Raw genomic sequence first — 502,743 nt, 5'->3', positions numbered from 1 at the left:
AAAATTCTCCATACATCCATAAAAGTGATTTTCCTAAATCTAACCATTTCACCCTCTGCCCCATACTCTCATGGTTCTTTATTATCTTTAGCAGAAAATACAAAATCCTGTTTTACCTTTAAAGCCCTTTCTTTTTTTATTTTTTCTTTCTTTTTTTTTAGACCTTATATATACACATGTTTAGCTTGGCCAAGTACATGCTAAACGATTTTACACATACATGTAGACCTAAGTGCGTATTCACCTTATACGTACATTTAGACCTTACTTCTTATGAATGCTACAATTAAGTCCAACTGGCCTTTTAGATATTTTTCCTGACACACTCTCCTCTCTCTGCCTCTGCACTGACTGAACACTATACCTGGAAGGCTCCCCTTGCAATCTCGGGCTCTCTTCAAGGCTCAGCTCAAGGACCACCTTCTTCAAGAGGCCTTTCCTGATTCCCTCTTTTCCCCTGAAATAACTTTGAGTAAATTTTGTAGAGAATCTGGATGCCGTTAACTGTGAACATGTTGTGTCCCTCCTATAGCAAAGTTTCTTAAACTGTAACTCCAAATGGTCCCATGTAACTGAATGTGGGAATTGTGAAATTATGATTTGTATCAATAAATACTGGATTTGTATACCTATTTTATATACTATATACCCATCGTCATGTAAGAATTTCTCAGGCAAAAAGGGGACTTGAGAGGAGAAAGTTTAAGGAATCCTGCCCTACAGAACACAAATTTCTTGAAGGCAAGGATTTCTTACTTTGGTCTTTTCATCCTCAGACACTAGGGCAAGGCCTAGGATATTATAATTGTTTGATAAAGGCTGGTTTACTGATTGACTTTTTACATCAATTATGCTCCTTACTTCCCAGGCTTAGAATGTACGCAGCCTTTACCTCCTTTTCTAAGAATTCCTAGATTCCTTCCTGATATCCACAGTGGCTGCTACCCTCTTCCTTAGCTATTTTGCATTAATTTTGCATGTGTATATATATATATATATATGTGTGTGTGTACATCCCACACAAATGTATTCACACATACACATTTTATCTCTCCTTTTAGAATGTAAGCTCTTTGAGGGTAAAAATTGTTTCATTTTTGGTTTTATATTCCCAGTAAAATTTGTGGAACACAGAATATATGTTTGTTGGTTTATTGATTGATTAAATTATCTTTCATAAGATAGATATTTCCACAGAGCATCAAAATAGACGCTAGCTGAAATGAGCTGATATGAAGGCAGATTGAATAATTTATTAATGATTGACTCAAGAGGTCTTCCCCTAATTGGATGTTGGCCAGTAGGGCCACCCTACAAAATGGAAGTTCTGCTTTCTAGAATGTAGAAGGTGCTAACATGTAATCTTGGATGAAGAAAGGAAATAAGCACTGTGCTAAATGCTTCATAAATATTATCTTCTTTGAGCCTTACAGCAATCTCTGGAGGTAGATGCTATTATTAACCCCATTTTACAGATGAGGAAACTGATTAATGATTTAACCAGGATCACCTAGCAAATTTGAATTCAGATCTTCCTGACTCCAGGCTTTATATTCTGTGCATGGTACTATCTCTATTAATGCAACTCTTTTGTCTCTTGATTATTCCAATAGTTTAATCTTCCTTAGTTAAAAAATAAAGACTAGAATATATATGCTCCAACAGAGTTAACATGAGCGAGATTTAGACATTTATTTAGCACCATATTTATTAAGCACTCTGTAAAGCACTGTGCTAAGTAACGGATACTAGGGATAAAAAGATAACAGTGAATAAGTTCTTGCCCTCAGTGAGCTTACATTCTAATTGGGGTGGTATAATATACTTAGCTCTTCTCCATTCTTAAGGAAGGAGAGGTCTCCTAAAAATGAAGTCAGGAAAACTTGCTGATGCCATTCAAAACCAAATGTGGAATGGCAGGAGAGAGAGCAGCATGTAGAACCCATAGAATGGAAGGATCAATTAAGGCAAAGACACAGCAAAAGGACAGATATGTTCTCACTACATGAATATAGAATGTAGAATGTATCTAAGGTTCAATGCGCAAGATACGTTCATCAATTCTTTGATCTAGAAATGGTCTAGAAAATGATCTAGGAATGGTCTAAGAAAAAAATCATCTCAAAGATCTGCTGATTAATAGCATTCTCAATGTCCAGTGTATCATTTATAGTGTTGGTACCAAAGAAAAATGGAAGGCTATGAATGTCTGTAGACTACTAGACTTGAAAAAAGAATGAAAGAGAACTAATACATCATGCCAAGAGTTCAAGATACCTTGAATTGTATGTTAGGGAGCCAAAAGTTTTCAGTGTTAGTATTTAAAAAAAATTTTTTAATACTAGTTTTTTATTTCAAAATACATGTAAAGATAGTTTTCAACATTTACCCTTGCAAAACCTTGTGTTTCAAAATTTTCTCCCTCTCTTCCCCCTCCCCCTCCCTTAGACAGCAAATAATCCAATATAGTTTAAATACATACAATTCTTCTAAACATATTTCCATATTATTGTTCTATAAGAAAAGATCAGGAGGATGATTTTTAGAGAGGCCTAAAGAGACTTATATGAACTGATGCTAAGTGATCCTAAGAAGAACCAGATCATTGTACATAGCAACATCTATATTATAGGACAATCAATTCTGTTGAACATGACTCTTTCCAACAATAAGATGATTGATACCAGTTCCCAAAACAAAACAAAACAAACATATTTCCACCATTTATTATACTGCACAAGAAAAATCAGATCAAAAAGGAAAAAAATGAGAAACGAAAAGCAAGCAAATAACAACAAAAAAGGTGAAAATACTATATTATGATCCACATTTAGTGTGCACAATCCTCTCTCTGGATGCAGATGGCTCTCTCCATCACAAGTCTATTGGGTTTGGCTTGATTCACCTCATTGTTGAAAAGAGCTCAGTCCATCACAGTTGATTATCACATAATCTTATTGCTGTGTACAATGTTCTGTTGGTGCTACTCACTTCACGCAGCATCAGTTCATGTAAGTCTCTCCAGGCCTTTATGAAACCATCCTGATGATTGTTTCTTTCTTTTTTTCTTTTTTAATTAAAGCTTTTTATTTTCAAAACATATGCATGGATAATTTTTCAAAATTGACCCTTAGAGAACTTGGGTTCCAAATTTTCCTCTCCTTCCCCCCAACCTTTCCCTAGATGGCAAATAATCCAAAATATGTTAATCTTGTTAAAGTACATATTAAATCAAATATATGTATACATATTTATACAATAGTCTTGCTGCACAAGAGAAATTCGATCAAAAAGGGGAAAAAATGAAAAAGAAAACAAAATGCAAGCAAACAACAAAAAGAGTGAAAATGTTGTGTTGTGATCCACACTCAGTCCCCATAGTATAGAGGGCCACAGACAGTGGGGGAACTCTGGGTGAGGTATAAGACCCTTCACCCCAGAGGGAACCTGCTGACAATGTTTAGTTTGGCTCTCATCTCCCCTTGGGGGTGTCTCAGCCTTCCTGAGCAGTCAGGGGGCATGACAATCTGTGTTCTACTTGAAGCAAAGATACTTGCAGCAAAGAAGCATCTACATAATAATAGCAAGGTGCTTAGAGTTAGCACATGCACAGTGTGCTGTAGTGATGTAATTGTACTAAGGTATTTAAGGCTGAGAGAATTTGAAATAAATGGACTCTATGTTTGACCCTCCATGTGGGTTCCTGCTTCTTCTCTCCTCTCCCAAGATCAAGGACTCAAGGTTGGTAAAGATCTTCCAGAGAGCTAGTCTGGATGACACACCACAGTCCTCTCTCTGGGTATAGATGGCTCTCTTCCTCTCTAGATCATTGGAACTGGCCTCAATCATTTCATTGTTGCAAAGAGTCACGTCCATCAGAATTGATCATCACATAATCTTGTTTTGCCATGTACAGTGATCTCCTGGTTCTGCTCACTTCACTTAGCATCACAGTGCATGTAAGTCTCTCCTGGCCTCTCTGAAATCATTCTGCTGGTCATTTTTTATAGAACAATAATATTCCATAACATTCATGTACCATACTTATTCAATCATTCTCCAACTGATGGGCATCCGCTTAGTTTCCAGTTTCTTGCCTCTACAAAAAGGGCAGCCACAAACATTTTTGCACATGTAGGTCCCTTTCCCTTTTTTTAATGATCTCTTTAAGATGTAGACCCAGGAGAATACTGCTGGATCAAAAGGTTATACACACTTCCTAGCTTTGTGACCCTGGGCAAGTCACTTAACCCTAATTGCCTCAGAGGGGAAAAGTTATGTAGAGTTTTATAGCCCTTTGGGTATAATTCCAAATTGCTCTCCAGAATGATTGGATCAGTTCATAAGTCCACCAACAATGTATTAGTATCCCATTTTTCTCATATCCCCTCCAACATTCATCAGTATCTTTCCCCATCAACTTAACCAGTCTCTCAGTATTAGTCTTAAGCAATGGCTAACACCATATTCCTATGGCAGAATAAAATAGGAAGAAGACTGCTTTCATATTTCTTGCTGGATTTTAACAGTTTGAGGTAATATCCAATGTAAGAGTGTGAAAGAAAATGTTTAACAACTGGTTATAAAAAAAGAAAAAAGTATGTGTGGCACACTTTTAAGTTTAATTTGAAATATTAACATTTTTCCTACCACTTTCTTAAATCTAAACAGAAAACCAAGTCAAGTCCTGATTTGTAGTATTAGTTTATTTCTGAGTTGTAAATGTTATAACATGAAAATGTTACAATCAGTTCTTGTGAGTCATTTTGAACTAGTCTTGGCAAATTCCTGCATCCCTCCTAGACTGTATTATCTACAGCCTATACCTTTATTCAAGTTACTGATCAAAAAAAATGTTAAGCAGCCCGGGCCCAAGCACAAGTCCATGAGAAACTCCCCTAGAGAGAGCCATAATACTCGAGCTCCCAAGGCATCTTGGAGGTTCCTGCTACTTTCCTAAGAATGATGGAGAAAGTAGTTAAAGATATGAATCATCCACAAGTGTTGGTATAACTTTAATGAAATTATTATCTTTGGGGAAGACTCTGGAAGAACATTAGGAAAAACAGGAAAAGTATGGGCTTGGCCAGCAGATAATGGTCTGAAGCTTTCAATAGGCAAGTGCCTGCCAGTGAAGAACCTCTGTTCATATAGTATCTCAACAAGGTGTGAGCACTGATCCAGAGAATACAGAAATACTCCTGAATCGGGAGTCTATAGAACTTTCAAGGTCTAAAGATTTTTCTAGCATTTGGTGATTATTATCTCATATTTGTTTAAAACTAAGTTTCCATGACTATACCATTGAATGACCACTTTCATGTATATATGATGAAAGGACAAGAAATGCAAAGTTGTATTAAAATCCCCAAAGTCCTCAAATGAGATATATGTAATAGCTCTTAGCACAGTTCCTAGCACACAGTAGGTGCTATATAAATGCTTAATTCCTTCTTTTCCCTTCTCTTGAAATGAATGGATAATGGGAAATAAACATTCAAAGACTTAATCACCTGGGTCAACACCAGCACCAATAAGAACTTTTATCCTGAATACAGACATTAGCCTGGAGGACTTGAGAGTAGTTCTGTATTAAGGGCTCTTCACCAGAGTTCAATTGCATGAAGAGGTGACTGGGTAGAGAGAGTACTTTGGCTGGATAGAGAAGGTACTTTGTCATAATCATACATTTATAAGAAACATTTACCAGGACTTTTAAGAGTGAAATTGGTGGTTTGTTCCTGGAGAATTTTGATGTTTATATCATTGAATCATCAATAAAGTTTGATTGCATGCAAAAAAAAAATTCATTTATTACTCCTTAACCCAAGCTGGAATTCTTGACTTTGAAGTGATCTGTCACTGAGACGTTCAATACTATAAATATGGAGTGAAGTTGCAAGAGTATCCAGACAAAACCCCATTGATATATATGCTGACTAGTGCCAAGTTAGATGCTGCTTGCCAAATATGGATAGGCAACTGAATTTTGTATCTTACCCATAATCTTACCCATCAGGGTAAGACTAATGTGGGTGCTCCTGCCCTGTCCTGAAGGTCATGAGAAACTGAAGCTAAGGTAATATTTAAAGGAGCAAAAGCTAAGGAGCAAGCTGCTGAAATTTGGGTATTCCCATCAGACAGCTTTGTAGTATATCCTATGTGAACCATCTTCTCTTCCTTGGTTGTCTGTGGATGATTGCAGCAAAAGCAGCCAACTGATAAAGAATGGTGAGTTCTATAGGTTAGACTCCAGCAAAGATGTTAAAGGACTGATTTTCTAGTCCTTTGAAAGCACCTTACTGAGATAATGGCATATCATACTACACTCCACTGTCACCAATCCCATATACCAGGAAACAGTTGGTGTTGTTCAGGATATAATTATGGCCATGAAAGCTTTGCATGATGATTTTGGACATGTGAGTCAAAAGAAGATCCTGGAACTAGCCAGAAATATATTTTTCTGGTTGAAGATGGCTACTGTTGTCATTAAGAAGCATGAGACATGCTCATTTTATGTAAAGAAAAGTACTATTAATTAAGGCCACATAATTTAAGGACTAGTGAATTTCTGGAATTTGTTTAAGTTGACTTTTTATCCCTGGAGGGAAATAGTAAGCACATCAGCCAAATGGTGACTGATTATTTCACGATATACAAAAATATATCCTATCAGGGGCTAGAAAGCTTCCATGAATGCTAAAGTATTGTGGGATTAATATTTCTTAGTACCTAGACTTTCTGCCAGGATCCTTTCAGATCAAGTCAAAGACTTTGAAATTCCATTGTACAAAAAATGTTAAGTTTGTCTGGCATTAAGAAGTCTAGAACTCTACCTTCCCAACCTCAAGAGGATCCTCAGTCTAAGTACTTCATTCACCTACTACTAAATATGTTAGGGATATTGTGACTGGACAAAAATCCCATTGGGCATTCCTCGATCAGGAAAGATGCAATCAGCTTACCATAATTGTTGCTGACATTAAAACGAGAGCCATGTCTACCTGTTGACTTGTGCTGTGGAAGTTTTAAAGATAAAATCAATAGACACTTCTGATGAGTATATTTATCAGTTGAGAGAGAAGTTACTTGAAGCTCCGTCACACAGCTCCAACATCAGCTTAGAAGACTACTTTCATTCTTCTCTTAATTCTCTGGACTCAATAATATGCCTTCACCCTAGAAACTCATTTTACCCCAAGACTTCTCCTACTGGGAATCTTCACTGCTTCTGTATAACTTCACTCTCTGATTGGTTAGTTCCCACCAGAGACTCCGTTTAAAAAAGAGAATGTCCTTTTCATTTCACTCCAGACTATTCTCCTGACTTTCAGGACTTTATCATCATGTCCCCTCACCTGATACCTTTACCTCCTCTCCCTCCCTTTGGCTTTCCAGCTTCCGTTTTTTGTGTTATGTTTTCCTAGCAGAATGTAAGCTCTTAGAGGGTAGAGACTGTCTTCCATTCTACTTGTATTTGTATTCCCAACACTGCTACAATGTTGGTCACAAAGTAGGCATGTAATAAATGCTGGTTGATTTGAGAAAAACAAATAATGATAATCTTATTCAAATTTGCTTTCAAGTTCTTTAACAGAGAGACAAAGGATTTTCCTGAGAAATCTTGGTTTTCACAGAACACACAAGTAATCAATAGAAAGCTGTTCTATACTTGGGTTGTAAGTAGGTGTTAAGTGAAAATTAGCACCTCTGGTGTGAGGGCTTGCTGAATCTTTTTCAGAGCAGTTTGTTCACCTTGGTTGTTTTCCTGGCATTCAACTCTCACCTATGGCTCCAAGGAACCATAGCATGTGCCACAGCCATACTTTTGTAAAACCATCTCAGGTTTAGACAGGTAACCATATTGAGGGTAACCAATAAGCCTCAAACCTGTTGGTGAGTTAGGGAAATGTTTATTTCAAGCATGTGAAGACTTCCCCTGGCAGAATGCCCCTTTGCAGAATAGACAAAGGAAAATAATTTGTTCCAATGGCCATGAAGACACTGAGGCAGGCAATGTGGAGTTCTTAGAGCTTGGTCAAACACGGAAGACATCAAGTTCATTTTGGGCCATTGCCAATCATCTTGACTTTAGTCTTGCCACTGGATTTTGATGTCTCTGGAAGAGAGAGAAAAACTGATGAATTTGTGCAACTCTGTCTCACTTAAATACAATTCACACAGGAGTCAAGATATCACCTTATCTTGTCATTGGTCCTCCTAGAAAGTGAAGGACCTAATGGTTTGGATATGTATACCTATTTTGTATTTAATTTATACTCTAATATATTTAACATGTATTGGTCATCCTGCCATCTAGGGGAGGGAGTGGGGGGAAAGAAGGGAGAAATTGGAACAAAAGGTTTGGCAATTGTCAATGCTGTAAAATTATCCATGCATATAACTTGTAAATAAAAAGCTATTAAAATAAATAAAAAAGAAAAAAAAATGAAGGACCATCAACATTCTATATACAGTTGTAGAGAAAACAAGGAACTTGTCTCTTTACAAAACACTACCCTCCAGACACTTAGCAGAGACTCTGTAAAGATAATTCATTACAATCTATTATTGTGTATAAGTTGATTGGGTTCCCTGACTAGCTGATGGGATCATCTAGAAAACTTTTGAACAAAGACTTCCTGAAGTAGATGTTTCAAGTGGTGAAAAGTCTACTATGACTCAATTTAAATAATGGGAGAAAATGGAATACAAGGACAACACTTTTCCTACTTTGAATTTCAGTTCTAAAGGCACATCCCATAGAGTTAGCCAACTGGAACCTTCCCAAATTCCAGTTCAGGGAAGCAAAACTATTATTCTGATGAGGATCATGATCAGCCCAGAAAATCAACTAGTTCAAGTACAGTGGTAGATAGATTAGGAGATCATAGGAGAGAGATGGTGAACATACTTGTTTAAAATATTAAAGGATATAAAAGGATATTTAAAACCTTTATATTAAAACTAAAAATATTAAGAAGTAATATCTTTCTTTAAAGCTCTTTCCAGTCTCCTGGGAAAGATTCCTTGGAAAGGTGAGTTATTCTTATGTCAGAACAAAAGGGGGAAAAGATCCTGAAGTAGATAAGTGGATAATAACCTTTTCTTCTTCACATCATGCTTGGCACTAAGACCCACCCTTCTTCATTGAAAAAGGATTAAGATATTAGTGCAAAGAACAAAGTCCTTTTGTTTAACTCCAAAAGTGAGGATTCAGGAAGAATGGGATAATAATTTGGCTGCTCAGTTCTGGAATGTTAGCACAGACTATTTTAAGATCTATTTTCTTTGTTCTCATAAATCTTCTTTAGCCAAAGAATCACATTGGAGGGCATGGAAGACTGTGCCAATTTGGAATCTCTTTCTCTAAGGAAGAAAAGGCTTCAGTATAAATTTAAGACACGGGGGTTTGAATTTTTTCTTCTGGTTTGTTAAAATGGGTAAAAGCAATAGTTACTTCATCATCCTTGGCTCTAGGGAAGTCATATGAGGATCCTCAGGTGGGGAGAAGGGATAAACAGGGAACCAGTCTAGGAAGATGAGAATCCTGAAGTTTCCCACAGAACTGTATAGGATGGGGGCAGGGAAGCAGGGTAAATTGCAAAGGCAGAGAAGCCTTTAGGAACCAGTTATTCTTTTTTTTTTTTTTTTTTTTTTTTCCTGAGGCAATTGGAATTAAGTGACACACAGCCAGGAAGTGTTAAGTGTCTGAGGTCACATTTGAACTCAGGCCCTCCTGACTTCAGGGCTGGTGCTCTATCCACTGCCCCCTATGGAACCAGTTATTCTTAAGCAAAATTCAGCTGCCCAGTTTTTGAGTAAAAAAAATTATATTTATACACACATAAGAAAGATAGAGTCCTCTGAGTGTTTATACATGCTTATATGTGTGTACATATTTCCTGAAACAATGAAAATCAGGAGTTAACTTTGTAGTGATTTTTCAGGGTGTCTCTTTGGAGATGGGAGGAGAGAACAGACAGGTTCCCCAGTGAGGATCTTTAGTCTTTGAGATGGTCCCTTTCTCTTTAACGAGAGTCCAAATAGTTTTGAACCAAATTTGTGCAAAGGATAGTAAATATGCCCATACATGCATGTGTATATGTATGTAATAAATACATGTGCAAGACTGCATGTATGTTTGTGTGAATATGCGGATAGTCCTGACTGGCTACTCTGTCCTGCCTGTCCCTTTGGGTTTGGAGGGAGGATGGAGAAATGAAAGAAATAAGCATAGGGTACAGAGGAGGAGGAGGAGAATCCATGGGAGATACCCTTTCCCTTGCCCCTGATTCTGGGTGCTCTTGGGCTTGAGGAGGAAAAAGGGAAGGAAGGCTACCTCTTTTTTCCACTTTCATTGTTGGTTGCCTTTGAGATGGCTTGTTTTAAGGGAGAGATCAGTCTGAGGCCTAGAAGGAAGCAGGCAGGAGTCCAAGAATATTGTTTTGGCTACTGGGGCTGGTGTCTGTAAGGAATATTGGGCCGAGGATTTTTTCCAACTGTCTATGTGCTAGCCTGAAGTAATTTGCTTTATTGGGAGTGCCCCCAAGTCAGCTTGAACTGATGAAATGACATTTTCATGGTCGTTGACATGGTGGGATCTTTCAGTGATGGCTTGGTTCTACAACTACCTGTTTCTTCTTACAAGTTAACCATTATAGAAACAGATCTTGCTTTTGGATAAAGATTAATGTTAAATTTAAGAAAATTATTTCTAATAGAATTGAACTCACTATTACTGTTAGCATTTTTTCTTCAACAAGGAAAAGTGGAAAAATGATTATATGTGTATCCATATGATAATGCTAATATTTACCTATATAATATGTCTTACATGCAGTTGCATAGTCATGGGTGTATGTGTTAATTAGTCACTACACTTAGAGTATGTTTTTGTTTTGCTGTTTCGTTCTACATGTTTTATTTACTTGCACAAGTATCATGGATATGATGACCATACCTTAGATATGTTACCTGTTAACTATACAAAGTATATTTTGTTGTTCTTTGCGCCTATTGTTATTATTATTGATTTATATATTTTTATATTTTATGTATATAAGCAAATATTATAAATATTATATTATATTATAAATATTATATTATATTATTATATTATAAATATTATAAATATTTGCTTATGTGCTATAGATATATATATATATGAATTGCTATGTCATGGGCATATAATATGTCCTGAATATGATTTTGATTTGTAGTCCTTAAAGCATTATTTTAAATGGTGTTTTTATGCTTCTATGTCCATAGCATTTAGTGTTGAGATACAGTATATTTTGCTGTAAGTAATCCTGAGATAATTATTCAACATGTTGGGTTAATGATTCTTGTTGTGTTAAGTGCTTATTTTAATGCTGTAATGTATAATTCCAGACATCAAATATATCACTTTTGATTTTGCAAAGGATTGAGAAATTCCTGACATCCTTTCTCCGCCCCTTCCAGGTACTTCATGAATATTGGAGACCAGTGTTCAGTGCTTGACTGACCTGGGATGACTTAGTTCTTTATTTCCAAGAGATAAGATGGAAGAAAAGTCTTAGTAAAGATGATGACACCAGAAAGACTGCCTATGGGGAGAAGAAGCAGCCAGGGACATCACCACTAATAAACTGGCAGAATGGAGAATAGAGAGATCAAAAGAACAACTACAGCTGATTACAGCATTTCTGTTGTCAGGAAGAAACTTAGTGGCAAACACCCTTGTTTTCACTGTTGTGCCATCCTGGGAGACAGATAAGTAGTATTCCTAATCTTTGTTTTTTAAGAGTTTTTTTTTTAAAAAGGCTTTGTCGTTGTTGTTATTTCCTATTAATGTTTAAGGAAATTAGTTTCTTTAAATTAATATTTATTTAGTGTATTAAAGGCTCTGTGTGTGTATATGTCTTATGAGGTTAAATATAATAGAGTGAAGTGATTGTGTGGAGATATCCAGAAGAGATTATATGTGATTAAAGCTGAAAGTGTTTCTCTAACAAAGTATACTCTAGCAAAAATACAGAGGTTCTTAGCTAAACTGAAAGGCAGCTAAGTGGTTTAGTGGGTCTGGAGTGAGGAAGGCTCATCTCCCTGAGCTCAAATCCAGCCTGACTTTGATCAAATCCCTTAACCCCCATTTGCCTCAGTTTCCTCATCTATAAAAATGGCAAAACACTGAGTGCCACCATCTTTGTCAAGAAAACCCCAAATGCAGTCATGAAGAATGAGACGAGACTGAAAAACAACTGAGTAAGATTGAAAGAGGGCAGAGAAGACCAAGTGAAATTGGGCTGCATGGTTCTGGCAGACAGGAACCCAAATGGGAAAGGGGAGCAAGAGCAGCAGGCTCTTTCACTTGAGGTCAGTTGCTTCAGGTACCTTTCAGTCTTTTGTTTTACCCAGGAAATCTTATCGAAATCCCTTCCCCAGGCAGGGAACTGAGGGGGAGAACTAGAGAGAAAGCCTCTTGGGAGGAGTTTGGTATGAGGGGTTCCACCCAAAGAGGATGAGGCTGGCCAAGTTTCCTCCCACGCCACTGGTAGAGAGAGCCCATAACTGACATACTTTCTTGTCACTGCTCTTTTGATCCTAGCTCCTTTTCCTGCTATCAGGCTCTGGAATTATTCTAGTTCTTGGGTATCCTGACATTCTGGTATTACCATTTTGCATCCTGCCAGGCTGGGAGAAAGGGAGAGAGGTGTCTGAGCTCTTGCTGTTCCTCATCCATGACACAAAATGGCAGAAAAACTCATTTTCTTTATCTTTTCTTAAAATCATGCACAAACAAACAAACATGTCTGTATACAAAGAAGAACAGAAAAAAGAGGATGATAGAGGAATAAAAACCACGAATTTCAGTTCTATATAGAAGCTTGAGAATGGTTCATTATAGCAGTGACCAGTTTCTAAATTGAATCCAGCAGTCTGGAGAAATAAGAGATTCCTCCCTCCTCCTTCCCTTTCTCCTTCTTTCCTTTCTTCTTTCCCTATTGCTGAACTTTTTCTTGCATATCTCCCTTTTTCTATTTATATCTTTCACATTTAGTCTAGTATTTGGTATATCCTAAATGCTTAAAAAAAACCTTTTTCATTTGTTCATTAATTCCTGCATATGTCCTGTTCTTTTTGTATTGCTTAATTTAATTCTGTTTTTCTTTGGATGTGGAATTTCAATGGAAGAGAGGTCAAAGGGACCCTTCAGATTTATATGACCTTTCATCACTTGTAAAATAAGGGAGTGGATATACTAAGACATGAAACAACTCTACCAGTGACCTTGGGCCACTTACTTCACTGTGGAGCTTAGTTTTCTCAGTGTCATAGAGGGGAAAAGGAGGGCAAATGAAATAATTAGTCCAGGTGGCCTCTAAGGTCTCACTCACCTCTAAATCTATGATCCATTCCCCTTTCCTAATAGATAAGTAGTCAAAGGATATAAATAAACAATTTCCCAAAGAAAAATTGCAAACTACTAACAAGCATATGAAACATTGTTCCAAATCACTGATAAGAGAAATGTAAATCAAAATAACCTTGAAATTTCACCTCACACACATTAAGTGGTAAAGGGAACAATAGTTAATGTTAGAGAGTACATTAATTAATTATTAGTGGAGCTATGAATTGGCTCCAATCAGTTATTCAAAGAAAGTCATTAAAATGTTATCTTTTGATTCAGCAATCCTGGTGAAAGGGATATGTATTTTAAGAAAGCCTGTGAGGGAAAAAAGGCCCCAAATACACCAAGATACTTATATCAGGGCTTTTTGTAGTAGCAAAGAATGGAAAAATATCTATTGAACTGGGAATGACTAAATGAAATGTGGTACATGAATGCAATGGAATATGATTTATGTTGTAAGAAACCATGAATATAATGAATTCTTTTTTTTATTTTTTTATTTTATTTTTTTCTTTTTAATATAGCTTTTTTATTTATAAGATATATGCATGGGTAATTTTTTCAGTATTGACAATTGCCAAACCTTTTGTTCTAATTTTTCCCCTCCTTCCCCCCTCACCACTCCTCCAGATGGCAGGTAGACCAATACATGTTAAATATGTTAAAATAGAATATAATGAATTCAGAGAGGTATGGGAAGACTTATATGAACTGATGAAACATAAAGTAAATAGAAGCAGGAAAATTATATACACAATGACTACAACAATCTAAGTGGAAAGAACAATAGTCATTGAAATTGAAGGCCATGAAATTGTAATGACCAAGTGACCTCAAAGAAGAGATATGAGAAGGCACCTCCCTCATTTCCTTGAGGAGGTGGTATGCAACATTGCAAATAATATCAAATTTTTTTTCTGTATGCTGGTTGATTTGGTGAACTACTTTCTTTAAAAAATTTTTTTTTTTTTTTTTAGTTCTGAGAAATAACTTATGGGAACTGGGGAGAAATATTCAGAAATGAAGGTGATATAAATAAAGTGTGCAAAAATATTTTTTTAAGGAGGACTAGACTTCATGAATTCTAGGCATCTTTTTAGCCCTACATCTATGATACTATTAATGAAAACTAATCAGGTAAATCTATATAGCAATAGAGCCACTGGACAGTTCCCAGAGGTTCAGGCCACTATTGTTTCTCCTCATTCTTCATCTCCACCAAAAATGTATACACATAATTGTCATTTATGTGACACCTTAAGGCTTATAAAACATTTTATTTCTATTAAATCATTTGATCCTCACACAATAAGCCTGTGAGGCAGGTAATGGTAATGTTATTCCCATTTTCCAAATGAAGAAACTAAGGGATTAAAAGTGCAAGTTATTATTGGGCCCTTGGACACATTTCTTATTTATCTCCTTTTGTAAGCCATCATAAATATGATACACAAATATTTATTAGTCTTATTGGATTATTCTGAGAGTATGGATATTAGGCAAAAGGAGGATGCCTGCTTTTGAGACACTTTCGGAGAAGATTAATACTAAAAACAACTAACTTTTATATAGTACTTTAAATCTGCAAAGCATATTATATGCATAGCAAATTCTAAATTCACTTTCCCAACTTTCACTGGACTGAGATTAAATTTTTCAGTGACCAATAAGGACCAATGTCTCAGATTGAAGGTTTGAGGTTTCTAATACTCTTGTTCTATCTGGTATACTCCTATCATTCTACTAGTAGAAATTAGCCTTTTTTTTTTTTTTTTTGCTGAGGCAATTGGGGTTCAGTGACTTGTCCAGGATCACCTAGCTAGGAAGTGTTAAGTGTCTGAGATTAGATTTGAACTCAAGTCCTCCTGACTTCAGGGCCATGAATTAGCATTTACCAAAACAAAACAAAACTATTTATTGAGGTCTAGCAAAAACAGTGGTTGCAAAAAAAAAAAAAAAAAAAAATCCCTTTCCTACTTCAAAAACAACAAAAAACAAAACAAACCCAGGAGATGTACTCTCTAGGTGGCAGAGTGGATAAAGTGCTAAGGCTGGAGTCCCAAGACCTGAATTCAAATTTGACCACAGATACTTAAGGTCACTTAGCCATGTTTGCCTCCATTTCCTTATCTATAAAATGACCAGGAGAAGGAAATGGCAAACCACTCTCATATCTTTACTAAGAAGACCTCAAATGGGGTCACAGAGAGTCAGATGTGACTTAACGGCAATAAGAACGATCATATACACAACCACAACAAGCACCTATAAGAGGTTCCTGGGAGGATTCGGCTTAGACTTGTGGCACAAGAGTAGTCAGGCACATATGCAGGGGATGTGTGGGGATGGAGGATACCTAAACTCCCTGCCCTGGAAGTTCTTTCACAGATTCTTCACCAACTTCTCTTTAGCCTAAGTGTCCAGAGTCCTTGTTTCAGCTAATGGACCAGTCCAAGGTGGGCTGGGTCAAGCAAGTCAGCTTCTTTCACCAGAGATTCTGCTATGGGTTTTCATTTCTGGAAGGACGTTCCTAAAATACCTTTGATGCAATTTCCAGTCTTGCCATTTACCTGAGTGCTTTGCTCTTAAAATACTTATTGACATGAGATCAGGAAAAAAATAGACATAAAGAAACAGAAGCACCATTGCTCTGTGATGAGGAATAGCCAGCCAGCAATTCCCTCATCCTAACCAGAAGCTCAAAATAATCTTCCTCATCTGAAACCTACCTAGAAGGAAAGTAAGAATTTGTCCCCTGAACTCATTCATATGCAGGCTTATCTCTACAAAATTGTTAGGACTTCTTGAACTTCCTCAAGAAACCAAAAGACTTTTCATCATCACATAACAAACAGCCTCAAAAGTCAACGTGGAAGAAACAGGCTTCTGAATTTCCTCATGTTGGATTAGAAGCAGGCAGAGAACACTGGGTACTTTGGATCACTCCCAAAAGAAGGATAAATCAAATCATGATCAAGAGGCCTGGGCCTTCATTGGCTAGCCTTGCCATTACACATTATCTCATTTGATCCTCACAACAACCTGTTAACATTAGCCTCATTTTGCTAATAAGAGAACTGAGATTTGCCTATGATCTCATGACTAGTAAGTTATCAGAGGTCAGCCACGTTTGAATCCATATCATTCCTGATTTCCAGTCCAGCAAATTTTTCTCTGTGCCAAACCAGACAATTTACAGAACAAACAACTGTTCCAGGGTATTACTCAAGAGAGCATGATCTGGCTGAGTGTTCTGGGCCATTTCACAATGACCTTAGTCCTGGTCTTATTTCAATTTTTACTTGTCTTCCTTTATACTTTGTCCTTTCATCATGTTTTTTTTTTTTTTTTCTACAAGATCTATTGTTAATTGATAAGCGTTTTATTAGGGATATAGATTTCCACCTACTTGCTCAAGTAGATGTATAAGAGAAGAAATATAAAGCTAAGATATAGACCATTTACGAAATTGTTTCAGGCCCAAAGGATATTTTGGAGAAGCAGTAAGAACAGTTCCTACCCTCAAGGAGCAGCTTACATTCTAACTGATTTCTCCAGTTAAAATCTTCTAGGGGGAAGATAATATATGGTTAACTTGACACATAAAAGATAAGTACTGAGTAGAGAAGAAGATAACCTTAGAAGGAACAGTATTAGCATTTGGGGGAGGGAATTGGAAAAAATTTTCTGTAAGATATGACCTGAGCTGAGTTTTAAAGGATGCCAGGGACTTTAAGATTTCAAATGAGGAGGAAGAGCATGTGAGGCATGAGGGACAACTAGTGCAAAGGTACTGACTGATTAGGAGATGAAACATCCTGGGTGAGGAAAAAATAGAGCAATAGAGCAGTATGACCAACCTGTGATGGAGACAGCTGGGGAGAGAGGATTGTTAAATGTAAAGTGTAAGAATTAACATCTTCAAAATCCACAAACTGCAAGTCAGGGCTTGATTTATTGTTTTGTTGATCGTTTAGGCATAAAAAAAGTGGTGGAGAAAATATTAATAATGCATATCTAAAAGTGTGTCATGTATTTTCATAAAGCCAGTTGTTAAACATTTTGCTAGTATAATCCTAGCGGGATCACAGAATGCAGAGTAAAGCATTAAAATACAGGCAATGTAGGAACTAATACATATATAGTACTTTAAGATTTTCAAAGTGCGTGTACAAATGAGATCTCATTTGCACTTCCGCATAACCTTTGAAGGAAGGGAAAAAAGAAAACAAACATTTATAAAGCTCCTATTACACTCTGTGCATTATGCTAAGCATTTTATAAATATTATCTCATTTGATCCTCAAATCTACTTTGTGAGGTAGTTATTTTTATTATTCCTATTTTATAGTTGAGGAAACTGAGACTGAGGGAGATTAAGGATCACAGAGTGAGGAAGTATTTGAATTGAGGTCTTCCCTATTCCAGGCCTAGGGTTTTATTTACTATATCACCCAACTGCCTACTGTCTCATAGGTAGGAACTATCTGTAGACATTACCCTCATTTGGCAAATGAGTTGATAGTCTCAAGAAGTCACATTGTTAGTGGGTAGGAGTTGGAATTTTAATCTAGATCTACTCAACTCTAATTCCAGCCTTCTATCCACAAAGCTGTTCTGAGGCAGTTCCAGCAGCACAGGGTTCTTAATGGAAATCATAGGCAATAATCTTTGTAAAGTGCTTGGCAAATGTCTGTTGCTTGACAAATGACTGTTTTCTCTCTTCTATCAAATGTGAGAGGGACTTTTATGGAGTAGTGGAGATATATTGTGCCTGAGTTAAGAAGAACAAGACCTGTCTCTGCCATTTACTAGTCACATAACCAAGGGCAAGTAGCTTCCATCTCTCTGAGCCTCAATTTCCCCATATAAAATGGTGAATTATATACTATCTACCTGACATGATTGTTAAGAGGAAAGAAGTACATAAAATACAAAGTTATAGGGAAGCATTAGAGAAGTATAAGGAGGTATGAAAATAAAAGAAAATCATTTGAGCAGGCATTGGACAATATGGCATGAGTAGGTTGGCGGATTAGTAGTCAGACAATATCAGGGACCAAAAAAGGCTTTGGAGAAACCAGTTAGATATCCTCCTGCCTTTTTACTTGTTGGACAATGGCGAATAAGAATTCAAAGACTTGGTTCTATGCTTAAAATTTTTTTTTCCAATTATCAAGAATGTTTTTCTTCCCTTTCCCCTTTTTACCTAAGAAAAGAGAAGGAAAACTTATAACAAATTGAATAATAAAGCAAAACAAATCTCCTCAGTGGCCATATCCAAAAATGTATGTCTCAACCTGTATGTCTGTCACTTCTCTGTCGGGGAACATGGAATATTTTTCATTGTAGCTCTTCTGGATTCTGGGTTAGTTATGAATCAACAAACTACTTTGTAGGTGCACCAAATTGTTTTTGTAGATCAGTTACGGATCACTTAATATTGTAAGGAATTTATTTTGCCAAGAGGAGGGTGACAACAAATCAAGTTGGTAAGAAAACGAGTGCCTCATATGTGCTAAGCATTGTGCTAAATTCTAGAAAATACAAAGAAAGACAAAAGCAGCCCCTGACTTCAAGGAACTCACACTTTAGCGAGGGAGGCTACATGTAAACAACTATATTAAAAAAAAAATGTACCAAAGTTGATAAAAAGTAATTTCAGAAAGAAGGAATTAACATTAAGGGAGATGGAGAAAGGCTTCTTGTGAAAGGTAGGATTTTACCTAAGATATGAAGGAAGCAAAGAGGCAAGAACAAGGAATGATAGAAATAAGTTGAAGAGGATGGGGGAAAAAGAATCAATTAATTCTTTGGTGGTGGGGAATTAGGATTTATCAGGATTATAGATCTAAAGCTGGAAGGGACCTTCTGGTACTTATCTAGTCTGATCCCTTGATTTTACCTCTTGGTAAACCAAGACCCACCAAAAGAGCTTTAGATCCCTTGCTTAAGGTCACACAGATAGCAAGCAGAGATAAGATGTGAATCCACAAATGCTAAAGCTGGAGCCAGCACTCTATATTATGCTGTTAACTTGAAATGCAAAGGGGAAAGGGCAGTATTTAGGGATTGGAAATTAAGGAAGGAGGAGGAGGAGGCGGTGGCGGTGACGAGAGGCCCACGTGAAAGACTTGTGGTTTTATTCCTGGAGGACCCTCCACATTGTGAAACTCTACCTTTGGTCTTTTTTGGCTGGCGTTTGGGTGACCTCATTGGGGATACTTTTCTGACCTTATGGCGTGAGGTCCTTACCGCTCACAGTCTGCAATAACCATAAGCTGCTCACAAAGATTAGACAAAACCTGTGGGTCTTCTCTTCCTCTCAGCTGACAACTCGAGGCACAGCTCTGGGCAGCGCACAGACCTTGCTGGTCCTTGTCCACCTGGGAAACATCTAAGCGTTCCTGCCTCCTAGAGGCAGACAATCCAAGTGGAGCAATAGATCAGGTATACCGTCTCTGTTTTAATTCATCTTCAAGAATTAACCAAAAGTTCTCTAGTGCTATCCTAAGCTTTTTAGGGGAATACAGAAATACAAAATATTCTGTCTATCGTCCAGTAAAGTACAACTTAATTTAAGAAATAGAACTAACACAAGAAATAATCAGAGAAAAAGTAGGAGTGGAAATTGTGCAGTATTGAATTCAAAGGAGACAAAAATGTGTGGTGGGTCCTCAAAGGCTGCAAGGGGGAAGTAGAAGTTTCATTTTCCAGTAGCATATAAGCTCCTTGAAGGTAAAGAGTTTTGTCATATATAGTAGGCACTTACTGACATAGTTTGAATGAATAAATAATTCATTCAAAATAAATAAATGAATAAATAACTTTGGTTAGATGAGTAATAGAATTTTATTTTGTTTTCCTTAAGATGTTTTAATTTTTTTTCGTTAAAAACTTCCCAACTGAGTAGTAGAATTTAAATAAGCAGATGGGGATAAGGGAAAGCTTTTCTGCTGGCATGGCTGTGGTCGTGGTGGTACCGATATAATCATAACTGAAATTTATATAGCCTTTTTTTCACCACCGGATGAGGCAGTGTAAGTATCATTACTCCCATTTTGTAGTTGAGGATATTTAATTTCAGAGAAGATAAAGGATTTGCTCTTGGTCGGGAGATTAAAAAGTATGGCAGCTAGGTCTCACCTAGTAAATCCTTGCATCTTCCTGTTATCCCAGAGCTGCCCCCAAGAACACAGACTGAGCATAAATGACCCTAAAGATGAATGGGATACATATTTTTATTTTATTTTATTATTTATTTATTTTTTAAACTGGGTATATTTTGTGGTTGCTCAGACATTTTCAGTTGGGTCTGACTCTTTGTGACCCCATCTGGGATTTTCTTGGTAAAAATTTTAGGGTGATTTGTCATTTCCTTCTCTAGGTCTTTTACAGATGAGGAATGAGGCAAATAAGGTTAAGTGACTTGCCCAGGGTCACACTGATGGTCAGTGTCTGAGGCTAGATTTAAACCCAAGAAGAGGAGTCTTCCTGATTCTAAACCTTGTGTTCTGAGCAACCTGCCTGCTCTTTGGGCCTGGTGGAGTAATAAGGTCAGAATGAAAGGAGATCTCCATGTTTGAGTAAAGGGGGAGAGATGATTACATGTGAAAGGGATCTGAGTACCTTGCAAGTTTAACCTGACTCAAAAGCGTGACATGTTAGGCAGAAACACTAGTATGTGTGGAGAGATGGTCGTCCCACTATGTCCTGTCCTTGTTAAGCCGCACCTGCAGGTCTATATCCAGTTCTGGGAGCCCATTTGAAAACCATCGGCAAGCTGAAGCATGTCCAGAAGAGGGCGATCTGGAGACCATTCCATCTAGGGATGTACTGATAAAACTTGGAGAAAAATGTGGTAAGGGAAGAGGAACGGGACACACAATGTGTCTTGGAATGATTGAAAAGCTCTTATGTGAAACAAAGGAATTTTTCTTGGCCCCAGGGATAAAACTAGGAGCAATGTATGGAAATTGCAGACTGAGATCAATAGATTTGATGTCAGGAAAAACTTGCTAATAATGCAAGCTTTCCTCAAGCTGGAACTGGCTGCCTGAGAAGGGCCTTGCTTCTTCCTACTTAGAGGTGTTCAAATATTGGCAGTGTGACCACTTGTTGATAATGCTTAAGATGGGATGGCCTTTGAGGGTTCTTCTAGCTCGAGACTTTGATTAGCCTTCCCCTTTCTCTTGTTTATCTTGAATAGTAGGTTCTCTCCACCCTTCTCCTCCCCTAGTTCTTATGGGGCTAATAATGGCTTCTGTGGCAATAACTCCTAGAGTAGTGGGCTGGGCAGCCTGAGGGGGATGGCAGGCTGGGGCAGGCCCCAAACAACATTACACAGATAAAGGGAAGAACAGATTAAAAAATTGCAGCTTAGATATTCAAATTCTTGGGAGCCTTATATTTCTTGTGATAATGAAGGCAATACTGTTATGGTCAGAACTTAAATTTTTGGTGATCTTTCAATACACAAAGCTGCACTGAAAATCTAGTTGAAGATGTTAATTTTTAGGATAAACAGGCCAATGGGCCTCTTTTGCTTCCAAAACCAGTAGGGTAAAAAATAGCAAACTTAGTAAAACACATACCTTGTGTATGAAGTAACAAAAAGGATGGTTTTAGAGAACCTGTGAAAATCTGTATAAACTAATGCTGAGAGAAGTGAACAGAATTGGGAAAGCAGTTATACAATAATGATACTAGGAAGACAAAAACTTTGAAACACAAGAAATTTTTTTTCAAATTTATTTAAAGAAACAGATTAAGAAAAATGAAAAACAGAAAAGGAATACAAAACAAAATGAAACAAAACAAAAGAGAACTTTGTCATGTGCCTAGCAGAACATCAGGGAGGAATCAAAATATATAACAACAAAAACCAGTTCATGAAAGTATATATATTATTGGATTACTTGCTATCTAGAGAAGAAGGTGGGAGAGGGAAAAAGGAAGATTTTGAAAGGATGAATGTTGAAAACTATCTATGCCTATGTTCTGAAAATAAAAAACTTTAATTAAAAAGAGTAATATATATATATATATATATATATATATATATACACATTAGTAGGTTATATTCATGAGTGTTCATCTTTACTTCCTTGTTGTAAATTGTTCTTTAGTTCTCTGCTGCACAACTTTTTTACTTTATTCTCTTTCCCTCTTTCATTCCTCCACCACCCCCATGCAGGCTATAGTTAAGAAAAGATTTTTTTTTTTAATTGAGGAGACAATTGGGGTTGAGTGACTTGCCCAGCTTAACCCCAATTGTCTTCTCAGTTAAAAGCAAAAAATCCCTCTCCCCCTAACACACACACACACACACACACACACACACACCCCTACTCCTTTCCTATCCCTGCTGACACTTTGCTTTAATTCTGTTCCTAATTTGCCTTACTATTACGTAACCTCCCCCCAACCCATGGATCCCTCCTTTGACTTCTTCCCTCATCTTTTACTTCCCTCTCTACCCATCCCTCCCCCCCCCCACTCTCCCCCTTATTTCTTTATACATTTTGGAAGGGGCTCTACAGGTACTTCATGATATAGTGTTACCTCTTTAACCCATTCCCGATGTAAATAAGTTTTCAGAACTTTCCTCCTCCCTCTAAAGCCTCTGTTTATTCTTTCTCAATACCTCATTTGTATTGATTGCTATTTTTACCTTAACTCTGCCCCAATTTTTCTTTTGAGCTATGCTATTGTTGATGTCAATATTAAACATATGGTATACATTTCCCATGTAAAAAAAAACAAACAAACCACAAAACATTAACAACTTGTCCATGTTGAGTTCCTTGAAATTGATCTTTGATGATGTTAAATTTTCTATTATGTTCAGTTTTGGTTGATAGAAAGTCCTGAAAATTTGTAAGTTCACTGAATATCCATTTTTTCTCATTCAATATTATAATTTTGCTGGATATGATATTTTTGGCCACAGGCCTAATTCTTTTGATTGTTGGTAGATGATTGCAGGACCTGCAATCTTTTATTGTAGCTGCTGATAAATCCTGTACAATTCTAATTGTAGCTCCAATATATTTGAATTGTTTTTTTCTTTGTTTCTTGCAAAATTTTCTCTTTGATCTGGGGGTTTCAAAATTCGGCAATAATATTTCTATGTGTTTTCCACAAAGTATTAGTGGATTTTTTTTCTAATTCTAGTTTCCCTCATGTTCTATCACTCCAGGACAACTTTCTTGAATTATTTTTTGCATAATTGTGTCAAAGTTCTTTTTTTTTTTTTTTTTTGGTCACAACTTTCAGGCATTTTGATCTGTCCTCAAGATCTGTCATTTTTCTTATGTTTCACATTCTGCTCTATTTTTTCATTCTTTGTAATATTTCCTTGTTTCTTGGTCTCTTGCAGCTTCACTGGCTTTCCATTGCCCAATTCTAATTTTCAAAGAGTTATTTTCATTTTTGAAACTGTATCTCCTTTTCTAGTTGGTTAACTTCTTTTTTCTCATAATCTTCTTGTTTTTCTTGGATGGTTTATATTTTTCTTTTAATTTTTACCTTAAAGTCTCATTTGATTTTTAAATTCTTTTTTTTGAGTTCTATAAATTCTCTTTGGGCTGGGAGTCATTTCACATTACTCTTTAGGGTAGAAGCTTTTTTTATGTCAATGTCCTGAAGATGATCCTCAAATTCCCTGTAAGTTTCTGTGGTGGGGTTCTTTTTTCTTTGCTGGTTCATTTTTTTTCCTCAATAAGATGTATTAGTGTAAGTATCTCTAATCCTCTAATTCCTCTCCTCAAGAAAATGCCCACTGACAGCAGTGTTCCTGCCCCACTGCTTCTGTACTCTCAGAGTGCTGGTTTCTTCTTGTCCAGGACCCAGTCCTGAAGCACAGTTGAGTCTATCTTTCCTAATCAGCCGAGATTCCCTCAGTCCTCCTGGACCCAGACCCAGATTCCACAAACAGTCTGGGGAAGGTGAAAGTTTCTGTGGTTCCTGCTGAAACTCCAGACACATCCAGCTAGCTCCAGGCTTCCCACTTGGTGTTTCTGTGGAGATAGTCCAGAAATGCTTGCACTTCACAGAGATTAATCTCAAGCCCCCAAGTCTTTCTTTGGATCTTCTCTAGTTTTTTTGTTTCTCTATTTATGGATCTTCCTGAGTTGTATCTGCAGGACCCCAGTTCTGCCCCAAGACTTCTTGATTTTTCACCAGTCTGTGTTCTCCTTAGGGCATAAATTTGTTTTATTTGTAGGGGAAATCTGTAGAGCTTGAAATTTATTAATCTACTCTGCCATCTCAGAATTCTTCCTCCATGCTTAAGAAAATGTGATCAATAAAATGATCAACCATAGGGATAAGACCTATAATAAAATGTGGAATCTATCTTTTGACATGTGATTATTTCAAAGTTCAGAATGAGATGTATTTCAGATATGGCCAAGGTAAAGTTTTGTTTGACTTAACTGTTTGTATTTGTTATAAAGGCTTTATTTTTCCTCTGTGTGTGTGTGTGTGTGTGGGGGGGGGTTGTATATGTCAGCAATACACAATAATAGTATTGTCAAAAAAAAAAGAAAAAAAGAAAAGGGGGTCACTGAAACATTTTTTAAAAGTACAGAAATAAGCTTGGTACAATAGAGTACCAGCCCTGAAATCAGGAGGACCTGAGTTCAAGTCTGACCTCAGACATTTAACGATTAATACTTCTGAGCTGTGTGACCTTAGGCAAGTCACTTAACCCCAATTTCCTCAGCAAAAAAAAGAAAGAAAGAAAGAAAGAAAGAAAAAGAAAAAGAAAGGTACAGAAATAAATAGAAGAGAATTTGAAAGGAGACAGATAAGGACAGCTTTGAAGGTAACACTGAATTTATTATATATGTAAACAAAAAAGCAAACTATGTAACAGAATCACAATATCAACATAATCTTGGTGTTTGTTAAGTTCAGAGTCAAAAACAAATTTTTAAAAGGTATACCTTCTGGAGGTGTTAGGACATGGAAAGTGGAGCATAGGGAAAAGGGTTCATACTAAGTAATTTACAGAAGAGCTAAGTGCTATAATGACTTCCACAGACTTCTATTCCTTATCAAAATCATTTCATATATCCAACCTGAATTGTATTTTAGAGGAAAGAAAATGCTTCTCATTGGGCATGTCCATGAGCATATAGCAGGCAAATTTTGAACTAAAGTATCTTTGATAAGTTCTCACTTTAAAAAATGAGATTGTTTATCACCTCTAGTCGGAGAATCAAAGATGGTATCTGTGGGGAAGAAAAATAGGGGAGTCTGTGTCATGAGGTTTGTTATCATTCTCCATTCTCCTCCAACTCCAACCTCTCCAACTTATCCTTTAAATTTTAGTAGTGAAGCTACTGGATCAGGCCCTTATCTAGAAGTATTGCTCTTCAGCATTGAAAAGATTACTATTGTGATATTACTATTCTGCTAAATCTAGCCCCAATACACTCTACCCCAGCCTAAAACTGCAAAGGATAGAGGTTTTCTTGTAGTCAATGCTAGAAATTTCCTATGCTCCCTGTGTGTCTATCTGCTTTGATGTTCTCTATGAATTAGCCAGGCCTGCTTTATTCCTTCCAAGTCTCCTTTTCCTCTCATATTCTAGTATGTATCAAAAGAGTAATGCTGAGATCTTTTCAATGATTAAAAAATAATAAATAGGATCATAAATTTAGAGCCAAGGAGTGACCTCAAGGTCATCCCCTTCCCCGTCTTCACTTTGTAGATTAGGAAACTGAGGCTTTGAAACTGCTCAATTGCTTAATATCACCCAGACAGCAAATGGCACTTGTTCGAATTTTACTCTGTGCAACAAGATTTGCTTTAATGCACCTTCCTTTCCTGATTTGTTGTTATTGCGGTTGTTGTTATTGCTGTTGTTTGTCCTTCAAAGAGAATCATGACGTCAGGGAGGTGAAATTATGACTTGCAAATGAATTGGATATAAGTGAGGGAGGGAGGACTGTGCAAGGTCACCTGCTTCACTTTTCCTTCTAGAGTCATCTGGGTTCAATGACCAGATGTAGATCAGGATGGCTGGAATGATCTTGGCCTTTTTAAGCCAGTCTTCAACAGGTCTCAGTGACTGAGGCCACAGATATTTAGTGATTAAAGCTAAGTAGCTACTGAGGCAAAGAATTTCTTCTTTTACCTAGTTGATAAACAAGTCTAAATAAATAAGTCTGGGAAGGGAAAACTCTGGGTTTCTGGCCAAAGAGGATGTATTGCTATTTACATTCAATCTGAGTCAATCAAGACCCAAACCAAGACCAAAAGGGATGTGGTCTAGGACCTATTTGTGGCCAATCAGAATCAGATTTGTTTTGATTTTTTTCCCCTTAATTTATTTATAATTTCATTCTTTATGCCTAGATCATGAACCCATTTTGATCTTATCTTGGTATATGGTGTTAAGGGTGGGTCAATGCCTAGTTTCTGTCAAACTAGTTTCCAATTTTCCCAGCAGTTTTTGTCAAATAGTGGATTCTGATCCCCAAATATAGGGTCTTTGGGATAGATTACTATAGTCATTGACTATTTTTGTTCTGTGAACCTAACCTATTTCACTGATCAACTACTCTTATTTTTTAGTCAGTACCAAATGGTTTTGATGACTGGTGCTTTATAATATAATTTTAGATCTGGTACAGCTAGGCCACCTAGATTTGATTTTTTTTTTTTTCATTAGTTCCCTTGAAATTCTTGACCTTTTGTTATTCCAGATGACTTTTGTTATTCTTTCTAGGTCAGTAAAATAGTTTCTTGGGAGTTTGATTGGTATAGTACTAAATAAATACATTAGTTTAGGTAATATTGTCATCTTTATTATATTTGCTCAACCTATCCAAGCACATTTGATATTTTTCCAGTTGTTTAGATCTGACTTTATTTGTGTGGAAAGTGTTTTGTAGTTTTGCTCATATAGTTCCTGACTTTATACTATCAACAGTTATTTTAAATGCAATTTCTCTTTGTATCTCTTGTTGGATTTTGTTAGTGATATATAAGAATGCTGATGATTTATGTGGATTTATTTTGTATCCTGAAACTTTGCTAAAGTTGTGGATTATTTCTAATAGTTTTTTAGTTGATTCTCTGGGGTTCTCTAAGTATACCATCATATCATCCGCAAAGAGTGATAATTTGGTCTCTTCATTACCTACTCTAATTCCTTTAATCTCTTTTTCATCTCTTATTGCCAAACTACCATTTCTAATACAATATTGAATAGTAATAGTGATAGTGGGCAACCTTGTTTCACTCCTGATCTTATTGGGAATGGTTCTAGTTTATCCCCATTACATATGATGCTTATTGATAATTTAAGATAGATGCTACTGACTATTTTAAGGAAAAATCCATTTATTCCTATACTCTCTAGTGTTTTTAATAGGAATGGGTGTTGGATTTTGATTGGTTTTGATTTAAGGCCTGGTCCATAAGAAAAAAATGGAGCCAGTAACCCCCAAGATATCTTGGGAGGGTTCAGAGATCAAGAAAAAAAAAAAACAAAAACAAAAAAAAACCCTCTTCCTAACTGTGTGACCCTGGGAAAGTCACTTAACCCCAATTGTCTCAGAAAAAAAAAAAAGAAAGAAAGAAAAAAAGAAAAAAGGAAAAAAAAAAAGCTTTTAAGAGCATCTATAGGCAAGGGTATCTGTGATCGTTGTGGACAGAGGGAGGGAAAGGAAAGGAGGAAAGAAAGGAAGAAGGGAAGGAAAGTTTTCCAACTGACTAGTTCCAGTTTGTGGGCCAGCTGAAAGTGAGGCTGGTGACCTAGCACAGCCCTCTGTCATTTAAATCAATTCATTTGCATGTCATGGCAGCCTCTTCCTAATGTCATGATTTCCTTCAAGAAGGAAGGACAAATTGCAACCTCCCGATTTGTATGCTTTGGCCAAGCTTACTGTGACTCGGGAGCATCCTGCAGGGCTTCATTTCTTGCTCTCAATATGCAAAACCCAACATATTCCTTGGAAGGTCATTATTAGCTCTCTTGGCTTCATCATAGGAACCTTTGGGCACTCAAACTTTTATCCCTACTCACTCCCTTCCTTATAACTTCTTTTAACATTGCATTAAAAACTACCACAACTCAGTAGAATGTAAGCTCCAGGAAAGCAGGCTTCTTTTTTATTTGGGGGTCCTCTGAGCCTTGCACATAATAGCTGCTTAATGCTTCTTGAATGTAATTAAACAGCAGTTTCCATACCTCTGCTTGATCATCCTGATAAAAACAGGCTTCTCAAATACTATAATTTCCCATTCCAAGAGGAAGAAGCCTGGGCAGCTAGGTGGCGCAGTGGATAGAGCACCAGCCTTAAAGTCAGGAGGACCTGATACACTTAACACCCTAGCTGTGTGACCCTGGGCAAGTCACTTGACCCCATTGCCTCAGGGAAAAAAAAAAAAGGAAGAAGCCGAAAGCTTTGAGAGAACTTAAAGGACTTGCTCCTAGTTCATTTCCAACCAGCATTAAAAGCACATCTGCTCCCGTAGTCTCCCCACACCAAGTCCAGCACTCTCTCCTCCATCCCTTTTGGGGGCAACCTTCCAACTGCATTTTAATTACAAGGAGGAAGGGGCCTTTGACTGTCACTGGACAGGAGAGGCTGCTCTGTGGGTAAAGAAGGATGCTACTGAAGTCAGGATACTTCCCTCCTCATAGAAGTCTGATGCTGAGGCTATAAAAAAAAAAAAGTCTTAACTTCTCTGAGCTTCAGTTTCTTTTTCTAATGGGATTTATTACTAAAAGAAATGGCAAACCACTTCAGTACCTTTGTCACAAACCCCCCCCCCTCTCCCCCCCAGCAACAGTCCTGTCACTCCGCAGTCCACCGAATCACCAAAACTCGCATCCGACGGCAACGACGGGATTTATCAGTAGCCTAGTGATCATGGGAAACCTCTCCATCAACTTTCGGCCTCAGTTGTTCCATCCGTGAAATGGGGATATTACTAGTTCGGATGGGTACGTGCCCGAGAGGGTGTCAGGGAGTCTGAGACGGGTATGTAAAGCACCGGGCGAACTGAACCTTAAAATGTCTAGCTGCCCCCTCATCCCCGCCACCCCCCCAGATGGCCTGCCCCTGGGAGTCAGGGCGTCCCTTTGTCCTCAGCCCACGCGGGTAGGTCTCCACGCAGCCAGGGACAAGCTGGTCCCCCCAGAGCGGAGAGGGGAATGAGGGGGAAACGGAGCGGGGGAGGGGGATGGCGCCGTAGGCCAGACACTCCTCTCCCTCCGCCTTCCCCCGACACTCCGACGACCGCGAGTGGCAGAGCGGCCCTCGGACCATCGGCATCGCCTCACGTCGGCCCCGCCCAGAGCCGCCCTCTTATTGGCTGCGATCTCCCTGTTCGCGAGCACAGGCAGCCAATGGGAGAAACCACATCTGCCCTCCCACTTCGCCCGCCTTCTCCTCCAGCCTGGGGGTCGGAGGTGAATGGCCCCGAGTAACCCCGGGATTTAAGTCACCCCACCCCGGGGATCCTGACCGGTCGGGCAGAGCTGGGGGCTAGTGCGGAGGGGGCGGATAGTGGGCGGGGCCTAGGAAGAAGGAGGCGGGGTCCGGAGGCTCCGCCCCGACGCGGCCTCGCGGCGGCTCTAGAGAGCCTGTCAGCCATCGCCCGAGCGGCCGGTGTCTCCTCTTACCCTGCGCAGCCGCTTCGGCCCGCACGGGGTTTCCCCGGCCGCCGCCGCCGCCGCCGCTACCGCCGCCGCTACCGCCACCCTGAGGTGAGGGGCGGGGAGACCCGGGGCCCCGAGCTCCGAGCGGGGGGGGCGGGGGGTTGGAGGGCGGGGACCGGGTCGCGAGCCTATGGAGCCCCCCCATCCCCCGAGCTGCTGGCCCCGGAGTGCGCCCCCCCGCCCGTCCTTGTGAGCGCGAGCGCGGGGCACCCTCCGAAGCTCGATTGGGGGGCGCGTGCCCAGGAGCTGGGATGCCCTGGACCTCCCGTCGCTTTGCAGGCGCAGCGGTGCCCTCCCCACATTTCCTCCTCTCTCCTCTTCCCCCGTAGCCGGGGTCCCTCCCGATCATCCATCCCTTGTTTCCCCAGAGGGCCGGACCCACTTTGGGGGTCGGAGGATGAGAGGATGGGGCGGCGCGCGCCCCTGGAGGGTCAGGTCGAGTGATTTAATTAGGGAGCCCTCCTTCCGCCCCCCTGGCGCTGGCCGGCTGGGTGGGAGCACGTGTGGAGACTCCCGTGGCCGACTGGAGGTGCCTGGGTTTAGTTTTGTTGGGTTTAGCCATCCCACGAGGGTGTAGTAGTAGCTGTACCCGCGCGCGCACGTGTGTGTGTGTGTGTGTGTGTGTGTGTGTGTGTGTGCGCACGCTTAGGTACTTCTGTGCCCTCTCCCCCTCCCCCCCCATTTCCTGCTGTCCGAGGTGAGCTGAGTTTTTACTACGAATGGGGTCCAAGATTGGGGAAGGGGCTGTCGCGGTGAACGATGGGAAGGAAGGAGCTCACGGAGCCAAGGACCCAGTATGGCCTTATATTTTGGGGATGGAAGTGGTTTGGAAAGTATCCTTTCAAATTAGGATCCCCAGGTAGGCCTCATAGTTCCACGACATGGATTTAACCTAAAAATGCCTTGATTAGAAGGCACGATCTTAACGAAATCCCAACCACATGCAGGTCTAATTAAAAGCTACTTTAACTGTTCCAGCAGTCTGCCATGGGAAGTAATGCTACCTTAACTATGAGAAATTAGCCCTGATTACACACACACACACACACACACACTCACACACTCCCTGTATTTCATTCATTTTTTTTCCCCTCCCAACTCCTTAGGGCAGACTTGGAACGAGACTTTCTATGGACACACTATTTCCTCTTCCTGTAGGGGGTGGGAAAACTGCCTTCTTTCATGAAATTCTTAGGGCGTCTGTGTGTAAAGAGTCATTTCGGTGCTGTTCATTTGACTGTTGCTTTCAAAAAGGCAGTGTGATTTACCAAGCAGGACACAACTATTTTCTGTCATCCTATAATTTGTCCTTGACTAATCTGACTCGCTGCTACAGTTTAGGGAGCAGCTCTTGTGGTCTGCCTGTCATACGTGGCAAACTACTTTAATTTTGCCGGGTGAAAAAAGTAGAGGGCAAAAGATTAAATGTATAAAGTTTATTATAATAGAAAAACTCCCCTCTCCTTTCTGAGGCAGCTGGATTATTTTCATCATATGATTTTAAAATACATCAAACATAGCATGTAGCAGCGTTTAACGTGAAAGAACAGAAAATGGAAGAGGAATTAGTTAAGTTTAGTTGGTCATACCATGATTCTGGTCAAATTGGAGAGATGTCAGTCAACTGTGACGTTGTGAAAGGCAGCCCTAGAGAAAACCTATATACCCGGTATTGCCTTTGCCACTGTACTGTGGGCAGTTCTATTTGTAGTGAGTGCACCTTGTGGCATTTATCTCCTTTTCAGCTCAGTGACTAGGAAATTTTTTTTAGCTGCTTTCACTCAGAGACAGGTTGAACTGGTCTGCAATGTATGTGCGTTTTGGATGGACATCATTAATATGCAAGGTTGGGGAAAAAATTAAATTTTTAAAGTTTTTTATTTTTTCATTGTATTTTATTGAAGAAGATTCCTTCTCTATGGATTTCCTTTGATAAGCCAATTATTTAACAATTAGGTGTGTGTGTGTGTGGGGAGGGTGGCATAGAGTATTTAGATAGCATTTACAGTTATAAAGCATTTTTTACATGTATTTTCTCATTTGATATCTACAACAGCCACATGAGGAAGGTAGTGCAATTATATCCATATTATATATGGATTTATACATTTTTTCCTTCATTGGTAGAATGTAAGTTTAAAGAAGGCAAGGATTGATTCGTTTTGTACTTATATCCCCATGTAACAGCACAAAAGCTGGCACCCAGTAGTTAATTAATGCTAATGGAGTAATGAGAAAACTGAAATTCTAAGTGAATTTCCTGAGGTTGCAGATAGTGACAAGTATTTGTAGGAAATAGCATAGCTGAGAATTGATTTTTTTTTTTTTTTACAGAGTCTCTAAGTTTGTTGTGCTTTCCATTATCCCATACTTGCTAGATAATAAAGATAATTGTCATTTATATAGAACTTTAAAGTTTGTAGAGTGTTTTAAAAATACTGTCTCATTTTATCCACATGATCTCCATTTTGCTGATGAGGAAACAGACCTTTAAAAACCAAAAGGCTTGCTCAGGATCATACAGTTGGTGTCTGACGTGAAAAAGAAGTATTGACTCTAATTCTAGGGCCAGCACTTCATCCATTGTCACCTATCAGACTGTTATTGGTTAAACCAGATCAGGTATATTATCTTGTTTGTACATCATTGTTTACATATTGTCTCCTCACTAAATTGTGTCCTTATTGAGAATGCAGACTGTTTTTTGTGTTTCTTGGTATCCATAATTCTGGGCACAATGCCTTGCACATAGTAGTGCTTGTTCACTTTATGATTTAAAAACTTCCAGTGGCTACCCAGGTGAAAGACAGATTTCTGTTGCTTGTAGGATAAAATACAAACTCCTCAGCCTGGCATTTGTAGTTCTTCATAATGTGACTTGAGCCTATTTTTCCACACTGTGTTCATGCACGTTCCTCCTATTCACACACTACATCCTTGTCTAACTGGACTATTAACTTTTTTCCAAACTCAGCATTCCATGTCTCCTTTGGCCTTTTATGCAGGCTCTTTGGCTGGAATGTACTGCTTTATTATCTTAGACCCTGGAGTCTTATATCTTCCTTCTGTCTCAGGTCAGATGTTATCTTGAAACCTTCCCAAATATCTTCTGTGGTTACAGCAGTGCTTTCTTCCTTGGCAAATTTCTTGTATTTACTTATCAATAGGGTCCTATCCTCCCTGCCTCAGGAGAATGTAGGCTCCTTGAAGACAGGGACTTTTTCTTTATATCTATAGTGCCTTGGCAGGAAAATCTGTAGGAAAAATTTAATAAATATTTATTGAATTGAATATGAAATCTTAGACAATTGAGAAAGATGAATAGGGGGCAGAGGGTTGACTTAAAGGCAAATGTAGGAAAAACCAATTTAGAGACTTAAGTATTTAGAAATTTGAGGAACAGTATGTTGTACAGAGTATTCTTACCTGATTTTGAACAACTGAAAACTCTTGATAAACATTACAAAATATAAAAGTTTAATTTGTTGTACTAGCCTTTAAAATGAAAGGGATTTTGATTTGAGGCCTTCTTAAAAATCACTCAGAGCAAATCATTAAAGAAACATCAGGCAATAGGGAGAGTACTGGCAAAATCCATTTTTAAAATATTGATCAAAGACAAAAATGGGAAAGCAAAATGAATATTTTTTGCTTTATAGTGACTCGTTATTTATTTAAAAAATTATTGAAAAGGTTAAAACGTGTTATGTTTAATTCAGATACTTTTATCCAAAGACAATTGTAGGTAATTTTTTCCCCCTGCTTAAAAAATACAGTGCCATTTGAGTTTAGGAAGCAAAGCTTAAATAGATTTGTTAAACTGATTTCTTAAAAAAAAAAAAAAAAAATCATCTCTTCTGTTTTATTTTGACTTTATTTTGCAAATATATTGTGAATGGTCTCACCTCTTGGTTAGGGATAGATCCCAAGTTTTGGGACCTGTTGCCAAAAATTTGTGTAAGGGCCTCCGTATAAAAAGAATAAGTTACATATTTTTATTTCAATGAAACGTCGTATGTTATTGACATAAGTACAAGAAAAAGTAAATTCCAAAAAAGTACTCAAACTCTAATAGTCATTCTTTGAACAGTGGGGTGCAGTTAGAATCACAGAAAGGATTTTCTGTCCTTTCTCTCCTAACTGAAATTGAAAAAAGAATTTTCTACAGTATACTTGACAAATGGTTATCTATTTTTTGCTGAAGACTTTCAGTGGAACTGGGGCAGGGGGAGGTGGTACATCTACCTTTGGATTATTCAGCAGAAAGTTTTCCTTTAATTCTAAATTTGTTTCTTTGTAAGGCAAACCTCCCTTTCCTCCTCCTGAGTCTGCCTTTTGGGGATAAACAAGTCTATTGCCCCTCCCACATGGCAGCCCATTAAACATTTAGAGACAGCTATTCTAAAAATCAGCAGGGACTCTAAAGCCAGAGGACCTGGATTCAAATCCTGTCTTTGATACTTATTATCTATACTTAGGTAAATTGCTTAACATTCCTTAGAACTTCCTTATCTGTAACATGAAGGGGTTGTAGTAGGGCCTTATGAGATCATGTATTTTGAAAGATGTTATACTGGAGGCCTCGTAGTGTAGTGGAAAGAATACAGGATTTGGCATCTTGGTACATTGGTTCAAATCTTGGCAAGACTCTCAGTGACTCTTTGGGCAGATCACTCAACTTCACCAGGTGATAATAATCAGCTTTTCATAAATGCTATTATCACAACTACTCTTTCAGGCCATTTTACTTTTTATGTTTACATACATTTACCCATTTTACAGATGAAGAAACTGCTTGGCAAAGGGTTAAGTGACTCACCTAGGATTACACAGTTAAGTGTCTGAGGATGGAATTGAACTCAGGTTTTACTGACTCTGGGACTGGTGCTTTACCACTTGCCACCCACTTGCAACAGTGGTCTTTGCATCTAAAATAGTTATGTATATAAAGATAAGTTTGCTTATCTTTACCATCTTTTTATTGATACCTTACCAGCTGGAAATATAATCAGAGTTTACTGGAGTTAGGGAAGAACTAGATTTTCCCATTGTTTATTTTGGAGAATTGAAAATTATAGCACTGATCAAGTCCGACCTGAAAGTGGTTTTGTCATGTTGAGATGGCCTCAACTTGAAATAGATGGTCTCTACTTTCTGAGGACTAGTATAGCCGAATAGAATAAATAAGGAGAGGCTGATCACTAGTAAGTAGACTGGCCTTTAAATGATAAATAAATTCTTTTGTCATGTGAACCCATGAAATAAAGAAGAGTATAAAATATTTCCTAATTCTGTATAACTTACTTTTGTTATTGCATTCATAGGTGCTGTGATTGTTAAGAATCACAGTTTTTAACCCATTTACAGTAACAGCATATGAAATAGTAGATTGAGAACTGACTTCAGGGCTAGGAAGACTTGGGTTCAAGTCCTATTACATGCTAGATTTATTACCTCGTGCAGGTTGTAGAACTTCTCAATAATCTAGGCAGCTCCTTGAGATTTAAGATGTTGAAAACATGTTGAGCTGCTTTGGTAAGGGGGATTATCTCATTCCAGAGTTTCTTAAATCAATAAAATCACAGGCTTAGCCCCTATTCCTTTAAATACTGACTTAGCATTTTTTTTAAAAAATACTTTTATTTTTCAAAATATATGCTAAGTTCGTTTTCAATATTCACCCAAAAACCTTCTGTTTCAAATTTTTCTCCTTTGCTCCTCCCCTTCCTCCTCCCCTAGACATCAAGTAACCCAATGTAGGTTTTAAACACATGCAATCTTCAAACATATTTCTGTGTTGCAAAAGAAAAATCAGATCAAAAAGAAAAAAAAATGAGAAAAAAAACAAGCAAGCAAACAACAAAAAAGGTGAAAATGCTATGTTGTGATCCACATTCAATCCCCACAGTCCTCTCTCTGGATGTAGATGACTTTCTCCATCATAAGTCTATTGGAATTGGCCTGAATCATCTCATTGTTGAAAAGAGCCATGATTTACCTTGTGATACTCTAAACATGAGATTATTGTCTGGTAACCAAGTAGATTTTTTTCTTGGAAAAGCTGAATTGTATAAATCTCTATTTGTGTGTGTGTACATTTTGATTTTCTCTTAACAGTATCTTTATTTCTTATTATTTCTTCTACTAGAGAATAATGCCTAATAATAAGAATTTAGGGAGAAAAGTTCAGAACCAATGCAACCAAATATGATCTTACATATAGCATTTTATATTGATCCTTCATATTTTTCTTCAAGAAAAAGTGGGAGGAAGGATAATTTTCAATTCTCCAAAATAAACAGTGGGAAGATCTAGTTCTTCCCTAAATCCAAGTAAAACTCTGATTATATTTCCAGCTGGTAAAGTATCAATAAAAAGATGGTAAAGAAAAGCAAACTTAGCTTTATATATATAAAGCTAGATGGCACAGTGGATAAAGCACCAGCCTCGAAGTCAGGACTACCTGAGTTCAAATGTGGTCTCAGACACTTAGCTGTGTGATTATGGGCAAGTCACTTAACCCCAATTGCCTCAGCAAAAAAAAAAAAAAAAGAAAAAGAAAAAGGAAAGAGTGGGAGATGTCTTTTCATCTCTCTTTTTGGAGGTTAGATTTGGTCATTATAATTTAATAATTTGCAGTTTTGATTATTTACTTATTGTTTCCATCTACATTGTGTATATTGTTTTTCTGGTGCTCTACTATATTTTGTATCAATTCATGTAAATCCTTCCATGTTTTTCTTTTTTTCCCCTTTTTGTCTTGTTTTCTTTTTTTTCTGGTTATACATTTTTAAAAAACACCTTTCCTTATGAATCATGTTATAAGAGAAAAATCAGAACAAAAGGGAAAAAAAAACCAGTGAACATAGCATGTGTTGATATACATTCAGTGCCTTACATGCTTTTCTATTTATTGAATCTTGACTATAACTGTTCTTATTAATAATGAAACACAAACTATAACATGTTGTATCCAAGTAGAAAGATGGACACAGGTTCTCCTTGGAGAAGCAAATAAAGGAGTGGTTGAATTCATTTTCTTGTATGTTCATAAGCAATGAGTAAACATGTTTCAAGGGAAACTTGATGTTGCATATTTCATTATTCATGTCTTTATGAAGATAGACAAAAAAAGATCATCACCAGTTATTCAACTAGCACTTGTAAAATGATTTGTATATGTATATAACAACTTAAACTCCAGGAAGACATCTTACAGGAAGGGAGAAGTTCCTTAAGGTAGAAATGAGGAGGGAGGATGTTCCAGGAATGAAACTCTGTTGATGCATATGCAAAGGCACAGAGGTGGGCGATCCTACTTATGATGAATGGTGAGAAGGCCAGTTTGAGTTTCAGTGTGGAAAGGTGGATTATAATAATAAGACTGGAAAGATGCATTGAATCTAGGTTGTGAAGGATTTTAAGAGCTAAACAGTAATTCACAATTTCATTCTAGAGGCAATATTGGGGGCACCCGAGATATGGTCAGATGTAGTTAAAGAAAAGTATTTTGGCAAAAATGGTGGAGATTTGAGTGGGGAGAGACTTGAGACAGTGATATAGGCCATTGTAATAATCCCGTCAAGAGGTGATGGGGGGGAGGGGTGAGCTAAGATGGTGATTGTGTGAGAATCATGTGTAAAAGTCAGATGCAAGAAATATTAATGGAGCTAGAAACAAAGTTTTGGAAGTTGATGAGTTATGTGAGTGTGAGGAGTTGAGGCTAAAGTCAGTTATGAACTTTGAAGAATAAAAGGATAGTGATTTGTTTTGAAATAGGGAAATTTTGATAAAAGCACAAATTTTGGGATAAGATTAATGAATAGTTTTGTAAATGATGAGCTGGAGATAGCTTTGAACATCCAATTTGAAATATCTAGTAGTCAACTGTTTTTCCAGCTCCAGTCACATTGTTTAATGCCAAATGTACGCTTGCCAAAAAGATTATTTTTTGGAGAACTCACACATGACAAGCGCTCACAAGGTGTCAGAAAAAGCAATACAAGGACACTCTTAACTTTAGAACTGATTTTGTGACATGGGAGACACTGGCACAAGATTGTCCAGCATGGCATGCCCTCATCAGAGAAGGTGCTGTGCTCTATGAGCTGTATGAGGTGCTGAATGAGCAAAGCAGAATTGGATTAGCTCAAAAGAACCTCGAGGGATACAAAGTTAGAGAAGCCAACTCTAGTGTCTATAAGGACTTTGTGTTTGACCTAGGAGAGCATTCCGAGCTTGGATTGGTCTGATCAGCCACAGTGGGGCACAACTCTTAACCCAGAGATGTCATTTTGGTTCTCTTTGAAAGAAGGAAGGATAGTAATCAACCAACCATTCTAGATTGGGACTAGAGTTTGGGCCCCTTAGATCTACCTCTGGATCTGCTTAGAGATGATAATTAAATCTGAAAAGGATTGATGCAACTGAGATGATATCCCAGTGAGTATGTAGAGGTAGAAAAGGGCCCGTGACAAAGAGAGGAGGCTTGAAATGGATGTTGAGTTAGCAAAGGAGACTGAATAGGAAGGTGAGATCCAGGAGAGAGTAATGTTAGGAAAAGCCAGAGAGAAAAGAACAGCTTAGAGGAGAGGATGGCTAACACTGCCAAATGTAGCAATGAGGTCAAGAAGAATGAAAACTGAGAAAAAAAGACCCATCAGCTTTGGCAATTATAATACATCATTATTAGCTTTGAATCCGATAGCTTTAGTTGAGCAATGAGTGGGCAAGCCAGAATGCAAAGGATTGAGAAGTGAAGGAGAGGAGAGGAAGTAAAGTGAGGAGAAATATAAGAAAATATTTTGAGAAGATGGTAGAGACTAGTATTTTTTGAGGCCTTTAAAAAAATTTAATTTTTTAATTATTTTTTTAAGGTTTAAAAAAATTTTTTTTAATTAATTTTTTTTAAGGTTAAGGAGACTTAATCTGTAAAGAAGGACTGAAGATTAGAGATAAGAGGTGGGGGAGGGTTCTGCTAAAGAAGGTGGTGCTATTTGCCCTTCCATTTTTGAAGAGAACCATGATACCAGGGAGGTGAAAGTATGACTTGCAAGTGAATTGAGTTGAAGTTAGGGAGGGCTGTGCAGGACATTTTCCCCTCCAGAGCCGTCTAGGTCCAGTAGCAGGATATAGAACAAGGTGATTGATGATGATCCTTGGATGAAGTCTCCCACTCAACTGATCTCAGTATGATTGAGGCTGCATCTATCTGTGATTAAGACTAAGTAACTATTGAAGAAAGAACTTCCTCTTTCATCTAGTTAAATAAATCTAAATAAATAAATCTGGGAGGGGAAGAGACTCTGGGTTTCTGGCCAAAGAGGTTGAGATTGCTATTTACATTAAATCTAAATCAATCATATCCAAATGGGGCTTGGCCTGGGACTTGTTGGTGGCCATGTATCTTAGTGGTTTTGGTTTAAGATTAGATTACTGGTTACAGAAGGTGGTAGGGAATGGAATCTAGGACAAAAGGGAAAGGAATTTCAGAATAACTGTTTGGAATTGAATTGGTTGACTTTTTGGTTGTTGTGAAAGTCATTTTTAAATCGGCTATTTCTATATAGTAAGACCATAAAGCAAATATCAAAATTGGTTGTTTCTTTTTTCCCTTAAGATTGGGAAGGGAATAAAATGACGTGCCAATGATGTACTGCCTGAAAATGTACTGGAGGGTAGAGGGATCGGAAATAATTGTCCCTTGTGCCAGTATTGTTTGAGGTATGGAAATTCTTTGGAAAATTATACTTAATATTTTTATTTTTTATTTAATTTAATAAATATGTACTTTAACTTAATTGTGTGACCCTGGGCAAGTCACTTAACCCCAATTGTTTCAGCCACAAAAAAAAAAGAATGATATGGCATATATATGGTAAAACCTTCTGCTCAAAAGCACCTTTAATGTGTTATTATATAGTACATGATATCAGGTATATTATATAGTACATGATATCATATAGTACATGTTTATCAGGTCTCAATTTAATAAATATGTACTTTAATAAACACTAACAATAGTTGGTTTCAAAACAAAGATCAGTATAAGAGAGTATGAGGAAAATATGATTTAGCTATAAATTTAGAAAGATTGTGAGAAGTTGTGCCTCATAAAACAGGCCAGGATAATGGGGTGCGGGAAAAGTCAAATTTACACAAAGCCTGTTTAGAGATTCAGCAAAGCAAAGTCATGACTAGGGCATTCAAGATTGACCCTGGAAAAAGAACAATGAGTAGATTAGAGAAAACTTCGCAAGTTTTCAATGACAAATATTTTCTCCATCATAAACACTGAAACTACCACATTTGAATTCTTGAGACCTGATAAACCTTAATGTACTATATAATAACACATTAAAGGTGCTTTTGAGCAGATATATATGCCATATTATTTTTTTTTTCTGAAGCAATTGGGGTTAAGTGACTTTCCCAGGGTCACACAGATAAGAAGTGTTAAGTGTCTGAGATCAGATTTGAACTCAGATCCTCCTGACTTCAGGGCTAGTGCACTATACACTGCACCACCTAACTGTACCCCATCCCATTCTTTTTTTTTTCCCCCAAGCATAACATAAAATTTATTTACTTATTTATTTTTAAAATAACTTTTTATTGACAGAACATATGCCTGGGTAATTTTTTACAACATTATCCCTTGCACTCACTTCTGTTTTGACTTTTCCCCTCCTTCCCCGCACCCCCTCCCCAAGATGGCAAGCAGTCCTATGCATGTTAAATATGTCACAGTATATCCTAGATACAATATATGTGTGCAGAACCGAACAGTTCTCTTGTTGCACAGGAAGAATTGGCTTCAGAAGGTAAAAATGACCCGGGAAGAAAAACAAAAATGCAAGCAATTTACATTCATTTCCCAGTGTTCTTTCTTTGGGGGTAGCTGCTTCTGTCCATCATTGATCAATTGAAACTGAGTTAGAGCTTCTCTTTGTCAAAGAAATCCACTTCCATCAGAATACATCCTCATACAGTGTCATTGTTGAAGTATTTAATGATCTTCTGGTTCTGCTCATTTCACTTAGCATCAGTTAGATCACTTAGCATCCTGTGAGGCAGATTATTGTTGTGCCATACTGGCCTGAGAGAGGTTAAATTATTGTCAGAGTGTCACATACCAAATAAGTGTCTGAAGTGGGAGGTTTTCCTGACTTCAAGTCTAGGATTAGGGAAGATAGCCTAGGCTTTCATGAGAAAATAGAAATGGCTCTAAAGAAAACAAAGATTTTTCTGCATGTATAATGAAGAAATCCTTGATGAAGGATATCACAAATGATATGTTATAGCAGGCTACATCTTTATAGTAACCAAAAAGCTTAATAAAAATGAGTACATTAAAGGTTTCTCATGTATATATCAAAATTGTCTAAGATTCCTTGAAAAATATATTGGAATTATTCTATAAAAAATGATCAGCAGGCTGATTTCAGAAAAGCCTGGAGGGACTTTTATGAACTGAATGCTAAGTGTGAAGTGAGCAGAAACAGATCATTATATACAACAACAGGATTATATGATGATCGATTCTGATGGATGTAGCTCTCTTCAATAGTGAGGTGATTCAGGACAGTTCCAATGGACTTATGATGAAGACAGTCATCTACACCCAGAGAGAGGAGTACGGGAATTAATTATGGATCATGACATAGTATTTTCCCTTTGTTGTTGTTGTTGTTTGCTTGCATTTTGTTTTTCTCATTTTCCTCCCTCTTTTGATCTGATTTTTCTTGTGCAACATGATAATTGTAGAAATATATATAGAAGAATTACATATATTTAACATATATTAGTTTACTTGCTTTCTAGGGGAGGGATTAGGGGGAAGGAGGGAGAAAAAAATTTGGAACACAAGGTTTTGCAAGGGTGATGTTGAAAGTTATACATAGATATTAAAAATAAAGTTTTTTTTTTTAAAGATATATTGTATAATTTTGATTCTCTGTTAATATCCAGCAAATCATAAGTCAGGAAACTATATTCTCAACAAAGGTATTTTCTCTTGTCCAGAAAGCTCTCCAGAGTAGGTCCGAATGGAACAAATATCACCTACATATTGCAAGTTCACCGGGTACTTGTTGATTTCACGATGTCCTGGAATATTGCAGAATCTCCTATATGAAATCTTTAATCACTCAAAAACGTTTAGCCCAGGTAACTCGTACAAAAAAACCTCCAAACAAGTACATGAAGAATTCCTGTAGACTACTATTGGTTTATAATCTCTAAATATAGTCATTAGTATATATAACTGGGATAGGCCCTGTGGTTGGATGGTGATCTGAGCTCAGAATTGAGCTGCAGGAGGAGCATAAGATTACCTTTCTGTTTGTCATGAGCCCAAGCTTGTTTTTAAAATAAAAGCTTGCCTTTTAAATATCAGTTTTTATGCAGTAATGCCTTTTGGCCTTTCAAGAGTTAGAATTTGGGAAGAACCAAAGAGCAGTGAGCAAGGGATCATTGATGCAGAAACTGTGACCTCCATTTATATCCATGCAATGCTTCCAGCACAGGTGGGCTGCATAGCCTATAGATGATTTTCTGGAAGATGTGGAAGGGTATCAAAAAAGTGGGAAGACATTACATGAGTTATGACTACCTACATCAGTGAAGTCAAAGAGCCATTAAAATGAATCTAACCAGAAAAGATATTTGTAGAATGGCCAGCTGGGACTATTGTTCTAATAGCAAGAGATAGATTTGATGAATGTGCAGAAGTACAAAATTTTATTGATGGGTTATTCTTCTAGTTTTATTACAAACCTAATCAACAAATGCAAAGATATAAGAGCAAAAGATTGTATTGAAAATTATAAATTTTATTTAAATTTCATTTATAAAATGTCTTATCTTTAACAAAATAGTACAGAATTATTCTATTTTGCTTTCATGTCCCTTTTTAAACTTAATTCTTTTGTGTCTTTTTTTTTTTTTTTTGGCCTTTTAAAAATGTGTAGTAGAGGGACAGCTAGGGGGTGCAGTGGATAGAGCAGCACTGAAGTCAGTAGGACTTGAGTTCAAATCTGGTCTCAGACACTTCCCACTTCCTAGCTGTGTGACCCTGGGCAAGTCACTTAACCTCAGTTGCCTGGGGGGGATAGGGGGAAAGCATTGTAGTTAGTATGTCACTTTTTTTTGTTCTTATTTATTCATTTTGAATTATTTCATATAAGTCTTTGTGTTTTTCATATTTATTTTTTATTAAATTTTAGCTGCTTAATAAAGGCTTGTTTATATTATACTATGTATTCATATTTGACAGATAAAGGACTACTAGAAATATCTTTGTACAATTTGGCTTCTTCTCTTTACTTTTTCCTTCTTCCCCATTAATAAATCCTTCTGTTTTTAGGATCCTTAGGATATTTTCCTATTAGTGAGATTATGAAAATATAATTCTGATGCACATGTTTAACATACATATTGGATTACTTGCTTTCTAAGGAAAGAGGTGGAGGAAAGAAAGGAGAAAAATTTGGAACACAAGGTTTTGCAAGGGTGAATGTTGAAAACTATCTTTATATGTATTTTGAAAATAAAAAGCCATTTTTAAAAAAAGAAAAAATATTTAATTTTATACTGTGTCTCAAGGAGTTTGCCATAATTCATAACTCCTTTAATTTGAAGACCTGAATGAATGACTGAAGCTTTTTTAAGTACTTAGTAATGCAAAGCAATGTGGGGTACAACTAGAAAAGTAGAGTCCTTGCCCTCGAGGAGCTCATAGTCTAAAAGGGTTGAAAGGTTTCAGCTGCAAATCAGATGGGAAAAATTCTTGATTCTTAGGGAAACATGTTCATACCTCTTCTTTTATGTCATTTCCACTAATAAAAATGTATGAGTTTCTGATGTTGACTCATTTGATGGTGCCGAGCATTTTGGTAGCAAACATTTTCTTTTCCGGTTTTTCAGTAGATGTGACTGTAGTGCTTGCCAGAGCAGTTGCCAGGGTCCATAGGGTTTGGTTACTTTCCAGGATGATGACTGAATGTTCTGGATTAAAGGCATTACTGTTAAGACTGTAGGGCCCAGAGTCCTGGGACAGCTACATTGATGTCTGAGGGATTGTCACTGGGTAGGAGTGTGGGGGGTTGACTTACTTGGCCTGTTTCTTCCTCTCTCAGGGCTCCTTGCTGTTTTAGCTGGGCTGTCTTGTCTGTTCTATGAGTCTGTCCTATATGGCATATAGTGAATAAAACAGTAATTGGACTTTTAGTTGACTCACTTGACCAGAATGATGCTGTCTGGAATTGCTTCCTTGCTTAAGTATCTTTAGTGGCTCCCTAGCATAAAATATACATTCTTCAGCTTTTTTCTTTTAAAGTTCTTCACAATCTGCTGTCTCCACAGTTTAAGCTCCTATGACTTTGTTTCATTCTACATCTCAGCCAAAGTCCCTTACTTGCCATCCCATCTCTATCTTCAGGCTTTACTTCCTCACCTTAGTGTCTTTTAAAGTCTGTACATCTATGTGACATACAGATAGCTCATTTCTTTTCTCATCAGTTGTTTCAATTCACTCCCTTTTTAAATGATTCTTCATTTATTAGGCTGTGTACACATCTTCAGTCCCACCAGTAGAATGTCAGCTCTTGGAGAGCAAGGGCTGTTTTTCCTTTTTGTCTGTAGATCCCCGATGCCTTATAGAGTGGCTTATAGAAATAAAAATGCCTGGGAAATGGAGAGAGCAAAGTTGATTAATTGTGTACTCTTCTGGATTAAAAAAAAAAACAAAACTGGAAACAAACTTTACCAGTTAATTTAAATATTTTAAATTTCTCTTTTTTTAAATAGTTCTTTCTGGAGGTGGATATCATCTTACATTATAAGAATTTTAAGAGGTAAGTTTGTGATGATGGTTTGTAATGTCTTGAATGTCAAAAATTTATGTGCTAAAATATTAGATTTCAAGACAGGTTTTTAAATTTTTAACATTTTATTTACAAGTTATATGCATGGGTAATTTTACAGCATTGACAATTGCCAAACCTTTTATTCCAATTTTTCCCTTCCTTCCCCCCACCCCCTCCCCTAGATGGTAGGTTGACCAATACATGTTAAATATGTTAAAGTATAAATTAGATACAAAATAAGTATACATGTCCAAACAGTTATTTTGCTGTACAAAAAGAATCAGACTTTGAAATAGTGTACAATTAGCTTGTGAAGGAAATAAAAAATGCAGGTGGACAAAAATATAGGGATTGGGAATTCAATGTAATGGTTCTTAGTCATCTCCCAGAGTTCTTTTGCTAGGCATAGCTGGTTCAATTCGTTACTGCTCCATTGGAACTGATTTGGTTCATCTCGTTGCTGGAGATGACCACATCCATCAGAACTGATCATCATAGAGTATTGTTGTTGAAGTATATAATGATCTCCTGGTCCTGCTCATTTCACTCAGCATCAGTTCATATAAATCTCTCCAGGCCTTTCGAAAATCATCCTGTTGATCATTTCTTACTGAATAATAATATTCCATAATATTCATATACCACAATTTATTCAGCCATTCTCCAGTTGATGGGCATCCACTCAGTTTCCATTTCTGGCCACTACAAAGAGGGCTGCCACAAACATTCTTGCACTTACAGGTCCCTTTCTCTTCTTTAAGATCTCTTTGTATTATAAATCCAGTAGTAACACTGCTGGATCAAAGGGTATGCACAGTTTGATAACTTTTTGAGCATAGTTCCAAATTGCTGGATGTATTGACAATCCCAATTGTCCCTTTAACATTGTCTTAGTGTCCCTTTAACATTGTTTTTTAAAAAAAAAATTTTTTTTGAGTTCCATATGGTCTCCTCTGTTCTTTCTCTTACCTCCCCTTTCCTTGAGGAGACAAACTCTCAGACCTATTGCCTTTCCTCTTAACCTTCCAGGGGGAAATATATATATCTGTATATAAAAGAAAAACAAAAGTTTCACTTATGTACAGGACCTGTTATAGCATTGTAGGATTTATAGCACTGTAGGACTATCCAATTAAATATGTGTGTGTGTGTATGTATATATATATGTAGTAAGAAATTTCCTATTTCATGACTCTTGATAAATTGTTGCTGTCATTCTTTTAGCATCTGACTTTTATGAAAATTGCTTTGGTTCTTGAAGAGGCTCAATATTCACTTACAGGTTCAAAATATCTTTCTAAAATAATGGTTCTTATGCAAACTAAGACAACTCTAAGATACCACTACACACCTGTCAGATTGGCTAAGATGACAGGAAAAAATAATGATGATTGTTGGAGGGGATGCGGGAAAACTGGGACATTGATGCATTGTTGGTGGAGTTGTGAACGAATCCAACCATTTTGGAGAGTAGTTTGGAACTATGCTCAAAAAGTTATCAAGCTGTGCATACCCTTTGATCCAGCAGTGTTACTACTGGGATTATATTACAAAGAGATTATAAAGAAGGGAAAGGGACCTGTATGTGCATGAATGTTTGTGGCAGCCCTTTTTGTAGTGGCTAAAAAGTGGAAACTGAATGGATGTCCATCAGTTGGAGAATGGCTGAATAAATTGTGGTATATGAATATTATGGAATATTATTGTTCTGTAAGAAATGACCAACAGGATGATTTCAGAAAGGCCTGGAGAGACTTACACGAACTGATGCTGAGTGAAATGAGCAGGACCAAGAGATCATTATATACTTCAACAACAATACTATATGATGACCAGTTCTGATGGACCAGGCCATCCTCAGCAATGAGATCAACCAAATCATTTCCAATGGAGCAGTAATGAACTGAACCAGCTATGCCCAGAAAAAGAACTCTGGGAGATGACTAAAAACCATTACATTGAATTCCCAATCCCTATATTTATGCACACCTGCATTTTTGATTTCCTTCACAGGCTAATTGTACAATATTTCAGAGTCTGATTCTTTTTGTACAGCAAAATAACGTTTTGGTCATGTATACTTATTGTGTATCTAATTTATATTTTAATATATTTAACATCTACTGGTCATCCTGCCATCTAGGGGAGGGGGTGGGGGGATAAGAGGTGAAAAATTGGAACAAGAGGTTTGGCAATTGTTAATGCTGTAAAGTTACCCATGCATATAACCTGTAAATAAAAGGCTATTAAATTAAAAAAAATAAAATAAAATAATGGTTCTTAAGCAGTTAACATTCTTTTTGAAGATGAAAAATTTTTTTTCAACATTTACTTTTATTAGATTTTGATTTCCATTTTTTTCTTCCCTTCCTTTCCTTCTCCCTCCTCAAGATAGCATTCATTCTGATATAGGTTATACAAGTACAATCATATTAAATGTATCTCCATATTAGTCTTTTTTTTTTTTTTGGCTGAGGCAATTGGAGTTCAGTGACTTACCCAGGGTCACACAGTTAGGAAATGTTAAGTGTCTAAGGCTTGATTTGAACTGAGGTCCTCCTGACTTCAGGACCTAGCTGCCCCTCATATTTGTCATGTTGTGGAAGAATCACAACAAAGGGATAAACCACAAGAAAGGGGAGAAAAAGTGAAAATAATGTACTTCAATTTGTATTCAGACTCCATAGTTTTCTTTTTCTCTGATGTAGTACTCTATATTTTTCATTGTGACTTGTTTGGAATTGTCTTAGATTCCTTAAGCAGTTTTTACATATGTACTATAAAGGGAGAGGAAGTAATTTTGTTTTCTAGACCCAATAGTTCCTAATTTTGGTGTTCTGTTTGATTTAACACTATATATTTCCTTCTTGATATCCCACTCCCCCAAAATTCTTTATGGCATTTAGTTATTTTTGGAATGAAAATAAAAAAATTTTTAGATTTAATTTTAAAGTTTTTTTTGTTACTTGTAAATGAAAAATTTTGTGTTCCAAATTCTTTTCCCCTCCTTTTCTTCCTCCTCCCCCCTCTTTGAAAGGCAAGTAATTTGAGATTACACAGGTGTAGTCATATAAATTATGTCCATATTAACCATACCCCAAAAGAAAATGCAAATCAAAAAACCTTCAAGAATAATAACGTTTAAAAACTAACCGTCAGTCTGCATTTAGATTCTTATCAGTTCTTTCTCTGGAATTGGATTGCATTTTTATCAGAAGTCCTTCAGAATTGTCTTAGATCATTGTATTGCTGAAAGCAGTTAAGCCATTCACAGATATTACTCTATATAGTGATCTCCTGGTTCTGATTATTTCATTTTGCATCAGTTCTTGTAAGCCTTCCTAGACTTTTTGAAAGCTTCTTGCATAATAGTGGGATGCAAATAATCCTTATGAGATATACATGTTGAAATATCACAGAATTAGTGTTAGAATACACTTTAATGGAGCAAATTGGCTGCAAGTTTGATACTGAGTTAAATACAGCTCTTTTGAAGTTTGTTGATATTAAAAGTTGATTGAGTTCTGTTTGCTAGAATGACTATTATTTCCAACATTTGAATGTTATTTTTAGAAATACTTTTTATTTTCCATATAGTGGAGGCAAGTGTCTTTGTTAGGTATTGTCTGTCCACACTCAATAAGATACTTCGTTGAAGAATGTCTGACTTATATTAAGGGATATCTTCATGGTTTTTGACATTTGATGATAGATAAATTCACAGTTTCCTCGCATTAAAGTCGTTGTCAGGAGTACATAACTTTTGTTGGAAATGTCTGTACATATAATTCAAGGCATAGTGAAATAAAGACCAATAATTGGATCATTTTTGAAAAAAATTTTTCCTGGGATTTGTTCCAAATGGGTCTCTTTTTTCTCCTCGTATGTATGTGCACATATGCATATACACATGTATTAATTCAACAAGCTTTTAAGTGAATACTAAATATACTTTGTTAGATACTTGGAGATATGTCTGTGTGCATATGCACCTATTAATATGTCATGTACTTCATTGGTATAGAGACTTTGCACCAATGAAGATCATAAACAGTCTTTAATTTAACATCTTTAAATGTTAAGAAGTGGGACTTTTAAAAAATGATATATTTCATGACATATACACAATGATGAGAATGATCTTGAGTCAGAAAGTCTTGGGTTCAAATCGCTAGTACTTACTAGTTATAAAACCCTACATTGTCTAGTCCCTTAACTCTTTGAGACTTAGATAATGAGAGCTAGAAGTAGGTATCTTAGAGTTCATGCAATACAACCTTGTCATTGGAACAGAAATGAGGAAATTGAGGCCCATACAGTTGCAATATCTTGACTAGAGTCCCATAGGTAGGAAGGGTTAGAGCCAGGATCTAAATCCAGGACCTCTGATTTCAGTGCCAGTCTGAGAGAGGTTATTGAGGAAATGCCTCAATCAGGGAAATCCTCTGTCCTTGACAAAGTTGATATGAATATTATCTACCCACAGTAAATTATAAAAGTATGATCACAAAAAGTCTAGCCCCATAATTTTATAGATGTGGAAACTAAGTACCAGAAAGTTGAAGTGACTTGTCCAGAGTCTCACTGGCAGGAAGGGGCAGAACCATACAACTTGGTTTTTAATTAAGCAGTAATAATATACATAGTTTAAATATCACTTAAAAAACACAATAAAACTTCACACACTAATATTATATTTAGAACCAGAAATTTTCATAGATTACATTTGTAAAGGTTCCCTATTATAATTGTAACTTGTACAGTCCTGAGTTATTGAGGGATATAGAAATGACTTAAACTTGGAGAAATGGGTAGCTAGATGGTGCAGTGGATAGAGCAGTGGAAGTTGAAGATCTGAGTTCAAATCTGATCTCAGACACTTAACATTACTAGCTATATGACCTTGGGCAAGTCACTTAATCCCAATTGCCTCTCCAAAACAAACAAAAAAAAAACAATTAAAAGAAACTTGGAAAAAAAAAAATGAAGTTTTTGGGAAAGGATAGAATTAATTACTGTTTACTAGTTAGGAGTAGGTGGTACCACACTAAATTCATTCCCATATTTGGGAAAATAAAAGCATTGAAATACTCAAAAAGTATTTCTCTAATCATAGTTTTTTCCTACTTGATTAGTCATCCCTTTTGATTTTGCTGTACAACTTTTATGTTTTCCTCTTAGCTCTAAAGGCCTACTTTGACAACATAATGGATGAGTCTTCTCCCTTGACCAAGCCTCTGGAACTGAACCAGCACTCTCGATTCATAATTGGCTCTGTATCTGAAGATAACTCGGAGGATGAGATCAGCAACTTGGTGAAACTGGACCTGCTGGAAGAGAAAGAAGGATCTTCTTCACCAGCTTCTGTCAACTCAGATACACTCCCTGACTTGGGACTCCCAAGTCTACAGGATGGCTTGGCCTTACATATAAGGTATGAAGAAGTTACTTATTGATTAATTATTTGATTTATGCTACATGAATAAATAGATAAGGATGAGAATATTTTACTTGGAGTACATTTTTAGAAAGAATCTTATCTTTTTCTGCCTCTCTCAACCCTTAAATGCCAGGGCTTTGGGAAGTGATAGAGTTCAGGATTTGCTATATTGTTTGTTGCTTTGACTGACGTTTTTGAAATTATCTAGGTGATTAAATAAGCCCTATATATAAGCAAATTTGTTTGTAGTGTTCTTTCCCTAGACTCTTTCTTATCACTAAGTTCATAGAGGATTTAGAATCATAAGTTTAGAACTGTAAGGGACTTTAGGTGACCTAATTCAGTCCTCGCATTTTATAAGAATCTCGGGTCAAGTAACTTATACAGTATCACAGACTTTTAAGTATTGTCTTTGGGATTCAAACCCAGGTCCTCTATATCCAATTTCAGGTAGTTTTTTTTTTTTTATTTTTTATTAAAGCTTTTTATTTACAAAACATATATGGGTAATTTTTCCAACTTTGACTCTTACAAAACCTACAGTTCTTTTTATGTACCATGTTGCCTCTGATTTGTGTATCTGGCAGTAACCAGATATATTAACTATGGTGTTTTGTAGGCTTAAGGTAGGGTTCCACTGCTCTCATTACTTTAAAAACAAAATTATTTTTGTCTTGTGAGAAATATTTATTATTGCTGCTATTTTAGACTTGGATTGACTTTAATGGATTAAAAGACTTAGATAATATAATAAAATGGGGTGGTTGTTAAAACTATCACTGTTATTCTCTAGGAGCATCTATATCTGATGGTCATAAACTCTCTCTACAAACCTTTCTACAAAATAGGACCTTTAAAACAGTAGAAGTACATTCCCCAATGAAGTTTTTCTACCTGTTCTTTGAGTCAGTGAGTGTCCACTTGTTTTTTAGGTAGTTATTTGAAAGCCACGTTCCATTGTGGTTGGTTAGAGTAAGAGCTGGACAGAATGTTAGAAGCTCCCTGGTCCAGACTCTTCATTTGACAGAGGAGGCAGGTGAGCTCTAGAGATGAAGTATCTTGTGTGAAAGGATTGAGTTCTTAAGCTATTTGTTAAATTGAGATCAGATCCTTGGGCTTTTCACTCTGCATATACTTCTGCCTTCTGAAAGCAGGATCTTTTGTAGCAAGCCTTGTAATGGGGCAGGTTGGTCACGTAGAATATTTGTGGAGTGCCAAATAGTAGAAAGCTGGAGAGGACCTTGGGGATCTGGGAAGCCAACTTCCTCATTTTATCTTCCCATTATTCTTCCCAATGAAGAAAGGGAACAAAGTCATAGAAGTAGTATTAAGTGGAGTTTGAATTGGAACTATTCCAATTCAAATTCTTAAGTCCTTTGCAAGAAGCCTTTTTGTGTAAAATTTTCCAAGTTACTTCACAAGTGATGGTGACTGATAAGCAATTTTTCCAGTGAGGCTGTGGAACACCTATGCTTGAGAAATGGAATCAAGTTTATGAAACATGATATCTGTCTCCTCTGGTAGGAAACTGAGAACTTCATATTATTAGGCTGGCTCCAGAGCAGGGAATCCAGGCAAAAGTAAGGCAAGAGAGTTTGTGATTGTCAAATCTTTGTAACAGTTTAGAATTGAAGAAGAGAAATAATCCAGATTTTATTGCTCACACGGAAGTGGCATAATCCAGTAGCATATCCTGTGACTGGTGTGGACACTGGCCAGAGAAGTTGCTGATACCATTTAATAATAAGAGGTCTAGGTCCCTTTTGATCTCTTAAAAAAAGTCTTTTGAGGCTAGAGTAAGTTATTTCTTCATCCTCAATCTCTTAGTATAGGCCTTCACCCTCCTGTAAGATTACAGATTTAGAACATGATGGAATAGAGGTAGTCACCCTATTGAATTCCATTAGCATTCCCCTCTAAAAAACTTTAAAACAACACCTCTAATAATCTAATGTTTGACAAAACCAAAGACCCAGCTTTTGGGATAAGAACTTTTGACAAAAACTGCTGGGAAAATTGGAAACTATTATGGCAGAAAGTACACATTGACCCACACCTAACACCATATACCAAGATAAGGTAGAAATGAGTTCATGGTTTAGATATAAAGGGTGATATTATAAGCAAATTAGAAGAACATAGGATAGTTTTCCTCTCAGATTTGTGGGGAAATCAGGAATTTGTGACCAAAGATGAACTAGAGCTCATTATTGAATACAAAATAGATAATTTTTTGATTATGTTAAGTTAAAAAGTTTTTGTACAGAAAAATTCAATGCAGACAAGATTAGAAGGGAAGGAATAAACTTGGAAAAATTTTTATATTGAAGGGTTCTAATAAAGGCCTTATTTTTAAAATATAGAGAGAATTGACTCATAAGAATGCAAAGCCATTCTCCAATTGATACATGATCAAAGGACATGAACAGACAGTTTTCAGATGAAATTGAAACCAATTCTGGTCTATGAAAAGGTTCTCTAAATCACGATTGATCAGAGAAATGCAAATTAAGACAACTGTGAGGTGCCACTACACACCTGTCAGATTGACTAACATGACAGGAAAAGATGATGATGAATGTTGGAGGGGATGTGGGAAAACTGGGACGCTGATACATTTTTGGTGGAATTGTGAATATATCCAGCCATTCTGGAGAGCAATTTAGAACTATGCTCAGAAAATTATCAAATTGTACATATCCTTTAACCCAGCATTGTTTCTACTGGGCTTATATCCCAAAGAGATTTTTTTTTAAATTATAACTTTTTATTTACAAGATATATGAATGGGTAATTTTTGACCCTTGCATTGACCCTTGCAAAATCTTTTGTTCTAATTTTTCCCCTCCTTCCCCTCACCCCCTCTCCCAGATAGCAGGTAGACCAATACATGTTAAATATGTTAAAATATATGTTAAATACAATATATGCATACATATCCATACAGTTATTTTGCTGCACAAAAAGAATAGGACTTTGAAATAATGTAAAATTAACCTGAGAAGGATATAAAAAAATGCAAGCAGAAACAGAGGGATTGGAAATGCTATGTAGTGGTTCACACTCATTTCCCAGAGTTCTTTTGCTGGGTGTAGCTGGTTCTATTCATTATTGAACAAATGGAACTGATTTGGTTCATCTCAGTGTTGAAGAGAGCCACGTCTATCAGAATTGATCCTCATATAGTATTGTTGTTGAAGTATATAATGATCTCCTGATCCTGCTTACATCACTCACAGGTCCCTTTCCCTTCTTTAAGACCAAAGAGATCTTAAAGGAGGGAAAGGGACCCACATGTGCAAAAATGTTTGTGGCAGCCCTTTTTGTAGTGGCAAGAAACTGGAAACTGAGTAGATGCCCATAAATTGGAGAATGGCTGAATAAGTTACTATGAATGTTATGGGATAATATTGTTCTGTAAAAAAGGATCAGAAGCAGGATTTCAGAGAGGCCTGGAGAGACTTACATGAACTGATACTAAGTGAAGTGACTGTATACAATGAGAAGACTATACAATGATCAACTCTGATGGACTTTTCAACAGTGAGATAATTCAGGCCAGTTCCAATGGAGTTGTGATGGAGAGAGCCATCTGCATCCTGAGAGAGGACTGTAGGGATTGAGTGTAGATCACAACGTAGCATTTTTACTTTTTTAAATTGTTTGTATTTTGTTTTCTTTCTTATTTTTTACTTTTTGATCTGATTTTTTTCTTGTGCAGGATAAGTGTAGAAATATGTATGGAAGAATTGCACGTGTTTAATGTATATTGGATTATTTGCTGTCTAGGGGAGAGAGTGGGAGAAAGGGAGGGAAAAAATTTGAAACATAAGATTTTGTAAAGGTAAATGTTGAAAATTATCCATGTTCCCCCTCTCCTCCTGCCTTGAGGCAATTGGAGATGAAGTGACTTACCCAGGTCACACAGCTAGGAAGTGTTAAGTGTCTGAGGCTGGGTTTGAACTCAGGTCCTCTTGACTTCAGGGCCGATACTCTATCTACTATCCCCATATATATGTTTTTGGAAATAAAAAGCTTTAATAAAAAAATAAGAAAAACGCACAAAATGAAGTACTGTGATATTAAAAAATGCATAATTTTCAAGTCACCCTTGCAAAACCTTGTGTCCCAAATTTTTTTCTCCTATCCTTCCTCTCCCTCCGTTATATGCAATTCTTCTATATGTATTTCCACAATTATCATGCTACACAAGAAAAATCGATTCAAAAAGGAAAAAAATGAGAAAAAAAATAACAATCAAGCAAATAACAACAAAAAACGTGAAAATGCTATATTGTGATCCATGTTCAATCCCGACAGTCCTCTCTCTCTCTCTGGATGCAGATGACTCTCTCCATCACAAGTCTATTGGAAGTGTCTTGAATCACCTCATTGTTGAAAGGAGCCACTTCTATTAGAGTTGATAATCGTATTATGTTCTTGTTGCTGTGTACAATGTTCTTCTCATTTCATTTAGCATCAGTTCATGTAACTTTCCAGGCCTCTCTGAAATCCTCCTGCTGATTGTTTCTTGTAGAACAATAATATTCCATAACATTCATATATCACAACTTATTCAGCCATTATTCAAACTGATGGGCATTCACTCAGTTTCCAGTTCTTTGCCACTCCAAAAAAAAACCAAAAAAAAAAAACATTTTTGCACATGTGGGTCCTTTTCCTTTTTTTTATGATCTCTTTAGTATGTAAGTCCAGTGGAGACACTGCGGGATCAAAGGGTTCGCATAATTTTATAGTCTTTTGGGTTAGCTATTTTTTTTGAAAGCAAAGGGAATTAACATTGATATAATCAATTATATTTGGACTTGGTTTCTAAAGTCAGCTGATAAAATGTATGAGAGGAGGTACATTTTTGAGAGGATATTAACTACTGGTATTCCAGAGACCATAACATTCTGATGCTTTTTATAAATCTGTGATCTCATTAGCGTGAATACTTCATCATTGAACATTTGTGCCTATTCTTATTGTGTTAATATTGGCCATGTCCTTCTATAAATCCTCTTCAGAACTAGTACTGCACAGAACCAAGGATGTCCTCAGATCTTAATGTTTTATGAATATAACCACTGCAACCCTTGGGTTGTCCATCAGTCACTTTTCATTCTTACTCCTTGATTGACTTTCTTCTCTTTTCTTACCTGTCACTGATAACCATTTCTTGAGCATGAGTCATTGATAATATGTAGCAGTGTATTTGCACCCACTGTATGTCTTTTCATTGTCATTTAGGTTAAACTACATATCAAAGTATCTTACGGATTTACACACATATACTGTTATTCCAGTTTACAGAAAATTTATAAGATTTTAGGAGTGAAAAAAACATTAAAAGCCAAACCTCCTTTGTAAGACAGGTGAGGAAAATGAGGTCTACTGAGATTAAATGACATGCCCAAAGAAATAAGCAGTAGGCTCAGGATTCACACCATGGTCTTTTAATACCATCACATTAGATGGAAATTATTTGAAGTTGTTCTCCATACCTAAAAGGTAGTACAATTTCAGATCGCTTCATGGTTCTCTAAACATAGCTAAATACAGTTGGAATTATAATGATTTGTGCTTAGAACTCTAGGAAGAATTTAAATGATGTCTCTACCTTCAAGGTATATTGTTCAAGTTTACTAAATCTGCTATTACATTGGAAGAGAATTTGTCTTGTATGGCATATTTTCACATTATGTCTTTGGGGGGAGCAGTTTTAAGAATTTCTGTGTTATGTGATTTAAATTTTCTGATGGTTGAAATGTCTCCTAACTGTATTGAAAAGGCACCTTTTTAGGATTGTACACATATAACCTGTATCAGATTGCTTGCTGTTTTGGGGAGGGGGAGAGGTAAGTGAGGGAGGGAGAAAGAAAAGTTCAGAAGGTAAGAGTTTTAAAAAATGAATGGTGAAAAGCCAACTTTTTGCTTAAAGCAAATGCTGGAAGTTTTCCAGTATTTTTGTTGAATAAGTCTTAGCAAGATTTATGTACATGAATTGTTGCTTTCTATAAATACATATTTTCAGTATAAAACCTGTTGAAATGTGAGAAAGCAATTCTCTTTTGGAGGAGAGATGGTGGTTGAATTCACACTACCATTGATTTGTATTCAATTGCAACCTTATTGTATTTTTGGTCTCTGCAGTGGAGAGAAACATCATTTTAATGAGAATATCTATCACGTACCTTTGAGGAAATATTTTTTTCCACTATTCAAAAACATTTATTAAGCACCTTCTCTGGGTCAGAGATTGCCTCATTGGTATTTGGCTACACCCAAAAGAGAAGTGGGAAGTTTGATAAGTGATTGCCTTTCTTTTTTCTTTCTTTTCTTTTTTTTTTTTTTTTTTTGCTGAGGCAATTGGGGTTAAGTGAATTGCCGAGGGTCACACAGCTAGGAACACTTGTTTGAGACCAGATTTAAACTCAGTTGTCCTGATTTCAGGTCTGGTGCTCAATCCACTGTGCCACCTAGTTGCCCCGTGATTGCCTTTCTTTAAAGGCTTTAAACTCTTTAGAAGAACCTAGATAGTGAAAGAATAAGACTTCTGTGCAATATCAAGTTATGTTCATATTTTCCAGGAATCTGAAGTTACTAAGTTAACAAAAATAAGAAATGTGTTCTTCTTTACATCATACACTAACAAAAAGTAGTCAGTCACTATATTTTCTGGCAAGTTAATTTTTTTCTTTAAATATCTTTTTCCCTCCCAAATACATACAAAGATAGATTATTTTTTAGCTTTTTTTCAAAGTATGTGCATAGTTTTCAGCATATACCTATGTAAAACTTTGTATTTCAAATTTTTTTTGCTGTCTCCCCCCATAGAGAACAAATATTCCAATATCAGTTAAATGTGCAATTCTTCCAAACATATTTCCATATTTATGCTTTGCCACACACATAAAAAAAAAATCAAAAGAAAAAAAGCACAGGAGAAGAAAAATCAAGCAAATAAAAATAAAAAATGGTTAAAGTACTATACATTGATCCATATTCAGTCTCCATATTACTCTCTCTGGATACACATAGTTTCTGCTAAGTTAATTTTTTTTTCTTTAAATAACTTTTTATTTTCCCAAATACATGCAAAGATAATTCTCAACATTTACCTTTGCAAAATCTTGTGTTTCAAATTTTTTTTTCTCTCTTTTCCCTTCCCCCTTTCTTAGACAGCAAACAATCCTATATAGATTAAATATGTTCAGTTCTTTTAAGCATTTTTATATTTGCCATGCTGCCCAATAAAAATCAGATCAAAAGGAAAAGAAAAAACAAGCAAACAAAAAAAATTCGATGTTGATCCTTTTTAGAACTAAAGGGTAAAATACAAGTCTGTTGGAATTGCCTTGTTGAAAAGAGCCAAGTTCATTATAGATGATAATCTTGTTACTCTTGGTTCTGCTCATTTTCATTTAGCATCAGTTCATGTAACTCTTTCCAGGCTTTTATAAAATCAGCCTGCTCATAATTTCTTTTAGAATGATAATAGTCCATTACATTCATATTCCATAATTTATTCAACCATTCCCCCACTGATATCCAGTCAATTTTCAAGGTTACCATTAACCTTGGAAAGTTTGTTTTTTTTGTTTTTTTTTGGCAAGTTAATGTTTAAAAAACTGTTTCTTTATATTTATATATAGATAAGTACATCTATATATGTATATATACATGCTACATATATAGATACATATGTATACATATAGATAATCACATATGAATATATACATGTATGATATTTAATATTTCATTTTCTCCCAATTACATGTAAACATTTTAAAATGTTAATTTGCAGAAATTTTGAGTTCTAAATATTTTTTCCCATTATGATTACCAACTGTATTTTTCTCCATCCTATTTCCCCTCTGTTTATCCTGCTCTTTTTCTCCTTTCTCCTTGTCCATCCTGTTAGAAACAATTTTGGACATCAAATGAAGGGTAAATGAACAAACAAGTCATTTGTTTCTTGCAGTAACTGAATAAACGTTTATACTGCTTCACTCATCCTAAGTTCCTGCAAGAAGCAAATGCTGAAGTGAAGATGAGCTTACACATTTTTCCAGAGCAAGATCAGCCTTTTATCCCCGATCCAGGACCCATTTCCAGTCTTCATTTCCCCAGTGGCTAGGGAGATGAGGTCAGCATTCGTTCCCTATCCTCCAACAACTTATACCCCTTAATATGTACCCCCCTTCCACTGCATACATTGCAGGACCATTAAGATGAGTCTTAGCTCCTCCTGGGGTGAAGTTAATATTTTTGAAGCCATTAAGCATGCATACTCTAAGCAGGGTTTCTCAAACTTTTTAAATAGGGGGCCAGTTCACTGTCCCTCAGACTGTTGGAGGGCTGGACTATAATAAAAACAAAAACTTTGTTTTGTGGGCCTTTGAATAAAGAAACTTCATAGCCATGGGTGAGGGGGATAATCATCCTCAGCTGCCGCATCTGGCCCTCAGGCCATAGTTTGAGGACCCCTGCCTAAGCCAAGCTATGACCCTTGTCATACTTTCAGCTTTTCTGTAATGCTGAACAAGTTTTGTCCAGTTTTATCTAGTTTCAGCCAGGTTCAGGAGTTACTTTGTGGCTCTAAATTGCTTCTGGTTCCAAAATTCCGGCTTCCTCCATAATAGGAACATAATTGTTTCTCACAGTCCTCAAAAATGTCTTGCTTCTAATAATTGCCTTCCTGTATCTGCCCTCAGTTCCATCACCTTTGTTCTCCCCTACTCTTCAGGCCCCTTCTACTGCTGTATTTCTGGAGGATAAGATAGATTCCTGTACCCAATTGAATGTCTTATAGAATCTATACAAAAATTGAACATATATTAGGACATAAAAACCTCAAACTCAAATGCAGTAAGGCAGAAATAGTAAATGCATCCTTTTCAGACCACGATGCAATGAAAATTACATTCAACAAAAAGCCAGGGGAAAGTAGACCAAAAAATAATTGGAAACTAAATAATCTCATACTAAAGAATGATTGGGTGAAACAGCAAATCATAGACATAATTACTAACTTCACCCAAGAAAACGACAATAATGAGACATCATGCCAAAATGTGTGGGATGCAGCCAAAGCGGTAATAAGGGGAAATTTCATATCTCTAGAGGCCTACTTGCATAAAATAGAGAAAGAGAAGACCAAATTAAAAAACCACTATCAAACACTAAACTTGAAATTCTAGAAATAAAAGGAGAGATCACTAAAATTGAAAGTAAAAAAAAAACTATTGAATTAATTAATAAAACTAAGAGTTGGTTCTATGAAAAAACTAACAAAATAAACAAACCATTAGTAAATCTGATCAAAAAAGGAAAGAGGAATGTCTTATGTTATTTTCTCTTTGAGCCACTTCTTATGAAAGTAATGCCCAAGAGTTCCCCCCTTAACCTACCTTTCTTCTCTTCTCTGTAAAAGCTCTTTTGTGCCTCTTGTTTATAAGAGATTGTTCTGCCTCTCCCTTTCTGCTTCTTCCAGTGCATTACTTTTTCTTATCCTGCAATTTTATTTAAATTTAATTTTATCCATGCCCTCTATGTAGACTTCTAACAGTCCTAATAATGGTAGTTTTTAAGAGCTTTAAATATCTTCTTCTCATGTAGAAATGAAATAGTTTAATCTTATTGAATCTCTTTTGAATTTCTCTTTCCTGTTTACCTTTTTATGCTTTTTTTTTTGAGTATTGTATTTGAAAGTCAGATTTTCTTTTTAGCTCTGGTCTTTTTATTATGAATTCTTTAAGGTTCTCAGAGAATGTCAATTTTTCCCCCCCTGAGGGATTATACTCTATTTTCTTGGGGAGGTGATTCTTGTAATCTTAGCCCTCTGGAATATCACATTCCATGCCGTTTGATCTGTTAATATAGAAGCTGCTAAATCTTTTGTTATCCTGACTGTGATTTAATAATATTTGAATTGTGATAATTGAACTGTTTGCAGTATTTTCTCCTTAATTTGGGGGCTTTGGAATTTGACTATGATATTCCTGGGGAATTTTCATTTTGAAATCTTTTTCAGGATGTGGTCAATGGATTATTTTTTTCCCCCTGAGGCAATTGGGGTTAAGTGACTTGCCCAGGATCACATAGCTAGGAAGTGTTAAGTGTCTGAGGTCAGATGTGAACTCCTGTCCTCCTGACTTCAGGGCTGGTGCTCCAACCACAGCGCCACTTAGCTTCCCCATGGTCCATGGATTTCTGTTTTACCTTTTAGTTATATAATATAAATATATAAATATATAAAAATGTTTATATTCTTTTTTTGATCATGGCTTTTAGGTAGTTTAATTATCTTGTATCTTTTTCAGATCACTTGTTTTTCCAATGAGAGACTTAACATTTTTTTCTCATTTTTCATTCTTTTAATATTGTTTCTTGATAGCTCATTCATTAGAATCCGCCTGCCCAATCCTAATTTTTAAGGAATTATTTTCTTCAGTGACATTTTGTATCTCCTTTTCCATTTGGTTAGTTCTGCTTTTTAAAGTTTTCTTCAGTGAATTTTTGTACCTCTTAACATTTGGTCTATTCTGTTTTTTAAAGGATTTATTTCCTTGAGTATTTTGGGGATGTCTTGTTTAGTTTTGCCATTGACAATGCTATTTTTTGTTTTACTTTAGAAAATTGCCAATTTTTTTTTTCCTTTTTGACCTGATTTTTCTTGTACAGCATAATAATTATGCAAGTAAGTGTAAAAGAATTGCAGATGTTTTGACATGTATCGGATTACTTACAGTGTAAGGGAGGAGGTAGGGGGGAAGAGAGGGAGAAACAAATTTGGAATACAAAGTTTTGTAAGGGTGGATGTTGAAAACTATGCATATATTTTGAAAATAAAAAGTTTAATAAAGAAAAAAAAGATTAACAGATATATCTTTCTGGATGATTGGTCACAGAGAATTTTAGAATCCTGGCTATAAAGGATATGGCCTTGTATTGCTGTTCCACCAATTTTTTTCCTGATGAAATATCAAGTATTAGAAAAAGTTAAGGGATGGAAATGTCCAAAAGGCACTTGGTGATGAAACACTATAACACTGGATTGGACCTTAGTTGAATTTGATTTCTTTCTATACCAAAATGTTGAGTATTTTTGTGTTCAGCTATCCTTTGTCTTTTTCAGATAGGTTGAGGTTTGTCTGGTGCCCATTCCCCCATTCTCCATGCTTGTCTATTCTAATGTACCCTAGTGATGAGAAATAGATTTACCACTCCCTTTCTTCCTACTTAAAAAAAAAAAAAATCCTCCTTTTCCTTTTTCCTTTCTTTTTCCTCTTACTACTCTCAGAACAGAATCATTGTACTAGTAGTACCCTTTTAATTTTTTAAAAATACCTCAGTACTCTATGAAGACATTAAAAGATTCCACAGGTATACTTGTTTCTTTTCTCCTTGTTAGAATGTTAGCACTGTGTCCTCTTTCATTTTCTCTGAATTGCTTGAATAAATTGATCTTTCTAGGCTTTGCTGGGCTCTTGTTTTTGCATTTCAGATTCCTTGTGAAGGAAGGATGTAAGCATTTATAAGCATCTCCTATGTGCCTGGCATGTACTAAATAAATATGCTAAATGCTTTATATTACCTCCTTTGATTTTCACAACCATTGGTGAGTTGGATGTGATTCTCCATTTTATAGTTGAGGAGACTGAGATAGACAAAGTGGAAGTGACTTGCCCAGAGTTGTGTATCTAGTCAGGGTCTGTGGCTAGATTTGAACACTCTGCCATAGGTCAACCTCCAAAACATTCCCTGAAATCATCTCTTTTTACCTTTCTGGGGGTAAAGCAGCTCTGGCTTTTTTATTTGAAATTCTTTCTACTCCTTTGTTCTATTAAGTCTATTTTTCCCCTCAGCTTTACAGAGGTTGCAAGCCTTTTATCTTTTTGCCTTTTAAAATATTCATTCTAAGATTTATCACCAGATTCTTTGTGCATTTTTTTTTTTTAAGTTATTTGGAATGAGATTTTCCCAATATATTATTGCCTCTAGGGTTTTGCTAATATTATATAGGAATGGATTTGGTTTTTGAGGGTTTACTTTGTAACTTGCAATTTTTTTGAAACTTGTCTTAATTAGTACCTTTGCAGATTTTCTCAAATTTCCAAATATATCATAATATCAGCAAATAGAGATAGTTTTTTCTCCTTTTCAAAACTTATCTTTATACCTTTAGGTTTTTTTTTCTTTTCTTATTTCTGTTATAATTTCCAGAGTAGGTTGTACTTACTTTACTCTCATATTTATTGGAAAAGGTTCTCGTGTGTCCCCAATGTATATGATACTTGCTTTTCGTTTTATATAAAGAATTTTTTTATGATAATTAAAAAACCAGTTCCACGTGTCTTTTTCTGCAATCTATTACGGTACTTGTACAGTTTTGGATGTTTTGGTTTTTAATATGATTTATTATGTTGATTGTTTCCTGATGTTGAACTATCCTTTCACCCCTGGTATAAATGCAACTTGATCATGATGAACGATTTCTTGGATAAATTGTAGCCTTTTTGATAGAATTTTGTTTAAAATTTTTGAATTGATATTCATTAATGATATTAGTTCATAATTTGCCTTTCTTGTTTTATCCTTCACTGATAGAGGTGGTTAGACTATTTGTCTCTAAACAATTTTGGTAGAGTATTCACTATTGTTTCTTGCTCTCCCATGTTTTTGTCTATATTGGTTTTTAAGGAATCTCTTAGTTGGATATAATTTACCATTTTGTCTTATAAGTTATTTTCCTTCCAGTTTTTTTTCTTCAGGAGCTTTTATTTCATTTCATTTAAAGCACTTGCTTCATTTCTTCTTACTATTAGTGTAGTCTTTGGGATTATTCCATTTTTTTCCCTTTGACTCTCTCCTTGTAGTTATTTGGAGTTACTCTCTTCTTTTTTAGTTTCTTATAGATTTTCAAGAAATTTTGTTACTTGCTTCTGTCATCTTTAGTTTACTGATCTTTGCAATTTTAATTCTGGGGCTTTGCTCCATGGCCTGGCTTTACTAGAAACTTTTTTTTTTTTTTTTTTGGCAACAGCAAGATTATATGATAAGTTCTGATGGACATGGCTCTCTTCAATGAGATGATTCAGACTAGTTCCAATGATCTTGCGATGAAGAGAGCCACGTATATACCCAGAGGTATAGTGTGGGAACTGACACAAAATAATATTTTCACTTTTTGTTGTCATTTGCTTGCATTTTTTTTCTTATTTTTTTCCTTTTTGATTTGATTTTTCTTGTGCAGCATGATATTTATGAAAATATGTATAGAAGATTTGTACATGTTTAACATTGGATCATGTGTTGTCTCAGGGATGGGTAGGGAAAAGGAAGGGAAAAATTAGAACACAAGGTTTTGTAAGGGTAAATGCTGAAAATTGGCCATGTATATATTTTGAAAATAAAAAGCTTTAAATAAAAAAAAATATAGCCTTTGACCATTTATTGAGAAATTTGATTCCATTCTATATTCAGTATAAATTTGAGGAATGAGGTTTTTATCAGAGAAACTTATGTAAAATTTTTTCTTATTAAATTATTGTCCATGGTACCTTTTAGCAAAATGTAATTTTGTTGATTATCTCTTTTAATTAGGTCAATTTTTGCTTTTGCCTTTCTGAGATCATGCTTTTTTTTACTTCAGCTGAAACATATTATAATTCTGCTCCCGCCCTTTATTTTAACACTGTGTCTTTCTGTTTCTTGTAAACAACATTATTATATTTTGATTTTTTTTATTCATTCCGTTATCTGCTACTTTGTTGTTGTTGTTGTCATTATTGTTGTTGTTTTGTTTTGTTTTTGCTGAGGCAATTGGGGTTAACTGACTTGCCCAGAATCACAGAGCTAGGAAATGCTTGTGTCTGAGATCACATCTGAACTCAAGTCCTGACTTCAGGGCTGGTGCTCTATCCACTGTGCCATCTAGCTGTCCCTCTGTTACTGTTTTATGGCAAAGCCCATCTCATTCACATTCGCTTTTATGATTACTAACTTGTGTATTTCTCTTCATTCCATTATCCTTTCTTTTTCTCTCTCTGTCTCTCTTTCTCCCTTCTCTCCCCTCTCCTCCCCTTCCTTTCTCTTCTCCCCTTTCTCTTTGCATCTTTTTGGTGTTTTCAAGGTAGTGCGATATCCTGGAAGGGATATAGTTATTGCTTTCGTTTTGCCCTCTGGTTTTTACCAAGGAAGTGAACCTGCTCTCCTGCAGCTGCATGCTAGTGCTCCTTTAGATTTTGATACTATGACTTTGCTCCCTTGTAACAACTACCAATGCTCCTCTCCACTCTGAAACTGTAACCTGGAACTGTGTATGTGTAGTCGAGTTGCCAATCAGTACCAGCTGTACTCAGTGCTAGCGAAGGATCTGTAATCTCTGAGCATTCGAACAACTCAACTCACTGTCTCTGGGCTGAGAGCTTCTAAAGCTGTAATTGCTTTGGCTACTGCTGTATCTGTGGGCTCTGGACTTAACTTCCTCAGATCTTCTACAGCAGAAATCTACAGATTTCTCTTGCCTAGCTCTTAAATTTTCTTAGGCTGGAAAAATATTTTCTCACTTTCTATTCATCCTCTTCCTGTGCCGAAATTAGAAGCTGTGCCATTGGATTAGCCAGTGTATGGCAATTTGCTACAGTAAAATTGAGTTCTAATTAGGATATGGTCAAGGTGTAATTAAAAACTTAAAGAGATCTTTTAGTTCAGATTCCTTGATTTACAGATGAGAAATCTGAAGGTGTAGCTGGGACAGGAATTCAGTTCTCATGACTTTTAGTACAATGTATTATAGTATATCATGTATTTCTTCTCCTAATATATAAAAAATTATATATTATTATTATATTATATGTTATATATATTATATTATGTTTATTATATAATTATATAATATATATTATAATCCAAAGTAATGGTGCATTTTTGTTTAAGACTTGGTTATTAGCAGTAAACTATAATATAGATTTTTCTAGTTTCATGGGCTTGGCTCTGTAATTGTCTTCTCCCTTACTTTTCCATGACCTTTGGACTATATATATCTAAAAAGTAGAAGAAATACATGAAGTCTTTGTCCCTTTGATAAAGGGGCAAAGGAAGGAGAACCATCAGGCATGACCTAAAGTTCTGAACCAACCGTAGTGATTGGAAAGATGTTGGTAACTTTGAAAGACAAATACAGAGGAATAGCAAAGCTAATTTTTAATAGATTTTTATTTTTCCAAACATATTCAAATATAGTTTTCAACATTTATGTTTGCAAAAACCATATGTTCCAAATTTTTCTCCCTTTCTCTTCTATCCCATCCCATAGACAGCAGGCAATTTAATATAGATTAAACATGTGTAATTCTTCTAAATATTTCCATATTTGTCATGCTGTGCAGGAAAAATCAGATCAAGATGTAAAAAAAGATATGAAGAGAAAAAAGTAACCAAACCAAAAAAAAAAAAAAGTGAAAATACTTTGCTTTGTTCCATTGATTTTGTGTGTGTGTGTGTGTGTGTGTGTGTGTGTGTGTGTATGTGTATAAATAATACTTATGGATCAGATAGGTTGAGATATATAGCAGGGAGTTGATGATGTAGAGTTGGGGTTCAGGAGACATAGGAGAGCTGGGCTGGATGTAGATTAGTTATTAGTTTATATAGATGGATAGTCATGCCCATGGAATCTGAAGAGATCACTGAGAGACACTGTAGAGGGCAGAGAAAGTGGCTGAGGACAGTTATGGGCCATACCTGGCACAGTTTGTGGAAGGGTTACAGATTATGATTCAGCAAAAAAGGCAGGCAATAATCATTCACTTAGTACCTACAGAAATGAACTTAGAGAACTTGCATCCCATTGGGAAATATGTATGTACAATGTGTGTGTGTGTATGTATCTGCATATACACCCAGAAGGGTGGGCAATACATAATACATATATGCATGTCTATTTTTGGAACATATCTATTACTTCATTGATGTAGAAAATGCTTGATGAAGAGGAAATATAGATTATCATCTGTTCTGCAATTAACAATGGTAGAATTGCCCATTATATCTGCAAAATATATGCTACAGGATAACTTTCCCCAGGAAGGTTCTAGCTAGCACCTGGGGAGGGGGGAGCTGGATCAGGAAGGGCTTTTTTGTAGGAGGAAGTCTTGGGATTCTAAGAGATGGAAAGGAGACTCTGTAGGAGTGGTCACATACAAGCAGAACCAGGAAAGAACAGTCTTGAAAATGACTGCCAGGCTGGGTAAGCTAGATGGTGCAGGGGATAGAACACCCGCCCTAAAATCAGGAGGACCTGAGTTCAAATTTGGTCTCAGACACTTAAAACTTTCTAGCTTTTCTAGCAGAGTGACCCTGGGCAAGTCACTTAACCCCTATTGCCTTAGCAAAAAAAAAAAAATAATAATAATAAATGACAGCAAGGTGGCCTTTTGTATGGCATGTAGGGTCTAGAATCAGGAAAATTTCAGTTCCTAAATTCCATTCCAATGCCTTTTATCTGATAGCCTGTCTAGACTCAATATGCAGTTTAAACTTAAAAGTTTACAGTCCCTCATCATACTTCTGTTCCCTTTTCCCCCTCATAAATTAACATACATGATATCTGCAAAACTCTTTGACAGAATTAAAACCTTTTATTGTGCTTTTAATATTTAGTAATTAATATATAACAGCAGTACAAAGGAATGTAGATTTGGCATCTTCAGATGGGGGTGAATTCCAGTAATTAAATAGTGGAATAATGATTTATAATTGTCTGACAGGAAGTAACCTTCATTCCAATGATTGTATATAAGCATCTTATATTTGAGTGTTTGACCAAGTGTTACATCTCTTGAAGGGTGGGCAATACATTATATTCTCTTTTATAGATAAGGAGGATGAGGACAAGAGCATGTATTGACTTTGTGTTTTGGTCCTTTTTTTTCCGTTTATTTTTGTGCCCATGTTTTTCTCTCTTATATTATGACTGAGGGACAAGACAGCCAGATGATGTTGAAAGGGCAGTGTCTGTTTTTGTGCTTAGTTTCCCACTGAAATTCTGTGGATTTAAGGGAGCCATTGCAAGAAGTATAATCTGAGTTTCCTTGCTGCTTCTAAAAAGCCTAATGTACAAGAAAACTCTGTGTGTGTGTGTGTGTGTGTGTGTGTGTGTGTGTGTGTGCGTGCGCGCTGCAGTATATTTCAGACTGCATTGCAACCAAACCAGCGAATGCATCACTGTCTTTGGGATAAACTGCTACGTCATCCTTGGTGCTTGGCATGTTACAATGCTGGGATCAGTGTGGGCTCTTAGCTGGAATTGGTATCAGGTATGTGTTTGCCCATCTGTTCATCATGGAAAAGAACGGGGTACCTGTGAACCTGGAGACTCACTGTATTTCCTGTGTCCTGTTGTCACGGATTGCAAACGAGAAGAGACTTTGGCTTTGTGTTTGGGCTTCTTGGTAGACAGAGCTGTTCTTTTGCCTTAGAATGAGCATGTTTTTAAAAGCAAGGGAGAGGGTAACAGCAGTACTCTGTGTGTGTGGATTCATGAGTGGATTTCCTGATGTGCAAAATGACCTACTTTTGTTCTGCAACCAGTTCTTCATTGGCTTCCAGGATGTTGAACTCAATGTAACAAAGACAAGGAATGATTTTATTTTAATACACTGTTTACACTGGGGGAGACACATAGGACTCTGTGTGTGTGTGTGTGTGTGTGTGTGTGTGTGTGTGTGTGTGTGAGAGAGAGAGAGAGAGAGAGAGAGAGAGAGAGAGAGAGATAGAGATATGAGGGGAGATGAGGTGAGGCTGTTGCTGGGTCAGACCACAAACTGTCCTTAACAAAGGCCCTAGAACTGTATCCTTGGCGGCCTGACCTGTGCTGTAGAGAGACATGAAGTGGAAGTGGGGAGGGAGTGGAGGCAGGCCATTTTTACTTGCTAGACTAGTTCTTCTCAGATATATGTAGGGAGGAAGGAAATTTGACTTGACTTGACAGGCATTGTGAAGTGCTGTCATTTTTTAATCTTTCTCAGGGTCTGAGCACAATGCTTTGCACATAATACATGCTTAATAAATTTCTTGAATGAATAAATGAATGTTGCAAAGTGGCAGACAGAAATAGTATGAGATGCCAGGGATCTACCTCTTTGTTTGTCTGTTGATTGTGGAGGAGTGGGCAACACCAGGTCTTTTGAGTGTCTTTTTTTTTTAAACCTAAAATGATAACTTTTATCTATTCCTGATCTCATTTGTACTAGGTCTGTTGTAATACTGTGAAAGCACAGAGCATTAGTATCTTTTCAACAAGAAATTGCATTTTTTAAGTGTTTTTAAAGATGGATGGTTTTTCTGAGCAGTCTGATAGTACAGGGAAAGAGATGGCGTGGCAAAGTTGACTCTGATGAATTGACTTAGGAATAACCAGCAAATGATGGCATAACCATGGGTATGGGTAGTGGCCAGGACCTTTTGTTTTTCTTCCAACACGAGGTGGCGCTGCCTCTCTCAAGCTTCTGTTTGTGATATTTGACAGATAAAGGATTTCTTTTTAGGGCAGTTCTCCCTTTGCTATATGGTTCTTTGCTTTGTCCATTTATCAGAATGGATTCTCTAGGCTTTATACGTAGCCTGTTCCAGCTACCTAACCATGTGCCTTTTCCAGCTATGTTTCCAGATAAGAGTCCTCCCTGTTTAAGCTAGTTTGGGTCTGTTTCTCTGAAGTATGTCCCCGGGGTTTCTTTTCCTCCTGAATTGCTCCTATAGTACCATCTATTTCAGTTACTTTACATCTCATTTTTACTGGTTTCAGTTGTATTTCTACCCCCAGGATCTTAGCTTATGACAGTAGTTCTTGAAAAAATTCTCCTGTAGGTGTTTGTCCCTAGATAGAGGAATCTGCACTGGTTTAGCATTTGTTTGTCTTGCTCAAAAGTATGTAGTCTTTGAGTGGTTCATTGTTATCTCTGACCTACTGTTGTAGTTGTGCATGGACTTTGAGAGTCCTTTTCCCCCTCTAATATTACCTGCTTAGTATGTGCTGACCTTTCTATGGGTTTCTGGATGCTCTTATTTGCTCTGATTGGTTTCTTGCCCTTTTAAACTTTGTCTTACCTCTTTCTTTCCCTGGGTTCATGCCTGTCATATGCTCTTGGCAGCTAGTGGAAGCTTTGGAGGTTTGCTCTGGTGGCTGTTAGGGGAAAGTGACCGCTGCTGAGATATGTCTGTTGCAGCAAGAATAGAGCTGTCAGCCCTGCTTTCCAGTTACATAATCTTTTATATTTTCTCTCCACCCCTATCAATCCCTTTGGGAAGTCGACTAACTCTTGTGTAAGTCAAATATTTGGGGGAATAGGCTAAGAGGAAAGAAGTGGGGAAATGCCAGAATAAGGGACAAAGCCTTAAAAGCTGTTATTGGAAGCAATCTACAAGTACTGGTACTACAGCCTGGCCAGTAGAGGACCAGGAGAGAGGCAGGACATGCATGATCTCTGTCCTACTGGGTTTTAAGCAGCTCTGACAGGAGGGAGGGGGAGCTGCAGCTTGTGTTTACAAGACAGAAACCTGAAGAAAAATCTGCCAGCCTTTTTCTAGACTGATATGGAGGATTCTGCAGAGGAAAATAAAGAAATGAGGTATCACATGCTCCAAAGGTAAGGTCTCAGTTGCTTTTTGTTTGTTTGTTTGTTTGTTAATAATATGTTAAAAAAAAAAAAAACCCAGCAGTTTTTTGGCTAATGATAGCTGATCCTTGAACTGGGATTAGATTGAATCAGACATTGAGCCCAATAACTTAATGGAGAGTATGAAGTCTATTTAAGAGAAAATAAAGCTTAAAAACAATCAAATATATCTAGAGAATCTGCTCTTGACTTCATAGAAAAATTAGAATATCTATAGATTTGAGAGAAGGACCTATTAACATGTTTAGCATTGTAGCAATATAGAAAGTAAACCGTGGCTTCCAGATCTGGCTTTTTGGCATAAAATTGTACTCATTGGGGATGGTTGTTTGGGTAGGAAACAGTCTTCTTTTGCATATATCTCTTAAGTAGTCCTATAATGAAGGAGAGGCACCAGTGCCCTACCATTATATTTGGGTTGCTGCTGTACTTTTGTGGTGATTGCTTTGTGCAGCTGCTGCAGCCTTCTAAACTGTGTGTCTGAATCTCTGGAAAGGTGGCTGTGACAGTTGATAGTGATATGATGAGATTATCTGTGTCTTGCTTTGGAAGTTTCCTAATTTCTGTTGTTGGAACTCAGGCTAGCGTCAGTTAAAACTCTTGTAGTTGCATCTTCTACTGAAGAAAGACCTAGAATTTGACATTGCCCAGTTGCCCATTAAAAAAATCTCTATTAATTTTGTCCCCCTTACTAGAGATCATTACCCCCTGACCACCTGTCTCATTTTTCTGAGAGTCATTGTGGTGTGGAAAAATTTGATGTTGTGAGAGACCTACCTGGCTTTGAACACTCTCTCTTGACTCTTACAGTTTCTAGTCACTGAGGCTCAAAATGTTATTAATATTACTGTTTCATGGTCATGGGCAAGTCACTTAACCTTCATGTTCTTCAATGTTCTCATCTACCAAATGGTTATAATCATGTCTATTATACTTTTTTCAAAGTTCAAATGAGATAATGTCTGTAAAGCTCTTTGTGAGCCACAAAATGCCATGTAAATGTCAAATATTGTTATTACTGAGAGACAATTTTGTTACATTGAATAGAGAAGGAAATAAGACCAGAAAGGTAAATTGCAATTAGATTGTGAATGCTCAGTCAGTTTGTGAACACTTAAGAAGTTCATATTGTAACTGTGCTAAGTGCTAGAGATAGAAAGGAAAGCAAGAGCCTCTTTGCTCTCATGGAGCTCACAGTCTAATAGGCAGACAATATGGCAACAACTATGTATAAACAAGCTATGTACAGGCTAAATTGAAGATAATAAGCAGAAGAAAGGCACTAACTAGCATTAATTGCAGTATATAGCAACAGTAACTGATATGCAAAAAGATTCAAGGAAGCCAGGGAAGTCAAGAGGTAGAAATAGTTTTATCAGTTTTCTTGCCCATTAGACTGTGAGCTTCTTGAGATCAGTGTCTTTTTTTTGTTTTTCTTTGTATCCCCAATGCATACCAGAGTGCCTTACTGAGAGAATTGTAGGTATGGAGATAGTGAAAATGTCTAGAGCAGAGAAAGATGGAGTGTCAGAGAGGAGGCTGATGTCACTGGCTCACAGAGTATAGGAGTGAGTAAACTGTAAGAGGACTGACTGGAAAAGTGATTTGCTATTTGATCTTGAAGTGATAGGAAGCCCATGGAATGTATTGACTGAAGACGGGGGTAAGGGGAATATGGATAATGGTCAGATCTATGCTTTAGGAAGATCATTTTAATAGCTGAGTGAAGAATGGAATGGAGAGGAATCTTGAATGTAATGTTGAGGAATTATGAGAAGCTGCAGAAGGTTTTTGAGCATGGGAGTGACATAAACAAAACTATAACTTAAGAACTAGAAACACTGTAGGGGAGAACTCCAGAGACTGATAAGTTAGGAGATTCTTATAATAGTCTAGGCAAGAATAAGGGCTTGACCTAGATTGGTGTCATTTGACACAGAAAAGGAGGAATGGATTCAGGTGGCATTGTGGAAGTAGCATGAATAAAAGTTTCTTACTTGTCACTGGGGTGGAAGAAGAAGCACCTATCTCACAGGGCTGCTTTGAGGATTAAATAAGATATTTCTAAAGTGCTTAACACCAAGTCTGATACATAGTAAGCACTTAATACTTCCTTTACTTCCTCCTTTCCTCTTTCCTTTTCTTTCTTCATCTCTTTGTTGTCATATACCCTGGTGAATTTTTCTAGTGCCTTAGACATGCCCCATCTGAGAAAATGGTGGCATGGCTGTTGACTAAAATAACTTGTGCATGCTTTAAGAAGTAGTATTATCTGTTTGTTTATTTTACTCTGATCATTATACTCAAGTGCAAGTTGAAACAACTTGTATAAAAAAAATAAAAAAAAATCTCAATGATATTTAGTACTGCTGCTTGTATCAGCATTGGAAAAGTTCAAGGTATCCAATAGGCCATTAGGTAAATACCAATGGACCCTTAATAATATTTATGTTGTTTGATAGAATTAGAGCAGAAAGGGACACCAGACATCATTTGTATCAATCCTCTAATGAAACCCATAAAATGAGGTTTTCAAAGTCAAATACATAAGTATGTACACAAGTGGCTTATATTTGCATATGTATATACACGCATACACCTGTGCACGTGGGCATACACACACACAAATAAAAGGATAAAAGGTCTGGGGTTTTAATGTAGGTCTTCTAATTGCAAATCTAGAACTCTTGCTAATTTTTCCTAGAATTATTTGCTATTTATTAAACATTGAAACAACTTCTAAATGTTGTGTGGATTTTGTCACTTGTTACTTTAAGGATTCAACTATTTTATATTTTGTATTTGCCCTTTTTGGCAGGTCTCTGAAAACTGAAAATCTGTTTACTGTGGTATAATGGAAAGGGCATTAAATTTGAAATTAGGAAACTGCTGGATTTGAATTCTGCCTCTGATGTTTACAAGCTATCTGACTTAATATTGCTGTACTTCAGTTTCTTGATCTCTAAAATAAGGATAATAATACTTCTCATACCTTCCAAATAGAGTTATGGTGAGAAATAAAATTCTCTATTTATTTTCATAGAAATTCCAGCTCTTGTTATTTAATATTGTTTAATTCTTGACACCCACTTATACAGAGTCAAGGAGCTATAACTGAGTAGTCAGTATTGTAGCAAAAATAATTTTCAAGTTTATATGAATTGTAGAGGAATGAATTCAGGAGAAAGAACTAATTTGTTCTAGCTGATTGCCGGGAGCCAGGGTTGAGTTTTTGTAAGGATATATATTGGTGAATATGTAGATTTTGAGTTATGAGTATGTATAAAAAAACTTTAATTTTTCTTCAGCAGGAAAAACAGTATGTCTTATTTTGAATAGTTGCTCTTGATTGAATTTGCAGCATAGGTTGTATTTTCAGATTTCTTGCCTCCTTGTCATTCTTTCTGATGAAAACCTGCCTACTTCAGAGAGAAGGATTGGGAGTGGCTATGCTGTTTAGGAGTCCTCATGTTGGGCTAATTTTCCAGCAGGCTGTTAGGCAAGTACCAGGGAATGTCTTGGGTATCTCCTAACTTATTTTATGGGATTTAAAGCTGAGATCACTTAGCTTGTTCCCTTCATTTTACACACATGGAGGGAGCAGCCGGACTGGTGAAGTCTAGATACGTGGAGCACAGCAAGGGTAATTTTGATGTTGAGATGTGATTAGCATCTGTGTGTGTGATCTCCGTGCAATGGCAGTCATAGAGTGAGTGCTGAAAAGGGCTTGGGAAGTCACTGGGCCCTCCTGCTTGTTTCATAGAAGAGAAAAATTAGGCCCAGGGGAGCCACATTTCTTGTTGTAGGTCATAGGGGAGTTAGGTCTAACAGGTCTTAAGCATGAGTGTGTGGTGCACAGAACTAGTTTCTCAAGAAATTCACAGCTTCTCATTTCTTTATCTGAGGGACTGTTCCAGTTTATAAAAGTGGAGAAACTTTTTTTTTTTCTATTTCCTTTTCTTTCTCTCAGTATCCCACCTTCTAGTCCTGTTGACTTGACTAATCCTTTGTTACTAGATACTGAAAATACAAAGAATTTTAATTATATCTTATCTTATGTTAACAGAATCTACATTAGCCAAGGTATTGTAGTTCAGTTATGGATCCTTGTGTTTCTGAAAAGGCCAAGCTATGATGGAAGTAGGAGGGAAAATTAGAATTTAATTTGTTCTCAGTTACACCCAGAGAAAGAAGACTGGGGAATGAATATGGACTACTTGCATTTTTGTTTTTCTTCCCAGATTATTTTTGCCTTCTGAATCTGATTTTTCTTGTGCAACAAAAGAAACTGTACGGATGAATACACATATATTGTATTCATGATATACTTTAACAGTTTTAACATGTATGAGACTGCCTGCCATCTAGGGGAAGGAGTGGAGGGAGGGAAGGGAAAAGTTGGAACAGAAATGATTGCAAGGGACAATGTTGAAAAATTATCCATACATATGTTCTGTCAATAAAAAACTATAATTGAAAAAAATTAATTTGTTCTGCTTTTTCTTTGGAAGGTAATGCTACAGGCCCTTATGCAGATGTGTGAAGTATGTATTTAGAATATATTTCCTTGGAAGTCAGTGCCAGAATGGTGAAGCAAGCATCAACTTCTGTTAAAGGAATGATTGCTTCTTGTCATACCCATGGACCATAGTTTCTTCATGACAAGTTCCTCCCACCTTTTTAATCCACATTTCTCTCCCAAGAACACTGGGCCTTTTGTTTTCAGTGAACTAAAGCTAGTTATTAGTTATAATCAGAGTAAGTAGCATAGATAGATTGTTGTCTATTCCTGTAAATAGGCACCAGCTCATAGACCCACAATTTAAAAGAAATGAGGCCAAAAGAAAAATATATCAAGTTGTACTGAAGTAGCTTTTTTTCCCTTTTAGAACAGAAATCTGTCTCTACTACTACTCTTCTATGTAGAACGAACTTTGAAGTTGGAGTCAGAAAGATATAGTTTAAGTCTGGATTCTGCCATTTATTAAATATGTTACTTTGAATAAATCACTTTCTGGGCCTAATTTTTTTCTTCTCTGTAAAATAGAGGTGTTATTTATACTTCCCACTTAAAGAGATTGTTAGGGTAAACAAATGAGTTAATTCACTTTACTAGATTCTGAGGACAAAAATATGGAAATTGAAATAGACCCTGGCTTCAAAAAATTTATTGCCTACTGAAGGGGAAGGGAACTTTATATGTAACATATAAAGAAGTATGATATATGAGTATAAATATAATGGTGGGGCAAGGGAGATCCAGATAAAGTGTTTTGAGGACATTTAAGGAGGGAGAGAGAGAACATTTTCACTGGGCAAGGGATCAGGAGGTATTGTCACCTGAACTGAGCATCAAGGATCAGAGGTGATGAGAGGGCAGCCTTTTTGAATACATGGAGATGACATGTTGGGATTAAGGAACAGCTAGACCCCTGTTTTAGCCCGAACATTAAGTATATGAAGGGAAGTGGGGGTGTATTGTGAATTTACATTAAGTGTCATGGGAAGGAGTCTCTTTTACTTTATTTAATGTCAACAAAAAAAATTAGAATTTTTATTTTATCTTTTGTTTTTATCTTCATCTCATATTTTCTCTTTCTTTTAAATATTCCAGAGAGTAGTCCTTTGTATTAAAGAAGAAAAAATGTGTGTGTGTGTGTGGGGGGGGGGAAACTTAGCATAACAAATCATATCAAAAAAGACCTGATTGTTATATGTAGTATTTCATGTCCGTGGTCTTCCACTTCACTAAAAAAGCAGGAGGGCTTGTGTGTCTTCTCTTATTTTGAGACTAAAGCTTAAAAAATTATAATTTTGCTGCATTTATTTTTTTAAATTGTTCTTTCCATTTATATTATTGTAGTTGTATTAATTTTTTGCCTGGTCCTACTTATTTCGCTTTATATCAGTTCCCTAAAGTCTTTGCATTCATATCTGTTTATGCCATATTTGCCATTTCTTACTACACAATAATATTAAGATTACATTCATGTATCATTTGTTTAGCCGTTTCCTAGTTGATGGGCATCTGCTTGTTTTTAGTTCTTTGCTGCCATAAAAAGGGCTATTATAAAATATTGCCATGTCTTTTTGTCATTGATGTCCTTGGAGTATAGGCCTAGCAACTACTGGAAATTTGTGGTAAGGAAAGTGATAGAAGATGAAAAAGAAATTCAAGAAGGATGAAAGTGGAGAACTAGCAAGAGAAATAAGTTAGAAGAGATAGAGAAGAAAGGAGAGATAGGAGATAGCTGATGGAGACAGGGAAAGTAAAGAAAGATAAGAGAAAATGAGAAATAGAGGAACTTCCTGAAAGAGCCCAAATGATCCCAGACAATGAAAGCTGCATCCTTTCATTGCTCCTTAATGTTTTATACCGATCGATCACTGCTTAAAAAGTTTTTTATTCTCTGACTTTATTCTCTTTCCTTCTGCTGTACGTGTTTAGAGGCAGGCAGAACTTTTTGTGATTAGTAAGGTGTTATATAAATATAATGTTGTTGGAGAGTCAGTATGATATACAAAGAGAACTTGGTGTGGAAGTCGGGAAATTCCAGGTTCTAGTTTGACTTTCTGTTAGGCATGGGCTTTCATTTATTTATCACAAAATGAATGGGGTGGTATTTTGGGGAAAATTTAGTTAGAATACTAAGTTTAAAAATGATAATCCACAGTTGGAGCTAGGTGGTGAGAGGGTTTTGCAGTTGGCAGCATGGCATTTTGCAGGCACACAGTGTATAGCCATTCTTGGGCAGGTTTTTAGCTTTAGTGGGTGGATCAGATATTGGTCCCAAGCCAACAACAGTTTTTCATTGTTAATCTTCCTTTGGTGAATGTGGATTTCTGAATTCATAGGATTTTATGTAGATTAAGATGGTATGAGGAAATTTTGGGGGCAGTGAATTCTTTGATAGGAGGAAGCTAGTGTCATCTAGAAAATAATCTAATAATGAAGATCCCAGGAGAGGAAAATAGAGAACATTCATTCTGTTTCTAATGTATAAATATTTAATGTGGAGAGGAATTGTAGTAAAATGGGAAAAAAGATCTTTGTTCAAAGGTAGAAGACCTGAGTTATAGCTTAGACCAGGGGTCCTCAAACTATGGCCAGCGGGCCAGATGCGGCAGCTGAGGACAATTATCCCCCTCACCCAGGGCTATGAAGTTTCTTTATTTAAAGGCCCACAAAACAAAGTTTTTGTTTTTTATTAGAGTCTGGCCCTCCAACAGTCTGAGGGACAGTGAACTGGCCCCTATTTAAAAAGTTTGAGGGACCCCTGGCTTAGACCTTCTATTAAGTACCTTTGTGAATTTAGATAAATTTTTTCTCCTTTCCTGGGCCTCGTTTTTTTCTTTAAAAAATGAAAGGGTTGGCCTATGTTCTCCAAGATATCTATATATATACTATATGATGATAAATTCTGATGGATGTGGCTCTCTTCAACAATGAGATGATTCAAACCAGTTCCCATTGTTCAGTAATGAACAGAACCAACTACACCCAGAGAGAAAACTGGGAAATGAGTGTGGACCACAACATAGCATTTCCACCTTTCTGATATTGTTTGCTTGCATTTTTGGTTTCCTTCTCAAGTTTTTTTTACCTTCTTTATAGAGCCGATTTTTCTTGTGCAACAAGGTAACTGTATAAATATGTATACATATATTGTATTTAACATATACTTTAACATATTTAACATGTATTAAACTATCTACTATTTAGGAAATGGGGTGGGGGGGAAGGAGGGGAAAGTTGGAACAGAAGGTTTTGCAAGGGTCACTGTTGAAAAATTACCCATGCATATGTTTTGTAAATAAAAAACTATAATAATTTTTAAAAAAAGAAGCTTGCATTCTTTTGATTTTGGAAGGGACTTGGTATTGAAGTAGGTGATAGAATAAAAACCTGCTTTCCGTGTCAAGTTTTGTTTTTTCCCCCAGTTATTGAATTTATAGGGTTATAGATTTAGAGCTGGAGGGATATCAGAAGTATTCTAATGTAATTCTTAATTTACAGAAAACACAATTGAGAGTCAGAATGAAGTTAAGTGATGTGCTAAGGTCACAAGGAATAAGTAGTGAAGTCTGGATTGAATCTGTGTCCTCCCATTCCAAACCAGTTTTCCTTTCACTGTATCATACTGTCTTCTGTATTTTAAAATCATAGAATGTTAGTGCTGAAAAGGATGATAGAAATTCTCCAGTTGAATCCTCTTGTGTGGTGTCATTTTTCTGTTAAACATTTATCTGTTAGATTTTCCTGTTAGATGTTCAGTGAAATGCTTGCTTACTGTGCCATTTTCTTTTTAATTTGTAATTTCATCTTCCCCCCTCCCCTCCCCAAATCCTATTTTTTTCTTCCATTCACTGAAAAATAGAAAAGCAAAACTCCTGCAGAGCCAAACAAAACAAATTCCCTTATGGGTTGTGTTCCTAAATGTGTGTCTCATTGTGTATAATTAATTTGTTTTCTGCTGAAGTGATAGGAAATTGATAGGTTATTGACATTTGGAGCTACAAAGTATTTTCTCAAGACTGAGGATTATAATGAGTATAGAATGAAAGATTTCCATGAAAGTACACTTAGTTTAGGAGAAGCAGCTTTCTGTCCTGCTGACCTTTAGCATTGTATGGCTTTTATAATTTAGTCATGCTCATAAGGAACTATATTTTCTTGAAAATGTTGATTTGAAAGGGACTCTAGAGGCCATCTAGTCTGACCCATACCTAAGTAAGGATCTCCTTGGAAACTTAACCAATAATGATTGTCCTGGGGGCAGCTAGGTGGCACAGTGCATAGAGCACCAGCCCTGAAATCAGGAGGACCTGAGTTCAAATATGGTTTCAGCCACTTAACACTTTCTAGCTGTGTGACCCTGGGCAAGTCATTTAACCCCGATTGCTTCAGAAAAAAAAAAAGGAAAAAAAAGAAAGAATGAAAAAAGAAAAAAATAATGATTGTCCAATTTTTGCTTGAAAACTTTCAGTGAGTGGAAAACCCCACTATTATCCTTTGGACAGCTCTAATGTTGATCAGTTTTTTCTTCTGTCAAGACTAAATGTTTTTGCATAATCTATAACAGATTGTTTATCATCTTTTAGATAGGAAAAGGAGGGAGAAAAAAATGGAATTCAAAATCTTATAAAAGTAAATTATGAAAACTTAACAAAATACTGTGTTAACTTGCAACTTTAACTCATGGATCTTGGCTTTGCCTTTGAGAGTCAAGAAGTCAGTTTCTTCTTTCATATGATAGTCTTTCAGTTACTTGAAGAAAGTTACTGTTCCCCCTCTTATTTTTTTTTTCCTGGCTAGGCTAAGCATCTTCCCAGTACACATATGGCATGAACCTGAGGTCCCACATTATCCATCTTGCCTTTCTTTACATTTCAGTTTATCATAATTCTCCTTCTCTCCCTCCTTTGAAGACTAACTGCACTACTCTTCTGCTTCTCTTGCAGTGATTTTGAATTTTCCTCCTAGTAATCTCCCAGGCAGCCATATAAATTTCATGCTCTTCTTCCTCCCAGCTTACCTTTGATACCTTCTGTACTGGTTTCCTTATTCTTCTTACATCTCACATCCAGAGTTAATGCTATTCTTAAACTATTATCAAGTCTCTTTCCCCTTCAAAAACAAAAAAACTGAGAACTGATTCCTGTTCCTAGATCTTCAACAGTAATAGTTGTGGAGTATTGAGGGGTATGAAAAACATTAGACCTGGCTGTTAGGAGACCTGGGTTCTTCCTTTCTCACTAATTCATATGCATGACCTGGTATAGTTCATTTAAGTTCTCTTGGCATCATTTTTCTTATCTCTAAAATGAGGGAATTGAAGTAGATGGTTTCTAAAATCTTTTTTTAAGTTCTAAACTTTAACTGATTGTATTTTTTAATTGCCTCTCTATTTGATTCTTAGCCACAGATTTGTCCATTTTCTTTTTTATAGAACCTCTATGTGAATCATGGTAGATTTCCTTGATGTTAAAAATTTTTTTTTTATAATTTTGAGGGGAAATTTTATTGTTTCCAAGAGGTGCTAATCTGAACTGTGAACTTTCAGTGTGACTGATTGAGAAAGGATTCTTTAGGTCTACCAGGGAAATATTCTCAATGATAAAATCCTTTCTATAGATTGTTATGATTTCTATCCCCATATAGGTCCAGCATGTCTGGCCTACACTTGGTAAAGCAAGGCCGAGACCGAAAGAAGATAGACTCTCAAAGAGATTTCACTGTTGCTTCTCCAGCAGAGTTTGTTACTCGTTTTGGGGGAAATAAAGTGATTGAAAAGGTAAGTTGTAAGGTTTGGTGTGAATACTGTTGACTTTATTTATTTATTTTTTTTCCTTTAAGTGAATGAGATCTAGGGCCTGGGAAATTCTGGAAATGCGTATATCAGCATTTTCTGAGTTTTAATGTGATTCTTTCTAAGGGAGTTAAGCATCTTTCTGTAGTATCATATCCTAATATCCTATATTCACTCTTTTTAGGAGTGAATATCTATCTTTTAATACTTTGTTTCAGTTGAATAAAAAAATGAAAGGGTGAGCGAGCACGTTATTTCTTTTGGAGTGCTTTTATGGTTTCACAGAGATGGGCATGATCAAGAGTGTAAACAGGGCGCCCATGGGTACTCCTCATTGATGTATCATCTGGGGACAGAGTCAAAAGTATGCTCTCTCTTCTTAAAAAAAAAAAAAATTAGTGAGAAGAGCACAAGTAGGAAATCACAGATGGTTTGAGGTTACAGTGATTTATAAGTTTCCCCAAGACAATTAGGAGGTTTGAAAAAAAATCCTACATGTATGTGATAAAGGCATTTCAGACATGTTGCAAGAATAATTTATGAGAGAAAACTCAAACCGTGGCTCAGATGAGATAACTTATAGACAGCAAGATAGCAACTCTACAGATGATCAGAGGAGTGGATTAGGGTGTTCTGTTAACTTGCTCCTTCTAAAAGCTTTTCCTTCTGTTGTCCTGCTGCTCTTTTCATAAGCATAGAAGGCCTGATTATAAGGGAGAGATTAGGAGGTAAAAGATTGGTAATCCAGTTTCATGATGATGTTCTTGGTGCTCCTTTCCTCTGAATAACACTCCAGATTCGGGGGTGCTGAATTCACCATTTTGTTTTATTTTTATTTACTTGTTTATTTTTAATGGTATTTTATATTTCCAGTTTCATGCAAAGATTGTTTTACATTCACCTTTGCAAATCTTGTGTTCCAGATTTTTCTCCCTCTGTATTCCCTTCCCACCTTTCCAAGATAGCAAGCACTCCCAACATGTGCATGAATTTACCATTTTAAAAGAATTGCTGGTTATTGGTAGAGTGTAGGTAATACTAGTGTCAGTAGAAAACATTTGTGGCACTTTTTGGAGAATATCTCTCAATTTATCTTGTTAATGTCTTGTTTGTATATGCTTTCTATGCTACTTCCTCTCATGAGACTGTGAAGCTCAGGGTCAGGAATTGTTTTTGCCTTTGTATCTCCAGAATTTAGCGCAATGTCATGCTCAAAGCAAGGACTTGATAACCATCTCAGTTATTTAATAGCACATCACTTATATAAGATTAGCATTTTTCTCTTTAGAAAAGCCATTGGTAGAAGAACTAACAACACCTGTATAATTATGACTTGTCTCTCTAGAAAATTAAGTCAGGATTTAGTTTTATCTAGGGAACATTATAATATATGCTTTATTAACATTTAAAAATAAAATCCCTCTGTTTATGTGGGAGGTGTATTCTAAGTTGACTAATTCCTGTTTGTAACCTTTATTTGCTTAGAAAAGGGAGAGGTCTGTGGAGATTTTCTTCCTTATCATCTTTCCCATTATTGACTAAATTTCTACTCGCACTACCCCCTCACTCTTTTACTTTTTCTCAGGTTCTCATTGCCAATAATGGCATTGCTGCAGTGAAATGCATGAGATCTATCCGTAGGTGGTCTTATGAGATGTTTAGAAATGAACGTGCAATTCGATTTGTTGTCATGGTGACGCCTGAAGATCTTAAAGCAAATGCAGGTAAGTAACTCATGTAAGAATTATTCAAACTAGCACCATTCTAGAAGATGGAGCTTTTTATGTATTTTGGCCATAGATGGTGAAAGGCTAGCTTATATATATCTAAACTCAAGGAGTTTCTCTTGAAACTATTGAGAATAGTGATTTTTATCCCTCCTCTCTCCTTTTTGGAAAGATTTGGACCAGTGATTTTTATCAGTGTGGACTGACTTCAGAGTGTGGAAACTTTCTACAATGATGCTTGCCCATGGTGACATAGCTACTGTGTGTGTATGTCAGAGGGAGGACTTGAATCCAGGTCTTCACCTTAAAGTTGTCACTATCATTATGGAATGTTGCTTTTCTTTTCTCTTTTTAAAAATGGAATCAGAAATCTGGGAGTAGTAGTACTTTGAAATGAGATATTGTTCACTCATACAGGACTTTAATTTTAAACATTAACCAGTTTGTCCTTTGCTAGATTCCTGTGTTTGAAGTATAAGTAGGTAGACGTTTACCCAGGGTTTAATTTGGGCTTTAAGCTTTTTTCCCAACTTAGTGATAAGTATTTGCTTTGGAGCCCACTCAGGTGTTTTTGCTTTTATCTCAGCCAATGCTAGGACACAGGAGACAATTAGCAAATGCAGATATGTAACTCTGTGGCTCTTTGGGATGAAAACAGGAAAGGAAGTCTAGGATTTTCGTTAGGAAATAGTAGGAGGGTGTTTGGCTGTGTTCTCTTGTGAGAAGAGGAAAAGGACATTTTTATTAGAAAATAGTTTTTCCTAATATGCACATTGTTTCCACCTTAGATTTGACTCTTTGATGATCTTCTCTATCTTCTTGTCTTATGAGAGCCAATAAAACAATTGGGGGTAGAAAAAATCAGTATATCAAAGTTTAGTCTTTGTATTAACCTCATCCATGCTGTTCCTTTAGACATTTCTTCCACTAATGATCAAGGAAATCTCTTCTGGGAAAAGAGATGAAATAATTCAACATTTGCTTTAAAATTAATTTGATTTTCTATTTATTTCCTGTTGAGGGAAGTTTGGACATTTTTGGCGACGTGCTTCTTGAGAAAATTTTGTGAGTTCTTTCTAAGACAGGCTTTCCTAGTCTGGATTTGCCATTGGGTACAACTTTTAAGGGAATTATCAGGTTAGAGATTAAATTAGAATGTTAGAGATAGGTTATAGGGCATCAGCTTTGTCTGCCTTAAATCCCTGACCTCCTTTTCCTCTTTTTAAGGTCTACATACAACTTTAGGTAGTGGAGGAACTTGAATTGTAAAGTCCCAGACAGTCATTTGGTGGTGGTGGCAGCAGTGATACCTGCTAGGTAAATTCTAGGTTTGGGGTATTTGTTCATATAGGAATGAATTAGGTCATCTTCTATTAATCAAGGAGCACTTGCCTATACCCATGTATACACACACACACACACACACACACACACACACTTTTTCATCTATGAATTTTTTAAAAAATTTATTATAGCTTTTTATTTACAAGATATACGCATGGGTAATTTTACATCATTGACAATTGCCAAACCTTTTGTTCCAATTTTCCCTTCCTTCTCCCCCTCTCCCCCAGATGGCAGGTTGACCAATGCATATTAAATATATTAAAGTATAAATTAAATATAATATTAGTATACATGTCCAAACAATTATTTTGCTGTTCAAAAAGAATCGGACTTTGAAATAGAGTACAATTAGCCTGTGAAGGAAATAAAAAATGCAGGTGGCCAAAGGTAGAGGGATTGGGAATTCTATGTAGTGGTTCATAGTCATCTCCCAGAATTCTTTTGCTGGGACACACATATATATTTATCAATTCATACATATCTTTTTTTCCCAATAGTATTTTATTTTTCAAATTACATGTAAAGATAGTTTTTAACATTTATTTCTTAAGATTTTGAATTCCAAATTTTTTTCTCCCTTCCTCCCCAAATCAGCAAGCAAGATATACGTGTATAATCATTTTAAGCATATTTTCATGTTAATCATGTTGTGAGAGAAACATCAGAATAAAAGGGGAAAATCATGAGGAAAAAAAGCAAACAACAACAAAAAAAGTGCAAATATTATGTTTCAATCCCTATTCAGTTTCCAAAGCTCTCTTTCTGGATGTGGATGACATTTTCTAATCCCAGGTCTACCAAATGTCTTAGATTAATGTATTGCTGAGAAGAGCTAAGTTTGATAAACTGATCATCACATAATCTCGTGTGCAGAGTTCTCCTGTTTCTGTTGATTTTAGTCTTTCCAGGCTTTTCTAAAATTAGACTGTTGTTCATTTTTTATAGAAGTATTATATTCCATTACATTCATATACCATAACTTATTCAGCTATTCCTCAATTGTAGCCGTCTATTTGATTTCCAGTTCCTTGCTACCACAAAAAGGGCTGCTCCAAACATTTTTGCACATGTGGATCCTTTTCCTTCTTTTGTAATTGCTTTGGGATATAAGCCTAGTAGTGACATTGCTGAATCAAAGGAAATTCATAAAGCTTTTCCAGATTTCTTTGAAATCATTTCTTCATTTCTTTGAGCACAATACTTCTGAAACATTTACGTACTACACATTTGCTCAGTTATTCCCCAATTATTACTGCTAAAATACTCTTAAAAAGTATTTTAAAGCAAAGATCTGGCCATGTTATTCTCCTTCTTAAGAAACTTTATTGACTCCATTGCCCCTGGGAAAAATTGAAAACTTCACTGTTTGGCATTTAAAGTCTTTTGTTCTAGTTCTATGTTATGTGTACTAGTCTAATCACACCAGTCAGTTTGACATTCCTTAAATTTGACTTCCCATTTCTTGTCTCTATGCTTTTTAACAGGATGTCCCTTCATACCTAAAATTCACTACCTCTTCAGTTCCACCTGTTACAATCTTAGAATTTCTTTCAAAGCTCACTTCTTGTGCTATCATTTTCCATGAGAAGCCTTTCCTGATCATCCTAATTGTCAGAAAACAAATTTATTTAAGATTAATCCAAGACATTTTTTGAATATAGATTAGATTGTGAGCATCTTTAGAGTAGAGACTAATTATTTTTGTTTTTTTATCCTAAGTACTTTGAATAGTGCTTGGCACATAGTAGGTGCTTAATAAATGCTTGTGATTGAGAGAGAGAGAGAGAGAGATGTCCAAACTAGTTCAGTCTCCCATTAACTCTCTAGCTTAAGACAATTTCAGAAAAAATATATAGAAATCTTGAATAAAGAAAAGATATTTTGAAACAGCCTATATTTTATTCAATTCATTTAAATTAAGTATGAAAATATTTAGTAAATGCTTATTGAAATGAAATAAAATTGATCTCACATTAGATTTTTTAAAAGAAATTTATAAAATGATTAGTTATATTTTTTTATTTTAAAGGAATGTTTATAGACTTAAACTGTCAAGCCAAATAAACAGATAGCACATGCTAAAAATGGATTCCTACATATAGAATGCTTATAACAGCTTACTGTACTCCCTTATTCCCTCTGTTAACTTTGTTACTGTATTTGCACCCATATTCATATATTTTTGGTAGTCTGAGTCTTTCCAGATCTATTTTGATTGCTTTGCATTATTTCATAAAATCTTTTCAAATTTATTTATATAACTCATGTATCATTTTTAATGATAGTATATTTAATATTCCATTATATGATGTACTCTGCTCCTTTCATGCCTCAATCTATACCATTGATACAGTTTTCCTATTTGTCTATAGCCAAGTTATCTTCAGTCATTCATCCATTGTTGAATACTCACATTGTTTTTAATGGTTTGTCAATGAAAATAATTTTGGTATAGATACTTTTGAATAGCTAACTTTCTTAAACCTTTTGACTCTTAAGATTTATTTACAAAACTTGGCTTATGAGTTCAAGGAGTATGAGTATTTTTGTTACTTCTGTTGGTTATTGCTTGGTAGTTCTCAAAAAATTGGGCAATTCAGTTATACTCCTGGCTAAAATCCTGCTAGTGTTAACTTTTGTCCCTTTTTGATTTTATCAATTTGATATGTATGTAGTATTTGCCTCCTGTTAAAATAAGCAAACACTTTTTAATAAATATATAAAATTCCAAATTCTAAAGTATGGATACTTATGGTAAAAATAGGGAAGCAAAGGCAAAGGGAGAAAAGGAGACTAAGAGAGAGAGAGGAGGAGAAAGGAGAAAACGAGATGGAAAGAATGTAGCTTCTTCACATGATTCAGCCCCCTCTTTCGTTTTTTTGTTGCACCGCTGTCCTTCTTGGTAATCCCTATCATCTTTCACCTTTATCCTATATTGATTCCAATCTAGGCCCCAGTGATTCCTTTCCTAGAAACTTACAAGCCCCATTTTTCTGACAATAGTCAATATTTCATTGCTCATTCAGCTCCTAATTACTAGTAACTCTTCCTTAACCACCTAAACAACTTGCTATTTCTCATTTGGTTTTTCCAACTATTCTTTGAGTGAAATTCTAATGTGAAGATAGAAGAGAACTTGTTCATACTAATGCTAGAACCCTCCAATATAGATATAATTAAGTTTGATAATTGGTCACTCTTAAGCTGATTGACATAATCCTGTTGTTCAATTATGTTCAATTCTTTGTGATCTATAGACCATGGCATGTCAGGACATGGAATGGCAAAGATCCTGTAGTGATTAGCCATTTCTTTTTCCACTGTATCAAAGGAAACAGAGGTTAATTGACTTACATAGGGTCATACAGTTAGTAAGTGAGGCTGAATATAAAGTGAGGTCTTCCTGATTCTAGACTCAGTGCCTTACTCAATGATTCATCTAGCTGCCCCTTCAGATAAATAAATCCGTTCAGAGTGTAGGAATATGGAAAGTGACTAGATCTGTGATTTCTTTAGCATAGGGAGTTCCTTGACAGTGAAACTCCTTGTAGAAAAATAGGTCAGCATCATTTCTCTAACTTAACAGTATCAACATTGAGAGGTTTAGTTAATTTACCCAACATTATATGCAGTAGTTGAACTTGGATCTTCCTACTTCTAACATCAGCTCTATTCATCATGCTATGGTGAAAATGATTTGAGAGCCATTGCTATTGGGCATCCTAAATAGTTATGAAAAAAATTGAGAGAATGTTGAACTTCAATTAAAAAGGACCCTGTTAATAGTGGTTTTGCTGAATTAATGGTGATCTCTGTTCATTACACAGTTTAGTTTAGTTTTATTTTTGCATTATTTCTATACTCCTCAGTGAAAGCAAATAAATGCTTGTGTTACTGTGCTTGTGTTTTCAGAGTACATTAAGATGGCAGATCACTATGTCCCAGTGCCTGGAGGACCAAACAACAACAACTATGCAAATGTGGAACTAATTCTTGATATTGCTAAAAGGATCCCAGTGCAAGTAAGAGATGTTAATGTCTTTTTGAATCTGAATTCATTCACCTGTTCTTTCTCTTCAGATGATAGGCATCAGACATGATAGTCATAAGGGAAGAGCAAATTCAGAAAACAGTTTCATTGATATCAGAAGGATATTAGGCTTTGAATTGTATTGATCTCCTGTAATAGGTAGTAATTAAGGAATAAGGGAAAAGGGAGAATGCTCTGGGAGTGAGATGAATCAAAAGCATTAACATGCTAAGAAAATAAGGAGTTTGTAAAGGATGTCGATAACCTCATTCATTTGTCCCTTGAAGTTTACATCATCTCAGGCATGTGAGTGAAGTTTTTAAAGGGAAGTTCTTAAGAGTCCTAGAACCTTTGAGCCAGAAGCAATTTCAGGGATTGCCTAGTATAAACACTGCAAAGCATATTGATTATTGAAGTGGATCGAAATGACATTGCTTTGTTGGAATCAAGGGGGAAATCAATTGTTCATAAAGTATGTAGCTCATGTATTACATCCCAATGATAATAATAATAATAGCCAATATTCATAGTGTGTTTTGCACCTTGCTCTACATACATTATTTTATTGGAGCCTCATGACAACTTTGTGATGCAGGGTACTGGAGATATTATTGTTCCTGTTTTATAGATGAAAACATTGAAGATCAAAGTGGTTATATTGATTGTCCATGGTCACCTTCCTAGTGAATACCAGAAGCTGGATTTGAGTTCTGGTCTTTTTTCTTCCAAGTCCAATATTCTGTGTACTCTGCTTTGACTCTTTAATGATTATGTAGATATTACTTGAATCTGTCTTATAAAGGATACATGAACTCACTGTTGGCAAAATGGTAGTGAGAGGAATATAATTTAGAGTCAAGCTTTAAATGAGTGGTTGAAGCTTATATTTCACAGAATTAATTACTATTAAAGGCATTATATTAAAATTCAATCTAATACTAATAGTTACAGTCTTTTAAGATTTGTAAACCACTTTACATATATCATTTTCACTTTAACCCTAGATTTTGACAATCATATAATAACCATGTGAGAGGCAGCCTTTGAGATAGTGTCTTGTTTATGGTCCTGTCTTGGTATAGGTTACTTCATTTTCCCAGGAAGCAGTGCAAAAAAAAAAAGGTTGGCAGTCTTTCTGCTTGTAGAGGAGTAGAACTGATAGGCTTGGTATAAAACCAGAAACAAAGACACACAGAGAGGTGTATTTGCATGGGCAGAATGTTTGAATCTGTGAAAGACATTTCTTGAAAGATCTTATAAAGGTCTTATAAAAGAGTAGGAAGTAAATTCTCTTCAAAATAGCTAAAGTAACTAGAGTTTTAATACTTAGAGGAAATTATCATAGTAAACTAATATTCGCTATAGTGGATTGCTTTTCCTGTAGAAGCTTGTGGCAAGTTGAGCACAGAGATTCAGTTCAGTATATACTTATGTCCCAACTGCTGCTGCTGTTTGTTTTATCATATGCCTTTAGGCCAATCAGATAGCAAATTTTCAGGATGACTGTAAAGAAAGAATTCTACTTTGTTTCTCTGTAGGCTGTATGGGCTGGATGGGGCCATGCTTCTGAAAATCCCAAGCTTCCTGAACTCCTCTTAAAGAATGGCATTGCCTTTATGGGTACGTATATTTTTGTTGTATCTTGTTTTCTATATCAACTCTGTTTCCCCAATTAGAGTTCCATAGATGTATTTTTTTTCCATCTGCATTCTCTCCTCTGAGATCTTCCCATAATTTTTTAAAAATCTATTTATTTTTATTTATTATAATAACTTTTTATTGACAGAACCCATGCCAGGGTAATTTTTTACAACATTATCCCTTGCACTCACTTCTGTTCCGATTTTTCCCTCTCACCCTCCACCCCCTCCCCTAGATGGCAAGCAGTCCTATATATGTTGAATATGTCGCAGTATATCCTAGATACAATATATGTGTGCAGAACCAAACAGTTTTCTTGTTGCACAGGGAGAATTGGATTCAGAAGGTAAAAATAACCTGGGAAGAAAAACAAAAATGCAAACAGTTTACATTCATTTCCCAGTGTTTTTTCTTTGGGTGTAGCTGCTTCTGTCCATCATTGATCAATTGAAACTGAATTAGGTCTCTTTGTTAAAGAAATCCACTTCCATCAGAGTACATCTTCATACAGTATCGTTGTTGAAGTATATAATGATCTCCTGTTCTGCTCATTTCACTTAGCTCATGTAAGTCGCTCCAAGCCTCTCTGTATTCATCCTGCTGGTCATTTCTTACGGAAAATAATATTCCATAACATTCATATACCACAATTTACCCAACCATTCTCCAATTGATGGGCATCCATTCATTTTCCAGTTTCTGGCCACTATAAACAGGGCTGCCACAAACATTTTGGCACATACAGGTCCCTTTCCCTTCTTTAGTATCTCTTTGGGGTATAAGCCCAGTAGTAGCACTGCTGGGTCAAAGGGTATGCACAGTTTGATAACTTTTTGGGCATAATTCCAGTTTGCTCTCCAGAATGGTTGGATTCGTTCACAACTCCACCAACTATGTATCAGTGTCCCAGTTTTCTCACATCCTCTACAACAATCATCATTATCTTTTCCTGTCATCTTAGCCAATCTGACAGGTGTGTAGTGGTATCTCAGAGTTGTCTTAATTTGCATTTCTGATTAATAATGATTTGGAACACTTTTTCATATGAGTGGTAATAGTTTCAATTTCATCATCTGAAAATTGTCTGTTCATATCCTTTGACCATTTGTCAATTGGAGAATGGCTTCGTTTCTTATAAATTAGAGTCAGTTCTCTATATATTTTGGAAACGAGGCCTTTATCAGAACCTTTAACTGTGAAGATGTTTTCCCAGTTTGTTGCTTCCCTTCTAATCTTGTTTGCATTAGTTTTGTTAGTACAGAAGCCTTTTAATTTGATGTAATCAAAATTTTCTATTTTGTGATCAATAATGGTTTCTAGTTTGTCTTTGGTCACAAATTTCTTCCTCCTCCACAAGTCTGAGAGATAAACTATCCTATGTTCCTCTAATTTATTTTTAATCTCGTTCTTTATGTCTAAATCATGGACCCATTTTGATCTTATCTTGGTATACGGTGTTAAGTGTGGGTCCATGCCTAATTTCTGCCATACTAATTTCAAGTTATCCCAGCAGTTTTTGTCAAATAATGAATTCTTATCCCAAAAGTTAGTATCTTTGGGTTTGTCAAACACTAGATTGCTATAGTTGACTATTCTGTCTTGTGAACCTAACCTGTTTTACTGATCAACTAATCTATTTATTTCTTAGCCAATACTAATGGTTTTGGTGACTGCTGCTTTATAATATAGTTTTAGATCAGGTACAGCTAGGCCACCTTCATTTGATTTTTTTTTTTCATTAATTCTTTTGAGATTCTCGACCTTTTATTATTCCATATGAATTTTGTTGTTATTTTTTCTAGATGATCTTCCCATAATTTAATGCTCTAGGTGTCTTTGATAATTGGAAAGTATTGATTGGATAAAAACAAGGCAGACCCCCAAGCCTCATGTCTTGGGGTCTTTAACTCTGTTCTTTACCATGGGAAAAATGTGAGGGCTTTAAGTGAAGATGGCAATGGAACGTTCAGGATACTATAGAGGTTCATTAGTCAGTGAAGAAAATGATAACTCCCTTCTGATTTTCTTTCTTTTTAATTTTTATTTTGCTCTAATAGAATGTAAGCTAATTGATAGTAGAAATGATTTCGCTTTTTTTCTTAAATCAAAATTTTTTTTTTCTATCTCCAGCATTTAGCACACAGTGCCTGGCACATAATAAATGGTTCATAAATGCTTTTTCAATAATTCTTTCATTTTTAGTACTTAGGTGTTGAAAATAATTATCTTCCTTTTGTTTTTCTACTGTCTTAGACAGAAATTACCTAAAACGGTATAGGTAAAAAACAATTCACATTTGTATAACAAGGTTTATAGACCCACTTTTCTCCCAAGTTAGAAGTAGCTAATAAAAGCAACAATATTCCCATTTACAGAGGAGGTTATTGAGACACTGAGAAGTTGGTGAGACTGGAACTTGGGCCTTCTTGCTTTAAGACTTAGAAGACTCTTTATACTCTTATTGTAGTTTGTCCTTGGTTCTTGAAGAGTACCATGATATCAGGAAGGTGATGACATGATTTGCAAGTGAATTCGATTTAAGTGGGGGAGAGCTGTGCAAAATCACCAACTTTATTTTTTTCACTGCCTTCTGGGTACAGTGACAAAGTAGAGGTCAGTATAGCTGGAGATGGCTCCAGATGCAGTGAGAGACTATGACCTTTTAAAGCTGAGGTCTTTCCCAGGCCTCAGTTTGAATGAGGCAATGCCCATACATGATTAAGACTTGGTAAGAAATGAGGCAAAGAATGGCCTTTTTTACCTAGTCCAAAAAAAAAAAAAAAAAAAAAAACTGGGGAAGGAAATCTCAGAGGTTTTGGCCAAAACAGAAACAATTGCTGTTTACATTTACTATGAGGCCTCTGGGCTCAAATAGTGACCAAGTAGGAATTAGACTGGTACCTCTTGTTGACTAATCATTGAAATCCAGTGATTTGGGTTTAAGGCATTATCCTTAAGAAAGAAATCTAGCTGGCCAACTCCAAGATATCTTGGGAGATTTCAGTAATCAAAATTTACATTCATTTAGGAAGAGTAAAAGTAAGATACCCTCTGTAGATAAAGGGAAAGAAAGGAAAAGAAAAGGAAGAGGGAGAGAGAGAAGGAAGGGAAGAAGTATAGAAGGAAGAAAGGAAGAAGGGAGGGAAGGGGAAGTAAGAAGCTGCATTGTCCAATGCAACTGGAGAGTTAGGACACCCAGTGGGCCAGCTTCTTTTTCAATATGCCACATTGCCTATGAAGACTATTCCCATGGTGTTTTTGTAACTTTCTTCATTGAACCTTTTCAAAAAGAAAGGTGATCTTTGATCATATTGGTTTGGAAGTCAGTATTTTAGATTCCATTGAAAACTTCAGTGTTGGTTTTAAAATGTTTATAACTGTTGTTTTGCTGCTTCTGACTTGAAAACATATAGAAAGATATGAATAGTAAGATGAATGATCCGGTGTATTCTTTTGTCTTTAGGCCCTCCAAGCCAAGCCATGTGGGCTCTGGGGGATAAGATTGCCTCTTCTATAGTAGCTCAAACGGCAGGTATCCCTACTCTTCCCTGGAGTGGTAGTGGTAAGATATCATTATTTGTTTCTATCTTGGGGTCTAGGGTTTGTCGGGATGTTAGGTGGTTAAGAAACTGCATGCATTGCTTTATATCTATTGATCTTGTCTGACAGTGAGTTGGTGAATGGTGGGGGCATGTTTTAGCATTTGTGATTCTTGATTCATTCCAAGTGTCTGGAACCCAAAATGTCTAGACGGTCTATGGTACTGTGATATGGAATGGCCTTGGGGCATCTCTGCTCTGCATGATCCTTGGGAAAGTGGGTTGATTCTGTATTTGCCTTGACGTGTCAAGTGAATTGGAATGAATTGGGTGAAGTGGGGAATCTTAGACTTTGGGGCCTACCTCAGAAGGCATTTGGACACTTGATATCCCCTACACCAATCATGTAAGGCAGGATATTCAGCTGTTTGTCGGTCTGTGTTTTCTATTGTGTTTCTTCTGTGTGTTTTGCTTTTTGCACTTGAAGCAACTCCATCCTTCTGTTTCTCTTTATATAAAAAAAGGATCGATATGTTTTAAAAAATGATTTATTCTTATAAAATCCTTTACAGACTAGCATATAAATTATCATTGATAAGATCACAAGCTTCTCCTCTTGCTTTGTGTTTAGGCAGATTTTGAGTATGCTTACCCAGCTCTCTTGAGGGGACTATTATATCCTCCCCAGACCTGTTGGGTCAAATAGCCAAAGTTTAAAAGAAAAGGTTGAATTTGTTCTTGTTTGAATTGAGAGGCTGTAGTACTCCCTGTGTGGCTGTGGAATATAGGAACATTCAGGGAGCATGGAATCATGGCTCTGTTGAGGCCAATAAAATTGCCATTTCCATTTCCAAGGGCCCATAAAGATTGAATTATTCCCCAGAACTCTGCCCCAGGAATAGGCCTGAAATGCACAAAGAGAAAGTATTTGCCTGCCAAGTTGCTGTGAGAAGTCTCCTATGCTTTTGTTTTGTGTGATCATGTATTTTTAAAGGTAACTTTCTATCTCCTTGGCCCTTTTATGAAGTAGGAAACCAAGTTACCAAGTTACTGACTTGGGTGAAATTGTCTTCTATGTTGACCTGTGTTCTTGAGCAATATCTGCTGTGATTAAAGAAAGATTGCTAATCCCAAGGATAGAACCCCTTATTATTTTCCTTTGTGTTGCAGAGTTTCTCTGACAGAAAATTGTACAAGATTCACTTGTTAGAGATTGTTTACTTTTGCAATGACCCTATGGTTACTTGTATATTAACAGGTCTTCGTATGGACTGGCAAGAGAGTGATTTTTCAAAGCGCATTTTGAATGTTCCTCAGGATCTATATGAGAAAGGTTATGTGAAGGATGTTGATGCTGGGTTGCAGGTAGGTTGCAAAATCTAGGGAGTAGTACCTTTCAGCTGTCTCTGTTAAATAGGCTCAAGAATCTGGAGGTTTGAGAATGCACTTAAAATATACACGTTGGCACTATGGTTAGACTGCTTTCTTGTAGGAGGCTGGACAAATTAGTAGATTATCATATTAGATTAGAGGGGAATGATTTCTCTGGGGTAGAGTATAGAAATAGCCTCTAGTTTATCTAGACAATTAAAATTATTTTTCAAATTGTGTGTTTACACATGCCATTGTTTCTTAGATGCTGGGTTCTGAATTCAGAGGAATTATGGGGCTACTTAGTCCTTCCTCTTTAGGGTTATTTCTCTTCTTAGTTAATAGAAGAGACCCAGGTTTTAATTTTGGAATAATATATCATTTCCTTGAAAGATATAGACTCATTTAATTTATATGGTACTAGATCTAAGGTGAATACTAGATGTTTAAACTATTCTTTTATTTTATTTTCACCTTAGCCATAAGGTGAAAATTAATTTTAATTAAGGTGTTAATTAATAAAAGAATTAACATTGTAATATCAGTTAAATACTATATATCTAATTGTCTTTCTTTCCTATAATTGTCAAAAAATTTTTTGATTACTCATTGATTCTTATTTAAATCCATTCAGTAGCTATAAAGCTCAACTTCTAACCCAACTTGGCTTAGTGAAGCTGGCAGCAACAGTAGCAGGAGGTGAAGGCAGAAATAGAAGCCAAAGCAGAAACTCAATAATAACTGCTTTTCCTTTTTCTCTCTTCCATTTACCATCTATAATATAAAGGAACTGCTATCTTTTGCAGATATTTACAAAAAAGAGAAATATATTATGTAGTTCTATTTCAGTTGGAAATGTTAATTTATCAAAGAAAGTATTATAATCACATTTAGGATGAAATTCAAATAATAAAGAATAGGTTAAGCATCTAATTCTCTACTTGAACCTGTTGCCTTATAGGTAAAATGTAACTGTGAAGTTTTCCTTAAATTTATTTTCACTTCTTATTAAATGTAATGTTTAGTTAAATCCCTTTGATAATTTGATTCTTGAAGTAGCTGGATGGCACAGTGAATAAAAGTGCTGGACCTGGAGTCAGGATGACCCAAGTCAAATTCTGCCTCACATGCTTCCTAGTTGTGTGAACCTGGGCCTACCTATAAAATGAGGATAATAATAGCACCTGCTTCCCAAGGTTATTAGTGGGATCATAAGAGATAATATGTAAAAAGTACTTGGCAAACCTTAAAGTACTGTATAAGCACTACCCATTGTTTTTGTACTGTAAGGTGATCATGGCACTTTAATATAAACTAGACTTATGGGAGTTTGGATTAAATATTACTGGACCCCAGAGAATTCTGTGAAGGTAGCCTTTGAGTAAATTCTTGATATTTCCTTGTTTTAATGTCTTTCTGCATCTGATCACAGTTAAATATGGAAAAAATTCTAGTAATGTGATTATTGAGATTAATTTAGATCATAGCTGTCTTTTTTATATTAGTATGCTGGTTTTGACTAAGAGCATTTGCAGTTGCATTTGTTAAAATAGGAAAGACAGCCTGCATTTGATGCATTTGAACAATTTGTATCCTTGTGAATAATTTCCCCTCTTACCCCTCTTCCCTTATTCTTCCCACATAATTCTCTGAGCTTCTCTTTTTTTTCTCTTTCCTCTTTCTAGGCAGCTGAGGAAGTTGGTTATCCAGTTATGATCAAGGCTTCAGAAGGAGGAGGAGGAAAGGGAATCAGAAAAGTGAACAATGCTGATGACTTTCCTAACCTCTTCAGACAGGTATTGCACACTTAATTCTCTGCTTACATTAGTAAGTTTCAAAGACAGTTATTAAAGATTTATTGAGTTAAAAGTAACTGTAGAAATAATTGAAAAAATGCATGTAAAAGATTTAGGAAAAGCTTCAAGTGCTCTACCAGTTTACCACATAGTGATAAATATGAGAGCACATAGTCTCTCATTTGGGCTATAGGAAGTCTTTTGGGCTATGGCCTCTCATTTGGGCTATAGAAACCAGAACCTTGACTTCGGCTTTGTCCTGGTGGCTGTGGGATTATTTCTTGATATGAGACATGGCTTATTTTCCACTCTGTATTCCTGTTCTCTTTATAGTTTGCATGAATATTTGTCTTATAATATTCCTTTTGATTTATTGGATATCTAACTGGGAATACAGCCTATTAAAGAGAGGTGTGAAGAATTTTATCATGGTAGCAAAAATGCTTTTATTAGAGAGGCTGCATGGTATAATGGATAGAGAAACGACTTGGAAGCTTGGAAAATCTAGGTTTAAGTTTTGCCTCTGATGCAGGAATATGTGATGGTGTGGAAATAACTTAAGTTTGGGGATTTAGGTACTTTTTTAAAATCAGAAATTGATGAAAAGATGCAGATATGCATCAGGGAGAGTGAATTTCCTCCTGGATGCTCCCTGTGCCAATGAAATCCCTGGTCCTGTCCTACTTCCAATGAAAATGTAGAAGAGCGAGTTGGTAATCATTTCCTTACCTGTACTAGGTTCAAGCTGAAGTTCCTGGGTCCCCTATCTTTGTGATGAGATTAGCCAAACAGTCTCGTCACTTGGAGGTGCAAATCTTAGCAGATCAGTATGGCAATGCAATCTCTTTGTTTGGTCGGGACTGCTCTGTGCAGCGAAGGCACCAGAAGATCATAGAAGAGGCTCCTGCCACTATTGCAACTCCAGCGGTATTTGAGCATATGGAACAGGTGAGTGAGTGTATGCATGTGTCGGGGCATGAGAGTGAGTATGTGATTCCAGGAGGTTAGGAGGTGGTGAACATACTATTTCTATGGATAAATGTGCAGAAAAGCACAGAAATTCATTCAGTGAACCTAGAAATGCTTTATCTTGTATTAGCTTTTTTGAGAAGCAAAAAAAGTAGGATATTAGAACTTTGTTGTTATGCTTAAAATTCAGCCATCAAACACGCCTTTTTGAAAATGTAAATATTCTTTAACACTGTTTTCCTGTGGCTGGGAGAAGATAGGTTAAAAGGGAGAAGAACCCTAACAATATTTAATGTTTCTTATGTTTTTAAAGATATACTAAATTTTTTGGAACTTGGCAGCAGATTATGTCTGTTGTTCAAAGACAAGCTTAGCTAAGTGTAGTAGGATGCCTGTTATCTTATTGGCCCCAAGATAACTTCTTGTCCACAAAAAGTCATGAAATTTGGAGGGGATGTGATTTTCTTTTGTGAAGGAATTGCCTACCCCCAAAACAACATATTTGAGTTTTATGCTAGAAAGGCGGTCCTATCTTTAAGAATAACTATTTGAGTTTGGGCTTCACAAATTAAAGAGAATCTTGTATTTCTTTTTTCACATTGATCTTCTAAGAATTAGAAAACATTTACCAGTGCAGTCTAGAATTTACCTCAAAGTCCACCTTCTTTAGAATAGTTTCCTAAGCATGTTTAAGATGCATAGTTTCCATTTTTTTAAAATCAGAAAAATTTCATCCCAGAAGACCATGGTAAGCAAAATACAAAAACTGGAAAGCCTGATGTAGTGAATCAGAAGTAATTTTCTTTTTTCTTTTTTTCCCTTACTAAGGCAATTGGGGCTAAGTGACTCATCCAGGGTCACACAGCTAGGAATTGTTAAGGCCAGATTTGAACTCAAGTCCTCCTGACTTCAGGCCTGGTGCTCTATCCACTGCACCAACTAGCTGCCCTCATTTTCTTTTAGTAACTAAGTTCTCCTTTTCTTTGGACTCCAAACTAGCCAGATAAATAGTGTTTTGATGGGTTGACCTATATTGTCTTGTGCTTTGCCTTTACATAAGTATGGGGTGTGGCAGCTTTCTATTGTAAAAGTGTGAACAAACTAAATCATCTCTGTGCCCTCCTTCAGCTTTAGATTCTAGATTATGGTCAGAGTGGAGAAAAAAAAAATTGCCCTTGTATAGCTAGAAGTCTTTGAACCCTTATATAATTGGAAGTATTGAGTTTTTGAGGTAGTTCAAGGCAACAGAAAAGGACTGGATTTTGGATATAATAGGGTTCTTGAATTTGCTTATCATGACTTTGTCCTTTAGTGTGCTGTGAAACTTGCCAAGATGGTAGGTTATGTCAGTGCTGGGACTGTGGAGTACCTCTACAGCCAGGATGGCAGCTTCTACTTCTTGGAGCTGAATCCGCGGCTGCAGGTGGAGCACCCTTGTACGGAGATGGTGGCTGATGTCAACCTTCCAGCGGCACAACTCCAGGTGAGTCCCAGTACTCCTGGGCTTGATGAGTCTTCAGGGGAGCCCAAGAATGTCATCAATAATTGAAGAACTGGCTCTTCCAGTGTCTGATAGGAAGGGATCAGAATCTTTTGCGGTATTCAACTTAGTTGTATTGTGCAATTTTGAGATTTATGACTTGTGCTCTTTGCATATAATGCAGGGGTAACTTGTTTTCCCTGATAAGACTAGAAACACAGGCAAGTTTTGAAATGCCAGAGCTAGGTACCTGAGAATTAGACTTGTATTTCTTAGAATTAGACTTGTATTTCTTAGGGGATCATTCCATAATTCAGGTCATGAGAAAGCATGACAACAAAAATGATTTATATTTAATTATTAGCAATATATGGAAAACTCCTACAGAAAGAAGATCCTTATGTGTGGCACCAGTGACCCTTTTGAGTATTTCTTAGTTGATCTTCTGCCCTGGTTGCATGTCAGAATGCAGAGGTAGCCTGAGTTATTTTCTGGCAAGGATGATACATATAGTACCTCTTATATTTCTAAGACTTGGAGAGTGACTCCTGGAAAATACTTATTAATATAAATACTCTTTTTTATTATGAACTTACTCATTAGCATCTGCAAAATCAACATTTTGGTATACAAAGAAATGAAAAAATAGGATTGTATATAACACTGTAAACTTCCAATTATACACTCTCCTGCCTCCCCCACCCCCTTTGTTGAGGCAATTGGGACTAAATGACTTGCCCAGGGTCACATAGCTAGGAAGTGTTAAGTGTCTGAGATCAAATTTGAATTCTGGTCCTCCAGACTTTAGGGCTGGTGCTCTATCTACTGTACTACCTAGCTGCCTCCACTGCTTGTTTTAAAGGGAAGTGTCTATTAAATTTAGTATGGTAGTAATGAAATTTCTCAGTTTGTGTGTCTTGAGTTTTTCTTCTACTATGTATTTTTAAGTGCTTTATTTTTGTGTTTTTTGTTGTTGTTACATTTATTGTTACCTTCTAACTCTATTATCCACTCCCAAGCATCTCTAATAGAAATAATGTAGTCAAGCAAAACTGTTCAGCACTTTGGTATGTCCAAGTCTCATTGCTGATTACTTATCTCTCTGTGGCTGGAATAGATTCCTGAATTCATAGTCTGAATTCTTTTGTCTTTCTAAGTTATTTTCTTTTACACTTTTGGTGGTTACTTCTGACAGCTTTGGTCTCTTAATTACTTTAATGTGCTAGGGAAGGTCACCATAACTAATGAAGGAGCTAGGTGGTACTTGTAACCAAACAATAACAATAGCTTACATTCTCAAATGGTTCATAAAACACTTTCCTCCCACAGTACCTCTGTGAGAAAGGTAATAAAAGTAATATTCTCATTTTACAGCTGAGAAAACTGAGGCCAGAGAGTTGAGATGACATGGCCATAGTTAAATCTTAGCTAGAAAGTAATCATCTGGGACTCAATTCTGTAATTTCTGACTCCATGTTCAATGTTCACTTCATTATATGTTGCTGTCCTTCAGAATGTGCTCTGCAGCATCTCAGGTTCTGGTTTTTGAGAAGGAAGCAAAACTTCCTCTTTCACAGGTTTGTGGGATTTAGAGAAGTGATAGTGTAGTTAGGCTCTGCCAGATTTACCTGGCCAGTTTCTGAATACTACCCTGGTGTCTGCTGGGAGTGTTGTATAGTTGTATGCTTTTTCTTTTATGTTGGTTTTCCTTATTTCTTTTTATTTTTAATCTGTTTTATAACCAAACCTATCTAGGGTATATTTTCTTTGGATTCTTAAAATTGCTTCCTCATGCATATTTTTTTACTTAATTATAATCTGTGTATTTAGAATTCCTATTTCTACCATGAATACAATGTTATTAGTTTAGAATGACTTTTTGACCTCAAAAAGGAAGCAGTGGCATCTATTAGGTTTATTCCAGAGTGAATTTGGGTTACGAGAAGAGGGGGCAATTATTAAACATAGTGATGCCAAGTCGACTTGGAGTAATTTTGAATAAGTCCTAATGTTCACCATTTGTGTAATTCATGCTCATAAAAAGGTAATAGAGTTTTGTAGGAAGGATATGGAATGATTTCTGAGGTAGAAGAGATATGTGGATAAGTGTGATAACTTCTTAGTTCACAGAAAAAACAATTATGGATGATCTTCCTCACACATGATTTGTTCTCCTTCAGATTGCCATGGGTATTCCTCTGTACAGAATTAAGGATATCCGAATGATGTATGGAGTCTCACCTTGGGGAGATGTCCCCATTGATTTTGAAAACTCTGCTCATGTCCCATCCCCGAGGGGCCACGTCATTGCTGCTCGGATCACTAGTGAGAATCCTGATGAGGTAATTAAAGGGAGCTTACTGAGTCACAGTGTTCAGTATGTACATTTTGCTCTAGTGGGGAAGATAACAGAAAGGTTTAGATTAAGTCCTGCCTGCTCATATTTATGTGAAAACCTGCTTCCTGGCCCTATCACCAACTACACAGATCTTCCTTCAAGGCTACTCCTTGAAACACCAAACGCTAAGAAAATTTCTTCCTGGGAATGTATTAAAATTTCTTTTATATTCACCATCTTCTTACAGGGTTTTAAGCCCAGCTCAGGAACAGTTCAGGAATTGAATTTCCGCAGCAATAAGAATGTATGGGGATATTTCAGTGTTGCTGCAGCAGGTGGACTTCACGAATTTGCAGATTCTCAGTTTGGTCACTGCTTCTCCTGGGGAGAAAACCGAGAGGAAGCCATTTCGTAAGTATTCAGGTGCTTAGCTGTATTCATGAAGTAAAGCATTTCTTGAGTCTTAACTGGAACTTGGAGTTTTTCACAAAAGTACGTTTTTGGATAGCCTAGTTGAAGCATATAGGGATGTGGCTGTCCCCAAAGTCTTGATGTATCATTAAGCTCTAATAACTTCAGAAGTATAACTGTTCCAAACTTTTAGGGTCATGTCAGGACTATGGTATGTGCATTAAAACCTAATTCTGTGGGAGAACTTAAGACTGTATTTACCTATGCCATCCTTTTGGTAGTTAATGAGTAGTAAATGAAGAAGATATTTACAGAGTTGGAAAATCCACTAGAGTATTGTATATTATAAGACAGTAGTTGTGTGGAATTTTTATAAGAAACATAGCAATACATTGAAAATTTTAGATTTTTTTTTTCTTTTTAGATTTTTCTTGTACTTTTTTTTGAGGAAGTATAGCATTTATAATTCTGAAGTTATTAAAGCTTAAATATTTACTAATTGCACAGTTGTAGAGGATGCACAATTGTGCTCTGTTGGATTACTAAAAAAAGCAGTTAAATTATTAAAAAACCACAGTCAGTATGGTTCTTTCAGTTGGTGTCTCATGTATATGTTAAAAGCATATGACTTTGAGCAGTTCTTTGATTTACTAGTAATGAGTGAAGCATCCTAAAACAGGCTTTCCAAAATGACTGTTCAAAAGAGGTGGATCTAGTCATGCACTGAGTAAAAACAGAAGGGATGAAGAATGCATCTTTTCTAGGTTATTTCACATTTGTGCTAGGTATTACAGTGGATAAAATGCCGGACCTGAAATCTGAAAGACTTACCTTATTGAATTCAAATTTGACCCTTGACATTTACTAGCTGTACCTTTAGTCGTAATTTAATCCTGTTTTCCCCAGTTTCTTCATCTGTAAAATGAGCTAAAGAAGACAATGATAAACTACTCCAGTATCTCTATGGAAAGTCCCCTATTGTGGTCATGAAGAGTTGGACATGACTGAAATGACTGAACAACAATAATAACAACAACAAATATTTCTGAATTATAGCTTAAGATGTAAGAATGGTGGGTTAGCAATGCAGCATATCCAATTTCCTGGGAGTCTCACAAACCTAATAAAAAGGTTTGGTAGACATGAATTGGTAAAATAGAAATTAAGGTACTTCTCCAAAGTCAGACAACTAATAAGCGTCTGATGTCAGATTTTATTTCAAATCTTTTTTGACACCAGACCCAATGCTTTATCCATTGTGCAATCAGCTGCAAAAAACTACAGTGTATACTCATACATTGTAAAGGAATTAAGCTATGAAAAATGTTGTGGCTATGAAAAATTCAGAGAAACTTGGGAAGAATTGTATGATTGGATAGAGTGAAATAAACTTAATCCCCCCCAAAATTGTGTTTAATGATACTACTCTAATTAATGTTAATGAAAATATTTTTTAAAAGGAAACCAAACTTGAGTAAATAAACTAGTGTTTCTAGAGAACAGATAATATAACAATATCTCTTCTCTCATATAAGGAGAGCAAGTTACTACTAAGACAGAATGTTACATTCACTCAGACATTGTCAGGTGGTTTCCTTTTTGTTTTTCTTGGTTGAAAGAGAGTCCTGTGGGGGAAGAATTAAGGGAGCACTCATGATCTAGAAGTAACTGGGGTGTAAATATAAAAGACATGAATAAAAATACTTTCAAAAACACGTTTAAAAGTATTTTAAACCAAAAAGCACAAAAGAAAGTAAAAATTGCTTCCATATTTATACATATAGGTAAATATATATGTCCATCAGGATAAATATCCTACAATAATGATAGTGTTGAATGTCAGTAGAAATAATCCAAGAAAGCAGCCAGCAGTAAACTCCATGCTCCAGATATCTGTATAATACTGCCACCACAGTATGAGAAAGTGAGCTGTGCTGGGGCCTACAGAGGCAAATCTGATGGAAGGTATATTTTTGTGACTTGTAGAATAGGACATATAAGTAGAATCAGATACTAGAACAGTATGCCTTATTCTACAGTAGAGAGGAACCTGGATATGGCAAAAGGGAATAGAATAACATCAAATTTTTTTTTTTAATTTATTTAATAGCCTTTTATTTACAGGTTATATGCATGGATAACTTTACAGCGTTAACAATTGCCAAACCTCTTGTTCCAATTTTTCACCTCTTACCCCCCACCCCCTCCCCTAGATGGCAGGATGACCAGTAGATGAATAACATCAAATATTAAGTAGACATTTTTATGTTATGAAATTCCAGGCAGACTGGGAAAGCTTGGTGGAGAATATTTGTGAGAAAAGCTATGGTAACCCAGAGACTAGTGATATTATCAGTGGACTAGAGTCTAGGTTACTTGGATTGGAGGAGGCAATAGATGAGGAGTTCAAGAAATGCATGTGGCATGCTGGTTGTGGTGACTTTAGATATCTGGATATCTGAGAGACTTTCTTTCTTCCCAAAGCATAGAAGCTAGTAATTTCTTGGTTTGCTTATTAATTTAATTGTTTTAAAGTGGATGATAATATGATGGATACAGATGTGTATTAGAAAACTAGAAAGAGTGACAGATTTGTTGTTAGGATCTTGGTTTAAATTCTAGTTCATATATATATATATATATATATATATATATATATATGTATACACACACACACTATCTGTGTAAACCTTGGGCAATCCATTTTAAATTTCTCTGGGTCATGTGTGTGTATATATATATATGTATATATATGTACACACACACACTATCTGTGTAAATCTTGGGCAATCCATTTTAAATTTCTCTGGGTCATGTTTTCCTCATTGATTCTAACTGGTTTTGGAGGTGGGAATAAAGAAGAGCTTAACTAAAGATGACCACTTCTTTTAGCGTATATGATTAGGAAGGAGAAGAGAGCTGGGCTTGGCAATTCTTCAGAACACTGATTTACTCAGTGACTAATCATGATTCTAGAGCAGCAGTGATGAACTGAGCTGCCCACTTCTGAAAAAGAAGTGATGGAATTAAGATGTAGAATGAAACTTGGTTTTGGACGTTGCTAATTAGATAATTTATTTTGCTTGACTGAATATTTTATTACCAGGGATTTTTCTTTTTCTCTTAATTATGGGTGCAATATGAGGGAGAAAAAAGAAATACTAATTTTTAAAGGAAAAATAAAAGTTATTGCAAAAAGAACCAAAAAATGTCTTTTTGGGTATGAGAATAGAGAAAAAAAAATAGGCTAAAATTTTTATCCTAGATTTAAATAAAGGAGATGTCATACATATAAAGGTTGTAGATGAATAAAAGAAGAAGAGATATCTGATGTTTTAGGATGACTTTTTTATGACTGAAAAATATACCTTAGCCAGGCTTTGGGTTAAAAAAAATTGTAAAATGAAATATAATGAGGAGAAAGGTGAAGTATTACACTTTTGTTTTTTAAAAAATCACTTTTATATATACAATAATAAATAAAAATAAAAATAATAAAATATACACATACATATAGGGGAAGTGCAGCAGTTGAAAAAAATACTTGGGCTTTTAGTTGATTTCAAGGTCAGGACAAATCAAGCATGCAGCTCACAAGATCATTAATTGACAGTTGCAAAGGATGTTAGAGGTCAAACCTAGTCCAGTCTTGTTTTAGCAATGAAGATGCTGAGGCACAGAGAGGCTAGGAAATGATTTTACTAGTGTCACACAGCTATGAAGTGTCTTGTGGTAACATCTAAAGTTTTTTCTGACACTCTTTTGTCCAGCACTCTAGCAGACCTCATGCCACTTAGTTGTTCAGTAAAAGCCAACATTTATTTAATATTTTAAGGTTTATGCTTTCCAAACATCTCAGCATGAGGTTATAGTAATTTTCTGCTAGGTAAGGTGGTGTTACTGTCCCCATTTTATACATCAAGAAGCTGAGCCAGGCAGGTAAAATAATTTGTTCATGGTCACACAACTAGTAAATGTTATGGTTGAACTCTGGTCTTCTTAGGGTTAATGTTAAACAGCTGAGAAAAAATGCTAGTAAGTATTTATCACTCTCATGCCACATATTTTATGGACATGCCACTTGAAATTCCACTATGGAGCCACAAAGCCATTACCATGTCATTATGAAGGTTTTTTTGCTTTTAAATTTTTGTTGATGTTGTTTTTTTTTCTTACATTTCCTAAATTTCCAAATATATCCATTCTCCCTCCCCTTGCTATTGAGCCATCTGTTATGACAAAGAATCAAGAGGAAAGAGGAGGGAAAAATGGATGAACAAAACTAGCTAACACTAACTCAACAGTATGATGTGTATATAATATTCTACACTCATAGTCCTCCAATTCTGCAAAGAAAGCAAAAAGGTATATTTTCTAAAATCTTCTTTGAGGTTAAGTTTCATCATTATAATTTTTGTACTTCCCATTTATATATTACTGTTATTATTATTTTCTTTGTCCTGCTTTATTGTGTCTCTCCATTCTCCTCCTGAATGGATTACAGCTAAACAAATCCATAGCACAAGAATACTATAGAATAGGATAATTCGGTAAAAACACAATTATTATGAAGAACTAAGAGAAAAATGGAGAGACACAATAAAGTAGGGTCTAGTTGTGGCATGAGGCAGCTTTGTGACTTAGATAAGCTATTTACCATCTCTGGGTTTATTTACTTACCTATGAAACAAGAGGATTAGATTAGATGAGGAGTCTTCATCCCCCTTTGGCAATCACATGAAACTTATGGATCCATCAGAATGTTTTTAAATACATAAATTATATAAAAGAGTACAAAGGGGATTTATACTGAAATAAAGTTATCAAAGTATCAAACCAATCAACTTGGTTTATGGATTGATGGTTAAAAGCCCCTGGACTGGATGCTCTTCAAAGTCTCTTCTAGCCCTAAAAATTGTATGAATGAAGTAATCTGATTGTAGGTGTACTATTAACTTTGTAAAAAAGATTCTTATTTTTAAATAATGTTTATGGAATGTTCATTTCTGATTATGCCCCTTTGTCCTGTCTCTCCACTCATGAGCCATGCAGGGGACAGGAAGTGGGGGGCGGGAGGGAAAGAAGTTCTGAAAAAGCAGTTCAGCATAGCTATTTCCCACACTGCTCTCCTCGACTCTGAAGAGAGGGGAGGGAGGTTACTGTTATTCTTGTGGAAGCTGGTCAACGCAGGCAATGAGGTAGCTAGAAGTGAGTGCAGAATTGAGTGAATGAAGCAGTGAAAATCAGTGTGGTAAAAGGGAGGATTTGGAAGATTGTTTCTCTCCCTCCCCCTTCCCCCCCAAGAAATTGTTGCTTTGTTGCTAGAAATACATTTTTTTAATAGGAGTGGGACTGCCTATATTTTTTTATTTTCTTGTTACCACAAAAGTGACTGATTTGCCAGTAATTCCTTACCAGGGCACCCATCTGATTTTGACTTTGCCCTATTTCAGTGTGTCATGGATCTGTGATTATGTCAGTTTGAGAACTTGTGATATGGGGGGGGGGGGCCTTCTTTCCTCTTTGGGGTTGATGGTGACCCTGACAAGTTGAGAGAGCCAGTGGTCACATGGCCAGGAAAGGTTGAGTGGGCATTGGATTCCTGCCTCTGTGCCAGGGGCCTCCCTCTCTTTTCCCTGGAACATGTGCTCAGAGGCTGATCCTGTTGTTTTCCAGAAACATGGTAGTGGCTCTGAAGGAGCTGTCTATCCGGGGAGACTTCCGGACTACTGTCGAGTACCTGATCAAGCTGCTGGAGACAGAGAGCTTCCAGCATAACCGCATTGATACGGGCTGGCTGGACAGGCTGATTGCTGAGAAAGTGCAGGTGGGGGCTGCTGAGATAGCCCCATACTCCCCCCTCCCCTGTACCTGGGTCACTTCCTGGAGTGGGCCTGAGAACAGGATTGTAGAGTTGAAATATTACTCTTTCCCTCCTTCCCACTCCTCTTGACCATCTCCCATTGCAAGTTGGGTCTTGGGTTGCGTTAGCTTGTTGGGGAAAAGCCAGGGGGGTCTTATACACCGCTCACGCACATGATATTTTGGAGAAGAGAAACTTTGCTTCAGGGTCACTGGGGGCTTCCTCTGTTTATTTTCTGCTTCTGATCTGGTGCCATTTTCCATTAACCAGATGGCACCAAGGCATACACAAGAATCCTGTGGAAGCAGAAGACTATGTGCATGGGCTTAGCATCAGGCAAATAGTGAGGCCACTGTCCCCCTATTAATTTGGGATAAAAGAAAGAGTCTTCTAATAGAAACTTTTTCCCACCATGAACTTGCTTTTTAGGTTTGAGGAATAAAAGCAGAGGTGCCAATTGACCATGCTTTTTTTTTCTTTTTCTTTTTCTTTTTCTTTTTTTGCCTTCTTTTCCTTTCTCCTAGGCAGAGCGTCCTGATACCATGTTGGGGGTTGTATGTGGGGCTCTACATGTGGCAGATGTGAGCCTTCGGAACAGTGTCTCCAATTTCCTTCACTCATTAGAGAGGTAAAATTATTATTAGTCATCCTTTACCCCAATTATATTAGTATCAGGGTTGAATCCTCAAGATAAGCATTCCCAATTAAAAATTTAAATTTATTAAGATTTTTTTATTAGAAGCTTAGCATTGAACATCAGTGCAACCAATTGTGCTGGTTTACTGTTTACTTTTAAATTAATTTCATTGTATAAAAAATCATGATAGTTTTTTCTATCATTCCTCATCTGTCTTTTTAACCACTTTCTCCTCATATAAGGTTGTAGTTAGTATGTATTCCTTCTACTTTTGGTTTTGCTTTTTTCCTTTTGTATTATTTCTTAAAGATCTTTCCAGATTCTGACTTAATCACATTGTAGAATTCCATTACATTGAATGTGACACAATTTATTTGACCATTACTCAATCATTGAGCATACAGGCATTCTAGCAGTTTGTAAACAATTGTTTGTTTTCTGAAGCTAGAGAATGGTTTGGGGATAATTGTAGTTTAGGATTTTTGTTTGGGGCTACATTGAAAAAGGATTATTTACTTTATCTGGAATTTCATATGAAGAATAAAAACTTAAGAAGCTTATATATTCTTGGATATCTGATCCTTCCCTGAGCTGCCTAACACTTCCTCAGGCTTTGGAATGAGAAGTTCTTGTAGGGTATTATTTATATATTATCTTATAAGGTAGCTTTTATTAGCCCTTGAGAATAAGGTATGATAGACTGATAGTGAAAGCTCTTAAGTTATGTCAGAGCATCAGCCAGGCATGTATGAAACTGAATTACTGTTTGGGGCTAACTGATCAGACTCACTTGCTGGGCTCTACTTTTAAAGCCTGAAGGAAAGAATTTAAGAAAGTTTGTAATTTAAATAGCTTAAATCATATAGACTGGGATGGGGGCTCAGGATGGACCAGGTAATTCATAGAATGGAATAGGACTTAGATTTTTAAGCAACCCTGAAGCTCATCATTTTCATGATGCCACTTTCCTGCTGGAAAACCTTTTATATGGCAGGATTTATTTAATAAATGGAGAAGAGTAATAGACTATACTATACTTGGTTATTTGATTTTCAGAGCCATGTGGTGATGTGTGACACATAACTGTTTTTCCAGGGGTCAGGTCCTTCCTGCTCACACACTTCTGAACACAGTTGATGTTGAGCTTATATATGAAGGAGCCAAGTATGTGCTGAAGGTATGAACATCTCTGAGAACCCTATTCCTTGCTATTCTGTCAATTTTTTTTAAGGGAAGAGGCACAGAAAACATTTGGGCTACAGAATGATTGAATTGTATTTTACAAAATGGAAGTTAAGAAGGGATAAGAGTGAGTGGGGCATTCTGAGGAGTCAGCCAAAAAGTATTATCAAAAGAGTTTAAAGGTGGTTGGATGTTTTTAGCTGTAGCACATTTACCTGGGGTGGCATATGGTATTGTAGTAAAAGCCTGTCCTTGGGTTATTTTAATCTATGAAAGCCAGCTTCATGCTGCACAGGGACTGTGGAGTTCTGTGTAACCTCTTGGTGTTCAGGCAAGAGGTTGAAGAGTGAATTCAAACTAGAGAAAAAACAACTGCTTTAGATGAGTTTATCACCAGTGGAGCCCAGTAGAACCTATGGCTACTTTAGCAGGTCTAAGAAATAGCTAGAGGAAAGGAAGAAAGCAGAGAAGCAGGAGAGAGTCAGAAAAAAAGGATAAAGGAGAGTAGCAGGACTAACGTCACATGGACTTTCACAGTGGTTGGTGTTTTCTCTTATTCTGTTATTCTGTGGTCATCTCCAGGGCTCTGCTTAGAAATGATACAGTGTCCATCTCCAATTGTTTTTGATGGCCAATAGGTGACCCGACAGTCCCCTAACTCCTATGTGGTGATCATGAATGGTTCCTGTGTAGAGGTAGATGTGCACCGTCTGAGTGATGGAGGATTACTTTTGTCCTATGATGGAAGTAGTTATACAACCTACATGAAGGAAGAAGTGGATAGGTGAGTACCAATTGTAGCCAATGATTGGATCAGGCTCTCGTCTTCTGGAAGAACATGGGATTCTGGTAACATTAAAGAAATGTTTGTCTATTTACTTTTACTTACTTAAGTGATTCAAGATCTGTTTGCCCCATTTGTGTTCCTTAGATACCGCATCACAATTGGCAATAAGACCTGTGTATTTGAAAAGGAGAATGACCCATCTGTACTCCGTTCACCTTCTGCTGGAAAGTTGATCCAATATATTGTGGAGGATGGAGGCCATGTGTTTGCTGGCCAGTGCTATGCTGAGATTGAGGTTAGGAGTATTTGGAAGAAAGTACAGTTGGCCCCAGGCATGAATATACTAGAGTGAAAAAGGGACAGAAAAAAGTATTTACTCTCTGTCCAGGGCAACATGGAATGAGTGCATGTATTCTCTTGACTAATGGAATCAAGCCAATTCAGTATTGTTTAATTAACAGCCTCTGCCCTCTAGGAGCTTATAATCTACTGGGTAGAGGGATAATATAGTATATTTATAAGTAAGTTAAAGTGTAAGTAATGTGAGGATGGAGAGCTGAAAGTGCTAAGGGCAGGCTTCGTTTCTGAAAGAGGACAATATTTAAGAAGGAAGAACTCACTTGAGGCAAGAGTACACTTCTAGAATGGCTCATGGCTTGAGTGAATAACACATTGTGGGGAAGATGGAATCTTGATTGAGGGAGACATTCCGACCAGTTTGTCAAGCATGCAGAGTGTAGGGTGTGTCCTGAAATTAGCCTGAAAAGGTAGGTCACTGTAAATGGATTGTAATTCTGATAGGGCAAAGCTTGAACCAATGAATGAAGGGAGACTAGTTGTTCTTCAAGTTCTCCAAAAAGTTGTTCTCCATCCTCATTAATGATTTAAGAAAAAAATTGTTCAAATCACAACAGAAGGACTATAATAGACTTCAAGGAACTGACAGTTTGTAAATGCTGGAACTAGTTACAAAGGACAATTTTGTGATGTGTCATTTTTTTAGATTATATGCTTCTTAACCATGTAACCCCAAATTTTTCCCTAGATAGATTTCAAGGGGTCTGTAAATTTGAATTTAAAAAAGTACATCTTTATTTTTACTGACCTCTAACTGAAATTTAGCATGTCTTTTTATTAAAAAAAAAACTGAGGACTCCATAGACTTCCCCCAATTGCAAAGGATTCAGTGACAGAGAAAGATCAAGATCGCCCATTGTCTGTCTTCAAAGACAGACTTATTTTTCAGTTAGGTTTAAAATACATTTTCTCATGGAGGCACAAAGAAAAGAATAAAGTGACATTTTGAGACTGTTTGGATTTGAACTGCCACTCTAATTGATAACTGACCTCTTTTTCTACTGTAGGTGATGAAGATGGTAATGACACTAATAGCTGTTGAATCTGGTTGTATCCACTATGTCAAGCGGCCTGGAGCAGCCCTTGACCCTGGTTGTGTGATTGCCAAGTTGCAGCTGGATAATCCCAGTAAGGTTCAGCAGGTAGGTGTTCTGGTTGCCTATGTTTCCTAAGGGATACAAGATCTGAAATCTCCTAGCATTTCATTTTCTAGGTTCCTAGAATTTCCTGCTCTTTCAGACATACACTTTCAGTGTATGTGATGGTGGTTCATTTTCTGCTTCTTTTGATATGATGATTCTGCCTTGATGCTTTCTCTCTTGTGGTAGACAGAGTAGTAGTAGAAATGCAAGATGCCATAATTACTGCAACTCTGTATTTCTTTCTAGAAGCAATGTAACAAGTAACTCAATCTTATTGGGTTAACAGGCTGAGCTACACACTGGAAGTTTGCCAAAGATCCAGAGTACAGCACTCAGAGGCGAGAAACTTCATCGGGTCTTCCATTACGTCCTAGATAACCTGGTCAACGTTATGAATGGTTACTGCCTTCCAGACCCTTTCTTTAACAGCAAGGTATGAAGGCACTTGGTGAAGGAAATGACTTTTTTTCCCCCCTTTCTTTCTCCCTAGCAATAAGTTATTCAGTCCAGTCTTGGGGGAAGGTTCCAAAAAATCCATCCATTTCCCAATGTTCTCTCTCCCCTATTTAGTTTTTTGTTAGTTATTTGTACCTATTGCTGTTGCAGCTCTGGTCTGACGTGTAGATATCAATTTTTATTAAAAATCCTCTTTAATTCAGCCTTTTCTTTCTCTTTTTGGTATTGATAGACTTGATAATCATTCCTTTCATAAAAGACCTCTGCCATGGAGATACAAGCTTATTTGTAGGCTGGTTTAATTTTGGAAATATGGACCTGGAAATTAGTACTCCCATAAGTCTATCACTAGCATTTTTATTTTTGAAATTGGGAGTATTAAAACTTTAGACAATATGAGTAATGGCAATCTAGTCAGACACTAACATTTGAACCCCAAAGAATAAAACATATACCAGTTTTATTTTGCAGCTTTGTTAACCCATCTTGTTTTTGTGTTCTTTTGGTTTCTTATCCTCAGGTAAAAGATTGGGTGGAGAGGTTGATGAAAACCCTCAGAGATCCCTCCCTTCCTCTCCTAGAATTGCAGGACATTATGACCAGTGTTTCAGGCCGTATACCCCCCAATGTGGAGAAGTCCATCAAGAAGGAAATGGCCCAGTATGCCAGCAATATCACTTCTGTCCTTTGCCAGTTTCCCAGCCAGCAGGTATTTTTCTTAGTTATTGTTGGGAAAAGGAGGGTCTGCAGTGTTGCCCGAGCACTGCAGGTAGACATGATTGGGACTGGGATCACAACAGGATATGTGGCCCGAAAGTTGATGTCTTTGTTGTGGATTGTCCTGTTTCTGTGATCACAAGCAATTGTTCTCTCAATAAATCTTTACTGAGTATGGGGGGGGAGGGGAAAGAGAAAAGAATGAGAAAGTTAAAATACATGAAGCATAAGCTATCTAAAATTATTGAAAAAGTACTTGAGGCCTATAGAATTAACCATGATGACAATATAGGTCTTATCCAGTGTCCTCCATCTCTATGGCCTTGAAATCTGTCTAAACTAGAGAAGCTCCTAGATTCTGTAGTCCTCTTAGTGTGGGGAACTTTGTGTAACTTTGTGAGTGACTGCTTCACTCCATTAGCAACATGACCTTGACATAGGAGGGAAGCCCTTTAGCTTCCGTTCTGGACCTTAACCAGCCTGCCACACTTGCCTATTATATACCCTGGTGGTATGGTTGTTGGTGTAGACATAGATTTGACAGGGAAGTTTGAAAGGGGATGAAGGCTGTCAATGGACAGCACAGACTCAGAATAGCCTTCATACTTATTGGAGATATAAGAAGAGCTTCCATTTTGGAGATGAGGTAAAGAGTAAAATGCTTTAGATTTCCCTTTGTTTCAGTTATCTTCTCCCTATACTTTTAGATTGCCAATATCCTAGATAGTCACGCAGCTACATTGAACCGGAAGTCTGAACGCGAAGTCTTCTTCATGAACACTCAAAGTATTGTGCAGCTCGTGCAGAGGTAAGGGCCTGTTGACAATACATGCATCTCCTTTTTCCCTTTTTGCAGCCATGATCCGGGTGAAATAGAAAATACTCACAATGCTAACTCTTTCTCCAAATTTTTTATGTCTCTAATTTCTAAATAGAATAATTTCCCACTTTATTGCTCAGCATTTGCTTTGCATTTTGTTGTCTTATTAGCCAGTGTCTTTTGGCAGCTTATTTATCTCTTCTCACCTCTCTTCCCTGCCTATTTTTATATCCTAACAGTAGGCAAGCATGATAATTGCTGTTTAGGGCTTCACCAAGTAATGGAGTATAGATGATGTCTGCAACTCTCATTTTCCCCAAAATTCATTTCTAAAGTTTTATAGGTAATAGTTGTAAAAACCATTTCCAGGGCCATAGTGATGACTCAATGACAATGAGAGAAGATGGAACCTAAGTCAGGATACTTATTCTTAGTGCTACTGGGTTTTAGTTTCTAATTGAAATTCTTCTTGGTCCATAGCCAGATACTTTGCAAGTTTTGGCCCTGAATTTATCTTCTCAATTATGTGTTAGTAAGTTGGTTTTTCCTTTCTATACATGATCTTTTTAATTAAGGAAAGATTTAAGGAATTAAGATCCATTTTAATTAAGGAAAGAAATTTGGCCCTCTTGTTTTTGAGTTTAGTCTTAGGCTCTTAAGTCACAACCTCGTCTATCTTAACAGGTACCGAAGTGGCATCAGAGGGCACATGAAGGCTGTGGTAATGGATCTGCTCCGACAGTACTTGAGAGTGGAGACTCAATTCCAGAATGGTAGGTGATAGGTCTCTCTTTCTGAGGACCAACCCAGAGTTAGATCTATGAGATCTGGAGAACTGACTCCAACCCCAGAGGATTCTATACCCGTTAATCTTTCTGCTATTTTGACTTATTTTTGTCATCTATCAGTGAAATGTCAGTAAAAATGTACTTTCACTTCTTAAAAAATAAAAAAAGAAATTCATCTCATTGCTTAAGAAAGAAACAAAAAAAAAAAAAAATCTGTCCTTGCTAGGTTGTGAATACATTCTGTTGAGGTAGTTCTCTTAATAGGCATTAGAGCTAGATTTTATTATCTTTAGTGATCTTAACCAGATCTTTAGATAATATTTTCAAATCTCTTCTCTATGAGCTTAAATTTCAGTGCCTGTTTTGTGGCCACACTGCAATCATCTGGAAAATCTTGAGAGATTTCCCCTCAACATTCTTCATTGCATTGTTTGGGTGGAATTTATCCCAGGCACTCTCTGAAGAACCTCACTAAATGATGTAGAAAGTCTATAAATGTGAAATATTGGAGGCAAGATTGAACATCTTTATGTTGTAATGTTTCTCTGAGTCACAAGATGGCAGTAAAATACCACAGGATATTGAAATTTCTATGGGGGGGGGGAAGGAAGATCCATTCATAAGGCTGATCCACCTTTGAACCTTTTAAGGAATAATTGGGGTGTTGTGCTTCCTTTCTACATGAAGCCACAGACCTAAGGATCCCCAAAGCCCCAAGATATTTTTATTGTTTGGGCCTAGAATCAATGGTGGTTTCTTTATGCCTCCTGACACTTATGGTTCCTGATGTTCTGAATATATTCTCTTCTTGCCATGGGACACAGCAACAGAGCAGATTAAGATATGAATTTCTCCAAGATGACCTATTTCAAATAAATCTCATTTATTTCAAGTGCTATTTATTTTTAAGTAGAGCTGATTTGAAATTGTAATATCTCTATATCCATAAATAGATTAACTTTTATATAATGACCTTAGATTCTCCTTAAAATTCAACAAATCCTATGTAAGGTGCTAAGGATAAAAAAACCAAAAATCTTTGTCAAAGAAACTTATATTCCTTTTGAATATTACTGATTTTTATGGAATGATCCTTGTTTTTAAGGATATTTAAATATAAGCTTATTTTTGTTCCTATCTAAACTTATTTTCAAATTTTGAAACTTGCCTAATCTTGTAGAAAATCAAACTAAAAGAAGTTTTGTTGCTCCTTTTTAAAAAATCACTGTCATTTCCCAATTATCCTTTCCCTTTTGCCCTCCATTACTATATTCTTCCCCAAACTATTTCTTGTAGTAGATCAATCCAGTTAAATAAAATAGACCAAAACATTAGTCATGTCTGACATTCCAAGATATTGTTGTGGCTAGCATGCTGTATTTATTATGTTTTATTTATTTGTGTATTTATAAATACATAATTTATTATGTCTTATGAATACAAACCTGAAAGTTAGGTTCCTCTTATAAAGAACTTCTGCCCTGCAGCATGGTGTCCCTGGGATCCTCCAATGAAAATACATCTCTTTGATTCTTATCTTAGTTTGACTTTGAAATTGTTCTACTAGACCTTGCAAGGAGGGGAAAATGATGATTTTTGTAGGAAAATGATGATTTTTTAACAGACAGAGACAGTTTTCAAATGGACATAGAGTGTGCATGAAGAACATCCTAATTTTTTTCGAGTTAACATCCCAGAACATAATTTTGGGAAATAAATAGCTAAATCCTAGCCTAATAATTTTTTCTTATTATTTATTTATGTTTTTGTTTGTTTTTGCTAAGGCAATTGAGGTGAAGTGACTTGTCTAGGGTTCCACAGTTAGGAAGTATTAAGTCACTGATTTGAACTCAGGTCCTCTTGACTTCAGGGCTGGTGTTCTACCCATTGCACCACCTAGCTGCATGGATTATAGCCTTATTTCAACAATTTTCCCTGAATTTAAATATTTTAACAGGATGGAAAAAGAGTTCTTTTTAGATTTTGTTAGGGATAAACTCAGGATCTTTCTTCTGTTCCCTCCCTTCATTGTCAAAAAGTAAGTTTCTGGTTTTCTTTTTGTAAATATGCAGTATTTTTAGTATAAATTTAATATGCTGTATTCTTTTTGGTGTGTAGAGGGAAGAGAAGATTTGCATAAAGCTATGATATTCATATTGGTTTTCATAGCATTGCAGTCCCAGAGCTGCAAGGGACTTTAGAACTTGGGCTTCACAATAATAATTTCTTTCCCCTTCCCTGTTAAAGAGTGGAATGTGAAAACATGAGTGAGTCTGAATGCACATATCTCAAATGAGATGGATTCCTGCTTGTTTCTTACAGGTCACTATGATAAGTGTGTCTTCACCCTTCGGGAAGAGAACAAAAGTGATATGAATACTGTGTTGAACTATATCTTCTCCCATGCCCAGGTCACCAAGAAGAACCTTCTGGTCACCATGCTTATTGTGAGTTCAGTCCTTTGGCCTCTTAGCGGGGTTCATAGGTGGCTGGCTTCTCTTGATAGACTGCCTGAGCTTTGGTATGGGTGTAGACCCCACACTCCCTTTCCCTCCCTGGTTGACATGTCTTATGTCTTTGATTTAAATGTAATTCTGGCTAAAAATGGATTCTTTAGGAACCAATTGTCCTGTTGGTGAAATCCTCTTGTACTTTATAAATTTCTGTAAACTTTTTCTATAAATCTTTCTCCCCAGATATTGATGAAACATTTTCTTGAGACTTGATGTAGTCAGAAAATAATCACATGCCTACAGCCTTAAGGAAGCTAATTAATACTCCCCAAAGAAATTTTCATTGCCTCTGTTTCTACTTCATTCTCCTTGTGTTTTCATGGAAATCTAACTCTTGTCTTGGGGAAACTAAATAATTCAGTCCAACAAAGCTTGTACTTATTTACTCAGGGCCTAATAACAGTGGACCCAATATCATTTTCATTAAGATGTGGAAAGCTGTGGTTGTGTCCTTATTACCTAAGGAGGAAGTAGGGAAAACACTGTTTGATACAGAAAAGGGTAATGAAAATAAGATGATTTGCCTGACTTTGCGCAGACCATGTGAATTTTAGAGACTGTCATCAAGACTTATTTCCCTTCATTCTTCACTTTCATATCTTACCTAAACTTTAGAAAACAATAGGACTCTTCTAAATTCTCCTACCATCTTCCTGACTACTTAATGTAATATGTGGTATATTTCTCTATAATATGGAACAGTAGTAATTTTCTTTTTCTTCAGAATTGACCATTTTGTGTCCTTCCTTGGAATTTGGTATACTGGAAGCATTTTTTTGTTCTGTAGTGAGATTCTTCTGGCAAAAGATATTTTTATGTTAGAAAATTTTCACCATCATTTTTTATTTCCTACTTTACAACAAAGTCAAATTCTAGTACCATCTTCATTTTTCCTCTTACTTGGGACAGAGCTGCTTTCCTGGGTCACAGGCAGATTGACTCATTCCATTGCCAATCTGGCTTGTTCAGTGAAGACCAAATTTTTAGGTTGACTAATTTTCTGTAATACCTAATTACAAATATGTTTCATTTCCATTGGACTCCTAGAGTGATTGGGAGACAGGTTGATGGGATAACGTGAAAGAAAAAAAATTCATGATTGGTTTATAATATTTTAATTTACTTAAACAATAGACCTCAAGAATTAGATACCATCAACAGAAAATTTTTGAATTTATCTTATATATAAAATAGAAGAAATTCCTGCAATATTAGCTTTTAAACACTCAAGGAATTGAGTGTGATGTTTAGATGAAACCAAAAGATTTCATGGTAAGAAATTGATGATGATTGGGAAGAAAAGGAAGTTGGAAATCACTTTATTCGGTTTGAAAACAGAGGGGGATTAGGCTTCAAAGGAAGCTAATTATGAGGGCCTTCCATTTTATTATGATTATTTTTTTTAAGGACATAACAGCTTTCTGCACTAAAAATAGACCCAAGCTCAGAACCCTTGGAGCAGCAGAAGAGTAATGATCGCCCAAGACTGTCGCTGGGTTTCTTAAATTCTAATTTGTAAGATATAGGGGCCTGGCTCACTCCTTTTGCGGAGTGATTGTAAGTAACGCTTGCCTTAAGAATCTCATTATTGGAACACGGAGCCATATTTCCTCTGAGAATTCTGGAGTAGCTTTGAGCTGGGGCTGTTCATTTCTCAAGTAATCATGCTGGTGTGATGGAGAGAGAAAATGGCAGCTGTTCGGAGCTCAGGCCTTCAATTTTCTTCAGAGTCCAGTCACTCAAGTGTGTAATTACACGGGGGGTGCTGCAGAGACGTTGGGCCCTGTCAGAGAGCTGGTTTGAGGCTCAGCTTTTTGCTCTTGCCTGTCAGGACAGGCAAAAGCCAGTGGAGCTCTGTCTTGTTCCTGTTTTTGGAATTTTCTGTTTTTTTCCAAATTGCTTCTCACTTGCATGCATGAGACTGAAACTTTCTTTCCAATAAACTAAGATCTTTATGAAATAGAATCACCTTGCATTTCGATTTGGGGGATGGGGGATAGGGGATAGGAGAGAGATAGAGTGAGAGAAAGAGAAAAGCAAAGAGAAAAAAACAACCCATCTTCTTTTTCATTTGCCATTTTTATCCTATTTTTTCCCCCTTTATCTCCATTTACACAAAATTTAAGATTAGTAATTCTAAGGTTGATCTGTGGTATGTTTCATCATTAAAGTATTTTTGACATATTAGTTGTTCTTCTCACTCCCACCTTGAAGATTGGAACGTGAAAGTTGGAGCAAAGTGATTTTAAACTGAAAGCCATGGGTATACAGAAAAGGGATGAGGAAACACTTAGAAAATATTCCCTACACCCTGGATGCTAGACTGCCTCTGCTAGATGCTGTACTCTTTTAGGGAGCACAGACTCTTTGATATATGCATGCACTGATGGCTGTGGTTATGGTAATGGTATCTCAGTTGTAAACATTCCTCTGTTCTTATTGTCTTTTCTGTTCTGCCAAATATCACCTGAATATGATAGCATTTTATCTTGCCTTTGAATTCCCTCAGGCCTGTGTTCTCTATTGGTTTCCTTTTCTTTGCTGCTTCTGTTGCCTTTTCTTTCTGATTGATGGGTATACTGTGTACCCAAGTCTCTGCTCTCCAGGAGCAGTGAAGTTGATGGTGTGCTTTGCTGTGCTAGATGACTTCTGGGGCTTTAGGGCCTAAAGGGAGGGATCAAGGAAATCAGCCGCATGTAGCTCGCTCTCCGAGGGCTTCTGGGGGATCACTGTAGCACGACTGTAGAGGTGCCCCATTGTGAAGATGCCTGCTGGCATTGGCATAACCCTGCCTGGTGGTAGTCAGTGACTCCTAAGCAAGTTCAGCTGATGTACATCTCTTAATCTTTTTCTCTAGCCAGAAGGCAAGGTTCTGAGCAAGATGCTTAATGTCTGTCCCTGTCAAGTTTCCTTCGAGCACCATTAGCCAGAAACATTTAGCTGCCCCTGAAGACCACAAGTCTGCAAGGCCATTATTAAATGTATTCAAAAAGTGTTTCTCTTTCCTTATACTGGAGCTTATGGGGAAAAGATGAGTGTCTCAAACTTTTAGCTAATGTCCACAGCAGAGATATCAAGGCAGTATAAGCAAGTGATGTGGTCCTTTGAGGGCTTCTTGGCTTAGTTAAGCAACTTGGGAAGATAAAAGCAGGGATCTTTTGAGTAATAGCATTCAGAAAAGTTTGAGTATAAAAAGGACTCCGATTCTGGCTAGGAGAGTAAGTGTGGCTAATTTATATCTTACAGCTCTCTGTGTGATCTTTTCCTTCAAAGGTTAGTTTGTGTAAGCTCTGTGAAAACACATTCGGAGTTATGCCACGTAACTTCAAGTTTCTTTGGAGTGCTGACCAACAATTTTCCTTTCTTTCATAGGTTTTGCTTCAGATATGTGCTGATCAGTCAGCAGTTCTTACTCTGCAAACAGTTTTTCTTCAAGAAGCTAAGAAACAACCTAATTATAATGATAATAACAATCTTGATGATTCTTTGTATTCATATAGCACTTAATATGTGTCAGGTACCGTGCTAAGTGCATTACAAATACCATCATTTGATCCTCACAACTACTTTGGGACATAGATACTATTATTGTCCTAGTTGAGGATACTGAGATACAGGTTTAGTGGCATGCCTGATTTGAAATCGGGTCTTCCTGCTCTGTCCACTGCTTCACCAGCTACTTTTAAAGCACTTTCAGTTACCTTTGTACAGCAAAACAGAGATAGAAATTGTCCTGTTTATTTTGCTTAATGATTTTATTGGATTTGTCAAGCTTCCACTTGATTACTAGTGTTGGGACTGGTGTATGTATTGAGTGAGCAGTGACTTGTCTTGAAGATATTCCCCAGTACTTTATATTTTTCTGAATCCTAATAATGATTTACATTCTTGTATCCACTGCCCAAGATGTGCATATCAAAGAGAACTGCTGCATTGGGTTCTGGAAGCTATGGTTCTGTTGGTCTGGTATCACCCTGGCTTGTTAGATTTCTACAGAGTTGAACAGAGTAGCATCCTACAGTTAACCCCCATCTAAATCAAGGATGAAAGCAAGGGAGAACCGTGTTGTGTTCTTGTTGAATAACAGTTTTCACTTTGGCCTGCAGATATATGCAAGGGAACAATTTCCCTAAAACAAGCAGATGGGCTCCCTTATGAACATTGTTGTCCAGAGGAAATAAATCCATCAGCTTGGTCATTGTCTGCTGAAACTTATCTCATCTCAGTGTTGAAATGTTGCACTAGGAAATGATGGTGATGTGCAGTTCAGGGACTCAGAAGACTCAGGACCAAACACTTTAGTTAGGACTGCCCAGTTTAGAGCTGGTTAAGGAAGGTATGATGAAGCTGGCCCAGCAGTGCTCAGTCTTTACTCTGGGTTTTCACACACTGTCTTATATATCTGCTAACTTTGCCAAGGGAGGATCTTAACTCTTTTTATCACATTTTAGTGCTTGTGAGAGTGATATGGTTGGATAGTCTTGATTTCTTTTTGGCAACAAGCACTAATGAGAAAATCCTACTTTGAGTTTTGAAGGCCATGATTTTCCTAGGTCAGGAAAAGGTGGGTGGTTGGCTTTTGTCTTTGTTCTGTTTTTGTTTTTTGTTTTTTTGGTCTCTGTTCACTTTAGAAAGAATCTGTCTTTGGATTTTACCACAAGAGGGTCAGAAAACTCTTCACCTGGTCATAAGCAAAGAGCATTTATTTCATTCTTTATTTTCCTCATTACCATAGTTCACATTCTGTCTCTCATGATCTCATTTGTCCAGCAGATTGAAGAAACAAGGAAAAAGCTTCCAACATATATCTGGACTTAAATAAATTGTGGTTTTTCTTTATTTGCAATTTTCATTTCAAAATTTGAAAGCTGGTTTTTCTTAAAGGAAAACTATGTTCTTTTAACTCTAGATCAGGTAATCTTTGAGGGCAAGGTGCTATGGCAATAGATAGATTGCTGAGCCTGGGAGCAGGAAGAAATTAGTTCATATCCAGCCTCAGACACTTACTAGCTAGTTGTGTGATCTGTGTCACGTTGTTTAACCACTCTTTGTCTCAGTTTCCTCAGATGTAAAAATGGGGATAACAATAGCACCTATCTCTTCTAGGGTTGTTGTGGGAATCAAATGAGGTAACATTTGTAGAGTGTTTAACACAGTGCCTGGCACAGAGTAAGTATTCTTATAAGTGTTTACTCCCTTTTTTCTTCTCTTAACTCATTGCATTCATTTCATAGAAGGATCTGGTCATGTGAGAGTAGATTTTTGGGAATGTTATCATTAAACCTTTTAGACATTAAGTGTCTCTTGGTGGCAGATGGGCTTAACAGTTGGGATTATCTCTTGCAGGGAGATGTCTTTGGTGTATTGTGAATAATGAGTGAAAGGAACATTTGAGTGACACAGACCTATTTTTTGGTGCCTACACCGATTGTACAATCTCTCTGCTTGCCATTCTGACTACATAGACACTTATCTTGCACTATCTTGCATGTTCCCCAGAAATTCTGCTCTGATCATAATAAGAATGGTAGGAAGAAGCAGTTAGTTTTTCTCCCCTTTATTTGCTCTTGTAGTTTTGGGATTGATAAGAATTTGAGGCTGTTTGTTGAGTGGGGCTGTACAGTTTTGTTCCCTTTTAGAGCCTTTTCTTCTAATCTAGACAAGTGGGAACAGGTGAGAATGAAAAGAATATCACCTAGCTGCTCATTAGAACTGGCAAATGGGTGCTCAGAATGTTTGAAAGCCTTTTTTAACTATGTAAATTCTCATAATGTATTTTGTGATTTGGGCTCTTTGTGAGGAAGTCTGGGCAGTGAGTTGGAGAAATAGTTTGAAAGAAGCCTTGCTCTTAGTTCTTCTATCTCACTGTATAATGGGGTTGAGGTATTCCACCAACTTGTTCTTAATGACGTGGAAGATCCTAGGAAAGCTAGGAAAAGAGCTGTCTGGTAAATATGTGTGCTCCCCTAAAGACGCATTTCCTAAGCATTTCTTTGCACTGCTATGGCAGCAGACTGTCAAGAGTACTCCTGAGATAGGGGTGGCTTGGTGGGAAACAGAGATACTTCAAGAAAAGGTAGAGAGAAGATTGAATAGCAACAAAAAGCCTCACTGGAAACACCACTTCTTCCTGCCTCATGCGGGAAGGTGGAAACCAAGAAACATGGATGCTTCAGGGGATTGTTTAAATAGCCAGAAAAGGGAAATATACATACATGTAGGTTAGATTTGAGACAATGTGGGGACTTAAGAATGGCAACTCACTGTCACAATTATTTGGTTGAGAAACATTGGGAAAGGTTAAAGATACTTCAGAACTGCAGTTATGTTGCCTGGATGAAATTACATGGGAAATAGAGAAATTAAGCAATTAAATTGATCTCCAGATGGAGAAATCTCTTTGCTATACAACATATAGATTCCAATTCAATAGATGGTTGACTGAGGATTTTATGTCTTTTTTTCCCCTTTAGAAGAGGTAAGATAGAGATCAGGATATCAGATTGTTCCAATTCTGTGCTTGTGTTGAAAGCTTTTTTTACCTTGAATTTAGATAATATTGACCAGTTTGGAGATAATAGCATGGTTCTTGGAATCTGAGGGAAGATGAATACTAGATACAATTGCTAAGGAAGAAGGGAGTTTAGTGGTGAGATTTTTATTTGTGTGCATATTTAGAAATAAATAATTAGCTCTCCTGCTCCTGTTTTTCCCTTTTCTGGGAGGCTGAACATTTGGTTTCAAAGAATATACATTGCCAGGAGCTGTTCTTTTTCCTTTATGCTGCCTTTCTTCCAAGATGGGGGAGGGAACACGAAGGCCCTGTTAGACCCCACATATTTAAAACCTCTTAAAACTTGGAGGCTCCATCTGCTGTTTCTTACACAGAATTCCCTTGTACCCCCTTGTTAGTCTCTGATGATTCCTTTTGGATTTTAAAAGTCTAGAACTATGCGCTAAAGAAATGCATTAAGAATACTGGTGAATGAGTTGGGACTGCTGGCTCCTTTTTTCCCTCTCAGCTTTCATTTGGGATCCCCTTAACCATGATGTTAGGAATAGAAAAGATGGAGTTTGTCTGTCCTTAGTAATTCAATTGTGTTTCTTATGAAGTGGAACAAGGGAGTTGGGAGGTGATGTTAAGTCCACTTATGTGTATTCATTTATGTGTTGTCTTCTCCCCTGCCTCCACAAAAATTAGGATCAATTATGTGGCCGTGATCCAACCCTTACGGATGAGTTACTGAATATCCTTACAGAACTGACTCAGCTCAGCAAAACCACCAATGCCAAAGTGGCACTTCGAGCCCGGCAGGTAAGTAAAGTCTCCATTAGAGGGTGGAAGGACTCTTGTCCTTAGGTTGCAAGTTCTAGATCCAATAAGCTTTCATATTCAATCCTCTTACAAAGTCATGCAATTCTTCATGCGTGTTTTATTACCTTAGAACAAATGTTTCCATGTTGTGTGCACTCTTTAAAGATTAACATTGAGATCTTGTAATCCGGTGTCCTTCTGTCAACGTAAATCCTAGAGGCCTGCCACATGCTACTGAACACTGTTGTAATGGCCAAACTGGTCATGATGGAGAGAGACCAAGGAAAAAAATAGACTCCCATTCAGACTTCCCAAAGGGAGCTTAGAAACAGATGATCTTTTCATATGAACTTAGTTTTCAAGTGTGGAAAGCAGAAATATAATGAAGTGAATCATCTGCTCTTGTAATCAGAGCAGCCCTAGAGAAGTCCACTCAGCTTCCCCTGCCGTGTTCATTTCCATTCCAAAAGGTTTCTGCAGGGAAGTGGGAGTCTGAACCCTCTTTGTGTTTCTGTGCCTGGGCGCTGAGAGTGAAACAGCATTTGAAGCTGTTCACTGACCTTCTGCTTTCCCTGGAATTGTATCCATGTCACTGAACTGCTCAGAGTTATTGAACCTCTCAGTGACATGCTGAGGGTATTCAAGTCCTACCGTGGTGCTGTTTGTTTGTTTGTGACACTGCTTTTATTCTCTCTGCCCCTCATATACCTTGCTGTTGCTTCTTGATGCCATCTCCTTGGTATTGAGTCCCTGGTGCTATTGGGACAGCTTTTCCTAGTGTGTCTCTACTACAGAGCTGCAAACAGACTGGCTTTGCTGCCATCACTCTGCCATCCCCACAGCTGCTTGCTGCCAACCTCGATTTCCAATTAATAGCTAGTCATGCAGTCTCAGCACTAGTAGCTTTGCTTTGCAATGGTAAATCACATGCACTGATGGAACTTGATTGAAGCGGTTTCCCTCCCAATAGGGAATTGCTCACAACAAAAATCATTGGCAGAGGCAACTGAGATTCAGCATTTGGTTTTGTTGTAGGACTTGGAAAGTGCTTTACATAGTTTCTGATAGGTTGTATCTTTGTTGATTTTTATCTTTCAGGTTTATTTTTATTGTCTTTGTATCAGGGTTGCCTTAATAGGTGACCAAAATAGTCACTCTCTCAGGAACTCATGCTTTCTTTTTTCACTCCAGGTTCTCATTGCCTCCCATTTACCATCCTATGAACTTCGCCATAACCAAGTAGAGTCTATTTTTCTATCGGCTATTGACATGTATGGACATCAATTTTGCATTGAGAACCTACAGGTACATATAAACCATTTCTTTTACTTCATTTAACTTGGGTAGAGTTCTTCAAGTTTTCCTGTGTTCTCAAAAAGTTGTATAGCTTCAAGCGATCCTCTTGGTGAAATTCTATTAGGTTTGGCTTTACATTAGACACTATCTGTTTTTACAGAAGTGACCTATTGTAATACATACCTTTGAGTATTGAAACACTTCCAAAGTCAGCTTTCACTGGCCTTCAGATCAATGTATGACGCTTAGTTTGGGTGTACTATATAGAAGATACTTTCCTCCTGGCACACATAGTGCTTCTCAGGAAAAGGAAGAGAGTTCTCTGAAATTTTGAATACTAAGAGGAATGGCTCTCTTTTTTTTTTTTCTTCTAGAGATTGAAAAGTCATTGGGTTTATTTTGTCAATTTAATTGGAAATACTTTGACTATTTCTGAACCTAGAATATTTTCTTAGTGACTACTTTGTGTTTTTCCAGTAAGGAAAGATATTGTTGGATTGATAGAATCTGGCCTTCGATAACCTTTATATTTCTAAGATAGTCTGAAAGGTCCTGTTTTTGGCCAAACCAAAATTGGCCATACCAGACAGAGATGAATATCAGGAATGCTGGAATCACAAAGTTCTTTGTATTGGAATTGCAAAATTTAGGAATTGAGATACAGCTGTTGAATGATAGAATTTCAAAGCCAAAAGGGATCAGAGAATTCATTTATTTATTTATTTATTCTTTCTTTCTTTATTTTTTTATTTAATAGCCTTTTATTTACAGGATATATGCATGGGTAACTTTACAGCATTAACAATTGCCAAACCTCTTGTTCCAATTTTTCACCTCTTACCCCCCCATCCCCTCCCCTAGATGGCAGGATGACCAGTAGATGTTAAATATATTAAAATATAAATTAGATACACAATAAGTATACATGACCAAAACGTTATTTTGCTGTACAAAAAGAATCAGACTCTGAAATATTGTACAATTAGCTTGTGAAAGAAATCAAAAATGCAGGTGTGCATAAATATAGGGGTTGGGAATTCAATGTAATGGTTTTTAGTCAAGATAATTCATTTAGTTAAACAGTTTGCTTTTATATAAAAGAATTTTGAGGGAAGCCAACAGATTCATTGACTTGTCCAAAGTCATGTGTTATTCTGTGGGTAGAATTGAGACTGGAACCTTCAGGTCTCTCTATTCCTGCTCCAGGGTTTTTTCCATTACATTATTCTGCTGCTGATTAGTAATGATTAGACTAGACTAGTGTTATCTAACCCTTCTTGCACAGAGAAGTTACCAGATTTCATAGGTCAAAGCAAAAGACGGTTGTCATCTGGGGTAAGTATCTTCAACTAGTTCAATGAAATCAAGATTTCAGTTGAGGATTTGCATCGGTACCTGTTTCAGCCACTTTAGGTAAGGAGCTGGATCAAAGACCCTGCCACCTGTAGGAATAAAGTTAGATGAGGAAATCAATATTAGTATAAGGGCATTATTTTGTTTGAGAGAAATAGGGGAAGGCCAACCTAAATGGTGTGCCATGCATTTTGTCTGATAGGCCCATTTTGTTCAGAAAGGTCGTCAGCAGGTTGGCTGTAGGGTAAAGAGGTTTTTGATGCTCTGGTAGCAGAGCAGCATGGAAGGACCTATAAGAACTGAGGTACACTGATCCCACTTTTTAACGTGACTGACTTTTTTAAACTTAATTTTATTGTTGTAATGTCTCCTTTATTTCTTAATATAGCCTTCGTTGGCTCTCCTCTCACCATTCCCCCCTTACCAGCCAGTGAGCCATTCTTGTTAACAAAGATTTCAAAAAAAGAGAGGAGGGAAAGCAGTTCAGCCAAAATAACCAACATATCAATTGAGTTTCAGTATATGAACTATTCTACTTGCAGCTTCTTGAGGCTCTTCAGAAAGGGGAAGAGATGTATATTTTCTTATTTTAAAGCTTGATCCTTATTGTTTTCTTTCTTTATTCTGTCTCAGTTTATCAAGTCTTCCATGCTTTTCTGCATTCTTCATACATTTAGTTTCTTATGGCATAGTAATATTCCATACTTTCATGTAATAAATCTATAACCATTTCCCAACCCAATTATACTTTTACAAGAATTAGTTGCCTGAACTTGTCCTAATTTATGAGAAAATTGCATTTGAAGATGAATAAAAAGTTATTGTAAGATTTCACTATTTGCTTCAGACTTTTGATAGTTTTCAGTGAAGTAGGTTTATTCAGCAGCCTTACATGGTATAGATGGAATTTGCCTTGATTATTTTTGTATTAATGCTATTTTCCAGAAACTTATCTTGTCTGAAACCTCCATTTTTGATGTCCTCCCAAACTTCTTCTACCATAGCAACCAGGTAGTGAGAATGGCAGCTCTGGAGGTAAGTTTACATGTAAAAATGATGTGACCTTTCTAATCCAATTGATTTCTTCTACCTATTTGGCTGTCACATTGATTGTTTTCCTAAGGTTGGTTCTTGGTTAGGAGTAGGATTTCTCTTTTTTAAATTCTATATATAGAAATTTGTTATTTATCCTTATAATCAGTTTTCTTTTTATACTAACCACTAGCTTCTAAACACTTATCACAGGAGAAGAGTAGCTGGTATTTGTTTATAGTCTGGTTTCCATGGTTTGTAGTGTCTCTTTTCATATTAAAGATCAGACCTTAGTGGCAGAAAGAGGATGAATATTCACACAACAGCATCATGTGTTCTCCCACGCTGTAATTTGGGCAGGATTGCCCTGTTATATCAGATGCGACACAGCTTGCATTGATGAAATGCTTTTTACGTACTGAACCTACAACCAAGCCCTACTGAGTGCCTAAATGGCATAGAGGTGATTGGGTTTTTAAAAGTCAAACATGCCATTAGAACTGCCACAATCTCTGGCCAAGTTGAAAAAGCATCAAGAACAGCTCTGGTGATATGTTTTCCAAGCATACAACTAGATAAGTTCATCAGTAGGTTGGCTGTAAGACAAAGAGTTTTGTAGCCATAGATAGGATCTCTCGAAGGTCACCTAGTAAGAGAAGTGGACAATAGGAATGCTGGACAATAGGACTCTTCCCTTTTCCTGTCTTCTCCTAACTGCTCCCCTGTACACTGCCCGAGTTATTTGATGAGCTCCTCAATATTCCCTCCACAACTTTTTTTCTTTCCCTTCATATAGCTGCTGTCCCAGTTCTGGTATTTATCATTTCACTTTCAGACTATTTTGGTAGCCTCCTAACTGGTCTCCTTGTGTCCAGTCCCTTTACTCATTCATCTGTCTTCCACACTGGTTCCACATTGATACTCCCAAAGCTCTAGCCAGATGCTATCACTCCCCAAATTAGAAAGCTTTAATGATTCCTTGTTACCTCTAGATAAACTACAGTGGCCTGTTTGATATTTAAAACCTTCATCATCTGTAAGATGATGTTGTAAGATTTAGTTCACATTACTCGCTCTCATGTGTTTGGTTTTATATATACCCTGCTGAACTTTCTGGATTCACAGTGTTCTTTCTTTTTCTTGCAGGCCTTAGTACTGAATTAGCCTTACTTAACAATTCTTTCTCTTCTTACCTCTCCACCATGGAATCCCTATAGGGGTTTAACTCAGGTTCGCCCTCAAGCATGAATTGGCCAACAAAAATGTGCTATTTCATGTTGTCCTTGTGTTGAGGGCTAAGAATATAAACCAGACCTGGGGAGGGTAAGGAACGACAGATTAGCAAAAAAAGTTTGCTAGAATGAAATAATTTTTATTTTCCAGCCATTAGGTGTTTTCAAGCTGTTTGCTTCTTAATTTTTCCTTCTCATATTTACTCTCCTTATTCATTGTTTTTTCCCCATCTTTTCTTTCTCACATTTCCTCTGTCTGGACTAACTGAGAATTTCTTTTTAATCAGGTATATGTACGAAGGGCTTACATTGCTTATGAACTCAACAGTGTCCAACATCGCCAACTAAAGGATAATACCTGCGTGGTAGAGTTCCAGTTCATGTTGCCCACATCTCACCCGAACAGGTAAGCTCAAATTTGCATGGAAACCCTAAACCACCGGGGATGATTAGGGGAGAGGAGAGGAATGGGGTAAGATAGCACCCAGTCCATGTGGAGTCTTTGAGGGAAGAAACATATAACAATGAATACATTTGAAAAACTGAAAACTGAAAAGCTGAAAAACTATTGAACCTTCCTTTTTTCTCTAAGCTTTTATCCAAAGAGAGGGTAAATATGATCTAATTGAGATAGAAGTTTGGCCTTGCTTTAATCTTAATCTATTGTTGATGTGCTCTCCCAAATTTTCTGGAGATAAATAGCTGAATGTCTAACATTTTGCTTTCAAAATTCTCTATAAGGAGATTTCCTCTTTAATTTTGAACTGCATTTGGAATATAGCCAATATTTTGGTAAATTCTATTCCTGTTCTTTGTGGGGGTAGAAACTAATATAGCGAGGTATAAACCTGCTTGATACCCAAGAGCAGAATTAAAGCTGTCTTTTAAAATAAACTTCAGTTTGGAAATTTGCAAGGCAGGCCAATGTTATTATATAATCGAGAAAAGTTTGTAATTAGAGCTTGTTTATTTTCCAGCTTTTCTAATCTTTGAAAAGATAGTTTTGGGGTGATCCTCCCTAACCAATTTACTTTTTTTTTAAATGGAAAATTTTCCTTTATGATCCTCAATTTTTTTTTTTTTTTTTAGCAGTTTTCTAGCCACAAAGGTAAAACAATTATGCCTAAAATAGCCCTTCTGTATTTTGTCATCTACCATGGCCAGTCTTTACCTTGCCTTTGTCATTTCTTCTGCTTTATATCCTTTAGTATATGTACTTTGTATGGCAAAGTCTCTTTTCTTGGGTCCTTAGCTGCAGACATCTGAAATGGTTTTGTTTTGAATTGCCACTTCATCCAGAGCAATTGAAGCTCTTTGGAAAGACAAAGACATCTGTGTTGAGCCCATGTGGCCACTGGATGCCACTGTTGCTCCAGCCCCAAGTAGAAAGGGAGCGTCAAGTGCCTTCAGCAAAGCATAGCTTCCTTTCTTTGTCTTCAAAGATCCTTTTACTTCTTTGCCTCAGAAATACCTTATTTCTAGGAGAGAAAGGCATATATCCCTGATTTAGCTTGCATCTCTTGGTACATTTTTGCCTCTATGGATTTCAGAATCTCATTTTCTAGAAACGAATGGTTGTCCTTCAGTGAGGGGCAGACTCCTCATGGCACACAGGGGCTCTGCTTTCTGTTTCCTGCATTCCTTGAATAATTGTACAGAGCTGCCTGCTATACTTAATGTTCTTCTATAATTCTCAATAAATTCTATTTTTCTTCCTGGTCTCTATTCCAGCTTCTCCTGTTGAGTAGTGATTTGTAGACAGGATATTCCCATGGTTCCAGGGTCGCCTCTGATTTCCTTACCCCATTTGTCCCCATACCTTTCATTGAGCTCCCTGTTCTAACCTTTTATTTAGGATGTATAGCCAGGAAAGACCTATCAAAAAACGAGAGATTCTGCTTCTTTTCAAAAGAGAACCACTATATTCAAAAATCCTTTTTTCCCTACCCATATGCAGCTAGTATCTTGCTTAGTATCTTGGTTAGTCTCGTTATGACTTTGAAACTGCAATCAGTTCTTGCCACTGTTGAGCAGAGTGCATTCACATAGTTCGTAACATTAGCTAAGTCTTCATGGTTGTAATGACTTGTAGTCCTTCCTTAGTAGTATGGGTGTACATGTGCACATATAACACACAGATCTACATTTCTTTAAATATTATGTTTATTTTGCTTTAATATCTGAAATGATGTTTGAGGACTACAACTGCTAGAAATTGAAGATGTGGATTTTTTTTCCTTTGAGGAGTAGGGAAATGTAGATGCCATGTTTTTTAAAATGTTTAGTATATTAAATTTGAAAATATGATTTGGTCAAACACATAAATTTTTTAATTTAATTTTTTGTTAAATTAAAAAACTTGTTAGAGAAATGGAGCTTTTTACTTGGTAACCATTATATGTTTATATGTATGAAACACTATGCTAGTTGAGCTACTGCAGCTGACATTAAGAAATCTACGATTTTTTTTAATGGTTTATAAAGTAAATTGTACTTAAAAACAAAACAAACATAAAAATACTTAAGCCTTTAGAATTCCATTTATATCTTTCCTAAACCTTTTAAAAAGCAAGGAAGAGCAACAGAATACTTATTTTTGATCTTCACAGAAATAAATGGATGTTGTTATTAATGCTTACTCTCTTCTCAGTCCTATGAGTTCTACTTAGGAAGACAGAAACATATCTTCTCCCCTCTATGAAAAATCAACTTGACAAGGAGAGGACCTACTTATTTCTTCCTTCTTTTGGTGAAAATTCCACTGCCACCTGGAGGCAGAATTGCAGCTTGTTCTCAAATTAGAAAATTGAAATGTAGTTATTCATTCTCAATGTATAAGAATTGTAGTAAAGAAATCCATGAATAGTTGTTGCAGAATTTTTAGAAATTTTTAGTGTTTGGTGACACTAAATGGATATGAGGATACATGAACACCTTATATGAAATATTTTGTTCATTGTTCTAAAAAAAGAAGTAAAATAATCTTTTCAATTTGTGAGGGGAAACTCCTTCTAGAAAAAAATCAGTTCTTCAAGATCAAAAACACAAAAATGTACTTCTGAGCCTTTAATATTTAACCAGAAATGCACTTGTAATCAGAAATCTGATCATCAGGATCTGGCAAATCAAATACTTTTTTTTGTTAAGTTGATACATCTTAGAAAGACCATGGTTTCCCTTCTTTTTGTAGTGTCATTTAGAGAAATTCTGTTCTTCTGTTCCCAGTATTTTAGTTTGAGGGAAGGGAAAAAAAATCTGCTGTGTGATTAGGACTTCTTGGGTTAGACTGAAACCTGGCTTTCAGGTTAAAATTTACAGCATCCTTGTAATGCAATGCTGTGGGTAGGGATTGTGGATGCTGTGTGGATTGAAGATCTGTGTCTCAGTAGAGTTTTTTCTGGTCCTCATAGAAATAGAATATGAATTATTGACACTACAAATGAATGAAGGCTAGTCTCAAAGGAGATTGTGGGCCTACCTCCTCAGGATATTCTTGAGAAGTCACAGTGTTGGCATTTACTTTGTTTATATTTTCTCCTTTTGGTTGCTCTATTCTGCTTTCATCAATTCTTTCTTATATTACCTTTTTGCCTGTTAGCATCCACACTAACTTATGTTTGGTTTTCTGTTGGTCATTACCAAATTGCTATTTTTCCAACTCTATTATCATGCCTGAGGCTAATCTGCCATAGGATTCAGGGTTCATAGCCTTATTCAAGGTAGTTGGCTTTGTTGTAACCCTTTCCTTTACTTCAGTGATGACTTGAGAGATTGTGATATGTGCCATGTTAGAAACTTGTGTTCATGACATAAAAAGTTAAAAGGTGCCTTTGCAAGATTTCTGTCTCTCCTCCCTTCCCCCTTTTTATTTTCTCATTTTAAGGGACATATCCTGTGTGGTCTCATCTCAAAATCTTGCTTGCTTTGGCATTTTTTCTGTTTTTTTTCTAGGGTGATCTGTGGTCAGTTAGTATTTTACATTTGTGAGGATTCCAAATGAGATTGTTCAGTCATTTTGCCATCTATATTTTCCCTTTTTGTGCATGCATTACTAGAGCAGCTGCTCTGCACGATGAGAGTATTTTGCTATTGCCCAGTCTTCCAAGACCTAATTCGTCTTGTCTAAGATTTCATCAGCCCAGCTCTTTAGTGAGTTCAGCCAGTATTTTACATTGATTAATCCCAGAGCTTGGTCTGTTCGTTGCCTTCACCATTTCTTGATGATGAGTGTTAGGAATTGATTCTTCCTTTCCTTTCCTATGATTTAGGAATGTCAGAGAGACAGAGAAAAAGTGTGTGTGTGTGAGAGAGTGAGAGAGAGTGTTCATGTGTTCGTTCTTTGGTGTTCATTCCTGTACTAGCACCAATGAGGTTTGTTGAGTTTGGTGCTTTAGCAACTTTATATCCAGAAAGATAGTTCTGAATGTGGTTTCTTTATCTGTTTTCTTCCTCTTTCCCTTCTCTCTTTCCCCCTTCCCCCCCAATTTGTTTAATCTTGAAATTCAGGCATATCTTTAGCTTTGGATATAGTGATTATCTTCAAATACCCTGGAAAAGACATTGTAATGTAGTCTGTGCTTTGTACTTTCTCTGATAAACATATGTGTAGCTGTTTTTAGATGACACTAGGTATAGAGTGCTTTATCACATGATTTATTCCTGATATGCATACAGCACTATGTATAGTCCATCATAAAGACTTGGATTGCTAAGTGTCAGGGATTGACATTGTCTCATAATAAACATTCCAAAACATTTAACAGTGTTATTCATGTGTATTTCTTCTTAATCTATGTCAAGGAGGAAGCCTCAGAGCTGGCATAGGAGACTGAGATATAGTCCACTGGTGTTTCTATTTTTATATCCTGGTGGATGAGCTGTGGGTGTTGGTTTCTTACTGTTGCTTTTGTAGGTGGGAATTTATGGTTTAATGAAGTAGGTTTTGAGTTGTATCTATTCAGCTCTCTGAAGTCTTCTCTAATGTTTTAATTCTTTTTAACCTTTTTAATTTAAACATTATTTTAAACACTTTTTTTGCCTCACTTTTTCCCTCTAGAAGAGATCGGCACTCTCCTTCTCCCCTGGCTCCTGCCTGGGGCCAGAATTTTAGGTTTTAGATTTATATCATTGCTCAGATATCTGTTGGTGGTTTCTATGAAACTTCTTTCACATCTATGAGAGAAGGTTAGAGATCAAACCCCTTCAGTGTGACCAACATTAAGCAGCCCACTGCCATTTTTAAGTGTTTGGATACGTTTTGATTTTCTAAGAGGCTTCTCCTTTCCTTGGATTGTGGTAGGGAACTTTAGATCCAACTAATTTGTAGCACTTCATAACAATAGGTTACATTTACTTGTAGGCTGTACATAAATAAGTCCTGCAGTGTTCTCCATGCACAGTAGTCTATTGATGAGATGCAGGCATTTGGTGAAAAGGAAACTTCTCTGCAGGATTAAGTGCTTACCCAAGTGTCCTCTGGGATCATTCGTTCAACTTCTGGTGTATGCTGTGCAAAATTGGAGAATTTGGTATAGAACTGTCCAGTCTGTCATTAGTTAGTGCTGGATCCCTCTTTGTGGAGGTAGACTAACTCATTCTAGGAGGGAAGGAGCAGAATCCAGGGCACCTACAAATCCCTATAGTTTCATGCTGTGGCTTTGTGGCTAGTTAGACACAAGGTAATAGTATTATGTTGTACTCTGTTGACTTGTCTGCCTCAGAGAGGTCAGAATCTTCCAGCAGAGGAAAGGCAGGTTTAGAAAGGATGACAACCAGATAGAGAAATGATGATTTTTTTTTTTTTTCTTTTTCCAAACTGGAGCTTAGCAATAGGTTTAGGGCATCTGAGCTACAAGGGTAAGGAGAGAAAACGATGGAAGCACATTGCACAAATCGGTTTAAATAGTCCCTTGGTTGGTGTTTCCCTACAGAAAGCTAGTAAGACAAGGACATCCTTTGAGACTGCCGACAATGATTATTCAGCTGATTTCTTCTGATTCTCCTTTACTTTTTGATTTCAGAAGACTTGATCTACAAAGGCTCTGAATCCATGCTTGATATAACCAGTGCTTGTTTGCATGTACAACACTTATTTTCATCTTGAAACTTTAAATTAGGAGAAAGTTATAGGAGCATTTTTATGATATAAGGTTTATATGGATCCAAAGAGCCTACTAAAATTCAGTCAAGCTGGAAGGGATGGAAAAAAGTTCAGAGTATTTCTAACTCCCCAAGAACACAGTATTTCTCAGATTAAGAAACTTTAGGTAGTAGGCAGCATCCCAGGTTTTGTATTCATTTTGAAGCAGAATCTCTTCTCCAATTACCTAGGCGGGCAGATCAATAAAATCAAAGGCAGAATTCAGATATCTCTGTTGTCCTTTGAAGTCTATATCAGCATTGGTTTGCTGTCCATAGGGACTGACAATCCAGAATATTCCAGAATTGGGGTTTGATGCTACCTAGCCCCTGTGTTCTCAACCTTTTTGGTGTTCTCATTTATTCCTTCTCTAAAAATGGGGATTATTGAGGGGTGTGTGTAGAAAGGGATTGCAGTATTGATCCCAACATCATGATTGAGGAATAACCAAGGGTTAAAAGGCTTCTCAGAGTCTAAGCTCTGACCCTCATGTGCTGTGAGGAAGGAATTTATATCTCACTTAAGTATTTGAGTATGGTCTCGATTATCTGCTCTCAGACAGTTTCTGTAGACTCACATGCAGGATGAATGTGACATGTAGATGACAGTCTCTTGATTTTAGATGCACAACAACAACAGTACAACAGTACTATTGACTTGCCTGCAACCCTTTTGTTGTTTATTATTATGCACAGGCCACAAAACTGGTTTTCTAGTGTACCATAATACTCAATTTGCTGTTTTCTTACATTATTTTTACATTATAATATATTATAATATTCTTACAATAATTAGAATGCCCAAAATACCCAAGAATATAATTTTTAGGAGATGCATGGATCAGAACCTGATTCAGAAGAAAGTTTCCCTTTTTACCCCTATCCCTAGAATAAGACAATTTAGGAACATCCTGTAAGAGAGTTGTTCTTGAAGGTGATTTTTTTTTTTTTTCATTTTAGTTTATGCTCTAGCAGAAATTTGGCCCTCATCTCAAGGATGAGTACCAGAATGTGCGAGACTCCAAGTCTGTGCTACGTGCAAAAGCTGAAACTTCAAAAATTCTAATAATTGTTGTAATAATAGATTGGACCATGTTTAAACTGCCCAAAACTGGATAAATGAATGAAGCCCAAGGTTGTTTTGTTTGTGGGATGCTTCTTTTCTTGTTCTGAGTTCTGGCTATGTTATTACTCCACCTTATATCTACATTCTTCACTGTACTTTTGAACCATGTGTTCCCATTCCCTTGGTGTTTATATGGGTTAAGGCTTGACAACCAAGCATTTTTTTTAGGATAGAAATCATTCCTGTAGGAGAGAAGCTCCAGGAGTTTTGGCAAATCAAATCAAAAAATAGTATGGATGCTTCAGATATTTGTTCTAGGAAATGTTATTCCTGCTGCTTTAGGAATTCATTTTGTCTTATATATGTTTGATGCAAAGAGCATTCATTGCTGGCCACAAATCACATGCAGTTGTGCTTCTGTGTGCTATGATAGGTTGCAGGTTTTTGTTTATATGTCCAGCTCAAGCTATGTTGTTTCTTTTTTTTTTTTTTTTTCTTATTATAATAACTTTTTATTGACAGAACCCATGCCAGGATAATTTTTATAACATTATCCCTTGCACTCACTTCTGTTCCGATTTCCCCCCTCTCTCCCTCCACCCCTTCCCCTAGATGGCAAGCAGTCCTATATATATTGAATATGTTGCAGTATATCCTAGATAGAATATATGTGTGCAGAACCAAACAGTTCTCTTGTTGCACAGGAAGAATTGGATTTAGAAGGTAAAAATAACCTGGAAAGAAAAACAAAAATGCAAACAGTTTACATTCATTTCCCAGTGTTCTTTCTTTGGGTGTAGCTGCTTTTGTCCATCATTGATCGTTTGAAACTGAATTAGGTCTCTTTGTCAAAGAAATCCACTTCCATCAGAATACATCCTCATTCAGTATCGTTTTGAGGTATATAATGATCTTCTGGTTCTGCTCATTTCACTTAGCATCAGTTCATGTAATTCTCTCCAAGCTTCTCTGTATTCATCTTGATGGTCATTTCTTACAGAACAATAATATTCCATAACATTCATATACCACAATTTACCCAACCATTCTCCAGTTGAAGGGCATCCATTCATTTTCCAGTTTCTGGCCACTACAAACAGGGCTGCCACAAACATTTTGGCACATACAGGGCCCTTTGCCTTCTTTAGTATCTCCTTGGGGTATAAGCCCAGTAGTTGCACTGCTGGGTCAAAGGATATGCACAGTTTGATAACTTTTTGGGCATAGTTCCAAATTGCTCTCCAGAATGGTTGGATTCGTTCACAACTCCACCAACAATGCATCAGTGTCCCAGTTTTCCCACATCCCCTCCAACATTCATCGTTATTTTTTTCCTGTCATCTTAGCCAATCTGACAGGTGTGTAGTGGTATCTCAGAATTGTCTTAATTTGCATGTCTGATTAATAGTGATTTGGAGCACTCTTTCATATGAGTGATAATAGTTTCAATTTCATCATCTGAAAATTGTCTATTCATATCCTTTGACCATTTATCAATTGGAGAATGGCTTGGTTTCTTATAAATTAGAGTCAATTCTCTATATATTTTGGAAATGAGGCCTTTATCAGAACCTTTAACTGTGAAGATGTTTTCCCAGTTTGTTGCTTCCCTTCTAATCTTGTTTGCATTAGTTCTGTTTGTACAAAAGCTTTTTAATTTGATGTAATCAGTAATGGTTTCTAGTTCATCTTTGGTCACAAATTTCTTCCTCCTCCACAAGTCTGAGAGGTAAACTATCCTATGTTCCTCTAATTTATTCATAATCTCGTTCTTTATGCCTAAATCATGGACCCATTTTGATTTTATTTTGGTATACGGTGTTAAGTGTGGATCCATGCTTAATTTCTGCCATACTAGTTTCCAGTTATCCCAGCAGTTTTTGTCAAATAATGAATTCTTATCCCAAAAGTTAGGATCTTTGGGTTTGTCAAACACTAGATTGCTATAGTTGACTATTCTGTCTTGTGAACCTAACCTGTTCCACTGATCAACTAATCTATTTCTTAGCCAATACCAAATGGTTTTGGTGACTGCTGCTTTATAATATAGTTTTAGATCAGGTACAGCTGGGCCACCTTCATTTGATTTTTTTTTTTCATTAATTCCCTTGAGATTCTCTACCTTTTCTTAATCCATATGAATTTTGTTTTTGTTTTTGTTTTGTTTTTTTAAGATCATTAAAATATTTTCTTGGAAGTCTGATTGGTATAGCACTAAATAAATAGATTAGTTTAGGGAGTATTGTCATCTTTATTATATTCGCTTGGCCTCTCCAAGAGCACTTAATATTTTTCCAATTATTTAAGTCTGACTTTATTTGTGTGGAAAGTTTTTTGTAATTTTGCTCATATAATCCCTGACTTTACTTTGGTAGATAGATTCCCAAATATTTTATGTTGTCGACAGTTATTTTGAATGGAATTTCTCTTTGTATCTCTTGCTGTTGGATTTTGTTGGTGATGTATGATGTATGATGCTGAGGATTTATGGGGATTTATTTTATACCCTGCAACTTTGCTAAAGTTATGAATTATTTCTAATAGCTTTATGCTGTTTCTTTCATTGCCAAAGAAAGCGCATAATTTCCTTCCCTCATCGCCTTCCTCACATATCATGAGCATAATACATTATGTATTTTTTGGCCATTAAGTCCTTTGTGTGCCAGAAAACTATAATGATGAATTAAGGGCTAATAGAATCCTTTGCCATCTCATGGGACAAGTTAGATGGGTGAGGTGTGTCTATGGACCAACCCTTGCCAGACCCCAAAGTTGGGTGGTAAGTATCACTTTGCCTTTTGAACACAAGAGAAGCTGACTGACTATCCATTTAAGAAGATAACCAGCATGAGTGTTTTGTCTTTTAGTATGTTTCCAGGATCCTTGCTTTTCCATCTCCATTTCATGTTGTAATCTCAACTTTGCTTGTGGCACATTATTTTATGAGAACATTATACTATTTACCAGATTTGTGTTCTATGACATTTTTGTTCTTAATATAGTTAAAATGCATTTATTACCCTGTCTTCCTTTATTGATTATTCCTTATTTCTATAATGTTGTGTAGTCATTTGTAGTTAATGTTGGGTTCTTTTAAGGCCCTGTATTGCTAATGTTTTTCTTTATCACTTTGGGAAGAAGGGTTTTAGTTAAGCGTCCAGAAGGGGTAACTGGGAACCTTGAACTACTGAATTCTTTCCCTTGGAGACTAGCCTGTCTGCCTGTTAACCTGTGCCTGGAAGAGCAGTCAGAAAGAGAGAGAACTGCCCAAGCTTTCCCGCTACTCCCTCATTGTTCTGTAAAATTTAGAGCCATTGCACATCTATTTTTCCAGCACTAATCCTCATACTAAGAGCTTTTGGTGTGTATACTTATCATATAATTTAAATGAGTTTGCAAAAGTCCATGCTTTACTGCCAAGTTCTTTGTAATAGAACTTAAGAAGAAAATACATTCTGTGTGACCCTTTATATCAATAGCTACTATGGTAAGCTAGGTCAGGAGGCATGCCTCTTTGGAGGTATTCTGGAGGTTGAGAGGTAATGATAGCTTAATTAAGGCTGAAGAATACCAGAGCTGCCAAATAGGAGCTCTTTGCTATTGGTCTATATCTGCTCTGACAGTTCTTTTATTATGGCTTTCACTAACCTATCAGTAACTAACTGTGGTTATTTAATTACAGAGGGAACATCCCCACGCTAAACAGGTACCGTATGTTTAGTTTCTTTTCCAATTAAAAATGCTTTTTATAACTTAGAATTAGTGAAATGAGGAAGTAATAACTTGACATGCTAATATGGTTGCCTTCCCCAGGAAATCCTGATATCTCCCCTTTGGACACACTAAATTATAATTCTCCTGTTAGGAAAACATGTGTTCAGCTTTTCTTGCAGCTGCTTAAAAGTACTTAATGAACAGCCTGTCTGGAAAAACTCCACAATGGCATTTGACAGGGAGTATACAGATAGATAGTATCTTAACATACAGTTTTGCTGGAAACTTGCTTAGCCCTCTGATTTAAGGGTTTAGGGAGGAGTACCTATAAAGCTATTCTTGTTTTGTAAAGGACATGTTAAATTTTTTGCCTCCTTAATGTTCCTCCTGTTGGAGGAATGCAAATCCTGAAGTATCTGATCTCAAGCTTCATCAGATTGTAAGATTTCCCCAAAATTAAAATAAAAATACCATGGTTTTAATAATTTTGCTATTGAGGCTTATTGTTTTGTAATTTGATTAAAGCTGGAGAAAACTATTTAAGATAATTATATCTCTAAAGACTATGAGCTAAAATAATTCAAATAAAATAATAATTTGTCTGCTTCTTTCTCCTCCTAAAATAAATGTGGATTCATGATTTAAGGTGGAGAGGTTATTAATTTCTACTGGAATCCAATCTACACAATGACAAGTCACCAGCTTTCTGTGTACCATCATATTGGTATCCAAATATAAGTCATCAAAATGACTTTTATAATAATTTTTTGGAGAATCCAGAAAACCATTGGTTGGTTTTCCTCATCTGTTTTGCTGGGGACTTTGATGAATTCCTATTACGGGCATTTTACCACTGTGGCTTCTGTGGTGGTAGAGATACCTCAGAAGTTTATCTTCCCTGGTGTTCTTTAAATAGAAGTGATCTTTAACCTTTTGTTTGCTGTATGCTTAGCCTCTTCACATCTTTAATTAAATCCCATCTTTAACTTTTATTCCTTTCATGGCTGATGATGACATGTTTGTAGAAAAGAGACTCTTACGGTCTCATGAACTTGGTCCTTTATGGGATACAGCAAGTGATGTTGGAGAATAGGAGACAAACACTAAGAAGTCAATATTTAATATTTTTTCTGCATTCATATTTACAATGAGTGTTGAGTAGTAGTTTTTAGGGCTTGATGTGAGTTGCATTTATAAGTTTCATAGTATCAGTATTCCCCAGCTTTTTTACTCCCTGATACTGACAAAAGATGAAGTACCTTTTTCATAGTCCTCATTTGCCAAAGAAATAAAAACCTGGAGTGTCATTCTGTACAGTCTGTGTGAACAGCACTCCTTTCCTATAAAGAATTCCATTAGCTTTTATGATGATGATTTGCAACAGTGTGCACATCACAGTCTGTCTCCTTTGCCTTCCCTTGCCGCACTGCAGGTGGTACACTTCAAGGAGAACTTTCCATTTGCACCCCAAAATTACAGTCTCATTGCACTGCCCTTTAGCCACTTAGCTCTGTTTCAGGAGGTTTGCTTGGAGCTTATATTAAACATAGTTCTGGTGGCATCCCAGAGATTGAGCTCATTCCCAGAGCATCTCTGTGTTTGGAAGAACTTTATATTGTTAGTTATCAGCTGAGAAAGGGGGTATCATGGAATATGTGTGTACAGCAGTCTTTAAAAATGTACACATTAGCTCAGTTTCCTTCAAGCTCCTTTGTTCAGTTGCTTTCCATGGTGGCTTGTACATTTTGAGACCCCATGCTCTGTAATTTTCTAAGTCATGGTGAATTACAGAGCAGATTCTGTGTTGGCTGTTGGTGCAGTGGTGAGGTTGTTTAAAATGAAGAAAAAGGGCAGTTACAATTTAGTGCTGACAGTTTTAAAATAAAATCTTTTCACCTTAAAAAAAAAAGTAGTGGGAGAATAATGACTAGTTATCAAACTATAGAAAAGGAGTAAATACCTTTCTTTCTTTTTTAAAACAGTAACTAGTTTTGTAAATAATGTTGTTTATAATGATTTACTAATGCCTCAAACAAAAGTTGTTTTTGTGTGTATCTGTGAACACTTAATCTGTTACAGTTCAAGAGAAAAATATTTTAGACATTGCATAGTAACCATTCACTTGCTGACTTTTCCTTTTTAAAGGAGAGAATGGTTTTTTGGGGGGAGGGGAGGTGCAGGATGGTTTTTTAACCCCATGTATGCTACTAAACTCATTAGTAGTATGAATCCACTATAGTGCTAGAGCTGACAGGAAAGATATCATTTGATATTTTCTGGGATGAGAAAACACAGATTTGTGTTTGGGAGTAGCTTGAATAAAAGGGTTAATACAAATATAATTAAGACATTAGTGTCTGTAATGGGTAAAAAACCAGATCTGCCCTGCCACCTGACCTTACTTAAGAGTCCTCTCCCGTTCCCCTCCTTTCTGTTGTTGCTCTCCCTCTCCCAGAACCACCCTCCCTTCCCCTCCTCGTCTAATGGACTTGCTTAAATCGCCATTTAGAATGTCCTTCTCCTCCAACCTCAACCACTATGGCATGGCTCACGTAGCCAGTGTCAGTGATGTGCTACTAGACAACTCATTCACTCCACCGTGCCAAAGGATGGGCGGGATGGTTTCTTTCCGGACTTTTGAAGACTTTGTCAGGTAAGAGACTGGAAATTATTGTTTCTCTAGAAGTGGGTTCCCATTGTTATATATTTTAGTTTCATTCAAAGGATCACCATCTCTCAGAATCCTCAAAAGATGAGTTTTAGACAGTGTATTAAGTATAAACAAATAATGAAAGTGTAGGGAAATATTAAGAGTTGTAAACTAAAAGAGTATCAATTCACATCTGTGCTATCAGCAATGATAACAAAATGCCAGTGAAGCTGTGGGAGAAACGGTATGCCTTTATTGTACTGATTGAAGTATATCTTAAGAAGTAATGTATAAGGAAATAAAAACTGATCTCTTTGAAAAGATATTCACAGTTCTCCTCCCTCCAAAAAACCCCTAGATTTACTGATAGGTTAATATACTGGAATATTATAGACTGACAGTGACATCAATACAGATATGCACATTAAATGAAGTAATGCAAAATTAGGTAGAGGGCATATGTTGTTTTCACAAGTCTGTTGTTGGTAGAACTCATCATAAACTTCAGAGAAAGATAATAAAACCCTAGGTCTAGAGCTGGTCATGACCTTTATGGTTCAGCATCTTCATTTTGTAGATGGGAAAACTGAACTCAAGAGGGGTTAAAGTAACTTGGCCAAGACCACATGTCTTGGAAGTGACAGGCCTGGGATGTAAAGGTTTTTTGTTTTGTCTATAGTATTGAATCGATAGGAATCTACATTTTTGTGGGGTAAAATTAATTAAATTTATTAGTGGAAATAAAAAAATGAACATAGATTCCCTGAAGCTTGAGACTTCTGGAGAATGTTCCCTCAGAAAGGATTATGATCTCTCTACCTTTAAACTTTGTTTTATTCTCACTCTGGCTATGCTTAGCTAAGCTCTATTGGTGTCATGAGACTGGTCAGAGGAAAAGAAACAAACAAAAAAAATCATCTTTTCCTCATGAGCCAAGAGCAGAAGGAGCTATCCGCTCTGTGATGAGTGAAATGTCAGGAGAAATTAAACACAACATGAGAGTCAGCCCCACCAGAGATGATACATCTTTTGATTAAGTGCATTCAGCATCTATCTCTTGCTGTATACTGATGCATTACCCTAGGGGGAGGGGCAATTACATTGGTCTGTCACTGCCTCAGTTCCAGGCTGTTCTGTTACCTCAAGACTGATGATGACAGCAATGCTTGTATCTTATATATGAAAAGATCATATTTTTAAGAGGAAAAAAATATCTATAGTTTTTTAAACTTTAAGTAATCCATTCTCCTAATTTCTGCCACTTGATGACATTTTGCATGTCACCTTTATTCACTGATTGGTGTCTCTTTGCAACTGGCTTTTGAGCCAAGGGTTAAAAGAGCATTCTATTTTGGCAAAGCTGGGATTGGCAGGGCTAGTTTGCTGACCCTGTAGGTGGCCTGAGATTGAGTTTTTATGTTGGCTGTTTATTTGGCACATTTCAGAATTTTTGATGAAGTAATGGGCTGCTTCTGTGACTCCCCACCACAAAGCCCTACATTCCCCGAGGCAGGGCACACTTCGCTGTATGATGAAGACAAGGTATGGAGGCTTCCCTTGGGAAAGCAGGTTTCTTGCTTCTTATGCAGGGTTTGTAATATATATAAAATACCTTTTGATTGTCATTTTTTTAAAAACTTGAAATAGGGACAGTAGAAGAGACACAATTGTATTTGTCCTCATTGTTTCTGTGTATGTTTGAATTCTGTCTGAAAACCCCTGTGTTTGGGTTCTCTCTATTGTTATCAAGTGATAGAATGCCAAATTTTGGATTAGGGGAAAGATGGACTTTTGGTTTCTAATTTTTTCTCTTCTGTTACTTCTTTTTCTCTATTTTAGTAGAGTAATTGCTTCAGCTAATTTTTTTTGTATTAGTTCTTTCCATGACTAAAATTCCCATTCCATAGATTATAGAAAATAACTCATTTAGAAGTTCTTGGTGCTCTTGAGCAAAGAGTACCTATAAAATCAGGATTTTTAACTGTTTTTGCCTACTGCCTTTATTGTATCAAGAAGTTTTTATGCTCATATGGGTATACTTACAGATGAACAAACATTTATATCTGCTGCCCAGTTTGCAAGGCTAAAGTATGCTTGCCTTTGTACATATCTGCTTTGTCCATTGACTTCTTACCTGATGTTTATTTGGTTATTTTAATACTTTTTGTGGATGTATGTGCTTGGATTACAGGCTGCCAGGGATGAACCAATTCACATCCTGAATGTGGCTATCAAGACTGACTGTGACATTGAGGATGACAGACTAGCAGCCATGTTTAGAGATTTCACTCAGCAAAATGTAAGTCCTTGGTTGGAAGATATTTGATGGTTCTTTCCCTGCTGGCTTCCTATGAGTCATGCTGCTGTTTATGACTGTACTTTTTGGATCTTGATGCTTTTAAGAGTGATCTGTTCTGGGCTTTCCTCCAGTAGAGCCAACAAATGGCCCTATAGCACTTGGACCCCTTATTGGCCTTCTGCTAATAAGAGGAACAGTGTTGGACTCATGAAAAGTTAAGGTTCGAAGGGTTTTAGTGTTGGCAGAAGCATCATTTCCTTTTCCAAAAATCTCAAAATGTGATTATCTAACCCCTATTTAAAATCCTCCAGAGGGAGGATCTCTATCTTATGAACAAGTTTAGGCTAATTTGGGACAATGCTATTTGCTAAAAGATTCTTTTTTATAATGAGTCAAATTTCACTTCCCAGAAACAAAAAATGATAGCTCTATAATTGGAAAGACCCTCAAAGGGCTTCTTCTTTAACCCTTTTATATTTACAGATGAGGAAACTGAAAAGTAGGGACTTAAGGGATGTAACTAAGGTGATAGTCAGTAGACACCTGAGTCTGGATTTGAGCTCTGATCCTATGATACCAGAGACAACAATGTGAACATGCTTTTACCCATAAGTTTCAGTTCTACTCTCTGAGCCAAACAGGACACATCTAACCCTTTTCTGAATACCAGCTTTATTACAAGGTTGTGACTTTGTTATTATAACCAATTCCTCCACTAGTGTACATAACAGCTGTTCTTTACTTTAATGGATCATTTTCACGAGTTGTAAGCCAGCTTGGTGAAAAATCTTTTTAAACTTAATTAAGCTGATCCTTGGGTAGTAATCATGTAGTTTTTGGACAGGTTTGTACTTGAAGGCTCTGAACTCAGTGTTCTTCTGGCCAGAGTTTGTGCTGGGATGACATGGCTTTTGAGAACCCAAAGGTTCTTTTCCTACCATGATGAGTGTTTGGAGAAGGAAACTAGTGGAAGTTGAAGTATTCAAACATTGAAATATTAAGTCATGTTCAGTTCAGAATGAGAGTAGCAGAAATATGATAGGTTGTATCTAAGCTCTCAAAGAAAATGTTTTCCTTTGGTATTAGGAGAACTAATAAATTCAGCTCTTTAAATAATGGACTCACTATCTAAAAAGAGGGGAAAAAATTCTTAGGAATAAGAACTTGGTATTATCTCTTGTTTTAGCCTATTGATTGTTCTTCAGAACTGTTTGATTCATCAATTTACTGTGCCACAAAAGTATTTCAAGGAGTCTAGGGATGCTTACCATTTCTTGGAAAGGAACAAAATCTCTGGTTTGTTGATAAGGGTAACTTAAGAGATTTTGGATGTATCCTTGAGGCTGAGGCTAAAAAAAACCTGTTTTATTCCTAGAATTTATATTAAATTTGGTAATTTCCCTAAATTTATATTTTACTTTAAATTTTAAATAATATTAGGATAAATAGTACTGGAACTTTTCATTTTTCTTAACTTTTAAATCAAAAGGTACAGTCCTGGGCAGCTAGGTGGCATAGTGGTAAGAGCAGCAGCCCTGAACTCTAGAGGACCCAAGATCAAATCTGGTCTCTGACACTTAACATATCCTAGCTGTGTGACCCTGGGCAAGTCACTTAACCCCAATTTTTTCAGCAAAAACAAAAAAAATCAAAGGGTACAGTCTTGATCTTATTCCCAAATTTTGTTCCATAGTGTTACTCCTTTGCCACAACCTTAGGTTGGATCATATACCTACATAATAGCTGCATCTTCCTGCCATTAATCTATCTACTGTACTATACAATACCACAAGCGTAATCTTATCAAATAACACTTCTACATTCCCATTTCCAAAGGAATCCAAATCCATAAAGGATAAGGTCTAAAAACATTAATTTGACATCTGAGGTATATCTTACTATGACAGGGTCTATTAGTATATTATCTTATGCAAAATTGTGATTCCAACCAAACTAAACTTTGCTATAAACATATACTAGGATTTCTTGCCTTCTCACTTTTGTTCATACTATTCCCTGCAGCTGAAATACTTTATCCTGTTTTCTTTTTCAACCCAAATCCTACATTTTTTTCAAGTTTCAGCTTACAGTTTTCATCTGTGAATACTTTCCTGTCTGGAAATTCTTGTCTAACTCTGAATCCCCATCAGCCTCTAGAATTTTCCAGCTGGAAGGATCCTTGATGACCACCACACTAATTCCCTTCTTCATTTTTTAGATATTACAGATTTTACACATAAACTTAAATGACTTGCCTGTAGTTTCATGCAGTTGATCAATTATATGATCATTCATATAATGATCCCCTGGTTCAGGCTCTGTTTTTCTTCCTTTTTGATTATACATTTTTTCCTGGCATTGGTCAGTTTACAAATGTTCAATTGATACTAATGTACAGTTTTTTATTGGCTCTGTGACTTCATTGGTCAAAAGAATGTCTTGGTGAGTAAAATTCTTCCGAGGTTGGGGCATTTGTGATCCTGATAGTGTAGCCTGAGGCTCATCAGTTCAGAACTTTTGATTTGGCAGTAGGTAAGGTAGCCCCCTTCTTTGACAGAATGTGAAGTTTCTCATAGGGCATCTCTGCCACCAGCATGTATCCAAGGTGACATATGAACCCTTGCCTCCCTGATTTCAAGGTGAGCTCTTTGGTTTCTGTACCCTTTTACTTCTCTGTGCATATAGTTCCATATTATTTATATAGGGAATACAGTCAAATGAATTATTTTATTGTACCGAGCAACCATGATATGAAAGATGGAGTGATGATACAGAGGTCAGAGGGCTTGGGTTCAAATCCTACTTCTTTTGGTCACTGATCTTCGACAAACCAGTTGGCCACTCTAGGTTTCTGTTTTTCACTTGTAACATTGGGGGCTAGAGAGGAAAGGTTGGATTAGATAACCTTTAAAGAGCTTTGCAGATCTAAATCTATGATCTGATGATCCCATTTTTACATAGAGTAAATTATCATTCTCATTTTACACATGAAGATAATTAAAGCTCAATAGGTTCAGAATCTCTGCTACCATTATGGATGTTAGTAATAACTGGAGAAGCAGCACTATAATCTAGATCTTCTAATAGTTAGTTCAGTGAACCCATTTGTAACATACTAGAAAGAAAATACTGGGTTTAATACATTGATGAATCTATTTAAAAATTGAAAACAAAACAAATATTAGAATACATACAACATAGTACCTGTCTCCAAGGAAGTGTTAAGTGTATGAAGCAATTGCTAAATGAGTTATCATTGAGCAAGTGCTCTAAAATTCAGCAGAGGCCAGTACCATGTGTTATACTTTTTAATGCTTAATAAAGATTTACTTAATGATTGTTTCAGAGAAAAATGTTGACTGAGTCAAATATTTAAATGAGGTCTGTAATGTACCTTAGCTGTGCATATTTCATACCCCACAAATCTTTCATATTGTAGTAACGATTTTATTATTTATTATTGGTAAAGATTTATGTTTGAACTGATGGCATATTCACAATTAAAGCAGGAAGATCAAAGGGACTGGGGACCACCAGATAAGAAGAAAAATAAAGAAAAGCCTTTGAATTCTGGAATATAGTTCTTTAGAGGAGGTTCCCCTCTCCTTATTTCCTCACACAAAAGAAAACAAATCCCACAGAATCTCATTTGTGACTAAGGTGGCAGCAATGGAAAATTCACTTGAGAGAAGTAGCAGGCAAAAGGATCATTTCTCTGAGACTTAGGGTTTTATTATCTCAGAAGTTAAGAAAGTCCCATCTTGGAATTTGAGATAAGCATTATATCTGCTTGGTTCCATAATTACATCCCAAATCTACATTTTTTTAAAACTCCAACTCAGTTAATTGATACCACTAATTTTTGACACTTTGGGTATACATTGTGACACTAAAACATTGAGCTGTGTGGGTATAGCAGTACCTCATAGTCCTGCTCTCATTAAGAAATCACTATCACCTCCTATTTGGCAAGCAACGTCAAGTTTTTTATTAACTTGATCCTTATAATAACTCCATGCAATGGTCTTTCCCATTTATGGATGAAGAAACAAAGGTTTAGAATTAATATCTTAAGTACCTCCATATTCCTTGTATTAGTAGGCATTGTACAAGCATGGAGAAAACACAGATGCTGGGTCTGATCTTTTAATATAACTAATATAATATATTTACACCTGTTCAAACAAAAGCTTAGAAATCTTTGTATAGATTTTGTGGCTTGTGATTTATTCATTTTAAGAAACTCCTTCCAGTAAAACAGAGCAACATCTCTTGACTTAGTCCTAGAGCCTTGCTTGGGACATTGAGAAGTTACGAGATTTGAACTTGGGTCATTCTGAAAGGGACTGATTTTTCTCCAGTCAGTCAGCAAGCACTTATTAAGCCCTTAGTATTCCCCAAGTTCGATGTTAGGAGCTGAGAAAACAAGGAAAGTCAAGGAAAAATAGGAAAACCAGAAGAAAGTAGTCATAAAAAATCAGAGACGGTAGTCAAAAGTATTAAGGGCTAGTAAGTCAAAAAGGAAAAAAAAAAAAACAATTAAGTCATTTGTGCCTTTGGAGAGACCAGTTTCAGTTGATGATGATATGGAAAGCTAGAATGCAAAGTGAACAACAGACTCCCTGCAAACTCAAAAGATGACAAAAGATAGGAATCAGGGTTGTGGAAATATATGCTTACTCCTAATACAGTGTTGGGGAAGCTGTGAATTAACCCAACATGATGGAAAACAGTTTGGAATTATGCAAAAAAAAAAAATGACTAAAATGTCCACATTCTTTGATCCAGAGATCCTATTACTAAGCATCATATTTCTTGATAAGAAACCATTTTTGATCGTTTAGCAAGGAAAATCAGCAGCTTTTTTCTTTTGAGATATGGGGTAGAGGAGATAGGGCAAAGTAGGAGGACGGAAGAAGAGGGAACTTTTTAGACACAATCATTTTGGTGAAATATGAGGCAAGACTTATCCAAAAGGATAAGTGGAAAAGGTGTGGTTCGAATCTTGAGGACCGATGAGAAATTTTGGGATAACCACCGTGGAAAGAGGGGTAATAAAATAATTAGACATAAAAAGAATGTTTGCTTTGCTACAGTGAGATCCTACTTGAGATCAATTTGAGATGGAGAGTAGCGTAAAGCGGTATTGGACCCATTCAGTACAGTTCTATGATTTTCTCCATCTTCATTTACTATCAAAATTGGATGGTGGATTGCAATTGGCAGGATGTGATTTGTGAAAGATCAGAGATTTTAACTTTATTGAACTGATTCACCTAAGGGTCAGGCTAGAGGAGCAAGGACAATGTAATCCTTTCTGGACTGATGGCCTGAGCAAGAACTGAAGGCCATGGTGAGGACAAAGAACAGGGTTGGAGCATATAAAGAATAAATAAAAGTGGAATAATAATCAATGAGCACCATTAGATAAAGGAATTTTGGAGTTCATAAGCTTAAAAGTTGAGACACATGGATGAGATCAAAGTCAAGGATATGATTTTTTCTTTGTAACTGAGGTACAGTGGAGAGGTAGTTTGAGTCCTATTTCACCTTCCTGCTAATCACTTTCATAGGTAGTATCTTTTAAAAAATTCTTATCACAAATTTGTAGCATTGAGAGAGTGCAAGAATTATTCCCCCACTTTAACTGAACAATAAACCCTGGATGCAGACAACCGAAGTTCCTCTCAGAAGCTAGTAGCAGAGCATCCAGGTCTGATTTCTAAAGAATTCTGCCTTGGAGACAATAGAGACAATTTGAAGAGGACTGGGACTGGTTAGTATACCCAAAAACAGAACCATTCCTTCCAGCACGAATTAGAAATGGAATAATGTCTTCTAAAGTTGTGCTTGTCCGAGCTTATTTGATACTTCCTCCCTTGCTCTCTCTTTAATAAAAAAGAAAAGAAAAAAAAACATAAAAAAACTGGAATGAAAACTAGTTTTGTTTTTCATTTGCATGATCATGCTCTAGGCACTTTAGGGGAAAAAGTTTTTTTTAAAAATGCACACACATTAAACTATCAAATAGGTTGATCCAAATTGTCCAAATAATCTTCTAGTCCCAGCATGTCTTTTTTTTCCTCTCATAGAAATTAGGATCATATATTTGTAAATGACTTGTGGAGGAGATTGAAGCAGTCAGTGTAAATGGAGTTTCTCCAGGTGCTGACGCCTAATCGCTGGGTAATAGCTGTGGACTTGCTGTGAGACCCACATTATTACAATGTAATCAGAGTCCTGTTGCTCTGCTGTTATTGTCAGCCACTTGTGGAATTTTAAAAGCAATAACAATTTTGATTTTAAATCACGGTGTTATTAAAGTTATTTTCTTTGCTTGCCATGAACATAGCTGCTGATGCCTGTATTTGAAGGGTTTAGCCTTAGCTGAGTGTTTTATTGGTGCTGGAAGGAATGGTTCTGTTTTTGGGTATACTAAGAAGCCAAGAGATCTTTCTCTTTCCTTATTTTTCTTCTTATCAGCAGTTCTCAATTATCCACACTAATAGTGCAGGCAGGTCACAAATAATCCAGAAAAATAAACCATCACTCATCTGTTTGGGGGAAGATATTATTCCATTTCTAATTCTCTCCTTTTTCAAAACCATTAAAATTATTTGTTTCTGAGCACACACCAGCTGACACAATGAGAGATAACCCAGAAACATGTCAGATTGTAGGGGAAAAGCTAGTTTAGATTTACTTTTTTAAAAAATTATTTGGTTTTATTATTATTATTAAATTATAATGGTTCATCGACATGTAGGCTGTTAGAAATTAGCTATGTGGACATATTTCTGTTTGTTAGAACTATAATAAATACAAGAGATGGCTCTCTGGGTGGAGAGGAGGAAAGGATATATTTAGAAATGAAGGTGATAGAAAAACCTTCATATTTTTTTAAAAGTTTAAAAATATTTGAAGGTATTTTATCCAAGGAAAATATTTCTATGATGAAAATCCATTATTTGCTTTTTACTATTTTTATTGTTTACTTTTCTTAAGCTATTCAATTGATAGCATCATCTTATTCCATATGCCACATGAGTTCTAAAAAGGTCTTCATTAAATTATCTCATTATTAGTCCCTATATCTTTTGAAATCAGTGAGCAGGATTACATCTTTATTTCACAAAAGGGGAGACTAAGGCTTGGGAGAAAAGACTTATATGAAGGGCCAGTGTGAAAAGGACTAACTTCTGCTGACTCAAGTGATAGTGAGATCTATGTATATCAGGGAGGGTGTTGGCCAAGATGACTTCTCATCTGTCTCATAACTCTTTAAGAATTTATGGTGATGAAAAGGAGTCGGGTACAAATATACTCAAGGTAATATTGGATTGGACAATAGTGGGTTTTTTTGTTTGTTTTTTACTATATAATGAAAACGTAGAGTAACAGACTCCAACTTGATGACATGAGGAAGTAACATGGAATATGGACAGAGTCCTGGACTTGGAGTCAGGCCAAATCTGTTGTTTACTTATTAGGGGAATGATCCTTAGAAAATCATTTCTCTTCTGTTTGCCTTAATTTCTACAACTGTAAAATGCAGATAATGGCACCTGCCTTCCAGATAAGTTGTGAGAATCAAATGAGATAATGTAAACATTTAGCACATAGTAGCTAGTGTCAATGTTTATTTTTCTCCCCACCTCATGTTCATGTGGTTTGTCTTTCAAGCCTCAGTTTCCTCATCTATAAAATGAAGGAGTTGGATTAGTCACTGAAATCACTTCCAAATCTCAATCCATGTTCTAGTAACCATTGTTTCTCTTTGTCAGTTATTGGTATTAGATAAAGTATGCCTGTAGTTTCAAACCACGATTTATATTGTATTTTTTATACAATAGAGTATTGAAAAGGGTACTATCTTTATCATTTGCTAACTACCTGTACAACCTTGAGTGAATCATTAGGCCTCTCTGGGCATCAGTTTCCTTGTCTGTATTTAAGGTGTTTAAAATAGATGTTCTCTAAGGTCCCTTCTAGCTCCAAATTTTACGTTTAGTTTATCTTTTGTTTTAACTTAGAAATAAGAAAAATTTGTAGAAAGTAGTTGACCAAATCCTTATTACATGTTCATTCTCATTTGCCACTATTTAAGCAATCTGATGGCATGGGCCACCTAGAATCCACAATACGAAATACATTCCAGTGGCTGTGCTTTTAGTTCTCTTTACATGTCCTTTTCTTCCTAGGATCTGATTTGTTTTGAGCTTCGGGTTCATGCAATCTCCATGTGTTTAATAAATTCCCACCAGCGTGACCTTTGTGGGCAGAAGTCATGTTAAGGTCTGCCTTTGATGTGTATCAATCTTGAAAGAACTCCTTGGCCTCATACTACCCTTGCCATCTCTATTAGGTTTGCTTTCATTATCATCCTGAAAAATCAGGGTCCAATTCCTATCTGCTACTAACTAGCTGGGTGTTACCCTGAGCAAATCATTTAGTTTCTCTGGACAGCAAAGTCAGTTCCTTTAATAGTGCTGAGGGGCAGGTTGAGATAGATTTCTTGTTTATAGGTTTCAAGGTAGTGACTTGGGATGACTTCTAATGTTTTTAGTTCTCACAAAGGCTATCTAACCTGTGTGAAATTGGAGTTGGAAAGAATGGAGAAAGTGTGGTTTAGTCAGAAATCAGAAGTTTCATTTTCTCTTTTATGTTGTTTATTCACAGAAAGCTGCTCTTGTTGAACATGGGATCCGGCGGCTTACATTCCTGGTTGCACAAAAGGTATTGATATGTATCTTGTACCTTCCTTAATCCTTTCATGCAGCTGCTGATGAATCTGCTATCTTATTTTTTTTTTAATTAAAAATCAGTCTTTTAATAGTGGGGTGTAAAAATTTAATTCTAGATGTCATTGGGGTTATTCTTGTTTTTCAGTAAATTTAAGGAGAAATTGTTAGCTTAATTTATTTCTTACTCTTAATTTGTCTAAAATTTTGTTACTAATTGCTAGCTTCTGCTTTTTTCGTCTTTCCTTTCTTTGTTTCATTTGTAAGGATTTCAGAAAACAGGTCAACTATGAGGTGGATCAACGATTTCATGTAAGTAAAAGGCATAATAACAAAGAACTTCCGTATTTTGTTCCACGTACCACTAATTTTTTTTTTTTAAACAAAAGTAGTAAATAATATCTCTTGACAGATTATTTCATTTCTAAATATGCTCAGAGGAGCTAAAGTGAACTTTTTCTTCTCTATGTAAAAATAATTATGATAACATTTTAAACTTTTTGGTAGCTTTCATCAAAATCGTTTTTTAAGGCATTTCATATTCAGACATCTAAATTGTCATTTAGATATAATAAAGAATAAACAAATCCTTTTGGGTAAGTTGTCCCATATTTATACAGTGCTTAAGAATCTATAGTTTGAACTTTGAGGTCATGCTTTCTAGCTGTTGCTTTTCATTCTCTTCTAGTTTATTAATGATATGTTCTATTTCCAAAAGGAACATACATTCTAAAGATGAACATGTAACTTTTGTCCTGATGTTTTGAGGTATTAGAAGCCTAAAAAGGGAGCCCAAATTGTTTTTTTCCTTTATTGTATTAAGTATAACAGCAGTAGTAGCAAAAAAAAAAAAAAGGATTTAAAAATTCTTTATGAGACTTATGCATTCATCATGACAAGAGAATGTTTGGGGCAGACATGATAACACTTGAGATGGTGCTATATAGAGACCCTGTGTGATAAGACAAAAAATTTAGCTCGTCTCAGCATTTCTATACTTGACTTAAATTTGGATAATTTGTCATTGAGTTGAAAATTGCATTAAAATTAAAAAAAAATTAATAATGTGACTAAAATACCTGTGCCATCAGGAGGTCTTAATATGCCCAAGCAGAATTCATAGTTGTTTGGATCGATTTTTCTCCAATATAATTTCTTATAATTATGTGAACAGTTGGGGCAGAGTGAGCAAAGCATTGTTTTAACTGAAGTACCTGTGTACTATTGCCTTTATTGCCCTTTAGCTTATGGGAACTCTAGTGCTTGGTGTGTTTTGCTTTTCACAGTCAACCTTGTTAGCTTTGCTCCAAACAGTAACAAGATAATCTATCTTGAAAGCTAAAGAGGCTACAGTTTTTTTGAAATGCTTAGGAAGTGTTGTGGACTGTACAACTCCCCTCTATTATTGATGGCCAAGAAACCAAGCAGAGTTCAGATATGTATCAATCAATAACTTTAGATAGGAAACGAGAGTCAGTGGAGAAGTATGAGGGGCTTAAGAGAGAACCCCGGGTCTTTAGGAAGAAAAATCAGAAGCTTAGAGAATAAAATTGATACTTGAGGATGGAATATCAGAGTCTATGAATAAATATTGTGGTTGGAGATGCTGATCAGGAAGCTAGGAGAAAATCCTGAATACGAGAGGCATACAAAAGCAAGGCCCTGGATTTGTTAAGAAAGATCATTGGACTGGCTTCATATAAAGGGTAACAGAACTTGTGCTTCCAGGGCTCCTGACAGATTGAGATCTATCACAGATATATGTTTGTAATGAATTCCTGTTTTAAAGAGAATTTTTGAATTGTGATCTTTTTAAGAAACCAAAAAATTTTCCTGTTTTTATTCCAATAGTTTAGGCTTGTCTCTGATCTCTGTAGTATACATAACTTAATGGTTTCATCATTACTATTAAAACAACATAGAAAAATTGAAAAGCAATGAGAGTTAGTGATATAATTGACTTTTTTTTTTAGCCTTAAAAGGTATACCTCCCTCCGTACCAAGCAAATAAATCTTCCAATCTTTCTGGAATGTGAGCAGGCTTTTAAAAGTTCTTTTTAATATTTTTATATATGTTGGTTGAGTATGAGATTGTGTTGGTAGAATCTGTGGTCTATGATGGTAGCTCCATAGGGAACTTGCATTTAAGATCATTTCCCAGATCTGATCCACATGGATATTACTTGGCATATCAGTGAAATTTTAAAATGTAAAGTGCCTGTATGTACTTTCTTGCTTGAGGGAGCAGAAGTTAGTGGAGTGATGTGGATTGGACTATTTCTTGCAGGTTGAATTATAAAAGCCGCGCATGTTTATATTTGGGGGCATCTCAGAAATGATTAGTGGTGGATGTGCAGTGGTGAAAGGGCACCCTTTTCTGATCTCTGGCCAGAATCAGTGATAATCTGGAGGCCTTGGAACACATAGACAAATCCTGGTCTACTGTTGCAGTGGTGCTCTGAGTGCCTCTACTGGTGGTGGCTCGCTATTCACTAAAGGATACTTGGTTTGTGTCATGTCATCTGATGTGTGCTTACCTCGTAGTTAGTGTAGTGTGAAAAGGATGGAGCTTTCTGGGTGTGTTAGAGATGAATCCTTTGATCGCCTCAGCTTCCTAGTAATCCACTGTGATATATTCAGCTTCCTCTCCTCTACAGTATGAAATCCTCACCTTATTGAATAGGAAGAGAACACCGCATGGGCAAGGAGAGGGAAGAAAGGTTGCCTTATCTCCTGGCATGTGTGGAGTGTAGACGTGCTTCGTTTTCATTCATCCTCTCTCTGTGCCACACTGCAGGATAAGAGAGAAGGAGAAAAGACTCTGCATGGAGCATTTGTTTTGTTAGCTATTCCATTCCTCAGGCAGCAAATCTGTCAACATTTTCAGACTTGGTTGTTCATGCACTGCAGTCCCCGGGGAGCTGTCTAGAAGGAGGGTCTGAGTTTGCCTTAGTGTCATGGTGTACTGACACCAGGAGAAATGTTAACCAGCAATAAGGAGACTTAGTATTTTGTCTCTCTGTTTGCATAAACACCCAGTTAAATCAAGCATTGCTAAAAAACTTGGGTTTCTAATATATACCAGATGTTGAGCTCTGATAGTTAGGAGTATAAAGGGAAATACATTATTGATTCTTCCTTCTCATAAAAATGGATTCAGGACTGGAGTACCACACAAGAGGTTCTATTTAAGGTTCTTAGTCCATGTGACTTCCTCATACTATTGGCATATGGACTTGTCAAACTGGGAGGTAGAGGCTGATCTCCTACTGGAACATCCATGTCTTTTTTATTTTTGTTAGTGATATTAAAGGTTTTTTCCCCGTATTTTTCCTAAAATTCCCTACAAAATCCATTAGATCTAACCCTGGTTAAATTCTGGTTTGGCATTTCTGATTCTGTTTAAAGTGTCTTTTCTTATCTCTTGCCCTGCATATAAGGTTTCATGAGCTTTTTAAAACTGCAGACAAGTTAAGATCAATTACTAAGCAATTCCCACTTTTGTAGTCTGATAGACATATTTTGATTTTGGAGGTACAGTATGGTATATTATCTGTGCTGGTCAATGTTAGTAGTTAATTGAAAATAGAAATTGGGTGGCAATTAATTTTGTTACCAAACCAACTGTTAGTTTATAGAAGATTTGGTTTGGGTTAGTTTTTGTTTTAATTACAGCCTATATAATTAGTTCACAGCATGTTGAGGTAAAAGAGAGTTGCACCACCAAGCTTCCAATTTCTTCATCTCATTAGGTTTTTAACACGATTATTAGTATCATAATCAGCTATGATGATTTCTGTTGTAGGTTTTCACATTCTCTGATTTGCAGGGTGTCTTGATTGGCTAATTTAGGCAAATTATTTTGATTGTCTTGATGATGGTTGGCTGATTAGAACACACAGCAGGGGTATAATTCCTCTTCCTAGGAAATGCTGTATTCTTTTAGATTTTTGGTACCAGAATACTCTTAGCATTCTCTTTTTGCACATTCATTTATGATATTTGCCCATAATCCTAGTAGAAGCATTTAAAGTAGTGATGGAATGAACATGGATAGTTAGGGAGAATTAGCAGCATAAAGAATGGGGGTAAGCAAGAAGAATCAAGAAAGACAATAGGATTGCTGAGATATCTATACTATATTCTCTGTGTGGTCTATGTATCTGTGGTCCCTTAAGTAATAGGCAGTCATTTTTTTCTATAGGATCCCAAATGGAAAAGTCCTTTCATTCTTAGAAAGATCTGCTGGAATCTCTTGTTTGGGGACTTCATTCATATGTTTAAAATTAGTTATGATTATGAAAAATTAAAACTCAGAATTTTTAAATGTTCTTTTATCCCTTTCTCTGTCCTTCCCTCCCTCCCTTTTTTCCTTCCTAAAAATGTTGATTCTGTCTCATCAGAAAGGGAGTCTTTTAGGTTCCAGGGAACAGATAGATTTTTCCCTCTACTTTTAGTTTCCGATCTTACTGAGAAATGTGCATGTGACTTTTCTTAGTCATTTTGGTTTGTACTGACAATTAGTTGATTATTTTTTGCTCATAATGAAGAAGTCTAATGGAACCTCCTATAGAGGAAAATAGTAATGACCCTGATTTCTGCACTGCCAGTAGAGTTTCCCATCCAAGAAACGGGTATTTCGTGTTAATAAGTTAAATTTCAGAAACTAATGAACTCCACTAATTGAATTCATCTTTGCTAATTAATAAGGATCTAGTAAATTGGGTTGCTTTTTTGTGTAATGTCCTTCAGAGAGTTGTAAGACCTCATGATAACAAGTTCATTGGTCTCATCCTGGCCTTTCCAATAAAGTTAGTAGTAGTTCCTTGAAGTAGCTGCCTTGCAGTTTCCTTTTGCATTGACATTTTATGGCATTGGCTCTTCAAATTACAGATTTGATAATGAGGGTAGAAAGAGCCAGGGTTTTGATACACTATGCTGGCTGGCTAGGTGGTTTTTGTTTTAAGAGCTGTTTAAGGAGAAACTTGGGAAATTAGTTGAGTAGCTACTGTTGTAATAGTTATAGCCCAGGTATGTACACGCTGGTGCCATTTGCCCAGGTGTGCTGAGGGCAGTCCCTAGGGAACTTTTGTTGTAGAAGAGTAGAAAAATCACAGCATTCTTCTATGACACTGTCAGTTCAGAGTTTTGTTAGTGTTTGAGGTTAACTCCCTGGGCCACAATGATGAAGAGTTGGATTGTTGTTAGGTCCCAGGTTGCCAAATTGCCCCAAGTATTCTTCATATTTTTCCTAGGCTAAGAGCAGTTGGAAACTCTGTGACTTGCAGGTATTTGAAAGTCAGTGTGTACCTTCATTTTTACTGTGTATCTGGCCCAATGAAGGCATATTTGTGAAAGACTGAAATTTTTTTTCTCTTTAAATACAGAGAGAGTTTCCTAAATTTTTCACATTCCGAGCAAGGGATAAGGTAAGAACCATGGCTTTTTCCATACTATTTATTTTACTCCTGTCCTCTTTTTCTTTAACCAAGGGATAATTTTATCATCTAATGGTATATACAGGAAGAAGTGGGGGCAGTGCTTCCTTACTCCCTCTTATTGATTTTGTGTTTCCCTGTGTCTGATATGGTCAGTGGACCTGCAACAGGTCCCTTCTTTAAGAGAATATTTGATTTCAGAAACTAGAAGAAAGCCTTGCACTGTCATAAAAGGAAAGTTAATCCCAAGATCTATTTTTTTTTTGAAGTGGTTATCATGATAAGAAATTAGAAGGTCCTTACACTTAAAAGAAATTGCTCCTTTTATTTACACTTAAAGGAATTGCTTCTTTTATATGGAAAAAAACCTCACATATATTCAGCTCCCCATTATTTGTGTGTGCATGTACACACACAATTAATTTTTAAAAAATTCCATTTTGAGGCAGAAATCATCATTCTGTTCTTGCTTCTTCCACCTAGCAATTGAGCTATATCTTCTCATGTTTTGGATTTTTTGGTACCACTGGGCTTCTGTCAATATAGGTAATTAATGTATTATTGTGTATGTACTATATACTCAACACTTTTAATCATGAAAAGATTCAAAAGAATTAGAAGACTAGTCTTCTCCCCCAAAGTGCTTTCATTTAATCTTGAAAAACTATGCAGTTCACCAGATATTTAATGTTGGCTGATATATAAGATATTTTACTAGGTGATAAGTATATGAAGATGAAGTCAGATGTGCCTGCTTATAAAACTGATAGGAGAGAGACCATGTACATAAATGGCCATAATACATAAGACTTTAATAATTGCCAATGGAAGTACATACTGAATGCCATAAGAAATTTGAGGAAGAAGAGCTCACTTATAGTTAGGGAATCGAGAAAGGCTTCATGAACATACAGATAGAACGCAAGTATAGAATGACAGAGCTGGCATGATTGTCAGTGCGTTATCAAATGTTGTAGTAGTTCAGGGAGTCTTTTTCTCTCTCCTTTGAAAATGGGTGGTGTCTTAAGTATTAATTTTCTTGGATACTAATGAAAGTCTGTCTATTAAATGATGAGATACTTTGATTTATCTGTCTCTATTTAAACTCATTAATAGCTTTGTATTTTTCATGTTGGTAAATACTATCTTTAGAATAACATGTTTATTATTCCTGTTTTTTGGTGTAAATTTATCTTCCTCAACAACCCCTGCTCTTTGTCCCATCATAATCACCAGTTCTCTAGTAGGTCTTTGCTTGGATTTCTTTGTAAGTGATGTTTTCTTTTCATTTCTGAGTTCAGTTTGAAGAAGATCGCATCTATCGTCACTTGGAACCTGCCCTGGCTTTCCAACTAGAGCTGAACCGAATGAGGAATTTTGACCTCACTGCTATTCCATGTGCCAATCATAAGATGCATTTATATCTTGGGGCAGCCAAAGTGGAAGTGGGTACTGAAGTGACAGACTACAGATTTTTTGTAAGAGCAATCATCAGGCATTCAGATTTGGTCACCAAGGTGAGTGTTGTGCTTTGGTGGCAGGTAATTTCCAAGGTATCCTGGATAAACAAATGTGGTCTGGGAATTCATAGGAATTGTGAATAAAATAATCATGCAATCAATGAACAAATCCTTTTCCAAAGCTATGATAGTGTTGATATAATCACATTTCCACAGCAAGAACTGGAATGGGTTAGTAGTTTTGTATGAGTGATGGCTGGGCAGAGATGGTTGGGGTAAAGAAAAACAATCCTGGTGTAGGAGTTTGGAGTTAGACATCTCATTCTCGGCATAGTCTTTGACACCTAGAATGTCAAGGAATAGAAGTGACTAGAAGAAGCCATGTGTTTTTGCATGGATTATGAAAACATGCCATAAGTACAGCAAAAGGTTTAGTTAGAGCCTATGAAAGGCCTACTATGGAGGGGTCATCAAGGCCTCTGTGTTCTTTACAATGCTAATTTTCAAGACCATTTTCTTTGGAAATATTTGTATTTTTATTGATATCTTTTGTTTTTGTTTTTCTATTTTCCAATTAGTCCTTCATTCTTCCTCCTTCATCCCACTTTCATAGGAGTTATCCCCTATATTAAAAAAAAAGACTAAAAGGGGGGGGGGGGGAGTAGTTTAGTAAAACCAACCCAATCATTGAAAATGTTTCACATTAAATTCAGAGCTCCATAGCCATAACCCCTCATCTCTGTAGAAAAAGGAGTCAAGGGAACTTCTAGTACCTCTAATTTTAGACTAAGCTTGGTTAAAATAACTTGATAATATATTGTTTTTTGAGTTTTGCTGTCGTTGTTCTTTCTATTTAGATGGTTGTAGCTCCTAAGTTTATTGTTTTCCTGGTTCTGCTTTCTTTATTTTCCATCACTTCATATATGTCTTCCCAGGTTTCTCTGTATTTGTCATACATATTTTTCCTCATTAATATTTGATCTTTTATTGCATTCATATGCCACAATACATGTTGCAGTTATTCAGTTGATGAGCACGTGACTTGTTTCTAGTTCTTTGTTACTATGAAAGAGTGCTGCTATAAATATTTTAGTGTCTATGGGACCTTTATTTTTTGCCAGTCATTGACTTTCTTAAGATATATTCTGAAAGGAAATATCTGTATCAGAGGATGTGGTACTTTTTATTCACTTTCTTTCCCAATTGCTTTCCAGTGTAGTTGGACTCCAATGACATTGCCTCTTTCACCCCGGCTGAATGTTAAATATTTCCAGCTTTTGTCATGTTTGCCAGTTTTCTGGCATTAAGTGAAGCCTTATGTTCTTTTTCTTATGTCCTTTTGATGTTCTTTTTGTATTAGTGATCTGAATGATTTCATTTGGTTATGAAGAGTTTAAAATTTTTTAAAGAGCTATTTCTTTATATCCTTTGATTATTTATCTATTGGACAGTGGGTTTTGATCACTTAAGAACATTTTATTATTGCCTTCTCTATGCTTTAAACAGGTTTCTTATAATACTGTTGTTTTCCCTACATAGGAAGCCTCTTTTGAGTATCTGCAGAATGAGGGGGAGCGTCTGCTCCTGGAAGCCATGGATGAGTTGGAGGTTGCTTTTAACAATACCAATGTCCGAACTGATTGCAACCATATCTTCCTCAACTTTGTGCCCACAGTCATCATGGACCCATCAAAGGTACTTCTATCCTACTTGTTTCTGTCAGCACCATCAAGCATGAGGGGTACGTAATACCTTACTTTTGTCCCAAGAGCATATGGGAACACAGATTCTCATAGCCAAAACCTATTTAGTTTGCTAAAATAAACTTTGATTTTTATCTATCTTTGATTTGTCTATATGCTGTTCACTAGGAAAGCCTGCTTTGAATAGAGTACCTTTTTTTTTTTTTTTTTTTTTGAGTTTACAATACCAGACTAGTGATATGTAGAAAAAGGAAGAATCTCTCCTCCTTTTATATTGCTTCTTTTGTAAAATTTGTGACGGTTTTCTCATTTGGAATGGTGTCTTTTGCTGTTATTAGCCAGAGTCTTCCCTTGTGTATGCTAATCTATAGGAGGACTAATTTAGGTATTCTGGAAAATTGCATGAACTCTACAGGTCACATGGGTATTTTTGTGTAAATTACTGCTTCAATGCGCTAAACATCACGCTAGTGCCTCCAAGAGTTAATGCAGCTTCCCAAAGTGCCTAACTTATTCCTCTTGAGTATTTTTTCACGGGGTGAGAATTTGGTTAATAAGACATTTCACACACATTACATGTGATCCCTTCCCTAGAGGATCTATTTTTTAAATGCATGGCCTAGCATGCAAGGAATAAAAACGAAGGGATTCTGTACTTGACCTCTTACCCTTAGGGTGATAGTCTTTTTCTCATCATTCCCTGGGCTCCCCTTTCCTTTTTATTGGGTCCCACTCTATTCATTGCTTCTCCTGAGACTGGGAAGGTTTTGGTGACCGTGCATCCTAGTAGAGGAGGAAATAATATGATTCTCTCAGTCCGAGTTATAGGTACAGTCCTCTACATTTTTGAACCACTTATTTAAAATGTGAATGTCAGTTCAGAATTCTCAGTTTCCCAATAAATTTAAATGTTATCAGTCTTTAACCCTAGGAATAGCAGTTCCTTGAATAAAGAAATTCCCTACATTTGGGGACTTTTGATCTCTAAAGATTTTCAAGAAAATATTAAAATCTTTTGAGTTGATGTAATTACATCGAAATACACTAGAGTGATAAGCTTGATGACCTTTTCTGATTTGAGAATTTGTGTTGCCACCAAAACAAAACAAAACAAAACAAAAAAACCAACCTATGAGTATGGGCCATACTGTTTGAGAAGAGAAACATGCATATTCCCATGAAAAGAGAAATGTAAGAGAAGTTTAGTAGTCTTCTAAGATCTTGAGGGAAAGCATTTTTTAAAAAAAGAATTCACTTTATTTAGTGATACATCTCTTGGGACCTGTTGGTAGCTAATGTTAATGAAGAGAACATGAGCTTCTGAGAATATAAACTTGGTCAAAATAACTCTCCTCCTTGAAAACTAGGTAGTGATCTGTCTATTTGTATAGGAAGATCTTTATCTATACGATTTTCTTAGACACCGTAGGAGTATGTGCAGCATGGACCAAGCTTTAAAGCTTCTGGGCATAAGAGGAACTCCAAATCCTCCTAGAAATTGCCTTTCCTTAATGTGTACGATTTAACAATAGGCATATATTATAAAGTTTAATAAAACTGCATGGAACAAAGCTTATTGTAGTAATTGTTAAGTTTATTTAAAGTTCTTTAAATGCAATGATAACATAGTTATCATGCATATAAATGCTACTTAATAGCTCTTTACCAGAGGTTTTATTTTTATTGGGGGCTTTTTCTTTAATATTGTGGCTCCTAATTTTAGATATCATAGATCTTTGAAATATACTGGAATGAGTGTGTGTAAAAAGGGGAGAGGAGAATGAGATTCCCAATTTGTAGTGATGTAAGGTGGAGGCATCCACTCCATGGCTAGACCCTAACAAAGTCTTCACTGGCTTCATCCAAAAACAAGAACAGAGTTTGGAGGGTCTTTTTTTTTTTTTTTTATTTATTTATTTATTTATTTATTTATTTATTTATTTATTTAATAGCCTTTAATTTACAGGATATATACATGGGTAACTTTACAGCATTAACAATTGCCAAACCTCTTGTTCCAATCTTTCACCTCTTACCCCACCCCCCACCCCCTCCCCCAAATGGCAGGATGACCAGTAGATGTTAAATATATTAAAATATAACTTAGATACACAATAAGTATACATGACCAAAACATTATTTTGCTGTACAAAAAGAATCAGACTCTGAATTATTGTACAATTAGCTTGTGAAGGAAATCAAAGACGCAGGTGTGCATAAATATAGGGACTGGGAATTCAATGTGATGGTTTTTAGTCATCTCCCAGAGTTCTTTTTCTGGATAGCTAGTTCAGTTCATTACTGCTCCATTAGAAATGATTTGGTTGATCTCGTTGCTGAGGATGGCCTGATCCATCAGAACTGGTCATCATCTAGTATTGTTGTTGAAGTATATAATGATCTCCTGGTCCTGCTCATTTCACTCAGCATCAGTTCGTGTAAGTCTCTCCAGGCCTTTCTGAAATCATCCTGTTGGTCATTTCTTACAGAACAGTAATATTCCATAATTTTCATATACCACAATTTATTCAGCCATTCTCCAACTGATGGACATCCATTCAGTTTCCAGTTTCTAGCCACTACAAAAAGGGCTGCCACAAACATTCGTGCACATACAGGTCCCTTTCCCTTCTTTATAATCTCTTTGGGATATAATCCCAGTAGTAACACTGCTGGATCAAAGGGTATGCACAGTTTGATAACTTTTTGAGCATAGTTCCAAACTACTCTTTGGAGGGTCTTTTAAAAAAAAAAATAAAAAATTCTAACCAGATTATACCTTTGGAAAGTAACAGCCATTTATAACCTCCCAGAGTTAGGGATAGCTGCTGAGGAGCTCCACAGGATGGGGTATTTGTTGTAAGTCTTTGTGTTGTGTGGTTTTGTCATGTCAGATTGAGGAGTCTGTGAGGAGCATGGTGATGCGCTATGGAAGCCGGCTGTGGAAACTCCGAGTTCTCCAAGCAGAGCTGAAAATTAACATCCGCTTAACACCAACTGGAAAAGCAATTCCCATCCGCCTCTTCCTGACCAATGAGTCTGGCTATTATTTGGACATCAGTCTGTACAAGGAAGTGACTGACTCTAGGACAGCACAGGTATGACAGTCCATTTGCTTAGCTTAATTGAATCATAAAATCATGGCATTTGCTCCATTCTAACTTCTCTGGATATTTCTCCTGAACTATTATTGTCACTCAAGAGCAAGTAGAAGACAAAACAGGAGGAGAAATTCAGTATAATTTTAGAGTAATCTGTGGAATACCAAACAGGGATGTTTACATTTACCTGTTAAGTATTAATCTAATTTACTTGTCATATTTGATCCCAGTACTTTTGTGCTTAAAAATAGATGACTTATTCTTCAAATTTAAAAATGGAAACCCATGGAGTAACAATGTGCCTGGGAATCGAGGGAGGGGAGCTGGAGCTTTTCTTATTTTGCTAATCCAGACTTTAGCCACTATTGCTTTTTGTTGGAATCTAGATTTAGATCGACTTATCTTTGTTCTTTTCTCCCTCTCCCTTCTCTTCTTTCTCTTTTGAAAGAAAGAGATGTTATAATTTTGAGGGTCTGCTATTTAGAAAATTGCTCTTATGTACGTTCACAAATTCTTTCATACTTTCTTCTACACTTTGGATCTCAATATAAATTACATGGTAATAGTTTGTGTTCTTTTGAATCTAGGAAAAGTCATTTTTGCCAGTCTTCTGAAGCAGGTTTAAAAATCTGAATTGGCTGGACTATTATCAAGGTGACCTTTCATTTCAGTGTTTTGAGTTCCACTGTGTGATGGTCAAAAAAAAAGTCTATCCTTATAAGTACTTAACTGTTAAAATAAAGAAAGAATGAGAGAATGTGAGGAGGCAAATATGAATGTTCAGAATTTTTTTTACTGTATTTGATGTTTTTCAGGACATCCTTAAAGACATTTTCAGTTAGAGTTTTCCATGGGCAAGAATGGTTTTAATTAAATTCTACAGTGGCTTCAAGGCAGGTCCATTCTTGTGAAAAATAAAATGACCTCTTGAGATTTTAATGTTTTTGATAAATGTTTCTTCTTTATAACTGCCTTTTTAACAAATGAGAAAGATCTGAAACTTTTCCTCACCCTAGTTTATAGGGACACCAGATGCTGGTTCTCTCAGTGCTTTGGACATAGTAGGTATTCTGTTAATATTTATTGAATAAATGAATGAACAAACCATTCTTAGTGTGAAGGTAAGCTTCCTTTTAGAATAGCTATAGTACATTTTAAGGAAGGCTTAATGGGAAGGGTTTCCCAAGGGCCCTGTTATAGATGAGTTAAAAAGCTATAGCGACATAAACTAGGACCCTGGCTAATGGCCAGAGGATAGAATGGACAGATAGGGAATCCTCAAGGTCCAATTTTGATGACTTTATCTGAGCAAGTTGATTTATTTATGAATTTAAGGGAGTGTGGAAGTAAGTTGGTCAATGGAAATTTTAAAAATGTATATAAGCTTGACAGTTTCTGGTGAAAAGTATGTGTGTGGGTACACAGTGTATACATATGTGTTTTGTTGTATATTTTATTTATGTGTGTTTGTGTGTGTATATATATATATATATATAATGTACATGTACATATTTATGTATGCATATATATATTTATATATATGCATACATAAATAAAGGTCACATTAGGTGTGTATATGTGTGAATTCATGAATTCAAGACATGCATATCCCTAGATCTCAAATTGTGTTCATAGGGTAAACGGGTTATAAAGTTAACATAGATGTTAAAGTTCACAAGATAATCTCAAACACTAATTTTTACCACTTATTAAACTACCTGCCTGCCCTACATCTTTCCTGAGTCTGTTAACAAAATAGAAAATTAGCTTGCTTCAGTGTCATTTTTCATTTTCTCCCTCATACTGCCTGATATAAGTGCTAATGAATAACGAAATGGCCAAAAGTCCCTCAGCAGTGGGGAGAAATAGCACTCCATGAAAGCTTCCCAAACCCCCTCCCAGCTAGATGTGCTATCTCTGATTTCCTCTGGCATATTGCATTTCTTCTGTAGGACTTATCTCTTCCCTTGTAGTTTATTTGTGTACAAGTCTTATCTTCCCTACCAGATTTTAAGCTTTTTGAAATCAGAGGCCTTGCTTTTTTTTTTTTTTTTTTTTTTTTTTGGTCTTCCACCACTTCTACGATAATATCTCTTATATAGTTGGTGCTCAATAAGTGCTTGGAGAATTCCCTATCTCACCTTACTTAATCTACTTTCAATATCTCAAAATTTGATTTCTTCTAGCTTTTTAACATTGCAGTCCCATCATCTCCATTGGTGTTTTCAAACTTAAATAGAAACAGAGGGTACTAAGCCATAGTAGACTCTCACAAGATCCTTGTGAGTTGCATATTAACTTAGTTTAAAAACTGTCTCTATTGTTTCATTGTGTCTTTATGTATTTTGTTTAATATTTTCCAATTATATTTTAATCTGGTTCAGGCCATGCTCAGGAAAGTTGAGGGCTTTACGTGGCCCATGGACTGCCTGGTTTATATCTCTGATCTACATTGTCTTCTAAAAGCCTGTGGGGCAAATCTATCGCATAGATGAAAATGAGTTAGCATTATCTGTGTATATCCTAGATTGAGACCATAGTCATCATGGAGCAGCAATCAGAGCCAGATATTGATGGAAGCCCTTAGTTCCAGCCTCCAAGCAGTCACTGGTATTGGCTAATGACTATTCTTTCTATGTCTGCTTATGTGTGCCTACATACATAAACATATTGCTTCCCATTTATTATTCACTGCATTGTGAATATATAGTTTGTGTATTCATGCATACAGTGCCTAGTTCAGTGTCATATACCCTGTGGGCACTCAATAAATATTAATTGAATTGAAATAATAGCATCCCTTATAAATATTCATCAGCAAATAAAACTATCTAAATATATGGAGTATGAAGTGCTCTCCTGGAAATATTTGAGTTAAAATGATTAAAAACCATCCTATTAATTCCATAATATGATATGGTGGACCTGCTGTAGTCATATCCATAGTATACTACAATATATACTTGGGGTAATACCTCTGTCATTGGAGAGTGTTATTATAGGATATGTCAGAATAGCTCACTTGGCAGTTGGTGTATATGAAGGTGATTCATACCATCTCTAGTTGAGAGCTTTTCATACTTGTAAATTTGAAGCCTTAAGCAAATTGTAATATAGTACTTATGAACTACCTTTGTTGAGAAGTGACCTGGATTCTATTAACAAAGGGAAGGCTGGGCTGAGCTCTTCCAACTTTAGACTATACTGATTGGTTAGTTGGCATACTTTCTAAATACAAGGAAGAGAAAAGAGAAGAGTTTTGGCCCAAATCTGAAACATGACTTCTTTGGTATGTGAACTTGAACTTGGGAGTGATCTTTCTGTAATAATTATTGCCTTTTCAAAAGTAAAAGAGGGTGTCAGGTAATTTCTGGGTAGTGAGAACACTGAATATATTATATCTTAGAAGCCTAAGTAAGTTACCTTTCCAGCCAGGGACGCTTCAAGAAAAAAATTTTTTTTTCTCTAGAATCAGACTTTGTGAGTTGAAAGGTACCTTAGTGGCCATTTAGCCCAATCTGTAAGTGGAAGGAATCCCCCCTCTAACATGACCATAAAGTAGTTGTCCAAACTTTGTACAAATTCTTCATTTGACAGATTTGTTCTCCCACTGATTCACCATATCCCTTTGCTCTACCTTCTAATTGTTACATTTAGTTTTTCTTATTTACTTTTAACTTTGTCATCCCAGGTTCTATTCCATGCCTCCTTTTTGCCCTCTTCTTTCTTTCTCTTTATATAGAGAGCACGCACATGCTTTATTTTTTAAAAATTATGAACTTGTTAAATATTCACAAACACGATAATTTCATTATAAAAAAGATAGCATATGGAAATATAAACTGTTAAGTAATACTTGATTTGTTTAAAGTATATATTATAATTAGCTTGGTATATCAGCACTCTCCTCCCTGTTTGTATCCCCTTTCTCTATTTTCTTAGTAATTTAACAAATATTTTATTGCTTTTCTTCTATTTTTTTGGGGGGTGGTGTGGTGGTATCATTATGCTTGAACACTCCTCTTTCCTCTCTAAAAAGGAACTGTAGCAAAACAAATATAGTCCAGCAAAACAGATTCCACGTTGTACATACCTGAGAATGTCTGTCTTGTTCAGTACTTAAAGTTCATCTACTCTCTGCCAAGAAATAGGATACATACTTTATAATCAGTCTTTTAAAATTGTTCTTAATATTAAAATTGTCAAATTTTTTTTTTTCTCAAAAAATAAAAGTCATTGCTTAAGTTGTCTTCCATGTTCTGGTCTTGTCAAGCTAAATCATTTCTTATAGAGCTTCCCAGGTTTCTCTAAATCTGTACCTTTCATTTAGTGCAATAATAACACATTTTGTTTATGTTCTTTAATTTATTTGAGCATTTCTTGATTGAATATCCACTACTTCTCACCCCTCTCCCACCTTCCCAATTTTTTGTTATATCAATAAATTCCTGTACATGGATAATGGATATTCTTTTTCTCTGTTTTTGATTTTTTTGGAATGTGGGCCTGTTAGTGATGTTATTGGATGAAAAGGTTATATGTGATGTGGAGATCAAAATTATTTTCCAGAATGATGGAGCATACTCATTGTTCCTCCATCAGTGCATCAATGTGCCTATCTTCTTAGAACTCTTCCAGCAATTATCATTTTCATTTTTTCCTCATCTTTGCCAATTTGATAGGTATGAGGTAGAACCTCACAGTTTTCATTTGTACTTCTTTAATTTGAATTTGGAATAATTTTTTTCATCCACAATTCACAAGTGATTATAGTTTCCCCCAATAATTTGTATATCAGATCTTTATGAGAGGAATTTGATGCATAGATTTCTCTCCTTCTCCCCTCCTCCCATTAGTTGATTAACTAGTTGATTAATTGCAAGCTGATGTTATTTGTGTTTTAAAAAAAAGTTTCCCTAATGTTAATAATCAGACTTGATTCATTTTATTTCTTGTGATCATCCCTTATTTGGTCAAGAAATATTCTCCCTTATGATCTTTTATATCTAGTTCATATATCCATTTGGAGTTTATTATAGTATATGGTTTTGGATGTTGGTATAAATTTAATTTCTGGCATACTTTTCCATTTTTTCATGTTTTTTGTCAATAGCTTATGTTTATCCTAGGCTTTGTCCTTGTCCTTGGACTTTTCAAATAATATGCTCCAGTATTCAGTTACTTTCGGGTCTTGTGCTTATAATCTTTTTGTGGTGAGTAGGTTATTATGCTAGACTTGAGGTCAGAATTAACTGAAGTGGAATTCAATGTCAGAGACAGTCTGACTCTGGGCAAGTGTTTTAACTTCTGTATCTCTTCTGTAAAATGAGGATAATCATAGCACTTATCTCACTGGATTGTTGTTTGGTATTCAAACCAAATATTGTTTGTAAAGCACTTTGTAAACCTTAAAGTGCTGCACAAAGTGAGCCATCCTCCTCTTCCTTGTCATTATTATCAAATTCTGATTTTTAAATAGTATTCCTTATTTGTGTTGATTACTACTTTGTTGAATATTTTCAGGTCTTTTGTTTCTGAACTTTCTTCATTATTTCCTTCAAGATTTTTGACTTTTTTTCCCCTTCCAATGAATTTTTTGTCTAGTTCTAAAAAAATACTCCTGTGTGATTCTTTTTCTTTCTCAAGCCATCTATCCATCTCTTTACTTCTATCTCAGCAGAGAATCTTGCCTCATTTTACTGAGAGTTATGGGTGGTATTCATTGTGATCTCTGTCTTCCCAATTCAACACCTGACATTCCCACAACATAATCCTGTTTTCCTCTTTTTTGCTCCACTCTGACAAAGTAATGACCTTTCTTGCCAGAACTGACTCCTCTGTGGTCCCCTCTAGAATATTGCCCCTTTAGTTATCTCCTCACTGTCCCTAATTTAGTTTCTCAGGGTACTAACTACACTGACTTCTCCCTCTGTTGCCTGCAGCCATGCTCAAATTTACTTTTTTATCTCCCTTAAACACTTCATTTGACCCTTTCATTCCCTCAATTTATTGACCTAAATCTTTCCTCCTTTTCCTTCCTTTATTGCCAGACTCCTGAAGAAAAACTGCCTCAGCTCTTCTCTTTACTTTTCTATTTCCTCCTCTCTTCCTTCTCACAATGGAGCTCTTATCCATCTTCTGATATTGCTTAGTATTTTTCTTTGCATGTGTTTTATTCCGTTTGGTACAATGTAAAATCTGTGTGTAAGAATTGGTTTTGTTTTGTTTTATCTTTATATCCCCAATCCCCCTTATGTTGTAATAATAATAGTAGTAGTAGTAGTAGTAGTAGTAGTAGTAGTAGTAGTAGTAGTAGTACAATAACAATTATCTCTTAATAGGTATAACTTCTTGACACATTTAACTGAACTGAAGTGATTTTTCCCTGTGTCTCAGCTCTCCATGTCATTTACCTTTTCCTGCAGATCATGTTCCAGGCATATGGAGACAAACAGGGTCCACTACATGGGATGCTGATCAATACTCCTTATGTGACCAAAGACTTGCTACAATCCAAGAGATTCCAGGCACAAACCTTAGGGACAACATATATTTATGATATTCCTGAGATGTTCCGGCAGGTAAAGTAGGCCTGGGAAATGCTGGGAGTAGCTATTTCAGGAAGCAAGGGTTTCCTGATTTTTTGCCTGTTCCATCTTTGCTTGGATTAAAAAGTGTTTCTAAAATGTAGGTGAGAGGTCATGATTCCACTCCCATTTGATTTGTAGTGTGCTATTTGGTCATTCATGAGATGGGAAGAGGTTTCTTAATAGTTTAATATAAGGAACCCTGAGAATGCAAATTATCTACAGAGTAGAAAAAATGAATTAAGGTCCATGTTGGTGGTTTACAGTGGCTTGTATCTATATTTGGATATTGATTGCTATATTAAGACTGTATTCAGATTCTGATATTAGCAAAGATGTATGAAACTTTAATTCCCAACGTCTTATTTTCAGACATAACTTGAGCCATCCAGCTGATAAAATTGAAATAATATTGAAACAGAAAATATATGAATGGCCATAGATAGCATGATACACAGTTTAAAATACAAGTCTTTTTATGAGAGATTTATTATAGCAGAATAAAAACTAGCTTATAAGAAAACATGACATTTTAAATCTCATACTCTATTATGAAAATAAATTCTTTGATCTGCATAGTGGATCTCCATGCAGCAGACTCTCTCTTTCCTTCTCCCCTCCCCCCCAATTAATAGATGGGCGAAAAAGGTGTATTACAGTTGAAAAAATAAGAGAGAAAGCATACTGTATTGGCCTTAAAAAAATATGAATAGAGGATTTTTCCAAGCCTCTGACGTTAATACTATCCAACATTAGTGAATTTGAATTTTAATAAAATATATGACCTTGGTAAATAACCTATTGGTAATCCTAGTATTATTTACAAATATAATAGAATCCCTTTATAATACAAGATTTTTTTACATAAGATTTGGATATATTGCAGATCAAATTATATTTCTTGAAACATAACAGTTATAAAAAACAGTTTATAAAAGTTCAAACTCTGATATAACCTAGTTAACTGATAAGGAGCATTTGCCTTGTTTTCCAGTACCAGTGTTGTTAAGAAATTCTAAGGTGTTTTTCCTATCCATGTCTATTTTAGAGTCCATACTAGTGATGGTGGTGTGATGATTGTGTTAGTGTTTGAGACATTCATGCTTTGAATATAGCTTTGATGAACTAGGTAGAAAAAAACTAATTCCCTCAGAAGCCAGAGCCGAGCCATCAGTAGAAATGATTCTGATTAGGCTTAAATATTTCTCCAATTTATGCATGGCCAAAATTACCATTTTCAGATTGGTTTATCTCTCTTCAAGCCCATGTTCTCATGTTAGCCCTGAAGTAGAGATAGCAAAATTATGGATATAGCACTTGGAAGAAGTTGTTCTGAAGGAGAAGTTCCTGAATGTCATTTTCTTCCATGTTTCCTGAATCCTTATTATTTAGTAAGATATCACAAGGCAGTACAACTCTGTTTATTGATTCATCTTGTTTAGTGGTGAACCATTCCATTTCTTTAAGGGTTTTTCCCCTTCTGAAGCTAAGTGAACTCTATCCGCTCTTCTCTTGAATTTTTCTGGAATATAACCAGGTTTGTTGTTTTGTTTATCCCCCCAATCCTGAAATACTCTTTTCTCACCTCTGCCCCCTTGAATACCTGGCTACTTTCAGATCTTAGGCTTTCTTTACCCCCAGCTGCTGAGGTCTTCCCCCAAAATTCCCCTGCATTTACTTCATTTTTACTTTTCCATCAGTCTTGGTAGAATGTATAAAACTACTCTGTGTCAGGGATTGTTTTGTTTTTATCTTGGTGTGCTCAGTGCTTTACATTGTGCTAATTATAAAGTAGGTGCTTTTAATACATGTTGGTGGATTTTTTTTTTTCTGTGAAAATAAATTGGGAACTTTGGGTAAGGCTTTTCATTTTTAATGAATGTATAGTTTTAATTTATTCTTTTCTACTTTTATTAGAATCTGGGATGTTTTGTCTATTTAGATAACTATGTTAAAGAGATGAAAGAATAGTATGAGGCAAAATTAACCTTAATTGACTATATAAAAGTGTTCAAAATTTTTTCTTTAACAGCAAATTTTTTCTTTTTTTAACTTTTCCTTTCTAGTCTCTTATCAAACTCTGGGAATCTATGTCAGCCCAAGCATTCCTACCAGCCCCACCACTGCCTTCTGATATGCTAACTTACACTGAATTGGTGTTGGATGATCAAGGTCAGCTGGTACATATGAACAGGCTTCCAGGAGGAAACGAGGCAAGTTTTATGATTTTCACTCTTTGCACCATTTATTTGTTGCCTCAGTGATCACGGGTCACTGAATTGTCTTCTAGATACCTAAAAAGGCTCTTTTATAACCTAACTCTTTCCCCTAAGTATTAGCTGAGGAAAGATACAATTCCTAGATTTTTATCTTTTTCTCCTTATAATCCATTGTTTTCCATTGCTCACTATTTTATAATTACATCACACCCCTACATTGAGACTTTACTTGATTTTTGCTTTGCTTTTAAACTTTATATGAATGTTGAGAAGAGTGAAGACAGTTAAGTGTATGAAAAGAATATCCTACAGGGAGAGATGGCCTCTTCTGGCTTTGTGCTACTGTTCCCAGAGAAATATCCAGCAGCTCAAAAAGGGCTACCTTCATAACACCATCTGGGAATGTTTTGTTTATAGAAGAATTATGTTGGATATACTTTTGTTATAAGGAAAATGTGTTTTCTTCCACATAAGAATGTATCTTAATCAAATATGGGCTGCTTGCTCATACATCTAAGGTATGGTTTTGCCCTGGGTTTACCTTGAGAATGCAAAGAGTAAACGATTTTATTATAGGACTGGCATAAGGATTCAGCCAAATGTAGTGCATCAGACTCATAGGAGTTCTTCAGATGGGACATTTTGATAAGCAGAAGAAACAGGAGGTTAGGGAAGGGAGAATATGATGAATTCTGATGAGATTAGATATACGCACTTACACTTATTCCCACCCACAAAGTGGAAGAAGAGATGTGGCACTCATCTGTCTGATGAGTCCCTGAACAGTGACCAAAACTCTCTCTCTCTCTCTTTTTTTTTTTTTTTTTGATGGTGGTGGTGGTTGATGATGTTGTTGGTGGATATGATGGTGGGGGTGGGGGGGTGGTATGTGTGTGTGTGTGTGTGTGTGTGTGTGTGTGTGTGTGTGTGTATGTGTGTGTGTGTGTGTGTGTGTGTGTGTGTGTGTTGTGTGTGTGTGTGTGTGTGTGTGTGTGTGTGTGTTTGGGGGGATGGTGGTAGTGTGCTGGACTTCATTTTGATTCAGAGAACAGAGGATTTTCCCGAAATGGAACCACCCTTGCTAAGTTAGGGCTGAGAAGAAAAAATGTTTTAACTAATGTAATTAAAACACAAAATGAGATTTTTTGCCAAGTGAAAACCAGCTGCAGTGCTGTGAGAAACCTCTTGCTATGATCTTTTTCTCCTGCTTTTTCTTGTTCTCATTCTGTGTTTGAGCGAATGGAAACTGGGGGAATAGTGAAGTCCCAGAGGGACAGAGCTCTGTTCTTGCTGAAATTACAAGCACAGAGCTGCCTGGGCATGAACATGTAGTGTTTACTCTGCCAGTATGAATACAAATAGTCTTATTATACGGGACTCTGTACCCAAAGACCACAAAAAAGAATAAAAAAATTAAAGGTTTTTTTTAACCCTTTTAAGACCCAAAGTATCTTGTGAAGAAATGGGATGCCCTGAAGAACAACTGTGTATTACATCATATCTTTTAATTTACAACTTGATTGAGGGCCTCCATATGAGTCCTTCTCTTTGGTGCTATGCTGAAATCTGGGTAGAGTATCTTCTAGTGTCTATTTAAAAATTTATTTTAATGAAGTGCATAAACAGTCTACTTTTTAATAAACTACGCTTTTTTGGATACACATCTTTTTCTCAATTGCCTGTTATATTTTCTTTTCTTTTCTTTAAAAGACTGGTCATCTTAGAGGCTTGTGTCTTAGCTTCTTCTTTCTCTGTGTGTCATAGCTAGGGCAGAGTAGTTAGTGGTGATTCCTTGCAGTGTCTGGGGAAGTCTGTCAGAAGCCTCAGATTATAAAATAAGAATGAGATTTGGGGGATTAGTAAATAACTCTGTTAGTAGTCCCTTGCACATACAATGGGTTATGTCTGCTGAGAGACTGCCCAATCCAAGGATTGGGTTTCAGTAGTCAGAGCTCTGAAGGACTGCTGATACTTGGAAAATGACGAGGTGTCATAAGGAAATATTTCTTTATGCTCAGCCCAGTTTTATCAGACAGACTGACTTTTGGCTATTTCCATTTAATTATCCTTTGAACAGGGAGACAAATTTGTCATGAATCTAGGTAGCATTCCATGTATTACCTGAAAAATGATGCAGAGTTGAAATGGGCTCATGAAGATGAGACTGAGCACAGATAAGTTTTTCCTGAATCTTTCCTAAAGAGAATGGACATCTGAACAGGATTGAGATTAGGTTTATTTTTTTAAAAATAATAAAAATGGGTCCAAATCATATTTTTTCTGAAAGACAAGGCTCAATATAGATGCAGTGCTGCTCCATATGCATTAAAAAATCACAATTGGGTATCATTCAGACATGATAGCTTTTTGTTGGCTTGCCATCATGGGTGGTGTCCTTGTGCCCTTGAAGGAGTGAAATTTGAGTTTTGGATTTGGGCTGTTAACCTAAAGAGATCTGGGATAAAAATAGAATTGGCCACTCTTACAATTGTTCTTTGGAGTACTCTTCCTTCCACCAGCCATTTGTGAGTAGAGTCCTGAATGGTGCAATCTTGGGCTGCACCAATATTATCATAATGTCCAGCCTGGATTGGGAACACCATTTCTAGTCTGGGAGCCACCTTGGAGAGGGGGCAGAGAGACTCTGGATTGCATGTATATAATGTAGATCCAAAGGGGAGATGACTAGAAGCTGGGAGAAAAGAAAACTCGAGGGAACATGATCAGCTTTCCAGATATCTGAAGGATTGTCACTTGTAGAAAGAATGACACTTTTAACTCTGGAGTGGGGGACTAGGACTTCGTAGAAGCAACATCAATTTAGACTTTAGCTCAATATACAAAGGAACTTCTAACTATTAGAGCCATTCAGAAAGAAATCTGTCTTTCCATTTTCTTTTCTATATTACTAAATGGAGAAAATGATAATGGAGAAAGACTTGGCACAATGTATTGTAATTTTATTTTTGGTAACTTGTTTTCTATTTGAAGAAGAGAAGAATATTGGTTTCTAAGAGAAATGTGCCCTGCATTTTATTTTATTTTTTTTTAATTTAATAGCCTTTTATTTACAGGTTATATGCATGGGTAACTTTACAGCGTTAACAATTGCCAAACCTCTTGTTCCAATTTTTCACCTCTTACCCCCCACCCCCTCCCCTAGATTGTGCCCTGCATTTTAAACATGTATGTCTGAATTAGGGGCAGTGAGGGTATTTTCCTTTCTAACAACATAGTCACGGGTCTTCCTAATGACTGACAAGTGTTACTACATCGTGAAAGTTATATTTGAATGTCATTGTGTCTAGTATTGGTTTAAAGTCACAGTGGTGGGGGGGGAGTAGGCTACCAAATCCATGAACCCATATTACTTGCAGATAATTCCACAGATGAGGGCTTTCTTTTTCTTTTTTTTTTTTCATTTGAAGTAGTTTTGTGTAATGATGAAAATGGAAGGGGATATTAAGAAGCTGATGAACATTGTATATAAGCAGCCAGGTAGATGAATTTATGCTATTTAGTCCACAATCAGTAGAAAAGCTATAGAACAGCAGGTTTTCCCAATTTTGAAGAAGTCATGTTCATTTTGCTGCCAGTTTGCTAACTTGTTTTGATTGTTCAGTGGAAACTGTAATTGTAGGTGGGAAAAATTTGAGTAACAGCTCACAATCCTGTGCAGCTGCTTATCGTGTGAAATCCTATTATTAAATGGCTCAGACTAAAAGCGGGCATAGGGCTGCGTATGGGACCTGACCGAGAGCAGCTTATTCTTGCATTGTGTAGGAGGCTAGTGAGAAAGCATACAGACAGGCCTCTTTTAGAATTTAGTCTTATTCATTCTGAGATATGTTCTCAGCTTTCCATCATCCTTGTACCTCCTAATAGCCTTGTGAAATAGGTTAGTAACCTTTCCCACTTTATAAGTGGGCAAAGACATCTATAAAATGGATTGTGAGAGAAAGGAACATGATTTTCTGTCATAGAATCATAGAATTTAAAACTATAAGGTCCTTACATTTTACTGATGAAGAAACTGAGGCCCCTCCATGGGGGAAATGACTTGACCAAGATTGCAGAACTTAGTGACCGAATTGGGAGAATAACCAGATAACTATCTCTAAATGTATGTTTACTTCTTACTTAGTTGGATTGAGCAATATTTTTCTTGTTTCTGTTGTGATGAGAAATAGTTGTAGGTTTTAGAATTAGCGATAATACATTAGGAAGGAGTGTATACATCAGAGAGATACTTTTGTTAAACTTTTTTTTTTAATTTGGCAAGAAAAGAAATTATTGATTTATCACAAAATTACATTTTTCCCATCCAAACTTTTATAGAAAGGGAATGCATTTTACAATGGAATGTAATTTGACAGATCCTCTATCCTGCTAAGCTACCACACTGAATTTATGTGGTTGCTCTGGTTTCCCATTTTTCACATGGACACTAGATGTCAGGGTTTTTCCTTTGCAGCAGTTTTATATTCAAATGTGTTAGTCTAATTGCCCCATGGAGAAGCCTTGTGGGCCCACAATATCTGGCTACATTTTAAACTTTATGCCTGAAGATTTGTGAAACTTAACATTCAACTTTGTCTTAGAAAAAATTAAATAATAACTAAATAAAATAAATGAAAGTTTAATAATCATCTAACTTTAGTGATTTTTTATATTGCTTTCTAAGCTCTTGGTGAAAGACAGAATTAGAAAGAGAACATAAATGAGAATCTAGTTCTAGGACTGTCCATTCTCACTAAATGCCCTTAATTTAATAATTGAACAGTATTTATTAGGGATCATTTTCTTTACCACTACTGAGTGTCCTTCTAGTTTGTGTTGGTGTGAACATCTGAAATTTTCAACTTGAGTGTGACATTTTTCAGAGGTGGGAATAAGAGAAAAAACTGTAAGCCAAGTGGATTGGGAGAAATTAATTACTGGATACATTTTCATACTTTATTAGGGTTCCTAAAATCAAAGCTGTTTTCTTTCATTTCAAAGAAGCATTGCAGCTGTTGGAGCAGTCTATCCCCCCAGTTCAATGCATCAGCATATTTGATAGTCCCAAAGGAATTTCTTTGTTTAGCCAGTTCTACTCTAGTTAAACCTACTTTAACGCCAATATAACTATATATGTGTAGGTTAGAGAGAGAAAAGGAGGGTGGGACTCAGAGTAGGAAAAGATGAATGGCATACTGCTTTTCAAGAACAAGCATTTTTCCAGCTTAAATTTAAATTCTGTTCATTATATTTTATCAAACAATAATTGTTATGAATTAAGTTAATTTTTACTTTTGTTTCATTCTTTTGGAATATTTACCTTTTGGTAGCAATGGTTGTGGCAACCTGAGTCACTGTTGTCTGCAGCTTTTTAACAGTGCTAGAAGAAAATTGGGTTTATTTGTATTGTTTTAGTGCATCAAAATTGATCCTGGGCTGATATAAGAGTAGTAGGTATGAGAATCAGCCTAATCCTGAGAAGGAATCATTGAACTGAGACCCTAAATTTGTACCTGTTCCAAAAACCAGTTTTTTTTTTTTCCATAAAGTGGGGAAAATAATACTTATCATGATCTGTCTCTGAAGATAGTCTATTAATAAATGCTTTGAGATCTTTAGCAGAAAGGCTTCGTATCCCACTTGTTATATATAAGCATCCTTCATTATTATTTATTTGATGTATTATTAAGAACCTCAAAGAAGAAATTGGAACTTTCTTAAGGCTACCACAAAATGAATTGATAATATGTTTTATAGAAAAAGGTGGAAACCGTACTACTTTGAATTAAATCTGGAACTAGGAGACTTAAGTTAGAATTTGCAATAGGCACAGTACTTAGTAGGCTTCTCTGTCATTCTTAACTGTAGAATAAGGATACAGGACATGGAGACCTTAAAATTCAGATTAAATGAAGTTGCGAGTCTTGTTTGCAACAGTCTAGCTGAAAATCGTATTGTGTTCTCCACTTGGTAAAGAGGAGGTGGTGGCTGCTGGTTTGAGTTTGCATTTGCTTTAATGTGCTGTCTCTGTCCTAGTTGGTTTGCTTAGATACTTTTATTTATTTTTGTTTGTTCAATGATAGGTAAGGTATTTTTAGAAAGGAAATAGGTTATTGATAAAGAGGTCTAATATAAAAACAAAATAACTCATGAAACATTTAAAAACAAGGGTACTGAACTCGGTCTCTGAGATTTTTTTTTTTTGGTTCATGTTTTGTCATCTGCTGTGCTACTGTTACAAAGAGGAAAATTCCTTCTACTAATAATGTCCTGTACCATCTGTTCTACAGTTGAGAATCCCAGAAAATTGCCTGGGTATTCAGAAGTTAAGTAACTTGACCAGAGTAATACATGTGTCAGAATTTGGACTCAGGTCCAAGTAATTTCATGACACTTATATTCCATAGTACTTATCTATAACTATTACATATATTTAGCCCATTACTTAAATTATTCATTGGTCCTTCCAGCAGTCCCATGAATAGTGGGTAGTGTAAATGTTAATGATTCCCAATGTACATGTGGGCATTGAAGCTTGAAAAGGCTAAATTACTTGCCCAAAGTCATACAGTGTCAGACCCAGTACAACCCAAGCCTTTTGACCACAAAAACATTTCTGTTTTCATTACAATATATTGCCTCCTGTAGTGCTAAATATTTTGTTAGTTGAGACAGTTTTATTTAGAATTATCCTGTTTTTCTTATTTAACTTTCCTACTTCTATCTTCATTTGGTTAACAATATCTTCCTTAAACTTTTGCTGAAATATCAAAATAATTTGGGTCTTCCTTAGACCTAATTTGATGCCACTTTGGAAAAGAGATACTCCCAATTATGGAATTATTCCTCTTGGATTTCTAAAATTATTCCCCTAGACAGATTTGCTACTGTTTCTTGCAAAACTATAAAAGGCAACTCCTGAGGTTAGTTATTCCCTCATGAGGGCAGGTAATGGGCTGACCTATTTTATTGATAGACAGAGCAAGGCAGAAGGATTTGATTGACCTTTTGTATTGATGTGTCATTCAGTTCAGTAAGCAAAGGCTAGGTTTGTGCATCTTTTTAAAATTAAGTCCTTGAAATATTCCTTGATCTGAAGCATATACTTTTCTGAAATTCTTAAATTTTGAAATTTAAGGAGCATCCCTTATTGGAGAATTTTACAGCTACAGGAACATACTGTTCTGAGGATAAACACAGATGACACCAGAGCATGAGGTTTGTAGAGCACATGGCTGCAGTTATCAGCCTTCATTTATATGGTTATGGGAAGTGCCACAAGGAGCCTTGGGTAGCCCAACTTGCTTTATTCCTGAAGCAGCCAATTAGATCTCTATCTATATCTCTAGATGACACCTCATACTTTATTGAGCCTTTAATGAAATGACAATGCATAGGTATGTTACTTTCTTGTAGGTACTCAAAAGTATCTTCATGTGTACACAGAAATATTGTGGTCAGAGATAGTTGGTTTTTTTTTTTTTTTTCTAACCATCATTTCTGACTTTTTTATAATGTACTTTTTAAAAAAAAATTTCTCCCAGGGTGAGTTTCCATGCTCTGGAGTGAATTTTTTCTCCTCTTCCTTTTATTGCCTTTTAGCTGGGTTTAGGTAAGTCTGTTCAGCCATTTTTGAGTTATCCAAGCATGAAAAAAAGAGTTTTTCAGCTGTTAAGAAAATTGTTTTGAGCTCTTTTATGTGATCACACAACACTAAGCAATGGAACATGAATCCAGCAGATAATATAACGTGGGAAGACATTGATAGTTTTTCTTACATGGTTTCTCTAAGAATCACAAATTAAGTCAAACAGCACACTGCTTTATGGTTTAAAAAGACACCTTTAGGAAGAGCTTAGGGTGGATCTAAGGAATATGTTTGTTGAATTCTATAAAAGCACATTGTAATGAGTTGCTAATGTCACAACAGAAGCAGAATTAAAGTTGTGTAGTAATTATTTTCTTGCTGGCGTCTAACTAAAATCTGATTTTAACATTCCATAAAAGTGTTATTAGCAAGGTTAGAAACTACGTAGCCATTAGTAACTCCAGAAAGATCACAATCACATTTTCAAACTCTTGCCCAGGCAAATAGTCATGTAGACCTCACTTTCTGAGAGGCCCAGGCTGAGCTGTAATTCAGATGTTATATTCTTTTAGCTGTCCATTGAGCAAGAGAGCTAGAATGTGGGGAACAATAAATAGCAAAAGTATTCCCTTTCTGCTTTCCATAGCATTGCCATAATTGTGGAAACCTTTTTTGTTTCTTATGCCACCCTGAAGGAGCAGAATGTTGGTTTCCTCCCCAGATTCCTCCTGGTTTTTTTCCTCTTAATTTCCACTTTTCACTTTAAGTTGAGTAGATTATTTGGCATTGATAATAGTTGCTTTGGGGGGCAAGCAGTTTTACATTATTGTTCACATCAAAAGACCAATTAATGTTGATGTCAATTTCAGTGTTAATTTTGGGTCATGATTAGTGTTGACATTGTGTTTCATACTAATGACATTTATGGGCACTATCAAAATGAATGTTAAAATTATCATGTTTTTAGTATCTGTTACAGCAACATTAAGTTGAGATCCTCCTGGGGGAAAAATACATATAAAGGATAGATAGATAATGCCATTCTGTACCGCTGGTGTTACTCAGTGAGAAAATGACATCTCGGTGCAGAATCCTAATCACTGTTTGGAGCATCAGAAATAATGATCACCTCTGATCGGAGGTTGTGAATAATTCATTCAGTTTGATTTTCACGTCCTGTCCAGTAATACTTTTCAAACCAAATGTGTTTCTACAGAAAAATAATGGTTCCACTTCTTATGGAAATACTGTAGCACAAATCATTTTATCCACATAAAAACAGTTAAATAAGACTGTTCTCTCCTGCTTCCTATCTCCTCCCTTTTTCCTTCTACCCCTCTTGAGCATGTTTGTTCCGGGGATTGCATTATGACCAGCAGAATGTTTCCTTTCCAAAAACCTGTTTTAGGTGAAAAGAGAAGGTTGTTTCCTTGATCATGCCTCAAGTCATTCTTAACCTTTATTTTTTTGTACTCTTAGGTAATTATTTTAGTTAGATAAACCTAAACTTGTAAAAAATCTCATTTTTCAATGTTTCATTATTTAAGAGAAGTAGAAAACAAATATTCTAAAATGCTATTTATATATAAAGACTTTAATAGAGTTCCCTTTGGAATCAGTACTTGCAGTTATAAAATATATTTAATGCAGTGCTCATTATTGTTACCACAGTTATTTCTAGGGTTTGGTAAATTTAGTAGAAGCCCGGAGCTTAGGATAGGATTGAATGGTCAGCTAAGGCTATAATAAAGTCTTTTTTTTTTTTTTTTTTTTTAATTTAATAGCCTTTTATTTACAGGTTATATGCATTGGTAACTTTACAGCATATAATAAAGTCTTAAAAATTATCATAATCTCTAACTTCTCTTTCTCTCCATCATCAGTAAGGTATGGTCCTTTAATAAGCATCCTCCTGGGAGACTTTTTTTTTTTTTTTTTTTTTGCTTTTCTGATTGACTTTGATAGTCCTTTTAACCAGATTTTAGTTGGATAGAAATCTAGGTCTAGTGTTAAAAGAAAGTGTAAGATTCATAGAATGTGATTTGTGACAGGAGTAAACTTTCCATGGAATTGCCTGGAATTGTTCATTATAACATTCAGGTTATGTCCTATGTTGACCCATTGGCACGTCCATGTATATTTTAATAGCAGCTGCATGTTTTTTGTTACAAAAATCTTATTTATTTACATGATGTTGATGGATCCATCTATCCCTATAGTAGCTTACCTGAAATATCTTACTGTGCCCTAATTTTAGAATGACAACTAGAGTATTCTATAGTAATGACCCAATCCTCAATACCATTTTTAGAAGAAATACTTTGAATTATTTCTAAAGAATGTTATGATCTTCAAACAAAAAAAGTCTAATAAATACAAGGGCTGTTCTTCCAAATTGATTTGCAGTATTGGACAGAGAAGCATTTTGATTCAGAATTATCTCTTGAAAAAAGTTGAGCTTGGTAAAGGATAATTTAATCACACAAAATAAGGCATGACTAAGTCAGGACAAAACTGAAGGATACAAATGGCTGGTTCCCAGCATTGAGAGCCTGCTCTCAGTGACTGTGCATTGTACTCCAAGTTATCGGGTTACGTATTCCGTTACTTTGTGCAGCTGTTGTCACCCATGTGTTCTTGGTTAGGACTGACGGAGAAGTAGGAGAGTGGTGAACATCAAGGCGCCTCATATGCCTGTCGACTCATATATTCATTCATGTGACTGAATTAGTAAGTGCTTATTCTCCTTCAGGATGAAGGGCTCTAAATAAAAAGGAGTTCTCAGTTTTTAGTGTGTGTTTTTAATGTATGTGCTACAACCTTAAATATGTATTTAGTTGGTAGGCACTGTTATTGCCTGTTGTACCAATATTGACTTTAAATGTATAAATATGTATTTAACCAACAGACCAGAATAACACTGAAGCATGAAGTTGCTTTTGTTTTTTCAGGTAGGCTGATTAATATTTTATAAAATAGCATATACAAGTATTTATACTCTACCTGCATCAATAATAAAGCATTTTTTTTTTAAAGAAAGGATTCTAACAAATCAGCCAAAGACAGCTAGTTTGAATAGTTGTTGTTTTTAGAGTAAATATAAGTTAATTCTTAATGGATATTTTCTCATTCAGCTTACTTTGTGCAGAGCTGATTTTTGTTACTGTTAATAAAAACAAGAGTACCCCAAATCTTGAAACTAATCTAAAACTGGAATTTCATGTTTAGAGAGAGAGACTTTGACAATCTCCTTTACTTGGTTGTTAATAACCTCCTTAGCCATTCTTTTCTGAAAAGACAGTTTATCATATTTATCTGATTTTGATCAAGTACAGTGGCTCTTCATTGCTCTTTCTTACTCTTGTGTTAGAGAAAGTTTTAAGTATAAACTGGGCTTGGTGATGGTTCTTCTCATTTGTGACCAACTTGATTGACTTAGGACTGCTAGCAAGTGTTCCTTGTCATTCAGATTATTCATGAAAGTGATGCTTGCCCCAGATTTCTGTGACAGAAATAAGAGAACCATAGTGAGGCTGGGGTCTGCTTATAGAAACTGAAAAGAAGGGGGATAACTGAAGATGTCACAAGAAAAATGGCTAAATTTGTCAATAAGAGTAGATGTCCTGAGTAAAGGATTACAGGTACTCATTTGTTCTTAAGTTTCTTGCTTAGCAGCATACTAACTGATTTATAGATTTATAGATTATAACTTGTTTTTTCAAATTAAGGAATATTTATTTTCTAACTACCATGTGCCTGATAGAGAGTTGCCTGAGTTCTCTAGAGGATATAATGAGGCATACAATGTAAATATAGGAAAAGTTAAGTGGCCATAAAAGGTTTAACTAACAGTTTAAGAGTTTAAAAAAGATCATTTAACCTAAAACCTTTATTTTACAGGTCAGGAAACTGAGGCCCAAAGAGGTCATGATGAAAAGTATCAGAGCTTAGGAATCAGACTCACTTGTAACGTAGTTAAATGATCTGTTCAGTTAGGCAGTAAACATGTAGTTACAGCCTACAGTGTGCCCAAAATTATACTAAATTTTGGAGGTTGCAAGAAGGACAAAAGACATTCTCTGTTATCAAGGAAGTCACAGTCTAATGGGGGAGAAGGGGAGGAAACATGAAATCAACTGTGTATAAATACAAGCTGTAATCAGTATAAATTGAAAATAATTAATGAAGAAGAAATATTTGAATTAAGGAAGATTGGAAAAGGGTTCCTGTAGAAGATGGGATTTTAACTGGGACTTGAAAGAAGCTAGGAGCAGAGATAAGAAGGGAAAGCATTCTATTCATGGGAGAGAGCCAGTGGAAATACCCAAGACCATTGGGGTTGGATTTTTTTTTTTTAATAGCTTTTTATTTACAAGTTATATGCATGGGTAATTTTACAGCATTGACAATTGCCAAACCTTTTGTTCCAATTTCTCCACTTCTTCCCCCCACCTCCTCCCCTAGATGGCAGGATGACCAGTAGATGTTAAATATATTAAAGTACAAATTAAATACACAATAAGTATACATGACCAAACTGTTATTTTGCTATACAAAAAGAATCGGACTCTGAAATATTGTACAATTAGCCTGTGAAGGAAATCCAAAATGCAAGCAGGCAAAAATATAAGGATTGGGAATTCAATGTAATGGTTCTTAGTCATTTCCCAGAGTTCTTTTGCTGTAGCTGTGTAGCTTTTTGTGTAGCTGGTTCAGTTCATTACTGCTCCATTGGAACTGATCTGGTTTATCTCATTGCTGAAGATGGCCAGGCCCATCAGAATTGATCATCATATAGTATTGTTGTTGAAGTATATAATGATCTCCTGGTCCTGCTCATTTCACTCAGCATCAGTTCGTGTAAGTCTCTCCAGGCCTTTCTGAAATCATCCTGTTGGTCATTTCTTACAGAACAGTAATATTCCATAATTTTCATATACCACAATTTATTCAGCCATTCTCCAACTGATGGACATCCATTCAGTTTCCAGTTTCTAGCCACTACAAAAAGGGCTGCCACAAACATTCGTGCACATACAGGTCCCTTTCCCTTTTTTATAATCTCTTTGGGATATAACCCCAGTAGTAACACTGCTGGATCAAAGGGTATGCACAGTTTGATAACTTTTTGAGCATAGTTCCAAACTACTCTCCAAAATGGTTGGATTCGTTCACAACTCCACCAACAATGTGTTAGTGTCATTGGGGTTGGATTTAAAGGAACTTGATTGAACATTTTGAATATCTGTTTTTTCTTGAGCAGGGCTAAGGGTTGAAAATGAAAAAAGAGAATACATTGACTTTCCTTTGAGGAATTTGGGGTTATATTCTGCCATTCCTCCCCCCCCCCCTTTTTTTTTCCCCCCAATTTTCATTGACCTTGTTAAATTTATCCACTGTATGTCTTAGAGTTTAAACTTAAGAATTTTTTCCTGGTGGCAGTCTATATTCTCTTCATTAGTTGTTATGCATAATCCAAAGGTCTGGGCAATTTTTGTGGATTATTTACTGCCACATAGGCTTTGGGTTTTTTAATTTATTATGTTCTTCAGGGAAATCTATCATCAAAGTTGTTTCCATGTATCGTTCAAGATTACTTTCTTTGGTTGTATAGAGATCATGTGTTCCTTTATAGCTTTTTGCTTCTCTTCTACAAGATTTTCCTCTACTTTAATATTTTTGCTATTCATTTCTCTTTCCATACTTTAGAGAAACTCTCCATCGTGGATCCATATTTTTTCCTAACCTGTCCTACTGTCACCCTACAAAAAACAAATTCAGTCCTGTTGAAGAAAGAAACAGAAGAATGGAGGTGGGAATTAGGGGAATAGGAATAGGAATAGGAAAGGGGGAAAGCAGGGGAGAATTATGTGTCTGAGAGGAGGCTGAAACCCAAATGGAACCAACCTTATTGCCCTAAAAGCTGTTCAGGGTAGGATCCCAGGCCAGGTAATCCTAGAACCTAAAATAAGGGAAAAGCTGGGATAAATGTGTAGCCTAATATTAGGCTCATTAACCAAAAAGAAAAAGTAGAAAGTGAAGTCTACAAGAGACTTTTTCATAGTGCCATAGGGTAGGGAAAGGGAGTTGAGGCACCCCTACACATAAACTTGGGAGCCTGCCTGGTTAGACTGACTAGAAGTATTCACTGAGTGAACAATTTAAGGATTAGAGTTCTCAGGTGTTAATTCTCCAACGTTCAACCTTATCAAAGTTTTGTTTTTTGTCTTGTTGATTCATCTGTAATTGCTTTACATCTGGTGCATTATTTTCTCTTTATGAATTTGGAGAAAATGACTAATATTCCACCTTGTTACTGTGAATCCATCAGTCATAAGGCATTTATTAAAGACTTTCTTGTGTGCTAGATCCTGTGCTCAGTATTGGATATTCAAAATAAAAACAGCTAATACCCAAACTCTCAGCTTTTAATGAACTCACTGTAACTGAGGAAGGAAATTTACTCTGGACAAATAAGATATATAATAAACTGAAAATAATCAGTTGAATTCAGAGACTGAAAGGGTTCCTATAGAAGGTGAGAATTTAGCTGGAACTTTAAGTAAAATAAAGTAGGAAATGGAGATGAAGTGGGAGAGAATTCTCATCAAGAGAGACAGTCAGTGAAAGTTGGGAGATGGAATTTCTCGTTTGAGGGGTTAAACGTAAGTCAGTATCATTGGATTATAGAAGGAAATGTAAGAAAGAAACTAATTATAAAAGGCTTTGAATCCAAAAGTATTTTTTATTTGATCTTAGAGGTGATAGGGAATGATTGGTAGAGGCGTGATGTGGGTCAGCTCTGAAATTTAGGAATGTTACCTTTTTTTTTTTTTTTTTTTAATAATTATAACTTTTTATTGACAGTACAAATGCATGGGTAATTTTTTACAACATTATCCCTTGCACTCACTTCTGTTCTGATTTTTCCCTTCCCTCTCTCCATCCCTTCCCCTAGATGGCAAGCAGTCCTATACATGCTAAATATGTCACAGTATATCCTAGATACAATATATGTGTGCAGAACCGAACAGCTCTCTTGTTGCACAGGAAGAATTGGATTCACTAGGTAAAAATAACCGGGGAAACAAAACAAAAATGCAAACAGTTCACACTCATTTCCCAGTGTTCTTTCTCTGGGTATAGCTGATTCTGTCCATCATTGATCAATTGGAACTGAATTAGATCTTCTCTTTGTCGAAGAAATCCACTTCCATTCATCCTCATATAGTATTGTTGTTGAAGTGTATAATGATCTCCTGGTTCTGCTCATTTCATTCAGCAGCAGAGGAATGTTACTCTTAAACTGAGTAAGCTGAGTGCAAGATGGACTGGAGGAGAGGAGAGCTTGAGACAAGGAAACCAACCATCAGGCTATTTGTCCTGGTATGGGGTGTTGAGGGCCTGCATTAGGATGGTGGCAGTGTCAGGGGAGAAGGGGATGTATATGAAAGATGTCATAAAGATGTAATTAACAAGCCTGGACAACTGGCTTAGATATAGAGGAAAAGAGTGAGATGTTCAAAATGCCAATTAGTTCTAAGTCTTATGACTAGAAGAATTATTGTGTTCTCCATCAATAATAGGGAAGTTAGGAAGAAGGGAGAATTTGGGAAGAAAATTATCAGTTCAGCTTTAGACATACTGAGTTTAAGATATCTGTGAGACATCAATTTGGAGTTATGAGATAGGAGATTAGGTTAGGGCTAGATATATTTGAGAATCATCACCATAATTTGAGAATCAGCAATGATTACTGAGTCCATGGGAACTGATGATATCACCAGGAAATGGTAGAGAAGGAGAAGGCCATAAATTGTGGGACATAATATGGATAAACATTTAGCAAATGGGTCTTAGAAGGGATGATCAACAACTGCATTGTTGGAGGAAATATCCATATCTGTGAAATCATAGATCCATCAAAGTATCACTTTAGCCAAGGTTATGAAAGTAAGCTTTACTGAGGAGAAAGGATGTGATTTAGCCTTTAGGTAGGTAATGAAGAGGCACAATTTATGTATTTCAGTTTACATGTAAGGTTAATTTTCAAAGGAGTTAATTGTACTTTAAGGTACTCACTAAAATGAGAAACTTGGGCATGCAGAATAGGGCAAAAGGGAAGAATTGCTATCTTTGTTGTGTTTAATACAACTTAACAATTATATGTTTGACTGGACAAGAGAGCAAGTTCAAGGAAGAACAGAAAAAATTTATTCTCTTGGCATTCCCTTTCTCTGTATTTAGTGCAGAAACAAAAATTGAAACATGATTTTCAATTTTCTGGGTTTAGTTTATTCACAATTTTGTGTCAAACTAATTTTCACTTTATTTTTGATATAGTCGATTTTTGTATAGTGCTTTGGGGTTTTAAAATGCTTGACAAACATTTTCATTTCTAAGAGGTAAACTAGGTAGACCTACACTTTAGACATTAGAAATGTTTAGTAATTTGCTCAGGGTCACACAACCAGGATGTGTTAGAAGTGGTCCATCCTTCTGCCAGTTTCATTTGTCTTAGCTTCATACATAGCCTTCTTTTTTTTTTTTTTTTTTTTTTTTTTCCCCCCATACATAGCCTTTTAAATTTAGATGATAGGCAATTAAGTATAAATGATAACAGGGCAAATTGTTGAAATATAAACAGGCATGTAAAACCCTAGATGTAATCTAACTTCCCATCTTCTTTGTGTATTATACTATTTTCCATACTTTATGGTCCAGTTAGACTGGGGTCTTCCTATTCCTTACACATGCCATCTCTATACCTTTAGAACAGCCATTATCAACTTCTGGAAAATGTTCTTTCTTTTCCTCTGCTTCTTAGAACTCTTTACATTCTTATCTCAAATACCACCTTCTTTGTGAAATCTGCCCTTATCACTCCACATCTTTGTGAAATCCTCCCTTTTACTCCACATCTTCCAAGACACACCTTCCCCAAGCCTGTATTTATTTGATTTATGTTCTTTATATGCTTATGTGTATACGTTTCTTCCCCTGATAGACTCTTCTGTGCTTGGTGCACAGTGGTCACTTAATAAATACTTATTAATTGATTTTTAAAGAACTTCATTATGTATATTCAGACTTATTTTCTTTTCACTGAAGATAGTTTACCTTTTTGGATGGATTTTGGTGGTGTGATGATCATCACATGAAAATGCAGTGTTAAAAAACCATTTTTGATTCTGCAACAGAATTCTTGACTTCTAATGCCACTATTTTGTTGTTCTCCTCCTTCCCCCCCCCAATTGTCAAGACCCTTTGTGTGTTTAGTTAGCTCCATGGCAGGTTTTGAGCTGCTAAACGGCCAAGTGTATAGAGTGTTGTAGTCAGAAAGACTCATCTTTATGAGTTCAAATCTGGCTTCAAAGATTTAATCGCCATGTGACCTTGGGCAAGTCACTTAACCCTGTTTGTCTCAGTTTCATCACCTGTAAAAATGAGGTAGAGAAGGAAAGGGCAAATCTCTTCAGTACCTTTGCCAAGAAAACTTCAAATTCAAGATCCAACTGAAAAGTGGCTCAATTGCAACAACAAACTACAATGTAGCACTACCTTAGAAGTAAGGGGATGAATATATAGTACTGGAGAATTTTAACAGAACACATTTACAAAGCTTCTTTTAAATCATGCTGGGCATCAGTATCATCTGGAGGATATTTATTCTCATCTTCTATAGCTCTCTTCTTTCTAAATTTATTTTGCTCTATCTTGGCCTTAGTAATTCAGTTCTGGTTCCACCACTGTGTATGTTGTTTGAGTCAAAGTCAGTATCTCAAATATTGAAGGCTGACTAATTTTTATCTGATATCTTAGAATTAAGTTAATTAATGAAGTAACCAGTATTGTATTTTGGCTCCCACTTCTGCTTTCTGTAGCATCTGCCCCGTGGCTGTCCTTTACCCATGATGTTCCTATAGCAATGGTAAACACCCTCCCTCTTTTACTGCACACTTCTCAGGAAGGAGTCCTGTAAAATCACAGATGAGCCGCAGTGGAAAAAAATATGATTGGAATTAAGTAAGGGGGCTACTGTGTCACCTGAATCCATTTGAAGTGAGGGGGGAAAATGGGGAAACAAGGGATTTTAATTTTAATTTAGCTTTGTTTCAATTAAAAGATTCTTTTGTTTCCTTGATCTAAGTAGGGGTAGGTTTGGATTCAAAGGAAAGAAATCAGAGTTGGCAGTTTAGGGCTTGTTTTATGTTTTGGGACAAGAGACAAAAAGGTCTTTTAAAGTTTCTTTTTAGATTGTTCATCCCATTTTTACAGTGTGGAAAAGAGATAGGTTTAGGATGGATACTTTATTGGGAAATAAAGATTACTTGTTTGGCTTGTGCTACACTTCAGAATCTTAATGTGATATGCATATTATAGGAGAGTGATCAATCCTCACAATAACTTGATGTAGAAATGGTTTCTTCCAGTTTGGATTTGTATTGCTATTGAAATATATAGTTAAAATTCAAGTATTATTTGAGTTAGTAGGGACCAAGCTCTATAATAGCAAAAAAATTAAGAAAGAAGCTGTAGAAAGCAAGCAGTGTCTGTCTGTCTGTATCTCCCTCCTCTCCCCTCTCTTCCCTTTCTCTTCTCTTTTTTCAGAGGTAGGAAAGCTCATAAGAGGGCAAATGAACTATTGCCCCGATCGAGGTAATGCATTATTCAGCCCTTTATGGGAGATTGGCTGGGGCGGGGGAAGGCCCATTTTATAATCATTCTGATATTTGGAATTGCTTTGCACTATTCGTTAAGTGATATCTGTCTCCTTCCTTTCTCTGTCTTTAATGAACAAATACCTTAGTACCTTATTTCATAAGGTGATTGGATTTTTCCCTGTATTATATGCATTTTGATTTGTATTTGGCCACAGGTATGATATATTAAATAGTTGATATTTATCTGAGAGTTTTTTTTTTTTTAAATCTGTTTCTTAATGTTGAGAATCAAAAATAGCTGTGTGGAAGGCTTCAACCAGCCTGATTACAGTGGATGTGCAATTGGATTGAGGAATGTGTACTCAGAGCTTATGATCACTGGCCCGGCTGAGTGTGGGTGATGCATGTGGCTTTCCAGGGATGCTGCTATTTACATCTGTTAATGGCACTTCTTGATGACCAGCTCCCCAATGAGGTGATATGCAGCAGCCTGGAGATGAGACCAAGGCTGCAGATGTTGCTGGGCTCTATTAGGCAGGACCACGAGAGCTCATGTGGTAGGCTTTGTATTTTTCTTTCTTTCTTTTTTTTTTTTTGAGAGAGAGAGAAACAGAAACACACACAGAGAGAGAGAGAGAGAGAGGGAGAGAGAGAGAGAGAAGCAAGCATGAAAAACTGCAGTTACAATTGAGGTTTGAGGCAAAAGAAAAAGAATGGAACAAGGGGGGGGGGGGCGGTGCAAAGTATTCACCCTTGCATAAGAGGGAATTAAAGCAGAGGAGGTTTGGAATGGTTGAATGTGGGGTTGGCAGAGGGAGGGGGAAATGCCATCCATATCTCTTATAACTCAATATCATTTATCTGTATGACTGAACAGATATTGCTGAAGAGAGAGTAGAGACTTGCGTAAACAAACCACACTGCAGCAAAGATTATTCCTCTCCCCCACACATCTTCTGTGCGCGCCCCCCCCCCCCCCCCCCCCCCCCCCCCCCCCCCCCCCCCCCCCCCCCCCCCCCCCCCCCCCCCCCCCCCCCCCCCCCCCCCCATCCCTTGGTTTTATGGTGCTGCTGCAGAAAAGCACCATTGCATAGAATCTCTCTGGGTACATGTCATGATAAATCCTTCTAGAAAGAGTATAGGTGATAGATTTCAACATACACTGGGAGTAACCAAGATTAGTAGAGATTGACTACATTGCTCTTCTCAAATGCCTGAGATAACTGGCGGCTTCAAACAACAAAGGTGATAGGTGATCCTGGGAAGTTTGGGGGCAGTTTTCCAGGAGAGGTGATGGGCTTCTCTGTTCTGCTTTTATCATGTTTAGTCTTGGAATCTTTGTCTAGGAGTGACCTCATGAGAGACCATTGAACATGATGTGTCTTGGAAACCATAAATTTGTTTAGTTATCAATTCTGTGATAACAGTGCACCCTCTAGCAGGCTATGCTATTTTTCCCACCTTTTTAAAGCAAGCCCAATAGTAGGAGCTGTGACAATACAAAGTGTGAAATCTGTAACACATTATATCTGCACAACATAGTCAGTGAGTATATAAGGATTGTCATCTTCAACCTCTTCATTTTTAAGGGAGTATGACAGATGTGTGTAGCAAGTCTTGGACATTCTATTTAGTTTTAATCTCATGCCTTTGGAAGATTTAACTCTGAATAAACAAGAAATCAAAAATTTTTAGAAAGGACTTCAGAGGCCATCTAGATCTGTCCATACTTAAACAAGAATACTCCCTCCCAACATGCCTGATAAGTTCAAGAGTCAATCAACTAACAAGCATTTTTTAAATGCTTATCTTGTCAGGCATAGTGCTGTATTCTGGGGACCTAAGTACAAAGAATATAGTAATCCTTACTCTCAAGGTACTTAAAAAAATCTAACAGTAAAGATAGCAATCACATATTTAAATCTATGCAGAAGGAATACAAATGAATTCAAAGTAATTAAATATAGGGCAGGAGAAGGGAATGAAAAAAGGCTTCAAGCAGAAGATCAGTTAAACATTTATTAACTATCTACTGTGTGCTACTATTGTATTATTGAGGTTGGGAAGGAGACCCCAAAAGTTTGGAGTCACAGGCCAGTGTCACAAGGTGTCTCAAAAGAATTTGCAGAGTTAAACCCAATTCCTAGCCAAGGGGCAATGTTTATTGTAATTGTAATGTCAATTGAGTGGGCCAAGTTTTAAAAGAAATTGACAAGGGACCAGAGACAAGGGGATAGATTTATAGGACAGAGTTGGATCAGAGCTTCATGTTACTTATTTGCTAGTTTTATGGCTTACAAATAGGTTTGAGCAGTGATCTATTCACTATTGTCTCAGGTACTTGGTCATTACTGACCAACAGATTGCATTTGCTAATTTTGTGATTTATATGTAGGTTTGAGGGTTGGTCTATTCGCTATTGTCTCAGGTACTTGGTGATCATTGACCAACAGATTATCTATCTGACAGTCAGTAATGTTTGTAGGAATATTCTAAGTCCAGAAGACTTTGAAATCATTGACAGACAGGTTGTTAGAACAAGAGCACTCTTAGGTGAAAGGATTTGGGATTATTAATATATATCTAAGGAAAGAAATATTATTACCTTCTTAGGCCAGAGGACTTTTACAATCATTGACAGACAGGTTGTCAGAACAATAGTACTCTTAGGTCAGAGGGCTTCAGGATTACTAATACATCTTCTCTAAAATCCACAGGAAGAAATATCATTATATTCCTCTACAGTTATTGACAGACAGGATTGTTAGAACAGAAGCACTCTTAGGTCAGATTTCATCAGTATGTTCTTTGTTCTTGAAGAGGACCATGGCATCAAATGGGAGGAAGAGGACCTCCTATCAGGGAGGTGATGCCATGACATGCAAGGGAGTTAGATTGAAGTCAGAGAGGGCAGTGCAAGGCCACTTTCCCCTCCAGAGTCATCTGGGTCCAGTGTCCAGATATAGATCAGGATGACTGGAAATGGCCCTGAATGCAGTGGGAGACCTTGGCCTTTTTAAGCTAAGGCCTTCAACTGGTTTCAGTTTGACTGAGGTATACCCAATCAGTAATTTTTTTTTTTTTTTTTTTTTGATTAGGTAAAAGAGTCCATTCTCTGTTTCACTTCTTACCTAGCCTTAATCACTGGATCCATGAGCACCTACCTTGTGCTGCCCAGTTGTGCAACAAAGCTCTTGTGTTCTCTGCTTTTCTCTGTTCTTCTCTCTCTCCCCTTTATCCATATGGGGTATAAATTTTGATCTTTGAAATCTCTGCCTGGTACCTTGGATTTTACCAATTAAGACCTAGCCTTATGCCTAAATCACTAGGGGGTCTCTTCCTTTGACTAATAATGAGTCTCAACCGAAGGCACACTTGATCATTGTTTGGTTGATTGAACAGATTAAATTAATAGTAAAAATAATGATAGTTTCTGTTTTGGCCAGAAACTCCAAAGGTTTTTTCCTCCCAGGTTACAAGACCCTGAGAATCCAAATCTGAAAAAGAAAGACAGCCTTTTCCTTCAAGGAGCTTACCATCTAATGATAGAAGACAAAACAAAACAAAAAACAAAACTGAAAGTGATTAGAATTGGAGGAAAGAGAAAGTACCCCTTGAATGCCCATGAAGCTTATAATACTCTTTAAATTTGGTGATACAGGACTGAAGTTTAGTGAAGAGAGTAGTACTGAAAGTATCGATCTGTGAGTCTTCTGCACAGAAATCCTGGTGTAAACATTAAACACTAATGAACTAATTAGGACAGAAAAGGCTTAGGACAAAGATTCAGACTTAAACACATTGTTGAGAAGGTGATGTTATTTAGTTTTGCTTGAAGACCCGTAGCAAGAGAAAACCTAACATTTCCTAAAGCATCCCCTTCCACTTAAAAAACCAACATTATATAACAGTGATTTATTAAATAGATTTTCTATATAGTATGTTAAAGTTTATAGAGTCACAACAATCCTGTAACAGAGGTGCTGTTTCTCTTCCTGGAAACCAAGATTTAAGAGAGGTCAAGTGATTGTTTTCCAAGGGTCCAGGTAAGCATTTGAGGCAAAATTTGAACTTCCCTTTCTCTGAAACTGGTCCTCTTTCCACTACATTGCCTAGCTGCCCAATTATTCCTTCTTTCTCTTCTATCTTCCGCAGAGAGCCTACTCCTTATAATCATTCATTAAGCATGTCTTAAAACAACTGTCATGTGCCAGGCACTGTGCTGTGCATTTTGGGGACAAATACAAATAAAGAAAGAAAGAAAGAAAGAAAGAAGTTAAGTGTCTTTCCTCAAGGAATTTTCAATCTAATGGGAAAGACCATATGCAAATAGATATAAAGCAAACTATATACAGGATGAAAAGGAAATAATTACAAGGGTAGGCAGTAGAAGAACTAAGAGGGATTGGGAAAGGCTTCAGATGAGATTTTAGTTGGGACTAAAAGGTTGAGAAGAGTGTTCCAGGCATGCATAATAGCCAGAAATAATACCTGGATCCGAGAAAGGAAGTACCTTTTTATTTAAGAGCCAGGAGACCAAAGTATATGTCAATATGGCTTAAGAAGATTGGAAAAGTAGGAGACTAATTTATGAAGAGTGAGTCATAAGCAAAACATTTTGCATTTGCTTCTGAAGTCAGTATGAAACCAGTAAAGTTTATTGAGTAGGGAGGTAACATGATGGGATCTGTTCTGTAGGATATTCATTTTGGTGGTTGAATGGAAGATGAATTGGAGTAAGTAGAGATTTGAGGCATGTTCATATTGCCACTAGTCCATTATAGTAATCCAGGAATGTGATAATGAGGACCTGTAGCAAAGATGACATGGGCCATAGATAGATTTATAGGGGAAACATAACTTTGGAGATTTTCCATAACTTGCATTTTTGAATGGACATATCATGGAGGGACTACCCTCAACCTCTACCGAGGACGGGACTATAAATTTGAACTAATTCCCATCAGTGTCCATTCTTGCTTGTCTCAGGGAGGATTATCAGTACTTCAGGCTTTCTTTGCCAAACCCACCTAGTAACTCTGGATATCATTAGTTCTTCTCATTCATATCTTTAACAACAGTGCACTAGTGTGCCTGTCTTTCTCCAATCCCTCCAACGTTATCCTTCTGTCTGTTTGTCTTTCTATCTATCTATCTCCATAAAGATTATGTTGTTTTTCTATTTGGATACAAAACTCTCAGAGGAATTTGATGTGAAAATTTCCATTTAGCTACTTCCCTAATCCAGGGTGCATTAATTTTGTCTGGTCAGAAGCTTTTTCAGTTTCATGTAATCAAATCTATTAGTAATTTGTAATTGATTCTTTCTTGTGACTAAGAATATATCTTCTACCAGTAGTTTTGAACCAAATATAATCTGTTGGCCTTCTAATCTTTTGTAGTATGATCTTTAACCTTAAAGTCACATCCATTTAGAATATGGCATAATGTTAGTCTAAGCTTACTTAATGGCACACTACTTTCTGTTTTCTCCGGCATTTCTCATTAAATGGGTAATTCTTTCCTAAGTAATTTATTTTCTTATAATTTATTAAATGCTAGCCTTTTGAGTTCCATTGTTTCTGATTCTCCCATATCTAGCCTATTCCATTGATCTTCCTCTTTTTCAAGTAATAACAAATTATTTTGATGGCTATTGCTTTATAATATAGTTTGAACTGTGAAAGTACATCTTTCATCTTTACCTCTTTTCATTATTTCGCTTGATTTTTCCAAATGATTTTTGTTATTTTATCAATTCTATATTGTATTCCTTTGACAATTTTATTGGTATTGTGTTAATTATAGAATTACAAATTGTGTAAGTTGACTTTGGTAGCATTTCATTTTAATTATATTCACATGGTCTAGCCTTGAGCTGATTATTATTCTTTATATCTTTAAGGAACACTTTAAGGAACAAAATCTATAAGAGTATTTTGTGTGCTCTGGTAGTTTGATTTCCCCACATATTTTAGGCATTTTGCAGTTGTAGAAAATAGGACTTTCTGTAACTGCCTCTTGACTTTTATTATGGTTATATCAAAATACATGTTGTTTTATAGCTGCATCTTTGCTAAAGTCATTGGTTCTCTCCCCAAGATATTCTAAGTCAACAATAAATTAGGAGATAAAATTATCCTAATTTTTTCCCCAATTTTTATATTTTTAATTTCTTATTGCTAGCAATTTTAGAAATGTATCAGATGATAGAGGGATGAATAGCAATCCTTGCTTTCCTCCTGTAATTATTAGGAAAGTTTCTAATATATTTCCAGTGTATATGATATTTGTCTTTGCTTTTAGTTCGTTACATTTCCTGACATTAAAAATGGTCCTTTTGTTCCTATATTTTGTAAGGCTAATAGCATAAATGGGTGTTGTATTTTTATACTTCAATTGAAGTATCTTGTTAATTTCTTGGGCCAAACTTAATTGCCAAAATTTATTTGTGATGTATTTTTTGTTGTTGTTCTTTACTTTGACATTATATAAGTTGTTGTCTTAGCTCTCTTTACTTTGCATCATTTCATGTAAATTCCATTGTTTTCTATGTATTTATACTCATTACTTCTTATATTGCAGTAATATTGCATTTCATTTATGTATCAGAAGTCATTCAGCCAATTGCACTCACTCCACCTTTCGATAACTTACATTAAGCCTATATTTTCCCATTTCCCATTTATTGATGCTTGTAATTATTGTTCCTCACTGCCCATTAGGGCATTTCTGTAGCCTTTTCCATGGGACAACCTTTTGGATACTTGAATATAGGAAAGATATCACCCCAAATCCTTTTCTTTCCAGGCTAAATATTCCTAGCTCCTTCAGCTTAGTGCTTAAGTGGCATGACCTTGAGCTCCCTGACCATTCTAGTCACCCTTCTTTGTGTACTATCTACCTTTTGAGCAGTGACTTCCCTAAAGTGTGGATCAAATTAGATAATATGAAACATGATTAGTAAAGCCCATGGTTCTCTGTAAATGGTAGTTATCATCATTAAAAAAAGGAGAGAGAATAGGAAAAGCTTGGGCAAATACCTCTTTTAGAAACAAGACCTGGATGATAGTCCAGCAAAGGATACTGAGAAGGAAAGTTAGGTTGAGGGGGGAAAAAACAAGAGAAATTAATATCATAAAAATCCAAGAAAGACTGGGCATGTAGGAGGAAGAATTTAGACAAGTGTGATATACTGCAAAGAAATTGATCAACATGAGTACTAAGAGTAGCTATCAGCTTTAGACATTTAAGAGAGTCTAGGTTACCTTGGAAAGCACAGTTGCAATTGAATGGTGCATTCAAGAATAAGATTACAGTGGCAAGTGAGTGGGAACCAATTAACTATTGACTTTTTTCTAACTTTGTGAAAGAGAGGAAGGGGATGGAATGGCAGCTCTAAATGAGAATGGGAGGATTAAATGATTTTTAGAAGAGTAGTGGAGACTTGGACACATTTATTGGTATCATGGAAGTATCCAGTAGATATGGAGAAATTGAAGATTGGGGTTGAGGATAGTGATTGATGCGTCAGATTCCCAGGAGATACAGAATGAGAAAAGATCAGTCATTTAGAGAAGGTGAACTTGGTGAGAAGACTGAAGGGGAAATGAGGATGAGAGGATCTGAGATGTAGAATAGAAAAGAGAAAGATTGCACTTTGTATTTCTCAAATTCTCATGAAAATCCTGTTAGATTGAGCAGTCACAGGAAGAAGTTTTGAACACTTTCTGTGAAAAGTAGCTTAGAGTTTAATTGGGGAAGAATAAAAGGATTGCTGAGCAGTTAGCTGGTTCAATGGAAGAAGTGACTGGAATACTTCTCTTCCATGAGGTCTGGCTTCAGACACTGTGTGACCCTGATCAAGTCACTTAACCCTGTTTGCTTCAGTTTCCTCATCTCTAAAAGGAACTGGAGAAGAAAGTATCAAGCTATTTCAGTATATTGCAAAGAAAACCCCAAATGGGATCATGAAACATCAGAAACAATTGAGCAACAACATAAGGACTGCTGAGTAGCAGGAAGGACCCAGCTTATATTAAGTTGAATAGAAGAGAAGGAAAGGTGGAGGAATGCTCCATCATGTTAAAATCCAGCTCCCCATAAATAGATGAATAAAGCTCTAAATGTTTGCCAGCTGAAGCAGTGATACAGAAAATCAGAGGATTGAGTCTGATAGTTACTTCATCTACTTTTCAAGAGTGTTAGAGACTATTGAGGTTCAGAGTGGAAACAATCCTGGCTAGATAGGAAGTGTGGTCACAGAAGGAGAAAGAGCCAGCAAAGCAAAACCTGCTCCCAGAGCAACTGTCGACATGTTTAGGTCCTTTAAGGTGCATTGCAAAGAACTGAGACAACACTGTTTTCAGATTTGTGCAAGGAGAAAATGATCAAGGCCAAAATTTATGTGGAGCCAACAAAAAACCAAGAGATTCTTATAGAATGGGAAATTCTTGTATTAATCACAATATCATCATCCAAGAGTATAGGAAGGAGTAGAATCTGACCCTGACACAAGGTCTCTATCTCAAACCTAAGGTTAGAAGTATGGACAAATAGAATAAAAAAAATGCTGAACCAATGAAGAAAGGGTTGGAGAGAATCTCAAAAGGTAGTCTCAGGAAAATAAATCCACAAGTCCAAATAGTTCCTCAGGGAAAAGAATTACTTGACTATATAGATGATAGAGGAACATTAAGGGAATGTGTCAAAAGCTATACAGTCCAATAGAAGGTAAAAGGATGAGGGGGAAAAAATGGGAAATAGAATCAGTAGTTAAGAACCTTAGTGACAAACTTTATACACAAATTCAACTCAGTCGTTTAAAATTTGAATGGGGCAAAGAAAAAAAGTGACTCCCTGAAAAAAGACATTTTAAAAAACAGAGAAAATATAAGCTATACCCAACTGAAAATAACTGATCTAAAAACAGATAAAATAGAATAATCTTAGGAATCACCAGATTATGTGAGCATAAAAACAAAAAAGCCTGGATATCAAAATTCAAGAACTTATAATGGGGAAAGGATAATGAATTGTGTTTTGAAAACGGTTGAATTTAAGATGTCTTCTGATCATTAAATTCCAGTTGTTCAATGGGTAGTTGGTGAATTAGTAGGATTGGCACTGAGAGAAGTCTCAGAGGCTGAGTTCATCAAGTGAGAGTGTAGAGAGAAGAAGAAACAAAAACGGTGCTTGCTTATATGCAAGTTATCTCATTTGCTTATCTTAACAACTTGGGAAGTAGTGCTTTCATTATCATCCCAATTTGACAGTTGGGAAACTGAGGCATTTAATGGTGAATTGACTTATCCAGCTTACTGAGAACAGCTTTAAAATAAAATCTTCCTGACTTCACTTTCAATACTGTGCCATCAGCACAAATGCTCAGGGTTAGGGTTTTTGCATCTGCTTCTGGTTCCAGAAATGAGGGTTCTTATATAAAGGCTCTCTCTCCCTCTCCTTTCTTCTCCTTTCCTCTCCTCCCCTCTTCTCCTCTCCCCTTCCCTCCCTCAAAATCCTTGAAGTTCTGGCCAATTTACCATATAATCCAAACTTTAATGAATGTTTATTACTAAATGGTATGGCTTATAGATATAGTGGACCAATTATCTCATCGGTGTTTAAATTCTTCTCTGATAAGTTGAGATTCTTTTCAACCTTTTAAGATTTTTTTAAACTCTCAGAACTGTTTTTAAATTTTCAGTTCCATTTTCATTTTCCATTTTCTTTCTTTCCTTCCATTGTATCCTCCACCTATTGAGAAGGAAATTAAATACCCATTTAATATGTGAAGTTTAGTTACTTTTTCTTTGTTCTTGAGTTTTTGATTTCTTTTCAAAAAGAATACAATTGTGTGTGTGTGTGTGTGTGTGTGTGTGTGTGTGTGTGTGTGTGTGTATGTGTATCTGTGGGGGTCACTTAATGATGTTTTTTCCCCCATTACATGTAAAGGTAGTTTCCAATATTCATTTTAGTAAGATTTTGAGTTACAAATTTTTCTCCCTCCTCTCTTTTCCTCCCTCCCCAAGAAAGCAAGCAGTCTGATATAAGTTATAGCTATAGAACTATGTTAAACATATTTCCACATTAGTCATAACAAAAAAGAAAACCACTAGAAAGAAAAAAAGAAGTGAAAATGGTATGCTTTGATCTGCATTCAAACGCCATAGTTTTTTCTCTGTAGGTGGATGGCATTTTCAGTTTTGAGTCTTTTGCACTTGTCTTGGATTATTGTATTGCTGAAAAGAGCTACATTTATCATAGATGATCATCACAAAATCTTGCTTTTATTGTGTACAATGTTCTCTTTGTTCTGCTTATTTTTCAGCATCAGTGCAAATAAGTCTTTCCAGGTTTTTCTAAAATTATTCTCTTCATCATTTCTTAAGCACGTTCCATTACCTTCATATACCACAACGTGTTCAACCATTCCTTAATTGATGGGCATCCCCTCAATTTCTAATTCTTTGCTACCACAAAAAGAGCTGCTGTAAATATTGTTGTGTATGTGGGCCCCTTCCCCTTTTTTATGATTTCTTTGGAATATAGACCCAGTATTGGCAGTGCTGGATCAAAGGGTTATGTGCAGTTTTATAGCCCTTGTTTTTACCAACTGCTTTCTCCTCTTCTATTCCAGACCTGTTATATATTGGGTGACTGATTAAAATATAATTGAGAAATGTCAAACAGAATGAAAATACAATAGGACCTAATTAATGTTAATATGTAGTTGTCTTTTTTTTTTAATTAAAACTTTTTATTTACAAAGCATATAAATGGGTAATTTTCTCGACAGAAAGAGTGAGAATGTTTGTTATGTTCCACACTCAGTTCTCATAGTTCTCTCTCTGAGTGTAGATGGCTCTCTTCATTACTGCAGAAGTAGAACTGATTTGAATCATTTCAATGTTGAAAAGAGCTACATCCATCAGAATTGATCATCGTATAGTCTTGTTGTTGCTGTGTACAATGATCTTCTGGTTCTGCTCATTTTACTTAGCATCAGGTCATGTAGGTCTCTCCAGGCCTCCTTGAAATCATCCTGCTGGTCATTTCTTACAGAACAGTAATATTCCATAACATTCATATACTATAACTTATTTAGCCATTCTCCAACTGATGGGCATCTATTCAGTTTCCAGTTTCTTTCCACTTAAAAAAGGGCTGCCACAAACATTTTTGCACATGTGGCTTCCATTCCCTCCTTTAAAATCATTTTGCAATATAATCCCAGTAGAGACACTTCTGGATCAAAGGGAATGCACAATTTGATAACTTTTTGAGCATAGTTCCAAATTGCTCTCCAGAATGGCTGGATGTATTCACAATTCCACCTACAGTGTATTAATGTTCCAGTTTTCCCTCATCCCCTCCAAAGTTCATCATTATCTTTTCCTATCAAGGAAAGGTGTGTAGTGGTATCTCAAGAGTTTTCTTAATTTGCATTTCTCTAATCAATAGTGATTTGGAGCACCTTTTCATGTGGCTGCATAGTTTCAATTTATTCATCTGAAAATTGTCTATTGATATCCTTTGACCATTTATCAATTGGAGAATGGCTTGAACTATTGTAAATTTGAGTCAGTTCTCTATGAGGCCTTTATCAGATCTTTTGAATGTAAAAATGTTTTCCTAGTTTGTTTCCCTTCTAATCAAATCTGCATTAGTTTTGTTTGTACAAAAACTTTTTAACTAATATAATCAAAATTTTCTATTTTGTGATCAATAATGATCTATAGTTCTTTTTTGGTCACAAATTCCTTCTTCCTCCACAGGTCTGAGAGATGAACTCTCCTATGTTCTTCTAATTTATTTATAATCTCATTCTTTGTCTAGATCATGAGCCCATTTTGACCTTTTCTTGGTATACAGTATTAAGTGTGGGTCATTATCTAGTTTCTGCCATACTAGTTTACAATTTTCCCAGCAGTTTTTGTCAAATAGTGAATTCTTATTCCAAAAGCTAGAGTCTTTGGGTTTGTCAAACGCTAGATTGCTATAGTTATTGGCTATTTTGTCTTATGAACCTAACCTATTCTATTGATTGACTACTCTGTTTCTTAGCCAGTACCAAATAGTTTTGATGATTGCTGCTTTATAATATAGTTTTAGATCTGGTACAGGTAGGCCACCTTCATTTGCTTTTTTTTTTTTTTTTTTTTTTTAGTTCCCTTGAAATTCTTAACCTTTTGTTCTTCCAGATGAATTTTGATATTTTTTCTAGGTCAGTAAAATAGTTTTCAGAAGTTTGATTGGTATACCACTTAATAAATAGATTAGATAGTATTGTCATTTTTATTATATTTGTTTGGCCTATCCAAGAGCACTTAATATTTTTCCAGTTGTTTAGATCTAACTTTATTAGTGTGACTTTGTTTGTAGTTTTGCTCATATAGTTCCTCACTTTCCTTTGGCAGTTAGATTCCTAAATATTTTATACTATCAGCGGTTACTTTAAATGGAATGTCTTTTTATTCCATTAATAAATGTTGGATTTTTCAGTGATGTATAAAAATGCTGATGATTTTTGTGGATTTATTTTGTAACCTGCAACTTTGCTAAAGTTGTCGATTAGTTCTAATAGCTTTTTAGTTGGTTCTCTGGGGTTCTCTAAGTATACCATCTTATTATCTGCAAACAGTGATAATTTGGTTTCCTCATTACCTACTCTAATTCCTTTGACATGTAGCTATCTTATATATATATATATATATATAACTTTTTATTTACAAGATATATACATGGGTAATTTTTCATCATTGACAATTGCAAAACCTTCTGTTCCAACTTTTCCCTTCCTTTCCCCCACCCTCTCTCCCAGATGGCAAGTTGACCAATACATTATAAATATGTTAAAATATATGTTAAATACAATATATGCATACATATCCATACAGTTAGTTTTGCTGCATAAGAAGAATTAGACTTTGAAATAGTGTACAATTAACCTGTGAAGGAAATCAAAAATGCAGGTGGACAAAAACAGAGGGATTGGGAATTCTATGTAATGGTTCACACTCATTTCCCAGAGTTCTTTCGCTGGGTGTAGCTGGTTCTATTCTATTCATTTGTTTCATCTCGTTGCTGAGGATGGCCAGGTCCATCAGAATTGATCCTCATATAGTATTGTTGTTGAAGTATATAATGATCTTCTGGTCCTGCTTATTTCACTCAGCATCAGTTCAAGTAAGTCTCTCCAGGCCTTTCTGAAATCATCCTGCTGGTCATTTCTTACAGAACAATTAACATGTAGTTTTCCAAGTCAGCACACATTATACATTTGCAGGGAATGGCCTCTTTTCTTTTTGATTTTGTTTTCCCTGCTGTAATTCTTCATTACTCTTCTGTCTTCTTTCTTGTGCTTCTTTCTAGACAGTTTTTGTCTCCTATAGTCCTTCTGCTCTTCCTTTTCACCCAATTCTTTCATTTCTTTTCAGCCCCTCAGGTCCTTCTGTTTGAGTCTTTCTTCCTCATTGAATCCTTCTCTTTGAGTTTTAAGTCCATCTCCTCCTTCAGCTTTTCCTTTACTTCTCCCATATTCCATTTCCTCAAATTTCTGTTCCTCTCTTCCTCCTAGCTTCTCTCTTTTCCCTCCCTTTGTCCTCTTCCTCCCTCCCTTTTTCTCTACTTCTCCTTTCCTGCCTCCAATTCCAAAATCTTTCATTATCATTTTCTCTTTAATTTCATGTCTTTACTTTCTACTTGTTCCCATTGTTCTTACATGGAATTGTTAATATGTTGCAATTGAGATGCAATAGACCCTTGTTTGTTCTTTATTCATGTATTTCCTTTATTCCTTTTCAGATAGGCATGGTGGCTTGGAAAATGACACTCAAGAGTCCCGAGTACCCAGAAGGAAGAGATATCATTGTTATTGGAAATGATATCACCTATCGAATTGGGTCCTTTGGACCTCAAGAAGATGTGTTATTTCTGAGGGCTTCTGAGCTTGCCAGGGCAGAGGGTATCCCTCGCATTTATGTGGCTGCTAATAGTGGAGCAAGAATTGGGTTGGCAGAGGAAATACGTCACATGTTCCATGTGGCCTGGGTAGATCCTGATGATCCTTACAAGGTAAGAATACTAAAATTGAAGGCCAAGGAAGTACAATATAGTAGCAAATAGTTTATGTATAGAATAAGACAGGTAATTTATTGTGATTTGAAAAATTGAAATTTTAGCAATTTGAAACCACAGGTTGAGAAAGGATCTGTGGTTAAAGGAGAGGTCAAGAATTTGTGATTAATGACCAGCAACGGAGATCCCAGATTTCTAATTTCTTTGAATCTGAGTATTTTTTGCATGATTCTTCAAGTATCTCTTTCTCCTCTTCACAGTTGCATTCTCCTGACACTGTTTAGATTTGAGAAGTTAAGATGTAACTATTTAGGAGTCTCTCTGGTTACATCTCTAAAAAGAACTATCATTGAAAGCCAGGGAGTGATGCGTCCTCTGACCATGATAGAAACGAAATGAATGGAATGTGTTAGAAGTTCAGGTTGAAAGCTGTCTTGTTTCATAGGTTAGATGGTCAATGACTAGAGAAAGAATCACTTAGATCTTTCAAAGCAGAACTGGCCATGTTAAGGAAATGGAAATTGAGTGACGCCCATCAATTGGGGAATGGTTGGATAAGTTATGGCACGTGAATGTAATGAAATATTATTATTATTTATTTTTATTTTTATGTTTTTGGAATGAAATATTATTGTTGTATAAGAAATGAAGAGCAAAATGATTTCAGAGAAGCCTGAAGAAACCTACATGAATTGATGCTGAGTGAAATGAGCAGAACCAAGAACAAAATTATGTGACCAAAATTATGTACACTAGATTTAGCTTTTCTTAACAATACAGTGCTACAAGACAATTCCAATAGACTTGGGATGGAAAATGGCACTTACATTCAGAGAGAGATCATCTATGGAGAATGAATGTAGATTGAAGTGTAGTATTTTCACCTTACAAAATGAATTTTGAAAACTATCTTTAATGTATTTGGAAAAATCAAATCAAATACTGTTGAAGAAATAAAAAGAACTGACTATGCAAGTATCATATTAGGCAGTACTTCTCAAAAAGTGATAGGGAAATTTACTGATTGCTTTGGGACAGGCTGCTTAATATATATTTTGCCGCATGTATTGTCCAGGAAATAATGAGTAAAAACCATTTGTGCTTCACAGGGATACAAGTATCTTTATCTGACTCCTCAAGATTATAAGAGGGTCAGCGCCTTGAACTCTGTTCACTGTGAACATGTGGAAGATGAAGGGGAATCCAGGTAAGTGCAGACAGAGTGAGGGATAAGCCTTTGGGAAAAGATGTTGTGTTTTTTTGTTTGCTTGGTGATTATAGTAGTGAATATCAAAGATTTTTGGTTACTGTAGTCACTGCAAAAGTTGTTAAAAAGCCCTGAATCAGAAATGAATTAGGTCATAAATTAGTAACTGTGAAATACTGACTTCTTTGGACATGTTGTGATAAGGATAAAATGCAATATACCAGAATAAAACAATGAAAATTTATATCTGGGAGAGGATTTTTTTTCTACTATTAATGCTCAGGAATACATGAGTGTTTGTGAATGTGTTGGGTATCTTATGAAAGTATGAGCACATCTTTTCTAAAATTAGGACTGCTTAGTCCCAATGCAGTCATAATACAGAAAGTTACCTTCTGGTTTCACTCCTCAGGTAAAAAAAACCTCAGTGAAAATGAATTTGATTGCCTGAAGGGAAACCCTAAATAGAAACTGAGGAGGGATTTGGAAAAGATAAACGCCAAGGGATGTCTAGGAAGTAGATACAAAGCCCCAAGACTGACATTCAGGACACACACAAAAAGAATTGATAGAGAATATAGAAATAAAGAAGGGAACAAAGAAATATCAAAGGAAAGTAGTAAGAGCCTTTATGGTATGTTTATTTATTGTTTCAATTTACAAAAACATACTCAATGCCAAGCCCTCTGAGCACATGTAGAATAGCAATAATATATGCTCACCTTTGCTTTTCAACTTTATAATTTTCCTTCCTGTTATGAGCTTCATTCCCCACCTCCCATTTCCCATTGTCAACTTGTGCTCCCAATCCCCTGTCAATGAGACTAATGACAATCCCACTGGAGCTAGAGGATGCTTTCTGGACCACTTTGACAACATCTCACCTCCACATTCACTTCAGCTGCTCTTTCAAAAGGCCACAGCCAGAAAGTCGTCATTATAAGCCTTCTTCAAGTTTTTGACTTAGAAAGGGCCTTGGGCTAATCTCTACTACTATTTCACTATATTGGAGCTGATCCTTAGAAAATCTCTATTGTTTAATGATAACTGCATGTCATACTAAAGAGTTACTTCTCCCTGTTCTTTCTGAATTAATTAACCTTCTAACAAAGAAGCATAAGGGTATATTGTGAAGTAAGGCAAAAACAAAAGGATTATCAATAAATAAATTAATGAAAAGACGGGTGGTAATTATTAAAAAAATAAAAAAATGCCCCTTTTTTGCAAATTTTTAATAATGATTATTTTGTTTTCTTGGTATTCATAATTTGGTTTGGTTGTATCCAATAGGTATAAGATTACAGATATTATTGGGAAGGAAGAAGGACTTGGAGCTGAGAACCTCAGGGGTTCTGGGATGATTGCTGGGGAATCCTCATTGGCATATGATGAGATCATCACTATCAGCCTGGTAAATCTCTTTGTAGTCAAGATAGGCAATTTTAAAAAAAATTATTAAATTCATCTTATTTGCTGTCATAACCTGAATGGAAGAGGTTATTTTAAACTCCTCAGAGATATCTATCCCAGAAATTTCAGTTTTTGTCTGAATAAAATTATTTTTAAATCCAATTTAAGATGAATTCAAGTTTTAGGTCATGTACATTTTAGATACTCTGTACAAAATTCTCATACCTGTTAATTGTTTGTATATCTATAGCTTACTTGAATTATATTTGTCATGTTAATACAAAGCATAGGTAGTGGGAATAGTTGGTTTCAACATTCATGTTCTCAACTAGGCTACTAGAACAAAACTGATAGCAAAATGGATTGTTGGAATTTTAGCTCTTTTCACTCTTGTTTCTAACTTTGTTATGTTTCTAGTTATGAAATGGGCAAAAGATGGAAAACATGACGAAAAATCAGGGAGTCTGAATGATCCACAAAGTGTTTGATTGAATTCATTTGAAATATTCTGATACTTACCTATTTCATTTTCTAGAATTATAGCATCTCAGAGTTGGAAGGGATTCTTAGATGTCATGTAGTCTCATTTTTAGCATTCAAAAAATTCCCCCTCTCAGTGCCTAGCCAAGTGGTGATTGCCTTCTACTTAAAGCCCTCCACCAGAATAGAGTATTTCATTTCGTTTTTGAATAACTTTTAATTGTTAGCAAGTTTTCACTTTCATCGAGTCAAAGTCATCCTTCCTCAAACTTTTAACCATCACTTTTGATTTGGATTGAGAGGAGAGGGGGGGGGCAATTAAAACAAATCAAATCATTGTTCCACAAGACAACCCCTTCCTACACTTGGATTGCTATTATATCTCCCTTTCTTGCTTCTGTTTTCCATGCTGAACACTTCCAGTTTCTTCTGCCAATCCTGGCATGGTTTCAAGTCCTCTTACTATCTTTGTTGTATTTTGTTGGATGAACTCCAACTTAACAATCTCCTTCCTAAAATGTGACAGCAAAATTGAACATAGTATTATAGATATTAGCTGACTAAGGCAGAATATAGAAGTGTTATAACTTATTTTATTCTGGACATTATGTTTCTACTAATACAATCTAAGATCACATTATCTTTTTCAGCTAATATGTCTGTAGTACAGCAAAACCCACAGTTCTTTATCATGCAAACTGGTTTTTTTTAGGAGTATTTTCCTGCTAATATACTTATAGGTGATCTTTTTAGACCTGTAAAGTCTGGTACTTTACATTTATCTCTTAAATTTCATTTGTTTCAATTTGGTCCATTTTTCTAAAGTCTTTGAGAAAAAGTCTTTTAAAATTTTAGTTCTATCATTTGACATTAGCCACCTATCTAAACTTTGTGTCATCTACAAATATGATCTTCATGGAAGTTATTGTTTATAATGTTGAACAGAAAAGGACCCAAGCCGCACCCAATTAAATTCCTTTAATATCTTCTTCTAACAATCATCTCTCTTTAGGCAGTGATCATGCAATCAATTTTCAGTTAGCTTAACTTTTCTATATTTAGGATATATTTGTCTTTTTGTCTTCAAATGCAAATTCTCCCTTCTTGTCCTGTTTTTATGATAACCGACAATGACTTAGGAGCAACGTCTTCAAGTTTTTTAAAGACCCTGAGATGGTAGTTTGTTTTTGTTTTTTGGATTTTTTTTTAGGCAATTGAGGTTGTGACTTTCCCAGGTCACATAGCTAGGTAATGTCAAGTATCTGAATCTGAATTTGCACTCAGGTCCTCCTGATTCCAGGGCAATAGTTCTGTCCAGTGCACTATCCAGGATCCCATGAGATGGTAGTTCTGTAAGCCAGTGACCTGAAATTATTTGCAGCAACTGGATGTTCTCTTGCCAGTCTTCAGTTATGGTTTCAGTGACCCATTAACCAATTTTATCATATATTTTCAGTCTGAAGATCATTTCCCTTAGGTTAGAAACCCTTAACATATAAGAAAAGAAGAGTTAATTGACTTAGGGAACATTGTCTTATTTTGTATTGTCATTATTCCGTTCTCTATTTCTGATCTTTTTTTGTTATCTTGAGTTTGTTGAAAGTCATAGCTTTTTTTGTGCTTCATTGTTCCTGACATTATTGCCTCTTTACTCGGAATAAGAAATTCACTTTTGATTATTATTATAAGTAGAACATACAAAGAAATGCCCTATGTCTGGTAATGTCTTTTTGCTGTCTAAATATCAGTGTTCCCATAAACTGACTTGTAGATCCCAAATGTCTAATATATGTGTTGGTTTTTTCCCTCCTCTCTAAGGTAACTTGCCGGGCCATTGGAATTGGAGCTTATCTAGTCCGATTAGGACAGAGAACCATCCAGGTTGAGAACTCCCATTTGATTCTGACGGGAGCAGCAGCCCTCAACAAAGTAAGTTCATTAGGTTTGTGAGGCTTTTTTGGTGTTGGATATACATTCTCAATTTAGTTTGAGAGTGTGTGTGTGTGTGTGTCTGACTGTTTCTGTGTACCCTTGTGTGAGTATGAATGCTGATAAATTATCTTTTTTCTTATACCTGTTGGTTTTCTGGAAAAGCCTAAAATTTCATTGAAGTGGAAGAGTGACTTCTATCCCCCATTTCTCTAATCAATATGTGTTTTAAATGGGAATTGATATGTGCTTATGAGTCTTGAAGTTCCAGGACAGAGGAAACTATGCTTGTTGCTCTGAGAATATGGGAGATACCAGGATGTTTAAAAATTTTTATACTTCAGCCAAATTATTAATTTCTACATGTCCTACATTTATCTCTCCCTGTTCTTCCTTTCTTTCCCTGATTCATCTATTCCTACAATTGCATTCTTTTCATTGCCTTTCTTCTTCAGCATCATGATTCAGTTTTTTATTTACATGAAGCCAGATGCTTTGCTTTTCACATTTAGATCTTTTGTTCTTTCAAAGTAATAACAATGTCAGTGTCTGTCTTCTGTCATTTAGGTCTGGGGGCCTGTTCTGTTAGCTTACATAACATGACTTAGGGTGACCTTTGTATGTTTTAGGTTGAAAGATGAGGACATACAATCTTCTCTACTCCCCCACCCCCACCCCTTTAAATGACACCTGTCCACTGTACAGAGTATGTTTACAAAAGTATAGATCTATAGGAAGGTTTTCATGCTGGGTGAAGAGGGTGCTGTGGAGATTGATCCTCTCTCAGCCTTTTAGCTTGATAGTGCCTTTTAGCTTCCAGGTAAACATGCAGTTTTTCACATTGAAAAGAATAGCTAATATATTCATTTCCTATAAGGAAATAGTATGAAAGGATAAACGAATGCATACAAAGCAAGAGTGGTTCTGGCTTTCTCAGGAGATCTCAGATACCTGATGTGCCTCCCTTCCTCCTCCCCCACTTTGGTATGGTAACCTTCTACAGTCTTTCTCCCAGCACAAATTCAGAAATTTTTGGTCTTCTACAAGGAGCCCTGCAGGGAACTGAGTCTTCTGGAGAATAATGTGAAGTAGTTGATATTTGGAGATTCTCTAATATGATTTAAGTTTCAATTGATAGCAATAGAAAAGGATCTTTTCCACTGATTCCTTTTGAGAATATACTAGTGAACACTTGTTCTCACTGGTTTCTCAAAACAGAGTCTGTAAGGTGAGATTTTGGGCAAGAAGCTATGTGTTTTATATTGGCCTGTTTACAGAAAGTCCATGCTAAGAAGATAGATGCAGGTAACAGAGCAAACCTTACTGACTTTCTCTTTTGGGGTATAGCCTGGAAACAAAAATTATATGTTAGTACTACGGGAGGAAATTCCTGTAGGGGGGAAAATGGCTGAGAGCCTTACATTTTTTTTAAAAGTTACTTCCCTGTGATGAGAAAATGATGAATGTCAAAGAGAATCGTAAAATATCCTTTTCCCTTGAGATTATGTTCAAACTACATCCATACCCATGAAGTTAATTTCCAAAATGTGATCTTTTACATTGGATTTTATTTCCCCCTTCCTCCCCCCTTTCTTTCTAATTGGAGATTCTTATAGAAATTAAAGGTAATTATTTGCCTTTTGTACTTCATCACTGCTATAAAACATTTTGTACTATTTATAAAAATCTGTTGACTGAACTCTTCCATATTAGTTGATTATATTCACTTTCTCTCCAGCCCATAGTGTTAAAGGAAAAATCTAGTTGCAGGGGGAAAAGACAGGGTGCAGCTAACCCTTCCCCAAGGATAGCTCACTTCTACTGAAGACTAGGATCATTACTTGCTGAAGACTGAAGGAGTTAGATCTGGAGCTCCTCCTTCTCCTGTGAAGGCCTCACCCTCTGTGTTCAGGGTTTCTCAGCTCTCTTTTACTGTTAGATAAGTCCTTTCTTGCAAATTCATGAAGACTGTCCTTATGATCAGTCCTTTTATCTACCTTGTGTGAAAAAAGAAAACTTTCACATCTACACCTTTACATTTGTTCCCTCTTGTGCAGTGTCTTGTCCTCTTTGTGCTGTCTGTCAGTGTGTGTGTCTGTCCTTCAGTGTGTGTGTGTGTGTGTGTGTGTGTGTGTGTATGTGCATATGCATCCTCTCTTCTCTCCTCTCATTGCTTTCTGTCTCCTCCCTCCCTCCCCCAACTTCTTCATGTAAAGGTGTCTCAGGTCCCCCAGTGTCTGTGTATCTTTGTATATCTGTATTTCTGTGTCTCTGACTTACAATGGAGCCTTTTTTATTTTTGTCTCATCACTTCTGTTCTTGACAGGGGTGTACATATGTGTGTAAAACCCAGATATATGGGGCATGTGCAGGCTTTTAGACCATATGTGTTTCACTTCCACTTTTTCAAGTCTTTATCTTTTACAATATATATTGGGTAAAGGCTTGGAAGATGGGGTTCACAGAGGTTGTATTTTTTTTTAAATCTATGTTGGGATACAGGTTGGAAGATGGGGTACACAGAGGTTGTATTTAAAAAAAAATCTGGTGTACTCGTGCACATGCTGATCCCTTGACCCTCTTGAAAATGGAAATAATGATAATGTGAGTCTCCTGACTGCATCAAAGTATCAGCACATCAAAAGCCAGGAGGCATGAAATGCAAATGATAAAGTGAAAGCAGATGGATTGTGCATGATCGCCTGATGCCCAATGAATTTTAAAAGGTGCTGGTTTGCAGGGGGGTAGGGAGTGGGGGGTTCTGAAATAAACACGTTATCCCTGCAATTTTTTTTGTTCCTGACGCTCACTCCTGACAATATTTTTTCACACTTGAGTGAGCACCCACTCCATCTCTCTCTCTCTCTCTCTCTCTCTCTCTCTCTCTCTCTCATCTCCCTCCTCTTCCCCCCCACGGTACACGTCTCAGGTCATGTCGTCGCAGCTCCGGTGGAAATAATAAGATATAAACCACGAGGTTGTTATTTGCATAGAAATAGCATGGAGCCCCGGGCAGCATGGGAGAAGGACACAGAGATCATTTGTCTAAAATTTTAATGAAAACTTTTGCTGAGGCAGAGATTTTTTTTTTTTTTTAACTTTCTCCATACCCCCTCACCCCACCCCTCTTTTTCCTTGTCAGTTGCTTAACATGGTACGATTTGAAGTGAAAGAGTTGACATGCTGCATATTATACTGCTGGAATACAGTAACATGTAAATTTCAATTTGTTCCTTTTTTAATAGAAGTGGAACTGGAGAGACTTGCATTCCCAATTTAATGCATTGCATACATGCTTCAAGCCTTTATAGCTACACTCCATCTCAATGCACACCTGATGTTCCTAGTCCTTAGCTGACCTGTTTTTAATTAGTTTGGATCTTTATGCCTTTGCTTCTAAAGACATTTTACTTTGAAAAAGACTTCTTTTTGTAACACAACAGTAAGTTGCCTGAAAAATGTAAATATTCAGTTTATTTTCTATTTTTACTTTGAATAATTTAGTCCTTTTTCACATGATATTATTTTGCTGTTAGATCTTTTGTTCTGAGATCTGAACGTTCTTTCATAATGAATAGTTTTATTCCCTTTGGTTTCTGGTCCCTATATTTGTGTATTATTTTCTTTTTTGTCTTTTTTCCCCCCCTGCTTGAATTACTTAAGAAAACTGCAAAATATTTCTAAGATACATAGACCTATGTTCTAGTTAATGAAGGCAGCAGATTCAATACTCTTAAATATCTAGATGGCCCTCTGTTTGATTAAAATTATGATTAACTATTGTTTGTTATTTAATTGTTTTCAGTTATGTTGCTTTATCTGGATTTTCTTGGCAAAGAGTTTGACGTTTCTTTCTCCAACTCATTTGACAGATGAGGAAATTGAGTCAAGCAGGGTGATTTGTCCCTGTGTACAGAGTTTCTGACGTCATCATACATATGAGTGTTTATGATTCCAGTTCTGTTGCTCTATTCACAGTTTCACCTTAATGGCCTGATGGACTGTTTTCAGGCTTGAAAGTTTCCTACTTTCTGGTTGAGGCCTTGAGGGAAAGAATCATGATTACTATAAGTGAACATAATTAGAATTAGAAACAGGACATTTGTCCCGTGAATTTCTGCTTTGTGCAGACTTACTCATGCTAAACTTTCGTAAAGTCTGATAAAACTAAGTGGTCTGAATGTTTTTCTTTTTTGCCTCAAATCATCCTAAGAATGATGTTATAGGTAAACAGACTTGCTTACCTGTTACTCTCTGTGGCTGTCATCCAGAAAAGTAGATCAGAGATATCTAGTCCCCTAGGATTATAGGCTGTGGACAGCAGGCTACTTGGGTGGTATGTATAGAACCAGAAGAGCTGCTTAGTGAGTCATGCTGTCTTGAGGAAGACCCTCACCTCTCCACTACAGGGGAATGAGGGAAGTTTATAAAAAGGAATAAAGCCCTCATATCTCCCTTTTACTCTTAGAGAGTCCATTCACAAGCTTGGCCTGCCTGTTGACTGGTCCAGAAACTTGAACTTTATCCTTTTTTTGACCTGGGCTAATTCACTGTGCAGATATATACCACAAAAACTTTAACCCTACTGTAGCCCAGAAGTCTGAATCCAAGTGTTTTACTACCATCATCATTCCATAGGCCTGTATCATTATTCCTGACTTTTTGGAGCCTAAATGTCTCACAAGTCAAGAGGAATTGGTTAAGGTTGATATCTCCCTCTCTCTCTCATGGCAGCGGATTTAGAAATAGAAATTACTTTCTGTGACACTCATGGATCACAGGTTCTTTTTCTAGAGACCCAGAATAGCTCTAAGGTAGCTTCTTTGTGATGGGTACCTCAGAGTTCCCATTTATCTTTCAGCAAATGTCAGCTTTTCCTTCTATTGAATCAGCTAGAACCACAAGGATTAGATGTTGAGTGTGATCGGTCTGTGGGCAACAGTAGGTGGCAATTCTTTAGATATTGTTTCTTATACTTCAAGCTGGCAAGCCACTTCCATCTTTAGGCCTCAGTTTTGTCATCTGTGTTTTGTGACCATGTATGTCACTGTCATTTTAATTTGTTGTAGTTAATATGTAGAATGCTGGAGTGCTCCTCGTCAATGGATTGTTTGCTAGAATTTGCAGCATTGTACTGTGGCACAGGGTACTGAAACCAAAGCCAGAAGTTCTTAGGGATGAGGGCAAGGAATGGATTGGGGTCAGGGTAGAGGAGGAGGGAGTGAAAAGACATTAGTTGTTTATAAATGCTGGTACTCTGAAAAGAAAGAACAGACTGGCTCCAGGCAATTGTTTTGTTTTTATTCATCTGGTATATATTCATTCTCCCACTGTCCAGTTCTAATGTTTGCTTTCCTTTAAAGATAATAATGTAGAATACATAAGCAATTCCCCAAACTAAGGATTTTTTTTTTTTTTTCACAGCATTTTGACTGTCAAGTTTTGTGAAGGTTCTTTGATCCTTGAGGTCACACTTCTGATTGGAATATAGTATTCTCTTACAAGATTCAAAGAATAAGTTTGTAGATTCTGTAATCACTGTTTCTCTGAAGGTTAAAAAAAGGCAAAACTTCTATATAGTCTCCAAAATAAATTTTAAATTGAAGTTCTTATTTGTGCACTGTAAGTAGGTTTTTACTTCCCTTATGCATACTATCTCAAGATAATCAACATACTTTGACAAAGCCATTAACATGAAAGGTACCATGTTGTGTCATGATAGGGTAGTATATGTGTCAGTCATTTGCTTATAAAAAGGTCCCCAAGGACTTGTTGATACAATAGCCTATAATCACTCTAAGGATCAGTCCAGCAATTTGCATTTTTAAAAGTCCCTAACAACCTATTCTGACAATAGATAGTCCCAGCACTCCCATGCCTCCAGATGGGATCTCTGTTTTCTAAAAAGCATTTTAGCTGTTTCTTTGAATGTTCCTACTTCTGACTGTAATACTAAAGTCTTGGAAAGGATTACATACTTCCATCTCTGAACACAAGATGTAGATGGATCCTACTGTTTGATTCTTTGGTTTTTCTGTTCTCTGTTTGCTAGGACTTTCTTTTTCTGTATTGAGTGACCAGATTTCTTTCTACTTTATCAAATATTCCATGGAATTTGGAATTCCATAGCACACAGGTTTTTGTATTTTTTGAAAGCCATTTTCTAAAAATGCAGCTTGGAATTTTAGGTACTAGCAGGTTCACCTGCCATCTGCTTTTTATCTTGTCCTTATCATAGTACTCTGGCTTGGATTCTTTAGGTAAAATAACTGCTATTCAGAGTAGTATCATGGCAGTTGACTTTGCTGTCTTATTTGGAATACTCTAGGAATATGCTAGGTGTATGTTATTGGATATATCCAAAGCAGATTCTTATCTATGCTGAGGAGTAGATCCTGAGAGCAAGGAGTCCTTTGGAAGCTTGCCATAGATATGAATGTTTGACATAGAAACTTAATATATTTGGTACCTTAATTAGACAGGAAATTTCAAATTTATTTATGTTTCAAGTTTTATGTTTTCTAAAATAAAGTGTAGTATATTAGTCTGCTATTTTTTTTAACTTTATACATACCAAATAGTAATGGAATATACTTTATACCAGTTTGTAACCAATAATCCATGTTAAAAATGGTTTGAAAAATGATTCATATTGTATACATTATTTACATTTAGAGAAAGAATTTTGAATCCTGATAGTAGATCCTAGTATGAAGGTGATATTGGGTTCTTGCTGACTTTGTTAAAAGGTAGGACCTTCCAATCTGGAAAGATTTAGAGAATAGTTTCAGTTATGAATTGTATATCTGTTGTCTAAGAATCAGGTATCTACTAAATGACCCATTTGTTTATTTTGCCATACAGTCTACTAAAGCTTGGGAGGGAATGGCTTCTAGCCCACTGAAATCATGGATTCTCCATTTATTACACATGAAAGCAGTCAAGTCACTTCATTGTGAGGTTCATAATAAAATTTCTCTTTTTATTTTATATCCTGTTTGTAGGGGGTCATATATGGACTATTCACTTTCTGACATTCTGTGTTCATAGACTTGTTATCTTTACAGAAATTTAAAATTAAAACAACTTCAAAAATTTAAGAATTTCTCTCTGTTTTGTGAAAATGTTCCATGCAATCTCATTAATCCTCAGAATAGTATGTACTAATAGATTCTCCTGTCCCGAGACTTCTTTTTTTGGATAGCATCCTTACTTTACTGTAATCATCTGTGGGATTCAGGGTTTCTGAGCATGGAGGAGAGTAGTCCTGTCTTTCTGAGGAAACTAGACTGCTCAGAAACTTGACTCTTGGCCAAGTTTTCTTCTGAAAGTGGGTTTACTTATAAAACTATTTAGCTCACTAGGTACCCATGTTTCAGGGATAGTTATTTCAGGAAGCAGACTTGTATGGCTGAAACATGCATTTGCCTCAGATGGCCTATTGCATGCTGGTTATTCCTTGTGCCTCTACAACTGAGCATTGTGGAGAAGAAGAAATGCCCTTTGCAGGCAAGTTTGGTTGCCTGTAGTGTGTCCTCTTCCTACTGTCTCCAGCCTTTCTCCTGATTTCTTCACCTGGGTGCTCTTGGAGGGGGTTGACTAGTATTCTCCCTTAGTTGGAGTAGCTTTAGTTTCAACTGCTTTCCAGTCAGTCAACAAGCATCATGGAATGCCCTTAGGATCCAACTCTGTTATGCACCATATGCTGAATGGCCTTTTCCCTTTGCTTTTTCTTCACATGTTCATTGCTTTGGATTCCCAGTTCAATATCCACTTAGTGTTTTTTCCCCCAGCCTAAGGCCCAGGTTAATTAGCTTCCTACCCCCACCTCCTAGGAACGAAAAAAAAAAACAAAACAAAAAACTCCCAGATTCCTCTAGCAGTGTCTGCTCTTGGATTTGCAGTCAGTAGCCATCTCCAATAACCATCAGGCTGTCAGCTTTGCAGCTCCCCTCCACCTCCCACTTCCCCCATCACTCACTAGAGGAAAAAGAGAGCCAGAGCAGGAGCTTGAAATATATCATGCAATAGTGTATCATGAATTTGTTGTGAATCACAGTGGTGAAGCAGGTTTATTTATTTCTGAGACTTTAAATCAATACAAAGTAGGTCTCTTAGTTCTGAAGCTGGGATGGAGTGTGAAAAAATGAGCCCATTGTACTCTTAAAACTTTGGGGAAAGGAGATGACAGCTATATAATTCCATTTACCAGGCACTAGGGGCTTTAATGTGAAGGTGACAGGGAGCTCTTTGTGCATTTAGAGCACCATATCTTCTAAATAAAAGATCTGTAGACTTGATAGTGGAGCATAGCTCTGAGTTTAATAATCTCCAAGCATTAGACCAAGCCAATATGTTCCCAAGTCAGAGAGGTCCCCCCCGAACACTCATAAATTAAAAGTGCAAGAACTGCACACGTTGATAGATTAGAAATGCAAGGACTCCAGTCTGTTTCGAGGAGGAACACAAACCTGAGCAGAGACTGTGTGCTCAGGCCGCTGTGTGAATATGATAAAGACCGAAAAAACTAGTCTGCTAAGAAACCCGACTCCTGGCTGTTCATCATTCTTGGGAGTACTTCCCGTGCTGGGCTCCAAATCTTGACCATGTCCCCTCTTGCCCGTATTGGCCATTATCACATGGTCTAATCAACTAATGTACACAGTCAGATATATTGGATTATGAAGGCAGAAGCCTTAAGAGCTGTTTAGCTTGAATCACAGATGGCAGACCTAGCTGGCCTTCCTATTCTTTGACCATTCTCTTACTTTAATGCTGAAGTCTTTTCAACTTGGGTATGCAGGAACAAAATGATGATATCAGGCCATTTGGAGAGACACTCCCAATTTAAAGTTTTGCCATAAGAGAAACCAAGACCAGTGAAACAGTGTCAGCCTGTTGAATGTTTTGATTTTCTGTTTGTAAAGCATCTTCCTTCCAGAAAAGTAGATATATACTCAGCACAAGAGCTTTCATAGATGTGACTTCATATTATGTCGACTCATTCACTTAAAAACAGCCCAAATAAAATTCTAAAAAAGTAAAACTATGATCTTGACTCTTTGGGACAGACCATCACCACTGGGATTAGCATTAAGAATTAGAAAATAGAGCAGTTGTCCCAGATAGCTTTGACACAAAAGGCTGCACTAGTTTCCCTCATTGTGCCATATAGATACACATTAAGAATGACCCAAAGCAAATGAGGTCTAGAAATTAGAGTCAACTTTTTTTCATGGAATATAGGCATTTTAAAATTTAAAAGGCATTTTTAGTGGATACCCATTGTGTACAAAATTCTACTAAGCACTGTGATTCATCAAAGATGCTCCCACCCTCAAAAAAGCTTATAATCTGGTGGAGGAAAACAAGTATAAGAATGGTACAGTGGTTGTATTAATGTAGTGAAATAGAGAATTCTTATTTTAATGAGTAAATAGTTCCAGGAGTTACAGAAGTAAACATCATTCTTCCTATAGGAAGCTGTTAACTATAGCAAATATTCATGTGTCCATGCCTACTTTGCATTGAGCAAGAGCAACTGTTGTACTGTCTGATTATTAGGATCCTTTCCAAGTTGAATACCTAGATCAGTTCGAGAGACTCTATATAATATGATTCCAAGACTGGGAATAATTTCTCCTCACCCCCGAATCTCCAGATTTGGCTGTAGGCTGTTGTGAACACTCTGATGTCTTCAGCTAAATGAACAGTTTAAATCCATCCCTATGATGAGTGATTTCTTCTGGCAGCTTTTATTCTCTCCAGAAGCCAAATCTTTTCTCATGCATTTGGCAGGAGGCAAACATAAACTAACATGCTGCTTTCCCTTGTTCTTTACTTTAAAAATGAGTCCCTGCTCTCCACCCATTCCCTGTTCCCCATTCATCCCCACTGTCCTCCTGTCACCTAAACCTCTTCTTCATTTTTTTCCCCCCTGAATCTGGGTTCTCAGTGAACAGAGACTGGGGATAGGGTGGGGATGGGAAGTTTCTAAGTGCTCATGGTCAGTGATCTGGTCACTTTTCTGTTAAATGCTTTCTCTCTCTCTACCACTGGTGGTACAGATTCTCTGCCAAATTGTCTCTTCATCATGTGTGATTGGATCAGAAAATTGCTGCTCACCGGGAAATTTCTGACCTTAGTATGAATGTCCATGAGTCCAGCTGTGGCTCTCAAGTCATATGCTATCCCCACTTACCTCCAACTGTATGTTATTGAGCTTTTCTCCTCACAAGGCGACCCCTGGACCCTCACCTCTCCAGGTACTAGATCACTGGCTCGCCACGTGAGAGGTTTGTGACTTCATGACAATGTGTTAAGGTGTTACACCAAGCATAGATTTCTCTCCCTGGACTCACCCTCGGCTTTTATGATGTTGCTGGCAAAGTGCCCTGTTTGCAGCTCCCCTAAATATGAAGTTCTATCAGCCATGGTCTTGTCTCCCCAGAGATTTAGTTCTGTTTCACCCTTGGACATATTCCTGGAGAAACATTTACACAGTATTATGTGCTATACCACTTAAAATTGTTAATTGGAGATTGAATTACTTGTCAGCTTTTAAAAATGTAGTCCTTTCAGGTCAGGGAGGAGGATGTTAGCAGCACTGAGTGGATGAGCTATTATTCTTCCCCCTCCCCCTCTCTCTCTTACCCTCTCTTCTTTCTTCTCTTAGCTATATTCTACTACTTTTCTTCCCTTTGTTTACCTCTTTTTCTTCTTTTATTCCTTTTTTCTCTTTCTGCCTCGTATTTTCTTGTCTTAGCTTTCCCTTTCCATTCTCCTTTTGTTTCAGTTTCTCAGGAAGCTGGTAGATTGTAGTAACTTTAACCTATGAATCATCGATGGGATGTCCTGATAGCAGTTCTCCAGAATGTTTATAAAAATGTTCCTCATGGTAATGAAAAAACCTTGCCAAGGAGGTACAGAATAGAGGCCTACCATTATAATGTAGTTTTTGGAATCCCCTTGCCCCAAATCTCTCTCTATCAAAAATATTAGTGTTAGAAGAAGAGTTTTCCTCCTCCATGCATATACATGGAGGAGGAAATGATGAAATGAAATTTCATGATAAGATGGAATTTCAGCATTTCATTTTTTTGTTCCACGTATGTTAATTGTTATCACCCTGCTTACCAATACTTAAGGTATCTACAGACTTCTTTATAAAGATGCTTGTGCACAGGACCATATTCTTATTTCTTCCCACCCACCAGTCCTTTGGGTGTTTTGCTTCTTTGTAAAGAGAAAGATGATTACAAAATAAGCTGGGCTAAGTTACATCTGTGTTCCTTTGTAAATATATTCTTGGCACCATGGTACCTTTGCTGACAGACATACTACTGACAAGTACATACTACACTCATTCAGTATCATAGTGATTTCATTTGCACAGAACCTCACAACACTTTGCCACTTCAGTCAGATGTCTGGATCGCTGGGGAAAGGAAGAACGTGTTTATCTTGATCTCCAAAAAGGGATTTAAAGGAGAAAGCAGGCGGTATATTAGGCTGTTTTCATTGCCTGTCAGCTGTGGTAAACCTTAGCTGTCTGCAGTGTCTCTAGATAAGTAGCAACATCAGCAGCTGCCTTTGCATGTATGTATGTCTGCATTAGTTTGCAAGAGGCTTCTTACAGTTGTAGAGTCTTGGAATGTTCCTTAGGGTCTTTGAGGGAACCACTTAGCACATATTTTGTGATTTGACTAACAGCTAGTGTTCTCTCTGTGCCCTTTTTTCACAAGCCTGCCAACAGTGGTTGAAATGCCCATTTTAATTTAGAGCTTATATTGAGCATTGGAGAGGAGGAGCCCTTCTTTTCTTAAGCTATATTCTCTCTTCATATGTTCCTAGGTTCAGGGAGTGATTCACAAGAGAATCTGTTGTGGCATTTGTCCAAAAAAAAAAAGATTGTTTCATGGTAATGTCCAAATAAAGTACTGATTTCCATTTGGCTATTTTTGCTGTCAGTAGCCTCTTAGTATTATAACAGTGATGATAAATTCATACTTTAAAGAAGACTTTATGGTTCATCAAGTTATTATGTCCAAAGCCTATAGATGAGGAAACTGAGGCAGAGAGTTCGTGTCTTGCTAATGCAATGCAAATCTAATAAATGCCACAACTGGGGTTTTCTGATATTCTCTTCATGACTATTCATTGTGTATTCTCCCTGTACCTAGCACTGCTCACAAATGTGAGCAGGTTGCTGGTGATAATGACATGAAATAAAAAAAATTTTTTTGTTCTTACAGAAAAGAAAGCATTCCAAATTACTTAATAAGCATTAAGACAAATATGTAAATAGTTAAATTAGAAATAAGTGAAATTTATCCTTTTAATGAGCTGTTGTTGAAAAGAGTGCTGAGTTCCTTCTTTGTAAGTGGACTACCTTTGATCAGGAAGTTCTGGCTATGTTTTAGACTTTACTGTAAATGCTGACTAGAGGCCATAGATTGAAAAAAATCTGGTTTTGGAGGTAGGCAAAAGGGATTGTATCCTAGACCTGATCCAACCATCTTGGTTTGAGCTTTTCTCATGAGGTATTTTAACATCACTAAAACCACTTGAGTCAGCAATGACCCCCATAAATCACAAATTCCCTCATTCTGGCAGACTACCTTTAGATCATGCAGTAGTCTAAGATGGACTGCTCTCTGTGCCAGTTTTGTCTTGGTCTTTTATTAATAGGGACAACTGCTGGCATATGGAGGTGGCTTTTGGTTTATGCTTTTAAATTTTAGATCTGTAAGATAACATTTTAGAGGGAGCCCTTGTACCTTCCATTATCTGATTCAGAGAGAGCTTTCTTTTCTTTCTCCTTATTCCCCAATTCCAAAGACTATTTGGTCACTGTATGTCATTGTCTGTGACTTATCTTGACAAATACTTTTACTATCTCTCCATTAATTGGTCTCATTAATACTAGAATCAAGAGAATTTCCCATTTTGCCTAATACCGTCCCCATCCAGAAATAATATTCCTGAGTTGTTGTTCTTGCTGAACAGAGAGGCAAAAGTACACTGTCTTCTTCAGAGTTTTTTGTTGAAGCAGTAGAATCTAAAGTCTTAACCCCTGATAGAACATGTGCTTAGATGCTATATTCTGTTTCTTCAAAACAGATCACAGGTGTTAAGAGTATATTGCCAAGAAGTCAAAAGCTCAAGGGAAGCTTTCCATAGAAGGTGTTCTTAAGTAAATGGACCCTAGTCTGATTATGTCCACATATTCCTGATATCTATCATTGCTCTTCTATTTTGAGGTCTTGTAAGATTCTAAGATATTCTGCATTAGCAGGACTTTGAGATTGTTCTGCGGGTAGTAAGCATGTCTGAGAATCCTAAGAAGTGACCATAAATCTAGTCTTCCCAGAGGAAGGAATGGAGCTCTATAGTTTCTCCCTTTTATTCTTTCTCCCCTTTTATATTTTTATTTTTAATAATTAAAAATATTGATGATCACATTTAATGGCTTCTAAGAAAAAGGCATTTTGCCCCAGAACAACTAGTTTTGGGCCACCAGGTTTATTACATTCATAAAATCAGAGCCAGAGCAGAATTGGGCTTCTGTGATTGACAGGGTTTTTACTTCCATTAGACTCCACCCACTCCTCACCATCAACTGGCTGCTTTGATTTTTTTTTTTGGGGGGGGGGAGGGGTTGGTTTTTGGTATGTGTATGTTTAAAGATATAAATGAAACAGGTATGTAATGCCCTCTGCCTGTTAGAAGGACTAAAGCCGTAAAAATAACAAACGGCGTGTATTTGCTAGAATGTCAAAGTTATGAGTTTATTTTGTAATGATGTGCTCCTGCCTTCATGAGGTAAACTGGCCGTGGCGGAGGTGTTATTAGTAATATGGACTCAGTGGAGCAGAAAGCCGAGTGACCGAGAGATCAGTGTATCAGTCAGTGAGAGGGCAAATGGAAAGAGACAGCAGGAGAATGAGAAAAGAGCCAGAGTGACTGGGCTGAGATTAAAGACAGAGCCAGGAGGAGAATGAGTCCAGTGGTCACAGAGACATAGTGGGCCCTTTGAATGCCACTTTGGGAGGGCTACCACATGTGCATGCAGTGTAAGTTTTTGCAAAAGGGATAGGTATTATTTCTAGGCTCTTCTTTCTCTATCTCTCTGTCTTTTTCCCTCCCTCCTTTCCCTTCCTCCCCTTAAGCAATGTTCCATCATCCTTTCTCAGATCTTAAATAGATCCAAGGCCAGTAGGGTCAGGCTGAGGTGTAATATTTTTGGTTATCAGCTTAAACTTGCCTTTGGAGGTTTTCTCTGTATTTGAATTTTGGCTAGGTTATGGTCATAATTGCAAAGGAAGCTTGTGAGCTGCAGAGCAATGAAAATGCCTGAGGACTGCAGCCTTTGGGTCCTGGTTTCTGGTTTTTTCAGCCACTCTTCAAAGAAAACCAGTGAATTAAAGGAACTAAGAGACTTTCTCTTCTCCCCCATTCTCACCTTTCTTTTCTTTTTTTCTTTCTTTTTTTTTTTTTTTTTTTTTTAAAGAGGGAAAGGAGTGGGAAAAGAAAAGGTGAAATACAGTAAGCTCTCTACAACTGTTTAGAGCTCTCCAGGGCTCTCCCAGATGACTGGCAATTACTACACACTCAGCAGCTTGCAATAGTCACTGATCAGGCTGCCTTGCTTCCATCTGCCAGGTCAGAAAACCTCCTCCCAGAAAGAAATTATTAACCAATCTTCAAGGAAAAAAAGAAACCCTACAATTTCCAAGTCCAGGGAATTCCCCACTCCCCCTTCTTTTTTTTTCTTTTTTTTTTACTTTAAAAGAAAGTTTGTGGTTTCCAATTGTAGATGCCCTTTGAGCCCCCCAGGAGTTGATTCTTTTCAAAGGAATGTGGAGGTGGGGGTTGAAGCTCTTAATTCCCTTGGGTATTGGGGAGAGAAGCAGGCTTGGACATAAATCACTGGCAATGCAGCACACAAAGAGCAAGAAGAGAAGAATCCTTGGTTGGTCTGTGAATTCATATGTGACTTCCTGTGTTGTATCTGGATCCTGCCAGTCCTTGATGAGGGACCATTTTCTACCTTAAAAAATTAATGCAAATGGCATTTGTATCTTTAAAAATAAAAAAGAAAGTTATAAAATGACCTTATAGATTTTCTTCAACTAGGCTTTGTTAATGAACATTGGCTCTTTTCTGGGGGCTTTTTTATGACCCCTACCTGGCCTGAAAGTGATGGTGCTACCTTGTTTCTCAACTTGCCAATGTCCCCCAAGTTCGCTATTTTAGAGGGCTACATTATGCCTTTGTGGTAGAACGGGAAGGGGAGAATTGATATTTGTATCTGTGGCGCTTCATAATGGGGAAAATGGATTGTTTTTGATTAAAAAGCAACTTCCCACAAGAGATGTCAACAATGAATTCTTTGTTTTATATGTCTTCTTTGTGGGATAGTAATCTAAGAAGACCACACAGTTAAAACTCTATACTGTACCAGGGGTCTGCTGTCCTCTTCTTATTTTAGCAAATAGAGAAGGAAGCATTGGTTCTTGAACATTAAAGTTATGTATTAGTGCCCACTCTGTGCTAACACGTCAGCCATTACCTTTCTTTTCCTTGGTTCCTTAGGTGCTTGGGCGGGAAGTATATACATCTAATAACCAGCTTGGAGGCATCCAGATTATGCACAACAATGGAGTGACGCACAGTACTGTATGTGATGACTTTGAAGGAGTTCTTACGGTCCTACATTGGCTGTCCTATATGCCCAAGGTAAGTGCTACTGCTGACACAAATTGGAAAGCCTACCCTTTAAAGTATCCAGGTGTCATTGCCCATTATTTAAAGGATTCTTAACATTAAAATTTTTTATCCCTTTTGCTATTGACCCTACTTTGACTTAAAATCTTCACTTGCAGTATAGCTTTGGATTACATTGATTCAGCTTCCTGAAATCCTTTCTTGCCCCATGAATTTTTATGTCATATATAGTTAGTTACAGAGCTCTGTATATTAAGACTCTGGGTTTTGGACACACTTTCTTTATACAATCTTTTCTCCCATTTGATTACTGAGAATTACACAATATTGCTTCCTTGAAATCAAAAGCAGAAGGGCCACAATTTTTTCCCCCAAAACTCTCAATGAGATTTACAATCTGTATATATTTCCCTGGACTTGACAGGTGATTGGGGATGTTAGGAGATTACTTTAAAAACTGGAGCTTATAATTCCACATGTGGCCTCCTGTCAGTTGAATCCAGCTTTTGTTGCGGAATTTGAATATAGGAAGCTTCTAACAGCTATGTGTTTTTTGGTACTTTTCCTCTCTCCAATCTCCTTTTAGAATGTGCACAGTCCAGTTCCTCTCCTTAACTCCAAGGATCCTATTGATAGAATCATCGAATTTGTCCCTACAAAGGCCCCCTACGATCCCCGCTGGATGTTGGCAGGACGTCCTCACCCAAGTATGTATATGTTTGTTATACCCTCTGAGACTTAGCATCTCCCATTCGTCACACAAAATGTCAGTTTATGTCTATTTCCTTTTTGCTACTGCATGGTCACTGTGTGATTTGTACACAGTGGCTTGTGGCAGAGGAAGAAAGACTGCTAAATATGTAGTTTTGAAAGAAGAAGGCAGGATTTTGATATGAGCAGTTATACAGAAGTAGTGAAGTTCATCAAAGAGAATATCCAAAGCATAACCGTCTAAAGCAACAATAGGAACAAATGAGATGTAGCCTAAAAGTCAGTCCCTGTTAGAGCGCAGTCCCTAAGCTCAGAAATCTAAGTTATCTTTATAAATGTTCCTTTTCTTCTTTGCTTTAAATAGCATTTTATAGACAAAAAATTTTAAATCCTAACAAATATTGTCAGGCATAGAGATCATACCTAATCCCTGAAAATAAATAACATTGAATCAGATAATATTGGAATAGTAGTTTGATTTTGCATTAGTACATTTATAATCAATTAGTATCATGCCTACTTTATATGATACTTTATTATTCTTTTACATTGTTGATATTCCAGTACTGTATTTCTTCTGGGAATTTTTCAGAACTTTAAATTCTTTCAACACTAGGCAGTCCTAGAGATCATCTGGTTGTCCCACCACATTCAGATAGATTTCATGTATTCCATTTGTGAAAAATTGAGGCTATCTGAAAGAAAAGAGATCTACTCTTAGAAACCCTATCCACTGTTTGAATAGAAATACTATTGGGAAGTCCTCCTTTCAAATGAAAGTTTTGGCTATTTTCAGGTTTTTTTGTTTTGTCTTTTAGGAATTTGTATTGTTTTGAGTTCTCAGATGTAGCTATTTTAAAGCTATTTATATATATATGAAAGAAAAAAGAATAGCTGCTAAAGAAATTTCATTGAATTTAAAGACAGTTGAACATTTAAATTACTTTAGAGAAAAATATCTTCATAGTGAGGTTGAAAGGTAAATTGCTGATTCTTTACTTTATCAGATGACTAGAAGTTGATTGATTTTTTTTTCCCTTTATTTTTCCTTTAAAATTTTACTTGTAATCTTCAAATACTTTTCATTAATCTTAGTAAAAATAAATAGTTTCACATAAAGCACATCATAGATTAGGAACTTTTATCAGCATAATGACTAATCACAGCTCTGGAGAACTGATAATAAGACATGTTACCCATGTCCTGATAGAGATGTATTCAATGCAGAGTGAGACATGTTTTGTTGAACATGACCAATGTGGGAATGTTTTCTTTGATTTATATATGTTTGTAACAAGGATTTTGTTCTCTTTCACTCCCAATTAGGTGAGAGAGTGAATGGTTGTTAATTGAAAAAAAAATCTTTTACAATTTTTTTTTTTCAATTAACAACCATTCACTCACCTCTCATTAACAAATATAAATTAAAAATGCAAATTCTAAAAAGAAAAAGAAAGAAAAAAGAAATCGTCTCATAGGCAACTTTTCCTCCTAATTTTGTACTATAGAAATGATAAGGATCATGTATCTAAGATTCCTCTCCAGTCTTAAGATAAATTGTGTCTTTCTCTGGGTTTGAAATCTCTCCCTTTGGAATTCACAATAGGCTCTAGTGACTATTCCCTTGGGGGAAAAAAAAAAGGACCCAGCTGAGCTGAGTTGTAAGTTCTCTGAACTAAGTGCAGCCGAGGCTTTTGGGGAACTGTAAAGCCAAATTGCCACAGCAATAGCTCAGAAATGACAAAAGAAATCTGTAAGGCAGAAGGTTGGGGTTTTTTAATAGGAGAATTATTAAAATTCTAAAATGACTTCTATATTCATTCCATTCTTGAATTAAGTAAGAAGCATAAAATGATGTAATCATAAAAGATTCAATTTTTAAAGGCCCTGATGGACATTGGCAAATTACTGGCTTGATTTGAGATGATCAAAATTTAGGAAAGGTGGAATTGGGGTAAGGATGAGGAGGATAGTTTAAACATATATGTCCCTTTCATGTGTGCTACAAAGTAGGGGGTCATTAGCTCAGAATTTCATGGAGTAAAATGAAATTTGCAGTAAACTAAGTTTGCCATTTTTTGGATAATATTTTTTCATCATCTCCCCTGTAATTCATCCTCTTGTCTGTGTGCTGCTAACACTCGCTCCCAAATCAAGTGACTTCAGATTTTAATTTAGTGGAAGCGTTAAGGAAAGCAGATGATTCCCCTTGATAAGTTAAAGCAGATATCTCATAGGTGAAAAGTTAAAGCCATTTATTAGAAGAGATAGTGCTGTGATATTCTTCAAACTGACGCTCGACACGAGACCAGAATCTAAACGATCAGCTTTGGGCTCACGATAGAGAGATAATTTTGAAATGGATGATCACATTTTACACTGGGGCCATAGAGGTAAGGAATGTAGAACACAGTAATTACAAGTTTGGTCTTGATAAAACACTCTCCATCCTGTTTAAGTCAGCAGAGGTTAGCTTGCTCGGATCTCCACTTTTAATTGGTTTTGGACTTGGGTTTTTAGGGGGCGGAGGGCCATGTTCAAATTAAAACAGTCACTGAGAAAACTGCGTGCTAAGGGGACAGTCTTGGAAACATTTATTTGCACAAGCTTTATAGGGGCTTGGTCTGATGCAGAAACCTGTGGAACAAAAAGTTTTCGAATGAGATGCTGAAGGTAATATGATTTACTAGTGAGGGGAAGCCTACGTTCTAGAAGGAATATTGGCTTTAAATGTGTTCATGATGGCTGTTATATTTACCTTGTCAGTCAGCATGCAGGAAGTAGAAATGCCCCCCCTCCCCTTTTTTTTTTCAGGTTGGATGTATTTTGTTGGCTCTAAATAAAATAATTAAAATTTTCTGAGATTTTGACTCTCTCCTTTTCTCCCCAAATTCAATGCCTTGCCATTCAGACATCATCTGATCATTTATGCATACAAGTGATCATCTTCAGTTTTGTTTTAAAAAAGTCAGTGGACTTAAGAGAAAATTGTAAGGTAGGTTTTAAAATAGAAATAGGCATTTTGAAAACATATTTAATGACTTGGCTGCCTTTTGACAAATGTTTGTGGTGTCTTGAAAAAAGCCAAGTTATTTATTTAAAAGCATGCAAACTCTCTCTGCTATCTGAACCCCATCGTTTAACAATAAATGATGCCTCTGCTGATAAATGACTCTCTTTATGCAGACTAGCAAATGAAATAGGAGATGATGTCTGAAGGCAGATGAACGTTCAGCAGCCTAATGTTCACATGTATTATCATTTATTTTTTTCAAATAAAACGTAAAACACAAACTCAAAATCCAAGTCTTTAAATTCTGGTGTTGGAGATTTTTTTTTTTTTTTTGGACCTCTCTGATCATTTTGTCTTCTTTCTATAGCCCAGAAAGGTCAGTGGCTGAGTGGCTTCTTTGACTATGGCTCCTTCTCTGAGATCATGCAGCCTTGGGCACAGACTGTTGTGGTTGGTAGAGCCCGGTAAGACTTCTGTTGCTTGATAAATGTTTTTTCTTATTTTCAACTAAAAAAACAAACAAACCCCAAAACCTTTCCATACAAAAGCTCTTGCTGATATTTCTATTTTTACCTAAGATCTTCACCTCTTTGTGTGTGTCGTAGATCCCTTGGTCAGGCAGGTGAAACTTGTGTGCCCTTTTCCAGAATTATGTTTTTAAATAAATGAGTGAAAAAAAATTAGAGGTTAGAAAAAATTAAGGTATCATTTTTTCCCTTCTGAGTTCATAGATAATGCCCCATTCTAAATCTATCCATGGATCCCCAAGTAAGAGCCCCAACTCTAACTTTCTGATCTATGGTCTTACACAGGTAGCCTAATTAAGCATTGCTTCCCCAGGGATATTTTTTGTGTGAGTCAGATGAAACTTTTCCTTCTGATATTGAACTTGGACACCTAGGCTCCTCATAAGACCAAAACAAAAGGGCATAAAGGAGGTGGCAGCAGGTAAATCAAATTCCTGTAGCTTTGTGGACCATGGGAGAACTCTCCCTTAGTGATATGAAGATTATTTATGAAATAACCTCATTAGATGGCTCCATAATCAGATTTGATTTATAAAATAAAGTTTAACAAAATCTGTAGGTTGCTGGGATTACTTAAAATTAAATTGAACTTTCTATTAAATTTTAATACCTACTCTTAAGGAGAGGTATTCCTTGCATGGAATAATCTGCATTGCTCCTTGTAAGAAGCACCTGCCAAGACTGATCTTAATCTTGTTCTGCACTGCTGAGACATGCTGCCCTGGGGACTGGTATCTGGAGCTCACCTTCCTCTCAGTAGCAATCATTTTTCCTTATCTTTGTGGAAAGTGGCATCTGCTTGAGATTCTCCAACATGCCACATTGTCTTTAGATTTAGATTCTGGCCTTGAAAATAATTCTAGGTTTTGTGGTTCCTTCATGCCAGAAGGCAGTTCCCCTTCATGTTGGTAGCAACAAGGAGCTGTCAAATAGTGAGTCTCATATATAAGTTTTTTGAGTTTGAAGGACTTGGAGCTAGTTACAGAGATTGCTGAAGCTCACAATGAAAGGATTTTGGATTTCTTTTAAGTCTACTACCTCATCATGGTAAACAGGTGTTTGAAACTGAGTTAAGTCATGTAAAAATATCTAGCGAACATTATACCCAAGAACAAAAAGAGAGAAACAGAGGCTGGTCCTTCTTATCCTTCCAGGTCTGCCCCCAAAATCCCATTTTTAGATTCTGTGTTACCAACTCCCTTATGAGCTTAAGCAAGTGTAACTATTCTGCTATTTCTCTGGAGAGAAAATATTCAGATTTAAATCCCAAGAGCCTGTCAATTTAAAGGGCTTTGAGATCTTTCTATAGAAAGCAGATAATAAAGCTTCATCTATTTTATTGTGTTTGAAGCAAACAACAGCAGAATTTTCCCTTAGAGTAGACATCTCGAGAGAAAGCATTTAGCTCTTGTTGTTTGTACTCGTTTACAGCAATCCCTTGCCTGATACTTTTTTCCTTTATATTTGACAAGTTCTGAGCTTCATTGTGTTATTCTCACATGCACATGCACATGCATATGCACGCACACACACATACACACGTATATAAAAAAAATGAAGCTTCTTTTCAAAAGCAATGGCATTTCAAAAAATAAATATAAATGTATTCTTCTGGGATTGTTACTGTAAGTGCTGCCAAAACTCATCTTTGGTATGTATGTTTGGAATATGTGTGCTATTGGCTGTAAATTGTCTTTTATTATTCCATGGCACCTTGTCCAGGGACACACTATAAAACAAGATGTAGCATCTTCATGTGCTAGCCTGATAAAATTTATATGAAGTATAATGGAAAACAGAAGTTGTTCTGAGCTGTTTTCAAGTTCAATAAATAACTGTAATACTCGGATAAAGATGTTCTTTATTAGGTCACATGGGCCCTAATATATAAGTTATAAGTTACCGATTTAGGGTGGCTTTTGCAATTACAAGTTTCCAGCTGGATTGTTAATCATTGGGAATAGGAATATTTCCAAACCCTCCTGTGTACCTCCCGCTCGTTGTCTGTGCTGTCTGGAGTGCTTTGCATCTGATTGGGTACAGGCAAGTGATGGGGGCAGGGGATGAGTGGTCCCTGCCTAGTCCCCAACAGGTCTTTTGGGATGAGAGAAATCTATTTCTAGTTGCCATTGTAATGGGTAGTCTATGGGGATTGAAAAACTAACATATCTAGCCTCATCCCTAAGGAACAGAGCTGTGAAAGCTAAAATTGAACCACATCTTGGAAAGTCGGGTTCTTTTTCTACCATAGGATCATATCTCTCCATCCCCCTATAGTGTCATTTCTGGGCTTTCACCAGATAAGCTTTGTGAGTAGGATCGGGTTGGAGAGAAGCAAAGAGGCCACAGGGACCTTGGAGTTCTGTTCAGGCATTTTAAATTAATCAGCCCATGTGTACCTGGAGATGTATCTCCTGCTACCACTCTTCTCAGTCTATGGAAGTTACCTCTGCCACTCATTCCAAGTGCAAGCAAAAATTAAGGATTTTTCTGTTTCTTTGTCTTTTGTTACCTTCCACTACATAGAGTCGCCATACATACAGTCTCATCTTTCCTGGTAAACCAAATTTATTCTCATTGAAACAAATAGACTTTTAAGACAAAATAGCATAGGATTATAGCTGTAGAACTAGACTTTAGGGATTATCTAGGCCATAGCTCTTAGGATGAGCCTGGCTTGTCAGTTGCTTCATTTCCTCCAGAACTCTCATCTTGTGTTCTGCTTATCTCTAATTGGGTGGTAGTGCTTGATGTTGTTTGCTGTGGATAAATATGGCCTGACATGGATGTTTTCACAAATTCCATGACCCTTTAGTTTATTTGTCATGATGCCCATTTGGTATTGAATCTAGGCCACATATGTGGCACCTAAAAAAGCTAGATGTTCTCTTCTTTCTCTTAGAATTAATTGTTTTTCCTTCCACACTGCCCTCTTCTCTCTCTGCCCATTCTTCCCTCAACCCCCCATTCTGTTGTGGGATTTAAAAATAAATGACTAGTTGTAGAAGGGTAACATGTGTGGATTCCTCTGTCCATCATCTGTTTTCAGGCTGGGTGGAATACCTGTAGGAGTTGTTGCCGTAGAAACCAGAACAGTGGAGCTCAGTATCCCAGCTGATCCTGCCAACCTGGACTCTGAGGCCAAGGTATGTCATATCTGGGGTATGTTGTGCATCCATGTAGATGCTTCAAGCCACAGTCTTCAGAGTCTGTGGCCATTATTGAGACTTTACACTCTACCAGTTTTATTATAGGAGAAGTGTCAGGGGCCTTAGATATTCAGGACTACCAATAGTCTAGATGATGAGATTAAATAGATTGAGGGTTATTTTATGCCTGAAAAACCAGACATTTACCTTATTTCAACTGTAGTACTGCAGTCCATTCTCAGAAGAATCACAAGCTATATTGATGTATATGTGGAGGGAGGCTCTATGCAGCTCACAGTCTTCAAGGGGTCTGCCCCATGCTTTGCCAAATATACTGGGAATGAAATTTTAAAAGGAATGGATTCTAGATACTAGAGGGAGTAGTAGGAACTTAGCAGGAAGGAAAAAACCTCAGGTTCAAGTCCCAGCAGTGGTGTTCACTGGCTGTGTAACTTTGTACAACTTGTTTGACCTCTCAGTCTCTCTTTGTCTGTCTGATGAAGATTAATAACTTTTAGTGTGGAATGTAGGAATCCAAATCACTTTTTCCATCAGTAAAGCCTGATTTACTTTAAAGAAACTTTGTTCCTTACACTGTGTTCTTAATAATGTTTATTTCTCTGACTTTTCCCAACAGATAATTCAACAAGCAGGACAGGTTTGGTTTCCAGACTCTGCTTTTAAGACCTATCAGGCCATCAAGGACTTCAACCGAGAAGGGCTTCCTCTCATGGTCTTTGCCAACTGGAGAGGCTTCTCTGGTGGAATGAAAGGTGATCTTCTTTGATACTCTGCCTTTATGCCAGAGACCTTTCGTGTATTTGGAGAAAATGAAGGGAGGGAGGGAGCAGAAAAATGGCAATATATTGAATAGCTCCATGTGAACTTTGAAGAATACTTACCAAGGACATTGTGAGCATGTCTGATTGCTGCTGCAGCTTGGAACTCAGCTCTCACAATTGCATTTCAAATAGTATACTTTTATTACACACTAACAGAATTAAATTTCATTCTACTTCTTCCCTTCCAGAAGTATTCCTTGAGAAAGTTATCCCATTGAGATTAAAGATAGATTCTTGATTAGAAGAAATAAGTGGATCCCATATTAAATGACAACTCTTTGTGGCAAATTGTGATGTTTACATAATTATTTTAGCCCCACTCAGGGCTTATAAATTCCAGCATGTCTTACCATTGTCAAAAAAATTTACCCTTCAGTGGAAAGGACATACTTTCATTTGTTCTAACGTGAAAGTTGATTAATCCATGATTGACCAGGACTACCCTTTTCTGAGTGAACATGGGATAAAGAGCATTTACTAAAGAATAAATTATTTGCTTGTATGTATAAAAGAGAAAGCTTTTTTCTTAAATGCTTAAAATATTGCAGGAATTATACTTAATGCTGGGAATGTAAATATGAAAAGCAAGATAGTTCTTCCATTAAGGAGATTACAATCTAATAGGAGAAGATAATACTTAAAGGAAAATGTAGTCCAGGAAAGATAGTCTCTCAGGAGTCATTGAGTTGGTGAATTTTTGTTTATGGCAGTCTGTTTATATGATCTTTCCAGAAGCAGTGGTTTGATTGATCTAATTCCTGTTTCCAGAGCAAGAGGTTGGGAAGGAGAATAGGCAGAGATTCAGGATGTACCCCAGTACATCCAGGTTGACAAGGTGACCTGGGAGGATTCTAGGGTCTAGGGACCAAATAGATGAAAAAGCTAATTGGGTTGGTTTGCACCAATCATTCAGTCATCCATTAAGTGACTTGACTTCAAGAAAGGCATTCCAAAGCAAATTGGATTCTATTCCTTAGCAACTTGAGGTATGGACTTTGCAGGTCCAGATCCTTTGTGGAGGGTACTAGACAGTAGCTCTGGGCAAATGGAAACATGTCTTGGATGGATGGCTAGATGGTATGTGATGGTTAAGATGAATATGGAGAGAAAATGGGATCCTTCAGTTTAGTGAGGATATTGCACTTAATGCCTGTATAGAGACCTTGGAGAACATATGATAAGGATATAGACTAGTGAATATGTCATTTAACTAGGAGTAACTTATGTTGTACACAGTTGTAGGTTGAGACCAGTGGCAGAATGTGGTGGATGTAGGAGTCCAAATAAAACACACTTGAATGCCAGTCCTCAAGAACAGAGGCAGTTGTTCAAGTGAGGTAGAGGACAACTTTTTATGCCACAATTCTTTCCTATGCTTTACTTGGAGAGTCCTGGTCTCTGGGATAATTCATTTTGTTCTCTCCCTATTCCCACCCTCAAAGAGATACTGTTCCCCTAACTCCCCAAACTGAATAGATTGGCAGATGTGCTGGGATAAATGAAGGATGTTGCTTGAGCACTGGCTCACTATTCTTTTTAACCATAATTCATAATTCTTTAGCTTGTTGAGCATGATTTTTCACCTGATCAAGATACTTGATTATAGTGCTGTGTGATGAGTTTACCTAGAACCTATGCAAGTACTTGGCCCATGTTAGCTGTTAATGATATCAATTTGAATGGAATCCATCCGGTGGGGTTTTTAGAGTTGACTTTAATTCTGACATCTGATGAAGCTTGTTGTGGTCACTCTCGGGGTAACCTCAGGCCTGCCACTTGGGGACAGAGCCTCATTCTTTGCTTCATGCTTCGGCCAGCTCCCAGCTGGACTGCCTGCCCTAGCACAGTTGGCACCGTTTTTTAAAGTTAGGTCTACAGATGAAAAATTCTAATATGAATCCAAATCCCTTTGAAAATAACTAAACTCTGCCTCCTACTCTCTCCCTCTCAGCATATTTTTCTAGGTGATAATGTCTTGTGGGCATTTTATACTTTTGCTGATCAACAGCTTACTTTAGTTCTATGGACAGTTGGGTCAGGCAGGGCATCCAGGATCCAGAAGCAAGCTATTGGCCTAGGATAGGCTGAGCCCAACTCTGTGTTCTGGAGTTTGGTTTTAAAACCACCGACTGGAATTGGGCTTGGAACCTTACAGTGGAAACACTGCATTTCCATGTCACTTGTTACAAATAAGCTTTGGGAAGGTTACAGGAGTGGAGGGTAGGGACCTAGGTAGGTATAGGCGGGGAAAGAATAGTGCCTTTTATATTTACATACAGGTTAGGATGTTTTCTCCATATTATCTCATGTAAAGGGACTTGGGTAGAGAGCCTCTCGTCATTTTCCATGTCCCTTGGGGAGATGTTTGCAGTTTTGGTTTCAGTACTGGCTGGGGATTATACAGGGAGGGAAAATAAACAATTATGCTATCCCTCAGTGCACACAAACACACAGCCAGGAGCCGACTGCACTGTGGGTAAAATGACTCCAAAATTGTGTGTAATGAGTAGGAAAAGATTAGAGACAGCTCTTGCTATGCTGAAAATTGACATTAGTGGAGGGAAAAAAAAAAAACTCTTTACTAGGCGGCCTAGGAGGTCTAATTCAAGCAGTAAAAATATAAATAAATAAATAAAGGCATATCAAGATGGTATTGGGGCTTTTTTCCAATGAGCTCTATCTGGCCGGAAGGCTATTCAGCATAATGCAAAATTAAATTATAAAAACTGACTGAATATTTAGATGGAAGAGCCATTTGGAAGCAGTTTATTTAGACGAACCGGCAATGACCCACAACAGGGAGACATCAAGCGTGAAATTTACTAGAAATTAGCACCAGGGTCCCAGCCTCAGCATGAATAGTTTGATAGGATGCAAATCCCAGTGATATTAAGCTGCTTCACTGCTGGTGCTACAGGGTCACTCTCAGTTGGCTTTTCATGTTATACTTATTATTTTTTCCTAGGACAGGTTATAAATAACAATAAAAAAATGTTTATTGAAAACTTTAACTGGAATGAAAGTCTGTTTTAAATCTCTGATTACTTGGATGTTGAAATACGGTGTTGGCCACCCTTAATGGGCTCATGAGGAATATTATGTGTATGCAGCTTGTGTCTGCCTGATACTTGCCTTCAATGTTTTGCTGGTAATTCAACCCAGGACAATAAAATCTGTTCCATCTTCAAAGGTATGGGGCACAGTGGAAACATGGAAAGATGCTGGCCACTTCTTTTCTTTGCTTAATGTGTGTGGTATCACTGTTGATGCCTATTATGTCATGGTGAAGGCCTTACACAAATGCGTACCTTGACGCTGAAAAGACTGAAGGTGGAAGTCCTCCGTGCCAGTGGGGAGGATGGCTGTTCTCTGTGTGGCGCACCAGAGCTTATGTAACGTCTGTGTCTCTCAGGGAGGATCCATCAGCTTTTTTTCACAGGGCATGAGACTCAATAGTCAGTTTCTATGTAGCTTTAAAAATTTGGCAGGCTGAGTTGCCAGGTCCTTTGCTGTGTTTTTGCTCCAGCTCTTGAATATACACTCTAACATGGAGGGATTTAGGCCTGACTGTACATCAGATTATTTGTTAACTGCTTCTTGACTTGTATCTAAAGTCAATGGTTTTGGAAAAAGTGGCATGTCTTGAACAATGGCAAGTCCCTTCCAGGCTACAGCAGGGTTTTCTCTTAAATTGTCCTTATACTTTTGCAGATCTTGTGAGTGTCAGGTCACATCATAGTTGGAGTTCTCTGTCAAACACATAGCACAGTGTTTATCTGCAAGATCTCCAACTTTGGTAGACTTCTGAAGGCTTCAATTTCTATTTTCTCATAGCAGTTTAGAAATTCTGGCCATTGGAAAAAACTCAAGTAGTGCTGGGTAAAAAATTGCCACTGGACCCTTGGCATAGGGAATCTGATTGTCAATACCATTTCTGTTAATACAGGGCTGCTTCTTGGGCTCGAGTTTATCATTTTATTTAACCATTGAATCCAGTATAGGACAACAGGAAGCAGATAATTCCAGTCTGTTGTCTTGCCTAACAATAAGTTCAGTTCTTTCATCGCCTCCCCACTCCCTTCCACCACACAGACACATATATTGTGTCCCACTATGTTTCTTTTCAACTTCTCTCCTTTGAGCCCTACCTTCTCTTTCCTCTCTCTTCATTGATAACATTAAGGACCACTCTTTTCTGTTGTTGTTCTAGGGGTATACTCTTGGCAGCACTGACTAATGTAATGCTAATTACACAATTATTTTATGATGTAGCACTAGTGGAAATATCTACTAAAGAATTAATTTACTTAAAATAATTTGAATCAAGCAATTATTTTCATAACCACAGAATTAGTGTAAAGTACTTAAAGCACTTTATTCGTAGCTCTTCATAATACAGCAGTTGTATAATTAGCAATAAATTTTTTAGATCTTTTTTTTTCCTTCTGAAAACAATTGTCTTCTCTGACCATGAATACATATCTAGGTTCCACATAAGGGAATAATCTTTCAAAGGGAACAAGTGAATTCCTGAATCTTGAAAAATCTGGCTTATGATTGGCTGAGAGTATGCACGCATACATAGGTTTTGATTTGCTGAGGGTCAATACCTCAACTCTCCTACCTTAGCTACCAATTAATCCTAATGAACACTTTGTTTTGATTACTCTTAAATTCACTTCAGAATATTCCTCTGTAGTGGAATTTCAGAAGTTCTTGTTTATGCCTAACTCATATTTTTGTTTCTGTAAAGAAGTCTGTTGTTTCTGTTACTTGGTAATCTGAAAAGATCTGGTGTTTTCCTCTTAAAATGTTACAATATAGCCCAACATCTGGAATTGTAAAACTGCAACTTAAGTGGCGTTTAGACTTCAATGAACTGGGAAATGAAGAAAAGTCCATAAAATGTTCAACTCTGAAAGACTGGCCTTCATTTTCAAGGTCATACTTTATTCTCCTAGTCATAGTCCCTTTTGCCCCTTCTGCTTTAAGTCTCTGGCATGGGACAGGTCAGAGGGTTTTCTCCTGTACAAATGAGGAGGGTCTGGCAGTCTGACTATGTAACTTTTCCAGAAAGCATTTTTAGGGCTAAATATTCATATCCTCAGAATAAAATACAAATAGAAATATTTTAGCATTAATCACATTTTGGGAGTTGATGTTCCGGAGTGCATATTGATGAGTAAGATTAGTCAGCTGTCAAAGTGGTTTCCTTACACTTCAGCCTCTGACTCATTGGAAATAGTGTTTGTTTTTTGGAGTCAGAACTTGAATCCTGACTTTGCTACTTCTTAGTACTTGTGGGACCCTGGGCAAATCATTTAACATATCAGGGCTTTGGCTTTCTCATCTGTAAGAACAGTGTTGGGTTACGCAACCTATGAGACTCTTTCAGTTCCAAATCTATGAACTTATGAATACAGAATAGAAGATTAATTCTCTGTTTTCAGGAAGCTTATCTTATGCTGGAAAAGATAAATTATTATCTTTAAAAGACTATATAAATTCTCTTCTGTATATCAAAAATGTTTAGAGAGGGTACATAGTGGAACAATTAGGAACACTTCTTATGGGAGGTGGATTTTGAACATTCTGTATGAGAATGCATTTTTTTTGCATATATAAACGTGTGTGTGTGTGTGTGTGTGTGTGTGTGTGTGTGTATGTTGATTCCATGCCTTTGGTTTCATCAGTATGGAAGATTCCCAGCATGGGAGCATTTTCCACAAATGCAGATGAACAACTCCTCTCTAATTTACATAGTCTTAAAAGGAGGTCTCGGTTATTGTGAAGTTACTTAAATAATTTGTCCATAGTCATATTAAGTGACAGAGGCACTATTTCTGTATGTGTACAAAATGTTTACCTTTCTAGGAAAGGTAGTTGTTAAGACATAGTGATGCTTTGAGAATAAGTTGTTTGTTTTCTAACTTTTTTATCTTCCACAGACATGTATGATCAAGTTTTGAAGTTTGGAGCGTATATCGTGGATGGTTTACGTGAATGTTCTCAACCAGTGATGGTTTATATCCCTCCCCAAGCTGAGCTCCGTGGAGGGTCTTGGGTTGTTATTGATCCTACCATTAATCCCCGGCATATGGAAATGTATGCTGACCGGGAAAGCAGGTACTTCTTCCTTATTTTCCATTCACCATACCTTATAGGCTTTTTTCCCCCTAAAACTAAAAGAAATACTGGTTGTTGATCCTTAATGGAATTTTTCTCAATCCAAACCCTGAGCTGAGCTCTAAAGCCTTCTTTTCCCCATCCTACTTTGGGAGAGAATATACTGATCTTTTTGGGAAATGAAATTTGATAGGATTTGCAAGTAACTTTAAACATCTTACAGTAAAATCTCTTCCTTTTTCAGATGAAGAAGCTGAGGCGAGGGGTAGAGTTAGTTTGGCAAAGTTAGGATTTCAATACAGGTATTCTGACTTGAAATCCAGATTCAACAGAGCCATGCTATGCTGTCATTAGTTCCCTACTGTCCTGAAAATATGTTAAGCATAACAGCATTATTTTCTCTTTTCCACCCCAACACACGTTGCAGAAAAGGCCCCAAACTTAAGTTTTCTTACCTTAAAGCTCTATTTTGAGAAGTGTAGTCTTACTTATATTTGTAAGTGTAGTCTTACTTATAAAACATCAAGCATTTGAATGTCAAGATTCCCCATTTCTGAATTTATAGTTAGTTTTTATTTTACTTTACTTTGCATTACACAAATTCAGCTTTCCTTAAGAGTTCTAAAAGAAAAATCTGCACTCCAACAAACACTCCAAACAACCTGTTAACTTCACAGTTTTCTCCCCACTTCTGCTACTCTGCTTGGTGTTCTGAAACCTATCTTGCCACCAAAAAAAAATATAAAAATCAGACCTTAAAAATCTATCCATGTAAAAACAGAGAAACAGATGCATAGCACGATTTGGGGCTCGCTTTGATCACATTCAAATGAGATCTTTGCTCGCTTTGCCGTTGTGTCCAGTCTGTCTTCTGTCTTCTGACATCCACATTGGGTCCTGTATGTCTGTCCCCGCCCCCTGTGTGTTCCTCCTTATCTCTGTCTCTGACCCCAAGGTGTCCTTGAACCATGTGCTGGCCCCCCTCCCTTCACAGGTGCAGCTCCCTTCTTGTCATCCTCCCTTCTCCACAGCTACAGGCAAATTTGCATTATGTAAAAATTTCTGTACTTAGAGGTTTGCTGAATGGTGTACTTGTATTAAGTGAGAAGTATGTACTGAAATCCTGGCTTTGATCCCAACTTTATGTTGAACCTCAGACAAGTTGCCTGGCACTTCGAGGTCTCAATCTATTGAATTTTGTAATAGGCTGCCTAATCCTAAATGTGCCATTTAAGCTAGTGTCCTCCTGAAGCACAGCAACCACTCCATGGTTTTACCTGCTGCTGGCCCTGGATCTATCTGATCACTAAGCAGAGCCCTTAGTGTTTACTTCTTTCTGTGTGCAAAGCAATTGGCACTGAAGCCTCCTCTAAATGTATCTTGGTTTCTTGTCATTGTGTGTGTGTGTGTGTCACACATATACATACTCACATGTAAACACCTATGCACACAAATACATTTTTAGTTTCTCTTTGATTCAGGAAACTGACATTATTTGCATTGCCCTTATCAACAGTAAGTGGTGGGATATGCATTTTTGGGAGATAAGAATTGAGCTGGCAACAGCAATGAGAATTATTGAATTGCTTTTTACCAGTTCTTTTTTATACTTTGCATAGATTTGTTTCTTTTATGCCTCCCTCCCTGAGGTTATTTTTTGCAACCCATGAGTGGGTAGAACTATGATGAATTTCATTGCCTGATCCACACATTGTGCCCTCCTTAAAATTTCACTCTTAGTTTTTGTTTTTGTTTTTGTTTTTGTTTTTCTGATCAGAGGATCTGTTCTGGAGCCAGAGGGGACAGTAGAAATCAAATTCCGCAGAAAGGATTTGGTGAAAACTATGCGTCGGGTGGACCCAGTCTACATCCGCCTGGCCGAGCGATTGGGTATGTCTGGTTTGCCTTCCTGGCAGCTCAATGAGCCATTCAGCTGATTTGTAATGAGGGCGTTCATAGGCCAGGGGAAGAGGCATTGGAGCATTTGATCACATTCATGATCATCTTTATTTACTGTCCTCCATATGGTAAGAAATCTGCTAGAAAGAAACGCTCTATCTAGGGATGTGTGTGCATACAGCAGGTGGAAAAATGAAAAGACTTTAAATGTCCTCCACTTGCCCAAGTCTCTAGTCTGGTGAATGTCAAAATAGAACTTTACCATGTCTGACCTGCAGTTATTGTTGGATAGGAGAGTAAAATTGGATAGAAGGCACATCAGCCTGTTTGTTAAATCATCCCAGATCTGGTCTGTGCAGCTTTCTGGCTTTTTCCTGCTCTGAGAAATGGAAGCCTTACAGAAAGGAATCTGCCAGGGAGCTTTGAAATGAGGAAGGCCCCTTGTGCTAAAGGAGGAGGCTGGCTCCTGCAGCAGGACCTGCAGCGGGGTTCAGAGTATGCCTACTCATTGTACTCTGACTTATTTGCCTGTAATTTGAACACCAGTAACTAATCATGGGATTCCTATACTGAGTTCCCAGGCCTAGTGAGTTTCAACCTGTTCTTCAAAAGATGGTTTTGCTACTCATCTTGCCCATGGGATCCCTTGGTGTAAAGGTGACATACAGTTGTTTGTTGAGATTGCTTGAAGGCGGGTGAGAAGGTTTAGAGGAGAGGGAACTGTGAGAGACTTTTGGTACAAACCGAGGAAGTATGCTGGCTGGAAGGAGGAGGAGGAAATGTGGTGGTTTCTGTGTTCTCTTCATCTGCTGTCTATTCCAAAAGTCATTCAAAGAGCAATGTCTTCAATACATTCTGATGCAACAGCCTTCTTGAGAACAAGGACTGTGTCATTTGTCTTTGCAATTGCCAGAGCTGTACACTTAGTAGTCACTTAATATGTGCTTATTGAGTGATTGGACAGAACCCATTCCGGTCAGCTGCATGGCTGCCGTAAGGCTCTCACTCTGCCAGAACCAGTGCCAAGGATTGCTGCTCTTGGTGACTGTCCCTTGTGCCTAGCCTTGTGCGATGGATTGTAGCCAGTCTCTGCTTCTCCACTGCTTGTCACTAGGAGAGAAGAACCCAAGATACCTCTGGCCATTATAGTCTGATGGCTTTCTCTCTCTCCCTTCTTCCCTTCCTCTCTGTCTCTGTCTCTCTCTTACACACATACACACACAGTCACTTTTCAGAAACCTGCTACCACCCAGGGTTGTTGGGGTTTTTTCTCTTCTTGCTTTCTTTCACAAAAAGGATAATTACTCCTGAATAACTCTCTACACTTTAATTAAAGGGGCTACAGCACAAGAGCAAGTCCCTTACACTGGCACTGAGAGAGCTCTTGAAAGCTTGGGCTGATAAGCATCTCTCTTAGATGGCTTATAATAGCTCCTAGTACTGGGCGATCATTGCTGTTGTTTTGCCACTAATTCTGTACAAAGGCAGCAACAAGATGGCAGGACACAGTGAATTGCATATTTTTTTTTTTTTTTTTTTTGCTGGTTTTCTTTCTGGCCAATTTAAAATTTGTCAAAGTCGGTCTTCTTCTGGATCACTGCCCTTTGATATTTCGCGCACTCCATTTGCCACAAACAAGCCGCAGGGCCGCAGTTCATGCTGACTCCAGCAGAAGCAGAGAGGGCTCCATTTATCTTACACTGCCTGCTGAATTCTTACTCATTAACTGGGGGTTCACTGCCTCTTTTTAACCCCCGAATGGCTGTTATCTCTCTAGAGCAACTGGATGGTGGGAAGAGTGCATTTGCTTTCAGACATGCATTTGTGGTAGAAAGGACTATACTGGCTAATGCTGTGGAGACAGAGATATTCTCTTTTACCAGAAAGAGACACTCTTTGTTCCAACCTTGATCTAGACCTTTCAGATCAAGGAAAGGAAATAGAGACAGATTCTCAAGTGCTTACTAGTTAATAATTTCATGTCCATTCTTTGATTATAATTTTCTATCAGGCAAACTAAGTTACATAGTAGAACACTGGACTTGAAATCAGAAAGACCTAAGTTCAAATTCTGCCTCAGATTTTTACTAGTTGTGTGATCCCGGGCAAGTCATTTAACTTCTTATGGCCTCAATTTCTTCATCTGAAAATGGGGATGATAACAATAGTAACTACTTCATAGGGTGGTTCTGAGAACCAAATGACATAACATGTGTAAAGTGATTTGCAAACATCAAAGCATTATATAAATGCTAGCTATCATTTCTATAATTAACTGTTTTCTGTCATTGATGAAGAATATTGTGTTTGGCCTTGATCAGAATTGAAGCCTCATTCCTAGCCAGAAACTACACTTTTCTGCCTGATGCCCATCAAGCTTACTGTAAGGTCTGGCTTCTAAAACAAGATGTCAGGAAGGAAGTAGGATTTGGCCATATCCACTGGACTACCTTGTCTAAGGCTCAATGAGCTTTCTTGTCTTGCCTACCATATATGAGGATTAAATGAATTAATGCATATATGACAACTTTGAAAACAGTCAGGCATTAATCAAGAGCTATTGTTATTTAGTAACAATAATTTTATAATAAATTTTATAAATAAAATTGACAATAAATTCAATAATAAGGGCTATTGTCAATCTTATTTTTATTTCCTTTTACATATAAGAGTAGAGTGAGCCTAAAGGGCAGGCTAAAACATATATCTGTGGGTATAAACTGGGTGTGAAGTGCAGAATCCTGTGCTGAATCCTATGGATCCTGTTCCCAAGCATCATAGAGTCATAGATTTAGATCTAAAAGAAATGTCGGAGGTCATCAAGCCCCACTCCTTCATCTATAGATGAGAAGATAAATGACCTTGTCTGAGGTCATACTGCTAACTAGTATTGGGGATGGAGTTTGAACCCAGGGACCTATCTATTGTACCATGCTCCCCTGAGGACTTTGCACTTTCTTGGAAATATGGAACATACATATAGAAAGGAAAATTAAAACAGTTAAAATACAAAATAACACATACATGCAAGATATCTGCAACCACAAATTCTAATGGGCTGCTGAGTCTGAGTGGCTTGTTATTTTTTTATTTTATTTTATTTTTTTAATTTAATAGCCTTTTATTAACAGGATATATGCATGGGTAACTTTACAGCTTTAACAATTGCCATACCTCTTGTTCCAATTTTTCACCTCGTACCCCCCCACCCCCTCCCCCAGATGGCAGGATGACCAGTAGATGTTAAGTACATTAAAATATAAATTAGATACACAATAAGTATATATGACCAAAACATTATTTTGCTGTACAAAAAGAATCAGACTCTGAAATATTGTACAATTAGCTTGTGAAGGAAATCCAAAAATGCATGTGGGCATAAATATAGGGATGGGGAATTCAATGTAATGGTTTTTAGTCATCTCCCAGAGTTCTTTCTCTGGGCGTAGCTGGTTCAGTTCATTACTGCTCCATTGGAAATGATTTGGTTCGTTGCTGAGGATGGCCAGATCCATCAGAACTGGTCATCATATAGTATTGTTGTTGAAGTATATAATGATCTCCTGGTCCTGCTCATTTCACTCAGCATCAGTTCGTGTAAGTCTCTCCAGGCCTTTCTGAAATCATCCTGTTGGTCATTTCTTACAGAACAATAATATTCCATAATATTCATATACCACAATTTATTCAGCCATTCTCCAACTGATGGACATCCACTCACTTTCCAGTTTCTAGCCACTACAAAAAAGGCTGGAGTGGCTTGTTATTGTAGGAAGTTTTAGCCTTCCTTTTCTGCTCCTTAGAAAACTGAGACCACAGAATGCTTAGGAGAGTGGAGACAGCCATGCTTTTTCTTTACCAAATAATTGATAAAACAAAAATGGTTAAGGTTAGGCCCCTCATTGCAACATGAGTTAATTTCAAAACCTAAAATGTTGATACTGACCTCCCTCCAACTTGACATTCAACTGACCATTGGGCCCAGTCTAACTTTTATAAGAATTTGTTTCCTTTAGGAGTTTGAAGTTTAATTTCAATAGAAAAATTCCATTTACTATAAAAAGGAATAAAACTAATAGAGATGGATTGTTAGCTTATTTGTCTTACTTCTTCATTGTCAGAAGGTGATTTCATAAACATAGCCGATATACTAATACAGCATGTTCCTAGAAGCCATCTAGCTTTCTGTGTATTGGCTCTTTTGCCATTCACCAATCAGATCATATATATAATTAAATGCATCCTGATTGGCTGGATTCAGTAAAACATCCCCTAAAGGGAATGAATAATAATTTACTTTGGAAATCCAACTTTCATTGCCCCTTAGAATTTTAATTTAAAAGCAAGAACTCCTTTTGGCACGTGTTTTGGGAGGAAGGCTGTGAAAAACTGCTTGTTTGTAGGGTTTTGACTGTAGCAGGAAATGTAGTTTGAAAAGGGGCATATGCTAACTTTCTTTGTCAGTTTAAAAAAAAAAAAAAGACTATTTAGCCAGAGATTAAACTGAGCCAAAGATGTTGATGCTTTTCACTACTGAAATTATTTTTTGTCCCATACTATCGGACAGGGTGTTAGTGCAGGACCAAGTGTAGCTGCCATCCCAGCAGGCTAGAAGGAGCTAGATTTTGTTGATTACCTAAAGGAGCTAGATTTTGTTGATTACCTTGCCTAGAAAGGGAATCCTAGTGTCTGTAGGATGCCTATGTAGCGATGTGGTCTTTGTTTCTTTTATTGTCTCTTATGAACCCGCTAACAAAGTTAGGAGAATCAAAACTACTGCTGAACTCAAAGTCCCTCCTATCCTATTACTGTGACTTAGAGGCTTTTTATATCTAAAGAACTCTTGAGAACATATTATCTGATGTTCTCTTTTGAATATTATCCTCTTGCATTTAGAAGGAAGTGACAAATCAGTTTAGAAACAAAAACTACCAAAGTGGTATCAGACATGTTAGAACTTACAGTGGTTCCTTCTTCCTCTTCCTCCTTTCCAAAATAAATGTTCATTGGGATTGGAAAAGCATTTATTGGAATCTTGCTCTATGCTTAATAAATGATTGTTGATTGATTGCCAAGATCTATTGCTCACTCACCTCTATAGTGGCTCCATCCCTAGGCAGCTAGGTATTCTTTCACATGCCACCTTAGATAATGTCCACATGGACTGTGCCCCTGAAATATGCAACACCGACATGGGCTGGGCACTATACTTTTGGCCAAGACTTGACTGTCTCATAGCAATGGCCTGTGGCCTCTTCTGGCCCCTATCCTGATGTAGCTATCATTCTCTCAAGTACTCTTAAACTTGTTTAACTTTCAGTCTGTCAAGAATATTGTAAGGGATGAGAACTGTCACATTTTTTGGTATCTTCAGAGACATTGCAGACAGCCCCAATTGCTTCCTCATCAAACAAAAACAACCAAAAAACCTCAAAACATTTACTTATCATAATCTAATTGGGACTTATATAGGGAACACAATATGGCTCATTTTCTGGTCTGGGGGAGCCCTGAAGAAAGATTTTTTTTTCTAGAGTTGTTTAAGTGGCAGACATGACCTAAAGATTTGAGGGATTTTCATTTTGTGTTTTGTTATTATTTTTTGACCATCTACTTTGCAAGACCCGCAAGCATTTTGAGGGGAATCTTTGAACTAGGTCAGGCTGAAGGGAACAAAATGACTTGGATGGGAGAAAAATCATTGAAGTGTTTGTATTATTCCTTAGGAAGTGGTGGGCATTGAGGAAATTCTCTCACTTCTCATCTCTTCTATTCCCATTGCTGCTGCCTCTGTCAGGACCAGGGACAAGTCCTGGAGGCATTTAATCCCTTTCTGAACCACATCCTTTGACTCTAGGTTCTTCTTCTTCCCTGTTCAACAGGATGATATATTTACCAGATGGAACCCATCTTGACTTTTTCATGCTTCTTACTACACTTGATCTTAGCCAAAAGGCTGAGAAGCAATGACTTTTCATGCTTCTTGTACCCCCTCAACCCCAGGTTGATTTCCCTAACTCTTTAGAACTCTTTGGGGACAGGGACTCTTTGCTTTTGTTTTTATACTGTCATTAGTCCTCAGCACAGTAAACATAGTATGAGTTTGAGAAACACTTTGCCATTAATTTAGCTGGACATGCCTATGCCCAAGGACCACTACTGTTTTCTCCCTGGTCTTCGAGCATGTTCCCCCCATGGCAGTATGGCAGGCAGCACCAGCACAGGAAAGGATAGGAAAGGAGCCAGAGTCCTTATTGGCTGAGGTGGGACATCTAACAACCCTTGTTGGTTAGTAGCAGCTTCATCCTTTGATACAAGTTTGTTGAAATCAGAAGCAGTAGGAGAAGGGAAAGATGTTTCAGTCCAGTTCTGTGTCTAAGCAGCAGGGCACACCTCACACCAAGAACTGGACTCTTCGTGTGCATCTTCTCCATCCTCACTTCAGACAAGAAAGCTACAACGCGCTGGGCATTCTGGAAGTTGTCATCACAGGACACTGCCTGTCTCTCCGCTTCCATTCACTGAGATCCCTTTGTGGGAAGAATAACCAGTGATGGCTTTTCACAAGAGAGACCAGTTAATCCAAAGTAATTTCAGAAAGGAGAGAGCGCTAATAACTCAGGCACCAGGAAAGGCCCTAGATGAGAAATGGTTGCCAGAGCCCCAAAAGAGCCTATGAGGGGAAGGGGAGAGGCTGTGTTCTAGTCTTGGAGTATGGCCTGTGTGAAGGCATGCTGAGATCAGGGTGTAGAGAGCAACCCACTGGGGCTGGAGTGAGATTTGGAACAACATGGGCCAGCTTGGGAGGGTGAGGACAGTTTTGGAAGTGTGAGAAGAGGCACATGTGTGTCTTGCTTTTATTCCCCCACGTGCAGGCTTTTGTGCTTGTTAGAAATGACTATATAGATTGAGAAACAACACCTGCTGGCCTAGGCCTCCATTTTACTCGGAACCTTTGCATTAAAAATGTCTTAAAAAGATTCCCAGATTCCCTGTGAAAAAATTAACATGCAAAATTTATGTTTATTCAGGTGTGCCTCACTTTGAAGAAAAGTAGACATGGGAAAATTTGAATTTATAAAACACATATATTGGGAGAGATTATTTCTATTATGTAAGAGTTATTTGCTTTACCAGAGGATTCACAGCAGGAATCCTTTAAAGAGCTCTCCTCGGGCATTTAAAATATTTCATTTATGCAGAGCTGTTCAAGAACATAGATATTATGTAAAATTAGGTCCACCTTTATGTATAGTCTGAAGTGGGTTCTTTTCTATCTTTTCTTCCACCATGGTGGCTATTAGAAATCTTTTAAAAATAAGGATTTCTGTGAAAAACTTCTTAAAATATAAACTCTGATACTTGTTACCTTAATTTCCAAACTTAAGAAATTAATTTTTTCTTCATTTGAGTTAGAGTTTAATATTAAGCTTGGGTATACTTGCAGTTTGCCAGGATCAGAATCTTTTGCAAAATGCTTTCCTTCTTGGATAGAAGTAAGCACTATATCCCCATGCAGACTGGAGACCCCAGCCCAAGGAGGTAGCATGATTTCTGCAGGGTCACATAGCAGCTGCCTGGCCCTTGAGAGTCCTGTGACTTGATACTCCATGCTGTGGTGAATGAAGTGACTGCAGTGTTAACACTTCTCAGTTTGATAGTGATTCAGATCTGCTTCTCTGGGGTAGACTCCTGTTGCAGGAGTCAGACATTAACCTCATACAGAAGGCTATAATAAGGATGAAACAGTAAAGGATAGTAGATGGGTAAGTGGAGCTCCGCCACAGTCTCCTAATCCAGGGGTACTTTGAGAACTCGTGGGATGTGAACATTTGCTTAACTTCTGCTCTGTAGTTCACTTTTTGCATTTACTTTTAAATTAAATTGAAGGACTGGATTTGTATGAGTGAGAGAATTTAGGGAGATAGAGGGAATAATGTGGGGTTTTTTGTGTTCTCTTTCCTCCTTTTTCTTAGCATTCTCATCAACCTTTGGGAGTAGGATTCTGAAAAAGACTTCTCTCCATTGAATGTTCTTTTGACCCTCCCCACCTTTACCACCCCCAGCACACACATAAAACTTGCTTTCCTAAAAACCCTGAGGCTCCCAGATCTGGCTAGAAAAGAAAGAAAACCATTCCAAGATATTTAATTGTGCAGGGGGCTTACGGGATTGATCGAGAGCTTAGCTTTTTACAATAGCCCAGTGAATAAGAAATGCTTCTGACAAACGATCAATGATAGGATAATCACTCTTTATCCCCCTCCTCATTCTTACCTTCTTTCTTTCAGGAGAACAGGGTTCAGAAGTCAAAAATCTTTATAGATGCTGCTTTTAAATTAAGCAGAAAATGGACATTGACATATTTGTTAATCTCCCCTAAATCATTACGGGGCTTGCTGCTTTACTGGTACAAGGGGAGAGTGGAATATAGTATAGAATACAGGAGTTGCTTGATTTAAGAACAACCTTTAATTTTTGGAAATAAAATGTATTATTTTTAAAAATCTCTTTCTCTACAAAAACACAAACGAATCCTTGTTTTTCTTGTGCTTTTTGGAGATTTCTTTTATTCTGGTCGGCCTTCCTTCACTTGAGTAGTTTGATTAAGAGAGACCACAAAGCTCTGGTCAGAGACATTATTATATAGCTGATTGAAGGACTGTGTAATACCACTGAAGAAATAACCCTTTGGTCTTCTGGTCTGATAAAGTTGTGAAGTTTGGGATTTTTTTCATGTTTGTTTTATAAAACCATAATGATCTGGTAAAATCTACTATAATAGTCATTCATCCCTGAAAAGCAGAGCAGCTTCCCTAATCTACCAGTGGATACCCCTTGGATTGTTCCTATATAGCTAGGGTCCACTCCTTGCTTCTTTTTCAATGAGAAAAGCCAGCCTCCCTCAAAATCCCCCCTTTGCCACAGCCTTCCATCTCCATAGCAGGGTCTTGGACAGCTTAACCACGGAGCAATCTTCTTAGTAAGTGGTATCACTTAATGGAAAGGGGCATAGATTTAGCTATGCCCTCACACAGGAGGAAGTATAAGGGGTTCTGATCCTCTTGTGGTGAAGACATAGCAAGGAAGAAGCTTCCTCAGAAAACCTGTGACCTCCTCTTTCCCTATCCCCAATCCCTTGGGGAGCAGAAGGAGATTTCTTCAAGACTTGCTTAACAAATGGGATCTGGCCCACAGGTTGGTGGTTGCATGGGAGCTTTTGTCTTACCATCACATGCAGCCTCTTTGTTAAGTTACATGGCATGGCTCCGTTTAGTTTCATGTTTTTGTATCGCCAAATCAAAGTAGAACTATTTTCAGGACCCATTCCATATGAGTACTGGTAACATAGGAAAAACTGGCTTCTTGTGCCTCATTTACCCTCAGAATAAATAGTCAGGAATGGCAGCTCTTTCAAGAGGATTTTAAACTAGAAAGTCACATCAGAGATTTGGCAAAAGGACAATTGTCTCAAGTTTCCCCTAAGTGGGCTGGATTCATTTCTTGCCAAAATGAAAAATTTCTCTATTTTTTGAAAACCTTTACAGAGGTAAGCTCAGTCTCACCCATTGCCTCAGCGCGGGTGGAGGCTGACAGCAGAAGATCTTTAATTACCCTCAAGCAGAGCAGGAAAGAATTGTTAGTACTTGACTGGGCTTTCTTCACCATAGTTTAAAAATGCTCATTGACTTTAAGGGAGAAGAAAGTCAACTTGGGTAACAAAAACCCCACAGAAAAATGAAACCATGTCCTAGAGATCCATCTCTATTCTGCTAACATTTGTTTATTCATAAAACCGGCTCGCTTAGCAGCCCAAGGCTGTTCATGGAGTATGATTCATAGTAGCATAAACAACAAGGACTTTCTTCAGACAGGCAAGCTTGAAATAGACTTTTCTCTCACACATCCCATCACCTGTGGGCATGTATTTATTTGTCAGCTTTAGTGACAAAGTACCTTGGGTCTTCCCCGATGCTGGGAGCTGTCACCTATTGCTCCTTCAGTCGAACTCGACCTTCCACACTAGGCAAGTGGCTAAATTTTCAGTATTGATCTGGGGCCCTATTCTGAGATTAATTAAGATGAAAAGCACAAACTATCAACACCTCTCCTAGGATAGCATTGATTTCTGAAGAGGCTTTCCTCCTCATAGGAAATTCCAAAGTCTCTCCCCCTATACTGTTGCATCACAGTGCCTTGTGCTTGCAGAGCTCAAATCCCTGGAGAAGTTGTGAGGCTGTCAGGTGGGGCGGGTATGTACTTTTCTTTCTTGGCCAGTAGCAAGAATGGCTTTATCATTCTGATTGAGGGTTGACCTAGTGAGTGGTAGCTAATGCAGTGAACTGCCACCAGACATGCTTATCTGCCTTTAATTTTATTGGGCTGTGTTAATTTGAGGTCACCAGGAACAAACCTGAGGTCACCAGTTTACAGATGCAAGTTTAAGAGTCCTTGAGCCTGGAGTAGAGTTAGGTGGCTGTTTGGAGCAGGCGTCCAGAGGCATAAGTGGTGTTAGCTAAAAACAAATCGGGTCTGCTCCTCATTCTTCAGTAACACATGACCGCTGCATTCTCGGACATCAGCGTGGCCAGTCTGTTCTCATGAGTTTGGGGAACACAGGTCTTTGTTTCCTGGGTCTTTTTCTGACCCCCAGCATTGTAACCTTGTCGAGGGCAAGTACTTGCTCTTTTTTGTCTTCCTGTGCTCAGTGATTAGCGTGGTAGCTGGCATCAGTGCTTGCTAATTGATGGTTCTATGGCAAAACTTCCAAGGACCGGCTGTGGACTAGGCCTAAAGTAACCGGGAGAGCTGCCCCACAGAGAATGCGGCCTCCTCAGACACTGTAGTGCGAGGGGAATTACAATTTTAAATAATTTCCGGAGGACAAGAATAAGTAGTTTCAGATATGATCCAGAGGTGATAGCTTTGCTGCTGTCTCCTGGAGAGAACCCAAAGCCCATAGGGGTTCAGCTGCTTGGCTTAAAGAACACGCTGTCTTTGGCATGATAGAAAGGAACGCAAATTCTGCCAAACAGATCTTGTCGGTCACCTTCTGAGCTTGGGGAAAGGAGGTTGGGGGGACTTTGGGTTAATGCAGAGAGATTCCTCATCGTCAGGGAGTGTGATGGGCAGGCTTCTCTAATTGCAGGCACCCCAGAGCTAAGCCCAGCTGAGCGGAAGGAGTTGGAGAGCAAGCTAAAGGAACGGGAGGAATTCCTCATTCCCATTTACCACCAGGTAGCCGTGCAGTTTGCTGACTTGCATGACACACCAGGCCGGATGCAGGAAAAGGGTGTCATTAATGTAAGTATGATGGCTGCCTTTCTTCTGACTGTCAGAAACCCATGGATGTGGGTGTCACAGGAGTGGCCCGCATGCTCAGTATCTCCTGAGAGATTTATGTGGATTTACAGATCTCAGATTCTTTGTTATGGTTCCTCATTATTATACTCATTAAGCACTTTATGAATTAGCCACCTATTTTTAAAAGGTGGGAAATTGAGGCATTTCTACCAATATCAGAATGGGCAAAGCTAATAAATGATGATGTTGATATTATTAACAGCTAGATTTTATATAGGGCTTTGAAGTTTGCAGAGAGCTTTGCAGATATCTCCTTTGATCCTCTTATCCTGTGAAGTAGGTGTTATTATCATGCTCATTTTGCTAATAAGGAGACTGAGGCACACAGAACTTAAATAAATGACCTGCCCAGGATCACACAACCGGGAAGTTTCTGAGGCAGGATTTGAAATGCAGGTCTGACCAACTCTGGACTTTTCACTCTCTTCACTCTCTGCACTGCCACCTCATTCCTTAACCCCACATGCTGGAGGATGCCTCAGGACTTGGAACTCTAGGAAGGCAGTCACTAATTCAGATCTGATCTGCATGCAAGGCAGTTGAGCCATGTCTACGCCAAACCAATTACTCTGTTTGTTTCTCTGGCTGCACAGGCTCTTAGCTGGAATGTCTCCTTCATGTGTCAGTCAAGTGTCTGCTTGGCTTATTGGTGTTCAGGAGCAACCGTTTTTACTCTGTCCTGGGATGAGAGAGGCAAGGGCTGAGGTTTTACATTGAAGACACAAAGTTGGCTGGCAGGACTGTGGTGGGGGGTGTAAGCTGTCAGCTGCTTCCTCTCTCAGCAGTACTAGCAAGTTCTTGCTTTTCCTTCATTGGACACTTATTGGGAAACAGAGTTCACCATCAGCCTTGTGTCTCAAGTGTTGCCCTGCCTGGCCTATGGTAAGCTGAGAACCAAGACTGGTCCAGAGGCTGGAACGACGTCTCTCTCTCTTCACTCAGGACATTCTAGATTGGAAAACATCCCGCACCTTCTTCTACTGGCGTCTGAGGCGGCTACTCTTGGAGGACTTGGTGAAGAAGAAGATCCACGCAGCCAACCCAGAACTGACGGACGGCCAGATCCAGGCCATGCTCAGGCGCTGGTTTGTGGAGGTGGAGGGTACAGTGAAGGTAAGCAGCTGCCCCAGGCCCAGCCGTGTGGGAGAAGGGAGGAAGCAGTCCCGGGGCCTGCCCGTGAACTCCGCTTCTACAGAAGGGCAGCGGGAGCCTGGCTCCTGTGACTTCCCAACTTTTGTTTTAGGTACCAATGTTGGGAATTCAGGGACCATCGAGGGCAGGGCCAAAGTCTGCAGACCCTCCTTGGGAACATTTAATGTCTATGTTCATAACAAAAGGAGATGCTAAATATCAGTTAAAGGTCAGGGGAAGTAAAGAGTAACTTTTATAGGTTTATAGACCCCTTGAAATCTATCTCCTGAGCATCCATGGTCCTTAGGTTAAACAGCTCTGTTCTTGCGTGAATAATGTAGTCTTGAGGCCTTCCCTTACTGTAATTTTCATGTTGGAATCTGTTACAATGCCTGTCCCTTCTCAGCAAGTGTGTGAACTTGGTGTCCATTTGTTGAGGCCCCAGAGAAAACGTGTTAATAAGAGAATATTGGCTTAGAAACAGGTATCATTCATTACAAATGGCTTTCTTTATGCTGACAGGCTGAGGTCCAAAGGAGTTCTAATCTCTAGAGGGGACTAGGAAACAAGGTATTAGCCCTGTTCTTTGTTCTGCTCCCCTTCTTTTCCTTAAGATAGGAGAAAGCTACATGTTATATCTCCCTTGCTTATAGAGTTAGATATAGATATAACAGACACATATACATACATACCTGAGAACAGATGGTCTTTGTGCACATATCCTGTTCCAAAAAGCTGGAACTTCCGCCTAGGTTCTTCTGCTGGTATGTGGTGGGGTGGAGAGGAAGGGGGGGAAAAGGAGAGGGTGACTAATGTCTACATTGCCCTTGTTTTAGCAAATTACTTTGCCAATGTTACAGTTTTCGTGGCCAGAGTGACTGACGTTTTCCATCATTAAGAGTGCCTGATGTCTGCTGACATATTTTCTTTTTTTAAATTATTATTATTGTAGCTTTTTATTTACAAGATATATGCATGGCTAATTTTTCAGCATTGACAGTTGCAAATCCTTTTGTTCCAACTTTTCCCCTCCTTCCCTCCACCCCCTCCCCCAGATGGCAGGTTGACCAGTACATGTTAAATATGTTAAAGTATAAATTAAATACACTATATGTATACATTCTGCTGATGTATTTTCAAGATGAAACACTGGAATGTTAAATATGGAGAGGAGGGATAGTTTAGAGCTTCTGCTTTAACTGTTAATTAAGGCCACTAGTTAGTTTTTAAATAATTAAGCAGCAGTTATAGAAAAGCCACTGTGCATAAATATTGCCAGTATGACGGGACGCTCGGCGTTATTGACTCCAAGTTCAGGTTGCGGTCACTCGGGGCATCATAATTGAGTGCAACAGTTGTTCCATGTCTGTTGGCAGCTTCAACTACAAGTTGGCATTGAAAGCCAGGCAAGTGTAAAATCGAGGTTGTTCTTGAGTTAAGAGTGGCCAGCTAGGTAAATGGAGTGTGTGCTTGTTGCCAGGACAGGTCTCCCTTGCTTTCCCACTGCATTAGTCACTAATGGAACAGCATGACTTTGCTAGGCGCTAGAAGTGATCAGGATGTAAGCAGAGAGGGGTGCTTCAGGTGCCCCCAGAGCGGTCTCCTCTGGAGGGTGGGTGATGGGAAGAAAGGGGTCCTTTTCATCTCTCAGCAGTGACGCTGAGAAATGCTTTCTGGTTGTTCCCTGGCTTTTTGTTTTGAAGTAAACTATAGAGGACACCATCGGCTCCCTAGCTTGTGAGCAGACACCTTTAGGAGACAAGGACATGGAAGCCAGTATAGTCAGAACATGAAGAGGAGATGAAGACATTTTGTGTCGCTTCCACTTTTCGTTATTTTTATCAACATCTATCTTTACGCTGAAATAGTGTAAAGCTCCTAGCCTGTGTAAAGCCTAGTGGGATTGAAGAAGAACTTGGGTTGAAATCATCTACCCTAAGAGGAGAAGTTCTAGGAAAGAGACAGGGCATAGACAGAAGCAGGACCAAGGACAAAAGACTGAGTGTTATTATCTGGGCTAGTGATTGGAACCACCTTCTGTATCCCGCCATCTCAGCAGAAAGTAAGTACTAATCGGGGTGGAAGGAAATCAGTGTTCTTTTGAGAACATTGTGGGGATGTTGTAATATGGTTTTATTTCCTCAGGAGAGGATATGAGAAATGTGACTAATTTTAAATCTGGTAATTTTTCCTAAACCTCACATGATACAAAGTTTGTCTTCTGTTCTTTGAACAGCAGTTAGAAAAAAGTCTCCTGCCACAGCAGGCAGCAGATGAGTTGCAGACACCTGGAGTGGGGCTGGGAAAGCGAGCAGTGGGACCAGGCTAGTACCTTGGGGGGACCTGCATGGTTGGTTCTTGATAGACTTTCCCAGATAATTTGACAATGTCATGATGCTCGTAGAACGGTTGAACTTTTTTACTTTTCCTTTAAGGAGTCTGTTGCAGTGCTTTATGTATTATTTGAATGTCCTGGTGCTGGGAAGATCACATGTATTATTGTTGGCTGCTCTCTTTCCTTATGACTTGAAATGTGGTGCTGCCATTCCTAATTATCAAAAACCCCTTTTGGAAATAGATAATAACAGCCATTATCACCTTTGCTTTCTTGCTGTGGTACTTATTCCCATTTCACAGAAAGGTCGTTCGCCCAAGAACGCATGAAGTTGGAATTTTGGTTCCACATTGGGTTAGGGAAAAAAATGAATCGAGACATACTGGACTAAGACCATAAAAATCCTTTTTTCCCCAGATGACTGCCCGGTTATACAACAGGAAATGAGTAGTTCTGGGGTTCCTGCCCCAGCAAGGAGGGGAAGGCCACATCTCTCACATGTAGCTAAGACTTGGACTGTTGTGTCATTGTCCTTAGAAACTGCAGTGAGGGGGTAAAAATTAGAGCAAATGAAGGAAGGAAAGTTGAGCTAGAAAGCTCCAGCTAGCAGCAGGCATGGTAAGGACCATGTCAGGTAGCTTGTCAGGGAAAGAGAGACTCACCAGTGCCAAGTATTCCCACATTTCTTCTGCTGGCTCACATGCCCTTGCTTCAGTGTTTGCAAAGAAACTTGTTGCATGATTTGGGGCAAATGGTTCATCTTCCAAATATCAGATTTGTGATTTCTAAATTGTAAGAATGGAAGAAGGCCCTTTCTGGGTTTTTACATTTCACTCATTGGGAAAGGGCCAGTACCCTGTATATTGGAGTTATTGGCTGTCATACTATATTATATAATATAGTGGACTTGAGCATTGATTGACCTAGCCTGAATAGCTTATCAGCTATTGTATTTAAGTAATGCTTGGGATAAAAATTTTCAAATAGTTCATTTAGATTTAATAAGATATAGTAATGACTAAAACAATTAGTGGGGTCGAATAGTGTTCTAAAAGATACTTATCTGTCATTGCACAAGGAGATAGTTACAGATAAGTGTCTGTTCGACATTTGTAGGGCTGATTGGGATTATTTTTAGTAATTCATTGGTATTTCAGTAAAATGATAAAAAAATGTTTAAAGATTTGTTTTTTGATACAAAACAAAGCAGATTTCTGTTGTAAGATCCTATTTATGGGGCTTGATGACTGCCATGTAGCTCATGACCTAGTGTTTATTCCTGCTTGTATTCCTATCCCTTGTAATTATACTGGGTCATGATATTCACTTGTCTTTAAATCAGCATTGAGGAACAATCCTTATGTGTCATTCCTGGAAGAGACCCTTGAAACAATCTGGTTCATCCACCTTATTTTACAGAAGAGGAAACAGACCCAGAAGTGAAATGCTATCCCCAGACACATGTTGATAGAACTACACCCAAATCCCCCAGTGTTCTGCCTGGAAAGCCTGTGCTCTGCCGGTCCATCCTGCCTCCCTGCAGGCAGGATCAGTAGGGAAGGAGACCAGAAAGTACAAGCTTCCTGTCAGGTGTTTGCGGTTGGAGTCTGTGCTAGTCTCCCTACTTCCCAGTGGATTTTCAGCTTTCCTTCTCCATGAAAACTGGGAAACTAATGCCCATCACAAATCCAGGCTGTGTCTTTCTTCAGTCAGAGGAGTATGTAAGAAGCAACAAGACTGTTGCTTCTGGGACACTGGCCAGGAACTGAAGTTCAATTTTGTCAGCTTGGCAGTGAAGATCCAACCAACCATACATAGTGATTACCTCCTTTTTAACTATTACGCTGATGTTCTATAAAAAGGAACAACCTTCAAGGAACAACTCAACGAATATTACGCTTCTGTTTCTGAGTTTGCATTTATTTGTTTTTTTTTAAAGAAAAATGTCTAATTTAACAGCACTTTGGAGTGGTGAAAAGGGAAGAAAGAATGGTTTTTCTCTAGAGGGCAACAAGCTTTCCAAGGTAGTGTCTGAGCATCTTTAGAAGCGGGCATCTCGTTAGCTAATACATTACACCAATCAAGAAGAGTTATCTTAAGCCACAATTAATCTGTTCCCTGGCATATGTTGATAGGAAAGCATCATGCTGTTACTTAATTAAAAGCAAACGGATTAAAAATGATTAATAAGAGTATTAAATATTCTCCTATTCTAAAAGCTTTGGGATTCTTGGGTAAACCTAGCTCTTCTCAGGTCTGAAACCCAAGAAGCATTTATGATTTTTTTTTTCTTCCCATGAAATCTTCATAAGCATTTGGCTTTGTATGCAGGGGGCTTGCATTGGAATCCTAGAACAGTGTTCCCCACTCTCCCACCCTCCAAAAAGTCTGAAATACTGGTGATGGAAATATGAAAGTTTAGGATATTAGAAGTTGTATTTATGGAACTTGAGACAGCTTGGGAGTCATGTTATATCAGCTTAAGAAAAAGTTATAAAGAAAAGACTAACAACAGTCATTTATTAGGCCTCTTGCGTGCAGAATACAGTGTTAAGGAAGGGAGAAAGTTTCAGCAAGAAAGCCCAAACCTGGGGGAGTTTTAAAGTATAGTAGAAACACACTAACACATGTGTTTAAATATGTGAGTATGTGTAGGTATAGTTTTCATGGAGTTCTCTAAGGTTCTATGAGGAAGGAACATCATTAGCAACTGAGAAGATCAGAGTAAGCACCACAAAAAAAGAGGGCTTTGAATTGGTCTTTAGAGAACAGGAAGGGCTTCAGCAAAGTCACATGGAGGCAGTTAAGCATTCTATGTATTAAAAATAGCCTGAGCTGAAGAGATCAGAATGAAGGAGATATTCAGTGGCTGGAGAATGAAGCTTGAGCCTTTTGTTTTATATCTGATTGCCTAGCATGCATGGTGCAGGTGCTTAGGAAGTGTCTGTTGATTGATTGAGAATAACTGTATAAGGAATACCTGAAAGGTTGGTGGGAATCACTGTGTGGAGGACCTTGAGTGACAGGCAGATGTGTCTGCAGAGCAAATCACAGCCATGACATGGTTCAGTCTTTGTTGGGGGAGAAGGCTGAGCATGGAGCTCTGCAGAATCCTGAGCCTGCCTTCCTTACCAGGGGTGTGAGGCCCCAGTGACAGAATACTACTCTGAAACTCTGGAGTGCTTCAGCTGTCATTCCACCCAGCAGCGCCTCAAGTTTCCCCATCTATAAAATGAGGATGCTATCTATGTTCTATCTGCCCCAGGGTTGAATGAGTTAATGTTAATAAAACATTTTGTAGCTGTGAAGTCAGGAGTTATGAGTCAGCATGACTACTATAATAATGTTGGAAGGGCAGAGGAACCAAGAGCTTGTATCTAGAGCCTGTGCCCATAAAGTGTTCAGGAAGTGTACAGATTTTTGACTTGAGGAGATAAAAAGACTTGAATTCAAGTCCTGCTTCTAATACAGATTGTAGTCTGCAGACTGCAGTGCGACTGTAGACAAGTCACTTAACCTCAGCACTATATATAGGAGCTCTCTGAGAGGATAAATTAAAGAAAAGGTGCTTTGGAAGAGGAATTTTGTAAGATGGTCATTATCCATATGCTTAAAAAAAAAAAAAAAAAGGGTGGAGGGGAGGGGAAGAGTCCAGTATTTTTTCCCCACCTGTTATCTGTTAGTTCTCATATTATTCCTGGAAGATAAGAAAGTTGCTTTTAAAACTGGTTTATAGGATCATCAGCAGACTGGTCTCTCTCCATCCTGAGACTATACTGCCTTAAGGTACAGGTAGTGTAGATAATCTCAGTGGAAAAAAGAAAACAAAAAATCATTAGAGAAACTTTTTTGTTGGTTTTGATTGCAGGAAAGTGGCACAGAGTTAAAATGACAGCTCTGATTTCTAGCATCTTCCATGCTGTCTGTAAAATGTTGACTTAGGAACCTGCAGAATACCTATAATTTTAGAGGACGTCTGAGATGGAATGGTGATACTTTTGTTTTAGAAATTTGGAAGAGTTGTGAGATGCGATTTAAACACCCCCCCCCACCCCACCCCACCCCCGTGTTACTTCTCAGGCATTGGAGATGAGAGTGAAGACCAGATAAGGGATCATTTATTTTAAGAAAAGAATAAATAAACGGCCAGGAAACATTCTAGGCCTGCCTTCTACTTTCTAATAACATTTCTCTTTGACCACAGGATGCTCATGGCAGTGAAATTGGTATTGGCCATAGGATAAAAGTGTTCAATAAGCAAGTGTCTCACAGCCAAGTCTCTAGCCTCAAAGCCATGAGATTCACTAAATGCACCCACCTATTAAATTATAGTGCTTAGCTCATTGTCATTCTGACTTTGACTTCGTTAGTGATAACCGAGAAGGATAGCGCACCTTTAAATGACGAGCTTTGTGTTTAATTACCCAAACAAAATGACATAAATATGAATGAGCCCTAATGGTGGTACTTGGTTTTCCGGAAACCATTAACAAAATGATTCCTAAATGGTTTGTAAAGAAAATGAGAGGAGAAGAGAGCAACGAGAAGGCTATTAGGCTTCTAACACACTCCTGAATTATTATGTAGTCAACTACCTAGCAAATATCCAGCTAAATGATCTTGCCAAGAAAAAAGAGTGAAGTGGCTTGTTGAGATATTCATGGCTGTAGGTGCTTTGACCTCTTTTGATACTCTCATCGATACTGAAATGGGGGTTAGATGTCTGACCCCTCGGTGGGCTCCACACTAAAGGCTGGACTTAGACGATGGGGGCAGTACCACAGGCTCCCCGAGCAGGGTGCAGAGAATCAGGATCTGCTGCTGTGAGGTTCTTTGGGTAGCCTTCGCTGTTGCCATGTTACTCATCTGACTCCTGGGTGTGGATGGGCAGCTGTCGACGGAAGCACCTCTGAGGCCTCAGAGAACAGGCCCTTAGGTTTGGGTTAGTATCTTTTTCTTTAACACTTTTCTCTCATCAGAGAGTAAGTACATTGTGAGTCACGGGTGATCTTGGTAGGCAGCTTTAGGCAGAGCTTTGAATGTGCATCATTTGTGTTTACTAAGAGAAATGAAGGGGGAGTGAGTAAATCATATTTTGACTTAAGTTAATTGTTTATTACCTCCTACATCTGTGAAGGAATCTCCTAGATCCTTGGTGTAATATTTTATGTCCACTTGTAGGTAATTGGTAATTAAGCTTCAGGAATGGTAGCAGGGGGAACAGGCATATTGTGACAGTGCCATCAGTCAGCATGCGTTCAGCAGGGCCCTGTGCCCAGCCTAAAACCCGCTTCCTGACAACCAGCCATTTGTCTGCAGGCCTATGTCTGGGACAACAACAAGGACCTGGTGGAGTGGCTGGAGAAGCAACTGACAGAGGAAGACGGTTTTCGTTCAGTGGTTGATGAAAACATAAAGTACATTTCAAGAGATTACATCCTCAAGCAGATCCGAAGGTAAGGCCGACTGGGAAGGGGCTCCCTTACAGGAGAAAATGGACAACCTCTTCCCCAGCCAGTATCAAAAGTTTTATAACACTGATGGATAAGTTGTTAAAGATGCAAAGCAATGTTATCCCAACAGAAAAGGGCTTTTGTAAACAGTAAAATAAAGGTGGTTCCTGAGTTCCTTGCACCATAGCTCTGTCTCTTTCCCCCATCCAGCAAAGGACCACAGTGCTTCCTTTCTGGCATTGTATTGTCCTTTAACAGTATCTAAGTCTCCCTGTGACTCCATAGTGATTTGTCCACTTCTAGGAACGGTCCACCATGTTCACTCTTTTTTAAAATTAGCTTTTTATTTACAAAACATATGCGGGATACTTTTTCAACACTGACCCTTGCAAAACCTTCTGTTCCAAATTTTTCCCTCCTTTCCCCTAGATGGCAGGTAATCCAATACATGCTAACTCTGTTAAAATACATGTTAAATTTTGAAATATATGTTAATTATAATGTTAAAATATATATGTTAAATGTTAAAATATATGTTAAATGCTATCTGTGTGTATATGTATATACATATACACACACACACACATATTTATACAGTTATTTTGCTGCAGAAGAAAAAGAAGGGGAAAAAAAAAACCTGAGAAAGAAAACAAAATGCAAGCATACAACAACAGAAAGAGAGAGTGTGCTATGTTGTGGTTCGCACTCAGTTCCCACAGCCCTCTCTCTGGGTGTGGATGGCTCTCTTCATCACTGAAAAATTGGAACTGGTTTGAATCATCTCATGGTTGAAGAGAGCCATCCATGTTCACTTCTTGAGTTGGGAGACAATGGAGCCATCGTTTCATCCACTGAGACAGTTTATTTGTAGTTAGCCTTGCGAGACCTGGAAGTCTTTCTGGAAACTGTCTCTTTGGGAAGGGTGGGAGGTGATCTCTGAGCCTGCTGGAGGGGATGAGTGCCCTCTGCCCTCTCACACTCTTGTACTTTTCTCCTGTAGCTTGGTGCAGGCCAACCCTGAGGTTGCCATGGATTCCATCGTCCACATGACCCAGCACATCTCTCCTACTCAGCGGGCAGAAGTGGTTCGGATTCTCTCCACGATGGACTCTCCTTCAACGTAGGATGAGCCTGCTGCTCTGCCCTGCCCTGCCCCGTCTCTGTACAGTGAGAAGGGCCAGAGCTGCCATTTGTGACTGAACTTTGACCATGGCTGTGAGTACAGAGAACAGATGCAGCACTGGAATGAATGGGGCTGCTTTTCTCCCCCTGGATTTTGTCTGGTTACATGGGACATGCTGGGAAAACCCCAAGAGATTACCTACAGCATCTATTTAACACAGAAGAGAATGCCTCCCTCTCCTGCCACATACGAAATGAGAAGACAATGAAGGGTACAAATCCATACCGTGAAGTCTTGCTGAAATGAAGACAAGGTTACTCTTCCCTACCCAGCCCAACGCCAACCCTCCCCCACTCCTCATTTCTTGGCAGAGTTCTAGGCAGTCAGAGGACCTACCTCCTCCCCCTCTCCCCCCAGCCTTATGAGCCTGCAGCCTCAGTTAAGCAGTGGAGGGCTGGGGAGGTTGTGAGACCAGCAGTGCAAGCAGCAAGCTTTGGGAAAAGAAGCCCTCTGCCAGATGATCCCAGCCCATTTGTCCCCCAGGCCCTGGGATTAGAGGGAGTATCATCCCTGGCTAAAGGGCAGCAAGACACTTGTTTAACAAGGAATCAATCAGTGGAGCTTGAAAACTAAGTGTGTTCTTTGGGGACTTGGAGGCACTAGTGATCGAGAAAATGGAGCAATGGTTATCCTTGAAGTAGAGGGTATTGAACCAGATCCTTTCAGAACAAATAGGTGGAGAGCCAGCAGAATCAAGAATCTGGCTCATCTTGCTGCTCTGTCCTGTCTTCTTGCCTTTGGGGAAAACAATGGCAGCACTGTGTGAGGCTCTGGGCTTCTGCCTGGGGAGCGTGTGGGCTGCTTACACTCTTATAGCTGGAGGGAAAACACAGTGGAAGTGCCATTTATTGGATTTAACATGCCTGCCCTTTGCTCTCTCTCAATGCAAACTCTAGTTGCTTAAGCCATAGAGAAGGGGCTAAATCTGGTCCCTTCTTCAGGGTGCAGGAGGCCTTCATTATTAAGCCTGGAGCTTTGATAGTTATGAGTTACTTTTCTGGTGCCTGGTCAGTGACTCTCTCCCATTTCCAATGCGATTACGTAGTTAACAGGTCTTCAGTCTTAACTTAGGTCCTCGCCTCTGACTTTTCTTCTCCTGTATCTCTCTGCTATCAGGATGGAAAAGAAACGACTGGCCAAAGTGCTTCCCACCCCTCCACCTCCCACCCCCAGTCTTCCTTAGCTGTACTCTGGGTGGGGGTGGGGGGGGGGTGATGACCGTGACTCCCCACCACTGCCAAGGCTGTCCAATGGAATTGGGACCCACATGACCTTAATTAATAGCATTTACAACTCAGTTACGGTGCTGTTGTTTTCAGGGGCCTCCCCAGCCAGCTGTAGGGGCATACTGAGGGGTGGGGGGGGAAGTGTTAGTATTTATTTTTCCACAAGTAGCTAATTTAAGGAAAGAATTTCACTTTCCATCCTTCTATGCGTCAGCCAGTCTTAACCCAGCCCAGAAGGTGTTGGGAGCCTGGAAGCAGGGCAGCAGCTGCTTTTTCCTTGAGAGTTAATTACACCTGACACTGTTTACAAACAAGGGGAGCCCTAAGACATCTTTTGCCGTATGGTTTTTATAGAAAGCTCTAGTTTTGAGCCTTAACCCTATAGTTGACAGACAAAGCTCTGGCTCTCTTTGGAAATTTCTGCCTGCACAGTGGCTAGCTGGGCGCTTGTCCCCCATTCTGAATTACAAGCTCACTCTTGAATGCTTAAATGAATCAGAGAGTCTGATAATATGGCTGTTGTAAAGGGGAGATGACCAGTCAGGGAGATGAGAAGTATGGTGAGAACAAAGGGAGGGAGCCCCCAGAACTGCTTTTGGCTTTGGACCAGGTAAGAGGGGAATCTAGTCACCGTGACATTTTTCTGCAGGAACTATATACTTCCCTACACCTCCAGCTGTATTAAGTGCTACACCAGTCTTAAGCAACTCTCTTGGACAGCAGCAATGTCTCAGTGATTGTGTACCCACGCTGCTGTAAAGTAGACCCCTTTTTAGCTATGGTCTCAATTACTGCCCCATTTCAAGGAGAAGTACCTTGTTCAAAGTAAGAAGCTCTTCCTGCCTCCTTGAGTTTCTCTCTCTGGGCAGTGACCTGGGCTGGACCTTTCCACAGGGTCAATAGTCAAGTGTCTCAGCCTGTGAAAAGTCAGATCTTCTCACTGTGTCATGCAGATACAAGCTTACTGAGGCAAGAGGATTAGAAATGATGTATTGACCGAGTCTTGCTTGAACTGAGATTGTCATATTATCTTTTCATTCTGCTCACATTTACTTGTCTCGGCTAATAATTCAGTGGACCAAGACCCTGAGGTGAACCAGAGCTTGGGGCAGATGTGCCCCCGGCCCTCCCATGTGGGGAGAACCACATGCTGATGAAATAAACCTCTCTGAGTCACACACAGCTTGCACTCTGTCCCGATCCCATCCTTGATGGGATCTGTCCTTTTCTCTGCTCTATTTTCAGCTGCTGAGGCCTTGCTGGCTTTGGGAGGGTTATTGGCAAGAGCATTGGGAATTCTCGTCGGAGCTTCACATGTCTCTACGCACTCAGCTGCCCCATTCACATAAGGACATCACAAACCTGTACAATGCAGGAAGTTACAGTAACACAGAATGGAAAACTAAACCATATTTTTTTTAAAGTGTCCTTGTCCAGCCCGAGATCTTTAAATATCTAGATGAAGTCATCATATACACTTGCTCAAAGGAGACCATCTTTTTCAGTCTGAATTCAACTTGTAATGAGCCAAATAAAGAAATCAACTTCCCAGTAAAGGCAGACGCCAGTAAGATTGAACCTCTTCTCTCCAAGGTATGATCTGACTCGTCTTGCCCTAGGGAGGCCGAGGCAACATCAGAAGGGGTCAGCTCAGAGGTGTCTGCTAGACCAAGACAATAGATGAATGGGATGTTAATTTCTCCTTGTCTACTTAATTATCACATCTACTAAGAATTTGAATTTACAATCCCATGTGTGTGCTTTTTTAAAAAGAAAAAAAAAGCCACCCAACCCAAAAGTTCATTGTCTTTCTTGAGAAATCTGTAGTGAATACAGAGTGTTCTTCTAATATAGTCAATCTAATTAACACTGGGACCAAGTGGCAGATATTAGAGATTTTACAGAGAGGTTTCTTCCTTATTTAGCCAACTGCACACTTGCCTTTTAGCCCACATAAGAACTTAAATTGCACCCTTGGATACCAGAAGCTTTTTTTTTTTTTTTTTTCTCCAAATTCTGCCTGCCAGGCAACTGTCACAGACTGGGAATTGGAAGGTCTACGTTCCCCTTAGGCCAGGTAACTGACCACATGTGTACTACTCTGCCTCAGTTTTCACCCGCCGAAAAATGGAGCCTGATCCATTCTTTCCATGATGCAAGGACAAACCAAGGAGACCTCATTGAGAGAAAGCTGCATTGTCTACTAGGATAGCTACACCTCAGGGTGGTGGCTGACACTTAACCTTAGTTATTACCTGTACTCACTACTTTGCTGAGACAAAACCGAGGCTGACTTGTTGGCCTGGGCACCAGAATCACTGTTCCAAAAATGAAATAGAAGTACTTGTTAAAAAGTCATGTAGAAAAGATCCATCTAACTTGCTCTGAACTGGAAATCATTGATGGAGGGGAAGGGCAAGGCAGGGAGGAGTTAGGCTCAAGAAGTTTAGGTCCCTTAAGTTGCTGCTCAGTTTCAGAGAGAATGAGAGACCAGGGTCTCCCCTGACTACTCTGGCAAGCAGGATTTGTTGCTTTCCTTGTTACCTTCACAGAAAAGGAGGAAGGAAAGAAGGGAGGCTTACACGTTGTCGTCTGTCTGGGAGAGACCATGCACAATTACTGTTACTGCCTTTTCCTTTTGGGAAGCTGCCTGGCATGTCCATACTCTCTGCTGCTGCAGAGTCTCACTTACCTCACAAGTTTCTTTTAATAAAAGACAATTTAAAACCCACAGTCAACTACTGTCTCTTCATGGTCTCAAGTGGCACTGCTTTATTTGGGGGAAGGGAGTAAGGATCAAGTGAAAGAGCAATTAAACATACATGGATGGTTGATCTATCCCTACTTCTACCAGCCATCTCTTCAGTTAAAAAAAAAAAAAAATACAAAGTCTCCAGTAAGTTTTGAAGCTAGGGTTTTGTTTTTTTTCTTTCATAATACAATGAGTACAGCACCCAAAGAATCAATCAATTCATAGACAAATACCAGGAATTTGCAATCTTGAGGATGTGAGAGAATTATTGTGCTGTGCTTCAGTGATTGAAAAAGTTTTCTTTCAGTAATAAATTTGAATTTGTTGTCTCCTGCTCCCTGCCTCCAAGTTTGTAAAGAGCTTTGAATGTCAAGCTGGAGACTTTGGACATTGTGTAGGCCTCGAAGAGCTACCAAGTTTCTGCCTGGTGAGTGAGACAACACAACAGGACTGAGGAAGCAGTTTAGTTTGGGGAAGATAGCACTAGACTAAAAGTCAAGCCACTTCATCATAAATAACCTGGTAAATCACAATCTCTGAGCTCAAGCATTCTCATATATAAAGTGGCTCAGGAGGAATGCTAAGACAAAACTTAAAATCCCCAGGTCACCCAAGAACCTACACCAGGAATATAAAAGTAACAAGAATTAAATTGGATATTGGGGTTGCCATATTGTTCCTGGATCTTCCCCCACATCTCTGAGAGACACTAAGACAAAGTGATGTGTGCGGGGGGAGGGGGGAAGGGGAACGATCTCGAGGATTTTGAGTTTCCCAGATCTTTTCTTGGGAAATGAGGGGACTCTACATGTCTCTCCACACAGTATGGAGGGAGATGGACACACATGCCCATTAAAAGGAAATTCTCAGTCTTTTGGGATTGTATTGTATTACAACATGGAACGGAAGCCTCCTATTTAGAATTAAAGATACAAGGTTAGGACAAAAACATTTACTGCCAGAAAATAGTCATCCTAGTACTGAATTATATGGATATGTTTGACCCCTTGAATATGCTTTTAAAAATCAACTAGCAGGCACTTAATAAACATTTATTATTGTCAGGCATTCTGTTGAGTGCTGGGGATACAAAGCAAGTCAAAACACTTCCTTGTCCTCAAGGAGCTTACATTCTAATTGGAAAGACATCATAAATCAATGAACTAGATAGAAGATAAAGGGAAGATAGCCTTAGAGAGGAAGATATTGGGGGGGGGGGTGTGAAGAAGAGGGCCCAGATACATCCTGGGAAAAGCTGGTATTTTTTATTTACAAGTTATATACATTGGTAATTTTTCAGCATTGATAATTGCCAAACCTTTTGTTCTAATTTTCCCCCTCCTTCCCCCCATCCTCTCCCCCCCAGACGGCAGGTTGACCAATACATGTTAAATATGTTAAAGAATATATTAAATACAATATAAGTATACCTGTCCTAACAGTTATTTTGCTGTGCAAGAAGAATTGGACTCTGAAATAGTGTACTATTAGCCTGTGAAGGAAATCAAAAATGCAGGTGGACAAAAATAGAGGGATTGGGAATTCTATGTAGTGGTTCATAGTCATCTCTCAGTTCTTTCGCTGGGTGTAGCTGGTTCAATTCATTACTGCTTTATTGGAACCGATTTCATTCATCTCATTGGCATTTGTTGTTAATGGAAGTCCTCTGATTGCATGACTGGCATTCTGTGCAAGGTAGGAAGGGCTAGGGAACATTTACTGCAAAGACATGAAGCTGTACAGGGCAAGGCACGCCTCATGAAGAACTGCAGGTGTTCTTGATAATCTGCCTTTCCTCTAAGCTCTGAAGATGGAGTGATCACTTCGGCCATTATGTCTACCCCAGCACCAGTTCTTTATTGGACTTTGATTGGAAGTACATGAAGATGGTGACGATCAGAGGAGACAGACAGTCCCGTGGTTTGGTAATCATTAAGGCAAGTCACCAAATGGTTTTCTGTTCCATTTTTAGTAGCAGCAGGTGTTGGGAAAGTGAAGCCCCCATCACATCTGCCCCACCTTCACACCTGGCTTGGGACACATTTCCCATGTTGCTCTTCTTTTTCCTTTCTGTTCAGATGGCGACAAGGTGGTTTGTTCCACCAAGATCATCAAGGAAGAAAGTAGTGAGAAAGAAGAGCACCAAACAAAAAGCAATGGGGAAGAGTAGAGAGGAGGGAGGGGTCTCCCACTGATAATTAGGAAGATCAATAGATCCCCCCCCAAAAAAGCTGGAACTATCATCCCTTCATTGTATTAGTAATGAGGAAACTCATTACTAATGAGTCAACACAGAAAGCTAGAGAGAATGAGGAGACCATGGCTAGAAGGATCTGCTTCAGTAGGATGCAAAGGATGGAAGGCTACAGCAAAGCAGCCCTGCTGGAATGAAAGGAACCTCCAAAGGTGAGCAAGTTTAACCAGTATGGGGAGTAAGGAAACCTCCATTTGGGAGGGCTTGAGAACAACTGACAGCTGAAGCAAGCTCTTCTGCTGCCGTTTTGTTTTAGGGTATGGAAGATCCAAGCGAGGGCTGGCAGATGGAGGTGGGACTGAAAGACTAGGGGCACCTGGAGCAAGGGAGGAGACCAGAGCGGTCAAAGATACGGATAGAGAGAGGTCAGATCCAGCAGTGAGAAAGGTCACCTCATCCTTACAAAGTAGGAAAGTGAAAGACATGCAAAGGTGTTAAAGGAGGAGGTGGAGGGAAAGCTAAGGAAGGATGAGATTAGGTCATGAGGAAGAGCCGTTGGAAGCTTGGAGGCAAAGCTCCCCCAAAAGCTTGGGAACAGCTGCTGTGGAGAGAGTAAAATAGGGAGAAAAGTAGAGATGAATGCAAGTACTGCTCTGCTACCTAACAGAGATTTTAGCAGACAGTCACCATGGTTCCATGGCTTCCTTTGGGAGTGTTCATTTGCACTGAATTAGGAACAGAGAAGGCAGATCATAGGAAGTCAAGGTGAACAGGCCCCAAGAAAATCGAGGGGAGAAGGTGGTGTTAGTGAAGTGGGTGACCAAGGCAGGACAAAATGGGTGATGAACAGATAACCTGATGGATCCAAAGCTCTGAGGTCTTCAGTTCTGGCAAACTCGGTGGCAATAACCCCATTTTGGGGAGGTGAGAAATATCACAGAATTCAGAACGTGACAGGAATTTAACAGATCCTGTAAACTAAGGGTTCTTCACATTTTTGTATCCTGGCCAGTCCATTATACAAAAAAAAAAAAAAAAGCAACCTGCAGCCCCCAAAATTAGAGTGACTTAACTTACTGAGGTCATGCAGTTAGCAAGCAGAAGCAGCTGAATTCAAAGCCAAGAGTTCTGCATCCATATTCATCAGTTCTACCACTATAATTGGCAGCTGGGTGGCACAGGGTCTGCAGTAAGGAAGTCTCATCCTCCTGCGTTCTGGCCTCTGGGTGATCCTGGACAAGGAAATTCAATTGGTGGGCCTTCATTTCCCCATCTGTAAAACAAGCTGGAGAAAGAAATGGCAAAACGGATACCACTGAAAACAACTGAACAAAATGGTTATCACACGAGCAAGCTTGGAATTTTGTAGATGATGCAATTTGGGGAGATGTTCCAAAGTAACTCCTTGAAGCTCTAAGAGCTTTCTCGATATATATGATCTCCCAAAGGTTGACTCCTCCCAAGGGAGGGATTAAGGGAGATGTGAATTCGGATATCTCATACTAAACCTTAAAATCTCCCAAACGTGTGAACTCCAATGAGTACTTAAATGCTTCTTGCTTATATGAGTCTCTCTAAAGGTGTGAACACAAGCATCATTTCTATCAGTTGTACTTAGTACCTTGGTTCAAGTTCTGGTCTATAACATCTCCTCGTAGGATCAGAGCAATCATACAGAACCAGGCTAAATTAGATAATTATTGTCTCTATCAACTCTAATGGCTTAACACTTTGAAAAGATTCCAACATCTCCCCTTTTTCTTTTGATTTAGGACATAGATGGTCATGACCTCCTTGACTTCTCAAGGAGGTGAGAACCCCCAAAAGAAAGTGATCACGCCTTCCCTGACTGCTCAAAAAAGGAGTGAAAACACCATAAAAAGAAAGTGGTCACGCCCTCCCTGACATCTCAGGAAGGGAGATGAAAACACCAAAGGAAATAGAAAATCAAATCAGATTAGCAGGTTTCTAAAGGGGCTCACTTGAAACAGGTATGAAACAAGGTGTACATAAATCTATCAGTATGGGAGGCATTACACATAATTACATAGATTACATAGCAATATAACACAGGCTAGTAGCAATGTAACAAATAACATGAATCAACATGAGAAGCTATACATGTCCATAAGTTCTAGTTTCTATTACTTGAGTTGATTTTCATTATTGTTGCCATTCTCCAAGTGAAGACTGCCCTCCCCTCTCCCCCGCAGGACTTGAGCTCCAGTCAATTCCTAAGCTAGTACACGGAGACCCAAAAATGCTGAAGGGACATCCAGTTCCTGGCTCTGGTGGAGCCTGCCCACTTTCTTCCTTCTGGTATCATGTTTCTACAACCTCTGAACTTCCTTGTCCCTCAATCTCTGCTCCCCTGTACTCTTTGATGGAGCCCCTTCCTTAGGGAGCCTTCAAGGCCAGTCTGTTTTGGGGCCATTTTTCATGGCCGCCACCTTTGGGGTGCTTTGGACGCACCTGGCTCTCTTGCTTCTCCTTGGCTTCCTCGCCCAGCTCTGCATCCCTAGGGCGCTGGCCTTTCTCCAAGGTTCTGTCCTCTGTGCTCTCTTGGACAAGCTTATTCAATCCCCAGCCTCCTCTCATGAAGGTGGTGGTCGTATATAGACTTCTAGGCCCACAACCCTGTGCCCCTTAAAGCTCTAGACCACTTGCCTTGGGTTGGAATATACGTCCCATTGGCATCTGGCTCATCATGTCAAAGACAGCTTTTTCCTCCTTCCAGCCTGCTGGCTGTTTCTCACCCCAGTACCCAACTTCCATATTCCCAGCCTTGGGGTCATCCTGGGCTCCCTTCTCACTCAGTAAATGAGATAACATTGTAAACCTTAAAGTGCTATATAAATAATTTTAATATGATTATTTCTTATCGCCTCCCCTCTGCACTTACTCACTCAAAGGTATGTATCATTTCCTAGAAGCTCCTTGTGTCTTCTCTTTATAACCATCCCCCCCAGCTCTGTGGGGATCCTTGCTGGCACCCCATTTACTCAGCCCTTTTAATGAATCTTCCCCACCAGAGCAATGGTGTTGCCCTGACGTTGGAGACTTACTCCTCTCCCATCAGTCCATCGGGTGACCCTGGCTGTTTCTCACAGGATTTACCCCATCTCAGACTCCGGGCATTTTCTCTGTTCCCTGAACCCAGAATGATGTTCTTTCTCCTTTCCACCTCTTGGCTTCCTACCTTCCACAAAAAGCCTTTCCCGGCCATTTCCTTAATGCCAGTGACTTCCCTTTGTTCATTATTTTCACTACATCCTGTACAGTCGTTCACATGCTCTCTCCATTAGACTGTGAGCTTTTTGAGAAGTATCCTTTGCTTTTCTTTGTATCTCCAGCACTTAGCACAGTGTCTGGCACCAAGAAAAAGGTTTAATGTTTACTAACTGATATTGCAACCAAACTTGATCACTAACCAACTTGATAACTCGCCCAGAAAGATGCTTTCCATCATTTCCTTGTGTTTGTTCACAGGAAAAGCTCTCCCCTCTCTCCAGCACACACCCTAAGGTCTTAAATTCTCTCCCCCTTTCTCAACTATATACCTCCCACCATAAGTTAGTACAACCTCCTCGAGCTCACAAAGCTAATAAGGATCAGAACAGGTTGTCTTCAAACACAGATTCATTTGGACCTATTCATTCCCTGCTTTTGAGCAACCATAATCAAAATCACAAATATTTGAGTACTTTTTTTTCGAGTACATAAACTTTATACATGGTCACAAGCCAACTGCAAAATAGATTTGACCATAAAATTTAGATGCACTCGGCCTAATATTTTCATGTAAATAAACTTGGGGGTAGGGAGCAAGAGATAACAAATTCAAATTTATTACTGAAAGTAAGAAAACTTTTTCCATCACCGAAGCACAGCACAATAGTTCTCTCACATCCTCATCGCTGTGAATTCCTGGTATTTGTCTGGGAATGGGAAAACAAAATCGATTCTTTGGATGCCGCACGCTAAGTGTACTCTAAGACTTCATTGTATAATGAAAGAAAAAATCGTGGCTTCAAAACTTGCTGAAGATCTTGTATTTTCCCCTCATCAAAGCACAGAATAGTTCTAAGAACACCTGACTAACTTGGGAGAAAACATGGCTTCTCCTACCAGCTTGAGCTTTTCTTGATGAATAACCTTGGATATAAAACACTTCCCATCTCTGATCTCAATTTACGTGATTTCTAAAACAAGCGTCTTTGATATTTCCTCCTGGAATTCTCTTCTCCATCTCTTTCTCTTGGCTTCCTTCAAGCGGCAGCTCAAACCCCATCTTCTACAAGGCTTTTCCCATCCTCCTGAAAGCTCTCCCTCTGCTAATTAGCTCCAATTCATCCCGTCTAAAGCATGTCTGCACATAGTTGTTTACATGTCGCCTTCTTGAGAACAGACCATCTTTTGTACTCTCAGAGCTTAGAACACATAGTAGGTGCTTAACAAAATGTCATCAGCAACATGAAAACCATGAGATTTGCCCTCACTTCACTCTAGGCCTGCTCTCACAACCCTAGAGTTCTCACAATAATGCCGGGAAACTCTGAAGTTGTAGCTAAGGCACACAAATCCTACCTCTATTTTGTGCATCTGTCTAGAAATGGCATCTTGAGAGTTAAATACACAAAGTCTCCATTTTATAGGAGGAGAGAAACTCCTGAACTCTTTATATGCATTTAAAAGTCTTTAGCCTCAAAAACACTCAGGAAAATAGCAGGGAAACTGTCAGCTTTCCAAAGCAGAAGATCAAAGTGACGGCATCTTTTCATTTAAACCTTTTGTTGCACCAACAGTCTTAAGAGGAATAAGAAAGATCAAAATCAAAATGGAAACAAACTCTATCTTTGTAGCTGTTTTTATTTTAGTCTTTTTCTCTCAATTTGGGCCACAAAATAGGTCAGCTCCATTACTGATCAGCCTTCCCACAAATATTTAAAACAAATTGAATAGCACACCCAATACCCATCACAATTACACCAGGCACAATAACTAAATTAGCAATTCAACAAAATAATTGGAAATGCGATTCTCTCTATTCCACCAGCCTCCCCCGAGGGTTTATCCCATCTATGGGGGGAAACTCAGCTTTACTAATTCTGCAGCTAATTAGAGACACACTTGTAAATGAAGTTGTTTGTCTTAAAGTTGAAATTCTCTTCTGGGGGGTGGGGAGAAGATGAGAAGGTTCGGGGACAGAGACAGATTCCTCCGGCGCAGGGCCTGGAGAGCGGGGAGGGGCCTCGGAGCCCACCTACTTCACCCCCCTTTTTATTCTGCAGGTGAACACACTGAGGTGCACGAAGGTTAAGTGACTCTCCTCAGATCCCACAGCCGGTAATAGCATGGCTGGGACCCACACTCCAGATCCCGCGCTCATTAGCAGCCATAGTCTAAATTAAAGCTGAACCACTGCTCAGTCGGGGCTGTTTTCGGGCGGCTCAGGCCCGAGTGGAGCCAGAGAGGCCCCCTGGGCAGCCCCGCCGGCAGGAGGGGGTCACACAAGCCCTACCTTTGCCAGAGGCCGCGGCCGCGGTGGCGGTGGGGGCAGGAAGCCTCCCGCGGGTAACAGGGCCAGCGGGACCCGGGCCAGCGGTCAGGGGTCCCGGGGGCCCTCGGGGGCAGCCACAAGTCGCCGCCGCCTGAGGGCTCGGCTGACGACGTCGGACGCGGGAGCCCGCAGGGACCAGTCAAGATCCCTGGGAGCGGCAGACCCGCCCCGGGCCTCGGTTTCCCCATCTGCAGAGAGAGCTCTGTCCTGGGCGGCCCCCGAGTTTCAGCCCCGGCCGTAGGGACGCTGGTCTCCTCTGCTTCCACCCTAAGCCTGGTTGCCCCCTTTGCCAAGGGAGCGGGGGGTGGGGGGCACCGCAGGAAAGCGGGGTCCCTTGTGTCTGTCAGCGGAGGACCCGGCTAAGGGCCCGATTCCGAGGGTTCCGCCGCTCGGCCGCAGACGGGCTCTCCTCTGGCCCATTTGTGTAATCGGACTCTGGAGCAATCCTGCTCCAGGATCTCTGCTCTGGAAATCCCACAGTTGCTCCCCCTCCCCCTTCTCTGCGGCCCCGTTTCTCGGGCTGCGGCCTTAGGTACAAGCGCCTTCCCCGAGCCCGGCTCCTCCGGGCTGGGCGGCGGCTGCAGGCCCGGGACCCCGGGCCCGGCTCCCTCGCGGAGGGGCTGCGCCGAGAGCTCGGGCTGGCCCCAGGCCCCGACCTGCCCTCGGCGCCGCCGGCGGACCACAGCGCGCCCTCCGCGGCCGCCGCCCCCTTCCCGAGGCTCTCCCGGGCCCAGGGAGGGGAGGGGGCCGGAGGGGTCCTGCTTAAGCGCTGATAAGTAAATTCAAAAGCATCCTTAGCGCGGCTCCGAATCTCGCTTTGCTGCTTATCTTTTCTAACAATATGAATACCAGTGATCACATTTAAAGTGTTCCGCATTAGCCTTTTAACATTACATCGGCTCTTAAACCCGGCGCTGCGCCGCAGACTTTAAAGGACACAGAGTCACGCCGGAAAGTCATTTTAAAGCTTAATATAGTTAATTCCCGGCAGACTCGGGGGCGGACGAGGGCCCCGTTGGCCGCTCTCCCCTTTGCCGCCTTTGGACGCGGCGAGGAAGCGGCCCCCCTGGGCCCGGCCGCCCGGGCCTGCCCCTGCCTCCGCGGGGCGAAGAGCCGTCGCTTCTGGCCGGTCCCGGCCGGTCTCCGAGGGAGCCCCCGCTGCCTGCCAGGGGGCGCAGAGGGGGCCCGGCCCCGGGGCAGCGCTGGGGGCGCGGGCGCCGTTCTGGGCAGGCTTCGGGGAGCCCGCGGAGCCGGGCCGGAGCCGGCGGCGAGGCAGGAATCTCAGATCACTGGGCTAATTGCTTTGTGCTAAATAGAAGCCATACTTGCATACTAATTTACACACCATTACCCAGAGCTCGGAGCGCCCGAGCCTAAGCTTCTCTCCGGCAGCTCTCAGGATGCTGATGGGCTCCACTTGAATCACTCAGGGCCGCGGCCGCCCTCCCACTGCTGGGGTCCGCTTTCCGGAGACCCCGAGGCTTGGGCGGCCCGTACTCGGGGGCTGATGCTCCTGCAAACGGCCGCCTCACAGCGCCCCGGGACGGGAGGAGGCGGCAGCCACCCACGGAGGGCGGCCCAGGTGATGGAATCATCCCCCCAGAACACGGAGGGAGGCCCCCAGCCCCGGGGCTCAGGCCCACCCGGGAGGGCGTTGATCCTGGCAGAACGGAGAGCCGTAGCCTGCTCTGCAGCAGCTGCGGCCGCTGACGCCCCAGAAAAGAAAGTATCGCCCCCGGGATCCTGGGGCCCCGGCACCTGACTCGCAGTTTGGGGACCGCTGGGGCAGGAGCCCCCGGAGAGCAGGGAGCGAGCCCTCGGTGACGCGTTCCCTCGCTCGGTGTCCCCTCGCTGCGGGGCGGATTCTCCGTGGTCCCCGGAGGCCCGTGGCCAGAGCCGGGGCCGTACCTCGTCACCTTCTGAGAGCCGGAATCCCAGAGCCAGCCTCGGTCTGGCTCCACTTACCGCGAAGCCCGGCTCTTCCCTCACGGCCCTCGCAAGAAATGGCTAAAGGGCGACATTGTGAGAAGAAAATGGAATGACTGGCAGACTTGGTAAAATGGAAACCGCGGCTTCTCCCACCAGTTGGAGCGTTTCTTGGACGAATAATTTGGGTATAAAACACTTCCCGTGATTTCCAAAACCAGGAGTCGAGCCCCCTCCCTCACGCCTATGCCCAGCAGCCTAACTGAAGATCCAAAGCTCCAGCTATCCCAAAAACAAAGAGGGGAAATAGCAATTCTCCTTTAGGTACCGTGCATTAGACCGAGGGCTCCATGAGGGCAGGGGAGGCCTTTTGCCATTCTTTGTATCCCCCAGTGCCTGGCACACAGTAGGTGCTTAGTAAATATTTACTGGCTTCACGATTTAGGATCTCACACACCTCCGGCTCGGACTCATTGCTCTCCCATGGGATTAAGGTTCCTCCTTGTTTTCACTTTTCTTTATTAAGCCGAGGTCCAAATTTGCCAGCCAGGTGACTATGAGGAAAGCTCTGGGTGGTCCTGCTACTAAGAGGTAAAGACAGACTCTAAAGGAAATCCATAGATAATAAGATAACAGAAAGCCAAGGCCTTCTCACCTTGTGCTTACCCCGTATCTTGGTCCTGCGGACAAGGAGCAAGGAAGACTTCAGATCGGAAGAGTTGTTGGACAAACTGAATACATACAAATCGGCAGCAGCGTGAGATGGACCCGCAGTCTCTAAGTCTCTAAGGACCAGGAGATCATTATATACCTCAACAACGACACTGTATGAGAATGTATTTTTTTTTTTTTTAATTTAATAGCCTTTTATTTACAGGTTATATGTATGGGTAACTTTACAGCTTTAACAATTGCCAAACCTCTGGTTCCAATTTTTCACCTCTTACCCCCCACCCCCTCCCCTAGATGGCAGGATGACCAGTAGATGTTAAGTACATTAAAATATAAATTAGATACACAATAAGTATACATGACCAAAACGTTATTTTGCTGTACAAAAAGAATCAGACTCTGAAATATTGTACAATTACCTTGTGAAGGAAATCAAAAATGCAGGTGTGCATAAATATAGGGATTGGGAATTCAATGTAATGGTTTTTAGTCATCTCCCAGAGTTCTTTTTCTGGGCATAGCTGGTTCAGTTCATTACTGCTCCATTGGAAATGATTTGGTTGATCTCGTTGCTGAGGATGGCCTGGTCCATCAGAACTGGTCATCATATAGTATTGTTGTTGAAGTATATAATGATCTCCTGGTCCTGCTCATTTCACTCGGCATCAGTTCGTGTAAGTCTCTCCAGGCCTTTCTGAAATCATCCTGTTGGTCATGAGAATGTATTCTGATGGAAGTGGATTTCTTCAACAAAGAGAAGATCTAACTCAGTTTCAATTGACCAAGGATGGACAGAATCAGCTACACCCAAAGAAGGAACACTGGGAAATGAATGTAAACTGTTTGCATTTTTGTTTTTCCTCCTGGGTTAGTTCTACCTTCTGAATCCAATTCTCCCTGAGCAACAAGAGAACTGTTCGGTTCTGCAGATATATATTGTATCCAAGATCTACTGTAACCTATTTAACATGTATAGGACTGCTTGCCTTCTGGGGGAGAGGGTGGAGGGAGGGAGGGGAAAATTGGAACAGAAGTGAGTGCAAGGGATAATGTTGTAAAAAATTACCCTGGCATGGCTTCTGTCAATAAAAAGTTATTTTTTAAAAAGTAAATAAATAAAATCATGATACCTTAAAAAAAAACTTATGTCGAAGGAGAAAGAACTGAAGAGGAAATGCTTGGCTTAGTGGGGAACAAGGCAGGGAAATGTTCTATTTATGAAGACACAACTCCAAATAATGCAACTCCATAAAGGAAGAAAAGAGCAAAAAGGTGTGGTTATTTCATTTCAAGATATTTATTAAACATCATATACAATAGAAAAATCTCATATGAATACATGTCATCAGATCACCTGTACACATAAAAATGCCAGAAGGAACCCAACCTTTCTGAGTTTCTGTACTGGTGGGCCTCAGGGAGTGTCTCGGAAAAATTGGTCGACTCTACTCATCTGGAAAATTTGTGCTAAGCCTGGCACTCGCCATTTCTTGAATCTGGCCCCCGGGAAAGAAAGATATTGGCACTAATTGGCATTAAATGCATGAAATGTCTGTGGAAGGAACCCTTAGGGAATATTAAAGGCCCAACTGCACTTCAAAAGGCACATTCTGGATCAATTCAGGGGCTCAGACTCAATCTTCCTTTTAGGTTGACTGGTTTGAGGTGGCCATCCAGAATACCAAATCTTAGGCAATATTTGGCAATCCTTACAAAATTCGGGGGGAGGGAGGATTAACTTGGAAAAATGAATAGAAATGGCCACCTTTCAATGTGATCATCTCCCTATATTCTAATGAGGTCTCTGGGTCAGGACCTGTAGAATCCTTGCATGTTCTCAGTCCAAAAACTAGAGGCCAGAACAGATCTGGGAAGGAAGGAGGCAAAAGCAACAGAAAAGGATCCAGAGACATCATGCTCACCTAGAAAAAGCCGCCACAGTTCACCTTGCACTAACTCAAGGCAGCTGAGGGTATCGGGACAAGTTTTAAGTCACAGCAGGCAAGAGAACTGGAAGTAAGAGTATTTGCCACAACACTGGCAAGGTGATCCCAAGAGAAGAGGAAGATTGAGGAAAAGGACAGAGGAGGAGGGGAGGCCTGCCCGCTGGAAGCTCCCATTTCTCACTGAAGCATCTCAAAGCACCTGAAGGGCCCTAGCTCCTTTCTACTCCCAGAGGCGGACCCAGGAAGGCCAGTCCCTGGCTGGGCCTGTGGGTGAGGACCAGTGAAAGGGTGAAGCCGGCCTCGACAAAGCCCTCCTGTACTATGGAAGGAAGAGCTCAATGAACCTTTCCCAGCTACTTCCGTCTGTGGCAATGGAGGACAGTCAAGGATGACATCACATTTTGGACATTACCAGGTTCCTCAAAATCTCCCTTTCTTCTGCCTTTGACAATGTACTGATGGGCTCTGCATGGTTCCTGGTTTGTAGCTGCCATAAGTAGTCAGCTGGTCAAGAATAAAATAAGCAAAACTCCATACAAAAGAGAGAATGCTTCAGTCAACATTGAAAAAGGTCTCTGGATTGAAACTCTAGATAACAGCTCTGAACTCATTTAAAAATCAGCATTAGCCACCAAAATGTAAAGTATTAGTTTTATTAAAATGCAAATCAATCAACTAATCTGTCTTTCTCGTAACAGTTGAATTGCAGTATCCGTGTCAATTAAAATAGTTTCCAATTTATTCTTGGCTGGAAGGAGGGTGGTATTCTGAATTTTAAAACATGGGCCTCCCTTTGCTGAAAACCCCTTGCCTGTTAGGTATTTCACACTGCTCCCGACTTTTCATTCACTTTAATTAAGCATATTTGCTCCAAAGATTCTGGAACACCTATTTAGATCTCATTCTTCACCTGATGAAATTTGACAGTGACAAAAGGCCTCATCCCCTTAAGAAAGCAAGTCTGATGTCACATTCAGAGAAATACTTAAGAGTTATTTATTTGCTATTATAGTATGTATAACCTGGAAGTCCTCAGGCCAGATGGAAAGAATCATACATTATATTCAAAAAAGAGATGCCTTTTGAGTGATGTCTTAGATTTCTGGTGAGTCTTAGATTTCTGGTGATTGGTATTTTCTGGAAATAGAGCAGCCACTGAAAATTTTATATTTCCTTGACAATCAAACCCAAGTGGTGACTATCAAGGCAGGAAAAATAAGTCACCATGAAAAAAAGATCAATTAATTATAAGTGGAGAAACCTTCTTCTATTCTATTCTCCCCCATTCTGTGCTCAGAAGACATATATGTATGTTAAAAAAATAAAAATAAACGACAATCCATGTAACACTCAAGTCTGAATGCACTGGATCCCAGCCTCAGGACACCGTTATAATCAAGAGTCACTGGATATCAAAGCCAATGGAACACAGGATTCATTTCTAGGAAAATAAGAATCTGTAATTCTGTTTGGACATTTTCATCACCAAAATATTATTTCCCAAACCACAACTCTGTATTTATGACAATTATACTTTGTGAGCTGGTCTAAGCATCTCTTCATACACGCTAAGGTATCAAATAAAGATTTGGGCAGAGCAAGGAGGCAGCTGAGCACTTGGCTCCACGTGCTGCTCCATCCATATGCATGCATTACTTATGCACGATCATCTTCATTGTAGATTGACCACAGCAGGCCAATAAATCCCCCTTATGGGGATTTAATTTCCAGCTTTTGACCTTTGGATGAAAAACAAGTGAATCATCTGCTCCTGCTAGATTTACACCAGAGTTAACCTCAATAAAGTGTGTCATGAGTGGTGAGAAAGGAAGAGAATTCTGAAAGAATTCTTATCGGCTAGAGGGGAAAAACAAAGAAAAGAAAGTCAAGAGATCAATAGTTAGCTGAAAATCCACAAATATCTCTGAGCTATAGAAAAAGGGTGGGCAGAACCACTTCCTAGAGCTCCCTGTGGCTGGGGGCCATGAGAAGCTTCTGACCAGGACAAGCAGAGTTTGGCTCAGGCCTCCTTCCTTAGTGTGCAGTCCCCCATCATGCAAACAGCCTCTTGCTTGAAAGAAGAATTCCCAACCAGTTCTGGTAGAACAGAAGGTCCCTGACAGCCGATGTTTTCCAAATGTTTAAAAGTAGCAAAACCAATAGCTCTGGCTGTGATCGTCTTAGATGTGAGCCATGGCTCCCTTGGCCACACTAAGCACTGAAGACATTTTCTAAAAGGGACAGGGAGGTCCTGGAGGTACCAAACTGGTCTTATAAGTGGGTGCTGTTAGAGCCGCTTCTTCCTGAGAGGGACTGCACTAGCTCCCCGACCAAGTTCAGTGTTAAGAAAGTGTTGACCATTTGCCTGGGTGAGCGGCTGACACTGAGATGTGGAGACAGCTTTTAATTCTCTTGCTGTCTCTTCAATTCTAGTAGACAAGACCGAGCCCAGTGGTTGGGGTGGGGACTTAATTCCGAGGGCCTTCTGCAGGGGCGCCGCCGAGTTTTCCAAAGAGTGAACGATAGAGCTCTGTCCTAAAAGACAAAACCAAAAGGGAAGTATGAAAAAAAAATGTGCTCTGAGTAACTTTTTTAAGGTTAAATCCAGACGAAGAGATATGAAACACTAATTTTTCAACAGAAAACCCCCAACAAGTATGTTCCACAGGCCTCCTTCCTTAACACAGAGGGAGGAAAAGAGACTCTAAGCAAACCAAGTACAGACTGCCCTGAAATATGTCACTATTCCAGTGTGGCTGGGGACCCTGTCTCCAGGGAATGAGCTTTCTCTAAGTTTGCCCTTTACAGACAGGCTCTTCAAGTAAGAAAACAAGATTGAATATTTTAATAGGATGTATGAGACTGCCACACTCTAAGGAGGATTCAATCAGGAATGGGATGTGGGGGATATAATTTAGTTTTCATACATTTTCTTGGACTTGACGGTACTTGAAAAACAATGAAAATGACCCAGCAACAAGATTCCAATTAATATCACATATGCAGCAGTTCCAATAGTAGAATTGAGTTTCCCTTCCTTCTCCCTCCCCTTCCTTCCCTTCACCCCAATAAAAATTAGACTAGCTTATTTATTTCTAAAGGTTGGGTTTTGACATTTACACACACACACACACACACACACACACACACACACACACACACACACACTCTCTCTCATGATCTTGTGTACCAGAAATCACACTCTCTCATGATCTTGTGTACCAGAAATCAAAGAAGTAACTTCTAATCTCTGCTCTATATACATACAGTCACCCAGTGGGTGGTGTCAATAAAAGCATAAAGAAGAAGGTAGTAAAAGGTAAAAGTCATGTGCCTACAAGTCAATTAACATATCTTAAAGCTGACTTTGTGCCAGGCAATGGGAACTCAAAAGCAAAAATGGGATCTCTGCCTCCAAGGAATCCATATTTATTGGGGAACACAATGCAAAAAAATTATGTATACAAAAAACCCAGTGCAAATGGAAGATAACCTGGGAGGGACCCAAGAATGGAAGGGTGAGCAAGGATGGCAGAGGTGGCTGCAGGAAGGTCTTCTGCAGGCCCAGGGGGCAGGCAGCTGGGGGAAAAGCGGACTGCTGTGTGCCAGGACCTATGGGGAGGCGGGGAGGCCGGGGCTGCCGGCTCCCAGACTGGAGAGGAGTCCAGTCTGAGACTACAAAGGAGAAGAGGCTGGTGACAAGAGGCTTTGAATGGCCAACAGAGGATTTTCTATTTATTTGACACTGGGGGCAAGAGGGAGTCTAGTGGGGAGGGAGGCGAGACAGGGCCCGGGGCAGACCCCAGCAGCCTCCACTCAAGGGATACAACTTCTCTTCAGAGGTCAGAGGGCCCCCAGGGCTCCCAGGCAGAGCTAAGCATACCCCACTGTACAGAAGGTGATCCATAGGAAAAACAATGGGGATTCTTGCCAAATAAAGGCAGATAACCTGCTAGCAGAGGACAGGCACCATTATTTAACACAAAATGACCCAATAAAAATCTAGGATGAAAGAAAAAACGGGCTGGAGAGTCTCAATCCAATGAAAACCACAATTGGGCTCCACCCGCTCTGTGTGGGAACCCTCAATGCAAGTTTCTTCAGAAGAGTTTTTAACTCCCTGCGATGATTATGGATGGCAAGAGTAAAAAACAATGAAAAAACCTCATCCAGAAATCAACTTAAAAGAGAGTCTTAAAAGGAAAATAAGAAGCTGCTTCCAAAGCCCTGCAGGACACCCATAGAGGCACCGAAGTCCTGTAATCTGCGACAGTCTGGGGAGACCACAGCAACCAAATCCTGAGTCCTGGTTCTTGGTCAGGAGTTCAAGGGTTCTGACCCTTGAATTGGCTCTGCTGTGATCATGGATTATTGATGAGGCAGTTCAGTTAGCAGCCCAGTCAGCAAGGCCGAGCTCAGATCTGGTCTCAAGAGAGTTCTTAGCTTTGTGATCCTGGGTGAGTCACTTAGTCTGGGTGTGCCTCAGTTTCCCCAAATGTAAAATGATGCGGCACCTACTTTTGTAAGGGTCAAATGAGAAAGTAATTGTAAAGTGGACATAGTTCAAGTTCAGTGCTAGTCACTTTTCTCTGTGCCTCAATTTCTCTATTTATAAAATGAGATTTGAACTAAATGATGTCTAGGGTCCTGTGATTCTATTTCCTTTAAGCTTAATCCCATTAATTTAAAAATAACTCTCCTTCCCCCTTCTCCACATACCAAGGTGAGAGGTCCCTTTGTAGATTTGTGTTGATTTCCTCTTTTTTTTTTTTTTTTTTTTTTTTTTTGATTTCCTCATTTTTCATCACCTCCAAGGAGCTCAGCAAAATTTCCCCCTACCTGAGCCACAACAATGCTGGGAAGAAAAGCAGGGACCAATTCTTGGCGATTCGTATCCCCACCTCCCCCAAGGCCAAGGTGAAGGCTGACCTGACTGGCCAAGGTGAGGGGCTCCTGGGGGGGGGGGGGGCGGCCCTCTGGTTCTCTCCTAGCTCCAACAGCCTTGGTCACCTCTAATCCACCTCACTTTAAATCCAAGAGGAAGTCACAGACTGTATGGCCTCCTCTGGAGGCTCCACAGGTGCTGGTGGTCTCTAGCCCTTCCCTTTTTCACCTGGGAGGGAAGAAGATGAAAACAAAGGAGGGATTCGCCAGTTCACAGGACCTGACAGTCTCAATGCCGGCGCCAACTGGCACAGACTTTACTGAACCCTTCTAGGAACAGAAACCTATACTTTTAAAGGTATTCATATGCAAAACATTAGGCAATGTTTATACAACAGGGAAAATCAAAACATCTTGTGGTATTGATTAAGGCTCTGAATTTTTCCCCTATATGTTCTGAAATCTCAAGAATTTTTCCTTACTCATGTGTTGCTCAACAAAAGACAAGATATGTGAGATCTCTAGGAGTTTTGTGAGCAGCTGAGCCTGGCTCCAATTCTAAATGGCTCTTTCTTCTACCTGCCCTCCCCTTGATCCATGAGCTCATTGATACAGGGGACTCCTGGTGAGGAAATTCCCTCTACCAATGAAGATCTGCAACTGCTCTGCAATTTACAGTCTTAGATAGTAGCCTGGGGTAGTGGGAGGTTAAGTGCCTTGCAAAGATAGATGGCTTTTTCTAGACAATCATACACGAACTGTCCTCTGCCCCATTTTTAAATTCAGGTTTCATCTCTGGCTGAATTTTCCATTCACTGAAGGAGTCTAGTGAACTGGGGAGAAAAATTCAGAATCATAAACTAGGGAGATGCTGAGTTTTCTGAGTTTCAAAAGACTGAGAGCTAGCTAGCCAGGTTTGTCTGGATTCAAAAGCCCTAGGATCCAGAGGTTACTGCTCAGGACAAAGCATCAGTCAGTTTGTGAAAGACAGCTCTACCCTTTGCAAAATAAAATAGCAGTAGCAGCAATAACCACTCGGCCCTCTTACAAAACAACTGCAAGTTATCAAGATTCAGGTGTTCTTCTAAAGCACAGAAAATCCCATGGCCTTCCCCCCCCCCCCCCCCCCCCCCAGCATTTTCTCTCATCAGCACTTGGCCAAACTATCAATCCTTCAGGTTAACCTTGTCTCTATCTGATTCTGCAGGCTAAGTGTATAGTTTAATACTCTTGGTCTCCCCCCCTTAAGGCTACGCACAATGAACTCAGAATTAAACAAAAACAACAACAACAACATAATTCCTTCCACCAATCATATTAAGAATCGAGATTTGAGTCACTGAGCTGAAATGCATTCCCACCCTTTGTCCCCCACCTCCACACACACTCCTTTCCTTTCAACTGCCGGTGGGAATGTCTGCTGAAGAAAAGGTGACTTTAAGCACCTTAGAGTGTATTGCTATTAGTACCATGCAGAAGAATAACCTACATAGAGTAATTAAGAGGACTTACACCTGAGGTAGAGAGAGGCAGAAGGTCGATAGCAGGGGCTCTTCCTTGAATTAAAATTTAACTTACCCTTTATTGCAACCTACAAAAGCAAGTAATGAGCACTAACATTTTTATTTCTTTTAAACTGTCATTTAGGCTGTAGAGGGGATAATTACCTATCTCCACTGTAGTAAGGTTTTATAACCCTTAGTGAGGCATTTTCTAATTTAATATTTTTACTATATTATCATAAAACCTGTTTCTGGAAAAAATGGTCATGGATTAGCAGCCATTTTCCATAAAATGTGTGTATGTGTGTATTAGGATCTGGGATTTAATTATTTATTATGTAATTCTTCTGACCATGCTTTAAAAAAAAAGTACAAACTATGCATGCCTGTGCAATGCAATCAATTGTCCTTCTCAGTGGGTACATTTTAAACATTACTGAACAATGTAAGGCAAATGCCCATGGCGGTAAGGCAGACAGTTCGTACACACGGACACATGCAAGCGTCCGCGCTCTGGTGCTCCACCTGCACACTGATCGTGGGACTCGAACGCTGACAGTTGTAGCTCATGATCGGAGAAGGACAAATAGCACAATAGGGGCATATGAAACCTGCAAATGATCTTGGCCGGCTCTCAGTTTCCAAGGCCGCTGCCTTCAGCAGTATCCAGGAGTCTGGTTCCCGAAGGCCCTGTACCTGCGTCCGCCCCACCCCCTACCTCATTCCCAAACACTCTTTTCCTCCCCACCAATTTCTGTAACACTATGGGCACCATTAAGTGCTGCCCCCAAATACAGGCGATGTGGGCAGAAAGCAATCATCCCCTGCTGCTCCCCGTCCTCCCCTATCACCCCAAAGTCATTTTCCCCAGGAAAGCATGTCACTTTCCAAGACCTGAGGCCGGTTCTTTGAAATCTCCTGGCAAAGAGACTCTTCCAAGCAAACCCTGTCATTTACTTGATTAAAATAAGACACCACACACGCTGTACCGGATTAATTTATACATGTTGATTTGTTGCTCTGAAAACATGTCCTTGGCTCGTTTCACGTGTGTGCTTTGTCTCTCTAAATAGCCTGTCAGCCCCCACGGGGGCAGGTGGCGCCTTCCCCTTCATCGGCCCCTCCCACCCCCTTCCCCACAGGGATGGGGGCCTTGTTCTGCTCACCGTCGCTGGCGGTAAATGCTGGAGACTGACCTGACCTGGTGCTAAGGATCAAAGGAGATGAACAGAGCACTCAAACAGGACAGGAAGCCGCAGATTCTTAGACAGGGAAGGCAGGATCTGGCCAAAGTCTTGACCAAATCGGTCCTGAGGAAGATGAGCAGCCCCTACAGAAATGTCCCCTTTCCCAGTGCTTCTCTGAGGGGCAGCTCCGCTTCTACCCACAGGAGCGACTGAAGGAGCAAGAATGATCTTGGCGTGGTGGGGATACTCAGTGTATCTAATAATTTCACTGATGCTCACCTACACTGTGTGTCTACCTTTTAAATCAAACAGTAATCTCAGGGAGACAGCTGGATGCAGGGGAGAGCCTGCTGACCTGGGAGCCAGTCTGACTGTCTGTGTGATCCTGGTCAAGTCAAGTCATCCATTTCCTGTGTTGTAAAATGAGGAGGGGGGTAGATGATCCATCACCTAAGTGTCTGGCCTTCTCTGGAGATGGACCGTGTAAGATACACTTGGGAGGAACATGAAATAGCAGAGATGGTCTTTGTTTTCCAACCTCAGAAAAAAAAATTTCAATGTTGTATCTGTGGCACGGAATACTGCCAATGTTCAGGTGTCTGTGTGCCAGTGCGCAAAACATTTACTGCTGATGTTTTGTCCATTTAAAAGCACTGACTCTGCAGTCAAGGAACCCAGGTTTGAATGCCAGCAGGGCTCCGTACTGCTTATGTGCCCACAGAACCTCTTCGGGCTTCAGGTATGTCCTTTATAAAGGAAGACTTGGAGTGGATGAATGAAGGGGTGAGTAAATGTAACAGAATTTATTAAGAGTTTAGTATGTGCCAGGTGCTCTGGGGGGCTGAGAAAGGCCTTGCCCTCAAGAAGCTCACCCTTTAATCAGGGGAGATGACAGAGAAAAGGGAATTCCACTACCAGGCAGATGGCCAGGCCACAGACCCCTCAGGTGGTGTCACGTAGGTCAGCGGCGGAGAGAGGGACTTGAGCACCTGGAAGCAGAGCGGGTGGTCATTCCTATTCAAGCACTGTCCCACCCTGAAGAAGAGAGTGAGGGACGACTAGTTGGGATGGCAGCTGTGTCTGGAAAGGCTGTGGTAAGTGGGAGACGACCACTAGGCCTTCCTAGTGTGACTCTACACTTCCTTCCAGATCTATATAAACAGCTCATTGAAAACACTAATTTCTACCTTTTTAAGGAATATTACCAAATACTAAGCAGGGACCTGCTTGCTCATGTAGACCACAAATAGAACAACGGTCTTACAAGTATCACAGCACCATGAGGGGCTTAATTCTGACGTGCCTTGTGGCCTGGCTATCTTTGCAGGTCTCCTTCCTCCTGCAAGGCTGTCAGCTCCTCTGGGGCAGGACATCTGTTCTGTGTCCTCCTCTCTAACTCCAGCACCTGGCCCAGGACCTCATTCAGAATGGACCTTTCTAAATGATTGCTGAATTACATAGTTTGGGGAATAGTAATAATGGATAACAAAAGGTGGCAAAGATCAGGTATTAACTGTTTCAGTTTACCCAGAGCTGCCTAGATATCAACACAAATCAAAATAAAGGTCAAGTTTATACAAACTTTATCTATGTGCCGGAACCATTTTCATGGCACAGCACGGCAGGCTCTCAAATTCCACTCATCCAAGGGCCCTCACTAGTGGAATCAGAATCCCATCTACCACTTGCCTTCTCCCTCCAGCTCCCTATGCAGACCGAACCCTTCTCTCCATCTTTCCTTTGTTCCCAAACTACTCCAGATTAGTTCCTCTAACCCCAATCCGAGTCACTTATTGTCCACAGAGACACATTTCTGACTTCCTCTGCGTGTCAGATGCCCAAGAGGTTTTTCTGAAATCTCTCCAAAAGGGAACATTTTGATCCCAATTACAATAGGTGGTATGGAAGTGGATGGAGATGATTAAACTAGCCTTTATCATCATGAATATGGGACAGATACATATTGAAAATCCAAAAGGAAACATACAAAATTACTTGGTTGAAAGAGGAAGGGCAAAAGAAATGGGGGGGAGACAGGCAAGGGAAACAAAAGGGAATGAGAGAGGGGGAAGGAAAGGTGAGACAGTTTTTCGAAGGAACAAGTATCCCAGTTAATTAATTGGAATGAACACTGGAACTCCACTGTGAGACAGTGGAATAAATATTAGCAAGGAAATTTATTTTGAAATCTCAACACAACTATCTATAAAGAAACACAAAATTCTCTTTAATAATTCCCCAATTTTCAGCACTCTGTAGAGGCAAATCAACACAGCAGCTGACAATGCTGTGCTTTTAAGTGAGGAAGAGTGGGCCTCTCTGTCCAACCACCACCTTTTTCACAAGGCTTCCGGAACCCAAAAGGGCACGTGTGCTCAGTCGGCCACACGATGGCAGTGCGTGATACATTTCTACCAAAGCCAGGACATCCTGGCCACTCAGAGCAAACCGGAGCCCATAAATTACCTCGTGTGACAGCTCTCATCACCAGCCTCCCCAGTGCTTGAAGGAGACTCAAGAAGGGCTGTTTCAATTCGTTCTTTTGGTCAGGTCAAAACTAGGTCCTTCAAGCCCCTGCAAATGCTTTTAGCCCCGCAGCTTTAAATTACAGATGCTGACAGGTGACCTCCGGCCTGTCTCCTAAAGATCAGAAGCAAGATTTATAAATTTTTTAAGAAGCAAGTTCAGATCCCAAACAAAGGAGGCTGGAGATGAGGGGAGGGGAAAGTCAGTAGGGGAGAGAGAAAATAGATATGAAGAGGAACAATAGTTTATAAGTATTTCTTCTCTCAATCCTATACCTCCATTAACTTCAAAGCAGTTCCAAATTGGCACCTTCACAGCAAGCCCACTTCATAACCTCCACACTTCCTTCTTGGCTCCGTCTGTCTCTAAATCACACCTCCATACCAGAAATCCAGCCTCCAATAAGCCAGTGAGGACGCCATTCTATTCATCTGGACCCCTTATTGAAGACTGGATGTGTCCTGATAGAGGAAAGAATAAAGTACTTGCAGCCCTATCTTCCCCCACCCACCAAGTTCACAATCTCAGCATTTACAAGACAATTACCAAGGCAAAAAGAAATTGCCTCCTTCAGATTTCCAAAAGGAGGAGAGAAACAGTCTTTAGACAAAAGGGACTTTTCCTCCTTTCCTGTGCATTAATATTCTATATTCCTAAGATGATTTCCACTTTCACAGTTTGACTGTTTTAACAGATTTGATGCGAGTAAAGACAAATTGCCTCACAAAGGAAAGATGACAAATCATCTTGCTGCTTTTAACAGGGTTTTCTCTTTATTTTTATTTATTTTTATTCCGTAGCTGAGCTGCAGAGCTCCCCGCCTTGGAGATGTTTAATATTAACTAACGTCAAGCCACCCCGATTCTAGGCAATAGAGTTGGTCCGTGTTGTGTTTACGGTTTTGTGACTGCCAGCTTCAGGAAGATGAAGCTCCCTGTTCAAACACCGGCCCTTCTAACCGCTCCTGTTAAAAGCCAAGGGACGCTTCACTGCTTAGATGTGAATCACTTCCTCCAACCGAACTGGAGGTGAGACAGGATACCACAGTTACATTAGATTTCACATCATGAGCATTGCACACTGACCCTGTACATTGGAGGGGGCAGCTCAGTTGAGCATCTCTTAGCTTGCATTTAACTCCTATCTCTGAAGGCCTAAACATCTCTAATTCAGCAGCAGTGCTTGTTGCTGACTGGCAGTCAAACAAGGAAAGTGCCCAGCTAATACCCTACTGAGTGTGACAGGGAGCATGGCCCCCATTCTACTTGAAGGCAGGATATCAACCCTAAATATGGCAACTTCAGAGACAAATAGTTAAAATGTGATATGCAGCTTAAACCATGCTACCTCAGTGTGCAGGCTGGAGTCTCCCCTTCCATGTCATCACAGTTCGGGAAAGTCATGAAAAATAACAGGGCCCATTTGGTTACTCCATGGCTAAAAGGCACATGAACCAAAGCAGATGCCACAAAGAGAGGAAATTCTTGGCCGTTCAGGAAGCCCTTCTTAGGAATCACAATCCACGTGCAAGCATATAGTTCCTGCTTCATATAGTTCCTTCTGCCACTACTTCAAACTGGCCAACTCGCCAGGGGCAGCTGAACATGCCCGGTACCCACCAAGGATGGCTCCCATCTGGGGGCCAGAGCCAGGGCTCATCACGTCTAACAGCCTTATTATACAAATCAGGAATGCCATGTTCCCTTAAGCAATGGAAGGCGGAAACCCAAGCTTAGCAGACCAGCCCCACAAACTTAGCTTTGGGCCGTCGCCACCCTGGCAACATGGTCGTGTCAAACCTGGCAGGCTAACGGCTCTGTATCAATTGCTCCTTTGACCCTCCAGTATTATCAGGAGCACTTTGGGGCACTGCCAGGAAGAGACCCCAGACTGCACTGCAGGTTAAATACAGGCAGCCCTGTTCTCACACTCACAGTAAAAACACATTCAGCCAAGGAGGGAACAGTATGAGCAGAGTTTCAATTGTGCCTCTTGGGACACACAGTTTTATCATCAAGGGAAACTGCGCCTGGGTGGCGGGGTGTCCCTGGGGATCGGGGCAGGGGTCTGTGGGAAGAGGAAATGCTTAGCTCCAGCAAGGAGAAAGTGCTGCAATGTCTGGGGTGGGGGGCACGTGTATGTGTATATACCTTACTGGGGACAGCATCCCAGGGAGTGAAGAGGACCCCAGAGATGTGCATGGGGAGAGGGCGGCCTACAGACAGAGCGTGGGGGGCCAGTGCAAACCCTGGATGCAGTGAGCACTGCTCACTGAGGAGAGAGGAGATCGAACTGTGTGCAGGGTGGGGTGGGTGGAGACCAACCCAGGGTGCAGCCCCTTATTCAGGGGGGCCACCGCTTTCAACAAAGTCCTAATGAAGTGGACATTAGACAGAAGGGAAGACAGACAGAATGACCCTGCCTCAAGGGGCATGATGATCAAACGCATTGGACCCTTGGCCACATGCCCCAGATCAGCACTTTGGATCCAGTACTTGGGGAGACAAAGGGGAGGCACCTCCCAGAACAGGCAGGGTCCAAGGTCTCCTCCTCTGATCCCCCTATGCTACTCATAGGGCAGACCCAGTGGATGATAGTTCCTCCCTTTGGTTGCAATCGTTTTATCAGGCTCAGTGTTCAGTTCCCTACCCCCATTTTCCCCAGCCCTATTTTCCTAGCACCATATGGTATAACTCTCTCTGAGGTGATTTCAGAAACCTCTGTATCTACTTCCAGCCAAATTGTTGGTCTGTGAAAAACTACACAAAGATGAGGGAGGGCTCTAGGAGTTTGAAGGAATCAGGACAGGTTTTGTGGGCAAGCTGGTGCTCAGCGAGGTGGAGCGGAGGAGGGACGTTCCGGGCCCGGTGGAAGTGCAGCATCCAGCGGGAGAAGCAGCAGCCAGAGACTTGGGGGGGGGGGGGGGGGGGGGGGAAGGAAGGGGAGATTCTCAATTCTGCCACTCGGGGGCTGCGAGGCCTAGCGACAATCGCTTAACTGATCTGTGCCTGTGCAGCAAGGGGCTTGGGAGATGGCCATTTGTAGCCCCACACCCTGTGACTCTATCCTCTCTAAGGTTCTTTATACGTACAAAATCTTACAACTCTAAGTAAGGGTTCCTACAAAAGAAAAAGTTCTGAAGGACCTGAGAGTGAGGCTGGGGGAGAGGGAGAGTGAGGCTTAAGCCAATACAACTGATTTATTAGTAGACATACTGGCCTTCATTCCTGCTGATCCCCTTTGTGCTGCGCCTTCTGATTCATCTTCTAGAGAACAGATTCTTAGGAAGGTAAAGGGGGACCCGGGCCCTGCCTTCCTCAGTGTTCCCTGCCAGGCAGAGCCAAGACTCCACGACTGCAACCGCTTGGGCCTTCTGATTATTTGAGCTGCCGGGCATTTATGCAGCAAAGACAACTTGCTGGTGGCACAATGATGCTTTGGCCTTTATTCCCTGGTGGGGAAGCCGATTCTTACTCCATCCACATGCACTAACTACTCATTCAAGCCAAGAACCTTATTACCTAAGCCAACCACATGAATTGCTTTAAAAAACCTGATTCTCAAGTATATAATGAGCAGTTTGCATTTCCCTTTCCCAAGAGCTGATGGAGCTCTGTTCCCTCCCTGCAGGCTCAGGATCTGGGAGGGAGATGGGGGAGTGCTGCTGAGTGCATGTAAGAGAAAATGTGTATTGATTTCTTCTTCCTTATAAAGAAGCAGGGAGCCCCGAAGCCCTGCAGGACAAGTGGTCGTCTTTGCAGCATTTCAGATTCTACACAGCAAGAGGGCCAGGGTAAAAAGACGCAACCCACAGCATCTGAGAAGGCCACGGCAGAGCAGAGGCACAGGGCCAATCTTACCATGGGTCCTCACGAGTGGGGCCTACCAGCTCTTCAACTGTCTTTGAGCAAGGCTTTCAGGTCTATTTTTTTAAAGTGGTGCCCAGAGGGTATAGGAGTTAATGTTTATGAAGTGTTTTGCTCTTAAAGGAAGACCAAGGTGTGGTCTTTGCACATTCCAGACCTCATTTCTAGGACAGTGGAGAACAGCACCCCAAAGAAAACTGTTCTTTTCCCCTTGTAATTTGTACTCCAAATTACCGGATGAGACAATGACTCCTGGCTTAAGATTTTTATTTTTAAATTTATTATAATAACTTTTTATTGACAGAACCCATGTCAGGGTAATTTTTTACATTATCCCTTGCACTCACTTCTGTTCCGATTTTTCCCCTTTCTCCCTCCACCCCCTCGCAGTCCTATATATGTTAGGCAAGCAGTCCTATATATGTTAAATAATGTCGCAGTATATCCTAGATACAATATATGTGTGCAGAACCAAACAGCTCTCTTGTTGCACAGGGTGAATTGGATTCAGAAGGTAAAAATAACCCAGGAAGAAAAATAAAAATGCAAACAGTTTACATTCATTTCCCAGTGTTCTTTCTTTGGGTGTAGCTGCCTCTGTCCATCATTGATCAATTGAAACTGAGTTAGGTCTTTTTATCAAAGAAATCTACTTCCATCAGAATACATCTTCATACAGTATTGTTGTTGAGGTATATAATGATCTCCTGGTTCTGCTCATTTCACTCAGCATCAGTTCATGTAAGTCTCTCCAAGCCTCTCTGTATTCGTCCTGCTGGTCATTTCTTACAGAACAATAATATTCCATAACATTCATATACCACAATTTACCCAACCATTCTCCAATTGATGGGGATCCATTCATTTTCCAGTTTCTAGCCACTACAAAGAGGGATGCCACAAACATTTTGGCACCTACAGTCCCTTTCCCTTCTTTAGTATCTCTTTGGGGTATACTGGCTTAAGATTTAATACCACCAACTGTGAATGGATCCAACTATTCTGGAGAGCAATCTGGAACTATGCCCAAAGGCCTATCAAACTGTGCATACCCTTTAATCCAGCAGTGTTTCTACTAAGCTTATAGCCTAAAGAGATTTTATCATGATCAGTTCTGACAGACGTGGCTCTCTTCAACAATGAGATGATCTCAAATCAGTTCCATTTGTTCAGTGATGAAGAGAGCCATCTACACCTCGAGAGAGAACCATGGGAACAGAGTGTGGAACACAACATAGCATTTCCTCTCTTTCTGTTATTGTTTGCTTGCATTTCTTGTTTTCCTTCTCAGGTTTTTTTCTTTCTTTTTAGATTTGATTTGTCTTGTGCAACAAGATAACTGTATAAATATGTGTGCATATATTGGATCTAACAAGTATTTCAACACATTTAACATGTACTGGACTACCTGCCAGCTAGGGGAGGGGAATGGAGGTAGGGGAAAACAAAAGGTTATGCAAGGGTCAATGTTGGAGAAATTACCCATGCATATGCTTTGTAAATAAAAAACTTAAATTACCACCATCAAAAATAACAAAAGATCATACCTAAATCAGACTACACACCTTGTCTAAGGTAAATCCAGAATCCAGGGTATTGCTTTCAAACATGCTTGACGCTGCACTGGGCCTCACAAAGCTCAGTTTCTTTCACCTTATTTCTTCTAGACTCTAGAGGCCCAAATACTCAACCATTTATGAACATCAAAGAAAAAAGGACCAGGGACAACAGAAAATATAGTTTACTTCTTGTTAATTATCTGTGCAAAGTTAACTAACTTTAGATTACTCAGAGTAACTCACAGAGCTCACCTAAGTATAAACTGATAAAGAACCTCAAAGATCCCCAAAGGGAGGAAAGTAAGCAAAAGGCCAGGATTCCGAGGCCTTTAGTTAGTCATCCCTTTCTTCAAGCACTCCTCATAAGGCCCTGGCTAAGAAGTTTGGTCAACTCTATCGGTTTCCAACTGGCCCTCTGTCAAAAGAGGAAAAGAGAGAAACTTCCACCCACATTAAGGGAACTGAAGTACAAATAAATTTCTTGGCACATCATACAAACTAGCACTAAGTTAAAGCTTGGGACTTTTAAAAGAAATTTTTAAAAGGAGCTCTAGAGGTAACAAACAAATTTCTACAAGAATCTATCTGTATGTTGGCTGTGGACATAAACTTGCAACCTCTTGTACCTGTGAGCACAATGGAGCAGATAGGTCACAATAAGGGCTCACAACATCTCTCTTCTGGGACCAGACAAATGTGACACATGAATGTAATCTTATACTGCACTATTAAGAAAAGATGGATATGAAACATACAAGAAATTCTGGAAAGAGTTATATAAACTCATGGGAAATGGAGGTGAGGGTGGAGTGAGGAATAAATATTTATACAATATCTACTATGTTTCAGGAGCCATGCTAAGTGACTTTACAAACATCTCATTTTTAGTCAAGTGGGAAAAAAAGCCAGGAAAACCACATATATAATGATGCTACAATGTAAATGGGGGGAAAGAGGAAACTAAATGCTAATTATAATGGCTAAAGCTGCTCTATACCTCTTTCAATAGAGAGGTAAGAGGTTACACCAGTGTGAAACATAACATTCAGCCACAGTTGTTTTTTTTTTTGTTTTTCACTTTCATTTCTCATCTTTGTTAAGGGAATGGTTCCCTGTGTGAAGGAGGAGGAGAGGGAATACAAATTTTTGGAATTGAAGGAAGCGTACAAGCAAAAGAGCAACAAAAAGCAGTTTTTTTTAAAAAAAAAAAGCCCCATTTCATTCTTAAAAACTTATGAGTTAAAATTTATATCTTGAAAGCTGTTCCCTTGAAGGTCATCTATTCTAACCCTTTAGAGGTGAAAAATTTGGGTCAAAAACCAGGCCAGACACGCAGCAGGCACTTAATAAATGCTTGTGGCAGATCAAGTCTGCCCAAAGTCATCTAAGCACTTAAGTGGCCAGAACCGTAAACCAGGCCTTTTGAATCCAAATCCAGATTTTCTCAACCTTACCACAATGTCTCTGCTTGTTCATGGTCAGATAATGAGTTCCTGGTAAGACCATGATCACAGAATGCCAACCTCCAATGGAAGGAGCTATAATATGCTAGGTAAATAATGTACATGCCAAAGAAATGGTATATAATAAGGCCAGATGCAACTAGAATTCAATATTTATTTCAAATTTAAGAGTACAGAAATTTGATGACAACTAATACCATAAGATTATAGCTTGCAACAGAAGCCTCTTAAGCGCCCACCTTATAAAGTTGGTATTTTTTAGCAAGAAAATAATAATATAGTAAGACAGTCATATAATATGCATCTATATACATACATATGTGTGTGTAAATACATGCTTGTGAAAACAGATCAGAACTAGGAGTTTGGAAATTTGAGTTTTATCACTAGTTTTGTGTGCCAGTTCATGTACCTCAATTTTCACTATTAAAAAGATTCAGAGCATTCCACTATCACCAAAAAAACTGGGGTACTCTAGGGACAGAGTAACTATTAAGAAAGGAAAGGACTAGAGAACAAATTACATGGCATTGCAAAATGGTGACTTCAAGGATAGCAAAGTTAGGTCAAGGAAATGGTAAATAAGATTTCAGAATGACTCCTAATTTCAGCTGCAGCAGGTGTCACCACCTTAAGGTCAGGGCCAGTGTACACTGGCCAGAATCATCAATAAAGCTGGGAAGAGCCTGGTCTATGTGGTCCTCTGACCACTTCTCTGCCATCATCAAGTATCCATTACTTCTCACTCTCCCTGGGATGTCCAGTTCTCTCATATTTCCTCTCAGACCTCAACCATTGGGCCATCTTTCTGATCCTTCCCCAAAGTGACTCATATTATTCTTCCCTTTGCCAATCAAAATTCCATTTCCATCAGTATTCTAACTCCTAAGAAGCAATAACTCAGAGTGAGTCAGGGACAATTGGCCTACTGTTACATATGGTTTAGAGTAGGCATATTTTTTAATATGTCACCATGCTTCCTAAATTTGCAAGTTAATTTTATTTAATGGTTTTTTCCTCCTTTAGTCAATGATGAAGTTCATTTTTAATTAGAAAAACTCAACCAGTTTCAGTCCCCTAAAAGAACCAAAAAAGAACTCCAAAAGGTGAACACTTATAAAAAGACAGAGAGGCTATCACTCCAGCAACTCAGAAACAAAACCCCCATAAACGCAAGTTTTTAACTCTTAACTTAAGTTCCTCTTAGAGTGAAGAGGACCCTGGCTCTGAATTCAAAACCTACTTCAGACACTTACTAACTAGGCAAGTTGTTAAACTTCTGTCTATCACTTCTTTACTGACAGTATCAAGCTAGCAGTCTGGGCAAAAGTGAATTGTAGTTGATTAAAGCAACTAAACTAAAAATGAGTGCCCAGTGATGATGATGACAATTTTGTTGTTCAGTTGTTTCAGTCTGCCCAATTTTCTGTGACCCCAAAGAAGTTTTTTTGGCAAAGATACTAGAATGATTTGCCATTTTCTTCTGCAGCTCATTTTATAGATGAAGAACTGGGGCAAACAGATGATGAAAATAGCTAACATTTATAATAATAATAACAATTTAACATTTATATAGTACTTATTATGTGACAAGTACTGTGCTAACTCTCTTTACAAACATTATTTCATTTGATCATCTCAACAGCTTTATGAAGTAGTTGCTATCATTATACCCAATTTATAGATGAAGAAACTGAGGGAGATTAAGTGAATGTCAGTCACTTATTATCTGAGGATGGATTTGAATCCAGACCTTCCTGACTCCAGATCTGGTATTCCACCCACTGTTCCACTTAGCTGCCCCTATGGTCTGGGATAATTCTACTTTTTCTAACAAATGAATCTCTAACTAGTGAAAAGTTTGAAGGATATACTTTTTTTTTTTTATTTTCAAAACACATGCATAGAAAATTTTTCAACATTGATGCTTGCATAGCCTCGTGTTCCAAATTTTCCCCTCCTTCTCTCCATCCCCTCCCTAGATGGCAAGTAATCCAATATATGTTATACATGTTAAAATATATGTTAAATCTAACACATGTAAACATATTTTTACAGTTATCTTGCTGTACAAGAAAGATCAGATCAAAAAGGAAAGAAAATGAGTAGAAAAACAAAATGCAAATGAACAACAACAAAAGAGTGAGAATCTTCTATTGTGATCTACATTCAGTTCCCACAGTCTTCTCTCTGGATATAGAGGGCTCTCTTCATCACAAGATAATTGGAATTGATCTAAAACAGTGTTGAAAAGAGCCATGTCCATTAGAATAATCTTGCTGTTGCTGTGTACAAAGATCTCCTGGTTCTCATTTCACTCAGCATCAGTTCATGTAGGTCTCTCCAAGCCTCTCTGAAATCATCCTGCTGACCGTTTCTTACAGAACAATACTATTCCATGACATTCATATACCATAATTTATTCAACCATTCTCCAATTGATGGGCATCTACTCAGTATCCAATTTCTTGCCATGAAGGATATACTTTTGAGTGGGGAGAAGCCTATCTTCTCTGTCATACTCTGTCCTGTCCAATCTTATCAACTTGGGAAAGTTTAGTTGGAGATGTATCCCACTGGAGATAAGAACACTTGAAAAATTAAATGTTCTCAAGATCAAATGAGATAATATTTGTAAAGCATTTAGCAGAGTGCCTGGCAATAGTGTTTAATAAAGATCAAGTCAAGATTTAGTTATGTAGGTTTATGATCTAAATTAAGGACCAACTGATTAGTCTTTCCCCTCTTTCTCTGCAGATGAAACAGTAAGGGAAAGGGAGAGAGAGAATATACTATTTCTCTGCAACATGCCAAGGTCATTGACATACATAAAATGGGCTAGTAACAGAACAAAAGTAAGAAATACACACAGTCTCATCCACTTTACTGTTCAGAAATTCAGAAGGTTCTCAGATTGTTGGAAAGGAGCCTCTGTGAAGGGTTTATGAGAGCAAATTGTCAAAAATCACCTAGAATGCATGGAGAGTTTGCATCGCTGAGAGAAATAGTCATCAAGGAGATATCATCTCTCAGCATCTCAAAGAACTACATTCAAGGCCCTGAGAGGGAAGCTGACAAAACAAAGATGAAAAATGACACCGCCACTGCCCTCAAGGAGTTTATGATCTAATCAGAGGAAATAAAGTATCTATAAGTATGATACAAGGTAGATGATAAGAGCAAAGAAGACATGCATCCAAGTGGTTTAGAAAAGTTGAGGAGCAAGGACTGGGGGCTGGATGCCCAGGCCTCAGTAAGGGGATGGCATCTGAGCTGGGTTTTCAAAGAAAAAAGGATGCTCCTTAAAGATGGAGGTATGAAAAGAACAGTCTATGACTGGGAGATGGCTTCAACAAAGAAAAAAAAATCAGAAGACTCTGAAGAAGTGTTGGCACTATAGCTGAAGAAATGAAGGTTTTCTTCTAGACCACCATTTTGAGAAAGAGCTTTATTCTGCCCTGGATCCACAATGTTCATTTTTTAAAACCACCTTTCTTAGTCCACTTCCAGATGAGCACCAGGACACCAAGTTGCACACTTAACTTCTTTGAAATTGTACAGTGACCAATCATATAGGGAGAAAAGACAAAAAGAAACAAGAGGAATACTCGCTTTTCAACATCTACCCCAAGTTTCAATGTCTCCTTTGTCCTTGTCGACATAAGTAGTGAACAGGCCCCCATGCCTCCCATTTCTGTGCTGAATGCCATCTTTAATGATGATGTATGGGGGTCCTTTCCCACAGCACTGCTGGGGGGTCAAACATGTGACACCATCAGTCCGTGTATCAACAAGCGAATTATAAACTGTGTCAATCCGAGTTAATGCAAAGCTGTAATCCTCTTTAACAAGAGATCAAATCAGTGCCATGAGTTATGCTCATTCTGTAATCTGATAAGAAAGAGAGGGAACCTCTAATAAAAGAGTAATGAGAGCTCTTAATGATGCTGTTAAAAGGTAGCACCAGTTAAAATATTGCTCTTGTTCCCTGTTGATTAGATCAATGTTGCATATTTGCCCAGACTTGTTTCACCTGTCAGAATAACCAGTGTCTTCTTGGGAGATAAGAAGCCTCAGAGAAAACATCTGTATATTTAAAGGGCTTCTCTCTCCTTCTCCCCCCTTCTCCCCCGCCCCTTACAAGTTTTACAACATCAGTGGTGACACACCACCCAATACATCTTGGGTTATTAAATGATGAACTTCTTATTTTCATAAACTCTATCAAGACATCATTTCATCATTGGCAAGTGCCAATTTGTATAAAAAACAAAAGAGATGGAGGTGGCAAGTGATGGTAAAGCTACTTACAAGACTAGGATATGCTCATCTCATTTGAGCAAATATCTACAAAAAAAGTGGCAATATAATACAAGGTTTAGGGTGCACAACCACACATAAAATGGTAAGCCAAAGATAAATTGCCTGCAAAAATCCTATTATTCCAAATCACAACAAGAACAACGTGGCAATGATGTTGACAAAGCACTTTACAAGGTTGGATTATATGTGTACATTTCTTTTCTAAAACTCAAGATGTAAAACAACAATGGATTTGGAGCTAGTGAGCATTAGCCTTAAAGACTCCCTACCTGGGTCTTCCATACTTTGGAAGAGAAGTGTCAAATTTTAGTCCATTTTACTTAAATTGAATGAGCTCAAATTCTTTTAAAATAAAATTTTGTTTTTCCAAATACACACAAAGATAGTTGTCAAAACCTTTTGTTCTAAATTCTCCCCATCACCAGCCAAAAAGCAATCTGATACAGGTTAAACATGTGCAATTCTTCTAAACCTATTTCCAAAGTTGTCATGCTGTACAAGAAAAATCAGATCAAAAGGGGGAAAAAATACAAGAAAAAAAACTATACAAGCAAATAAAAAACAAGAAGGTGACAATACTGTGTTTTGATCCATATTCAGTCCCCATAGTTCTTTCTGGATGAGGATGGCTCTCTCTATCACAAGTCTATTGGAATTGTCCTGAATCACCTCATTGTTGAAAAGAGCCCAGTCCATCACAGTTGATCATCACATAATCTTGTTATTACTGTTGGTTTTCCTTATTTCACTTATCATCAGTTCATGTAACTCTTTCCAGACTTTTCTGAAATCAGCCTGCTCATCATTTGTTATGCAACAGTAATATTCCATTACATTTATAATATACCAATTATTGCCAGGCACTCTGCTAAATGCTTTACAAATATTATCTCATTTGATCTTGAGAATATTTAATTTTGCAAATGTTCTTATCCCCAGTGGGAAATTGGATACTGAGTAGATGCCCATCAATTGGAGAATGGTTGAATAAATTATGGTATATGAATGTCATGGAATAGTATTGTTCTGTAAGAAACGGTCAGCAGGATGATTTCAGAGAGGCTTGGAGAGACCTACATGAACTGATGCTGAGTGAAATGAGAACCAGGAGATCTTTGTACACAGCAACAGCAAGATTATTCTAATGGACATGGCTCTTTTCAACACTGTTTTAGATCAATTCCAATTATCTTGTGATGAAGAGAGCCCTCTATATCCAGAGAGAAGACTGTGGGAACTGAATGTAGATCACAATAGAAGATTCTCACTCTTTTGTTGTTGTTCATTTGCATTTTGTTTTTCTACTCATTTTCTTTCCTTTTTGATCTGATCTTTCTTGTACAGCAAGATAACTGTAAAAATATGTTTACATGTGTTAGATTTAACATATATTTTAACATGTATAACATATATTGGATTACTTGCCATCTGGGGAGGGGATGGAGAGAAGGAGGGGAAAATTTGGAACACGAGGCTATGCAAGCATCAATGTTGAAAAATTTTCTATGCATGTGTTTTGAAAATAAAAAATTATAATTTATTATATTAATATTATAAAATTTATTGGGGTTTTGTTTCTGAGTTGCCGGAGTGATAGCCTCTCTGTCTTTTTATAAGGTTCACTTTTTGGAGTTCTATATGGAGTTTTACATGTGAGAAATCCTGAGATACTAAAAAAATGGTTAAACTGTTTACATTTTTGATGATGCGTGTAACCTCTTAGAACTTATCATCACTAGGGGTTTTAGAGTCTAAGTTGACAGAGAATCTAGATCTCTAATTTTTTACTTTTGAATGATCTCAAAAGACTGGTAGGATAAAGAAGAGAAATACCTTGGGAGGGAGGGAGAAAGTAAAGGAAGAATGGGGAAAATTATGTCATTAATAGGGCATACAAGGAAAAAAATATACAACAAGTGGAGGGAGTGGGCAACATTTGAATGCACTCTCATCTGAACTGATTCAAAGAAGAATACAGGTACACACACAAACAAATGGATTTAGAAATTCACCTTACCCAATAGAGAAGCAGAAGGGAAAGGGCTTACGAGAAGGGGAGTCAGGGTGGGGGAGGAATTAGGTATTAGGAAATAAAAGGGAGAGTAATGATCAGAAGTAAAGCAGTTTCTTAAAAAAGAGACAGTAAAAATGATCAAATAAGATATAAAGAGGTTCATGGAAAGCAAAATGGATAATTTTGATTACATAAAATTAAAGTTTTTTGCATAGACAAAACCAAAGTAGTTAAAATTAGAAGAAAAGAAAGTAGTAAAAAATCTTTGTATCAAGGTCCTCTGATAAAGATTTTATTTCTAAAATATATAGAGAACTGAGTCAAATTTACAATAATAATATTTCCCAGTTGATAAAGAGTCAAAGATATAGACGAACAGGAAGCTCTTGGAAGAAAGTAAAACTATCAACAGCCATATGAAAAAATACTCTCAATTACAAATAACTGAAAAAATACAAATTAAAACAATTCTGATATGCTACTTCATATCTATTAGATTGGTTAAGATCAACAACAAACAAAATAACAAACGGAGGAAATATAGGATAATAGGTACACTAATGCACTGGTTGTGGAGCTGTGAAGTATTTCAACCATTCAGGAAATCAATTTGGATCTATGCCCTCAAACTATTAAACTGTACATATACTTTGACCTAACAACACAACTATTAAGTTTCTCCCACAAAAAGATTAAAAAAAAAAGGGGGGGAGCAGCTAGAAGGTGCAGTGATTAGAGCACCAGCCCTGAAGTCAGGAGGATCTGAGTTCAAATCTGACCTCAGACACTTTAACTCTTCCTAGCTGTGTGACCCTGGCAACACTTACCCCCAATTGCCTCAGGGGGAAAAATATTTGAGAGAGACAGAGACAGACAGACACTAACTGCAAAAAAATTTATAGCAGATCTTTTTGTGGCAGGAAAGAATTGGAAGATATGGGAAAATCTAGGAAATAGGTGAACAAGTTATGGTATGTGAATGCGATGAAATACTATTGCTGTAAGAAATGATGAATGGAACAGTTTCAGGAAAAAAACCAACAACTGGGAATATTTATGTAAACTGATGTAAATGAAGTCAACAAAATCAACAGAACAATTTATTCAGTCACAGCAATATTGTGGACCAGCTGGGTAGTGCTGGGGATAGAGCACCTGGCCTGGAATCAAGAAGACCTGATCTGAATCCAGTATCTTTGGCAAAAAAAAAAAAACCCAAACGAAGTCACAAAGAGTCAAACACAATTGGACAATAACATCTCTAATTTCTGGAGAGTCGTGTCTAAGACTTGAAGGCAGTTAAGTGGATATAGTGCTATTCCCAGTGCCAGGAGAATCTGAGTTCAAATCTGACTTCAGACACTTACTAGCTGGGTGATCCTGGGCAAGTCACTTGATCCTGTTTGCCTCACTTTCCTCATAATCCCTCCAGTATCTCTGCCAAGGAAACTCCAAATGGGATCACAGAGTGTTGGACACAACTGAAAAAACTACACAACAAAAAGCAATACTACAAAAACAAATAAATCAGCTCTGAAAGACTAACTCTGATAAACAAAATGAACAACCACAAATCCAAAGCACTCATGAAGTTATCTACCTCCAGAAAGAGAACTGATGGACCCAAAACAGAGACTGAAGCGTGTATGTATGTATGTGTATTTTTTTTAGGGGGAGGGAAGGAGAACAAGGTTAATACTGAAATTTGTTTTAGATTATACACATATTTGTAATGAGTTTTATTTTTCTTGCCTTCTCAATGGGTGGTAGAAAGAGAATTTATAATTGAAAATAAAACAAATTTTGAATGAATTAAAATGAGACAATTATAAGGGTAACAAGGGAAAAAGAAAAAAAAATTTTAACTCCAAAGGCTGACAAGTTTACAAATAACTAATAATCTAAGTTTCAGAAAAATAGGATAGTAGAAGAATAAATACAATATTATAACCTTACTTTTGATCCTTAAACCATGACTGGGTAATTGCTAGTCTGGAAGACCATTTTCACTGGCACATAAGCAAACTGTCCCTAACTGGCCATTCCTTCCTACCACTGCTGCCTGCAAGCAGAGAATGTTGCCATTTTGCTTGAGCGCTGAGTCTTAAATACCTGTTTAAGACTCTTTTGTCTATGAAGTGGATACCACCAGATTTCCAACCCTTTCCATCTGGTACCAACGTGCTTAATTTCCTCTCCTCATATCCCCCTCCAGATCAGGGGGTAAATAGAGAGGGACTAGCACTTTAATATACTTCTAAAAGATACCACCTTTAGAAAATATCTCCAAAAAAACCTATGGAAAAATCATCTGATCGTTTTCTGGCCACAAAGTTTTTCATGTTAACAACTACTACAACAAAAATGGCAGCAACAATAGCAAGCACTGCTCACATTGATGTAGTGGGTTGAGGTCGGTAAAGTTTTCCTCACTCCCATTATACAGATGTGCACATTGAGAGTCAGGAAGTTTAAACATCTTTCTTAGTCTTAGAGTAAGCCTCAAAGCAAAGTGGTCTGACTAGTACCACCCCTAGACTGTCTCCTTTCAGCTCCACAAGAAAAAGAAGGCTTCTGGACTTTTACTTTATACTCACACTGGTCTGTCTGACAAACAACCTTCTTTTCATTCCACTTCCTGATTCTTAGCATCTATACTATCTACTCTGTCCTCTAATGTCTTGAATAAATTTAGAAATAACTCCAATACTCAGAAATAATAAAGAACTCAGCAGCCCCAGTGCCCTGCTCTTCCTCCCAAAAGACTCTATAAAGCATTCAAGAAATGTAGGAACTAACCTAATAACCAATAAAATGGCAGAAAGTCCCTAGAGAGACTCTTTGTAATGAGGGTATGAAGCAAACTCCCTCCTTAGTCCATAGATAACTCTCTGTCTCTGCGGCTCACCTGAAAATTCTGAAGGGCAAATAAAGGATCCCTGGGGAGGACTGTCCCATGCCAAGAATGAAGAAGATCACATGGAGAGCCAAGTCCGACAACCAGGATGACCATGGAAGCCCCTGCTGCTTTCAGAGAGATGCTGGCCTAACAACAGCAAGCACAGAGGCAAAGCCCAATCACTCCCCATGCTCTGCCAGGGTCACCAAATGGCTCTTAAATGGCATGTCCAAAATTGTACAAATCACACATATGCTTTATTACAAAAAGACACCTCCAGAACATAAAGCTAACAAAAATGAACAACCACTTGAAAAAATAAGCTTTAGTTAGAGAACTGGGAAATCAAGTTGTAGTATTAATGTGCACATGGCAAGAGAAAGGGTAAAGTTTTGATACAAGAGATAAAGAGGAAAATTTCCATTGTGAAGACAAAGGGCAAACTGAGATATAAAAATGAATCACATTAAACTACCTACCCATATTCACAGATGGCTATTCACAACAGATATTCCCAGTGTTTAAAATAAGTCTAGTGTGGCAGCTTACACATAGTGAAACTCAATTATATATTTTTTGAAAGAATGATACACTTAAGTACTTTGCAAAGTCCAATGGGTACAAATAAGGCCAATTCAAGGAACACTTCAATGCAGTAAGCTCCCCATTTCTCTGACTTGGTAGTAGGTGACGTCACAAACAATTCTGACTCACTAGCACCCGGGACAGAGTAGAAGAGATGCAGCACAGCCCAATAGTGAGGGCACGGCCGGGGGCCAGTGGATTGGGATGCATGCCTTGCCCCTTGCAGTGTTCCTGCACAAGGGGTTCTGCTTCTCTGGACCTGTTTCCTCATCCATATAATGAAGACTTTCCAAGTTCCCTCCAGCTCTAATTCTACCAGAACCCTCTAACAGTGGAGTTGCTCCCTGACAGGCCCAGCCTGGCCTGTGGTGGGCCACACAACTCGCACACAACCAGGCCTTCCCCACTCTGGCTGCACAGTGATGGAGCCATGGACACATGCCATTGCCTCCTTCAGAGCCGTGATGGAAATGAGGTGCACTTTGGTGGAACTCCACATACAGAAGTTGCCTAGCTATAATTAATCATCATAAAACAAGGCTTTTTACAAAATCTTTTAATTGTGACTGGATAAATCAGTTGTGGAAAAATGATGTGGCTAACAATTACACTCCATTCAAGGGCTATAACCTTGCTTCCATAAAGACTACATATCAGGGAATTGTTTCTAAATCTCATTGCCAAATACTACAAAGTTCATTTCTATGATAAAGTACCAAGAAAAAATATGACTAAAAATAGTAGAAATAAATTTTAACATGGTTCTAAAAGTACTACTGAAGTCATTGTTTAAATCTAAAAGAGTTTGGTTTTAAATTTCAAATTATTTTGTTGCTACTCCTCATTACCATTTGGTAATTAGTGTTGACATCATTCAGAATATCCCCTATGGCAAAATTAATGTCATATGAGAAAGAGGGAATATTTTCTATCAGTGTGAATCACTAAGACCTACATTGGGCTAAAACTACTGATATCACCTGAAACAATGTGGTGAAAAGAAAAGTGACAGTCAAACACCCTGAAGGGGAAGTTCTGTCACTTACTAATTATGTGATTCTGGGCTAGGGACAACCACTCTGAGTTTTATTTTCCTCATCTGGAAAACAGAATTTCCTACCTGTATTATTTAACTCAGAGCAGTGTTGTGAAGCAAGTCCTCTGTACATCTTAAATGGGAGAGGTTACTAAGAATATACCATTCTATAACACCTTCACAGATAAAGTGATGTATCTGTATTGCTCTTTTATTTTTACAGAATGAGGAAACCAACAATGACTTTGCAGAGCTCATATGAAGTCATAGTGAGGTCAGGAGTTACCTCTTTGGTACATTCAAAACCAGTTCTAAAGGAATCCTGATTGTGAACTTAAGATGCTGGAAAAAGCCAACTGTTTGTTCTCTTCAATTAGCTAATTAAGTATCTCCAAATAAACATACAAAATTATCTTTTCCACAAGATAATGGAAGGAGATGGAGCTGAATCTTCTGCAGCAGAAACAGTATTATGCCATGTACATATATACTTCAATGTAAAAAATAAAATCTAAGTAGGAGAAAAATTTGGCTGAACTATCTCTATAAAAAAATAAAAAAGGTTTTGGGGCAGCTAGATGATGCAGTGAATAGAGCACCAACCCTGAAGTCAGGAGGGCCTGAGTTCAAATCCGGTCTCAGACACTTATCACTTCCTGGCTGTGTGACCCTGGGCAAGTCACTTAACCTCAATTGCCTCAGGGGGAAAAATGATTTTGTCTACCACCTCCCCAAAATAAGAAGTGATGATGATTATCTCTTTCAAATTCAATGTTTTCTTCGGGAATGGTAGGTAAAGCCCACACAGCATGAAGCAAATATCTATGATCCCACAATCTTTTTCTTCATCCTAGTAAAGAGTTCTATTTTTCTGGGACTACTGGATTAAAGGTACAAAGCCCCTAGTGGCAGCCCAAGTTTATGGAAATTCCCAAGTTAGTTTTACAGGAATTACAGGAGTCAGGGTTCAGCTAGATTGCATTAAGAGATGACGCAAGGACTCTTACTATGATGCCAATGACAAATGGTTAACTGATAAGAAGAAATGGAGAGGGCGACAGGCTGTAGAACAGGTCAATATCAAGCTGTCATGAAGCTATTTGAGACACATAATTAATCTATTACTCACCTGGCATCATCATTCATTGTAGTGTGGTCAATAGGTGCCATGAAGCTCAGCAGCTTGCTAAGGACATGATACCTAAATAAAATAGGAAACAAACAAGCAGCACATTAGTAACTATTAACATAGAAAAAGAAACACATTACATGAACTAAGAGACTCTGGTAGTAGCTTGGTGGTAAAATAGAGAGAATAACTGATAGCCACTTATTTTTTTAAATAGCTTTTTAATTTTTTAAAATAGATGCAAAGATAATTTTCAATATTTACTCTTGCAAAATCTTGGGTTCAAACCCCCTCTCCCGCACAACAAATAATCCAATATAGGTTAAACAGACACAATTCTTCTATACATATTAGAACATATTCCACAGTTAACATGCTGCACAAGAAAAATCTGATCAAAAGGGGGAAAAATAAGAAAAAACAAGCAAGCAAACAACAACAAAAAAGGTGAAAATACTACACTGCGGTCCACATTCAGTCCCCATAGTTCTCTTTCTGGATGAGGATGGCTCTCTTTATCACAAGTCTATTGGAATTGCCCTGAATTACTTCATGTTGAAAAGAGCCCCGTCGATCAAGGTTGATCTTTATAATCTTGTTGTTGCAATGTATAATGGTTTTTTTTGTTTGGTTGGTTTGTTTTTTTTTTTTTTTTTTTTTTTTTTTTTTTGCTGAGGCAATTGGGGTTAAGTGACTTGCCCAGGGTCCCACAGGTAGGAAGTGTTAAGTGCCTGAGACTAGATTTGAACTCAGGTCATCCTGACTTCAGGGCTGGTGCTTTATCCACTGTGCCATCTAGCTGCCCCTAAAATGTTCTTTTCATTCTGCTCATTTCACTTTGCATCAGTTCATGCAAGTCTCTCCAAGTCTCTCTGAAATCATCCTTCTGATCCTTTCTTACAGAACAATAATATTTCATAGCATTCATATACCACAATTTACCCAACCATTCTCCAACTGATGGGCATCCACTCAGTTTCTAGTTTCTTGCCACTACAAGAAGGGCTGCCACAAACATTTTTGCACATGTGAGTCTCTTTCCCTCCTTTAAGATCTGTTTGGGAAACAGGTCCAGTAGAGACAGTGTACTAAATTCTTAATCCTGGGAAAAAAAACAATCGCCTTCCCCACCCCACCCCACCCCAACTGTCTCACATCTAGATCATTCTCAATAGTCACCAATAAGGCTACCTACTGACAGTACTTTAGAACTCAATACAACATCTCACCAGTGGGGTTGGCTGAATAATAAAGGCATTCAAGAATCCTGAAATACTACCTGAGCTTTATTTCACTAGCCCCCACTGGGATTAGTCTCATGAAGAAATAATCTATCATTACCTCCACCCTTAAAAACTTGAGAATACAAGAAAAACTGTATCTTCAGAGAAATCTTTGTGGAATATATTATATCTTTATTAAAAGGAAGGATGTTTAATATTTTCTACATGTAAAGCAAATGAAGACACTCTAATGAAAGAACCAATATAAGGATATGATTACATATAAAAAATTCTGATTACACCCAAGAGCCTAAATAACTTATACAAGGACAAATCCATTCTCCAAATGGATTTCTAGCTACCAACTTTGCCCACCAACCCTGTCTCCTCTCTATTGAAAACTTGCAATTTATTCTGAGGTTCTGCCCCTTGTCTAAAACTAAGCTTCCACCTCACTTCTTGCTACCATATCCAAACTATGTTTCTTGAACTCCAGCCAGTTCAGAGATGGAACTTCCCCAACTCTTCTTTCCTAGAAATGAAGACTCCCTGAGAATTATCCTAAGTTCTGATAGATAAGCCTTTGCCCTATCACGTATAGAGTCAAGTCTCTATTTTGCTAAACAGTGAGCTGCTTCTATATACCAACTCTTTCTTTCAGCTTCAAGTTCCCGTTTATGTAGTATTTTCTCAAATTAGAATGTAAGTTTGAAGACAGGAATTATCTTGTTTGCTTATCTTGTTATCCTCAATGCCTAAAACACAGCAAACAGTTTGTAAACGCACATTTCTATCAAATGAACATTTCTGTTAAAATGCCCTCAGCCAGTCACCCAAACTTCATATTCCCTGAAAAGACATTACTTAACCTCATCTTGTTTTCTCCATCAGCAAAACTGCTAAAATATTTAGAAATATTAGAAGACAATTTAAAGAAAACTGTCCAGAATAAAAGAACCTTTTATTAACTGACAAAGTATTTTAAATATTTTTTATTATTTAATACAAACCTTCTAAAACTATGAGTTGCAACTCTGTATGATGTTGTATAAGTGAAGATAGAGGTCGGGAAATTATGACATTATCAGTAAATGCTTGATTTGTATTTAATATACTTATATGCCTGGGATCATGTTAAAATTGCTTGAAAAAGGGGTTGCAAGTGGAAAAAATTTCAGAAGCTCTGATTTAATGCATTTAATTCAAAAAGGAAGTCAAAAGAACTTACAACTGTTTGCATTTTTGTTTTTCTTCCCGGGTTATTTTTACCTTCTGAATCCAATTCTTCCTATGCAACAAGAGAATTGTTTGGTTTTGCACACATATATTGTATCTAGGATATACTAAGACATATTTATCATGTATAGGACTGCTTGCCATCTGGGGGAGGGGGTGGAGAGAGGGAGGGGAAAAGTCGGAACAGAAGTGAGTGCAAGGGATAATGTTGTAAAAAATTATCCATGCATATGTTCTGTCAATAAAAAGTTATAATTACTTAAAAAAAAAGTTTTCCATTTTTTGACTTAGTCTAATTGAATTTTTATAACTCTAGCTTTTCACCCTTATTCATTTTTAACTATATTTACATATTTCATTTATTTGTTAAAGCACCTGAAGTTTCCTGTTGTTCTAAGCTTTTTTCAAAATATACAATGTTATATGTGTAAAAAAAAAAAAAACAAAACCAAAAAAACTTACAAATGTCCACAAAATGTTAAGCTGTCTCTTTACCCCAATAATACATAAGGATTGTAAACCAGATACAAAGTAAAATACAAAATAAGTCCAGTGAAAAGGGACAAGACTTTCCCCAAGAATGATATTCTTCAAAAGATGTAAAGGAAAATATTTCCAAAGATATCACCGTAACTACACAGGAAATACCAATGAACTCAGAGTCAAGAAAGACATCAAGAAAAGATGAAAGTAAGAAAGGTAGGTAGGTGAAAGTGCATATAAAAAAACAGCATGCAGATGGGCTCTAAAGACAACTGTTGTTGTCACCATCTAATATGCACTTTATTTTGCTTCCTTCCTGAACTACTTCTGTCTGCAGTTTGCAAAACTTGTCTTAGAGTTGAGTTAAAAGGCCTGGGGTTCACTTATCATATCTGCAAGGCAGAGATGCTGGACTCTGTGACCTCTAAAGTTACTTCCAGTTACAAGTCTCCAATCCCAAAAGAACTTGATTGTAAATAAGTAAAATCTGCTTTAAATTAAAAAAAAATTAAATAACAACATGGTCTATTCAGGATGTCAGGAACTTTAAAGCTCAGAATGAGTTAAAATTTGTCTAAAATGTTTAGGATAACAAAAAGGGGTCTTTTGCTATGTTTTGTAAAGAAAGAGGAAAAACAATTGCCTGATTGCCTGGACCAATGGTGCCCACAAAAGGAAACTTCAAGAGCTCAGTTCCCATTATATTTCTATTTTCTCTACCATGGACAGAACAAAAATAGCTAACTCCAGCATCTATATCTTTTGTTTTCTGTAATACTATACTCTAAGCTCTTTTATTTGAAGCTGACTGCAATATTTTTCTTTGACTGGGAAACTCTTGACTATTGGCTATAATTTAGTTCCCAGAAATTTTCATTTAGGGGTTTCTTTTAGAAGGTAACTAATAGATTGTTTTTTCCACTCCTATACCCCACTCAACTTTAAGCTGGATCTAAAAACTATTTTTGCCTTGATGCACAGCCTCTCTTTGCACTGGAATGCTCTATTTGGCACACTCCTGATCAGGCTCCAACCCCAGTACCTGTAGACTGTATCTCTATACTGATCTGAGCAGGGAAAATTTATGCCCCCTCCACCCCATCCCACCCCACCCCACCCACCTCAGATTTCCTTACCAGGATTCAGTTTAGTATATTTTCTAGATCTGGCTGTATGAGGTATGCGAGGTAGGAAGTGAAGATAAGTTGGGAAAAAAAAGGGGGGGTTTACTCCTTCTTCCTACTATTCTGTCATTATGGCTCCCCTGGCTCAATGACAATATCCAAAAGAGTGATAACTAATAATGTCAATGTCAATTTAAACATGCAAGAAGGTGTAAACTTCAATTACAGTTGTCTTCCTCCCCCCTTTTTGTCAGTATCAATAGTTTCAGTAGTTAGCTTTGTGCTTTACCATGGAAAATTTATCATCTAGAGTCCAAATTTCTATTGATAGTTCTCTCTGAATTTAGTCAGCCTGATTCTCAGAGGACATTATTGGGCCCATATTGGAAAGCTGTTTACATTGACAAAACTTACCAGATTTTGTGTCCTAAAGGTTTGGTCTCTAAAAACTAAGGAAAAAATCTCTATGCCCCAAAGGACACGAAGAAAAGGCAGTTAGTTCAGGACCCATACAAAGAGAAATACAACGTTTCATTAATAGAAATAGAATGTCCATAACAAGGAAGTGATACTCCAACCACACTCTACCATTGAGCAGACCACATCTTGAAAATTATGGGCATTTCAGAAGTTAAACTGACATGAGGAGGCATATCCAGGACAGTTACTAGGAGAATGAGACAACTAGAAACCATGTCATAAAATGATCAGTTGAAGAAACTAGTTATATTCAGCTTGAAAAAGTACTTTAGGGAGAAGATAAGTACATTTTGAGACAATATGTAATGTAGTCTTTAAATACTTGAAAGGCTATCATGTAGAAAGAGGTTAGTCTTGTTCCCCTAAAGCTAGGATTAATGTGTATGTATAAGGGGAGGAAGAGGGAGGTAAGAGTAGGAGTCAAAGAAAAAAAGAGGAGGTAAAAGGGGAAGAAATACAACCAATGCTTCCTATTTCCTTGAAAGAAAGAACTACAACAAAAAGAATTTAGGTTAGATATAGAGATGCCTTCCTAATGGTGAGTTAGTTGGTAGATACTGGTAACAGTTCTTGAAAATGGTTATTAAATCTGCTCTGGAGCTGTTTAAAAAATTGAATGGATTCACATTTGTCAAAGTGTAGCTGCTCCCTTAAGGCAGGAAAATTGGACTGGCTAGCTTCTCAAAGTCCTTCCAAAACACTATGATTATACCTTTCCTCAAAGGACCTTCTGAATTATATGTGACTTCTTCTGAGCTGATGTCTGTTTATATCTATGATGAAAAACTCATTTTCTGAAAATATTTGATTTGAAAAGCCTAACCATTCCAATTCTTGCCCCTGGTCCTTCCTTCAGTTGCAATCCTTTTAAGTGATGACTTAAAGAACCAAGGGATTTCTTAGTGACTAAAATCTCTACTTTTCCTTAAAACACTGAGTAAATAATAATTTTAAAAATTTTCTGTCACACATGTTCCATGCAAACAAGCACAATAGTATGGACTTCACTGCCTTCTAACTGAAAATATTTTGTTACCATATTGTGTAAGTACATGGAACCCAGAAATCAAGGAAACGAAGGCAATGAGCAGAAGATCATAGGCCGTAAGCAGAGGTTCTTAACCATTTTTGTGCCCTGCACCCTTCTGGCAACAGTTTAGTGAGACCTATGGACCTGTTGTCAAAATTATGTTTTTAAACACATAAAATAAAATACACAAGATTACAAAAGAAACCAATTATACTAGCATACAGTTATCAACATATTAAAATACACACACATACATAGACTCCAGATTGAGAACAAATGATTTAGAGCTTAGGTCATAGAGGCCATCAAGTCCAAATTCATTATTTTACAAATGAGGATACCAAGGCACAGAGAGGTTAAATGGATGGCCCAGTCATAAGATACATAGTCATATGTATCTTAAATGGAACTTGAAACCAGATCTTCCAAGATCCAAATCAAATACCTCCTCCACTATACACTGAACATACTATTCTAAGAAGGATAATAAAGGCACTTTAATATCCTATATTCATCAAAACTCCAAAGACAATCTTTTTCTACTGTCTTTTTCTTAATGCCTTTGTACTTATCTCTTCTAACCATGTAATGTGATGAGAGAGTATCAGGAATTGCTATCACCACTTTAGACCGAGAGAAACTAAGTCATATTAAGTCTTTTTGCTCCTTTTTGAGGATGCAGAGGTTCAGAAAGTCAATACCAGGACAGCTAGATGGAATTAGGAGGACCCGAGTTCAAATCCAACCTCAAACATGTAAAACTTACTAGCTATGTGACCTGAGCAAATCATTTAACCCTAATTGCCTCAAGAAAAACAAAGCAAAAATAAAAAGAAAATTAGTATCAAAGAACCATGACTTCTTTCTTCATCATCAATGTAAAGAGTTATCAGGACAATGGTAACAAAAATAATGGCAAAAACACAGAGACAATGTTTCAAGATACTAAAGTTACAACTCACCTGAGTTTCCTTCCTTTGCTGGCTTTTCTATCAACTTTCTTGTGAATTTTACTTCGTAACTTCTGGATGGCCAGCCACTGCCTGTAACACCCACAGCAAAGGTCAGGCATTATCATAAGCAGAAACTGTGTTACATACAGAAGAACAAATGGTAACCATTCTAAGAACCCTAAAGAAAAAAATCTGTACCCTCAACTTGTTCTACAAGATAGTTGGTGACCAAAGTGATTGAGAAGCATTTTGACAACTATAAAAAAACAAAAGGCAAACTATTAACTTCTATGGGAAATTTGGCTAATAATGATCTTTACTACATAGGGAGTAGTTGTAATAGGTGCTAAATTTGCCAGGGTTTATAAAAAGTCAACTTAGTAAAGATGCTGTGTTTTCTTGAAATGTTTCAATCATGTAAATTTTTCTAAAATTCCAGTTGCTAACTGATTTACATGCAGATATGCTTTAAATGTAAATTTTTCTTTCTCATATCCAGGTGTTTTAATATCCAATTTTAAATATCACACTGACAATTTTTTAAATTGCCTACTGAAAAAAGGAGACAAAGTTGAGAAAACAATAAATTTGGTTTTCATTTTTGATGGGAAATACTATTAAGGAGTTAATTTTTCAAGTTAAGGGTACTTAACTGAGAAAGTTTTTCATAAATTGCTGGTGGGAACAAATGTTTTAAAAAAAAGAAAGAAAAAATAAGGTAGTCATTTTACCTGATTTACACAATGAAAACTAGACATCTGAAAAAAATCTAGCAAAATCCAATTACTGCAATCTTAATATAATCTTAATTACCATAATCTATTTTATTGTAAAGTCAGATAAATGTATAATATAATCACCACTTAAATGTAATTCTGCTCTATCATGTTAAATTTATAGTGAATAGTTCTCCATAATATTCCAGACATACACAAAATACCATGACACATTACCCTAAATTTCAAGTAATATTTACTTGAATAAAATTATTTCATCAACACAAATTTTGTACTACATTCTTTGGCTTTCCCTAAATGCTGTTCTGCCCAGAATCCCATTCTGGCTTTTCAAGCTTTTGTTTCCTTCTGTGCTTTTTCAAATCATGGCTCATGGCTATTTAAATGTATACTATTCATTAGGCTGTACTCTGAAGGCCCTTTTTATTTTCCACCCTTAGGATGAGGCAGGCAGGCAGGCACGCGCGCACGCACGCACACACACACACACACACACACACACACACACACACTTTACTACTTTGCATTCTAGTCTGACATCTGGGCAATGTTACTGGTTCCAATTTCTAATTGTACTGAATGTTTCACGTGAGAGATGGAGGTCTCAAACTGGGATAGCTTTAACAAAGCAGATTTGACTATGAGCAAGGGATCTGTTGTGACATAAGGCCAAATTCTGACAGGCGGCAGCACTTAATTAGAGTGGTTGCTCTTTACCCTTTGGTAAGTTAGTAGATAGAAAAGATCACAGTTGAAATCAAAAGGAAACCATTTTTAAATCCAACAACAAAAACAGAATACATATGCACACTTTATACTCTCTTTACAAATTCCCAAAGGAGTAACAGAGCCCCAAGTTGCATGACAATTTCTGATGTTTTGTCTCAATGGTTTCTATTAAAGGAATAAAGCTTTATAATTTAAATCAATCACTGCCTTTGAGTGATGTGTGTGGGCTAAGGAGGCTCAAAGGAAAAGAAAAGTTATACAAGCTTCTATGGATGAAGAGTAAGATATATCTAACTATTTACCTGCCCATTGCCACCTGATCATTAGGATCCAAGGAACTGGTTTTACGTTCTATAAGTTCTCGGAGAAGCTAGAAGAGAAAAGAAAGCAACTCATTTATTCATCATCTCCAAATACTGATTTTAAAAGGGCACAGTAGGAATTCTGAATGGCACAGTTACAGCTCTAAAACTACAATCAATAAGACACAACCCAGTGGCAAGAGCATGACTGAATTCATGTTAACCCCTTCATATTTATATATCTTTCAAAAAGGTGGCTAGGGTTATAGTATAGAACAGAGTCCATTAGGAAGACTTATTGTCCTACAGTTCATTTCAAATGGATCAATGTGTGGGAGCAACGTTCCCTTCATCGTTTTATGATTAGTTTTGTCCACCCCATCGATATCAATGGAGAATCTTTAAAAGGTCAGGGAGGAAGAGGTCCGTGGCAAAACGGAATCAGTGTCACCCTACCCCCACAACAAGACAAAAGTGTATGGTTAACTTCGTCGGATATAATCTCCTACAAGAGAGAATCTTGCTTAGGCAAAATTCATTGTTATATAGAATTAAAAGTACAGGCTTCATCCTTCTTTCCCCACAATTAAAACTATTTTTATTATGCAGTGATAAGCCTATATATAAGATGCTAGCACATTTAGAGCCAGATTTCTAAAAGTCAAAGGATAAAAAGTCACCCATTAGGCCCAGAAACTTACTCTATACTGCTGACTTGATCTGAACTCTAAATTACTCTCCTTTCTTTTTAAATATTGTGACACATGTTAAAGTGCCCATCAGCAGTAACACAGAGATTTTGGAATTCATAATAGGTCTTCAAGTCTTAAGTGACTATGAAGCAATGGACTGAGAGGCAATAAGAAATAGAATTTTTTTAAAAGGTCAGAATGATAATCCTAGAAGTAAGCCCTTCTTACACACCACTAAAAACCAGGAATCTACAGTAGAGTTGAAAATTTTTTAAATCTTCCAAGTGAAAAGCCTTTGAGAAGATATTAAAATAAACACGATTATCCTAAACTAGACACCAATAATACAAGTTTGATTTCAAAACCTGTTTTTTTTTTTTAAGCCATCTAAGTAATTATCTTATAAGGCTGGCACATATAACTATGTAGATATTTCACCAAATTAAATAGCTAAACCCATTAGGAGGGTAGAAAAGGGGGAATAAATTCCTAAGAAAATAGTTTCCTTTTTAATTTTCATTTGTTTACTTAAGTAGGCATTCTAAGAAGTAAAACACATTTTAAAAAAAATACCCACCTCCTTAAGATGCATTTTTATTGCAACAGGGAAAAGGATATCTCAATCGCAATTAAAAAACCTCCCAGGATGTTTTTTCATTTGCTTATTTTAGAGATTATTACCACAGCAATTACATTTAAAAATGCAGGGACCAGAGGCCACTGGTTTATTATCACTAGAAAACAGCAAGCTATTTCTCTGCCCTGTTTATCTGATTGATTCCCAACATCTTTCTGGCAGCCAATCTATCAGTTTATCTCTCCTACTTCATCACAGTCACTTCTGGCAGCTAAATACAAGATCCAAATCCAGTGTTACACAGACATACGACACAGTAAACCTATGTAACACTGCGACTCTGTAAACAGTTGCCCTTAAGGCTAAGCAAAAATGGGCTTCTGGTTTCTAGTCAATATTCTGTCAAAAGCCAGGTAGGAGGGAGAGTTTTTTTTTTAAAAAAAGAATGAAATAGCTGCCTTTCATTGCCTTTACTTTATGTAGTTCTTTCTCCACTAGGATCACAACTGCTCTGGGTTTCCTAGTCTCTCTGGTCCCATGGCACAAGGGCAGTAGCACTTATAAGGGAGAAAGTGCACATGGTGGTTTTGACTGGTATAACAGGAAATGCCTTTTTCAGAAGGAAGCCCCATCCTACATTTCTCAGAGTCTAAGTATTGGAGCTACATAACAACTCCAACAGATCTATTAAGCTTACAATTGGGCTTCTACAATTCAAATCCTAAGTTGGGGTAGCATTTATTTTAGAACTCACTGTGTACAAATTCTGGTCTGCATTTTAAAGTATGACCTGTCACCTTCATAGCCAAAATGACTTACACTGTTATTTCTATTTAGTCATTCATTATTTGGGAATGTTGTTTTTTGGTTATGTCTAACTTACTCATTTCTAATATTTTAAAGAACTCGCTACATCCAAGATAGGAAAGAGAAAGCAAGCAAAAATTATAAATAAGCAAGTTGTTTACATGCTTGTTGTTTATATCAAATTTAGAGGGAAATGGGTCATTTTAATACTTACTGAGAGATAACATTTCTAGGATGTGAGATGCAAAATTTATTGTTGCACTAAGTTCTGCTTTAAAAGCATAATCTTGTTTTTAAACTAGGAATAAAAGATTTTTTACTAATATTAAAATTTACACTTCTATTAAAGTTGTTGGGTTTTTTCCAAAATCAAATGGTTTCCTTGATGACACAATTTTTTATAGTAGTTCTCAGAATGAAAATGAAATCTATAAAATGTCTTCAAATTATGAATGTAGTCCCCAAACTAAAAAAGAGTATAAGTCCTTTAAAGCACAGTTTCTCATGGAAACATTAGGATAAATATGCTTTAATGTCCTTGTCAGTCCACAAACTACCTGGCCTACCATGTAAAATATAAGCTCCTTGAGAGAATATCTATTTTGTTATCTTTTTTGTTTTTATATTCCCAGGACCCAGGCACAATGCACAGAATACATACTTAATAAGAACTTTTTGAATTGAATCCTGTATAGCTAACCACTATTAATATTTCATTTTTCTAGGAGGAAATGAATTCTGACTTATAAAGGTAACTACATCTTGAATGGAATTAGTCAGGGGCACTGTAAGTAGTAGAGAAGATGTGAAAGGCAGGAATCTGGGTATTTGTTAATCTTCTGTATCAGTATAAAAGATTAGGTACCACTGTCATTGACTCCCCATCAAGGCATTCTATCCACCCCCATAAATTAGTAAGAGGTAGCAAAACAGCATGCTGTAGGGAGAAGGGATTTTGGAATCAGAAGACCTAGCTTTTAACCTTAACCCCACTACTCAAAAATACGTGAGTATGTGTGGGCAAGTCACTTAACATATTTGGGCCTCAGTTTTCTTAACTGTTAAATGAAAGAACTAAACTAAATGATCTCTAAATTCCTTTCTAGTTTCAAATTTTATGATCCTGTAAGTCAAGGGTCTATTACTTTTTTGACTAACCATAATGAGGGATGGCTTTAATGTTCTTTAATCTTAATATCCACAATGCACTGATTCCCATTGGTATAAACGTTGTCTTTTGCTAAACACACATTATGAGAAATCTTTATAAGGTGGAACATAGATACTATCTGACTTGGAGCTAGAGTTTCAATTTACACCGACTTCTGTAGGCAGGTAGACATGGTAAAATGCTGCCTGGGCAACATCATTTTATACAATGTTAATAATGCAGTATATTGCCAAATCTCACTTAATGGCCCAGAAATTTCCACTGTAAGGTTCAGATCAACACCCATTAAGAACATTGTTCCTATGGAAACAACTGTTTTTGTAATGTTTTCGGCCCAACATCAAATTTTCATGGAATAATTTAATGATGTTAGTTAGAAGACACTTTTCATGTTTTGTATGGTGATACCAATGTTTCAATTTACACAATACTCTATTTGACATCTACAGAATATACTAGATATCTATCCAAGTATGCACTGAAATGATGCTTATTGGTACCAAGATTATTTCCAGTAAAAAACCAATATTTGCTACCATTAGGAGTACCCTTCACTTCCCTTTTGATGCCTTTCCTCATATGTCCTGGCATGTTATCTAACTCATTCTCTAGTTATCAAGTGCCCCCATGTGATCTGTTGGCTGTCCCAACTCCTTACTTTAGGATTCCAGTCCACATCTGGTATCCCCCATTCCAAAAAATTGTACCCCAACCTCTAAAACTTTCTTAGTTTTCCTCTTCTACCTCCCTTATTCACACAGCTTAGCTCAATGTTAGCAATCCAATTAAAGTAGTTAAACTAAGGTGCAGATGAAGCCCAGACATTCTCAGAGTAAAACAAGTACTGGAGTCAAGAACTGAGTTTAAATTTTGACTCTGCTACTAACTGGGCCAGTTGTGGAACAAGTATAAATCATTTAATCTTTCTGATTCTCAATTTCCTCTTCTGCAAAATGGAGCTGATACAAATATTTTGACTACCTATCTCACAAGAGACATTTTGGCTCAAAGCTCTTTGTAAGTATCTCTACATATTATCCCTATTTTCCTAAGAAGCACAGGTAATTTAAGAAGCACGCAAAAGAACTCTGCAAGAAGTCCAAGTAACAATCTACTAATCATCATGCACTCTCCTTTCTTATCTGGCTTTTAAAAAGAAAGGAAAGATCTTTGGCATTCCTCCACTTAACCCCTTTTCATCTACTTGTAGCATTCTTTGATTTCTGAGTATTTTCCTATTATACTATATATTTAAATATCTTTTTTTATGAAGTGAGGTTATCTATCCAATCTTAAACACAAGTCACTGTTTTCCAACTTTTCACAGTCTCAATAAGATTATGGATCTAGAACTAAATTCTAACCTCTTTTTTATAAAGATGAGGGAAGTGAAAACCAGAAACATTTAAGTTTTTTGCCCAAGGTGCCATAAAGTGAATCGAGGCTAATCAAGAATTTGAACTCATCTCCTCTAATTTCAAATGCACCACTTTCTTCACTACACTATCTCTCTGCCTCTGTCTTATTGACATGACATGGTTCCAAGTTCCAGTGTTTTTTCATGAACATATTTCTGGATAACTCTGTTCTCAAATGTGACTCTTAATTACCTTTATTATTAAAATTCAAGTATAGCACAGAGTAATGGAAATCCACAAGTAATCTAATCCAAAATCTGAACTTAAGACAACAGATTTAAATGTTTCCATATCTAACTGGTCAAAATTGCTGCTACATAAAATTGGGCTTTTAAAGTTCCTCTTCTTCTGAGAAAGGCTCTTTAGCTGTTAAGTTGTAGAATAGCCAAAAGTAACTAAATATTAGGGAAAAGGAAAGGCCAGGGATATGGAGAAATCCATGAAAATGGACCAATTATTGGTTAAAAAAACAAATGTGCTAACTAACGTTTTGAGTTAGGATTTTATTAAACTTCTTAGTGATAATCTGGATAAGGAATGGTCAGGCAACCATTACTTCCTTATGCCTTATTTAGTTTAAGTTTTGGATAAATGAACCTGACAATGACAGCAATAGTAAAAAGAGCTTTATATAGGTTTATATAGATCTCTTTAGAACAAAAAAGTACTTTACCCATATCATCTCTTTTGGTCTCTCAACATTCTCTCCGTTTCACAGAAGGAAGAAGTTGAGGCTTAACAGTTAGCTGAATGATCATACGAAAGCAACTTAAGTGTCAAAGGCAAGATTCACATCCAGGTCTTTCTAATTCCAAGTAATGCTATCCAACTGTGCAGACCTTTGATCCAGCAGTGTCTCTACTGGGTCTGTATCCCAAAGAGATCATAAAAAAGGGAAAAGGACCCACCTGTGCAAAAATGTTTTGCTCTTTCAGTAATGGCAAGGAATTGGAAACTGAGTGGATGCCCATCAGTTGGGGAATGGCCAAACACGTTATGGTATATGAGTGTGACAGAATTTTTTTGTAATTGAAGTTTTTAATTTTCAAAGCACATGCAGGGATAATTTTTTCAACACTGACCCTTGAAAAAACTTGTGCTCCAATTTTCCCCTCCTCTAGATGGCAATATATGTTAAACATGTTTAACATATGTTAAATGTTAAATCCAAAATAAGCATACATATTTATACAATTATCTTGCTGCATAAGAAAAATTCAATCCAAAAAATGAGAAAGAAAGTAAAATTCAAGAAAACTACAAAGAGTAAAATGCTATGTTTTAATCCACCCTGTTCCTTACAGTCCTCTCTCTGGGTATACACATGGCTCTCTTAATCACAAGATTATTGGAACTGACCTCAATTATCTCACTGTTGAAAAGAGCCACATTTATCAGAACTGATAATCACATAATCTTGTTGTTGCCATGTACAATGATTTCCTGGTTCTGTTCATTTCACTCAGCATCAGTTCATGTAAGTCTCTCCAGGCCTCTGGAATCATCCAGCTGATCATTTCTTATAGAACAATAAGGAATATTATTGTTGTATAAGAAATGATCAGCAGGCTGATTTCAACTTGAAGAGACTTAAATGAACTGGTGCTGAGTAAAAGAAGTAGAACTAAAAGAATACTACACAGCAACAATAATATTAGGTGATGATCATCTGTGATGGACTTTGACTCTTTTCAACAATGAGGTGATTGAAGGCAATTCCAATAGACTTGTGATGGAGAGGGCCATCTCCATCCACAAAGAGGACTGGCAGAACTGAATGTGGAGCACAGCATAGTTTTTTTTATCCTTGTTGGTTTTTGCTTGCTTGTTTTTTTTTCCTTCTCATTTTTTTCCCTTTTTGATCTGATTTTCTTGTGAACATGATAAATGTGGAAATATGTTTGGAAGAATTGCACGTTTAAGCTATTTGGACTACTTTCTGTCTAGGGGAGGAGGAGAGGAAGGATGGAGAAAAATTTGGAACACAAAATTTTACAAGGGTGAATGTTGAAAACTAATTTTTGCATGCATATTGAAAAATAAAAAGCTATTTTTAAAAACCGTTCAGAAACAATGACTTCTCATTGTATAGAATTCTGTTGACCAACTTTAATTCTTTCATTCCATTTTCTAGGGCTTTCTAGGCTACTGTCAGAGGTGCCACACCAAATTAATTCAGGTTCAATGCCAGGATAAAATGACACACCCACAAGTCACTAAACATTTAACAAAGAGGATCTTTATTTTGCTCTTATACTGTAAAGATGCAGGGGTACTTAGCTGCTCTGGACACAGTCCCCTCTATCTATATTTGAAAACCCATCTGGCCAGTTGGTGATGATAGTATGGACATGGTCTCAGGCACCACCAAATCTAAGAAGCCTAGACTCCACTGGAGTAGAACTTTCTTTTAAATGCCCCTAGGTCAATGCTGTCAAACTTAACTAGAAAGAGGGGCTATTAAATCATAAATAAGGATCCCTATGAGCCACATATTGACTAATCTATATTATCTATGTTTTGTACGATTTTCATTTGTTTTGTCAAACATTCCCAATGGCATTTGAATCTCAGGAGTGTTACGGGCCACGTAAGACTCTAAAGGGCTCTAAATGACCAGAAAGCTATGTTGAGGAAGCCCAGGAAACTTAATCAGGTCTCAGAGTACTCTTTTTGGGGTAAAGACTCCTGTTTTGAGGGGATAAAGAAGCTACACCAGAAAACTGGTTTTATCAGAGCTAGGAATAACAAAAAGGGAAAGATGCGTGGAGAACTGGTAGCTCTTCCAACAAGGGGTTATATGACCCAGGAAATCCGTTATCACCAAATGTTAGATTTGGAAGGGTCTTTGGGGCTCACTTTGTCCGATACACTTTATAGATTAGGAAAAATGAGGTTCATCAGGGAAAGTAAGTGGCATATCAAAGGTCACACCACTAGTTATTAAGTCAGTATTGATATCCAAATCTAGTACTGAAAACCTATTCTTCATCAATTCATCAATTCCTCCAAAGCCCTTCTCCCCTCTTCAGTCTTTTCTCACTTTCCTTCTTTTCCAATTGCTACCTGATAGCCAATTCAACTTTATACTGTATATTATTCTCTACTATCTCAAACCCTTGTCCTATTACCTGTCATCTCTTACCAAATGGCAGCCCTAGATTACCCCCATTCAGACTCATGTGCGACTGAAAGAAGCTGGAGGAAGCCACACAATTATACTGACCCATAAATCCATATTATCCAACTTCAACTGGACTCTCATGGTAGTAAGGCAATCCTTCAACTTCAACAAAGCTGTTCTCAATCTTCTCTCTTCTCCTCCAGTTTCCCACATTTCCATTTTTCTCTTCAGCCAAGTGCCATCTCAACTTGTACTTTATTAAGAAAATTCTGATGACTCCATGTGATCACCCTCATCTCAACATTCTTTTATTCTACCCATTCTCTCTTCTACTCTTTCAGTCTCTGAAGGAATCATTCTCTATCTTCCTCCCCCCTACCCCCAGACAATTGGGGTTAAGTGACTTGCCCAGGGTCACACAGTTGGGAAGTATTAAGTATCTGAGATCAAATTTGAACTCAGAAACAACTCCTGACTTTAGGGTTGGTGCTCTAAACACTGCGCCACCTAGCTGCTCCTGAAGGAATCATTCTCAATCCTGAATTCTGTGGCCCAGCCAAATGGCTTTCACTCTGTTCTTTACACTCCTAAAATGGTCATCTGTCATACCTGTAAAGCATTCTCCTCTTACTTCTGCCTCAGAGTTCCTCTTTCTCTTTAGGGAACACCTCGGACATCATCTTCTGCATGAAGCCTTTCCTGACCAATCGCTAATGCTCCACCTTGCTAACTAACTTAATTACTTTTTATCAATTCTTCTCCTCTATGCATATTTATCTTTTGTCTTTCCCCCAATCCCATTCCCATTAGAATGTAAGCTTCTTGAGAGCAGGGTCTGTTTCAGAATTTGTATTTGTATCTCCAGCACCTAGTACTGGACCCAGCACAGAGAAGTGTTTTAATAAAGATTTGTGGATTGACAGGTCAGCAAAAATTAAGACTTTGAAGGTTCGCTCAGATCTTTTTTTTTTTTTAGATTGCCCAAATTATAGCTTTATTTTTTAAAGCTTTTTATTTTCAAACATATGCATAAACAGTTTTCAACATTCACCTTTACAAAACTTTGTATTCTCTCTCCCTTTCTCCATCCTCTTCCCTAGACGGCAAGTAAATCCAATATATGTTAAACATGGGCAATTCTTCTACACATATTTCCATAGTTATTGTGCTATACAAGAAAAATCAGATCAAAAAGTAAAGAAAAAATAAGAAAACAAAAAAGGTGAAAACGCTATGTTGTATTCCACACTCAGCCCCCAAATTCTCTCTCAATTTGCAGATGGCTCTCTCCATCACAAGACCACTGAAACTGGCTTGAATCACCTTGCTGTTGAAAAGAACCAATGTCCATCACAATGGATCATCCTATAATCTTGTTGCTGCTGTGTATGATGTCTTTGGTTCTACTCACTTCACTTAGCATCAGTTCATGTAAGTCTCTCCAAGTCTCTCTGAAATCATCCTGCTCATCATTTCTTATAGAATAATAATGTTCCATTACATTCATATACCATAACTTATTTAGTCATCCTTCAACTGACGAGCTTCCACTCTCACTCAGATCATATGATTTTGGTATGAAACTATTTTTTACCAAAAGATTCATTAGCTTGGGCTACTTCTGGTTTAGAAATATAACAGAGATCTATAACAGCTAGCATACAAACAGATTTAGAGAAGTAATTAATCTTAATATTAAAAGAAGCCAGTCCTACAAACTACGAGTTACTATATTTTAAATCATGGGGCCAGGAAATTTTTTGTTCCTCAAAGTGTGGATAAAAGCTACGTTAGTACTATTAAATAACAAACGGCCTTCATGACAGTGACTAGAGAGTGAAGAGCAGCTAAGTATTTAAAGGAAAAAGGCATTTTATTCAGAAAAAGAAATGCAAACAGAGAAATCAGAATATACAAAATAAAGCTAATAAACATCTTATAACTAGTATAACTCTTAATAGTGAAGTTATAAATTACCTACTGCTAGTTACTAAAATAAAAGGGGATATAGCCAGAGGCTACCACTGGAAAAGTCTGTCTATCTCTGCCTCACTGCCTCTGGTCTTTAAGGATTTGATTAGTTTTTCCGCTTACTGATTCAGTGTTGCATTCTGCCTATACTCCAGAGCTATCTAAAGCTTGTGATTCCAAATGAATGATAAATTCATTTACTGAATAAAGTAACACTGTTTTCTCAGAAAAATACTTTCAAAGCCCTAATATTTCACTAAGCTTGGCCACTGAGGCTAAAATTTATTAGTCAAAACAGAAAACTTTCTCATCAGATCCCACCTGTTTCATTAGCTGTGATATATAGTGTCTCCCAATGTCTAATTATTAACTAGGAAGTGTAAGTAAATCACCATCAGCATTAAGCCCTGATGTGTGAAGACAGAGTAAGAATTAAGCAATTTCAACTCTAAAAGCCTTTCTTTTATTTGAGTCATACTTCTCTTTACTTTCTTTCCCACTTTCCACATAAATAAATTTTTTAAAAAAAGGTATTTGAACTCTATACAAAGGTCTAGGTGAATTCACTAGCCCCACTATTTTTCACCTGTACAAAAGGGGAAATGACGTCAGTGGGCCTTACTATAATAAGGAAAGTGAATATGACTTAGGGCCTCTGCTTACTTTTTCATTCAGGCTACTCCATGATAATTTCTCCTTTTTATGAGAGTAAAATATTGTAGTTATGCTCTAAAAGAGGTACAGGAAAATCATTCATAGTCATAATTCATAAGAATCTATTAGGATTTCCAGAACTTATTCCAGCTTATTCTTCAAGTTTTATCCTATAACTTAGAAGACAAATTGGAACAAGACTAAAGAACTTTCCCCTCTGAAATAATATGCAATAGGAACTAGTAGCTACATTTGCCTTCTCACTGTAGTTTATAATCTTGGATAAAAAGGAACTTGCATCATTCTGGGCTTTTATTGGATAGGAATTCTTAAGATTAGTCTGATTAATATGAGAAAATAAATGCCTTTAGGAAATCTACCAAGTTTTTGTAAAGAAGTATTCTGCTGCTAAATGAGCACAAATGATATTAAAAACTAAGGTAGGTGGTCTTTTAATATCAGAGAAGAGATCTTTCTTTTTGCTTCACTTTTTCCACTCAAAATTTTAATAAAATCATTGACAATCTTCCTCCCTCCTTTGAAAATGTCTCAGAAGACAGCAAAATCAGATGCATGCTTACTAAATAATACAACTCTGAATTATGTTACAAAGAAAGATGCAATGTAGGTGAAATGGGATCCAACAATGTCATAGAAATCCAGATCTCCTAACTCTCTGATTCCATCACATTGTTCAGGGAAACTCTCACAAGATTCAAACACTAACCCTTGGTATCTAAATCTCCAGGAAGAGAACTTTCAGTTAACTCTTATATTGTTAAGTGCTATATTCAAATGACAGTTAACTTGTAAAAGCAATACATTGATATTTAATACTAAGGCACTAATTTAATTTAATGGTAATTGGTAGAGTTCCATGATTCTTGAGGAGCAGCAAATTCTTCATTAAAAGACTGCCAGAAGCCTGTGTTTAATTTACATGTAACCAGCTAACAACTTATTAATACTTATTAAGTATAAACAAGAGTGTTTTGGCCACATATTTGTTTAACAAACTCCTTGCATACTATTTGTTTGAAAAAGTTTCCTCAATAGCTTCCAGCCAATTCTTTGCTGGTTTATCCCATGAAGTATCACATGCTTTGGTTTTGCCTTTGTTTTAGACTTTTTTTTTTAAGTTAAGTGAAGTCATGCTCTGATACTTCTTGAAACAAGAACACCGGAAGAAATGAGGGACCATTCATGTGTACCTTCCCTCTCAGCTGCTATTTGATGAAGTTTCCGGGCCTTGCATTTAAAGTGTGACTTTGGGCCTTCCATCCTGTGCAGACTGCATTACAGTAAGCACAGACTATCGATCAAATGCCAATACTGATGCACCATCTGGATTTGAAAGTTGACAGACCTACAAATAGCAGAATTTTTTGTAAAGATTTTTTTAAGGACACGCTTTACCAAAAATAAAACCACACACATCTGAAGAAGAATTTTGCAGCAAAATGACTATTGCTACTAAAATTTTATGGTTACTAATATACACATGTATATGTCTAAGTGTAGATAAATGTTTTTTAGAAAGGGGGAGAGAAAGAGGAAAAAGAGAGAAATATGTGGTTGATTTGATTTTGGGAATTTTTTTTACATGGCCATTGTCTATCAAAAGAATAACTTATTAGTCAGAGTCCTAGCTATTTTTAAATCACAGCCCCCATCATTCAAATCTATATACTCTATTTGACAATTTTTTAAAATTACTATAAAAGCCTTTCTATTTATAATAGATTTCAACAATTTTTTCACTATATAGACTTCCCAAATGATAGAATTATTTGATAATATTTAAAAATGGGATGCTCTTTCAACAACAGAAATTTGCTCTTTTTCCAACACCTCATTAAAAAGATGATTCAAAAATCAAACTTCATAATGTTGTTAACTATCAACTGAACCATAAGGAAAAAAACATGATAACAATAAGAACACTAATGCCATTAACCTTAGGAATGGCTTGAAAACATCTCTTATTCACACACAAAAAATCTAAATGCATCCAATTAAAGCAACCCGATCAACTGTCCATATTAATCACTCACCAATTTAATTAAAGTAAACCATCTTGTCAGAAAGCTTGCCTCTTCTCTATTTCTCAACATTATCGACTTTTAATAGTTCACTGGATTAGTAATTACTTGTTTATGGCATTATCAAATGCCTGGGAGACAAAAACTCAGCATGTGACCAAGGACAGTCATAGACATGTCCTGACAGCAAATCAGAGGAGAAATTTAACCCATCAAACTGGGCACCAGAAAAGCAAAACCTATTATGCTTTTCTCTACTCTGCCAGTTCAATTCAAAATGATGGGAACAGCCAGTACAAAACTAAAGAGAGCCAGAAGCAACATGCGAAATCCTAACGAGCCCTCAGAAATTCAAGCATTGATTTGTATATAACTCAGTTCAACTGGTTCCTGTAAGCTGTAAACAAACTAGTTAAAATTTTCTTATGGGCTTATGAAAAAATCTGAGTAAAGAGCTATACCTTGCATAGTTTTAATGTCATAATCTCTGGCAAATTAGCTGCAAGAAAGCAAGTCTTACAGAATCAGAAAATTCTCTAACAATGAGGGGGAAAAATAGATGGGGCAGTTTATATTTAAAGAAAATTCATTCACAAAGTTGTTAGGGAGTAGACAAGAATTAACAGAATATTCCCTCCTTGCCCAAAAAAGTTTACAAACATTCTTGATTGTTCACAGGCATGTCCCAGTGTCCTCTGTGAAGAGTTTTGGTACTGACAAAAAAGCTAAGTCTGAGTAAGATAATTCCTTTTGGAGTATAAGATTAGAACACTTTCAGCAAGTGAATATTTCACTTTCCTTTATCAAATCTCATCAAGTGCCCCTCAAACCACTAGTCATCACAAAACTGCAGAATTTATTTTTAATTAAAAATATCAATTGGCATCAGCTTAGTAAGTTGGTACTCATCTAAAGGAAAAACTTACATAGGTTGTAAGCAAATTTAACTCAATTATTTAAAAATTGAGTATGTTTATATCAAGGCAAATTTAAGAAAAACTTTGCTGGAATTTCTCAAAGACACTGTTTAAAACTGCAATAGGGAATGCAGAATAGGTTCAGTGTCACTTTCAGCTGTTAAGACATTTGCACAATGACACTCGAATTAACAAAGTATGCCTTTGAAATCCTACAATGAAACATTAAAATTCAATGCAATTATAATCTTCCTTGAAAAAACACAAGGATTTTAAAAGTCTGGGCTTTAAGTTTGATCAAAAAAGAAGCAAGTTTGTAATGTGTATTATACACAGCATACAAGCTCTTCGTTGTTCCCATATGAAAAACAAAAATGAAACCTCACAGGCCCATTGTAATACATTGTACTGCTTCTGAATGCAATACTTAGCTCTGGCTTACTACCCTGACAAATAAAGGAAAGCACTTTATGAAACCAATTTAATTGGGAGGTGACAGAAAACATACAGCCATTTTCTTTAGCCTTATCATTGAATTGGCTTCAGCTCCAAATCTCTGGCAAATCCCACTCAACAGAAAAAATTAACCAGGTCAGCAGAACAGGTGCTACGTTGTGTCTGTCAAGGGCCTGGCATCCCCACAATTACTTGCACACAATGAAGCAGTAATCTTTACAGATCATCTCTCCCAAGAAGCATTTTGGGGAGGGGGAGCAAAGCTGAAGGGAGGGGGGCAAAAGGGGAAAGGAGAGAAGGAGTAGAAGGCAAAGAGAAAAAGCAAGAAAGGAAAATGAATGTGCAGCTGCCTTGCGGCTCAGCAGATGTCGGTGTGTGATGTACGAGGCTGGGATAAGCTGTCGTAGCCTGCTGCCAAAGAGTGGTAAGTGATTAAAGCCTGCACTGTTCTAAGCACCATATTTAGAGTCTGCGGGGTTTCAAGACTTGCACCCATTCCTTGCTGTGCTGCCAGATGTTGGCAACTGGTCCTGTTCCTACTGACTGTGCACGGATGGCAGCAGTTGGTACAGCAGCAAAGCAATCTGGAATGTTTCCGGAGATGCTGTACATTAACAAGTGTCACCCATCATTCACCTTTACAGAAGGCTGAAACAACTCCAATTTGCTGCCACTTCCCTCTTGGGAAACAGCCAAGATAAAGTTGTGCCTGGCAGCCCCATTTGTTTTACTCAGGTGTTTCGACTGCCTCACTGACCTCTATTAGTTTAAGTTTTAATTTAGATTAACCCCAGCACCCCAATTAACCAGCAAGGGGAAAAGCTAAGATGTGACTCGTCATAACTCTGAAATCAGAATTTATCGAAGTTAAAATTATTAGTCAAGATGAAGGGCCAATCAACTAATGCTATTTCTCTTTAAATGTCTCTTCGGGACCAAAAAAAAAAAATGTCAGAGCCTAAGGATTGCCTGTGGAAGTATCTTCTCCCTAGTAATTTCAGTTTGTTTTATTAAGCCCATTTAATTTATGATGCACTTTCTATCTAACAATACACACTTGAATTAATGGGGATTGGAACATTTCTGATTGTCTCTCGTGATCTCACACAATTATCCAGCATTAATATCCCAGATCATGCCATTCTGTAGACACTCCAGAATAGAATAGAGTTCCCTATTCAGCTGACAAGAAAATGTAGGGAAGGGGGGGAGGGGAGAGGAAAGAATCGGGAACTCTTAAGTGAGAACACCTGAAGCCTTACCAATCCCTCTTAGCCAGTCCCCTCACCATCACTCTTAAGATTCATGTACAGTTACAATTTTAAAAAAGAATACTATAGAGTAAATGGAATGAGAGAGTAATGAGGACCCCTTTTTTCCCCCCCCTTCTTTTTTCCCCCTTCAAGGCACAGACAGAAAAACCTCTCGATAGAACTGGCTTATTCTTTGGGTTCTACAATAGTCACTCACTTTTTAGGGAAAATGCTAACCGTTTTAAAGCTTTTTTTGGCTATACCTCCTCACTATTTCAGAATTATAGAAGCAAAAAACCTTGATGAAAATTTGCTTTCTCAATTCCTTGATCATCTTTTGAATTAGGAAAGGTACAACCCAAAGATAAATAGGGAAAATGCAAAAGTCTATTCAATAAAAAATGTGGCACATCAAGAAAACCAATATTATAGTAAATAGATTTTACTTCTGCAGGGTAGCCCGAACATTAAAAATCTCTTAATACAAGTCATCAATATCACAGAATTGAATACAAATTCAAAAATGAGGGTTCAAGAGGAAAAGGATGTGAGATGTGGCCCTTTACATACTTAGAGACTTTCTATCTTCACATATTTTACTAGAATTATTACATGATTTTTCGAAGATAGACAGATGTTTTCATTTCTAATCTAATTAATGAATGTGGGAACACATGAGATACTCAATAAAGACTCATTGAATTGATCAGAACAGACAATAAAAAGCATCCAGAAAAATTAGGATTACATTCAAAAAGGAGTTAAGATGTCAGGCCCTGATCCTTACCTTAACAACAGTGTTACAACAAAGTCAAATAACTAACAAAAAATCACATATCATGAAGTGGCTGACAAAGAATAATCTCCTTCTCCCCTCATCAAAGAATTCAAAGTATTCTATGGGCATGATTTGTTGTATAGTAAACAAATCTTAATGGGGCAGACGTACTGGTTTTGATATTATAAAGGGGAAACTCACTAAATCATACATAGGATGTCAATCTAAAAGCCAGTCCAAATCAAAGCTGGTAATTTTCTCAAAACTACAATATATGCTGAAATGTAAGATTCTAAAAAACATACCTGGTGATAAAAATCATCATCATCAAAGATCTCTTCATCCAAGTCCTTCAGATGGGCATTGGCAATAACTTCCGGCACTATTTCCTGCATCAGCAGAGGGAAGGGAAAAGAGTATGTGTGTGTGTAGATTTTTAAATTTGTGTGATATACAGCCACCTCCTCCACATCCCTTATTATAAATGTTGATAGGCTGAATTTCTTGTTTTTGAAAACCATTAAAGTCCTTTGACCAATTACCTACTGAGAAATAGCTCTTGGACTTGTTCATTCTAAATTTAGCTTGGATGACAAGACTTTTAGCAAAAATATCTGATGAGAAGATTTTTACAATTCTGAAACGTCATCAAGTAACCATCAAAGTGGCAAATAGTCATCACTGGAATGGCTTTGGATGACAGACACTAAAGATGGAATTGTGAACTGGTCCAAACATTCTGAAAAAAATTTTTAATTCTTCAAGAAAAGTGTCTAAAATGCCCTTTGACTAGGTGTTGTTCATCCACAAGGAGATCAAAGACTGAAAAGCTCAATGTTTATAGCAGTTTTCTTTAATGACCCCCCAAAAAAATTTAGGAAAAAAAAGTGGGTACATATCAATAGGGGAATGATTGTACAAACTGTGGCATATTAATTCAGATCTGTGATCTCACTGATCCTTATGATCAAGATCACAAACCCCACTTATATCTATGTATCCTGTGTTAACATGGATAGAATGTTTTTGAACATAGAGAAGTTGGGGATTTGTTTTATTTGATTATATATTTGCACAACTATTGTTTTATCTTTTAAACTGAGTAAAGTGAGAAAACAAGTGCTTGTTAAATGAAAAGTAAAATAAAATGAGAAATGAAAAATTATAATGTGAATGAAATAGAATGCTTAAGAAATGACTTTGCATCAGATCCAGGAACGATGCAGGCCCTCCAAGACAAGATCTATAACCATTAAGACATTCAGGAAAATACACAGGAAAAAAAAAAAAGTGGATGAAAAATGCCTAGATATGCAGGTAGGTAATCTCTAGAGTTCACCAATTAGTACATATTTATCTTGAACAAAGGTTAAATTGAACCCAGAAGTGAACAGGCAATTGGAATGTATTGCCTTTGGGAAAACACAAAGTTCTTTTAATGATTTCCAGAAACTTCTCTTTGAAACAAGGACATATCTTTTTAAAATCAATATTCTTCCTGTGTTGCTAGATGGTTCTGAGTCATGGAGCATGATACTTTCCAAAAAATATTATCACCCACAAGACAATGGTTAAATGAGGGGTGTTTGTTAGTAGAAAGCAACACATGCCAAACAAGGAATTAAGAGCTGGAGGAAAAGATGTCATTAAAATATTAACAATAAAGAAGATAGTTTGATTTTGTGATGAGCATGAGGGGAAAACTGCTAACAGCTCAGTAGTTCTCTCACAAAACTTAATTTCAAGAGAAATCAAGGCAGATTCTTAGCATATTGAATAAACTTTCATACCAAACTTCTGGATATATGAGTCACAGAAAGGAAGGCATGGATAGAGGGAATACCCTCACTGATTAAGATTACAAATCTGACAGAGTTAAAGCAAGGAATACAGAGTAACTTGGGAAGACTTGTGTGAATTGATACTGACCACAATAATATAAAGACAAACTTTTTAAAAGCTATTAGAATTCAGATTAATTTAATCTTAATTCTAGAGAGCTAATAACAAAACATATTTCTATCACCATCATCATTAGTGATGCCTTAAAATTTGCAAAAAGCATTTTACATTTTTTTATTCGCTCCTTAATAGAGAACCAATTGAAGATGGATATAGGATGTAGCATAAGATGTCAGACATGCTGATGTGTCTATTTTACTACATTTGGGGGAGAGAGGGGCGCATAAAGAACATAGTTATTGATAAATGACATATATACATATATTTATAGACATATATCTATGTAATAGAATAACACTTTCTAAAAAGTGGGGGGGAAAATCATGGTACATGAATGTAATAGAATATTACCATGCTGTAAAAAACAATAATATGATGAATACAAAGAAGCAAGGAAAGACATCTATGAAATGATTCAGGGTGAAATAAGCTGAGCCAACAAATAATAGATACAGTGCCAATAACTATGTAAGTGAAAAGAACAACCATCCATAAAAAAAATCAAAAGTAAATGTTGTAAAATGATGATAAACAAACATGGCTTCAAAAGATATAAAACACTACTTCTTCCTCTACTCCCATTCTCTTTGCAGAGGTGAGAGGTTTATGGATGTAGAATAAAATTGCAGTATTTTCAGAGTTTTTTTTTTTTTAATTGTACTAATTGTTTTTCGTTTTCTTTTTTTTTTTTTCTGTTAAAAAATTCTATGTTAGATGGGATGGCACTCCAGGAAAGGGGCAAGGATAAAGATACTGGGAGAAATTAAAATAATGCAAAACAAAATAAATCAATAAAAATTATTTTAAAGATGTACTAGAGGGAAAGACATGCTATAATGAATTTAATAAAGTAGACTGTTACTTTGCATCTATGGAATCACTCCTGAACACAATGAAAGCATTGTATTAAGATTATCTACAACCCCAAATTTTCTTTTTCCTCTCTCTCACACACTGTCTTTTAAAATGTAAATTCACAGGGGGGTTGACATCTAGCTCTTTGATTTGTTCAATGCTTGTGATAAAAAATATTTAATGATCCTAACTTCAGGCTGTTTTCTCTAGGAGTGCTTCCCAATAGCCAGCTTTTTGCTTGTAATGATTCAAGGCAGATCCTTAGTGGCTCACAAAACACACTGATAATACTCTTTACTTTCTAAAATCTCTACACTTAAATAACTGAGTCACTATCCTCCTCTCTACAACTTCCTTTCGCTCCTTTCCCTTTCTGTTTCTATTTCCCCCTTGTTTCCATCTTTACATCCAAACTACCAAGAGCCCTACACTAATGTTTTAAATGGTGGCAGCACAGTCCACAGTATAGAATTTAGATATTTTACTGGTTCACAAGAGAGTGTGATTTGGAAAACAGTTTTAAACTGATTACAAGTTTGGGGAAGCCTTTAAGACATAGCCAACAATTTTGATCAGTCCCAAATTAGAAATTTCTATACAAGTGTTTTTATAGAATCAATCAAAACCCTAGGTTCCTATTGCATCAAATCGATTCCTACGGCTTCAAATCAAACTCAAAACAAGGAGCTATTGCATATGAGATTTTAAGGCCCCCATATTTCAGGTGACTTTTTAAAAAAATAACTTTCCCAATTCCTTCTCATTCTAAAATGTTGATTCTATTTGTTTTCTACTCTATACTTCTCTTAAAAGCTGACTTCCTATGGATAATGACATCCACAAGAACTTGCCCAGCTTTTCAGTAAATTAACCATGCAGATACTGTTCTTCATAAGCCACTGCCATCACAGAACCCTTACCGGCTGCCCTGGCAAATTCTCGGGAATGGGTTGAGCCACTGGCTCAGCTCTGCCAAGTACACGGTACACGGAACGCTTGGTCTGTGTCCTTCGGAGTAACCTCTCTTTGTCCATCAGAATATGGTCAATCTGAGTCAAGATTGAACGCTCAAAGGCACCAAAACCCTGTAAGCAAACAACATTAACCCGTGTCAGATAATGCAGAAGTTCAAGGGTGAATGCAGCAGCATCGGCTTCTCTATCTTTTCCCGCCAGCAGGGAGAGGAGCAGCTGTGCTTATTATTTAGAACTACAGCTGTGGGTAGCTGGTTCTTTCAAAATGAACCTCAAACACCCAAAGCTCTTTAGTGGACTAACCAACACCCTCTCTTAGATAGACAATAACAAAGACAATAAATCATTTCTATAGTATTTTTCATTTTCACCAAATTTGATTTCTAGAGAGCTAGTACTTCTTAGGGAAAAAAAAAAAAACTTGTGTCTGTAGTGATTATAGCAGTGGCCGAGATTTAAAATAACAAGATCTAAAGAGGGGAGGAGGAAGGGAGGGCTTGTGAGGACCATGAAACTAACCCAATATTCTGTATATGCAAGGAAAGCAAGTAGAGGAATTCTTGATTACTAACATAATGTGATTTTTTTTTTCTCATGAAAGATAGCCAAAATCCCACTTTCTTAAAACCAATCCTGTCCTACCCTAAGGGAGCATGTCCCCAGGCATGTGCACACACAAGCTACTCCAACCCCCAACATACATACTTGCCTTTCCCAGCTTGCCTGAAGCCAATCTGGTTTTGTCGTGCCATTTCTGTAGCGTACGGTTCCTGTAGGCTGTGAAATCAGCAAAGCGCTTTGCCATGAAGCTGGGATAATCCTCCATTTCCAGCTTCCTCTTGGGAGGACCTCTCTTCTGCTGGTACTCCGCTACCATGGCTTCTTCTTCTTCTTCACTAGGGATTTCTTCCTCACTGGGAAAAACAAGGAAATTGTTGAGAGAAATTATCTAGTCAAAAGAAAGGGATTATTTATGTGAAATCAGGGGAGAACCCAGAGAAGTAAGAACTAGACCCAATACCCTACCAATTTAGCCAACCTTTTACATAGAAACCTTCTTAAACTGTGATTTAAGACCTCATAAGTGAGTCTTGTAACTGAATATGGGAGTCAAGAAATTATAATTATCTTTAAATGTCTGGTTTGTATACCTATTTTATATCTTCATATACCCAGGGTTGTGTAAAATTGTCAGGTAAAAAGAGTAGCAAGTGGAAAAAGTTTTAATAAGCCCTGGGTTACAGCACAAGTAGCAGAGAACAGGTAAAGGTTTTCTGTGGATGTTAAGATAGGGTTAAGGCGGATGGTTAAGAAATAATGTGATGGGGGAAAGGATATGGGGCTAGAAGCATCTCATACTTGTAGGATATCTGCAGAGGAAGTAAACTATGACCTGGAATGTTAGTGGATCACAAGCTCAATTTGAGCCAGAAACAATGTCATAGCCAAAAACCCTAATATCATGCTAGACTTCATTAAGAAAAACTAAATGATTTAACAAGCACATGAAAGATGTTCCAAATAACAAGGGTAATGCAAATGATAAAAATCCTGAGGTTTCATCTCACATTCAGAAAACTGGCAAAGATGACCAAAGATTGGAATAGGCAGAGTTGGAGGGATTGAGGAAATACTAACACACTAATCTATTGCTGGTGGAGCTGTAAATTGGTGTAATCATTTTGGAAAGGAATTTTGGAAATAAAGTGACCAAAATGTCCACATCCCTTGTAAGTCTCAAAGATTCCACAGTTAAACTATATCTTGGTGAGAATCACTGATAAAAAGAAGAGTAATGAAGGAGACTTACTGATTTAATAGAAAGCAAACAAACAAAAAACACATTAAAATATTTACAGAACACTTTTTTTTTATGGTAGCAGGATGACTTCAGAGAGGCCTAGAGAGACTTACATGAACTGATGCTGAGTGAAATGAGCAGAATCAGGAAATCATTGTACATGTCAACAACAAGATTATGCAATGATCAATTCTGATGGATGTGACTCTCTTCAACAATGAAATCATTCAGACCAGTTCCAATTGTTCAGTGATGAAGAAAGCCATCTATACCCAGAGAGAGGACTGTGGCAAGTGAGTGTGGACCACAACAATGTATTTTGATTCTTTTTGTTGTTGCTTGCCTACGTTTTCTTCTTTCTTTTTTTTTACTGGTTTGATTTGATTTTTCTTGTGCAGCACAAGCTAATGAACTGAGTTTAGATTGAAGCATGTTATTTTCCCACTTTATAATTGTATAAATATGTATGCATATATTGGATTTAATATCATGTTTAACATATGTTGGACTACTTGCCATCTAGAGGAGGGCATGGGGGAAAGGAGGGAAAATTGGGACACAAGGTTTTGCAAAGGCTAATGTTAAAGAATTGTCCATGCATATGGTCACTTATTAGAGATACCATAGAGGGAAACAATTTTTGGGTGAGATCTAGTTAAACTAGACAAGCTTAAGAAGCCCTGTTTTAAACAGTGAGTATTTAAAATTAAAAATCCAACATGCTTTAGAGCTTGGCAGTCAAAGTCCTCCACAATCAGACATCATTCAGACTTCTCAGGCTGATCTCAGGGCAAAGTTTCTGCACATGCTTGAGGGTCATGGAGTTAAGCAATCCCCTGAGCATGCAGACACTTTCCTGCTACAGGCCTCAAAGACTGCTCTTTCTTATGTCTAGCCTCCATCTTCCCCTTTCAGTTCTGGAACTACCATTTTGGGGTCCAAGTTGCTCTAAATAACGAGTGCCTTACAGGATCCACTATCTCTAGTTACCGCAAACATGCTCCATATAACCTCTTATTGGCAACTCTCTTACTTGAAGTTTAATTTGTAAACAAATTCTCCCCTCCATTCTCAGCTTTGGAACCTGATTCTGTTTTGCTTTTTTATTTGTATTCCCAGTGCTTAATATAGTACTTGGAACACTATATGTGTTTAATAAATGTTTTTTTCATTCATTCATTCTACTGAACTTCTACCCTTCCTTTATAGCTTAACTCAAAAACTACTCCATTAATGAAAAGTCTTCTTTGATCTCCCACAGTGAGTGCCCATGCCTACCAAACTCATTCTGCTCACTGCTAATTAAAAATATTCCCAAAGATGTACACGAACTGATACAAGGTGAAATTAGCAAAACCAGAAGAACACTGTACATAGCAACAGTCATATTTTAAGATGATTAACTGTAAAAGACTTAGCTATTCTGAGCAATGATGATTCATGACAATTCCAAAGAAGTCATGATGAAAAATACTATCCACCTTCAGAGAGCTAATGAACTGAGTGCAGATTGAAGCATAATATTTTCTCATTTTATTTTTCATACTTTTGAGGAGAGGTTAACAGTTATTATGGAAGGAAAAGATGCTCCAAGTCATTACTAATCAGAGAAATGCAAATTAAGACAACTCTGAGATAACACTACATACCTGTCATATTGGCTAAGATGACAGGAAAAGATAATGTGGAATGTTGGAGGGGATGAGGGAAAACTGGGACACTGAAACATTGTAGGTGGAGTTGTGCATATATCCAACCATTCTGGAGAGCGATTTGGAACTATGCTCAAAAAGTTATCAAACTGTGCATACCCTTTGACCCAGCAGTGTTTCTACTGGGTTTATATCCCAAAGAGATATTATAGAAGGGAAAGGGACCTGTATGTGCAAGAATGTTTGTGGCAGCCCTCTTTGTAGTGGCCAGAAACTGGAAACTGAGTGGATGCCCATCAATTGGAGAATGGATGAATAAATTGTGATACATGAATATTATGCAACATTATTGTTCGGTAAGAAATGACCAACAGGATGATTTCAGAAAGACCTGCAGAGAATTACATGAACTGATGCTGAGTGAAATGAGCAGGATCAGAAGATCAACAATACTATATGATGATCAATTCTGATGGACATGGCCCTCTTCAACAATGAGATGAACCAAGTCAGTTCCAATAGAGCAGTAATGAACTGAACCAGTTATACCCAGGGAAAGAACTTTGGGAGATGACTATGAACCACTACATAGAATCAATCCCCAATCCCTCTATTTTTGTCCACCTGCATTTTTTACTTCCTTCAAGGCTAATTGTACACTATTTCAAAGTCCGATTCTTTTTGTACATCAAAATAACTGTATGGACATGTATACATATATTGTATTTAACTTATACTTTAACATGTATTGGTCAACCTGCCATCTGGGGGAGAGGGTGGGGAGAAGGAAGAGAAAAATTGGAACAAAGGGTTTTGCAACTGTCAATGGTGAAAAATTACCCATGCATATATCTTGTAAATAAAAAAGCTATAATAATAATTTAAAAAACAGTTATTATGGAAATGTTTTACATATTCACATAAATATCGGTATCATTTTGCTTATATTTTCAATAGGTAAAGGAGAAGAAGAGGTAAAAAATTTGGAGCTCAAAAAAAAAAAATTTTCATATATTGTTTATTTTTTGTTTTGACAATCCAAAGGCATGCTTTCCTCCAACCATAAGTTGTAGATTACTAACTCTGTGAAAGAAGGGATCTGTCCTGAAGCTTTCTACTTCCTCTATGTGTAACTCAGGGCTCTATGTGCTGACTAATCCTGCAAGGCCTGCAATCTATGCAGGCAGATGTTTATTCAATGCCATGAACATAAGGTGCGTGGCTTGTGCTCTCAATATGGAAGGATCAGAGTTTCTTGTTCACAAATAATAAAACAATTCTAGGAAAGAAAGAACCTCCCCACCCCAATCCATTCCCACTTTACCTTTCCTCTTTAGGTTTTGTTCCATCTACGAGGTGTCTTGTGTCTGGATACTGGTAAAGCAGTTCTTCTTGAAGATCTACCAATGACCTAAGCAATGCTTTAAGTGCCTTGTGGCCTAGAAAATGGAGAATACAAACATGACAATTGTTAATCATTCTCCAATTTCAAGTAATACACAAGATAGCTCTAGCACCAAGGAAAATGGGGAATTATTCTCTATTTTATAATCACATGCAACTGGAAAGGCAAACAGTCTATGTTGCACATTAGCAAATCTCTGACACTTCACTTCTCCCTGTTTTACCACTGACTAGTTATATGACTTTGGAAAAGTCATTTTGCTTCTCTTAAGCCTTGATTAACTTAACTCTACAAAGTGAAGCTACTGCAATTTGCAAAAGCACTCGTGAAGTCCAATGGGGATATAATATATTTTGTAATAAAAAATCAATATATGCTAGTATTACCAGAATTAACTATTTAATCCTTCAATCTTGGTTTCTGAAGCATCACTGGTGATTTACCACTTACTTCTTTAATAGTTTTCCTCTGCCAATGATTTTGACAACTCCTTGTTCCTAAGAACACTTTTTGACTTAGCCTTTTTCTTCTACCCACTTCCTTACAATATCCTAGGCCTCTCTGTCCTTACTTTGCTCTTTGTAGACTTTTTCCTTTGAGAATCTTACCTAGTTTTAGTTTTAATTATCATTCTTTCATTCTTCAACTCCATTCTTTCAGTTAATCGTTGAGTAATTTGTTGAAATTCATAAAAGATAAAGTTAGCAGCCAGAACCTGAATTTTGAATTATGTCTGCAGGGGCAAAGACTCTGGGTTGATTTATCCTATCATGTGATTCCCCACTCTTATAACACTTTTACATAGTTAATTTTTCAAGTTTTACAAAGGATTTTTCTCATTACCACCCTATGAAATGAATTAACTCTATAGATGAAGAAAATAAGTTGAAATAACTTTTCTAGTCACACAACTAATCAGTGTTATTGTTTGATATTAGGTCTCTTGTTTCCACCAGGTTCAACTCTCTGACTGTTACATTGTGCTATTACCTATCACCAAACTGCAGTTATGAGGCAATTAGTTGATTAAGCCTAGAGGAAAATCTTAGCTTTTAGGTCAAGAACTTATTATTATTATTGGTCAAAATCTATTAGGAAACCAGAAAGTAGACAGGCAGACAGTAAACAGATATCAACATTTCAAGCCATATACTAAGAAAAGCTCCTAATAGGTACATAATTTGGACATGAAGGGTGAAATTACAAACTAGAACAGCAAGGAAAAAATTACTAGTCATAAGACTAAACAAAAGATAGAAAGGCTCACAAAAGATAAAATGAACAATCTGATTACATAAAAAAGTTCTTACACAAAAACAATGCAGTACAGAAGCAAAATGAAGAAACTGAATAAAACCTTTACAGCAAGTTTTTCACTAACAGTTCTCAATGATTTCTAAGATATATCTCTAGATATTAGTCACAAATATGTAAGAATAAGATCTATGCTCCAATTAATTGTTGAAGGATATAATAATTTTTACAAAAAGAAATCCAACCTAACAATATCCATATAAAAAATGTTCTAAGTCACTAGGTAAGGAAATGAAAAATAAAACTCTGAGATACTACTTCATATCTATTAGATCAACAAAGTTGGCAAAAAAAAAAAAAAAAGAAAAGAAAAAAAGAAAGAAAAAGAAAAATGACAAATACAGAAAGGACTATGAGAAAATAGGTACTTTAAAGCATTACTATGAACTAATCTAGCTACTCTGGAAAACAATTTGGAACTGTGCCCAAAAAATTATTAAACTGTACATATCCTTTCACTCAATGATACCCACTACTAAATTTATATCCCAAAAATGTCAAAGAAAAGAGCACATATATTTAAAAAATATTTTTAACAGCAATTTTTGTAGTGGCAAAAAACTGAAAACTCAGGGAATGCCTATCAAATAGCTGAATAAGTTATAGTAGAATGCTATTGTGCTATAAGAAAAGATGAAAGGGATGGTTATAGCATAAATTGAGAAGACTTCTATGAACTGATACAGAACCAAGAGAACAATTTATGCAATGGCAACAAAATTGTACAAATATCTTTGAAAAACTTAAGAACTCTGAACAATATAGTGGAACTAATCACAATTCCAGAGAATTCATGATAAAACATGCTACCCACCTTCAGCTATAGTGGTGATAGACTCAAGAGTACAGACTAAAGCATAAGAGTTTTTTGGTCGTAGCAAATGCTGGTATTTGTTTTGCTTATCCATGCACACTTGTAACAGATTTTGTTTTTCTTGCCTTCTCAATAGATGGAGGAGTATGTGGGAAGAAAGAATTCAAAACAAAACAAAATTTTTTTTAAAGAGTACTGGCAGTCTGTGGTCAAAGAACAGAAAGAGCTAAGGAATCTGAGCATAGTACAAAGACAGATTGCTGAATCTGGAATTAAAGGAACTGGGTTTTGATCTGACTTCTGCTGCTTATTCCCAGTGTGACTTCAACTCTTTGGGTGTTAATTCTCCATCTATAAAAAGAACCTTGGAGGCGATCTAGTTCAACTCCTGTTTTCCCTCTCTTTTAAGCTTCTGACCTGCCCATTTGTCCGTATCAGTCGGCATAGCCTCATTCTTTCCCATACCAGCCTAGCAGAAACAACCCTTTACTCTGAATGCATTGAACAATTCCTTTCTTCTACCTAAGAGATGAAATTTTTACTTCAAAAATATAAACTCAGTGAATTTCACTTCTAGGCTTATATCTAATAAGCTCTGTATGCAAAAATGTTTAAAGAAGCTTTTTTGTTATGGCAACATACTAAAAATAAAAAGAGTGTCTACCAATTGGGCAATGGTTAAATAAATTATGGTATATAAATGTCATGAAATTTTATTGAGTTGTGAGAAATTGCTAAAAGGACAGTTTCCAAGAAACTTGGGAAGACTTTAGTGAACTGATACAGATTTAAGCAAACACAATCAGGAGAAGATTTTTACCAATAACAAAAAAATTGTAGGGGGAAAAAAACACTTTGAAAGTTTTAAGAACTTTGGCTAATATAATGATTCATAATGACTAGAGAGGAGTGATAGGGAAAGCTGCTACCTACTTACTAAAAGACAAGTGATACACTTCAGATATAGACTGAGACAAATAAATTTTGGATATGGAAAATGTAAATCTGGAAGGGGGGATAGGTCCTACTCTGTGCCAAAAGGATTTTTCTTTCTTTCTTTGTTGAGGGGAAAATATTTGGGTAGAGAGGAATGCTGTAATAGTACTGCCAAAAAAAGAAAAGAAGGACTCATGGAAGCATAGTTTTAAACACAAGTAAATGTACAGAAGGAAGGTCAGAAAGAAACTGACAAGCAGAAGAGTTTTCAAAGTAATATGCTGAATTTATTATATATGTATATATTTTTAAATATGCTGTACATAAGAGATTTTCAGTTCTACAAATATTTTTTTTGTTCTACTTTGTACATGAAAATGTTCTTTTTTAGTTATCTGTTAAATCTAGAATAAAAATTTAACCAAAAAAATTTTTTTAAATTTTTTTTTTAGGCTCTCTCTCACCTACTCTAAAAAGTACCTTTCCAGACTGAACAGAAGAAAATAAAGAACATTTCATTAAAATCACTCACTCACTGAACATTTGTTAAGTACTTACATTTTATTAAGCATTTATCATGTCCCTTGTACAATACTAGGTAGTTGAGATACAGAGTTTGAAACAATTCCTCCTTGGGAAAAGTGTATATTCTAATGGGGGAGAAATAGCAGTACATATGTAAATATACTCAGAATAAATAAAAATTAATAACTACAAAGTAGATTGAGAAGAAAGGCAATATTAGCAGCTACTAGGGGATCAGAAAAGGCTTCATATAAAAGGTGGTGCCTGAATTCCATCTTAAATGAAGAGATGAACTTCTAAGAGGTCAAAGTGAGGAGGAAGTGAATGACAATAGACAGTACAAAGGCAGAGAGAAGTGGCGTGTTAAATGTAAGGAAAAGGTAAAGGTCACATTGAGTAGATCAGAGCATAAGAAGGGAAGTAATGTACAATGAAACTAGGTTTGAAGGAATCAGATTATGAAGTGAAACCAACAAGTTTATATTTTATCCTAAAATCAACAGCGAATCACAAGAATTTAATAACAGAATAAGATAATTAAATCTTCATTTAAGGAAAATCATGTTAGCAACTATGTGTAGGATGAATCAGAGTGGAAAGAGACAAGGAGGTTAACTGGGAGGCTATCATAATAATCCAGATAAGTGATGACAACCTGAACTACAGTGATAGAAAAGCAGAGAAGAGGTCAAGATGTGGCAAGATGTGGTAGAAATGGCAAGATCTGGCGACCCTGGAACCCAGGATAATGCCAAGGTTACAACTCTGGGGTACTGAAAGGATAATGATATCTTCCAGAGAAATAAGAACATTTGGGGAAAAAAGATTTAAAAGAATAACTTAATAAATTCTGTTTTGGACATGCTAAGTTGGAGATGTCTCCAGGATTTTTATCACCTGGTTACTCTTCTTGCAATAAGAACAAGTCATTTGTATGCAGTTAGTGCTTTAAGTTTTACAAAGTGCTTTTCTCACAACAATCCTACGAGAGAGTTAGGTAGCATTGTCAATTCTCTTATAGATAGGAAACTCAGATTCAGAATGACTTGTCCATGTTCACTTGAAAATGACAGCTCTGCAGAGAAAACTCAATCAAGTTGACATGGATTCAAGTCCGACCTCTAACACATACCTTGGGTAAATAACTTAACTTCTCAGAGCCTCTGACAACTGTCTAAGACTGTAACTTGTACTGCCAATGTATACAGGTAGAAAGTATTATGGCTGCAGAGGTTCCCTAAAAGTGATGAATTCATAAATTAAAAAAATAAAAATTAATTATAAAGCATTGTCCTTGCATGTAAAAGTGGCCTGTTCATTTTTAACCAGTTTTATTGAATTAGAAGCTCACTGCAAACCTATCTGTTCTATTTTCAAAACTATTTGCTGGCCTTTAGCAATCAGTACCATACACCCTTGTGGGTTTATAATAAACAATTCAAAATGCTTATTTATATGAATCCAAAATTCTCAATTTGCTGTTCTCAAACCTAATCTTCACAAAAGAACTGAACAGAAACAAGTGGAGTTAAAGAGAAACAAAAATAGGATGGAGGAAAAATATATTTCTTTTTTAAAGGAAAAAATAATTCTAAAAATCTAGACTCTAAAATAAAATATATGCCAATTTATGAAAAATGAATGGAAAAAGTGATCAAGGAGCATAAAGGAAATGGAAAGGATAGAAACCATACTTATAAAATCAAGGCACTAGTATTTATCAGTAGAAGAAAAGTTGAGAATCTCTCAATTAACTGGAAACTCCACAGTAGCTCACATTTCTTAGAGTATTTATAATAACTAGGTGAAAAATAAAGGGAAGAAAAAATAAAAACAAAAACATTCCAGACCCAAAGGTGAGGGTGGTAAGGAAGAGAGGTAGGACTGATTGGAATGGTCAGGAAAAAAAAATTCTCTTGAAGTGAGTTTGCCTACGTAGAGCCCTATAAAATCTTCCAACACCAGGAATAACCACTACCATCTTCAGTTTAATTTACCTCTGTACAAAGACCAACATACATTCTGAAGCTTTCCTGAATTTGTCAAGGACAAGGACTCATATCTGTCACCTTTCTAGGACGTCACTATCTACAATTTGGAAACAAGAACAAATGGGGCAGAAGTCACAGGACAATCTGTAAAGTATGAGGCTGCTTTACCAAATACCACACCAAAATGTGATTTTTACATGTGGTAATCTGGGGATTCTGAAACCCATCACAGTAAGGTCCTAACTTTTAAGGCCACTTTCAAATACTTCACAAGCCCCTTAATTTTGTTCAAGCTAAATAAAAAAATTCAAGTTAAAAAAAAAAAAAGACTCCCTACTGCAGATATATTAGATAGCATATCAATCCCACAAGAAAGCTGAGAGCCAGTATCAGTAAATCAAAGAATGCCTTTCTCATATGTTCTCATTTTATATACCCCTTCACCCAGTCAAAAAGTAGCCCTGGAGTATTTAAACTCTATTCAGGGATAGCACTGCCATGAATCAAAGTGTCAGGAGATCCACCAGAGATGAAATCTGTCATTCCATTCTTCAAACTCCACCCTCCACTGAAGAAAAAAAAAAGGTTCATCAAAGATAATGTTACTAGTGACCTAATAAGGTGAAGACATGTTAACATGCCCAATCTCTTTCCCTTCCAATTCTGACCATGGGTGAAAAACACTACCCACTGGCTTCAACTTTTCCAGATCTAGTAGAGACTTTTCCAGTGAGTGTCCCCCAGTCAGTGAAAGCCTGTGGACATACAGACCCGGGAACATGCAATGACTTCAAGCTTCCTACTTTAAGATGGTGATGATCATTAGATGTGACTGGGAAGAAAAAGCAAGTAAAAGCAAATATTTTGTTTTCTGTCTTTCTTGATAAAAGAGGGTACCTGTGTACCACCTTCAGATCCCACGACCAAATTTCCAGAGGATCTTCCCCTAACAGGAGAAAGATGCTAGATTTCTTTCACCTCAACAGTAATAGGCTCTGGGAAGCTACTTTGTTAAGAACATTCAGAATACAATGTAGCAGAAAGAGAGCTGGCAGAAAACCAGCATTCTAATGCTGACTCTCCCACTAACTAGCTCAGCAACACTTTTGGCCAGTTAATTTAATCTCTTTGGGTCTTAGTTTCCTCATCTATAAAATGCAGATAACACAACCTGCCCTGGCTACCTCATAGAAATGAAATGAGGATCAAGTGAATGAATTAATAACATGTGAATATATTCTGAAAACTACAAAGTGCTGTAAAAAAAAAAAATGTGAGGTGAACATTATCATGGATTTATCTTTGTATAGGTGAGACAATGTTAAACATTTGCTACTGATCTACAATTATTAAAAAATGACATCCTATGTACAAAATGCTATCACCTACTAGCCATATAAGCTTTCTGATCCATCTAATAAGTTTTAGGACCTTCAAATACCTTGTCTTTTTGTTGTTGTTGAACACATTTTGTTTGAACACATTCACACAGTTTATCAATTAGGATCATAAGCGTGCTAGTTCCCAGAAGATTAAGAAGGGAGATTGGGAAGGAGGAGGGGAAGAGAAGAAAGGGAGGGACAGAGAAGAGAAAAATGCATTTTAAAAGCAAGAGGCTTACCTTATTTTTTTTTTAAACATATACAAGCATTTAAAAATATAAATACATATGTGGGGATAGCCACATAAAAACACATTTTCATTAAGTTAGATATATATGCTTAGTATGATCTTCAAATTACAAGGCAATTTTTTTTTCCTCCTTTAAAAGTAACTAGGAAACTAGAGCTAAACTATAGGTCAAAATGACACACAATATGTTGGTCTAAGAACAATACTTTTCATTCAAATCCACAAGCCTGCCACTTGCACTAGTCATCCCCAGCAATTAATCCCCCAAGAAAGACGTTTGATTAAATCTTTTCAAGCAAATCCTTTGCTTTGCTTTTGTTAGTTCACTTCTTGTCAACATCTATTAAAATATGCCTTTAATTCTCCCACAATCTTAAAAAACACCGATTCCACTGTCTTCAACTTTAATCAACTGTATGGCCGGCATTTTTCATTTCATAATAATGTGCTGCTTGGAATTCAAGAGGCAGGCTCAGCATCAATCATCTGGTAAGAATTTTTCCACTGCAATAAATATGCAAATGAGGAGAGCCAGTCAGTCGTATTTCAGGCCCGACTTGCTAGTGTTTTAAAAAAGACACAAATTTATTAATTGCCGGTGGCCAGAGGAATCCTATTACTTTGGGCATTGATTACAAAGCTGTGTGAGTGATTATTGTGCAACTCGCGGGCTACCCAGGCATGAGGAAAAATTATTAAAGCAAGGCAGAGATTATCAACTCAGAATAACAATAAGCCTTAACATTTAGGCCCTAACTTCTTCAACAAAGAATTACGTGAAGGCTCCACTGTATCATAATTCCGAATTCTGTCAGTATTACTGTTTGGGCTTGTTCTATATTCCCCAAGCAGCATGGCGTTAACCAGTATGAAAGAGTACTGCCGGTTACAAATTCCTTAACGTGGGCCATTTGGACAAGTTTTCATTATTCCCATAGTATGTTCAACTGGAAGGTTTTTATTTATTATGAAAAATAAGTACACATGTGTGCATATACACACACAGACACACATGCTACTTTAAGGACTGTGGATTTAGCTGAACTACTCTGCTAAGTCTTTTGCAATGTTGTAATCCTTTGGTTCTACAGTTCCAAAAGCACAAACTCTGTAAAATGAGGCCCAACATACCCACCCAGGGTAATTTTTTAAAGTGAACATGGAGACCAGATTCTAAAAATATAAGGGCTACTCAGGAAGTTGACATGGATCCTGTGAAAGGGCTCCACAATATCAGGGAAAGCAGTCAATGCAAAGGTCCTGTGGAGGAAACAAGTTGGTTAATTTGAAAAGGTAAGAAATATTCAATCCAAGACATTTTAAAATCATATACAACGACTGGAGAAAAATTAATTTTAGTCTTCACAAAAATTATATGTAGAAAATGAGGAAGAGAGGAGAGAAGTGGCTGGAGAAGGCAGAGAGAAAGCATGAGAGATATATAATAAGACATGTTTGAAAGGGAACACTAACCAAAAAAAAAAAAAAAAAAAAAAAAAAAAAAAAAAAAAAAAAAAAAAAAAAAGAAAGAAAAGAAAAAAAAAGAAAAAGAAAATCCTCACCATTTAATACTACGGCCACTAAGTATCATGATAAATAGGGTATATTTGGGCTCTATGGAAGGACATCCCACCCAAGCTGTAATTTCTGACCTGGCATAAATTTACAAGAAAGGAAAAAGAACTGTGGAAATCCTTAGCTTTCCCTGAATACCTCTCTCAAACACCTTGATAGAGTATGTCAATAAATCCTTAACAAGCCCTATAGGACAGAGCAATCTAACTGATCAATGGACTTCCCCAAATCCTCCACTGTTACCTACAACTTGGCAGTACCTACACCTTCATTTCTCCTGGCAGTACTATTTCCTGAAAGAGGAAATAACACTTTTTTCCTTTAAGTGGACAAAGTAAATGTACCAAATATGAGGATTGTGACATCCCAGTATACTTAAACTTTATAGCAAGGGGAGATAATTAGGAAGGAAATTAAAAGGCATTTAAAGTAAGGCTCTCTCTCCTTTATGAAATAATAGTTTTTTTTTAAATCTTACTGTTTCATATTATAAGTAATAAACAAGCTTTCAGGTAGTGAAATTCTCCTTAGGAAAAGAAAGAAAATACCTTAAATTCCCACAGGTAACACATAATAAAAATTCAATTTTTCAGATAGACTAGAGAAATGATACTTACATCACATAGTTAAAAATAAAGACATTTATTCATTCAGTCTCAAAAATGCTGGAATCAAATGAAGTCAAATTGAAATTTCCCATATATTAAATGCACACTGCATTCACCTCATAACTTATTATGTATGAAAATTTAGGTGGGCACGGGTGGCACACACCTATAATCCCTGTTACTGGAATAGTTAAAAGTTAATGGATTGTTTGAGTTTAGGATTATCTGAGCTGCAATAAGTTTAAAGTCTATAGTGTATGGGTATTGACATTGTTTGGAACCAGAATGATGAGCTCTTGGGCTGCTTTAGGAGAGGCAAACCTGCCTAAGTCAGAAATATAGTCAAAATTGCTATGCCAGTCAGCAATAGATCAGGCCAGTGAGTAGCTGCTATACTTATGGCAAAATAGAAAACTATTCTCAAAAAAAAAAAAAAAAATCTATAGACTCTTAAAAATCTGTTCTAAAGCATTCTTGCTATATCTATCCCAAAGCTGCACACCAGCAAGAAATCTGAACAACTAGAGAGGTACCTTCCCTTTTCATGGCACCCAAAATAAACCTGTAGTCTTTTTGGTAGATTTCAAACATGCCATGATATATAAGAGCCAAGAACTTTTCCTGAGATCCTTAAAGTCATTTTGCTTGACACTTTGCAAATATAAAGATCATTATAATTTATCAGCTACTCCTTAAAAATGTTCTTGCAAAGAATATTATTGTCATCATGCTATCTCTATTTAATGGATTAAACTGAGATTCTGAAAAATAAAATGAATCTTGTATATCAGGAAGAGTTCTATGTAATAATTCATTCTGTTTTGCTCCAAGCTTACTACCCTGGGAAATAATCTAAGTTTAAAGTAAAAATTAAATTAAAATTTAAAAATAATAAAACCTGTGCTTTATATTTATGAAGGTACAAATGACAGGATATCCCTTCTTGGCATGTACTTTTAAAGAGCTTAATTGAAATTTTAGTTACACAGTATTTTTGGAAAGGTAAAATAGGATTCAGACTAATACAAACATCTCAAAGATTGTATGATCATATGTAAAACATAAATGTAAAATCTAAACAGCCTTTTTTTTTTCCCTAAAGAGGAGAAAAAAATCCTTTAGAAGCACTTTGGGTTAAATGTGCCAACTATACAGGATACTTAAATCAACTTTGAATGCTAATCATTAGAAAGTCAATAAAACAAAGGAAACTCCAATCAAAAAAACAAACAAACAAGTCCTTCTAGTTCTATATCCAGTTCTGATCACTGTACTCTAACAATAATACTAAGAAAATAAAGTAGAACCAGTTAATAAGGATGAAAAGTATGACCCATGGAAAAAGACTAAAGGAGTTGAAATTGTTTAATTTGATTTTCTAATTTTTTTAATAGCATAGCTTTTAATAGTCAGATTCACGTATGCATCTTGAGTTTATTGTGGTATGTGGTATAATATGGTGGTCTAAACCTAATTTCTTTCCTTTTTTCATTGCAATTCTTGTCAAATACAGGAGTCCTTTTCTGGATAATTTTAAGTTTTCAAGCTTATTATTCACTGGATTAAATTCAACTTCTTGTCTATTCCATTCAATCTAATTTTCAAACTTTTTTTTAAGGAGTACCAAACATTTTTGTTGATTAGTACTTTATTGAAAGTACTATTCTCCCTCTATTTCCACTTTTCCCCCATCATTTTTCCCCTTGTTCCTTAAGATTTTGTTCTTTCAAATAAATTATTTTGTCTGGCTCTAAAAAAAATTTTCCTTGGTAATTTGCTTAGTATACCATTGAAGCTGTAAATTAATTTTGGTAATTTTGTCACTAGTCTATTAATACAAGTCAGCTATGAGCACTAACTAAATCTCTTTAGGTATCATTACTACCCTTTACTTCTTAAAGAAGCATTTGGTAACTGTGCTGATACAAATATTGAGTGTGCTTTGGTGAATACCGGGTATGTTTTGTGTTTTGTGGTTATTTAATTGGGACTTCCCTTTATTATTCCCTTCTGAATTTTATTATTGTTACATAGAAATAAATTTATTTTTTTAAACTTTATTTTGTATCTTGCTACTTCACTAAACCACTGTTTCATTTAGCTTCTTTGCTGATCTCTTAAGATTTTCTAGTAAAGAGATATATCAACAACAATTAGGAATAGTTTGTCTCTTCTTTGCCTCTTTCTATAAGAATTTCTTTCCTAATTTATTTTTATTCCTGACAATTCTGATCAATCACCAAAAAGGAAAAATAGCACCTCTACTTTAAGTCTACATTTATTTAGAAAACTTCTAGTATTTCTCCATTGTATAGTGTTATATACTGTTAACTTTTTGCATAAATGCCTTTTAATTATATTTTTAAAGTACTTACAATACCTATGTAAATGAATGTAGTAATACTTCATCAAAGACTTTCTCCCCTTCTACTGATATTATCAGGAACCTTTTGTAACAGTAGTTAGGGTAGAATTCGTTTTTTTAATTTCAAAAAATTTCATTTTTTAACTTTCTTTTTTGAAACACATAAGACTTAATACTTTCTCCCAGTTCCAAGTTCTCTCCCTCCCTCTACCACTCCCCCCATCTCCAAAGAGAAAGCAAGAAAAATAAAGGCTATTACAAATACATATATATATATATATGCTCTCTTTCTCTCTGTGTGTGTGTGTATATATATATATACACATACATACACAGAGAAAGAGAGTCATATAAAACAAATTTCAACATTAGCTATGTTCTTTCCCCGACCCATGCCCTCAAAAAAGAATAAAAAAGAAAACAGAAAGAAAACAAAACATTCTTCAAACTATACTGAAGCCCATCAGTTCTCTGATGGAGGTGGGCATTATTTTTCATCATAAGTTCTTTGGAATTATGGTGGGTTATTGTATTCTTTAATTACTAAGGCTTTCAAAGTTGATCTTTTTTACAATGCTGGGTTATTGTATAAAATGTTCTCCTGGTTCTGCTCTCTTCACTTTGTATCAGTTCATAGAGGGTTAGGGAATGAATTTTTAACAAAACAAAGAATAAAGGTGATTAAAAATGATAAAATGCATAATTTCAATTTCGTGAAAATGAAATGTATTTGTCCAAACAAAATTAAACAACTAGAATAAGAATAAAAGTGATCAAGTGAAAAATATTTGTATCAAATATTGTTAATAATTCTACCAATAATTTCCAATTATGATATTCAAAAATACATAGGCAACTAATAGAAATATAAAAAACTAAAAGCCATGCCTAAGACATAAGATAGACAAAAGATAGGAATAGTTCTGAAAAAAAAATGCAATACTAACAACTACATGAAAGAATGTTTAAAATCACCAATAAAACAAATGAAAATCATAATTTATTATTATTTTTGGCTGAGGCAATTGGGGTTAAGTGACTTGCCCAGGGTCACACAGCTAGGACTGATTTGAAACGAGATTTGAACTTAGGTCCTCCTGATGTCAGGGTTGGTGCTCTATCCACTGCACCATCTAGCTGCCCCCAAACAAGTGAAAATCAAAATAACTCTTAGATTTACTTCATACCTCTCAAATTAGCAGAGATGACAAAAGATGGGAATGGTCAATGTTAGAGGAGCTAGAGAAAGAGGGTCAACCATAGTTCTATTTCTATGAATTGGTCTATTCTGGAAAACAATTTGGAATTACACTAAGAAAATGAATGGTATACCTATACCTTATGATCCCAAAATTTCACCTTTAGGCCTATATTGCAAGGAAATCAATGATTAAAAAGACTTAAATACATAAAAAGATTCAGAGCCACATTTTATAGTAGCAAAGAACTAGAAACGAAATAAATACTTGTTAACTGGGGAATAAACAAGTTATAGTATGTGAATATAAAAAAATGTTGCTATGCTGTAAAAAATGACCAATACAAAGAACTAGAAGACCCAAACTGATGCAAAGTGAGATGACAAGCAGAACACAGAAAAAGTATACAATGACTACAATGATGTATATGTATATGGAAACAGCAGCCAAAAAAATCGAAACTGATTGCTACAAAATTATGACTAAGCTTGGTCCTGAAGAAGAAATAGGAGACTTCTTTTTCTTCTTTACAGAGTTTGGTCACTTGGGTGTGGAACACTGTATACAGCGGGAGACTATTTCAATGTATTGGATAGCTGCTTCTGCTGAACTTTTTTTTTTTAATTAACTATTTGTTATCCTTTGTCATAAGTGACGCCTCTTTGAGAAAGGGAGATACCTTGGAAATATAAACAAAAGAAATTAAAAACTATAACGATCAAGTTTGGCTCCAAATAAGAAAGCACTTTTATTCTCCCTTCTTTGAAGAAGTGTGAAAACACTATAGAAAATTATGGAGTTTTCTGAGGTTTTAGTCGATTTTGCTGAATTTTTTTCCCCACCTTTTTTTCTTTATTCTAAGTGGTGGTTCTCGAGAATGAAGAGAAATTCCATTGGGAAATGTAGGTGATATGAAATCCAAAAGTATCTATGTATTGAAAGAACTATAGTTTACTTAAGAGAAAATTAACGTAGAGTAATAATTTCACATATTTTTAGTAACAGAATAGTTTTCAAGAAAGTAAACCAAGTTGTCCATATCAACAAAAATTCAAAAAAGGAAAGAAATGAAAATGAAAATGGGAAATGTCAGTCAGATATATTGAACAGGGAGAGAGAAGATTGGAATGAATTACTCAAAGAAAGTCATAAACCCTTTATTCCTAAAGATATGAAAAAAACAAAACATCATCATCAACAACAAAATAAAAACCTATTCCTAACGATTAAAGCATTTGACTATTTTCAGATGATCACTCAAGGTCATTTCCAATTTATTGAAAACATAAATATGTTTCAAAGAAATAGTATTAAAATCTACTATGATTATGTGACACTGCACCTAAATCTCTGCCCTTTTATCTCTCCCCATTCTTACATTCCTTCATCATCATTCTTCTTCAAAGAATCTCAACTAAAAATTTATAATTTAATTTAGTCACTACTTTTTGAGCACTTATTCTATAAATATTGTGGCATGGAGAGAACCAGCCTCCAAACAAGAAGACCTAGGTTTCACAAGTGCCAACTCTCAACTATGACTGTGGGCAAATCACAGAACTTCTCCATTGATCTAGACAACTCTCAAAGGCTTTTAAGTTGTGGAGAAGGTGCCAATCCCAATGAGTAATTTCTACATACAGAGAGTTCCATATGCCAATAAAATCACAAGTCCAGTCTCTATCACTTTATTGTAAGCCAATTACAAAGAAGAGATTTAACAATTCCTATACTTACCTTGCCTATCTACAGTGTTTTCTGAGTGGGCTCTTCTGATAATTCTCCTTAATTCCCTGAGGATACCAGAAATGTTATCTACATCCTTATTTGAATGAGTATGGCATATATAAAATGTAGGTCACAACTTAAAAGTTATTGAACAGCTTCTCTACCTAGTACAAATGAAGGAGGGAAGAGGTGTGGTCAGATTTCTTGTTTTGTCTCCATATAAATTGCCAGCATGACCCCCAAAGACAGCATCTGGTAAATCTGAGTCCATATTCCAAAGAGAGCACTCCAATGCTCTATCTAGATCATAAAATAATCCCCAAGGAAGTTAAGCTAAGGTCAAGTGCAGTTCAAGTACAACAAACACACCTTTGGAAGACTGGACAAAACACACACACACACACACAATACAATACAATAAATGTTTCCTGTCATGAGGCTTCCTCAAAAACTCAATAGCACTACCAAACATATGCTTTCTTTTACCTTCCTCTCCTAAAATTCATAATCACTACCATTCTGGTTTTAAAATTAACAGAAATGATGTATGAGCCAATTAAACCAGGTCCCACACAATCTTTGTAAGGATCAGGAAAAAAAATACTTTTCTTCCATGTCCTACCAAAAATACTTTATAGCCAACTAAAAATTTTTAGGTTGAGCTCTACAGATAAAACACACATACTTAGAGGGCTACACTTTATAGACTGATACAGTTTTTCTGCCAAGTACTAGGCATTATCAAATGTCTCCAAGTCCTGCTTCCCATAAGTGGCCTGATCTCAAGCTCTGATCCATTGTGGATGATCTCCCACATATCAGATGGAAGCTACCACCAGCTCATCAGATAGACGTGTCAGACAGAAATAGTAGTACAATCCAAACAAACATGCTGGAGTGATATTCCTCAAAAGTAATCACTTAAATAGTGAATAACATATGTAAATGTCTTGGATCTAACAAATGTCACTTATTGCTAGTAAACAGGTACCTTATGGCTCTTAGATCATAGGAGAATAAACTCAGAGATTGGTGGGGCCACGATTTAACAAAGTTGTCTTTCATATGTTATTAACATTAATACTAAGAGAAAAATCTTTGGAAATTCAGTGATGAGAACAATAATGTGACTTGCACATTTGGCTAAGTTGGAAGAAACAATACAATTTAAAAACATACCACTTCTATAAACCTTTCTCCAGAGATTCCCCCCTCCCTTTCCCCTTAAACAAATAATTCATCTTCTACAGTTCCATTGTGATTCTCTCACTTGGATCATTTTGTTCCTTTTTTGAAACTGTAAATCCCTGAGGAGTTTCAATGGGTTGGGAAAGAATTGTTATTCACCAAGAAAAAAAAGGCAGGATTAACAGCCATGGCCCCTCCAACTGGGAAACTTGCATCTTGTACTTTTACCATGTAAATAATGCACAGATCCTGCGGGAACATGCCAAACACCAGGATTCTTAATTAATGGAGCTCTTTAATGTGCAAATCAGGAACAAATTGCAAGTTCTGACTTGCATTGATTATGAAAACATTAATTGAATGAGCAAGACCCTAAGAAATGGCAGAATCTCAGGTTGTGGAAAAAGCAGGAAGATAATGGTCTTAGAATACAAAGCTCTTTTCCAATCAGACTTCTGACCAATATCTACAAGGAGAACCTAAACTTGAGTGTTTGTTAATATAAATGTAGTCAGAATTCAACACACACACACCCTGCAACACACACAGCATCAATCTACTTCCTCAAATCCTAAAGCTTCTCTACTAAGTAAAGAATAAAATGTTCCCAACTTCAAAGCTCAGAAAGTCCTGTCTTCAAGTGCTTTATGAAGAAAAAATGCTCATGTGCAAATCCATTTCACATATGCATGTGTGCAACTATACACACACATATACAAACAAAGGTACAAACAAAGCAATACTGTCTCTTTAAAAAGAAATTCATCCTATATAAATTATAGCCATAAACTTTTCCTGCAGTGCAGCCTAATTAATTCTTGTTCTATACACAAAGGGAAATGCTGGGTGACAAATGGGTGTGAAGCCAGAAAGCTGCCAGGTCTGCAAAACATTTTCTACTTCAATTTATAAGCAATTTTGCAGTAAATCATCAACCAGAACCTGGAATCTCAGGAATCTCTGAGTGTCCAAACCACATTATATCACTTATCAAAAAGAGAGGGAAAAGGAGTTTAAAGACATCTCATTTTTCAGTACTAACCCACATCAAAATCCGGAAGCTGTGTGTAATCTATTATTCTCTTCTGGGGAAGGTTTTAGAACTAAAGAGATATTTTTTTGAGCAAAAATGCCACTGTGGGTTAAGATAGCCCATTCCTCTATTCCTAGACATACTGTATCATTTGTCCGTTACTGCAAGAGAGAGATCTTCAAGAGTTATCCAGGAATTTACCCTCCCTAAAATGTTTCTGTTAAAGAAAAGGGTATAGAAGTGAGAGAAACATTATGGGAAAACTAGTGGGGGAGTACACTAAGGAAATAAAGTAAATTAAGAAGGAAATGGAAATGGGACTTGGTACAAAATGGGAAGAAGAAAAGTCTGCTAGAGGAATTTCAGATCCATAAAGTATTAATTCATTCCCTCGTTAAAGCATGAGCTCTTTACGAAAAGGGATTGTTTCATTCATTATATTTGTGTCCCTGGGATCTAGCACAGTGCCTGGCACATAGTAAGCACTTAATAAATACTTGTAGATTGATTCCAACAAGAGGCCTCAAAAATAAAAAGAAACTAATCACCATACCAAGGAAAGAAACTAAGTTTATCGAATCTATAGAGAGAAACACTATTCTAGCCAACAAGTATAGTACTGAATACCACAAGGATGGCCTTTTCCATATAGCTAAAGCTTTCCAACAGTTAACAAAGAGCTAATTCACTAGGAAGCATGTGACAAATAGCAATCCCCTCCTCCCCCACTATAAAAGTAAGTATGAGGAAGCAGCTAGGGAATACCATGGAGCCAAATTCAAATCTAACCCCAAACACTGGTATCACCCTGGGTAAGTCACTTCACCACTCTCTGAGTTTCTTCAGGATATATGATAGCACCTACACTTCCAGAATGGTTATGAGGATCATCAAATGAGATCCTATTTGCAAAGCACTTTATAAAATTTAAGATTACACAGCCATTAATGACTATTAGCTACCTACCAGAGTTTAGCTAACTTCTTAGAGAATTGATATCAGGCTATATGACAATTGCGTTAGATCAGGAGTTGGTTTGTCTTTTGGCTTCCTTTGATATTCACCTTTTTAAAATGCCTTTATAAATATGATTCTGAGAAGGGTTGCAAAAGCTTCACCAAATGGGGCAAAAGAGGTTCAAAACACACAAAGATTCAGAATATCTGATGGTAAGTAACATGGTTTTAGATAGTAACAGGCTTTCTTTTCATTGGACTTGGGAGTTCATCAACAGAGCCAAGCTTCCTGGACGAAGGTCAGTGTCCTGCAGTTTGTCATTCAGTCATATCCCAGTGGACCAACTTCCCATGCAGTTTTTTCTTGGCAAAGATACCAGAGTAGTTTGCCACTTCCTTTTCTAGTTTTAATGCAAGCAGGGTTCAATGACTTCCCCAGGGTAATGTGGCTAGCAAAGGTCATATCTGAACTCTGGTCTTACATCAGATCCAGTGCTCTATCCACTGAACCACCCAGCCATAATTATATGATGGCAGATACCTGTGGTATACCTTCACCGTCCACAGCCTGGACCTTGACAGTGTTATTAAGGAAAAGAAATGAACACCACTGTTAAGCTGCTAAGTTCTCTCTTAGGGCTCTCTTTCTGGAAGATGAACTTAAATAGTACCTCTAAATCACATCTAAGAAATTAAAGTCATTCTTTCCAATACATAGCCCACCATCCATTCTTTAGGGTTAGGAACTGGGGGAAGAAAAGACATATACTTTCCCAAAATAGGGCCCAGGTGAATGAAAACTAGGTGCTAAGAAAAGATTAAAGGAATAAAAGTTGTTTTTTTCAGACTGGCAAGTTGACACAATATTGGCATGAATGGACTGGAAGATGGGATACCTTTCCTTGAATGAAATGACTGAATAAGGAAAGAAGAGTACATAAAAAAAAATTGTTATTAAAGTGAAATTTATTTTCAAATTCTTTTGTTAACTAAAAAAATTCCACTTCTCCTATATTTATGTTACATTATACACTGTGTTCTTGGATATATTTTGCTTATGGGAAATATCAAAATGTCAACCATTGTTTCTATTAAAGGTCTTTAATGATATTGCATTTTAGACCTGTAATGAAACATGGTGCTCACTGCAGTTTGTAATGCATATCATTAAATACGTTAATAACATGCATTTCACTAAAAGGTCATCTTATTATGGCTAGAGTTTGACTTTTTTTAATCACTTCGTTTAAAGCTGTAGAGCTAATTTTGAAAAAAGACAAGAGAGATGTACCTGTTACAGAAATGTCATCTCTCTCTTCCAAGTCTCCTATCCCTTTAGGTCACATATGCTAGGACTTTCTCCAGTAACTTTTCTTCTTTTCCCCAAAGAAAATAATCCATTCATTTGTCACTCTGTACTATCCATAAATAAATATGAAATTCTTTCATCAATGCCGAACTAGATTTGTGATAGACTTGTACATCTATGTACATAAAGGATGTTATATATAGAGAGAAAATAAAGACAGGACTCTTTCCCAAATTAAAATTTATTCATTATTTCTCTATCAATCTAGTTACTAAACCAAGGATTATCAACAGTAACCTCCAAATTGTTTTAGAAGGGTTTGGCCCATGACTGTGACTTCAAAATCATTGCCTAAACTGTAGAAAGCAGCTTCAGGTTGAGACAGAGATAACTAGCCATTCTCTCACTTAGTATCTCAGAGACCTGCCTACAACACAGAAAGACTAAGTGACATCTAAGGTTAACCCAGTAATAGATATCAGAGAGAAAACTTGAATCTGCGTCACCCCAATTCTCTCCATTTGTTATGCAAAGTTGTGTTTCTTAGTAATTATAATGACCAATAAATATTTCTTTTTACTAGCTTTCTGGATATATAAAAGAGCAAACATACCAAGAATATTAAGAAAAGAATAAACTGAAAAGAGCACAGTGACAGAGTGGAAGGATACAAGTTCTTCTTCTAACAAGATGTTAGGCAAGCCATTTAACTTCTCTGGGCCTCAATTTCCTCACTTATAAAATAATAATGTTATACTAGATGATCTTGAAAAAAAATCTACTTAAATATTTGTGGCTACATCTATTCCCAATCTGGTGCAATCCATGGTAATATCTACTTAAACAAGGAGGGCTACTCCTAAACTAAATAACGTGCCCTTGGCACACAATGGACACTCAATAAATGCTTGCTAAATCAAACTGGTCCAATAAAATTCATTCTAATATTGAATCCAATCTTAATGCTAAAATGAAGATACATTTAATGAGTACATAAAAGTAATTCATCAAAAAAGGTAAAGCCATCAAAACATTCTACCTGCAAACAAAACTACTAAATTATGAAATTTCATAGCATCAAATTTAAAACAATTTAAAATGAAATAACAGCTTCACAGAGTGTTATACATGCAACAAAACTGAGGTTCATAGAGGTTTCATTATTAGCCTAAGATTGCAGCTAGAAAATGGTAAAACTTAAATGTGAATCCAGGTCTCCACATTCCAAATCCAGTGACTCAAACTTCATGCTTGTTTATTCAGCCAGTCAACAAACATGTAAAATAGAATTTACAAAGCATTTTTAGATTTGCCAAGTGCTTTAAAAATATGGTATCACTGTGCATAATCTTTAACTCACCAGTGTTTCTATTGGACCTATATGCCAAAGAGATCTTAAAGGAAGGAAAGGGACCCACATGTGCAAAAAATGTTTGTGGCAGCCCTCTTTGTAGTGGCAAGAAACTGGAAACTGAGTTGATGTCCATCAGTTGGAGAATGGCTGAATAAACTATAGTACATGAATGTTACAGAATATTATTGTTCTGCAAGAAATGATCAGCAGGATGATTTTAGAAAGATCTGGAGAGACTTACACCAGAGAGAAGACGGTAGGAACTGAATGTGAATCACAAAATAACGTTCTCACTCTTTTTGTTGTTCATTTGCATTTTGTTTTCTTACTCATTTACTTTCTTTTTTTGTGCAGCAAGAGAATTGTATAAACATGTTTATACATATTGGATTTAACTATATTTTAACATGCTTAACATATACTGGATTGCGTGACATCTAAGGGAAGGAGTGGGGGGAATGAGGGGAAAATCTGAAACACAAGGCTAAGTGCCAAACTAAATTATCCATGCATACATTTTGAAAATAAAAAGCTTTACTTAAAAAAATATACATGGTATCACTCTTCACAATAACCTTATACTGTGAAAGTTAAAAAAAAAAAAAAAAAGCTTAAAAACAGATTGGATATGTAAAGATGAATTTCAGGGAGAAGCTGAGGATGACTTCATTTATGAGATTGAGTGAGGAGAATGGTGGTGTCCTCAAAAGCATCAGAAAAGTTGGGAAGAATGAAAAGTATAAGATGAAAAAAAATTCATGAGCTCTATTTTGGACATGTTGAATCTGAGACATTGATGTTGATAACATAAGCAATTGGTGATATGGGACTAGAGTTTATTACTCAAAAATGGTAGGAAAAATGCCATGGAGGAAAAGGTCAATTTTCTTTGCCGAACATCTGATTGTCTAAGTTACATCTCACAAAATCTGTTGAACAGATATACTAATTAATTGATGCTGCAAATTTTTACATGCTTGGTATACCAGAGAGAAAATGATGCATGTTAGTTTGCATTGACCATTTTCCCTAGAGGATAAAAACATGATTAATATTTTTAAAATGCTCCACCTCTATAAAGTTTGAAGACCCACTGAGGGTAAGTTTTTTCCCATAAAAACCAACATATTTTAACTACATAAACTAATGAAAAATATGAATAATTTAAAAATGAGAGAGTCTCTGAAAGCATAAAAAGTGGCACACATTCCCAAACCAGTATCTTTATATTTGATTCCATAACCATAAATGACATCCAATAGAGAAAAGGAAAATTCAGGAAAAGTGAACTGTAGTAAAACTTTAATTATCTAGTATCAAGAAGTCTAGAAAGATGATAAACCCAGGAAAAATGTTGATTACACAGCACCACTAAGAAAACCAAGCATAAAATAATATGCACCTGTAGTTACAAAGCACAATTTCACTTTAATGGTCAAGCAGAAATATTTTAAAGTTTACAAGATGATGTACCCCAATGAAGGGGCACAATAAATAAAATGTCACACTCCAGTTGTGTCACACTCATGACACAAAACTAATGCAAAAGGAAGAAATAATTAAATGAAGCCAACATGGAAGTCTGAATATTACTAAAAGGTCCAAATTCTGATAATGAGAGTTAAGATAATGATTTTAAACAGGATAAAAAAGCAACCTAGAAGTAAGTAATTTCTGCCTTTGAGTCAATAATTTTTCAGAAAGGGTATCCCAGTAGTCAGTCCAATGGCTACACACTTCATACTTACTCTTTTAAGATGTTTAAGTTGATATAAGGGACTTTTCCAAGAAAATAAGGTTCAAGGTTTGTATTAGGGTCAGAACAAATTGAGCCCAGTGTATTTCTTATTATTATACATATATAATGACTAATTTTGGACATGCAGAAGAGGACTAAATTATGTTCAGTAGAAAGTAACTTTCCCTGAGAGCAAGACTTTTCATTTTTGCCTAATCCAGCAGCTAGCACATTGTATATATTGTTTGTTGAACTGAATCTATACATTTCCTAAGGCAGCAAAGTGTGTAATAAATACAATCGAAAAAATATCAGCATTATAAGGGTAGAAATACTTGTTAAATATATAAAGATTAATCCTTAACTATCCAGAAAATCCAGCTCTCTGGAACTTTTCACCCTCTTCCACTAACAGATAAGTAAAATGCTGTTTTTCCAAGACCTATGATGAAGTATCATTATAACAAAAATGATCTAAAGGCTCTTCCATTAGATTATAGAATTATAGGATCACGGTAGGAAAAGATATTAGAAGCAATCTAGTCCAATTGGAGACTGCAATAGAAAAGAGCAAAGAAACACAAGTAAAATGAGTTAACAGCATTCTAAAATAGTCAAGATGAAATATAATTCACCCACACTATAAGACACTGGTCAGGTCATTATCCAAATACTCATTTTAAAACAGCTATGAAAAAATTGAAATGCAAACAGGGAAAACAAAAATGAACCAAAAAACCCAAAAAATTGGACACATCATGAAATATTAAAGTTATTTAATCTAAAATGCCCCATTGTTACCCGGGTCAAGGCATCTTTAGCATTTTTGTGTGTGAAAATTTCATTAAATATTCCAACTGTATATTCTTTCAGGCTCTTTTCCAAAAACATACCAAAAATCAAGGTACAAGGCAGAATGAAAAATTCCAGAAAGGCTCCCAATCTTCAAAACATTTGAAAACCACTAGTAAAATGATTAGCAGAAAGAGTGAGGGTAAAGTAATAACTACCTTCTTGCTATCTGAGGAGCTACTGGAAGGATGACACTAACCCACTGTTTTCTATTTTCACACAGGAAATAGATTTCAATTACAGTAACAGATACAGCATACAGATTAGTCTCTAGTAAATAATTCCTGATTAAACTAAGTATTTTCCAAAAAAGTTAACAGAATCTCTTTCCTTCAAAATCTTTAGAAATGATGTTGTAAAAGCTTTTGATTCAATGCCTTAAATTATTAACTTGTGTTAGTCAATTGCTGGCTCAAGAATATGAAAGGAGAACAAAAGCATGCTCTACAAATAAGGCCCTTTGCAAGCTTTCCTGAGATCAAGATGATTCCATATATACCTAAGCCTTAAACTTAGATGGTTCACTGTCTTGCCTTAAGAGAGGAGGAAAAGAAGCAGTTTGCTTGAAAAGTGAGACAAAAATAATATAATTCTTTATAAAGTTGGAAAGCCTAGTGATTGGGGCTGTCTCCCTCTAACTACTAGTCTGTACAGAAGGATAAACATTTCTTTGGAGAGCCGTAACCCCTAACTAAGACAGCTAAGTAATAAAATTATGCTTACTGAGAAAAATCACATCTCTGAATCTGATAGCTTGGAAATCTGAGAATAACAAATAGACATTTGCCTTTAGTGAGTCAAATGTAATTCTGCCTTAAGGTAGGTAATCAACTGGGTTACATGACCTCCTGAGGTCCTTTTTTCAAGTGTAAGACTCCAGAATTCTACCAAAATTTCCCTCCCTTTCAAGTAACTGTAGAGTTACAGTATGGCTATACTGTATATACATATACATGACACTTTAAGTGCTTCCCAACTGGCTTTCCCCCAGGCTTTGAATGTTCTTCCTCCCTTCTAATCCCCAATTCTCAGAATTTCTGACTCTAAGACTCAGCTTGACCCAACACCTTCTATGGGGAGCCTAGTCCGGTACCCCCAGCTTACCATCCCTAACTAGGTTACTTTTTAAACCTACTCTGTATGTAACAAGCATAGTGTGGGGCTAGAGAAAGAGCAGAAATCTCAGGGTCACAGGACCTGAGTGTGAATCCTCCTAGCACTACTGCTGCCTCCCTGTGTCTTAAGCACAATTTCCTCTCGTCTTGGACTAGGTAACTTCTGAGGAGACTTGACTTGTTATTGCCACCAGTAAATCACGAGCTCCTCAAGGGTAGGGACAAATTCATTTTTGTCTTTGTATCCCAACCAATAAGTACAGTGCATAAACATGTAGCAAGTGCTTTTAACAACGTTTGTCACTGACCAAAATAAACAGGCACCATGTTCACCAGAGGATTTGGTACTCCCAAGCAATATTTGCAATTCACCTACTACTCCCTACCTTAAGTCCTCTGTACTAGAATACTACCATGTACTGGAAATACGCATAGTACAACTCTAGCTCAGCCAGTCTTCCAGGACTGGAAATCTTCTATGCGCTTTTATACCTTCCCTAAAAACTACATACCTAGAAGAGAAAAGAACAATTTGAGAAATGTCATCTTATGATGTGCTTTGATCTTTAAACCGAGGTAAGCTCTCTTACTAAACAAGGTAAGCAAGCCACCTAGTAAGTTAACCCTTTTCTTTTAAACTTATAGTATAGAACTCTTGTTACTCTTCTCCTTTTTCTGGGTGCAAAAGATATGCTCATTCCATAAGTATTTCAGTACATAAGAGTCCTTACTGTTTTTCAGGGCACTGGCAAACTCTGACCCGCCCTTGTCCTTGAAAATAGGAAAAACATCAGGTTGGGGAAGCTGGTTGGTTGTCAGCAGAGCTTTCTGCAGCTTGATTCTTCCTTCCAAGAGCTGGTCCCACAGTGCTGAGAATCAGGAAAACAGAAAGCCATCATTTACTTATGATACCTTTTCCTAAGAGTAATAATTCCAGGCCCCTTAGCTGCATAATCCCATTATAGTAATTTGCCAAGTTAGTGTTTTCCCAAATTAGGAGGCAAATAGCATTCTGGAAACAAATGTTCATTACATAGGAGTGACAACTCATTCATCTGTGATTTTAAAACCCGAGAGGAAAAGAAAAAGATTTCCTTCAAGTCTGAAGCTGAAATCTAGTTGCCTCAGGTATTAGGGCATAGCCAACTGTGCTACTCAATGTGGAGATGACTGACTTAACATAAAGGAAGGGGCCCTAGGCCTCCAGATAAGTGAGGCATGTCACAGAGTAATTGGAAGGGCACAGGAGGGAGAAAGCAAACAAAAGAAAGTAGATCAAATGTGGAGATTTAGAGAAATTGGCAATCAGCAAAACCTAGGCACCAACCTATTTGGTTCTTCACAGCTCTGCCTTTCTCCACTTCCTCTGACACTTTGCCTCCTGAGAAGGTCTTTACTGCCTCATCATTATCTTTGTCTTCGGGCACAGCCTCCTGGATTTCCTCTCCATCTTCTTCCTCATCAGTTTCCTCTTCTATGCCGTTTTCTTCTTCTTCCTCCTCCTCCTCCTCCTCTTCATCACTCACCACATCATCCATTCCCTCTGAGAATTTTTCAAAGTCACTAATGCTCTGGAAACTAAAGCCTGATGAATGAGCATTCCTCTTCTCTCTCCGGCCTTGGTCTTCCAAACTGCTCCCCCCATCATCGCTGGATTCCTGCTCCTCATCAGACTCCACTAGCCCTGTGCTCCCTGACTCTTCATCAGATGCTTCTCTGTCTAGTAAGGAGGAAGGAAAAAAGGAAGACAAAGTGAATATTACATGAAGAAATGTATCAACTCCCACCTCACAAACTTACTCAAAGTTATGGCTTAAAGCTAATATTTTCCTTCATTCACCTTCAAAGGAACAGGTGGGTAGAGATGGAACACTTAAATACAAGGTGCAAATTGCCATTAAAGCTTAGACACCAATCTGGATTTGAATTTCAGGAATGGCTTTTCTCCCTCCCTCTATCAGAACAAGGGTAGGTAATTATTATATGTGACTTATAGTCAGGATATAAATATAACTCCTCTTTATTAGGAACTTGGGGCATAACTAGATATTCTTTGAGTATTTATTGTGTATCCACTAAGTAAAAAATACCACAGGAGAAACAAAGATGAATAAAACAGAGTCCCTGTCCTTGAGGAACCTACACCAATCTAATTAAAGGGAAAAGGGAAAGTACACAAAAGACAAAAAGCAAAGCGCCAGGCTACCTGTTAAGAGATACAAGAAACTAAATATGCCAACCAAGTCAAATGACTCTGAACCCAAGAGTCCTGGGGATAGCAGTGTCCTCTAAATCACCAGACCTGACTCTAGCCCAATTACACCTATAATTAAGGAGGGGGAATCCCCTTAGGAGGAAGGGCTCACCTTCTTCATCACCTCCCCCTCTGACAGTCACACAGGGGAACAGCAGCACCTTCAGACCATGGCTCCTGCTGCCAGTCTACCCCTCACACAGCCATCCCATGGGAGGGTGACTCCTATGGAAAAGGAGTCAGCTATCACCACCAGTTGCTATCCACAGAGCAGGCAAACCTGCATCCTGAGGGAAACAGAAGAGGCAGCATGGGCCAGGCAAGACAAGCCATCACCAACACCGCTCCTGGATGACCATTTCTCCTCAGACAAATGGAGAAAGCCCAGGGCCTAGGCCCAAGAGGCTTGGGAATCATAATGCTTCCAGTCTAATGCCCTTAACCATCATCCTGATGGTTGGTGGAGAGCAGTCTGGCAACTGCAGGTATTACAGCCACAGCTACTAAAGATTCAGGAAGTTCTTGCCACCAAAGCCACTAGCTATGAATGATTCAACATCAGAAAGAAACAAAATTTTAGCACTGGAAACAATATAAAAGAAGAACAAGGAAATGACATAAAACAGCAGCATGAAATCATTTCTCTCCGACTCAAAAATGAAACCTTCCTTTTGTGTCATCTTCCCCATCTGAAGGGGAGCCCCTCAAGAACAAGGTCTGTATGGCTTTTCTATCTACATCCTCAATACTTAGCACAGTACTCTGAATATAGTAAGCTTAATCTACTTTTTAATCATTCATTCATGAAAGAAATACAATGTACTAGATGCACTCAGTGAAAAAAAAGTCAACATTAAGTTAAAAGACCAGGAGATCATTATATAGGGCAACAAGACTATACAATCAATTCTGATGGACATGGCTGTCTTCAACAATGAGTTGATTCAAACCAGTTCCAGTTGTTCAGTGATGAAGAGAGCCATCTACATCCAGAGAGAGGACTATGGGAAATGAGCGTGGACCACAACATAGCATTTTCACTCTTTCTGTTATTGTTTGCTTGCATTTTGTTTACCTTCTCAGGTTTTTTTTTTCTTCTTTCTAGATTCTATTTTTCTTGTGCAGCAAGATAACTGTATAAATATGCATACATATATTGGATTTAACATATATTTTAACATATTTAACATGTATTGGACTACCTGCCATCTAGGGGAGGGGGTGGAGGGGGTGTTGGAACAGAAGGTTTTGCAAGGGTCAATGTTGAAAAATTACCCATGCATATGTTTTGTAACTATAAAGCTATAATAAAATAAATAAATTAATTTAGAAAAAACAACAATAGCATTAAGTTAGGGGAATAGCTAGGAAGACTTCCTAGAACACAAAGCGTATCTGCTAAGCCTTCCCCTTCAGGTAAGATTACAACAGAATGCTGCTGGGGGAGCAAAGCAACTCTTCGTTTTCATTATCCCTCTCCTCTATCTACTATGGGGTTGTCCACTTAGAAGAGGAAAAGTATGGGGAAAAAAGGAAGTAAAAAAGAGAAAGCTACTCCAGGAAAAGTCAAATGGTAGCCTTTGGGTAGAAAACAAATATGTAGAAGGGAAGGGAAAAAGAAAGATAGCCTGTATGGATGGTCAGCACTGAATGCAAATCTAGCTAAAGAAACTTGAACTTAATTAAGAATACAGTAAGAAATCATTAAGGCTCTCAACTGAGAATGACATAATCAGAGCTAGACTTTACCCACTTGGCTGACAGGATGGACTAACGGGGAGGGTGGGGGGGGGGGGTTAGGGGAAGACTAAAGACTGATATAATAGTCCTGATGAGATGAAAGCATTCATTTATTCATCCAGTCATTTAACAAATTATTTAACAATATTTATTTAACAAATACTTTAAGTGTCCACTAGTGCAAGGTACTATATCAAGGGGACAAAGAAAAATAATGGTGTCATAAGCCTCCAAAATTAAAACATAATTTATCTAAGCCTTCTTTCAGGATTCCCTTTGCAGAGGGAAACCCTGGCATTTCAAAAACCAAAGTTCAATAAAAAGCAAAGAGAAATGGATTACGGATTCAGATATCTAGCAATTGCTAAAATTTTGTATTAGGTATAAAAAAGTAAAATTTTGATGAAAGAGAAAATGAAACTCTTCTTTCTCTGAATGAAAGTGATCTTCCTTTCCCTACTCTTGAAAAAGCACTGTTTTTCTTTAAACTCCCAAATATGAAATCTCCCTGACCTGGTGTCAGTCTTCTCTTAATTCAGGGATTGGTTAGCTGATAACTTCTGTCTTTGGACTCTTTTTGTATCTCTAACAGTTAGCACAGTGCCTGGGCACAGAGTAAGTGTTTAATAAATGTTGACTGATTGATTAACTGAAGCAATCCAGTAATTAATTCCTTCCCACACCTAACTACAAAATCCTCTCAGGAGTCAGACAGTGTCACACCAAGTCTTTATTGCAAGTCTTTCTAGAACAGTATGAGTTTGAGTCTTAATGGCATAGCCTTTGAGAATCTCCACAACACAATGAGACAGCAAAGGAAAACTTTAGGGAATGAATGGTGGTGAGGGTCTCTGCATCTGGAGAAGAAATGCTTCCACTAATGAAATTTCTCTTCCAAACTTCCTGATTTCTGTTGAAGGCTATGCCACCTTCTAGGTTCCCCAATTGGAAAATTTGCATTATCCCCCACTCCTTGCTCTCCCTCACCTTATTCAATCGAGGGTCAAATTCAACATTACTGGCATCCAACCCATTCTCTCTCCTCACAAGGACCACCTTAATCCAGGTTCTTAGCTCCTAGATTATTGCAAAAGCTTCTTTCAAGTTGTTTTCCTTGCCTCAAGTCTCTCCCCCATGAGATTCATCCTTCAAACCTATGGTATCAAACTCAAAAAGCTGCACAGTGATACAGAAAACCACCCATTAACATCACCTATGTTGTAGAATTTTTATTGCTTTTATCAAACATTTCCCAATTACAATTTAATCAGGTTTCTTGGGAGCATTTGACAACTCTGCTTTCCCAGACTGCTGCCAGTGAAGTACTGCTTAGTCACTCCCCTAGAGCTCATTCAAATCCAGATAGTTTTTAAACCCCCCCATCACCTGAGTCCCAACCTATTTTTCCATATTTCTGGTGGATGACTTGATGTGATCCAGTCAAGCTGGTCTCTTTACTGTTCCTTACACAGCATATTCTCCCTTTGATGACTTTGCACAGGTGGTACCCCATGCTTAGAGCTTCTGCCTCACAGCTTCCCTCTTCCTTCAAAATGCAGCTCAGGCATCATCTTCTGCATGGTGACCTTTCCTGATCTACCTAACAGCTTGCTTGTATTTATTAGTATTTTTTCTATATATACTTATTCAATGTTTAATTACATGTGTCTTTGCTATTTTCATTAGAACAGAAGTTTTTTGAGCACAGAGAATGTTTCATTTACCAATGTGTACTACTAATGCCCAGCACAATGTCTGGCAGATAGCAGGCAATTAAAAAGTACTTGTTGATTAACTGGTAGGTCCAACAAACTGCCAGAGTCTATAGGAAATTGGATGGTTGGGTTTTACTGCTTAAAGTGAAAAATTGCACAGAAACACTTAGTGTATAGTTAGAGTCCCAACTATGTAATCAATTTACATTTGAATAAGCTCTAAGCCAGAACTACCAGACTACTTCATGTGGTCCTTAGTTCACTTTCAGTGCGCTGGGACACATTATGCAAATAAAAAACACACAGGAAATCAGTAGTTCCTTTTGAGAATGGAATAGGACATACACAGAGAGCACTCTTCTAGGAGTCAAAAAGTTGTTTTTAGTTCAGGCTCTGCCACTAACATGCTATGTGACCCAAAGTAACTGAGTGCCTCTTGACAAGCATTTTATAGAAAATGGAAAGCTTTGAACTAGATGATTGCTAAGGGCCCTTTCAGCTCTAAAATTTTGTGAGTCTGTAGCAAGGCAGATATTGTTAAAGCCCTACTAATTCTTTTGTCACACAGATCAGGAAGCCATCTTTCCCCATCTCTTTGTATGCCTTATTACTGATCCTTAGATCAATTTACAGCTGAAGAATAAGAGATAAAATAAAAGAATCCAGCTATCATAATCCCTAACCCTAACATTGTATAATTTCTTTGTCAGGAATAATGAGTCCACAATAGAACATTCCAACGTTCTGCCAATTCACAATACTTCCCTTCACATATTATGACATAACCAAACTTAATTAATATTTCCACAGCCCATACAATTATTTTCCTGCCTCTGAGCACTTATTCACTGTCCCTTCTTCCTAGGATGCCCTCCTACCATTGCTATCCAAAGAAATATTAATTATCAGTCTTGGCAAAATTCAAGTCAAGCTCAAATGTCACTGCCCTCCCCTCAGGCAAAACTGGTCTCTCCTTCCTTTGAACTCTCACAAGTTTTGTTTATAACCCTCTTAAACAATTATCACATTCTCCTGGGTATCACACTTGTTTGCCTACATATCTCAATTCCCTTGCAAGACTGCAATTTACTTGATGGCAGGGTCCATCTACCTCACGTGTATTTCTACCTTCCCTTGGTGACTTATATTGATGGTGGCCAGTATATGTCTTTTTTTTGGATTGGCAACATTCCAGGATAATCCCTGATCCCCAAAGAAACAGAAGCTAGGAGGAGAAAAAGTAAGACATACACCCATATACATGTCTATCTCACCGGACACTTCTAATTGAGGTTGCTCCCACAGATCTTCTTTCAAAGCCTTTCGAGAAGTGATTTTGCCTGAATATCGTTTGTCCGTATCTAAGAGAGAGGCAAAGGCCCTCTTCCGAATACTTCCCACACGTGGGAGGTCACTGGCTTCATCTTCACCCTCATCAAACCTGTCAATAACTCGGGCAGCTGTAGCTGAAAGGGAAAAAAAAAAAAAAAAAAAAAAAAGGGAGGGAAATCATCAAAAAGTCCATCATCAATAGGACAGTTATAAGGCTTCCACATCCGTCCTCTCACTCCCATTCCACCACCTCCAAGATGTCACTATTAATACCTGACTACTCCCAAGTGGAGCCAAATAACACATCGGATTCCAACTAAATGCACGCCCCAGTTTATTTTTTAGGGCCCACCAAATAAGCTGTAAACAGCAAAGCAAGCTCTTCACATACCCGCCACAGCAAGTTTGTAATAGCCCAAGACTTAGGAACTGAAAAGCTTCTTAAAGCTCATTTGGCCCGTCTCACTTTACACGGGAAATCGAGACGCGGAAAGCCTGGCTGCCCAGCTCTCCCAGGCAGCGAGTGGGAGGAAGGGTGCGCGCTCCCCAGCTCGTGCTCTATCTTATTTGCACGGTCTCTCCCCCGTTAGGGCCCGAGCCGAAGTTCCTGAGGGTGGCAACTATCTCTGCCTTGTGTCCTCAGCATCTAGAGCATGGCCTGGCACACAGCAGGAGCTTAATAAGTGCTTGTAGCTGCCGACTTGAGGGACTAAACTCTGGGGATAGAAATAGGGGTAAATGACAGGGCTGCTCGCCAGTACCTCGCTCTGCGCCGCGGAGCCGGGCTCCGAGCGCACTCCCCGGGACCCCACCCTCCTTAGGGGGCTGCCTCAGAACGCCCACACAGGAACTTCCCGCGCCGAGCCCGAGGCAGCGCCGCGGAGGGATAGCGCCGCTCCCGAGGTGCTCCCAGCAGCCCCCGCCCCACCCTCAGGCACGCGGCGCGGGCCCCGGAGAGGGCGCGGGCCCCGGAGAGGGCGCGGGCCCCGGAGAGGGCGCGGGCCCCGGAGAGGGCGCGGGCCCCGGAGAGGGCGCGGGCCCCGGAGAGGGCGCGGGCCCCGGAGAGGGCGCCTCTTCCGCACGTGGTCCCCGGCCTCCGCACTCACCCTCCTCGGGGTCCGCCTCCGGGTCCGCCTCTGTGGGCCGCGGGTCCAACAGCTGCTCCAGCTGCCGCGCCAGGGGCTGCGGGGCTGCCATCCCTCCAGGTCCTCCGCGTGCCGCCGCCGCCTCCCTAGCAGCAGCTCGGCTCACCGCCGCCCCAACTCACGCTCCCGGATCGCGGCCCCAAGCCCGCCGACTTCCGGGAGGCGCTCGATTTGGGGGCGGAGCGGGCGGGAAGGGGCGGGGCCATCCGTGGCAGCACGGCAGCAGGAAAGAGGGCCGGGCAGAAAAGACGGGAAGGGAACTTCAATGTGTGCGCTTGCGTGCGAGGATACGTGCGTGCGTGCGTGCGCAGGGTGGGCTAGGCGTTGGGGGCGGGGGCGCTGTGACGCGCGCGCGTACCCTCAGTACCCTGGGAAGCGCTTGCTCGGCTGTCTTTCTGTCTGTTCCCCGGATCCCGAGGAGTCCTTTCGCCGCTTGCGCGGGGTTATGGTGACCCTGAGTGATCAACAGGGGCGGGCGATCGTCAGAGAGAGCCGGGAGGGGAAGCTGGTGCTGCTGCGGCGGGGTTGCCTGGTGGAGGGCGGGAGGCTGGCCTGAGCAGGGCACGTTTTCCGGGCTCAGTGTGGGCAAAGTGCTCCTGGCGCCGTTATCAATTGCAGAATTAGTGTCAGTCCCCATGCCAACGCTCGGTGACCGCCAGGGGACCAGGCCTTTCCCTCTCTTCACTTCCCCTTAGCTTCTCAGACTTCTTTACCCATTACGCTCTGCTGTCCGCGCGCCCAAAGGAAAAACCCCATCTCCCCAGGGGCATTCTCCTGGCTCCCTTGCCACACTCATCGATGACTCCTGGCTTCCCTGCTTCCTTCAAATCCTCGCTAAAAGTTCCAAGTCTTTCCCGACTCTCCTTCAATCCTAGTGTCTTTCCCTCGTAGTTACTTCCTATTTGTCCGCTCTGTAGCTCATCTGCATGTAATTGTTTGCACGCAGTCACCTCGTTAGACTGTGAGCCACTTGGGAACGGGACTTTTTTTTTCTTTTGCCTTTCTTTGTATTCTCGGGACTTGGCAAGCTGCCTGGCACATAATTGACACTTATATGCTTATTTACTGTTAGGACACTGAGTTTATTCAGGACATAGCATCCCACATTCTTCCATCCAAGGATGAGACCTTCCAGAGACAAATGTCCACCAAGTTACTAGTGTCTGAAAATGCTGGATCTTGGGCTAAGAAGGGCGAGTCTTCCTAGACCTATCTGGAAGCTTTGAGAGGAACTAATCAATCACAGAAAAAGGCTGGAAAAAAAGGTGAACTTCCAGGGTGAAGATTTTTTTTTATAGTATATCAGAAAATTCAGAATAAGAAGTACAGACCTAGTTTCGATGACTTTGGGCCTCAGTTTCTCCCTGTGTGAAATGAGGTTAGTAGACAAGATGACTTTCAAGATCCTTTCTAGCTCTACATTACTGATCCTGTGATCAGATCCTAGACTTGAGTTTAATCTCAACTTTATTAGAAGCCTACAGAGACAGGTGTCCATCAAGTTACTACTGTTTGAAAGTGCTGTATTTTGGGTGCTAAGGAGGACTAGCCTTCCTAAAACTGACCCATTTGGAAGATTTGAGGAGTTGAGTGGAAGGTTCTGGATGCACAAAGATGAAAGGGGTCTCAATCAAACCCTGGACAATGATTCAGGAATTTAGAATCAGTTCCCCCCCATTCCTTGTAATAATTTCCTCATCTATAAAGTAGAAATAATGATATTCTCACTCACAGGGTTGTTGTATGAAATAAATGAGAAGGTCTTTAAAGTTCTCTATAAATGCCAATTATTATTACAGTAGCTGGAGGCATCAAGTCAGTGGCCTTGCTGGGGCAGGTTTGTTTGTGTGTTGGTGCAAAGTACTTTTGGCTTAAACTGCTTTTAAATGAAGAAACTTTTTATCTCACCTTTTTTTTTTTTTTTTTTAAGGATCTCTCAATTCTTTCCCTATTGCCTGCTTTCTTTTAGATATAGATTTAGAAGATGTATTAGATGTCACCAAATTTAACCCCCTCACTTTCATATGAAGAAACAGACCCAGAAAAATTTGCTCAGTCACACCACTAATAAGTAGCAGAGGCAGAATTCAGATTCATGTCTCCTGGTGCCAAATTCAGCCTTCTTTCCATGAAACCATTCTCCTTTTATTTCTCTGGGAGTTAAGAATGCTTTAAAAAATGATCATCTTGAGGAGGGAAAGAGAAAGCAATGAAATGAGGAAGAAGAATGGAGGTATAGATTACTGGCATCGTCTAAACATTGAAGTTTTGGGGGGCACCATGCTGGATCTGGGTGAATGGGAAGGAGCCTACAGAAATAATACAAAGTTTTTTAGTTTAGTTTTTGCTTTTGTTTTTTATTAGCTCTGACCTCTTGTAGTTCCTACTTCTCTTTGTCTTCCTCTAGCAAGACTAAATAACCAGCTCTTATTTCCCATAGATAACTGGGTCCTGGAGCTTGGGCCTCAAAATAAAAGAGCTTTGACTTTTCAGCTCTTTGACATCCAGAATTGAAGGTAGAGAGCCCCTCCTTCCAAGAAATGAGTGGAGGCAGAGAAGCTCAGGAAGCAATTAGGTGAACTGGAAAGATCATTGGATCGACTTGGTTCTGACTCACAGCTCTATTACCAACTACTAGTCTAACCTAGGCCTCAGTTTCCTCATTTATAAAATGAAAGAATTGTGCAAAATATCCAAGATCTTATCCAGCTCTAAGTCTCTTAGATACCACTTAGCAACCCAAAGAGGAAAAAGTAAAAGCAGACTGCTGAATCACTTGAGAGAATAGAAAGAGGAAGGTCCTAGAGAATCATACACCAGAATTAAGGAGAAACAAATATTCACTCCCCTAATCCCCAGTTCTGGATACCCCCTTACTTGTCTTCTTACCATGAATTACTGAAGTTTCTTGTGGTGGGATGTCAGGATTGGGGTAGCCCTCCATATAAAGGTTCAAGAATGCTTATAATATCCCTCAGACAGTGACTGTGAGAGTAAAGAAATGGTAGATCACTATCACTCTTTTTTCTTTCCATGAGAAGATGATAGCAGGGGACAGAGCAAGGCAAGGAGAACAGACACTGAAAGCAGGAACCACAAACATGATCTTTTCTCTTTCTATGGGCACTTGTCCTCTCTCCCCCTGCTTATGCCTTTGATTGACTCTATAGGCTGCACTCTACCATTCCTTTCCTAGTTCACTAACTTACTTAACTGTTGCCGCCCAAGTCTCTTCCATCTTTACTTCAGCCAGCACCATCATCACTCCTAAAATCATTTAGTCCTACTTAGGTCTCTATCCTCTTAAAACCTGCCCTGAATTTCTGAAAAGCAGACTTAGATTTTGCTTACTCTCCCTTCTGCCTGATAGGGCCCTTATCTTTCATCCTTCCTTCTCCCCATATTTGACAGTCTTAACCCCCAAAAGGTTTAGAGAGTCTCTACATCTGTGACCACAAGCAGACTCCTCTGTTGGTATATCAGTTCTCAGAAAAAGACCCAAACTACATCTGGAATAAAAAAAGACAGTTTAAGATGGCTCAAGGAAAGCTAGAGCTCAAGTCCTGAGGGAAAAGGGAGTCTCTCTTCTTGGACCCTGATATTTTAATACTATCAAGTGTCTCTATTCTCTTGCTGGTCTCATTGCCTCTACCTCACAGGCTCAGATGTGGACTATGAATTTCCTTCTTCCTGCCCTGTGCTCAAGGCATTCAGGGCTCATTTGGGAAAGGAGAAAAACTGCACCCTCCCCAGTTAGCTATACTCCTGGGTTTTCAACTCCAAATATGTCTCTTGTGAGTCATCACCTGTTTCAGATCTTAGCCAGAGCTTTGATTTCTCTCACTGTGTCTGTGTGTATGACAGACAGACTGAGAGTAGGAGGGAGGGAAGAAAAGAGGGGGAGATTACAGAGAGAGAAAGAAGGGAAAAAGAGAAAGAGAGGGAAAGGAGAGAGAGAGAGAGAGAGAGAGAGAGAGAGAGAAACTGCTACAACGGGAAGTAAGAAACACTGAGTCCACACATTGTGCCTAATGGTGAAATGCTTCAAATAAAATACCTGATTCAACAATAAAACTGCTAAATAATTCAGCAGCTCTGATATGAAAACCTTCCTTCCCAATGAGCATCTGTCCAGTAAAATGAATTTCTTTAAAAAAAAAAAAAAAAAAAAGGAAGGAAGAAAGAAAGCCTTTAATGAATAAATTGCCAGGGATTTAATTTATATAAATGTAAAATGGTTTCCCCCCCAAAAGCCAATGTATCTCAGTGTAGATAGAGAAATGAGTTGCACATAGAGGCTATGAGTTTCAAAAAGTCTCCCTAGTATTTAATAAATTCTTATTTTTGAAAGAACACTGCCAGATCCCTCATAGATAGTTTCTATTTTACCTTATTAGATAAGACAGCCTCTGGATGTAGTGAAATATTACTCACTTTAAATGCTCTCCTTTGCCAGACAGATAAATTCAGTTGTGTCTTAACTAGGAAAACAGCCCTGGAAATTACATACTATATAATGTAACATATTTTTATTTTTTAAATAAGAAAATAAATAACCCAGACTGGAATCTGGGAGATAGGAGAGAATGGACTATAGAAAACTGCTGGGTTTACATTACTTTTGTGACATCTGGAGAATAATAGACAAACTCACAGCTATTCTATAGTAGGTAAAATATTTAAATTTTCCCCATATCTAATGGAATTTTGGAAAGGCTTTAGATATTTTCACAGTTGAAATTTGATTTCTTTGCTAAGGTAATGATTTTTGTTGTTCTTTTAGTAAAACAATAGATATTCAGAGTCAAGCAAACTATGTTCCCCCTCTACCCATCTCATTCCTGAAATTTCAGACATAACAAATGCTATAAAAACAATGATTTCTGATCAGTTCTGAGAAAGGGATTAAAATATTTCATTTTTACTTGCACTCATTTTATGTTATCCTTCAAGCTATAAAATTAGAAAGTAGGATTACCTATGAGAAACCAATTGAACTGAGAACTACCCATCCCTAGTTATATATTTACAGATTTCTGACATTCCTGATAAAGTTTTTGTACAGGCTAAGAGAAAGGGGAGAGATAATGACAAGTAGGCAAGCATACAGACAGGTAGACTAACTTTGGACTTAAAACACTCTCAGTCATGTATTTGGTCTTTTTTTTCAATTCTCCACTAATTTATCAGTGAACATCTTTTCCACTTCATTAGTTAAGTCCCCAAATACAAATCTGCACTTATTGACAGGAGGAAGCCACAAAGAAACACTCTACTTGCTGGGGAGAGATCACCTGGGAGACTAAAGGAAGTATTAGCCCTCCAACCAAAATATTAGACACACTCCCCCAAACAACGTTTTCTCTTCCTGCTTCAAACTTGCTCCCCACCTCTTCAGAGACCATTGCACGCATCAAAAGAGCAAATTAAACACCAGTTATCTAAACATCAGATTTTCTATTTTTATTAAAAACTCACAAATTTATTCAACATGTTTTCTTTCATACAGTGAATGGTCTAATATGCACTGGAGGTCACACAAGCTTAGGTTTATTAGAACAATAAAAGACATATGAGAAATTTAATATATAAAGAAAAAAGTAGCAGCTGTTGACTGCATATTTGACCATAAAATTTAAATATTTTGGACTTTTATTTTAAAGACACAAAAATAAAACCTGTGTGGGTCTATATAAGTCATATTAACAACTCCATGAATGTTCAACAGGACTAAAAATTAGCAAAGATGTTTTCTCTTTTTTCCCTTAAACCTTGTAACACTTTTTTTTTTTTTTTTTTAACACTCTCGGGTTGCTGGTGCCAGGCACCTTACAGTATTTGTGCTATAATTAGTTTATTTGGCAACTGTCTGAATATCATGTTTTCTCTTTGCCTCCTGTAAACAACACCTTTTACAAACTAGCACAGTGAGCCGAAAGCCCTGCGAATCTGTCAGAGAACATCTACAGAAGACGAAAGGAGGAAGGGAGAAAGGGAGGGAGATTAAAGAAAGGAACGATTTTGGTTGGTTGCTCAAAACATTTTGCTTTTTGAACAAGAGGTTTCAAAACAGGATATATTAGTAAAACACTGAACTCCTGAATTTAACATCATACGTAAACAGTTGACTGTTTTTTAGTTCAATAGTCTTTATTTTGTTTTAAACTTTTCTCATGAAGGTAGAATACTTTCTTGTATAGCTGTTGTTTCAAGTCATTTTAGTGAGAGGTCTGGCTGGAGATCATCCTAATGAGGGTGGTGTGTGGTGTGGTGTGGTGTGGTGTGGTGTGGTGTGTGTGTGTGTGTGTGTGTGTGTGTGCCCGCGCGTAGCTTTTGAAGGTAGAGTTGATGATTAGGGCATTTCATATTTGTAATTTTGGCCGAAAAGAACCGGATAGACAGACAGACAAAAAAAAAAAATTGTCCCACCTGATGCACAGCAGGTCGGTGTTTCTGAAGGTAAAAGTTTGTTGTTTGTTGCCGTTACTAAATTCTGAGAGACAAAAACTAATCGAAGGTTTCCTAGAGCTAGAAGCTTCGTTCATCCTAGCCCAGAACTGAATGCTCCAGGGCTGGCCTTTTCCCCCTCCCTGATTTGGATTCGCTTCGCTTCTCTTTCTCCTTCCTTCCTTTACGAGCTTGGTTCTCGACTTGCGCCGGCGTCCTTCGTCTCCACTCTGTGCATCCTGGGTGCCGGTTAGACCGGCCGATCGTCACCCTCATCGCCTCCTGGGAGCTGCCCCGAGCTGTCCTTAGCAGGGCTAGTCCTTGCCGCTCTCCTCAACTTTCCGAGAGCTCACTGGATTGCCACCGAGGTGAGGCTCCTTGAGTTTTTACGCAGATTGGGGAACGTTTTTGAATTTGCGCCTTAGTCTGGTTTGACCCCAAGTCCTGCTTGTCGCCCCGGGGACTGGGACTCCAATCCCGTCTCCGGGTGCATTCGGATCTCAATTTGTAGTCACCCCCAAGTCTTCCCTTCCCTTCCTACCGCGTCCCAAGGAGGAGAAAGGTCTCTCCGGCGGGAAGAGAGGAAGCTGCTTGGGGCCTGGTTCTGTTTTTGTGATTTTTTTTGTTTGTTTAGTTATTGTGTGTGTGTGTGTTTGTTTTTTTAATAACGACCTGTTTCTGTACAACCACGCAAGTTCAATTTGGCTCCGGAGAAGTTCCGGCTACCACACTGCTGCCTCATTCATTTCGGGAGGGTGGGAAAGATGGTTACCGTAGCTCGCCCCTCCATTGACTGACAGCGAAGAGAAGGGCGGACTGGGTCCGAAGACTTCAGCCGACATGGAGTGCAGGGGTCCGGGAAGATTGGGTTCCGGGCTCGGAGAGTCTCCAGGTGGGTGAGCGAGTATATCAGTGAAGCGCTGCGCCTCACTGGATGGGTGATGGCCGGGCAGGGGATGATCCAAACCTCCCAAGGGGGTTCCCGACGGGCCTGACGATGGCACGAAGGGCAAGTCCACGGGTGTCTGCGCCTGCGATGAAGGAGGGCCTTGCGGGAAAAAGTCGTAGTTGCCTCCGGGGCCGTAGTACTCGCTCTGGTAATCTGGAGGTAACAAAAAGAAGGTGGGGGAAAGCGGAAAAAGGAGGTGGGGAGAAGCGGAAAAAGAGAGGCGTCAGGGACTGGTACAGTGGACTGGAGGGTCACCAAGGATCCTGGTGTTGGTTTTGCCCCAGATAATCCAAAATTAAATGAAAATGGATAAAAGGGAGTATTTTGTCTAGGAAGCCGAACTACCGGCTTCAAAGATTCTCCCAGCTGCGGAAAGACTGTAGAGTGGGGGAACGGATTGCACGTATAAGTAGAAATGGAACCAGCTAGGGTTTTTTTGGGCTTCCGGGAGCGACACACTGGCCACATTCGGGGAAATTAGCCCCGCCAGGGTCAAAGAAATATTAAAAGTGTTAAGTTTGTCTGTTCACTCTGCAATACACAGAGCAGATGGGTAAGTGCACCCGAAAACTGAGGGAAGAAGAGAGGTAGGCAAGAATTTTCAATTTTGTCAGCCCATGATGCCCCTCAGTCTCGGGTTCCAGCAACTCTCCCCCAATACTCATCCCAAACAAGCTAGCAAACTAGAAGCAAGGAAGCGCGCGTGCACACACTCTCATCCCGTCTTTATTCCAAAGCAGGAATTTTTGCCCTTTATAGCTCACCACCTCTTCCTCGCACCCTAGAACCAATGTACTCTCCCAAACTTCCGATTTCCCTTTGGAAAACAATCTCCTGAATATTCGTGGCGCCAGACCGACCCCTCCGGATGTGAGAATAGGGGCTCAGACTGTGACACTCTGAGCCGAGATGTTCAGTTTCTATCACCTCTATCTGCCCCTCCCTCAGACCCGCTTAAAGCGAACTGAGTTCTTCCGTCTTCTCCCTTCTCCAGTACGTGGCCCTTTACCTACCTCCATAAAAAGAAAAAGGTCCATTGGGGATGAGTTCCCCCGGCTCCAGGCGGTCCACGAGCGGCCGCATCCTGCGTGGGCTGCGAAAGAAGGCGTGGCGCCGGGCGCCCAGAGCGCTCAACTGTTTCATTCGCCGCTCCTTGGAACGTCGGTTTTGGAACCAGACCTGACGACAAGGAAAAGGCAACCCAGACGTGAGGCAGAGTTGGTTCAGAAGAGCAATATGAGAAGAAGCTACGTCTCTCTGTTCCTTTTCTCTTCCTCCCACCATTCCCTGACTACGGCCCTGACCATTCCTTCCAAAGAAACTCTTTCTCTCCCTGCGCACAAACAGCCGTGTTCACAACCCTACCCTGTCACAGTCAGGGACGCAAAAGCAGGGACTGATAGCCTTGATCCGTGCAATACGCAGCCCACCTGAGGCTCTCTCTATGTTGCCATGAATAAAATCGGAGTGCATGAATACAAACCAAGCAGACACAAATTCACAGACAGGGATATATGCATGGGTAGGCGTAAAGTTTCAGATTGTGACCCAAGGATAGACGGCCAGATTGTATGAGCTTTGAACACTGGATTCTATATATTGGTTTCTAACAGTCTCACATTCTCATAGACAACGGACCTATGGACCAACGTCATTCTCCCCCAAAACATAGATACATGTTGTTCCAGACATAGGAAGGAAGATACCCAGGAACTCGAGTGTCACAATCGCTCATACCCCAAGCACACAATCACATGCTAACCAGTCTTACTCATATTCAGCCTCACGTTTTCACACTACGAATGTCCCATCTGACCCCAGATGGTTGCATCCCCACCTCCCCCTTTTACTTGCGGCCTCAGAACTTGGTACGGAAGAAAACAGCCTTCTGCCTCAATCATCTTCACTCCCCTGCCCCCCTCTCCGTCAGTTCCATTCCCTTTTCTTGCATAAGAGGGTGAGAGAGGGGAAAATCTGCCCTCCTTTTAGCTCAGCGGTCAAGAAAGGGAAGAGATAAAGAGGCGAGAGACAAAGTTGGTTCTGTGAGAGGGAAGGCGATTCTTCCTTCTTTGCTCACAAACAAAACCAAAGTCCGTCATATTCTCCCATCACTCATTAACTCTTCTGGTCTCAGAGATTTCTCCCGACTGAAAGAGTCAAGGAGGGAAAAGTCAGGAGTCCAGACCCTCGGGACTAATCTTGAACCAGTTCATTAGGAGCAATAGGACAGACGGTCCTCTGAGGCTTTTCAGGCAACCAGACCAAGTCGGCTCACTTTGCGGCCAGATTTGCTCTGCTTCCTCCCCTTCAATCCCCTGGCTACAGCTACAATTCTGGCCAGTTCAACTCGGCAGTGACAGTCTCCGCCCCTCTTTGCCCTCAGGGCCATCCCCTCTTCTCCCCCCAGGCAGGAGAACCAGCCGTAAGGAGAAGTAAAAAGCGGGATGGGTACATTTCCTGCTTCCCTCTTGAGTGCGCGGTGCTTCAAAGGCCAGGCCGAAGCAGGGGGTGTAGGGCCGGTTCCTCTGCCTCCGGCCTCTCCTCTTCTCCCCTGCCAGCAGTACACACACCTTATGCTACACCAATCTCCACTTTCTCGATTCACCCCCTCTTTTCCCTCTCCCTGCACAAATTTAGCTGGTATAGAGGATACTGAGCTTTCTGATACATATAACCAAGCCTTCCTTTCGAGAGAAAAGGAGAAAGGGGAAGAAGGGACTCTCCAATCCGGATTGCACTCTATGGGGCAAGCAAGGCTCGGGTCACCGGGAAGCACAATGCCCAACCCAGAAACAGATTAAACGCTCCCCACCCTGTCCCCCTTCCTCTCTGAGTTCCTAACCTGGATGACTCGCATGTTGAGGCCAGTCTCCTGTGCCAGCTGCTCCCGAATGTGACGAGTGGGCTTAGGAGTGGCAGCGAAGGCAGCCTTGAGTGTTTCCAGCTGCTTGGCCTTGATGGTGGTGCGTGGTCCTCTCCGCTTTGCACCCAGGTTCTGGTCGTCATTCTCATTACTACCAGTCTCTTTGTCAGATACATTGGCGCTTTCCGAGTCCTTGGCGTCGTCCTGGGACGGGTCTTGGGAGTCAGGGGACAAACTGGGGTCACTTCCCGTTGTGGCTGGAAAGAGGGAAGAGACTATTTATTTCATGGGTGTTTCAGAACTCACCTCTCCCATTCTCACACCTTGGGGTGGGGGAGGCGGGAGAAATCTGGTGCATGCCTGGTCTCCTCAGAACCGGTGGTCAGATTTCGCTTGAAAATGTCATTCCCCTTTTCCTCTTTCCCAGTGTGTCTCTAGGAAAAACTTCCAGAGTAAGGGATATACTTCACAAAGGCTAAGAATTGGGGTGTCTCAGGTCTGGTTTGGTCTCTCTGTCCCTGTAGGCAGTCCCTCAGCCACCACCCCCCGTTTCCCTATTCCTCCTGGACCCTCACCCGAGTGCAGGCTGTTCTCTTTGGCGGCGCTGCTATTACTTAGGTAATCTTCTTTACAGACGAATTTATTCTCGTCTATAATGTAGAGCTCCTCCCCAGTGGACAGCTGCTTGTTACACATCATACAGGTGAAACAATTCAGGTGGAACACCTTGCTTCGTGCCCTCCGCACCAGGTCACTGGGGGAGATGCCCTGCGCGCACCCGGCGCATTTGGTACCGAAACATCTGCGGGAAAGACAAGGCAGGAACAAAACATTGAGACAGATTAAACGAGGTGAGCAGCAGGAAGACAGCGCAGAGAGATGAGAAAGGCAAGAGTCGGGAAATGGGAAGAGACACAAGGAGAGCAAGACCGGTAGGTTGAGGGAATCCCTAGAAATGGACACAAGAATTGATATAAGTGGGGGCATGGCAGGAAGGGCAGAAACCCGGAAAGTGACAAATATCGAAACAAATAGAACGAAGTGAAAGGGATACTCGAAAATCACATAGAAATGGAAAGATTCTCACAGAACTAGGGCAAGATGGAGGAAGACAGAAATAGGGAGGAGGACAGTCACCAAACGAAGGTCAGGAGAAAGAGATAAGAGTGAAACCCATGTGGACCAGCGTTCTACCTGTGTCCGCATTTCGCGGAACTCTTTCTCTAGGAAAAAATATAGGGGGAGAGAGAGAGAGAGAGAGAGAGAGAGAGAAAGAGGGGAAAGAAAAAGCTTCAGTGTAAGATGAGGCCGAGGCCTCGAGAAACTTTTCTCGGCTTATCCCTTTTTAGCATTTAAAATAATCGCTCGGCGTTAATTATAGCCCAATGCAAAATGCACCGTGCGCCACTTTTCACTCCTCCCTCCCCGCCTTTTCCACTAAAAAATAATAACCTAAAGGCACAGGGGGTTGGTTGGCTCAGGTCCCAGTGCCATAACCGGTGTAAATAAATAAACTCAAAGAGTCGTGGCGCAGTCTGCCATTTTATTTATTTACACAACGCTGGGGCCGGTTCGCTTAAAGAGGAGTGGAAACCAGCGCCGAAGCCCGGCTGCCAAGGAAGTGTAGCTTTTCGGGTAGGGGGCCTTCGCAAAGAGACTATCAGACAACCTCCCCGAAGGAACTATATTTTAGATGCTCCGTGAATTTGTCAACCCAAGACAGAAGTGTGCGGGATCCTGCGCCCCCTGAAAAAAACCTCCGGAGAGGAAAAAGCGTTCTCCCGGCGTTTTCTAACTGTTCTGGTTCTCCGCTCTGCTCCATTTTCCGATTCTCGGACTCTGTTCTCAATTTCGTTCCTGAATTGTCCTGGAGTCTATGCCTCATTTAGCCTTCCCTCGGTTCTGTCCGAGGTAAGGCGGCATGTATCGTTTTTGTTTTTATTTTTATTTTTTTGTTTGTTTGTTTTTAATGAAAAAAGCTCAGTTTCCCTAATCTTCCATTCCCTACCTCATTAGGGCTGGGGAAAAGGCTCGTGGTTCTTCTTTGGAAAAAATGTCCACGGTTCTTCCCTGGAAAGCCCAAAAATCTCATCAGGCCTTAGGGGTCTAGACCACTTAAGTGCCATGCCCTAGGGGCAACACGAGCCACAACCAAACTTCAAGCCAAAAAATCCTCCTAAGTCTGTTACACAAAATTGTCTCAGGAGTTAAAAGTTGCTCTTACCGGTATTCAAATCTTGGCCATTAAAAAAAAAAGAGGACAATTTAGGGGAGATTAAATTAAATTAATATAAAGGGCATGACGCTAGAGGAGGTGAAAGGCAGAAGAAACCTATTGAGTGGGCCACTTTGAAAGACGGCGGAATGATGCCGAGGTCGGATATACACAGGAGACAAATGTGAAAAAAGATCAGAAGCCTTGACAATGTCACCGCAGGCAGACCCCGAATGGGTCATAAAGAAGCCCTGGGAACGGATCTGAGACTGGGCTAAGAGCCAAGCCGCTCCACTACCCAGAACAGTCCAACTCAAGAGTCAGGCCGGGAGACCAGCAGAAACCCGCTCAGGATTTCCCAGTGTCCAGGTTCTGTAACCCGGGCTAACTCGAGTTTCCAGCCCAGCCAATATTGGGCAGTTTGATGGGAGGAGGAGGAGATGTGTGAAATTTGCAGGGTTGAGAGGTAGGGGCTTCTGTGAAGACTGGGTTACCTTGAGCTTTCCTCTGTTCTGACCGAAGCTCCAGTCATTCCCTTTCCCCAGAACACCGGGTGGCCTTAGTAAAATCTGCCCCATTCCCGAGGCCCTGAAGCCCAGATTTGCTCTGAGTGGTCTTCTGACTATCCACCCTAGTTCTGAGAACTAAAGCCTGGAGGTCCCCCAGCGCTCCTAGCAAAGCCTAGGAAGAGGTTTCTCCTCAACAGGCCCAGTGGGCTCTGTCCCCGAAAGCCGGCTGGGAATTTGGAAGCTACTGACAAGAAATAGAGCAGTGGGAGAGAAATAGGAAGAACTGGGGGTCCTGAAGCTCAGTTCCCCATAGGTTTGCTTATTCCAACTCAGGAAGGCAAAAGGTCAAGAGGTCGTCAAAGCTCCGGCCTTATTGGGCTGAGTGAAAAAAGGTAACAAGGAACTGGGGGAGGTCCGTGCCAAGAGCAGGGGACTGAGATCCAGTTCTTATATCTCTAAACTCTGGAGGCCTAAGAGACTTACAGGCTCTAGATTGAACTTTAAAAGCCCTCTGAAAGTGGGGAGAGGGAGGAGAGGCTTTGGGGGGGGGCAAAGAGGGAAAGGGTATAGAATAGAGAGGAGAGACAAAAACAAAAATAAATTGAAAATATAAACTTGTCCAAGGCTTCTGTGTCTTCATTCTTTGGAGGAGAAGATACTTTGGAGGAGAGGTAGGGCGATTTGAGTGCCCATGGGACTTGGCAGCCAACTTTGGAGGTAGCTCTTTGGGGAGAATTTGAGCATTCTAGCCTCTGGTCAGGTACTCCCAGCTCCTCCACCCAAGTTGTTTTAGAACCCTAAAAGCCAGCTCTCTGGCTGCTGACTCCCTCTTGTCCAAGGCCAGAGGTAGGGGTCGAGGGTAGGCAGGAGGATCAGAGGGAGGGAATGAAGAGTTGAGAGAAGGAAAGAGAGGAGAAAGGGGAGGCACTCACCGAAAGAAGTCGTTCTTGCAGTAGAGCTTGCCCTCCCGGGAGAAGCATTTCTCGGTCAGGTTGCATTTACATTCACAGCACTGAACGCACTTCACATGCCAGGCCCTGTCCAGCACGTTCAACAGAAACCGGTCCAGGATGGGCCTTTTGCAGCCGGCACAGTGCACCATTGTCTTTGGTTTAATTGCGAGGGAGGGAGGGGAGCAGGGAGCTCAGAACGGGGCAGGCAGGTCTAAAAGAGGGGGAGCCCTCAGAAGAGGGCTATCAGTAGCCTTCCACCCCCGTCCTCTTACTTCCCCCAAAAAGGTGAGAGACCGACAAACCAGCTGGGTTGTGCAGAATCGAAAACGCACACCAAAATCTTTAAAAACAAACAAACAAACAAAACCAGAAGAGGATAGGAGGAAAACAGAGAAAAAGAAAAAAAAAGAAAGAAAAAAGCGTGGCTTAGGAGGAGGGGAGTGGGAATGATCCCTGGGTCAGAGCTGGGGCAGGCGAAGCTCCTGGGGTTGGGAGATGGAATCCCGGAGGGCAGAGCCACCCGTGGGCAAGAAGCTGGATGAAGAATGAAGGTCACCGAGAACCGCGGGAACCAAAATAAATAATAAAGTCGGAAAGGCAAGAGCTCAGCGGAGAACCGTCTACACGGAAACCACCCAAGCGATGAGTTCTCTCAGGTCTGAGGTAGGCGCAGTCAGAAGTCAAAGTGCATTTGCTTTTGTCTTGGGGTGTCTCTGTCTGAGTGTCTCAGGGGTGCAGGTGTGTGTATGCGCGCGCGCGTGTTTCTCCACAAAGCGATTTAAAAGGGAGGAATAAATGAAAAATTTAAAATGAGTGAAGGAGCTTTGGATCCTAAACTTCCAGCATAGCCCAGCGGGTCGAAGGGTGGGGGGGAAGAGAATGGAACGCAGCGCTTGGCCTGAAGGAGGGGGGTGGAGATGGGGATGCAGCGAGGGAGGGAGGGGGGCAGCAAGACAGGAGACGCCAGCTGAGGCGACGGGGGAGGAGGGAGGGGAAAGCTCTTGTTGGCTTGTTGGTTTTGCTTGTTGTTGTTGTTGTTGTCTTTTTTAAAAAGAAATATTTGTATCAATAAAAACTGGACAGAGAGGCTTCCACTAAGGAGGTCGCTTAGAGGCGCGCTGGCTGCACCTCTTTGCCCACCGCCCTTTTGCCTGGGTCTCTTCGGAGCGGCCCAGCGGGCTCTGCGCGCTCCCCTCCGGTTCAGCTCCTGCTCCAGGGGAGGCCGGATCCTCAGTTCAGCGCGCCCGACCAACCATTTCTCTGGTCACGGCTTCCCTCCAGCTCCACGCGCAGTCCCGCATTGCTCGGCCAGCTTTGTGGCTGTGGGTGAGTGTCCCGGCGGCAATCGCTGGGGGAGGGGTTGGGGCAGAACTCAGGTTTTTTACCTCCTTTTTTCCTTCTTTCCTTTCCTTCTCCCACCTCCCGCTTTTTTTTTTTTTTTTTGGTTGCGGTTGCAAATATCAGTGCCCTTTCTCGCTTCCTAATTTTTTTTTTCTTCCAAGGATTAGAGAGGGGGCAGGTCCTCACAGATCGCCAAAGAAATCCCTATCGTCCTAGTGACCACGGTTCCACCAGGTCTGTACAGATTGTCTCTTCTGCTGGCTCCGCCGCGGCTCGTGGCTGTCTCTCTCCCTGAGTGCCTGTCCCCAGTCCCCTGTCCCCGTCCGTGCGTCTCTCTCAGGCTCCGGCGGCTTCGTCACTGCTCTCGGCTGTTCCCAGCCGCTCTGGAAGCCCCCTAGCCTTAATGCAGCGCTCGACGACGTCACTGCGGGCGGCGGCCAATCAGAGACTCGCGGTCCCTCTGTAAACCATTATCCATCCCGGCGGCCGGGGAGAGTGCAGCGCGACCGCTTATAGTGAATCAACCGCGGGACCCGCGGCAAAGTACGCGGCGCGACGTGGCGCAGCGGCCCGGGGACCAGTCCTGACCCGGTAAGGCAACAGCAAGTCTGGGAGAAAGAAACGCGATGAAGGGAGGCTGGGAGTAAGAGACCGGTTGGTTGCAGGGCTGGGGAGGGGGGGGAGTGGATAGGGGCGGGAGCATTGTCCGAGCATTGTCCAGGGGTCGTGACATCGCGGGCGAGCACGGGATTGGACCTGGCACACGGTCCGGTTTAAGAATGCAATGGGTACTTATTTCTCCCTTTGACTTCCTTGGGCCAAAAGCACAGAGCGCTTCTTTGGGGAAATCGACAAGAGGGTGGGGGACAGTAGAAACTTCTGCCTCTCTCCCTCTTGCTTACTCGGGCCTTTACCCTTTCCCCTTCGAATCGCCACTCCCTTCCTCCCCCTCCCCTTCCCCAGCCAAGTCCTAGGGACTCCGATCTCTGGAAGACTTTACTTCCTAACCCCCGCTGGGCTCTCCGTGAAAGTTATTTGGACGTCTTCCTGACAAGGGCGGGGGTGTGGTAGTGAGGTGGGGGAGAAGGTGGAGGGGCTGGAGGCCGGAGGCCAAGAATAGTGTGGAGGGGAGGCGGCTAGAATGGGAACAGCACGACGAATGGGGAGTTGCCGTCAAGGCAAGAATCAGTGAGAAAACTTGTTGAGTTGGAGAAATCTCAATTCAGTACGAAATGGCGCGGCCGGGAAGTGGTAGGACTAACTCCCGCGGCTGCTCTGAAGGGAGATTGAGGGAAGATCTCAGACCCCGGCAGCCGGGTGCGGGAGAGCGTGTTGAGCGCTGGGGGAAGGAGATTAATTCTTGGATCTCTCTCCCTTCCCGAGCTCTAGGAGTACGGCGTCCACTTCCCAACGCTTTGGAACATGATTTACTGGGCTCTTGTCAACTCCCCTTCCTCAGGACCCAGGGCTGACTCGGAATCTTCACCAGTCCCGGGGTCATTTCCCGCCAGGTGCGCTGGAGTCTGATTTTGCTCAGAACGGAGAGCATTAGGGTTGGGGTGGGGGGTTGAGTTATGAGCCTGGCGGGCAATGAACCGACATCTCGCGATCTCCTACTGCAGATCTGTTCAACCCTAAATTCCATTTCAGGGGCTCAGTCTCTGCTGTTAATCGGGCTTTTTCCTGAGATGGGGCCTGCAGATGGTTAGATGTTCGAGGTAGGGTCGGCTCTCCTCCCGGTATTTCTCTCCCAGCCTCGGGATCTCATTTCCTCAAAGTATGGATGTAGAGAGGCCGGGGTTCGCGGCGGCTGTAGCTGGGGTGGCGGCAGCTTCAAATCCCTTCGGTATGGGATTTGTCATTTCTTTGACTAAGGTGACCGGGAGGGCCAGCCCTACGTAGGCGATCCTAAGCAAAGGAGTTTAAGAACCGCAGCTCAGGGAGCCCGGAGTGGGCCTGATGTGCCGGCTCCCAGCCGAGGAAAAAACTCCCCAGAAACTCGAACCACCTCTTCCTGCGAAAGCGAGAAACGGCTACAACGAATTCGGCTATGCAACCTTCTGGGTTTCGGGTTCTCCAGGCTTCCTTTTTATTTACCCATCCTTCCAGAAAGAAACGTGGCATTCCTCTGCTGGGCCGGGACAGTGCAGATCTTTGAGGTCGCCACCTTTTACTTAAAAGCAAACCTGAGGCCTATGGCCTTTGCCTCCCGTTGCCTGCCCCAGCGGGCCTGTCTCTCCTCCTGAATCTAGAGATGAGATTGCTCCGGACCTCACCTCTTCTAGAATGGAATGAGAGGTTGAATTCTCCTCCTTTCTCCTACTCCCCAACTGTGAACCCCGGGGATAGCGCAGACCCCAATTAAAAAGTCTCTCAATTAGCTTACTAAGTTTTGTGAAGTTTATGAGTCTCTCCAGAAATCGAGCCCCTAATATCGAGGTTTCGGGGTGGGGGAATTGGAAAGAGACCTCGACTCCGTAGCTCTGGTTCCTTTGCTCTGTCTGCAGATCTAGCATCCAGTAGAAAATCGGTCGACTTGGAAGATGAGACTCCAATACCGCGTCAGTTTCTTCCAGTGTCTTTAAACGCTTAAGGGCTCCCCTTCTGTCCCCCCCCCCCCACCATTGAGGTCGAAGTTCGAGTCTGGGATGAGGCGGTTGTTCCACCAAGCTGGGGGCTCCTTCTCCCCTGCAGCTGTGCGGGTTCTCGCCCGCTAGCTCCCTCGACCCAACCGCCCCTCTCTGGAATCAATAGCTACCCGAGTCCGGGGCGGCTCACCCCCGCCCCCGGCCCAGCTGGGTTCCTTCTCATGCAAAACAGGGGGAACCCTGGGGGCTGGGGACCTATAAGGTGACAGCTGGATCCGGCTGCCGTCCCTCCCGAAGCCTGGGCTTCGGAGGCGTGTAGGTGGAAAGTGGGCGGCTCAGGGACAGTAAGCTTGGACTTGCAGCTTATTTGGGGCCAAGGGACTAAAGCGGCCACCAGTTCTCCGTTCCTGCTTGTGCGCAAAGGAGGCATGAACACTCAAATCACCCCACAGAACCCACTTCGAGAACAGACCCGAAAGTCAAAAGTAATAATTATCGCTATTTTTATAGCGCATTAAAATATGCAAAATGCTTCACATACAGGCTATTCGAATTATTATGGAGTGCAACGAAGAAGGGAGGAAGGCTTTTGGAAATAAGGAATCTGCCTCTGGCATAGTCCAAGTCGATTTAGCAGATTCCCAGGTGAATTGAAGACTTGGGGGGGGGGGGAAGGGAAGCAGACTCATTTTCAGGCGACCTTATTAGAAACTTAAATTTAAATCTTTTACGACAACATTCTATCAGCTTCCCGAGTCTATTTGTGTGGAACACTGGAGCAATGACATTTTACCTATTTTATTGCTGAGAAGAGTGATTTCCAAAAAGCCCCTAAATTGTAATCTTCCTGGGTACACTGCTTATAAGGTCCTCCGGGTGCATAAGTTTCCCTTATTCATCCACATTCACATTTGTATATAAGCACATACACAGAGCACTGACACAAGCATGTTATTAACATTCACAAACATACAAAGACACATGAACACTAGCACAGATATGGATACAATCATTCATAGTCCAGATGCTGCCCCATGAAAGATTACTTTCACCAAGGGCTTGCGTTCCTTCTTGTTCAGCCACTATGGATTCATTCTAGTTTTCCTCCCATCTAAGCCCAAAAGCATGAGGACAGAATCAGATTTTCCCAACGTCCTAGTTTCTCTCTACTAGGAAAGATCCTAGAGGACTGAGAGTCTTCAGAGTTTTAGCATCCTTCGATCTCCCCTTCAGAAAGCATTGTGAGTACAGTGTTGGGGGCTGGAGTGAAGAAGATTTTTAACAAATAACCCAGGCACCCTGCAGATGGTAGAGCTGGATGGGTCAGAGCTGAGTCTAGAGGCAATACACACCCTTCTCCTCTTGCCCAATCCTGCTTTCTTGTCTCTATTTCCCTCATGTTACTCAATGACTTTCCCTCATGTTACTCAGTGACTTTCAGATCTCTTGAAAAGGGAATTCCCCTCCTTTATCAAGCAAGACCGCAGAATGTTGGTGTTGAATGGAATCTTAGAGATTATCTAGTCTAACCTTACATTTAACAGAAGAGAAAATTGAAGCCCTCTAGATGATATGAAATGACTTGTTCAAGGTCACTCAGCCAGAGAGTGACAGAGTCAGAATTAAAATCCAGGTCTTCCTATTTTCAAGGTCAGTTGTTTCCTCTCCAACATTAAGCTGGTGTTCTATACAAAGTATTCTGAACCATCTCCTCTCCCTGGCTGTGCTGGTTTCCCTGTGGTGAGGTCCCCTCTGATGAGAAGAAATTCAAGAGGTCCCTTCCTTCTAATAAACTTAGTTATACAGAAAGGGTCGAAAAATCCAAAGAAGGAAGGCTTTTAGGGGCCAGAAGCAATCAGGGCCTGGTGCCCTTCCGGCTTGGTCTTTGCCAGGAGAAGCGAATACTTCCCATCCCAATGATGCCCAACAGAAATCCAGGCAGCCTGGGAGAGAAGAGATTTCCTTGAGACACCCTGCTCAGGCAACTTGCCGGAGGAATTTCCTCCTTTTTGCAGGATAGCGTCGCCTGCTCGCTGTCTGCATTTCTACCTTTTTTTTTTTTTTCTCGCCTCTCCTGCCCCCTGCCAGTTTCTCTTTCTCTCGGTCTGTCACCAGAGTTCTGTCTCTCTAGTCTCCTAGCTTTGCGTGCTAGACAAGAACACTTCCCTCTGGGACAAAAAACCCGGTTGGCTTGGGGAAGCTAGGATCGGGAAGGGAGCCCAGAGACACCCGGATGTGGCCCAGACTAGGAAGGTGTAGGGGCACTATGCCCCTACGCACTCTGCGTTTGTCCCCCTGCTTGCGGGTACAGGTGAACTGGGGCAGAAGGAGTTGAGTTCCTCTTGGGGTAGCTTTCTGGGATGAACGAAAAAAGAGAAGAAAGTTCAAGATGCAAGTTTGCGGAAGCAGAGGGAGAAAGTGCAGAAACACTCTCTCTCTCTCTCTCTCTCTCTCTCTCTCTCTCTCTCTCTCTCTCTCTCTCTCTCCCCCCCCCCCCCCCCTCCTCCCTTCTTCTCCTCTCTCCTAGCTTTCCCCCCTTTGTCTATTTCTGTCTTTCTCTGTTTCAGCCTCTGACCGTCTAAGTGCGAGCGGGCGTGTGGGTGCGTGCGTGCGTGCGTGTGTGTGTGTGTGTGTGTGTGTGTAAGAAAGAGACGGACAGATAGGCAGATGCCTAGATACAAAGGCACAGGGAGAAAGGCAAAGACACCGAGGCAGAGGGGACACAGATACAGACAGACTGTGAGGAGGAACAAGCGTGAAAGTGAGAGTGTGTGTAAGGCGTGGTGATCACATAAAGGAGAAAAGGGAACAACATTTACGATGGGAGATTCGTTTTGGTTGTGGAAGAGAGTGTGAGGGGCTGTGCGCAGAAGCCCTACAAATAAATAAAGCGTGTTAAAATGGTGTGACGGAGGATATTTAGGTACATGCACGTGTTGCTATATCTGTGTACAGTGCGGATATACAGCAGCAGCACGCGCACACAAGAGCTCGGGAAAGAAAAGACAAACCGCTTTTGCAGTCTCACAGTAATTAATCCTCTGACTAATTGACTTTCTCCCCTTACCTAATGGCGGCAGTCACTGCCAATATCTGGAGCGCTACCAAGTTACAGGGAGGAAGAGAGAAAAAGAGAGAGATAGGGACGGAGGAGGAGGAGAAAAAAGAAGAAGAAGAAGAAAAAGAAGAAGAAGAAGAAGAAGAAGAAGAAGAAGAAGAAGAAGAAGAAGAAGAAGAAGAAGAAGAAGAAGAAGAAGAAGAAGAAGAAGAAGAAGAAGAAGAAGAAGAAGAAGAAGAGGAAGAAGAAGAGGAAGAAGAAGAGGAGGAGGAGGAGGAGGAGGAGGAGGAAAGAAGATAGGGAGATAAATGAGAAGAGGAGATAAAGAAGAAAAGAGAATGAGAAAAGTAAGGGGAAAAAAGAAGAGAAGGGGAAAAAGAAAAGAGGAAACAAGATAGAGAAATAAATTAAGAAAAAAAGAGAAGGCAGAAGAGAAAGAGCAATACCAGAAAGGAGAAGATAGAAAAGAAATATAAGCAAACAATGGGAAGAATAGAGAGAGAATAAGAAGGGAGAGGAGAGAAAAGAACAGGGAAAATAAATTAGAAGAAGAAAAAAACAAAAGGAGAAAATGGAGAAGGGGAAAGAAGAGAGAAAAGGAAACAAGATAGGGAAGAAAATTAAGAGAAAAGAGGAAGTGGAGCAATAGCAGCAACAGAAGGAGAAGAGATGTAAGGAAATAAGGAAAGAATAAGAAGGAAAAGAGGGGGAAAAGGAAGGATAGAAAGAAGGAAAGTAACTGAGGGGACTATTTTCGAATGACATGAATCTGTGCTCTGGGATTTGTCTATACCTTCTAACTTAGATCCTCCAATGTTTCCTACACCTTTGGGACTTGTTCTGTATCTTTTTGAACAGAGAGCAGATCCTGGAAATGGGTGTTCTCAAGAACCCACCTTCCATTAATTCAGTTATCTTCCCAGATTGTCTCTGGTTATTCTGCTCAATCCTAATCCATCTTTTATCACAGAATATCCATCCTTCTTCCTAGTTTCTCCAAGCACAACACTCAAAGGCACTTTCTGTCTTTTAGTGATGAAGCTCCTTCCTTGTTTCCCCCTTATCTCCCATATAGGGTAACTCGCAGAGCAGCACCACATCACTCTTCTAGATGTAATGACTTCCTCTTTCGGATGTAACTTAATTCTGGATCATTTCTCCAGAACACCCACAGAATGTGTGGCAAAACCAGAGAAATCAGGGGTGAGATGTATCTGAAATGAGGACAGGTAACATTAAGTGATTAAAGGTGGGGGAAGGAATAGATACAAAAACAAAGGGGGAGGGGAGGGAAAGAAATAAGGAAGGGAAAGGAGGAAAGAGAGAGATGGGGGAAGTTGAGGGGGAGAGGAAAGGAGAAAGAAAAGTGAAGGAAAGACAGAGCAAAGGAGGAAAGGAGAGAGATAATGGAGAAAGGAGAGACAAAAGAAAGGGAGGAGGGAGGTACAGAGACAAAGAGTAAGAAACAGACAGTTAAACAGTATTGGGGAGAAAGGGACATATTATACATGGAATGATAGTCCCTGAAAAAGATGGACATACTGGATAATTTGGGAGAGAATGTAAAGTTCTATTGCTGAGTGTGAATGCACATGTATATGATTGTACAAGAGAGTACCTGTCTATCGCTGGAAGATTCTGTGATTGCACACATACATGCATGAATCTGTTCATTTATATGGTTTAAAGGACAGCCTTAGTATTATGTATAAGTTCAAGCAGCAACCCCAAGGGTAAAGGGGTTCACCCTCTTCCCTCCTCCTGCTTTGCCAGTGGAACCCTCTTGTCTTGAGGGAGAAAAGAATGGGGAACGAGAGAGAGAGAGAGAGAGAGAGAGAGATGCAAATGAGGTTGGACCTGAGCCAGCACTGCCTTGACCCAGTTGGGTAGAAGGGCCTCAGTTTCAGTCTCCTTTGGATGCTGCCAGAGGCAATTCTCTGCTGAATACAGCTCTTGAGTTTGGCTTCAGTGGCTAGGGAGGCCCTCAGGGAGGAGGCTGCTTTCTCCTGCTGGTCTCCTTCTGAAGACTAAATAAATAAACATCTCTGCCCATAAACATTGAAGTCATGCAGACCAAAGAGTGAGAGGATGTAGCTCCCCAGAAAAAAAAAAAAAAGGCAACTTTTTTTTTCTTAAGTACATTTTAAATTCCCCTTAGAAGCATTCCTCCGTTTGACCAAAGCAAATCCCTAAACAGCAAGAGCAACATTAGTAGTAGAAAGGGAGTTGGGGGGGGGGGGTGCAGTGAGGTTGGAATGGGTGCAAAGAATTGGGAACATGGGGAGAATCTCTGCACTTGCTTTAAGAACACGGAGAGAGATGGAATAAAGTTATAGAGATTAAAAAAAGAAGGGCATATAAAAGGCAAATAAAGTCAGAAAGAAAAGAAAGTAGAGAGGAAAAGAGAAAGAGAGAAAGAGACTATAATAAAAGAGGGTGAAGGCAGCCCCAGGAGGTTGGGCCCTGTCCCAACCCATCCATCTTCATTGTCTCCGTGTGTGCAAAGGCAACCCCAGCATAAGGAAAAAAGCCACTATCGAAGCTGCGGCTTTATTTTATATCCTATAGATCAGGAGGGAGGCAAAGCTTTATTTTCGCCAAGAGACAGATATTTTATTTCTCTCTTACGGTTTTATGTGTGAGAGATGTCAGGGAGCGACAATGGATGGCTAATGCATAGGCAAGAGGAAGCGGTTTTGGCATGCTGTGTGTCATGGGGTCTTGGGGGGGAGAGCGGGCCTGGGATTTAGGGCTGATGGGACACTCTGGGGGATTTCTGCTAAAACATCTCTCTTCATAAATCCAGAAGCATGGTCAGCTCAACAGGGAGAAGAAGGAGTTTTAGGGGGGAAAAAGAGTTGGGCCTAGTAATAAATGTACACACAAAGGAAATCAGTTACCTTTCAATATGTAAGGCCAATTAGAATCCTACTGTACCATACATCGAGTCATGGAGGTGGAAACATACATCCAAACAGCTACAGATCCCATCCAAACAGATACCGATCCCATTCACAATGACTGATCTTCTATCGCTCTGTTCCGGGGTTGTGCTCCTCTCCCATACCTGCTGCATACCACTTTAACTTCTATTCTGCTAGAAAAGAAGCTCTGTTTGTCTCAGTTTTCTTATCTATAAAATGGAAATAATAACAACCACCACCTCCCAGAATTGTAATGATAAAAAAGTGAGATAATATTTGTGAAGTACTTTGTTTAAGTGCTATATGAATGCAGGCTATTATTATTTTTTAATCCTTCAGGATCCTTTGGGAGAGCTATATATTCATCTGCAATCATCTAATCTGTGGAAAGATCAAGGTTTTTGCTTGAGCACCTTAAGAAGTCACACACACACACACACACACACACACAGTATTAGAATCTATTGATGTCTATGTTTCAGATCTGTCCCCACTGGGAAACTCTGGTGAAAGATTCCTTAGAGACTTCCGGTCAACTTAAGACTTATGTCTTTGGAACTATACAATGTCCATACTTCTAAATATAGACTGGAACAAGGGAACAATTTCAAGATTTTACTACTTACCTCTTTAAATTACTTCTTCATTTCACAACACCCTGCCCTCACCCTTAAGCAAGCTGTTCCTTACCTTTCTACATAATTTATTATTTGTTGAAATCCCTGCTTACAGGATCATGAGATGGTAGATTTAGAGCTAGAAAGGGTTAGGGAGGTCACTGAGCCCAAAAGCCTCATTCTATGGATGAAGAGTCTGAAACCCTGAGAAAGCCAAGCTACTTGCATAGAATCACATATCCGTTAAGTTTCTGAGGTACTGGGATTTGAACTGAGGGCTTCCTGACTTTGGCATAATCAGTAATATTATTTTTTCTTTCTTCTTCCCATCACTGTCTCCATCATCAGGAACTCAGATGCCTTGTAATAGAAAGAAGGCTAGAATGAGAAGTGGGAGATTTGTGTTTTAGTCCCTGCCCTGCCTCACTAACAAATTGAATAAGTAAGAAGTTTTTCTCAGCCTCAATTTTTTCTTCTTTGAAATGGGCCCAACTAGGTGCTTTCTAAGGTCTCTTCTACTTCTAATACCCTAAATTTTATAATCCACCCTCTTTTCTGGCATAGAGCATATGGCTTTTTTTTTTTTAATGCCAACAAGCAGGGTGAACATAGTTTTCTAGAATGCTAATAAATATGGCTCAAAAATCCCTGCTTCCTGGAGGTGAGTGTAAGGTTAGGCAGTCCCTCAAAATGTTTGGGGTTTGTCCACTGAGGCTGAGGCTGATGGGGGTAGAGTCAGGGCAGGAATTGTTAGAAAATAGCTTAATTTTTGATGGCTCACCTTCCTAAGTCTAGGGGGCAGTCAGGGTATTTCTTGAAATGTGTTACTTTTCTCCAGGAAACTGAACCAAGGGTAATTTGACGCCCTCCCCCCCTTTTTTAAGAAGAAAGAAAAGGAAAAAAGTGGGGGGTGGGGAAATCAATGTGTGGCCGATTAGCAAGTTAATTATTTCAATACCCCAAGGGTTAGAGTTGTGTTAAGTTGTCCAGCCCAGTGTAATTTCACAGTCTGTGCACTTCCTGGTGAGGGTTGGGCATGGCTGTGTCTGCCACTCCATCCGCCCACCTGCCTTCTGTCTTGCCGGCATGCCCAGAGAGACATAGGTAAGCCTTAGGAGTGGGCAGTGTACTTGGTATCTCGCTGGTCTTGGCTCTGGGGAGAAAAGTAGGCAAAGTAGATCTATGATCCTATCAATCTATTCATTCTATACCAAGATTTTAATTAAATAGCTGGCTCTTTTTATCATTTTTTTCTTTAATTTTTTTTTTTTTTATTGAAGACAGGGAAGAAGATAATTTATCTGAAAGTGGAATAGCTTTGGTAGACACAACTTGGGAAGGATTCTTAGTTTTCTTGTTTTAGGGGCCTTTTCTGCTTCTCCTTATCTCAGTCCTGAATCCATCATAATGATCTGTTTTGGGTCTTCCACTTTTTATAGGAGCAGTTCCCACTGACTCACTTTTCCAGTGTCTTTCTATCAAATCTCAGGATTGTGATTTTCAGGGAAGGGAGTATCAGAATGAGAATGTGATGAGTGTGTGTGACCGAAACAGAAACGGACAGAGACAGAGAAAAGTAGAGGGGAGGGAAGGAGGGAGAGAGAGACAGAGAGACACTCAAAAATAATAGACAGAGACAGAGAAGAGAGGAGAAAATGGGGGAAACAGAGATAAAAAGAGAAACAGAGACATTCAAATAGAGATAAAGACAGTCAGAGAAGAGAGGAGAAAATGGGGGGGGGGGAAACAGAGATAAAAAGAGAAACAGACAGAGACAGAGAAAAGAGAAAGAAAGGAAGGAGAGAGAGAGAGAAACAGAGGCAGGCAGACAGACAGAATCAGAGAGAGAATTATAGGGGAGTGCAAACATCTTCCCTAGAGGCCAACTTGGAATTCAAGTGAATACTAGCCTTGGAATCATTGCTCTCTACTGCTCCCCAAGGACTTCTCTGTTGCCCACCCCCCTCTTCACTCAGGTCTCCCCTCTCCCCACCCCCCCTGTGTCTCCCAAGGTGGATAAACGGAGCACCACACAGTTTACTTAAGTGTGGTCCCATCTGCTCGGCCTGTCCTTTCATAAGGGGAGGGATTTATGTGATGTCCTTGTCCACAGACCTGGGATTTGGCCGGAAAGCTTGGGCTGCTGAGAATATTACCGGAGTGCTAATGTGCTGAGGAAAAGAGGAGATTCATTGCACTACCCAGTGTGTGTGTGTGTGTGTGTGTGTGTGTGTGTGTGTGTGTGTATCGAGAAGGGTTTGTATATGTGTAGAAGAGGTGGGGAAAAGACCTCACAGCTAGAGTGATGAGTGTTTTTCAAGATTCCTAGTCAAACAAAACATTAAAAAACTTTTTTTTTTTATTCTTTCAGGAGACAGCTAGTACCACTAGGCTCCCGAAAGACAGTTTCCTGGCCTGATCAGAATGAAGAACACATGATAATTGTCTGGTATGAAGAACGGGAGCTATCACCCAAGGTCCACGACTGACATGTTTTGCCCTCCAGGTGCATGAAATGGCCCTCCCATGCCCCAAACAGATACAAGGAGGGTGGACCCCTCACTTGGGGTCTGGGTATGTATGTTATGGGGAGGCCTGGGAGGGGATGGACCCTCTCCCCCTTATGTGAGTTGACCACAGAGGTCTCTTTCTGCTCTGACATTCTATTATTTAATAAGTCTCAGCCTGAACCTGACTAGCCTGGATAGTTAAAGGTGGACACAGGGAAGCAGGTGTGTATGTGTGTGTGTGTGTGTGTGTGTGTGTGTGTGTGTGTGACGGGGAAGAGAAAAAACGATTGTCTGTCAAATTATTGGCATTATTGAGCCAAAATAAATTCAAAAAGATTGATGAAATCTAAAGAATAGCGAGCAAAGATGTTCAGGTTCTTTTAAGGTTCCTTGGACTTGGATCCTGGGATTGAAAGTGCCCTTGATGGATTTTAGAAGGATTTACAGTTGCCAATCACTCTGGAGGACAAGTAATATAAAGGACAACATTCCTTTATGTCTATGCTCTTTCTCTGACCCCTTTTCAGACACCTGGGAGGTGCTCATGAAGACTGGTAGACCAATAAATGGGCTGGGGTGGGAGGGATGGAACCATGAGTAGTTTTTCCAATTAATACCCCAATTCTCAAAGGTTAGTGTTTAGTACCAGGCATTGGTCATCTAGTTCCTAAACTGCTCCATTGACCAATAAGAAGACTTAGCATTTATCTGCTAGTCATCCCTGTACATGGTTTCCAAGGGCCCCTTTCCCTGTGGGCATCCCATAAGCCAAAACCTATAATAAAGGAAGTTAATATTCCAAGTCCTATAGACTGGCAGCTATTTTTAATGGCACTGGTCAAGCTAGCAGGCCTAGCTTTGTGAGAATGGATAGTATATTTTTAGTTTTGGAGATAGGGACCTGGGGACTTCACCTATGGGTCCTCCAATCTTCTTATACCTATTTTATACCTTTTCATTCTTTTTATACCTTTTTAACTGATTCAGAATGGACTGCCTCTAATTATGGTCTGAGGCTCATTCATTATCTATAAGTCTTTCTCCTACTTCTCTGCCAACATCTGTGATGGAAAGACTAGGAATAAAGAACAGAGAAGCTTTTCCAAGGCTGGGGCTAAAGCAAGATCCTCTCCCACTGCCCTTCCACCTTCAATCCTTCACCTTTCAGTTCCTTTCTTCTTCTAGCAAATGAAGAGAACGAAGGGAGCAGATACCAAGTGGGATGACATTGGACTGGAGGAAGAAAGGGAAGATGACCTCCTGAAAGGCCTGAGCAGCAATAGAGCTCTCAGATGATCCTTACTGCCATGTGTTGCCCTGAATTGTCTGACAGGCTTTAATTGTGTCTGCTCTCAATAACCTGTGTACTCCCATTTGCCAAATGCTGCTCTGCCAAAGCATCCTCAAATAAACTTGCTTAAAATGATGTCAGGGCCTTGCATGGGCTATTTAATTCTATCAATGATAAACAATGTTAATGTGTAACATTCCAGACTCCACGATGTCATGTTTCATTTATATATGCCCATACATATTTAAGCAGGAAAGATAGATTACAGATGTGTATTTTTCTACTAGTTACTTATGTGAAATGCAATGAAAAAGACAGAAATCTCATAACCTGGCGAATGTACCTATATGCCTTCTTTGCACACATGGATTTTTATATTCCTACCCATCGTTATGCAGTTATAGATGGATATGGGCATGCACTGTGGTGCAATTAGATAGATATCCGAGGGCTCTCGGTACATTTTCTGGCACCACCAGAAATTTCCACATTTTTCTTGTGAATGCAACCACACACACTAAATAAAGCATAACACATACTATTGTAATATGATATATTAATGTAGAATAATATATTACAATGTAATGTACTACATTAATATTATATCACCACTTAACTATATTATATATCAATTATGGTAATATATATTTACTGTTATATTAAGACATAGTGGGGTATCAGATAGAGTAGACATGTTTTTTTTTCCTGAGGCAATTAGGGTTAAGTGACTTGCCCAGAGTCACACAGGAGCAGACACTCCATCTTTTTTGCTTCAGAGACCTTTGGCAACAGTCTGGTGAATACTGAGGAGCCCTTCACTGAATAATATTATTAAAGGTATGACATAAAATACATAGGATCACAAGGCAACCAATTACATTGAAATATATCATTATCAAAATATTTTTTAAATGAGTTCAAAGTCCCAGATTAAGGGCCCTGGAATAGATTATAATATAATATTACTATATTACATAATATATTGCTATATATAGTATCATATCATATCATATAATATGATAAGCTACGATTTGATATGTTGTGATATAATAGGATGACTAGACCCATGATGTCTTTGATACAAGGAACTTCCAGATGAGTAAACTCCCTCTACCTATTCAGATCATCTTTGCAACTTATAGTCATAAAGAATTGTCCCCCAAACTGAGAGGTTAATGATTTTCCTGGGACTATAACAGGCTTCAAGACCTATAGACCACATTGTCTCTCAAATATAAGTACTAATATCATGTAATGTATAATGTAATATATACAGTGTAAGAGTATAATGGTATATAATAATATATACAGTATATAATGTAATATATACAGTAAACTTCATATGGCTATATTCTGTTATTCTGTATTACATTTTAGATGGGTCACTGGATATAGTGTATCCCTGGAGCCAGGAGAACCCGAATTCAAATCTAGCTTCAGACACTGGCTGTGTCACTTAACCCCTATTTGCCCCAGATTTTCATCTGTAAAATGGAAATACACTGGAGAAAAAAGTGACAAATTGCCAACGAAATCCATGGACAAAGTCCATGGGGGACACATGGTACTGGACTCAACTGATTGACTAACAATAAATTTTATACTAATGTCACACCAACTATATTACATCTTATCACACCAAATACTATCCTGTTAAGTCATATCATGCATCATTCTGTGACATGGCATGTCACATGATGTACAGACATGCATGTACATGTCTTTCACATGTGGACATTGATATACACACTCCTACCTCTATTCATTGATCTACTCAGAAATGGGTATGAAATCACAAAGCTCTTGCACATGGCAGATCATATTATACACTCACTGACATTTACTCCCAAACAAATATCACTCATATATTATTCATATATATGGAGATCCCCATCCAGTCATTTACACATACAAGTGTTTGCCCCTTGCTCTTATCACTTTATACCTAAATCTATATTATTTATATCTATGTCTATACATATCATTATATCTACGTCTATATCTATGGCCACATCTACAGCTACATTGATATCTAGTATATCTATATCAAAAATACATATCTATGTTTATTCATATCATTTATATCTTTATCTTTGTATTTATATCTACATCTATATCAATACTTATATTTATATCCATAATCTCCATTTACATCATGTATTTCTTTGTCTACATTTATATCTATGACTATATCTAAATAATCTATATTGATATTTACATGCATTTTTGTTGTTCAGCTGTTTCAATTGTGTATGATTCTTTATGACCCCAGTTGGGGTTTTCTTGGCAAAAATACTGGAGTGGTTTGCCATTTTCTTCTCCAAATTACATTTATATCTATGTTTACATCAATATCTACATCTAAATCTTTTTTTAAGTTGAAGTCTACATCCCTATCTATACTGATATTGTCTACATCTATATTTTTTGTCTCTCTCTAAATATACATTTACATCTGCATCTATGTGACATCTATATCTATGTCTATAACTTCAATTATATTATCTATATCTCCATATTTCTCTATATCTATAACTACCTTTAGATCTAGATCTACTTTGACAATTCTAACTATTTTATCTCTATCCATATCCATGTTTATATTTATATTTATATCAATAACTATAGCAACATCATGAATATCTATCAATTATATCTATACCATCTCTACTTACATCATCTATATAAATATCTATAGATATCTACGCCTGGATATACATAACTATTTATATATACATAGGCATATACCTATATGTGTATCTCTCTCACACACACATATATATGCACATACATTGATATTGCCCAACACTGCACTCTCATACATGTGTGCCTTTACATGCATTTATACACATACATATATTTGCACACACATACTTACATCCATCTCCCACAAACCTACTCTGTGTTTGCTTCCCCCCACCCCTCCATACTTTGAATAACAGCTCCTCTTGGTTCTTTTTCAAGGCTCCAATCTTGGCCCAGGGCTGTTGAGTTAGGTGTACTGCCCATGTTTGTACCAGGTCCAGTTCAAAGCCCAATGGGATGGGTTTGGAGCAGATGTCAATTCTTATTCAGGCAAGTACTGCTGTCTGAAAGCCTGGCCTCCATTGAAAATAGTGGGAGGGGGATATGGCTGCTGCCCTTCTCATACAAAGAGTCCTCAAAACCTGGATCACTCATTCATTCGTTGATTCAATTCCAGTGTGGTACTAACTGTATTGTACTAGGTGCTCTGAATTAATCACTTTTATAAGGTCATAAAAACAAATTAAACTAGCTCTCCATTAATTTTGGGAAGAGAATATAGGCATACCCTACCTAACTCGGTTAATTGGTTCCTCAAAATCTTGATGTTAGGTGAAATGACCTTATAGGGGGCAGTTAGCGCCACAGGAACAATGTTCTAAATTCGTGATGGGCTGAGCCCCATTGCCACAGGCTTTTATGACTTTACCATGGGGTTTGGTTCTAATGAATTAATGACACTAATGGGAAACAACATTGTTGAGGGCAGTCTTTTGTGTGGGTATGCCTATTATATTTTTTTGAAACAATTTCAGTATTTGTCTGTCACAGACAATTTCCTATATTATCATGGCTCCATCTCTTTAGCACGATTTTCCTCTGTTTTGCTTGTCTCTTTCTCTGCTGTCAGGATCTCTGTGTATCTGCCTTACTGTCTACATGCGCATCATACATAATCTATGATAATATCTTAAGATCCATAGCAGGTGCTAAATAAATATATGTTGACTGATATATCTCTCTCACACACACACATACACAGAACCATCACACCCACATGTCTGCCACCTGGTCCAACCTGTTGGAAATGTTATTTCTTAACAGTGAGTATGATGAGTGATTCAGAGCATAGAGAAGGTTTCTTTTTCTTTTGCTTCTCTTTTCTTTTCTCTCCCCCTCCCCACTTCCAGACCCTTAGCCTGCAAACTCCGTGCCCCAGTTCTGGAGGCTGAGCTCAACCAGCAGAAGAACAGTTCAGGGACACTGTGTGTGTCCTAGAAAGCTGATCTCTGGCTTGGGCCTCTGGAAATCCCAGATTAATATTCTCCTGAGCTAACTCCCCAGGCAGAGGTAGTCCCATTTGAAAACACGAATCCGATTTGGAATGCACACACTGAAGCCCTGATCCTCTGTGTAAGACATCTTATTTAGGCAATATAAAACCCACTCTGTAAGATACAGAAAGTATGAGGAATACTGCTGGCTGCTTTTACTTTTTTTATACTGTTGAGGATGGTGGAAGAAATGCCTCAGCCTCATGAGTGGGAAGTCAGAGGTTGGGAATAGGAAGGTGGGAGAGGGTCAGGTCTCAAGTGGCAAAACTCACCAGAGCTGTTGGCCTCTTTGCTTTTCCCAATTATTCCCAACTATGAAGTTCCATGAGCCCAGGCTCCATTACTCTCCCCACACTGTACCTTAGGGAGGCAGGCAATTAATCAATATAGCATCAATTGACAAGCAATTATTAATTGCCCATTGGTTCTGGGTGTAGCCCTAGGTTTGGAGATAAATTAAATAATTTCTACTCAGAGAGCAAAATTGAGTCAGAGGCTCATAGGATCATAGAGTTAAAGTCAGAAGGCATTTCAGAAGCCATCTAGTCCTACTATCTGAGACAGGAAAACTGAGACACCCAGAGGGTAATTTACTTTTCCCAGAGCACATAAGCAGTGTCAAAGGTGGAATCTGACCCCAATCAGAATCCATATTCCTGACTCTATACTATGCTAAGTCTCTCTTTCTTGAAGAGGATAGATGAGCTTAATACCTACCAATCCCATTTCCTCAAGGGCTAAAGATTACTGCCTTCCTTCCTGTGAGGTAGATAGTACAGATATCATATTCTTTTTTTTTTTTTCAGATGGGGAAAATTACTCTTCCAGACTGGAAGAGCCAGAATTTGAATCAAGGGGTTCCGAGTCCAAATCCAGTGTATATCTATGGTATCTCATTATACCACATTACTTCTGAGGGTAGTAGGAATCTGTAGCTAACTCTGTTTAATTCAATTCCACCAACACTTTGAAATGACTACTGAGTGCCAAGCAATCTAGGTGCCTGGTATACATGCACAAAAGACAATCTGTCTATTAAGAGCTTATATTCTACAGAGGGAGGGGAGGAGGAGTGGTGCTGGATTTGGTGGGTACACAAATAAGCAGATCCAAACTAATCAAAAAGGGAAGAGAGCAATGATGGGAAGGTGGGGAGCGGGGAAGACAATATGGAGAGGATGATACCTGAGTCGGCCTTGAAGGAAGAGATAGAAAGAAAATGAGGGAAGGGTCTCAGTCTTTCCTCTATTCTTTTCCAGGCAAGGTGGAAAGCATGGAGACTCAATATGAAGCATGAGTTTGAGGAAATGCCAAAAACCAGCTTGGTTTCACCTATAAATTTTACTTTTGAAAGTCTTTTGTGGAAGCTAGATGGCAAAGCGGAGAGAGAACCAACCCTGGAGTCAGGACTTGTTTTCCAACTTAGCCTCAGATACTTTACACTTATTAGCTGTATGACTCTGGACAAGTCACTTAACCCTAATTGCCTATAGAAAAACAAAGTCTGTCATATATACCAGGCTCTTATCACCTCACGCTTGGTTTACTACAATAGTCTTCCGATTAATCTCCTTGCCTCAAGTTCCCCTCTATTCTAAACTCTTCTCAACTATTAAAGTGATTTTTAAAGCCTTGGTCTGAGCAGGTAACCTGCTCTCCTCACCCCACTCCCACTCCAGTGGTTTTTTATCACCTCCAGGATCAAATATAAAAATCTTTTGTTTGGTATTCAAAGTCCTTCATTATCTGTCTCCTCCTCCTCCAACCTTTCCAGGCTTTTCATATCTTCCCTTCCCTCTACTACCATCCTCAAAGGATCCCTACTTCCTTATGCCTGAAAATCAGGGACACTGGCATTCTTGCTATTTCTGAGACAAGACACTCTGTCTCCTGACTCTCAGCATTTTTACTGGCCTTATCCCAGAAAGCTCTACTTTCTCAGTTTTATCCCCCAACCCCCAACTTCCCTAGCTTCATTTTTGTTTGTTTGTTTTAAAATTTTATTTATTTGTTTTTTTTAATACATATTGCTTTATGAATCATGTTGGGAGAGAAAAATCAGAGCAAAAGGGAAAAACCATGGAAGAGATTAAAAAATGAAAAAAAGGAGTAAACACAGCATGTATTGATATACATTTAGTCTTTTTAGTTCTTTTTCTGGAAGCAGATGGCATTTTCTGTCCAAAATCTATTGGGATTGCTTTGGATCACTGAACCGCTGAGAAGAACCAACTCTTTCATAGTTGATCATAGCACATTCTTGCTGTTATTGTATATAATGTATTCCTGGTTCTGTTTATTTTGCTCAGTATCACTTTGTGTAAATCTTTCCAGATCTTTCTAAAATCAGCTTGTTCATATTTTTTATAGAACAATAATATTCCATTACCTTCATACACTACAACTTGTTCAGCCATTCCCCAATTGATGGGCATCTATTCATTTTCCAATTCTTTGCTACCACAAAAAAAAGAGGTGCTACAAACATCTCTGCACATGTGGGTGCTTTTCCCTCCTTTATGATACAAACCCAATAATGTCACTGTTCCCCAGCTTCCTTTAAACCCTACCTACAATCTTACTTCTACAGAAAGCCTTTCCTGAGCTGTCTTAATGATAGTAACTTTTCCTTTCTTAGTTACTTAAAATATATCTTGTCTATAGCTTATTTATATATAGTTCTTTTCCTGTTGTTTTCCCCAATAGTCCTGGAGCTCCCTTTGAAGAGAGATGACTTTGTATCTTTCTCTGTATACCCAGCCCTCAATGAGGTACCTGGCACAGAGTAAGGTGCTCAAATTGTTTATTCACTATCTGCCTGCAGACAGTTCAGTTTGTAGGGATCTTATAATCGGGTCAAATTGACATTATCCAAATTTAACTGAGGAAATATTATCACTCCTCACTGTATTCATGTCCCCTTTTTTCCTGAATTTCCCCTGCATTTCTAATTCCTTCTTTTTTATTGTTTCCTCCTCTTCTGTCTAACTTTAGCTCTAGAAGAGGTTCCCAAGGCATCATTCAGCTCTCTCAGGATGAAGTGACATAATATACAGAGGCCAGGTCACCCCCACCCTCCCACTCTATTGGGTAACTCTGGACAAACCACCTAACCTTTTCCAGCTTTCTTTTTTCTCATCTGTTAAATGAAGTTTGTAATAGCATCTCCTTCCTAGGGTGATTATGAAGACCAAATGAAACCAGGGATGTAAAACACTTATCCAACCTTAAGGTACCATATACATATCAGCTATTATTACTATATCGAGGAGTTATCATGATTAATCATAGAATTATGGGTTTAGAGGTAGAAGGGACTTTAAGAGGCCCTCTGGCTCAACCTCCCATTTTGCAGATGAAGGAGAGCCCAGAAAAGTTAAGTGATTTGTTTAATGACAGATGGATAGTGAGCACAGGGATCAGAGGATCAGAGACCTGGAGGTGAAAGGGGCACCTAAAGAAAGAGGGCCTTTTTTTTTTTAAACAGATGAAGAACATGAGGTCCAGAGAGGTCAAATAACTTCATGAAAGTCACACAGGTAGGAAATATCAAAGGTATGGAATTTGAACCCAGGTCCCTTGCTTCCTAACTCATTTGTCCACATCTTTACCATATCTTTCTCCTTTATCCTCCTTCTGAATGCTTTATGGTGGAGAAAGAAGACTGGGAGAGGTGTGGAAGGGAGAGGAGGGACTTGATTGTGGGAGGATACCCATGCTCCAGGCTGGGATCCTGGACTCCTTCTCAATTCCCATCTCCCCACAGATCTGGGGAACATCACACTGGGACATGATGGATTCCCTGTCTGCCTTCAAAGGGTTCTGGGTTTGTTTGCAATAGGGACCTTGAATCCTGCTCTGGTCATAAACATTGTTTATTTTGACGAAGCCCTCCTGAAAAGGGGTGGAGGTACAGTGGAGGTCAGAGGAGAGCAAAAAACCTTTCCTGATTACGAACCTTTAGGTGGACCAAGAATTTGAACCTTGGTTCCAGAAGAGACTTCTGATGTGTTTGGGGGGAAAGTGAAGAGGGTTGGGAAGTTTGAGACCTCTTCATCTCAGAATCTGGTAGAGCAGCTAAGGATGGGATGGAGAAGGTGACCTTCTTGTAACCTTTCACCAGGTGGGGGTAGCTGATAGGAACTGGATGTGATGAATTTGCCCACCCAGTGGGGGTGTGAGCAGCTGCTGACTGGGGAGCCTGTTGTTGTGGAGGAGGGGCTGAGATGGGAGAGGATCCTAGGGGAAAGGGATAAAGACAATCATCCCCTTTCTGGCCACCTCACACATTCTTCCTCATCCTCTAGAAGAGTTGAGGATAGATTTCCTCCAAAGCAATCAGAGACAGATAGCTACAATAATAGAACATTGGGCTGAATTCAGGAAATCCTGAGTTCAAATTCTACCTTAGACACTGTCTAGCTATGTGATCCTGGGCAATTCATTTAACCTTCCTGAACTTTAGATTCTTCACCTACAAAATGAAAAGGCTGGGATTAATGAATCCTAGTTCTAAATTTCTAATGTGACGTAGGACTGGGTGTAGGATGATATCTACAGTGGGATCTGCCCTCTGAGGATAAGGTAGTACTCCAGGACTTAAGATTCTCTGCCCATTTGACTTATCTCCAAATGGAGATGGGTAAGGCTGACTTTGGAGAAAGCATTCTCTTCCTAAACCCGCCTCTGACCTCTGACCTTCCAGGACTGTCTGGTCTTTGCTTCTGTATGTGTGAGAGTGAGCAATTGAGTTTGTCTTGCCTTATAAGAGTAAAAAGATCACATATTTAGAGCTGGGAGGAAATTTAGAATTAATTCAGTCCAAACCTTTAATTTTTTTCTTACAGCTGAGAAACCTAAGGCCCAAAATTGCATTGTTAATATATAACACAATCAAGATTTGCACTCAGATCTTCTGACTCTGAATTTTGTGCAGTTTCTGCTGATTTCAGTTTCCTGGTCCATTCCCAGGACAGAGGATGTTAGAGAAAGAATTAGGAGGAAGAGAATTTCTTTCTTTAATCTCAGGAGATCCTGACCCAGATCCCTGTTCTAGAAATAGAAACAGAAAAGTAGCAATTCAAAGTCTTTAACCACTGTAGAGGGCAGCATCAAGACCCCTAAAAATTTGGGTAACTAAGGAATCATATACCAGTGATCCTTTTGAAGGCTGACTAAGCAGGCAACTCTACCCTAATCCAGTTGCTTCAATTACAGAAAATCATCTACCTTCTCTGAAGCCAGAGCTTTCTAATAGATCTGCCACTGGGAAGTGGGAAGTTATTTGGGATCAAGAATTTAGGGGGATTAATCTGGGTTTAGAATTTATCTTGAAGAGATGATGGGGTTCATGTGGGGAAACTGAGTCTCTTTTGCAGAACCCTCTAACCACAAAGATAGGGAGCAGCTAGGCAAATGTGCTTGGAGGAAATATTTGGTGAAAAAACAAAGCACCAATTTGGTAACTAGGCCTTCAAAGCACTCTACTCCAGAGAATTGCATCTGGAGGAGAAACTGCCTCTTGGAAGCAGTTCTTGTGGGTTTATACATATGTGGAATAAGGGATAGATAGCTGTCTTGTCCTGAATCCAGCCAATGGAGCATTCTTGATGTCCCTCTTTTCTAGTTAGGACAAGATGCCAGATAAAGTCCACAGACAATCTCCCTAATTTTCTCTGCTAGGATTTCTGCTCAAGGGGCAGGTTAGAAGAACAAGGTGTGGGGCTTATTTTTAAATCTTGCCTTTCTGTCATCCATTTTCCCATTTTCCCTTTTACATTGTCTTTCCTCCTAAGTCCCTCATGAAGTGTTTGTCTTTGGTCTAAAAGAGATGGTCAAATGACCTTCCTTTTTAATAATCTGATGGCCTTAATAAAGTAATTAAACTGCCCTTCTCAAAAATCATGCCTTTAATTTATGTAAAATGTTCGCTTCACATCTATTTAGAGACCTCGTCCCTCCCTACACACTCTTCACTCATGGATCCACTCAGATGTTGGCAGCAGTCTTGTGGGTGAACTCTGGAATCTCCCTCTGGTGGACAAGACCTAAGAAGAACCCAGAATGGAGAATGTCATCCAATATTCCATCCCTCTCCTTACCCATTATTCCACTGACTCTTTCTAACTAATTTACTCCCTTTCCTTTGGGCTTTTCCCTCTTGTCATCCCAACTCCCTAGAAAGAGAAAGAGAAGAAGGAAAAAGAAGAAAAAAGAGAGAGGCAATAGAAGAAAGGGTGAAAGAGGAGGAAGATAAAGAAGAGAAAATGGGGTATGAAGAAAAGAAAGGTGTTTTTTTTAAGGGGGCAGGGAAAGGAGGAGGAAAGGAAAAAGATCAGAAGTGCTTAGAAAAAGCCCATATAGAATACTATAGAACAAAAATTCTGTGTTGGAAATGACCCAGTGATAGAGGATAGGCAGAGATTGTGAATCTGTTGGCACAGATTAGGTTTAGGGACTCAGGTGGGGGTGAAAACTTCTGGAGATCTGGACAGGTATCAGGAATGAGAATGGTGTTCCAGGCGGGACCTCACCAAAGCCTCTGATTTCCCTATCCTGGGAGTGGTTTCCTCCCTTCTGAGTGATGCTTAATCAATACAATACCATGGATGCTGTCAATTGTCCACTACTCTTCACTCAGAGGGAGTTTCTCATTCAGAGTGGTCCGGACAGGCAAAGACTCCAACATGACAGGAAACAGACTGGCAAGATGGGAAATGCCAAAGAGACCGGGGAAAATAAGAGGTTTTTAAAGTTCTCCCCTTTAAAAAGATGGTGGGATTTTCTTGTCTCCTCTCTATCTCAAGTGACCAAACATGAAACCTAGATATATCGCTACTCCACTACTATCCCCTAAACATATTTGCCTTTTTCTTGATTACAACCACTATTATATTTTCCTTTTTTTTCAGTTATTACTCACTTTCAGTTAATTCATTTTTTTTTTTTTTTGTTGAGGCAACTGGGGTTAATATGACTTGCCCAAGGTCACTCAGTAAGTGTTAAGTGTCTCAAGCTAGATCTGAACCCAGATCCTTCTGACTTCAGGGGTCAGTACTCTATCCACTCTACTCACCATCTAGCTATTCCTCAATTATTTCTAATAACTGAAATTTTGTGTATTCTTAGATTTAGAGCTAAAAGGATTTCAGGGGCCACTGAATCCAACCCCCTGCTGAAAACCTTAACCACCTAATGAATACTTTTTGATTTATTTGACTGCTTAAGAAACAACCTTGGAATCTCTGGCTGAAAGCACTCATACTTGGGCTAGTATTTCCTCACCCCTTCTTCTTCCTTCTTGTCCTCTTCCTCCTGTTTTTTCTCCTCCTCCTCCTCCTGCTATTGCTGTTCTTTTGTGTTCCCCTGTGCTCCCTTTCCCCTTAAGTTCAAGACCCTTTTGAAGGAGGGATGAAGAAAGACGGTCATCCTGCCCTTTTTAGACTATAAGCTCCCAAAAGACAGGGACCACCTTCAGCTCTCCTCATCTAATACTCGTGCACTTAGTTTTGTTATAGATGCTGTAAGAGTGGGCTTGATATATGGAGAGATAGATCAGAGGAGAGGCAAGTCAGATAAAAGATTGATGAAGGGGAGGAGAACCAGGAGGAGGCTGGGAATGGACAACGATGGCAGTGATGGTCACAAATACCCTTCCCCCTCCACCTTATCCCCAGGGATTAAATAGGAACATGTCCTGTGGAGTTGAGGTTACCAGTCAGCTTGAGGCCCCAGTCCGGTGGATTTCCTATTTGTTTCCCCTTTGGGGGACCCCACAGGGGTGAGATCCAGGTCCCCAGAGCTACCATCTGATTTATCGGGTGATAATGCTCTTTTATGGGATGGGACAAAGTGGTGTCAGCTCAGGGGGTTGCCATAAATCTCAGCTCTCTGGCTCCTCTTCCTCTGTTGTTCTTGTCCTTGTGTTCTCTGTTGGGATTTATGGCAGAATTGGCCTGGACCCTGGGGGCTTGGGTTCAGGTTTGGAGTGGGGAGAAGTAGCACAATATGTCTTTCTTCTCCTGTGGGGAGAGGGAGAGGGAGGAGAGAGGGAAAAAAGACAGAGACAGAGGGAGAATAGAGAAAGAAATGGAGGAATGAAAGAAGGGAGGAAGAGAGAGAGAGAAGAGAGAGAATGGAGAAATGGAGGGAGGAAAGAAGCGAAGGGGGATGGAGAGAGGAGGGAGAAAGAAAGAGAGAAAGAAGAGAGAGAGGAGAAGGAAAGAAGGGAAGAGGAGGGAAAAGAGAAAGAGGAAGGAAGGGAGAGAGGGAGAAATAGAGAAATAGAGGAAGGAAAGGAAGGAGAGGGAAAGGGGGATAAAGAGAGTCAGAGAGAGAGAGAGACAGACAGACAGACAGACAGACAGACTTCCTTGGGAGCATGTAGTATCCAATTCACAGCTGGTTCACTGAGTGGACAAGAGGGTTCTGGATCTGTTTCTGGTGAGCCCAGCAAACCTTAGCCCATCCTTACTATCTTCTTCTTTGACTTTCCTGCTATGCATAAGCAAGGGTGGAGATGAGATTGGGGGGGGGGGGGGGGGGGGGGAGTGGGGGGGGGGGGGGGGGGGGGGGGGGAGAGGGACAAGTCTGTTCTAGGTCCTTATATGTAAATACAGTGTGGTGTAATGGAAAGAGACCTGGATCAGGAGTTAGAGGACTGGTTTAAATCTGTCTTCTTGAGTAATCACTTTACTTTTCTGGGTCTCAGTTTCCTCATCTGTAAGATGAGAGGATTGGTCCCTTACAGCTCTCTCTGATAATGATCTCTGAGTGGCATTCAAACTCCCTTTGTGATACTTACAGATTTAGCTTCCCACCTTTTCACAGCTCTCTATCCCCATCCCCTGCTCCACCCCATGCAGGGACTGGAAACATATTTGACTTATCTTTGGGGGCATTTTTAACCTTGACTTTTGGCTTTCAATGTACTCATAAGAAACTCAACATATTTTTAAATTTTATATTTAAATTATAAATAAATTTTGATTTCATTTATTTGTATATCACCTACATAGTCCCTTGTAACACTCTCTATTTCCCTTCTAGAAAGCCATCCTTTATAATAAAGATTTTTTTTACATTTTATTTATTATTTTTAAAAATCCTGATCTTAACCATTCTATCCCCACCCCCTACTTCCAGATACAAAGTAGAAAATTACAAAATTTAAAAATTTAAAAGCCTAAGAACTAAGACTAGTCTCTCACCCCTTTCTACTTTATTCAATCCATCATATGATAATAAGTCACCTTGGCCCAAAACATAGAAGTTGAGAATCCAGTGATATCTTCCAACCCCAGAGGGAATTCCTATCTTAGGCAATGGCAAATCTATGCCATCATCCTCCTTGGAGAGTACTAGATAGAGATTTGGTCTTTACTATGACTAGGTGAATAGTCCACAGACCTACCTGATAGATGGTCATGGTGTTGTGATGGAATTCTTTCACAATTGGCTTAAGAGAGAGATGATTCTTACATTTTCAGTGTGAATATTTGCACCTCGAAAACTGGAAAATACTACATATCAGGGCTTGATTTATTGTTTTGTTGATAGTCCAGACGTAAGAAAGTGATAGAGGGAATTTCAGTAATGCAGATTAAATTTTGTGTCCTTTGCACAGTAGTTTCCTGCCTCCCTTCCATCCCTAATCTACAGATCAGGTTGTGAAACAACCAGATGGGCATGAGGGGAGCAGAGAACAGGTATTAAGAAGATGGCCCTTTGGGGGTAAGAAAGGAAAAAGTTCTGCTCCCGAGACCCACAGAACATGTTGTACAGAATGTTCATATGGCTCTAGCTACTAAAGAACCAGAAAACAAAGTTCTTACTCCCAAAGGCCCTGGCACCTTTAAATGGCTCCACCAATGTGATTTTTATCAAGAAAACAACTTTATCCAACTCTATATCTTTGTGCAGCAAAATAACTGTATGGATATATATGCATATATTGTATTTAACATATACTTTAACGTATTTAACATGTATTGGTCTACCTGCCATCTCGGGGAGGGAGTGGGGAGAAGGAGGGGAAAAATTAGAACAAAAGGTTTTGCAGTTGTCAATGCTGAAAAATTACCCATGCATATATCTTGTAAATAAAAAGCTATAATAAAAAAAGAAAATGACTTTAAGATCTAAGATAATTCCAAAAGACCTATGATGAAAAATGCTATCCATATCTATCCACATGGAGTCTGAATGCAGATCAAAGTATACTATTTTCATTTTCTTTTTCTTTCTCATGGTTTTTTTCCCCCTTTTTGTTCTGATTCTTCTTTTATAACATAACTAGTGTGGAAATAAGTTTTTTTTAATAGCTTTTTATTTACAAGTTATATGCACGGGTAATTTTACAGCATTGACAATTGCCAAACCTTTTGTTCCAATTTTTCCCCTCTTTCCCCCCACCCTCTCCTCTAGATGGCAGGATGATCAATACATGTTAAATATATTAAAGTATAAATTAAATACAAAATAATTATACATGTCCAAACCATTATTTTGCTGTACAAAAAGAATCGGACTCTGAAATAGTGTACAATTAGCCTGTGAAGGAAATAAAAAATGCAGGCAGACAAAAATATAGGGATTGGGAATTCTATGTAATGTTTCTTAGTCATCTCCCAGAGTTCGTTTGCTGATGTAGCTAGGAAATAGGTTTAATATGATTGTATATATACAACCTATATCAGATTACTTGCTATCTTGGAGAGGGGGAGAGGAAGAAAAAATGAAAATCAAAATCTTATAAAAGTAAATGTTGAAAACTTATCTTTACATGTTTCTGGAAAAAGTACTATTAAGTGGAGAAAAAAAGAAAATGACATTAAGAATCAAGGACTTCCTTCCTTCTTTCCCTGCCTTCCTTTCTCCTCCCTCACTCTTTTCTTCCTTCCTTTCTGATGAGAATTACCTTTTTGGACGCATCAAAAGTAGGAATTTGCTTAATTTATTATAAGGATTTTGTCTTCTTTCTTTCTTTCCTTCCTTTCTCCCTCCCTTTTTCCTTCCCTCTCACCTTCCCTCCCTGTCTCCCTCTTTCTCTCTCTCCTTCCCTCCCTCCCTCCCTGCCTCCCTCTCTTCTTTCCTTCCTTTCTTCCTTCCTTCCTTCCTTCTTCCTTCCTTCCTTCCTTCCTTCCTTCCTTCCTTCCTTCCTTCCTTCCTAGTTCCAGTCCTCTAGGAATTTACAGTAAACTCTCAACTTCCATGGAGCTTAGAGAAAAATTTCTTGCCATTCCTTGGCTGTAAATACTCTTACCCATATCTGACTCTCTTGGAGATATTTCTTACATGTTTGGATATCTCCAAATATATGAACCTGGAACAGATTTACAAGATACACTCAATTTTGTGTGTGTGTGTATGTGTGTGTGTGTGTGTGTGTGTGTGTGTGTGTGTGTGTGTATGTGTGTGTTTATATGTATTAGTGGTGTTGAGAAGACAATATCACATGGCTGAGTGAGAATGTCAAGTCAAGACAGCTCAGTGATTCAGGCAGATGCTGGGCCACAAATTTAGTTTAGTTTGTCCAGAGGAGTCTAAACTTCCTTTTGATGAATCATGTTTTTGATTCTAATATATTGAGGTGCCTTGGGCTTGCAGTAATTTGGTCTAGGAATGAGACAGTGAAGACCGTTGCTCTTGGCTAAACTTAAGAGGGAAGACTAAGCTATTGGGGAAGAATGAAGAAGGGAAGAGAGAGGAGAAGGAAAAGGGAAGAAGAAAAGGAAAAGGAAGGGGGGAAAGGGAAAGAGAGGAAAGAAAAGGGAGGAAAAATGAAAAGGATGGGAATAAGAGAAAGGACAAACATGAAAGACAGAGAAGAAAAAAAGGGGGAGGGAGGGGAAAATGTAGCATTGAAGAAAAAAAGAGGAAAAGGAAGTGGAAAAGACATAATTTCCCCAACTATTTTATTCTTATCAACCTTTTCCTCTTTTGAATTCTCATTCATGCAACAAATAAAAAAAATGTATGTAGTAGAAAGATAATTGGCTTTAGAGTCAGGAGGACTTGAATTCAAACTCCATTTTTGATATCATGAGCTTTATGATTTACTGAAGTTTTTCATCTTCTCAGTCCTCTAGGCAATTCTCACAGATGTTCTTAAACTAGGGTCCTTAAAGCTATGGATATATATATATATATATATATATATATATATATATATATATATATGACTTTTATTTTTCAAAACATATGTGTGGACAATTATTCAATATTAGCCCTTGTAAAACCCTGTGTTCCAATTTCCCCTTCTTCTCCCATGCCCTCCCCTAGATGGCAAGTAGTCCAATATATGGTAGAAATATATGTTAGATCCAATATATGCACACATATTTATACAATTATCATGTCGCACAAGAAAAAAAGAGAAGCAAAATAAAATACAAGCAAACAACAAAAAGAGTGAAAAATGCTATGTTGTAAACCACACTCAGTTCCCACAGTCCTCTTTCTAGGTGTAGAAGACTTTCTTCATCTCTGAACAAGTGGAATTGGTTTGAATCATCTCATTGTTGAAGAGAGCCACATCCACCAGAATTGATCATTGCATAGTCTTGTTGCTGCTATGTATAATGATCTTCTGGTTCTGCTCATTTCACTCACTGATGTTCATGTAAGTCTCTCCAGGCCTCTCTGAAATCATCCTGTTGGTCGTTTCTTACAGAATAATGATGCTCCATAACATTCATATATCATAATTTATTCAGCTATTCTCCAATTGATGGGCATCCATTCAGTTTCCAGTTTCTTGCCACTACAAAAAGGGCTGACATAAGCATTTTTGCATATGTGGGTTCCTTTCCTTCCTTTAAGATCTCTTTGAGATATAAGCCCAATAGGAACACTTCTGGAGATCAAAGCGTACATACAGTTTGATAACTTTTTGAGCATAGTTCCAAATTGCTCTCCAGAATGGTTGGATCCATTCACAGTTCTACCAACAATGTATGAGTGTCCCAGTTTTCCCATATCTCCTCCAACATTCATCATTATCTTTTCTTGTCATCTTAACCAATCTGAAAGGTGTGTAGTGGTATCTTAGAGTTGTCTTAATTTGAATTTCTCTGATTAATAATGATGGAGCATCTTTTCACATGGCTAGAAATAGCTTCAATTTCTTCATCTGAAAATTGTCTGTTCATATCCTTTGAACATTTATCAATTGGAGAATGGCTTCTTATAAATTTAAATGAATTCTCTATATATTTTAGAAATAAGGCCTTTATCAGAACCTTTGAAGTAAAAACGTTTTCCCAATTTATTGCTTCCCTTCTAATCTTGTCTGCATTGGTTTTTAAATTATGGGTTTTTTAAAAATATTTTGAGTGATAGTTGTATTGAATATATTTTATTCCCCTTGCAATCTTATGTAACTTATTTTATCCATTTAACATTATTATTGGATTGGATTCATGGGCTTTACCATATTGCCAAAGAGGTCCATGACATCTCCAAAAGGCTAAAAGTCCTTGTTCTGTAAGTTGCCGATCTCCATTGATAAAGTTTCCGATGCCAATAAAATCAAAGGTCCTTTCTTTATCCATATCCTTACCTTAGATGCAATTCATTAACATTTAATGTCTGTTCTATTTATTTGATCCTGATCTAATAACATCTTAGTTATTGTATATTGGATGTGTGCATGTTATGCCATCTCTCCTCCTGAACTGCAAGATCCTTGAGAGGAGGGGCCCTGTCTTAGTAATATTTTTATGTTAGTGTTTTACAACAGCTCTAGCTAGTGATCAGGTCCTCCATAAATCTTTGCTGGATGACAGAAAGGAGAGGAGAGGAAAAAAACAGGAGAAAATAGACAGGAACAAAAAGAGAAAGAGGGAGAAGGAGGGACAGAGAGGGGGGAGAAGGAGAGGAGGATAAAGATGGAGTGTGTGTGTGTGTGTGTGTGTGTGTGTGTGTGTGTGTGTGTGTGTGAGAGAGAGAGAGAGAGAGAGAGAAAGAGAGAGAGAGAGAAATAGGAGAAAGAATGAGAAGGAGGTAGAGAGACATGGCGAAGAAGAGGAAAATGGAGGAGAGAGAGGGAGAAAAAGGGAAATGGAGTGGGAGAGAGGAAAGAAAGAGGAAAAGGGAGAAGAAGAGGGAGAGGGAAATGAAGAGAAGAAGGGAAGAAGGTGGAGAGAGAGACAGAAATAAGTGCTGGAGAGGGAGGGAGAGAGAGAGATACATAGAGGAAGAGAAGAGAGAGACAGAGAACACAGACTCCTCCCTTTAGTCCTTGTCAGTACTCTGAACATTTTTTGCCTTCCTCCTGGCTACCCAAACATTGTACTGGGCTCTGTCCTCAGTTAAATATATGGAATTATCTATTAACAATACTTCAATATTTATTACATTGATTTCACTTTAAATGCTTTGTAAATCATAGCAAAAAAAAAAAAATAATAATGGCCTTCCAACAGAGAGTCATATACCGTAATCAACTGGAAGAAAGTCGGCATTGTAATTTAAAAGAAAAAAAAATCCTTATGTGAGTCTCCTTTAAATTAAGAGACAGGACGTGATTCCAATAATAAGACCGAAGTGAGGCTAGTTTTTCTTGGCAAATTAGTAGAGGTTTTAACTGGAACTGAAAAGGTGTTAAGGTGGAACACTGACCTTATTAGACCTTAATTATTTTCTGTTGTTATATTACAGGAGCTGAGGATTTTCCCTCCCCTACCCCACCAAGGTGGTTATGTTAAGCCTTGTCTCAGAAATTTTGGTTTTATGGAGATATCACTCCACTAGTAGCATTAGTGAGTTGGAAATCAGACCTTTTCATTCTCTCCCTTCTTGGCCCTCCTAGAGCTTGTCCTTACTTTTAATCAAAATGGTCCCTCCATCCTTGAAAACCTTTTGCTCTTCCACTGCCACCTCCCATTCCACCCCGACTCCTTGCAAGCTTGCTCAGTCTTAGCCCTTTCCCATTTCTTTCTTTTCACCTTTCTAAGTACCATCCTCCTCATTTTTATCTTTTTAAATAGATAGACAAGATTTTCCAAAGCTGAGAGAGGTGATAAATAAATTGGTAATGAAAGGATTGCCAAAGGAAGTGACAGAGGATTAGATTAGGCTACAGAGTAGGAAGACTTCTCTTAATTTCTGATTTGACCTTTCTGTTTTATGCTTAAGGCTTAATATGGTAAACTGACAGCTGATGGTAGTGGGCATTTCTGAGTGACTAGCCCACTAGGCAGCAAATCCAAACAGTGTGTTGTTCCTTCCATAAAGAAAAGAGATGAAGGGGTTAAAAATACACTCCTGGGCCCTGGAATATCGGTCTAGTTATTCTTGGGAGTATGGGGACTGGACCATGATTCTCATCATCCCCATCCCCAGCATATGCAGCATGTACATAGGAATGAATGAAAAAAGCATTTATAAAGTGCTTGTGCTGGACACAAAAAAAGCAAAAACAAGCAAGCAAAGTAGTCCCTCAAAGAGGTTCTAAAAGAGTTAGGAAGGAGAAGGTGTCATGGTCTTGAATTACTGTGGACAAAAAAAAATTATGTGGTGGCTGCTTTCTCATTGATACTACTTCTCTTAGTATAACTGGGCATCAGATACAGCCCATTGTTTGGTTCTTACTCAAAGCCTTTCCAGCTTGGTAGGATTATGAAAATCTCATAGGCATTGACATAGTCTTTAATCAATCAAATAATCATTTATTAAGCACCTGATAAATATACAGATGATACAAAGAGAAAAATGAAATCATCTCTATATGAGGAACTTACATTTTATTGGGTAGGACATATAACATATACGTATCTATGTACATGCAAAATAAATAGAAGGTTGCTTTTTTTTTCCTCTTGGGTGGAGTGATACTATCAGTTTAGGGAAGGAGGGAGATTAGAAAAAGTCTCATGGAATAGTCATAGTGCTTGGATTTAGTTTTGAAAAACCCCAAGCATTCTAAGAGTTGAGAACTGGAGGGGGGGAAAGGGGAGTACATTCCTGACTTGGGGGACAGTTTGTGTAAATGCAGTGAAGCTAAAGGTAGATTGTGTTGTGTGAGGAATAACAACAAGGCCTATTGGATTGAAGAATTTCTGAAAGGGAGTAGTATATAAGGCTGGAAGGGTAAGTGGAAAATAGATTAAAATCCAAACAAAAGAGTTTGTTCTTAGTCTTAGAGGCAGTAAAGAGCAAGGTCCACCTCAAGTCACAATGAGGCACTAGAGAAGGATTTTAGTAGACAAATTAAAGAAGAACAAACTTTCAATTCCATCACAAATTTGACCAAGTGCCCACTGGAAATAGATGTGACAGGTGATACTATGGATCAGGCTGATACCTCTTTTTGGGTGCAGAGGAAGGAAGAAAGAAAGAAGGGTATGAGCAGTTTGAACTCCAAACTTTTCCTCCTAACAAATGAAGTTTACTTCTGGATGGCAATATAGGAGTGGGACTCTCCCAGGGGCGCCCAAGCTCCAATGTTCTTGAATCTCAGAGTTGGAAGGAACCTTCCCCCAACTTATTAAACTGTGGTTCATGAATCTATATGGAGTCTTGATTCAAAGAATATAGGATTCAAGAAATTATGATTTGTTATCAGTAAATGTTTGATTTGTATATCTATTTTATATGCCCTGGGTCATATAAAAATTTCTCAGGGGTGGAGGGGAGAGGAAAAGGGGAAGGGGGTCTCTTTAAGAAGCCCTGATTTAATCTTATTTGTAAGTGCCCAACCTTCATCTGAAGACCTCTAGGGTGGAGTAATCTCCCATTCTCTAAGGCTGTTCATTCTTTTTTAGACAGAGCTAATTAAGAGATTTTTCCCATACTTTGTTCTTCATTCCTAAATTTGCCCTCTGGGGTTGAGCAGGACAAATCTAATCTCTCTTTCAAATAACACCATTTCAAATATTTGAATATAGTTACAGCCTTCCCCTTATGGTTCAGTGGATAGAGTGCTAAGTCTGAAGTCAGGAAAATTCGTCTTCCTGTGTTCAAATCTAGCCTCAGATGCTTACCGTGTGACCTTGGATAAGTCACTTAACCATGTTTGCCTCATCTGTCAAATGAGCCCGAGAAGGTAATAACAGATCAGTCCAGTATTTTTTTTCAATAATTTCTGTATTCTTTTGTTTGATCTAGTTCTCTATCTTAGCTCTCATGCTCAACATGTCTTGTCTATTTTAAATGAGTTGCCAACTCTCCCAGAATGGAGCCAGTCCATCTAAGGAATGAAAGAAAATAATAGGCTCAGAAGAAAGAAGAATGTAACAAAATCCACTAGTGCGGTATCCTCTCATTCACCCGGCTTGCTCCTTGTTCTCTGCATACTCATAGGCTGCATGAAGTGGAATCAGTCGTGTGTGTGTGTTTTGTGTGTGTGTGTGTGTGTGTGTGTGTGTGTGAGTTGGGTGGGTGAGTGGGAGTGAGTGTAGGGACTAGAAAGACTGACACAGTGATCCCAAATCGCAGGACTAAAAATGGGAAATGAGAGAGCAGAGAACACTCGGGGGAAAAAAACCATCAGGATTCTCTTCTGCCTAAGCAATGGTGATTATGCAGACAGAGACGCCCTTGGAGCAGAAACAACGAGATAGTTGTGAAGCTAAGTGGTTATGTGACTAGTGCTTTAGTTCGGTGTTGTCAGACTCAAATAGAAACTGATACTGGTGGCCTCCTATTGCCTTAAAAATCCACAAATGAACATTATCTATGTTACATTGTATTTTAATTTGTTTTGTTAAACATTTCCCAATTGCATTTTAATCTGATCCCCATTACACCTGGGAGTTTTGCTGGCCACAAATTTTCCACTTCTACTTTTTTCCTTTTAGGGGTTAAAGGGTATTTTTCTAGGTAACCCTAAGCCTGTTTCAACAGGAATTTAATCTTTCCTCCAGATATACTAGTATGTCCCCTTGACCCATATTGGAGGAGAATTTATTATAAGATTTGTTATAACTTACTTTTGAGTAAGGTCCTGTGTTGATGTTTTTCAAGTATTTGCCTTCTCTTTTATCCTCCCTCCCTGACTCTTGGTCTCCCTGCTTCCTTTGCCTTCTTCTCTATAGCTTGTGGACTGGGCTATTCTCTTAGCCTGGGTCCTATTTTTGGGTTCAGTCCGCAGTAAAAGAAATCTTCTCTGGAAGAGCTCTGCTACTCTAAGGTCCCTTCTAAGCTAATATGATTATGTTTTCCAATTGGAAATTTAGGATACATTGTTTAGTGATTGCAACGTCTTGTTACAAAATATAATTCTACTTCCTTGAAATGGAATCTGCCCTTCCCCTCCCATCTCTCTCTCTCTCTCTCTCTCTCTCTCTCTCTCTCTCTCTCTCCCCTCCCTCCGTTCCCCCTCCCTTTCTCCTCCTTCATCTTTATGTCTCTCTCTATGTGTCCTCTCTTTTTCTCTCTGTCTTTCTGTCTCTGTCTCCTATGTCTCTCTGTCTATCTGTCTGTCTCTCTGTCTCTCTCAGTCTCTCTGACTCAGTCTCTTTCATACACACACATGCAATCGAGTTGTGATTATCAAATTTTTTAATCTCAGGATCCCTTTACAATCTTAAAAATTAAGGACACCCTCAAGAGGCTTTTGTTTATGTTATATCTATCGATATTTACTGTATTAGAAATGAAAATGTCTTACTAGTATAATAAAAATTATTTTGCTCTCTCTCGAACTTTTTGAAAGGGTCTCAGGGACCCTCAGGGGTCCCCAGATAACACTTTGAAAACTGTTGCCCTGGAGAACCAATATGGACCCAGGATGTCTCCCAGAGGGGATCGGAAGAAAGGATGCCTTGAGCTCTCAGCATTTAAGGAATCCAGATCCCTCTCAGCTTTGGGCTTGCTAGCTTTACTCTCCAGGTTGGTCTCTCACTCTCACCTCTTGTCTTGCCTTTCCCCTACCCTCACCCAAGCTGAACCAAGAGGTGCCTTAGAGAGAATCCAGCAGATTCTGAGCTGTTTGTTTTGGGTTCAATGGAATCTCATTTACACGTGTTAATTGCAACTAATTGGCACTAATTGGATGAACAGGAAACCCTCTGGGAGCACTCATACCTTTAATTTGTAGTAAATATCATTAATTAACATATGCTAATTAGAGCCAATTAACATTGATTAAGGGTTGCCAGCTACTTGGAAAGTACAACTCGTTCAACTCTCCACCCGCTGTTGGGTGTGTTAAGTCAGCACAAAATATGATACATGAAGTCTAGGGAGGGGAAGGAGAGGGTTAGGATGGCTAGGCGGCATCTGCTAGGAGCACCAGTGACTCAGTCGGCTTTCTGACTGTCTGGTCACCTCCCTAGCACCCGGAGCCCAGGATGCAGTGAGAGAGAAGAACACAGTCAGCAGGCAAGAGCCATCTTGCAGGGAAGCCAGACCATCATGGCCCCCACAGGCAAAGGGCTACAGACAGGAGAATCTAAGAAACAAGGATGAGATCTTCACTGTTAAGTCTTCTGGGGAATGGAGGAAAGGGCAGCAGTGTCTACCAGCCTGGCAAAAACACCTAGACTCATTGGATCAGTGAGAACCTCCCGGGAAAGGAGGATTGTGTACTCTGACATAGACCTTCCACCTTCCACAGGTTGTTGGGAACAGATGGTGATAGTTCCTCTCCCACCTGACATGGAGGCTTTTGGGTGAAGTCTCTCAACCTTCCCCTCACCCCATTTCCTAATCCCTGATTCCCTGAATCCATAGCATTAGAATCCACCAGACATAGAGTATTTGAAGAGAAACTTCCTCTGTGTTTTGGTGAGTTGAGTTGCTGCCCACATTATCAAAAGAATTTGGGATAGTGGAGGAAAATCCTCTGGACTAAGAAAAAGGTTTCAATTTCAGTTCTGTAGCTCTCTATGAATGCAATCTTGGCAAATCATTTATCCTCTTCTAGCCAGAATTCCTCATCTGTAAAATGGGAATAATAAGTATTTGATTATTTTTTAAAATCTTTTTTTGGGAAAGACTACTTGATTTTTTTTGTGTGTGAGGATCAAATCAGATAATACCTACAGTAGCATGTAGAAGAGTATCACACACTAGATACAAGGAGATGGCTTACATTTTGTTGAGGTAGCCAGGGCCTAAGAAAGTATTCTAAACTTTTTTTTTAATCTTGGGCCCCTTTGGCAATCAAGGGAAATCCATGGAATCCTTCTCAGAAGGTTTTTTTTTTTTTAACATGTAAAATAAAATACATAGGATTACAAAGGAAGTCAATTATTGAAATGGTTATCAAAATTGGTTTTGATTAAAATAAAAAGTTTACAAACTCTAGGCTAAGAATCCCTAGTCTAAATACTGAGGAGGGATGGAATTGAAGAGTTGCTTTCCTTCTTTCCTCTCATAGCTCAGATGCCAAGGTACAACTTTCCTAAAACACAAAGACAGTTTTATATATTCACACACCCCCAATTCCACCCCCAACCAAGTTACTTTTACCACAACTGAGTAGACAAAATTGTAGAGATCCCACCTAACAACTTTGGGGCCAGGGCAAATTGTCTCTCCCTTTTGCCAATAGGTCCCTCTTGGTCAAAAATTATTCAGAATTTGCCTTATTAAAGATATTGGTCATTTTTGAACATGATGCCCCTTCACTCCTCTATCCCAAAGCTGCTAACACTATACTGATGCTTAAGCCTTCATTACCCACCCACTCCCTATTCTGTCCTTTCCTGGGCCCAAGCTAGATTTGTGGAGGAGAAAAGTTAAGCTACAAGCAGTACAAATGGGTATAAGTTTCTTTACTTCAGAGAAGTGTTCTGACCTTTACAAAAAAAGTCTCTATTTTCTGAATCTACCTAAGTTAGATATTTCTCCAAATCTTGGCTAGGGTATGAGTCTTGGCTTTGCGGCAATCAATCACATTGTAATGATAAATTTAGAAGTGATACAGCTTATGGAAGTCTAATTCCTCATTTTACAGATAGCAAAACTTAAGAATTAAAAAGACTGCACCATGATCAAGTGAGTGGCAGAGCCCAGACCTTCTGCCAGCAAGTCCAGTGATCTTTTTTACTATATTCCATGATATACTCTCATCAGATTTCAAGAGCTCCTATCTTTATAGGCCTCCCTGGAGTCTTCAGGATTCTTCTTTCTAGCCTGTCCCTGCACTTTTCTCTGTTTCCTTGGTCTTTTTTCGTGTGTGATATTTTTCAAACATATATTCTCACTGCCTGGCAATTTAGAAGTCTTTGGAGACCATCCTGGTATTATGGTCCCTACCACAGACATCCAGATATCAAACCATAGTTATTGACCAGTATATAAATAGAATGGGTTCCTTCTCTCTAATATCATCAACTTCTCAATCCTGATCCTGATAGAAAACAATCCAAATTTCTACTTCAAAATTTCTCCAAGACAATTTTTTTTTCCATCACAGAGAAATTTCCCTTCTTGTCCCACAGATTCACATCCTGTGTTTTGCACTTTAATCTTAGGGAAAAGGAAGTCAAAGTGACAGGGAAAGTAGGTGGTCATACTTAGATCATGCCTAAAGTCCTTAGTTTCACTCCTCTGTAGCTCTTAGCATGATTCCCTATTGGGTTGTTAAGCTACAAAAGATGGTGTTGAAGTTAGGGTTTCTAGGGACATTGTCATTTTTGTTCAGGTCATCAAATCAGATCCCCCCACATATACATAAACATACTATTAATCCTTCTAAATGGATCCATCCCTCTATCCACCCATCTACCTACCTCTCTACTTATCCATTCATCCATTCCTCCTTATTTTCCTCTTTCTTTCTCATCCATCCACCCCTCTTTTGACTGTCGCCCTTCCTGCTGAAGCTAAAGAGTGCTACAACATTCTGGTTGTCCACCTGAGGGGCTGAGGGAAGGCTGCTAGTGAAGTTAGCAGCAGCTTAATTACCAAAGTGATTTTAATTTATTTTTGTTAATTATAATCTTATTAACCAATTAATTCAATCGAGCATACCCCCTCCACACAACTTGCTCAATAAACAAGTCAGATGGTTGCTGAGATTGGTGGGAGTGAAGAGGAGGGAGCTTGTTTGTCTCTGCACTGACTGAGATGATGAATGTAAAAATATTTTGTAAATTGTAAAGCCTTCTAAAAAAACACTATGTATTTTTCCTCATTCATAATGTGATCATTGTTATTTTTGGATTAGATTTGTGATGTCATTGATTTCTCAGTGAGGAAACCCCCTCTACAAATGGATATTAACATCTGTTCTGTACTTTAAAGTCTCTTATGGTTTGGAACTATGCTCAAAAAGTTATCAAACTGTGCATACCCTTTGATCCAGCAGTGTTACTACTGGGATTATATCCCAAAGAGATTATAAAGAAGGGAAAGGGACCTGTATGTGCACGAATGTTTGTGGCAGCCCTTTTTGTAGTGGCTAGAAACTGGAAACTGAATGGATGTCCATCAGTTGGAGAATGGCTGAATAAATTGTGGTATATGAAAATTATGGAATATTACTGTTCTGTAAGAAATGACCAACAGGATGATTTCAGAAAGGCCTGGAGAGACTTACATGAACTGATGCTAAGTGAATTGAGCAGGACCAGGAGATCATTATATACTTCAACAACAATACTAGATGATGACCAGTCCTGATGGATCAGGCCATCCTCAGCAACGAGATCAACCAAATCATTTCTAATGGAGCAGTAATGAACTGAACTAGCTATACCCAGAAAAAGAACTCTGGGAGATGACTAAAACCATTACATTGAATTCCCAGTCCCTATATTTATGCACACCTGCATCTTTGATTTCCTTCACAAGCTAATTGTACAATAATTCAGAGTCTGATTCTTTTTGTACAGCAAAATAATGTTTTTGGTCATGTATACTTATTGTGTATCTAAGTTATATTTTAATATATTTAACATCTACTGATCATCCTGCCATTTAGGGGAGGGGGTGGGGGGGGGGTAAGAAGTGAAAAATTGGAACAAGAGGTTTGGCAATTGTTAATGCTGTAAAGTTACCGATGTATATATCCTGTAAATTAAAGACTATTAAATAAAAAAAAAAAAAAAAAAAAAAGTCTCTTATGGCATAGGTTAAATTACTGGCCCATTGTGTGCTGGGTCTTCTGTATCTGCTCTACTATGTTGCTTTTCCATTATTATTACATTATTTTAATCTTAGAGGGAGATCTCTTCTCTTCTCTGAAGAATATGAGTGTGGTGGCACATGGCTTTAGTTTGTACTACTGAGGAAACTGAGGTTGGTAGATTCCTTGAGTTTGGGAATTATGGGTTTTAATGGGGCTAAAGCCCACAGGATGAAGGTATCCTGCATTAAGTCTGACACCATATGGAGATTCTAGAAGAGGGGGCCACCAAGCTAACTAAAAAGGCATAAACCCATTTAAGTCAGAAATAGGAAAAGAACAAAGAAAGCTTCGGTGCTGATCAGCTGTAGTGGCCGCTGAACCTGAGTCTGAATAAGATGGAGACCCAGTCTCAAAAAAAAGGTGTCAATGTCTATGTGTATATGTGTGTGTGCACAAAATCCAAAGAGTAGTATCTGTTTTGATACTGGGATGTTTGTAACCAATGGTGTATGTGGTTAGGACACTGGACAAGAGTCGATGGTTTTTGAGGTTTGCAAAGCTTTAAATATATTATTTCATTTTATCCTTACAACAACCCTAAGACATTATTATCTCTATTTTACAGATAAGGAGACTGAGGCAGACTGAGATTAAAGTGACTTGACTAGGGTCATACATCTAGCATCTAAGGTTGTATTTTAATTCAGGTCCAGGTCTAAGCATTGGGTCATTTAGCCATCAATCTACTTTTTATTTCCTTGAATTTAATACTTTTATGTACTGCTTTTGCACGTGTGTGATATGCATGCCTACATACTGTTTTTTTTCCAGGAATCTTTGGTCTAGATTAAAGGGATCCTCTTCTTTCCTTCTTGTGCCTCTGGAATTTCTCTTGCCTCAGCCCACCATCCCCTCTCTCCATCTCACTCCATCCCCACCTTGCTCAGTTTCCACCTTCTGGGCTTATTCTTTCCTCTGTCCCTGATGCTAGCTCCTCAATAGCTTCCTAGACCTGACATTTGGAACATGGGATGCCATATGTACTGCCACTTCCAGGTAATTATCACGTAAAATTAAGCTAGTCTTGTACATGAAACTAGCAATTAGCCAGGGATTGAAGGTCAGGGAGAGCTCGTTTATAGAGTCTCTAGCAAAATGTTAAGTGTAAGTGTGTGTCAGATGGGCCAGAAGGCTGGATTAGCCAGGGTCGCTGCAGTGAGACTCGAGTGCCATTGAGAGCCTGGGCTCCGGTTTACTGGGCACAGCAGTTGAAATGGGGGATTTATGGCTGGAAGGTTCCTCCTTCTGCTCTCAATCTAGGACGTGTCCTTAAAGGGGAGGTTGCCTCAATTGCTGAGCTCACATCATACAAGTGCTATGGTTTCTCCATTTGTGCAGAAGACCAGGTATGGGTACAGGATACTCAGGTACCTGACCTGACCTCAGGGGATACACTTCAGTGTTTGTATGTATTTGTGGTTGGGGTGAGGAAGAGGTGTCTGAATGCTGGAGTTAAGAGTCCTGGGTTCTAGTCACAGGAGTATACTTAGATGTCAGCTGATCTAATCCTCTTGCTTGACAGATGAGGAAACTGAGCCACAAAGGGATCAGGTCAAAAAAATCTTACATCTAGAACTGAAAGGAACCTCAGAAGTTATTCAGTTCAAACCTCTCATTTGTAAAAATAAGGGAACTGAGGGGTGATACATGCTCAAGATCACAAAGCTAGTAAACAAATCATAGCACTAGAGATCTTGTTGTCATTGAATTGTTTCAGTCATGTCTAATTCTTCATGATTCCATATGAGGTTTTCTTGGCAAAGATATTGGAGTAGTTTGTCATTTCCTTCTTTAGCTCATTTTACTATGAGGAAACTGAGGCAAAAAGGATTAAGTGAGTTGCCTAGTTCATCCAGCTGCTAAGTGTCTGAGGCTGGATTTGAATTTAGGGCTTCCCAACTCTAGGCCATTGATTAAAAACTGTAAGGGATTTTTAGAAGCGTTCTAGTTCAGTCCCCTCTTTTTACAGATGAAGAATTGAGGTCAAAAGAGGGAGAATGTTAAACCCAAGGTTATATATACTTGTGTGACCATCCAAGGTTTCCTCAGCGCTTAAAAAAAAAAAAAAAAAAAAAAAAAAAAAAAAACTAAGTTATCATGAATTTCTCATGTACTTGGACCCTCTACCTCACAATTGACTTTTGGGGAGGGGGCCTGGGCAGAATTTGAATGTAGAATCTCTGACTCCAAAACCAGACTATGCCCTGTTCCCCCTGTCCCCCGAAACCATCTAGTTATATGGCTATCAGCCTTTCTTCTGAAAGATCTTACTGCTCCTCTTACCTTTTTATCGTCTCTCTGGTTTTCATGTCTTTGCACTGGTCATCCCTTTTACCTAGAATGAGTCTCTCTCCTTACCCCCTTACTATTTTTTCTTTCTTCAAAGCTAAGATCAAAAACCATATTTTTCATGAAGCTTTTCTTTCCCCCAATTGCTAGAGGTGCCTTCCTATTTGTTTTTGTTTTGTCACATATTTATTTTGTTTATAATTAATTTGTATGTGTTATCTTCCTCCTAAAGAATGTAAGTTCCTTGAGAGCAGGAACTGTTGCATTTGTGTCTTCATATCTTCAGTACCTTTTATGGAACATAAATCAATGTAGATTGATTGATTGATTGTTCCTCTGTTTTCTCCTCTCTGACTTCTTTCTACCTTTCTGTATTTCGATGTCATCTTTGCATGGACACAGCTCTTAATCATACCTTCCCCACTCTAGCTTTCATAGGGTTCAGAGACAAATGAAAAGAAGTCTCCTCTCCATCTCTAGCAAGATTGGTTCTGGAGAGATGCACCAGCCAACCTCTGTAAAAATTATTGTGAGGATCAGGAATTCAAGCTAGGGACCTTAACCTCTTTGTTCAGATTTGCCAATTTTGCAGGAGTGCAGATATTAGGGTATCTGAGGGGATTTGAACCATAAACATGAAAAAAGGTCTTTCTTAAACATCTATTGACCTGCACTGACCTAGACACTAGGCAACAAGGTGAAAATGCAAACTCTACCCTATAAGGGCTTAAGTCTAAGACCATTGCTATGTCACACAACACACAGACAGCAGACTTAGACAATTAAGCTGGGGTATAAAAAGACTGTAAAGAAATCACATAGAGGGCAGCATTTTAGCAGGAAGTTAGGGAGGACTGAACTTGAAACAGAGTATATGTATGATATATATGTAGCAGAGTATATGTATATATGTATACGTGTGTATGGGAACGTATGTGTATATACACACGTGTACTCATGTACGTGTGTACATACATGTGAGAATATGTATATATATGCATATATATTGTGCATGTGTACATTTGTAGATGGCAAGAGACCCAGCAGATAGAGCACTAGACCTGGAGTCAGGGAGACCAGAGTTCAAATCTAGTCTCAGACATTTACTTATATGTGATTCTCAGCAAGTCACTTAACTGTTTGCCTCAGTTTCCTCAATTGTAAAATGGGGATAATAATAGTATCTCTCTATCAGCGGTGTTGTCAGGTGCAAAAGTGATAATAATTGTAAAGCTCTTGGCACAATACCTGGCATACAGTAAGCATTGTATAAATGTTCCCTATTATCATTGTGTCTATGTACATGTATATAAACATATATGTACATACATATATAATTTAATTTAATAGCTTTTTATTTTTCCACATGCATGCAGAGGTAGTTTTCAGCATTTATCTTTGTAAAACCTTGGGTCCAAATTTTTCTCCCCACTCCCGTAGACAGCAAGCAATTCAATATAGGTTGAATGTGCAATTCTTCTTCTTTTTTTTTTTTTTTTTATTTAATAGCCCTTTATTTACAGGATATATACATGGGTAACTTTACAGCATTAACAATTGCCAAACCTCTTATTCCAATTTTTCACCTCTTACCCCCCCACCCCCTCCCCTAGTTGGCAGGATGACCAGTAGATGTTAAATATATTAAAATATAAATTAGATACACAATAATTATACCTGACCAAAACGTTATTTTGCTGTACAAAAAGAATCAGACTCTGAAATATTGTACAATTAGCTTGTGAAGGAAATCAAAAATGCAGGTGTGCATAAATATAGGGATTGGGAATTCAATGTAATGGTTTTTAGTCATCTCCCAGAGTTCTTTTTCTGGGCATAGCTAGTTCAGTTCATTACTGCTCCATTAGAAATGATTTGGTTGATCTCGTTGCTGAGGATGGCCTGATCCATCAGAACTGGTCATCATATAGTATTGTTGTTGAAGTATATAATGATCTCCTGGTCCTGCTCATTTCACTCAGCATCAGTTCGTGTAAGTCTCTCCAGGCCTTTCTGAAATTATCCTGTTGGTCATTTCTTACAGAACAGTAATATTCCATAATTTTCATATACCACAATTTATTCAACCATTCTCCAACTGATGGACATCCATTCAGTGAATGTGCAATTCTTCTAAACATATTTTGATATTCGTCATGCTATGTAAGAAAAAAAAATGAGAAAAACCCCAAGTAAATAAACAACAACAAAAAAGAAGGTAAAAATACTATACTTTGATTCACATTCAGTCTCGACAATTGCCTTTCTAGCTGCGGATGGCTCTTTCCACCACAAGTCCATTGGAATTGCTTTGAATCACCTTATTGTTGAAAAGAGCCAAGTCCATCACAGTAGATTATCACAAGATTATGTGATGCTCTTGTTATCACTATGTATGATGTTCTCTTAGTTCTACTCACTTCACTCAGCATCAGTTCATGTAGGCCCTTCCACCAGGTTTTTCTGAAATCAATTTGCTTTTCATTTCTTATAGAACAATAATATTCCATTACATCCATATACCATTACTTATTCAGTCATTCCCCAACTGATGACATCCATTCAATTTCCAATTCCTTGCCACTACAAAAAGGGCTGCTAGAAACATTTGCATTACACACACATACACACACACAAACATTTATATACCATTAATTCACTATGTAATCTCAAACCACTCAATTATTTTTTCTTAATTAATTTTTTTCCATTGGACAAAAATCTATTTCTTTCTTCCTTTCACCCATCCACTACCAGTAGAAAAAAGGAGAAACAATACACATAGTCAAACAAAAATGCATTGGCCATGTCTAAAAACTATATCTCATTCAACATCTTGAGTTCATAACCTCTTTGTCAGGAGGATAAGAGTCCTCTGGTTAGTTATTTCATTGATCACAGTTCATGTCAGTCATTTCAACTGATCAATCAACAAGCATTTATGTAATATTTGTGCCAGACACTGTGCTAGGGACTGGGAATATATAGACCAAAAAAACATTTAACATAAGGCCATTTAAACCTCCCTGAGGCTTCAGTTTCTATATCCATCAACTAAGTTGAACTAGATAATCTCTAAGGTCTTTTTTAGCTTTAAAAATTTATGATTCAACAAGATTTGACTATCAGGGATGTGGCTGGTTCCCTGTGCCCCACCCTCATTTCCACCCCCAAATAAATCATGACTTACATATCCAAATGAGTGAAGTTTCCCTCAAAGTAGTCCCCTTAGGAAGCTACACACTTCTTTTAATAATGCTTCCATTGAAACAATGTGAGGGAGTTGTAAGAGCAGTGCTTTGGGGGTCAGAAATCTTGTGTTTCTTTCTTTTTTTTATTTAAATTTTCTTTTTTTAATTAACCAAATTTTGCCTTTTCTCTCCCCTCAGCTTTAATTGAAAAAGAAAGACAGAGCTCTTGTAACAAATATGAGGTAACTCATGCAAAGCCAATCTGGGCTATGAGGCTGGTACTTGTTTTAAACATTTTTCTTTTCTTTTTTCTTTTCTTTTTTTTTTTTTAAAGGAGGATTCTAAACAAGTGCTGAGCAAAGAACACACCTTTGGAATAAGTGTTTAGTGCCCCAAAGTGAGGATTTAGAACAACTCTTATTTGGATGTTTAAGTTCTGGTGTGTTTGTTTAAAAGGGAAGAATTACAGGCCTCATTACTTTATAGTCACACCTTCTAATTCATTCATTGATTCAACATTCAATAAACATTTGTTCAGTGTCCAATAGAAACCCTTTATTTTCCAGGAACCTATTAGCTCTGGCAAAGATGCAATCCTAGACAGGTTCATCCTATTGCCCCAATTCTGAGGTACCTCTCTCCCCCACCAAGGCCACTTTCTGCTCTTGAAAGTTGATGTGCTGTCAATAAAAAGTTATTATAATAAAAAAAAGTTGATGGCACTTAGCAAAGGCTCAGTTCAACTCAGTTCAACATCAATCAAATTCGAATTTACTTAAATACTTAGTGAGATGCATGATCTCATTATAGTGGGTACTCTTTCACTGGCAGGGATCACAACTCCTATTTGCCTTCTATACTGTATAATCCTTAATTAACCATGGTGTTTTGTAGGTGTCCCAAAGATGATCTACTCTAAATGCTGGAGGTTGTCTTCTGCTTCATTCGTTCAATCAATTGAGGAAATCAATCAACAATCATTAATTAATTGCCAACTATGTGCCAGGAACTGTGCTAGATCCTGATAGTACTCAAAGTAAAATGAAATAATTCTTGATCTCAAGGAGTTTACATTCTATAATGAGAGACAGCATATCCAGATATAAGTAAATACAAAATAATTAAATATAATTTCAAATTGCTTTCAAAATTATTATATTATTAGCAGTTCCACCAACAATGCATTAGCTTGCCCATCTTTCCAAAATGCAAAATACATGCAAAAAATCTCAGAAGAATCAATGTTGTACTTGTACTGTCTATATGACATCTTTCACTGTCTCTCTATGTGATCAGGCTACTTCCTTTCCAATCATACATGTATTTAATAATATCTTTTAATCTATTTCTCACACTGGCACTACATTATGTAGATATATGTAGCAAGAGGTTCCACAATATGTTTGCAGTCAGAGCATCTGGATTCAAATTTTGATAGTGATATTTATGGGAACATGAGCAATCAATTGCAATGGACCTCAGTTTCTTTATATGTAAAAAAAGGTCTACCTGGTGTCTAAAGTCTCTTCAGCTACTAAATCTGTGATCCTATACTTCTTTTCCTCTGAGTCCAGGAGCTTCTGATTCTGCCTCTTTTCCTTCCCTTTTGGAGATCTTGGAAGAAGTAGCCCAGAAAAATTTAGATAACACAGTCCACCTGCCCTGGAAGAAGATGAGAGTTATTATCAACAAAGAGAAAGAGAATAGGAATATTTTGCAAAATCCCAAAAGACTGTAAGAGGAACTGATGCAAATAGTAGATATATAGTCTAGGCTCTGGGACAGAAGAAAAGTAAATGTTTATGGTCTTACCATAGACAAGTCTGAAGTAGAAAACATCAGCCTATTCAATGACAACAAAAAAGAGGTGCTTCTACAGCTACCCTAATAAATCCTTTGTTTGAAAGTATAAAATAACAGAAGGTTTAAATAGATTTTGAATCTCCTCTAGGTTTTGCATCTCCTCTAGGCTGGAGACACTTGACGCCTGGGAGGCAGGAAAGAGCTGTAACAATGTCATCTGCAGTTCCAACACAATCTTTCCATAGGTCGGTCAGCTGTGGAGGAGCTGACACACATCCTGGAGGACAGCCAAACATTAGGGGTCAATGAAGCAGAGCTTAAGACAGCAACAGTGAGAAGAAGGTGGAAGAGGAACACAGTAGCAGCGAAGGACCAATAGCAGGGGAGTTGTCGGCAAAAGAGCAACAAGATGCAAAGAATTACTGTTATGGAGCAAAACCTCAACATCCCCCTTACTGGAGCCCCATCCAGGATAGTACTAAGTTACAGGGGCTTTACAGTGCCCTGGAGAAGAGGGTGTCCAACTGAGGCAGGGTATCTCTTAATTCTCTGTGGACTGTGAGTCCTTTCTGCGAGAGAAAACTCATATCTGAAAGTGCCCTTTATGTTGAAAAAGAAAACTCATATCTTGAAACTTTGTAAACATAAATGTTTGTAAGAGTAACTAGAGTCTACCTTTAGGGACAGAAACTCATGTGTTCAGGTTCCACCTCAGTGGCAGCAACAAGCTAGATAAGTGAGAAGATCTTTCAGGCTCTTTTTGTGTCCATAGAAATCCTCACACAAGCTCTTTAAAATTGTAAATCCAAATACAAGACAAATAAATATGTTGTCCCCAGATGCTTAGAAATTTTCTAAAAATCAACTATTGTTTTGGATTAGTTATGCTCTACCCCACCCCATCGCTAGCTTTATATATCTGTCATTTCTCTTTTAGTGTGAACAATCAAAAACCAATGCTCTTCATGTACAGGTTTTATGTTCATAAGGATATATATATATATATATATATATATATATATATATATATATTCTATGTGTCTTATCTAAACTTTGTATCTCTTTTAGTGCCTACATTTATTTAAAAGTTTGCCATTATATACACATATTTTTAGTGTATATGTTTCTTTAGGTTGTATATGAACACACATCTCCAGGTATGGGATGCATATCATATGTATTTGCATATATATATATATATATATCTGTATTATGTGCGTAGATCATTCAGTTATTAGCTTCCTGCTATGTGCCAGATATTAAGCTAGTCTCTGGGGAGACAGAGACAAAAAGAAAACAATTCCTGCCCTCAAGGAGCTTATATCCTGCCAGAGAGAAGCACATATCCAATACCACAAAGAATAGAAATCTGTTTATCACACCAGCATAAGGAGACTGGAGCAGGTTCCAATATCTGACCGAATAAATGAAGTTTTGAGAAACAATGAAAGAGCAGGGAAAGAAATTAAGTTGGTTGAGAGTGGTGAAATGAGAGTAAGGGGGAGGATATCTTTTAACTTCAGTTCAAGACTGAGATGCCCTCTTTCTTCTTATCTTCCTGCCAATTCCCAGGGAGAAAGGTCTTCTTTCTTCCTTTCGTCTCCTCTAAGTCTCCCTTACCTTCTCTCCCTTATTCTTCTTCATTTCCCCAGTTAGAGCTATTTAGCCGTGGGAACCCATATTCCTGCCTTTACCAGGGACTGATCTGGGTGACTGGGAGGGAAATTGTATTACTTGGTTGGCAGAACATGACAGCTGGCCAAGAGGTAGGAGACTCTCCAACATTTTCCTCTTCTTTTCCTTCTCCCCCACCCCCATCCCCAGCAAAACCCTCAGAAGAGAAGAGGTTTAGGAACTGGGGGCTATGTAGAGCTAAAGAAGGACCAGAGGAGGAAGAAAAGTTCCAGAAATTCCCCAGTGTAGCTGGGAGACAGAGCTCCATCTGCCTCTACCCATCTCTGTGCCATTTCCATGCCAGCCCGCCCCACTGGGCCAAAATCCCAGTCTGTGGCAACTCCCTCCCCTGCCCTTGTAGGAAGAACCCTGGGGAGGGGGAATTAGAAAGAAGCAAGCAAACTGGGGGGCTCCAGAAAGACACCTCCTTTTCTGCATGTTGAGTAATCCTTTGTTACTTTCCCCTTCCGTCTGTTTCTGTCTGTCTCCGTCTCTGGTCTGTCTCCATACCTATCTCTTTCCTTTCTCTGTCTCTGTGCCACCACCTGTCCCATCTCTCCTGCCAGCTCCGGGCTCTGCTCTGATCAGGTCTTGTCAACTCAAGTTCCCTCCCACACACCCTTTGCCCTCATTCCCCAGGGGGGTGAGGCAAAGCGGTTGGGACCCAGACACAAACAGGCTGCCTCAGCATCTGGAAGGGCTGGCTCTGTGCTCAGAGCCCCCTCCCCTCCCTCCGGGGCCACAGACACCATTCATTGGGCCCTGGGGTCCTCGTCCATTCTCCATTTCCCCACCCCTAACACAACCAGGATTTTGTCTCTCTCTCTCTCTCTTTTTTCTTTTCTTTTTCTTTCTTTCTTTTTTCTTTTTTTTCTCACAACAGTGACTCCCAGCTCTTCCTGCCCCTTGGCCGGTTTCCTTCCTTGGGACAGCTTGTTTCCCTCCAGGCCTTGGCTGGAGACTGTGATGAAGCTGGATGCTTCTCCCACCCCCCTGGACTCATGAATATGCTGGAGGGAGGGGTCACCATGGCAACCAGAAAAGCTTTCCCCGCCTATCCAAACAGCTCCTGGCAGAGTGTCTAAAAGTGTGATGGGGAACCTCAATCTACCCAGGTTCAGATGGAGACAGAAAGGCCCCCAGACTCACAACTGAGGTGTCATCCTCTATTCCTCGCTCTGTCTCACCTCCCATATCCAATCCGTCGCCAAGTCCTGTTGATTTTGCCTTCATTTATTACCATTTCTCTCCTCTGATACTGCTGCTACCCTGGTGCAGTTTCTCATCACCTAACACCTGGATTACAGCAATACGATTCTCTTTGGTCTCCCTGCCTCAAGGCTTAATAAATGCTTATTGACAGGCAAAAGACAGAGGGACAATTGGGTCAGGCACAGTGTATGTGAGAGAGAAAAAATAGAATAAGTTTAGGTGCCCTGCTTGTGGGTGGAACTACTGTTATATTATGGAAAGGGATTGTTATTGTTGGATTAAGTGGTATAAAATGGACACCAAGGATGGCATTAGATGGAAAGGAGTTAATACTGATGTAGCAGTAAAAACTTGTTTCAAGCTCAGGACTCCTGAGATACCTTCCCTAGAAGAGGATGGGGATGAGAAGGCTGATGGAGGCAGATTGCTCCAGTGGTACTTTGAGAGTTAAAATCCCAGGGCAGAAAGAGTTGTTTTCCTGGTGCCTCTGATACTCCCTGTGCATGGCAGGGCTGGGAGCATCTCTGCCATTATGGGTTACAAGACACTTCGAATTCTCCACACCAGAGTAACACGAAATCATTAAGGCAAAACAATAAATAAAGGCCTGGAAGTTATTACAGAGCTGACAACGCACAACGTTGTCTTGCAAAGCAAATATGAATTATTTCAGAACATTTTAAAATGAAAAATCCTCTGTTCTTCCTGCCTGGCCCTATAATCCATTAACTCTTCATTCTGCCCTCATAGTTCTTGGTGGAAACTGGTATCAATCCCCTCCCCACACTCAAAGATCCAGCCATGGGCACTCCTTGGCATCTTGGCACCTAACCTGACTCTCCTGGCAGAAGCCTCTGAGTCTCAGCCATCCTGGTGGGATTGGATGTGGCTAGGCTGGGAGGGTATATATTTAGAAGCAAGTATAAATCTTAGACTCATCTTATGGGTGTCTTGTGCATACATGTCTATGTGTATGTATGTATGTCTTTGTATAACAGCACTTGTAATGCTCAAGATGGAATAAGGCAGATTTCTTTCCTGTCTTTTTTTTTTGAAGAACCTAAACTCTCTCTGCTATTTGTGAACACAATGTCTTAGAAGACCTGTACTTTCAAAGAAACCATTCCAATATCTTCTTTCCTCACATCAATTCTAACATTCAATCCATTAACATATTTTAATTTTCTGTATCAATATATCACATATATGACATTGGTTGCTACCTTCTAGATTTGGTGTGAAATGTTTTGAGTAATCCCAGTTAAAAAGGACAGTTTGAGCCCCTATCAGTGCATTATCTAACAAATAGACCAAGAAACATAAATCAAACAGCAACTGCTTTTAATTAAAACAGAATGGCAAAGTGGATAACAAGGGAAAATTCTCTATACACAAAATGTATCATCTTCTTCTAATCTCCATGCTGTATACTCTTGTATGTTCATTGGCATGCTTCACAGCTTGGAACTATAGCATCTCTCTAGGCTATGACTCTGGCAATTAGAAATGTTCTGTTTCATGCTTTGTAGCTACCAGTCTGCTCTGCTTCTGAAACAGCCACTTGCTGGTTCTCTAAAGGGATGCTGCTTGCTGTCTTCTGCTGATGGTTCCCTACTTTCTGAGTAGTTCCTAACATCTGTTTTTAGATGCTTGTGTAGAGCACTAGGGATGGGGTTTGGGAACCAAAGATATATAAGACACAGTCCCTGACTTCAAGAAGTTCATAATCTAATTGGGGACACAAGGCTAATATCCATGATACTAAGTGGAGAACAATATGGCATATAAATACACACTGTTGTTGTTCAGTTGTGTTTTTTTTTTCAATCATGTTTGACTATGACTCCATTTGGGGCTTTCTTGGCAAAGATACTGAAGTCATCTGCCATTTCCTTTTTCAAGTTATTTGACAAATGGGGAAACTGAGGCAAACAGGTTTAAATGACTTGCCTGAGATCACCCAGTTAGTAAGTATCTGAGGCCAGATTCAAACTCAGGAAGATGAGGCTTCCTGACTCAGGCCTGATTCTCTATCCACTGTGCCACTTAGCAGCCACAAATACACACAAACCATTCAAATTTTTCCATTTTCTCCCTGTAAACTCAAGATATTTATGATTACATATTTTGTGTTTATAACTGTATTTATAATGCATGTATATCTAGGATGAGTAAGATCACAAGTTTTGGGCACTGATGATAAAGGAAACATTTATAGTGAGATTTACAACCATAAAAATGAGCCATTAGCTGCTCACAATAATTCTGTGAAGTAGGATCATTAAACCCATTTTTCAGAAAAGGAAACTGAGGTTGAGAAGCTAAATCCCTTAAGACCATAGGATTTCAAGCTAGAACGTAAACAGAGATCAAATACTCTACTCCTTTCATTTTGCTTGTTTATTATTTCATTTTATGGTTCAGGAAACTGAGGATGGGGGAGAGGCAACATGTACCATGTCCTGTCTTATGCTTCCAGAGGATGTTCTTTGTCTCCCCTCATGTAACTAACTAGTCAGTGGCAGATCCTGGCTTCTTATTTAGGTCTCCTCATTCTAAATCTAGTCCAACAGACAAGGCACTGAGTTTTAGTCCTAACATCAGAATACGTCTGCATAAATGTCTGTCTGGGTTCCCCAAAATATCTTCTGAAGAACCCATTCTTCAACATTCAATTGGTAATTTCAGGAGAAAAATTCAGTGCTAATATGTTATGTTCAAGAAGTCTTCATCTTCACCTTTCAATTTAGCTTAGAAACCCTTTAATGGGAGGATGGGGATGGAGTGGGGAGACAACTGACCTAGGTTTTAACTATTATTCCTCTGTTAGAAAAAGGTCCAGCATGGGGCAAGCAGAAAACATCCCTAGTTGTCAAGAGGCATATAATTTCCACCCTATAACAGACCTTGCTCTTCCTTTTGTGCCTCTTCATACAAAACATTCTTACTTTTTTTTTTTTAAATAGTCTTTGAAACCCTGATCTCCACTTTGGGGGGTATTTTTCACAACCCCCGTCCTCTTTCTGCATAACAACTTTGGGCCTGGCAAATGCCAAACACTGGGACTTTAAGGGAAGCTTCTGTATTTATACATCCCATCAATATATTTCAAGTCTCAGAATGTTCCTCCGCCAAATTAGTTTGGGAAACGCTGACATATAAGATAGTGTCTATCTATGAAGTATGCCTAGGATTCTGTAGCCTGATGTGTGTGTATGGTTATGTGTACATGTAGGTATGATGACTTGTCCTCACAAATGGCAGAAAAGATATCACCTAGGAAATGTATGATCAGGAAAGAATGGGTCATGTATCAAGAAGGAGAGGTAACAAATGGACAGCTCCAGCAGAGCACTAGTACTCAGGATTGTTAAAAGACCTCAAAGGAACCAAAGGATCCCAGTTTCTAGAGCTGGCAGGGATATCTAGTCCAACCCTCTCATTTTATAGAGGGAAAACTAAAAAGCCAGGGAAGTTACATGATTTGGCCCACCGTCACACAGGTAGTAAGCAACAAAATGGAAATTAGACACTGTGTTCTCTGGCTCTTAAAACCCAGGGTCATTCTCACGCCACCTCAAGGGTCTCAACTGTCCTAACTGAATGAGAGAGAGAGAGAGAGAGAGAGAGAGAGAGAGAGAGAGAGAGAGAATGAGTGTGTATTGAAAGAGTGTTGAGTCACAGGACCCAGAGTCAAAGACCAGCTTTAAAACCTTGGGCAAGGTCTCCTCAATTTCCTCATATTTAAATATATCATTATGATTGCCTGTAAAATGAAGGGGGTGGATTAGAAGATTTCTAACATCTCTTACTCCCTCCAAACCTATTATCAGGACAGCGAGGATGAAGTTGCTATCTGCACCATTGAAGGGAGTGAATGAGATTTCTTAATGTATCAATTGTAGAATAAGGACTCTTGCAAGATGACTATGCAGGCCTCTACCTGATGTGTGCATCCAGGCGATGGAGGGGTCATAGATTTTCCTCATTTCCCTATTTAAATCCAAAAAGGGGGGTTAGAAGTATAGGGATAATCTTCCCAGCCCCGAGAAAAACTCCCACCGCTACCTTGTAGACACTGGACATTGAGGGGCTGGTCCTACCCAAGAAGCCTTAGCTGCCCCTTTCTTCCTCATAGCCCTCCCCTCCCTCGATTTCCCCCTTCTTCCTTGCTAACCCCGCCCGCCTTCCTTCTCCAAAGGTCCTCTCCGCCCTTGGCTCTCCCCGGGCTCCGGGGCTGCTGCTAATATATTTGGCCGGCCCCCCAGCTCCCGCTGCTCCCCCTGTCCCAGCCCAAGTCACCCTCCTATTCCCCCACTGTCGTTGTTGGCCCGGCCCGCGTTCCCCACGCTGTAGGCGAGCGGATCAATTCGGGCACTGGGCCGGGGGCAAAGGGAGAGACTTAATTCTAATCCGTATCGACTGCTCCCTTCTTTGTCTGCCAATTTGCATCAGGCGCTTGTCTCCCGAGCGCAGCCTCCACTCCCATTCATCGGCGGCGGGGGGGCGGAGAAGGGAAGAGACTCGGGGAGGGGGGTGGGGCCGCCCGCACACACGCGGGGAATACGCGTTTAGCCGTCTGAAAGCTGCTGGGAAGTGTCTGTCTTAATATTATTTATCAGCCGTCATCTCTAATCTGCTTAAACTCCTGCTTCCAGTGGCATGCGGAGGGGCAAAAGGGAGAGAAGGCCAAAGTCGGGAGTGAGGTTGGGGGGGATCCCGCTGTTTCCTCTGTGGTGTGCAACCAAACTAGGAGCCCACCCACGCCCTACTCCCCCTCCCCCTCCCCAGCCTTTCCCGGATACACACCCACTGGGGACCCCCAGCCATCTGACTCCTCTTATCTCTTTGACTTCCAATCACAGAGACAGAAAGTGTCAGAGCTGGAGGACACCTTCCCTTAGAGACCCTTTAGTCCACCCCCTTCATTTTATAAAGGGGAAATAGATGCTTGTTATTTCTTCCCAAACTTATCTTGCATAAACTTATATCTGTATGTGTTGTCTCGAAATAAAATGTAAGCCCCCTGAGGGCAGGGACTGTTTTACGGCCTGATAAATATCTTCAATAAAATAATAAACAAATTTTAGGTTCTATCCTCTGTGTTAAGATCTAGGGCTATAAAGACAAATATGAAATAGTCCCTGACCCCAGGGAACTTACATTCTTGCTGACATATCCCCATGTCAGATGAGATTTTTGTAAGATCCTTACTACAATACCTGGGATATAGGAGGTGCTTAATAAATACTTATTCTGTTTTCTGTTCTACAGTGCCTAATACATGGTAGGCAATTAATAAGTGCTTGATTCCTTTTGTTGTATGAATATGGATAAAAAAGAGAAAAAATCATTAAGAATAGGGGTGAGGAAGTTCTAAATGCTTGTTTATTGATTGGTTGGGAACTGCAGATTGTGTGTGATAAGAAATGGTTGCTGTGTCCACGGCATGAAACTTCATTTCTGCCCATCCGGGATTGCAGAGATCATAGAATCTTGGATTTAGAATTAGAAGAAAATTTAGGGACCCAGTCCAATCCACTTGGCTCATGGTATCATAGATTTAGAGACAGGAAGAATGTAGACCATCCAGTCCAGCCCTGTCATTTTTTACAGATAAGAAATTGAGGCCTGGAGAAGTTTAATGAGTCCACATAGTAAGTAATAAAGCCCTGTGTCACACTACCTCCCATACATGCATGAGTGCAAATCACAATCCCTCTGTCCTTCAATCAGTAAACATTTATTAAGCTTCTACTGTGTACCAGACATTATGCTAAGTGAAACATTTGTTTAGTAAGTTGCTGAGACCAAAAAGCTCATCATCTTCTGGCAATGAGTCTCTTGTGAATACAGCTGGACTGATCCATCATCCCTAGACATCCACTCCACAACTAGGCCATCTTCAAAGCTTTTACAGTTTTGGTTAGGACCTATCTCCATTGGAACCTTGTCCAGTCATGTCCAATTCTTTATGACCCCATTTGGAATTTTCTTGGCTAATGGTATGTCTTCATTTTATAGATAAGGAAATTGAGGCAACTAGGCTTAAGTGACTTGCCTGGGATCACACAACTAGGAAGTGTCTGAGATTGAATTTGAACTGAGGAAGATGAATCATCCTGACTCCAAGCCCAGCACTCTATCCATTCTACCACCTTAGTTGCCCCTCAATTGAGGCAGAAATTTGATAATTGTTAGTGCCCTGGCTCCTTCCAGGCTTCTAGAAATTAGGGATAGAAATTGAACTGACGAGGTAAGCATCTTCTCTATAAAGAATTACTTTGGGACAAAGATTAAGCAATGTACCCAGGGTCACCCAACTGGTGTAACATTTGAACCCTAGTTTTCTTGACTTCAAGGCTATCTCTCTGTCTACAACTGAACACTATTCCTCTTCCAGAAATTACTTTGTATTGATTTTACAACTGATGCTGTGGATAGAATCTGCTGGGTCTGGAGTTAGGAAGATATATATCTTCTTGAGTTCAAATCTGGCTTCTGACATTTAATAGTTGTATGACCCCTGGCAAGTTACTTAACTCTGTTTATCTCAGTTTCCTCCTCTGTAAAATGAGCTGGAGAAGGAAATGGCAAAGCATTCTAGTATCTCTGCCAAGAAAACCTTAAAAATGGGTTCACAGAGAGTAGAACATGATTGAAATGACTGAACAATAAAAAATTTATTTGGCATATAATTACTGGTGTATCAGTTGCATTCCAGAATAGTATTTCAAAGAAATATGTTTATAGGATCATAGCTTCAGAGCTGGAAACATCTTCAGAAGTCATTCAGTCCCACTCTGTCATTTTACAGATGAAAGATTGAGGCCCAGAAAGGTTAATTGATTTATTGAAGATCCTAGAGGGAATGTGTTGTCGATCCAGTTCTAGATCTATGATTGAGTGATCTTTATCATTCTTGTACTGTATTTAGGTTAATCCAGTTGAACTATATTATGGGTTAAATGGATTTTAATGCAATAATCTTCATGCCTATCCATTTATTATAACATTATTTTTGTTTGTTTTTGAGGAAAAAAACACCATATTTTGAGTTACAAATAAATTACTTAGAAATAGAGTTTTGGCAATACTAGCTATCTAGCCTGGCAGATCTGAGAAGGCCTCATGTTGGCATTGCTTATACTGATTCTTGAAGGCCAAGTAGGATTTGTAAAGATGGAGAGAGGGACAAAGAGAGAACATTGAGGTGAGGAAAATAGTTTGATCAAAGACATGAGGGTGAGAATGGGCATGATTTGTTCTGGGGGCAATGAGCAGATCACTCTGACTGACTGAGAGGTTTGTGTGAGGGAATGGGTAATAGGAGATAAGGTAGGCTGTGCCCAGATTGTCGAGTGTCTTTAGTGTCAGACTAAAGAGTTTGTACTTTATTTCATAGGCAATGAATCAAAATATTCCTGGTTGAGTTCTCACTTTAGTCACTGAGAGAAGGGCTCTGGGGAAAATAATCTGAGGCTTCTAACTCAATAAATTACATATTTCTTTGTATCTCCGATGCTTAGCATGGTACCTGGCACATGGTAGGCAGTTAATAAATGCTTGTTGACTGATGGACTAAACATCACCTAGCCAGAGCTTGGAAGAATAGATACCCAATAAATATTTGGTGAATGACTGAATCAATCAATGAATAAAACCAATCTTTCCCTCATTCTCATGCCGTCTTCATCTCTGATCCAATTTGCTAATTAGGGGAACTATTATCAGAGTGAGGCCCATAAGTTTTGCTTCCTATGCATTCTCAGTAGCTTGGTATTTAAAAACAAAAACAAAAATACTCAACAAACGAGCAAACAAACAAAAACCAACTTTGTTCTGTGACCAAGGATTATAGCTTTCGTGGTGCAATTATTCACAAGAGGAACTAGAAAAAAGAGCAAAATTTACCTTTCTCCACTGCAATAAGAATGACTCAAAGCAGAAATACTGTTGATAGTCTTGTCTTTGTATATGGATGCATAAAATTTAATTTTTTTAAAAGCATTTTATTAAGTGCCTTCTTCACACAAGGTATGGTAGCACTTAACAAAACTAAACCAACAATTGTAAGTCCCTTTAAAGAGCTGACATTCTATTGGGTTTGGGGAGAGGAGAATAAATCAGGTAAACAACTAAATACAGTGTATATTTAAAGTAATTTCAATAGTGGGATCTGATAATTCTAGGAAGTAGGAATGAGGGATATATATTCCAAGTTGGGTAGGGTGGGGAAGTTTGTGCAAAGACACGAGAAGATAAAACACAGAACAAGATAAGTAATAGCCAGTGGCCAGGTCGCCTTGAATGGATATTGTGTGATAAGAAATAATAATGGTAAGGAAGTTAGGAACTGGATTGTGAAAGACTTTAAACTCCAGGCTAGGGAATTTGTAATTTAAGCTAGAGCAATAGGGAGCCATTGACTATTTTTGTTCTCTGTTGTCTGAATAGATTGGAATCAATAATAATAATTTGCATTTAAATAGCACTTTAAAGTCTATAAAGTGCTTGCCTCAGAATCTTATGAAGTAGGTAGTGTAAATATTCCCATGCTTGTTAAGTGAATTAAACCTTACATTATAGATGATGATGAAATGAAGGTTCAGAGATCAAAGAAACTACTAGTAACAGCCAGAGTCAATATTCAGAACCAGATTTCTTCTGATTCCAAATCCATCATCCTTTTTGCTACAGAATAATGCCTTTCCTCTAGATAATTTCTGAGGTCCCTTTCAGCAATAACATCCCATGATTCTATATGTATGTATGTATGTGTATATATATATATATATATATATATATATATATATATATTCATGTATCATGGCTCAGTGGATAGATTATCAAGCTTGGGATCAGGAAGCGTTCAAAACCAGCTTCATTTACTATGTGTGACTCTAGCAAGTAATTTAATACTTTGTCTCAGTTTACTCATCTATAGAATGAGCTAGAGAAGAAAATGGCAAACCACTCCTGTATCTTTGCCAAGAAAACCCTAAATGGAGTCATGGAGAGATGTCTATGAGTGAAATGATTAACAACTGTAATATGAATTCATATGTACTCTTCCTAATACACCTGTTTTTTGTTTTTTTTTTTTCCTGCACAGGTACTCCTGCTCCCTGGACTCATATCTTTGCATGTTCTCACTAACCTTCTTTACACTTCAGAGGTAATGAGAAAGGGTTCCTAAGCCAGCACTAAATCCTATCACTTATATTTCTCTTCAAGACACCTCAGTGGCTCCCTATTGCTTTAAGTATTGCTCTTGACTCTGGCATTTAAGATCTTTTAAGATATTACTCTATTGATTTATAATTAGAGAAGCTTATATAGGTAGCCTGGCTAAAAGAAAATTTGAGTTTTATTCAATTTGAAAATTTTAAAAATAAAATATTCCTTCACATCACATAATATAAGCTGGACAGCTCTCATGTTTCTTTTCTTTTCTATCCTCCCCAAGAAACTTTCATCTCAATAGTTAGATGAAAAGAGCCAGATCTGGAGTCAAGAAGACCTGAAGAAGAAGACCTGAGCTTGGGAAAGCTAAGTGGCACAGAGAATGGAGCACTGGTCTTGAAATCAGGAAGGCTCGTCTTCCTGAGTTCAAATGTGACCTCAGATACTTAGTACTTGTGTGACTCTGGGCAAGTCACTTAATCCTGTCTACCTCAGTTTCCTTATATGTTAAATGGGGATGATAATAGAACCTATCTCCAAAAGTTGTTGTGAGGAACAAGTGAGATAATGCCTATAAAGTACTTAATATGGATCCTAGCATAGTAAGTGCTTATTTAATAAATGTTTACTACCTTCCCGTTTCTCTATCCATCCCAAGCATTTATTTGTTGTTCTGTCATGTTCTACTCTTTGTAGTCCTATTTGAGGTTTTCTTGGGAAAGATACTATAGTTTTGCCATTTCTTCTTCAGTTTATTTTAAAAATTAGGAAACTGAGGCAAACAGGATTAAGTGACTTATGTAGGGTCACATAGCTAGTAAGTATCTGAGGCCACATTTGAACTCAGGAAGATGAGTGTTTTCTGATTTCAACAGCAGTGCTCCATTCTCTGTGCCACCAGCTTCCCAAATAATTTATTAGGCACTTTTTATGTTTCAAGAAGTAGGAATACATTTCAGAAATGAAATATTTCTTTCTTCCTTGAGGACCCCAAATTTTATTGGGGGGAACTGCATTATACATGTAAGGATAGATCTATGTTTCATGGGTATAGGGCATTCCCAGATGAGAGGATTCCCTCTACCAATTTCCTTCTCTATAATTGTCCCAGAGAGTTGCCTAGAAACTAAGTCATTAAGTGATTTGATCAGGGTCACAAGAAGTATGCAAAGGCAGAATTTGAATTCAGGTCTTCTTGGCTTTGAGGTCAGCTCTCTAGCTACTATGCCATAGAGGGAGAGGGGGATGGGAAGAAATAAGCATTTAAGTGTCTAGTATGTCCCAAATACTGTGCTAAGCATTTTACAAATCTTATTTTTGATCTAAAACCATCAGCAAGCATATTTTGTAATGGGGATGAGCTAGAAGCTTTCCCAATAAGATCAGGAATGAAACAAGAATACAATATTATTTCATATTATATTAGAAATGTAACAATAACAAGAGAAGAAAAAGAAATTGAAGCAATCAGAAGGGCAATGAAGTAATAAAATTTTCTCTTTTTTGTAAACAATATGTTGATATATGAGATTTAGCTAAAAAGTTACTTGAAAAAATTAATAATTTTAGCAAAGTAACAATATAAAATAAGCCCACATAAATCATTAATGTTTCTATATGTCACAACAGAACCATGCAAGAAGAGATAGAGATACTCCATTTAAAATCACTGTAGACAGCATAAAATATCTGCCAAGATAAGCCCAGGAACTATATGAACATAATTATAAAGCATTTTTATACAAATAAAGTCAGATTTAAATCATTGGAGAAATATTAATTGTTCATGGGGGGGGGGCAGAGCCAATATAATTGAAATGACAATTATACCAAAACTAATTTACTTATTCAATGCCATCCCAATTAAATTGCCAAAAAATGTTTTGTTGGGTTAGAAAAATAATAACAAAATGTCAAGAATATCAAAAGAATTTTTAAAAAATAAAGAAAGGAGGTTTATCAGTATCAGAGATTAAAGTATATTATAAAGCAATAATTATCAAAACTATAGGTAAAACTGAGGTTTTACTGAGGTTTCTGAGAAACAGAAGGGTAAATCAATAAAACAAAATCCATACATGAGTAAATGATCACATTAACCTTATGTTTGACAAATGTAAAGATTTAAGCTATGGGGATAAGAATTCACTGTTTGGTAAAAATTGTGGGAAAACTGGAAAACAGTCTGCCAGAAACTGGGTATATACTAATATTATTTACTAAGACAAAGTCAAAATAGATAAATTAATCTAGATGTAAAGGGAAACATCATGAGAAACTTAGAAAAATATGGAACACATTACCTATCAGACTTATGGACAGGAGAAGAATTAATGAACAAAAGATAGAGAACATTGTAAGAAGTATAATGAATAATTTTGACTATATCACATTAAAAAGTTTTTGTATAAAACCCCCGCTATATCTAAGATTAGTATGAAAGCAGAGAATTTAAAATATATAGAGAACTTTGTCAAATTGATAAGAATGATTCCCTATAGATAAATGGTCAATGGATATGAATAGGCATTTTTGATGAAGAAATCAAAACTACACATAATCATATGAAAAAATGCTCTAAGTCCTTATTGATTAAAGAAATGCAAATCACAACTTTGAGATATCATCCTGCACCTCTCAGACTAACTAACATCTTAGAAGGGGACAAGATAAATATTAGAAAGAATATAGAAAAATTGGGACTCAAATATAATGTTGGTGGAATTGTAACTGAATCAACAACCATTTTGGAAAGCAATTTGGAATTATGCCCAAAGAGTTATAAAACCATAGATACTCGTTGGCCTAGCAATATCACTTTCCCCCCAAGGTGATTGGGGGGAAAAGAAAAAGAATTTACATGTTCTTAAATATTTATAGCAACTCTGTTTGTGATGGCAAAGAACCAGAAATTGAGGGGATGCCCATCAATTGTGGAATGGCTAAACAATTGTGGTATATGCGTTTGATGGAATACTACTATGCTGCAAAAAATGATGAGCAGGTTGTTTTTAGAAAAATATAGAAAGAGTTGCACAAAATAATGAAAAGGAATATGTTATTCACCTCCAGAGAAAGACCTGATACATAGAAGTATGCATAGTATGGTTTTTACATATGATTTACCAATATTTATAGATATAGATGTGTGTATATCTTCTCTGTCTCTGTTTCTGTTTGTCTCTGTGTCTGTTTCTCTGTCTCTGTCTCTGTCTCTGTCTCTGTCTCTCTCTCAAATGGTGGTGGGGAAGGAGGAAGATAATTTGGAATTTAAACAAAACAAAACAAAATTTAAATTCAAATATCTCATTTGAGATCTTAAAGAGTTTGGGGCACATGTAAATTGATATAAAATACTACTCAATTTCTATCATTAAAAATTCCTCTTTTCAAAATCCCAAACAGGTGCCACCTAATCCACGAAGTTTTTCCTGATTTATCAAACACTAGCCATCTCTCCTTTCTCTCTCCATCAAAATATTATTTTCCTTCTCATTCACATTAGCCAAACCGCTTCTTTGTATTTAGAACATTCCCCCCCTTTATCATAGTTATTTGTATAGAAGCCTTCACCTCCAGAGCTTAGATTGTAGACTCTTAGAGAGCCGAGTCTGTGAAGTATCTATCTGCATATTCCCAGCATGAGCCCTGCGCCTTGCAAATTAATAGGTACTTAATAAATGCTGTTGAATTGAATGCGTGTCTTTGTGTCCGTGTGTCTGAGTGTTCCCGTACGCTCGGGCTTGCGTGTGTATGTGTGCCTGGGGGTTGCATTCTGTCAGTGCTCCCTGATTAGCTGGGGATTGGGACCGTTTAGGTGACAATTTACAACTGCACCTGACCCCGGCCTCCGTGCACCGTCCAGAATACGCTGCCGTCCCCACCCCCACTCTCCTCCCATCCCACCCCCCACCCCCAGGCCCATAACTGTGATTTATTGGTGGCCTGTGGGGAGAGGTCCTGCCTCTCCTCTCAGCTTGGGGACCAGATGGGCTGTCTGCTGCTCTGGAGAAGGAGTTTCCCCTCCAACAGGGATGGAGGAGACCGCCCCAGGCTCCCGCCATCTCTCCCCCTCTCAGAGGGAACCTCATTCTCTGTCTCTCTGCATCTCTCTGTTTTTCCGTCCCTGCCTCTGTGTCTCTCTCTGCTTTTGTGTCATTCTCTGCCTGTCTCTGTCTCAGTCTTAGCCTTTACCGAGGGGACTGAACCGAGGCTGGAGGGTCAAAGCAAGCACACCTTTTCACCTTGCTACCTACAGAGACACAGATAGAGATGGAGATATGCACGAAAACAGACCTACAGGCACACGGGCACACACTCGCATAAGGACACAATGTCAAGTTTGACAACTGTGAACACAAAGGGGAATCTGCTGAAGGGTAGGGAAGAGGGAGGGGGGGATCTGAGGCAGTGACTGTCCCTTTCCCCAAGGTCCCCAAGGTCCCTCCCTGCCTCGAGCTCTCTCTGTATTATGCAACGGGGGGAAGGTGTTCTATCAGCCTCCCCCTTCTCATTTTCTCTCCAAGCATATACCACTAATTTTGCGCAGAGCCTGGGCAGTGCTGAAGTCCCTGGCGCCCCCTTGAAGCTGATTTGGGAGGGCTGAGTGGCCCGAGCCTACGGACATGTGGATGTGGGCACGGATATAGGGAGGGGGATCAAGCCCCGATGCGAGGGTCCCGTGGTGCTGAGCACATTGGGTCTGGGAAGCCCCCCGGAAAGAATGCCTGAGCCACGCAGGGCTGAAGGTGAGTGCTGGAAACAAAAAGATCGGAGTAAATTATTATTCCCCCCGTGGCTTTCCCAAGGAAACTGGAAGCGGCAGCTTGCAGCCCGTTTTCCCATTTGATGGGGAATCAGATAAATGGCAGGCAGCTTGCTCTGATAAGGCCTTGCTCTGGGCACAACCTCTCTCTCTGAAACCCTCTTACTATGCATAGAGTCGGCCTATCTGTGCAGCTGCACCTTGACACAAATATATCTGCACCCGAGATGAAGCAATTCCCCCAGAAATTACAGCAGGGGGATTGCATCTGAGGAGGGGACCCTGGGGAGGGGCAGGGGTACGGGGAGGGGGTGGGAGGCTGAAGGATTGCAACTGGGGAAGAGGGAAAGGGGGGGAATGAGGGATTGCAATTGGGGAAGGGAGGAGGTTGGGGGATTGCAATTGGGGAGGAGGGGGTTGGATAATTGCAACTGGATAAAGAGTCAGGGGGTGAGGGAAGGTGGGAGCTAGGAGATTACAACTAGAGAGTCACTCTTCCATATTTTTATGTTACATTTTTCTCCCAGTCTAGCCCTTCTGGAAAATATTTTTTTGCCACCACTTCCCTTTCTCTACCAAAACCTTCTCCTCTGGTCATAAAATCAGACATGAAATGAGTAGAAGACAACTGTTTCTCTTTTGTCCTCAGTTTCCCTTGTCTTTAAAATAGAGTGGTTGGACTCAATGGACCATAGTCCCTTTTAGCTTTAAACTTGTAAAACTATGAACAATTAGCCACATAAATCAGTCTTGGACGTGAAAGTCTCTGACTAATAAATAATACAGGAGACATATGTTTACATATATGTGTGGAAATTTATAGGAGTATGTGACTATGTGCTTAAGTCCACAAGCAAGTTAAGTTCATGTAAGTGTACATGAGCTTGGGTACCCAAGAGCATTAGTATGTGTCTACTATATTTATTATTATATTATAATTATATTATCATACATTACATAGTATATTATACATTATATTATGATATGATATATCATACATCAGTGTATATATGCATATAATATTTTAGTGTGTATATATGCACATATGAATACATACACACATCTATCTATCTAGATGACTGGTTATATTTGCATGCTTATACACGTGTTTCCCCAACAGACACCTTCTCATTCTTTAAAAGTTAAATTTCTTTTCATTTAACAAGCACCTATTTTCTTTCACATCCCTTCCTGTCTCCAAAACTCTTTGGTAGCAAATATGCAGAGTTGACCAAAACAGATTTCCATGTTGCCCATATCCAAAAATGGAGACCTCCTCTGATTTTTAGGAAATGGAAAAAAATTAATGTCCCTCTACCTGGGTGCAGTCTCCCAGTAATAGGATCCAAAGTTCCATTGTGACACACCCTAGAATGTCAGCTATATAAGGGATGTGGCACAGTAAGCCTGTCTTAAAGAAATCATACTCTGGTTCCCATGACTTTGCCATCTGATACAGATGACTCCCTGTCTCTCTCCTCTCTTGTTAAACAGAGGTGCGGGAGGGCTGGCAGACAGCATGGTCTAGCTTAGGAGGGGAGGGAGAAGAAGTTTTGTAGCCTCATAGGATAAATAGGAACATGGGGTGAGACATTTTATTTAAGTTCACTTTATCTCAAAATTCATTTAATTTGGGTCTTGGAGTGGAGTGAAAGAAACAGTGTGTGTGTGTGTGTGTGTGTGTGTGTGTGTGTGTGTGAGAGAGAGAGAGAGAGAGAGACAGAGAGACAGAGAGAGAGACAGAGAGAGAGAGACAGAGAGAAACAGACAGAATTAGAGAGATAGAGATGGGGACAGACAGACAGACAAACAGATGGACAGGGACACAGAGACAGATGGCAGACAGCCACAGAGAGATAGACAGACAGAGACAGAGAGAGAGGAAGAGAGAGACAGAGACAGAGAGATAGAGACAGAGTTAGAAAGACAGATATGGGGGGAGAGAGAGAGAGAGAGAGGTCAAGGGCATGGAGAGAAAGGGAGAGTGTGACAGGGTGTAGGGGTGTGAGTGTGAAGGAGTCCCCTCCCTTTCCAAACTGGCACCTGCCGTGCATGGGTCAGGCTGGTGGAGCAGCTGCTGCCCTATACAGAAACAGAAGAGTCGGCTAACAGATGCCATGGCCCCAGCCTTTGTCTGAACAAGAGAAAATCACACCCTCTCCTCTTCCCCTCCTCTCCCTTCTAGGGTGAGGGTGGGGGGATGAGGAGTTGCTGAAGCTGGGAGGTCTATCCCTCTCACCCCTACCCCCACCCCTAAGCCTGGATATAGCAATGGGGTTCCCTGTTAGGATGCTTCCCTTCCATGCTTTTGGATAGATATGGACAAATGAAGGTTTGTGGAGCCAGAGGAAAGGACCAGAGACTGGCTAGGCAGGGGAAGACAAAACTTGAGTGATACCCTGGAAACATTTTCCCCATACAGTGGGAACAATCCCTAGCCTAAGAGGGCAGTGATTAAACTGTTAGTAAAAGCTCTAGTTGAAGGAAGCAGCTCTAGACCTGAAGGGGAGGCCAGTCAGTCCTGGCTCTGACTCAAACATGTGACAAATGACTTCTCTTCCCTGGACCTATTTCCTTATCTGTTAAATATACAAAATAACACCTCTGTGTGTGGTGCAGTGGAAAAGATGATCAATTTGGAATATCTGAGTTCAGATCCTGACCCTGTCTTTTACTACCTGTGTGAATTTGGGCAAATCACCATTCCTGCTTCAGAGCCTCACATAGAAAATGAGGTTGGATTCACTGACCTCTAAGGTCCTTTCCAACTCTAAACTCTATGATCCTATGCTCTAACCTCATTTAAATAAGGTAATAAATGGAATGAGCTTTGAATGATTATGAGTTCTAGAAGCATTAGACTAGAATAACAATAGGAACAGGAAAAAGATTCTTATTAAGTCACTTGCTTGTAGTGTGTATTGTTAGAAAGATTCTGTTCATGCTGGAGAATAAAGCTTGGTTTATGTTGTAGGAAATAATAAAATTATAACAAGTAACATTTTGGTTTTTTTTTTTTTAAATACAGAAGTATCATGGCTAAGGGGACTTGGGTTTGAGGCTTGTCTCATATACAAACTGATTGTGTGATCACAAATAAGTCATTGAACCTCTCAGGGCCCCAAGACTGGATATACTCATTGCTCCAGGCAAATGTAAGTTAGGGGTTCTAAACCTCTATTTATGTGATTGCCTCTGTGGTGATTGAAGCCTCAGAATGTTTTTAAATACATAAAATAAAATATATGAGATTATGAAGAAAACCATTAAAAAAAATAAAGATGTAATTTTTCCCACCTAAGTTCACAAATTCTGAAAAACCCTCCCCAAATTCCTTGAAGGTAGATGGGCCTTAGGTTAAGAACTTTTGCTATAAGTTAAAGATGTGTTGTGGATTTTGGTCAAAGGAGTGAATTTCCACAGCAGAAATTTCTTACACCGAAAGAATCACTATTTTGGACACAAATAGACAAACAAAAAACTCTCTTATAGAGCCCCTAATACACAATCATCTTGTGAAAATAAGTGGCACAAGTTGTTTTTCCCACACACAGTTTTTATATTGTTTTTGTTCTTTAATATATTGTATAATTTCATCAGTGTGGGCAGCTCATTGTAAGGGAAAGGAATAAATACTCATTAAATGCATATTAGTATTATCTACTTTTCTTTTTTCATGTTTCATGGTCTGTTTATTATTTTGAAAACACAGTGGACAGTTTTCTCCTCTCACTGGTTCTCACCCAAGTAATAGGGACAAAGGGAAAGAAGGATGAGAGGAGGATGGAGACGGGAGGAGATGGGGAGCCAAACCTACCCAAACCTATAGGGGAACACTGGGAAATAATGTGCTAAGTTCTTTACAAATATTATGTCACTTGATTTCCATAACAACCTTGTGATAGAAATGCACTATCATTCCAATTTTAGAACTGAAGAAACTGAGGCAAACAGAGTTAAGTGACTTGACTAGGGTCGCACAGCTAGTAAATACCTTAAATCAGATTTGAACGCCAGTCTCAGTGTTCTATCGAGTTTTCCACCTGGCTGCTTATAGGTCCAGATCTTGGACCTCATCATCTAACCCCCTTATTTTGCAGAGGGAACAGGGGAAATAAAGTAACTTGTCTAAATATATAAGCAGTAAGCGACAGAGGCAGGATAGTGGAAGATAGGAGGGTCTAGCATTCTATGGTCCTTAGAGTCACTAAGAATCAGACATGACCAAATGATTGAACAAGAATAAAAAGAAATAGCTTGTGATTCCAGAGCCAGTGTATGGTGAAAAGCATAGCATGATGTATCCCAATGAGAAAATTCCCTTTGCCAGTGAAAATTAGCACTGATCTTGCAGTATAGTCTTAAAGTGTTGTCTGGATCACTAAGTGACCTGCCCAGAACCAGTAGTCAGCAGACCTTACTCCCAGCACACACCAGACCACTGTAGATACCATTATGCTACAGTTAAAAAAAAACAGTGGGGTGATATAACTAGTTATCTTGTTTGACAACTGAGACTAGAACTCAGATTATGTGACTCTGAGTCACATGCTGTCCTTAAGAACTTGGCTCTAAATCAAGTTAGTGTGATCACCAGATCATGGGGAATCCACAATTCTCCCTCTGAGTTAAGGTTTTTGCTGTTTTTTTTTCATTCTGGTCTCTCTCATCTCCTTCCTGCAGTAGAAAATGATAAAGTTAATCAGCATAATGAGGAGAATGAATTATCTTCTTACAGTAGATCTAACTCTTCCCTCTGGTGACATTCTGCTGCAGATGAGGACCTGACTCGAAGAAAGACTGGGTCATTTGAGGTGGATGGGTTAGTGGTTCTGGCTTGCTTCCCTCTGAGAAACAAACTGTTGGAAAATCATTTGATTTCCCTGTGCCATACACAGTGTCCTCATCTATAAAAAAACAAAATAAAGTCCACTTGAGCAGATTACCAAAAAAAAATCCTTGCTTGCCCCTATCAGGGTCCCATGCCCATCAGTTCTTTCTGTTTGATATTTAGTGGAATATTGCTTTTTTTTATGATTATTTGCCCATACTTGGACATTGATCCAGCTCTTATAGATGCCCTTACTGGAACACGGATTCCTCAACAATGCCATATCAGGACACTGACCTTCTTTCTCCTGGAAGGAAACAGGGGTGCCATTTCCAAGCACACCTTCTTGGCCATGTTAACGGCCACCCACTGGTATTAGATTTTCCTCTTCCCTTTCCCAAGCAGCTGGAAGCTGAGCAAAGGCTCAGGGCTGGTTCCCTCTTTAAAACCCATAGCTCTATATTAAGGAAAAAGAGGCATGTTATTCATACAACAAAGCAGAACCCATTCTCCCCCTCCTTGCTCCCACCCTACCATAAGCACATCAGCCCCTGGTGTAATTACATCCTTTGGCCACGTGCTGGGACCAGGATGAATCCATATGGAAACGGAGGCGAAGTGAGTTGCTACTCAAGCACACATGCTAATTTTTAAACCACAACATTGTGGCTGTTTTTCATTTTCATTTTCCCAACACTGGGAGAGATTAGGTCACATTAAGCACCATGGGGTCTGTCCCCCTGCCTGGTCACATGCGGGGCTCCCTGTGCCATTAATAGGAGTGTTACGCATGCTAGGAGAGGCAAATGCACCCCTAATTGCCGGGAAGATTGTGTGATGGCCAGTGTGGGGGACCATGAAGGCAAGAGCCCCCTCCCCAAAACCTGAAGTCAGCTACTTCCATTTTATCTGGTTGAAAGAACTCATCTACTGCCTCTGGGGAACTAGCTAGGGAAGTCACTTCCCAGGAAGTCTATGAATGTTAGGGGTAGCTGAGATTTGAGGCAGATGCCAAAGCAAATTGAGAGGGCCTTCATAGGGTAATATGTTAAAAATTGATTGCACAAGTATAACCTATATCAGTTTGTATTTTGTCTCGGGGAGGGGAGAGATAAGGAGAGAAAAATTGGAACTCGAAAGCTTACAGAAATGAATGTTAAAAACCATCTTGACTTGCAATTGGAAAAATAATATATCATTAAGATAAAAAAATTCTTTAAATTGAAAGGTCTTATAATGCTTTCTCTAAGTCTTATCACTACCCCAATTGAAAGAAGTTTAGGACACCTTGCCCCAATCAATTGATCCCTCCAACAACGAAGCATTCAATAATGAAGCAAGGTTCTGTGCTAGGTATGGGGGTTAAAAAGAAAAAAGCAAAGCAGTTTTTGTCTTCAAAGAACTTACATTCTAACTGGGAAGATTAGATGATTACACATATTGTATTTCTCTATATGTAATTCTACGTGTAATGTAGAATTGCTGCTAAATGTTTTCCCGGTCACCTTCCCTGTCACTTCCCAGACCACAACATTAAAAGTGGGGGCTAATAACCCCAAAAGTGAAGTTATAAATCTCCTATATATGTTGATGTCCTCTTTTAGATAACCTTTTTGAGGACGGAGATTATCACGTTATTTGTATTTGTAATCCCACATGTTCAGTACATCTGGAGCAATAAATGCTGAATGAATGCTTTTTTTTTTTTTTTTTTAATTTCATTTCCAGTCTTTATACCTTTACCCAGGTTGTCACTCACGCTTATCATGTACTCCCTCTCTCCTTCTGCCTGTTAGAATCAGCTCCAGAGCTTCCTTTTATAGCAGGTCCATCCTGATCTCCACAGTTGCTAGTGCCTTCCCCTCCTTGAAATCTCTTTATATATATATATATATATACACACACACATATATATATATATATTCATAATACACATACATAGATAGATAGGCAGATATATAAATAGATAAATGTAGCTAGATATTGAGGGAAGGAATTGCTTTGTTATTGTTTTTGTAACTGCTGCATCTAATCCAGTACCTCGAGAGTAATTGTCATTTAATAAATGCTTCCCATTTCCTAATGATCAACTACAGGGCAGAGTGTCTAGGGATTCAGATCATTGCTTATTCCCATTTATACTTTCCTGATAATACAGGTAAAGGACATATTTGGCCAGACATTTCTTCAGCTCTGGAAAATGGGCGATAAGGGTAGGTAAATGGCACAGTGGATAGAGCAGTCAGGAAGACCTGAATTCAAATATGACCTCCGAAGCTTACTAACTGTGTGACCCTGGACAAGTCATTTAACCTTGATTGCTTCCCCCCAAAAAATGAGTGATGAAGGAGAAAAGGGACCCTAGAACAGAAAGTTATCTCAAAATTCTCCGCTGGACCTAGACAAGCAATGAATAACTCAAGTTCCTGGTGGGGTTGAGGCTGATAAGCTTTCCAGAGATACTTGTCCAGGTGTTTTCCCTGTTTCTCAGAGATATCTCACAAAAGGTAAGAACAGTTTGGGGATTTGTGGAGAGAAGTATCAAAAAGGGTAGGGGGATCAGAGCTTCCAGTCCATTTATACAGAATTTATTCATTCACATATTCATACTTGAATTCAACTCAAAATTTCTTTTCTTCTCCCAGTCCCTGTTTTGAAAAGTCCACCCTTGAGTCATTGACCCAGAGTTGGTTTTCCAAAATAGCATCTACTTCATTTTGCCTTTTTTACAGTGCCCCTACTATCCCAGACTTTCATGTTGTCTTAATTTCAAAACTTTCCTGATCTCTGAAACACAGCTGTAGCCATCAGTCATCTTGGATCCCATGAACTACTTCTGATCTTGTCCAGGAACCCCATACCATAAAAGTACCCCTTTTCTAGGTTTTATTTAGAACATTCTCTAACTCTGATTCATGACATTAATTTTTTTTTATTTAATAGCCTTTTATTTACAGGTTATATGTATGGGCAACTTTACAGCAATGACAATTGCCAAACCTCTTGTTCCAATTTTTCTCCTCTCCCCCACCTCCTCCCCCAGATGGCAGGATGACCAGTAGATGTTAAATATATTAAAATATAAATTAGACACACAATAAGTATACATGACCAAACCGTTATTTTGCTGTACAAAAAGAATCAGACTTTGAAGTATTATACAATTAGCCTGTGAAGGAAATCCAAAATGCAGGTGGGCAAAAATATGGGGATTGGGAATTCAATGTAATGGTTCTTAGTCATCTCCCAGAGTTCTTTCTTTGGGCGTAGCTGGTTCAGTTCATTACTGCTCCATTGGAACTGATTTGGTTCATCTCATTGCTGAGGATGGCCAAGTCCCTCAGAATTGGTCATCATATAGTATTGTTGTTGAAGTATATAATGATCTCTTGGCCCTGCTTGTTTCACTCAGCCTCAGTTCATGTAAGTCTCTCTAGGCCTTTCTGAAATCTTCCTGTTGGTCATTTCTTACAGAACAATAATATTCCATAATATTCATATACTACAATTTATTCAGCCATTCTCCAACTGATGGGCACATGACAATTTTTAAAATATTTTGATAACTAGATTTCCATGTAATTGGTTTCCTTTGTATTACTATTTTATTTTATTGTTTTGAAAAACACTATTCTGAGGTGTCCACAGATTTTACTACACTGCTGACATTGGGATCCAGGACTCCCAACAGGTGAAGATCCTTTAATTTAGATCACAGAATAATATAGTGATTCTCAAATTTTTTTCCATAGTGGTAGAAGTTTTCAATTTAAACAAAATTTTGGTAGAAATCTAGTAGGAAATTTCTCTAAGAATCTTTTCTTAATGTTTATTAACAAATAACAAAAAATAATTAAAACAACAACAGACTTGGGATGTTTTACAGTTCCTTGCAGTAGAATTTGAGAATCACTGGCATGACAGATGGAGGGCCATTCTTGGAACAAGGAAGAAATGACTTCAGGTGTTGCTTCTGACATGTGGTTATGTGATTCTGGAACAAATCACTTAAATCTCTCCGTGCTTACATGCAACTTTAAGAAGGTAAGTTGCAGAATGAGATCAGTCTGTATTGGTAGAAAGGAATCCCTATACCATTGCAATTACAGATCTAGTCCCTGTCTCTTTTTAAAAGAGGAAGTATCATGAGTTGTGTGCCCCCGGGCAAGTCACTTAAACCCTGTTTGCCTTAGATTTCTCATCTGTCAAATGAGCTGGAGAAGGAAATGGTGAATCACTAGCTGTGTGACCCTGGACAACTCACTTAACCCTGTTTGCTTCAGTTTCCTCAATTGAAATATAAGCTGGAAAAGAAAATGACAAACCATTCCAATATCTTTGCTAGGAAAACCCCAAAGGGGGTCACGTTGAGTTGGACATGACTGAAACAAATAAACATCAAACTATGAGCCAAGCACAGTGTTAAGAGGAATACAGAAACAAAAGTGACATAGTTCTTGCCCTCAAGGAGTTGGCATTTTAAAACAACAACAAAAAAAATCAACATGTATACACATAAGTATATAAGTGATATGTATGAAATATCTCCTGAGAGTCCCAGGTTGGGAAGGGAAGCTGATATGTTTATCTCTGCTGTGATCTCTAGGATTTGCCTACTTGCATGTTTTAGATGAAGCTCAATGGTTCAGTCTTCTAATTTCAGGCTCATTCACATCGCAGGAAGTCCCTTGATGATGTGACAGGTTTATGGTACTCTATCCATTATTAAGGGGGTCACTAAATTAACTTCAAGGAATTACCAAACGGATATAGAGTCAAAATAACAACTCAAAAGCATGAGAATTCAACCTGACTTACATAAGTCAATCTCAGAAGTCTACAAAAGCAACCCTTTCCTTTCTGAGCTGAACCAGTGAAAAGGTGATAAGTTTAGATCAAAAAGGAGGCAAGGAGTTCTTCATATGGGGTACATGGTTCCCCATAGGTATGGATAGATACCAGGAGATAGCTCCTGGAACTAGGGTGAAAAACAACATATTATTTCAACATAATTGTTTTCTTTATAATCCCGGACATCGTTATGAATTTTAAAACATTATTCTAAAAAAGTGTTCATAGCATCTATCAGGCTACCAAAAGGGTCTATGATACAAAATAAAAGGTTAAAATTTTAAGTTGTAAATATTTGGATAATCTGCCCATTAGAAGAGGCTCCTGAACTATTGAGAGCTAATGATAAAAAAAATCTGTCTTTTTGATCAAATGAGATGACTTATGAAAACACTTTGTAAACCTGAAAATCTTGCAATAGAAATAATAACTATTATTATTTTTTAAATTATTATTATTCTCTGTATCTACCTTTCTCCCAAATTCTGCTCACCAAAATATAAGATGGGAATGAATATTTAACTTTTGTCTCCCAACATCAAATTTAATCTCAAAATTAGTCCCAGAAACCTCTTTTTGCATGTATAAGCAACCAGACAAGATGTGGGTTCTAATTCTGCTATTGATATAGAGTTTCTCTTTTCCATCTTCCCTTTAACAGTCCATTTCTGGAGATTTAGAAGTCTTCAGATTACTCAGAAAGTCCTTGGGATGTTCAATGGATATCAGCTAATATGGTCTCTTTCTTTTCCCATCCATCCCTTCCCTTGTTCAATTAATAAAATATATATGGGGAGGAGAATATTGGTACAGATTGGTGTCCCCAAACTTTCTAACTGGCATAAGGTGCCCATACCATGAGATTTGAGATGGGGGACATGGGATTTTTTTTTCCTCTGTCCCCAACCCCATTCTTTGGGGGTGGATTCCTATTTGTGTCTGTCTGAGAGGAGAGAAGGGGAGGGAAGGGGAGGAGGAGGGAGGAGAAGGGTGGAGTAGGGACATCCCCCTTCTATTCTCTCTCCATCTGCACCCAAAACAAGCAGAGCGTGGAGGCCCGGGCCACCTCCCTCTCCCCCCCCCCCATTCCCGCCCCCTTTTCATTTTCTCCTCTCGTGAATCATGAAGGCACATCTCTGGAGGGGGACCCAGGTCTCTGCTCAATTTCATGCCAGTTAATTCAGAAGTCTGCCCGTGAAAACGGAAACAAATCAACCCCAACTGCCCAGTCTTTCCCACTTCCCCTCCCTTTCTGAACCTGACAGACCTTTTCCACTAACCCTGGGTAAGAGAGACTGCATAAAGCTGGCATAGCAGGAAGAATGCTGGATGTGCCTCGGAGTTTGTGCCACAGAACTTCTTAGATGTGTGATTGTGAATCTCTCAAAGTGTCATTTCCCTCTTTTGTAAAATGAGAGGGTTGGTCTAGATCAGGAATTCTTAACTGGGAATCCAAGAAAAAGTGTTCTTGATAGATTTCAGGAGATATATGAATTTGAATGGGGAAAAAAAATCACATCCTTATTTCAATATAATTGTTTGCCTCTATAATCTTACGGATTTTTTTATCTGATTAAAATTTTATTTTGAGAAGGGGTCCATAGGCTTGACTAGATTTCCAAAGGGATCCATGACACTAAAATGGTCAAGAATTCCTGTGCTAGATAATTTCTAGGGTCCCATTTAGCTCTAAAATGTCACCAACTATATTGCTTTTTTTAAAAAGGTTTCAATTGAATCTCTTATCTTACAGATCCAAGTCAAAAATTAGTCCTAAAAAGAGTACTTCTAGTGACTAAATAGTCTAACCTGAGTGACTTATGCACTTCACTCTATGAGAGTCATTATAGATAGTAGAGAAGGCATTTTGCCCTCAAGGAATTTACAGTTTTATTATAGAAAGAATACTAATGTATATGCTTGAAAAAATCAGAAAGACTAAGGGATAAACCAGCTGGAAATGCTTTAAGAGTTCAGAGAAGGGAAATTCAAGATAGTTAAAGTGTGACAGTTTCTTTGAAAAAAGATTTAGAAGTCTTAGTGTACTGAAAACTTAATATTAAGTATTTTCAGTATTACTGGAAATTTAGCAGTTAAAAAAGATATAGGATTTTAGGCTGCATTAAGAAATACATAACACAAGGGAAGTGACATTGCAGATGTAATCTACCCTGGTCAGACCACATCTGGAATAATGGGTTTAGTTTTGGACAATTCACTTAAGGAAAGAGGACTTTGATAAGCCGGAGCATATCCATCAAAGGGTAGCCAGGATGTTCAGAATTAGATAAATAGGTAGATGGATGGATGGATAGACATTGATATAATACATATATACACATACAATTCACAACAATGTGTATACGTGCATATATATGTAGTATACTGAGACTCCTATCTATCATTCTATCTGTCCATTTGATTGCTTATGTGAAGGACTTCTGTTAGGCCCCTAAGGAATAATGAATGGACATTTCAGAAAAGCAGGCTTAAGATCAACATAAGGGGAAATTTTCCAACAGCTAATTGTCCAAATATGAAATGTGCTTCTCTGAGAAATTGTGGGTTTCTCTTCACTAGAGTTCTCCAAAAAACACTGACTACTCATTAGGGATATTCTAGGCACAATTCTTCTTCAGTAATCAATTGAACTAAATGGCCTGGAGTGTCCCTCCATTTCTGAGACTTTGTGATCAGTAGAGAAAGCGAGGAAAATCTCATGGAAGAAGTGAGACTTATCTAGCCCTTGAAAAATAAGTTGTGACTGGATCCCTTATATTTGGAGTATGTACAGAATGGGAAGGACCTCTTCAGAAGCCCTGTTTTAGTTATACTTCAAGTCTGTTTCCCACCTAGTCAACGTAGAAAGATCTCTCTACCTTTGATCCATCTCCTTACCACCATCCTTTCTCTCTCCCAATCCCTTTATCCCCTCCAGATTTAAGTAAGAAGTGGCGTCCTTGTTTCTGCCCCAGCACTGGGTGCTAAGTGGTAAGACAGAAAGGTTTGGAGGTGAGTTGAGATTCAAACTAGGGGCTTTGTTTAGTACTTAATCTGAAGGTGGCTTTTTGCTCAGGTAGTAATTCATTCCTAGGGGTCAGTTTTTGGACTGGGTAAATCTGGATAAGTCCCCTAGATTGAAGATAATTCATGCTTTCTTGTATTCTGCACCCCCCCCCCCCCCCGCCCCTTAACATCCAGTCTACCATAAGCTTTTGCAACAATGGTGATTTATTGACTGGTGATGGTCGAGGAGGTAAAGGATGAAACAAGAATCTCTCTCTGTCTCTCTCTGTATTTGTCTCTCTGATTGTCTCTGTCTTTATCTCTCTCTTTCTCTGTCTCTCTCCCTAGGACTTAATATTCCAAGAGAAACACAGACACAATAGGATGACTGTGCTGGCTGAGAGCAGAAAAAGTTCCTTATCTTAACGGACTCTGAGAAGTCACTAGGTTGGTAGGAAGCTGAGGAAGGAAGATCTTGCTGTAGGAATCACATGACCTGGAACCCAAAGAACAGGATTCTGTCCTTAGTTCAATGTTAACTAATGATGTGACTTTGAAACAATCGCTCTCTTTGTACCTCAGTTTCTTTTAAGAGAGGCAACCTGGCTCACTGGAAAGAGAACTGGATTATGGAGCCAGAGGAGTTACATCTGAATTAGGCTTTGCCACTTTCCTACCTGTGCGACCTTGAACAAATGAATCTCCTCTGGATCCAATTTCTCCTGTATAAAATGAGAAGTTTGGGTTAGAGGATCTTTTAGTTCTCATCTAGCTCTAAGTTCTTGGTCCCATGATTAGATCGTGTTTCCATCTCAAACCATCTCTGGTTCTGAGTTGACCTTCGTTTTGTGGAGCTCGAGAGGCAAAGGAAGGTGTGGGTGAGAGCCAGGCAGTGTGTTAGAATGCAAATAGCATGGAAACTGGAGTCAGAACCTAACTTCCAATCTAGATTCTGCCTCCTGCTTCACGTTTGACCTTGGCTAAAGGGCTCAGTAAGGTGGGGGCATTTGGATTTGATGATCTCTAAGGCTCTAAATCTATGATCATATGGTGAGATCTAACACAGCCTGTGTGGGTATTCAGGCCTTTGCTGAGGAATCGGTAAGGGCCAGTATTTGCTCCCACTCCTACAAACATCCTACAGAAGCCTCCTGCCCACACCCACAGCCCAGAGACATCTCTCTCATGCCTCCCCCCTCCCCATCTCTGGAAAGCCAAGACAAATGAGGCTGCAAGTTGTGGGTACAGGTGTCCCCACTCCCTTCTCCATACGGTAACCCCTCCCCCCTCCAGACCAGCTTCCCCCAGGCATCCCCTGCCTGGCCCCTCTGGGCTCACGCCTCTTCAGTTGCTCATCGGCCCAGGCCAAATGCAGACGGGCAGTCGGGAGGGTGGGCGGACGGCTTTAATGTGGGAGGCAGATGGGCCCCCTCACAAAGGCCCCCTCACCTCTCCAAGCTGGTCCCCCCCACACGCCTGATTACCCCCCAATACCCAAGTTAGAATTGATACAGTGGCGCCGGGTGATTCAATTAGTGCAGCCGGCAGGGAGAAAACAGCACAAAGAGATGGGGGTAGTTAGAAAGTCATTTTCTTTAGATTATTATAGCATCTCACACGTGGAAGCAGAAAATTATAGGCTCATGTGTCTTTGCTTAATATCCTCTGGGGCCAGATTTGTCGTCATGTTGAAGTTAGCTGTCAGAATTGACAAAATCATGTGGAGTTGATGAATTTACAGTGCCCGCCACTCCCTGGGTCTGAGCTGAGCTGGAAAGACCTTCTCTTCTCTTCTCTTCTTTTCCCTTCCCTTTCTTTTTTCTCCCTTCCCTTCCCCAAACTTCTTTTTTCTTCTCCTCTTTCTCCCCTCTCTTTCCCTTTCCTCGTCTCTTTTCTTTATTTTTCCTTTTTTCTCTTTCTTTTCTCCCCTCTTCTTTTTCCTCTCCTCTCTTCTCTCCTTTCTCTCTCCTCTGTTTCTTCCTTCTTTTTTTTATCTTTTCTCTCTCACTTTGTCTCTGTTTCTCTCCCTATCTTATTGAATACAAGATGAACAAAATCTAACTGCTCTTTTATTTTTTCTCTTTTTTCTCTTCCCATATACCAATGCCGCTTCATGATCAGTTTTTGCAATACTTCAACCAGTCCTAAATAGAACATAAGATGACAGATTTGGAGCTGAAAGATCCTTTAGATGGTCATTTCCTCCCTCATTGTTCAGGTAAAGAATTGAAGCCTAGAGGTATACACAATATGTGTGGCACAGTCAGAATTGGAATCCACAAGTCTTCTAAGATTCTTCTACAAAATAGTTCAGGTGTGTGTTCTTAGTTTTTTGTAAAAGCATTCATTTTTATTCAAAACTTAACAAAGACCAATTAAAATGGACATATGCATAGTGTATGTTCTTTCTGAGAGAACTATCAGTATTTCAGAACTCTAATGTTTATAGGACACCAGTTCTAAGTTTTTCCAATGACTGGAGCTATTGGTGTCCAGTACCACCAGTAGAAACAATGCTCAGGTTCAGAAGTAACTGACTAGTGGTGAGAACGATTAGCACTATAAAGAACCAGTGTTTGGAGTAACCAAAGAGCAGAGGGACAAGAATAACTAGTGATTGGAGTGACTTAAAGAACGAGATGACCAGAGGCAATACTGACCAGTGAGTTTTATTTTTCTTGGCAAAGATGGCTACTTTCTGCCTCACTTTGTATCATTGTGTATCTCCCCTGGAGGGGTAGCTAGAGTATCTCTGTTCAAAGCTCATGAGAAATCATACTCAGGGACATTGAGAATAAAAGTGAACAGTGGGGAAATATCCATCAGCTACTGTCAAAGCTTTTAGTCTTCAGAAAAAGAAAGACCTTAAATAAACACAAGGTACTGTCTTCCTGAGGACAATGAGGCAACGATATTGGCTTAATGTACATCTGATCTTTCCAGAGCTTGAGAGATCCATTGAGTTTGTTGGTTAGGCTGAGTTAAAAGGTTAACATTTCCCTAAAATCCCTGCCAGTTTTCCCTCGAGAAATCCTGAAAGCAGGTTAGTCTGTCTTTCCTTCAAAGCTGGCCAGTTCCATCTCCAGGTGGTTAGCTCACAGGACAAAATGCCTTCAGTCCACCTTCTGGTCAATAAAAGGTAAACTCCTGGAGGGTAGCAATAGTGTCTTTCTTAATCTTTTTATTTCTAATTCAATGCAGAGTGCTGCCCCCTTGGTGGCTACTAAGTAAAAGTTTGAATTGAACTGCATTGAAGGTAATGCAAGCATATTCCCCCGTAGACACACAGGTATCCACTGGAAGGGGGAAGTCCCTAATAAGTCAACTTATGAGGTGAAGGTAAAACTACAACCCTGATCAAAGGGAGGGAGCAGCCATTCCAGGGACCCCAGCCCCTTCATTAAACAGCTCCATTCACTTTCCATACCTCATTGATCCTGATCATAGGAACACAGATTTAGAACCGGAAAAGACCTCAGAGATCACCTCATCTGAGCCCTTCATTTTCTAGATGAAGAGAATGAAAGTCAGAGAAATAAAGTAACATCCAAAGATGCACAACAGATCTCTTCCTCAACAGCCTCCTAACATTTTGATCTTAATTATTCCCCCTTGGCCCAATTCCAGCCCCTGTCACAGTTTGTGTTTTCTTAGGGCTCTGGGGCCCAGAGGCTTGCTGTCCATTCCAACTGGAGGCTTGCAGATACAAGATGATGAGGCAGAAGGGCTGAAAATCAGCCAAGAAAAGTCAGCCTTCACCCCAGAGGGCAATGGGATCTATGCCCAGCTGTCTGTAGAGGGGAACAAACCTGCTCTGTGTGCCCTTTGGAGGGGGGGAAGGGAGAGAGGATTTAGGAAGCCCTTGACTTTGTATTTGTCTTGGAGAGGAAGAGCCCACTCTGGTTAGCCATCTTTTCTCACTTCGCTTTTTTTCATTAGATGATATTTTGAATAGTTTAAAAAATTAAATTCAAATCATTTCTTACCCCTCCCCACTCCAACCCCTGTCGTGGGCAGGAAAGCAAGACTTTTCCAATTCCTAACACATTCAACTAAATTCTTGTATCTTGATATCTGACCAGGCCCCCCAGATTACTCATCTGTAGGAATCTCACCTCTTTTCCTCTACTCTTCCATCTCTGTCTGGTCTTCAAGATATGCTAATCAGAGCGAAAGTCTACCCTTTCAAATAATTATCATATATTAGACTGCTCATCTTAGGATAATTTGCTCATCTGCATAATCGTATTTGACTTCCTTGCGGATATAAAAACCATCTTACCTTGGGCAAGCTAATCTTCATTGATTGAATATCAAATTCATTTGAATGTGGATGAAGAGACTTTTCTCTACCTGCAGAAAAATGGGAGTGGGAAAACCCAGTTTGGCTGGGTAACTGAAGAGGAAGATGGATTCAACCATCATTTTGTCTGTGTCTCTCATTCAGCTATGTTAAAGTACCTTCCTTCCTGACCCACTTTCAGACTCTCTTCCTTTTTCATTTCTTTTTCTAGATCTATTTTATCTCTTTCTCATCCTGTCTCATCTCTTTTCTTTTTCTCTAGCTCTCTGCATTTTTTTCTGCCATTTCTCTTACCCTGGCTTTATCTCTTCTCTCCCTGTTTTTGCTGTTTCTCATCTTTCTATTACTGTTTTCTCCTATATCTATTTTTTTCTTTCTCCTCTATTTCTCTGTCTCTCTCTATTGTGTCTCTTCCTCTCTACTGTCTTCCTCATCTCTGCGTCTCTTCTCATCTATTTCCTGTTACCCCTTTTTTCTTTGTTACAATCTCAGTCACTCTCTTCTAGGTTCCTAAAACCCAAAGTGTCTTTTAAGTTCCTGATTGCAAGTTTTGAAAAACAAGATGCTCGAGCTCCTTTATGATAAATAGGAGAACATTAAAGAACTCATATGGAATCAGGAAGACCTGAGTTCAAATTCAGCCTCAGATTTACTAGTTGTGTGACTTTTGGGTGAGTCAGTCAACCTTGATTGCCTCAAACAGCAGTGATAACAACAACAGCCATCACATCTATAACGGTTCAAGGGACAACAAAGTAAGAAACCAGGAGGTGGGTGGGTGTGCAACGGTGAGTGATAGATGTCATAGGCAACCTGAAAATTCCTGGGGTTTTATTCCTCCTCCCCAAGAAACTGCAGTCTCACAAGAAGCCATTTCCAGTCCTCCTTTATCCTTCTAAGATTATCTCCAATTGTCTGGTATTTTTCCTTTTTTGATTTTGTTTGTTTCACTTTATCATTTGCACATTGTTTCCCTCATTAGATTGTAAACCCCATGAGAGCAGGAACTTTTTTTTTTTTACCCTTTCTTTTTATCTCCACACTTAGCACAGTGTCTGGCATAAAGCAGAAGCTTAAATAAAAGCTTGCTTGTTAATGTGACCTAGGACCATGTTAGATAGGGGAGAGGATATGAGGTGAAAGAACATGCATTCAGGTGAGGGAATTGAATAAATTCATATGTCCCATGTGGACTCTTTAATTTGCTGCAAGACTCAACTCAAGGAGCATTCCCGAAGCCTTTTCTGATTCTTCCAGTGATCAGTGGCCACTTCATCCTGAAATTACTCTTCAGAATCAGAATTACTTGGGTTTTCAGCAAACTCCTGACTCATATTGACTGTGTGATCTTAGACTAGCAACTTAACCTTTCAGTGTTTCTAGGCAACTCTTTAAGACACAGGTTGTAATTTGTTGCTGATCTATGTTACCCAGAAGGAATAAATCACAGGTTCTAACCTATGAATTAAAACATATAGTATAAAGAGATAATATAAAAAGATAATAATAAGTCTGCCAACACAAATAGGTAGCTCATCTGTAGCTTATTACCTGAGAGAATGGTTTAAGAACTGAAAAATGTAATGAACTAGATGTTCCCCAGAGGATTAAAATTCCAGCCTTTCCTCACATACATTTTCCATAGTTTACACATTATTTTCTTCACACTAACTTTGTGAGATAGGTAGTCACAACATTATTGTTCCCATTTTATAGATGCTGAAACTGAGACTGAATAAAATATATAATGACAAAGATAGTTGGTATTGATAATAACACTTTATAAATTTAAATTCAAATTTCATTCGAACCTCATAAAGTTGCTATACTTATCTACATTTTACAAATGAGGAAGCTGAGGGTCAAAGAGATTTACTTTACTGTGGTTATACAACTGATAATGCCGTGGCATTATCCACTGCAATCCAACTCATTGCCAGCCATTTTGATTTTTGTCTTGCCACTTGACTTTGATGGCTCCAGAAGAGAGACTGAGGCTGAAAACTTTGTGCACCTCTGCCTCACTGAAATCCAATTCACTGGAAAGTCAAGTTATTACCTCTAGATAGTCATTGGTCCCCTTGGAAAAGGAAGGAACAACAACAACTGGTGAGTGGCAAAGCTAGACCTTCCAGCCTTTGGGTCTAGGACCTTTATCACAATAGAATATTATCTATACTTGCAGGCATGGAAACATGCTCAGAGAAGACTTCATGAAGAAGGTAGGTATTAAATTGGATCTTGAAGGAAGTATAGACAGAGATCAGCACTCTAGGTGTAGCAGATGCCTGGGAGTGTAACCCTGTGTGGCCATCGACAAGTCATTTAAACTCCCTAATCCTTCCTTCAAATGTGGAATGGAGAGGCTGAAGTAGATGTTCTCTGTGGTCCATTCAAGCTTGAAATCTGTGGTGGGGAGCCAGGGATTTGCATTAGGAAGACAGGCTTGTTTGGAGGTTTGGTGTATGTGTGCCATTGGAGATAAGACCTTGAATGCTAGACTAAAGAATTTGCACTTGACTCAGTCCCCTTTAACCTTCTTGGTGACATCTTTCAATGCACAACTTTAGTGAGAAAGGAAATCATGCTGGACCTTTTGTCTGCTGACTTTTTGGGGTAGCAGGAGACATTGCTTGTAGAAGGGAAGAGAATTCTATGTGGGATGGGGGAGAGCAGGGAACTGCTGCCAGACACATTCTTCCCAGGGACTCAGCTGTTCCCAGCAGGAGCTGGAGAAAGGGAAGGGGACATTAGCAATTCAGATCTTGGGGGCAGATGTTGGGGAGGTTTCTCCAGCCCACAGGCCGAGCTGTTTGTCTCCCTTCTCACTTTTGCAATGAAAGAACCCCTCTTACCCACTCCTTCCCTCACAACCCCAGGCTTGTGTGGCTGGGACCTCAGGAGCTCATGCAAGGAGAGAAATCCTAGACTCAGAGATGTAGAACTAATAGGCTCCTTTGCCGGCCATCTACAACAACCATCTCATTTTATAGATAAAGCAAGAGGGAAAACAGTAGGGTCTCATATGGATAAAAAGTCACTTTAGACGTTAGAAAGACCAGGGCTCAAGTAGTGCCTCTGACTTTTACTGGTTGCATGATTCTTAGCAGTCACTGAACCTCTCAGTGCCCTCCAGCCCACAGTGTGAACCTGTAAATTGCCAAAAAAAAAAATCTAGAACTACTTTGATCGAGGGAGTTTCTTTACCAGCAGTTGCCTACATTGGTGAAATTACATATCTACTTCAAACAGAGAGAGAAAAAATTGGAAACTGAAGCTGAGAGTGGAAAAGCACCCTGCCCAGTCACATAGGTGGTATACAGAGTCAGAATTTGAACCCAGAACTCCTGACTTCAAATTCAGTTTTCTTTCCACAACATTAACATCTAGCATGAACTTTGTTTCCCTCAGAAGGGGATGGTGATCCTTTCAATGTCCCCCAGAAGCATTTCATTTGGTCAGACTCATACATTGAGTGCCTTCTGGGTACAGTATCCTGTATTACTTGTCATGGGGATATGAAGGAAAGGGGAGATATATCCCTTGCTCTTTGTTTGGGGAGAATATCTGGGGGGAATTTGGATAAGAATATCAGCTGTATACAGTAAACGAAGAACACTGATTTAGCTAAAGACAAACATGACCAAATGAAGGGAGTAACCCATAGATAAGAACCAAGGGAGTGGACAGGAAAGGAATGACCAGATTGGTGTATGTATATAACTGTATGCGTGTTAGGAAAGGGGAGAGGGCTTGGAATTTGGAAATACAATGAAATTGTATTGCATTTCCTTCCCAGTTACATGTCAAGAAAATTTTTCGCATTCATTTTTACAAGATTTTTTAGTTCCAAAATTTTCTCTCTCTCTCTTTCCCTCCCCTCCCCTCTTCTGAAGATGGTAGGAGATTTGATATAGTTTATACATGTCTCTATCATATAAAACATATTTCCATATTAGTCACAGTTGTGAAAGAAGAAATAGGTCAAAAGGAAAAAAAAATGAAAAAGAATATTGTAAGTGGAAAAATATGTTTTGGTATGTGTTCAGATACTATCAGTTCTTCTTCTGGCTATGGATAGAATTTTCCTTCATGAGACCTTTGTACTTGTCTTGGATTATCGTTTTGTTGAGAAGAGCTGAGTTGATCATCACACAATGTTGCTGATTCTTTGTACAATGTTTTCCTGGTTCTGCTCATTTCACTTTGTATCAGTTCATACAAGCTTTTTCCAGGTATTTCTGAAACTTGCCTGTTCATCATTTCTTATTACATAATAGTATTTCATTATATTCATTTATCACAATTTGTTTAGCCATTCCTGAATTGATGGGCATCCTCTCAGTTTCCAGTATTTTGCCACTATGAAAAGAGCTGCCATAAATATTTTTGCACATGTAGATCCTTCCTCCTTTTTAAATGATGTCTTTAGGATACTGTTTGGGTAATGCTGGGTCAAAGGGTATGGATAATTTGGTTCACCTTTGGGGATTGCTCTCTAGAATAGTAGGATCAGTTTACAATTCCACCAACAATGCATTAGTGATACAATTTGGGAAAGCTTCTTAGAAGAACCGATTTTCGAAAAGTAGTGAAGGCTGCAGAATGATTTCCTGTGCCTCTGGTAGAAATGAGAATTTAGTGGCTCAATTTATTTGAGAAAGAATGAGATTCAAGCTTTCCATAGGTATGGGGTCCTTCCAAGGTCTTTCTTTTGCCATGGAAACAGAGAATATACAGTATGGTTTAGTATGTTGATTCTCAAACTTTTTTTTCCCCTCAGGACTACTTAATAATTTTAAAAAATATTAAGGATGCCCAAAAAATTTTTGTTTACATAGTCTATATTTGCCAATATTTACTGTATTACAAATTAAAACATCTTATTATGAAAATAACTTTGACTTTGTAACCTTTCCCCTGAAAGTGTTAGACCACACTTTGAGATCCAATCATCAGGAGAAAATTGAGGAGAATAATCTAGCTGTTGGACATTCTTATAGAAAAAATTTTTATATTGCTATGATGCTTTAACATTTTCAAAGACCTTTTCTCACAACTCTGTGAGATAATGACTTATTATTCTCATATTACAGATGAAGAAAATGAGTTGCAGAGATTAAGTGGTTTATCCAATGAGCTAGTACTTTTTAATGTCTGAATCCAGTCCAGGTGCCTCCTGAATTCCAGTGAAGAGCCTCCTGAATTCTCTCATTATCACATTGACACTCTATGGTTCTCATAGTTTAGGAAGATGGATAGAACACAATGGATCACTGATTATAAGAGAACAACTATGGAAGAATCTTGTGGAAAATCAGGACTCAGGAGAAGTTTTTATTTAAATCCCACTTCTGACACTTATTTTCAATGTGGCACATTCATATAAACTCTGAGATAAAGTTTCCTCATCTGTAAAATGGGGAAACTGATAACTGTAGTAAACAACCTTATATTGTGAGTATCAGATCAGATGCTGTGTATAAAATAAATCTTAAACTGCTTGGTAAATGCCAGCTGATACAATTACCCAGAACTAAACAGTCTGAGCCAAAATGGCTGCCATTCCCATCAATTCCAATGCTAGGTTCTAGAAAATATACATTCTCCAAAGATTGATGATTTGGGGTCCTTCTATATGAGACCCTATAACCTTCTTTGCATCTTAGATCTCTTTAGTAGTCTGTTGAAGTCAAAGGACCTCATCTCAAAATCACATTTTTAAATACATAAAACAAAATACTATTCAGTTGTTTTGGTTATGTCTGATTCTTCAAGCCCTATGTGGAGTTTTCTTGGCAAAGATACTGGAATGGATCATCATTTTCTTTTCCATGTCATTTTACAGATAGGGAAACTGAAGCAAACAGGATTAAGGGAGTTTTTCAGGGTGACACAGTTTGTAAGTGTCTGAGGTCAGATTTGAGTCTTCCTGATTCCAGGTTTGGCATTCTATTCACTGTAACACCTAACTATCCCCAAAATACATAGACTTACTGAGGAAACCAATTATATTGAAAGCCAATTATAAAAATATTTTTAAAAACAAGTTCAAAGATCCCAGGTTAAGACCTCTGCCATATTGAGAGAACATAGGATAGGGTAGGGAAGGAGTAAGGTTCATGGCTTTAGAATTCTAGGGTCCAACTCCTTCATTTTATTTTATATTTTCTTCTTGTTTTTCTCCCTGTCCCTTCATTTTATAAATTATGGAAAAGAGATTAAGTGTTTGAAGGTCCAGACACAGTGTACGGGGTAGAATTTGAATCCAGGTCTTTCTTACTCCAAACCTAGTATTCTAGCCACTATTCCATTCTGACATGCACGAGAAAAGTGATACCAGTCTATTAATAAGCAAGCATTTATTAATTGACTATGGTGTGCTAGACACTGTATTAAATGTTAGGAATAGAGAGACAAAATTGAAACAATTTTTGTCCTCAAGGAGATTATATTTCATAGGGGGAGACAACATGTAATATATAAAAATATAATATATATGTATATATATATATATATACAACACAACATGTAATATATAAGAATATTATATATGTGTGTATACACATACACACACACACACACATACACACAAACATAAGCAGAATTTTGGGAAGAAAATTCCAGTCATTTTCAGGATCAGGAAATGCAGAAGATGATATTTGATTTGAGTCTTGAAAAAAATTACTCACAAAAGCTAAGTATCCAAGCCCAAATTTGTTCAGGTAGCAGGTAATTTGGACTAAGGTCTTTTCCCCCTAGACCTAGGTCTCTATCAATTATACTATGCTACTATAGGCGAGATCTTCTCAGGATCATCTTTTATATATTAATCTTTTTCCTCCAATGAGGATTTTCTCTCAAAGATCTCAGTGACCCTTCCCCCCAGTTTCAACTTTTCACTCTCCATTTGTTCATGTTTGTCTGTTGTAGAGTCAAGGTTCTTTATTCATTACTGGTAGATTTTCTTATACAACTTCTTTGTGAGGTTGTCATAGGAAAAAGTGCTTTATATTCAACAAATTAAATTGCTTAGCATTTGTTGAATGTCTACTCACTTTAAGGGCTTGTATACTGGGTATACAAAGGGAAAAAAAGAGGTAAGTCCTCCTTCCAAGGACTTTATACTTTATTAGTTTTTAAAATTGAAAGTGTTATACAAGTGTGAGTTATTATTATTTACCCCGAAGAATCAGAGACAATAAGCACCAAACATTTATTAAGTACTTCCCATGGGCCATATACAGGAGCTACAAACACTGGGCAAATAAAAGTTCCTGCCCTCAAAGAATTTACATTCTAATGAGAGAAGATAACACTTAAAAGGGAGCTGAAAATGGGTGTGTATGAGTGGTGGTAGTGTAGTTTTGAAGACTAGAAAGTCAGACCCAATTTGAAGTACTGTCTAAAGGAAAGTTTGAAAAAAGAAAGGCCTGGGAGGAATTCACCAATGGGAAAAGGTTGGCAAATGGATTTTCTAGGGTGAGAAGGACCACAGAGATGAACGGATGTATGTATGGAAGGATATGTGTTCCAGGATGAGAGAGCTCCAGACATTGAGGGAAGTTCCCAGGTGAGTTGGAAGATAAAGCATGATGGCAACATTTGGAAAGATTCAGAACTAGAGAAGGAATCTTAGAGATCATCTAATCCAAGTTGGGGGTTCTTTAAATTAAAAAAAAAAATTCAAATCAATTTTTTTTCTTAATTTCCCTCTCAATTTTTAAAAAAGGAAAACAAAACCCTTATAACAAATAAGTATAGCTAAGCAAAACAAATGCCTGTATTGGCCATGTTCAAAACTGTATCTCATTCTGCATATTAGTCCATTCCCTCGATGTCAAGCAGTAAGGAGCATTTTTCATCAAGAACCCTCTAAAGCAAGGATTCTTAACTTTGTGGTGTAGCATGTCAGTCTCGTAAAGACTGTGAATCTCATTTCAGAATCATGTTTTTAAACAATTGAAGGAAATGCTAAATTTCAGTTGGAGATGAGTGAAAATAGTCATCATTTTTCCTACCCAAGGTCCTAGATCCCCTGAACTTTCTCCATGGATGTCTCTGGGGATCTGTAGATGTCTGCTTATGATCCCCTGACCGAGTCCAGTCTCTTCATTTCACAGGCAAGAGATTGGAGAAAGTATGGGGTACATTTCTGTAGTGGAAAGAACATTGAATTTAAATTGAGAGGCCCTGGCTTCAAATCAAATTTGCCATTTACTAGCATGGCACTTCACCTTTATAGGCCTCGGTTTACTCATCTGTAAAATGAATATGTTGGATTAGATAGTGTCTGAGGGTCCTTTCAGATATCTAAATCTAGGACCCTAAAAAACTAAAGAACATAAAAATAGAGGGAAATGGCTTGCTTAGGATCATCCCACGGGTCTCTGAAGTCACACAGCTAGTCCAATGAAGAGCCCCAACTTGACCCCCCCAGGGTCTCCTGACTCCAGATCCAATCCCCTGCCTCTGTACCACAGCTTCCATCCCACCCTCCACTTCACAGATACCCTCAGGGGGGCTGGTCACAGACGGGCCTGTCGCAGTCATTTGGCTCCTGGGTCACCTTTGCCCCTCTCCAGCCCTTGAGTCCTTCCCAGGCCTGACTGTGCTAGTCCCACTATGGGCCTCCAGGGCCCTGAGAAATTAGACCGAATCAAAGCAGAAATGAGTTTTCATTTATCTTGGGATGATGCGCGAGGTTACACGCAAGACAAATCGCTGCCTCCACCTCTTCCTTTGTCATTGTCACTGCAATTAATAGGCTGTGGCCTTCGTTACTGCGAGGCAGTCAGCACTAAAGAGACCGGGGGTGGGGGGAGGCAGCAATGCTAACAAGAGGAGAAAAACAGCCTGATTGCCTAAAAAGTTCTGGAGAGAGCCCGGAGCCTCTGAATGTTTGTGATTCTGGATGTCGTGTTTTAGGAAGACAATGGGAACCTCTGGACTAAGTTGACCAGTATGTCAAAGGGCAGAGCTGCTTAACTAGGGCAGGGTGATGGGGCCTTGCCCCAAGATGCTGTCCTTTAGTCCTGTGGAAACAACAGAATTTAGCATTTAGAATGGTTGAATAATTGGTTGAAACAGAAGTTATCAGATGGCAGGTTGTGGGGGGCTCTTTTCCTGCCCATGTTCTGCTATCCCTTACCAATTTGGTGACCTCAAGTTAATTTCCTGGATTTTTATCCCCCTGGAATGGCATCCTCCCCATTTTAATTTTGTTATAGGGGTGTGCTGATAGATGCTCAACAACTGCCTTTGGAATACACAATACACTCACGTATATACCTACACATACACACACATGCACACATGGGACACATTTTGAAACTTTAATCTGTATCATTAACATTTTCCCCATTACTTTCACAAGTCTGGGCAATTAACAAAACAATAAACCAAGACCTGATTTGTAGTGGTTGCTGATTTTCAAGGTGTAAACGCTCACACTGAAAATTTAATAATTAGCTCTTTGTTTTGAATAGCTCCAGCACTCCTGTACCGTATCCCTTTGTGATGGGTGCAGAAATTCCTAGTTGTGATTTTGGCGAAGGATCCTAAAATCATAATGATTTAAGAAAAATGCGGCTACATGTTTAGCTTGTAGGGAAGGAAAAACATTTACTAAATACCTATTATGTGCCAGACACTGTGTTAAGCACTTTACAAATATTATCCAATTTGATCATCACAACAACCCTTTGAGGTAGGTATTATTACTATTCCTATTTTGGTAATAATAATTAATATTGCTATTATTACCTTATTTTACAGTTGAGAAAATTGAGGCAATCAGAGGCTGAGTTGGGACTTGACCAGGGTTACAAAGCTAGGAAGTGAGTCAAGCTTTGAACTCGTCTCCTTGACTCCAAACCCAGCACTTTATCCATTGTACCACAGCTATCTGTGACCTGACAGCTATAAATCAATTGATCAAATAGGGTTAAGCGACTTGCCCAGGATCACACAGCTAGTAATTGTTTGAGTCTAGATTTCATCTCAGGTCTTCCTGATTCCAGGTCCAGCACTCTATCTACTGAGTCACCTAGCTGTTTAGATTCCTGACTTCCTTCAAATCCCATTTTCTGAAGGAGGTCTTTCCAAATTTCCTCAGTTGGTACTATTTTCCTCTCTAGGCTTATTTCCTGTTATAAATAGATACATATCTATGTATATAATTATATACATAAATACATGAATACACATACATACATAGTATACATATAAGTATATATATATATATATATATATATATATATATATATATATATATATATATATATTACATGTACCAGGTATTTACATAGTTTCCATTATTAAAGTATAGGCTCCTTGAGGGCAGGGGCTGTATTTTTACTTCTCTTTATATCCCTAGCAGCTAGGTAGTAAAGTAGATAGAATGTTGGGCTTGGAATCATGAATTCCTGAGTTAAAATCCAGCCTCATAAATGAACTAGCTGTGTAATCTTAGGCAAGCCACTTAACCTCTGTTTGCCTATGGATCAGTGATCCATTGGAGGATGAAATGGTAAATCGCTTAAGTACCTTTGCCAAGAAAACCCCATGGACAGAAGCTCATGAAGAGTTGGACAGAACTGAACAACAACATATTCCTAGCAGTTAGCACGGTGCCTACAGAAAGAACACTTAACTAAATGCTTGTTGATTAACTACCTGTCTTATAATTATCACCCACAGAGTAGACACCTGTTAAATTTGCTGCTTGTGTTTATAAGCAGAGGCTAGAGACTTCTAAGTCATATGAGCAACAAGATGGTGGATTAGACCAAAGGTTCTTTTTTTTTTTTTTAACAATATTTTATTTTTCCAATAATATATCAATGGCTTTCAACATTCATTTTTTTTTAATTTAATAGCCTTTTATTTACAAGATATATACATGGGTAACTTTACAGCATTAACAATTGCCAAACCTCTTGTTCCAATTTTTCACCTCTTACCCCCCCCCCCCTCCCTAAATGGCAGGATGACCAGTAGATTTAAATATATTAAAAATAACTTAGATACACAATAAGTATACATGCCAAAACGTTATTTTCAGAAAAGAATCAGACTCTGAAATGTTGTACAATTAGCTTTGAAAATCAAAAAATATGTTTATAAATATAGGGATTAGAATTCAATGTAATGGTTTTTAGTCATCTCCCAGGTTCTTTTTCTGGGTATAGCTAGTTCATTCATTACTGCTCCATTAGAAATGATTTGGTTGATCCGTTTGAGGATGGCCTGATCCTAGCTGGTCATCATCAAATATTTTGTTGAAGTATATAATGATCTCCTGGTCCTGCTCATTTCACTCAGCATCAGTTCGTGTAAGTCTCTCCAGGCCTTTCTGAAATCATCCTGTTCAACATTCATTTTTGTAAGATTTTGAGTTCCTAATTTTCTTTTCTCCTTCCCTCTCTTATCATCTCTCTCCCCAAAGTAGCAAGCAATCTGATATAGGTAATACAGGTATGATCATTTTAAATATATTTCTATATTAGTCATATTTCGAAAGGAAAATCGGAACAAAAGGGAAAAACCACAAGAAAGAAACAGCAAGCAAATAAAAAATGTGAAAATCATATATTTTGATTCACATTCAGTCTCCATATTCTCTCTTTGGATGCAGATAGCATTTTCCATCCCAGGTGTTTTGGAATTTAGATCAAAGCTTCTTAAACTGTGGATTGCAACCCCATATAGAGCTGTATAACTGAATGGGGTGGGGTTATGAAAAATTTGACAACAGTAAGAAGTATTAAATATTCCACTAAGATTTAATTCTTTATGTAAAAATAAACAAGCACACTTATCATATTAGGGTGCAAATTTGCTTTAATCTTTAATAAATGGTAAAAATTATATGTAAACCAAAGAATTATTTTAAAAATATTTTTATAATCTATTATCGTTTCAGGTTTGATTTGTATACCTGTTTTATATATCTATATACCTAGGATCCCATAAAAATTTCTCAGGTAAAAAAGGAATTGAGTGAGAAAAGTTTAAGGAGCAATGGATTAGATATTTTCTCTAATCCCCATGACCTCTCAAACCTCTCAAAAACAGAACTTACGCACCAAAGTTAAAGCAACTACAGATGTTTCTATGGTCTGGGATACCCAGAATCCAAAAGAAGCCTTAAAAATCCCCCCAAATTCTGGAACTGATACTTACTGACCCTGTGCTCACTCAGCCCTCTTCTACCACTCCCTTGATATGTGTAGTGAGGCTGCACTAGCTACAGGTTTACATCAAAAACCCACTACTGTATCCCACTCCCCCTCTGCTCTTTCTAGTGCTTCAGAGAGCCAGGCTCTGGACAGCCAGTTTGACCATTATCCTGACAAGGACCATAACACAGAAGCACCAGTGTCAAGGAAAGCACACTCTACCAGTACTGGGAAAAACAGGCAGACTTTTTTGGCCACCAGGCCAGAGATTTGAGTAAGTGACCAAGTGACCGAGACAGGACACTGATGGTGGGATTGTACTCCACCAGGCTGGAAAGAAAAAGTACAGCATTCAGCTGGACCCAATTTGGACTCCTCAAAAAGTTGAGGCAAAGATTTAGACTGGTGAAATATGAATTCCCAGCATGGAAGGAGGTTGGGACACTTTGAGATCCAGTCCCTGAAGGAAACCACAATCAGAGAGAGGGGAGGAAGTCAGAAAGTGAGTGATAAGGAAAATAAATTGGGGTGGGGGTGAAAATTAGGAAGTTCTAAAGATTTCAGGAAGAAGAAGACTTAAAGTCCTTGAAAATAAACAGATAAATCAACAGGAAAAGCAATAATAACAGTAGAAAGTATTTCCTTTATATTAATATAATTATATAAATTATATTATATTTATATCATATAAACAAGTTCAGACATTTATGAATAAGTATTCTCCCCTCTCCCTCAAGGAAAAATAATCCAACACTTAATGAGACAGAGGACCCTGTGGAATTTGAGGAGAACACAGCCATAACATGTTGTACTAAATATTTAAAGAGAAATGTGAATTTTGAGTGCAGAATTTTCTTCCTGCATAACAAAAATACTGAGCAGAAGAAAAAAGCTTTAATTTGCAATGGTAAGCCCAATAAAGAAAATAAGAGAGAGAGAAACAGAATAAGAATGTAAATGCATAGAAGTGAAGGACAACCTGGGAGAAAAGTAGCAAAAAATATTATGAGAAAACTTGCTCACCATACAAATAAAACACAGTGAATTCAAAAGACAAGAAGTGAAGGGATAACCTCAACAGCATTGGTCTCTCAGAGAAAACACAGCAGGACAAAAAAATCTTAGCATCATAATGGAGGAAATAATAGAAGAGAACTTCTCAAAACTTCTAAACATAAAAAATGAAATTCTAATTGAAAGAATTCACAGATCAACTCCATAAAACCAAACAGCAAACTCAATGTAATATAACACCCAAGGCTTCAAACTCCAAGACTCATGCTGATTAAATTTAACAATTCAATTTGTAAGCAAAACTGAACTGAAGTTGTTTAGAAAGAATAGTGAAATAGAGGAGAAAATCGTGAAAAACCATCCACTGTCATGTAAGCTCCTTTAGTGTAGGGATTGTTTCATTCTTATCTTTTTATCCCTAGCGCTCAGTGCAAGACCTGCTTTTATCAATGCTTATTGACTGAATGATCTAGTGTATATGATAGACTTTTCTTTTTTTTATTATAGCTTTTTATTTATAAGATATATGCATGGGTAATTTTTCAGCATTGATTGTTGCAAAACCTTCTATTCCAACTTTTCCCCTCCTTCCCCCCACTCCCTCCCCTAGATGGCAGGTAGACCAATACATATTAAATATGTTAAAGTATATGTTAAATACAATATATGTATACATATCCATATACTTATTTTGCTACACAAGAAAAATCGGACTTAGAAATAAGGTAAAATTAACCTGAGAAGGAAATCAAAAATACAAGCGGACAAAAATAGAGGGATTAGAAATGCTATGTTAGGGTTCACGCTCATTTCCCATCACAGCTCATACACCCAGCTGGGTGTAGCTGGTTCTCTTCATAATTGAACAAATGGAACTAATTTGGTTCATCTCATTGTTGAAGAGAGTCATGTCCATCAGAATTGATCGTCATATAGTATTGTTGTTGAAGTATATAATGATCTCCTGGTCCTGCTCATTTCACTAAGCATCAGTTCATGTAAGTCTCTCCAGGTCTTTCCTGCTGGATATGATAGACTTTTCACAGGAGTATGATGACCAGTTTTCCATATCTCAGTAAAAAGTGACAAGATTAGATTAAAGCAGAGTATCTAATACCTCTGATAAGGGGCTGATATTTAATGGATGGGATCATAGCCAGTCATCTGGATGTCTTTGGACTCAAATGACTCTGGAGGAGAGAGTGAGACTGATGACTTTGCATGGCTCTGCCTCACTTAAATCCAACTCATTCTCAATCCAAGACATCATCCTCATGACATCATCGATCTGCTTCCAGAAAAAAGGATGAACAACAAACAACTCAGTGGGTAGGAGACAAAAACTGGACCTGTGATTTCAGTAGCTTCTAAGGGTGATTCTTTTCAAACAACACAGGCCAGCACTTTCTCTGTTTCTTAGAATCTCAGAGAGTTTTGTAGATCAAAAGTATCAAACACCCTAAAACATTTCCAAGCCAGTGAGCCCAGACAAATTAAAACATAATTAGGAAATATTTAATAAAATAAATAAAAATATAAAAGAACATGTAATGTTAATATGTGGTTTTCTAAATCAATATAGGTTTATGGGGATCCTTACGTATGGTTTAGTGGACATTTATACTTGAGTCTGATGTGTTGTTTATCCTGCCTTTTGACCCCAACATCTCAGGGTGGTCTTAACTTTAAAGTAAATTGGATTTAAGTGAGGCAGAATTGCACAGTCTTCACCGTCACTCTCTCTCTTCCAGAGTATAGAAGTCCAGTGGCAAGACAGAAGTCAGAATGATTATGATGGCTGTAGATACAGTGGATGACCTTGACATCTTTGATGTCTGATCAAGCTCTAAGCACTCCACAGTGCCTGCTTCAGCTGTCTTAATGGCCATTGGAACAAATTATTCTTATCTACCCTTTCCATTGGGGGAAGTCTTCACATGCCTCCCTAATTCACTGAAGGGTTTATGGCCTGGAGGTTGCTCTCAACCTGGTGTAGCCTGTTTGCCAAGATGGTTTTACTGAGGAATAACTGATGAGTATGCAATAGCTTCTTGGAACCACATGTGAAAGTTGCAAGCCAGGTGGACATCAAGGGTAGATAAGCATCTCTGAATAAGACTGAGCAAGCCATCATACCAGAAGTACTAATTATCCTTGAACACTCATATTGCCCATTACACAAATATACTGCTGATGGAGTTCCTTGTCTAGCCATTTATAGGGACTTCAGTAGCATTCTTGACCCAATAAATGGAACCTGTCCACCTTGAATGAATTAAGAAAATACCAAAATGTATAAGGACAAGAATTATTCTTCAATAGGTAAGTGATCAAAGAATGTGAGCAAATACTTCATAAAAGAACAGCAAACCAATAACAACTATAAGAAAGAATGCTCCAAATATTAAAGATCAGAGAAATAAGAATCAAAACAATTCGAAGATCTTGCCACATACCCAACAAACTAGCAAAGCTGGTAAAAAATGAAAACAGTCAATCTTCTAGGGGTTGTAGAAGAGAGATATATTAAAACACTGTTGAAAGAGCAATTGGTCCTGCCAAGGTGTGGACAATTTGAAATTATACTAAGAAAGTGACTATAGTGAGCATAGCCTTGGATACAGAATTCCCACTGCAAGGCATGTAATCCCAGGTATATATACCAAATGCACCAAAATACTCAGAAAAATACTTCTATGTGCAAAGAACTAGAAATGGAATGTGATGATAAAGATTACTTTGAGAGATGGACAAAATCAGGAAAAAGATAGATAAAGAGAATCATGGGATAGTGATTGGAGTGAGAGACCCTAGTATTAGTGTCTTTATAGGAAAAGAATAGGATTGTCACCAAGATCTATGAACTCTTTCTTTTTGAATTATAAAAGCACAGAAAGACTGGCTGAGTAGAATCTCAGATCTGGTCTAGCCCATTCATTCCCTCTCCTAGGCAGAGAAGTACTTAATCCATCCTAGTTGTACTTAAAGTTCTTCAGGGATAACAACTCCAAAGACTCCCTCAAGAGCCATTATAAGTGATTAGCAGTAAGTTGCTTTATGATCAGAAAGTTCTTCATCTGATTTTAATCTTCCTGGCTTAACATAACCTGATTGATTTCATAGGGAGCCAGGAAAGTCTGGGGTCAAATACTTCATAGAGGTTGATACCATCTCAGTTGTTTCTCTTTTACTACTCACACACGAAATCCCTTTGTTTCCAGGTCAAGAAATTTTAGAGGTCATTCTTTTTTGCTTTTGGGATCTCCTTGAAGGATATTTATTTTCCCCTGGATTTCCCATGAACAATAAGAAGTAGGGTCCTCATCTGAGGACTAGGAAGGACCTATGCCTACTAAATCAGGTCCTCCAAATTATCACCTGGGAAGGAAGGGATCATAACAATTTCACAGTAGGAGAAACTGAGGTTCAGAAAAAGTAGTCTCAGATGACTGAATCAGTAGTAATGGATAAAAGTTCCAAAAAAGAAAAATTGAGGTTGATTCTAACATCCAGAGATAGTGGTTTCTCCTTCCTTGGAAATCTTCAACCCAGATCAGATGACTACTTGGCCAACATATTACAGTGGAGATTCTTTTCTAGTGTAGGTTGGCCTGTGGTCACTGATATATCTTACAATTTTAAGACATTAGCATTCTGATTTTATTGGCCCTTTTAGCTGTTACTGGCTCTCCAGATTGTGCCAGTCTTCTCTTTCTCCCATCCCTTTTTAACTCACTTTTATGTGACATCTCTAATTAGAATGTAAACTCCTTGAGGGGAAAAAGAAAAGGTACTATTTTTCTTTTTGCTTGTACTTGTATCCCAGTGCTTAGCACACAAATAAATGCTTGTTGCATGGCTGCTTGCCTTGATGTTGGGATTGTATTCTCATTGAAAAAGATGACCAAAAAATGGAAAGGATAAATATTAGAGCATACCACCCCTTCACCATTTTTTTACCCTAAAGATGCCTTTATTATTGTATCCCTCGACTTGACCTCATCCTTTACTAAACTTCCCATCTTACCCAGAAATTGAGGTTAATACTGCATGATTTCTACTGTTCCATGATTTCTTCTTTGTCATCTTGTTTCTATATTTGCTGGTCTGTGAGAGCAAATCAAGCCTAAAGCCAAAGTACTGGGGCTGGATTATAGAATAATTGAATGTTAGAGCTGGAAAACATCTTAGAACATAGAATGTTAGAGCTTAGAACAGAAAATAGAATTGGATTTAGAACTGGAAGGGAGTAAGAGTTTAGAGCATAAAATATAAAATGTTAAATCTAGAAGGAGCCTTAAAGCTTAGAATGTTAGATTTGTAAAGAACTTCATTACATAGAATTTCAGAAGTGGAAGGGACCTTAGAACACTGGATATAAGAGAACATAGAACATAAAATGTAAGAGTTGGAAGGCACCTTCTAGAACACAGAGCATAAAAACTAAAAAAGAACCTTAAAATGCTTGTATAGCTCGATGAAACCATGAGCTTTGTCATTTGGGATTACCATTTTGGGGTTACCCAAGATGAACAAGTCATAGTGGAGAGTTCTGACAGAATATGATTCATTGTAGAGGGAAATGGCAAATAACTCCAGTATTTTTGCCAAGAAAACTCCATGGACAGTATTAAAATGCTAAAATATATGACATTGGAATGGTGTGCTATGGTCCTTGGGGTCATGAAGAGTTGGAAATGACTGAACAACAATAAAGAAAGTCAGGGAAGCCAAGAAGAACATTCCATGCATGAGAGACAGCCAGTGAAAATGCTTAGAGTAGGGAGAGAAACTGTCATGTCAGAAATAGCAAGGAGGTCAGTGTCATTTGATTGAGGAATATTTGGAGGAGGGTAAACTGGAAGAAGACTGAAAAAGTAGAAGGGGCTAGCTTGTGAAAGATATTAAAAACAAGAAGATTTTGTATTTGGTTCTGGAGGTAATAGGGAGCCACTGGAGTTTCTTGAATAGAAGGGACATATGGTTAGATTTGAGCTTTAGGTAAATAAATTTGACAGTCAATTGATGCATTTTTCAGTCTATTTCAATAGTCAGGTAGGAGATAATAAGAGTCCACTTTGGGGTGGTGGCAATGTCAGAGAAAGAAAAAAGGGGACATATTTGAGAGGTGTTTAGAAAGTAGAAATAGTCAGGACTTGGTTACTGATTGGATTTAGGGAAGTAAGAGTGGGGAATAAAGAATGATGGCTATGTATGTCTTTAATAATAAGAGTGAAGTTTAAGATGAGGAGATTTTTGGAGAGTTAGCAAATTCAGTTTTGTATACATTAAAAATGTCTTCAGCCAGAAATCTGAGATTTAGTTTGAGATTTTGAGATTGAGATGTCCAACAGGCAGTTGGAAATGTAAAACAGATAGTCATGTCAGGGGTTAGGGATGGATTAATTGCTTTGAGAATCATCTGCATAAAGATAATGGGAACTGATGAAATCAAGGGAAATAGTATAGAGAGAAAAAAGAAGAGGGCCCAGGAGAGAGTTAACCCACAGTTAATGGATATGACCTGGATAAGAATCCAGTAAAGGAGCCTGAGAAGGAGTGATCCGCTAGGTAGGAGAACCAGGAGAGAGCGGTATTATAAAGAACCTAGAGAGAAGACAGTATCAAAAACAAGAGGGTGATTGACAGTGTCAAATACAGGAAAGAGGTCAAGAAGGATGAGGATTGAAAAAAAGCCATTACATTTGGGAATTAAGATTTCATTGGTAACTTTGGAGAGAGCAATTTCAGTTGAATGATGAGGTCAGAGCTAAAGAGTTTGGAAGAGAATGAGAGGAAAGGAAATGGAGGCATCTATTGTAGATGGCCTTCTCAAGGGGTTAGCCATGACAGAGGGAAGATGAATAAGATCAGTGGTTGGGATGGATGGTTCAAGTGAAGGTTTTTTTTTTTTTTTTTAAGGATGGGGAGACATGGATAAGATAAGCGAGAGAGTATGAATGATATAGAGGAGGCAATATGGTGGAAAAGAGATGGAATGGGATCACATGTGCATGACACTTTCCCATGTCTTGGCAAAGAAAAGAGTAACTCTTCATGTGAGACAGGGTAAAGGAGAAGATAGCGATGGAAAACATATGAGATGAAGAAGAGGGGAAAGAGGGAGTACTCAGCAAATGGCCTCAAGTATTTTGCTGAAATATGAGGCAAACTTCTCATCTGAGAGGTTGAGGGGAGGGAAGGCAAGGGAAGTGTATGTGGTGGGGATGAAAGGATTGCTTTTCGGTAGTGAGGGCCCAGTTGAGATCATGTAATATAAATAGGGATCATAGATTTACCTTTAAGGTCATCTAGTCTGAGTCTCATTTTATAGATGAGGAAACTGAGGTCCAGAGGTATTAGCTTTCTTACCCAAACACCCAAAGTGACAGAGGCAGGATTCTAACTCAAATCCTCTGAGGCCAAACTCAGAATTCTGAAATGGTAAGGATGGCATGGAGGAAGGGATAGTTGATGCAAATTCGTCCTTGGGTGGAGGAGCAGTGGTGAAGTAGGTAGAGTACTGGCTCTGGAGTCAGAGTTCAAATCTGGTCTCAGAAATTTACTAGATGTGTGACCCTGTGCAAGTCACTTAACTCTGCCTCCAAAAAGAAAGGAGAAAGGGAGTGAGAAAGGAAGAAAGAAAGAAAATGGTTCCTGAAGGTAACAATAAGAAATGACAGAGTAACCATTGCTTGATTGACTATACCAACTCACTGCAGAGTTATGGAACATTAATCTGGGAACCTGGGCAGGGGTTGTTGTAGTACCTGGCACATAGTAGGAGCTTAATACATGTTTATTGGTTGATTAATAATTATGGTGAGCTATATGGCTTTGTTCCAGTAGGGAGAAAGCAACTATGACCAGAGGTAACAAATGCGTGGCTCCATGGTCTGGCTTCCTGGAGATGGGGTCAGCTGGCTTGAAGAAGACATTGGTTCCTGGGATCCCCTTTGACTTCCATTGCTCCTATCTCTGTTCTTGCCATTCCTTATGTGTTCTCTTGGTCCTGGGGGGGAACCTGGGGGGAGGAGGGGCGGGAAACGACCAGACTTGACTCCTAGCAGTGAACACGTTGTGTTCTGGTTCAGTGGAAGGACCTTAAACTCGGGGACAAGGACACAGCAGTAAAAGATGAATCAGCCGAACCCCCCGGTTCCGCAGCAGGCAGACCCCAGGTGTGTGATAGGGAGCAGTTAAATTTCATCATTACCCTTTCTTCGATGGTGTTTTTTATAGTCCTTTTTACTACTGGCACTAAAGGTGCTGGACTCATCCTGGCCGCGTCGAGGACATCACTCGTCAGCCTGACTGCTCCGTGATATAAAAAAATGACAAGTCCTGGCTTAATCTTTCTGATAACTGTGTTCCGCACCCTCATCCATCTCCACTGAGGGGTTTGGGTGAAGTCAGAAGACAAGAGCATCACAGCATTTAAGAATGAAAAATTAAGTGCCCTTTTTAAGCACAGCATGGAGCTCTGTAGACTGGCATGCCACAATCTTCTAGCCACCACCGGATGGGTGGGCAGCGGGAGATGGTGGAGGAATCTGGGGAGGGGGTGAGGGAGAGTAATATGGCTTCAGTAGATGTGTGTGTATGTGTAGGGGAGCATGACTTAGCGTGCACATGAATGCATGCCTTGGGGATTGTGTGTACCCTGTCTGTATGTAAATGCGAGTGTACCCCTGTGAGTATGTGCCTTGTGAATATGTATGAGTGTGTCCCTGTGAGTGTGTATGTAAATGTGTGTGTCCTTGTGATTGCGTGTGCCCCGTGAATAAGTAAGTGTGCCCTTCTCTGTATGTAAATGTATGTGCTCTTGTTACGGTATGCCCATATATATGGAAATAAGTGTGTCCCTATGATTGTGTTTGCCCTACATTTAGTGGACATGTCCTATGAATCTATATGTAAATATGCGTGTGCCTTTGTGATTGTGTGAGCCCTGTGAATACATTAGTAAATGAGAGTGTGCCTTTGTGTGTGTGTATATAAATGTGTATGCTCCTGTTATGGTTCTTACATATAAACATACATATGTATGTACATAATTTTGTCCCTGTGATTGTTTATCTTGTATTTAGTGGATATGCTCTGTGGGCATATCCCTCTAATGTGTATGTAAATTGTGTTCCTATAAGTGTGTATTTAAATGTGAATGTGTCCCTATGAATGTGTATATACATGAAAGTGTATGTGCCCCTTGAGCACCTATATAACTGTGTACCCTAGTGAGTGTTTTAAGTGAGTATATTTGTTTTTGTGTTTTCTCCTGTGTTTATGTAAATGTGAATCCCTGTGGGTATCAGTGTAACCTTGTGAGAATTTCTGCTTAGGTATATGTGTAAGAGTATGCTTTGGGAATATGATCCTGTATTCCTACAGGAGGATGTCAGTTTATGTTCTCTCCCCAAATCTATAGGTGAATTTGTACACATCCCTGTGAGTGAGAGTGAGTCTACATACATCCCTATATGTATGTAGATGTATGTAAGTGTGCCCATCTGGGAGGGCACATTTGTGAGTCTTTCTGAATATATGGATGTGTGTGTGTGTGTGTGTGTGTGTGTGTGTGTGTGGCCGGGCTGGGAGTACAGTCACAACTCTACACATGCCCATTGCTGGCCTAGGTGACTGTTCCAGTGGCCAGGAGTCCCTCCACTGCCTAGCTGCCCTTTTCTGCCACCGAGAAAACTGGACCCATGGGGGCGGGACCCAGTTCCTTCCTTGTCCCTGAAAATAGAGGTTTCCCCACAAAGAGAACTGCTTTCTTCTGAGGGAAGACCAGAGTTCTGGAATCCTTGGTTCCTAGGCCTGGAAAAGGGGGGCCCTTTGAGGGGGAGGGGTCCTACAGGAGGGAGACAGCGCACTTCCTCATGGTCAAAGTCGGCTTAAGAAAACCCCCCAAACACCCAAACCTGGCAACTAGTCAGTTCCACCCGGCGTCAAATCTCCTTAATCTCCGGCTCTCTAATCGCCTCCCAGCGGAACCCACCGGGAGGAACCAAACGGGCCTCCTCGGGTTGTGAGATGCAAAAGAAGATTGGGGGTTGGGGATGGGAAGGAAAGACCGGAGTTGATCGGGGCAGTTCACGCTTCTCTGCATCGGAGCTCTTTATACCCGAACTCCTAAACATTTGTTGTTAATAAGAAACACACACACACACACACATCCCCGCAGGAAAGCCTCCCCCGTGGGCGCGGGCAGCTGCAGTCGGCGCCCAATCCCCTTATCGCGGGCTCCTGTGGTTCGGCGAACAAGATGAATTGGGCGATAGGGCGGCCCTTATCGGGCTGCGCCTTTATCAGGTAAGCTTATCCAGGCGGGTCTCTTCTGTGCCTGTGTGTGTTATCTCTGCAGCCGAGGGGGACCGCCTGCTGCCGGGCCTACCCGCCTGCCTGAATGCCTGCCGGCTTCCCCCAGCCCGAAACTGCTCTGCTGGACCTCCTCCCCCCTCGGATTGTGGGGCCTCCCTCCTCGTCTAACGATTGGGCCTTCTCCTCGCTGATTGTCTGACCCACTTTATTGCCTGCTTTCTTTCCAGTTCCCTAGCCAGAACCCCCGGAGACTGGGGCACAAGGGATAATAGAAGTGGGGGTGGGGATGAGCGTTGGGCTGGGAGGGAGACTTAGAGGAAGTATGGAAGGATGCGATTCTTTTCATTTGACTGAGGAGACAGCAGGTGGGCAGATCAGCGTTCCGCCCTCACCCCTAGTCCTCACGTAGGATGCGGTGGGAGCCGGAAGGGCTTTCTCCTTCCTCCAGTCTCCAGCCTGTATTGACAATACCACCCACGTGTCACTTAACACATCCTAGGCCTCTGAAAAAGGCCTGCGGCGAAAAGTAATGACTTTCTGAATTAGATACACAGCCTGGTGTTCTAGATACTTGAGTCCAGATCTTATCTTTCCGCTAGACTGTAAGCTTTTAGAGGGCAGGCACCTGGGCTTTATCGCCTTCCTCAGCTTCTCGAAAATAATAGCGGAACAATTAAAATCCCTGGAATGAATATTTCAGGTATTCAGCTGTCACTCCTGAAAGCTGCTGGGGCAGGTGTGAAAGATGACGGGAATTCCAGCTCGTCCTCAAGTCCATAACATCATCATCAGGAATTGGCCTGAATCATCTCATTGTTGAGAAGAGCCGAGTCCACCATAGTTGATTATCACATAATCCTATTGTTGCTGTGTACAGTGTTTTCTTGGTTCTATTCACTTCACTTAGCTTTCTCCAGGCCTTTCCTGCTGATCGTTTCTTATAGAACAATAATATTCTATTACATTCACATATCATAACTCATTCAGTCATTCCCTAACTGATGGGCATCCACTCAGTTTCCAGTTTCTTGCCATTACAAAAAGGACTGCTACAAACATTGTTGCACATGTGGGTCCTTTCTCCTTTTCTTATGATCTCTTTGGGCCGACCCAATAGAGACTGGATCAAAGGGATAGCCTTTTGGGTATAGTTTCAAATTAAGGCTTTCTTCTTTTACTACTTTTTAAACTTCCTCTTCTCACACCTAGTTAAAAAAAATCTAAATAAATAAATCTGGGAAGGAAAAAGCCTCAGAGTACCTGGCCAAAGCAGAAATGGTTGTTATTTACATTCAATCTGAGTCAATCAAGACCCAAAGTAAGACTAAATGGGGCTTAGCCTGGGATCTATTGGTGGCCAATCAAAATCAGAGTAGTTTTGGTTTAAGGTATGGTCCTTAAGAAAGAAATCTATCCAGTAAATCCCAAAAATATCTTGGTAAAGTTATATATATATATGAGAAAGTGGAGATTCTTCGCTTCAACTGCTAATCAGCCTTAGTCATTAAAGGCGGCAGCCTCAGTCAAACTGAAACCTGTTGAATATCTCAGCTTAAAAAGGCCAAGGTGTCCCATTGCATCCGGGGTCATCTCCAGTCATCCTGATCCATATCTGGCCTCTGGAGGGGAAAGTGAGACAGGTAACCTTGCACAGTCCTTCCTCACTTAAATCCAATTCACTTGCATGACATAGTCTTACTTCCCTGATATCATGGTCCTCTTCAAAAAAGAAGGAAAAAAACAAAATTCCCCCATACTTCAACAAAGCCCAATGTAAGGCAACCAAAGCCCTGCTCTCTGAAGATGTGTTAGCCTCCTAGTGATCCCTTGATCACCACTGACCTTCCTTTCTCTCTTTGCTGGCCACTGCCACAGTCTCTGGATAACCTAACCTAGTCTTTCTGATCCTGGAGCCCAAAGAGTGGAGGAGGGAGTCCAAGATTTATATACAAAGGAAAGTAATTTCAGAAAGGTAATTAGAAGTATTTATAAAAGATCATAGAAGACCTGTGTTTGAATTCTTTCTCAGTTATAAATATTGTGACTCTGGCCAAGTCATTTAATCTCTTGATGCTCCAGTTTCTTCATCTTTAAAATGGATATAGTCATAATACCTATTTCAAAGGGTTGTTGTGAGAATCAAGTAACAAGTGTAAAGCACTTGGTAAATCCCAAAGTGCTATATAAATGCTTGCTATTATTACTATTATAATTATTGTTTTAGAGTATAGAAGGACTTCAGAGTTAGTTAATCCAACCCCATCATTTAACAAAGAAGGAAACAGGCCTAGAAAGGTTATGACTTGCTCAAGATCTCCCAGGTAATAAATCAAGGTTTCATATTCAGGTCCTTTGAAATGAAGTGCTAATTTTGCTATACCTACTAGCCAGTGTCAAAATGAGTGGCAAGTAAGCTTTCTAATGTAATTCTTATTTTGAAAAAAAAAGTTTGTTTCTATAATACATTCATTTCTGGAAATGAAACTGAAGCCTCCGATATAGGAAAGAAAAAGAGTTTTAGAAAAAACACAGTGACTACATCTGAAAATGATCCAGTAGTCTCCCATCTCTCCGACAGAACAATGTCTTTCATTGTCTTCTAACCTAATCTTAAACTGAAGTTTCTCAGTTCCCTTCTAGTCTTAGCAAACACCCTTCATCCAGCTCCCCCCAAAGAAAGTATATTTTGCTTCAGCATACCCCCACCCTTGCTGATTTGGATTTGGCTCATTTTAAAAGTCTGGAAATTTATTTGTTCTTTTTGTAATTCCTGAGTCATCAGGAATCTTTACATCTTCCATACCTCTTCTTGCCAAACCTTTTGAACTCTCTATAAAAAGCTTCCCTTCCTTCTGAATAAAGAAGGAAGAAGATAAAAGGAGCTATCATTTGCAAATTATTTTTCTCATCATGCAAAAACATGGAAATTAAACTGGATGTCCAGTTTACCCTCAAAGTATATACAAATAATGCAATCCCTTTCATTTTTTGTAGGCATAAGATCTGTTGGACCAAGTCTAACTATGAGGTGCTTCTGATCAGCTATAAGACTCAAAGGCAGAGGCTGGCCACCTAGCAAGTGCCATAAAGAATCAGAAGGAAGGATTTCTCCACTATTGGTGTTGGGCTGTCAAGTACCAGCTCCCCACCGTGGGTGAATCATACATCAGACTCATTTGAGCAAAGTAGATTGTTTGCTTACTTCTGCCTCTTGTTGGTCTTCTCTGAATCCCACTTTACACCTCTTAGGGAAGAGAATTATAAAGTTGGTCCAGGTCTACTCTCTCCCTCTAGGTCTCTAGGAGAATAGGATTTCAGTGGAAGGCTTTGTTTGCCTTCCTATTAATAGTTAGGGCTTGACAGTTTTGACTAACTGTGCCACTGGAGGATAGAAGATCAGCCTGCTGTATTATCTTCACCTGGACTATTGTAACTGCCTTCTAATTGCTCCCTTTCTCCTAATACTCTCCTCCCTTCGTTCCATTTTTTCCATGGCTGTCAAAATGATTTTCCTTCAGTGTAGATCTCACCACTTCATCCCTTGCTCAAGAAATTCTGATGGCTCCTTTTTGCCAATCTCAAAACTCCTCTGGTTTTTAAATTCCTTCATGGTTTAGCCCCAAACTATCTTTCCAATCTCATTGCTTCATATTAATTTCCTTCCTACACTTGATAATTGACCCAAACTAGCCTTTTGTCTATTCCTCACATCTGACACCCCTTTTCTGATCTTGTAGCCTTTGAACTGAATGTTTCCCAAGTCTGCAATGCATTCCATCTCTATTTCTACTCCTCATTTATATGTCACAGAATTCCTTCCTTCTTTTAAGATGCAACTCAACAGGCTGCTTTCAAAAAAAGCCTGAAAAGATTTACACGAACTGATGCTAAGGGAAATGAGCAGAACCAAGAGAACATTGTCCATAGTAACACCAAGATTATGTGATAATCAACTGTGATGGACTTGGCTCTTTTCAACTGTGAATTCAAGGCAATTTCAATAGATAGTGATGGAAAGAGCCATCGGTATCCAGAGAGAGAACTATGAAGACTGAATATGGATCAAAGCATAGTATTTTTACCTTTCTGTTGTTTGTTTGCTTGGTTTCTTTTATTTTTTTTTTCTTTTTGATTTGATTTTTTTGCTCAGTATGATGAATATGGAAATATGTTTAGAAGAATTACACACATTTCACTTATATCAGATTCCTTGCTCTTTTGGGAAGAGGGTGGGAGGAAAAGGAGGAAAATTTGTAATGCAAGGTTTTGCAAAGGCGAATGTTTAAAACTATCTTCACATGCATTTGGAAAAATAAAATGCCATTAAAAAAAGATACAGTTCAAGTACCACCTTTCATGCCAAGCCATCCTTGATCTTCTAACTGCTAGTATCCTCTTCCTCCCTAACTACTTTATATTGGGGGTCTATGGGGTGTTTGGGGAAAATAATAAAATGGAAACAAAGAAGAAACATACGTGTGTGTGTGTGTGTGTGTGTGTGTCTAATGTGGGAATCTTTTGTTTGACTGTATATATTTATGATGGCTCTTAGTTTTCTTCTTTCTCAATTGGTGGGAAAAGAGAAAATTATAAATTGAAAATAAAACAAAATAAGATAACTTTAAAAAAAGAATGCTACTATATACGGACTCTAAATTTGTATCTTGTTTAGAATTCTAGATCTGTTGTGTTTCCCATGGGCTGGGCAGAAAAAGTCAACTTTGGTATGAGTTAAAACCCTTCTTGCTACTAACATTATCCCTTTCCTCCTCAGTCCTATTCTTTTTTAGAGTCAGAAGGAGACTGTCTTATCCCCCTCTTTTCCTCCCCCTTCATACCCAGCAGCTGGAAGCAGATCATTCCTACCTCCCTCTCACTTTGACTGTCTAGCCCTCCCAGAGGGTGTGAGACTTTATATCCAGCTGTGTATATACAGCTGTCTTTAGCCATAGTGGACTGTATCTGCCCTCCCTCAGCTTCTCCACTCTGGCTAATACCTGAGACCTGCATGGCTTATAAGGAACTGTATCCCCTTTTATAGGATCATAGGTCTAGAGTAGATGGTCCAATGCCTCCATTTTACAGAAAAGGAAACTGAGACCGTTTAAACTGAGATATATTGGCATATAATAATTAAAAGAGATGGGACTTGAACCCAGATTCTCTGACTGAAGAGTAGGTACTTTTTCTATCAAACAGTGTATCATGACCAGGCTATTAAAAACATGGATTAGTTGAGAAAAGATCTGAGAAAGACACAAAGACCAGATTGTGTCCTTGTCTGTACATTTTTTGGTTATATATATGCTTGATTAAAAATAACTTGGGATGGGGTTCCTCATTGTTTTAGATTATCTCTGCTTTTTTCCCATTAGTATACATTAGCAGGAGTTGATTGATCTTTGCAATATATGTGAATGTTTCCTAGTGATCTCCTTGAGGATAGGAATTTTTAAAAATTCTTATTCCCCAATACCTAGTTTATACCTGGCACATAATAAGCTCCTTTTAAAATATTTTAAACATTGTTAACTTTTGTTTCTAGATTACCTAAATTTCCCCCATATCAGTTTCTGTTCCTTTATGACAATTATACTTTGTAACAAAATTTGTAACAAAAGCAAACAATTTGTAATCTTTTGTAATAAATTATTTTCTTAAAGAAAAAAAAAAGAACTGATAAAGAAATGAGCAAAACCAGTCAATACACTGAACTAATCTGCTAATATGTGCCATGTCCCACACCTGTGGACCCCCTACCTCTACAAGGAGTGGGAGGGAAGTGTGTTCTCATCTCTCTTCTTTGGAGCTAAGATTATTCTTTTTATTATGCCAACATTCATTTTCTATTGTTTTGTGCTTTTTTGTTCTTTTGTTTATGTTGTTGCAATCATTGTATATATTGCTTTGTTTTTGTTTTTTGGTCCTTCTTCATTTTACTTCAGTTCCTGGAAGTTCCTCCATATTTTTCTGCATTTATCAGATTGATATGTTTCTTACAGCAAAGTAATATTCTATTTCATTCAAGTAACACAGTTTGGCCATTCCCCAGTTGATAGGCATCTCACATACCATGTCTTTAAAAAAATATTTTCAAACAAAAGCTCATCTTCTTTTCCTCCCTGTGCTATTCCTTCCTCCTCCCACTGAGAAAGCAAGAGAAACAAAACCCTAGTTACAGATATATAGAGTCAAATGAAACAAATTTCCTTGCTGGCCATGTCTAAAGTATCCCCCCAAACCCCAAATCAACCAATAACTCCCACATCGTGTCTCATTCTACACCAAGTCCATCACATGGTAGGTTTTTAATAAATATGTGTTGTATGTTGTTGTTGACCTTTGTTCTCAAAGAAGACATGGTGTCAGGGACATGATGATAATTTATGCAAGTGAATTGGATTTAAGTGAGGGAGGACTGAACAAAGTCACCAGCCTGACTTTCCATTCCATAGTCATCACATATTGGATAAGCCAGAACCCAAGCAATGCCTTGGAAAATGTGAAGTCATCTTTGAGGAGGAAGTGAGGAGGGAGTACATATTAGACCCCGAGGGCAGGTAGGTAGATGGAGCACTGGATCTGGAGCCAGAAAGACTCATATTCCTGCATTCAAAGCTGGCACAAATGATACACTTACAAACTGTGTAACCCTAGGCAGGTGATTTAACCTGCCTCAGTTTCCTCATCTATAAAATGAGCTGAAGAAGGAAATGGAAAATCACTTCAGTATCTCTGCCAAGAAAACCCCAACTGGGAACACAAAGACTCAGATATAACTAAACAAAATTTGTGACTTTTTTCTTTTTTTAATATGTATTTTTTTCCTATAAAATTCTGTAATTCTGTAAATTCTGTAAAATGAAAGCAATACTAAAACCACTTACCCTATAGGGTTTTTGTGAGAAAAGTACTTTTATAAACCTGATTACATCGTATTAGTTTGAATCATTATTACTTTAAGCTTCCAGTTCTAAACAATATGATCCAGTATGGTTCCAGAAACCTTCATCCATGGACAAAGTCACCAAAAAACCATAGCTTTAAGCCTTAAATCATTCTTCTTGTGAATTCTGACTGTCAATGTATAATGAAATGGATGTGTAGTCTCATGTGTTGTCTTACTAACTCCATAGGATGGATGGAGAGTTCTTTGGGGTAGGTTACATTTCATTCCTAGTAGTGGGACAGGTTCATTCTTATGCTGTGGAAGACAGTGGATAGATATTATCCTGGATCAACACAGGTTTTGTAGTTCCTGAAAGAAGAAGTCAGTTCTATCAATAAACAGGTGTAGAGCCCCTAAGAATGGAAAAGCTTAGGGTAGCTATGAAGGCTGTGCTTCTCTCTTTGTCTGATAGCCAATTAGAAAGCCACGATGGATTCCCTGGTCCTGCCAGGATCTTGCTCTGTTCTATTTTTGCATTTCCTCTCATAGCTAGTAAACACTATGCAACTACTTCTGACTTGAATAGATTGAAGAAAGGAATATGATAAAAGGGTGATATGCCTCAGGGCAGGGCACAGTGATATCAGTTATGAGCATAGGGCTGAGCTGCTTTCCAAGAGCATTGGGGTACCAATTAACATCATGAAGGTCAAAGCATGATAGGGAGAACAGGCAAACACCTGAGGCAACTGGGTTGTACAATGGGCAGAGTGTTGGACCTGGAGTCTGAAAGACCTAAGAAAAAATCCAGCCTGGGATGCTTTCTGGCCCGATGACATTGGTTAGGCACTTAACCTTTTTCAACCTCCTCTAAAATGGAAATGATAATAACAACAACTGCCTTGAAGGATTATTGTGAGGATCAAATGAAATAGCATTTAAAGTGCTATGTAAAACTGCAAACCTCATTGCTATAGAAATGTTAGCTAGAATTATTATTAAATACAACTCAGATTCACAGGATCAGTTTAGAGCTGGAGGCCCCCTAATGAAACCTTCTCATTTTACAGATGAAGAAACTGAGGTCTAGGATATTATGATCTACTAAGGTCATAGAGGAGGAAAGAAGGAAGCAAGCAAGCAAGGAAGAAAAGAAGGAAGGGGGGAAAAAAGGAAGGAAAGAAAGAAGGAAAACAAGCATTTTAAAGTACCTACTATGTGCCAGAAACTATTCTAAGCACTTTACAAAAATTCTCTCATTTGATTTTTACAACAATATTGAAATAGGCTCTCTTATTATCCCATTTTACAAATAGACAGTGATTACATGATTTACCCAGAGTTATATAGTTAATGAATGTTTGAGGTCAAATTTGAACTCAGGTCTTCTGGATTCCAAGCCCAGTGCTCAATTCACTGCTTGATAGTATGTGGCAAAGGCAATATTTGAAGTAGGTATATTTTAATCCAAATCCTTCACATCCTCCACTCAACTGCTCTGCCTCATATGATAATATCATAGGATTATAGATTTAGAGCTGTCAGATACTTTATAAGTTATTTAATTCAGCCTATCCATTTTTCAGAGAATGAGTGGCTGACTTACCCAAGGTGACACAGGTGACAATAATAATAGTAAAAGCGATAGCTAACATTTATTAAAGCTTAGCAAAGTGCTTTCCAAATATCTCGTTTTATCATCTTAACAACTCTTGGAGGTAAGTGCAATTATTCTCCCCACTTTATAGATGAAAAAACTGAGGCAGATGGAAGTTAATGATAAGTTGTCATTTTCACACACTTAGTAAATACAGTTTGCTTCCTTGGGGCCATTCTGCTTCTTTTTATATCAATCAGA

At 38.4% G+C, this 502,743-nt stretch overlaps 3 protein-coding genes and 2 long non-coding RNA genes across 21 annotated transcripts; 2 read left to right on the top strand and 3 right to left on the bottom strand.

Moving 5' to 3' along the window:
- Positions 1-19,622: 19,622 nt before the first annotated feature.
- Positions 19,623-268,771, top strand: ACACA (acetyl-CoA carboxylase alpha). Of its 14 annotated transcripts, none has more exons than XM_031966547.1 (57): positions 19,623-19,855; positions 21,133-21,266; positions 44,898-44,944; positions 50,138-50,390; positions 80,244-80,376; positions 81,977-82,115; positions 87,378-87,487; positions 89,034-89,115; positions 92,600-92,698; positions 93,934-94,040; positions 95,732-95,842; positions 96,581-96,790; positions 98,124-98,294; positions 100,472-100,633; positions 100,877-101,040; positions 106,717-106,867; positions 107,428-107,531; positions 108,636-108,717; positions 109,361-109,506; positions 109,654-109,804; positions 110,874-111,008; positions 111,295-111,441; positions 111,985-112,173; positions 112,889-112,989; positions 113,686-113,774; positions 116,112-116,236; positions 123,504-123,617; positions 124,809-124,922; positions 127,212-127,301; positions 128,818-128,936; positions 139,417-139,440; positions 141,958-142,101; positions 143,544-143,640; positions 144,290-144,397; positions 153,077-153,133; positions 153,406-153,450; positions 158,526-158,567; positions 159,878-160,093; positions 161,576-161,731; positions 164,634-164,837; positions 171,266-171,421; positions 173,494-173,640; positions 205,705-205,974; positions 207,087-207,184; positions 208,475-208,595; positions 210,893-211,003; positions 226,601-226,744; positions 227,319-227,439; positions 230,824-230,920; positions 234,033-234,129; positions 234,770-234,905; positions 240,923-241,100; positions 242,878-242,990; positions 254,149-254,303; positions 255,306-255,476; positions 263,149-263,285; positions 264,283-268,771. In XM_031966547.1, the coding sequence occupies exons 2-57, from the start codon at positions 21,262-21,264 to the stop codon at positions 264,404-264,406; spliced, it is 7,119 nt and encodes a 2,372-aa protein (XP_031822407.1). In that variant the 5' UTR covers positions 19,623-19,855; positions 21,133-21,261; the 3' UTR covers positions 264,407-268,771. The 14 variants fall into 14 exon arrangements, with proteins under 14 accessions (XP_031822407.1, XP_031822411.1, XP_031822414.1 ...); XM_023502185.2 differs by lacking the exons at positions 19,623-19,855; positions 21,133-21,266 and adding exons at positions 39,462-39,812; positions 42,114-42,257; XM_031966551.1 differs by lacking the exon at positions 21,133-21,266.
- Positions 108,643-110,208, bottom strand: LOC116423328. Its single transcript, XR_004233899.1, has 3 exons — positions 110,130-110,208; positions 109,612-109,852; positions 108,643-109,482 (listed from the first exon to the last, which is right to left on the bottom strand). It is a non-coding gene; the product is annotated as an uncharacterized LOC116423328 (long non-coding RNA).
- Positions 268,772-280,068: 11,297 nt separating the features above from the next.
- On the bottom strand, positions 280,069-375,190 carry AATF (apoptosis antagonizing transcription factor). The gene is made up of 12 exons (XM_031966545.1): positions 374,900-375,190; positions 373,736-373,927; positions 368,080-368,472; positions 367,484-367,621; positions 342,440-342,554; positions 338,372-338,576; positions 337,609-337,773; positions 334,177-334,260; positions 318,012-318,079; positions 316,253-316,333; positions 309,715-309,786; positions 280,069-283,276 (listed from the first exon to the last, which is right to left on the bottom strand). The coding sequence occupies exons 1-12, from the start codon at positions 374,988-374,990 to the stop codon at positions 283,210-283,212; spliced, it is 1,671 nt and encodes a 556-aa protein (XP_031822405.1). The 5' UTR covers positions 374,991-375,190; the 3' UTR covers positions 280,069-283,209.
- Positions 375,191-380,719: 5,529 nt separating this feature from the next.
- Positions 380,720-390,274, bottom strand: LHX1 (LIM homeobox 1). The gene is made up of 5 exons (XM_003767994.2): positions 388,854-390,274; positions 385,773-385,999; positions 385,177-385,454; positions 383,348-383,513; positions 380,720-382,487 (listed from the first exon to the last, which is right to left on the bottom strand). The coding sequence occupies exons 1-5, from the start codon at positions 389,021-389,023 to the stop codon at positions 382,108-382,110; spliced, it is 1,221 nt and encodes a 406-aa protein (XP_003768042.1). The 5' UTR covers positions 389,024-390,274; the 3' UTR covers positions 380,720-382,107.
- Positions 390,275-390,452: 178 nt separating this feature from the next.
- LOC116423327 lies at positions 390,453-404,167 on the top strand. 4 transcript variants are annotated; one of them, XR_004233898.1, is made up of 4 exons: positions 390,453-390,806; positions 391,605-391,726; positions 401,774-401,976; positions 403,098-404,167. It is a non-coding gene; the product is annotated as an uncharacterized LOC116423327 (long non-coding RNA). The 4 variants fall into 4 exon arrangements; XR_004233897.1 differs by having other exon boundaries at positions 391,599-391,726; XR_004233896.1 differs by lacking the exon at positions 391,605-391,726 and having other exon boundaries at positions 401,774-401,908; positions 403,098-404,166.
- The last annotated feature ends 98,576 nt before the right edge of the window (positions 404,168-502,743 follow it).

This window comes from Sarcophilus harrisii, chromosome 4 (assembly GCF_902635505.1).
Source record: "Sarcophilus harrisii chromosome 4, mSarHar1.11, whole genome shotgun sequence".
Lineage (NCBI taxonomy): Eukaryota > Metazoa > Chordata > Mammalia > Dasyuromorphia > Dasyuridae > Sarcophilus > Sarcophilus harrisii.
Note: the sequence above shows the minus strand (reverse complement) of the source record. Positions and strands in the feature narration are given on the sequence as shown.

Bases quoted from the DNA above. Each gene is read 5' to 3' on its own strand.
- ACACA (XM_031966547.1), top strand. The intron at 98,295-100,471 runs GTGAGTCCCAGT...GTTCTCCTTCAG, and splicing joins TTCCAGCGGCACAACTCCAG to ATTGCCATGGGTATTCCTCT. The intron at 124,923-127,211 runs GTACATATAAAC...GCTATTTTCCAG, and splicing joins TTTGCATTGAGAACCTACAG to AAACTTATCTTGTCTGAAAC.
- AATF (XM_031966545.1), bottom strand. From the start codon at position 374,990: ATGGCAGCCCCGCAGCCCCTGGCGCGGCAGCTGGAGCAGCTGTTGGAC. The intron at 342,555-367,483 runs GTAAGGACTCTT...TCCATTTTCTAG, and splicing joins TGCCAGTGCCCTGAAAAACA to GCCACAAGGCACTTAAAGCA. The intron at 318,080-334,176 runs GTATGTTTTTTA...TTTCTCTTCTAG, and splicing joins ATGATGATTTTTATCACCAG to CTTCTCCGAGAACTTATAGA.
- LHX1 (XM_003767994.2), bottom strand. From the start codon at position 389,023: ATGGTGCACTGTGCCGGCTGCAAAAGGCCCATCCTGGACCGGTTTCTG. The intron at 385,455-385,772 runs GTGAGGGTCCAG...CCCTCTTTCCAG, and splicing joins AGAGAACAGCCTGCACTCGG to CCACAACGGGAAGTGACCCC. The intron at 382,488-383,347 runs GTAGGTAAAGGG...TGTTACCTCCAG, and splicing joins ACCTTTTTCTTTTTATGGAG to ATTACCAGAGCGAGTACTAC.